At 38.0% G+C, this 487,587-nt stretch overlaps 2 protein-coding genes across 2 annotated transcripts; one reads left to right on the forward strand and one right to left on the reverse strand.

Annotated features, from left to right (window-relative positions):
* Positions 1–6,113: 6,113 nt before the first annotated feature.
* On the reverse strand, positions 6,114–18,275 carry caly (calcyon neuron-specific vesicular protein). Its single transcript, XM_052127419.1, has 5 exons — positions 18,154–18,275; positions 12,940–13,070; positions 11,062–11,178; positions 10,452–10,565; positions 6,114–7,739 (listed from the first exon to the last, which is right to left on the reverse strand). Exons 2-5 carry the CDS (start codon positions 13,066–13,068, stop codon positions 7,548–7,550), a joined length of 552 nt encoding a protein of 183 aa, XP_051983379.1. The 5' UTR covers positions 13,069–13,070; positions 18,154–18,275; the 3' UTR covers positions 6,114–7,547.
* Positions 18,276–232,079: 213,804 nt separating this feature from the next.
* Positions 232,080–486,518, forward strand: LOC127643906 (VPS10 domain-containing receptor SorCS1-like). The gene is made up of 27 exons (XM_052126846.1): positions 232,080–232,778; positions 344,198–344,265; positions 369,917–370,016; positions 408,071–408,229; positions 414,510–414,583; positions 417,402–417,466; positions 420,482–420,600; positions 422,219–422,308; positions 427,286–427,465; positions 430,658–430,804; positions 436,051–436,153; positions 441,569–441,645; positions 444,663–444,754; positions 445,036–445,143; positions 445,931–446,048; positions 452,516–452,649; positions 456,317–456,430; positions 456,764–456,935; positions 459,061–459,247; positions 460,524–460,657; positions 463,505–463,628; positions 465,401–465,513; positions 469,490–469,624; positions 475,300–475,399; positions 475,488–475,593; positions 482,696–482,862; positions 486,393–486,518. The coding sequence occupies exons 1-27, from the start codon at positions 232,080–232,082 to the stop codon at positions 486,455–486,457; spliced, it is 3,750 nt and encodes a 1,249-aa protein (XP_051982806.1). The 3' UTR covers positions 486,458–486,518.
* The last annotated feature ends 1,069 nt before the right edge of the window (positions 486,519–487,587 follow it).

The raw sequence follows: 487,587 nt of genomic DNA on the forward strand, positions 1-487,587 counted from the left end.
TTACATTTTATGCATTTGGCAGATGCTTTTATCCAAAGCGACTTACAGTGCACTTATTACAGGGACAATCCCCCCGGAGCAACCTGGAGTTAAGTGTCTTGCTCAAGGACACAATGGTGGTGGCTGTGGGGATCAAACCAGTGACCTTCTGATTAACAGTTATGTGCTTTAGCCCACTACACCACCATCATTAAACTTGTGATGTGTACAAAAATGTGTTTGCAGTTGTTTGATATCCATTAGATGATAGATTTTTTGGTGAATATTTTGAATGAAAGATCAAAAAGACAAACAATAAAGACAAATTTAGCAAGGGTGCCAATATTTTTGGCCACAACTGTATAACTTTGAGAAAAAATGTGCATAATGAATCCATTCATACATTCTCAACCCTTTCTTATATAATAAACAAAGAAATTCTACTTTTATTATACTGCATTTAATAATCAAATTTTCAAGACTAAAGATCAAATAAAGAACATTGACCGCAGGTTAGATTGCCTCCACAATTACTACATACCTCTTATGTTCCTTATTCCTGGCCCTATAGGACAGTCCTAGTCTGCTATTTAATATAAGGATCTAAAATAGTTGCCCTGTGCAGCCAGGCTTTGTTAAAATGGCCCTGTGACTTAATTTGATCCACATAAATATAGCCATTTCATTATGGAGCACACTCAAATATTTGTTTCTGTGGGTTTCTCCCTCATTGAAGCATAAATTGCTGCAAACTGCAGAGTTTGGAAAATGATTCCAAGCCAAACCATTCCTAAACGAATAAATCAAGGGCTAAACTTTGCCCTTAAGCAGCTCGAGAGATTCATTGAGACAGTCATTCAAAACAGATCCTACATTCAATAAAAACTGAAAACACACACTGTACATTGGCAGTTGTTCAGTGTCACTGCAAGCCTGCCAGCTGTTATTATGCTTTGACAGTTGTACGTCACTTGATTTTTCTTTGATCGCTTTATGACTGTAATGCACCCTTTATTTGAAGGGCATATGATCACATAGAGAGACATAAGAAAGCTTTTCTTTTTGTCCGAACTCAAAGGTTTAGAGGCTTTTCCACTCTTCTGTTTCAGCTATACTTTCCCTGTCATAGTGCTAAAACAGGAACACACATTTCACAATTTAAACATTTATAGAAACAGAGAGTCAACGAAAAAACCAAAAGCTGTCAACTCTTCTCAATCTATGGTAAGGCAATTTTACAGCCCTAGTAAATCAAGTAAATAATAGTATAGTTTAAAGCTGGAATAATTTCTTAAATTATGTTGAAGACACACTGAAGTACACAGTATGTGCTGATTATAAGTTGCTATGCCACATTAAGTAAACATTTAGACATTTCATATTTGGGATCTAAACTAAAACCAATTTACAGGGTTCATTTTGATTACTCTTGCAAAATCATTTAAATACCTTCATCACAAAAGAAAAGAAAATCAAAACAAAACAAAAATTAATTTTTGTCTGTTTATATCATTGTATAATCCAAGTTCTGCTGTTGATATACAGGTCCCACATCAAGGTACACCTCAACAAAACATATATATTAATGTTAATTGAATTATTAATGTCGTTTATAGGTTCATATCTAAACATCAATGTACTCTTCTACAATTTACAACCCCACCCCAAACATTCATATATAAACATATCTAAACATATCTAAACATATCTAAACATCAAAGTACTAAAAAACAAATACAAATGCTTCTAACTCTTATCGTTATCCAAACGTTCATATATAAACATATCTAAACATCAAAGTGCTTAAAATAAACAATCTTCTCTTTATTAGCAAATCAAAGCAAATCAAAACAAAATAAAATTAACGTATTGTTAACATTATCCAAACATTCATATATAAACATACACTCACTGAGTGTTCTTTTAAATTTATAGCTAAAAGTTTATCTGATTATTCAGATTGAACATGCATTTAATGAAATTAATTTGGCATAAAAAGATAACATATTATTATGTCATATTGTGTATTGATTTGAATAAAAATGCCCTAAAAATAGTCTCATAAAGGGAAAAAATGCCCCTGGAAAAACGAATCCAGGGGGACAATTATTGCCATTTAATAGAAGAGTTCAGTTCTGACAATGATACTGAAATATATATATATATATATATACTGTATTTATACACACTCACCAAGCACACCTGTACACTTACTTATTCAGGTGATTATCTAATCTGCCAAATCTTTTGGCAGCAGTGTAATAAAATCATGCAGGTATGGGTCAGGAGCTTCAGTTAATGTTCACATCAACCATCAGAATGGTGAACAAATTTCAGTGATTCAGACCGTGACATAATTGTTGGTGCCACACAGGCTGGTTTGAGTATTTCTGTAATTGCTGATCTCCTGGGATTTTCATGCAAAACAGTCTCTAGAGTTTACACAGAATGGTGCCAAAAACAGAAAAACATCCAGTGAGCGGCAGTTCTGTATACAGAAATGCCTTGTTTATGAGAGAGGTCAACAGAGAATGGCCAGACTGGTTTGAGATGACAGAAAGGCTACGGTAACTCAGATAACCACTGTACAAATGTAGTGAAAAGAATAGCATCTCAGAATGCACAACACTTGGAACCTAGAGGCGGATGGGCTTCAACATCAGAAGACCACTTGTGGCACTTTATTAGGACCAGATTGTTCCTAATAAAGTGCTCAATGAGTGAATATAAACATCAAAGTTCTCTTGTACTATATATATATATATATATATATATATATATATATATATATATATAAATATCATTTCATTATTAATGCTATTTATCGGTTAATATTTAAACATCAGTGTGCTCTTCTACAGTTTACAATTTTTTTTTTATATAAAATAAAATAAATGGTTCAAACTCTTACCATTATCCAAACTTTCATATCTAAATAGATCTGAACTTCAAAGTACTTTTCTACCAAAAAAGCTTCTTGTTATTAACAAATTAAACAAAACAAAACACAATACAAACATTCATACTCAAACATATCTAAACACTAAAGTCCTTTTGTACAAAACAAAACAAAAACACTTATTTTTATTTATGTTATGTAAAGGTTCATGTCTAAATATTAAAGTACTTTGTACAAAAAAAAACAAAAAAAACAATGCTTATTATTATATAATGCTTTCTCATTTTCGAAGCATTCAGAGTTTGGATCTGTATAACCTTTATTGAATTTCGGCAGATACAGGGCCACATCAAGCGCCTGAAGATCTTTGGGAAATGACCTGTATGAGTTTATTTTGACAAGAACAAAGCAAAGCCTGTTAGTTTTCACAGTGTGAGAATGTGTGTTAGCTGTGTGAAACATACGTACATGTCTGTCGACAGTAATGGAGTGATAATGAAGAACTTCTTTTGTCTGTCTGAGATCATCTTGCTGCTCTACAGCACCAGTACAGGAAAATCAAGTATAATAATATGTATTGTCATTCTTCTCATTACCAGAATGAGATATAAATAGTTATATACAGTATATTTCAGTGGTACAAAAATAAATAAATCATACTAATTATATATATATATATTTTCCCCCATTTTTTTTGTACCACTGAAATATATAGAACTAATATATATATATATAAAATCATTTTTGTTGTTGTTGCAAAAATGCCAGAAGTGTAGTGCCACAATATACAATATACAGTATTACTCCAAAAATATATACAATGCAAATTTAATTAAATGTAATCTAGATATTTAGGCTTATGGAGTGCAGTTCAGTTACTGTATGGTGTGTTTAGCACCATTAAAGTGAAAGTACATTGTGCAGACATACACTTTACCAGTTTGGAAACACATGACTAACTTTATATTTCTCTTTATACTTTCCCTTAAAAACCTTTTGATTGAATGGTTGACCTAAATGCTTTGTGTGTGTGTGTGTGTGTGTGTGTGTGTGTGTAGATAAACTGTACCTACGTATACATGTCTTGAAAAAATGTAATAGATAAGTTGGACCAAATGTTGAAGAAAAATCAGCCAACAAATGGAAACGCCTTTACAACAATAATGTTTAGTGTAAAAAGCATCCCAGGTAAAGATTCTTGAGAGAATGTCCAGCGTGTTTCAATTCATAATTCCTACATTTCAATTTGTGTTATTTCATAGTCTTTCTCATTTTACATTTCTAAATTTTCATTATTCTAAAATCTGGGAAATTAGTTCGAAAATAGAGTCTGTTGTTTGGGTAGTGTGTTTGGAGGGAGGATTGTTGTGGAGGATTTAGCAGAACATTAGTTTAGACGGTCCATTTGGTACAGTAGGTTGCCAAACTGAGATGAGTATTCTGACACCTCATTTTAATCTGCTAATGTTTGTGTGAGTGTGTGTGTGTGAGAGAGAGTTAAAGAGAGGGAGGAAGGTACACACACACACAGAGAGAGAGAGAGAGAGAGAGAGAGAGAGAGAGAGAGAGAGAGAGAGAGAGAGAGAGAGATGTATCTGTAATGAGAGTCATTCTTTGCTGGCGCCAGCACTTGGGAGATCATACTGAGTCTCATATTAAAGACACACACACACACACACACACACACACACACACACACACACGGCTTGACCCACAAGCCCTTTACACACTCGTTCAAATGTACAGCCTTTCTCCCGGCAACACCAGCTGTGTGCTGACTGTGCATTCCCTAATAATTACTTTTGAACACATTATTTGGTTCAACGCCTGAGTGAGATACAGTACAAGGAATGATAATGTTATTTCAGAAGGAACTTCAGGCCACATAGTATACGATCCTGTTCTGTTTCAGGTTCTCTGGCTTTTGAGTGTCTCATATTATATCTTTCTTGAACATGAAAGTATTAAGTAAATTCTACATTCAAACATGTACAAATAAATTGTCTTGCTTATAAGTAAATATTATATATGATTGTTTGTTATCTTTGCAATTCGTCATGTATTATTGCTAAAGTAGAAAACCTTGTCATTTGATCATATGAGTACATTTCACTAGTAAATCAAATAAGTCAATTATTTTTTAATTTGACTTATTTTCGAAGCTGGTGTTCCCAGCATGCATTGTGCTTGAATAATGAATGAGCTTGCATGGTTTCACTGTTTGCAAGTTAATTTACACCGTTTGTACTGTTCATTTTGTTGTAACGTTTGGTAACTTCTTGTTTTGTGCTACTTGAAGTTAATTTTCTACTCAAAATGATCCATTCATGATCAAAAAATTTATCTGTTGATTGCCACCATCATTGTGTTTTATGCATCAAGTATTAAAGTCTGCGTGCACAGCTTATTATCTTGCTTTTATTGCAGTAATGCAGGGTATGTCTCATAGACTGCATAGTATGCATAATGTTTCCCTGTGGGAGACTTCCAATTGTCATATAGTACATATTTTGGTAAGGAATATTTAAAATGTGTCATGTTATAATAAGATGTTTATTTACATTTTACTAAGTTTAATTAAGTAACATTTATATCATATTTGTATATAAAAGTCACTGAATTTACTAAAATGTTATGTTAAGTTAAATGAACTCACTTTAATCAATATTATGCTATAAAGTCAAGTAGAATTTACTAACTTTCATACCATTAAGATTTACTTAGAAATTTTCATTAACAATAAGATTTAGTTAATTTTTGTTTTGCAGTTTTCTGTGTACATAAAACATGGTCTATTAGAATTTGAGATTTCAGTTAGCTTTTTAAATTTTTACATTGTGATGCATATACATATAAATATTGTCACATTTATAATCGACTATAATTGGCCAGATTTAACAAATAAGCCTTAAATTGAATTTAAGTGCATACTTGCACAGCATTATGACTACAGATGCTATTTATTCCCATTCTTATAGTTTGCATTTAGATGTAAGCCTATCTTAAATGTTGCTATAGTTCAAGTACAAGTTGAGCTAGAGAAACTACATTTTATTCATTTTATAATAGTAATTAGTTGCTTTTAAATTAAAATATGATCTGAAATAGCTATATTTGCCTGCATATTTTATAATGCATTGCCTTGAATTCACAGCGTCATCATTGTTCCATGATTTTACAATCTGAATAGCTCAAATGACAACGCTTTTAATGACAAAACACAGAGCTGGTGAATACTGACACCTTTATTCTTATTATCCACTGAGGATAGATCGAAGTTTGTCACACACAGAAATGACTAATACTTTAGGCTTTATGATAACAAGAACCTTGCTTACATCCTTCTTGTACCAGTAAACTAAAGCATGAATAATAATAAAAAATAAATTAAAAAAAGGTACATACATACATAAATACTTTATAACTTTACATATATATATAGCAACTGGAAACCAATGAAAATTAAAAAGTTGACATATCACAATAGATAAATACAGAGCATGTTAAATGAATACAACAAACCAGTAACTAAAGGGGGAAACACGTTTTAAACAGCTATTGTCAGTTTATACATTCAGAACAGCATCGACTCATTTGCTGAAGGTGTGCTTAATGTACACAAAAGGTCACCCGCCTGCATGAGGCGTTTTATCACATTCTTGAACTTTTTAAAGAATAATTCACAACATTAATTACACACTTAAATGGCTGCTGGTGCTCTGTGTAAATGTTTCAACACACGAACAAAACACTGATACTTTCAACTAAAATCTAAAAATAGATAATCCAGTTTACATTCAACAACTTGATTTTAAAATCTTAAGCTTTAGTTTCAATTCTAAGATGGGTTGCAGTTTTGTGGGAATAAGTTAAACATGCAAATGTGTATAAAGTCGAGTTATTTCTTCCTTACAATTTTAACGTCAGTCAGATTTTCATTTTTTTTCTTTAGTATAATGTACAAAAAAGCTCCAGGGTTGTAGTCGTTTTTTTACTTTTAAATCAAAGAGACATTGCTTAAAGACAACATTCAGAATTTCAGAGGTGCTTGGAGAAAACAATCCGATTTTTTTGGAATGCTTTTGTCTCGCAAATCAACTCTGTCGCATTGAAATTAATTAGAGCGCAATTAACAGCCAATGCACAATCCGTTCCACTGCGCCCAATTACTTCAAATTAAACCATAATCGAGAAACAACGCTTAGCAAACGTTGCAAGAATTACAAGCAGCACAACTAAACCTACAATGCCACAGTCAGATGTACCATCAAAACATGGTGTGGTGAGATTTAAAACGCTTTAAGAACAAGCTTTGAAATTCTACATTTCTTCTAAAATGATATTGAGCATCATGAGATTTCTGAGAGGCTGAAAGCATTTGTATTGCAGAATGCCTACGCAGTAGATTCCAAACCTAGAAACTTCCACGGACGTCTAAAAAGATCACTGCAAAGACATTATGTGAGTCACAGTAAAACTTATTAGTTATTCCAGTCATATTCAAGGAATTTTGTCTGTCTTAAACAAACAATAAACACATATAAGCAGTAATCCCTTTCAGAACTACTTCAACATCAATTCTTTAGGATTGAGTCCTCACATACCTTACATACAGTGTAAACTACCACACCAAACATCACGCCCCACCTCCTCTTGTCTCCAATTATCTTTACGAGTGGTTTGCCTCCTCTTTGGCCCTCTGGGCCTCCTTCAGAGCGTTGATGACCGGTAGCCATGGTGAAGACAGCTCTGGGATGTTCCTCTTGGCCTGGTTGAGGTGGGTCATTGCGGTGTAGAGGCTGCCCCTGGAATCCTGCTCAGGGTAGTACATCTCTAGAGCTGTCGGTGTGCAGTGCCTGTGCTGGATTAGAAAGTTGAGGTTTGCATATAAAGGTTATATGAGAACACATCAACTAGAAATAAGAAGGTCAGGTAGGTGCACCAATAAATCAAACTTAAAGGTGAATGTGTCATAGCTCAGCACTCCATTTGATATAGCATTGTTATGGAGGCCAAACCGCTGACTGCTACCCCTCACAATGTCAGAAATAAATGTTGAACTTTTAAATCCCAGCGGTTCTGCCACTTCTATTTACACAAATGCATACATTTGGAGAGATCAATAATGTAATGACCTTTCTTTCTAAGTAATTTCCAAAGGTTGTTCTAAAAATTAGATGCTTAAAAGTATACTTCGTTTTTCCATGTGCCGCGTTACTTCTCGCGCTTGGTTTCGCACTTAGTCTTTCAAAGTGTACTCTTTTGACTGCGAGCCCATACGGACACATTTTAATGCACACTTCTACTGCATTGTGATACTCCTTAGTATAGTCAATGCCAGGTTCACGTGCAGATGATGCGCAAAGATGCGGACAAATTCAGTGCGTATGTGCTGATGACAAAATGTCCACCACACACACTATGCGCTAGACATAGTGGCACTGGAAAACCAAAGTATACATTGGCCTTTAGAGGCTCTTTAGACAGAATGCTTTCCTGCATAAAAAAAAAAGCTAGATGCAGTCCAACAAACAGAACCGAACGTAGGTGTCTTGAAAAACGTTTTGAAAAGTTAACTAAAAAATGTGCTGCTCCTGCACGAGACGCTGAAAATAAAACAACAGCAAACGCAACTTAATGGTCTAAAGATGTCAGTGCAGTTTACTTAAAAAAAAACAATTAAAACCAGCACAGATTCAGCAAAACGGCCCCTAACTTAGCTCCATTTGTTAAAAAATGAAAAAAAGAAAACAATTTTCAAACTCTGTGTGCCACAAATAAACAATATACAGAATACACAAAAAAATATATACAATGCAAATCTAATTTAATGTATTTTAGATTTATAGACAAATCCACAAAATAATAATAATAATAATTCAGTAACATATTATTATAATAAACTTGACTGGAAACTATTTAACTGGGTTCTAAAGTATAAGTGAGTGAAGTTGTAGTTTTTGCACAATGTGTTCATTTGCAAATATTTTTTGTAAACGTATATATATATATATAATTTGTTTATTACTGTATTGTTGTATTAGTGCATATAACCTATATTTATTAAATTATAAATTAAATACCATTCTTTCATGTCTTTATTTACTGAAAAACTGTGGAAAAAAATGATCTTAAACTAGATTTTGAATCTACTTGGCTACAATGGCTTGGATTAATAAAAAATTATTATTTAGAATCAATTTTATGTCATTTCTGAGCAATAAATATATTTTATTAAATATATTTTTATTATATATTATCTATAATTTTTGGAGCCAAATCACCCAGCCCTAGTTGGACGGCAAAAGGGGGCCCAACTGGATGGTTGCTTGGGGCCTCGGAAGTCGTAACCCCGCCCCAAGTAATAAGTAATCTTACGTATGAAATAGACCGTTATATACCAAAAGCAAAAAGAGAGAGGGGAATCTGTATTTTAAGAAAAAAATAAATGTGGTTTACACATTGGGAAGTTCTATTGTGAAGCGGGGGTGGGGGGGTGGTTGTACTTGCTAGTCTTGATTATTAACCCCCCCCCTCCCCCAGAATCTACACCCCTGCCCTCACAGATTCACATATTCAAATACCTACAATGCTAACTTCCTGAACTGTTATTTGTATGATCTCATTTAACATTATTCAGAATATCATTCAAATATATTTTTACTGTCATACTACACGAAGCAGTAACAAAGTTTTGCACAATTTTATATCTTTTGAATGTAAACAATGGACCCCCCTTCCAATTTTCAAGCGTTTTCCCCAAAATGTCCAATTTGTAAAACTACTTCGGTTTTGGAAGAAACAGTTGAGGAAAAAGTTATTCATCCCAAAAAAGACAATCAAGTGTTGTCAACATGCCTCAGGTTCCATAAAGCTCGTTTCATCTTAACAAAAGTCTATTTTCCCGCTCTTCTAGTTAGCAACTTTATGTTAGTGTGGCAGCCTAATTACAGCAGTGTTTTCTGCATCAAAGGGAGTGAGGTGGATGCACCTGCAGGCCTTAATCACAGTTTAGTCGTGGTTAGAACTAATTCTGAAATTCTCACACACCGCCACTGCTAATTCACTACTTAAGATGCTATCTGCAAGTCTAATGATGTACAACTTAGCTTAGCCACAAACAATGTCATATGTAATAGTCATTTATGTTATAATCATCTGTTTGATTATCTTGTCTTATGCTGTCATACTAAGATGATTCCCTGAAAGGAAAAGAAAGAACAAACCTTTCTAAACCCAATGAGGAAAATGATGTAGTGCAGCAGAGTTTGTTTTTGATGTGGGCCGTGCATCCACTTAAGCGGTGTTTTGGCACAACGTTTCCTGTCAAATGGTTAAAGCTAACCAACATGGACAGGTAATGTGAAAAGCCCTTTTTCTCAAAATGGTTAGAGGATCCTGTTTGATTTATTGAAGGGGTGATTTGGTTTAATATTTGCTATTGTGTTAAGTTTCCACTTGATGAAGTAAAATCTGGGTTCTGACAAGAAACCAGTTGAGAGTCACTGACGTAGACCACCAATATTCCTTATCAGAATGGATAGAAAAAAAGGGATTGTGTTTGGCTGAATACCTGGAGGATGAAGCCTTCTGGGCAGCCAAGCTGGTCGTACCACAGTGCTTTATACATGACCAACAGCAGCAGGCAAGCCAAGAAAGCCAAGGTGATAACAATCAGCCCAGTCAGCTAGAAAATACACAGACACGTCATACTTAAAATCCAACACTCAATTTTACATTTCTGTATCTTTCTATCCACCAAGGTATTTGACCTAAAACAAGCCTGATGACCCCTAACACATAATTGGATACTCATGGATGCATACCATTTAACAATATACATATGAAAATACACCAACACACACATGTACTTAATAACTAAAAGAATAACTAATACAATCTAAACAAGGACATACAGACTTCTATAGTTTTTAAATAAAGCCAGTGGTAATTCTAATTTCTTTATTGTGGACACCACTGGGGACATCCACTTACCCCTTAACCCATAAGGTTTACCAGATACACGAACCCTGCCCTCCAGTTTTCTTTTCAAATTACATTCACATTGAAAAACAAAGAGACAAGAATTTATAGGAACAATCGGCTTTATAGGGCAGATGTCGTATAGGTTGATCAGGATGAATGTAGTGCCTGGTAGCATACTGTAGCAGAGACTGCTTTACCTTGACCTTCTCTGACATCTCATCATAAAGGTTTATGTTTAGCTTCTTGATGCTCGGCACATACAGCTTCCTCTTCTTCTCCTTCAGCTGATACTCTGTCGTGGTTTTCACGATCACCTACAGAATGAAGTCAGAGACAGAAAGAAAGATGAACTATTAAAACAGTCCATGTAATGAACTGGAAGCAGAAGAAAAGACCCGCTGGTTTCATAACTAGTATGCTTATTTAAACAAAGCATCATTGCAATCAAAATATTTGACATTAATATAACACAGATACATGGCTTCATTCAGAACCGACTGATCATAGTAAATTGATTTGTGAAAAACAATGACTCTTCAAAGTACCATTGGGAGAGCCAAAATATGGACATGCCAACCAAGTCGTATCTACTCTGATTTAAGCTTAATGTATGATTCATTTCTTGGATAGGATGAGTATGTCTTTGTAAATGATATTGCTCTAGCAATCAGATCAGTCAATACAGTATAAAGGATACACAGAATGTTTCTTCAGGGACATAAAGGGATAGTTCACCCAAAAATTTTAATTCTTACATCATTTCACCCTAACGTTCCAAACCTGCTATATTGCATCCATGAAACACAAAGGGAGATGTTAGGCAGAATGCCTGAGCTGCTCATGTCCATACAACCAAAGTTATTCAATGATAATATTCCCCATTGCAAGAGCTCACTAATCTTATTATGTTGGCTAGCCGAAGCCAACATACTGTTATTCTATCAATTTAGTTTAGTTTTTTCTTCTCCAAAATCCCTTAATCGAGACCAAAATGTCTAACTCCTAGAGTTTAGGCTACATCCATCAAACTTGGCACAGACATTCAGACTGTTCTGGAATTGTGTGCTTTTCTAACTGATCAGACTTACAGTTTTCACAGACAATAACAAAATGGGAAAAATCCCATAGACTTACATTGAGGGAATGTTTAAATTAGCCAACAGAATGCTCGTTAATTCAAACTCCAACTGTCAACTATTCAAACGTAAACAAGGCTTTTGATCTGCTTTATGTTGCTCTATCTATCTATCTAACCATCAAACTTAAAACTTTCAGACAAGGCTAAAAAACTACATTTACGGCAGAGATGTTTATCAATAAACAATGACTAAAATCTCTATAAAGACTCAAAATATAGAACACAGGTCATATGGAATACTATTATGATTCTTCTGTAGTGCTTTTTTATTGTTTGGCAGTAGATATAACCATACAAATATTTCACTCTTTTTATGAAAATGAGCAGCTTGGACATTAAGCAGCTGCATAACATCTTTTTTGTGTGTTTCACAGAAGGAAGAAAATAATACAAGGTTAAGTAAACAATGACAACATTTTTGTTAGAACTGTACCTTTAAAAATGCAGAGAGCTATCTCCTAATCTTATAAAATGTGTGATTTTTTTAAAATTAGTTTCATTATAAAGTTAAATGCAAATTCAAACTGATTTTACACTCTTTGTACTTGCCTCCTACAAGGCTAAGAATAGACACAAGCCATCTGTGATAGCCCTGACATGAGTGCAAGTGCGTTTGCATGATCATATAGTTTGCTAATTATCCATCAGCCACTCAATGTCAAAGAATATCATATGCAATGACAGTGAATATCCTGATGCTGTAACATGATTTTTTTTTTCCATGCCAGTCTTTCTGGTAGGATCTAACGTGGTGGTTTTGAGCATGTCTTTGATGGTATCAGTGTAACTAGATGTCTGCTTGTCCACCTCCGGTCTCCTGTGACATTCTTCCCCTAAATGAAGTTCTATGGAGAGTAATGAATAACAGAGGGCCACTGCGGTCTGTAATATGGAGCTATGTGTGGGCTCTACTCTCTAATGCATGAATGGTAATTACCTTGTCAGGGAAAGGCTGCTGTAACTGGCTGACCTCCAGTGGAGTGATGAGGGGGATGTTGTCGAAACCGTCCTCCACTGACGGCTGTCTCTCCACCTTCTCTACCAGGTTACTGCCCAGTTTAACCATTTCTGAGACAAACACAAACAGTCAAATCTTAGAGGAGAGAATTTTCAGCACTTGGATAAAATACACCACCACAAATAGACAGCTCTAACACTGGATTCCTTCATACTTTCAGCACAAAACTTCTCCCATTGTCATATTTCAGAATAATAAAAAAAAAACGTTTTTTTGAACCTCCAATATAACTTGCGGAGAGATATAAAACAAATTATGTGAAAATAAAAATTATAATTTTTTGTTTCGTTTGGGCTCCTACTTATTCATTTTCTCTGTAGTGTCTTAGGCAGTGTGGATCAAGATTGTTCCCAATCTAATTTATTAACAAATTGAAAGTATTTCTATTTAAAAAACATTAAAACCTTTCAACCTTTTTCAGGTGGTTACGATATTGGAATTTAATAGGTGCTATGTGGTATCATTAACTGATACCTTCTAATATGATTGCATACTATTATTGTTATTATTATTATTCGTTTTTTTTAATAGTAGACTCTCGAGCTCAAGTCCTCCATCTTAAATCTTTTAACCTCCATATCATAAGGATTATATAAATATGCAAACTCGTGGACTGTAAATTCATCAAGTTTGTGTACATATTTTCTATTCTTTTTAAACTGTATTACATACAGTATATCAGCCATCAACTACATCGCTCTCAGCCATTAAAAAAAGTAGACGAGCTTTTAGGTAAAAGCCATTATTTTCTGTACACCGTTTAGGTCGGAATTCTTGGAAGAAGTATCGCTGATCTTTTCTTTGAGGGAATTAAAAGTTAGGATTGAAGGTCCTGTTGACATTAAATAATGCAGGTGGGTTGCATTATTTCCTTCCATAGCATCACCCGCCTGAGAGGATTAGCATCTCTGACATTACTACATCTGATTTTGCATGATATTTTCTATTTAGCACTTGTTAGTCTGTAAATATCTTTAAATTATGTCTGACTCTGAGGTTTCTGCTGATTGAGCTCTGTGATGTTGTTTATTCAGTAACTGTGAGTCTCTCTTCATGTCATTATGAGTCATTGTGCATGTCTATTCCTACTAATTCACACAGACTCGCTCATGCCTTACTCATTAGCAGACCAGGGAAAACATCTGATAGGTTACTGCTCTTATTCTCTCCCCCTACAGTTCCTATTAAACTATTAAAGAGATATTGCTCCAGATAACAAAACACAAAAACAGGACAATCACTAAATAAAGACCAATATACACTCACTGAGCACTTTATTAGGAACACCTGTAGACTTACAAATTAATGTGATTATCTTATCGGCCAGTCATGTGGCAGCAGTGCAGTGCATAAAATCATGCAGATACAGGTCAGGAGCTTCAGTTATTGTGCACATCAACCATCAGAATGGGGAAAAATGTGATCTTAGTTATTTTGACCGTGGCGCTGGTTTGCGTATATTTGACCGCCATGCTTGCCCGGGTTAAGGCAAGTATTGGGTTGGACTGGAACCCTCCAGCCTCCCCTGAGCGCTTGCAGCTCGATGATTGGTTCTAGGGTTCGGGGCGCCACTCACGGCCACGCCCCAACCCCTGGTTCCTTTCTTCCCGGAGGTGCATGACGAACTCGTCATGGAGGGCACCTTTTGCTGCTTCTGGATTCGTCTGCTCTCACTACCCTCGATGGAGGGGTGGACCATAGATACACAGAGGTCCCTCAGGTGGATAAGGCAGTTGCGATGCACCTGTGCCCGCAGACCCTCCAGGGCCTGTAGGACTACGTCGTCTATGGTAACCAAAGCCTACAGTGTTGCTGGACAGGCACCGGTGGAGGGCCAGGAGGTAAATCTTTTGTTTCCTTTCCTTATTGTTTGCCGCACCTCGAACAGGCTGCGGTACACAAATTGTAAAAAAAAAGAGCAATTTCCTCACTCAATGGGTCACATAATCAGTGTCCACAGCCAGCGTTATTATGGAGCACCTGCAGCCAGGGCCCCGCACCCGTCCGTGCCACACCTACGGCCAGCCAGTTGTGACTAGTATCGAGGACGGTCCAAGAGGCCCTCCTCCTCAGTCGCTAACCTGCCCTATGCCTATTCACAGAGCAAGGTAAGTGCTTTGAGCTCCCCCCTCAGCACAGCTGCCACAGGTCGAAGCAACACTCCTCGACATGGCGTTTCCTGCTCCCCCCGCTGCGAGGCTCCACCCCCAAATACGTCAGACGCGATTGTCTCCTTAGTGCCCCTCACCCAGATCTTGGACGTGTTGCTAACGCTATCCAACCCGTCGTGGTGGCTGGCCAGGACCATCCGACTTGGCTACACGATTCAGTTTGCCATGCGCCACCCCGGCTCAGCGGCGTCTGCTTCACTTCGGTGCTGGGCAAGAATGCCGCCACTCGGCGTGTGAAGATCACGATCCTTCTTCGCAAGGGTGAGATACAGCCTGTCCCTCTAGCTGAGATGGGGAAAGGCATCAAGATTGGTTTGCGGGGGTAGACCTGAAGGACGCATCCTTTCACGTCTCGGTTCTACCTGGACACAGACCCTTCCTATGGTTTGCTTTTGACGGCCAGGCGTATCAGTACAAGGTCCTCCCCTTCGGCCTGTCCCGTCGTGTCTTCACAAAAGTCACAGAGGCAGCTCTTGCCCCGTTAAGGGAAGTGGGCATCCGCATACTCAACTACCTTGAAAACTGGCTGATTCTATCACACTCTCGAGACTTGCTGTGCATGCACAGGGATTTGGTGTTCAGGCACGTGCTGTCAAGGCAGGCAACGTTCAGTGGAAAGTTGAGACTCCATCCCCAGGAGGTCCAGATGATTTGGAGTCGATTCATCAAAGCACAGGTAGACCTGTTCGCTTCCCGGGAATCCTACCACTGTATTCCTGATGGGAGCTGGCCCAGCCAGACTTGTTTCTCAGACCTCACGCTCCTTGTGACAGCACCTCCTTGGCAGATTCCTCTGAGGAAGCATTTTCTTTCTCAGGGATGGGGAACAATCTGGCACCCACGGCCAGATCTCTGGAACCTCCACGTCTGGCCCTTGGACAGGACTCGGAAGAGTGGTAGACACGATCACTCAGGCCAGAGCTCCCGCTACAAGGCATCATTATGCACTGAAGTGGCGCCTGTTCATGAACTGGTGTTCTTCCCGAGGCGAAGAACCCCAGAGGTGCGCAGTCGGTTCAGTGCTTTCCTTCCTGCAGGAGAGGTTGGAGGTCGGCTGGAGGGGCAGCTGTCCCCCTCCACCTTGAAGGTATGTGTAGCCGCACACCATGATGCAGTGGATGGTAAGTCCCTAGGGAAACATGACCTCAGAGGCACCCAGAGGCTTGATCCTCCCAGGCCATACCTCTTCCCCTCATGGGATCTCTCCATGGTCTTCCTTGTCCTTCATAGAGCCACATTTGAGCTGCTAGAGTCAGTCGAGCTGAAAGCCCTCTCCTTAAGGACCGCACTCCTGATTGCACTCACCTCCATCAATAGGGTTGGGGACCTGCAAGCGTTCTCTGTCAGTGAAAATTGCCTGGAGTTCAGTCCAGCAGATTCTCAAGTGATCCTGGGACCCTGAATGGGCTATGTGCCCAAGGTTCCCACAACCCCCTTCAGGGATCAGGTGGTGAACCTGTAAGTGCTGCCCTGTAAGAGGAGGCAGACCCATCCCTGTCATTGCTGTGTCCAGTGCATGCTTTGTGCACATACTTGGATCGCACACAGAGCTTTAGACGCTCTGAGCAGTTCTTTGTCTGCTTTGGTGGTCAGCAGAAAGGGAATGCCATCTACAAACAGAGGCTAGCCCACTGGATCATGGACACCACTGCATTGGCCTACCAGACTCAGGCCATGCCCGCCCCCTTGCGGGTTCGAGCACACTCTACAAGGAGTGTGGCGTTCTCGTGGGCACTGGCCAATGGCACCTCTCTAGCAGCCATCTGCAGAGCAGCGGGCTTGGCAACTTCCAATATCTTTGTGAGATTTTACAATCTCCGGGTTGAGCCGGTTTTGTTCTGTGTTCTTTCAGGTATGAACGGGTAGAGTTCGGTAATACGGAACAGCTGGCTGGTTGTATCTCCTTAGCTCGTTGGTTTGTGAACTCGGATTAGTTCGCAGCCAGCCCTACTACGGGGTCTAATATACCCTGTACTGGGAGAGGTGCTCCACAGGTGCCGATTACCCCAGTAACTCCTGTGATGTATATTCCGAGGTACAGTCGCCCTGTCGCTTCAGGGATGTGGGGAACTACATGACATGTTTTGGGGCGTTTTGCCACAACGCTGTACTAGCCCCTGAAATGGCTGGGACCGTGTCTCAGCTCCTCAGCACAAAACCTGAATGAATCCTGCATTCCAGCTCCCTTTTATACCAGTATGTCAGGGGGAGTGGAATGCAAATTCCACTCGTCAATTTTCATTGGCCTTTTCTCAAAGATCCGAGGTGATCGGGGCTCTCAAGTTCAATCCCTAGTCACTACATCGACACAACATCTCATTCCCTCCATCAGGGAATGGAGGAGTAAATATTGAGTGAAATAAGAATCTTTTAAATAATTATTTTAGCAAATTTGTGTATGTCTCATTTGCTTTCCTTAAATTGTATTGTGTTATATATATATACATACTGGTCTGAAATCATGAAATTAAACAGGGTTTGAAAAGGGTTCGACCACAGACCACTATCGATGACGCACAACGCTACTCAACGCTGAGCAAATATGACAATAAATGACGTCATAATAAATTATGCTATATTGTTTCATACCATGGGCAAATGTAAGTATATGGAATTCATCACACACGCCTCCGCCAATGTTGACATGTCAGGCGTATGGACCGCTCATAATGAACCATTATTACACACCAGATGCGGATTCACTGATGCGTAGGCTATAATTTAAGAAAAAGAACGATGCCAATCATTTATTGTTGTTGACACACTAAAGGAAAATTATGTAGTTTTATAGGGGGAACTCTTACTTGAATACATCTGATTTCCCCCCGCATTTTTGTAATCACGCAATAGACGCTGTCCAGAGGTTTTGAGCCAAAAAAAAAAAAGCGCAAAAACGACAGATGGATACAGAATAATATACCATCTCTCTTTCGTCGAAAATAAATGGAACATAGATACTCACTGGTTTTCCTGCCGATTGTCTTGGCAATGCTTCTCTGTCGATGATGTTGATGGCTGCTGGTTATTATGGCTGTGTGTGTGTGAGATTCACTGAAGCATCAGCTGCTTGTCGCTGGATTTCCACTGAATTGTCGCTCACGTATGATGTCAATTGTATCGCTGAAGATAACTGGGTAATCAATGGTGCCAAAATCCATTTACACACATTCACATTAAGGAAATGACAATAGCGTTTTCTCAATATAGGCTTTGTTGCAAAATATAAAACAAAGCACTATAGCACGTGAAATAATAATAATAAAAAAAGATTGGCCTACAATAAAGTTAATTTGTGACATTTTCCAGTAGTCATCATTTAGAAAATGTCTAGTCCTTTTATTCCTACCAATTTAACTCATTTTAAGCTAAAATTACGATGAAGTTTAAGGGAATGTTCACCCAAAAATGAAATTCTCTCATCATTACTCACCCATCATGCCATCCCAGATGTGTATAACCTTCTTTCTTCTGACGAACACAAACAGCTCTGTAGGTCCATAAAATGCAAGTGAATGATGGCCAGAACTTTGAAGGTCCAAAAAGCCCCTAAAGGCAGCATAAACATAATCCATATGACTCCTGTGGTTAAATCCATGTCATAAGAAGTGATATGATAGGTGTGGGTGAGAAACAGATCAATATTGAAGTCCTTTTTTACTATAAATTCTCCTACCTAGTTTTGGTGATATGCAGGAAGAATGTGAATTGCCAAAAACAAGATGAATGTGAAAGTGGAGATTTATAATAAAAAAGGATTCAAATGTTGATCTGTTTCTCACCCACACTTATCGCTTCTGAAGACATGGATTAAACCACTACAGTTTTATGGATTACTTTTATGCTGCCTTTATAGGCTTTTTGGACCTTCAAAGTTCTGGCCACCATTCACTTGCATTGTACAGATCTACAGAGCTGAAATATTCTTCTAAAAATCTTTCTCTGTGTTCAGCAAAAGAAAAAGTCATACACATCTGGGATAGCTTGAGGTTGAGTAAATGAAGAGGGAATTTCCATTTTCTGGGAGAAATATTCCTTTAAATATGTCTAATTCAGAATTTCTCTTTTCTCCTAGTTTCTTTTCTTTCTGTTAGCCAATTCTTTCTTGTAGAAATGCAATAATGCACATTTTTAAAAACATACATACTGTAAAAGGTCATAAGAGTAAGACAGCAAAAGATTAATTTGTAAACCCTGTTTTCTCAGCAACTGTTGTTACATGCTGGGGAGTCTGAATTTGAATTTATAGTGCCTGTGTGACTTTTTAAATGGAGGTTAAGATCTGGATGTTTAAACGAATAACATCGTTTAGAATCTAATTTGGATTAAAAGCCTTTAAGGATTTTAAATAAGAATATATATTTTCATTGTTGGCCTTCTAGGCCTATTTATTCAGAAATCTATTTTTGCTCCCCATATATTTCGAATCATGGAGATTTTGGTGACTGGTGTTTTTCTTTCTTTTTCTTTTTTTTTTTGTGAAAGTAGAGACAGGAAAACACAGACTATCAGAGCCAGACCTGTCTGAGCATGTGCACATATATTTTGTCTCTGCAGGATCTATGCATTTTATTTAGGCCTACATTTGTTATGACATCTATACCATCTTCAGATTTCAGAATCCAAACACAATCTGTCTCAGCTCGCAGCTTCAACACATGCTGTAAAAATCTTTTTACAGTTTTGAAACTATGCTTCGACATCCATACTTTATTAAGTTGTTCTTAATAATCACTGTTATAAAAATAACAAGGCTTTACATTTGACCATTTTAAAGGCATCAAAACAAATCAGGTTTAGAATATGCAACATTGCCACCTAGTGTCAAACCATCTTAAATACAGAATATACAGTATATAATATAGTATATACTGTAAATTATATATATATATATACACACATAGTATATATAGTATATGACTATAACACTAACAAGATGCCACTGTTGGGCCCTTGAGCAAGGCCCTTGACCCTATCTGCTCCAGGGGGATCATGGCTGACCCCTGCACTCTGATATGTGAAAAGAAATATTTCACTGTATATAGGCAAAAATGTATGTATAATGTGTGACCATAATAAAGACTTTCTTTTTTCTTCTTCTAATTATATATATATATATATATATATATATATATATATATATATATATATATATTATATATATATATAGTATGTAGTGTGTGTGTGTGTGTGTGTGTGTGTGTGTGTGTGTATTTAAGAAGGTTAATATATATTACAACCTACCTAACCTAAAATGTTAAATGTCATTTTTTAGAATGTGTCTAGATTGTTTGTTTTTAAAGAGTTCTGCACGTGTTGGAAAACTTACCCCCTTTCTATATTGTGTATGAACCATTGTGACGTCAGAGGTCAGCTGACGATATTTGTATTGATTGTCAAAATGAGGTTAGAATTTTGCCTGCACCATCAAGCGTGTACAAAAATGCATTTTTATGTGCTCAGCATTTCAATGGACCTAAGCTACCACTAGATGACAGTGCAGATTTTTTTTTAATTGTTTGGTTTTTAAGACTTACTCTTTAACTTCTTGTGCTTCAAGTGTGTGAGTAATAACTGTAATAGGCTACCTTTTGCAATAATTTACAGTAAATCCAATTTCACACATAGCTAAACATAACATGGTAAATAAATGTCACGACTGAATTGCTCTTTCCAAATTTATCAGGGAAGTTGAAGCTAATCCCTGATTATCCCTATTTACAGTAACTCTTAAATTAGGCATGGCCCTAATCTTCCTGGGGTTGACTGCTTTATTGCTTGCCCAGGACCCTGCATAGTTGCCCTGGAAAATCTATGTGAACAGGAAAAAGCCATAGAATAGCCCAGGATGTACCTTGTGAAACTGATTGAAATGTATGCAAGGGTGGCTACGATGAAGAAGCTCAAATTTAGACTTTGGTGACTTTACTATATAATTATTTTAAATATGATAATAAAGAATGGGACTGGTAGTGTGGTAAAGGTTTTTGAAAAACTTTTATATTAATGCTAGTGCTTTAATATAGCATTAATCTAAAGTAAAGCCACAGTTGTTGTTTATGTCAAAATTGTTTTAAAATAATGTAACAGCCTTAGCTGGCAAATTCACAACATGCCTGTCCCATGGAAACTTCTGTCCAGGCAATCAGACTTCCATCCAAACAGTCGAGCCCAACATTTTTGAGCTCTAACGCATTCAATTACATGGAAGAGATCATGACTATCAGCATGACGCATGAACATGCTGTACTTTTTTTCCCAAGCCAAAAATTTGTAAGCACATTAATGATCTGTTACATCCCTGTGACACTAGTCTCCTGTCTCAGGTCATTATAAAATGTCATTAACTGTAAAGAAAGCTACAGTAGGAGAGACTGGGAGCAATTGTAATGGGGGCAACTGTAACACACTACATTTAAATTCAAACTGAATTAAATTATAAACAAGCTAGAAAGTGACACTAAATGATTTGAGGTATACAAGTCTGGTGTTTTTCTTTTGCTGTTTAAAGTCTTTGAATTGAAACTTCTATCTATTTTAACCCTTTAAGCTCTGAAAGTGTTTTTAAAGGTGATTTCCTGTTTCAGTGGCATGCCCAAAATAAAAGACTTATAACTCTACAAAAAAAAAATAATAATAAATTATGAGACTATCATCCTAATAAACTGCTTAAACAAAACTTGAGCCAACATTTTTAAAAAATAATTTTCCCTCTTTTTATTTTTCTGAGTTTACATTATATATTTCAGGGTGTAAATAAGGTAGCTCCAAAAAAACAGCCTTTGTTTTCATGTAAAAGTTAACACGAATGACATTAACCAATGTTTCTGGTTGCTACAGAATTTCATCATTCATTACTAACATTCTATAAATTATTATATTCAATTCATAATTGAGATAAAGACTTTGCTAATGAAAATATTTTAAAGGCACAATTACTATAGGCACATACAAAAACTAACAATGGAAAAAACAATGGAAATATCACATTTACATAAGCATTCAGATCCTTGACTAAGAACTTAGCTGAAGCAACTATAGCAGCTATTACAGCTTCAAATCTTTTTGGGTATGATGCAACAAGCTTTGCACACCTGGATTTGGGGATTTTCTGCCATTCATCTCTGCAGATCCTCTCAAGCTATGTCAGGTTGGATGAGGACCATCGGTGGACAGCCATTTTCAGGTCTCTCCAGAGATGTTCGATTGAGTTAAAGTGCGGGCTCAAGTCATTCACAGAGTTGTCCCTAACCACCCTTGCATTGTCTTGACTGTGTGCTTAGGGTCATTGTCCTGATGGAAGGTGAACTTTTGGCCCAGTCTGAGGTCCTGAGTGCTCTGGACCAGGTTTTCATTACGGACATCTCTGTATTTTGCTGTGTTCAGTTTTCCTTAAACCCTGACCAGTCCCCCAGTCCATGCCGCTGATTACAAAATAATTTATTATAGAGTCCAAGTTTCCAATAAGCCTCCCTAAACAAATACAAAATAATAATTGTACATCAGAACTAATTACACTTATAAATACAGCAATGACTTAAGGTATACTCTCTCTCCAAAGCATGCAGGCATGAGTAACAAGATCTCATCCAGCTCCATTCTGTGTCATTTGAGCCATCATTGAGGTTGTCATATTATTAGATGTAATTAGAGTGATTGATTTTCTCTGCCCATATTTATATGACTTCCACCTCTGGTTGCAGCAATCTGAATCCTAATATGATTGGTTTAGCATTCCACGATGCTGGACAACTACATCATTTCCGATGAAGTCAAGTCATCTGATCCAGGAAAACGAACGTGTTTTTGATGCTGCTTGTGCAAAACGCCACCAGTAACACCACAGGAAAAGGTAAACATGTTTAAATTGATGCAAAGATGTCTGATGGGAGATGGTGTTTGTCAGTAACTCTGCCGAATGGGATCGATGTCATGGTACTGGGAAAATTTGGTAGCAACCAAGCATTTGTTTAATGCTGCTTCTCAACACTTGAATCAATTAAAAACATTTGAAATCACATACAGCTGTGATATGTTTTAATGTGATTTGCAAAACCTTCTCAGAATGTGCTAATCTGCAAATGTTAAAAAGCAGAGCTAGCTCACTTCTTTATGTTTTAATATTTTTGGAGACCCAGATTTTCCAGTAATTGTCTTCATAGTTTTTTTTTTTACGATCATGCAATATACTATAAAACACTATGGATATTTGGAACTTATTAACTTTCTTTATGTATTCCAACCAGAGATATCCTTCAGAAAGGAAGCTCCACATACCTGTCCACACATGGGCTGTCTGGGCTTGTTTGGTTGGCATCAGTGGTTAAAAACAGGTAAATATTTAAGTCCTTTTCAACTATAAATATCCACTTTCACTTTCTTTTCTCCTAAGAGTTCTTCTTTTGCTTTTGTTGATTCACATTCTTCCTGCATATTGCCACCTACTGGGCGGGAAGGAGGATTTATAGTAAAAAAGGACTAAAAATGTATCTATAGGAGTGGTGGTGGTGTAGTGGGCTAAAGCACATAACTGTTAATCAGAAGGTTGCTGGTTTGATCCCCAGAGCCACCACCATTGTGTCCTTGAGCAAGGAGCTTAACTCCAGGTATCTCCGGGGGGATAGTCCCTGTAATAATTGCACTGTAAGTCGCTTTGGATAAAATGTAAATGTAAATGTATCTGATTCTCACCCACAGCTTCAAAGTTCTGGTCACCATTCACTTGCAGTGTATGGACCTACAGAGCTGAGATATTGTCCTAAAAATAATTGAGGCTTAAAATGGGGTTTCTTAGTTTGCTACATTGATGCAATCATTTGGAGAACAAGCACCCTTTTGAAAGTGCCCCAAATGTCCTATAATACTAAAATGAAAAATATAATAATGAGGAGCAGAGGAGTTTCCCAGAACTGATTTTGAATCAGTAAATGCCTGTCTGCTCAACCACTGAGTATACTTGATTTCTTCTTTAGCCAAGAGTGTTCAGAATGAAAACAACAGTGCAGTTCAGTATTAGCAAAATAATTCAATTTTCTCCCATGTCTTCCTCTCCTTTACTGGAATCAAGCCAAGATAGCAGAAAGTCTTATGCTCTAAGCATGTAGAGTTATGCCATCTGCCTTGAGCGATGTCATATCGGATGTCATGCGTTAATCACTTGAAATCTTCTCCCTCCAGTTATGGAAAGATTCTCTGTATGATCACAATCATGTTTGAGTTCTTTCTTCATACATTGCCTGATCCAGCTCTCTGAGAAATTTCCCTTTCCTATTTTGTAAAGCTTGAAGACTTTTCCTAAAGACTTCGAAGAGTAATCATTACTCTAATCATGTCTCTATGGTAAAGAGCAGTTCAGTCATGATGTCAATATGAAGCCCATCCTAGAAGGCTAATTTGCCAAGGGACCCCTTAGGAATTTCCAAAGGGTTTTTAGAATATCAAGTAAAAGGTGGTTAACATTACTTGAAGAGACTTTCACATTTGTTTCTGAAATATATTGTACATTATGCACCGTCATAACTCATATGTGAATTTTGAAACCCCTGTGCTTTTAAAAATGCTAATTTGCTATCAAGTTGCTATATATGGACTACACAACAGTTGTCCAATTTGTTATAAATTTAGCATAAATGCATACATTTTGTGGTTGTTGTAGTCCTGAGTTTGCACCATGTCAGCAACTTTTTTTAATTCATGTTTATAAAAAACACCAGCGGTTATAAAACTCAAGTTTGAGGTCTGTTGTACAACAAAATGTTAAAGTCTCTTCAAGTAATGATCACAGAGACCACAGACCTCATTCATAAATCAAAAACACTCATTCTAAAAGCCCATTGGAAATTCCAGATGGAACTCAAAAAAGCTAAGCACTTGGCTTCTTGTCGTACTTAAAGAAATATTCCGGTTTCAATGCAAGTTAAGCAAAAACTGACAGCATTTGCGTCACAATGTTTACTACCACAAAAAACAAAACAAAAATCAAGGTTGCAGTGAGGCACTCAAAATGGAAGTGAATGGGACAATTTTTGGAGGGTTTAAAGGCAGAAATATGAAGCTTATAATAAAAGCACATACATTAATTATTCTGTTAAAACTTGTGTATTATTTGAACTTAAAATATTGTTATAGTGTAATTACACGAGTAATGACATGCACTTACTGTAGGTTTAGGGTAAGGGTTTGGTTTAGGGTCAGCTGCTTGTTTTTATGCATATTTGATTGTTAGTAATATGTACAACAAGGTTACTGTAAAATAAAGTGTATTTTAATGTTTCGAATTGGCCCCATTCGCTTCAATTATAAGTGCCTAACTCTAACCCAGTTTTTTTAAGAAAATGAGATACAGGTAAAATGTCGTCCCAAAAATCATACACACTTAAATATATATTTTAGAGGCAAATTTGAGCAAATTCATTATTTGAGATCAATGTTGGCATTATAAACACAATTATTTATTATAATCAACTGATAGCCTTAAAAAGTACAAATAGTCTGCCGAAATAACTGCAGTGAAAGACAAAGTTATGACTGGAAATGCTGGTACCGTCAGAAGTACTTGTTCGTGCAAGGAATATATTGTTAAAATGTCATCTAACTATGTTAGATGGGTGAGAAAAATGAATGAATTGTCATTAGCTGTGTACAGACCTACGTACCTGCTCTGTGAAAGTAACATGGTGAGTTACTGTATGCCTGAAGCAAGATAGTGGTGATTACTAAAGAGTCATTTATCTTTAAATCATCAAACCATGCATCAATTGTTTGGTGTGTGGGAAAGTGTCTGGATGATTAAAGAGAGATGGCACACATTCAGAACTGAGTTTTGCAATAAGAATCTCAGAGATACATAACAAAATGTGGCAGTAAATATTTTCTCTCATGTGTAGAACTACATTACCAGTCAAAAGTTAGGACACTCCATACTCATTCTTTATTTATACTATTTTCCATATTTTAGAATAAACAACACAAATGGAAGAATGCAAATTATGAAGTATGTTGGCAACTATCTTACGTCTGAGCTTCTTGAAAGTGTCTCTTTGTCAAGAGCTTTGCACACTCTGGTCATTCTCTTAAGCAACTTCATTAGATGCATCGTGAGATGCTTTTTAAACATTATTGAAGGAGTTCCTATGTGTGCTGGCCACGTGTTGGCTGCATTTCCTTCACTATTCTGTTAAATTAATAATTGAAATAAATAAATAAATACTTTTTTTTTGTATAGAAATTCATACATAGGCACAATTTATCAGTCAAGTGTGTTCAAACTTGCATATTTCTGAAATACTACCCAACAGGAAGTATAACTATATGTTCAAAGATGAAGATTAAAGATTGAAATACTGCGCAATACTATTGATCAGAGTATATCGGAGGTGCATATTCTAAAAGAACATACAAATGTATGAAAGTAAATGTGCAAGGTTTAATGAAAAACAGTAGATCATAGTCAAATACATTACAGATAGTACAGGGAGGCTTTATAATATGTAACACTTTTCTACCTATGGAAAACATATTCAAAGGTTGATCAAAACAGCACACCTACACACACTCGTGCAGCAAAGCCAGGGTATTACTTTAGTTTATTTTTAGTACATTTTAACTCGTTGCCAGAGGATTTTCCCCAGCAGAACACAGTCCTCACTCAACTGCACATGAAACAAGTCATCTTAGCTGGATCTGCATTGACCGTAAACACTCAAGAGACAACGAGCGAAAAGGAAACACACTTCTGTTGAACAGGTGAGACTTAAAATGCTGCTCCAAAGGAGTTGTAGCCCAAACTGTAGTACAATAGGGTTACGCAGGCTAAGACTGTAATATAACTAAAGATAGATAGATGGACAGGCAGATGGACAGATAGATAGATGATAGATGGATGGATGGATAGATGGATGAATGGATGGATAGATACTATAGAATGAAATGGATGAATGGATGGAATGATGGATAGATGGATAGATAGAAGGATGGATGGACAGACTAGATAGATAGATACAGTAGATAGAAATGGATGGATGGACGTATAGATTATGTAGATAGATTGATGGATGGACTTATAGATTGATAGATGGAAGATTGAATTGGATGGATGATAGACACTGTATATGGATGGATGGAAGGACGGTCAGAAGGATGAATGGATGGATAAATAGATCCTGTAGAGGGAAATGGATGGATGATAGATGCTATAGATGGAAATGGATGGATGGATGGATGGATGGATGGATAGAAGGATGGATGGATGGACAGATAGATAGATACAGTAGATAGAAATGGATGGATGGATGGAAGGATGGTTGGAAGGATGGATGGATAGAGAGATATTGTAGATGGAAATGGATGGATGATAGATACTGTAGATAGATAGACGGAAGGATGGTCAGAAGGATGGATTATAGATAGATAGATAGATAGATAGATAGAAAGATAGATACTGTAGATGGAAATGGATGAATGGATGGATGATAGATACTGTAGATGGATGGATGGATGTATGGATGAATGGATGGCTGGCTGTATGGATGGATGGATGGATAGATATATAGTAGATGTAATTAGATAGATGGATGATAGATATATACTATAGATGGAAATGGATGGTTGAAGGATGGATGATAGAGACTGTAGATTGATGTATGTATGTATGGATGGATAGATATATACTGTAGATGAAAATGGATGGATGGAAGGATGGATGATAGATAATGTAGATGGAAATGGATATATAGATGGTTGGATGGATGGACAGACAGATGGATGGATAGATTGATACAGTAGATAGAAATGGATGGATGGATGATAGATACTGTAGATATATAGAGGGATGGATGGATAGATTGATAGAAAAGTAATTTTGGAGAATCTAGAAATTATTTGTCATTTTTATCTGATTTGCTTAGCCAATGTCTTTGTTTTTATTTGGTTCTTTTTCTATGCTAGGCTGTATGGCTCTTTAAAATAACTGAAATCATTTGGCGAAGTTATATGACTCCGTAATGCAGTCAATACCTGGAACTACTTCATAGTCATGAAAAAGAAGTTACTGAAAAAGAAAATCAACTCCTTAGAATGTCTGTCAACCAACCAGAAAAAAGATTTCAACGGTGTTGTGGTATAAAATTACATATTTAATACATTATTGAAACATTATGGATCTGTCTAACATATTTGATATTCTGTACTGTTTGCTTTTGACGAAAGAGAAATCCCAACCATTAGAAATACTAAAAACACAAAGATAATGTAGCAGGGTGGGAATTCCAAGGAGCTTGGAATATCTGGCTGGAAGCAGCTCTCTGGCTCTCTGGATGATACGGACACTATGTGATTCACTGTGTAAACAGATTACTTATTTTCAATCCTGAAATTCAATATTAAATACTAGGTGTTTTGGGGATATTATGATGCGCTTCACAGTTCACTTTTCATAAAATATTTACAGTAAAATTATACTAAATACTTAACTGATAAATCAGGCCTGCACTTACATTCTAAAATTTGGATCCAGTGTTTTCATAAGTCTATCACTATCTGAGTTCCAGGATGAAGCCCAGGAGTTTCCTGACCTCTGTGGATCTCCTCCCCACCATCACAGAGCTTCAGGAGAGTGAGCCTCAGGCCCACAGTCTGGATAACTACATGGATTCCATACAAGAGCTCTCCCAAACGACTTACCCTCTCAGTGGGCCCCTCCAGGGTTCCCACCTCTCCACCCTACACATGACCAAATACCCCAACATGTCATTGGCCACTGCTAGTACTGTCCTAGCATATAAACCATGGACCCTCACTGGACCAGAAAACATATAATTAACCTTGACAAACTCAAAGCCCCCTGTGTGTTCAAATCAGGACCCTCTGGACTGGCTGTATGGACAAGTGCAGCATGGTGTGGTGCCACTCTTATGTTAGCCATGATGGAGAAAAAAATATGAATAATATTTTGTCTAGGAAAGAAAGGCTAAGTAATCCATGGGATAAGGCAGGTACAATGCAGTACAAAATATAAAGGCTGGGTTCAGAATTGAATTGCTGTGCAGTACACACTGTATACAGTGTAGTATCTTTTATTAAAATAGGGCCATAGTAGAATGACATACTATTATACTATATGTAGATATGGCAGAAATAGTAAGAATAGTATGGTAGTATGCATTCAAAACTCAGCCAAGGCATTATGCAAAGATAAACATTTAAAATAAAAGTATACTACACTTATACATATACAGTACATACTATAAACAGAAACAGTTAAAGAAGTATTTTAGTATGCTATTTCTAATATGTATATAACATAATTTAAAATGTGAATAAGTTGTCCATGTGATGCAATGGTTTGCACAGACTGATATCTGTTTCTCTTTAATTTATTAAATGCTTTAAGATTTACAGTTGATTTATTAACTAATAAATAGTCATAAGGCCTATATCTCAGTAACTATAAGGTTTTAAGTCAAAAGTCAGATTGCACAATTGTTTGTTTACTCTAGCAGTGGTTTATGTTGGTTATGAAACATTTAATTCAAAACAGTCGTTTTTATTATTTGATTTATTTTTGTATTATGTTTTTCTATGATTAATAATGCAAAGTAACTGAATAAAACATTTCAGTTTGGCATTAAATAAAAAAGTAGAAAGCAATTCATCTTCTAACCATGCTCTAATAAACAAAGTCGAGTTAGGTTTCGATTTCCTCTAAGTCAATGTGGTTCCCAGATACATCTGCCATGATTTACTTCACCAAAAAAAAAGAAAGAATAAAATTGTCACTCTGCCAGACAGAGTTTTAACAAACTTAACAAATGCAACACTTCTGGATCAAATCGTTGAATGCTATCCTGCTATGAAAGGCAGAGTGCTGTGTATTTACATAGTTACTGATAATGTAAGCAATTGACTTCATTTAGTTTGAACGTTTTTAACAGTAAATGCATTGTTATTACTAAGCGTTTAAAGGTCTGAGAGAGGAGTTAGATAGCCAAGTTATTTCGCAATAAGCAGCTTTCTGGCTTGTTTGTTCTGCAGATAATTGTAACTGCTGTACCAAAAAAAACAATTGTCTTTTTATAATCAAAACAGATACAAATAAGGGGGAAAAAGACCTGAATTGAATGAGCAACACTTGGCACAGATGTTCTCTTTCAGACATGCCTGTTTTTTATCAAGTTTTATTTCTTTTGTGAGAACTATTAGATGTGATAAACTATTATAAAAAATTAACCTAGCATGAAAAGAAGGATCTCTAGTTTTAAACACTTCAAATGGTGATTTTGACCTGTTCCACCTCAGTGGTTTTGACCTTTTCGAATGTATCCTACCACCCAAAAATGAATGTTCTCTCATCATTTACTCACCCTCATGCCATCCCAGATGTGTATGACTTTCTGTCTTCTGCAGAATACAAATGAAGATTTTTAGAAGAATATTTCAGCTCTGCAGATCCATACAATGCAAGTGAATGATGGCCAGACATTTGAAGGTCCAAAAATCCCATGAAGGCAGCGTAAAAATTATACACAAGACTCCAATGGTTAAATCCATATCTTCATGACAGATATGATAGGTCTGGGTGAGAAACAGATCACTATTTAAGTCCTTTTTTACTATAAATTCTCCTCCATGCCCAGTAGATGGCGATATGCACAAAGAATGTGAAAAGCCCAAAACAAAATTAGAAGAATGTGATGGTGAAAGTGGAGATTTTTTTTTGTAAAAAAGGACTTAAATATTGATCTCTTTCTCATCATATTGCTTCTGAAGATTTGGATTCAACCACTGGTTGCACTGCCTTTATGTGATTTATGGACATTCAGAGCTGAGCTATTCTTCAATAAATCTTTGTTTGTGTTCTGCATATGAATGAAAGTCATACACATCTGGGATGGCATGAGGGTGAGTAAATGATGAGAGAATTTTTATTTTTTGGTGAACTGCCCCTTTAATGCAATTGTTTATTGCAGTTAATCCCAGTGATGGAAAGAGTACTGATTTGTATTACTTAAGTAAAAGTACTATTACTGAAGAAATAATTCTCTTGAGTACAAGTAGAAGTACTGAGAATTATTATGACTCTAAATAAGTAGCTTGCCGAAAAACTACTCAAGTAATTACATTACAAGTTACTTAATGAAAATTATATTATATATAGTATATACACTTCCATTTTTAGAACACAAAGAAATTTTTGTTCTTTAAAGAATTTGATGCATTAAATTGATCAAAAATACTACCAAAATCAATAATTGCAAATTATTATTATTACAGTTTGAAATAATTTTTTTAAGTGTCTATATCCACTTAACTCAACTTTTCTTTTAAGTCTTTATTCCATTTTTATTTACCCGTGATGCAAACATATACTGTAACCTATTCCTTAGAAACACATTCTAAAGTATTAATTTGGTACTCAAGGAAAGTTTCTTATTATTAGAACAATTGAAAATGGTTGCGCTACCATGCGGAAATCACAACACAGTGGGGTTTTCCCCCATTTGCTGAGGTATTAAGTTCTTACAAGTTGCTTTACACTTGCATGTCAAATTTGGGTTTTAAAAATAGGCAAAAAGAAACACATTTCTCATGAATGACTATTTTCTCCTGAAGTCTATTGTTTTAGAGAGATGTAGGCTATTCCATGCATTAATATTTTGAAAAAAGAATTTCTAACCAGGATAGAGAGGGAAGTGGAAGGCCCAGATGCACAATAAAAAGACACGTAAATCACAGTCTCTAGTTTGAGAAACAGACTCCTCCCAGAAGCTTCTAAATGCCAAAGACCTGCATTGCTGCAAGAGGATTCTTGGACAAACAACATTTTAAGAATACAACATTTATTAAATAGAAATAGCCCTAACATTCTAAATGTCTCTAAATCGTCTCTAAACTACATAATGTGTATTGTGACTGAAACAGATTCATATTTCTGGTTTATTCTCATTCATGTATGTCCAAGTATTTTGGCTGTAGAGTTAACATACTGTACAAAACGAATATAATGCATAGAGGAAGAAATGTATCCTCTATGATATTGCAGCAATTACTCATATATGGAATGACATTATTAAGCAAACTGTTAACAACTCCTACATGCCAACAGAATAAACATTTCACACAGTGTTTAGTGAGAGATTTGATTGATGCAAAAACTAAAAGTGGTTGCATTGAATATGTATTTATTATTACAACTGGTTATTTAACACATTGAGATATTATCATTAAGTAAATTGTAGCATTTGGTTACATTGTTTTGTCATTTCTCATACCTTCTTTATATAACATCCCTTGCACCCTTTTGGCCTCGAGCGTGAGGCATTTCAGACAGATAAACATCAGCACAGGGCATGAAAGTACTGTACAGCACCATTAGCGAGAGTGTTACACACTAGGACGGTTTATTTGAACAAGAGGGGAGAACGGTTATGGAATTTAACGTGGGAGTACAACTGTAATGTTGGGGCAGGCAGAGCAGGACAGGCAGACAGGAGCAAGCGAAGACGAGATGATGCGAACAACCCAAGCGCAGTTTATTTACAAGACGTGGAAATCCAAAACGTGAATTCAAAACAAAACAATCATAAATGATTTTACCGTTACAAACAACACTACACCAACAATACTGGACAAGAGACAATGGCTAACATGAGGGCTTAAATACAAACAAAAGCGTAACAACATAACAAGGCATCCAATGACAAGACAGAACTAATAACATATGGACCTACACATACTCACATAAATGTGACAGATCCCTCCCATGGGCAGCTCCCAATGCCCGACAATAAACAAAAAGTTCAGTAGGCACCAGATGGGGCTGGAGAGCCCCGTCTGTGCGTGGAACAGGACGGTGGGAAAAAAGTTATGTTCATTGAAAAGTCAAAAGAAGATTGCAATGTATGTCATTGTAACTATATCATATGTTATTAATAAAACACGGGAACTAGTTGCATGGGCATTTTTTACCTCCATATTTTGTCCCTATTAATTTCCGACACTATTGGCATTGTATCTTTCTAAGTTATTTAAAAGTTTATTTTAGACATATAGTAGCAAGTAAACAAGATATCCCTACATATACGTGAAACTACATTGTGTTAATGTTTGACAGAGTAAAAAGATTACCTACCTTAAAACAAGTGAAGTTTGATCAGTGTTAAACGTTTTCTGACGGTTTCCTCTTACCTGAATTAACGGCTCCTTTCCAGAATAAAATGAAATATGCAGAAAATCACTATATAACAGTTCTTGTACAGTGACAGGAAAGAAAGTCTTGGAGAAGCTAGAGAAGAGAGGACACTGGCGGCAGGTTATGTAAGCTGCTGTGCCCTTCGGGCTTCCGTCGTGCCACGCAAAGAGCGTTTTAGTTTATAAACAGATTCAGTGCTAATAGCGTCCTTCTTCCCCAGAATTCTGAAATATTATGTATTTTTGGTATTTTGTAATTGTGGTGAAAAATAACTGTAGTGAAGTTGAAAATGTACTCAAGTACTGTAACGAGAGTAGTTGTAATTAGTTACTTTCTGCCTCTGGATAATCCTTTTTTCTGGAATTGGAATTAGGTTGCACACATAGGCTTCCAGCACTGAACCAAATTCACTTTTGAGTATTTATTCCAAAAAGCACATGTACACCAACATCTAAAGCAAAATAATGTAGTCATTGGGGGATTTACCATCTCAGCTTGATGAATACAATATGGTTGCCAGCCTGAAACTTGATTGCTGATATGAAAACATCAGTTGATTTATATGCCAACACAACTTTTTTAGTTATATTTTAAGGTACATATCAAAATGCTGTTATGTTTAAAAGACACTCTCCTGAATATAAAGTATAGGCTAGTTGATTCTTCATCATGTAGAAAGTGTTAACTTTAGCACAAACCAGCCTTTATTTGATTTATGTTGTTTGGTTTCAATTTTATAAAGTATAAATTCCTCTTCACTGTGTTACATCCTGTACTGCTGAAAACAACTCACTTTTGGCACTCCGCCATTCATCCATAAAAATTAGCTCACATGTGCACAACAACACTTACCGCTTTGGCCACTAGGGGCATTTAAAGATCTTATCCACCTGTTTCTAGTTTCACTCTTAGATCAGACTGACTTATTGGAATTTCCCATCCTCCTCTGCATTCTGTCTGATGTTCATAATTATCTGGGGAAAAAGTTAAAAAATAGGTCACATCAATATTTATTTGTGCATGATTAAGCAGGTGAGATGTTTTACCACAAAATAATGATATGACTGTAGCTTATCAGGGACAGCATCAACTTTATTTTCCTCAGCCACAAATGGTCTATATTGATTCTCTATTGGTCATAGGAAGACAATGAATTCAAAAGCAAATTCTGGACTTTCAGCTGTTAAAACTTGAGAATCTCTGAGCTGGAATGTTACGAGAACAGAAAGGAATTCATTTAATCATAAATCAAAACTGAAGTACTTAACAAACAAGGGGATAGGGAAAATTTTCTCTTAAATGGAGGTTGTTTCATTGCCAGAAAGCATGATTATCAGCTATCTGCCGCAACTTGTCAGAAAGCAGTCACAAGCTTTAAATGTTATCTCCTCGGCTTCAGTCACGAGTCATTTCCTTTGGTAATTACCCCTTCATTTTTTCAAATATCCACATTTTGTCATGTTAACCTCTGTCAGGTTGTATGGGGACCATCGGTGGACAGCCATTTTCGGGTCTCTCCCGAGATGTTCAATTGGGTTCAATTCCGGGCTCTGGCTGGGCCACTCAAAGACATTCACAGTGTGGTTCCTAAGTCACTCTTGTGTTGTCTTGGATGTGTGCTTAGGGTCATTGTCTTGTTGGAAGGTGAACCTTCGGTCCAGTCTGAGGTCCTGAACACTCTGGACCAGGTTTTCATTAAGGATATCTCTGTATTTTGCTGTATAAAATATGTATAAAATATAAGAGACGAAGCAAAAACAGTGAAAGTGCGCTTCAAAAGCTTGTCTTTGTGGAGGTTAGTAAGATCTGTATTTGTATAACTCGAGTCTGAAGGACTATAAAAGCATCTTCATGTGTCTAATATCCAGAGAAGATATAAGCAAGTACCTCATATCAGTCATAGAGCGCATATACAAACAACCTGTGCATGCTTGAAAAGCTTACGTTCGACTGTACGCAGACGCTGAACGTGCGTGTCAAAACCACAGCATAAGCCCTGGGTAAACTTCCATTTTGAAGTGAACGTTCAGCATCTGCGTACAGTCGAACCCGAGCCTGTCAAAGGATACTCCCAGACAACTATGCATGCATACAAAGGTGGTTGCCGCATGTGTGCTACGATTGTCAAGAGACACCAGACTTTCTCTTCAGGGGTTTAGACACATAAAGATGCCTTTATATTCCTTCAGACTCGAGTCGTACAAAGGCTGGTATCTCCAGACCTCTTCATACATGCGCATGACTTGCACATCCGCTGTTGTTGTTTTTACATTCATCTCCTGATGTTTAGTGGCAATTACATCTTCTTCTAGTGCTTCTTTGTGACAGCAACTGCTTAAAATGTAAGTGTTGCCACGTTGTGGACCCACTAATTAGTGCAAATAACTCCAGGCGCATGTGCATTCTACACTTTCAAAGACACATGGTTAGAAAATTCGGCTGCGTGCATTCAGTGTTCTCGCACTCTGCTGATGACAAGATTTGCGTCACGTGTCTGACCGAAGTATAATTTGGGTTTAACAAAATGCAGGTATTCCAAGAATTGCCACAAGGGGCACTATAGTGGACATTAGTGTGACTCGCTTCTAGAGTGAGTTTTCTCTTTCAAGTCAACTATAGAGCAACAGTTTGAATACAATTATAGCAACTTAGCTGAAAAATACCATATTCAGTTTAAAGGTGCACTCAGTAATTCTAATCCAATACACGTTTTGTCAAATTCTGCAAATAACCCTTCACAGTCTGCTATCTGTCCGTTTTGTGGGTGGGCTGAAAAAACAATCTAGTATTTGTACACAGCCCTGGCTCTGTAAATGGGACAAAAACAAAGTGGACCAAACCGATCCACACGACACTACTGCAGCCAGTCAGCAACAGGGGGTTGTTCTTGCACGTGCACAGGATGGGGGCTGGGGGCAGAGCGAGAGGGAAATTCATTAGAGGAGCGATGGCAAATCTGGCTGATGTGAACTTTCTAAACTCCTAGGAGGACAAATGACTGAGAAACAGACTAAGAGAAAAAGGTAAGACAAATATAAAATAAAAAAGGATTATGATAAATTGAGGGCTAGGAGACGGGTCAACATTGACAAGGCTTTTCAGCGGTGTAGAGACTGTGGTAGTGGTTGGGGGGGGCTGTTGTTTTGGCAGTTGAGTACGAATATCAACAGTGTTTCTCAGGAATCACTGAGTGCACCTGTAATGGACTTATGTAATGGTAACTATTTCGCCCCCTTGAATCCTTGAATATGAGGTTTGTTACCGCTACAATAACGCACATTATGTATGTTCAAATGCACCGCGCATGGCCAAGTACTCGGGTCTGTGTTCTCGTACTCGTGTAAAGTTTCTGGCCTGAATCACTTCTGATAAAAGTGTCTTTAAAATGCGTACGTGGGTTTAACCCATGTTTTCAAGCTTAATCCAGAATATTAAATCATTCCTTAAACAGTACATTTCTAGATTAAGGGACAAAACTTTAGTTGCAGTTAGTTATTCTGTTAATATAAAATCGATCCATTAGTCTAATCTCTAAGACAAAATGTGTATCTATGAGTCAGTATTTGATTTCTTTCCTGCGTTTCTTTCTGTCTTCACTTTTACTCTCATTCCCCTCACCCCCCGCCCCTTGCCTGACTGCTGGGAAATGCTGAATGATTGGCAATCTGCCTTGAGGGCTATAAAACAGAGAGTCTTCACTTAACACTTTCACACTAAGCTCCAAACACTACTTTCACTGAAAGCTCAGCAAACCATTGGAGCAGATCATCTCTGGATTTCTAACCTATTTCTTTCACTTGCAATCTGTTAAATATGGCCATTTTACCCAAAGCACTCATTCTGCTGCAGCTCGCAGCAGTTTGTATCCAGTTAAGTGGAGGTAAGCTCTCAATGATAGTTCTAAATCTCTTCATCTGTAAGTGTTCTTAGAATCACATATTGAATGTTGCATGTGTTGGCTGTTTTGAAATTAGCTTAAGATATTTTTGTAAAGTATGTCTTCTGTTAGAATGTTGCATTTGAGCATTTATTAATCTTTCTACCCTTATTTCCTCTCTCAGTTTTTGCTCAAACGGTACCTGACAGGTGCTGGTGTTTGAATCCTTTGAAGAAGCGTGTCTCAAAAGAGGATATTGAGGAATTCTCAATTTTTCCTCAAAGAGCACGCTGCAAATATATTGAAATCATGTAAGTGTCACTACATTTTGAACCCTAGAATGCTATAACTTATACTTGAAGTGATATCATTTGATGCATCTGGTCTTTATAGTATGTTTATATTAGTTACAGGTACCAATTTGTTGTGACATGTTTATAACATAAAAGATGCAATTTATGGGTTTATAAACCATTTAATTATCTTGAATTTGACTAAATAATTGCACATGTAAATAGGTATATCAATTTAGACTTCGTTGATATGATACTACATGATCAAGACTTATTTTAAGAGTCATTAATTGTATGATTTTCTTGTTTGCAGATTGACACTAAAACCTGCAAATACTACTACCACAACTGAAAAAATCCTGCGGTGTTTGAGTCCAGAGACCAAGCAGGGAATTAATATGCAAAATTGCTGGAAAAGGTATCACAATTTGTATTATGTCACTTTCTTTTCTGTCAAAAACAACCAACTAATTCTAGACAATATACTATTAAAATGCTCACTACTATTGTTACACATTTTCAACTTGATACCAAACATACCTTAAGTATGACATCATATTTAAGAGTAACAAATAAATGTGCATCAAAATAATATGTATTTTCAATATAAATGTGAAGTTATTTAATCTGGAAAGGTTTATGAATATATGCTCTTTCATGGCAACAGGAAAAACACAAATAGCACCAGGAGCACAGTTAAGATGTCTGAGTGTTTCGAAAGCCATAAATGAAAGTGCACAGAAGAATGAAAGACAGAGCATTTGGAAACTCTAGAATCCCTGTGAGAGGAATGCAATCCTGTCACATGATCTGGCACAGTCCAATCAGAGTTTTTGACTCATGCAGCTGAAGCGAAATCACAGGAGACCCATAAAGCTCCAGGAGCACTGCCAGTAACTGCCAGATGTTTTCGGACTGAACCACTAAATGTATCATGATTTTTACAATATGTGAAGCAGTATTTAAATGACTACTTAAACTATATCAAATTGCTTAACTTATTTTACAATGTAAACTAAAAAAGTTAATTTGTGCATTTGATATTTGCTATTTCTGACTGATCTGACTCTTAACAATGCCTTACATGTATATAAATGATTTGTGTGATTTGAAAAAAAAAGAAAAAAAAAGCATAAAATATGTACAAAAAGTTAAAGTATCTAAATAGAGTACATTTTATAGGTTAATGGACCAAAATATTTTTTACAGTGGAGCTTTTCACAGCTTTATAATTGTGTAATAAACTTTAGAAAACCATATCCAAGTTCTCTATATTGTTCTTTTGGTTTGAGAATATGTATATATTACTAATTTTATGATGAAAAAGTTGTTCGTAACCATAAGAAATCAGGTGTGAAAAAAATTAAGAGACATCCTGAGGAAGACAGTCACAAATGTCCTGAAGTAACCTTGCCCTGCTTGAATAGACTTTTTTATAGATTTTGCATGAGCCCCATCTACTGGTCATGTCTAATGCATTCAAGGTGGAGTCTACTGTATGCTTTTCTGTCCCTGAGTATATACACTCACTTAAAGGATTATTAGGAACACCATACTAATACTGTGTTTGACCCCCTTACGCCTTCAGAACTGCTTTAATTCTACATGGCATTGATTCAACAAGGTGCTGAAAGCATTCTTTAGAAATGTTGGCCCATATTGATAGGATAGCATCTTGCAGTTGATGGAGATTTGTGGGATGCACATCCAGGGCACGAAGCTCCCGTTCCACCACATCCCAAAGATGCTCTACTGGGTTGAGATCTGGTGACTGTGGGGGCCATTTTAGTACAGTGAACTCATTGTCATGTTCAAGAAACCAATTTGAAATGATTCGAGCTTTGTGACATGGTGCATTATCCTGCTGGAAGTAGCCATCAGAGGATGGGTACATGGTGGCCATAAAGGGATGGACATGGTCAGAAACAATGCTCAGGTAGGCCGTGGCATTTAAACGATGCCCAATTGGCACTAAGGGGCCTAAAGTGTGCCAAGAAAACATCCCCACACCATTACACCACCACCACCAGCCTGCACAGTGGTAACAAGGCATGATGGATCCATGTTCTCATTCTGTTTACGCCAAATTCTGACTCTACCATCTGAATGTCTCAACAGAAATCGAGACTCATCAGACCAGGCAACATTTTTTCCAGTCTTCAACTGTCCAATTTTGGTGAGCTCTTGCAAATTGTATCCTCTTTTTCCTATTTGTAGTGGAGATGAGTGGTACCCGGTGGGGTCTTCTGCTGTTGTAGCCCATCCGCCTCAAGGTTGTGCATGTTGTGGCTTCACAAATGCTTTGCTGCATACCTCGGTTGTAACAAGTGTTTATTTCAGGCAAATTGCTCTTCTATCAGCTTGAATCAGTCGGCCCATTCTCCTCTGACCTCTAGCATCAACAAGGCATTTTCGCCCACAGGACTGCCGTATACTGGATGTTTTTCCCTTTTCACACCATTCTTTGTAAACCCTAGAAATGGTTGTGTGTGAAAATCCCAGTAACTGAGCAGATTGTGAAATACTCAGACCGGCCCGTCTGGCACCAATAACCATGCCACGCTCAAAATTGCTTAAATCACCTTTCTTTCCCATTCTGACATTCAGTTTGGAGTTCAGGAGATTGTCTTGACCAGGACCACACCCCTAAATGCATTGAAGCAACTGCCATGTGATTGGTTGATTAGATAATTGCATTAATGAGAAATTGAACAAGTGTTCCTAATAATCCTTTAGGTGAGTGTATATATATATATATATATATATATATATATAAGAGGCACACAATCCAAGATGCTTGAAGTCCAGTGTGAAGTTTCCACAGTCTGTGTTGGTTTGGGGAGCCATGTCATCGGGCTGGTGTTGGTCCACTGTGCTTTATTAAGTCCAGAGTCAACGCAGCCGCCTACCGACATTTTAGAGCACTTCATGCTTCCTTCAGCAGACAAGCTTTATGGAGATGCTGACTTCATTTTCCAGCAGGACTTGGCACCTGCCCACACTGCCAAAAGTACCAAAACCTGGTTCAATGACCATGGTATTACTGTGCTTGTTTGGCCAGCAAACTCGCTTGACCTGAACCCCATAGAGAATCTATGGGGCATTGCCAAGAGAAAGATGAGAGACATGAGACCAAACAATGCAGAAGAGCTGAAGGCCGCTATTGAAGCATCTTGGTCTTCCATAACACCTCAGCAGTGCCACAGGCTGATAGCATCCATGCCACGCTGCATTGAGGCAGTAATTAATGCAAAAGGGGCCCAAACCAAGTACTGAGTACATATGCATGATTATACTTTTCAGAGGGCCGACATTTCTGTATTTAAAATCCTTTTTTTATTGATTTCATGTAATATTCTAATTTTCTGAGATTCTGAATTTGGGGTTTTCATAAGCTGTAAGCCATAATCATCAAAATTATATCAAATAAAGGCTTGAAATATCTTACTTTGCTTGTAATGAGTCTATATAATATATTAGTTTCACCTTTTAAGTTGAATTACTGAAATTAATGAACTTTTGCACGATATTCTAATTTTTCGAGTTTCACCTGTATATATATATATCAGGGCTGGACTGGTAATCTGGCATACCGGACATTTTTCCAGTGGGCCGACACACTTTGGGGTTGATCAAGGGTGGACTGGCCATCGGGAGAAGCTGGTCGGTCATCCACGAAACATGCCGAATGGGACACGATAAACTCAAATGAGCTGCTGCGTTATGCAGTACGGACCGCAGTAAGGCGCAGATAAAGGACAGCGAACACCCCCTTTTTGGGCCAGTTGCCATGTAAAATCCCGGTGTCTCTTCCCAGTCCAGCCCTGATATATATATATATATATATATATATATACACACATTACATCAATATCCTAACATGACACATTTAGGTATGAATAAAATCATTTTCATTTCATTCTGTACAAATTAACTAATAAAAGCCAGAACACATATTTTTGATGTCAACAAATGTTGTTTCCTGTACAATTAAAATATTCTTCTCTTTTCAACAATGTAATGATGTCAAATGACCCTTAATTTACTGACAATGCAATAAGTAACATTTAGTAGATGCAGATCCAGTCTCCAACAATGTTTTGTCATGTTTCTATGTTAGGGAATCTAATACTATCTGCCAAAAAGAGATTCATGCCAAACAACAATGAAAGCCAGTTAAAGAAAACACTGTAAAGGGCTGCAGGGCCTTGATGAGGATTCATTGTACATGAAGGACATAAACTTCATTGAAGGGCTTGCATGTAAGTGTGTGTGTGTGTGTTTCTCTCTTTTTTCTCAAGGGAAATCAAATAGTTTCTCGGGCCTTAACTTAGAGGCAGTGAAGAGTAGATCTTTAAGAAATTTCCACACTGTCAGTCCAGTTGACATTTTGTCTTTTTTAAAACTCTCTCTGGCTTATGAAGAAATATCACTAAAGACTCTTCAGATTCAGGCTGTTTATTGTTTAGATGACACAAAATGCTTTTATATCATATTATACTATTCCCAGAGGATTTTTTTTTCTCTGCTCTTCATAGCTCATGAGACTTAAAGGGAAAGTTTGCCAAAAATGAAAATTCTCTCTTCATTTACTCACCCTCATTTCATCCCAGATATGACTTTCTTTCTTCTGCTGAACACAAACAAATATTTTGGGAAGAATATTTCTGCTCTGTAGGTCCATATAATGCAAGTGAATGGGTACCAATATTTTGAAGTTCCATAATGCAGAATAAAAGTAATCAATAAGACTCCGGTGGTTAAATCCATGTCTTCAGAAGTGATATGATAGGTGTGGATGATGGAAACAGATCAATATTAAAGAGCTTTTACTAAAAATTCTACTTCCTGCCCAGTAGATTGCGATATGCGCAAAGAAAGTGAATCGCCAAAAACAAAAGAAGAATGTAAAAGTGAAAGTAGAGATTTATGGTAAAAAAGGACTTTAAAATGTAACTGTTTCTTACCCACACTTATCATATCACTTATGAAGGTATGGATTTAACCACTGACATCGACATGGATCACTTTAATCCTGCCTTTATATGCTTTTGTAGCTTCAAAGCTTTGGTAACCATTCACTTGTATTGTATAGACCTACAGAGCTGAAATATTCTTCTAAAGATGTGTGTTCAGCAGAAGAAAGAAAGCCATACACATCTGGGAGTAAATGATGAGAGCATTTTCATTTTTGGGTGGACTATCCCTTTCTGTGCTTCATATATTTGTATCAACTTTGTCTCAGATTTTAACTTAATTTAACTTGATTTGTGGCATAATGTTGATTTCTGACACTCAATGTTGTTCCTGGTGCTTTGAAGTGTATATAGCTTCTAAAAGATTCCCTCTGTACATCTTTCCTATACAAACTCTGACAGTCCAACAATCCCATACAATTCTTTAGATGTGTGATTTTATTGTATTTCTTTTTGCATGATAATGTTTTATTTATGATGATGGACTACAACCCAGTGGTTGTTGATGTAACCGGCAGAACAAAAGAAACATCCACTTGTATGCAATATTTATGTGCCACAGTTCAAAACCGCTTTTATGCCCTCCACAGATTGCCAGGGGGGTCAGGGTGGGTGCGTGACGGTTGGTGTGTAAATCATTTTAGACTTTAATTAAAGAGGCTGATGACAAGGGTGACAAAATCTATCACAGAGCAGAAAACCACACAACATCAATCATGGGGTTGGAACTAGAAAAATAGGCAACAGTGACACCTCTCCCTGATTTATCTCACTTAGAAGGACTCCATATTTTTATGTGTCAGCCATCCTCTTGGTTTAAAGCGAGATCTGATGACCTATCTTCAAATCACACTCTCATGGACACAAAAGAGTCCCGAAGTGAAGAGACGCATACGAGAGGGAACGAATACAGATAGAATTAATGAAAAGCTGGTAGGGCGAGCCAGTAACCCACAGTCAACAGGGATTTGGGAAACATAGCCATTAAAAAAAAGGACAGAGGCATTTCTCTCCATTGAAGGGCATTATTCTCTGGTGTCCAGCAACAGCATCATGAATAATTTAAACAAAATAGGCTATTGATCTCTCTGCTCTTATTCACACATATGGAAAATGTTCTGTATGTGACATTGTAGTAGTCTAGCTCAAACAAACTGACGCAAATTTCTCCTTAGTATTGCATTACAATTCAAAGAGAAACGCTATTTCAACACCTTATTGGAAAAAGAACAATTGTTTCAATTGTTTTGGTGGTACAAACAGAACAAACTCACACAAATGGTTGAGCTAATATTGCTATGTCGGGCTGGTCGGATGCTCAAACAAACAGAGCAATGTTTTGATTGCGCCACAGAGACACAGTGTACACATTTTGGGGAATCAACCTATGAATTGCCTACTTAATGTTGCATATTAATCTAGGACAGGAGAAAGTATTTTAACATAAAAAGCTAAAAACATAACATAAAGTGCTTTTTGCATTGTTATAGCAACATCAGGAGTTTTCTAAGTTTTCTTTAGGCTGCTTGAGCATTCAGTGTCGGATCAAGTTTTGAAAAGTAGTGCTGCATTCATTTAACTCGGAAACTGATTTTGCAGTCATGCTGCAGTTACAATTAGGTGTGCTTGAGCATTAAGTGTCATTTTTAAGTTTTGTCTTTCGTTCGTAATTTCGTTTTGTTTTTAAAATGTCAACGGGTATTATTAGTTATAATGTATGATGCCCAAAGGCATAGGGTGTCTTATTCATTGAAACTGTGTTTTCTTAATGGCATGAATCACACTACAGGTCTTGACTTAAAATGCACGGCCTGCCACTGTTGCAGTGACACCTAGCAGTATACATGCAAAATCACACACAAAACAAAGATCTGTTACTCATTGTAAACATTCGCTATTTCAGAGATAAATTGAGATAAAGCAAGTAATATTCAGCTGATCACATGATCTCAATATGGCAGCGCTCATGAATGTGGCCCAGCACCATATGTATGCATTCTATATGTAGAATATAGCAACTTTTTCTCAAAAAGCATTCATCTCATGTGAGTGTACATCATTTTAAACACATATTTTTCAAAAATACTATTACACTATAAATAAAAAATAAAAAATAAGTTTAAAAGTTTAGTAATTAGCATAATAACAAAATACCGAAGGCTTAGCTACATTTTGAACCCTTGTAACAAAACGTTAGACTAACGTAAAAACTAGAACATATGAGTGATGTTTGCATAGGCAGAACACATTGCCATAATGTTAGAGTTGGCCTAACAACTTTTCCAGTATTTGCTAATACATTGCAAAGATGTTCAGAGTCATTTTAAGGCTAAGCTAAGCTCGCTAAAGCTAAGCTAAATCTTTTGAGATTTAGCTAGCACTTAACAGTTAGCTAGGGGGACTGTAGCTATACTAATGTAAGACACGAATAACTTGATATTCACCACCAAATAAAAAATACATGAAATCAAGTCAGCTAAAATAAATAAAATGACAGAAAGATTCTGAAAACCTCTTGTACTCTATAATGATTGCATATACATTTTGCAGTACTTAGCAATAAATGTAGTAACCATGTTATTTTGGAATAGATATAGTTGCCATGGTAAATTCTTTTAACAGATATACTTATTGGGGTTTGCAGTTTAGGAATGTCTATCTTGTGTTTTGCAAAGCATCCACTTCGACTGAGAAAGATAAACAGAACTTTTTAGCAGGCTTACTCATTGACATTCATTCAAAGTTGTTGAAAGTAAGACTTTCATAACAACTGAAGTGTTATGGAACATCTTCGCTGTTAATGGACTTCCATAAAATGTTGTATACACCAGTGTTATTATAGTTAACAAAACCTAAATTAAAAATGATCAAAAATTATTTTTGTTAACTAAAAAAATTACTATAAAAAACCTGACATTATACCTTTGAAGAAGGTAGTCTTCTACCTTAGACAAAAGCAAAATTGAAGAAATTCTTACTGTGATACTGAGACATAGCACTTTTGAAGACCCTATTTTGTCCAAATCCCTACAAAGTATTTAGAATAAATTTTTTATATTTTGTAATAAATCATTATGTAACAGTAACTGGCCAATTTTCGCTCCACCCCCTTGTTTTCCCACTATTTTAGATTGTTGGAAAAAAAATTTAGAACAAACTTTTCTTAGGCCTTTTGCCCATTCGGAACCAAACCATTGAATAAATATTCTTCCCAATATTAATAATTATCAAAAAAAAGTTTGAACTTTCAATTCATCATTGCAAAGGTATGCCAAAATGTACATAAGGGGGCGTGGCCACAAGTTAGAACTCGAACGGAATGAGAATTTATCACCAAATTTGGTACACATATTCTTGGGGTGATTCTGAGGACACACACACACACACACACACACACACACACACACACACACACACACACCACACACACACACACACACACACACACACCATTAGTGGACTAAAAAAGTAATGTTAGAGGGAAAAGTGAAACCTCTGAATCATGCTCGTCATTGATTATTCAAACGTGGTTACTACCTGGCTTTTTTTTTCCCACGCAGCTGATGCAATGCACTACCAATCATGCCAGATGAAAGTTAAACACATTGTCACAAACATGTCTGATAAGAATGCTGCATGTCAGTGCGCCAGCATACAGTCGCCGATCCTAGGGTACTGAAATTATCGGAAACATAATGCCGACTTCACATGTGATCATGTTGTCTTGGTGGCGCTATAATAATTACAAATCAAAACAATATCTCTAACTATGGAACTGTTGGTTCGATCGACTTGACATTTTGCATGCAATGTCTTTGTCCAAGGTGCCATAAAGTTCTATGAGCACATGGCAGCCATCGACCAATCAACATTTAGCAATTATTTGAACTAGTCCCAGGCCGTTCACCCGATCAGAACCAAATCAGTGCAGAAAGGTTCTCTGGAGTCCCATTCTCAATAATTATAAAAAATACTTTTGATGCACCGTTGCAACAGTATGCCAATACATACAAAGTGGGGGTGGCCACTTTTTCTTAAATGGTTAAAACTCTTGAATGGAATGAGAATTCTGCTGAACACAAATAAAGATACTATAAGAACATCTTAGCTCTGTAGGTCCATACAACACGAGTCAACAGGGTCCAAAGCGTTGAAGCTCTAAAAAGCACATAAAGGCAACATAAAGTAATCCTTAAGTATTTTAGTTTAATTCACGTCTTCTGAAGAAATCTAATCTGTTTAGGGTGAGAAAAGACCAAAATGTAAAAAATGTTTACACTATAAATCTTACAATCGTAGTCTACAGGAAAGATCGCCAATGAGACTGCTGATGTCAAGATTTACAGTAAAAAAAAGGATGCTACCTTTATGTGCTTTTTGGAGCTTCAAGGTTTTGTACTGTGATGACTTGCATTGTATGGAACTACAGAAAGAAAGTCAGACACATCTTGGATGGCATGAGGGTGAGTAAATTATAAGAGAATTTTAATTTTTGGGTGAACTGCCCCTTTAATTGTTTACTTCCCAAAGATTAGATAAGAAATTATTTATAATCATCTAAGGAAATTCAAATGGATACAGTGGGAATCAAATTTAAATGTCCTTTGTCATGTTAATCCTGTTATAACATTTGCAACATTTACAGTCCAAATTAAACACGAAAGTAAAAATAGCTAAAACTGCACTGAAACTGAAATAAATAAAATAAACTAAAACTAACAGACATACTGTGAAAAATAACGAAAACTAAAACTAATTTGGAATGACAGATTGCTTAAAAATAGAAATAAAAACTAAATCAAAAAATCAAAAACTATAATCTGCTAAACTATCAAGTTTACCTGCAGTGTAACTGTTTTCTCTTTGTATCAAATTTGTAATGTCACATACATGCCCAAAGAGGGCAGCAGAGACCTTAAAAAATTTCCTCCTCCAGCATCAATATGCCGGACAAATGTGTTCTCACCCTAATGTGCCCACAGTAAAGGATTGGCAGGTGGACTGAACTGAATCCATTAACCTTTTAATCTGGTTCTCTCCGAAAAACACAGGTGACAACCCCCTCGCAGCACCACAAACGGAGTTGTGTCAGGGGTCAGAGGATGCAAGAGGAGGGACCGGCCCCCCATTTGTCCCCATCTAAGAGATGTCATCCCGAATCAGACTCTTAGTTATTCACAAGCCCACTCTGAGCCTATAAGCACTTTACCCTGCAAACTGTTGCTGTGTGACCCTAAAACTGATTTCCCAGCTCCGGACAGGCGATAAATTGTATGAAAGTTTTTGAGAACAGCAATGATAATGTGGCGCAAAAGCCTCTGATAGCTTTTCAGCACTTGTGAGTAAGTTTTCAGTAACGATTTGTGTCAAACATGGCCCTCGTAGTGCAGTGTCATAATCAAAGAGGTCTGAACAGACATGAAGTATAGAACATAAGGTGAAGTGTAAAAACAGCACCACTAATGCCACCAGAACAAAGAGCATTCAAGAAAATACTGGCCAGCAGTTTTTTTTTCTTCGTTTTTTGCTTTTCCTCCTTCAAATTTCGTCCGATCTTCACTCAATTTTACCCAGATGATCGTCAAAATGAGCTGCACAAAAGTTCTGACATATTTTGATATTTAAAACAGTTTGTGAGAAATGACCTTACGTAGGCTACAAAGTGGACGCCAAACAGGCAGTAAATCTGCAACGCTTGAGCATACTGACACGAAACTGTTTAATCTCCATCATAAATTGAGGGTGCATGCACATTTGGTGGAAAGCGACACCTAGTGCTGAAGAAATCTGAAAATGTTTTATTTTTGCTTATACCTTTTTATTAGATTGGTCTATTGTCATGAAACTTGTCTTATTATAAGCCGACTACATTGATACAAAATTTGCCAAGGTCGGCCATATTGCCTGTCCGCAATTTGAATTATAATACAACTGAATTATATTAAAACTTTGGATACAAATCCAGTCCAATGTTGACCAAATTTCACTGATCAAAAGTTATCATTTGGATTTCTGATATTCCAAACCATAGACTGTAAAAAAAGATGGAAGACGCCCCGTCGCTCTTTTCCATTGGTGAGAACTGAAGCCGCCAGTGTCCCGATATGGCGCTGACATCTCGGGACTTGAGTCTGCACAGTTGCGATTTCGGGACCAGACCTGCGCAGTAGTGAGCAGGAAGTAAACCACGAAATCAAGGCCCCGCCCTCACTCTGGCTGAATAAATCGCAAGCACACGCCCCTGCACTTTTGACTTTTGACTGATGACGGTGTGAAGTAATTAATTATAGAAATTTAGATATATAATTTAAAGCTCCAATCTCCTCGGTCCTCCGAAGATCCCGAAAAAAAGTCAGTTGGTGCTTCAGTGACTACTTCGCTCAGAGAATCTGTCAATCACAGCTGTCAATCATGATGTCACAGCACCGTTTTTATACTTTAACTAAATAAAAACAAACTTATTTTGAAAACAAACACTTGAAATGACATCAACGTGATAGAAACTACAGTAAATGACAGAAACTATCTTTGGAAAAAAGATATGTGAAGTGTAATTTAATTGTTTAGTTGGTCTCACTTCCCGTTGAATAACATGGGGAGGCGGGGTTTATGACCTATACTAGGACCAGTCACCGGGGGGCGATCGAGACGTTTTGGCTTCACTTTTGAGGGCTTGTGCGGCACACTTGTTCCAAACCATTGGCGAGAAATGGTCTCATGAATGTGACCATCAGGATGCAAACAGGAAGTGAGGCTCTATATGCTTTGAGATATTGAAACAAAACTTGGTACAAGGTATCAACTCTATACCCTAAGGCTACCTGAGCAATTTAGAGACAGAGCCACCTAGTGGTCAGAAACATAGGCAACTGTGCGGTGTTACAAGTTTTTCTTATCGCTTTTAAACTAATTTGCCAAAAATCATCACCAAGGATGCTATATCCTATAAATTTAACTTATGGAGGATCTTTCGGTGCTAGCTTGTCCCTGTAATTGCTTCTTGCAGCTATATTTGTTTTCTGTTTTACTTCAATTCAAATACAATCTTTGAGGAACTCACATTATCAAGTGCAATGGAAAATACATTTGTCGCTTGACATAAGACAGTAAACCAAACTGGGTCCAACTCATCCTGGAACGTTGCTTTGATTCCCAAATGAGTTTTGTCTTTCAAATCAATGTGTTTGTTCTGGGTGATGTTTGACATCTTTTTTTAAGGCAAAGACTTTTGACACCTTTTCTCAGGAAAAAATAACACCAAAGAGGACCAAGAATGTTTTTTTTTTTTGCAAGTGTGTATGTTTCAACATGCAACCTTCAGAAAACAACCCCTGTCTTTCTCCCTGGGAAACATAACAAAGAATTCAAAGGATGAACATAGATGGATGAAGGCCCTCCCTGGACAATGAGAGAGACTGAACATGGAACAGATGAGAGAAAGATGATAGAGAGATAATTTTAAAAGCCTGGGAGGTCTCAAAGCTATTTCGACAGATGAAAAAGCTTCTTATAAGGAAGGATGCAATGGACAGGAGACGAAGGTTAGATTAGGTCAAGGAAATGTATGTACCTACATGACCCAAGGTGCTAGATCAGAGATTTATGGTCACTTAGAGGGAGGAAATCTATGTTTTTAGGGAGAACTGAGAAAGGGAGTGTGCAGTGAGAGTGCTAAATAGCTCTGGATTAGAAATGTCAAGGAAGAACTTGAGAGGAACTCAGCAGCACTAAGTTATGTAGTGTAGTAGCTCAATCCCTTTTCAGTTTAAATACTTTAAAGGAATATTTAATAAAAAAAAATCGAAATGCTTTCATTATTTACTCACCATCATATAATTCCAAACCCCTATTCTGTTATTTATTTAGCATCTTTATGCAATTATTTTCCATACAGCGACGGTTCATAGTAGGGCTGGGCAATATACAGTAGATATTTATTTGAAAAATATACATTTTCAATATCGATGATAATCTTTTAAGTAATTTTCTATATTTAGCATATGTTCTACATCTAGACAATCAGATTAGGAACATGTCGCTTAAAAACGGAAGCAGTTTGGCAAAGTTATACGCACAACTAGCTAACTGAATCACAGTCATGAAATTAGCTGGTTACGAAGTATTAGCAGGTAGCCCTGCTGTCATGAAAACTGGCAATGAGGCTTGATAGCCACTAACTACAAATATCGTTATCAAACAATAAGAAAAAAATATAGTGATCATTATTTTTTTTGCCATTTTGCCCAGCCCTAGTTCATTGGGAACACATCTGCCAAGCTCAAAATAGGACAAAAATAAAATAAAAGCACCATTAAGGTTCTCAATATGACTTATATTCCAAGTCTTCTGAAGCCATACGATAGCTTTTTGTGTGGAACAGACCAAAGTTTAAATCATTCACTGATTATCTTCCCCTCAGCTGAAACTTGCAAGTAGCCCGCATTGCATTCAAATTCAAAAATGGTGTTACGATTAGTTCTCCCCGAATATGATGTGACATTTTTGCATTCTGGATGTGAACGGAAGATTATTTGTGTAAACCTACTTAAAGCAACACTATGTAACTTTTGGCCCTCTAGCGGTTGAAGCAAAAAACTGCAAGTTACTTGCGGAGCAACACTTTAAGTGAGTTGAGATTAGGCACTGCTCTTATTATTCTGAAGAGTGGCTTTTGCAACACTCCGTGCTGAAATGTTGTGTAGAGGCACTGCTTCCTTGTTGCAATGTTGCAAATGTTGCATAGTCCACCAGAAAGAACACAAAGCGATTTCTGCGTGCTGTCCACTTTAGTAGCCTGACGAGGTCCATAACAATTCTTTCGAAGGGGACCTCGATCAAAGGAAGCGGGCACAAAGGCGCTCTTGATCTGGGCGGTGGATTCACCAGCTGACATTCATGGCATGCCGCATACCACCTGCTAACATCTTTGTGAAAAGAAATGGGCTATTAGATGATTTCATGTTTTTTCTCGCCCTAAGTGCCACACCATCGGATTATGATGAGCCGTCTGGAATAACATTTCCAGACGGCTTTTCGGTATCAACAACTGGATTGTATCCTCTTTTGCCTGAGTGTCCTGCGTCACTCGATGCAACCGATCATTTATAATAGAAAAGTATGGATATGCGAGTGCAATGTCTAGCCGGAGGCATTGACCATCAATCATTTTCACTTGATCAAAGGCGTGCCCAAGGGTCTCATCTCGTGTCTGTTCCAGAGGGAAATCCCCAGTAGGGAAACCTCTAAGGGACTGCCCCCTCCCTTGCGTCATCCTGAAGCGAAACTAACACAGACGGCACCTGCTCCACCTCCCCAGCCAGCAAATCACAAACCACACACCAAAACACTTTGGTGCAGGACCCTTCAGTGCAAAATCTCCCCAATAACTACTGAAATGCCGGCCAATTCACACCAAAAATCAGCGGATGTGTGAGATAAGGACTAACCGCAGCCTCTATTCTATATTTTTTCCTCAATTGAATAGCCATATGCACTAAGGTATATTCGTGAGCATCCCAATGCACATACCTCACCTTCACACTACATGCTGTACCCAAAGCCTCCCTGTGGCATAGAGGGACGTGGTCATGTATCGATCTGCGGGAGAGGGAGAGAGGTAAGGCTCATCACCTGGGTCGTAATTATCAATAACACCTGTCTCTCATTATAGTGATGGTGGAGGGAGACCTGAAAAGGTATGCCAGAGCTTCGGGCAGAGGAGAGAGTTTCCAGAAAGCATGTCAGCACAGAGAGAGTGTGGACTGTTTAGAGTGTTTTCATTTAGTTAAAATCATTTGCTTTATTATTGATGGTTACTGTCGATTGTGTGTGTGAGAATAAAAGTAGTGACCTGGAACCTGCTTGTCTCCTGACTCCTCCATTGCCCATGAACTAAGAACCTTCACACTCCTGTTGAACCAAGCATTGGTGAATAGAGGTTTGATTACAACCCGAATCCACTAAGGCGCGGTATTTACCCCATGAATATTCAGGTATACAGGTATCTGGTATATCCTTGCTCGGTCGGGAACGGTATGTGACGTGTCGGGGACCCGGACTGACATGCCCACATACATTGCTGAACATTGGTCCTGGAAGTGGTCTGGCTCCCCACAGCACCAGCACACCGGCCCAGACTCCACTCTCCCGCACATGCGGCTTCGGATTCTCCAACATGGTTGGAAAGGGAAGGATACACAGAAGGGGGGTAGAGGTGGCCAGAAATCCCTGGGCCCATGGAGTGGGGTTTGTGAAAATACTCCAGCAGGTTAGCCACCGGCAGTTGTTGGGCCACGAGCTGAGCCTCCCCCTACAAAAGAGATACAAGGCGGACTGCCCACTGTGTCTGGGGCCAGCCTCACCCCGCCGCGGCCCTCTCAAACTGGGGACCCATCTTGGCCAACACTCAAAAATTGCAACACGGCAGCGGCCAACACATGAGCAGCTTCTCAGCTGGACGCTCTCTCTCAACTGCCACTGTGTCCTGTCCTTAAAAGCCCCAGCCACTCCTCACTAAAACACAAGACAGGTGTTAAGCACAGGTGGCAGTCATTCTCCATTCACCTCCCCTGTTTCACTCTCAACAGCACGGCGGTCTGCAACGCCTCCACCTCCATACCGATATATTACTTACTTTGAGGAAAATAAACACTCTTAATTATATTTTAATATGATTATTTAGGCATTTTTTAGGCATTTTATTCACTACACAATACACAATGTTTGTATTGTACTTCACATATCATACAGGGATGGATTATGACTTACAAAGGCCCTGGGGCCATTTATCTCCAAGGAACCCCCTCCACCCAAATGTTGTTGAGGGGTGTTTATCGTTGTTTATGCCCAAAAGGGTTTTCAAGCGGGGGATCACCAAACTAGATCATGCAGCCTTAAAACAAAGGGAACCCCTGGGCAGTCAGGGCCCCCTGGTAGTAGAGGGCCACTGGGCACTGGCCCTATTGGCCCAGTTGGTAATCCGTCCCTGATATCATATTAAGAGATGAAAATCGTGATAATGGCCAATTGAAGACACTCTATTTTTATATTACAATCTACAGCAGAGGTCAGCAACCCTTTTTTACATGGAGTGCTACTTCTTATTTTCGTGGTCAAAGGCAGTGCCAAAGCATCTTTTGAAATTTCTTGAATGAAAGAGAACCTGTCCTTTTGTACAAAATGAGTTAACAACTCATGTGCTTATTTGATTACTGATCACAAAATTATGTGGAATCTGAAATATTTCTTATATTATGTCATACATGTTTCAAAATCACTCAAAGGGGTAATTACTAGCACACAAGCAACAACAAGAGAGTAGCAGGCTATTTTATTTATATGAAGTTTTTGCACTTGCATTCCAATCTACATCTTGATGTAGCATAATCCTTCCTCGTGATCACGCTGCGTGTTTTCATCAGCTGAATGGGAGGCTAAACACTATTAAAGTGTGAAGAGACTCGCGTTGCATGTGCTAGTCATGCTGGGTTGGAAATGTCAAGGTTTTATAGTGGTGTTTTCATTACATCACGTGTTGTTCTGAAAACAAAAAGAAACAAATGAAACATGGAATGTAAGCTCAAGGCTGTCATCCGCGGAGCCTGACCGAAGCAATGCGGGTGTGTTGAATAGTTAGATTAACCGAAAGTGAAGCGCTGCCAGCTCATGATGCCCGAATGGCTTGGACGTGCTGCACGAGTCTGTTGGGTATACTGCAGTCTTGTCACATTTGAACTTTTTGTTTAGCCTCCCATTCAGCTGATGAAAACACATCAATATGTAGATTGGAATGCAGGTGTGGAATTTATATAAATAAAATAGTCTACTCCTCTCTCGCCGTTGCTGGCATGCAAGTGATTACCCCTCCATGCACCAATGCTGGCACGCATGCCATAGGTTGCCAACCCCTAATCTACAGCCTCAGTGCAGTGGACAATACAAGTGAACCGTCATACTACAATAGTAAGTCTATGCACTGCAAACAATAAAAGACTTTATTGTAATATAAAAATGCAAAACAAGGTATGTTGAAATACTTAATTGAACATGAAAATAATACGCAGAAATATGCAATATAACAATTACAATAATACATTTTTAATAGTTTATTTAGAAGTAAACAGAAGGATGGTTACATGCACAACAAATTAATAAACATTACTGTGCTATGAAATCGTTTCATTATAGACAACTTGAGATGAGCATAAATTCATGGGGAACCACCTTGTAGATATTGTGGCTTTTTAGATTTGTTTAAACAAATAATAATCAGAAACTGGTAATCTGAAGGTTGCTGGTTCGATCACCACAGCCTCAACGATTGTGTTTTTGAGCAAGTGTCACGAACCCCGCTCCCTCGCTCCGCCCCCTCGAGCTTCCACGCTCGTTCCGCCCCCTCGAGCTTGCACGCTCGTTTCGCTCCCTCGAGCTCGCACGCTCGTTTTGCTCCCTCGAGCTCGCACGCTCGTTTCGCTCCCTCGAGCTCGCACGCTCGTTTTACTCCTACGAGCTCACATGCTCGTACACTATCTCCCCCCCTCGGGCTCACATGCCCACTTCTATCGCCAGAACATTATGTACACCTGCACTCGCGTCATCTGCACTCCTGTTCATTATATACACCTGCACTCGTCCCTATCACCTGTCATTGTTTACACCTGCACTCGTCTCTTTAAATATCACAGCACATTCGTCTCCCGCTTGTTGGTTATTGTGTTTAGTTTCCCGTGTCTTTGCCCCCCGCTAGTCTCGTCTAGTTTTGCTCTCCTCTTGTTTACCCCTTAGCTTGTCAACTCTAGTGTTCCCCTAGCTCCCCTGTTTAGTATCTCGTTGCTTTGATTCTGATTACCCCGGCTTTGACCCCACGCCTTCCTCGACCTCTCTCTTTGGATTTGCCCCCCTTGTTTATATCTTGATTCCCCGGCTTTTGACCTATCGCTCACCCTGACCATTCTTCTACTGGATTTGCCTTGCTGTACTTTTGCCTGCCTGCAATAAAACGCAGTTTTGACTTACATTGTGACTGTCTCTTCTTGTGCGGGTTACAGCAAGGCACTTAACTCCAGGTTGCTCCGGGGGGTTTGTCCCTGTTATAAGGGCTCTGTAAGTCGCTTTGGATAAAAGCGTCTGCCAAATGCATAAATGTAAATGTAAACATCTGCTAAAAGGATAAAATGGAAAGTGTCTGTACACAGATTTATTGCTCGGCTCATTGTAAGTGGACCTCAGGTCAAAAAATAAATAACAAAATCCAAACATGTGATATAGGATAACCAAATTATATGTATTCATCCATGTGGTCTTTTACATGGTGGGCAGAGAAGTATCAGAAAACATTACAGTTAGGACAAGAAACTCTGAAGGGTATTTTCAGTCTCAGGTTGACATAAATCACCACTGACGTCAAAGGGCAGTTAGACGTAGTGTTCAACATCAGCAGGATGTCAAACCTTTACCTGAAGCATTCTAACCCGCTATTAACCCTAAAAGTTTCTGCTAACTTTACCTTGGGCGTCTCCAGAATAAAATAGATCAAAGCCAAACTGACGTAAAGCTGGTCAGTCCAGCATTACATGCGTGGACTGAAGTCTCCTGCGGTGTTCCAGAAATCCCATAACGATACATATTTGGCTTCGCCTTGCCTTGAAGCACATAGGCCTCTGTTGAACAGGGTTCATGCTGTCATGGGGCTTGATCTGAGATTTGACGGCCTGTGTTGAGGTGACTCTCTTTACATCAGCTGTGCGGATTAGCCCCAGGGTGGCTGAGGTAAAGACAGAGGGGGGTAGGTCAAAGCTAGGTCAATGTTGAATGAAGTGTGATATTCTCACCAAAAACTTTCCTGGCCATTGCTGGGACAAATTTAAATAGAGATCGTTGGCTAGGTAGTTAGCATTCATGCTTACTAAACATTCGGGGCTGCGCTTCCCAAAAGCATTGCAAGCTTCAGTTGATCGTAGAGACTTTGGAGCCAATGGTTTCTGCAATCTACTTAGGCTTACAATGATTTTGGGAAAAGCAGCCCAGAGTCTTTAGCAGCATCAACATAGCCGAGGTGAGAGCTCGTCATATTGTATCGTAAGGTTACTGTATCGTATTGAGATATCTCTGTATCGTTATATGCCTAGTTTACATGCACTTTAACCTCCTGAAACCCAAGCTTGACTGCTGTGTGCATTTTCCATTTTCATTTTTGATTTGTAACTAATGAACATACCAAAAAAATGTATACAAATTAATAATAATAATTCTCGAGCAAATCGTTATAAAAAAATGTATGTCCTCATATGTGGACAGTGGGACTAAGTTACAAAATTTTAAATAATACAAAGCTACAGAAAGTTTTTTTGGAGTGTTGATTATTCAAGTTTTTCATGTTAAAGACATTGTATCAGAAATGTGCAGATGTAATGGACAAAATTATCCAAACACTTTCAACCATGTTAAATAAAATGAAAATTCTGAATCTATGTACTGATTATCATTGTCCCATGCTTGCCAAACATGTAGAGTGGTCCAAACATCATCTGCAGTCTGAAACTGAACTTTTGATTGGAAGTTTGGATTGAATTCACATAGAGAGCTGTAGGATGCTCCCTCGCTCCCTATATAGTTAACGACTTAACCTGCAGTGTGCTGTCTGTATGCACTGGTCTCAGAGCAGTTTGAAATGCACCTTATTTTCATCCTAACTCCAAAAATATCCTCTGAAAGCAACATTTTACTGTTTTCAGATGAACCTATTGATTCTCATTGTAAAAATGCACAGTAAATAATAATAATACATTTTTTTAAATTTTTTAAAAATGGCATATTGGATCATTAAACTAGAGACTCTAATCTTTTCATCAAACAGGTTTTATTGTAAAACTTAATTAGGTTACTAATGTAGTTTTTTTGCCATTTCTCCCAAAGATAAACTCTGCTGTGGTCAGCACCATGTTGTTTGGTCACATGACATACGTTGAAAGTTTAACCCTTTACTGACAGCACAGATTCTCCTGAACTGAGATCAGTTAATTTTAATTATGTGTTGTGTTTAGCGAAGTCAAAATACAATGTCAACCCATGTCTGCAAGGGGTCACACAAAGTGAAAAGTTTGATATAAGTCAAACTACAACAATAATCAATCTTTTTAAAAATGTTATGCTAATTCTTTAGTCTGAATAAAATCGTGAAATCAAGTCAGATTTTTGCAAAGGCAGTCTAACAGACCTAGATAATGCGATTGTAGCTTGGCTTCTTCCAGCATGTATACACTTTAATTGAACCACAATTGGTCTTGTGTGCATGCCCCGTAGAACAATGTGTATTTAACACTTTCTCAGTTGACATCCTTCCTTCAAATATTTGATTATGTATGCTGTCATGTACAGTTGACAGTACTTGTACATACTTGTATTAGCTATGGTGTTTTATAGAAATAGGTCTTTATGGTTATCGTGGTAAAGGGTTTGTGTAATAAAACAGCTCAAATAGGTTCAGTGACATACACCTCATTTACATAACTTTTTTTTATTTTTTATGTTAACGTGTCTCTAAATTGTGCATAATGTAGACATAAAAATATTCAAAGAAAAAGAACCTGAGCTGTGATATGAGAATATGATGACTTATGACTCCATCTAGGTGGTTTCTGTAAATACAATTTTGTGCAATTTCATGGTGGCTGAAAATGTAATTCGAAAGAGTCCCACGTAAGTAAGTTTCACAAGTGCAAGGGCAGGACAGTGGCATTTGTCCAAACTGTCCTTATTTACACGTTGATCACTGCTGAATGACTACAATCTCAATATTGATCTGCTGTCCAATAAGGCAAGACTGAAGGCTTGAATGTTGTGTGCTTTGAAGTGGAAAACTGTCAGCATCTGGTGAACGACCAGGTCAAAGTGAGTGTGAAGAACTTGATTACAGTATCTTCTCAAAAGAGCATTTGTGTGCTACAGTAGAGAGCACTTGAACACAAATGGCACAAGCTGTCTATGGGTGTTTCTTCAACTAAGGGCACTTTTTTGGCCCATACAGATTGATTTTGATCAAACCTAAAAGACTTCTGCTGTCTATGGAGGCAGCATTTTAAGGACTCATAGGTGCATTGTTCCATTGAAAATAAAAGGTGAATTTTAAAAAGACTAAACAGGGTTTATTGGTCATATAATGACAGTGAATTGTGACTTGCTGTGTCAAAACAAATCCTTAAACAACAGTAAAATAATCAATAAGACTCATGCACTATATTCCAAGTCTTTTGAAGACAGTGATACAATCACTTTATGTGATGAACGAAATGTCTTTATTGATTCAATCATTTATAAAAGCGTGGTGGATTCGTTGATGATATCAAACCTTTCTGGTTCTCATCAAGTTTCATGACTAAACATCATGATGTAAAGTTGCAAGACCAAAAAGGACTTTATTAACATAGCCACCATTTTATATTTGATTTCAGAGTGATTAGTGACTTAAATTTAGGGAATCACTATTCATTCACTGTCATAATATGGCATAGTTCACATATTTTTCCTTTCAGATTGAATTAAAAATCTATTATTTTACCCAATATTTGTGTGTGCGGTGTACTTTATGCTTAAAGTTAGAGTATTGCATCATTAAAGTGTCTCTATTGAAGCGTCCCTATTTAAAATCAATTGCCAGATCTCTCGTTCCTCGTGCAATTTGTGTGAAACGTGTTGCTGTTGGACATATACATAGACAAATAAACTAACAAGAGAGTGTAAAGTGTATATGCTTAATAAAATAATGCATAAAAATAATGATTATACATAATTTGGTATATTTTGTATTGGCTCAAAGTTATTTTCTCCTCTTAGTTCAGATTACATAATGGCCTTGAAACTCTTAGGCTGAACGCTGCTGTCAACACGTAACGCTCCACCAATGACAGCATTAATGGGTCTTCTAAAGATACAACAGAGGAAAAAAAGCTTATGTAAGGAAAGTCTTTCAAGAGACTTTCTTTCCTCAAAGAAAGAACATCTTAAAAACACACTAATATGCAAAAACGTCTTTCATACTATGCTATGTTTAAAATGATACACATATACATCTGAAGTCGTTGCAATACAAGTGCTGCCAAGTCTGTCAAGTATGTTATTGGCTTGCATAAAACCACCAAACAAACCAGCCCTCTTTACCTTATACTTAAAAAGTTGGATGCTAAAAAGGCCATACAATTGTGTAATACAATAAAAACAACATGGATTTGACTACAAAGCCACAAACATGCTGCCATTGACATTGTTCAGTCTAGAAATAATTTATTATAGGGAAGAGTTTATCTAACGGGAACAGACTGGATTGTGAAAAGTGGGCATTCCATGCAAGAATGGAGACAATTGGCTGGAGGGTAGGGGTTTAAACATTATGAGAGGGATTGGTGACATCAGCCAAAAAGTCATTTCAGAGGTGGAGCAAGTTAATACATTTTAATTAAAGATTATGAAGACAAAAAATGTAGGGCTGTCAATCAAATTACTTGCATATATCAATATTTGCTAAAAGTAACTTTAGGAGCAAATACACTCACTGAACAGTTTATTAGCAACACTTGTACACCTACATATTCATGCGATTATGTAATCAGCCAATCATGTGGCAGCAGTGCAATGCATGAAATCATGCAGATAGGCGTAAGGAGCTTCAGTTCATTTTCACATCAGCCATCAGAATGGGGAAAAATGTGATCTCAGTGATTTTGACCATGGCATGATTGTTGGTGCCAGACAGGCTGGTTTGAGTATTTCTGTAACTGCTGATCTCCTGGGATTTTCACACAACAGTCTCTAGAGTTTACTCTAGAATGGTGCCAAAAACAAAACACATTCAGTGAGCGGCAGTTCTGCAGAAGGAAACGCCTTGTTGATAAGAAAGGTTAACGGAGAATGGCCAGACTGGTTTGAGCTGACAGAAAGGCAAGGGTAACTCAGATAGCCACTCTGTACTATGTTAGTGAGCAGAATAGCATCTCAGAATGCACAACACATCGAACCTTGAGGTGGATAGGCTACAACATTAGATGTCTGAGGTGGATTTGGGCTATTTTCTCAGGAGGTATTGTTAAGTTATGTCTGCACTTGCAAACAGACGGATGCTTTTGAAGCATCTCACTCTGGGTGTGTTGCTTTTCACTGGTTTTCAGTGTCTCTAGCCCTTTTTTTAGGATGCTGTGTGAAGCTAAATGACAAAAAACATGTCTCGAGACCATTCTGCCCAGCTCCCTCCCACAGTTGTTTTTTGCTGCCTATACAGCTGAAGCTGCGCTGACTACCCCCTGCTGACTAGGACTCGCAAAAACTTGTCTGAACTGTGATACTTCAAGCTTGAATTGCTTGTTGGTAGAAAAAACAAACCTACAATTACTACAGAATTTTCATACGGTCAGTGGGCATGATTAAGTGTGAATTTGTTTTTAAACTTGTTATTTTTTTCACTGAATGAATGCATTAGCTATATTGATAGCTAATGCATTCAAGATCCTGTAAGCTATTTTTCATGGAAAAGCATGCAAAATGTTTTCCTACTCCAATAAAGATATTAATGAAATAATAGTCCTGAGATATCTCACTGGTCTCTGTGACAGCTGTAGACTTTGTAAACAGCAGACCGTGGACACTGACACTTTTCATGCCATCATTTTGCTTGTTCTCTCAGAATTGTTTTTGAAGCGGTCATTGAGGCTATAATTCATAATGTTTGTCAAGTGAGGGCGCTATTGTGAAACTGTTGAATTTGACGGCCACAGGAACAAACAATGCTGCTCTTTTGCTTGGATTTGGTTTCAAAATTATCAAAATTATTATTGGAGTGCAGGGTTTTTGAATGAGGGGCTCAGTCACGTGAAAGCTTCAGAACACTAAAATCACTTACAGCTATATTTAAGTCCTTTTTACTATAAAGTCTCATCCCTGCCATTACAAAAATCGAAAGTCAATTCGCCACTGATCATTTTCAGATGCAAATGAGCTTTGCGGCAAACATGCAGCAAATTGTCCATTGTTTCCAAAGGTTTGCAACCGGTGAACCAGCAGAGCTTCAAATGTCTGGCAAACGGTTGTGGCGAATCACAAGCTCATTTGCAAGTGAAAATAGTGAATGGCAAATTTGCGGCTAGTTTGCCAGAACTCTAGATTTTTTGTAAGGGTGACCAGTAGGAGGCGATATGCACAAATAATGCAAATTGCCAAAAACAAACGAAGAAGAATGTTAAAGATAGTGAAAGGGGAGATTGATAAATGATTTTTCCAATGAATCATTTTTGGGTAAACTATTCCTTTAAGTTGTAAACCTGTAATATTCCTACTATTGGTCTTTATTTATTGCTCTACACATAGACACAGTGGATCAAGGACTCAAATTAGATTCCCCGTATTAGATTTTAAGTTAAATTCCCCTGCACACATGCAATTGTGAAATTAGCAGTAAATGCCCTATACAGAAGGAGTGAAAATAGAAAAGGTTAATACAGCACCTCATAAAATTGAGTGACTCCGACGGACGTGGGTGTCTTCATAGCAAATTAGTTTTTGCAAGTGTCACAAATGAGATGGATAAAGCTTTGCCGAAGTAATCTGTCATGGGTGTCTGATAGTACATGTGTAGAGGTAATATGATAAAGGTGTCTTTTGGAACAGTCAAACTTCATTAAGAGGATGTGTATGTGTGAGCGAGTGAAAGAGAAAATTATTAGAGGGATACCTCACCCAAGTAAATGAAAATTCTGTCATCATTTACTCACCCTCAATCTGTTCTAAAACCAAATTACTTACTTTCGTGGAATATAAGAGTGAGTAAATTTAGTGGAAGAAAATAATTGACAAAAATATAAGGATGGCAATCAAGAATCAGTTCTAATTCAGAACTAATTTCATTTTTGTTTCATTATCGGTTCTTGCATTCTTCTGCCGATGTGAACAAACGTTGGAGTAAAAAACTCAGAGGGGCTTTTCACACAAAATATGTTGTTGCAATCTGTCTGTTAAGTTTTAATTGTTGGTCTATGTAAACATGCAGTAGAACAGACGTATTTGGCTGTTATGCCACATCGTGGTGTTTATTAGTGTCTTGACCCAGTTCGGTGGGGTTGGGGTTGGGGGGGCGGGGGTGGGGGGGGGTGGTGGTGCTTATTCATTACTAAAAGAACTGTTAATAAACTTGTTAAATGGAATTTGGATTGGCACCAGAATCATTAAATTATACAGAAATATTAAAGATCCAAAATAACCCCTTTCCCCAAAACTGTCTTTTATTTTCTCTTAGAGTCCAGAAGTAACTGGGGCCTTGAAAAAGAATCATCAGCTCACAACTTTCTCCAAATTAATAAGCCTTATTCATAATTCACATCGTTGGTGGGAGAAATGCGAACAGCTTCACTTTTTGTTTTCTGAGCCCAGGCATTGTCTTACTGAAAAATATTGCATGTGCAAATGTGTCTGTGTGTGTGAACATTTTCCATGTTCTGCTCTGCTATTTAAGAGTGGAATTGTGTCTTATTCATGAAAGATTCATCTCGGCTTTGAGAAGATTTGGCAATTTATTGTTTATAAAGGAATATGCTTTGTACTGGGGTTTTGAAATCTGAGCCTGCTTTGGCATTTTTGCAAAAGACACAAAATAAACTTCTTTCTTTCTTTCTTTCTCTTTCTTTCTTTCTTTCTTTCTTTCTAGTTTACAACCAAATGAAAGCTGAAGAGACCTCTGAAGGTTGTTCTGAACAAAAAAGTGCAACCTGCAAAGGCCAAAAAGCAGAACCAATCAATAGTGAATCGTGAACCAACAGAACTTGAATTTTGTTTTTCAGCCTAAATCTGTTGTGGGTAACTGAAGCCAAACCAGTGGTTTTGAAGGACACAACTGTATGGTTCTTAGGCATAGATTTGGGGGATTGGGGCTTTTGGATGGGAGAATAATTTTTGGAAGGGAGTTAATTTTCATAGTTCTTTTAATGCCATTGCCAGACAATTAAGCATTCACTACAAAGTTCCAGTTAAAGAACTCACAATTAGTGATGTTTTGTTCGTAAGTGAATCATCATTTTGGAATGATTCGGCAAGGCCCAGGTAGACCTATTTGCCTCCCGAGAGACCTCCCACTGCCCAGCGGAAAGGGAACGCTGTCTCCAAACAGAGGCTTTCCCACTGGGTAGTGGACACCATTTCATTGGCCTATCACATCCAGGCCGTGCCCCCCCACTTGCGGGTCCGAGCACACTCAACAAGGAGTGTTGTGTCCTCGTGGGCACTGGCCAAGGAGACCTCCCTGGCAGACATAGAGCAGCGGGTTGGCAACACCCAATATCTTTGCAAGATTTTACAGTCTCAGGGTTGAGTCAGTATCATCCCGTGGTTTCTCAGGTTCGAGCCAGTAGAACTCGGTAACACGCTGATGGACTGGCCGGGTGGATCGCTTGCACCTAGCACCCTTTCCCTCGGTTGAGGTGAATTTGTGCTCTTTCTCTCCCAGGAGATTCCGTACATTCGGATCCTGGACGATTCCTCCCCAGCCCTGTGGGTCCACAATTCAGCGGAGGAATTCGCTGATCCAATCCACTGCGGGTACTCAATCTACCCTGTACTGGAATAGGTGCTCCGCAGGTCGGGACTCCTGCTTGGACTCCTCCTGTGTGTATTTTCAGCGGTACGGTCCCCTTGCGAGTGGACCCGCGTCTCCCTTGGGCAGTTCCAGCTGCCCCCGGTCACCGTGTTGTAGCAACTCCCCCCTCCTTGAGGCTGGATCTACCACCGCGCCATGTTTCCACATGTGACCTGAATGGCCATGTGATGTATTTAATACTTACCTCCCCATCTCCGGGCAGGTGTGGTCTCCGCAGGGTCTTTTCCCCCTGAAAGAATAGGAAATTGGGTAAGACCCCCTTCCCTCGATGCGTGTAAGGGCCCCAGCCGCTTTGGCTCTATACGAGAAATATAGAGAGAAAAGAGGCCCGGCTAGGCTCGGCCCGTTCCCAGATTGGCAAGCATCGCCTTGTTCCCCTGCTTAGGGCAACCAAAAGGATTCCGACGACTTTTTATGGGGCATTGGGGAAGGGTATGTGCAGTCTGACACAACTGGTCGCTTTTGCATGTGAAAAACCTGCTCGCTCTTGTGTCAGCAGTACACGTACACGGCTCAGCGCATGGCATGATTTGAATTGGACCCATAGTGTCGCTTCTTCGACACAATGTCGAGAGAGCGACAGACGGGGAACGTCTAGGTTATGTATGTAACCTCCATTCCCTGATGGAGGGAACGAGACGTTGTGTCCTCCCGGCCACGTTGCTGAGCCGAGCCGCTGTAGTGGCCGGACCATTTCCGGCTCCTCAGAAAAATCTTGAATGAACTCGACGTATTTGCCCACTTTTATACCCGTATGTCCATGGCGGGGTATGGAAATACTGTCTGCCTAATTCGCATTGGCCTTTTTTCATAGATCAGAGGCATATTCGGCGCTTAAGAGAGAACCCTAGTGTCACTTCTTCGACACAACGTCTCGTTCCCTCCATCAGGGAATGGAGGTTATATGTAACCTAGACGTACATTTTCATGTAAGGGTAAATTCAAAATAGAATAAAGGGCGTTAAAGCCCTAAATATTTATGTACAAAGCAAGTTTTCCTTCTATGTAAAATCTGTTCTCTTTTTATGCAAAAAAAATTCAATAAAAATTGTTTCCTGCATAAAAATAAAATCAGACATAAATAAATAAAAAAGGCAATTCCTTAAAGTAGTCAGTTTTAATATTTCATTATATATATATATATATATATATATATATATATATATATATATATATATATATATATATATAAGACTTTGACTTGGACCTCTGACCAAAAACTTGAGGCTTGACTTAGGCTTGGACCTCAGGGACTTGTGACCATGTCTGGGTAGGGATGTGTGTTTCATTTGCTTTTTAAAAAAAAAAATTTAAAAGCTATTTGTTAGGTTCAGGTTAAAGTTTTAGACTGGGCAGGTACATTTTACTCATTAAAACCTCTGACTAATATTCACCTAAAAAACCTTACGATACCATTTCACTCGCTTATGTCGCCCCCCACAGGACATTTCAATATAAAACTGCTGCAAAACATGTTATGAAGCACGTCATTTTGATTTGGAAATATTTTGGCACAGTCACATTATGTTCATGATACCAGGCTGGTAAAAGCTGACACTAATGTCTACTATACCACCCCCTGTGGCAACACTGAGAATTCAACTTGTTAAAAATTACTGTCTGACACATTTTAGAACACAACAATGCAGGAAATCAAATTTGCGTAGCTGGAAGCGTCTTACATAAATATGTTTTTGCAATGTAATTTACATTTATTTCAATGAGGTTGAAAAATAGTTATTACCAAGGAGGTCTACAATAACTGGAGAACGCTATCTGTTAGCATTCTCATTCACTTTTCACATTTCCGGTCCACATAAGAATATTACAACGAAACTTTAACAAAACTAAAACTCAAATTAAAAATTCAACTGAAACGGAGTGTGCCGCTACTAAATAACTAGTGAATTCATGTATGCTATTTTGCGACTGTGCCGTTCTTGAAATATTCAGAATAATGTGTTCAGATTTCTTTTTGGTGTTTGCTTAAACAAACCCATTTTATATCCACAACATTTGGTATATTCTGGTTTGAAACAAGTCTCCATGAGTCAGATCTGTAGTTTTCAGTTCAAATGAAACCTACACGCTCTGACCACTTTAATGTGAATATAAATTAATATCCGTTTCCCTTGATGGATTGCTCAAGTCTTACATGCATGCAAAGAACCTGTATTAAAATAAGACTTTTTTGAATTATTATTTTTCCATGTAAAGAAAAGAAAACCAAACAGACACCTAGTCTATCTATGAGTCATTGTTTTGGCTCTGGCCATGTTGAACACTCACTACCTGATAATGCCTGCTTGATTGGTCATTTTAAGCTAATGGCCTTGGGCTCATTCAATGCTGAATACTTTAATCCCTGTGGCGGCAAATTAGTATGTCGCGCAAGTACAGAGACCAGACACATGGCTCTGTAACTAATGATTCTAGTTCTTCACTGAATTCCACTATTAAAAATAATATCCTTTGAAAATTGCTTTAGGCATATGAATATGTTTTTTTCTCTCTGCTATTTTAATGTATCTGTTGACTATCAGCAGATACATGTCGTATCAATGTTATCTGTCTATTTATCTATTTACTGGACTAAACAGAAAATGATTCTATGAAATTGGAACATAATTGTAAATCTGCAAATACACATTCTGTTTAATATATATTTATAAAAAGATAAGTATGAATATATAGGTGTGAATCTGAATAGAGCAAGGGTTGGGTTATGGTGTGGGCAAGAAGCAATAAGTAATTATATAACACATTCTTGATGTGCTCTGTATAGTCAAAGATGTGCCATTGTTGCAGACAATGTTTGACACATTGAATCATGAGTTCTTATGTCAGAATAATGGAAATTGATGTAATTCACTTGGCTGATGCGTTTAATACGTGCAAGATCATGTTCAATTCAACCTGTAATTGGATGGTGACTCTCTGTCTCCTTGGGGTCAACTCAATTTAATACTTTATGCTTTTAAATAATGTAATAATTGCATTCAAATTTCATCTGCAGCCACGTTTAAGATCCAACAATTACTTGGAACAAGTCACTGAATGTATCGAAAATGTATCAACATTTCTTGGCATTTGAAAAAACAAATTATATATATATATGATTGTGATTCAGAGTGAATCAAATGAGAAACAGGTGGCAGACATAAGATACATGAGTGGAATTGTTATGTGAAAACATTGATTTCACATTCAATTTGATGCCTACAGAACAAGACAATTTTTGAGATTTTTCAGACACTTCTTTTGGTGAATCTGAAAACGTTTTTGTTTTTTTGAATACAATGACAGGGACCTATTTTCTACAACATGAAAAGATCTATTTATCTCCCACTGGGGATATCGTCCAATTATTGTGTGCTATTGAGGCTATTGTCCAATTATTGTCACTGTTTACTTTTGCAGTAATTAAAAGTCTCAGTGGTATTCGTAAGTAAATGTAGAGTATCAATATATTTACAGCATCTAAAATATAAAACGTCCTTTAAAATATGAACTTTAGAGACTTATAAATCTTTATGAATCAACATTTTGAATTCATAATGCCGTTATTGCATTTTATCAAAATTGACATCATCCTATCAGATGGTTTATATATTTGTACATGTACATTTGTACATTTTAGTGTCTACCATAACTTTCAAAAATGTATGCGTACACTTTACACACAAATACAATGAAACCACGCTCATAATTCACCTTAAAGAGACTTTTTGGCTCAGCTGCACTTTTAAAAGACTGATGTAGGTAGCTTTTCAGACCCTTAAACTAACTTGATAAGGAGGCGATAAACAAAACTGATCTATGACATTTGCGTTAGTGGCCATTCCTTTATGTAGATAGTGGTAATGCTTGTTCATTCGGCAGGTGAGTGCATGTTTTACAAGGAGGTTACACATATTTGACATCAATGCACACTCATGAAATGCTTACAATGAGGGCTTTGATGATTTAACAGATGGGAAATAATGGCTCATGATATAAAAATGGCAGTAGCTTTATGAAAGGTAAAGAGCACTTATGATCAGTATCTACTTCCAGAGAGAGCTGCTCCAAAGTTAAAAAAAAAACACTTTAAAACTGTAAATCAGAGAGTGCTATGGATAAATATAACTGGTCTCTTTATCAAATGGATATAAGAAGTATGTTCCTACCAGAGCTTTATGGAAGTGCACCATTGAGGCAGAGAGAGAGAGAGAGAGAGAGAGAGAGACAGAGAGAGAGCAAATAGTTTTCTTAAAATTGATGTCCACCTATGTGGGCGGTGGGACTATGTTGTTTATTTGATCAAATTGTCTATGTTTCCAGACATAGACAATTTGACATGTTGGTTATTAATTTTTTTGAGATGTTACAGACATTACATTTGATTTTCTGTAAAGCTGCTCTGGAACATTGTGTTTTGGGAAAAGCACAAATAAAAAACTATACAAAAATATTATTTGACTTGATTTGACTTTTATGTTTCAATAATTGTTTTTCTACTTTGGAAACAAAATCTCAATGTTCTCTCTTTGCATTGTCAAACAACCAAGTGATTGCTAGTGCTGAATCATTTTACCAATCAGAAATTAGCATAATTAATTCTAATAAAAGTAAAGGCCAGCATTGTCCAATCACTGCCAATCATGTTAAAATAATATGATACAGTATAAATTCTGAATCTATGTACTGATTGCCATTGCCCCGTGTATGCCAACCATGTTGAGGGGTTCAAACATCATCTGCAGCCTGAAACTTTTGATAGGAAGTTTGGATTGAACACACTTCATAGGAAAGCTATGCATAGGATGCTGCCTTGATCCCTATTTAGTGAATAACTTAACCTCCAGTGTGAACAGTTTGAAATGTACCTTATTTTCATCCTAACTCCATATAAAAACCTAGTGAATGCAGTTTATTTATTGAAAGCAATTGAATGAATAGTGCAGGACCAATAGCTCAACCCAAATAGCCTATTCTAAATGGAATTCACCAAGTAAATGTTACTTATCATATTAAAACAGTCAGGACATTGTTGAAAATAATTAACAGGTAGGTTAAGCCAAATCTACAAGAGAGAAAAAATGCGGCGAAACGTTTGGTATTTCACAACATGCAGTCGTGTACTAGCCATTGATCTAATACGAAATCCGTTTTGTAAAGAGCGTTAACCAATAACAGTTATGATGTAAAAAAAAAAAAAACAACAACCACGCAATATAATTGAAAAAAAGGCCTGTGGTGTAGCCTACAATAAACCAAATGTATTCAAAAAAAGACGTGCACATAGATGAAAAGATTGCAAATAAATATGGCAATCCTAGCCTAAAACAGGCATTTTCTAGGCTACTTACTCAAAAGCATAAATGTTTTGATGAGCAAAATTAACACGTCAACATGGTCCGGTGAAAGACAGAACTTGACTCACCTGAGGCAGATATCCTACTCTTGAGAAAGCCCGATCAGTGGAAAATGTAATTATAAGCACGCATAGATTTAAATAAGACTCAAATGTGAAAACAACTAACTTTCAAACCATTCGCTTCCCGTACCACCACCGAAGTGATTTCATTGCTTCTTAACTTTGCTGAGTTTGCTTGTCTAGCGAGAGGACATTTTCCTGCGCGCATCGCGAGTGATAGAGGGAAGAAGCACATGCAGCCTGAGATGAAATGAAACTTTGTATCTGCTCCAGATATCCTTTTTTTTTCTCAATAATATTTGTTTTATTAATTGTTTAAAATGTGTAACATTAATATGACAGTAATTTAAGTGCAGCCTCTTTATTATATTATAAATAATATAAGGCCAATCATAAATGTGTAAACATTTTGAACAGTTTATTGGGGAAATATATTAACCGACTAGTAATTCCAGTGTCGACTAGCAGAATCAGAACCGTTTAGTAGACTGGTCTCGCACATCCCTAGTAAAAACATACTAATGTTTCATACCAGATAAAGTTTTTTTGGTGTTTCTCCCAAAGACAACTCCGCTGTGATCGGCACCATGTTGTTTTGTTACACGACTCCTTATATTGAAAGATTAACACTTTACTGACAGCCTAGAGTCTCCTGAACTGAAATCAGTCAGTTTAAATGAAATTTAATTTTGCATTGCATATAGCAAAGCCAAAATACAACATCCACGCATGTATACGCGGGGTCACACAAGGGTACAACAAAAATTGCACTGCTGCTGGTCCTTGTTGGGAACAAATTTTAAAAATCCATCGCCAATCATTATACATTTGGTGCCACAATAGCCAATAAACCATATGAAAAGGCAGAAAATGTTTATCATAAAATAATATATAGAGCTTAATGGATCTTAGTATACAATATAAATTAAAATTTGACATTATAGCCATGTTGCTGTGGGACAATCTTCACAGTATGAATGATCAATATCTTTTGGACTTTGCTAACATTTATATAAAAATGAAAAAAATAAGTTTAATATAAGAATAAGAATACGTTAATATTCACGTTGTCTTAATGTAGTAAACCAAATTATACAAAGTTTAAAGTCGAAAAATAGCAAAAGGATAACAGGAAATCGACATATTGCTACCAAATGTTCCAGTACCCTGACATCGACCCGATTCTGCCGCGTTACTGACACGTGACTCCCATTAGACATAGGTGCTATGTTTAGCATGTAACATGAGCAACCTCTGGGTTCTGGTCCCTTGGACATCAGGAAGTAATCGCGTTCCCCTAAACAAAGATAAGCATTATTTGGAGGTTACATTTTCGCTCTAAAATTACTGTTGATTAGGTTTAGGGTTGGAGACTGGGTAAAGATGTTGGCTGTATTACATCATTTACAACTCGCTTTTGGTGTCATTCTGTGGACTTTTCATTCTGTGGAAAATGGAGCTCAAACGTGGCCATACATTCAACAACACTTCCAGCTTCGGCCACTGGGGGCAGTGATTTGAATTTTGGTAAGCACAGACCGATTTCAGCTGATTTCACCAGAACTGCTGTCTCAAGTTCAGTGTACTGTTGACTCAAGAATTGCTGTCTCGAGATCAGTGTACTGTTGACTTGAGAACTGCTGTCTCAAGATCAGTGTATTGTTTACTTGAGTACTGCTGTCCTGGGATCAGTGTACTGTTGACTCGAGAACTGCTGCCTCGGGATCAGTGTACTGTTGACTTGAGAACTGCTGTCTCAAGATCAGTGTATTGTTTACTTGAGTACTGCTGTCCTGGGATCAGTGTACTGTTGACTCGAGAACTGCTGTCTCGGGATCAGTGTACTGTTGACTTGAGAACTGCTGTCTCAGGATCAGTGTACTGTTGACTCGAGAACTGCTGTCTCAGGATCAGTGTACTGTTGACTTGAGAACTGCTGTCTCAGGTTCAGTGTACTGTTGACTCGAGAACTGCTGTCTCGGGATGAGTGTACTGTTGACTTGCGAACTGCTGCCCCGGGATCAGTGTACTGTTGACTCGAGAACTGCTGACTCGGGATCAGTGTACTGTTGACTTGAGAACTGCTGTCTCAGGTTCAGTGTACTGTTGACTCGAGAACTGCTGTCTCGGGATGAGTGTACTGTTGACTCGAGAACTACTGTCTCGAGATCAGTGTACTGTTGACTCGAGAACTGCTGCCCCGGGATCAGTGTACTGTTGACTTGAGAACTGCTGTCTCGGGATGAGTGTACTGTTGACTCGAGAACTACTGTCTCGAGATCAGTGTACTGTTGACTCGAGAACTGCTGCCCCGGGATCAGTGTACTGTTGACTTGAGAACTGCTGTCTCGGGTTCAGTGTACTGTTGACTCGAGAACTGCTGTCTCGGGATCAGTGTACTGTTGACTCGAGAACTGCTTTCTCAGGTTCAGTGTACTGTTGACTCGAGAACTGCTGTCTCGGGTTCAGTGTACTGTTGACTCGAGAACTGCTGTCTCGGGTTCAGTGTACTGTTGACTCGAGAACTGCTGTCTCGGGTTCAGTGTACTGTTGACTCGAGAACTGCTGTCCCGGGATCAGTGTACTGTTGACTCGAGAACTGCTGTCTCGGGATCAGTATACTGTTGACTCGAGAACTGCTGTCCCGGGATCAGTGTACTGTTGACTCGAGAACTGCTGTCTCGGGATCAGTGTACTGTTGACTTGAGAACTGCTGTCCTGGGAACAGTGTACTGTTGACTCGAGAACTGTAGACTGGATCATAAACATATTTCCAGTATGTTATATTTGTTATACTTTGTGTTCAGAAAAATACCTGATACAGATATTTCGCCCCATAAACACACGCATGCTCAATGTCAGAGGCTCATCGGTTCTCAGTATGTCGAACACCTCTGAAAGAGATGATTCTCAGTTCAGTGTACTGTTGACACGAGAACTGTTGCGACCAGAGCATTCAGTCCGATTTGTGAACTAGTTGGAGCGGTTCATTGCAAAGAAGAGTTAGGAAAAGCAGATCTCACCAGTTCTAGGATGATATTACTTCTGGTTATCGGCTAAATTAGAGTTGTTGTGTCAGGCACATCTGAGAGACAGGTTAAGATAGAGTATCTTGCGGATCAGTGTTGACTCGAGGTGCAAATGTTTCAAAAGATTCAGTCAGATTTGGTGAACTGGATCAACTTGTTCACTAAAAAGAACCGGTTAAAAAGAATGATTCGTTCACAAACTGGACATCACTAGTGTCAGTGAGTATGTCTGACTAATCATAACGAAAGGGGCTCTAGAGTGCAGATGTACTGCCCCACTGATTCACTGTGCTTAGCCTGTACCACACAGGACTGGCAGCTGCAGCCCTCCCACAGAGTCCTACACACTAAAGCATGCTGGGAACTAGAAGCCGAAGCTCATTTGGAGTGAAAATATAGAAAATGATGAGTGTCAGGTGTAGATGACTTTAGTGTGTTCTTGCCAAATTGGACTTTGTTCTTTGTTTTGCTTGAGAGAGAAGGTGTGTGTGTGTGTTTGTGTTCATCTATAATACAAAGTCTTTTGTTGCTGGTATCAATTATGATGCTTTTGAGTAGGAAATCCTTTTTTATAACAAACAACTATAAAAAAGCATGGTTCAATTTCATATGACAGGCTATTATGAAACGTGATTACAGTAGCTGCAAAAAACAATGGCAGTAATTGAAATATCATTCATAAAACACAGGGGTGTTTTGAAGGGGGTATATGTTATAAAAGGGAGATTGGGGCTAGTGAATATTACTCAGAGTAGGTTTATTTTTGGAAGTCTACTATTTGGTTACAAAATGCTTTTGAATATTTTCACCATTATTGCCTAGGTATAAAGATATAGTTATTTTAAAACACGTTGACCTTTTGCCCCATTAGCGGAGCATGTTGTGCATGTATGAGGCAAGCTGCCACAATGGGAACCTGCCATTAAATAGCCTATAATAGTCTATTCAATGGATTTTCAGCATTATTTAGAAAGCAAAACATAGGATGTTCCTAAAAGTTTGTTTGTAGTATTCACAAAAAAAAAAAAAATAAATTAGATATATATATATATAATAAATAAACCTAGATGTTTGAAACCAATTAAAAATGATAATAATAATAAAAATAATAATAATAAAAAAAAACTTCTGCCAACGAAAACTGGACAGGACTTTTTTTCTGGACTCCAAATACTGTAGCACTTCTTACAAATTCCCCATGAGACAACTTGCCCAGACTCCCCTCTACGTATTCTGTCCTGTACATTAGTTTGATCAGTTTGTGAAGATGGTGCATCAATGCATCGTCATAGACGTGAAAGGCTATCATTGCATGTTTGCATTATGGACATTTGCTTTTGATTTGCGAGATCATTTTTCTTGTGTTCTGAATCACTGAGCTGAACTGAAAAAATGTAAACAGACATGGCAAAAGGGCAGATTTGGGGAAACTAAATAAATCTGAGTATATAAAAAGTTTATTTTTCCTGTTTCCATTTTCCCCATTTGTAAAGCTGAGAGTTCTGTGTGCTAATGGACTGGGGAAATATAAAGGGGTTAAAGTTCATTGTGTCTATATAATGTACCATGGGTTGCATAATGTAAATTCAAAGGGTAATGGAGTAATGCAGTGCCTCACATTTGGCAAAATCACATTGAAAAGTACTTTTCAAAGTTTATAAGCAAACATTGTCCTCAGCTATTGTGTTAGTTTATACAAGTCCAGCATGGACATCTGGTACAATTACAGAGACAACTCAGAATTGTTTGAAGTTTTTTTAGTGCTGGTTTATTCCCCAAGAAAAGAGTTTTTCAAAACACCTTTCACACATTAGATATGGTGGTTGAAATACTAATATTACAATAATGAGATCTTGCTGTTTATCTGTGGACTTTGAAAATGTTTCCACAGTATCACTGCTTCTATTCTAAACCATATTAGTCTTTCATTTTCTCCATAGGCATTTTACAAATTCTTCAAAAAATAATTGAAGAAATGAATTAAATGGACAGTTAATCCAAAAATGAGAATGCTCTCATCATTTACTCACTCTCATGCCATCTCAAATGTGAATGACTTTCCTTTTTCTGCAGAACACAAAGAAAGATGTTTAAAAGAATATTTCAGCTCTGCAATTCCATACAATGCAAGTGAATGGTAGTCAAAGGTCCAAAAGGTGGCCAAAGGTACAAAAAGCACATAAAGATCTAAAAGTTGTAGTGCAGAATGTTACATACAATAGAGTAGGAAACTTCATGTTTTGAAACTTTTGGTGATTTCCAAATGTTAGGCAAATCTATTGGTTCATCAAAGCTTTCAAACTTTTCAAGAATTAAAGCTTTGTTTTGAATTCATATGAAGGTCTTGGAAACTTTTTTCCAGGCCTTCATCATGTATTTTGGCTACTTTTCAAATGCCTTAAAAAATAATACAAAAAAAATATAAATAGACTATATTGTTTTATCCACTAAAAGTGCCCATAGTGAAGGAAACACCCTACTTTCATAATACACTGTGTATTATCAAAGATAGCACTCAAACAACAACATGATCACACAGTAAATCAATAAAAGTTTGCTTCTGTATTTTAAAGTACCCTGACATCAACCTTTCTACTGTTCCCGCGGGAACCAGGAATTAATCACATGTAAACAATGGTGCGTGTGATTCGGAGGCTGCATTTTTTAACTAAAATAAAATGTTTGTTCCACTGACAGTTGGGTTTAGTGTTATGATTGTAAAACATTATTTAAAACTACTAATACAACTCGCTTTTGGCGAACGGAAACGCATTCACACGTGCCATACGTTAAATATCACTTCCAGCTTTGGCCACTGGGGGCAGTGATTTGAAATTTGGTGATTACGGAACAAATTCATCAGAAACTTTCGACCTACTGTCACTAAATTTACCCTGCGATCAGTCTGCAACAAACACATTTCATCCATTGTATTTCTGCTCTGATTCTTAAGTTAAACATTACTTAAGCACTGATGGCTGTGGCAGGGTCTCAGAATACACATCTGAACTTACTTCAAAAGCCAGCAGTCTGTCTCTGTGCCCTCAGTTACTGAGCTTTTCTTCAAGTCCCGCGGGGTCAAACTTAAATTCAAACCAAACCAATCAAACATAACCTCCCTCTTTCCAGCAGTGGAATTTAATCTGAGTTTTATCTCAATAATTGTATGCCTCTACATCTACTAAGTCATACTCACTATCATTTGTATAATACAGAATACTTTGGTCAGATATAATCAAGACATAATTAGTGATGAAACCAATCATAAGCCGTTAAAATCAGACTGAGCACATTTTGAAAATGGCAACAGTAGGTCAAAAGTTCTGCTGAACCACAAAAAATTTGAACCACTGCCCCCAGTGTTCGAAAATGGAAGTGTTGTTGAAAGCATGGACATGTGTGAGCTCCAGTGTCTACTACAGTGTGTCGCCAAAAGCGAGTTATATTTTTAATTGGAAAGGATGTAATGCAGTCCACAGGAATGCATGTTTTATTAACTTTACCCCTAACATAAAAAATATAACCCTAATAATTATGCCTAATGTAATTTAGGAGTGAAAATGCAACATCCAAATCAATGTTAATTATTTGAACACGATTACCTACACAAGTCTCTGAGGTATCAGTAGTGCTAGAGTGAAATGTGATCACATGCGATTGATGCAAAAATTGTCTGATTGGGGATTGTGCTTAGTAGGGGCGGAGCCAGGAGTTTTTCACAGGGGTGGCCGGGCTGGGGCCAGTGATCAGTCTGTGGTGGCACAGAAATTTTCGGGCAGTACACGTTAAGTCTTGTGCTCAAAAACGGCAATTCCGAGTGGGGTGGCCAATGGGGTGGCCAGGCTTCAGTCCCCCCTAGCTCCGCCACTGGTGCTTAGCAGTAATTCAGCAGTATGTGGTTGATTTCATGAACTTTCAGAAGCATTATGTCGATTTTCTGTTTGATCACATTGCAACAATTATAAACTGTATATGAAATAATGGTAAATGGTCTGCACTTATATAGTGCTTTTTCAAAGCACATTACACTGAGTCCCAATCACCTATTCACACACTCATACTCATACTCATACTCATACTCATACTCATACTCATACTCATACTCATACTCATACTCACCAATGGCAGTGCTGCCATGCAAGGCACTAGCCAGCCATTGGGAGCAACTTGAGGACACTTTGGCATGTGGAGTCGTGTGGGGTGGGAATCAAACCACAAACCCTGCGATTAGCAGTCGACCCACTCTACCACCTGAGCCACAGCCGACCCTTTATAATCACATACCTTGAACACCAATGGCAAACCAACAGAAATAAACAGATGTTTGTACAGTTTGATCTATCAGGACATCGTTAACAGCAACAAATAAAGATATTGAAAGTTATCCTGTCAAAAAGATATTATACAATTTAGTGTAATATTTGAAGTGGTTTTGCCTCCAGTCGTTACCACAGACATAAGATTCAAAACTGTAGAAAACCATATAAACAGGAAGCTAATATTTTTAGCTTGTATGTCTAGAAGGGCTGACAGCAGTTTTGACCTTTATCTATTAATAAAGACACTGCGAATTTGTTGTGATCAGTGAACGAAAATATAACATGTGAAGTGTATGAACCACCGCTACTGCTAACACATCTTTCATACTCCTTCTACAAGAGTTTTATTTTGTCACACACTCACATGTAATGATTTACGGTGAAAGCAATGCAAAAATAAATGCTAAATTGGATCCCAGGACAGTTGGATCTTTGAAGCTGTGAGGATGCAACAAGTCTTCTGAACTTCCCAAGTTTTTGGGTCAGCCTGGCATGCATGCAGCCATACAATCCAACAATACATCAGTCTTTCATTTGCTGCAAGAAAAAGGTTTGTGTGAGCTTCAACAGAAAATATCAAAAAGCGAACGGAGGAGACTGTGTCCTTTGATGTTCATAAACTTTATTTTTGAAGTTGTTGTTTGAGTATGAGATAGTCTGCTGTAGTGATCTTGACATACCTAAACCTTAACCTCAAAGGGAAAGTTCACCCAAAAATGAAAATTCACCTTAATGTTGTTCGTACCCCACATGACTTTTTCTTTCTTCTGTGGAACAGAAAAGGATATTTTTTAAATCTGTTTGTATGACCAATGAGAGACAAGGGGCATATTCAGAAAGCCAGTCATTATTTTGGCAATTCTGTTTGGTGATGCTAAAGGCACAGAAATGACAAACTTCACCTTTAACCATCTTTTAGGATAAATGTCATGGATCATCATGAAAGAGCTGCTCACCATGAATCATGAAACATATCTCTTAAATTCTGCTGGATATTTGTTATATGGAGGTCATCAATATGATTTCACTTTCAGAGTCATGCGTCATACAGCAAATAGTTTGCCAGTGTGACATTAATGGTTCAAACAGTTCTCAATCATCATTAATTTCCTCTCATTAGCAATCATATCTGAATAATACTGTAATCAAGGAGAACTTCAAAAGACTTATAAAATGGTCAGGAAATATGAAAGATAAAATATGTTTTATGATATAAAATATGTTTATTTTAGCACCCTCAAGAAATTAATTACACCAGCAAGTGATACAGATGGTACTTATTACAGTGTTGTAATTGCAGTCTTGATATTCCTCAAACATTCTGGCGAGGGGTATTTCTAAACCCTTAAACCTATGTACTAATCTTCTGCAATTAATTCTGCTCTAACCACTTAACGTACAGACTCCATTCCAACTTTGTTTTGTATATAATTTTAGCCTTAGGTGAGCTATCTATTATAATTTGTACACTGTACAATATAAGACATTTAAGATAAAAATGTTAAAATCGTTTACGTTCAAAATGTATCCGAAAGTGATGACATAAATGGAATATTTGAATACTGAATAGAGGGAAGCACTGCTCGCCCAGTTTTTTCAGCCATCTTGGTTCTGGAATTATTTTCCCCATTCATTTCTTTCATAGGGATTTCACCAAACACTTCATAAAAGAGTTCTAAGCCATGGACCAAACCAACCAGCTCCAAGGTGAATCATATCATTACAATCTTTGATTTGAAGCAAAAAAAGTATTTGAAAATCAGGCCAAAAAAACAAAGGCACAAAACTTTTTACATAATGTCTTTTAATGAGGGAATAAACTACAATCCCATGAAGCAATTCCAATGATGGAATTGAATTAAAAACGGTGGAAAAAAAAGATAAAATTATAGATTTAAAGTTGTTGATTATGAGAATAGAAACAATATATTTAACGTAGTGCTATCAGTTGATTAAAATATTTATGCATGATTAATCAAAGATTTTGAAAATGCTTCTATGCTTTTCCTGTCTGAATGCATTCAGTCACTTCTTAGAAAACAAAACAAAACAAAATGCAACAATAATGTGTTATTAACATTTCCCAAACAACGTTTTCCCCAGTATAAAGCTACTGTAGAAACACACTAAAATGGCACCAATTCAAGTAACATGTAACAAGTAAATGTCTCCCAAAGTCTAAGTGGGACTTTGGCAAATGTAACTATTCCCCATATGTTGCGATGGACATTAAATCACTTACACCCTCATCTTTTACAATATGAATGGCTATTCATTTTGATACAGCAATCATGAAGTCACATTTACATGACATTATTTGCTCAGTTTTCAAATCCACATGAAAACATACCTGTCAACATTTGGATACCAAAATCCGGGAGACCTCTGAGCGGTTGGGGGTACTGGATGGCAGAGGCAGGCGATGGTTATTTTTTCCATTTTATGTAAAGTGTTACCAACATTTCCTTCCGAAACCATGGAGTGGTGGTGGTGTAGTGGTCTAAACCACATAACTGGTAAACTGTTGATCAGAAGGTCATTGGTTCGATCCCCACAGCCACCACCATTGTGTCCTTGAGCAAGGCACTTAACTCCAGGTTGCTCCGGGGGGATTGTCCCTGTAATAAGTGCACTGTAAGTCGCTTTGGATAAAAGCGTCTGCCAAATGCATAAATGTAAATGTAACCAGGCTGTAGCACCCAATTGCATTTGATCTTTATACTCTTATCTATTTGCATACTTAATTGTGATTGGTCTTGTTTTCCTTGACATTTTTAACCATTTCTAGCCACCTTCACACTGCACAGTGACTTTGTTATGGATCTTGTGTGCAGCCAACTGAAAACAAAATGTCGTAACATTTGCAAAGTGTTTCAGACATTGCATTAAATTTATGCAGAAGCAAATTCTAAAACCTTTTGTCCTTTGCACCAAGTTATTGTGCAGATGTGGATATCCAAGCTAAAATGCAAGGCTGTTGCATAACTAGTTATGAGTGTTATGAGTCTGTCATATATGTAGCCCTGAGAGATAATTATAGCAGGCCAATTTGTCTTGGTGCTTGAATTAGTTTTAACACCTGCTGGTGTGGTTAGCCATTGCACTAGAGGGAGAATGTCTCTGTATGATGATTCATGTAGTAATATATATTGTCCTTATGCAGGTCAACTTTTGTTGTCTGTTTCATTACATCTGTTATCTGCAAATCCACATATTACTGGTAAGTCTATGGGAAGTGCATGCAGCCATTTGGTTTAGTGCTACAGTGAAGACCCCATCATAGATCTATAAGCATCTTGGCTTGCAATACATGTAGTTTTTTTCTTGACAGATACGGCAGTTCAGCAGATTGAGATAAAACGTATGAGACATATTTGACACATATGACACATGATATATATTACATCATATATATTGGACATAGATTTATATGACATTTACATAGCTATATGTTTGATATGACATTCCAAAATGCATGTGTTTGCTCTCGGGCTAATGCAAGAATTTGTCAACTAGGAGACTCACTTGCTTTTCATCTTGATTCAGAATGAAGTACCCTTGGGTGTCCTAATCAATTCAAATTTGAAGAATAATCTTTGGGAAATTCTTCCACCAAGTTATACATTTCTTTAGCCGAAAGCCACATCCAAACCAGTCTGTTTTCGCTTGAAAATCTGTTTCTAATCTAAATCTTTTCTTAATAATGCGGCAATGGAGAGCATTTAAAAAAAGTTCAGTTTTCAGAGGAGCAGGCCAAGCAATTAAGCAACTTGGTGCATTAAAATAGAACATCCGTTCAAAGGTGTTTGTTTAAAACTGTTAAATGATCTGCACTTATAGCACCTTTTTAACCTTCGCGGTATTCAAAGCGCTTTATGCTGCATCTCATTCACCCATTCACACACCAATGATGGCAGAGCTGCCATTCAAGGTGCTAGCCTGCCATTGGGAGCAACTTGGGGTTCAGTGTCTTGCCCAAGGACATTTCAGCATGTGGAGTCATGTGGGCCGGGAATCGAACCACCAACCCTGCGATTGGTGGACAACCCGCTCTACCACTTGAGCCACAGCCGCCCATTTATAGTCATTTTATAATGGCTCATCCAATCAAAATTGTCGGAACTCCCGTCTTATACAAGACCTTTGTTTCCTTTGATACGTACACTGTATTTGAGACAACCAAAAGACAAAGTTGGGCTTCAAATGTTTTTTTATCATATTAATTCTACCTTGTCTGTCCTAGATGAAACCACCAAGATATGCTTCCAAATACTGGTGACAGAAGCTTCCAGGATACAAACAATACAACAACAAGACAGATACAAAAAAAGAAAATAAATCAATAAATAAATAGAATAAAAATAAAAAGCAATAGAAATACACAATAAGACAAAAACAGTATATAGTATGTACAAGTACAAATCTGTTATATAGAGTGCAAGGGAATGTAATGCAGAAGAGGTAGAATATGTTAAATAATAAATTGACTAGGCCAGTGTTACTCACAATTTTTTGTAAGTGGGCCACTTTGGGTTGAGACAATCATTTAGAGGGCCGCACCAGTAGTGTAGTCAAGGGCATATACAGGTATATGCCGTATGCCCCCCTATCTTTCTTAGTATTTTGCATATACCCACCTAAAATAAGTGAAAATACATATGGCTGCCAGTACAAAGAGTAGGATTTTGAACCCAGAACTTTTTAAATCTAATAACACGATCAGGGCTGTAGCAAGGTAATCTGGGACCCCTGACTCTATATTGCTCTGGGCCCCTTTCCTATTAAAAAATCAGTTTAGAATTTGTAGTGTGGCCCAAAGACCTAGAATCATTACCACCTTTCTCCCCACTAGCCCTGAACATGATGCATGTATTTTTCTTCCAATATTACCAACTGAGAGCAAATTCAGAGCAATAGAGCACATGAAGTTGATTTTATGTACATGTATACATACAAACACACACATTAAATAGGCTACATCACATGTATTAGATCCATATTAAGGGTTACTTCAGTTGTTGGATGAGCAAAAATGTCCATTCTGCCCCTTGACTGAATTTATTCTACATATATAGTCTGTTGTTGCTATCCTTGTGAGGCATTCCAGACTGGTCAGTCTGTTTCTCTGTTTTTGTTTCACAATGTTCATTGTTGAAAGTGTTGCTTCACATGAATAAGTGCTGACAAAAAATTATGTCAACTTTTGCACACACTGCTTCAGAAGTGGATACTCTGTGTCTGACACAAGGCTCCAGAAATGGGTAACACCTGATCTTAGTTCGCCTTGGAATGTGTCATTTGCCTGCAGGTCTACTATCTCACTCTCTATTCTACTATCTCTGTTCTCAGTGAAGTTGAAAAACTCCTTATACTCTATGATATTCTTTAACCTCCTACTTGCAAACTGATATGTTTCGGTTGCTGTAGCTAAGCAGTTGCGTTCAATTTCGGCCTTTCTGTTCAACAGCTGCCCTATACTGCTATCTATCTGCCATCCAGGAAACAATAGATATATTGAATGATGTGAATAAGGCCTGCATTAAACACATTGAATTGAAATTGTATCACTGTTATGTATACTGAATGTAAAATAGGAAAATAGGAAAATCACAGCGAGCTGCAAATGAAGGGTTAGCAGGCCGCATGTTGCCCTCGGGCCACGCAATGAGTACCACAGGACTAGGCTGTGTATTGCACATAAATATAGTATCGTTTTTATCTTTTCATGAGATGGATAGCCTGAGGGAAAAAAACTGTTCTTGTGCCTCACGGTTCTGGTGCTCAGTGCTCTGTAGCACCGGCCAGAAGGCAACAGTTCAAAAAGGTAGTGGGCTGGGTGAATGAGGTTCAGAGTGATTTTACCAGCCCTTTTCCTCACTCTGAAAGTGTACAGTTCTTGAAGGGAGGGCAAGGGGCAACCAATAATCCACTCAGCAGTCCGAACGGTCCTTTGTAGTCTTCTGATGTCCGATTTCGTAGCAGAACCAAACCAGACAGTTATATAGCAGCGCCTGTGGGAGGTTGAACTTCCTTACCTGGCGAAGGTAGTACAACCACTGCTGGGCCTTTTTCACGATGGAGTCAATGTGGGTCTCCCTCTTCAGGTCCTGTGAGATGGTAGTGCCCAGGAACCTGAATGACTCCACTGCTGCCACAGTCAATGTTGGGGTATTCAAAATAATCACCACTGTTTTGAACATATTCAGCTCCAGGTTGTTATGACTGCAACCAGCCGTTCATCCTCCCTTCTGTATGCAGATTCATCATCATCTTGGATGAAGCCGATGACAGTAGTGTCATCTGCAAACATCTGGAGCTTGACAGAGGGGTCCTTGGCGGTGCAGTTGTTGGTATACAGAGAGAAGAGTAGTGGGGAGAGCACACATCCCTGGGGGGCACCGGTGCTGATCATACACATGCTGGAAGTGAATTTCCCCAGTATCACTAGCTGCTGCCTGTCTGTCAGAAAGCTAGTGAGGCACTGGCAGATAGATGTGGAAACAGAGAACTGGTTTAATTAATTCCAGAGAAAAGCTGGGATGATGGTGTTGAAAGCCAGTGAAGTCCAAAAAAAGGATCCTTGCATATGTCCCTGGTCTGTCCAGATGTTGCAGGATATGATGCATCCCATGTTGACTGCATCATCCACAGACCTGTTTGCTCTATAAGCAAATTGAAAGGCATCTAGAAAGGTCCAGTGATGTCCTTTAGGTGGGCCAACACCAGTCTCTCAAATGACTTCATGACCACAGGGCAGGGATGATAGTGGAGCGTGTTAATGGTATTGAACGTTTTGTTGAACTGTATTGAACAGCTCCATATGTTACCTAACCTGAAAACATGCATTATTAATAAATCAAAGAAAGCTTTGTGATATCTCACACTCTCAACTGTATGTTTTAACTGCTGTTGTCAACACAAATAAGTAGTCGTTCTTAAAGAAAAGTGTTCAGCCAAATTGATTATTCATGGGGTATTGAGAGATGTTATGATATGTTACATTTTTGCTCAGTAGGTGATAACACAATAATGCCAAATCATCTGTCCTTGTTCTTTTCTTGTCTATCGAGTAGGCTGATCTCTTGCAAACGATGATGCAGCAAAGCGTCTATCAAATCCTCAAAGATCACCGGGCTTAGGTCCCTCAGGTCAGACCTGTATTCCTTGCAGTGGTCTGTTTTTGCTTGGCTGTCTTCCCTCCTGGCTCAGAGCTTGAAGATGAGGTGACATACTATATGTTCAATAGAGACCATCACCTTTTCTTGAACTGCTGAATATGCATTAGGCTGGCACAGCCCCCGCAGAGCGAGTGAAATTCTTTGTTCTGCATTGTTCTTTAAGTCATAAGAGACAATGTCCACTTCACTGACAGTTTGGAAACGTGTCCTTTGAATTTGGCATGTGAGACAAACTCACGTTACCCGTATGTAAAACCCACACTTTTCTGAATTCTCTACTGAGCCCACTGGTGGAGACTCTTATTAAACTCTTCAATGTCACCAGTGATATTACATTTACATTTATGCATTTGGCAGACACGTTTATCCAAAGCAACTTACAGTGCAATTATTACAAGGACAATCCCCCCAGAGCAAAGTGCCTTGCTCAAGGACACAATGATGGTGGCTGTGGGGATCGAACCAGTGACCTCCTGATTAACAGTTATGTGCTTTAGACACCACCACCACTCCCATATTAAGTGACCTGAACAACTTTGAAAAGGGCCAAATTGTTATGGCCAGCTGACTGGGTCAGAGCATCTCTAAAATGACAAGGCTTGTTGAGTGCTCTCGTTCAGCAGTATTGAGTACCTGCCGACATTGTTCTGAGGAGGGACAAACCACAAACTGGACCTTTTACCTGGGGAAGTGATGGCACCAGGATACACTTTGGGATGACGACAAGCTGTTAGAAGGAGTGTAATGCTCTTGGCAATGTTCTGCTGGGAAACCCTGGGTCCGGCCATTCATGTGGACATCTAAACTACCGGTCAAAACTTTTGAAACACTTGACTGTTTCACATGAGTTTGTGTAACACAGTTCAGTGGAAAGGAGGAGGCGAGAACTGGCTTAACAATATAAATAATAATTTAATAACAAACTTAACCAAAAAGACAAACACACACACAGGTGTCGGGCTGCTTCCCGTAAATTTCTCTCTTGAACTGCTGTCTCCGGTCGGCCTTATACCTCTCGGGCTTGAACAGCCCGATTAGGGGCCGGGTGTGCAGAATCATGACCCGGCCCTCCCCTCCGCCCTGCCACATTATGCTTAAATGTTTGAAATTAGTTTTGTATACAAAAATATAATTGTGCCACCATATTAGTTTATTTCATTATAAAACTAAAATTTTATTAAAAAATAAAAGTTTTTGAAATGGATAACTTGGACCAAATTATAAAGAAAAGCAGCCAATAAGTGCCCAACATATATGGGAACTCCTTCAATACTGTTTAAAAAGCATCTCAGGGTGATACTTCAAGAAGTTTGAAAAAATGTCAAGAGTACATGTCGGCAAAATCTTTGCAAAGGGTGACCACTTTGAAGATGCTAAAATATAACACAGTTTTGATTTATTTTGGATTTTATTCCCATAGTTCCATATATGTTATTCCATAGTTTTGATGACTTTACTATTATTAAATAATAAACATTTAAAAATTAAAATAAAATTATAATAAAGAATGAGTAAGTGTTTCAAAACTTTTGACCAGTAGTGTATTTGATATGTGCTACCTACCTTAAACACTTTTTCAGACCAGATACACCCCTTCATGGCAATGGTATTCCCTGATGGCAGTGGCATCTTTCAGTAGGATAATGTGCCCTGCCACACTACACACATTGTTCCCGAATGATTTGAGAAATATGATGAAGAGTTCAAGGTGTTGTCCTGGCCTCCAAATCTCCCAGTTCTCAATCCAATTGAGCATCTGTGGGATGTGTTGGACCAACAAGATCTATGGCGGCTCCACCTCGCAACATACAGGACTTGAAGAATCTGCTACTTATATCTTGGTGCCAGATCCCACAGGACACCTTCAGGGGTCTTGTAGAGTCCATGCCCTGGCAGGTCGGCGCTGTTTTGGCGGTACGTGTAGGACCAACAGCATATTAGGCATCAGTATAAACTCTATATATTATATTTGGAGGGAATTTTTAAGAATCTTCATGCAGATCATTCTATTGTCATATGTATAGATTTAAGAAAGCTATACAAGTTTGGTTTTGAAACATCAAGAATGTGAGGAAATTATGACACAATTGTAATTTTTAGGTGGACCTTTAACATTTTTGTATGAGTGGTCTCTAAAAAGTTAGACATCTCAAGGCATGAAAAAGAGCTGTGTAAAGATTATTTACTGGTTGTGTTTAAGTGAAAAATAACAGCATACAGGTTTTTATGTGTCCATTTTAACACTTTCTTACGCTTGGAAATCTTGTACCACTGTTGCACTTGTGAAATCATAATTTGAACATTTCCTCCACAACAGCCCCTTAAGTCTTTATATGAACAGGGTCATATTGACCTGTTACATTTTAGGTGTTTTATTTATAGATTTTTTCATAAACATGAAATGATAATAAGTATAGACCCAAAGAGCTCTGCCATGAGGTACAGGACCAAACTCAGTCAGAAACCAATTAATGAATCCCTCTCCCGGTCTAATTCAGTCTAAAATTAGGTTCAACCAAAGACACTGTACAGAACTTCATTGATAATTATCACAGACCTGTAAATAGTAATTTCTGAACCTCAGGGACTGTGGAGAATGAGGGAGAAGCTGACAGGGGCAATAAGTAAGTAAATGAGCTTTGACCTGTCTGGTTTGCCCATAATGAATAATTATGGCAGGCCATCTTTCAAAATCCAATAGTTATTGTTTTAACTGTTTAAGCATCCATTGAACTGTGTCTTACAGTTGTGTAGTGAGCACAAAAACATTTTTCTCAGCAAAAAGAGTGCATCTATATTTCTTCATAATGACTTCCCCTGATTTCTTGTGTCAGCAGTGGCAACTCCAGTTCTGGGATTATAAATCAAACATATCCCCACCTCCCAATTAGTTTTCATGGAAACTACAGCACATTGACATAGGCAGACTAAAGGCTAGCAGAAATCCAATATTGCTGTCTTAGAATGGTGTGCCCTTTGCTCAGCAGGTGATAACACAATTATGCCAAATCATCTATATCAGAGCACTGGTCAGGAGGCTATCTGGGTGACCTCATCTCGCATAGTCATTGTCTGCGGACAAATGAGTCGCAGTGCAGTAGGGGCACAATGATGAGCTGTGCTAGCAGTGCAACCAGTGAGATCAGTGAAAAATTTAAGAAGAGGTGAAGATGAGAGAACCAGTGCAATGCTTCCCCCACCATAATTTCATGAGCAACTTGGTTTTTGTGCATGTTTGTGAGAAAATTAATGACCATATATTTCTGGATGTTGAAAGTAAACATAGAGACTAATACCTGCACTGATATAGTAAGTTCACCCAAAAATTTCATCAAATTTTTCGTAATTTACTTGCCGTCATGTCATTCTTATGGTTGGGAACAAAGAACCAGTTCTTATTCAGAACTGGTTATATTAAAAATAAATACATTTTGAAACTGAATGGTTTTTGTAACTTTCGGTTGCATTAATGGGTCTCAAACATGCATTCTTCCACTAATGTGGATTGCACACAGCACTAAACTAGTGTTCCTGCACTACCATTCAGTGATACTGCAACAATGCTACACAGTCGGAGGCACAAAACATGCAACTGATGAGTGTAGTTTGATTCCCAGTGGAATTAATCTTTTGAGCCGGTTCTTTTAAATGTACAGCGCGAAACATACAACGCAACCAGTATAGTCCGAATCCTAAAAGAAAGCATCTTATGTGTTGGTTCTTTTGAATCTACAGTGCAAAGCATGCAGTGTAACCAGTGTAGTCCGTTTCCTGAACAAATTACTCTAATGAGTCAGTTGTTTTGAATGTACAGCGCCAGTTACCAGTGTAGTCCGATTACTGAATGAATGACTCTCATGAGTTGCTTGTTTTTAATCTACTGAGCGAAACATACAGAGCAACAACTGTAGTCCGATTACCTCACAAGTGACTCTTATGAGTTGGTTCTTTTGGATCTACATTGTGAACATACAGCGTGACCAGTGTACTCCGATTCAAGAACGAATTACTCTTATTAGCTGGTTCTTTTGAATCTACAGCACGACACATACAGCGCAACCAGAACAGTCCGATTCCAGAACAAATGATTCTTATGAGTCAGTTGCTTTGAATCTACAGAGTGAAACATACAGCACGACCAGTGTAGTCAGATTCCCATTAGAAAGGCTCTTAAGAGCCGGTTCGCTTGAATCTATAGCACAAACCAAACACAAACAGTGCCACCAGTGCAGTCCGATTCCTGAACAATTAACTCTCCTGAGTTGGTTCTTTTGAATCTAGAGCACGTAAAATACAGCATGACAATTGTAGTCTGATTCCAGAATGAATGACTCTTGTGAGTCAGTTCTTTTGAATCTATAGCATGACACAAGCTGTGTGGACATTCTCTCCACTTACACACTCTCTATTAAAGCGGAATTGGAGCTGCATGACATATACTGAGTAATTTATATAAGGTAAACACTGACACACAAACATTTGTAGTAGGGCAAGCCCAAGTGGACACATGATGCTGGTTGTGTGTTTCTGTGGAGTCTCGATTGATTCGAAACTGGGATTTGGGCAAATTACTTACTGACTCAGCAGGCCTTCTTTATAGCTCATACTTCTTAGTTTATAAAGTCTCTTGCACAGCAAGAACTGGCCCTTGCTGTGATTTCAAGAGAAGCAACTAGGCACCAGTGTCCAATCAAATACCCTCTTCTTCTATTTGTGGCAACATGTTGTATAGTTTGATCATCTTAGGGAATTATAGCCAAGCCTTCATTGCAACTTATGTTATCAAAAGTTTTTAAAGCAAAAGTCGACCCAAACATGAGGAAAAAGAACTAGATTGGTCAAGTCAAGGCAAACTTTAAAGTCGGATGCATGGGTGGATGGATGGATGGATGGGTGGATGGATATGTAGATAGGTGAATGGATGGATGGATGGGTGGATGGATATGTGGATGGATGGATGGATGGATGGATGGATGGATATGTAGATAGGTGAATGGATGGATGGATGGGTGGATGGATATGTGGATGGGTGGATGGATATGTGGATGGGTGGATGGATGGAAGGATGGATGGATATGTAGATAGGTGAATGGATGGATGGATGGGTTGATGGATATGTGGATGGATATGTAGATAGGTGAATGGATGGATGGATGGATGGATGGGTGGATGGATATGTGGATGGGTGGATGGATGGATGGATGGATATGTAGATAGGTGAATGGATGGATGGATGGGTGGATATGTAGATAGGTGAATGGATGGGTGAATGGATGGATATGTGGATGGGTGGATGGATGGAAGGATAGATAGATAGATAGATAGATAGATAGATAGATAGATAGATAGATAGATAGATAGATAGATAGATAGATACCAAAGTATGCATTTTGGAGAGTGTTTTCAATCAATATACAGTAAGTCTTTGTCAAGCCAACATAACAATATGCGGTTGGAAAATCATGGGGCTGAGTAAATAATGACAGATTTTCAATTTCAGGTGAACAATCCCTTGAAGACCTTATGAGACCCAACATTGCCAACTTGAAAATTGTTTATGTAAAGTAAGTTATCACACCATATTTCATTTACTTATATACAATTCCACAAATCCTTACCTTACCAGTGTGTTTGCAATTAATTAAATCAAGGTCAAAAAAGGAGGCATATGTGAAAAGCAAGGTATTTAGAAACAAATACAGAAAAGGACAAAGGCAGAAAGGTGAATCTTGTAATTTCGCCAATAATGCAGCACTGGTACGTTCAAATCAAGAGGAGGGCAAGCTCTTTTCAAAAGCAGATGGGTGTCACTGCTAAGGTCTTTTCTATTGATTCATTCAGTGGTTCTAGGAAACTCAGATTAAGTGCAGACAAGTGATTGTCCAAAGCTAGAGTGTAAAGTTAAAAATTAAGGGTCTGTCTCAGCAAGGGAAGGATTATTCACACCTGTCAGATTCACAGAAGGTTGAAGAAAATTCAGGAGTGATCCAGCCATATTGACTGCTGACTGATTGTGTACAGAGGCTTATAAGTAGTGCTTATGAACAGATTCAAGCCCCTTTCCGTACCACAGTTCTCCAAGTCTTACCGCTACACACCTGAGATCAGACAATTTAATTGAATAGGTTCCAGGGGACCTGCCAAGCTCTCTTCCATCTAAATGACAAACTAAGTAAATGTCAAACTAGATATTTAAAATAACAAAAAGGGAGGCTCAGAGGACAGTTCTCAAAACAATATAAACTCAGTTTGCAAAACATTTAAGTACCGTAATGTGACATTTCCAAATTAAACAGAATATTCTGCAGGAAATAAAGTGTTGCAGAACTTCATTTTAATCCACTAGGATTGGATTGTGAAAAGTAAGATATATGATTTAGTGATGCATCTGCCGATAATATAGACCAATCCCTTTGAACTCAGTTCATGTTAAGATGTTGTTTCTTTTTAATAATTCTTAAAATTATATATATATATATATATATATATATATATATATATATATATATCTCGGTTAAATAAAATTATTTCTGAACAAATCTGAGCCTCGTTTCCCAATAACAATTGACCTTAGCGGTTAAGAGCATTTCCTACAGGAATTGCTGTATGTATTTGAAGTGCTGAAATGTGACATTGTTGTGTCACTCGTCATTGAAACTTCATTATATTTGTGCATAAGTTTATTGTGGCAGCGGGGGCGCGTTCAAGCGCCCGTCCGGGAGAGAAAGCGGGAAGGGCGCTTACACCTGAGCCAAATTATGTCTAACATCTGTGTCTAATTTCAGTAAGCATGGGGAGAGCGGCGTAAAAAGGCAGCAGCCACAGAGCCTCGGGAGAGAGAGCCTTACACCAAAGCCACCAGAACAAGTTGATGAACTTTTGTATGGGAATTCTAAAAGTGTCTCACCTTAAAGTCGAAGAACGCTGTTTCACATGTCATCCTTAGTGGAGATCTTTTTACACTGGTGCCGAAACCCGGAACGAAAATTTGAAATTTTTTATTAATTCTTCCAAGCAATGGAAAAGAGTCGCCCCGTAGAGTCCTCCCAGCTGGCGGAGGTCCTCCAGTCCCTCGCTACATTACATCAGAGCCACCAACAATCCCTGCTTGAGCTCCGGCAGGACCAGGATTGTCGCGTCTTTGAGATTATGCGGGCTCAAGCAGAGGACCAGCATGCCATACGGAGTCTCCTCTGCCAGGAGGCCGCTTCAGCCACAGCCGTGACCCCGGACACCCGTTCCACGCTGCCCCTGCCCGCGTTACAGAAGATGGGGGCGGCTGACGACTCAGAAGCGTTCCTGGATCTTATTGAGTGCACCGCTGAAATTTGGGGCTGGCCGCATGACCAATGGGCAGCTCGCTTAGTTCCTCTCTTGTCCGGGGAAGCTCAACTAGCGGCTCAACAACTGCCGGCAACAAACCTCCTGGACTATGCTGACCTCAAGAAGGCCATCTTGCAATGGGTTGGTCGGAGCCCGGAAGAAAATCGCCAACTCTTTCGGGGTATGAAGCTGGAAAAGTCCGATCGCCCGTTCGCATTTGCCCAACGGCTCTGGGACGCCTGCTGGAGGTGGCTGCTTGTGGGGGACCGTGATGTCGAGGGACTTCGACTAGGTGGTACTGGAGCAGTTTATCCAGCGCTTGACCACGCCCCCGCTGCCACAATTATTTAATCAATAAGGCACTCGAGGCTGTGCCATGTTGGGAATATAGTCACAGCTCAAGGGCGTTGTTAGGCACGGCATGAACTGGAGTTCCTGCAACCCATTCAGCCTTGACTATATTCACAATATGGCACAGCCTTGAGTGCCTTATTGCTTTTATACAATGGTTACTACATGATAAAAATATTAATTTGTTCATTGTGTTCATTAAAACTTTTTCATCATTTGAAGTCATCAAATACCATCCTTTCGCTAGAAGAAATAGTCCCTGATAGTAACAGAACGTTGCTAGGCAACAAGAATAACTGTCAGCTATGGGTGCTGCGGATTGATACAAAGAGCAGTTCCGTGAAGAGGTCAGAGCTGTGCTTTATAATGAATAAAGCATGGCTGTTGACCAATCAGCATAAAGGACCGGAACTATGCGTTTTATCAAAATGCTTATAATTTACCTAGCTGGGAAATGTTTACATTTATTTGCTAAAATTCTCAACCTTATTAACAACATAACTAAATATATCTTTGTTGTCATTTTGTTCAGAATTATCTATCTACAGTATTACCTTTAGACAATCCCGGCTTCATTCATCAGATGTGCGTTTCCAATGTTTTGTTTTCACAAATTCTTTGGGTGGAGGTGCAATTGCCTCCTGGGTAGGTGAAAGCATATGTTAATGGACTGCGGTCAGCCACTGAGTCCATGTGAACGAGCTTACCTGTGATTAAGCACACACTGAATATACAGTATGTAACGATATACAATGTGTTGTCAGTGGAGTGCACAATAGAGAGCTGAAGGCTGCACTTTAGAAACATTCACCAATTAAGCGAAGGTCTGGTCTTTGCTCCCCGAAGTGCTAATGGCCAATGTTGCACGTTCAGGTGTGTGCTAGAGAGTCTGAGAGGAAGATATGGAAGTTGTAGAAGAGGAGGAAAGTGGACAAAATTTGAATTAAATTTGTAAAACAATGATAGACCTATATAAATATATTCTCTGTAGATAAAAATAAACAAAATGTGAATTATAAGAATCTTGGTCACATTGTGTACTACTGCATAAAGTGTAATAATATCAATATTAATTGTATTAAACTGTATGAAGTGTAATTTTGCAATTGTCCTGCAGATGCCCTCGCAATGCTCTTTAAGGTAAAGGTTTATTTCTAAGGAAATGCATAGTAATTTTGAAACATAATGAAACAAATCATGACCACTCAAGTGAGATAAAGACTCCAGTCATATCAGTAACCTTATAAAAGCTCTTATATTTTACATGGGGCAGGGGCACCTCATGGGGGCTTCCATGTTAGCATCACATGACCAGCTGAATTCTAAGTGCCTCTGTTATTTGACACATTCATTAATTGATTAAATGAATCCTGGTTTACTGTGCATAGTGAATTTCTAACTGAAAACTACTGTGTTTGAATAATGCAACATCCAGGCCACTAGGTGTCAGTGTAAACCAAAGACACTTCGACATACTTCAAAATATAACTGAGAGAAATTTAAAGCGCTCTAGATTACTCCAGAGAACTCATAGCTCTAGGACAATTTTCAAATACTACTTAAAGGGATAGTTCACCCTAAAATGAAAATACATTCATTATTTACTCACCCCTCACTTTTTTTTATGACACTTTTGAGAAACAGCCTGCAATTCTAAGATAATTCGTACAGTCGTTTTTATGATTTACTCACAAAGCTAAAAATAATCTGTTTTAAATATCCACCCATTGCCCCATAAATATTTCAATTGCAGTTTTACTCCCAGACAAAACATCCATGTTATTAATCAGCTCAGCTCAGCTCATGGTTTTTCATCTCTGACATGCTGGTTCATACTGTGATTAATAATTAATGAGAATATGAACTATGGGAGGCTTTCTGTGAGAAGGATTCTTGCCATCTCCTCTCATTTTCTCCTTCTCTCTCTTGCTCTGTTGAGGTTTTACTTGCCGTTTGTGTATTTCACAGTTGGATGGCACCGTTCATTTAATTGGATTAATCTGAGATCATTGTCTCCAGTGAAAAGTCTAGACACAGATTCCTGTGTGATTCCATATCTTAATGATCACATACCTGTTGATGCTTCATGTGCTAATATTTAGACATATAAACTGCATAAAATCATGAATAATAAAACAATTGGTTAATGGATGAAAGGTCATTTCTGTCAACTGAGAATATAAGAAATGTGACACGTTTCATATCAGGTCTCAATAATAAACAATATGGAAAGATTAGACAATTTAATTTCAGACAATCATATTAACAAAGGGACATGGTGTTCATCTGATAGTGTTATTGCAAAGCAGTTTTTATGAATTGACAAAGACAGGTCAAAATGTTGTTATAGAACTCCTCCTTTGTAAATTCCTCCCTGACATTTCATAGAGGCTTTAGATTGGTGTCCTCCTTGAATGGTTTGACGTCCAACCATCTTGACTGCCCCCCTTGTGGGTTGACACCCCCCTTTGTGGCACCCCTATGTGTTCCATACAGTGCATATAAGGTTTTGGCCCCTTTGGTTCTCACTCATAAGGCATCAAATATTAGCTTTCTTATTAAAAATATAAATACAAAATACAATGGAATTGAAATGCCATGTTCTCTGTTATGTCACAATAGATCAAATCCAGACCAGCACAAATGTCTTTCTTTAACAAGCTCCATCTTTAGTAAATTGTATTATTAACAGCAAGAGTACAATACACAGGGGCGTAGCACCAAATTTTGGGCCCTGGGTACAAACCATCTTGCTGGGCCCCCGTACCAAATATGTATGTATAGAAAACTGACTTCTAAGGGGCCCCCCCTGCCTCGGGCCCTGGGTACTCGGTACCCTTTACCCCCCCAGTCCGACGCCCCTGACAATACATTCACTATTATGTTTCCATGACTTTCTAAAAGAGGAAAGAATAGAACAAGATTGATTGCGATGTCAAAAGAGAGTAAGATGCCAAATTTACTGTCAATCCCTTATCAGCTTTGTTTAAAACCCCATAGTAGCAGTGAACAATATATATATATATATATATATTTAAATTAATGTCGATGTAATAAATAACAAAGAATAATAATAATAATAAAAGTATGTAGATCAACAGCAGAAATGTATGTTCACAGTCGTAAAAAGGTTTCATTTGTTATCCTATTGAGATCCCCGTGTGACTGCTGTGTGCATTTCATTTTTTGATTTGTAACTAGTAGCACCAAATAAACAAGCAAAATGTTTTTCCTAAAAATGTATGTCCTCATATGTGGACATCGAGACTATGTTGTTAAATTTGAAGAAATACCAAGCTATAGAAATTCAGATTTTTTTCATCAAATTGTTTATTATGTGTCCAGGACAGTTGGTTACTCTTACTTACTCTTGGTTAATTTTTCAGCTGTTGGATGAATACCTTTATTCTGAATGTGAAAATGCAGAGTAAACATTTAGGAATGCATTTACTAATGTTAATGACTAGCACCTTATTGTACTGCATTACCAAACAAAAATGAAGCAAAATTACCCACAGATTTGTTACTGGAACGTCTGTCAGAAAACCGCTCCACAGCCTCATCCAAGTACTTCATGTACTGTTTATCAGCAGGCCGAAGTGCGTAAAATGAACAAAATATTTAAAACAGCATATCAAACTAAACTAGAGACTACTCTTTATAACCAATCGGGTTTCAGTGAAGACATTTGAAGAGGTTTCTTACCAGAGGCACTTTTGTTGGGGCTACGCCCATAGAAGCAGTTCACGGAAATCAACGCCATGCTGTTTGGTCACGTGACTCCGTGCGTCAGAAGTTGAACCCTTAAATTATTTCTTAGAGTATCCTGAAAAGTATGCAATGGGTTTAAATCAATTGAATCTATGTGTTGAGTATAGTGAATCCAAAATTAGCGAGTCCTTTTTGAAAACTCTTTGTGGAACTTGTGGGAAAAAAAAGTTTCTCCTATGACAACAGACTCTAAAACTATTTCGGCTCTAATTGGACCTTTATTTTTTAGCTTCCCTAGTCTATCATATTGTGAATACCTTCCACCTACTGTATAACAACAGCGAATCTGCCTCCGCCATGTCTATGATGGGCTCAGAATGACAACATAAAGGTGGGCACTGGCTAGAATGCTTTGGCTTTTTTGGCGGCCTACGTTCTCATAAACAATACATGCAACTAAGGCTTTGAAGCCAATGCCTATCTGGCTGTCTCCAGTGTTCAATCAAGAAGATTTATGCAAGCACATCACTGGATCTGGGACTGAGGAGGAGAATACAAACAACACTTTCTGTGTTGCTATTGCGAATACTTAAGTACTTTGATGGATTACTAGGGAAAAAAATATTAGCCAAGCATAAGTTAATGTCAGCTTGTGGCAATAACGTTGGAGTCAGGCCAAAATAATACTAATTTGCATGTTGATTAAAAAGATAGAGACACAAACATTATAAAAGGATGGTTTTGTGTTTCTCAACCAGCTGGCCAGTGATTTCATAATGTTTGCTGATCCTATTTACCATAAATATCAATTTGCTTTATTGAGAATCAGTTATTGAGAAAACAACATAGGAGAATTTAAAATACAGTATCATTTGAAAGCTTGAACACATCTAGGCATTATTTTTAGTATTTTAGAATATACAATATTTTAGAATAACAGTTATGTCATCAGAACTATGAAATAACACAAATGGAAGTATTTTGGGATTATGTAAGTAGTTAATTTTGTCAAGACAAATTTTGATGTTGACTTGACAAAGCTTTGTCTAAAAAATAGCTTTCAATATTTGCGGATGGATGAATGAGAGAGAGCGAGAGAGAGAAAGATGAGTCAATTTCTAGTAGAGTAACCTTGTGTGAATCCACGTACACATGCGTGGACGTTGTATTTTTGCTTTGCTATGCATAATTTAATTTAATTTAAACTGACTGATCTTATTTCAGCTTATTTCAGTGCTTTCAGTAAAGGGCTAAACTTTTGATGATCAGAGTCATGTGACAAAACAACATGGCGGTGATCACAGCAGAGTTTGTCTTTGGGAGAAACACCAACATAACTACAACTGGTAAGAAATCGAATTAAGTTTTTACATTGAAACCTGTTTGAGTCAAAAGATTAGAGTCTCTATTATCATTCGATATGCCATTTTTTACATTTCAGCGTTTTATCGTGAAACGCCATGCTGCTAAACAGAATGTACACTAATGTGTACAATAGCACATGGTTTTCATTTGAAACCCCATATGTAGATTTTTTTTTATTTATATGGAATAATGATCTGCGATGGACTGGCGACCTGTCCAGGGTGTCCTCCGCCTTTCGCCCAATGTTAGCTGGGATAGGCTCCAGCCCCCCGCGACCCTGTACACAGGATAAGGAATAATGATGAAAGTATGGTGCATATCGAACTGTTCTGAGACCAGTGCAGACAGACAGCCCACTGGAAGTTAAGTCATTCACTAAATAGGGACCAAGGGAGCATCCTATAACTTTCCTATGAAGCCAAGTGCATTCAATCCAAACTTCCTTTCAAAAGTTCAGTTTTAGGCTGAAGATGACGTTTGAACCACTCAACATGTTTGGCAGACATGGAACTATGGTATACAGTACTTAGATTTAGAATTTATACTGTATAATTTTATTTTAACATGGTTGACTGTGATTGGATGATGATGGCCATTACTTGTATCAGAATTATGTTAATTTTTGATTGGTAAAATGCTTCAGCACTGGCTATCACTTGTTTGTTTGACAGTGCAAAGAGAGAACATTGAGATACAAATAAAATAAAATAATTGGTAAAAAATTGAGCCATGGGAAACTGAGAACTAGGAGCTGCGGGAGGCTTGGATCTGAGGACTGCGGGAGACTGGGAGCAAAGAACAGCGGGGTCTCCGGAGAAGTGCTGAGGAGGAGGTAGGCAAGGTTCGGCCACTGTACTGAAACAGGGTTGCCTGTCTGGGTGCTCAGAATCTGACGATGTGTTAGGTGGTTGAGGAAGTCGTAGAAAAATGTATTTGAAAATAGACCTTCACTCAGCCAACAGTCCATCATGTCTAGCCTAAGGGTATTGTGTTGGGCTGCGGCACAGACCAGCTTCTGAGCACTGGGGTTCTTTGCTGGGTCCATGGAATGGCTGTTTTTCTGTCAGGACTCGGGGGTTACGCAAGGTCGAGGGAACTGATGTATGGAAACAAGTGCAAAGAAAACAGGAAGTCTCGGATAAAACAAGTCTTCTAATAAATCCAAAAGGTAACTCAACTCAAAAGTTAATCCAAGAAAGTAACAAAGTTCATGGACAGGGTTAAATCCAAAGGGTTCCAAACAACATATATCCAAGGAACATAAAAGTTTCAAAAACATTAGTCCAAAAACAGAGAGTACAAAAACAAAAACGATAATCCACAAAGACTCGGGAAACATATTGAACAGGACTAGAGGACTCAAATTCAAAAACTGAGCAATGAGCAAACAAAAAACAGCAACTTAAATACAACTTTGAAAAACGAGGCACAGGTGAAATGAATAATGACAAACAAGCATGGGAAACACAGGGAGAACACAATGGCAACATCTAGTGAACAAAGACCTTAGAGGTTACCAAAGTGCTTTACACTGTGTCCCACTCACCCTCATACACCAAGGCGCTATCCTGCCATTGGGAGCAACTTGGGGTTCAGTGTCTTGCCCAATTACACTTCAGCATGTGGAGTCATGTGGGCTGGGAATCAAACCACCAACCCTGCCATTGGCAGCTGACCCGCTCTACCACCTGAGCCACAGCCACCCCATTGTAAAACACGACAAGCTGTAATGTCTATAACATCTCAAAAATATATAAAATAATCAGACTTACTATAGCTTAGTATTATTTAAAATTTCACGACTTAGTCCCACGGTCCACATACAATTTTTAGGAAAACTATTTGCTCTAGAATTTATTATTATTATTTTGGTTTATAAGGTGCTTCTAGTTACAAATCAAAAAGGGAAATGGAGAATGCACACAGCAGTCATGCCCAAGTCTCAGGAGGTTATAGACATTGTGTGTGTCTGTTTATGTTCAAATCTTTTTAAAGACAGTTTGAGTTTGATGTCATAAACATTCCTTTTCTGTAAGTCTATGCAAAATGTGGCCACTCTGAATGTCCTTTACAGGAAAACTAAATCCAATCAGTTAGAAAAGTAATAGCAACCAGTCTGAAGGTACATGCCAAATTTAAAGGATGTAGCTTAAAAGCTCAATGTCTACAGTCAGATATTTTTGTCTTGGTTTAATGATTTTGAAGAACCCTAAATCAGACCTGTACAATAACACTATGTTTGCTTTGTCATGCCAACGTAGTTACCAAAAACAAATCAAAACGGTGTTATTATATCATTGCTTCTATCGCTATTATCTCATAGCCACCCATTACTTGACACCTTGGGCATTCTCTCAACCATCTTCACGAGGAGCTACCTGCTTTTAAAACAATATAGGTTCCAATGTATACTGCTTGGCACATATTGGCCACTTTTCCAGTTCATCCATTCCAAAACATTTTGACTGGTATTACATACAGTACTGTATTAATGTTTTCACATTCATCAACTGATAAATGATCCCCACTCCAAAAAACACTGTTGAGATATTTTCCTTGCTCACATTCAATGATAAACAACCTCCACTAGAAAGGGCAGACTGACTCAAGATTGTAGAAGAAGGTGAGTAGAAAATAATATAAAAGGTGCAGAGTTTGCCCAGGTGCTAGATGAACCGAAAGCTGGGCTTATATATAAAGATTAGGCCAGTTCTGTCTGATACAATTTCTTCTCTTCAGTTGTTGTTTACGTTCTCAGGAAGAAAAGGCAACATGTTCTTTGGTCTCGGAGCAGAAAGAATCCTCATTCATCCACGGCCTACCCTCGCCATCCCACACAAGTCAATTACTAACCTGATCCAGTACCTCAACCACCATTACAAATAATTCCAGATTATCTTTGTATAGCTTCTTCAAAGCGATTTTGGAGCGTCTAAAATGTCTTGCGATAATTTGAATGTGTCAAAACCGAGGGAATAAAACTGTAGGAATGTGATCCCTCATTGATCTCATGATAGATAGAGTGCAATTCTCCTGAGAAACAAACCCAGAATGCCCTACGCTATTGTTGAGACTTCTTCCACCACTTTTGAAGGACAAAATATTTTTAATCTAATATCATGATGGTTCCTGATCCTGACAGCTCATTACGGTATGATACTCAAAAGCTGTTGTGCACTTTGACACTTTATCTAGGAACCTTTAAACAACATCTCAACAGCAATATCTTTTTCACTCTTGGGAGGCTGAACGATGCCCGGTTGCCCGGTCTTTGCCATTCAGTGAATCTAGTTTTGCACTTGCCCTGCAGTGATGGCTTCAATTAGCAGCCTGTCATTCCCCAGCCCTTCTTCTCTCATGGAGTTCAGCTTGTATAATTGGGCTTAAGGTTGCCTCTCGTTATGTGCTTGTCGAACAGCAATCCAACACTGTGCCATCTGTTTTTTTTAGCGTTAATCATATTCATTCTGTGGCGTTATTATTCCAGATGGCTTCCATAATTGTGCAGTTTCTTATGCAGCTGTTTTATGGGCAGTTTAGGAGGCAATCCAAACCCACATGATGGAATGCCACAGCAAGTGTAATGGGAAAATAAACTTTTTTTTTTCATGCTTAGTTTCAGTTTCGCTAGGCATCACTCAAATCATGTAGATTTTGATGGAGAGACTGGCTCAGGTTTGATGGCAAAATGATTTAGAATATACAGGGTGTCAAAGTCTGGAAAACGTTTTATAAAGCAGAAAAGCAAAAACATTTTTCATAAGTCAACATCAAGCAGACTTCTAGTTATAGTTATCTGCATCAAAACTCAATGAGTTACTTGGTATGTTTTGTGTGCACAATTTTAAAGGAATAGACCTAGAAAGTATTTGCTAATTTTCATGTCATTCCAAACCCATATGTTGTAAATTTTTCTGTAACACATTTTTTATCTTCACGCAGCTCTGTTCCATAAACAACAGGGACCATGTCTGTCAAGCTCCAAAAATGACAAAGAAAACCTTGATTAAAGTAGCCAGTATGACTTGTGTGATATATTCCAAGTCTTCTGAAACCATATGATAGCTTAGTGTAATGAGAGACGGAAGCTCTCAAACCAAATGTCTGGTGATGAAATATCCAGAGTCACTATGGTGGAGATTTTCTAAAGACATCTGAAGCTATCAGATGTCTTCAGAAAACTGAATATAGTGCACAAGGCATATGGACTTTTTAAATGATACTTTTATGGAGCTTTTTTGTTCTTTTTGGCACTTTACAGATGATTAAAGGGATTGTTCGCCCAAAAGTGCAAATTCTCTAATCATTTATTCACTTTCATCCCATCCCAGATGTGTATGACATTCTTTCTTCTGCAGAAAGAAAGTCATAATTTTTCAGTCCTTTCAATGCAAGTGAATGGTGACCAGGCCTTTGAAGCTCCAAAAAGACACAAAGTCAAAATAAAAGTAATGCATACGACTTCAGTGGTTTTCTACATGTCTTATAATGCGATGCAATCTCTTTGGGAGAGAAGCAGATCATTATTTTAATCTTGTTTTACTGCAAATCTACATTTTCACTTTCACTTTCAGAATGTGGAAAGAATGTAAAAGTGAAAGTGGATATTTATAGTTAAAGGACTTAAATATTGGTCTGTTTCTCACCCACACCTATCATATTGCTTCAGAAGACATAGATTTAACTAATGGAGTTTTATGGATTACTTTTATGCTGCCTTTATGTGATTTTTGGAGCTTGAAATGTCTGGTCACAATTCATTTGCATTACAGGGACCTACAAAGCTAAAATACTCTCCTTACAATTTACTTTTGTGTTCTGCTGAAGAATGAAAATCATACACATCTGGGATGGCATTAGGGTGAGAAAACGATGAGAGAATTTTCAATTTGGGTAAACTATCCCTTTATGTCCAGTCATGTCATTTTTATTCACATAGTGGTTTTCACAATACACATCATTTCAAAGCAGCTGTACAGAAAATGATACTGTAATGTAATGTCTTAAATGTGGACTGTTGTCGGATATAAAAGAGATGTGTGAAGATACTTCAAAATGTCACCTTTTGTGTTCCACAGAGAGAGAGAGAGAGAGAGAGAGAGAGAGAGAGAGATATATACAGTGGGTACGGAAATTATTCAGACCCCCTTCAATTTTTCACTCTTTGTTATATTGCAGCCATTTGCTAAAATCATTTAAGTTCAGAAAAACACAGAATTGTTGACATTTTTGCACATTTATTAAAAAAGAAAAACTGAAATATCACATGGTCCTAAGTATTCAGACCCTTTGTTCAGTATTTAGTAGAAGCACCCTTTTGATCTAATATAGCCATGAGTCTTTTTGGGAAAGATGCAACAAGTTTTTCACATCTGGATTTGGGTATCCTCTGCCATTCCTCCTTGCAGATCCTCTCCAGTTCTGTCAGGTTGGATGGTAAACGTTGGTGGGCAGCCATTTTCAGGTCTCTCGAGATGCTCAATTGGGTTTAAGTCAGGGCTCCAGCTGGGCCATTCAAGAACAGTCACAGAGTTGTTGTGAAGCCACTCCTTCGTTATTTTAGCGGTGTGCTTAGGGTCATTGTCTTGTTGGAAGGTGAACCTTCGGCACGGTCTGAGGTCCAGAGCACTCTGGAGAAGGTTTTCGTCCAGGATATCCCTGTACTTGGCCGCATTCATCTTTCCCTTGTTTGCAACCAGTCGTCCTGTCCCTGCAGCTGAAAAACACCCCCACAGCATGATGCTGCCACCACCATGCTTCACTGTTGAGACTGTATTGGACAGGTGATGAGCAGTGCCTGGATTTCTCCACACATACCGCTTAGAATTAAGGCCAAAAAGTTCAGAGAATCTTATTTATCACCATCTAGGAGTCCTTCAGGTGTTTTTTTAGCAAACTCCATGCGGGCTTCCATGTGTCTTGCACTGAGGAGAGGCTTTCGTCGGGCCACTCTGCCATTAATCCCCGACTGGTGGATGGCTGCAGTGATGGTTGACTTACTACAACTTTCTCCCATCTCCCGACTGCATCTCTGGAGCTCAGCCACAGTGATCTTTGGGTTCTTCTTTACCTCTCTCACCAAGGCTCTTCTTCCCCGATAGCTCAGTTTGGCTGGGCGGCCAGCTCTAGGAAGGGTTCTGGTCGTCCCAAACGTCTTCCATTTAAGGATTATGGAGGCCACTGTGCTCTTATGAACCTTAAGGGCAGCAGAATTTTTTTTTGTAACCTTGGCCAGATCTGTGCCTTGCCACAACTCTGTCTCTGAGCTCTTCAGGCAGTTCCTTTGACCTCATGATTCTCATTTGCTCTAACGTGCACTGTGAGCTGTAAGGTCTTATATAGACAGGTGTGTGGCTTTCCTAATCAAGTCCAATCAGTATAATCAAACACAGCTGGACTCAATTGAAGGTGTAGAACCATCTCAAGGATGATCAGAAGAAATGGGCAGCACCTGAGTTAAATATATGAGTGTCACAGCAAAGGGTCTGAATACTTAGGACCATGTGATATTTCAGTTTTTCTTTTTTAATAAATGTGCAATAATGTCAACAATTCTGTGTTTTTCTGTCAATATGGGGTGCTGTGTGTACAATAATGAGGAAAAAAAATGAACTTAAATGATTTTAGCAAATGGCTGCAATATAACAAAGAGTGAAAAATTTAAGGGGGTCTGAATACTTTCCGTACCCACTGTATATAGAGAGAGAGATAGAACGATTCCTACATATACGAGTCTACCAAATATTTTTTTTTTTTCCCAACTGCAGTGTTACTTCTCCAAGTTTCCTGAGAATCACATTCTTGCACCTTTGTGTTGTTAAATCAACACATCTCCAGACACCAACACAGGTGTCATGACAATTTTTTAGAAGTGTACATGCCTACTTTCGACACAGCAATATGAGAATGCCCTCATAATGGCTCCATCGTCCATGTTGCAATATCGTCTGTTTGGAAAGGAAATCACATTAACTCTGTGGAGTAACAGGCCACAGCTGTGCTGCTCACCATGCTGCAAAGTGAGTGCCATTGAATTCTACTGCTGTTTGATTGGACTTCTCGCACATTTGGTGTGGGTCAGTTGGGGGGACTTCAAGGTAGGAAGGAGAGAGCAGGGATAATTGTAACATGGTTTGGTTTTTGCTGATTTATTTAGAAAATGTTTAGAGTAAAACGTTTATCTCAAACATTGTGGAGGGGTCAGCAGTCATTAGTCACTTCAATTAAATTTATGGCAATCAAGTTGGATACAATTACATTAGGGGCCCTATTTTAAGTACATTTTCACATAAATTTCATGAGACCTGGATATTTTCGTGCTAGGCAAAAGTAGCTGGGCAAAACCATCTAGGAAAAGCGCTAATGGGCTGAGTCAAGTGCAATTTAATTCTTAATGAGGTTCGTTTCCGATTATTGCAATGTCTGTCCTATTACCTATTCCAATCCCTGTCAAGCAACGTTGATATAAATGAAGACAGCCCAGAATGCTCTGTTTGTCACCTGTGCTGCTCCAGACCACAATGTACAGTATGTGTTGTATGTTATCTATTGGCCTCTCTGAGACTGATGGGTGTCGTTCCGCTCACCCGTGTCCCACCTGCTTTTATATTCTTTGCTTCTCTTCCATTGTTTGTTGTTTTGCCATGTATATTTGTAATATGTTTTTATGTTTATTTTCTGTACAGTGTTTGCGCGCATACACCCACAAATAGCGCAAACACTCCCACCCACGGCTACTTGCGCTGGCACAAAAATTGTGCTCAGAATTAGCGCTTGCATGAAAATTGGATAAAACGTAGCCCACAGGCACAAAAATAGAGTTCTAGAAGTTTGCGCATATGCATGTGTGGCAGGGCGGAGGGCGGGACCGGGTCGTGATACTACACACCCGGTCCCGTATTAGGCTAATCATGCCTCCGTGAGGTTTAAAGGCTGACTGCAGAGGGCTGTGCGGGAGAGAGAGATCGTTAGCGGTTTGTGTCTTCTTTTAAGTTTACCATTAAACCATTATTTATATTGAAAAGCCCGTTCTCGCCTCCTCCTTTCCATTGATCCCTTTACAGCATGCATACAATGTGTACAGAATATATAACGTCAATATACAGGCAGCACATCCTCAAACATTAGACACATCCTCACATTATAAACTAAAGACTGTATTTGCAAACCTTTAGACTACTCAAATATGTAAACACACAGCAAGCAAGACGATCAAGTTGGAAATGGAACATTGATTTTTAAATTAACTTTCAACTGCAAAGAGTCACTTTTAAATGCATTGAAACATCAGAGAAAAACCGTTATGCTCATTTAATGTCCTGGACCCCCATTTCCATACTGACAGGATCATCGCAAATTTTTGTAATATTGTGACTAAATCAGACCGTTTAGATGAGTGCATTATGCATTAATTTATTCTATGTTGCATTTATTGAGGGTTACATACAGTGAGGGAAAAAGTATTTGATCCCCTGCTTATTTTGTACATTTGCCCACTGACAAACAAATTATCAGTCTATAATTTTAATGGTAGGTTCATTTGAACAGTGAGAGACAGAATAACAACAAAATGGTAAATGGTCTACACTTATATAGCACCTTTTTAACCTTAACGGTATTGCTAGCCTGCCATTGGGAGCAACTTGGGGTTCAGTGTCTTGCCCAAGGACACTTTGGGATGTGGAGTCATGTGGGCCGGGATTCGAACCACCAACCTTGCGATTAGTGGCCGACCCGCTCTACCAACTGAGCCACAGCCACTCCAAAAAAATCCAGAAAAACGCATGTCAAAAATTGTATACATTTAATTGCATTTTAATGAGGGAAATAAGTATTCAACCCCCTCTCAATCAGAGATTTCTGGCTCCCAGGTGTCTTTTATACAGGTAATGAGCTGAGATTAGGAGCCCACTCTTAAAGGGAGTGCTCCTAATCTCAGCTTGTTACCTGTATAAAAGACACCTGTTCACAGAAGCAATCAATCAATCAGATTCCAAACTCTCCACCATGGCCAAGACCAAAGAGCAGTGCAAGGATGTCAGGGACAAGATTGTAGATCTACACAAGGCTGGAATGGGCTACAAGACCATCGCCAAGCAGCTTGGTGAGAAGGTGACAACAGTTGGTGCGATTATTCGCAAATGGAAGAAACACAAAAGAACTGTCAATCTCCCTCGGTCTGGGGCTCCATGCAAGTTCTTACCACGTGGAGTCACAATGATCATGAGATCGGTGAGGAACCAGCCCATAACTACATGGGAGGATCTTGTCAATGATCTCAAGGCAGAGAAGGACTGAAATCCTGCAGTGCCCGCAAGGTCCCCCTGCTCAAAAAAGCACATGTACAGGCCCGTCTGAAGTTTGCCAATGAACATCTGAATGATTCAGAGGAGAACTGGGTGAAAGTGTTATGGTCAGATGAGACCAAAATCGAGCTCTTTGGCATCAACTCAACTCGCCGTGTTTGGAGGAGGAGGAATGCCTATGACCCCAAGAACACCATACCCACCGTCAAACATGGAGGTGGAAACATTATTCTTTGGGGGGGTTTTTCTGCTAAGTGGACAGGACAACTTCACCGCATCAAAGGGACGATGGACAGGGCCATGTACTGTCAAATCTTGGGTGAGAACCTTCTTCCCTCAGCCAGGGCATTGAAAATGGGTTGTGGATGGGTATTCCAGCCTGACAATGACCCAAAACACACAGCCAAGGCAACAAAGGAGTGGCTCAAGAAGAAGCACATTAAGGGCCTGAAGTGGCCTAGCCAGTCTCCAGACCTTAATTCCATAGAAAATCTGTGGAGGGAGCTGAAGGTTCGGTTGCCAAACGTCAGCCTCGAAACCTTAATGACTTGGAGAAGATCTGCAAAGAGAAGTGGGACAAAATCTCTCCTGAGATGTGTGCAAACCTGGTGGCCAACTTCAAGAAAAGTCTGACCTCTGTGATTGCCAACAAGGGTTTTGCCACCAAGTATTAAGTTCTGTTTTGCAGAAGGGTCGAATACTTATTTCCCTCATTAAAATGCAATTTTTGACATGCATTTTTCTGGATGTTTTGTTGATATTCTGTCTCTCACTGTTCAAATTAACCTACCATTAAAATTATAGACTGCTCATTTGTTTGTCAGTGGGCAAATGTACAATATCAGCAGGGGATCAAATACATTTTTCCCTCACTGTACATGTTCTCCCTACCTGGAAACAACTGCAGGCGATCACAACAATATGCTACAATAAATAATCATCTAACCAACTATAATAAAGGTGTAAATAACTCCACAATGATATCTGTCCCCTAGGGCTTACAGTAATGTTTCTCTTGTAGAGGTATGGAACATGTTCACCATTTAGATGTATGAAACTTTTCTTTCAGCTTGCACCAGATTTTCAATGCTGTTTGAATCTGACCCAAAGTCCTTCAGAGGTCATGGCTCATCTTGCATGCTTACAGTCACTGTCAATACAGCAGCAGATCATTTAATGACACATTCATTATAGTGCTGACTGAGTAATTACAGTCTACAAATGTTCTGTTTAAGCAATTATTTTCTATCTGTATTTCACAGTACTGCTGACTCAATTGAACTGAATGTATCACAATTTCCCTGCTAACTACCTTCTGTTTTATTCTAATTAACTTCATTTAGCAGACACCTTTATCCAAAAAGACTTACAAATGGGGAATCCTACTACAAAAGCAGTTCATTGCAAGGAGACTGTATGCATAGTGATGCAATACAAAGGTTCAGAAATACTCAGAAGAGAACAGAAGTATAGAGATGTAAATGAGACGCTGCCACAACATAAAAAGAATAATTCCATGTAGATTTGAGTTTTGTGACTTTTAGCCCATGGCTGGGTTCCCCGTTAAGCTTTTATGATCATCATAACTAACGTTGCTCATTATTATACGATGGAGTAATGCTCATAAACCAGCAATTAGATTGCTTGTTATAAATTGAACTTACGTACTTAGTTAAGGGAACTGTCCGGTCCGAAATTGCTGAAACTTTGGCCAGTATGTCCAAGAGTTTGCATTCTCAACATGAAAATAATGTGGAAATGCTGACCCAAACATGGAAATTGTATGCAACCTTGTTGAGATGCTGAAAGTTATTAACTATTACCAAATGTATTTACACAACTAATGATATCTTTGGTAAGACAGGCTTTTAAATGTATCGACTTCACGTAGCCTGTTTTGTTTCTTTGGCTGGAAAATTTACAGATACACACAGAACAGGATTAAAATGACAGACATTAGTTATGTACTACTCATTATCGTGTCAATATACTATTTATAGATCATCTGGTTAGAGTTCGAAGTACTGTGTACTTGTAGCCTTACTGCAAATTTGTGACTGTAAACAGACTGTAGGCTACTGGAGCCAATCTGAACCAGCCATTGGAGGAAGGAAAAACGAGAAGGATGAAGATCAATAGAGAATCGCTCGTTGCACACTTTCACATTAATCTCCTTTGTTAAACATATTTCAATTATTTATTTTTTGCCTATTTATTTAACTGTTTTGAATTATCGAAATATATTATTACAATGTATTAAATGTCCCTTTAATAATATGAATAGTATGATAAACTGTGAAGATGAGAGAAAGATATGTTTAAGTTGCACTCAGTGGACTTAAGAGCGGTTCAAAGCTCATGTTAAATTACATATGCTTTTACATACTACTTAGCTAAGGATGCTTTTGGGAAACGCACCATACAAATGAAGCACTACTTACAGAAAGTGTTACTTACATTCTACGTAGTGCTTCGAGAAACCCAGCCCATGTCTGTTAGCTTTGAAGTCATCTATGAGCTTTAGTGTACTCCTAAACGTTGACAAAAACGTCTTTTAGCAGATACTCATTTAACATGTATTCTGCCTTTCCAGGATTTAAATACAGATAATTGTTAGCGTTTGCTGTTTCAGTCATATACAGTCATGTATATCAGCAACCATTTGATGCATGTTGTACATTTGAGTGAAAATAGTTTGTATTCCATTATCATCAGCAAGCTAACTAAGTAGTATGCATAATGATGTGACTGATGTCAAAATAAAAGTTCCTCAAGATATATGTATGAATAAATAGTTAAAAATAAAATCAAATCTGTTCTTTCTGACAACAAAGCACTTAAATGCAACATACTTGTGGGAAGCAATAGCACAAATACATAGTATGGATAACTTTTATGATTGTTTTATGGTTCTTTTGTGTTGCATTGAATTACATTTTTATAATATTTTTTCAGACATATTCCGAAAACTCCTTTTGTGTCCCACACAGATTGATAATGAAATTAATTATTGATTAGACTATTACAGAATTTTTACTCATTTTAACATTTAAAGTTTAGTCTAGGTTAAAGTGATATAATGCTTTGAAGACAGTTGAATACGGCACCAGAAATCACACAGAACAGATTAAAACCATAATAATGTCAAATTAGGTAAATGTGTCAAAATGTGTAAATAAATGTGATGCCTTTGAACATTTCATTAACTGAACATTAAATCTCACGAATAAAAATTAAGAAATTAAATCAATTAATTGAATATGAATGGCTTTAATAAGGATTCATAAACATTTATAAGTCTCTTAAGTTGTTCATACATAAAATTATAACATATTAGATGCTGCCAATAGGTCAAGCTAGAATCTAAGAAGTTTGCTTAAACCACAATTTATGTCAGAATACATACAAATAATCACAAAATCACATTGTTATGTCCCACCCCAACGTCCTGTTTCAAAAGGACACAGGAAAGAAAACTGGGCTCATCAAGCAGTTTCATGGAGCCTATCAGTGTCAATTTTAGTGGGTTGAATTTGTCTTGACAGTCTAGAGTTTTTTTTAGTAAGAAGAATAAGTGCTCACGGAAGAGGGAAGACAATTCCACCATCGAGGGACAGTGAATGTGACGGTTTGGGAAAGTGATTTTGTGCTTCGGATGCTTTCATATGGATAGTTTCATGTCAAGTGAGTGACATCTAAAACGAAATGTGTTTTGTGAAGCATTTACACTATAATATTATTGCATGTCAGTCCTGCTAATGAGCATATCGTGTGACAAAATGTAGTCATACTTTCACTAATTGGCCAACACTCAGCTTTTGGACTAGCCCCAGATGTAAAGGAGGAGGGCAGCACTGTGAGTTTCCAGAGCACATCTGGTGTGGATATAGTGCCCTAACAAAAATTGCCCAAGGGGCCACCTTGCCAGATGATTACTTGCAAGAAGTCATTGGAGTATTACCTGGCCCATGGCCAGACACACTTCCAAGGCTTCTTGTGACAATGCAGAGGTGTAGTACGCTCGGGAGAAGACACAGTGAATAATAACCTGCTGTGTGTCACTCGTAAGATGCAATAAAGCACAGGGAGTGTGCAGGATGGAGCTGAATTATGGAGTACTCAGTATCTCTTGTTGAGGGCACATGAAATGGAAACCCACCAATCATGGCCGGTTTAATGGCTCCCAAGAGGTCGTTTCTGTCTTTGTTTGGAATTTAGCATAATGGGAGCATGAGAAATTTCATGCAACGTATGTAGCAAATGTATCATTGCAAGCAATGCAATGTGAGTAATAATGTGAAATTGGAAAACTGGATTGGCTGTAGCCAATTCACATTCTCATCTTTCTGTGACGCTTCTAAAGATTTTTCCTTTTATTTTATTATAAAAGAAAGATGTTACCCAGTTGTGCATGACATTTTCAGAGGACAGAGCTTTTGTACCTGTGGCTTGATGTAACAAACATTCAAGGTCATACTTTGTCTCTTGTAAAACCATGTGATTGGTAAGGTCTAGGGTTCAATAGTTTTCACTGATTCAGCAATTTAGGTAACTTTTTCCTTCATCTTATGCAGCATGCTTTGTGTGACTTTACCAGCCCGTAAGGACAAGACATAAAACTTGCTTACAGGACTACTTTTTAAATCACTTTATTGTGTGCTACACCAAGAAATGTCAATACAATTGTTGTCAAAGTAATGTAGTTACATGCCTTTAACTATTGAGGGGTGAAAAGGATAGGAAATGGAGAAAATACTGCAAAAGGAATCAAAGATGGACCAAAAATGTTTTTTATTTTTTTTAAGTAAATCTTAAAAAAATATTTATTAGAACTAGGGCTATCTTTGTGTTTAACCCAGTGTCATTACTAACAATAAATCTGATGTCTGTACATTTTTTGCAGCCCTACAAATTAAAATAGTTAAACTTAAATAGAAATGCACTGATACAAATTTTACATGCTGAACCCATTGGAATTACCTGCATTTATGTATACATTTGTCTTAATATCTGGTTTGATCTTCATCTTCAAGTTATAATAATGAACAAACACAATCTGTTTTAATTAACAACACATAAATGATTGCATTGTTCTTGTACGTATTGAATACATCATTCAATGCAGGAACACACAACTGCTTATTCAGTCATTAGTCATAACTAGACTGGACTACTGTAACGCTCTCATTGCAGGCCTCCCTGCATGTGCAATTAGACCTCTGCAAATGATCCAGAATGCAGCAGCACGTCTGGTCTTTTATGAACCAAAGAGAGCACATGTTACATCACTCCTTGTCTCTCTCCACTGGCTGCCGGTTGATGCACGTATCAAATTCAAGGCTCTGATGCTGGCTTACAGAAGAGTCACAGGGTCTGCTCATCATACCTAAAATCATTTCTGCAAAGCTACACTCCAGCCAGAAGCCTGTGGTCGGCTAAGGAACGTCACCTTGTTGTACCAAGTGTAGAGGCACAAAAAACACTTTCTCTGACTTTCAGCTTCATTGTACCACTTTGGTGGAATGACCTTCCCAACTCCATCCATGAAGCAGACTCACTCTCTGTCTTCAAAAAACTACTTAAAATGCATCTTTTCCAAGAGCACTTAACTAGTCAATAACAATAAATAAAGAAATAAATTGCACTTGTATATGTTTTGAATACTATTCTGATGATTATGAAACTTTGTAATATGGCACCTTGGTACCACTGTCTCCTTAAGATGATTCGCTTATGGTTTCCTCTTTTGTAAGTCGCTTTGGATAAAAGCGTCTGCCAAATGAATAAATGTAAATGTAAATCATTCAAACATTCACAGTGTAGGTTGGAAAAAGTATGTGAATTCCATAGGCTAATGACATCAACTTAGTGAGTTAATGAGATTCAAGAATTGGCAAATCTGGCATCCAATTAATGAAACGAGATTAGAGGTATGGGTTAGAGCTACTTTGACTTATAAAAATCATTTTAGTACTGTGGCTACTCTCCCTAGAAGTGGCTGTCCAGACAAGAGGACAAAAGGGCACACAAAGAATGCTCAATGAGGTTTATAAGAACCCGAGATTGACAACTTAAATCTTGAAAGAATCATTGGAACTGGTTAACATCTCTGATCATGAGTCTACAATTTGGAAAACATTAAACAGGCACAGTGTCCATGGCAGGACACCATGAAGGAAGTGGCTGCTTTCCTCAAGAGAGCCATTCAGAACAGACATCCTGAAAATATGACTGAGCTAAAGCAGTTAAAAAAAAAATCCAAGGGTTCACTTACTTTTAGCATTGTTTATTTATTTATTTATTTATAATTTGTTTCGAACAATACGGCATACATATAGCATGCCATCTAACAATGGTAGTAAGAAGCATTTGATTTTTAACAACATGATCAGTCAAATGTTCGAAAAGGAATGGGAAGAAGTCGAACTTATTTAAACCCACCCCTATCTGTTATAGTAAAGGGAAAAACAAGAGCGAGAAAACACAAAAAAAGATGATAATTTTTTTTTTTTTTTTTTTTTAAATAAATAGAAAAAAGAAAACACAGCGTATCATGAATTACACACCATATTACCTCAAGTAAATAATCAGAGTACTATTAACAATGGTAATCCGAATATCTGCACGGCCAATAAATACAATACATCTGTAAGTAATACCCACAATGCTAATCAGAATATCTACAAGAAAGATAACAAGCATATGAATACATGAATACAACGATTTAAACCCCACACTCCTTGTACTGTGACCAGACCTTCTGTTTATAGAATTCTTTAAACTGGTGAATACATTGACAATGTTTAAGTTCAAGCCCCAAGCTATTCCATAATTTAACCCCGCATACAGACACACTAAAACTCCTCCTGGTGGTTTTGACCATAGGTATAAAAAGTTCCCATAGCTCCTCAAACTGTATGACTGCTCACTCTGTGTGAAGAAGTTTTGTATATTAGCAGGTAATAAGTTATGAAATGCTTTAAATAAGAGTTGTGCCGTGTTAAATTTGACAAGGTCCTGTATTTTTAATAACTTTGATTTGAGAAAAAGTGGATTTGTATGTTCGAGATATTCAGCCTTGTGTATGGTACATGTATAGCCCTTTTTTGTAAGATAAGTAATGACTGTAAGGAGTGATTATAATTATTCCCCATACTTCAACACAGTAAGTTAAATACGGTAGAATCAGGGAACAATACAGGGTACGGAGTGTATTGTAATCAAGGAGATGTTTCAGCTTTATTTATTATTGCTAGACTTTTGGAGACTTTAGTTTTTATGTGTCTGATGTGAGTTTTCCAAGTTAGTTTATTATCTATTGTAACTCCTAAAAATTTTATTTCAGAAACATATTCAATTTGTATCCCATCTATCTCAATCATCTTTTCGGTATTTTTTATATTATTACCAAATAATATGGCTTTAGTTTTGTTAAAGTTTAAAGATAGTTTGTTAATGTCCATCCATTTTTTTATGTACCTTAGTTCAGTATTTAAAACATTGATAACCTTATTCACATTGTCATCACAGTAGAAAATGTTGGTGTCATCAGCAAACAAAACACACTTAAGAAACACACATTGTGAACGTTTAATGGGATGTGTTCAATAAAGAAATGAAAGATATGAATTGTCTGTGTGTTGTTAGCTTAAGCACATTGTGCTTGTCTATACTTGTGACTTTGATGAAGATGAGATCAAATTTTATGACCAATTAATGCAAAAAAACAGCTAATTCCAAAGGGTTCACATACATTTTCTTGCCACTGTAATATATTTTCTCCATATATCTCTATATGTCTTCTATGTTTCAGCAAAACTTGTCTCAGTTCTAAACAAAACACTGAACAAAAAAGCACATTATTAACTCACATTAATATTCTTAACTCACATTTAATTGATTTCTGAATAGCCTCTTTTTAATCTTACGTACAATTTGTAAGAATTCTAAACATTTTTGAATCATCTTAGGGATGTTTACTTTAGCATTCATACATGTCAAAACACGTTAATTTCAGTTAATTTCATGTCCAGCAAGTATGTTAAAGTAAGTAATTTCCTTCCCATATGCTCTTATTGAGCATTTAAGAGTTGACTGTCAATTTCTTGTGTCCGACCTCCTAAAACTGCATTGTCAGCTGCCTGTGTAATCAGGTTTTAATCCTTATATGGCTAAAACAGTTCTCAGGCCAAAAAGAATTGCAATATGGAGCTCACATACAAGGAACTCCAGAGAGGAAAGATATTTTCAGGTTAAATGGATTTGATAGTGGATTTATGACATATTCGCCCTCTGTTATTTGGATGGAAGAATGGCATGCTGATGGCTATTGACAAATTGTGAGAACCCTAGTGGTTTAATGATAAAATACAGATCTTTTTAAAATGAGACTGCGTAGATCATTGGACCAGTGAATGTACGGCCTATGTCACGGCTGATCAAAAAGCCTTGCGTCAGCTGCAAAAATGCTGCTGTCCGTAAACACAACCATGTGCCACTATTGAATGTATAATAAGGATGTCATAATATATCGATTATTGATCAGCACGTTATTTTATCTATATATTTTTGAGACATCTACAGTATATATATATATATATACACATTAGCCAACATTTAAACAAGAAGCCTAATTAGCGTGCTTTCCAATTCACTCACTTTTGTGTAATAGCATTGGTAGGCCACAAGAGGGAGTAACATGAAACATTTACTGAAGCCGTTCGTGGGTAGGAAAAGCACACACAGGACATGTTGATTCAGTGCAGCAGATGGCAGACCAAAGTTAAGAAGGATTTGTACTACAAGAATGAACAAAGTGACATTGATGAGTTTGCAGGTTAGTGTATAAAACTGGTGTAACTTGAATAGGTCTTTTGATCAAGCTGTCAAACAACAAATTGTGTAGGCTATATGAAAGATCGTAGAAAATAATTGTTTTGAATTTTAGAATGTGCCGTGTCATCTGCTAGTCGTGTCCTGTGTGCGACCTCCTTTAATTTACCCTGCCGCTCACACTTTACCAAAGTTTTGTTGAGAAACATGTTTGAAAAATAAACACTATTATGCAACGAGCAGCCCTATTTATATCTGGAAAGAAATGCAGCTATTTATCAATGATCATCTGGAAACTCTTACGAATATTGATCCATAAAAAAGGCATCGATTTCAAGCCTAATGTCTAAAATGTAAATTATGTGAAAAGTATTTCACTATGGAGAACAAATGATAAAGACAGAGGCCTTTCTTTAATATCCTGTCTGATATCTAAGTATCACCATGGAAACAAGGGAACTACATATACACATGGATGTTAGAAATTCAGCCTGGATACCATGCTATTGAATAATCAAAAGTATAACAAAGAAACAGTGACATAGCCTGAGCTATCCCATTCAACCTCACATACAATTATAATAATAATATGAGTTGTGTCATGTTTTCTACATTCTATTACAGGACGCTTGGAAGATTTGGTTGGATCTGACAAATAGACCTAAGAAAAGTGATACGTTTTTGAAAAGTTTAAAATGTAAGCAATGTACAATATATTACAGGCCCAATTATGTTAAGGCTAATTCTGAATTATTATTTGAAGCAAGATTGCGTGGTCTAAACAGCTATGTAAACTGTTGCTATTCCAAAACATTGTAAATTCCTACTTGTTTTCTATATTCCACATATTCTGTGTCTTATCTACGGTGGCAAATTAGTATTGAACTCAGCAAGGAAACACTGCACCTTATCTCTGCATTTGGAAGTTTTCAGTTTAAACTAAACAACCTTACCCCAAGGTGAAATGGGATCTCACAATTTATGCAACATATGTTCAACATTTATGCAACATATGTTCAGTCCAATGAGTTTTACAAATTTCCATTATTTTATCAATATGGCATACAATATTGAGGGCATAGGTGAGGGAGAATGGAGGCATGGAGGAAAATCACTAACTTCTATGACCAAGATTGTAGTTTATGCCTGTCTTTATAACAGCTGAATAAAACAGGGGGCACTAGTGGTTTGCTATCCAAAGGTTGCAGGCTTTAAGGAACTCAAACATTTAATAACATGCACTGATGAATCATTCACAAAAATACCAGGAATGTCTATTAAGAAATTAAGGGTCTTGACTTTACATTGGCAGCTCTAGCAGGGGGCCTTCTGCGTCTGTTTTGTTTTTTGAGGGGGCACCAGTGTCACCACCTGTTAAACACTATGGGTGCTCGACCTTTCCTGTAAGTGCGAGCTCATGAGAACCTACAGGATGCCATCTGTATCTGAATGTGTGACTTGATAAGACTGACCAAATTACTGTTATAATTAATCATTTATGCAATTAATCATATCCCCAAACCTTAATAAGGAAGATTCCTGAGCAATTCAAGGTTGAAGTACCACCGGTTTTCTCCAGGGGGCAGTAAGCGAAACTTCAGCTGTATAGACAATGTACAGCTTATACAGAGAACAAACCAAACCTTCAGCAGGCAGCACAACATGAGGATGCGTTCTTGCATTCAAATCACAGCTTGATGGAGTGCAAAAAATGTAGGGAGCTCAAGACGTGTTTTTCTAAGTATTTCTAATATTTCTAATATTGTATAATTATTACATGACCCAACCAAACTTAGATGCTCCAAAAGCAGCCATCTGATGCAGGTATACACTGACGGGTCCTTAGACAAGCCCTCATAATAAATCTTGGACAGAATGACAAATTCAGTTGCAAAATACATTGCTGTGAACTGATGGATAATGATTGGCTTATGTTCAATAATATGCAAATAAACAATACATTGGATTCTAAAGCCACTTTTTGTATTGTCTTATCAATGATTAACTCCTCTGCCACAATAAGGTAATGCCTTTTAATTATCTGATTATATATATATATATATATATATATATATATATATATATATATATATATATATATATATGTATATAATTATTTCATCATTGTATATTGAATTATTGTTTTCTGAAAGGCTTTCTCAGCCAATATTTATATATGCGATTAATATGACAGACAATGCAATTCGCTTAACTTCCAAGGTCCAAATAGACCAAATGTGATCAGCTCCAAATAGAATCTTCAAGTTGCCATCTAACAATTACAGTAATTCTGACACAATGTGAACACAGTATAAGATCTACAAAACCTCACCTGATGTCTGAACATCCACACTGAAATTCAACAATTCATGGACATTGAAGAAAAACAAAAAGAGCAAGACAAAAAGAGAGAGGCTGTGAGAGAAGTGTAAATGGGCTTTTATTAACACTGGGTCATTTTCTCACACAAACAAAAAGATTAATTAAGTGGCAGCTGTGCTACTCCAAAAGACTTTTCTGACCTCATTAGTTCAAGCATATGGCTGCATCCTGCAAAGCTAGCACTCAACTAAATTAGAAAGAATGGAGAGGAACTGACATACCCGAAAAGATTAATGCAATCAATTTTCGGGCTCAACCAAGTTATTCAGCAAGTTTAAAGTTATTAACATGTTACTACTATGTAATAACATAGTCAATCAACCATACTGTAGCAGATCTTCACACCATGTTGCTGTGATAGAGCATTCTGCAACATGGTTATTCTTCTTTTATCCTGTGCGTATTTGTCATATTTTGAGGTTCATTTATTTCCAGCATGCTTACACTTACAAGCTATTGGATGCACCAGAGAATTACATTTTTACAGCCATCAAAGCTCACAAGATTTCCTGGCGAGTGGCTCTTCAGAATCAAGGTAGACATTTATTTTTAAGCTTGCGTAGAACAGACTTCTGCCTACTTAAATCAAGACCTTACTATGTGAGGAACTGAAAATAAAAATGATTGCAGAGTACCTGGTGTACTCTGCACTAAGGGTCTGCTATGCACTAATGGAGGTATGAACAAAGAGAGGTTGTAGAGACGGGACGCTTGCTGCTCTTTCCAATGGTTTAAGAGATGTGAGGTAGAGCTGGTCTAGTCATGTGTCTGTTAAAGTAAAAGCTTAGGGCCGATGCTAGCTATGGGCAGAAAAGGCAATCCCTAGGGACTCTGCATTGCCAGGGAGCCTCCAAAAGAGATGGACGTTAGCCAGGAATGTGCACGATAAGTTTCACTAGCGCTTGGAAAATCCACAAATGACACTCATTATCAGTGCTGCAACAAATAACATGTAAAATGATTCAGATGTCTATTTTGATATCGTGAAGTCTTGAGCACTCACAGTTTAGTGCATTGTCATGGATTTCAGATTTGAGGTAATGCTCACTCTACCCTGCGCGCGTGGCCACACACAAGAGCCGTGAACCACTATTTTATCCTCTGCAAGCAAAACATTTTTATTAAATAGAAAGTGAGTTATTATATTAATCGCAATGCCCCTGGACCGTAATTAGGAATGCGAGAAATGCAAGCTTGTAGTACCACCTGTTTACTCCAGAGGGCAGTAATTGCAATTTCAGCTGTGTGGCAATGTGCAGTTTATACAGGGAAGAAAACAAACATCCAACAGACAGAACAACACAAACATGTGTTAAGTTCTTGCGTTCAAAACACTTGTAGGAGCACAAATTCAAACTAAGGGATCTCAAGATATGTTCTAAGTATTAAACTATATTTAACTTGACACAGTGACCTAAAAATTTTATATTTATGATGCAACGCACCTGAGATGCTACACAAGTATGTCTGATGCAGGTGTTCATTGACGGGTCCTTAAACAAGCCCTCATAATAAATCTCCAACAGATTGACAAATTCACTTGTGAAATGGATTGCTGTGAACTGTATGCCAATGACTGACTTATGATCAATAATATGGTAGTAAACAATACATTGTATTCTAAAGCCGCGTTTTGTATTGTCTTATCAATGATTAACTCTTCTGCTACAAGAATGTAATGTATTTTAATTAACTGAATATATATATATATATATAGATATTCATATATATAAAATACATATATATATAATATATATATATGTTATATATATATATAAATATATATATAAAATTATAATTTTTTAATATTTAAAGATAACTAAGTATAATAATTTCATCATTATATATTTAATTATTGTTACATGAGGGGCTTTCTCAGCAAATATTTGTATATGCTTTTAATCGTGATTAATTAATCGGGACTTCGTGTAATTAATTAGATTAACATTTTTTATCGATTGACAGCCCTAATATATATATATATATAAACCCCTTCTTTGTCTACCAAAATGTGAATAGCCTATTAGAGGAATGCATCACATGCTGAATTAATTGTTTCTGAATCAAAGCTCACAATCTTTAGACTCGTTCTCTATAAATTAAGCATCTAGATACTATAATATAATAATACATAAATGTAATATTAATAAATATAATATTATTATTTATTACAAAGCAGGAAATAAGTAACGGCCTATTCTTTGATGTGACATATTTTATTGTAACATGAATATTAGTAATAATAAAAGTATGTAATTCTATCATATTGTAATGGATATGGAATTGATTATTTTGTACTACCTTATGTTTAAGTTGCTGCACTTGTAAAAAGAATCTCAGACAGCATGCCCATGGAATACACACAGACCATTCACAGCAAGCATGATGCAAAACAATTATGCAGCAAATATGGCAAGCGCTGAAAGAAAATCAATTTTGATAGGCTGGCTGCAATGCAACTCTTGTAAGACAGGGGTGCACATGTTTTTATGAGATTATCAAATAAAAAAGATTTATTTTGATATTAACTGCTACAATTAGCAATTTAAAAGTAGATATTTTATTAGATTTGCCAACACTAGCAAAGTTTCTGACATTAAATCTGTCAAAATAAATTATTGTTTGGACAGGTTATGTGATTAAGTAATTATTTGAATGAGCCACCACTTTGTTGCATGTCAAACCAGTAATTAATGAAAAAAAATACAAATAAAAAATCCACCACAAAAGAATTCTAACCAATATGCGTTACAGTCTGTGCAGGTCTGAATAAAGTTAAACACACCTATTGTATAATCAGTTACAATGTGAACTATTTCAAAGTAAAACTGATGTTCACATTACTGCTCTAACGTAATCTCAGGGCAGTTTCAGACTCAACTATTAATAAATCTATATTATGTGTTTTAATAAAAAAATTTGCTTTTGATTTCATTGCATTCAAAATGATAAGTAACTCAATCAAATATAGCACAATCTACATAACTCAGTGACTTTTTCACTATTGTGGACACTTTTTGGGTTATAATTGCACATATTTTGCAAAAATGTGTGTTGTATTGAGAGTAGAGGGGATTATATTTAATTTACAGGTGACTCAAATAGTAATAACAGCCAACCAGTGCTGACTAGCATGGAAAATGCAAAACCTTGAAAGGAATACTTCTCAAAAATGAAAATTCTGTCATCATTTACTGAGCCTCATGTTGTCTGTTGACTGATTCTAATGTGTAGAATTATAACCCCATATGATAACACAGGTGCTTCAAACGCAAAAGCACATTTGAGTGTCTGTTGCAACAGGGTGATCCATCTCTGTTAAATCAGAGTGAGAATGTGCAGGGTGTTTTTTTTCTCCAAATGGGAGACAAAGTGTTCTTGTAAAGAATCAATGTGCTTGTCATTCACAAGTATGTCTGAATCTGGCGAAAGGTCATCTAGACTAGCGTGTCGATTACACGTACAATGCTTACAGAACTGAAGACTGAGAATGGGTCAGATCTGCCCACAGACGTTCAATCTTGATATTTCGAGGTGACTCAAAACAAAAGGATGCATCCCAATAACGATTTATGTTACATACACATCTATTATTTTGCCCATCAGGTGCATGCAGGTGTGCATAATTTAGTTTGTCTTGTGACTTCACATATTCAGAATAATACATACAAAACAGCAGCTGTGCCGTCTGAGTTATTAAAGAATGCTGCTATCTAATTAAAAACAAAAAGTGCCACACTATAAAAATACTATTTAAAATGTCTGTGTACACAGATTGATCTTATTTCTATTGATATATAGTAAAAGTGTTCTCACATTTTTGTGCATTTAGGCAGTCAATGGAACTTACAAATTGAACCTATTAATAATGTCTCAAATTGAAAATAAACTGAAAAGTTAATTTTACATAACAATAGCCATGAATATGTGGTTAATGTACATTGTATGATATGTAGTTTCTCAGTGTTACGTAAAAAATATATTCAACTGTGGACCCACCGGTGGGTCCAAAAGGGGACGCTGTGTCACAAAAAAGTTAACACTTACAATGTTCAAGTCTACGAATACATATGTCAGGCATATGTGGTATCATTTGAAAGCTTAGAATCTGAATTTCTCATAGATAACCATCACTAATCTGCATTTATGTTACATACAATAACAAAATAAGGCCTTAAAACATATGTGTCTCAAATCGGCGCCACCTAGAGGTCATGTGGTAGAATGTTTTATCTGAATACAAAAGTATTTCAAATAGCATGAAAATAGACAAATCATATATTAAAGAAAGCTCTCATTCTCAGGAATACGACTGTACAGTTTTTATTTTTGATGGTCCCACTTTATATTAGGTGGCCTTAACTAATATGTACTTAACCATTTGATACAATGTACTTATTATGAAAATACATGTCTTTGCATTGCAATTACATATAGATTATTTGCATTTAATTACACTTGTAGTTACACTGTTAACTTTACCCCTAACTCTAACCCAACCCTTACCCCAAAACCTAAATCTAAACCTAACCCTAACCTTACCTTAAACTTAGTAGCAGCAAATGTGGGAATTTTGCAGAACAACATGCAGTTACACAATAAATACATATTCTTGTATGTATTTAATGTTAGTACATAGTAATTAAGGCCACCTAATAGAAATTGTGATCTTTTTGACTGTGCAGTACATTTTGTTGGCCTAATACCACAGTTTGAAAGATTTTCAAAAGCATCAATAAGTGAGCTATGATTTCTGTAAGACATCAAAAACAAATGTCTCTTTTATGCGGCAATCACTGATGCTGTAAGCCCCAAATAGCTAAAAATTGTATATCTGATTTTACCTTAGGAAGATCTCTAAAAAAATGAGTCATTGTTTACTTGTCTGTGAGCTTGCTTGTAGAAATAATCCAATGTTCATTTTTAGATTTCCAGAACAATGTATGCGGTCCAGCAGGAAAAGCATGCTAAACAAATCACTGTAAATATATATGTTATCGACTATAAATTATTAAATGAATGATACATCATTGCAAAGGGGAGCATCTCAGCTTTCTAATTACTCTCTAATGAGCTTCTAGTCCACTCAGAGGCCGATATATTCATTGAAACAATGAGGATGGTGCGTGAACTGAAAATTGTGTGTGGATGAGCACATCTGTGAGAGATAAAATGCATTAGAGTGCCATCTATATGAAACTTTTCTATTTGATGAAAGTCTTTATTTAAGGCTTAAAACCCACTGACAAAAGAGCATTTGCGTAGCACAACATTGCGAACTTGCCTTGTGATGTTATTTGCAAAAAAAAAAAAAAAATTGTGCCATGAAGACAGTAGACATGGATTAGGTCCTAATGCCTGAATATTCATGCTCACTTAGAACTGCAGATTTAAAATCAGTCTTAGCTGTGTTTTAGAAGAATTTGAAGGCCAAATGAACTTATTATTTAGCTATGGGACAAAAGCATTAATAGAATTACATATAAGCACTAGGAATCAGATCCAACCTCATTGGGATTGTGTAAGAGTGATTGGCAAAAGTGCCTGAACCCAGAGCAAAGGCTTACAAAGGGCTCTTTTAGCCCTGATTTAAAACCTGATGAGTTTAACTGAATAAGATTAGCTTGTGAAGAGGTTATGTTGCATCATTTATAAAATGGGAATGAGAAATGAGCTATTGAGATCTTGTCCAAACTTGATCATCATGCATTCTAATTTACACCTCAAAGTGAAGGCTTTAAACAGCTTGAATTGTCTGGATTCAGTCAGAAGGTTAATGCTCTATTGAGTTTGAAATAAACAAAACAAAACCTTCCTCTATCCCCTAAACCTTAAACCTAACCAATAGTGTCATAAAAGCAATTGTGACATGCAAAAATCAACCACACCATGTTGTGGTGCACTTTCGACTCACCTGTCGAGTTGCATGCTTTTCTGGATTTGCACCCCTGATCCTTTGCAGCGTAAATGCAATGCTCCATCAGATGAGCTACTGCAATGGTGTTTCATTGCACCTGAACAAGCTTTAAATTTAGTGATGCTATTTGTAGCAAACTATAAAAATTATCACCTGTCTTGCACTATCGTAAAAGTGTTTTGGTGTCATAAGATAGCATTGTGAGAGGAACAGAGTGAAAAGTTTTTATGAACTGATAAGCTTTTACTTGCGATTTATGTGAAAGTGAATAAAAGTAATTGTTGTTGTAGCACCTGCAGTGTTCAGTTCACCAGGGAACTGCCACGATACAATGTGCCATTTAAAAATACAGTAGTTTAGCAAAAATGTTGGTAATGTACATATATTAACGTGATTCTATGAGACCAGTTTTGATTGAGCATTTGGTGGTATTTGGTAATACAGTATATCACGGTAAATAACATGCATGATTCTGCTATCCAGGTCCCTTCAAAATACTGTAAATAATCCTAGATAATCTTAAAGCCAATTTTTGTAATTTTTCTGATTGTACAGTAGATTTTTTCCAACAACAAATCAAGATTCACAACACTGCGTGTATGCCACACAAATTACATCCCTTATAAAAAAAATCGAAACTAGCTGCAAACCTGCCATAAATTTGAAGCAAATCTGCTGCTCGTTATTTTCACATGCAAATTAGCTTTTGATTCGTCGCAAAATGTTTGTAGCTCTTTGGAGGTAGTGGTGCGGCAAATTTGCCATGAAATCTCCATTTTCGTAATGGACATGTGCACTCTGAAGTAAACAAAAGCATGCAAGGATGAAAAGCATGGCTGAAGGAGGAACATAGCCGACCCTTGTGGAAGTTTTTTGGGTTGCATAAAAATGCAGAGGAATTGTTGGTTGGAGATGGCTTACCTTTGTGTATAACATGTTGCAGAAAAGTGAAAGCAAAACACGGGAACAACACCTACATGTTCGCTCAACTGCGGGACAGGTAAGTTGTGACATTTCTGATCGTTTTTCCAAACTGAGAGACAACACTCTAAGAGACATCTAGCGAAGTGACACATAAGACAACAATGAAAGTGAACTGTTGTTGCCATTTGCAGTATTGTTTAGCTTCCTTTCAAATGGCTAGAGAGCAGTTTGCTAAAACTCAGCTAGATACATTAAAATTTACGTCTTGTACAAACAACTAAAATACAATCGCAGTCAGCTAATACTAAGCCCTGTAATTAATAATGGCAATGGGGCACAGTGATGTGTTCAAATTGGAAAGCCACACAATTGTATGTTGCCATACAGTGTGAGTGAACTTGCGATTATAAAATATTTAGCTAGCGCCTAGCTGTAAATTAGCAACTGACTTCCGATCCAGAAAAAACAAGCATAATATTGTTGTAGCCTTATAGCTGACTCGATAAAAATTGTAGCTTCTAGCTTAATTATCATCATTATTATTGTTTGTGTAATTATTTAAATGTTCAATAGTTTTTTTTTAAGTGTTTAGTTTTTTTAAAAAGTTATTTGATATCTGTTAATTTTAAAGGCCATTTCAAAGCTTTAGCAATTATTGTGACATGAAAATGTTCTAATGTCACATGACTAGTTTGGACTTGACAGTCATGAATCGTGATGTCATGAATTATGACATAATGATCCTCAGGAGAACATAATTTACTGCAGCTGGTCCACGTGCTGTAAATAAGCCCAAAATGGGTGTGAATTAAAAAATATGTGCTGGCATATGCAGGTGACTGTCCTAATTCACTTTGTCTGGTCACCCACACCAACTCAAATAGTGTTAAAACTTATGAGAAGTGTGGCTCAGCTGGAAAAGGTACTATAATATTTCACTACTCTAGAGGTTTATTTGATGTCACTCGAGGCCAAACAATAAAGAATATCCAATGTGATCTCAGTAGTATTCGTACACTGTAGGTACTTGTACATAGTAAAGTACTAGCATGCATTTTTTAAAGTTTGGATAGGCACTGATATGTAAAAAATTAACATATGGACACTGTATCATTTACTATTTTTTACTTTCTTCATTTCATACTTTGCTATTCAGCCATACTTACACGGAAAATGAATATTCATTAAGACTGGTACTCATCTAAAGTTGTACATACATGAAAGAGTTTATATAGATGCTGTGAATAAGTTGGTGTTGTGTGTTTTCAGTCTTATTTAAAACTTAAATGTATATATAAACTTTAGATCACCCTGGAATATCACACATAGAGGATGAGCATTCCTTGACACATACCCAGTGGTGTAAAAGCAACTAGGCTACAGTAAGAGTTAATCAACCTGACTTTAATTTGTTGCAGCATAATAAAGCTGGAAATGAACAAATCAACAGCCTGACTTAATTAGTCATGTCAGAATTAACAAGACATTTTATAAATAGCCAGATCCAGAACATTGAGTAAATTACGAGCCGACAAATAGCGCAATTACACTGGCGAGAGCTACAAGCCATTTTGCAGTCAACTTTTGTGGTTGTCACATCTCTCTGAGAGCAGGAGAATTTTTCCCAGAGTTTTCTAACCCGACCACAGTCCTAGATCTTATTGGACCATGAAATTAATACACGACCATAAATTATTCAGTGGTGTGGGGTCTTTTATATGACTGAATCAGTTAGATATCGTGGTGTGCATTGGTGTTGACAATGCTGATCTGGACAGGGGCACGGCCTCTCGTTTGTTACTCTTTGAACATAAAATTTAACAAGCTGCAGTGCAGCACACACAAACTTTGTCATAAAACAGCCACTGTGACCCTAGACTAGATTATATGACTCAACTTGGCAACGTGTCCTAAGGTTTATTCTATTACTGCCTCCTGAGAAGAGAACCGATCTCAGTAATTTATAATACCTGAAGGCTCGTGTATTTTATCTCTCAATTGATGAGTTGGCAGCAAAATTAGCTGGCTTCATCTTATATCTGTGTTGACGTTAAATGTGTGGATACATTTGTACACTTGCAGAAAGTAGAAAGTCATTGTTGTAGCAGAAAACTGCTTTGATATGTAGAATGAGCCTTATTCAATGCATTCAATTGCATTATTCAATGAGACCAGGTTGGAAAGTGCTTCAATAAGAGAGAAGATAGTTATTCTATAAAGTAGGGTACACTTAACAACTCTCAACATATAACCAACTGCGCTTTGAAGACACCATGAATCAGAATTTAACATGCGCCTTTTAGTCCATACTAGCTTTATGGCTGATGGATGCTAGTGTAATCCTAATAGTAGACAAAATCAACTTTTAGCAGATATACACATTTAAAAATGACAGTTTTCTCATCTGGAAAAAAAATAATGTATTTATATGTGTCAGAAAATATGTCAGAACTTTAAAGAAAACTGTGCTCCTCAAACCATTTTATGGATTCTTTAAGAACCGTTTCGATCCCACAGCAAAAATATGCTAATATGGTAATTTGCTATTGAACACACTCCTTTAGACTATTTAAAGTTACATTTCAATGTATATAATATATTAAAATAAATGCATGTTTTCTTCAAGTGTTTCTCAATTAATCATGCATAGCTTACTTTTTCCCTTTTTTTATATATATTATTTTCCCATAATTACTTTTTAAAATGTAATATAATTTCATTATCAAAACATTGTCTAATCAAATTAATTCTTAAAGCTTTTAAAAACTTTTAATAAGTAAAATATAGAAAAAAAAGAATTTCAACGTACTAATGCATTTATAAAACCTTTCTTCAGTACAACAGCAACCTTGATGTAGTATGTTGCGTAATTATTTATTATTATTAATATTACTAAAGTGAATATAACATTGTAATAAACAGATTTAATATATTTCTGTGCAATTTCTTCAATTTCAGGTGTCTAGCTTTTAATCGTGCTTTTAATTTGACATGAGCTTTATTTTGACGTGTGGTTTTGACAGAAACTTCACTTCTTCTGAGAGATAAGCAGTTTGCAACATGCACCATTATATAATGATAAAGTCTACATGTGATGCACACTTCACAGTGGATTAGTGCTCAGCTTTGTCATCTCATCCAACACAAATCATTCTCAATCAGGGTTTCTAGTGTATGAATGGTCTGCTTCACACATTTAAAGCACTAAGATTGCAGCCCATCACATTTTAGTAATCATGCTAGGACCTATCATGATTTTAATTTGATTAATTGTGCATTTCTGTTTAAAAGGAGTAACAGAGCAAACACTCAAATAAATGTGTGAGAATTTGAAAAAAGTCTTGTGTCAGTCATATAACGTGCATGTATTGGATAGAGTCAGTGCTCGGTACATCCAGTACTGAAGAAACACTGGTATCTTTTTTAGTTTAGTGCTGACTGGGTAAGTACCAATAATTTTGACAGCACAAATTAACACACATCAAATCTTAATTTGGATAATTATCCCTAGCAGAATTGTTTTATTAAACATTTTATTCACTAATTGGAAACTAATTGCAGAAACTAATTACTATTTTTTTTTCCCACTAATTGCTGGAACATTTCTCTTTTAGTATCCAGGGCTTGTGTCTTACTAAAGGGCACAATGGTGGTACAGTCTCCTAGTAACGCTTTGTAAAGGGAGTTAAGATGAGGTGAGAATCGGCATGACAATCTAAATTATATTTAATTAAGAACATAAACCAAAAGACACAAACATATGACGGACAGCTGCCTGTAAACGCTCTCTCTCTGTCGCACCACCGTCCACAGTCGGCCTTTATCCCTCTCGGAGGCTTGATTAGTGTAGAATCACGACCCGGCCCCGCCCTCCACACTGTCATATTTATCCGCCCTTTATCCTCCCTCATTCTCTCAGGCCGTCATGACGTACAACCCCCCACACCTCTAACCCTGGGGGAGGGTCGTGCCTTACGCCCCATCTGTCAGCAGGACATCCCCGCCTTGTTAAATCTGGGAGGGGACAGGGCCATGGAAACAATTATGTTTAAAATAGGGGGTACTTCCTGTTACAGTGTAGTACCCCCAACTAAAAAACAATGTACAATTTAAAAGAGAGGGAAAAGGCCAACACGGAGAGGCAGTGGGAGAGAGAGAGAGAAGAGAGAGGGGAAAAAAAAACACTCACTCGCCGGTGCTCAGATACGCCGTAGCTAGGTCCTTAGCTACTCCAACAACAGGTGCACCTCCCCGGGCAGATTGGAGGCTGTCCTCCGGCCCCTGGTGGGCAAACTGCCCCGCTAAATTTTTGGGGAACAGAAGGAGTCTCCCCTGGCCCTGGCAGCAGTTCTCCCGCTCCAGGCGGTTGGCCAGGAGCCCCTCCTCGCTCGCGGTCGGCTGTCCTCTCTTAACCCTGCCACGTTTAGCGGTTGATAGGGGTTTCCCCCCGTACCTGGCAGCAGCACTGACTTCTCCCCTAGCACACAAACACACACATATGATGGACAGCTGCCCGTAAATGCTCTCTCTCTGCTATTGTTCGCAGTCTGCCTTTATACCTCTTGGATGCTTGATTAGCCTGTCACACGCTTCTTTTCACAAATTGCATCAATATAAGAATACTGATGCCCTTTTTCCCAAAAAGGATTATTAGTTTGGAATAATATAGCTCATGTATTATTCATAAAATGAACACCATTAAGGTGTAAAAATATCACAAGAGACAAGAGGTATCAACACATGAGAAAAAAAAAATTGACACTCGATAATTGAGAGTTCATGGCAAATTTGCTGCAAACTTGCGGCGAATCAAAAGCTAAAAAGCTAATCTATCCATTAATCCATCTATCCATCCATCCATCCATCCATCATTAGGCATGTAACGATACACAAATTTCACAATATGATACAACGCCTCATTATATCTATGACTGTAGAGAAATCACTAAAAACACTTTAGCAACAACTTAGCAAAGCTAATGCTTAATTACTAATTATTTAGCAATCCTTACCAATAGCAACTGCCTAGCAATAAATAATAACACCTTTGCAATAGCATAGAAACCACATACAACATCTTAGCAACTGCATGGCAACAGCCTAGCATTGCCAAATGGGGCTTTTCCACTGCACGGCTCAACTGGACTCTGCTCCTTTTTTTGGGTTTTCCTTGGGGATAGTACCTGGTTCCTGATACTTTTTTAGTACCACCTTGGTCGAGGTTCCAAGCGACCCAAGCCGATACTAAATGTGACGTCAAAATCCTGCAGATCACTGATTGGTCAGGGAGAATCATCACTACCAGCGTCACTGGATTTCCTACACGTGACATCAACCTGTTAGTTTTACAGTTAGCAACAGCGATAACAGTATAATTTTTTCAAGCGACTTTCGAATTGTCTAAAAAAGAAATGCTGTACACAAAACCACACCGTGGCCAATAAACGAGGTGCAGACAGTCCACTTGTTAGTGATGAGCGAAACGAAAAATTCTCTCAGGAAGTGTATCAGCTGTTGGCCGCACACGGCTACCACCGGACCTACCAACAGTGTAGGAAAAAGTTAAAAAACTTAAAAGTGACTACAGAACCATCAAGGAAAAGTGGAAGTGGTTTGACCAAATGGACGCCCCATCTGTCAGCAGGACATCCCCGCCTTGCTAAATCTGGGAGGGGACAGGGCCATGGAAACAATTATGTTTAAAATAGGGAGAGTGTCCTGGACTGGTGTTGATCCACAATGGAGGATGGTATGTTTTGTTATGTTAACTCTATACTCTGCTTGAAAGCTTCACTTTATTTAGTTGACCAGCTACTGGAAGCTTTCTTCTAAAACAACCAGGCCAATTTAACTGTTACACTTGTGTAGAATCACCATGCAACAACTACTTTATGCAGCACAATGAGCTATTTGCTAACAGCTAGCGGTCGTGTTATTGTTTTGGTTAGTTTGGGTCGTGTTTAAGATGATGTCATGGCAGTAGAGGTTGCACAACTATGACGATCAGCCTATAATCCCACCCGCGTTGAGGTGGCACTAAACTGCAATGGAAATGCAAGCTCAGAAAAGTAAAGCGAGTAGAGTTGAAGCGAGTCGAACCGTAACGTGCGGTGGAAAAGTGTCATTAGCAACTTAGTAAAAAGGTGTTAGCATGCATCGTCTAACCATCCACTTTTCTTTTCTAGTTTGTACATAATAGCAAATAGAGCACAGAAATAAATCCAATGCTTAATTGCTAACCATTTAGCAATGCTTAACAATACCAACCACATAGCAACCACTCAGAACACCTTTGCAATAGCATAAAACCCACATGTAACACCTTACCAACTGCATGGCAACAGCCTAGCAATGCCTTAGCAATTTAGCCATACTGTCTGAGCATCTACTTTTCTATTCTAGTTGGTACATAATAGCAAATAGTGCACAGAAACAAAATCCAATGATTAATTGGATTAACCAATCCATAGCAATTTATTTGCTGTTTGCTGCATAGCTATATACTGTAGTAGCCACTCGTTTGACTTTTGTTTACAGCTGTGTGGCTAGCTTTCTCCAGACACACTCTAAATCTCATTTAAAATGTTCAATCCCTGCTGATGTGCTCATTATAGTCATGCAACAGGGGATCTTCACTCTTAAATAGTCTTCTCTTTGCGCTTCAGCTCATATTCCACTTAATCATTAATATTTCAGCTGCGAGTTCATGGAGTAGTACTCTTTCTACAACTGTCCTCAATTCTTTTGGCTCTTTTATAAACTCTCATTGCTCTTGATTCTCCCTGGTTACCAGACAACCCAGGGGAGCATTTACAAAAAAAAAAAAAAGAAAGAAAAAAAGAAAGACAGCTGCGAGTTAGTTTTAGAGCCACCCTATTCCGTTCAGAGCATGGGGTAATTGCCCAACATGTAACTTAATTGATGAGAAGATACAGCAAACATTCTAAAAATAGCTGACAGAGCCTTCAAAGCAGAGAACAACAAAAGCAGTTGAGTGAAGAAGTTTTGATGACTTTCATCAAGGCCAGCATGATAATTATCACTGTCTTAATAAAAAAAGGTGTGAAAATAAATTTTATTTGTCGTCCCTATCATTAGTGAGGACTCTATAGGGGGATGAGTGTATGTTGTGGTGGGCGTCGTAGCTGTAATTATCTCATTCAGAGTGTATTCAAATATTTTTCTTTATGTTAATGGAATAAAAATTCTGCCATTATTTACTCACCAAAGTCATTTCAAACCAGTATGACCTTTTTTCTTCTGTGGAACAATATACAATATGTGATAATTAGAAGAATCTTCACGAAGGACATTTTTATGCAATGGCAGTTCAATTTTGTTTTTTATAAATCTGAAAATAACTATAAAAGCATTTCATTCAACTTCTGCTTTAAGTCTTCTTAAGTCGTATGATAGCATTGTGTGAGGAAACTGTAGTCATTCAACTTCCAGTAAACCGATAACTCAAGAACCACTATGATGGGTGAGTTTCCCAAAAGCATCATTGGCCAACTATGGTTACAAGTTCCATCGTTACAACATAGTTCAACGATTTAGTGTTTCCCGAAACCATAGTTCCAACGAACATTCACAAACAGCATTGCAAAGTTGTTTGGTTGGAAATGTAAGAGCAGCGTAGTTCTAGCGGTAAGAATAGCAGCTGTACATCATCGTACCATTAACTAGGTATCTCCTAGCAAATCACATGTAAGCCGTTGCTTTATAAGTCTGCTCACAATATCACATTGCCGTTTCAGTGTGCTAACACGGCAACCTCCACCACCCCACCAACACCAGTTGAGTCCTGCACGTGGGTAGGCTCCTCACCCCTGCCCCCTATCTCCGACAGGATATGATGGTTCCGAGTACAACTTCTTTAGACTGCCAGACAGGCCTTACGACAAAGAGAGACATTACATTTCTCTTTTATATTCATCAAATAAATCTCATCTTAAATTTCACGCAAGTCTGCAAGTCTTCCTGATAGAAATACAGCTGTAGTAATATACCTGTGGTAAGAAACACAGCTCCTTGTTAGTTTGCTGAGTGAACATCATTTGACTTTGCTGAGGCTTCAATATATCTTTTATTCCATATATATATTTCATCATGTCAAGACTTTGACCACCTTTACATGCATTTAAGGAAAATATTTATTCCGTGGCAAAAAGCAGGATTCTGAAACATTACATAATCGCGATTGCAGCCGTTTAAAGGATTAAAAGTGAAACCGCTTTATCACACACGGTTCTATCGGAGAATATGTCTTATATGTGTTTGTCTTAATGCATAAGTGGTGTTAATAAGTGTTTGAAGAGTATTCATGAAAGTTTTCGAATTTTCTAAATGTTAGTTGGTACGAATCAAACTTTCACCAGCTCTTAACCAAGTGTAAATCATGTGCAAACTGCCAGGACTATATTTTAATAGAAGTTAAATATAATATTAAATAAAAAATAAATAAAAAAACAACTATTAACTGAATGAGTGAAATTAACCTTAATAAATAACATCAATTAATAATGAAAAAGTGATTTGATTTCTTTCTGTTTTTTATTAAAAAGAATCTTTAATGCTTGCATTATGTGTGTGTTTCCAACTCTGCTTCATACATTTTATATTGTTTTCTTCCACTTTGCATGAGGCGAAATCTTATGGGAAGACACAGTATGTGTTTGCTTTTCTCTAAAATAATCAATACACTCTAACATGACTGGTTTGAATTTCTTCATTTAATATGATCTCTACAATTTAATATTCATTAATTTAGACATTCTACTCATTTCTCTGAAGATTTATCCAGTTTTCGGGAAATACATCTTGGACTCGGCAGCTGCAGTGTGTATAACATACACAGCATCAGCATACAAAAACAATTCCCAAAAGAGAGACATACAATTCCACATACTTAAAAAACTTCACGTCTACTGTATAAACTATATATAAAATTCTAGACTTCACTTGTGTCCTATGAAATGATAAGTGCTCTACCATTTAAGATATTAATGGATACTGGCACAAAGGATGTTTTTATAGCGATTGCTTTTAAACATAGGAACCCTATAACATCTTCCTGATGGTAAGACCTGATACTCATAATGGAGAACGTGATTTGGGTCAGCCATTATTTTCTGTGCACTATTAAAAAACATTTGCTCATACACAGATTGAAGGGGTGTGTATTCATTAACTCTCATAGTGTTCCTTGCTATTTTTATCAAACGTGCAAGCTGGTACCTTAACTGAACTGCCAGAATCCCATACCATGCTTGCATACCATTTCATATTAAACTACCCGTCAACTACGGTAAAATAAAACCATTATTTATTGTTTGAATCTTCTTAAAAACATCATCTTTGCTGTAATCTAGAGCAGAGGTATTCAATATGGGATCTCCAGGTGAATGCACTATTGATAAAAACACCCAAATACTTATAAGAACAGACTTGTTTGATAGAAGAATCATAGGATTGAATATGATTTCCTGTGTTCACTCTGTTTTATTCACATTCAAAATAAGTAGATTTTCAACACACATTTCCAAAATGTGCTATTTCACAATGGTAGTCAAATGCATCCTCTTTTTCATACAACATAATTAGGATCAGCTGTGTCATCAGAGATCTTAATAATATAATTATTTTTCCACTTAGTGAGCTTAGTGCTCATAGTGAGCACATAACTGGTAATCAGAAGGTTGCTGGTTCAATCCCCACAGCCACCACCATTGTGTCACTTAACTCCAGGTTGCTCCAGTGCGATTGTTCCTGTAATAAATGCACTGTAAGTCGCTTTGGATAAAAGCATCTGCCAAATGCATAAATGTAAATTTAAATGCATACTCTGAAAATGTCAGAGAAAATTCTAAAAGCTGCTAAATGTTGTAAACTAAGCCTTAAAGTTTATGTGCCTTCATGTTTAGAAATACTGTCATTGTTTTATTAGCAAGAAGATACTGGTAAAATTCCAGCATTATAGCAATAACACATTAGGCCTATAACTATCCTTAGATATTCATCTAATATCTATACTTCTATTATTGATAGTAAAACCACCAACATCCATACAGATTGATTGCTTGATTAGCAGCACAGAGACAGCACAGTGTTCTAATGTTGAGAATTAAATATACATTTTAGCAAAAGCTTGATGATGGTGAAATGTCAAGCTAAAGGGGTTAAGCAGAATGATAACAAGTCCTTGACGCATCCTTGGAGAAGACCGGAGATCTGTTATTTGTTTTAATGTGATTTGTAGTGCAATCGCTATTGTCTATGAAAACAATCCTTTGAAACATGGTGACATTTAGTCATAAAACATTGTATTTCATGGTTTATCTTTATTTTGTTCTTTAAATTTCATACTTGGTGTCTTGGCTGCTTGGCTTTAGAAAATAGAAAATGTTTTACCGTTATAGAATCTTCTGTACTTTCATGTCAACATTGTTTGGAACTTCCCTTTAAATTATATTATCAACTGTCAATTTCTGTGTAACTGGTCTGGGGTAGATTTTTAATCACTTGCCATTCAACTATCTGCATGTAGATGTACATCGATGAGCCAAAACAGAATGAACACCTGACTAATATGCTGTTGGTCCTCAGTATGCCACCAATACAGCGCCAATCCGCCAAGGTATGGACTCTAAATGTGGTCTCTACTCCTGAAGCAGTCCTGTGGTATCTATATGACATTAGCAGCAGATCCTTCAAGTCCTGTAAGTTGCGAGGTGGAGCCACCATGGATCAGACGTGATGGCCCAGAACATCCCACAGACGCTCAATCGGATTGATATCTGGGGAATTTGGAGGCCAAGGCAACACCTTGAGCTCTTCATCATGTTCCTCTAACAATTCCCGAGCATTGTGTGCAGTGTGGCAGGGTGCATTATCATGCTGAAAGAGGCCACTGCCATCAGGGAATACCATTGCCATTAAGGGGTGTACTTAGTCTGAAACAATGTTTAGGTAGGTGGCACATGTCAAATTGATGTCCACATTAAAGACCGGACCCAGGGTTTCCCAGCAGAACATTGCCCAAAGCATCACATTCCCTCCTACGGCCATCTTCCCACAGTGCATCCTGGTGCCATCACTTCCCCAAGTAAATGGTGCACACGTACACATCCAAATAATGTAAAAGAAAATAGGACTCATTGGACCAGACAACCTTCTTTCACTGCTCCAAGGTCCAGTTCCAACGGTTGTGTGCCCATTGTAGACGCTTTCGACGGTGAACAGGGGTCACGCAGGCTACACAGCCCCATACGCAACATGGTGCGATGCACTGTGTATTTGTCCCTCTTCAGACCACTGTCTATAGGTATACTCAACACTGCTGACCAGGAACACCCCACAAGCCTTGCCATTTCAAAAATGCTCTAACCCAGTCGTTTGGCCATATTTGGCCCTTGTCAAAGTCACTCAGGTCTTTACTCCTGCCGATTTCTCAGGCATTTAGCACGTTGACTACGAGAACTGATTGTTTGCTTAAAATCTAATATACCCAGACCTTGACATGTGGCCTTGTTAGGAGATGATCAATGCTATTCTCTACACCTGTGAGTGGTCATAATATTTTGGCTTATCAATGTATATTTCACGTAAATGATAAAAGAGCAAACATATTATTAGTGTTATTTATTTATGTTGGTCTGGAAACTTTGAAGACATTTCATTAGAACTGCAAAAAGTTAATTCAGGTAAGGCATAATTTCCCCATAGGTAATCCATCATCTTTCCAATGGGACAACATTTTAATTAATATGGATAACACAGTAGCCCCAGTTTATAGACACCCATCACTTTTAATTCAGACTAATATAAAGAAGGAACACAGCAAAAGATGTGCCCATCATGAACTCTGTTCCAAAGTTAGTGAGCTGCCCGCCTAGGCAACATTTTTAGGACTCAACATATTTGCGCTCCCAACAAGAAGAATATTCCAAACAGCAGGTAGCACAATTATACTGAGTCAACAACAGTTGGGTTTCAGACTTTTAGAATGTATACTTTACATGATAGTGTAAAGTATTCTCTCAGGCAGTGATTCCCCTGCCTGAGAGAATGAGGGAGGAATGTGGCAGGGCGGAGGGCAGGGCCGTGTCGTCATTCTACACACCCGGTCCCTTATCAGGCTAATCAAGCCTCCGAGAGGGATAAAGGCCGACTGCGGAGGATGGTGCGGGAGAGAGATCATTTACGGACATGTCCGTCATGTGTGTGTTTGTGTCTTTTTAAGTTTATCATTAAAACGATTATTTATATTGTCAAGCCGGTTCTCACCTCCTCCTTTCCATTGAGCTTTACAGCATGTTACATTTCTTTAAAGACAACTTAAAGTTGCTCCTTCATGACAGATCAAGCCCAATTGTTTGGGCCTGTAGCCAGTCAATCACAGATCCCGAAGCAGTCAGCTGTGGTGTCACCACACCAGCCAATGTTTATACAAGACGAGGAACAGGCTGGCAAAGGATACAGGTCTTTTGATTGATGAGGATGGTGAAATTGCTTTTTTATTTTGGTATTTTGGAACAAACCTTCCTCGGATCCATTTTAGCAAATGCAAATCACCAAGAAATGAATAGACATACTTGGTCTTCTTTTCTTTTAATAAAATATTCTACCATCAGGTATAATCCAACCTCATCTATCACCTCGTGAAAGCTTTAAAATAAATTGTCATCTTTGATATTTTGAATAGATGAGCTTCAAAATGTAAAGAGAGTTATTTGAATAGCACTGAAGCATGAATCAGGCAGGATATTTCAAGGAGTCACCGTTTGTAGATACAGTTCTTTGGGATATGTCACATGCACTGACTATAACAGACTGCCATAATAACCCTATCGCCAAATTATGTAATTAAACAGCCCCTGGGGAGAACTGATATTGAAAACATACACACACATACATACTTTCACTCTCCTGCAGCAGAACAAGACAGAAACTGGAGTGCGGTTAGAGTTTGCAAATTCAGTTGGCCAAGATAAAAGATTCAGAGGTCATTCACAAGCTCAAAAACGACCCCCTACACATGACATTGTCCACCAGAGCTCCATGTGTCTGGGTGGAGAGTCTTCAACCTTGATACTGCCAGCAATTACCATCTCAACAACTGACACTGAAAAGACCAGTGCAATGTTTTCAATGTCAAAATACTGACTTTAAACCAAAGAGACTGCCACTTCAAAACATTCTAGACATGGGAGACATTTGTTTTGTCTGTGAGTGTAAAACAGACTATGGCATTGGTGTATTAGGCTCACTGGAACAAATCGATGAACAAAGACATGCACAAAGAAACTACACTCTAGCATCTTTTTGTGACTAGTATGAAAAACATTTGAATGTATCTTTTTTTTATTCGATTTGAGTGCCACAGTGGAGGAGAGAATTTTTCGAGAAATAAAAGTTACATTTTGTGACGTTTGTTTATTTCCAAATGGGAGTTGGATTAACTACTTTTATGGTGCTTTTTTTGTTGTCATTTTTGGATTAAAGGTGCACTCAGTAATTTTTTCCTAATTAATAAAGTTGTACTTCTTAAGAAATGAATAGCAATTTTGAAATGTATAAAATTGTGAACACTCACATCAAATGAAGACTCGAATCATATCAGTAAGTGTTGGAATTTGAATTCGGAAGACCGAGGTTCGAGCTTAGCCAAGCACACAAGCTGACACGTGAGCCGACAATGTCATAGAAGCGACATGAAATTATGTGGCTCAGAAAATGTGCTTTTCATGTCGTGTGTATTTTTAGGACACTATTGGTTAGGTTTAGTTGTTGGCTTAGGGTAAGGATGCCTGTTTTGGTCAACTCTCATTTGCTTTGCAGCATTATTGGTTAGGGTTAGCTTAACGTTTTAGGTAAGGGAGGTGCATTTACTCATTAAAACATCCATCTATTATTCACCTTAAAAACCTTGTCTGATTACGACACCATTTCACTTGCTTTTGGAGACCCACTCTGTTCTGTGAGAGAATACCGGTATCCATGCTAACTAGCATTTGTTTCCAGCTCCAGATTATATTACAATAGATCCATGGGCTGAATTTACTCCTACCTTAATTCAATTACAAGCATTACTGTAGAGGAGTTTTGCCTCAGGAAAGTGTACATTTGAAGTATATATGACATTTTCACATTAAAGTTTTGCATTTTGCTCTGCCTGTTCCCTGCAGCAAATAAACCAAGCGACATGATTATAGCTTGTAATCCTCTAGAATCATTAGTCTTTCTAAGGTTAGCTGAAATGTAATATTGGAGTGTTTAAAAATTACACAACTAAAATTTTAATCAGTAACCATCTTTTAGGTAATGTAATGTACATTTTTGGATGACTTATGCTTATCTGATTGCTTATTGCATGTTTTCATGAAAATCAAATTTTAAGTGTATTAAGCACCAATTTGCACTGCAATTTGCTTTTTGTCCCTTATTCCCCCTGATTTTTTATCATCATTTAATTGGGCTGTAATTTAATTGGTCTATTAGTATGTATCTTTGACTTGTAGTGGTTATGTGTTAGGTGCTATATGTATTTGGAGATGAGTGGTACTGGGTTGGAAAATGATGCAAAATGTACCGAAAATCGTGTCACCTTGATATTTTTATTTGTTTTTGTGATGGTACATATCTGTTCAGATGTGTTGCCCTCTCCACTGTCAGACAGACAATACATGACCTAGATAAACTGCAAGTTACTACATTTCAAAACTACATTTCCCTTGATAAATCCTAACACATTTTACACAGGAGAACCTGGTAGAAAATGTAAATGCATACACAATGGTAGGTGTTTTTAAACGTATACAGTCTAGACAGATAAGTACCAGTTTCCCTAAACCAAAACACGAATCACTCCCCATTTCAGGAGCAAAACAGTCAAAAATACCCAGCTTACACACAGCTCTCCGTGATCTAAATCTCTAAGATAAATTAATCATTGCATCAGCTTCCCTAGTTCATTTTGAAGTCTTGCAGTGAGCAGGCCATGCACAACGCACACTCGCACACGCATGCAAGCCTGAGGCTGGTATTCCACATTATTTGAATAGTCTCCATTTTGGAACAGATGTTTCTCATTGTAGCAGACATATGTTGCTTTGGAATGCTGATTCTATTTATATTTTCAGCCCATCTATTACATGCCATGTACAATAAATAATCTATATCCTAAGACAAACAACTGTGCTTCTAAGGATAGTCAATTCCTCGAGGCACTTGCACAACATGCATTTTCCACATGGCATTGCTGGTTTCAAGTTGATGCATTAAAACAAAATCCACAGATGTAATGTTGAATTAGGAATACAAATAGCAAGCTACACTGTGCACATGTTATAAATACACTGCACATCAGATTATATTATAAACATTGCTTGTCACTGTTGATATTGTGGGCAGGCACTATCTGCCTGGTCTTATCTGTCCAGTGATGAATAGGAGATGGAAATTTAAACAGAATGGGAAAGAGTAAGCAATGCCAGGAGGGGATGAGACTGTTTTGTAGAATTTCTGCTTACAAAACAAGAAAGGAAAGAGCAGTGCTTGTAATCTCATTAAAACTGTGATTTGCTGAAGACACAGTTCAGTTTAAAGTACAGTTATATCAGAGAGAAAAAATACACAGGCTAGAATAATATAATAATAATAAAAAAAAATCCTCAGATTGCTGAATGAATGTCCCTGATGCATTTTAACTTTAGAAATAATATCAAATATACAGTATGTCTATAGATATATATATATATATATATATACAATATCATCAAGGGACTCCTGGGTTTAACTTTGTTTTTTTATTTAGCTAAATTTACAGTGGCAAGAAAAAGTATGGGAACCCTTTGGAATTAGCTGGTTTTCTGCAATAATTGGTCATAAAATATGATCTTATTTTCATCAAAGTCACAAGTATAGACAAAAACAATGTGCATAAGATAACAACACACCAACAATTATAATCTTTCATGTCTTTATTGAACACATCTCATTAAACATTGAACAACAGTGCTGTGGAAATAGTAATGGTGTGTAGGGCTCTCTCCACACCATTCCACAGCATATCTATTGGGTTAAGGTCTGGGCTCTGACTGGGTCGCTCCAAAACGTCTATTTTCTTTTTTTTAAGCTGTAGAAAGTTCCATTCTTTGGGCAATGGAGGAGTCAGGAGACAACGTTTTATATTTTTCAGCATTCAATTCACGTAGATTCTTCACAGCACTCAGTAAGATAACGTAAACTTTTTAATGCACTCAATACATTTCGACACCGTGCTCTCGGGTCACTCTCTCTCTTCCCAAACTGCTGCATTGGTGTTGCTTTTCAAGTCTCCCTCTGCCATCACTATAACAAGAGACAGGTGTAAGAGATAATTACAACCAGATGACGAGCCTTTCCTCTCTTTATCTCCCACAGACAGACACATGATGACGCCCCCATCACCACAGAAGCCATTCTGTAGGGGATGTTTATGGTCATTGTCCTGCTGCACCTCTCAACATCTATTGAGCTTCAGCTGGCACACAGCCACCCTGACATTATCCTGAAGGATATCTTGATAAACTTGGGAATTCTTGTTTCTCTCAATGATAGCCCCAAATCATAATGCTCCCTCCACCGTACTTCACCATTGGGATGATGTTTTCATATTGGTATACGGTTCCCAATTTTTTCCCAGAAGCATTGTGGAGTGTCAAAGTGGTCTTTGGCAAACTTCAGGTGCACAGCAATGTTTTTGTTGGAAAGCAGCTGCTTCCTTCATTATGTACTGCTATGGACACCATGCCTGCTTAATTAATTAGTTTACAATGATTCCTTCAAGTCTTTAGCTTTCACTCTATTGTTCTTTTTTACCTCATTGAGCACTAATTGGTGTGCCCTTTGAGTCATCTTGGCTGGACAGCCACTTCTAGGGAGGGTAACCACAGTACTACATAGTCTCCATTGATTTATTATTTGTCTAATTGTGGACCTCTTTGAGGGATGGAGGAGTCATACTGGGTGTCAATCGGGCCTTTTTCTTTGGTTAGGGGATGGCATGTAGCATGTCTCCCTGCCCCAGTGTATAAAAACTTAATGGCATCGCAACTTACGAAACACAATTTTGCACAGCATCACAAATCTCATCTACTTATCTCTGCCTGACATCATTCAGCAATGTGACAGTTGCCAAAGTGACAGACTGCTTCTGTGGAGCTCCACGAGTGCTTCAAACAGGAACAAATCGTGAAATTACTGAAAGATGGCACATATAAGAAAAATCACAAATAGGATATCTTTTATATTTCTATTGTTTCTCAAAGACATCAATGGAATTAAATGGAGAGCAAATGGAATCTCAAACCAAATTATCTGAGCTATGCTATTCACGGCCACTTCTAGGGAGGGTAACCACAGTACTACATAGTCTCCATTTATATACAATTTGTCTAATTGTGGACAGACAAATATCTAAGCTCCTTGATATTTAACTTTGTAACCCTTTCCAGCTTTATGCAAAGCATACATTTTTGATCATAGGTCTTCTGAGATCTCTTTTTAGCAAGGCACGGTCTATGTCAGCAGATGCTTCTTGTAAATAGTATTTTGAGTGTTTTTTATAAGTCAAAGTAGCTGTAACCCACACCTCCTATATAGTTTCATTAATTGGATGCCAGGTTTGCCAAATCCTGTCTCTAATTAGCTTTTGTTGATGACATTAGCCTAGGGGTTCACATACTTTTCCAACCTACATTGTGAATGTTTGAATGATGTATTAACAATACAATAATTTGTGTTATTAGTTAAAACAGATAGTTTTTTTCTTTTTTTAATTAGATGAAGATCAAACCATATTTTAAGACAAATTTATACAAATGTATACATAAATGCAGGTTCATCAAACTTTCTCTTGCCACTCTATGTTCTATGTTTTTTCATTTAAAAAGTAATTCTCACCACAGATCTTCTTTTTCTCATTATACAAATTCTCTATTTTCAAAACCCATAGCAAATTTATGAGGGAAACTGTGGCGAATTAGCATTCTGGGTTTTTCTACAAATTCATGTCAACAGCTCTGTTGTCGAAATTGTTGTATTTCAGATGTAAAAAGTGTATATTACCTTATAGTTAACAGTGGAAATTAATATTATGCCTAACCACACAATACATGTACTTTTATGCTGAACTACTGGTAAAGTAGGTGAAAAACAATGGGCTAAAGCTCAAAGAGGGTCGCTGATTCGATCCCCACAGCCACCGACATTGTGTTCTTGAGCAAGGCACTTAACTCCAAGTTGCTCCAGGGGGGATTGTCCCTGTAATAAGTGCACTGTAAGTCGCTTTGGATAAAAGCATCTGCCAAATGCATACATGTAAATGTAGTATAGATTTGTACAGTTATGAACTGTAAAATATACAGGCACCAAAACTGCATTCTGTAATGCCTGAAACATTGAAACTGTATTTTTTACGTAAAATGTATGGCAACCACAGCGGCCATTGTTTTACCGTAAAGGCTGAAACATACTCTACGCAAGTATGTGAATGCAGATGAGAGCATTTGGCTACTGCATTGTCAATGCACGGCCCGTTTAAACAGCTTAATGTGCATTCTTGCTTTACTGTGATGGACAGAGAGGAGGTGCACACTCTGACACGCTGGTGTCAGGAGCACAACCTCTCCCTCAACGTCAGTAAAACCAAGGAGCTTGTTGTGGACTTCAGGAAGAAAGACGGAGAACACAGCCCCATCACCATCAATGGAGCACCGGTGGAGAGAGTCAGCAGCTTCAAGTTCCTCGGTGTCCACATTACTGAGGAACTCACATGGTCCGTCCACACTGAGGCCGTTGTGAAGAAGGCTCACCAGCGCTCTTCTTCCTGAGACGGCTGAGGAAGTTTGGAATGAACCACCACATCCTCACACGGTTCTACACCAGCACTGTAGAGAGCATCCTGACTGGCTGCATCACCGCCTGGTACGGCAATAGCACAGCGTACAACTGCAAAGCCCTGCAAAGGGTGGTGCGAACTGCCAGGAACATCATCGGAGGTGAGCTTCCCTCCCTCCAGGACATATACACCAGGCGGTGTGTGAAAAAAGCTCGGAGGATCATCAGAGACTCCAGTCACCCAAGTCATGGGCTGTTCTCACTGCTACCATCAGGCAGGCGGTATCGCAGCATCAGGACCCGCACCAGCCCGACTACATGATAGCTTTTTCCCCAAGCAATCAGACTGTTGAACTCTTGATCTATCAGGATCAATAATTAGCACTGCACTTTATTAATCTATAATCTCACACTGGACTGTCAACATATTCTCCTCAATACAACTGCTATATATATATATACACATATATATATATATATATCACATATATATTTCATATACTCCCACTTATTGTATTGTATTGTATATTCTGTTCTATATTCTGCATTGTATATAATTATTGTGTTGTGTAAGTATGTGTACATCTGATTTGTAAATTGTTTTGTGTAAGTATGTGTACATTTGATATGTAAATTGTTTTGTGTAAGTATGTTGTTTATTGTAATTGGTATATGTCTCGTCACTGTCATGACTGCTATGTTGCTCGGAACTGCACACAAGAATTTCACCTACTGTTGCACTTGTGTACATGGTAGTGTGACAATAAAGTGATTTGATTTGATTTGATTTGATTTGAACAAACCTCAGTACTCAAGGGGGCCATATAGTTACCTTCTGTAGCATTAAACTGGATGTGTTGTTATTCAGGTTAAGTTCTCCACCATGACAGTAGTTGGCTTGAAAGAGAAATCTCACAACAGAAGTGGACAGTTCACACTAATCTTGCTATGGTGCTCCTTGAGGCAATGTTGAGAGTGCAATGTGTACTTTTGTTGTGTTATGAATTGCGTGGTAAGACATTTGGGAATGCAGCTATACAAAAAATTGAGCTTACATAGCTAGAAGCATCTTCATTCACATATTGGTATCTTTGGGAATTAAATGTAACATAATATTATAATGTTTTAAAGTGGTTAGGTTTTGCATTCACAAATCAATTTTCAGGTTTCAGGCTAATTTTCTTCTTTAACATGTCCTCTGTATTACTGCTAAAAGTTGTTTTTTTAAAGATAATAATAATTTAAAAAAAGAAGACAAAAATGAATTGCTGGGTCCAAGGAGGTCAAAGAAAGAGAGGTTGTGGAGAAATGTAAACTTCATCACTGGACTTCAATGATTTGTTTACTGGCTTTTTCAAATATATACATATGCAATGCCATAGGGAGGTGAGAATAGTTAATTTATGTTTCTAAAATCTGTTACATGATACACATGTCCACAGCACTTCGATACAAATGCACACACGCAGAGAGACACACTTGAGCAATTTATACAAATGGACACACACAAACACTAACATAGTTACATAAGTTACATCTGAGTTTGTCTGGACATTATGGTTCTAGATGCGTATCAAAACATGCAAGTCAAACTAATGCTGTCTAGTGCACTAATAAGGGGATACATTGAATTGTATTCCCCTTTTTAGTCACAGGCCTTATCAAAAGAAATAGTGGGCTGAATTTTAGGGTGATTGAATGTTCCAGACTAGATTTGTCCGGTTCAAAGTGCCTGAAAAGCAGCATCAGTGAAAGGATGTTTGCAACACATTTTTACCCCAAGGGAAGTGTCATTGCCACCAACCTAATTTCAGGCTTGTTATTTTCCAAGCTAGAGTAAACCATCCTTGGCTCTGGATTATCTTCATCTATACCATCTGAAGAGAGTAGACAGAGTACTTGTGAGTACTGTATTTTTAAGCAGGTTTGCTGATGGGGGTTTGGTAATTGTGATATTTTCTGAAACGAGGTTGAACAATGGAAAAGGGATGGGAAAAAAACCTCTTTGAGGGATGGAGGAGTCATACTGGGTGTCAGTCGGGCCTTTTTCTTTGGTTCGGGGATGGCATGTAGCATGTCTCCCTGCCCCAGTGTATAAAAACTTAATGGCATCGCAACTTACGAAACACAATTTTGCACAGCATCACAAATCTCACTCTACTTATCTCTGCCTGACATCATTCAGCAATGTGACAGTTGCCAAAGTGACAGACTGCTTCTGTGGAGCTCCACGAGTGCTTCAAACAGGAACAAATCGTGAAATTACTGAAAGATGGCACATATAAGAAAAATCACAAATAGGATATCTTTTATATTTCTATTGTTTCTCCAAGACAGCTATGGAATTAAATGGAGAGCAAATGGAAACTCAAACCAAATTATCTGAGCTATGCTATTCACGTTCATTTTGTAAATCTATACATTCACTGTATGTCAACTATTGTCTCATTTGTGTCTGTTATGTCTCCTAAGAAATTTTATAAAAAACATCTACGTAAGACAAAGCTGATGATACTTACATGAACCATCACTAAGATATACGTCAAGTCAGTTGATCTATGAAAAGGCAAAATCTGAGGAAAATTCGAAAAACATTTCAGTAACCCTGCATAAAATAACTAGATAAAAAGATCTGCAATCACAGGTCTTACAATAGACAATGTTGTTGTGAAACGGACCAAGGAAGGGACGGAAACAGGCGTCAGCTTAAGGGGTAAGCTTTATTTCACTTAATTTGCATATATATCAATATGTGTATGACAGACAGATATTCTTGGCCTTGTTGTCGGGCTCTCTCTCGATGCTCTGTGGCTGCTGGCTTTTATCCGCTCTCCTCACGCTACTGCAATTAGACACAGGTGTTAGGCTTAATTTTAGCTCAGGTGTAAGCGCCCTTACCGCTTTTCTCTCCCGGACGGGCGCTTGACCACGCCCCCGCTGCCACAGTTGTAATTCCATTTTTAATGTTTTTTTATTAAGAGTTCAATAATGGAGAATACCTTGACATTTGCCAATGTTAAAAATGGTCATGTTTTGTTTTGTGAAGTTTATATAAATAACCAAAAAATAGTAATGAAATATACTGATATCATACTGTACAGACAGCCTGATCTCATGAAAATGATGTGACTTTGGCAAAATTTTTGCTAAATAAAATCGTGTGGTGCATAACACATATCTTGGCAGTTTTGAGGTGAAATGTCCACTATGGGCCGCTTTAAGCAAATAAAATGTTCTCAGAAATGGTCTATCGAGTTTGAAATAAAGAAAACTGACGTCCCTACCCTAAACCATACCCTATGCCTAAAGGTGCATACACACTGCCAGCGACTTTGTCGCTGCAGGTCGCCAGTGGCTGGCGGTGAAGTCACTAGTGGGTGATCCCACTACTGGTTGCCTAGTAACGTTTATAAATGACATTCACGGATGTCATTCCATTGCTGTTGACAGCGAATCTCTTTTCTTGCCACTAAAAACAAACATTTTGGAGGGAAAAGACTAAATATAAATGGAATCAGTACATAAAATGCTTTATATCAATGATGAATGAGAAACAAGGCATGCTGTTTGCCATAGTGGCTGTTTATCTGCGGCGAAAATGCAAATGCCGGTCTGTCTGGGTCCATAAAATCCCCGCGATCTCAGATACACCTTTCCACGCAGTATTTTTCTTAAAAATGTCCTTGTACGTGGGAAGAGACATATCAGAGAGCACTGGAAAATTTCTAACAGCAAGAATAAGCCTTTCATCCATCTTTCCGTTACTGCAGGCTCTGAGAGAGAGAGAGAGAAGGATCACGTGAGCTCTCCCGTCGTCTCTCCTATTGGCTGTCGCTTCCGTTAGTCGCTCTTCATTTGAATAAAGTTGAACTTGTCTCAACTTTGTTGCATCGCTGGACACGCCCACATCTAGTCGCCAACGGTTGCGACAGCTCGTGCCGCCTAAAGTCGCTGTGCTCTCATTGAAAATGAATGGTATGGAGTCGCTGTCGCACACAATGTTGCTGGCAGTGTGTACGCACCTTAAAACCTACACTAAAGTGTCAAAAAAGCAAATGTGAGATGGAAAACTCAATTTCTGAAGCATTTGCTCATATTCTCATTTTTCGATTCCCAGTCTTTCGCATTGCAAGGTCAACGCTCTGATGAGCTACTGCACAACATAATCATGTTGAAATAAGAAAACAACTGTACATTTCAGAACTCAAACATAATCCACAATGCACTAAAAGCATTTATTGAAACAAACTGCCAAAATCTGTATATTAGTGATGTCACAAAGTGGACTCATTAATTCATGACCACATGTATGCAACAAAATCAACATCTTCTTTAAAACCATTGCACCCAAGGCCCCGCCCACTGGTGCTCACTTCATAAACAGAGAGACAGAGAGATGGTCAAAAGGCCTACTATTTGGAATTATCTTTGTCTATAAACATTCCCTACACAGACATCTTTGACTGTTGTTATGTCTCTAGCATGCTTTTAAAAGACACAATGTCAAGTTTCAACTTTGAAGAGAAGGCGAGGTTTCATCAGCTGCTTTTGTTGCTTAAACTGCTCAACAAACTGTTCTTTTGCCCATCAACACTATTTTTAATAATTGGTGTATGTAAACACACAATGGATGGATGTCTTTGACCATTTTGATTTGTTTTTGGTGAAGTGCACCTCAGTTCAGGATGTTACTGGAAACTGGATGTGTGCCTTTGTGAAGCAGTCATAAAGTAAGTTTTGCCAAGGTATAGTCACTGAAGGATATTGGGCAGTTTAAAACACTACTGGACCAGATCATAAATGTAAGTAAACAGTTTCCTTCATTAATATTTCAAATGTCGTGACGCTTGAGGCTGTCTGTACCGGGTGCGTCGACACAATCTTTCGAAAATGTTTCTTTGTGTTGTTGGCAACGGCTGTAGTAGCGCCTGTGCAAAATGGAACGGGACATCTGTTTACTGTTGCCTTGACGTGCCGCAAAGGACGCTTCCGTGGTAGCCAGCATCATTGATTATAATGTGTTCTTCTACTGATTTTGACGCGATGCGCCACTCGCGTCCGGTGTAGACAGGGTGGGAGCATTATCAGTTGTGCTTGAGATGAACAGTTTAATTTATTTTAACTGTTTTCAGTTTTAAGGAGGCATTTAGGCCAAAACTGAACGTTTCAGACAGAGGGCCAAAAACAGGGTGGAAAATTATTATTTATTACTAAATTATGATTAAATATATGGATTACTTTTATGCTGATTTATGTAATTTGTGGAGCTTCAAACATTTGGTACCCATTTACTTGCATTTTATGGATCAAAAGAGATGAAATATACTTCTAAAAGTCTTCATTTGTGTTCTGCTGAAGAAAGAAAGCCATACACATTCGGGATGGCATAAGGGTGAGTAAATTATGAGAGAAATTACATTTTTGTGTGAACTATTCCTTTAATGTCATAAGATAACGAACAGAATGTTTTTATGAACGTTTTACTCATAAATTGTGTGAAAGTTGTTGTAGTGCCTCTAGTGTTTATTTTGTGCAGAGATATGTAGATTGAGCCATGTAAAGCCAATTAAAAAATAAATAAAATTTATTTTAATAGTAACGTAATTCTATAAGACCATGTTGTGTACAGAAGTCTAAAGGCACTGATATCAGCATTGGCCAGACCAAGATCCTTATGAAAAGAATGAAGGCAGGTCAACTCAGCAGGGCAACAGACTTCAGCTCTTCTGATCTCAATAGTAGTGCAAAAAATAGGGTGTTAACTTCAAGTCATGATGCAAAGGTCCCCTTTGGTATGGAAGTACCTTTGGGATATTGAAAAACTGTTATCCAAAGCAGGACCACCGCTGGCCAGATTGATGCCCTATGCAGAGTTCCAGGTGGACGGGGGGGTTCGTGTGATATGAGCGTGAAGTGATCATCTGTGTTCCGCAACTGCTTTGGGTCTGTTATGTGTATGGGAAGTCAGGAGAAGGCAGATGGGAGGTGCGGATCCAAATGCAGCTTTGTTTACAAACAAATAATAATAATAATAAACACAGGAACAAATGAAAAGGTCTATGATGGGAAAAGAAACAAAACACGGAAGAACATAGAAGGGCAACACAGGTTGGGAAAACATCCAAAAGGGCAAGGAAACCTCGAACGAATACGAAGACGTCAGGAACAAGAACAGCGAACCTGAAACAAAACAACGAACGACAAAGGAAAGGGAAAACAACAGGGTTTAAATAGACAGACACGGTATGATGTCAGGAATCAGGCGTTCAATATCCTCCTGAAGGCATGTGGTGTTGCATTTTATGTCTGGAAAGCCCAGACCAGCAATGCGCATAGAGGGCTGTCAAGTCAGCCATTGCCAGTTATTCTCCTGAGACATGATAACCTTCAATGAATTCAAGCAACTCATTGAGGACATGTGCTCTGATGACCTGAGTTGCATTACTTTCAGTCATGTAACATCCAACAGTTTCTGCTTTTCTATAGAGCCTAGTCAGGCATGCACAATGATAAACAGCATTAATAGCGACCATGGCACCAGCAGCTAGTTGAGCCAATAGATTCTTGTCACCCACCACCTGAGCACATTCTTTCATTTTTCTATCCATTTACCATAACTATTATTGGTAAAATATGCAAAACTGGTTACAATTTATATGTGAATTGGCCACACTTAAAACATGGGCAACTCATACCTTGGAAACTGACTACCGTATAATAGAAAGTCCATGTTTAATAGATATGATTTGAGGTCCCTGATCTATTAAAAATGCATGCTTTCAAAGGTCCTCTCACTTAAATAACAACTTAAAAAAATTACATATGTCTATTGTTAAATGGATGCAAGTTCTAGGTACTGAGAAGTGAGAAAACAAGTTTGTAACTATGTTCACAGTTTTATTGAGACACATAATGCTTGACAGAAAAATTCACACTTGCAATGTCACACCTACAATGTTGTAGTGGTTAAAAGTTATAGTTTATAGTGTTCATACATTGCTAAGCAGATGTAGATGTCTGCACCACTGCGGGAGCATGAACCTTATCATCCACAGAGAGACATGCAAGGATGCCTCTGCATGCAGCATTTGCAGTCATGCACATGCAGTCTTACACTTGCAAATGACAAGTTCTGGCATGTCCCTTGAAATAGGGCAGTTGTAGTGTAGACAGGAGTTGGTGCAGAGTCTGGGGATCCTGATGCCATCCCCATTGAGAGGGTGAGACTGTAGCATGGTCTTTGACAAACATATTGCCCCACAAATGTCCACTCTGAAGAGAAACGCATGATTAGTGATATACAAAGTGAAATACATGGCCTCCATAATTCTCAGAATTTTTTATATTATGCCCCTACTATACAAAGTTGTCTTACCTGATAAGCTACTCGAAGGAGGTGCTGATGGAATGCATCACTGCTTGGCGGCATGTGGTCAAAGTCTTCCTTTGTGAAGGAAGAGGGAGAGTCGAGCAGCATCCACCATTGTGATGTTGTCCCCGTATACACCATAGAGTTTCATGACAAATATCTGGAGAATGGGTGTGTGGGTTCTGATCGCATAAATGATTGGGTTACGGCCAAAGATCAGCTGAAAAGATAAGGTTAGCTCAGGCAGGGACTGCCACACAGACCAGGCTGTCTTCTTGCATTTGCCAAAAATGCTGAGGTAGTGTTGCACCCTATTAGACCATAAAACAATGGTAGTGCTATTGCCTTGGGCGGTCCAAGACTGTGAGCAATGGCATGTGCTGGAATCTACCTGTAAGGTAAAAAAAATGTTATTCATTGGCCTAATGAAATAAGAGAAAATAGCATAAACACACGTTATTGAAATAACTGTACCTGAAGTGGCTCTGTTCCCTTATGGCAATCCAGAATTTGTCGATTCTCTGTCCAAGGACCACAAAAGTGGCAATTCCCAGGACTACAACTGCACTATCACTACTGCGGATAATCACTCGACAATTTCCAACAAGGGTAGCTGCAGCCACGTGCAGAAATAACGGAGTCATGAGCTTCCTCATATGTGCAAGGGGCCAGTGCATCAATGTCCATGGCAGCTGGTTTGCTGCCCATTTTGGCTGCTTTGTGGACGATGGAGACATAAGTAGATGTGTTGTTTTTAATGTCAACAACAGCTTTGCTCATGTCAGCATCAAAAACAAGGGACCAGCTACGATTCATTCTTACTGATTTGATGTCAGGAATCAGGCGTTCAATATCCTCCTGAAGGCATGTGGTGTTGCATTTTATGTCTGGAAAGCCCAGACCAGCAATGCGCATGTCATAGAGGGCTGTCAAGTCAGCCATTGCCAGTTATTCTCCTGAGACATGATAACCTTCAATGAATTCAAGCAACTCATTGAGGACATGTGCTCTGATGACCTGAGTTGCATTACTTTCAGTCATGTAACATCCAACAGTTTCTGCTTTTCTATAGAGCCTAGTCAGGCATGCACAATGATAAACAGCATTAATAGCGACCATGGCACCAGCAGCTAGTTGAGCCAATAGATTCTTGTCACCCACCACCTGAGCACATTCTTTCATTTTTCTATCCAAGCCATGGGTGGCACCCACGTCAGTTCTTGTTCACTACTGAAGAGACATGGTGTGTTGGCTGGTTCACATGATGATGTTGAGGGTGTTGGTAAAGCCTGTGTGGTGGACTTGGCACCACTCTTCATGTGTAGTGTTTTTACTGGGCTCACAGACTCCTCATGATTTTTTCATGCTCTCTCAATTACCAGTTTGTAACCTTAAAAAAAAAGTTATCGTAAACCACAGAAACCTGATAACAAGGAAGCTGCAATTAGAAAAAATTAATAACACCTGTTATTCACAACAAAAACCATACAATCCTCTGCTATGCTGAATGTTTATGACTATTCCCATTTCAAAAACTGGAGTTTCCCTGTCATAATAAGAACTTGAGGGGGTATTCGTGTGCATATTCAGAGTAAGAAACTTGTATTTATGATAATTCTAAAGAGGGCAGCTTTGGGCCAATGAACAATATCATTTTGCAGAATTGTCTATGGTGATTTTTATAATTAAAGGTGAATCATGTCATTTCTATACCAGCAGGATCACCAAACAGCATTGAAAAAAAAATAAAAAATGTAACACCTAAACACATGAATTGTAATTTTGAAATATGTGTAGGAAACCATGTGTACTCACATTAAAATTAAGGCTCCAGTCAAATCAGTATCCTTAAAAAAGCTGTTTATTCCACGTGGAGAGGGTCCGCACATGGAGGATGCCATTTTAGAATCACGTGACCAGCCGAATTCTACTCGCTTAATCTCAGTAATCATCCTGTTATTGGACACTTTCACTCATTGATTAAAGTAATCATGGCTGACTGTGAATACAACATTTCTACAATAGCATCTGGAACTGAAATCTGAAAAGTCCAACACTCTATCCGGTGAGCTACCGGAGAAGCTAATCAAATTCGATTAAGTGTGTAAATGTAGGTGGGTCTAAAATGTATAATTTTATAAGTGATGCGTTAGAGTAAAAGTGTTTCAATGTCATAAGATAGCAGTGTGTGAGTAATAATTAAGGTAAAAGTAAAGTCATGATCAGCCGTTGTAGTAGTGATTTGTGTGAAAGTGAATAAAACGCACAGTTGTAGCGCCTCTAGTGTATATTTCAGCAGGAAACTGAGGTGAAACGTAGAACGCAGCACGTAAAATGTCAAGAAAATTACCAATCTGCATTTGTAGCTGCGCATATGGTTGAATTGATACTCAAGTATTTAGCCACACATATTAACTTACTGTAATGTAATGTCAGAATCTCATTAGCACTTATCTCAGCTACTGCTTAATTAAAGCATGCTCAATTGGATCAATACAGAGATATCAAAGCTGTATATTTATGCTAATAAAAAAAAAGAAAACACACTGTTTCTTCAACTCTGAAAAAAGTAGTTAGGTAGTTCGATTTTTTTTTCCTTTCCGTAGAATCACCATTTTCAGTCAGAGCTATTCAATCACATCATCTAACATCTAGATTAATTAAGTCTGGAGTTTAAAGCCTGAAGATGTGCAACTTGAATAGGTCAGGATGAATACGCATGGAGTGGGGATAGAGAGCCGGTCTTAAATTGTCACAGTGTCCTTGTCCATGCCAATTGAAGACTTAAGCCTAGGGATAACAGTGTGTGCACACGCATGTATCAAAGCACTGGACAAATACAGCTGCAGTGCTTGGATTTCAAATGAGCCGAATGGCAGAAGCAGCCCGTGTGTTGATAAAGCAGGTCCGTTTGGTTTTTTATTCATTACTCTTTGCATTTCAACAACCTTCCTGTTGGACCAAATGTCATGAAACTCTACGAACCGCTGACATTTTCTTTGATTTTCTTAATTAATTTGATCGCCAACCTCCAAGACCACGAAAAATACACGTATTGTTATGTATGCGGCCCATACAAAGTGATACAACAAGCAGATCAAATACATCTTATCACCACTTTCATCATATCAGCAAGATTCCAGGGAACAAGTTTGCATTAGTCTTTATGGGTCTATTTAGGTATGCGTAGGGTATAGTCAAAGATAAGAAAACAGATGTAAGTAAATCTGAACGGGTGTTTCTCCCCATAGTTTAATTAAATCAAACACTGCACTCCACATAATCTCACTAATAGCGCCCTTGACTGTCGACATTTCAAGAGACTTTTCCCAGTGGAGGCTGTGAGCTTAGAGAGCTGTACTAAATGCTCTGCAAGGCATTTTGCTTTTACCGAATCCTTAATACGCCACTTCTTGACCTTGCGTTTGCAATTTTATTCCCATTTGACAAATCTTGAATCTTTTAATGAAAATGACATTGGAAGAGACAACAGCCAATATGAGACACAATCTGACCTGTAAAAAACTACATGTAAAACATTAAAAATATGTTACCAATGACTACACGCCTCATTCTATTAATTAAATTCAAGTGAGATTAGTAAAAGAAGCAGTTACGACCACTTGATGATTTTAACTAATATCTATACAGGAGATAATGTTTTATTTGTCATGTTTACATTCTGTATTCATGGTACTAATGCTAACGCTAATATGCTATATGTGTCCATAACAAACACACATTACCATCTGTTATTGTATTTCATGTTGAATCCATGTCAGAATCCATGTAAAGTCATGAAACAATATTTTCTTTAGCATTACCCTTACAAAAAATAATTTTAGTGTGGCGAAGCGAGTGGATCAAGGGAGTAGAGAAACAAATAAACCCCGAGAGAGTTCTCAGATGATACCCCTCTCAGGAGGTTTACCTACAAATAATTTTTAAAATAATTAAAAACACAGAGGAAAAGGGCATTCAGTACAATATAACAATAAAGTGCCAATATAAAAGGCAGGCAGCACAAGCTTCTGTAATAGAACGTCACAATACAAATTTACAACAATAACTCTGGAGCTGGGGCTTACCAGTAGCAAGGCAGGCTAGATACAGGGCTTTAATAATGCCCGCAATAGGAAATACCCACACATGCACCAGATCTGACACACCCTCCAGTGAGATTCACTACAAAAATATGCACAGCACTCAGTGAAAGAAGAAACACCACCAAATGGGGATGACTAGCCTGCCCGCTCCAGAATCCTAGCTCCTGGAAAGACAAAAATAAACACAAATTAAGCTCGAAAGCCAGCAGGAACAAAACACCAAAACAAAACAAAACACTGAAACCCAAAACAGAAAAACAAAGCACTGAAACAAAAACAAAGCAAAGCAGTTATGCAAAGCAATTAATCAAAGCAAAACAATTAATCAAAGCAAAGCAAAAGCAATTAAACAAAACCCCTAAAACAAAACAGCAGTGTTCATGCTTCAGAAACAGCGATCAGCCACACCATGCGGCACAGCAAACACACCTGAGCAGACACCAGCTCTAACACAGAGCAGCAGAAATCCGGAAACAGTGATCAGCTGAACAAATGACGCACCCTCTAGCAGACCTTGTGACGCCTATTTTATACCCCCCCAAATGCGGCTCAATAATAGATAAATGCCAAAGGGGCGTGGGCATCAAACAGCTTTAAAGAGAGGCAAATAACTACATTTCACCACAATCAATACTGGCAATCTTGCCACACATTTGCCACTCATTATTTTCACAGGCAAATGAGTTTGTGATTGGCTACAAATGTTTGCCAGAAATTTGCAGCTCTTCACTGGTAGTGGTGAACCTGCAGCAAATCTTTAGTGACAATGAGGTGTTTGCAGCAAAGCTCATCTGCATGTGAAAATATTGAGTGGTGAATTTTCAGCAAGTTAGAAGCAAGTTTGCCTGGACTCTAGAGATTTGTAAGGGTACTAACACATTGCTGTGCTGGCCCAAAAGAGCACACTCCCTAGATATGGCCTGGGCCCCTAACATAAATGTAAGCAACAGTAATAGTGATGCCTGTCTTAGTAAGTAGCACTAATTAACATATTGCAGCTGTGAGTGATGTAATTGTTAAGGATATTAAGTTTTCAAGAATACTTAATTGGTTATGACTCACACTGTCACGAACCCCGCTCCCTCGCTCCGCCCCCTCGAGCTTCCACGCTCGTTCCGCCCCCTCGAGCTCGCACGCTCTTTTTGCTCGCTCGAGCCCTCACGCCCACTTTGCTCCTACTCGCTCACATGCTCGTAGGCAATCTCCCTTCCTCGAGTTTCTCACGCGTTTCCAATCCCCCAGAACATTATGACCACCTGCACTCGCGTCATCTGCACTCCTGCACATTAGTTTCACCTGCACTCGTCTCATCACCTGTCATGGTTTACACCTGCACTTGCCCCTATATATATCACTACCCTTTCGTCTCCACGGTTGTTGGTTATTGTATTTAGTTTCCCGTGTCTTTGCCCCCGCTAGTCTCGTCTAGTTTTGATCTCCTCTTGAACTCCTCTTGATTACCCCCTTAGCTTGCCAGCTCCTCGTTCCCCTAGTACCCCTGTCTACTCCCTTTGTTAGTTTACCCACCTCTTGATCCTGTTTACCCCGGCTTTGACCCTCGCTCCCCTCGACTACTCTCCCGGATTTGCCCCCTTTACTCTCTTTGATTCCCCGGCTTTTGACCCTACGCTTCCCTCGACAACTCTTCACTGGATTTGCCCATTTGTACTTTTGCCTGCTTTTATTGTTAACAATAAAAGCAGTTTTTGACTTACATTGTGACTGTCTCATCTTGTGTGTGTGTGTCCGGGTTACACACACATAATGATGGATGTTAAATCTATGCACACACTAAATCCACCTTGAGGAGCTTATCTCACAAAGTCAAAGACAAGTGGTGTCTTACTAGATTCATCACTAGTGAAGAGTCATTTTGGTAGGTGTTTAACATTATATTGACAAACCTGTGTGGGTGTAAAAAAAAAACATATTACTGCTCTTATCGATCCTAGTTATTATCCACTGAACAGATTAGCCCTCTAAATTGTGAATCAGCAAAAAGTTTAACCAATCTGTTTGCGTGCCCAATACAATAATCTTCAACTATCGTTTGAATCCTCAATGGAATACAGGCGAAGAACTGTCATCAGATTTCCCATTGATTTCAATTAGCACGAACCGACTACCGAACAACCTTTGTCAATGTACGATTACAAATGCACTATTGATTCACAGGCTTGTTCCGTTACACTTGATTGCTGTCGCTCCACTGTCAGCTCTGAGATCTGATTAGTTCCCTCCTTTTAGCACGTTCTCTCAAATAAAAGTCCACGGGGGTTGCTAATAAGGTTACAGAAAAGTGATGGACTTATAGGTCAAAGGAGAAAAAAAAATGATTATTGATGGAAAAGATGATGACGTGCGTTCCTCACAGTGGCAGACAATAAAAAGGATTAAGAATGGAGAAAGAATGCTTTGTGTGCATGCCTCAAAGCATATCATTTATGTTAATGCATTTGGCACTTTCATCCAAAGCGACTTACTGTGCATTTAATGTATACATTTTATCAGAATGTATGTTCCCAGGGATTCAAACCCTTGACCTTGGCATTGCTAGTACCATGCTCTACAAGTTGAGCTATAGAAAAACAGTGAGTATTTAAATCAATGTCATTCTTAGCAGTGCAAACACGCCTCTTTTTTATGTAAACTAGGCTTTTCATGGAGTGCCTTATTCCCAAAAGTCAGCACTATTTGTGTTCCTGTGAAGTATGCTCGTTTGTGCTAGTTTTTTGCATCCTTCACAACTTAGCACTCAGATCTGGCCTGCAAGAAGTGGAAATGTGCTCTGCAAATTGCATTGAGAAAAAAAAAATTGTTTGGCATAATTTATTTGGTGTGCAAATAATTGATGATCAGGAGACACAATATATTAGTGACTGATCACACTGTGAATTCGGCAACAGTAGGTCAAAAGTTTTGCTGCCGAAATCAGTGATTTGCTCACTGAAATTGAAATAACTTCCAACAGTGGCCAAAGCTGGAAATGTTGTTGAAACTATGGGGATGTGTCAGTTCCAGTTTCTGGGTGAAATATCCACAGAGTGGCACAAAAAGCAGTTAGAGTCAAAAGGAATGCATATTTAGCCATGCCCCCTTTCCAAACCCCCACACTCCAAAGATAACAAATTAGCTTTACTGAGACTGATATTGAGCAGAAATGGTTTTCAAAAACATCTGCATCAGTAGTGCCCTCAACTGACAACTGTTGTGAGCAACATGGCATACAAATGGAATTAAGAATCAATAATTAGCTGCAAATACAATTCTATGAGAATGCAAAAAATTATTGACAGGCAGAAAACGTAATTGACAGTGTTCTGCAGACACATATTTGTTTGCTGTTTACAGAGTCTAGAGTTGTCACAGAGACAGGTGCAATATTTCAGGAAATGTAAGCGCAGCAAAGTTCTAAGGAAGACTAGAAGCTGTACATCATCGCACCATTAGCTGGGTAATTCCTAGCCATTCACATGTAAGCCATTGCTTTAAAAGTCTGCTCACAATCTATCACATTGCTGTTTCAGTGTGCTAACACGGAAACCTCCACCACCCCACCACCACCAGTTGAGTCCCGTCCTGCATGGGGGTAGGCTCCTCGTCCCTGCCTCTTATCTCCGGCAGGATATGATGGTTCTGTGTACAATTTCTTGGGCCGCCAATTAATCAAATACATTTCATCTTAAATTTCACTCAAGTCTGCGAGTCTTCCTGATAGAAACTTATTTCATTAATATCTTTCAGGGAGTTGTAAAACCTTTTGTATACCTTTCCATGAAAAAAATCGCTTAGAGCACCTTCAATTCTCTCTGTTGAACAACATCTAATACATTTTTAAGAGAGGACTGTAGCAAGTTGAGGAATGGTTTTGCTACATGGACTGTGTTGCCAACAAAGGTGATTACAATATTTTCCTAGTCATTGGATTTATTATGTATCTTGACCTAATGCAGCAGTTGTATTGCTGAACTTGTGACTCAGTAGGAGGAATAATAGTGTGTGAACACCAGGGCCCTTATTTCCTATCATACACTCATAATGCAACAAACTGTATAAAGGAGTTATCAAAACAAATAAGGACTTTTCATTTGCCCTCCGGTTTATTGAGCCCTGACTATATGAGACAGTTACAAACAATGCACTATGGCTGATTGGCTTTCTCCCAGGCAGAAAAAAGAGGCCTTGCGAGTGGGCATAAAAATCTCTACAAGTCAGCCAAGAACAAAGTCGTTAGGGAAGTTACTCTGAAAAGCAGGATGAGGTTTTTGGCCAATGACCCATCTATAGTATGGACATGCCTGTAGGAATATACCAAGCATCAAACAACTCTATCAAGAGTAGATTTAAAGTCCAACTATCCTTATCCAACCATACACCACCCAACCAAACATGAGTATCCTTCTCTGCTTATAAAAGCCCCCTGGACCACCAACTCCAATAATAATCAATGAGCAAAACAGATTCCTCAGGGGACAGACAACCAAAAAGGCTTCCAGCCTAGATACTGTCACTCTCCATTATCCCTGAAGCACTGTAGCTTTCACTTCAGATTTCACTGACATTTCAAAAGTCAGTGGACCTGTCTGCTTCAAAAACTTTGACTGAAAGAAAAGCCATTGTTTCAGTCACCAAAAGGTCCAATGTATCCCCACTATTGATATAACTACAAACCTGTTTCCTTGGCTTTTGGGGTCATAAAGACATTTGAGTGACTTGTACTAACCAACCATAATTGAATCCCTACTGGATCCTGTTTCATTTGCCAACAGGGCAAATAGGCCATGAAATTATATTTGAGACACACTGACCCATGGTTGAGGAGTATGACACCACACCACAGATATGTTCTGTCCTTGATCTTTAACACAAATGATTTCATGTCCCAAGGCTCTTCTGTAAAGTCTGGAAGTTTGACACTTTTGGTGTTATTGGCTTTCAGACTGGAAGTGTTACTTCTGGTGAATGGGTATAACCTCTAGCAACAACCTGGAGACAGCGTTAGGTAAGTTTCTCAAAAAGTAATCCACTACAGAATACAAATTATTTTTTCAAATCAATCAGATGCAAAATGCTACCCTTACAAAATGCTATCCCTTTATGATTTGTAACTAGTAGCACCTAAGAAACATGCAAAATAAATAAATAAGTGCAAATAGTTTTCCTATAAATTGATGGCAACATATGTGGACAGCAGGACTAAATCATGAAATTTTATAGAAAGTCAGATTATTTTTTATCAACTAGTTTCAATGTAAAAATGTAATTTGGTTTCTTAACAAATGTAGCTTTGTTGGCGTTTCTCCTAAAGACAAACTCTGGTCAGCGCCATGTTGTTTGGTCACATGACTCAGTGCGTTGAAAGTTTAACCCTTTACTGACAGCCCAGAGTCTCCTGAACTGAAATGATCTGTTGTGTATAGCAAAGCCAAAATACAAAATCCACTCATGTGTACCTGGGATCACAAAAGGTAAAGATGGTAACGTAGCAAGCTATAATCTTGTCAGCTGGCACACATAACTGTAAATATAGAATGTCACATCTAAACCACGCCAACAATGTTTGCAGGGCAAAAACATAATTGCATTTTGTCCTAATTTTTAGTCCTAAAAGTATCCTATTCGCCCAGTCAGGACTGGATTAACAATATGGGCAACTGGGCATATGCACAGGGGCACTATGTCCAGGGGAGCACCACGCGACAGCATTTTTTAAAACTGCTTAGGTCCATATTTATTTCAATGTTATGATTTTCAGTACTATTAAACAGATGTAAATTATTGTCCAGAGGTCCGGACCACTACCGAAGCAGCTCTTAGATAGTGATGTCAGATGGTACCTGTTGGGCAATTCACATGGGTCATTTATTATTAATGTATGACAAATTTGAAAATGTTTTTATGGATACTGCTGAGCCATATTTTCATTCACAGGTATGAATCCTTGGAGTTATCAGTTTAAAAAAAACTGCCATCTAGTGTCTTCCTTGAGGAAGAAAACTTTGTGTCACCTAGGACACTGTCAGTCTTCGATTTTCCTGGAAACTACAATTTTACTGGATCTGAAGTAAAAGGAAAGCTGTTTAAAAAAAGGATACCAGAGAGTTGTACATCCTACAGCAATTGAAGAAATTCAATGTGTCATGGGGCTTGATGGTCATGTTCTACACAGCGATCACTCAGTTCATCACACACATAGCACAAAAGTGCACTTCCTCAGAGCTTATGATGACACGAGGTCCAGAAAGTAGGCTTAGAAAAGTCATTGATTCCACACATCATGCTGATCAATTTCATGAAGCACTACCCTTTAAAATGTGATTCACAGAAATTAAAAACAAAAAAGAACCAGAAATAAGAAAAGTGTCTTCCTGGGACCAGCGCATCTTATCCAAAACTGAGCAGCCTTCTTAAAATGGCATTTGAATATAAGCATCAAACACTATTTTTGGCATTATGTGCTCCCTTTTGTATATACTGTATTTATACTGATTTATGCTCAATGTTGCAGAGCCAGTGGCAATATTTACGTTTTATTGACTATGCATATAGTCAATATAGGAATATAGTTGTTATTCATATTCGTATTATAACATTAATATCCAACATTATTTTCTCTTTCCCATTCTTTACTGACATTTTTACTTTGTAAGTGAAAATATTGTTATTGTATCCTTGAAAGCAACTCATGAAGTCATCAAATCAAACCTCTGAGGTGAAAACCTTGTTTCTAAATTTACAGTTTCATGGATTTTTACCACTTGCAGTCTCCTTGATAAAAAGGTCATATGATTTAGATTTTTTTCACTGTCTTCCCGCACACTGACATATGTATTTAGAATCCTGGTGATTAGTCAGATAACATTTTGTAACAACAAAATCACTGCTTATTTACCATAAACCTCTGAGACATCATTACAAAGTTTTAAAAGCAAAAAAGCTCTCATGTTTAGTCTGAAATGGAGAGCAAATGTGAGATGCTTGGATGAAATCCCCAAAATAATGCACAATCTCAACCAGGTCAGCAATTAAGCACATTGCAGTTGACGTAAGTCTTAACGCATGTTGGGAAAGCCCAAACCAAGATCTTGTGTGGTTGAGTCAAATACAGAGAACCAATTAACAGAGTAAATGGCCATTGTTTAGGTGCTTGCAAGTTATGAACTTTCTTGAAACTTTATAATGATTCTATTTATTTTCTGCATCTCTCTCTCCCCCCTCCCTCTGATTTTAAAGAATGGTTCCAAATCTGCTTAATGAACAGAAGAAAGACAGTAAGTATCTGCAGCTTACATTTTTTGGCATCTAAACCTTCTATGTCTTTTCACTCTTTACTGGTTTGTAGAAGATATCAGATTTTCTGCTAAAGTCAATGATAAGTAGTCTTATTATACATTTACATTTATGCATTTGGCAGACGCTTTTATCCAAAGCGACTTACAGTGCACTTATTACAGGGACAATCCCCCCGGAGCAACCTGGAGTTAAGTGCCGTGCTCAAAGACACAATGGTGGTGGCTGTGGGGATCGAACCAGCGACCTTCTGATTAACAGTTATGTGCTTTAGCCCACTACACCACCACCACTCTAATATAATTATAATTTTGGGGTAATTTCTTCAGTGTGTTATTAAGTGATATCACAAATCAGACATACATTTCCATGAACCTTTTTGAGAGTCGAGCTAAAGACTGGAGTGCTTCCCACCTACAGCTACAGTAATAATACACCCACAAACCATCCTTCAGAATAGGAATATTAGAGCCAATACATTCTCGTTCTTGTTGTAGACTCTGATCAATACTGTAATTACAAACCAGTCAGATAAGCCAGCTATTTACACATAGAATGGGACTTAGGGACTGCTATATATTATGAATATTAGCTAGATATTTTTCAGGTTATACAAGGATTTTTAAGGGATAGTTCTCCTTGTTTACTCACTCATGTTTTTATAAATCTGTATGACATTCTTTCTTCCATGGAACACAAAAGCAGATTTTAACTGAGAGTGTTAGCCTCAGTCACCATTCACTTTCATTGCATATTTTTTTCAATACAATGAAAGTGAATGGTGACTGACACCTAATTTTGTGTTCAAGAGTAAGTAAAATTTCCCATTCTAATAATTTCCCTAGAGCTCATTTCTCCTAATTACACAGTGTAACAAGGTTTTTTTTTTTTTTTTTTTTGGTTCCTGGGTTGTAAGTGTTATTTCCTAATTGCTTATGCCTCAAAAGTATAGAAAATGGCTATTATTCCCCACAAACTTTGCTTTTGTGACCAGGACAGTGATATTTAGAAATGTACCTATTTTCCAGAACATTCCAGATAGATTCAGTGCTGAGTAAACTTGGAGTAACTTCTAGAACCTTCTAGAACTTTCCAGTAATATAAATAGTAGTATAAATACAGGGGCCTTAGGCCCACCAGTTCAGTTTAGTTCCAGCTGCCTAATTGGATACATATCTGCATTTTTCTGAGTTGGCATCAAGAGGCTGCAAGCATCCGGCAGATGCATTTTGCTATTTCTGTGGCCAATTTATCAGGACAAGAGTGAAAAAGTACTCCGTGGAAGCATCTGCTAAGATGTGTGAGACTTAAAAGGCATATTTAGGCATGCCTATCGTGGATCAAGACAAACCCTGGGCACCTCATTTCACCTGCGAGCACTGCAAAAAAACTCTGGATTTTATGTTATAAAATGTGTTAATTTTTTAAATTGTAAAAGTTTTTTATTTTAAAATGTTTTACAATTTTCAATGCTATTGAAAAAATATATCATATATGACAAATGTTGCGAGAATGGGTAAAATAAATGCATTTTTGTAGGATGGTACTGAGGGGAAAAGAGAGCCATGAAGTTCACTATCCCAATAATTTTGCGGTAACCCACTGACCACTCAAGCAACTGCTACTTCTGCATGGTGGACCCTTCCAAACGTCAGACTGGCAAGAATGCACCTGCTATCATGTATCCGGACCTTCCTTCATCCATCGCCCCCGGTGCCACACTGCCATGAGCTCCCCGTACCCACTCCTCCAGAGAGAGAGTAGCAAGTCAGAGAGCAAGGAAGATGTTTTAGATCCAGATGACAATTTCAGAAGTGGAGCTGAGGAGAAAAACCATACTACCCCAACCAAAATGACCTCAACGACTTGATTAGAGATCTTGGTCTCACCAAGTCCAATGCCGAGCTTTTGACATCTAGGCTCATGCAGTGGAACTTGTTGGATGAAAGTGTGCTAGTCACAGATCAGAGGATGCGTCACCAACATTTTTCCAGCTTCTTCACCCATCAAGATGGGCTCTGCTTCTGCCACAATGTGACCAGTCTGTTCGAGGCAATCGGAAATCGCTTGAAACCAGAATGAGTGGTGTGTCTTCATTGACAGCTCATCCAGGAGACTCAAAGCTGTGCTTCTCCATAATGGTAACAAGTACCTGTCTCTTCCCCTGGTGCACCTCAAAGAGGATTACAACAGCATCAAGACCTTGCTAGATGCCTTGAAGTATGATGAGTACATTTGGGGGCTGATTCGTGAATGTGATTTACAGTATAATTGTAAATCTTGAAAAACTACTCCAAAATCTCTTGTAGTCATTTTTGTATTACTTTAGTATAAATACATGTTAATTTGAATTCATATGTTGTTGTTTTTTCTGACTTCGTGAACGAAAAGACACAAATTTGCCCGTTTTCTCATTGGAAATAGGTACATTTCAAAATATCACTGTCCTGGTCACAAAAGCAAAGTTTGTGGGGAATAATAGCCATTGTCTATACTTTTGAGGCATAAGCAATTAGGAAATAACACTTACTATCCAGGAACAAAAATTGTGTTGAATAGTGTTATTCAGAAGTGTGTTTGAAAAAAAAAAAAAAAAACATGCATAAGATTCACTGATTATGTTCCAGCTGATCTGGCATTGGCGAAAGCAGCAGAGATTTTTAATGAGCAAACTGCAAAATTCACAAATCCATGACAAGACACACTAATGACACAACGCTGTGTGGCAAAGTCACATAGACATTTTTGACTCATGACACCTGTAACTGGAGAGAATTTCCACACAGAATTTTCTATACCTGCCAGTTACAAAAGATAACACAATTGACGGTCAGAGAGGAAATATGTCACCTGAATGATGACTGCTGGAATTGTCATATCGAATTGAATATGCCATATAGTGTCAAACTAAATTAGCCTGCACCAATTCACTCAATATTACACTTATACATAGGATCTTTTGGAGGCACTTACTGTTCCAGCAAGGGGCACTCTTTTAGTGTCATACAATATCCTACACTGAAGCTCAGGTTATTTAGCTATAGGCCAAATTAATGTAAGCCCAGTGTTCTATGTGAGATGCATATGAGAGAAAGAGTGCGAGAGAAAGATAGAGGGGAGTATTTCGATTAATAGATCACTGTAAGGCAATCTTGTTACTTAAAGACGTTTGCATCAAATATGATATTTATGATATATATATATATGATAGACAAAGTTTGACGGCTCCTGTTTCAATCTCTGTTCAAGCTGATGAGCCAAAGAATCTATGGTAAGTAAGTTTGCATGATTATGGGACCATATAGTGGTTATTAGTGAAAAAAGTGGTTTCAATGTTTATATCGATGTATTTAAAATGGTGGCAGACTTGCATGAAAAGTGCCTGTTATGCTGAGATAAAAGTGACAGTAATGATTATATTGTTAAGGATATTTTAAAATGAGTATTTGCTGAATATAAGCAACATGAGCTTGCTTAAAATTTAGAAAATTACTTTTCTGAAAACCCCCCCTTTGTAATCCATGTATTAAATATGATACAACAGGCTTTTGGGGTATATCTCTCAATCACCAATACATTCCATTCATGTCCACCACAAAACAAATCACAGAGCTTTGAAAATTCTGACACATACATTTTATAAGATATATTTAAAAGTGTGAACTAACATTTCTATGTATTTTCATACATGCAGCCTGCTTTGTCATTATAAAGAGTGCATTATTTTACATTATAAGCTATTATGATGTCATCTAACGATAAGTTCCTGAGACTTGCAGCTAAAAAAGTTTTACAATTTCCCATTAATAAATGTAAATATAGTGTTTGGTGCATAAAATGTACAAAAATATTTCTTGAAAAAAAAAATATATATTTTATTCATATTGTATTTGATGTTCTGAGTTGAACTGTTGTACAATTCAATCCACATTTATAGACCAAGGAGAGGAAGTTGTCATGGACATTATTATCTTCGAAAAGCACATGGCGTGCTCTGATAAAATTTACCACTGTAGCATGTATGGGCTAAGAAAAACAAATATCCTTCACAAGAATGAATTGCTGGGCCTCAGGAGGATAATGACCTTTACAGCCGAACGTATCAAATTTGATAAATAATTTATTTTTATTTTTATAGTTTATCTAATGGTTCTAAAAACAGTTTAATGTCACAAAATGTGAATTTTCTGACAAATTCTTTCATATGCCAGCCTTTGCAGGGTTATAAGTACCTCATCCTCAAGGTAATACCACAGAGAATCAAATACAAGTGGTTATTCATGTTGTGGAGTACCTTAAAAACTCTGGAATATTTAAAAAATGTATCTGCTTATGCTGTGTGACGGCCCTGTCTGTTGATTGCTCTGTGTTCCGTTTCTCCTCCGCAGAGAGGAAGCAGGTGTGGGGGTGTTTCTTGATTGCTAAGCTGATGCTCACGAGGACAAAAGATCGGTTCCTGCCAGTGCTAGCTCTCTCCCCTTGCTTCCAGTACTCCTTGGGGGCTCGTTTGACTATTATATGGATGAATTAAAAGCCTTATTTTCTTTCCTTTAAATAAATGTATTTCTTTATGCTAATTGGAGAATTGCGTTTTCTTCATGCTGCCTACCAAGAGCCAGGTGTGTGTAACAGTAGTAACTTTAGAAACTTATCAACAAAAGTTTGTACCCGGCTTTTAGAAATATGCTATGGTCAATAACAGTTTTTATAGAACATTTATGAATTTGGCAGACACTTTTATCCAAAGCGACTTACAGAGCCCTTATTACAGGGACAATCCCCCTGGAACAACCTGGAGTTAAGTGCCTTGCTCAAGGACACAATGGTGGTGGCTGTGGGGCTTGAACCAGAGTCCTTCTGATTACCAGATTACCAGTTATGTGCTTAGACCACTACACCACCACCACCACAATTATAACAATGTTCCTATGAAGACATGTTTTATTTGAAATATTTTATAAATATATCAGAAATAAACAAATAAATAAATAAATAACACCTGACATTTCTTAAAAAAAAAAAGCACAAATCTGGGTTGCAGTGAGGCACTTACAATGGAAGTGAATGGGGCCAATCCGTAAACATTACAATTCTCATTGTTCAAAAGTATTGCCACAAGACGTACAGTAAACAATATGCATGTTAACATGATTTTAGTGACTAAATCACTTACTAACCTTAAAGTTAGATCCAATTTTATAACTTTGTTGCCATGACGATATGACAAAAAACCCTAAAATCCCAGTAAAAATTACATTTTAAACAACTATACAGCTCAAATAATACAACATTTTAACAGAATATGTTAAGGTAAGTGCTTTTATAAAAGTATATTAATAAAATATTTAGATAGACAGACAGACAGACAGACAGACCGACCTACCGACTGGCCTAAATGTTTCTTGCGTTTACATGTTAATATACGGTCTATGAAAATGACCAAAATTATGAAAAACGAATGATAAAATAACATTTGTAAAATGTATATTTCCATTTGAGCCTTACTGATGGTGCTATAGGGGTATTTATGGCAAAAAAAAATGCATCTGATCTAGATTCACCGTGATGAGCCTGTCTAGATGAGTTTGTGTGTCAGACAAATGTCCTCTGGAGGAAAGTGTAGGCCCCAAACTTAATCATCCGTAGCCTCTTCTCTCCCCTTGCAACCATGCTGAATTTCCAAAGTCAGACCTACAACTCTTTGCCCCGCTAAACAGTGTTTTATTTCATTTGTGCCTGGCTGACAAGGGAGACATTATGTTTTTTCCCCCCTCTAACGCAGCAGGATTTCCCTCAACGGACACAAAGCCTATGGTTTTACATATTGCTCCCGCCCAGCAGTTTGATTTGTGTCTGTAGGGCCTGTCGAAGGATATTTAGAACCGCTTGACTTTAATACATCACAATGAAAGGGTCTTTTTCGGGGATTGGAGAAGGAGAGAGAGCAAAATAGAGAGATTAATGACTGAACCCCACACATTCAGCCTCCTATGTAGTCCTGATTAGGGCGATGACTAATGTAACAGCTTGGACACAAAAGCATTGCCTATGGAATCAATATCTCATACTTCTATGAAATTGAGTTTCAGTGAGAGTAGAGAGAGAAAGGGGAGATGCAGAGATGAAAGAGTCTTCTGACTGAAATATGCTAGTGGGCTAAAGTGTGCAGACAGTTTAGTGCTGGAAGACAGACAGATAGGGTATGGAGTTGGCACTGCGGTATTAGTATTCTGTGTCATTCCAAAAAGACTTATTCACAAAAATGTTTGTTGATAAAAATTATGCAACAATGGTAGCATAAATTGTGTTTCTTTGGCTCAGATCACGCTAAAAATTTATATATTTTAGGCTGTTCCAGCTACTGCGCATACCAGTTCTCAAGTTAACTGATTGGAATGACATGAGGGTAAGAAAATAACAAAATTCTAATTTTGTTGTTAACTTTTGCATTGTGCCTGGATAGAATACGGTGTCATGGCCAAACATTATCCTCAAAGCAGTACTTGTTCAAAGTCATTCAATTAGTCCAAAAGTCTCAAACTCCAAAAGACCCAAACAATGCTTATTTCATTATCGAGACTCTTTCTGTTCAATCTGGCCACAAAAGACAGTGAACAGAATCAGTCATCATAATGGACCCATTTTGTTTAGTTATAACCTTCAGTAAAGTCTGAAGTTATAAAATATTTCAAGCTACCCTCGTTCAATCTGTAAATAAATTCCATTCTTCTCATTCGTTCAAAATTCCAAAATGCTAAATGCTTTAAATTACATTTATTTTATCGTTCACCTTGAAGTTTAAACTCTTATAGACTGTGATGTTTACATTTTACCTTTGTTCTCAATGGAACAAAAAGTCCAAACTTTAAGAAAACTGGCTCACAATAAGATGCATATGACTTTCTTTCTTCTGCTGAACACAAACAAAGATTATTATAAGAATATATCTGCTCTGTAGGTCCATACAATGCAAGTGAATGGTGGCCAGAACTTTGAAGCTCCAAAAAGCATATAAAGGCAGCAAAAAATAATCCATACGACTCCAGTGATTAAATCTATATCTTCAGAAGCGATATGATAGGTGTAGGTGAGAAACAGATTGATATTTAAGTCCATTTTCACAGTAAACTTTCCTCCCTGCTCACTAAGTGGGAATATGCACAAAGATTGTGAATCGCCAAAAACAAAAGAACAACAATGTGAAAACGAATGTGGAGATTTATAGTAAAATTATTTAAATATTGATCTGTTTCTCACCCTCACCTATCATGTTGCTTTTGAAGACATGAATTTAACTAATGGATTACTTTTATGCTGCTATGATATGCTTTTTGGGCCTTCAAAGTTCTGGCAACCATTCACTTGCATTGAATGGAACTACAGAGCTGAGATATTCTTCTAAAAATATTTGCTTTTGCTCAGCAGAAGAGAGAACATCATACACATCTGGGATGGCATGAGAGTGAGTAAATGATGAGAAATATTTCATTTTTTGGTGAACTATCCCTTTAAATAGGAGGAGCACAGCTTGCACAGTAATAAACTGTATATCAAGCATGCTGGACCGCTTGTAAATTCTATAAAGTTTAAAACATGTAAATATATGCTAACGTTATGCAATGACTGAACCCAGTCAAAGGCTGATGTAAACAACTTGGTTTGCACGATTAACTATTTACATCCATCATCCTCTCCTCCTTTTTTCAGAAAAGTGCTGATTGTTAGGAACAGCAAAAAGGAGACTCCATAACTCGTGGCCAGGAGAGAGCAGCCCTGTGAAATGTTGCTGAAAGTATCCAATTTAAGGCAGAGCTTGGAGGGTTACCAGGAACCAAAGGTTCTATAATTGGCATCTTTCTTGTCTTATTAAAAGAAAACATGTCCCTGTGGAGTCCTTAAGCTCTTCGAGCTTCTGGCTGAATCTTGGGCAAACACACAGACACTCTATTTGAGATCAGTGAGTGCAGAGATGTGTGACTGTATCTGGACTTACTCTGACAGAAGGGTATTTACTCTAGCTGATCAGCTGAGCAGATGGACGTGGACCACTGTCATGTTGAAAGGATTGAAGAGGTCCTGTCCTTTTTTGTTGTTGGTGTGTTTTAGAGAGCCTGATCTCATGAAAATGACCTGTCTGTGGTGACATTTTTGATAAATGTTATTACGTGGCTCCTTACATTTATCGTGACAGTTCCGTGGTGAAATGTCCACTGAGTGTTGCTAAAAGTGAGTACAATTTTCTCCCAAATTCAATTGCTGAAGCAACAATGTCCTTTTGTGGTGTTTCTATGACACTTTGGACTCAAATGTTTACTTGCATGCTCTTTAGAACTCTCTTTTTAGTTTCACAGCCCTCTTTTTCTCAGCAGTGTTATGGAAGTAGCTCTAGTCAGAATCAGGCTCAGTAAACACACGATGGCCTAATTTAAATCATCAAGCTTGCTGCAGTCAAGTGAAAGCCATTAACGTCATTGAAATGTGGCATTTTATGTTTCTGATCCCTTCAAGGGTGGCAGCATTTCTAAAATATATGACTATATTATATATTATAACCTTTCAAAGAGATCAACACTGCTTTTTATTTCCCTCTCTAAAATCTCTTTTAGTATATCCATCTATGAGTCTGTATCACTCTTATATATACTCTCAATAGCTCTTGCTATTTAATCATACCTATTCTAAATTCTGGATGTAATGCAACTTCATTTTCATTTCTCTAGTGCTCCAATTTCTAGAGGCGGCCAGTTGGAAATATTACATTTTTCACAATGACCCAACATGTGAACTATACTTTTGTCAGTAAATGGTAACTCGCTTTACCTTTTCTATAATGATTAAAGGCCAACCTAACTCATGTACCTCTCAGTTGTTTAATTAAAGGTTGCTTAGTCAGGTCATCTCCAACAGTTTTTCATGTAAATTCATGTGTATGTCAACACTCCTTGGTCTCAGCCTTAACCTTTCTGATCTCAATCCTCAGCACCCCAAATAAGTCATAGTTTAAAAATAAAGGTGACACATTTTTAAGATAGACTATTTGAGTTTTTGCTGTTCTAATGCTGGTAGTAAAGCATCAGTGGCTTCATGTTGGAGTGCAAGTAGACCTCTACCAAGAGCCAATAAAAAAAGATGCTTCATACTTAAGACTCTTAGAAGCTCCAAAATCTCTGCAGCTCTTCCTCCCCATCTTTTCACCCCTCATACAGAAATATGGTTTGTACCAGGGACCGCAAATCCAAGCCGAGCAACTGGCATTGAAATGAACGGGAATGCTAATGGATAGCTCTCTCTGGTTATATTAGAAATCCTTGTTGTAAACAATATCTTTGTCTAGACATGTGCATGTGTGCACAAGTGTGTGTAAGTATTTTATTTTCTTCCCAATTTGGAATGCCTAGTTCCCAATGCGCTCTAAGTCCTCGTGGTGGCATAGTGACTAGCCTCATTCCGTGTAGCGGAGGATGAATCTCAGTTGCCTCCGCATCTGAGACCATCAATCCGCACATCTTATCATGAGGCTTGTTGAGACATAGAACGTGTGGAGGCTCCACGCTATACTCCGCGTCATCCACGCACAACTACCGAGTTGTGAACCACATTATAGTGACCAGGAGGTTACCCAATGTGACTCTACACTCCCTATCAACTGGGCCAATTTGGTAGCTTAGGAGACCTGGCTGGAGTCACTCATCACACACTGAATTCAAACTCGTGACTCCAGGGGTGGTAGTCAGCGTCTTTAATCACTGAGCTACCCAGGCCCCCATGTGTAACTATTTTTAACAAGCTCACTTGGGTATAAACAGTTGTTTTTGTGGTATAATAGATGTGTTCATAAAATATGAGCTAGTTATCAACATGTAGCATTACTCATTTTGGCCATAAGACATATGATCTATAATATGTCGGTACTACATAAAGATTGTATTATTTAACAAGTAAACCCAAAAATTATGTAAAGATGGTGGTGTGGCCGAGTGACGTCTGTAGAGAGCGAGGCAGTGAGAGGAAGAATGGTAAGGATTGACACGGGTAGGAAATTAACTCTAACAGCTGTTCTGTGTTGCAGTGAGAGCTGGAGAGGGATAAAAGAGACAATCCAGAAGAGAGGGAGAGAGACGCACGCAGCTGAGTTCTTGTGTGTGTGTGTGTGTGTGTGTGTGTGTGTGTGTGCATTTGTTATGCTGAAAAGCTGTCACAGTGTTGCCAAAACCCAGGATTTGGAGGAAGTTACACCATCATGGAGTCCTCACCCTTTGCCGAGCTGATCAAGATCCTCGCCAGCATCCACTAAACACAACATCTTCTTCTCTCTCCCTCTCGCTCTCTCTCCTTCCTTCCCCTCATCCGGTTCCTATTCCCTGGAAACAGGGAAGTCCTACCCCAAAACCTGGTCCAGTGGTCCGTTCAACCCGTCGGTTTTCCCTAACCCTCTCCACTCTCCCCCACAGGATGGTGAATCCACTGCCATTGGTGTGGGCATGAAGTCTGAGCTGGTCTGCTGGAGCTGCTGGTAACCTGGGCATTTCCAAGACCGATTTACCAACTTAACCGTGGAGAGAGGTGGTCCCCGTGACTTTGGCGACCATGAGGGGGAGAGGGAGAGTGATGCACGCAGTTCTTGTGTGTGTGAATTGTTTATGCTGAAAACCAAAGCTTTATATGTTTAAACTGAAAAAATAAAAGATTGTGAATAAAAGATTACATGGATTGTTTATCTAGCTCCCGCTTCCTCCTTCAAAGAGAGAATTAGTGAACTGTCACATATGTATTCATATTAAAGACATGGAGCTCTATAATGTTACTAGTTAAATAATACTTTTTATATTATTATGACTTTGATGTAGAAGCTACACATTTTGGATGCTATTCAATAAAAAATCCACAGAAGGCTAAAGACATCACAAAGGTTTTCTGTATGTATTAGGTTCCCTTTTGTATTTAGATTTTTGTGTCAAAATACTTTTTCCCCCAAATTGCAAAATACATTTTTTCCAAATGACTAAATCTTTGTCAAATTGCAAAATCAAAAGTAAACACATTTGCCAAGAAACCCTCAAACAGGTTGCCTCATAAAATAAGTACAAATAAAAAATACTAGAAATCTTTCTAAAAATAAAGCACCTTTATTACAATACTACTGTACATGATACAATATAGAGTGCATATTCAACCTCATATTCATTGTTTACATCTGGAAGACATATTTGTCACGATCTTTGCTTATCTAGAATACATCTATAAGACACATGACAATAAGTATGGCCCCGATGACAATAAGACATTCAGAAAATGTCTTTGAGGTGCTTATGATTTAGAATGTTTGTAAATCTGATCTTTTTAAGATTCTTTCTAGATGAAAAGATCAGATACAGACATCTCTGAGAAAAAATAAAAATAAAACAAATACATGTTTCCAGGGACAGCAGCTGCCACGAAGTGCAGCCCGCACCTCATAAATAGGCAGGACTTCAGGTGTAACTGATTAGAGTCTCCGCCCTATTTAATTGACAGCCTCACACAGGAAAAACAAAAGCAAAAGAGGAGGTGCACATAACACAATCTTCATGTTCTTCTGCTAGAGGATAAATCTTTTAACACTTTCTGTTGGAAGGCGAGATCTGCTTGCAGTAACAAGGTACCCCTCAGTGGAGAAAACTTTACATGGATGTTCCTAGCAAAGATGTTCCTGAGACACACATGTATTGCTTTGCCAGTTTGGCAACGTGAGGATACTTGCTCTCATCGGTCTCTCAGCATGCAAGAGGATCTGCATCTACATGAATGCAATCTTCTGTTTAAATGACATTATGTCCTCCTCTATGAACTTGCCAAAAGGTTTAGTCTGCTCCACTGCTGTAAAAATAGCACCAAATAGCTTTGACATGGCTGACGTCTTCTGGGAAGATGAGTCGGAGAGCTTCTGTTGCGTTTTGGATGGCCTAGCTCCTCATATTAAAATACTGTGGGTTGACCCTGCAAGAATACATTTCACTTTCAAATAAACTAAATTGTGTTATAAGTATCAGTTCTGATATCAGCATCTTGCCACTGTGTTTAAATCCAAAACTATTTAATTAATAGTTTCTCAATTTAGAAGTTTAATTTCAGTGATGTACAAATAGACATAACACTCACTTTTCAATGATAAAGCATCATTATGTATAATTTATGCCCTTATCTAAAGTAACAAAAGCGGAACTACAAAACTGGTTTTCGGCCCCACGAATACAACATCTCTGAAAATGTAGTTTTCGCTGTGTTTTGGTCCCCCATCCACACATAAACATTCTTATAAGTCACTGAAACTGAAATTTTTAAAACACATTCCAAAGTGAAGACTTTTCAAAACACCATTTTCTGTGATGTGTACGGAAAGGTAAAACTGAGATTTTGGAAATTATGACTTAAATGAACACAATTTGCACTTTACAATTCATCCATCCATCCATCCATCCATCCATCCATCTTCAACCGCTTATCCGAAGTCGGGTCACGGGGGAAGCTGCTCCAGCAGGGGGCCCCAAACTTCCCTATCCCGAGCCACATTAACCAGCTCTGACTGGGGGACCCCGAGGCGCTCCCAGGCCAGTGTGGAGATGTAATCTCTCCACCTAATCCTGGGTCTTCCCCGAGGCCTCCTCCCAGCTGGACGTGCCTGAAACACCTCCCTAGGGAGGCGGCCAGGGGGCATCCTTACCAGATGCCCAAACCACCTTAACTGACTCCTTTTGACGCAAAGGAGCAGCGGCTCTACTCCGAGCTCCTCACGGATGACTGAGCTCCTCACCCTATCTCTAAGGGAGAAGCCCGCCACCCTTCTGAGAAAGCCCATTACGGCCGTACTCGCGACCTAGTTCTTTCGGTCATGACCCAGCCTTCATGACCATAGGTGAGGATAGGAACAAAAATTGACCGGTAGATCGAGAGCTTTGCCTTCCGGCTCAGCCAACCTCCCGCTCCATTGTCCCCTCACTCGTGAACAAGACCCCGAGGTAATTGAACTCCTTCACTTGGGGCAATACCTCCTTCCCTACCTGGAGTATGCACTCCATCGGTTTCCTGCACTTTACAATGTTGTTTTTAAATACTAGCAACGTGTTGGAATTTGATAGACTGTGATGCCATTTTGATTAGTTGTGGTCAGCTGTCATAGGTATAATATATAAGGATCTTGTAGAGGTAAACACATTTAAATGGATGGAAAAACGTCTGAAGAGAGATGCCGCTTGTCAGTAATTCGGCAGAACAGGGTTGATGTCAGGGAACCATAACATTTAGTAACAAAATTAAATTTTTTCACTGTGTGGAGCGAAAAAGTGTTTCACTTACTTTGGAGAGCTTGATGCTGCATCAGTGATGGACTCGAGCTTCAGTGACATTCTGTGACAGTACGTGCAGCTGTGTGAGCATCTGCTTTCGTAGAAGTCCCATTCAATTATCTCCCAATAAATTAAGCATTAATTAAAATGAAACACAGTAAAATAACAGTACAAAAAATTCATTAGAAATTTACTTGAGTGAGAGTAAAAAGTACTCACTTTTAAACCTACTCGAAAAGCAAATGTTTTCCAAAAAGTTACTCAAGTATATTTATAGGAGTAAATGTAGCGCATTACTACCCACCTCTGCTTGTTGACCAAAGAGTTTGGACTCTAAATCTTATAGTTTCCAAGATAATGTGACCAGGGCCATATTAATTTTCTCAATATTTAACTGGGCCTCTGTCAGCTGGATGGGGGGAGGGATGTTCACACTCAATAACCTTCTCTGTATTTAAATCAACATCTCCTGCTGAACGTGTTTTCATGCGCATCATCTCAAGATCGTCGACGGGGGAGAATAAAATGAAGGATGCCACAACTGATTTACTGTCACACTGAAATTTTTTTTATCAAAAAGCAAACAAATGCAACACACCGAACTGTAAACTGTAAAGAGAAAAAATAACGAAAGACCAGTTATTGTCACTCGTAACTTGTCTTCTATGCTGAGCCTCGTATAGTGGTCACGGGACAAATGTTTGAAAGACCTAGTAGGGACTTGGAAGGAGAACTCATTAATTCTGGTTCCTGTAGAGACTATGCTGCTGTCACGTGACAAATGAACGGAATGACTTGAATAAAGATTAGTTCATTTTGCTGAACGAGATTTAAAGATCCATGTCAGAAAAATGATCTGATCTTACCATCACTATTAGGAGCTAATATGATCATTAAGCCAAAGCAACCAGGATTTGTTCAGGATAAATGTTCAGATATTAACTCTGCCGGTTCAGGAACATGTTGTAGGTCTTCTTACATATGTTTTTAGCTTGTCTCGCTAACAAGCTAATTTTCAAAAGTGTGGATTGACAGAGGAGAAATGAATGAGAGATGCATGAGAGAGAGAGAAAGAGAGAGACAGAGAGAGAAAGTGAAAGTGAAAGAGAGAGACATAAACAGAGGCAGAAAATATGGGCCTGAAACACGAGATAGCGTTTGCGGCCGGAAATTTGGCCTTCACTCTGACTATACCACAAAAGCATATTCATCAAAATTAATTGCAAGGCACAATCTTCCTTCCTGGATATAAAGAAGCTCTCTTAGTGGGCGAAAGGTCATTTTTTTGCTAGGCACAATTGAATCAAAAGAGCATGGAATGCATAATAAGCATAATAACACTGATAGATGAAACAGAGCTATATGGAATCATTTGAAGGAACTGGAAGTCTTTTCCTATACAGGAGGGGAAAAATGCAGTGCACTTGAAAGAACAGCATGATTCCAACAAAAGTACATGCTTGTTAGTACCATGGCAGCAGTGACGATTTCCCAGGGCCAGCAAAGCCTTCTCTGCTGGCTTAATAAATACATATTTTTACATCCTTTCATTCTCATTGACCTTTTAGCCAATGTATTTTCAATCGCTTTCCACTCCTAATTAATCTACAAATGAATAGCAAAAAACTAAAATAAATATCCAATCAGAATGTATTCCTCAATGTGTACAAGCAAAGTGGGCCAACTGATTCACAAATCACATATCCGAAGCCACGCTCCTTATTACACCATGATTTTAGTTTTTCCCCGATTTACACTCGCCGACAATTTTGTGGAGATTGACGATAAAAGCCTAAAATCATAGGCAAATCAGAGCTCGTTCCCGAGAGCGACGAACACAAAGTATGAATTATCAAAGACGCGATCTGAGAGAAGCGCCAATGTCAGCAAGATATTTAGAATGTTAAATATTTGGACCTGTCTGCGATTCCAAATCATGCAATATGAAATGTGTTTTGACTGAATACAACTGCAGCGTTGACCTACACCCAATGAGACAGCAAAAAACAGGGCACGGGAATTTCAGTGGGAGGAGTCCTGATGTACCTGCAACAGTATCAAGAAAGTCTCATTGGACTGAAGAAATGGAGGAGAAATTTGTGGAACATTGGCAGGAGAACCAGTGCCTATTTGATGTTTCCTCTGAGCTGTACCACAACCAGGTGGAGAAAGAGAAGAGTTGGAGAGTAATTGCCAATTCTCTTGGACAGTCAGGTTAGCAAATAGGTAGATTTTTTAGTAGGAGGTACTTTTTCATATTGTAACCAATAAAATATATGATGCCTTTACACATTATGTACAGGCGATTACAAACAAACACATCATATTCTGAAATGCATAACATATGATCATGCATTTGTTTTCATATATCGTATCACTTCTCACGTGTACTCTGTTGTGAAACGTAATTTCAGCCAGAGGCAGAGTCATCATGGATTCGTCAATAGTGAAATGTTTTGTAATGTGTCACCCCTGTCGCCAATTCCTCGTGTAATTTAAAAACCCTACAACTTCCATGACAAGACATGATAGCAGGCATTAGACGAAGCGGTGCGTGAGTCTGACCTCCACCCCGTCAGGCCTTCAGAATTTCCACAGAATCCACAAACTGTGTAAGTGAATAGGCATCTAACGTCAGATTGTCAGATTCATCAGCCAATCAGATTGATTTATTTGTTCTTATGGGTGTGGTCTTTAGGATATGTCCCAGTCCAGGCCTTTTAGCTTGCCTTGAGTTACACTATCATGTTTTAAATGATGTTCATAATTTGAAAGCGAAGCGCGCAAGATCTTGCTGATGAGTCGGCTGTCATCACTGCTGTTATTGCCATTGAGAAAGAGGAATTTATGGAATTAAATAACATAAGATGTTCTGCATGATCGTGTGTTTGATTATTTAAACAGGACAGACTGATTTTCACTTCAAGCAAATTGGCAAGTGCTTTTTGCATTGTTATAGCAACATCTGGAGTTCCCTTTACAAAAAGCTTCACTATGATCCTGCGCTTTGCTAAGCGCTTTTGGGAACAATCCTGCATTGTGACCAGCTGTGAATATGTGTGTAACACGTCAATGAACATTGACCGGAATTTATAGCCTCGGCTGGTGAGATCATAAGATGCACCTGTGGCCAGGCTATAAATAGACGCGTCACCAGCGTGTCGTCAGATCCGTTTTCTTCAGAGCATACTGTGCTGTGTGTCTCACAAGCCTATCAGAAACGTTCTTTCCTCTGCTAGGATTTAGAATTTGTTAGGCAGTGGCAGTGAACCTTTTCTCCTTTCCCTCTTTCTATATATATATATATATATATAAAATAGAAAAGAAAAAGGTGGAAAAATGTCGGAGAAGCAAAGCAAACGATGCATGTTTCTCTGTCAACGTTCTATGACTTGTGAGGTTATCGAGACCATTCTTTGTGCTAGGGCTCCCTCTACCAGAAGAATCTACACCAATAAATGGGGTGTCTTCGAAAAATGGTGCAGTTCACATGGTGCAGATCCATTTAACTGCCAAATTAACCCCCGGCGTGGGTATTGCGTTCCCAAAAGTGCTTAGCAAAGCGCAGCATCATAGTGAAGCTTTTTGTAAAGGGAACGTCTCGGGTTACATGTGTAATCCTTGTTCCCTGAAAAAAGCGGAACGAGATACTGCGCTTCTTTGCCGCACTGGGACGTCCCAGGACTGCTCTTCAGAAAAAGATATCTGACGACACGCTGGTGACGCATCTATTTATAGCCTGGCCACAGGTGCATCTAATGATCTCACCAGCCGAGGCTATAAAACTTATACACCTCTTATACATAAGTTTTATATGTGTAAATTATATATAAAAATAAATTAGAAAATTAACCGTGTACCCTGATGAAACAAAATTTATTGCCAGCAAAATTTTAATTGCATATATTATTAGAGAGGTTTTTCTAGGTATTAGACCTTCTTGGTTTTTAAAATGTCAATTGGTATTACTAGTTGACTGCAACATAATGTATGATGGACATACGGCATCTTAGTCATTGTGAAACTGTGTTTTATTAATGGCATGAATTGCACTGAAGGCCTAGACTTAAAATGGACGGGCCGCGGCTGCATGGCAGAGTGGTTAGAGTACTCCCAAGACACTAAGCTATAGAGTGAAATGAGTTTGCAACATATTCAACCCATCCTGTCCTGTCTTTTATTAATATCAATAAAAAGTGAAAAAAGATTTCTCCTTACGCTACTACAGCTGACCTTTCAGTCCGAATGTACATCCTAACTCAATCGTCACAACTGCTAGAAATCTGAATAAGAAAGCTGACATAAAATTTTAGGGAAAGAATGTCTGACATAAATTATGAATTAGACAAAGCTCATCGATAGCTCTCAGAGTGCTCCTTAATGAAGCATTTACATGAACACAGTCTGGACAGTCCCATTTATCAGTTCTCCAGAGTGACCTACATAAAAACATTAATGGCCAAATTTAATAAATTTAAAATGGGAGCTGTATTACTGTGGGCATCACTATTACTATAGTTATGGAGGGGAATGGGGCTGTGAGTAGATATCTTATGAAAAATAATCTATTAATGAAACTTGGGTTACTGTGTGTCATCTCTGTCACCTAAAAGCAAGCTTTTTTCAGGTGGTTTTAATATGGTCGTAGTTATGCAGTCTACTTAATCTTTTTAGTGGTGACATGATTCATGGTGAGGATGAGGAATTTTCAATCTGCACATTTTCAAGAATAATCTCATTCTAATTCTCTAAACTCTAAATTATGCACCATTTTCAAGTGTATAAGCCCCTTACGCTGAATTATGACAAAATCATGTATGAAAAAATGACGCAAGGAAAGTGTATGCTGACTGCTGCTAACATACTGCCTTTTTGTGCTCCACGGAATAAACTCATCCAATTAAAATGTAGGTTCGTAACTATTTTTTTTATAAAGTGCAGATTGTTGGATAGTGTGGCCCAGCCTCTTTTGCTGATAACCGAGTAACCTGCACAGGTTCAAATATCAAGGCCTACCAATTTAATGAACATTAAATCAAACATTCCCACACATAAAACATGGTATCTTGAGAAGAGAGCATGCAGTACACTTTCACACATGACAAAACAAAATACATGTGTATGTTAACCCCCCCCCCCCCCAAAATAAGATCAAATTAATTCAAATATTTTGCCGGGGGGCACTCACCCACCACAACCACTCTCTAGGCTGGCATAAATCTTAATAACCCAACTGGAACCAGTTTGCTACACAGCACCAGCCAATGGGTGGAGAGTGCAGCTTAAATATAATTAAAGGGTCATACACAAAATTAAGTAAAGCAAGAAATAAATACAATAAATTACAATAAAATATATTGCAATAAACATTATTATTAGACACTTTTCAGTCCTGTTTTTCACAGGTGTTGGCTGGGTTTCCAGAAGCACTAAGAAGAAGAATGTTAGTAGCACTTAAGCAGTACTTATTCTCTACAGTGCATTTCCCAAAAGCATCGTTATCTAAGTAAACATTTTTGTAAATTAACAAAAGATTTGACTCTTAAGTCCACTAAGTGCAACATTTTTCACAGTTTATCAGAGACAAAGGGACATTGAATAAATTATATTAATATATTTTGATCATTGGAAAGCCATTGTGCACTGTTTTAGAGGATTAAAAAAAGTGTGGAAAAATTGCATTGAAATCAACTGTCAGTCTCCAGTCTGCGCATGCAACGTGATAGGCCTAAATTAGGTCAAAAGATAAATCAAAATTTACATAACACAATACATTATATCTTTTGATTGGCCTTTTTGATAATAGCAATAGAAAGATTATCTTAATAAAAAGATTTATTTAGACATATGTGAGAAAAGTGACCCTACAGTTTAAAACTTAAATAAATAAAATATGAGTGAGTGTGCAATGAGAGATTCCCTTCATTCTATTTAGAAAGGTTTATGAGTAGTTCAGTACTGATGTCCATCATTTTAGTCCTGTTCTTTGTGCATCTGTTCAGTTTCCAGCCAAAGAAACAACACAGGATACGTGAGATCCCCTTATTATGATGTGATGCTCATCATATACATTCAAGATACATGCATTCCTTACATCTGAAACCCTGTCTCCAAAGCCATAATTATTTATTTAATTGAATTCTGTAATAGTTAATATATATCAGCACCTCAACAACGTTACAAACATTTTCCATGTTTGTTAGTATTTCCACATTATTAAAATTTTGAGAAGACAAACACCTGGACATATTTGCCAAAGTGATCAGCACCTTTGGACCTTACAGCTCCTATAACGAAGCACTTAAGTTTAACTTTATAGTGAGCAATCTACATGCTGGTTTGGGAAACAAGCGTTACTCCATTGTAAAATAATGAACAACGTCAGTTAAGATGATTGTAAATGCTTAAGTTGCAATGTTATCGGGAAACCCAGCGTTGGCTATTTCTCCAAAGATCGAATCTTAAAATCAGGCAACTCTCCTTTGGCTTGTGTTCAAGGCTTCGTGGAGCTGCTGCACTGTCGCAAAATATTTCTTTTGATTAGTAGTCTATATGTAAAATAAGAGGTCTGGTAAAAAACGTGAGTGAATCAGATGTTCTATTTTACAGCTGTCCTATAGATTTGGGAAATATTACATTCAAATGGATGCTAAAGAGTAGACAAGCACAGAAGAGAAACTTCTTGTTCAAGAACCATTCATGAGGTTGTAGCTACTGAATTATGACATATCTGACAATTCACCTGTAGTCACAAGGTCTTTGCATCCTGAGACTGTCTGAGATCATATTCAGCATTCTCATAGATGACACTATTCCCGCAAATTGTTCCTAGATTACGAACAGGGAAGAAATAGTGAGAACTCGACAAGACATGCTAACGCTCCAATAAACCTCTAAACACACAGCGAATTAGAGACACACGTCGACGGCTTCTCTTTAATCTGTTTTCCAAAATATGATCAAGTGTGCTTCTTCAAACGTACTTATTTTTATCTAACAGCGTTTCTTGTCAATTGACACTCCGGGAAGTCTTAAAAGTCGCTATTTTCATACCCTGCTATGTCATCTACAGAAACATCTACCACACTCCCACGTAAAATAATAATAATAATAATTATTGCTGAGAAAATGAGCGACTCGGCAAGAAGCACACCGCAACCCATTTTAGTCAATTTGCAAACTGTTCTTATTTTCCTGCAGTTTTGATTGGGTGGACTAGTGCTCTCTGGCCCTAATGTGGCCTCGTGCCAGCTTTATAATATTTGTCCTTTTTGAAGCTTTACAGCTCCTGCTCATTATAAACTGTTCTTCTATGGAATAGAGCTGCTTAAAATATTTTTTTTTTATGTTCCAAGAAAAAGTAACAATATGTGGGTTTCGAACAACAAATGGGTGAATAAATGAGTGAGTAAAAGTAAAATTTCCATTTGAAGGTGAACCAGGCTAACTGGTGGCTTATCCTCAAAATAAAATGGTCTCTATTAAAAGAAGGCACTTATGAGATGCTATACAAAATTCAGAATTAATTAAAGATATAAAAACATTTAGAACATACATGATTTTAAATCATTACCTAATAATATTTGCATAAAAAATATATGACACTGTTCTTGCCACAACCTAAAAACTAAATTGAAGCCACAAGTCACAGGTCTTACCATGTTCTAGTTTTAATCTGAGACGCTCTACTTTGTGAGATCATTTTCAAGTGACTTTTCTAAAAATCTACTTCAGAAACTTACCAGATAACCACTTTCTTTCAATTACTTTACAATATACACACATTCGCTCTTTGTCTTAAACCTGAAAATGGCTCTGTTAATGTTTTCACATTCAAAATTATGAATGACATACCAATCTCTTTCTCAGAAAACACCTGAATAACACTGACTGCGAGAGATGTTACATTGCTAACAGAGTCGTGAAAGGGTTAGGTTAAGGTTAGAGGTTGATTTGCTGTGTAAATTCTAGTCCATTTTGCTTATTTTGATCAAGAACGCCCTCTTTGACAGGAAGGAACCGCCAAAGTCTTCAAAGATCTGATATATATATATATGATCATCTTCAGTATTCACGTTATTAGATCTTCCACATTTATTCCATCAAAGCTAATTGGCTTTTACGTTTACCTCTGATAATTGTTCTCCCTTTATTTTGCCTGGTCATCATACTCTCTCTCTCTCTCTCTCTCTCTCTCTCTCTCCTCTGTAATTTTCTGTAGCACCAAAGGCATAATAGATGTCAAATGGAACGTGGCAAAAATCCCCTGTCTCCTATTCATCACTCTTAATCATTTCCTGCAGATTTCTCAAGACCACGATTATTGAACACATCTATCTTTTTCTCGCTCTGAGACTGGACAGAGACAGATGGCACCGGCACAGAGATTTAAGGACTTCCCCACACCATCAGATAGCAGATGACAGTCCTTAATTCTTCTAAATGATAACTGCCCTTTGTCCAGACTACACAACAGACAGGCATGCTTACCCACATAAATGCAGAAATACATGCACACACAAAATTCCCAATGTTACACACTTGAAAGTGTAATGTCTATTGCTCCACTGTGGTAAACGGTCTGAATGAACAACGTGTGCATTGTGAAACAGCCCAGCATTCGGATTGTGAAACAGAAAGTCACGTGTAAAGGAAGAGTGTGTAGTAGACTGTGAATGCAAACAGGTTGTCAAAGTCAGCGTAGTCCATAGTTTTATTACAAAAAGGGCTTTATCGTGCATTAAATATGCATTTGACATGTTTAAAAATGGCTTTAAATTGCAATTATTTGTATGAAGTGCTCATTATCAAGTCTAAAACTAACACAGATCAAACATACTGCGGGGCAGTGGCGCAAAAAGTGGGTATGCGCTATATGCGGCGCATAGGGGCGCCGCACCATGGGGGCGCCAAAGCGATGGTAAAAAAAAAAAAAAAAAAAATTCTAATTTATATAAGTTTTATAAATTTTATATAAAAGTTATATAAATTAAATATAAAAAAGTTATATAAATTTTAGAGGACTAGAGTAGGCGCCGGCGCCCTCATAAGATTCCATCATAGAATTTATTTTGACAGAAGGGTAATATCGCGACGCGAGCGCTGAGTGAGCAGCAGGAGTGAGTTGTCGTTAAAACTCAAAGATGGATAAAGCAAAAAAGCTGTCGGCGGCTAAAAACTGAAAAAGAAAGAGGGAAAAGGAGATTGCATGTCAAGGGAAGCGACAGCAACTTAATAAGTGGATGGTGAAAGGCAACAGGTAGGATTTAAAGTGTGACGTCTGTGCTTGGAAGCTTGCAAATATTCATGTTAACAGACTAGCTAGTGTTTGCTAAGACTGGGAATGTAGCAACCAGAATATGTAGCTAGCTAGCTTAGAATATGCAAAACCGAGGTTGCTGAGCTGAAAACTGAAAAATATAAGGTAGCATGTACGATAAATGACAAGAATCTGGAAAACAACTAATGCAATATGTCTGGTTTACCATGGAATCATGCATAGATTTGCTAGCAAACTTGGAGGCTTGCAAATATTAATGTTAACAGACTGGCAAGTGTTTGCTAACTTAATGCAAATAATGTTGCTGATATTTACATTTAGATTTTGGTTAAACCCTATGGTAGGGTCACATCTCTCTCTCTCTCTCTCTCTCTCTCTCTCTCTTTAAAAATCTGTGCTATGTGTGTGTGTGTGTATATATATATATATATATATATATATATATATATATATATATATATATATCGATGCAATACTAGATAAATGGGCAAGTGAAAAGGCACGCCATGTTACAATTTAGTAGAAACTAAAGAGTGCTTTTGAATGTTTGGTAGCAACATTGTTACTTGGATTGGGCATCGAGAATCGGTGACTGACTAGTTCTAACTGTTTATTCTGTTTGTTGCTGTTTCTGTTTGTAACTTTTTATTATTTGTTAACATTGTTAATAATATATATATATACACTCACCTAAAGGATTATTAGGAACACCTGTTCAATTTCTCACTAATGCAATTATCTAATCAACCAATCACATGGCAGTTGCTTCAATGCATTTAGGGGTGTGGTCCTGGTCAAGACAATCTCCTGAACTCCAAACTGAATGTCAGAATAGGAAAGAAAGGTGATTTAAGCAATTTTGAGCGTGGCATGGTTGTTGGTGCCAGACGGGCCGGTCTGAGTATTTCACAATCTGCTCAGTTACTGGGATTTTCATGCACAACCATTTCTAGGGTTTACAAACAATGGTGTGAAAAGGGAAAAACATCCAGTATGCGGCAGTCCTGTGGGTGAACATGCCTTGTTGATGCTAGAGGTCAGAGGAGAATGGGCCGACTGATTCAAGCTGATAGAAGAGCAACTTTGCCTGAAATAACCACTCGTTACAACCGAGGTATGCAGCAAAGCATTTGTGAAGCCACAACACGCACAACCTTGAGGCGGATGGGCTACAACAGCAGAAGACCCCACCGGGTACCACTCATCTCCACTACAAATAGGAAAAAGAGACTACAATTTGCAAGAGCTCACCAAAATTGGACAGTTGAAAACTGGAAAAATGTTGCCTGGTCTGATGAGTCTCGATTTCTGTTGAGACATTCAGATGGTAGAGTCAGAATTTGGCATAAACAGAATGAGAACATGGATCCATCATGCCTTGTTACCACTGTGCAGGCTGCTGGTGGTGGTGTAATGGTGTGGGGGATGTTTTCTTGGCACACTTTAGGCCCCTTAGTGCCACAATGGGCATCGTTTAAATGCCACGGCCTACCTGAGCATTGTTTCTGACCATGTCCATCCCTTTATGGCCACCATGTACCCATCCTCTGATGGCTACTTCCAGCAGGATAATGCACCATGTCACAAAGCTCGAATCATTTCAAATTGGTTTCTTGAACATGACAATGAGTTCACTGTACTAAAATGGCCCCCACAGTCACCAGATCTCAACCCAATAGAGCATCTTTGGGATGTGGTGGAACGGGAGCTTCGTGCCCTGGATGTGCATCCCACAAATCTCCATCAACTGCAATATGCTATCCTATCAATATGGGCCAACATTTCTTAAGAATGCTTTCAGCACCTTGTTGAATCAATGCCACGTAGAATTAAGGCAGTTCTGAAGGTGAAATGGGGTCAAACACAGTATTAGTATGGTGTTCCTAATAATCCTTTAGGTGAGTGTATATATATATGTACATATATACCGTAGGCCTACAGTGGCTGTCTGATATACTTTCAAATAAACCTTTATTATTTGAAGCCCATACATGATGATGTCCGACAAACTTATTTATTTATAAGGGGGGGCGCCAAAATTGTTGCTACATACCCCTCTAACACTGGGTAGTTGCGCCCCTGCTGTGGGGTCCAAATGTCTGGGACCACTAGTGATTTATTTATTTGTATTACAAATGATATTACCAGCACAATAATTGGTGTGATAGATTTGATTGAAGAAAAACATAAAAAATGAATTAAATAATTTTTAAGTATTTAGTATGTGCCGCTGACAATCCATGTTATCCAGCATGATTTGAGAATGCTACAAAGATCATCTTGTGTTCTTCAATGGAGGTAAGAAAATATGACCTTTTGTACAAAGAAGATTACATTGTCAGTGTCTCAAATTTGCTTATTTGTTTAGTGGCCTACAAACAGTGCAGGATCTTTAATGTTTGTTCTTCATTTCAAATTCCAAAAAGATTATTTTTATTTTCTAGAAATGGGTCTTTTTAATCCTCAGTAATTTAGCCATTGACGAAGCCAAAGTTACAAAGAGAAGTGCTCTTTTTCACCAAGACTGAACAACATATTAGAGAAGAGCATATTTCTTTACACCTCCCTTATTAAATTTGCATCTAAAGTGAATAATTTATTTACTTAGCAAATTCAAATTTACATGTTCAACAGCATTAAAGTCAAGTCAGATCAGTGGTGCCAGAACTATCAAGGAAGTGAGGTAGAAGAAACTTAATACATTAATTATGTATTCAAAGTGACACATTACTCATCCCACAGTCATGTTCACAGACGGACAGACAAGTAGAAGGATGGATAGATAGATAGATAGATGGGATTAGTTTCTTGAGATAAAAGCTCAGTCTGCCACTTTTAGGTGGAGGATGTCTTAAGACTGTAAAGGTTGAAGCCCAATTAAATATGGTTTGCTTGTTCATAATTAACTGCATGTTCTAGAAAACACCAAACTAACAGTTCCACAGAATTAATGTTATATGCAAAGATTTCCCTAAAAACTACTGTTGAGACTGGCTTTTGATTGTAAGATTAAAAGAGTGTGTGTCTGACTGTGGGTGTGAAGCCAAAACTTCATCTATTAGTAACATAAGAAACTATCATCATTAATGAATAGTATTTAATGCATTCCATGTGGAGAAACTGCCTCATGACTTAATCATAGTTAAAATCTGAATTTCCACCCATATTTACAGAGGCCAGCTTTTACAAGTCTGCAGGAATTAATATAAGACTATTACAGATTAAACACAATTATACTGTAACTATTCCCATAGAGATTGCTTACCTGAAATGCTGTTTAATTATGAAGGCACAAATTAAGGTTGTATTTGATCCTTTTCCCTCTAAGCACGGAAATGCACCTTATTAAATCAAGAAGTAATGGTCCAACACTTCTTTAATACAATCAAACCATCTGAACATAAGTACCTAAGAACAACGTATGATGCAAACAATAGAAGAACAGTAAAAAGACCATCAGCAGGGATGGATTGCCCAAAGGGTGCATTTCCTAGTGGGATGGTCGACTTCTGGGCCGGCTGTCAAAACCAAATATACAACCTAAATAAATATTTAAAGTTTCTGACATAGTCATGCCAGTGTCTGCAAGAATCCTATCCCCATTTGAACCCAAAGTGATTCTATTGGTTGAAAGAAATTCAAAGTGTACTCTATCCAGTGCCTGATTAGAAATCCTACAAAATGTATTTATGATACAGCCTTTGTCATCCTATGCAAATATAACAATTAATTACATTAAAAATCATATATCATATAATTAAACCAAAGCAATATCACTTACAAATGTTCATGGGGCATGAACTTGAGGCAAATTGCTCATTGTCACCAAAGGTTTGCTGAAGGATCATCACTACCAGTGAAGAGCTGGAAACTTCTTGCAAACATTTGCAGTGAATCACAAACTCATTTGCATGTGAAAATAATGAGTGTAAAATGTGTGGCAAGTTTGCTGCTAGTTTGCCAAAACTCTAGATTTTTTGTAAGAGAAATTACCAAATGAAACATTTCTCATTCAATGTTTTTTCAGTTAGGTCACAAACTAACCAGTTAGCATAATAGCTAAGCATGCTGCTAACATATAAGCCTACTAGTTTAGCATGACACTAGCTATTATTCTGATAGTTTAGCATGCCACTAGTGTAATTGCCTGCTGTCTTAACATGCTGCCATTTGATTAGCCTGCTAGTTTAGCATACGGCTAGCATACGGCTAGCTGATTAGCCTGCTAGCCTATAGGCTACCCTATGCAATTTAGGTACTACAAGTTACCACTTTTTAAAAATGAGCAGAAATGCTATTCACTTTATCTAGGAGGGATTGGTTGTGCTTTATTTTTAGAGATTTCACAAATGTTCTAATTTGTCAATCAATTACAATGGGTTTATTGAAGTTTAAACTAGGCTGGCTTACTCTTTTAGCATCATGTCATGTTTTTATTGTTGGCTTTCATGTCTGTATAAGTTTGTGAGCATTTTTTTAAATGTCAGTAACCTTTGTGGTATTTTAAATGCTGTTGGGCTTTGACGGATCAGTGTGCTACACTTACAAAAAGTCTAAACTAGCCACGAACTTGCAGCAAAATTGCCACTCATTATTTTCACTTGCTAATGATCATGTGATTCACTGCTAATGTTTTCCAGAAGTTTGCTGCTCTTCACCAGTAGTGGTAAACCTGCAGCAAACCTTTGGCAACAATGGATAATTTGCTGCAAGTTTACCCCAAAGCTAATTTGCATTTGAAAATAATCAGTGGCGAATTTACAGCAAGTATGCAGCAAATTGGCCATGAACTCTCGATTTTTCGAAGGGCTATTTATTGTGAATCTGTGTTTTCTTAACAGCATGAATCGAATTATAGGCCTAGATTTAAAATGCATGGGAAGTGATTCACTCAATGGGTTATTATCTGCTCAAGGTTGTGACGTGCTGCTATATGTCCCTGGCTGTTGTTTAGTTCCAGATCATCCATGTTTATCAGCCCTGTTAATCCAAAATTCTTCATTGCACTGTTAGCCAGTGGAAAAGCTAGTTTCATCTCACATTTTAAAGTGATCTTACATTTAACTGGGGTCAGAAGTGGAGGCAAGTTCACCCCTGCACTGTTAAATCTACTCATTAATTATTGATTCTGTTTTTGTTTGAGAGCTTTGGAAGTTATAATCATCTGCCCTCTGGATCATCACATGACCTTTGACCTCAAAATCATATGTATGGATCACAATTTAGTCCAGAAAAGTAATGGATGTAATGGACTCTTGACAACGGTATGTGGGAAGTTTCTTACTTGTTCAGACCTTTTTTAAGAATAAAATATCTTCAATTGTTGAAAGTCAGTAGAGTGTGTTGCAGAGAGAGCAATAAATCAAAATGCATGTAGTAATATGAAGGATTCTGATGCAGTTTATGGATTGACTTAATTAAAATTACATGTTATGATAACGGTCTCTCTCCCATTTGGGGTCTTGACATTTTCCTACAGCTATGGATCCATCTAGTGAAAACAAGATTTGGCTTGTGAACAAGATTTCACCCCTGTATCATGGACCAAAGTACCACTTGTGCTTTACTCTCTAAAAGGTTCAACATATATTGAATTGAGTTGAACAGATATGTTGAATTTATTATGGAGAGATATTACAGAATTATTGCTGAGGGAAATGGAGTCCCCCAAAACAACAGCAAGCAGCTGCTAGCCTTTAAACTAATTTCCATCAATAAACTTGAGGTCTGTTGGCCACAAATAGCATATTTAAGTAAAGTGTAATGGACAGTCAGTCATTCATTATCACCAAAAAAAACCAACAAAAAAAACTGAGAGGGTAATCAGGACTCGCATGTCTCTGACAGGGTTTATTTTGTGGCAGTGACCAGCTGACTGTGCATTATCCTGCTTATTACACAGTTGCTTATTGGATAAATAAATTTACATGAATTATTGATTTGAGTTTAAATTATGTGGAACAAATGTATTTATATGGCGACTCACTATTGGTCACAAATCAATATTGTGTCAATGTAGTGAAACTCGGGGTCGCTCTTGGAAGCACCAAACACTTCTGATCTTTCAGAAAAGGCCAATGGTAATTGGCGAGTGGAATTTGCATGCCACTCCTCCGGACATTCTTGGGGCATTGGGAGAGGCTAGGTGCAGACCAGATGCACCTGCTATTAGGCACACAGCAGACTTGCTTGCACCTGCACCGGCAGTCCATGTAACACAGTTCAGCTAGTTTTCCGTTTCATATTGGGACCCTGATCACTACATCGACAAAACATTGAGTGAGTGACCGATATGGAACGTCTTGGTTACTGTAACCTCCGTTCCCTTATGGAGGTCCATCTTGCCACAACACTGTATTACCCGCTGAAATGGCCGGGACCCTGTCTCTTCTCCTCAGCGCAAAACCTGAATGAGTGGTTTCGAGCCAGCTCCTTTTATACCTGTATGTCCAGGGGAGTTGCATGCAAATTCCACTCGCCAATTCCCATTGGCCTTTTCTCAAAGATCAAAGAGGTGTTTGGGGCTCCCAAGAGCGACCCCTAGTGTCACTACATCGACACAACGTCTTGTTCCCTCCATCAGGGAACGTAGGTTACAACAGTAACCAAGATGACATATTATAATAAACTTTGGCTGTTGAATGCTTGATTCCTTATACCCCTATAAAGTGATTTCCAGGTAATATACTGCATGAGTCAGGGGCATGTGATATGAATTTCTATCCATCTGATTGTACTTCCAAAAGCCTCATTCAGCAGAAGCTTCGTCTAAACACATTTCAATGAGGATAAATACTAGGAATAAATTGGGCATCATTGCTAATATCATATAAAGGCACACCAAAAGCTCATGTCCCAGTACTAAGTAGTAACCTTATGGGTCGTATCAACTACAGAGAAGAAAGAAAAGATTAACTTGCAGAGAGATAAAGAAAAGTGAAAGAGAGAGCATTTTTTTTTTTGTTATAGCCAGCACAATTGTTTTGCATTCTGAATGGTGACAACACTTCACTCTTAAAAATAAAGTTGCCACCAAGAACCAAATAGGGTGTTTCACAGCTATGCCATAGAATAATATTTTTTGGTACCACAAAGAACCTTTTCAGTTGCTACTAAGAACCCTTTCCAAAGGTTCTTTGTAGGACCACTCAAAAAAAGGTTCTTTATGGCACCAACTGATCCAAAACTAGAGGTGTGAATCTTCACTGGCCTCACGATTCGATTCCATTACGATTCAACGGGTAACAATTCGATTATAAAACGATTCTTGATGTATCATGATGCATCTTGTTCTTCAATTTCTTAAAAATTTGTTTTTTACTCTATTTTTTCCCTTTCAGCTTTTTATTTAACAGCTGTTTTAAAAAATCATAAAAAAATCTTTTAAAAGCACAAGAAAAAATATTGGTTCCCCATAAAAACACACTGAATACTATTACTTCAACTGATGGTCTCCAAACTAGATCACGCAGCCTTAAAGCCCAGGGCACACCCAGGCAGTCAAGGGCTCCCTGGTAGTCAAGGGCCCCTTTGCACTGGCCCCATTGGCCTGGTCGGTAATCCGTCACTTTTAATAGTATTTAATTATTAAATTTGAATTTTACAGTTATTTTTGGTATCACATTAAATATTTACTTAGTGAGGCTTTAAGGGAATGTATTGAGCAAGGTGAATTGACCCCTACTATGAAGCGAAGTTTAATAATTGTAATTCCAAAGCCAAATAAAAATATTCATGATTTAGATAACTGGAGGCCTATTTCTCTTCTAAACATAGATTATAAAATTCTGGTAGCTGTGTATGCTAATCATCTTAAAATATGTTTAGAAGAAATAATCTCGGAAACACAATCATGTTTTATGACAAATTGGCATATTTCTAAAAACATCCGCCTTATTTTAGATTTGCTGCACTATTCTGATTTGATTAGTAACGATGCCCTTATTCTTTTTTTTTTTAGAGCTTTAGATAGATTTGGGTTTGTTAGTAATTTGGTGTTGTCAAATCTTTATACAATGTTATCAATAGCTGTGTTTCTCTTGCTAATGGTACTTTTAATTGTTAGATTTTGGGTTAATAGAGGTATTAGAGAGGGATAACCCATTTCTCCATTTTGTTTTTATTGGCTGCAGAATTGTTGAGTCTATACTTGATGAATTGCGTTGGAGTCAAAGGAATTCAGATTGTATGATAATACATGAATCATAAGTCAATTAGCGGATGATAAATTATTTTTTTTGAAGAATTAATATCAAGTAGGTTCAATATTCCAGAGCCTAAATGATTTTTTCTAAAGCCTATGGGCTAGTACTTAATACTAAAAAAAGTGAAATAATGAGTATACATAATTCAGATGTGACCTTTTTTATGTGATCAACTTTTTATTGTCTTTTTGACAAGATAACATTCATTCAAACAAACAAATATGGAAGGGAGAGCAACAGACATATTATCAATAATTTCTGAAAATCAATAATTAATCTGAAAAGAGAGGGAAAAAACATTATATAAAAAGTGTTATTTTATATAGTCATTCCTTGATAAAAATCCAATATGTTGGAAGAAAAACATTGCCATGCATCAATGGTACCAGGTTTAGCCTTATTAATTCGTGCTGTTGAATCTTCACAATTCACTATTTTAAAGAGGCTATGAATCCAATATGTTTTTGCACACATGTGCAGAGTAAACCAGTTCTATATTGTTGTCTTCTTTGCAGCTCCAAAACCAGCAAACAACATTATTTTTTGTAATGAATGTATACAGAAGTCAGAATCATCATTGAGAAGACATAAACCAGGATTAGAGATGTAATCAATTTGTAGTAAGGTGGACAAAACTAAATTTACATGAGTCCATAGATTGACAACAATTGGACACTCCCAAAACATATGAAGAAAAGTACCTGATGATACAGTGTTAAAGATATGACAGTAACAAGTCGGCTGTAGTTTCATTTTGAACCTCTTATAAGGGGTTATTAATGCTCTATGGATGACTTTGGAATGGATAAGACAATGAGCCAAGTTTTTTTTAAAGTTAAAATGAGATTAGACCACAAACTTTCCCAGTCGACAGATAAATTACAATCAGATAATTCACAATTCGAGATAGATTTAATAGAAAGAGTTTGTTAACAATGCGATTGTTAAGTTTACAATACAATAAAGAAACAGATGGCCGACCAGATGATGGTGCGATCCAATCCCACATAGAATGAGAGGAAAGATGTTACCTCTATTGATAGAATTATTGTTAGAAATCTTGGTATTCATTTTTGAAAGTCGGCTAAGGAAAGAACTTCTCTAAACTTTTACCCAAAATTAGATTCTGCCAAAAAGATTTTTAGTTTATGGTTACAGAGGGATCTTTCTATCTAAAGCAGAAGGAATTTCATGTTTTGTTTATCCTTATTTATCTCAATTCTATCACCTGTAAATCTATTGACTCTCTTAATTTTAAATTAATATAAGAGTGGTGGTGGTGTAGTGGTCTAAGCACATAACTGGTAATCTGGTGATCAGAAGGATGCTGGTTCGAGCCCCCACAGCCACCACCATTGTGTCCTTGAGCAAGGCACTTAACTCCAGGTTGCTCCAGGGGGATTGTCCCTGTAATAAGTGCACTGTAAGTCGCTTTGGATAAAAGCGTCTGCCAAATGCATAAATTTTTTTTTTTTTTTTTAAATATCGAAAAATAAGATGGAACACATCAGAAGATAATCGTTAATACAGCTGTTCTCAAAGGGAAGTTTTAAATGTTTTAGAGTTTTATACCTTGAACCAGATTTTTTTAATAAATTGGATAAAACAATGTCTAAAAGGGAATTCGGTTTGGTTTTGGATTCCTAATTTCATTTTTAAAAGATGTGGTAGTTTACATTTCTTGTTTTCTTGTGTTTCTGGATGTACAATGCTTCCTATGAAGCTGTCAAACTTTCATAAGCAAGCACATGAGTCATGGAAGCTGGTCTTTAAACATAATTTTTCTCCACATATCCTATGGAATAATCAGTATATATTATCAGCTCATAAATCTCTTTTCTTTCCTGATTGGTTTCACAAAGGCATTGCCTTTATTTCAGACTTAGTAAACAACAAAGGAGACATATTATGATAATTTTTTTGAACAACATGTAACATAGAATAATTACATCAAAACAGATCTACATTACTCTTACAAATAATATCCCTTACAAGTTGTTGTTGTTTTTGGTGAAATCTTACAAGTTATATTGCAATAGAAGTCTGAAGATCCCCCAACCTTTTATACAAGGGAATAATATTCTGGATGTTAAGCGTACAAATAATTATTTGAGAAATTTCATCACTGCTTCTAACAAGTCAATTATTTAAGCTCATGGAAAATGGTTAGCACTTTACCCAAATATAAAATTTCAGAAGGTATGGACAATGCCAAACAGATTTTTTTTTTTTTTAAATAAAAGTGATTCATCTTTACTACCCTTGTAACAAATATTTAAGTTAATTCATCCAAGACATTTGCCCACTTTGTTCTTTTTGCCAAGAGGAAGAAGAATCTCTTTAACACTTATTCTATTTTTGTTCTAATACTAAATATTTCTGGCTTCAAATTTCTGCATCCTTTTTCCTTCTAATCCACCAACTATGTAATATTTAGTTTTTTTCATCTTGATATTTCTCACAAGAAGGAAATAGATGATGCCTTAAACTTTAAATGTATCATGGGTAAATTCCACATTCACAAAGCAAAATATCTTAAATTCAAAACTAACTGTAAAGTTTTTGCTTCTGATTTACCTTTACTTCTTTCATCATTTCAAAAGATCTCCTCCAATAAAAAAAGCTTTGAGAACATCCCATATTTTAGATTTCTTTTTTTTACAGAAATTGTAATTGTTTATATATACAGTATATATATATATATATATATATATATATATATATATATATATATATATATATATATAACAATATAACACGAGCAAGAGTGCGATGTGGCCCTACATAAGCACTGTATGTGAGGCACATAGGTAAGCACAGCAGTGCTGATGAAAGGCCATATCTTGCTCGTATGATATTGCTTAAATATATATGTATGTTTTATATATTTGTTCCGTTGCTGGTTCTAACCAAATAATGCATCCAAAAATTTGTTATTAATTCAAAAATGTCACTTCAGAAATACTATCACGGCTTGTGCCGTTTCAAACAAGTTATTGGATAAACAAAGATGGATGTGTGTGTGTGTGAGTGAGAGAGAGAGAGAGATAGAGATGGAGCATGTGCAATCACCTGTTGCCACTCCCAAGCAAAGATGCTGTCAGCTTTCTGAAGATCAGCTTTCTCAGTGGAATAATAGCATCCAAGTGGGTGTATTTCTCCCTATTTCGCTGGTAGCTGGTGTGCAAGAGTCGATCACTATAGAAACCGCAATGTCATCTGCCATTTTAAACAGCACCCATTGTGTAATTAATCAGTCTGCTGTGTCTCTCAGCTGTGATGAGCCGTAATGCTAAAGTTGTTCATTTAAAGCAGTTTAAAGCTATTTCCTAGCTTAAGTAGTGTAGTAGTAATACAAGCGATCACGAAAAGCTGTTTTATGTAAACACTGGCCTACATGGATTCACTTCACATCAACTAACTGGCTCATATTACACACATATGTAATGTCACAAAACAATACAAAGATAGACAGTAGCTCTTAACACATATGCACTGCTCTTACACTTTAGTTTAGAATGGCATGAACACAAGCAGAGTGACACACATAGTGAAGTGTCGAAGTGCTGATGGTGTCAGACCATCAGTGCTCATGGAACATCTCTCGTCCAATTGGATTCGAGGACCGGAACTAACTGTTGTTTGTATATATATATATATATATATATATATATATATATATATATACCCATATGTTCTATGTTCTTTGTTCTGTAATCCTTGTTTTTTATTCCATTGTAATGCAAATTTGTTGATAATAATAAAATAAAATAAAATAAAAGAGTAGAAGATCACACACCCTGTCGCAAAAGCTAGGATGAATTTCAAACCATCATCGGGTGTGGGCACTGTTCTGACAAGCGAGTGACCAGCAATAACCAGCAATAAAGCAAAAGCCAATGAAATGGAGAGCAGGCAAGTGTAGTGAAAGGTATCGAAAATAATGATAATTAATTAAATGAAAATGAAATGGAAACATCACCAACATCTCCCGAACCGCTGCCTCCTCATTATTTTCTTTTGTGTTTTCTCCCGTTGTGTGCAAATACGTGCAATAATGGGTGCAAGCTCGTCTTTCATGTTGTTTGTTGGCTTGTTATGATGAATAAACTCTCCCGTTGCTATGTGTGTGTGTTTGTAAAATAATTTCGAGATCGTAGTTTCATTCAGGCTCAAATGGTCACGTGTTTGATACAGCTCGTCTGCAAACAGTCCTGTTTGTGCACTTGGCTTTTGTGTATGTACTTAACTCTACATCTGTTTCTACATCTACATCTGTTTCTACATCTGCCTTTGGTGGACTTTTTATTTATATTAACCCTTATAAATGAAAGGTTTAATGTTAATATAATTAATAAACCAGTGGACTAAAAATACAAAAAAATCCAGGAGTAACAAGACTAAATAAGATGTTTATTGCCTTTACAGTATACATTAATAATTTATGCATGAGAGCATATGAATACAAGGCACTAATATTTCAGCAATCAACACAAAATTGCACAATATAAACAGTGCAACACCAAAATCTTATTTTTAATGGAATTACATAATATGAAGAGGAACATCTAACTTTTGAATGTATTTCATAATTCACAAGCCACCTTGTAGTAATCAATCACTGCATTTAAGCAACATGAATGCAACTAGCTAACCTGTTTATCTTAGTTGGGGGGGTGGGGGGGTGGAGAAGAGTACTGCTAAGGTCTTAATCATTAATACAGGTTAACACTGAATTCTATTGATTACATGGCTTAACACCATTATAGATAAAGTCAAAATATACCACTGTGACATATAGGTTTTCAGTTGTATTCCTCTAGGATAAACTACAAAGTCAAAGTAAAAAAAATAAAATAAAAATGGCAACATATGCTCTGGCAGAATTGATAGAAGTAGGCAACTATTGAATTAAAAACCCTTCCACCAGCAATTGGAACAGTCAATTCCTTTGATGCCTTCATAATATATATATATATATATATATATATATATATATATATATATATATATATATATATATATATATATATATATAAATATTTTTATTTGTATACATTTTTTTTTTTTATATCTTGGATATTTAACTATATATACACATAATACAAAGAGTACAGCAGGCAAACGATCAGCGAGATATCAATACTCCCATCATTCTCCATCATGTCCCCTCTATCCATCCTCTTGGAAATGCAGATACTGGCCAAAGGGTTCCTATTTTCACAGTTCTTTAGAATAATGGTTGCAGTTGGGTCCAGAGTATGCTTTGACAACAAACACACATTTATTCTAAATACAGCCTGCAATTTTAACAGGTTTGGGCGAGGCTGTAATATTATTAATACATTACATTTTTATTTTTCACAATAACATGGAAGTAGTTTCCTAAGCTGAACAGCAAAAAGGACAGAAAAACCTTTTTAAAAACAACTGAAGTTTTTAAGAAATATAGGCATTACATAACATAATGTACAATACAATGTTTAGAAACTCCTGTTAACTGAGAATAATGTACATTAATAATAGGTGATTATGTCATTTCCTCTAGAAGATCTTAAAAAATTATCATGAGAAAAGTGGAGATACGGAGATCACATGACTCTTTCATGGGCCCGGACGCACATTAGCAGAGCTCTGTGCACTTACCCCACTATTCAGTGTTTTTCGAAAACTAGTTGACATCTGGTGAAAGTTTTTCGGTTGATGCCAGTTGGCTAAATGACACACAGTTGAAAATTTGATTACTCATCGCCATCACCCTCTCCAACAAAGAAGAAAACTAAAACAGGGCCTGCATCAGGACATTGGACATGGATGACAATATGGCGATCACCGTTGCTCGGTTTGAGGATATTTTGAGAACCGAACTAGCAGCAATGCGCAGCGAATTTTCCTTGCACATGAATGCAATCCAAACAATGTGCTCCAAAATTGACTTTCTTACCGTGGAACAGACCTGACTTCTCTCCAGTGATGGCAAAGACACAGAGCTCCTTTGCTTTGATAAGGAAAGAAATGAGAGATGCAGGGATGCAGAACTTTCACCTATACCCAGCCATGCTGAAGTTTGTCACGAAATGTGGTGAACCCAAGCTGCTGTAATCTCTGGAGGAAGCGTGGAAATTCATAAATTCGACTGCCTGACCTCATTCTTCAATTGTCGACATGTAAGAAGAGGCCATCATAGTCAGTTAAGTTGTGAATTGAGAACAATATGTGATGGTGATGTTCTACTAACCTAAAGACTAACAGGATTAATATTCAGTTTACTGTATTTGTTCCCTCACTACAAAGAGATCAACAGGTTTAATTTATATTTTCTTTTTCCCCGTTTTATCACGGATGTGATTTAAGGTTAAGTCACTTATGCTTTCTCAGAATGAGGGCTAATGTTGTGTGTTAATGTAGTACTAGCCAATGCCGTCACGGATGATAGGGGAGGGTGGCAGACTGGGGCTTGTTCTTACCCCAGCCTGCATAAGTTCAGTGAGGTGGGTTTGTTGGCTGCTACGGGGTTGTTCTGAGGTTGAGGGGTGGGTTAACAGTAGACTTATGACAAAATATTTGCTGGGGTATTACTTTGACTCTTTTACACAGCAATTTATTTGTTTGACACCAATGACTGAATTGAACATATTAAGCTGTAATATAAATGGTTTAAATGGCCCCCATAAATGTACAAGTTTTATGGAACAACAATGGAGGAGGAACGTTGGTATTGATTTAATCCAGGAATCCCATTTACGGAAAGAAGATGCCCACAGATGCAACAATACATTTTACGAGGTGATTTCTTATACTGCTGCAGATAACAAAACTAAAGGTGTTTTAATAATAATATGGCGACATTTAAACATCTCTATATTAGACAAACACTGTGCTTCAGATGGCAGAATTACCTATATAAAGGCGATGATAGAGAATAGGAAAATAGCTTTTTTTCTCAGTTTATGCAATGTAATCCAGACTCAACTTTTTTCTCCATACTATCAACCCATTTCATTAATATGGCAGATTTTGAGGTAGTGATGCAGCGGGCGATCCTCTGTTTTGAGACAGCGCTCCCTTTTCGCTGTCCACCAAAGCAGACAATGAGATGCTTAGAGCATCTAAAGCACTGCTTGTGATCCAAATAGATGTGTAAAGCATGCACCGGACACAGAACACCAAGGCTGGATCTGCCTCCTCCTGGGGCAGCGTTTGCAGGTTCACCACCTGATCCGTAAACTGGGTCGTGGGAATCTTGTGCACATAGCACGGTCGGGATCTCAGGACCACGTGAGAGTAACCCGGACCAACAGAGAAAACCTGCAGGTCCCCTACCCTCTTGATGGAAGTGAGAGCAGTCAGGAGGGCAGTCTTCAAAGAGAGCTCAAATGGAGTTCCCCGTAGGCCCCGAAGGACCACGGAGAGGTCCAACGAGGGGATGAGATACAATATGGGAGGATTCAACCTCCATGTGCCTCTAAGGAACCTGATAATCAAGTCATGCTTCCTTAAATACTTACCGTCTACTGCATCATGGTGTGCCGATATAGCAGCTAGATACACCTTCAAGGTGGAGGGGGAAAACCGCCCCTCCAGCCTCTCCTGCAGGAAGGAAAGCACTGATCTGACTGTGCATCTCTGGGGGTCTTTGCATCAGGAAGAACACCACTTGGCAAACAGACATCACTTCAAGGCATACAGGGGCCTCGTAGAGGGGCCGCACCCGAGGGTGGGAGCCCAGCCGAGTCCTCGCATCAGACAAGACGAGCCCGCTCTCAATGCTGCGATCGAGAGCTCATCCTCTTTGCGAGCTCCGAATGAGATCACAAACCTGCCCTGAGACGTTGCCACGGTCATTTTCTCGCAATGGGGACATGAACCATCCATGAACGATGTCTCCACGTGGGACGCGCCCAAGCAAGTGAGACAACGATCGTGGCCATCAGAAGCGGAGAGATAGCGGCCGCAACCAGGAATTATACACAGACGGCATCTTGAAAAAGACGCTCCATCAGTCCCACTCTTTTAGTAGGAAATATACTCTTTTTTTCTGGAAAGAATATACTCTTTTAGCTGCTGAAGCGCCCAGGGGTGTTCTCTCCACAACGGTGGTGCAAGAGAGGGAGAAACCACTGTAATTCATAGGTGAATGGACTGGCAGAGTAATTCAGCTCGCTGAATACAACCGCACGACTCTGAAGAAAAAATCTGAATGAGTTGATGCAAGCCAGCTCCTTTTAAACCCATATGTCCAGGGGAGTAGCATGCAAATTCCCCTCGCCAATTCCCGAAGATCCTCAAAGGTCAGAGGTGTTTGGGGCTCCCAAGAATGACCCCTAGTGTCACTACATTGACACAATCTCAAGTGCGTGACAGATAGAGAACCACTGTCATTATAACTCAATGGTTAGGAATGTTAATTGAACAATCATAACATGATACAAAGATTGTCAAAAGCGGCAATGTAACTGACAAAACACCTACTTTATTGTATGTTGACAAACATTATGAGCTTCCTTAACTCTATCTGCCCATGCATTCAACATGTTGGGCAATGCTGTTCTTATCTTCACCATCATCAACGTTCTCTGAAACCTTGCAGTAATACAAGAATATCTTCATCAGTTTATTCAGCTATTAAATCTTGCTGCTAAGTGTGTTGAAGATTGAGGTAACTAACTTTGGTACTTATCATACTTTACATGCTCTGCAAATATGCATATTTCTTCATTTTTTGAAAGTTTGAATACAGCCAGCAATGGCAAAAATGCAAACCAATAATAAAGCTTAAATAATTTTTGTGCTTCTACACATACATCAGTGGTTTTATTGTACATTGCAGTAGATTTTCCTGTAAAATTATATAAACATTCTTAAAACATGATTTATTTACTTGTCAAGCAAAATGGCATAATATATTAGGTCTTGTATTAAAGGAGACCAGTTATGCCCCTTTTTACAAGATGTAATATAAGTGTCAGGTGTCCCCAGAATGTGTCTGTGAAGTTTCAGCTCAAAATACCTCATGGATCATTTATTATACAATGTTATAAATACCTCTTTTATAGGTTTAATCAAAAACATGCTCATTTCGTGTGTGTCTCTTTAAATGCAAATGAGCTGCTGCTCCCTACCCCTTTCTGGAAGAGGGCTGTGCCTTAACAGCTCGTGCTTCGGTTACTATAGCAACAACAAATCAGAACCCATATGACTGACAGCATAAATACTGGAGTTGAAGAGAAATCGTCCTGGGATTTGACATAGCAACTGGCCAAAAAGTTGAGTGGGGGGTGTTCGCTGTCATTTTCTGCATATCGTGGCGCAGTTTTGTGGTGCGTTCTGGATAATGCGGTGGCCCATTTTAGATTATCGTGGCCCATTCGGCCCATTTCGCAGCCGACACACTTGCCCGCTTGGTTCTCCCGATGGCCAGTCTGCTCCTGATCGGCCTCAATGTGCGTTGGCCCACCGGGAAAATGCCTGGTATGCCAGATAACCAGTCCAGCTTGTCCACTGCATCTTCAATGGTTCTGATGCCGGGAGTACATAAAGACTCTTATTCACTTTTATAAACAACAGAACACTTATGACGCTTATGAAGCTGAGATATTCTTCTTCTCACTGTATCTGCTCCAGTGTGGTAAGAAATGGTGGACTGTGTGTAGATCACTCAAGGAAGGATCTATGATAATAGGGTGGAGTCTGTCACCAGTCGTGGGTGAGCCCTGCTCTAAAGTGACGTCACTTTACAGCAGAAACGAAAACCATTCATTTTGACACACAGTTTTTGATTAATAGAAATATAAGAAAGAGGAGTGGGTGGAGTTTTAACATTGTAGGGTGCTTGTGTACACACACTTCAGACTCACATTTATGTACAAGCACCATATAAAAGGGTATTTTGCATAATATTTCCCCTTTAAGAGAAATCTAACAAAATGTGTGAACATTAGACTGAAACAAGAAGAAAAGAAAAATTATCTTTTTACCCTTTGAATTAAGTTTTATTTTTCTTACCCCATTGTCAAACATTTTATTTCTGGGTTTAAGCATAAATCTCACCAAATTTGGTTAGATTTCTCTCAAAACAAGATTTTAAATCTTATGCCAGTTTAAGAATGTTTAGATTATTTTTTGTTTCTTCTGGACCAAATATTTTTTTTTTTTTTTTTTTTGTAGATGTATAACAATTAGCAAAAAAGGTAGCAAAAAGTTATCAAAAAGAAATACTTTTTTGTCATCTGGATGAGGTGGTTCACAGAGCTTAAATGAAAGATTTTTATTTTTTATTTTATTTTATCTTTTTTTAGTAGGAGGCTTCAGCTGTGGGTTCTCCTCCATCAGAAATGGAGGGTACTTTAAACAGTACAGGAGTGTTCTTTGACATTACATGTTCAGTGCTGCCCCAGCTGAAAACAACAAAAGAATAGAGTTGTGAATTTCTTAAATATATTTATGTCATCATATGCTAAAATGAAATGTTTTACTGTTGTATACTTGTCTATTATAAAATGACTATGTTGCCTAGTAAATCAGAATAAAAAAACTATTTCAGGTCTGTCACCACAGTCAAAATATGATCTGTTCTTTGAATTTGTGGGAACTGATACTCACTCATGCTTAGGCATTTTAATAGTGTTGAGCCAACAAGGTCTTGCATAAATCACAATGTTGGCTATTATTTAGCATAGCACTCAGTTTGGTCACTTCAACTGTAGTCTGAGACACAGACAAGGGGGAAACATACCGTCAGTTTAAGTTAGTAGATCAGGGGTTTTAAAAATTACATTTAATTCTGCAAGACCATAGTAAAGCAAATAGAAAAGAATACTAACCAGTCTCTACTTAAAAATCGAAGACCATCTGCTCTTCACATTAATGAAGAAAAGTTGTGATCACTTCCTTTCACCAAAAAGCAAGTGTGCTCCCCATCAGGATATGGATATATGGAAGATTATTGCTGCTTATGTCCTCAGAATAGTCCAGATACACTTTATGTGAGCTGTAAAGGAGTCAGATAGATTTGAATCTAAGGAACAATGCAGACAAAGGAGAAAAACTTGTATTTTCCTTAAAATTGTTAAGTAACTTACACAAATGTATACTTAAATTACGGAACTCACATTATGAAATTAAAGAGTCCAATCCAGTAAAAACACATATTTTTGTTTAAAATAAAAGACAGTGTTTGTATAACTAAAATGTATTATTCTCTTAAAGAAAAATATTAGCATAAAATGTAGTCATTAATTGACTGTGCGTGTGTGTTATGTAGCATCTGGACCAATCAGACACACGATTATTCATTATTTAATGAATAAGCCAACAGATGTCTCAAGACTGTAACAAGCAAAGGTTCAAGTAGGACGATTCGATCTCACCTCCATGCTAAGGAAGAGTTATTTTTGTGTGGCCACGAAAAATGTGCTTTCTGAGAATTGATAGACAATCAATACTGAGTGTTCACTGGCTCCCAGGCCTCCGCCTCTCAAGTCCCTCGAGTCTTCCAGGGCTCCTCCTCCCGAGCCTCCCAGGGCTCCGCCTCTCAAGTCTCTCGAGCCTCCCAGGGCTCCGCCTCTCGAGTCTTCCAGGGCTCCTCCTCTCGAGCCTCCCAGGGCTCCGCCTCTCAAGCCTCCCAGGGCTCCACCTCTCAAGTCTCTCGAGCCTCCCAGGGCTCCGCCTCTCAAGTCTATCGAGCCTTCCAGGGCTCCTCCTCTCGAGCCTCCCAGGGCTCTGCCTCTCAAGCCTCTCGAGCCTTCCAGGGCTCCGCCTCTCAAGCCTTCCAGGGCTCCGCCTCTCAAGCCTCTCGAGCCTTCCAGGGCTCAGCCCCTCCCAGAGATTCCAGAGCCTCCTACGGCTCCGTCTCCGTCTCCCGAGCCTCCTACAGCTCTGCCCCCCGAGCCTCCTACAGCTCCGCCTCTAGTGCATCCTACGGCTCTTCTCCCTGAGCCTCCTTCGGCTCCGCCTCCCAAGCCTCCTACGGCTCCGCCTCTAGAGACTCCTGCGGCTCTGCTCCCAGAGACTCCAGAGCCTCCTACGGCTCCGTCACCCGAGCCTCCTACGGCTCTGCCTCTAGAGCATCCTACGGCTCTTCTCCCCGAGCCTCCTTCGGCTCCGCCTCCAGAGCCTCCTTCGGCTCTGCTCCCAGAGACTCCAGAGCATTCTAGGGCTCCGCCTCTAGAACATCCTACGGCTCCGCCTCCCGAGCCTCCTACGGCTCTGCCCCCAGAGACTCCACAGCCTACCAGGTCTTCGCCTTGGAAACCTCCCACGGCGCCACCTCCCTCGGCTCCGCCTCCAGAGCCTTCCAGGTCTCCGCCCCAAAGCCTCCTATGGCACCACCTTCCTCGGCTCTGCCTCCTGAGCCTTCCTCGGCTCCACCTCCTGAGCCTCCCTCGGCTCCGCCTCCTAGGCCTTCCTCGGCTCCGCCTCCTGAGCCTCCAGAGCCTCCCTCAGCTTCGTCTCCAGAGCCCCTCTCAGCTCTGCCTCCGGGACCTGTCCCTGTTCTGAGGCTGCCTCCTAGGCCTCCTGGACCTGTCCCTGTCCGATGGCCGCCTCCCAGGCCTCCTAGACCTGTCCCTGTCTTGTGGCCGCCTCCCAGGCCTCCTAGACCTGTCCCTGTCTTGTGGCCGCCTCCCAGGCCTCGTAGACCTGTCCCTGTCTTGTGGCCGCCTCCCAGGCCTCCTGAACCTGTCCCTGTCCTGTGGCCACCTCCCAGGCCTCCTGAACCTGTCCCTGCCCCTTGGACTGCCCTCTTGCCCTCTGTGCCCCCCGGACTTCGTGTCTGCCCCTTGGACTGCCTCCTTGCCCTTGTGCCTCCTTGGTTTGTCTCTGTGTCCCTTGTGCCTCCTTAGTCTGTCTTTGTGTCCCTTGTGCCCCCTTTGGTCTGTCTGTTCTCCCCTGCGTCTAGCCCCCCTCTCCTGGAACTTTTGTTTGTTTTCTCTATTTTTCTGTTGTTGTTTAGGACCGTCTGGAATCCGGTCCTTTTGAGGGGGGATTATGTCACGTCCCTGTGTTGTCTGCCCCGTGTTTTCTGTTTCACATGTCACCTATCACATTCCATGTCACGTTTTCCTTGTTGTCCGCCCCGTGTTTCACTGTCTGTGTATAAAAACTTCATTTCCCATGGTTCCCGGCCCTCATCACCACTGTCACAGCATTATTGTCTGCACCTGAATATCGTTTGTTATCTTCCTGTGTCGCTGTATTTAACCCCGTTTGTTTCTCCATTCCCCTGTCGGTCTTTGATGTATGTGGATGCCTGTTACCCATGCTCTCTGTCTTGGTTAATTCCCCGGACACCCCTTCTGTAAGTCTTCCGTGTTTTGTTAACCCTTTGTATGCCTTCCGTATTTTGTTTTACCTTTTCCCATTGTGGATGTTTCCTTTGTTCGTGTTTTTTCGTGTTGCCTTTTTAGTTAATAAAGTATCGCTGCAAGTAGATCCTCCTCCCGTGTCTGCCTGCACCTTCAATCGTGACAGCGCTGATGTTCATATGCATCAATTAAACTGTTTTCATTAGTGTTGACCAAGATCACAAATCACTGGTGTTGGTTGCTATGGCAATTAAAGTTCATGGGATGTCCTAAAGAGACCCTTCCGGGGCAATTTATCGTGCATGCGTGTATGCCTATGCCATAATGTAAACACAGTACAGCATAACATTCTGATACTAAAAAAATCAGTAACGTGTCGTAGGTCAGTTGACACAAAGAATCAGCCAAAGTATTATCAAAGACTCAGGAGGCTTCAGTAGTAAATTCAGAAAATAGGTCCAGGAGTTTGGTCCAATATACCTCTATACACCGAGTTGGTCTCAAGAGCAACTGAACTGAGTCTATGCGGCTTCATCTTTTATAGTCTAGTTGCCCCTCTTTCTTATTGTTGCTTTCTTAGATTGACATATTTCTAAAAACTGTTTGTGTCATCATATCGTTGCTTTCTTAGATTGATGTATTTCTAAAAACTGTCTGCATCATCATAATCACACTATTGTTTTCCCACTGTTGTTGAACAGCTTCTTGTATCTATTTTGATATAATGGAATTGGCAGATGTGCATGGGTACTCCCCACCTCTCATGCAGTCAACCCACCTTACATTCCTTCTATCATTGTTCACTATCTTCAATTCATTACTGGTCACATTAAGCTATGCATGAGTTCATTGGGTTATGTGAGGTTATAATGATCATGTGATTATGCACTTTTGGTTCAGCTTTCTCTCACACATTTCCCTCTCTGAGACTTTGAAAAGTCTCACTCTTTTATTTTGCTGCAGATAATACTCTTCTATAATGAATGTTGTTAGTCCATATTAGCCAATCATAAATTAATACTTTGGTTATTATACATGGTTGCACAAAAATAATTTTTTATATTGAGTACTTTTATGATTGGTGGTAACAAACTTAAAGTATCCAGGTATCTGATGTTCCTGGTTGCCTGGGTTCTAATCCATGCAGCTCCTGCTGTCCAAGTTCAAATGGTAGTTTTATGACAGCACAGCTCTTATTCATCTTTTTCAGTAAAGTCCTCATCCTGTTCTTCATTTTCCGAATCACTTCCCAGAAAGCTTTTTAAAAGAAACACACATTATTCATATTTAATCTTCAGATTGAGTATCCTCTTGGAATGCTTGTACCCAATCTGTAATTGGATTCAAATCAGGATACTTTTCAAGATCATACGGATCATTATCAGGAATCTTTGTATATTGGCCTACTAAAGAGGCGCTCAATCATTTTACCATATTCTGCTGCAAGGGTATGGTATCACATGATAGATCAAACAACAAAATTATCACAACAGATCCTTCATTGAACCTAATCTAATCAATATAGCCTTCTAATCTGAAGAGAATATCCTTCTGGTGCTTGAGGGGTGTCATCTTGCCTTGCTGCTTCCACTGAGAGCCTTTCATATGCTCAGGACGTTGTTGGTTTCTTCACTGGGGCCAGGATTCATGCCACAGAAAGTACACGCCCCACACTTCCCAGACTATGCCACAGAGTGGTGAAGAAACCGTCTTTGGACGTCAGCCGAGGTTTGGCGCACACCTTTCGATAGGCTGTTCTTTAATTCTGGAATCCTTTTGCAATGGCTTGCATGCGTTCATGTGGATCTCTCAGCGACCTTCACGGCGGTTGTGGTTTCAAACAAACATTTGACCAATTAGTTTTTAGCTTGCCATTTTCTCTTTCCACTGCTCCTCCACTCTTGCGGTGGTAGGCGCAGTGTGTTGTCATATAAATTCCCAAATACTGACCGGTGTAACGTAGGGCTTGAATAAACTCAAAGTGGGTTCCATAATCACTGCAAATTTTCCCTGGAATGCCCCATCAGGGTATTATTTCTCACGTTAGAATTTTTGCCACTGCACTTGCATCTGCCTTTCTAGTGGGGTATGCTTCAACCCACTTGGAGAACATATCAACAATCACTAGGCTATATTTTTTTGCCTTCTTGCAGTTCAATAAAGTCCATTTAAATGTGGTCAAATGGCTTTACAGGTGGTGGATGTTCACTCATATGCATCTGTTGCCCTTTTCCTACATTAGATGTGGCACATTTTACACATTTTTGACACAATTGTTTGGGCATAAATGGAAAATCCCTTTGTGAACCAGTACAAATTTATTTCACTCAACATCCCTCCTTTTGACACATGGTCTACACCATGTATACATTTTTCACAATGTGTAAATAAATGACGTGGCAGGCATGGTTTGCCATTTGGGCCGACCCAAATACTGTTTCGTTTAGAACAATCAGCGTTCATCCAGGCAGCTTTCCCTCTGCTGTGGTTCTGCTCTGTAAATAATTTAAATCTGCATTTGGTGTGTATGTGTGTGTCAGTTTGTGGAACAGAAACAAAACTCATGTTTTGAACTTCCTGTTGAGCAGATTTCTTTGCTGCAGCATCTGCTTATTCATTTTCTACAGAAATAGGGTCAAGGGAGTTAGTGTGTTCCTCATATTTACACACAGTGACAGAGGACATTAACAGTACGGCTTCTAACCGGACCACCATCAGGGGTCCGTTAGAGATGGGTTTACCTGTAGACATAAGGAAGTCTCTTTGCTTCCTAATTGCCCCAAAATAATCCACCACCTCGAATGCATATCTACTGTTAGTTTTATTGTTAACAGACTTACCAGTCGCATGTTTGCTTAGCTTCAGTTAAAGCTATCAAATACGCTGTTTGTGCAGATGTGTGTCCGGGTAAGGAGTGCACAATGATAGTATCAAATGCAGTTACTACTATGAACTCAGCCCTAGTTTTTCCTGTGATAGTGTCCCTTTATTCAGAACCATCAACAAAGAGTTCTAACTCAAAATTGGAGAGTGGTGGTCTGACCTGGGGTAGCAAATGTTTGTATTTGAAGCAACACAGTAATGTGGTTCTCCATCATCTGCTGTGGGTAAAAGAGTATCAGGGTTAAGAAATGTAGGCGTAGCAAATGTTTGTATTTGAAGCAACACAGACATGTGGTTCTCCATCATCTGCTGTGGGTAAAAGAGTACATCTTTGGGGCTGGGTAGCTAAGCCAGTAAAGATGCTGACTACCCCACTGGAGTTGTGAGTTTGAATCCAGGGTGTGCTGAGTGACTCCAGGCAGATCTCCTAAGCAACCGATTGGCCCGGTTACTAGGGTGGGTAGAGACATGTTGGGTTAACCTAATCGTGGTCGTTATAATGTGGTTCACTCTCGGTGGGGCACGTGGTGAGTTGTGTGTGGATGCGGCGGAGAATAACTTGCAGCCTCCACACACGCTATGTCTCCAAGGTAACATGCTCAACAAGCCACGTGATAAGATACTCAGATTAATGCATAGACAACTGAGATTCGTCCTCTGCCACCCAGATTGAGGCAAGTCACTACGCCACCATGATGACTTAGAATGCATTGGGAATTGGGCATTATAAATTGGGCAGAATAAAGGGAGAAATCAAAAAAGAAGAAGAAAAAATAACTACATCTTTTAACAGTAATGTTTGGCATTTCAAAAAATACAGAATTATAGCGTAACCATCGCGCTGCAGACAGGTGAGCTGTTGCAAATGGAATGCAAATGGAATTGGAAATGGATCTAAAAAGTTACTATTGTAAATTGTAAAAGTTTGTTATAGCCTTATTGACTAATTGCGGAATGATCATTTATTTGTATTTTTTTGTAATCTTTCTTGATTTACTTATCATTAATCATTTATATTGGCAAAGGTCATGGTGGACTTGGATGATCTTGCTGTAATACTACCATCAATTACTGCGATTGAAACGAAATTCCCTGAATTGGTTACAAGAATCGGGGACGTCAAGTAAGGGATTGATTATCTGGAATCATCAGAGAGGGAATTAGCTGCTAATCCGCTAGCTACCAAGGCAGATTTGGAATGTGTTTGGGAAAAGCTGGAAGACCTTGAGAATTGTTATCTCCAAAACAATGTCTGAATTGTTGGAATTCCTGAGCATGATGAAAGCCAAGAAATTTTGAAATTCCTAGACAAGCTCTTCCCATGTCTGCTCAAAATAACAGGTTATGAGCTGGAAATCGAGCGAGCTCACAGAGTCCCGGCTCGGAGATCGGCTGAGGGAGACAGGCCCCGATAAATTCTGGCCAAATTTCTGAGATCATCTGATAAAGATCTTATGTTACATAAGGCGAGGAGTAAAGCAAGGCTTTCTTGAAAGAACCACAGCATTTTTTTGTTCCCAGACTTTGCGAATTCGACAAGAAAGAAACGTGATCGGTTCAAGGAATGCAAGAAACTTTTACATCAACAGAAGATCGCTTTTGCACTGATGTTTCTGACCAAATTGAGAATAGATACTAAGGATGGCCTCAAAATATTTAAATGCCCACAGCAAGCATTGTCTTTCATAGAGACATAGAGCAAATTGGAAAGAATGGAAAGCTTCCGCCAACCATGACACAAACCCAGATCAGTCTGATTCTTGAAAAAGACATAGATCCAAGCAAGTGTAAACGTTATTCTCCAATTTCCCTGATCCAGCTAGACATTAAAATATTGTCTGACCGATTAAGTAAAGTTATGACATCTCTTATACATATAGATCAGGTTGGGTTTATTCGGGGCCGCAGCTCTTCTGATAACAACAGTCAATATCATGTGGTCAGTGGCAAATGAGCAGACTCCAGATGTGGCCATCTCACTTAGTCCTGAAAAGGCATTTGATATGGTAGAATAGAATAGGTATAATAAAATTTGGGAATACTTTTATTGGATGCATTAAGTTACTTTACAGACACCCGGCAGTGGTGCTACAAACAAATTGATTAATTTCTGATTATTTTACCCAGGATAGGGGCACCCGGCAGGGTTGTCCTCTTTCCCTATTATTGTTCTGTCTTGCACTGGAACCATTAGCAGCCGAGATAAGAAGGGAAGATGATTTTCCAGGGGTGGTGGCAGGAGGAGTGGCGCATAAGCTTTTGCTTTATGTAGATGATAGTTTATTATTCCTCTTCGACCCCACTAGATATATGCCTTGCCTCCACAGAATTATTAAGTTAATTGGTCTAAATCCGAAGCTTTGGCTCTGACTGCATACTGCCCAGTAATGACTTTTCAGCCATGGGCCATCCAGTGGCCCAAACAGGGCATTAAGTATTTGAGCATTTTATTCTCAGCAAATTTGTCTGATATAGTTAGAGTTCATTTTGATCCCTTAATAAAAAGGTTTTCGAGCGATGTGGCCAGGTGGACTTCATTATATTTATCTATGATTGGGATGGTTAATATTATTACAATTAATTGTATTCCAAAATTTAACTACTTGCTGCAAACTCTCCCTGTAGATGTCCCCCACTCTTATTTCAAGCAATTTGATTCAAGCTAAATTTTATCCAACTTTTGAGGAATGATGGTTGGAAGCTGGTTGTTTTCATTTCCAATCTGCCCTTCAAATGTACGTCAAATCCATCATCATATGAATGTCAGACCAGGACATTCTGGCATTGTTGACTGAATGTGAAATTATCTGAGGCCTGAAAACCTGATTAGCTTTTTGTCCACCTCGTTTCCGGCAATTATGTTTCTGGTCATGGTTACCAAATGCACTCTTTGTAGTTTTGTTCTTCAAGCATTGTCCAAAACAATCTCATTAACCTTATGTTAAAATACATTTCTGTCTCACCAAACCCCTAAGCTGTTATTTTACCCTGTAGAGCACAAAAGTAGAGTCTTTTAACCAATCTTTAAGCTGTTAAGATCCGATATAGACAAACATATGAAATGCGCATTAGATTGTGGAATAATGACTTAAATTCCGGTTTGTTCATGACACAAATCTATTGTATAGCTTCAGAAGGCTTGCAATACAACACAAGTCATTTACTGTCCTTGTTTTTATTGGGTGTTTTTTTTTGGTCCTATTTAGAGTAGACATGGTCACCATGAAATGTAGTTGTCTGGAGATACTTCATAAATTCCCTTATTCCCTTACAGAATATTCATATTTGGGTTAACTAGGCCTTTAAGCATAAACTTACTGCATGTTTTGGTCTATTTTTGAACAAATCAAATAATGATTAAGCCAGATCTTCAGAAAGTAATGTCTGAATTTCAATGTTTCACTCTTAGAAAAAAAAGGTTATTTGAGGTTCTACATAGAACCCCATAGCTCTTTACACAGCTCCAAAGAACCCATTAGTCCAAAAAGGTTCTATTTAAAAGGATTTTCTGAAAAAAAAAAAAAAAAAAAAATTTACACAAAAGGGTATGTATGTGTATTCATAAATTACACTATTGAAAGTTTTGTTTACCAATAGTTTTGAACACTATGCTAATACTGCATAAAAAAAATTACTTTTACAACGTACATCTACAGCTTTGGGTTTGATTAGAAAATAATAAATGACAGATGATCAGATCCAATGTCCTTTCTCTTTTAGACGATATGTTTATATTAGTATACAGCCAATGGTATAGTCTATTCTTGACTCATAATGCAACAAAAGATGCAAAAATATGTGTTTATCATAAACAGCAAACAACTTGAGCATGTAGTGCTGTTTTCCCCTCCTATCTACAGTACATAGCGCAATGGCGCATTTAAACCTGAATCACTAAAGACTCTGTTGTGGATTGACTAGTAATCCTCATACCAGTTTATGTCATAATTTAATTTTCTTGCATCTATAAAACATGAGAAAAACAAAAGAAGTTTCCAGGAGTGCATCACAGCATTGACTTAAGCACTGATATATAGACATTAATCAAGCTCTATTCAAGAGTCTCAGTGTCAAATGTCCAAAGTCAAAGAGAGGAAGTGATGGAAATGTATCAATTTCTCAACTTTTTAGTATTTGGTGTTTGTAGTTTTATTGTCATTTACAAAAATATGATAATTATGTATTTGTTTAATTGAAGATGCCATATTAATTCAACATGGGTTTTTAGCAAAGACCTTCACCTAACTCAGAGCTCTTCTGAAGTTCTGGATATCAACATCGTCAGAGCCATGAGACGTGGAGGTCAATGGGAACATTAGACTTCAAAGCAAAGAAATAAACAATGTAATAAAAGGGACATTTTCTATTATTTCTCATTATTTTGCCTTGTATCAAGTTTTTTATTATACTAAATAATGGTTAATTTCTCTTTGCAGTGGCTCTGAATTGCAGCATTACTAGTTTGGCCATCTTCATACAGATAAAGCACATCACTCCTATTGTATTAAGTATTAAGATGTAATTTAGATACCAATAATTTTTCATTTTAATTATTCTGACAGCAGGTCTATTAAATGTTTCACAGACATACAGGGATCAGCACATTCATCCTCTACCTGATCTTTCGTATGGTGTCCAGACACCTCAGAGAGTGCAGAGAGTCGGCATCAAACGCTGTCATGGAAATGACTGAAGTCAGCATCAAATGATGACATGGAGATGACTGAAGTGAAGTTTTGTGCCCCAGTGCTAAAATTATTTAACAGGTTTTCATAGGTCATTTGATTTTATTTATTTTTACTTAGGTTTCTACTTATTTATGCTTATAATGTTAACTTGTGTTAAATGATTTAATGTTTATGCTTTTTATATTAATATAATATACTAATGAACTTTTAGCCTATTATTACAAACCTGTGGATTTATTAAGTCAATTCTCATACCTATTGCATTATGAATTGTGTTAATTATTGCTTGTGTTGTTGTAAATACAAACTATTAAAAATGCTTTACTAGAAGGTGCTGTAAGTGATTTTTTTTTTTTTAATGGAAAGGTATGCAAAAAAATGTCCTACTCCCTGAAAGATATTAGTTTATAAGATGATAGAACCCTTAAAAAGGGTTCTATATAGGGGTTCCAAATGTAAAGGAAGCAATATAACCCTTTATGGTTCTCTATGGAACCTTTTTTTCTAAGAGTGTTTGGTCAACAAATGTCTTGAATGCAATTCTCTGAGGACGGAGTTTGTAACAGTCACTGCTCCATGCTGTGTGCTCTTTGACAGACAATAGTCCTGAGGGACCAAATGAAAGCATCAGTGATTTCTGTTTTCAGATTTGAAGGGCAGCCTGAAAACATCCAGCATACACAATATACAGTATATCAGGGGAATATCAAGTATCTCAATGTAGTGTCAATCACAACATTTCACCATCTTTCAAAGGACATTCTGAATTTTACAATGAAATTCCCTGCAGATCTGCACAGGGTATTTGTAGATTTCAGCCACATGTTCTGTTGGGTGTCTGAGACAACACATAAGGAGTTTTGGGGGTCAGTACATGATGACAGAATTTTCTGTTTTTGGTGAATTATCCCTTTAAACAGACAGACCATGGAGGAGAAGCACTGAAAACAGCCAAACCTGATGATTCAGCTCTGATTGGTTGGCTGATTTATTGATTGTTTTCTTCACTTAAGCCCTTTTAGGAAGCCGTGGAGTGTCAATCTAATGTTTCAGCCAAACCATGACTCCAACACATAAATCGCCTGCCTGCTAAAGTGACTATTTGGCAATAAATATGATACACTGATTAATTTCTAAGCAAACCATATCTTAGTCTCAGCTTCAAGATGTGCTGTAAAGGGAAGAAATGTGAGAGACAGAATTTATTTAGGAGCATCTGGGCTTGTTTATTAATTCATTTAAGGTGTTTTGCCACTCACCCGAGAGGCTTCATCAGTTGTAATATGGTGGGGATGTCCTAGGATTTAAAGTGATCTTGTCATGCATATTTTTTTGTACTATATCATTTTCCTTGAAGTTAATTTATAATGTTAGTAATGGTTTTTGCACAAGTTTTTTTTTCATAATATAGTATTAAATTACATTTTCCACCATGTTTCTGGCCCTCTGTCTGAAACGATCTGTTTTCTGTACTGTCCTCTTTAAGACTTTAGTATACATGCCTACTGTGTTAAGACTGGCTAACATCTTTGAAGCAAAACAATTAATAAGGCTAAGCAGATAAGCAGTTTTTCCACAATGAGCAACACAACAATATTTAGGGATCTCACTTGACATCATAATCTTTTAATTGGTTAAACGCAAACAGCAGTAACAATAGTAGCTACCACCTTCAGAGTTGTAGTACCTCTGCCACTCCATAGCTTCACAGTGACAATAATGTAGCGAAGGCGGGTATATTCAAATGAATAATCCTTTGCTACGTCACTGTGGGGCCGGTTTCAAAACGTGTCGTTTTGGTAGGGTAAAAAAAATGGAGAGAAAGTTTTGAGTTCTGGAACTTACAGTATGTTTTTTTATAGAACAACTATATATTACGTTAAAATATCAAGAACAATTTTATTCCTCATGACATGATCACTTTAATTATATAGTGCAATATCATAAGACTTCCCTTACAAACATTTTTGAGTTCTGGCAAACTAGTCACAAACTTTCCACAAATTTGCCGCAAATTTGTCACTCATTATTTTCACAAGCAAATGAGCTTGTGATTCGCCACAAATGTTTGTCAGAAGTTTGCAACTCTTCACTGTTAGTATTGAAACTGCAACAAACCTTTGGCAACAATGGACAATTTGCCACAAGTTTGCTGCAAAGCTTATTTGCATGTGAAAATGATCAGTGGCAAATCTGCAATAAATTTGCCATGAACTCTCGATTTTTGTATGGGTTGTCAATATACAAGGCTACTTTTGAATGGCCATCAAAGTAGATGCCAGCAGGGGCTAACTACCCCATGCTAACCAACCAAACCCTGACCCCTTAGTGTGAACTGGCAGACTAAGCATGTGAAAATTACATTATTAGTTGCAGACAAAAGGGTAAATATCCATATGCATGGCCTATGTCACCCTCTTCTCAAACCATAAGTTCTATCCTCTGCACAGTCTTTACATTAATATGCCATTGAAAGAATAATCCTTGTCCTTCAAAATGTAGGTAAATGACTGAGACTAGCCTGAAGGGCTTCACTTTGTGTACAGCTTGTGGCTTATAAAAGGGGGTTGCACTGTTTCCTTGATGTCTGGCCATTCTTTGTTGCACTGAATTGCATAAACTTCATTGCTTTGTTGGTGTCTAACTTGGCGTTTGTGTGCAATAGTCTCTGCCTCTCTTTGTTGGTGGATTTGACCCCAAAAGTGCAACTGTGACCAAGAATGAAGTATCTGATGTATTTTATGCAGGTAAAGAGTGCACAATCTAAATGTTAGTAGAGTTTAATGTAATTTATCTCATGTAATGGCTGATGCAATGAAGTAAGAATTTCATAAAGCTTCAGTTCGTTCATTAGGACTAAATTTGATTAATTTTAATTTAATGAGAAACACAGGCCTGTTTGTCACAGTAAATTAGTCTGACACTCAATCCCAAGAGACAACTTGAATACATTTTAATAACTACATTCTGAATGAAATAGATTATAGAGTTTGTGTTTAAATTGAAAATGAAAAAAGAAAGGCAATATAGGAAACATATCAGTTCAGGTATTTCTTTAGCATCTTAGTCCTTAAATGCATACTTCTGGTCTTGAGCAATTTATATTTGACATTGCTATTTGATGAAGAAGCAACATGGAAGTAAACTATAGCAAGTACAACACAAGCATAGTATGATATGGTTATTGCCATTTATGGTTATAACCATATCATACAAGGTACATACAGTTTGTGTAGCTTGTTTGTAGCTTTTGTGTTATGTCTTGCTCAAAACGTGTCTGACAGCCAGTTACATCTCAAAATTTCAGCAGAAAAGTAATGAATCCCATTCTATCCTTTGTTGTATCATCTCTTTTATATATGAAAAATAAAACATCAAATTAAAACAATAAATTCTATTCTTTTTTCTTTTCTTTTTTTAATGCTTTAAAAATGTTACACCATCTGGACATTTTGTAGACACATTTGTGACAGATATACGTGCCGGGTCGCTAAAGACCATGAGACCAAGAGCATGTAATAATGTTTGGTGGAACAGCTATGCATGGGTTTAACCAGACAGCCAAAAAGAAGACCAAAGTGATTTTTGTACCGAAAGCCATACCCCAAAACTCTGGGTAAACAGTAGGACATAAAGTGTCTGTTGTATTGATTTACTTTTTTATGTAATCATTTTATAACTTGAAGGCCTTAGTGCCCCTAATTTTAGTACTTCATTACAGCTGCAGTGCTGCATACAGTGGCACAGTAATGAGGTGAAATAGAGGAAGTCTTTCAGTCTTTAATAGAGGCAGATGCCTTCCATTCCAAATACCCACAAAGGTCAAATCCCACAGAACAAACCCATGTTCTGTCCAATGCCTATTCCCACACCCTTGCACATTACTTAATGTACACGCCACACATCTGCACAAGTCATTTGCAAAGTTTACAAGTTTGTCAGTTTGTTTGACTCTACAGATATCTTTTACTTGATTTTTTTTTACTCTGTTTATTACAGCAACTCTGTTTTAATATGCATGTTTATAATCTCTTTTTTTATGCTTTTTATTCTTTTATTGTTGTTCTTCTCCTATATAAAGCGCCTTGAGAGGAGACCTTTAAAAGCGCTATATCAAAATATATACAGTTTATTATTTTGTATTATTAGATATGGCCAAACCCCTGAATTTAGATTTTGTGGTATATTATTAAACTGATTGTTATTACTGAGCTATTGGTATGAGTTTTGCTTTTGATTTTGCGATAATGTTTTATTTATTTATTTATTTTTTACAGCTCACAGTGTAGTATACCACTCTTGCTAACAGAGAAGTTCAATTGGAATAGTTCTACCAAAAATTAATATTCTGACACTTTTGCTCACCCTCAAATTTTTCCAAACCTCAAATTTTGTTTTATTAGATTTTTTTTCTGTACTGGTCTCATAGAAAACAATAAAGTAATTACAATCACATAAACATTGGTCAGCGCGAATCAGAAGTTGCATTTTTGCTCTTAAAAAAATTGACGATTAGGTTTAGAATTGGATTTAGAATTTGAAATTACAACTAAAAATACATCCCGCATTTGGTGCCATCTATGGACAAGCTTACACATGTCCATACGTTCAACAACACTTCCAGTTCTGGCCACTGGGGGCAGTGGTTTGAATTTCAGTTAAAACAAACTGATTTCAGCAACAAAACTTTCAAACTTCTATCATCAAACTCACAGTGAGGGCAGTCTGTTAATATTTATTTCATGTCATTGACATTGTGAACTGAAATTGTATGGAAAAAAAAGTTGTATTATAGTCTTTAAAAAATTCTCCATTTTTGTTTTGGAAAACAAAAGCAGCTTACAGGTTCAAAATGAGAAGAGGATGTGAGTAAATTATGACAGAATTGTTTTATTTAAGATGTCTGAGAAGAACTTGCTTTGCAGAATCCTTTGCAAAAAAAGTAATTCTTGCAGATTTGAATTGAATGCACCTTATTAAGTCAAAACATAATTGAACCAGATTCTAATTTTGAAAAACAAACATAATTTGGAATCTGTCAAATTCTGCCAGTCCACATGATTTGAACACATATTGGCAGATGAAACAAAACCTCATTAGTTATTGTGGTGGTCTCGCTCTCCATGGCTGGTAACGCACGGCGGCTGGTATTAATATTTGACTCCCTGTGGGAAAGCTTTTAAAGCGCTCACAGAGGATTTACACTTGAATCAGGCAGATCAAGTGTTATCTTTCTTCTGTCATACCTGGTTTTGTAAGAACAAGAATGTATGGAGAGAAAGAGAGAGCAAGAAAGGGTTTCTGAAAGGGTTATTACAAAAATATTTTGGCATGTAATTGTAGTTGTCAGCAAAGGTATCTGCAATTGTAACGCAACCTATACTTTTTAAATAAAAATATGATGTTGTCCTGTCAAATTCTTACTTTCAGCTCTTTGTTTGATGACAGCTGGGTAAGAGAGAATTTAACTTCTTTTAAATCCAAAACATCAGTCAGGGACACTAACAGTGCTCGCAAATGGGAAGACGAAAAAGAAAAGTAAGGATAAGTCGCATTAGTTGGGGATGCATATGGCTCAGCATTGTGGCATTACACAGGAATTGCATTGTGGGATATGTCTCTGGGGGAATCGTATGAATGGGTGCTCTGTATAGTGCAAAGGTTCATGTAATATTCATCAGGCAGAGCAGTCTCGAGATATACTGTATGTATTCAAAGACAATCAGACTTCTCAGAACTTTAGTGAGGAAAATAGCCTACTGAGACAAGTCACAATAGAAAATTATTCATGCCAAATATGAACTGCTCACAGACACTGCTGTATCTGTATAAGTAATGACATATTTCTGAAACGGATATGACCTACTGTATATACTTATAGTAGCATGAGCTGCCCATGGTAGTTGCCCTCCATTGCCACTGGTATCGAAGAAAAGGCTTCATAAGTCTGGGTAGCTGTCCATAAACTGACTGATCACACTGTGAATTCTGCAACATTTGGTCAAAGTTATGCTGCTGAAATCGGTCAGTTTACCGAAAGTCAAACCACTGCCCCCAGCGGCAGAAGCTGGAAATGTTATTGAATGTCAAACAGGAGTGCTTCTGGGGTGTATAATAATTCCCACTGGTGCTCTTTGGATAAGGAATATTCTGTTCAGATGCTCTAGTGGTCCAATGCACTCAGAGTAGGGTTTACTAGCGCAGTTTTGTCACACTTTATTCGTGTTTGGCTTCCATACAGTTCATAACTAAATAAAACAAGATGCACGAATATGAGGACGGATTGCTGGATGAAGAAGATTTGGCACGTGAGGGACTTTAACGTGGCGAGGGACTTTTATTTAAAAAAACAAAAAAAAATAAAATACTAGTGATCATCCTTACGTGTGCCAATGGTGGATCAAACAATAATTTTAATCCTTCAATCCTGGTTGAAGACCCTAGCCTTAACCCAAACCCCAACCCTAAACCTAACTGTCAGTGAAGGATTTGTTATTTATTTATTATAATTGTTTGAGCGAAAATGCAACCTCTGAATTGTGCACATCATTGTTTAACTGAATGCGGTTACTTCCTGGTTCCCACAGGACCAGAATCCGCGTCTCTGAGGTTTCTCACTCAACATGCTATCAGTAGCATTAGAGGGAAACGTATTTACGCTAGAATTGATACAAAATGTCTGGCAGGGGACAGCGCTTGTCAGTAATTAAGCTGAATGGGGTTAATTTCAGGGCACATAAACTTGCAGAAACAACAATTCTTGAGTTACCAGACTTTTGACTATCAGCATAAATCAGGTCCAGTTTGCTGCTGGCCAAGAACCACCTGCTTGGACAGGAAATAGGGTTGCCACCCATCCCGTAAAATATGGGATCATCCCATATTTCAAGATGAAATGATGCATCCTATATCAAATCAATATAGGATGTGATTTGTCCCGTATTTAAGCTGGTCCGATGGTGTGGGTAAGAGAACATCTAAAAAGTCCTCACATTGTGCTAAAACGTGCTAAAACTGTGGAGGGTGGGGTAAGATACCATCTGAAAACTTCAGCCAGCAGCATCCTAACAGGAAAGGTCTGTCTAACCATTGTGAAAAGTGACCATTAATAGTTTTTGTTTTTATATGCCATTTAGGGATGGGTTTATGCGAAATAGTAGGCACCACAACATACCGACATGGAAAAAATGTAATAGTGTCGGTCCATGACTGACTGTACAGATAACACTGAAATGATTGGCAATGTTTGTGGACTTTGTATTCAGAATTTCTGTCTACCAAAAATGTAATAAGAACATTATTTAAAAAACAAATCTGAAAACACAATTTTGCTTGTGAATATCAGGTTGACTTGCTACTAATCCCCTCAAACAAAACTGAATATTTTTTAAAGATTTATTTCCACTAAGCTGGAAATCAGTGATTAGTTCTTCCTCAAAAGTGCTCACTGTATCAATCCTGTGTTTTGTATACACGGTTTTGTTTTCAGGTGGATTGGTGCACCCCCTTGACTCCAATATGTTGCGTAGTGAGATTGGAACTGGCAGTTTTAGCCAGATTTTGGAGATTTTAGTTTGCAATATGCATCACGGGGTCAGTGAACAGACTGTGGATGTGCCAACTGAGGTTGAGACTTGTGAGTTTATCACCGTAAAATGGGTTTGGGATTATTCTAAAACCAGTGTCTGAGTATGAATCGTTTATTATTAATAGTGAAGGAAAGTTCTCCCAAAGGCGAGGATGAGAGTGCTTGATAAAGTGGAATAAATAAATACAGTAATTCCAGTTTTGGACAGTGAATGCAGAAACTGAGTAATCTTATTTTAATTGGCCTTGGTACATTTTTATGCTATGGAACAATATATAAATAAGTCAATATCTGGAATATGGAGGTCAAATGATGTTTGCTGTATACCTGGGATCATATTGTGATATGGGATAATGTAGGTGAACAGAATCTAGAGTATGTTTTATTTAAACCTGTTTGAATTTTGTTATTATTCAGAGTTAAGTGAATTGTGAGCATTAGTGATTAAATAGTTTCGGGATGGACATATTGAACATTTTTATTTTATTATGAACACTTTTGACTTCATTCATCCACATGCAAAGAGCTTTCTCCAAAAGTACCTTTAGTGTTGCTCAAAATTCTAGATGGGTTTTGATGTTGTGTGAGTGAAATTCTGACTGATGGTTATGTAATAAATGCTTGTTGAATGGTTTTTTTTTATGGTTTCCGAATACACAAGTTGAAAGGATTGCAAGGCCATCTACGAAGGGACTTGATGTTTTTGTCGACTGAAGTAAAGGTTCCTGAAAGGAGGAAGAATGTATAAATCTTGATATGTGTAAATTTGATCTGAGCAATTTGTTTGTTTATTTGTTTATTTACCAGATATACTGTGTATAGTACCACCTCAAAAGGGTTGCAGCATAGGTATTTATGTTGTTTTTGGGAGGTTGGGAAATGGTGTGTATGGTGTCTAACAAATAATTCATAAATGTTCATAAAACAAACTGCACAAGGTAAGTCATTAGCTTTTGTTCACTATATTAACACATTTAAATGATTGACACACAACTCACATTGAAATAACTTCACAAAACAATTCACTTCTATCTACTTGATTTGCTATCCACCATTTTAAAGGTGAAATCAGTCATATTTTTGAAGTATATCGACATATGGCTTAAACTGACACCAAGTGGTCTGGATGCTGCATCATTCAAATAGTTGTTTTCAGTTACAAATGCCATTGTAAAAATTCGCTATGCACAGTAAACTGGGATTAATTTAATTAATGAATGAAAGTGTCCAATAACAGGGCAGTTGATTAAGAAAGTTTGGTGATGTGATGCTAATATGGCTGCATCCGTGAGATGCCCCTGACCCATGTAGAATAAAAGTCCCCTAAAGGGACAATAAAGTTTAACATGACCTAACCTAACCTATTCTTTAGAAGTAAAACTGCTTTGTATGTTTACAGTTACGGATGTCGCCTACGATGCTTACATAAAATACAGCCTTTTGCAACATGATGAACATTACACTGCAGCATTAGAAAAGAAGTGCTATCAGGAAGACTTGCAGACTTGAGTGAGATTTAAGATGACATTTATTTTATGAATATAAATCAGAAAAGTAATGTCTCCCCATATAGCGGTCCGAAGAACTTGTACTCGGAACCGTCATATCCTGCCGGAGATTGGAGGCAGGGGCGAGGAGCCTACCCCCGTGCAGGACGATACTCAACTGGTGGTGGTGGGGTGGTGGAGGTTGCCGTGTTAGCACACTGAAGCAGCAATGTGATAGATTGTGAGCAGACATATAAAGCAACAGCTTACATGTGATTGGCTGGGAATTACCCAGCTAATTGTGCAATGATGTACAGCTGATATTCTTCCTGCTAGAACTACGCTGCGCTTACATCTCTAGGTGAAAGTAATTTAGACATAAATATATTACTATTGTATGCAACAAATCCTCAAAGTAATAATAATACTGTATCATACTGTATTACAATGAAAAACTGGACAACAATGAAAAATTTTGGGTTATAATAAAAATAAATAACAACTGATTTTTTGTATTTTTTTTTTGAGTGAAGTAGTGTGTTTTGCTAAAATATATGTAGGTAAATATAGAATTTTATTTTCACTGTATTGTCGAAAAACTGGAAAGTATGCATTAATTAACTTGAACTAGATTTGTATTTCAGTAAACATTTTGAATGTACTTGGCTACAACGTCTGATAGGATGAATTAAAATTTTTTATTTAAAAACTGTTTTATTAAATTTTTTAAGCAAAATTCTTCGAAATGGGTCCGGGTTGGTCAGTGGCTTGGGGCCTCAGAAATCATAAACCCGACCCTGCCTTTTCTCACTACCATAGTGTTAGTAGCATGTAGATACCAAAAGCATCCTTCGGTATCTATTTCCCGATGTGTACGGCAAACACATTGCTTTTAATGAGAAGCATCCGCAGTCAACAAACTGATGCAAACGGCATTTTTTTTTATCATTGTGAAATGATATGTCGGGGTAGGATTTTGTCAGAGTGACATGACATTTTGGGGTATGATTTTAATTTAATTTGAACTAAGCAACATGTACAGTGGCTAAATGTATTATTTTGCAGTGGTTATTGTTTCATTTGTAACAAATCCTGCACTTGTTTTAACATTAACAAATTGTTGCCTCAAGAAGCGCCACGACACATCTGTGATGTCAAACAATGTATCTGCTTGTTATGCCTTTTCTATTGTTGAGATATGGATAGGTTTAGGGGTGGGAGTGTGTTTGGGGGTGAGGTTAGGGGATCTAATATAACTATTATATCCTATATTTATATACTGTATATTGGAGACTGAATATTGACGCACTCAACTCTTGCATGAGTGTCAGTATTTCAATAGTTGAAACATTAAGTGTACAGTATAAAGAAAATATACTCCATACATTACTCTATAGGTAATCTTATTACTTAGGAAATGTAGCTAGTCCCTTGGTATCCATAGAAAATGAGGAGGATGATCGGTAGGGTGGAGAGGAAAGTGGAAATCACTGTAGGTACACTAACGATCACCATAACCACAGCATAAGGCAGAGGAACTCTTATGTGAGAGCTTTATTAGCAGTCATAAAAAAACACAGCAAGTACTGCAATGAGATGTCAGCCCCAACAGATAGAAAAGGCCTTTGAGGGGGTAGAGGGACAGAAGGAAGCACTGCAGGTGCACTGGTGGTTTGATTGACAGGCCCTACTACAGGTGACTTGAATAATGGTGAATAACTGACCGGCAGTCGAAGAAAGGGAGGGCAGAGCAGACGTCATCATTGGATTATCATATCACATATCGCATTTTCCAAGAATGAATCGCATATCAAATTTTTTCTCCATAATGTGCAGCCTTAGTGGTGGTTCAGCTTATGGCGGTGTAAAGAATAGAAATTATGTCTGAATTAGGTTAATTTTCATATAAATGAACATAAGCCTATCATTGTCCTACAGTCCACAACAATCCATTTTTTTTTTATTCATCGCACAGTATTAGAGGCTGTTGACGCAACTTATAATTTGAAGTTAAACCAACTGATCAAAGTTCAGGAGACTCTGGGCTGTCAGTAAAGTTTTAAACTTTGGGAGTATGGAGTCATTTGAAAAAACAACATGGCACTGATCACAGCAGAGTTTGTCTTTGGAAGAAACTGCAACAAAACTACATCTGGTAAGAAATCTAATTACTGTAAGTTTTTACATTGAAACCTGTTTGAATCAAAAGATTAGAGTCTCTAGTTTCATCTGATATGCTATTTTAAAAATTTGGGTAATTTATCTGTTAAACACAATGCTCACCATTGACACACCCGGTCCCGTATTAGGCTAATTAAGCCACGGTGAGGGATAAAGGTCGACTGCAGAGGATCGTGCGGGAGGCGAGAACCGGCTTGACGATATAAATAATGGTTTAATGATAAACTTAAAAGAAGACATAAACACACACATGACGGACATGTCCGTAAACGATCTCTCTCTCCCGCACGATCCTCTGCAGTTGACCTTTATCCCTCGGAGGCTTAATTAGCCTAATACGGGACCGGGTGTGTAGGATCACGACCCGGCCCCGCCCTCCGCCCTGCCACAAACAGATGTTTGATTCTGAGATGATCTAGGGTATGGATGCCTGGAAAACAGAATTTGAGACTTTAACGAAAGTAAAACTGCACCAAATTATAGCTCAGTAGGAAGTGACTGTTTTAATGTTTTCTCTAAAATAATTACTGGAGGTTGTTGTGTAGGTGGAGGTAAGAAAGCTGGGTGTTGGAGCAGCAGGTGCAACACTAAATTTGTTGAGACAGGAGCAACCCCAAACTTCTGGTGGTGAAAGTGGTGAGTACTGCAGCAGCTGGCATCCTGGCATATATTGCTTTGATATTACAATGAGAACCACATGGGCTAAAGTTGCTGGTGTTTCGGGAAGGAACTATATTTAGATGGACTGCAGAAATTATATTGGCCTTGTTCCAAATGAGAACATATTGAGATTAAGCAGTCTATATGGATGGATCACCTAAAAATGAAAATTCTGTCATAATATACTCTCCCTTATCTCATTCTGAACCATATGGACTTTCTTTCTTATGTGGAACACAAAAGGAGATGTGTTTAATCCCCTTCCATCTTTATAATAATGGCCGTGGATAGTGCCTAACTTTAAAGCTTAAAAAAGGACCCAAATTATAATAAAAGTAGATCATGCATCACATTCCATGTATATGTATATGTAGCAAAAGGTATGTTGTTACACTAGATTATTGAGTTATTTTTTATTTTTACTACTAAGCCTGGGGTATTTTATATCGAAAGCACTTTTATTGAATTATTAAGTGCTGTCGAGCAGGACTGGGTTCATATGATCACAAGTTTAATTTGCTATTTTATATTTTATTTGAATTTTCTTTGTGTATATTTCTTTAATGCTATCTTTTTATTTTTCTATCATTAATAAATTAGTTGACATGAACAAAATGGCAATACTGCGCATATTATGTTACATCATGTGTGATCTGCGGAGTAGACTATATCCGGTCTCGTTCTCTTTTGCTGTTTCTAGTAGCTCCACAAACTGCTTAAAGATATATTTATTTACCTGTCTATTTTTGTGGTTAAATATGTTTGTTTGTTAAGTTCTCTTAAATATTTGATCATTAATTCATGTTGGGAACATATTAGAGTATGTTTATTCAGAGTTTTATTTCGGGTAATTAACACTGCTTCACCTGTTGTTCATGTGCATGTCTGTATTAAGAGATATGGTTCCTTGCCATCTAAGCAGCCACAGTTCCAACAGTATTACCCCATGAAAAGTTTAGAAATACTTGTGAAAAGTCAGTTTCTTTCATATCAATAGTACTTAGGAATTATTTGATGATTAACAGGCACAGCCTGGCAATATATGTGCACCATGAGAGATGCCTGATGTTGTGTGTTTTTCAATACAGGTACTGTATGTAATGGATCATGGTTCTTTTATTATTGTTAATTGTGTTTAGTTGTTTATTATAATGTGGGGCATTTGAGAAATTAATAGACTATTTCTAATCTTTGTAATACTTTATATATTATTATTATTATATCATATCTTATATGGACCTATATTGTCATTATACATACAGTATTATAAAAATATTGTCATAATGGTTATATTATTATTATTATTATTATTATTATTCACTCTCTCTTTTGCTGTACTTCTGCATAATGAGAGGCACAGCCAGGCAAGATATGTGCACCATGAGAGATGCCTGATGTTGTTTTTTGTTTTTCAATGCAGTGCAGTGCAGAGCAGAGGAGTGTGAATAAAATGAACCGTCAGAGCCTCATTATTGTGTGAGACAGAGTCAGTCATTCACTTTAACACAACACAACGCAGAAGTAAACCCGCTACATATACAATGTTTTTGTGTGAAACAACCAGAAAATTTGTGTTGGGTACGATACTTAAAACAATTAGTCTGAGACCATCAATCCATGCATCTGATCACGTGGCTTGTTGAGCACGTTACCGTGGAGACATCCACGCACAACTCACCATGCACCCCACCGAGCGCGAACCACATTATAGCAACCATGAGGAGGTTACCCCATGTGACTCTACCCTCCCTAGCAACCAGGCCAATTTGGTTGCTTAGGAGACCTGGCTGGAGTCACTCAGCATGCCCTGGACTAGAACTGCGACTCCAGGGCTGGTAGTCAGCGTCTTTACTCTCTGAGCTACCCAGGCCCCCTTACTTTACATTTAAGTTACTTTCTAAAACACTTTTTTCACTCCAAAACGTCAAAATAATATTTATATTTCTTACTTGTTCTTTGTTACATGCAAGTCATAAGCCCCGATCACACCGCCAGTGGCATGGCGCGACATAGCAACACTATCCCATTCATTTTCAATGAGAGCACAACAATTTCCGGTGACACGAGCTGCCACGACCTTTGGCGACAAGCTGAGAAAATGTCAACTTTATGCAAATGACAGGCAATATTCACAAGCCACTACCAGTGAGATTGAAGATACACTGGAGTTATATGCAGGCAAGACGGAGAAATTAAAAGTTTCACTGTTCTATATCATATATCTGTAACCACATACGTGGGTATGGGCTAATAAAATAATGGGTGGAAAACTGTGTTATCAACAGTATCATCTGTAATCAGCATTTCAAAAGCTACTATGGCCAGTTGTGCTGTCCATCAATAACGTTAGAGCAGCGGCAGCAGTAGGAATGCCCATTAGCGATATAGATTGCTGAGTCTAGCAACGAGTCTACCAAGTGACAGTGTCGCCTATGGTGTGAACGAGGCTATGCACTCAGCACCTCACATATCTCCTACACAATGACTTGTTACAGGTTGATAATTTGTGTATTCTATATAAATAATATATTAGAAATAAGCATTACCCTATAATGTACTTAAAAGTAATTAAACCCAACACTGCTGAAATTTGAGTATGGAATATGCTTATTCCTTTTTTGCTACAGCATGACTAGAATATGTGTACTTTAGGTGCTATGGATATTAGCATTAGACGATCGACAAATTAATACATTTGAATCAGTATAATATAATGGATTAGCCCCTTGGCAGCCTTTGTGAACTCCATAATTTAGAATGAGACCAATAATTAGATTTTTGCATCTATGTCAAAGCCTTTAAAGTGGACAACAGTTCTGTATAAGAGTTTTTAAAAATGTTATCTCAGCTTCTGGTAGTGAGAATGGAAGCAAATGGTATGTTACTCTTCACACTGGGGTACAAAAAACATCTGCTTTTTTTCTGCATTCCCCTCTGATTTTAATGACAAGCATGGACTGAATTGTAATAACGTGCCCAAAGCATGCAGACGTGTGTGTGTGTGACCTTTATTCTAATCTAAAATTAAATACTAACCAGAGTTAGTGTTTATTAGATCTATAGTAAGCTACTGATCTGAACATTTCATGAATTAAGAGCGAAAAGGAGACCATGGATATGATCTCTGTTTAAATATTACAGATTGGCGATTACTCATGACCATTCCACTGGACCTTACGGAGAATAAATACCAAATAATGTGAGGAAATAGTTTAGTTAAAAAGAATGATGCCTAAAGGACAATTAAACCAAAGGATTTTTACAGCATTTAGAGATAACTAGTGTGTTTGACAGTTATCTTTGCTTTTTTTATGTCATTTTGCTTAGCGCTCAGTCCCTCCTTTTGATAAAAAGCCTGTGTGAGTCATGAAATAGCTAATTACTGGCCTCTCAACTGTTGCTGGTACGCAAGTCATTGGCATCTTTGACTGAAATAACGACTATCTATTCTCTGCTTTGAGCACCTATCAAACACATAAGGTTTGTCATCCTCCGCTATGATCCGTGCCTTCAAGGCTTTAATGATCTATGACTGTTATTTTTTTCAAAATGTAGGCTAATAATTTGTTTCTTAAATTGCTTTCCTTTTTGGCTGATGTCACAAATCCCTCTTATTTCAACCCCGAGGCTTCATGCTGATTTTTGAGCCAAGTTGATTGTTTGAACTTTCCACAAATGTCGTATTTGTTTCTTTGATAAGTAAATTAAAAAAATGTCAGTGGCTGAAATCTTGATTCACATAGCTAAATTTGGTCAGTCCAATCGAGTTATGAGTTACTTACCGCCATAGGTAGCGTCCCATGGGTGATCAGGAGCTCACACTCATTGGGAAGGTCGACCCTATAGTGCTCACTCAAAAAAAAAAAAAAAAGGCAACAGTTCCCAAGATGTTTAAGTAATGTAAATGGATAGAGAGAGAGAGAGAGAGAGAGAGAGAGAGAGAGAGAGAGAGTGATAGAAATGTGACTTTTGTTTCCTTAATATCAGTGGTGATATTTTTTTTGTCCTCTGTATCCGATAAATTGTAAGAACTGAGAAATCTGAAACTGCTATTACATGCCAGGAGTTTCTTTCACTTTCAGTTGCCTTCAAAGCTCCTCAATTGATACATTTACATGCACCCTCATAATGACATTTTCCAACATTCCCAACATTTTCGAAAACATCACGAAAAAGAAGCTGCACTTACTTTTGTGGCTTCATGTGAAACAGCAGTTCCATGCACCGTTTCCCAGCAGTTGTGCTCCCCAATCTACAACCCCACAGCAAAAGAAAACACATTTTCCCAAGTTGTTGAGTTTGTTCTCATGGGCGAAACACAACAACCTCAGCTAGTGTATTCCGTTTTCTGTAATAAATTTCCATTTATAAAAATGTCAATATTATTGCAATAATCAGAGTATTGGTGTACATGTAAAAAAACATTGTTTTTAACAGAAATGCTTCCTACAGTATGTGTCAGGTAGCTCACATTCAAATAGCATTGATTTCTATAATGAGCAAGCAGGTACATAAGATGATGGACCATGACATCTTCTTGAACAGCTACGGAGAGTGAGGGTGATGAGTGTGATCTCAGCTGTGGAGACCTGTCCATATCTGTGCTATTAATTTAATACAGTATATCTATTTAATACTGTGGGTCTAGGCCTGTCTAGCTGTTACTCATTTGTAATGCTTTTAGAATGACAAGGCTGTGGATTTAACTCATATAGGAAGGGCACAGACATGGGCAGAGAGAGAGAGAGAGAGGGAGAGAGAGGGAGAGAGAGAGAGAGAGAGAGAGAGAGAGAGAGAGAGAGAGAGAGAAAGAGAGAGCAGGATGCACAATCGTATGCCTTACAGCAGCGTATGTGTTTGCAAATCCACAAATGTAGACAGGCAGTTGACGAATAACATGTAATAATTATAAAAAAGGAAATGTGTTTATTTTAGGTTCTGTACGTTTCACCTTTTTTTTTCTCAATATTTTTCATCAGCTGTTCTTCTTCATTCATTTTAAATGGTCCTGTGGGGACAATTGAATTATAATTACAATTGGAGTACAAATATTCCATATGTTCACAATTAATATGAGATAATAAAAGCTGCATATATAATTATTATTTTAAATATTGCAAAATGTAACTTTTTTCTGTTAATTCACAAATGTAATTACAATAGGCAATTGACTCATAATATTACTATATATATATATATATATATATTGTATTTTTTACTGTGAATCCCCATATATAAATACAATAGGTAGTTTAATTTTATTAATTATTAATTTTATTATATTATTAATTAATTTTTTATGAGCATATAAGGAATTGTGTATTTTTTAAATGTTGTGTCTGGTGACTACTTTTGTCAATTAACCAATGTTTATTTATTTATTTATTTATTATGAACACATAAGGAAAAGTGTATTTCTTAGTTCCTGTGACTGATCACCATTTCTGCAGTACATACATGTGTGATGGCAAATCTATATAATTAATATATTCTTTGAATTAGTTTCAGTTGTTCAGTTTGTTGTCTTGGAACTGGAGCGCAATTCTACACACACACACACACACACACACACGCACGCACACACACACACACACACACACACACACACACACACACACATGTTTGGTTTCCATGTTTTATGGGGACTTTCATAGACATAATGGATTTTATACTGTACAAACTTTATATTCTATCCCCTAAACCTAACCCTACCCCTAAACCTAACCCTCACAGAAAACTTTCTGCATTTTTACATTTTCAAAAAACATAATTTAGTATGATTTATAAGCTGTTTTCCTCAGGACCGACAAAATGTCCCACAAGGTCAAAAATTTTGGGTTTTACTATCCTTATGGGGACATTTGGTCACCACAAAGTGATAAATACACGCTCACACACACACACGCACACGCACACGCACACACACACACACACACACACACACACACACACACACACTGATTGATGCGCAACAGATCCATCTGCAATTCGCCCATCGATCCAAAGGATGGTGTGGAGAATTTGAATGGTCCCAAGACGTGCGAGAACATCAAATTAATCTCGAGTTGAAATTCGTAGATAGCCTACACCACTTATCTCCGTTTTTAGTCTGGGGGGAAATGCAGTTTTATAAAAGGAATTCTGTTCAAACTCATCCACACACAAGTCATGGGTGTCACTCCGGCTATTAACAGCCCAATTACCACCCAATTACAAATGTACTCAAACTCTGTGTGACATTCATTTTCAGTGTGAGTGAAAAGTTCAGGTCGCTGCGACCTTTTTTCCCGTATCAATTGAGAAACAATGCAACGAACAAAATCCTGTCTTTTATTTCACCGCTAAATGTATTGTTGGAAAATGTCCTGGGTGATAAACATATGAATATCGTAGCGCTGGAAAGAATCGTCTCTTTATGGTCTTGCTCTCCCCTGTAATCCCCCGAACTCCTCCCCTTCGTTCGTGGAGAGCTTCATTTGATCAAATCCTTCAACTTGGAGCGCTTCGCTGAATCGCACTTTTCCCACAACATCTCAACTGTGGTTGCGCGGCAACTTATACGAGGACTTCTTCTCCCTCCATCAATAACTAACGTAAAATAGACCAGACGGACTGTATCCTGATAGTATCCGCGATGGAGAGCGGGATCAGATATCCCCGGGTTAATGTCAGTGCGTTCTGCACCCCGCTTGTGGTTCTACTATTGCTCGCTTGGGTTCCGGTGACCAAAACAGTGATAACTTGTAGGTCATGTCAGCTGCTGGATAAGTGGAGTGGTCGGGAATTACTGGTGAGGATGAACGGCTGTGTTCAATCTGCAACAGGGTCTGTGGGTAAAGTTAGTGACAAAAATGGAGACGGGTCAATGGCGCTGTTTAATTCGGCTGGTGCTGAAACTGGGGAGCGCGGCTGCAGCGCCAGTGGGAAACAATCTAACCACTCTGTGCGAAAACGGAATACCGACAAGGCAGCCGGTGGCAAAATGCCATCTGATAATAAATGGGTGTCATTGCGCAGTAATGGCAACGTTTCCAACCCCGAACGGTCGGGTTCTGCCCCTGTAGATCTTAAGCATCGAGTTCGTAGAAGCGCCCAGGGACCCGTTATGGCACCCAGCTCGCCCCAGGGTGAGCGCTTGCAGCCGGCTTTGGGGAACGGCACCGTGCGCACAGCGCGTCGAGTCCCGCGCTCTGAGTTGAGGTGGAACAGGGAAGAGCGGAGAACTGCCACATCGCGGCAGGAAGAGTTGAAACTTACCAGCTCTACCTTTGCACTGACTGGGGATTCCGCTCACAACCAAGCCATGGTGCACTGGTCCGGCCAAAACAGCAGCGTAAGTGGAAAAAGCATGCGCTTAATTTATTAAATCTGTGAAAACACCCACTGAGATTAAAGTATTGCTTGAAAAATCACCGTCATACTCTGGTCTGTCTAAATTCGTGTGTGTCTAAGTGTGTTGTAAGGCTGTGTCTGTGGTGCGTGCGCACGTCCTGTGTGTGTGTGCGCTCAGAGCGCGCCACCACAGAGACGAACAGATGTCCATTGCTGATGAAGTGATTGCGTGATATGCAACTTGACGGCAGTTTTGCAACTGGCTTGGTCTGTTATTTGATTCACCCTAGATAATGAAAGATACTTTACTACGAAATCCAAGAGTTGGAACACACACATATGGTTGTTTTTCGTGATCACCAGCAGCGTTTCACGCTTTTGAATGCAAATATTTTGGGGATGCACGGGTGATGTTTTAATTTGTTGTGTGAAACAAATATAAGGAGGGAAGACCTTTTAGCAGAGATATGTTTGGAGGATTTTGGTGAATAACAAAATGAAAACTTAGTGCATTATGTAATATGCATCCCAAAAAATGCCCAGCTTTATTTGTCTAAAACACATTTATGGCAGCATATGTTGTTGTATTCCGTCATTCTTTCAATCCTCCCTTCCTTCTCTAACGTTTTTTCGTCCGTCCGTCCTTCCTTCTTTTCTTTCTTTCTTTCTTCCATCCTTCCTTCCTTGCTTGACATTTTTACTTCCTTTCTTCCCATCCTTCCTTCCTTCCTTCCTGTTTTCTTTTCCTTTCTTCCTTCCTTCCCATTTTTACTTCCATTCTTCCCATCCTTCCTTCCTTCATTCCTTCCCTCCTGTTTATCCTTCCTTCCTTCCTTCCTTCCTTCCTTCCTTCCTTCCTTCCTTCCTCCCTCCCTTCCTTCCCATTTTTACTTCCTTTCTTCCCATCCTTCCTGTTTTCTTTTCCTTTCTTCCTACCTTCCTTCCCATTTTTACTCCCTTTCTTCCCATCCTTCCTTCCCTCCTGTTTTTCCTTCCTTCCTTCCTTCTATTCCTTCCCATTTTTACTTCCTTCCCATTTTTACTTCCTTTCTTTCTGTTCCTCCTTCCTTCCTGTTTTCTTCTTTATTTCCATTCTTCCTTCCCATTTACCTTCCTTCCTTCATTCATTCATTCCTTCTTTTTCTTTCTACATTTTGTGATCATTTACTAATGATTGCTTTGCAAAGGCAATTATATTGAGTATTTTCAGAGTTCTCCTGTCTAATATTTCACATCAAAATAACTACATGTCTGCAAGATTTCAGATGGCTTAATCCCTGTTATATTTCCGTCCCTTGCCTGTCAGTGCAGATGATTTCAAGCCTTCAGGAAAAATCTGGGGGCATTTACTAATTCAAACACCATACACGCTAACACACCATATTTATATGAGAGATGACAGTCAAACACAGAAAACTTTTAGGGTAGATACAGGAAGAGAGAAATCTCACTGGAAGAACATGATTAGAAAACCGGCTGCCATTATCATAACCCTTAATTGAAAGTCCCTTGTGTTGAGCATATGTATAGCATTGGCACACACAATACATACAAATAATAAGGGATGTAAAAGTACTTGAGTAATTATACTTCATTACTATACTTAAGTATTATAATTTTTTTGGGGGTATATACTTTTCTCAAGTGCAATTTAAACGGAATAATTGTACTTTTACTTAATCACATTTTCAACGAAAAAATAGTTATTTTTATTCCTTACAATTTAATTTAGACTTGAACAGTACTCGTTACATTCTTGCAGATCATTTTCTTCTGTCTTACCTTAACACTAACAAACCAATCGAATTGCACTGATGCCCAGTTTAAGTTAAATGTTATTTAGTCTGCCAATTAGATCTGTTTTACCATGTAATTGGCCACAATATGGTCCTTGGTTATTGAGAAGTGATGTTACGTCTCATCAATTACCACAAATAATTATGCAATTAAACAATAAACATGTAACAAAATATAATATATGCAATATAGTATATACAGTATTTATTGGTTAAATACATAGATTTTTCAGTTTTAAAAATCCAAATTGTGACAAATGATGAAAAATGAATAAAATATCATTAGAAAAATGTATTTTCCTTTAGTTAGTAAGGATTCATACAAGATGAAAGTGTCTCCTTTGTATCCCACTAACCAAGGACATTTTCAAAAATTCGCCATCAAATCTGTTTTTATTCATGCAGTTACTTTTACTTTTTTTAATACTTAAGTACAATTTAATTTGGTAATTTTTTAACTTTCATTCAAGTAGCTTCTGACTTTTAATTGAGTAAAATTTTCAATCAGTATCCATACTTCACTCAAGTAGACTTTTTGAGTACTTTTCACACCCCCTGCAAATAATACATAACAAAAATTACAGTAAAAAAGGAAAAGGTAGAAATTGTGTGCCTTATTTTTTCATCTCAAAGTCTCAATGTCCTCCTTTGTAGTTTCCAGACTGATCATGCTGATCAAAAGTGTTCAAAAGAATTCAGCTGAAATCATTCTTTTCAAACTGAAATTCAAATCACTGCCCCTAGTGGGTGAAGTTGGAATTGTTATTGAATGTATGGGCACATGTGAGCTTCAGTTTCCAGGTGAAATGTCAACAGAAGCAAACCAAAAGCAAGTTGTATTTTTAGTTTTAAATAATGTAATACAGTCAACAGGAATGCATATTTTATTAAATCTACCCCCTAAAATGTACCGTCAGTGGAGTAAAAATGTAACTTTAGAGCGAAAATGCAATCTCCGTATCATGCTCACCGAATTTGCTTGTGTAACGCACTACCAACCGCACTGCAGTAAAGTTGATTACGGTTAAATTTATGCAAAAATGTCCGGTTGATTTCAGGGTACATGAACTTTAGGCAGATGCATGACGATTTCCTGGGTGATCATGTTGTAGTGTCACACCTGTGCATTCTAGAAAAACACTTAAAAAGCACAGCTGGCATTTTATGGGTTAACTCTGGAGGGATAATTGTATAAAGCCTGCAAAACTGACATAAAAACCAGACGTCGCCACTTTAAATGTGTTTTTGTTTACTGACTGTTCAATTAAGGTGATTATTTTGCCTCAAAGTTTTTGTCAGAAAGCAGAGGAAGAGAATCAAACATTTTGTCGCCAATTAGTGAGAAATTAGTCACCAAAAGTTCCAGAGAATCCTGTAGAAATATGCAACCAGCACCAGTTGTCATAAGTGACACAGTCTCCTGCTAATGCGGCTAACTTGCTAAAATCTACTTCTGCCATTTCAGCAGAATGTATGTAAGAGGGAAGATGAATATGTCTAAACATATAACACTTTGATACTAAATGACTCCTAAAATGGTATTAATTGGATGGTATTAAAACATATTGTGCAGTCAACACTGTCTCTTTGAACCAAGCTTGAACATCATCAGACACTTTGCTAGATATGGAAAGCACCATTACATTTACATTTATGCATTTGGCAGACGCTTTTATCCAAAGCGACTTACAGTGCAATTATTACAGGGACAATCCCCCCAGAACAACCTGGAGTTAAGTGCCTTGCTCAAGGGCACAATGGTGGTGGCCGTGGGGATCGAACCAGCAACCTTCTGATTAACAGCCCTGTGCTTTTAGCCACTATGCCACCACCACTCCATTACTAGTTCTTAGTTATTTCAAGTTCCCACATTTAAGTTTCATGCAGGGTTGTTACTACATCTATAAGTGCTTGTTTTTGTTTTTTTTTTTAAAGCATTTGCTCATAACTTTGACCAATAGTTTATTTTTAGTTATTAGACTATTATTATTTAGTGACGTTGAGGTGCTTTAACATCTAACTAAAACACTATTTCTTTATGTGCATTACGTTTGTGGGTGGACAGCTGAAGGCCAACAATTGTTATTTTTTCTGATATGAATGGTAGCTCTGCCACAAGCATTTGGCAAGCAATGTAAATGAAGACAAATATGACTGAAAATGCCTTTGCTAGACAAAAAGAATAGCCACCACAAAAAAAAAATTCTCAGGATAATTCTAATTTTTTTTTTCCCAGACCTCCGAAAGGACACGCCTGTTGAAACAAACAACTCTCATTTGTAACTGCATCCTGAAATATTCAATACCAGGTCACTTTTTAGTAATTTAAAATAGAATAGTCCCCTGTGTGAAAGAACAAACTAGCAATATGGCACAAAGACCTATTGCTAGCATTACAAACCAGTTGCATTAGCCAATAAGTGAGTTAACTGCACAATATCATAGACATTCAATGGAATCTGATGGAGAAGAGCATTGTAAGTTGGCATATATTAATATATCATTATATATTTGGCATATATTTAAGAGATAATTCAGGTATCTGGACCAAACAGTGATGTATAGTCCCAACAAGGCTTGCCAAATACGGTGTTCTGCGCGGGCAAATTGCTTTCCTTATGGGCCTTCTCATGGTCAATAATTTCTTAAAGAAAATATCTGGCACAATCAAAGCAAACTGTCATTTGTAGTGAAGTTAACTCTTACCTCAAAGCACAATGATGTCAGTATTGGGTAGTAACTAAAATGACCCTCGCTATGTTTTTAAGGAGTGTCAGCAGTAGCTCATCTGCTTTCAAAACAGCTCTCAGTAGCTTTTCCATTAATGAGCTACTTTGTCCAACAAAGAGCCGTGGCGTGTAGAGTGACGCACACAACTTTACAGCCAAGCATGCTTTGGAAATATTCAAAGGCATCTCTGAAATTTAGCATTGAGAAGTCTGAGTGGATCGTTTGGATTTGTGTGGAAAGTTCATGTAAATGAACCAGTTCAAAAATTGGTTCACTGATTTATGTAACTCCCTGTGCAGAAGTCCCTGCAAGACATTGTAATGAAATTATTAGTTTAAAGCAATAGTTCACTTTACTGACTTTTATCATTAAACCCTCAAGCCATCCCAGATGTGTATGACTTCATTTCTTCTGCAGAACACAAGCACAGATCTTTAGAAGAATAACTCAGCTCTGTAGGTCCATACAATGTGAATGGTGGCCAAAACTGTGAAGCTCCAAAAAGCACATAAGGGCAGAATAAAAGTAATCTAAAGGACTACAGTGGTTTAATCAATGTCCTCTGAAGTGATCTAATTAATTTTGGGTGAGAACAGACAAAATATAAGTCCCTTTTCACGATACATCATGCCATTGCAGTCAGTGCAAGTGAATGGTGACCAAAACCTTGAAGCTCCAATAAGCACATCAACGCAACATAAATGCAACATAAAAAGCTTTTCCTAATGCTTGATGCATGCACAGAGTGCTAAATGGTGCTAGGAAGTGTAATCGAGCTTGAAACCATGATCACCAAGGAGACTGCAGGTGTCAAGATTTATAGTGAAAAAGGAGTTACATTTTGGTCTGCTCTGAGTCCAAAATTGATTGGACCCCTACAGAAGACATGGATTAAACCACTGGGGTTTTATGCATTACTTGTATGTTGCGTTGATGGCGCTTCAAAGTTTTGGTCACCATTCACTTGCATTGTGTGGACCCACAGCGCTGAGATATTCTTCTAAAAGTCTTTGTTTGATTCACACAGCACAGGCCAATTGTAAAATGTGAAGTGTGTTTGAGATACAGTTACAGTTTATTCCCTCAGGTCAGTGTGACTTCATTTCCTCTTCAGCGCCATCTCTTGTTCCACAATACAGGCAAGAAGCAATATATTTCTGAGATATTAGATTCAATTTCAGTTTAACAGTTTAATTCAAGTTTATTAATCTGACCAACTGTAACATAAGATGGCATGTAGTCACGTTGATCACACATTATTCTTTGACTCATAAAGACCCAAATGCACACACACTTTAACCCAGTCTTAAATGTGAAACACGCAGAAATGTGATCCACATTTGGCTTTCAACAAGTGAATATTTCTTGATGTAGTATGTTTACAAAATGTCCAAAAGACTGGCATTTTTGCAAGAGCGGTGAGATAATTTGCATCCTCTAATACAGTTCAGTAATTAACGGAGATGCAACTGTCATTGCTGTTATTCGTGGTTAATAAGATACCAAAATGTGGGTGTTAAAGCATGTTCTTATATAAATGTTAATTAACACAATGAGAGTTGACTAAACTTAAAAGAGAGCAAGACAGACTGCAAGAACAAGTCACACAGAATAATAGAAAAAGGTGTGACATATCACTGTGTGAAGACAACACACTGAAGTTGTGTCCTCCCATGCAGTTACTCAGTTTGACAGGGGTGAAGACAAGCAGGACTAAAAGCTTGTCAGGGAGTTTCCATCGAGGGGCTTTTCTCCAAGGAAGCAAGGGAGGCAGTGGCTCCTAAAAATTAATATAAAAATAAAAAAGAAATATTATGAAGTATGAGATCAAATAGAGTAAAAAAATCATATTTTTTTTCCGTCTAAATAACCCTGTCCAACAGTGACCCAAGTGTATAAAGTTTCTGATGGAGACAGCATTGTCTTTTCCTTGTCTCAATCTCGTATGACTTTCTTTCTCCCGTGGAACAAAAACAGATATTTTAATGAAGATTTCAAGCTCAGTTACACTTCCTAGCACCATCTTTTGGACAGTTATCAATCAAAACTGATTGGATCACATCAGAAGACTTGAACTTCATCTGAATATCCATACTCCTCTAATCTATAGTATGCCAAAAGCAGCATGCCAATGGAGTAGTAAGTCCATATCCACAGTATTCATGAACCAGTAAGTATGTAAGTAATATTCAGATGACCTACTATTTCTGGCGAGATTTTGAAGCGCAGATCGACTGGACATGTAACGATCCCATAATCCCTCGGGAGATGAGGAGACGTAACTTTCAAAACACTGAATTTAAATGAACGCCGGTGAATCGCGAGTTGTTCTCAACTATAAGTGCTATATATATATATATATACCAAGATAATTGTTTCTTGTGCTTAAATGGTGCTTGTTTAAAAAACGTCATATACTCGGGTCACGAGATGATGCCAACGTCCCGGGTTGAAGTATATCCAAAATATATACATACTACTCTAATACCTAAAAGAATGTACTGCTTTGCTGGCAGATAAGTGCATCCTTCATCAAATATAGTACATACTGTGACAGTACGCAGTTTCGTATGCAGTGATGGATTACCTTTATGCTGCCTTTATCTCCTTTTTGGAATTGTAAAATTTGGTCACTATTCACTTGCATTGTATGGACAAACAGGCATCATATATCCATTCAAATATCTTTGTTTATGTTCCGTGGAAGAAAGAAAGTCATACACTTTTGAGACAACATTAGAGAATGATCATTTTGGGGTGCACTATTCCTTTAAGAGAAGTTAGAAGCTTTGAAAATCGCATCTCGAGACCTTTGCAGTCATGCTTCATCCAGCTGTCAAAAATGCATCCTGTGTGACTGACAATTATTTTGAGGATGCGCTACCTTTGAAGCTGCTGACACGGCTTGTAATAACACAAAGTTACATGTATTTCAAGCTTGAATCAGAAAATCCATAGTTTTATTGTGGGATTTATGAACTGATCAGGGGGCATAATAATTGCAATTTTGAATGCGTTATTTTTTATCAAATTATATGAACTTAACACTTAATAGTGTGGTAATATAAAGAAACAAAATTATAATGTTATTGGTTGAGTTTGTAATGTAAAGATGTAAAAGTGTTCCTTATGCCTTTAACCCAAAAACTGTGTAAACATTCAATTTAAATGAAACATGAATTTACACTGGACAACAAAAACACAAATGCCAAGTGTAGACTTTCTTTGCCTACTCATTTCAAAAGTCCATGACACGCCACTGGTGACCACATCCCAGAATGCAGTGAGGAAACACCCATCTCATGGCTGATCAGCCATAGACAAACTGCTGTGTGTATATCTGTGGTGCAAATGGAATCCCAAGCAACCTGTAACCCTCAATAGTGAAAAATCCAATTACTTTTTTTTTTTTTTTCAGTTGAGGAAAGTAGTGCTGAAAGAGATGTCTGAGATGACAGTTTGGGATAATTTTAGCATGAAAGAAAATGGCATGACTAAACTTGTGGTGCAGCACTACTCTACTGAAGGGGTGGAAAGAGTTCTTAAAAATCATACTCAAGTAGAAGTTCTGTTACTTCCCAAAACATTGAGTGTGTGTAGAGTAAAAGTAGCTGTCCTAAAAACTACTCAAGTAAGAGTAAAATAGTAGCTCATTTAAAAGTACTCATGAGTATTGAGAACTGAGTTGCAAAACCTAGGCATGGGAAAAGTTGTTTGGTACAGGGGCTACATCACGCTTAAAAAGGAATAATTCACCCCAAAAGGAAAATTCTCTCATCATGCACTCACCCTTATGTCATTCTGGATGTGTATGACATTCTTTCATACAAATTAAGATTTTTTGAGGAATATCTCCACTCCTTTGTTCCACACAATGAACGTGAATCGGTGCTAAAATATTGAAGCTCCACAAATCACATAAATCAGCATAAAAGTAGCCTTATTCATGTGCCACCAGAGGATTAATCCAAGTCGATATGATAGATGTGGTGAGAAACAATATTTAATTCCTCTTTTACTAATTATCCTGCCTGATCAGTCAATCTCCACTTTAACTTTCACTTTCTTTTTGTGTTTTTGGTAATTCACATTCTTCATGCATTTAGCCACCTACTGGTAAGAGAGTAGAATTTCTAGTTGACACTTAATAGAGACTTAAATATTGATCTTGAGTTGTATGTATTACTTTTATGCTGCTTTTATCTGCTTTTTGGAGCATCACCATTTTTGCACCCCTTCACTTACATTGAATGGACATACAGAGCTGAAATATTCTTCTAAAAATCTTGTGTTCTGAAGAAAGAAAGTCATAGACAGATGGCATGATAAAATAATGATAAATGATAAAATAATGATTTTATCAGAGTAAATGATAAAATAATTTTCATTTGTGTCTATTATTATTTTAAGTAGCACATGGGGGGCCACATTGTCCTCCTTTTGAGATACAATATTCAACAATGATTTAGTTCTTGTATCTTTTAAGCCCAGAAATAGCTTTGTTCTTATTCTAAAGCATGATGCACAATTTACTGAAGTTTGTGACCGGTGGAATGTTCTGCTGAAGTACTGATCTGCAAATGTTGATACTTTTCTATCTTTATAAAGGCTAAGCATAATTATAATTTTTTCTAATTTCCTGGTAATTTATTATACATATGAACACACTCTCTACATCAGGGGTCAGTATTATTAAACAATTTACAATATTTCAATAATATTATTATTAAAAATACCACTGTTTTATTCTATTACATTACTACTTCTAAAGGTACTCAAGTTATTCAGCCGAATGTTGTGAGTGGTTTTCTCATTTCCTTGTTAATAGCATTTTTAAGACAGCCTATAGACAGCCATAAACGACTATGTTTACATTCATGCCTCACCAAGACGGGCATTGGCGGAATTATAAATTGTATTTGATCATTTAGGCGCGCATTAGCGCACAAACGTTAGCCGCCTGTCAATCAAACAACACGCATATACAGAAGTCAATTTTTTATATTTCATCTAGCTCAACCAACCAGTGGTGCTCTTGCTATCGCGATTTATGTAATGAACACCCCTGTTCTAGATTGAAAACATAGACTAAATATATAAAACTATAAAACTAAATTATTTTATTGTCCAGCCCTATTGATAACATTGCACTAATCTCTCACAGCAGCCTAATAATCTCAGTGATAGATAGTTAAATTACAGGCTACATTATAGACACACAGAATCTAGTAAGCAGAAATATTAAATTTACCTCAATATGTTTCTTCAAATTAGAGGCAGGATTAATGCTGATATCTGGCTTGAGCAAGTTAAACTCAAATTACACGATCATGCAGCTGTAAACTATGATGTTCAGCTGTAAACTATGCTTGAGGCATTCTCCACATCCATAACAGATGGCACCAGATCTGCAGCTGCTGTTCAAGTTGTATACGTGTGATTTGATTTGACAGGAGTCGTGAGAATCTCCCTGGTCAATCATGTTGATAGATAAAAATAAAATCAGGACAGGGAAATAGCGAACACAGATGGTGGGAAAATAGCGCAGATAAAGTAGTTACAGCACTTAAAATATGATCAAGTAGAAGTAAAATTATACAATTTTAAAAAGTAAAATTCTTGGGAAAAAGTAGTTAATTACAGTAACGTGAGTATTTGTAATTTGTTACTTTGCACCCCTGCTCTACTGAGATTACAACATCGGAATAAAAGTAATTATTGCTCTTGCCAGGAATACTTGCAATGATTATTGCCTCTTATCTTTCCTGAAGAGCAAAGCAATTCAGTGATACTGACATATGTTGTAATTCAATGCAGACTAAATGGCAGTTAAGGGATCAATCTACATTAATGCCTGCTAATAAAATCAAATGAAGAATGTGATAATTAACATTAATAATTATTTACTGTACAAAGCTCAGAATGAAATGCTAATTTCATTTTCATTAGACAACGTACTTAACAATTAACACAGCACAAGGGTTGATATATTCAGTTAATCATGTAAAACAAACAATGCTTCCTGTCAGTCCTTAGAAGAGGCCTGAAAAACTATACATAGAGTATTTGGATAGAGCAGTCAATTTGATGGTTTCTTCAGACGAACCTCTGCCCATCTTTTCCCTTTTATTTTGACATTAAATGTGATCTGTGTGCAGCCCTGGCTAGGACACTGCCGCATGCGAGCATGTTAATAAAATAAAAAAGATTGAGGTATGGTGCATGCCAGTATTTGGCTTGGCCCATCTGTGTGAGACATCTTTGAAAAGACACATCGGAGATGGATGAAGACATCTGGATTCACCTGGCGCATCTGCTTGTGTCCAAACATGTTTACTTCACTTCCCTCAGGAGCGCTAAAAGACTGAAATCCGCTTAGCTGTAGCTTTGATCAAGCACTTCGATGTGTCACTGCGCTCTGGTGCTTCATGGCCGTTTATCTCCTTTACCAGTCATTTATATACAATCACAAACAAATTACCAATTCAAATTATTCCAACATGGCTTAAGCGCCCCATTCATCAACCTTTTATAAACATGTTATTACCATCTAAACAGACAATTTTTAGTACAAGCACTTGTAAGTAGGCATTTCTTCAACTACAGGAACTTTTATGTCTCAGTGATTTATTTTTAATAAAATGAACAGATTTCAACTTTCTCCCTTGTTATAAAAAACTGTCTTCAATTTGCTACTTTCAAAAATTTTACAAAAAATTGTAATCAGACTACTTTACTGATTACTTCATTGAAATAGCATTAATAATACTTTCCTTTTAAGTTACTTTCAAAAACTTTTTTTTAATAAAATAGTTTGTTTATCCGCCAACAAATTCAGAATAATGCCTATATTAAATCCTTGTTCATACAACGCAAACAGATAATTTTCAATTCATATTTGAAATGTAGTGTGCATAGTGCTGGGTATATTACTTATGAATGGTAATCTGATACTGATTACAAATTACATTACTAAAATTTTAGTGAGTAACGCAATCTCTTGGATTTCATTTTGATGGTAATCTAATTTGATTGCTTTAGGATTTCTTTTGGATTACTTCTGAACTAATATTTATTTATTTAATGTCACATGCATTGGAGTTGGATAATCTATACCACTTTGACATAATATTGAAACATAAGAAAGCTTGCTTAATGGTTACAATATGAGAATGTATATATGTTTTGTTTTGTGTGCAACACCCCCACCACCATTCTTAAACACTAAAATATTTTTTTTCTCTGTAAAAAGTACTTTACTTGATATAACATATAAAACACATGATGTGTGAAGAAAACCTGTGAAAAATGTGTGATGTCTGAAAAAAGATTATAAAAAAAATCAAGGTAAATATCACTTTTTTTTGTGTCATCAAGCTGTAACTTTGTCAGATAATGCAAAGTGTGAAAATATTATTTGTGTGCATTTACAGAAATTGTTAGCTATGATATGAGCCTTAATAAGACTAAAGTTTTTATTTAAATAAATCAATGCAATTTGAAAGGACATTCGACCAATGTCATTTCCACCACAGAATGATATTAAACAAATTACATACAGTAACTTAAAATCTCATGTAAAAGACATTTGTTGGGCGGTTGAGAAAAAGGGACAACAATGAGAGAATTCTCCTGTGATGCATGTTTGTCCAGTTTTGGGAATTGTTAGTAGACAAAGTAAACATATTATTATTATTCTTTATTATTTTTACTGATCTAAAAGTGACCATAATTGTACTTCATTTGTTCTCTATATTCTGTACTAGGTAAAGTTGCTTAATAGATGATTTAATCTAACAAGGTTTTTCATTTTATATCTTCTCTGCTCTTGAAGTTTATAATCTTGTTGTTGTTGGGAAGGTTATGTTTTGAAATTACTCCGTGCTGCTGGTAAGTGATGATAGGTGTGTGTGATATCTGTATCCATCCCTCTCCTCTTTCATCTCTCTTTCCATCAGCTTTCATTTCCACTGTCCTGATATTTTTGTAAATGAAACCATGGGGCCAGGGAATAAAGATGGCACTTTCTGACCTGTTTTCTCTCTCTCTTTGCTGGTATGTAATTTATATGTAAAGCAGCATGGGAAGTGCAGGTGGAAGGATGATGAATTGATTAAGCACTAAACCACAACAGTCCGCAGATCATTAGCGATCAGGCCGTTTCGATTGGTCAAAGAGATCAGGGGTAATTGATTTATCCACACACCCATGGGCCAATTCACTATCGGGGGAAAGGTGAAGTTAGGGTGTTGTGGGAGGGCGATATTTGTAGTCATTCGCTTGCATTCTGACCAGATTTTTGTCTAGATGGGCCAGACAAGAGAAAAGCAAGCCGCAGTCACGGTTAAGCAATTTCTGTTTTGTCTGTGCCACAGGTTTGTATACCTAAAGAAATTGAGAACATCTACTCCAAATAATACAGATGTTGGGGAGACCAGGGGAGTGTTATAACACATTTTGGTTCAACATTTGTAACTGAGTGTTTTTATTTTTTTTATGTTTTGTGTTACGTGTCTCAAACTTTCTGGTTTCAATACAAGTTAAGCAAAATCATCAGCATTTGTGGCATAATGTTAATGTGGCATTAAGATACTTATTTGATGAATTAATCAATAAATGAATCTGATCATATTTCTTAGAGAAGTAAATAGTCATTTTTATTGTATTACTTTTTAATTAGTCCTTCCAGGGTTGTTACGCTAACAGAAAACACGGACATTGTTGTGCACAAATGAATGCACAACATTCTATTGTACATACATTTAATGTGGCAATCAAATGTACTTGTTCAAAACTTGTTCGTAGTGTTAAAAACACCCCCAGGCAAGATTTTCTAGTACTTTTTACATGTAAGTGAAAAGATTAGGTTGATTTTTTTAACAACATAACCGGCTGATTAAGATTCTACAAGTTTTTCAATTAACATCCATAAACGTAATTGCAAATCAAACTATAAACAAGACATGAAATAGTATTTTTGTCCTATAAATCCATTATAATTTTACTCAGAGTCAAACAACTTAAATTTGCACCTCAGGAGGGTGGTTGTCACGTATGATTGTGATACCACCCCTGTTGGTAGTTTTTGATTGATTTATAAACTGGTTAAACTGATCACCTCACCATACTTTACCCTACTGTTCACAAAGTTACACAGCACATCATAGCTTTTATGGAGAGTATTATGGAGCGAAATATCATACTGTATGAATCACTTTACTGTACTTACATTTTTGCTTACAACATTTTTACAACTTTTTGTACATCACAACATTTACCTGTGAAACACTAGAGGTGCTAAAACAACAGTGAAGTTTATTCACTTCCACACAAATTACAAATAAAATGGTTCATTAACATTTACTTTCCATCCTGTTAAGTTGTACTTAACAACTACATTCATATTCATGTACATTTTTCATTTCACAATTGCCTTTTATGACATTATCGGTTAGGTTTAGGTTTAATATTGAAGTTTTTGAATGGAATTTTATTTGTGTAGTCATAATTTACCTTTAGAAGTTATATTTCTGTGATGTTTAAGGAGGTAACATGGATAGAAAGTGTTCTACAACAATGTCTACATAAGGATTCCTATGTTCAGTAAATTACCCTTATGTTGCATGTACTGCCATGATAAAACTGTAAATTCAAGTTACACATGAGACTTGTTTGCAGGTGGCACACTAAGGACAAAATCTTTTTTAAATGTGAAGAAATTTAGAATTTTGACAGTGAGAGATTATTAACTGTTATTATTTTATCAAAAATTATTAATTTAATTAAGCAATTAATTAATACAATATGTTAAATATACATTAAATATAAATTATATTTTGGATTGATTATTATAGTTAAATAAATAATAATAACAAAAAAAGTCTAGAATGTCAGTCTTTTTTAATTAATGGAAACCATTGCTTTATAGACATTGGTTTATCGCACCACCATTGTTGAAATGAAAACGGAAATACCTTGTGAATGATCATAATTTGATTTGTTAGCCCTACTGAAAAACAACAACAACAAGAGCAAATCAATGGTGGCATTATTGCATGTTTCAATTGCTGTAACAATCATATTAATCTATCAAGGATTACAGAACTAGCGTATCATACCGTAAGCCCATGTAATCCTTTTTTCCACCACAGGTCTTCTGTTTAGCAAATATCATTAAAAGTTGCCTCATTTGTCAAATTTGCATTCCAATTTGATTTTGTGTGAACTTGAGCTGCGTAATCACATTGGGACACGCCCTTAGTGTCACGTGGTATGAAGTCTTTCATTACAAAGCCAAACATTACAAGGGTCCAAAGGGGACAGCTGCGCTTTTCGAGGCTTGCAATTTCTCACCACGAGGTGTTATCCCCTCTTGTTCCAGTTCTATGGCCTCCAGATTTGGAGATCCCTGTACGGGAGCCATTTGAGATTTTGGCATTGTGTCTGAGAAGTTTGGAGTGTAAACTGTCTCCAGTTTACATTCTGTCATTTCACCAGTGTCTAGCGATATTGAGAGTGGGAAGCGTTCTCCCTGCAAGAAAGTTTTTGGGGCTCATGATCGCTGCTTCCACTGTCATTCCTCTGGTTATGTTGCATGCAAGACATTTTCAGTGCTGAATGAACTGCACAAAGGGACTTCAACCACTGACATATGTATTCCGTCTCTTCAAAGTGATGCCTGGGTGCTACCAAACTCTGTTACCATGGAAACAGACCCGCTTTTGATGTCGGGGGTTTTGTTGGAACAGGTGTATCGCCGCAAAGTTATAATGATAGATGCTTCCTCCACGGTTTGGGTCGCTATATACGAGGGTCGTCCAACCAATGGGATGGGATTGGATAGCAGCAATATTGGCACATAAACTGTCTGGAGATGTTCACGGTGCTGCTGACATTAAAGATTTTTCACCCGGAGATCCAGTTGGACAACAGGGCAGTGGTGTCCTACATCAATTGCCAGGGAGGAATGTGTTCTCATACCATGCTTCTGTGGGCACGCCACAATGTACTGTCTCTACGAGCCGTGCATGTCCCGGACCGGTTGAATTTGGGGGTGGATCTCCTCTCCAGAAAGGGCTTGATGCCTGGAGAGTGCATCCTCAAATTATGGAACAAATCTTTAGAAGGCTCGGCAGAGCGGAAGTGGGCCTGTTCGCTTAGAGCAAGACGTCCTACTGTACCCTCTGGGTCCCCTCTGAAACAGGGGTGTTTCATGTCCAAGCAAAGTGTTTCATGTCTCATTGGGTTACTGATGCAATTTCAAGTGCCTATGAAACAAAAATGTTACCATTCTACGAGGAGCATGGCATCCTCATGGGCTATGGCTAAAGGTGCTTCATTGGAGGACATTTGTATGGCGGCAGGTAATCTAAATGAGGCTTTGACTCGTGCTTCCCAGGTTCTCTCAGAAACTCATAAATCTCTCTGTTTTATTCAGACACTTTAGCTTGCTTGTGCGCCAGTATGCGCTTGCCACACGGGCATAGACAGTTGGCAGCTACTGTTTGCATGGCATTAATGTATCTGGTTCCCAGTGCATTTACGCAGCTCAAGTTCCTATGAAAGGGAATGTATCGGTTATGTGAAGCATAACCCTGGTTCCTTAAGTTGGAATGAGATGCTGCGTAAGCTGGCCATACTCTCTAGCAGCTGCATAGTGCCTTCCTGCATGGACTCGATGGTGGGAAAGCAAGTGCATTTATGGATCCTAGGACATCAGTCAAAAAATGTGCATGATTGGATAAGAGCTTCAGACCACGTGACACCCAGGGCGTGTCCCAATGTGATTACACAGCGTCTCATTCCAACTCAGGAAACCAGGGTTATGCTTCATTTTATGTGAGGTTATGAGACATTTTACTTATAAAAAGCAGAAATCTTACAAAGCTTGTAGAAAAGAAATGACTAATTTCTCCAGGATCTAATAGTGTTGCTAGGCTTCTTAATACACATGGAACAAAGTGAATAGATTTGCTTTCTAAGCCAGTTCTAATGCCAGTTCCAATTTCCAAATGTCCTTGACCTCAGAGACAGCCGGTAGGAATTGGTATACTCTATTGAAGAGACTGGACTCTCAATACTTGCTTTCAGCTTCTCTCTCGTACCCTATCTGTCACTCACTCAAAGTTGTGTCGATGTAGTGACACTAGGGGTCACCTTTGGGAGCCCCAAACACCTCTGATCTTTGAGAAAAGGCCAATGGGAATTGGTGAGTGAAATTTGCCACTCCCCCAGACATACGGGTATAAAAGGAGCTGGCTGGCAATCACTCATTCAGATTTTTTCTTCAGAGCAAAGCGGTTGTGTTTCAACAAACTGAATTCCTCTGCTGCTTCTCCCCCTCGTGCACCGGTTGAGTTCAGAGAATGCCCCTGGGTGTTTCAACATCCTAAAAGAGTATATATTCTTGCAAATAAAAGAGTATTCTTCCTCTAAAAGAGTGGCACTGACTGAGAGCATCTTTTTAATGATGCCTTTCCGTCTGTGTGTATTTCCTGGTTGCTGTAGTTACCTCTCCGCCCCATCGCGAGGCTCCACCCACCGGTATGTTGGACTGTCCCTTGGTTGCCCTCACCTGGAGCTTGGAGGCGTGGCTTGCACTCCAACCCGTCGTGACGGCTGACCTCCGTCCAACTTGGCTATGAAATTCAGTTCAGCAGGCATCGACCCGGGTTCAGCGGTGTCCGTTTTACCGCAGTGAAGGGTGAGAACACCACGTCTGTGGAAGGACGTGATAGAGCAGAGAAGAAGGGGTCCTGCAGCCCCTACTGCATCATACCCAAGAAAGGCGGTGGGCTGTGGCCAATCTTGGACATGCGAGTACTGAACCGGACCTTGCACAATCTCCCGTTCAAGATTCAGATGCAGAAACACATTTTAGCGAGCATCTGGCATTAAGATTGGTTCACGGTGGTTGACCCAAAGGACGCGTACTTCCACGTCTTGATTTTACATCGGCACAGGCCCTTTCTGCGGTTCGCCTTCGAGGGCCAGGCATACCAGTACAAGGTCCTCCCCTGTCCCCATGTGTGGGCAGTCGACTTGTCCCCGAGGTGCGGGGGACCGCACGCAATTGTTTGCTCATCTCACTCTGCTAGTGCACGTTACACAGTTCAGCTAGTTATGGTGTTTCGTATGGACCCCTAGTGTCACTACATCGACACAAGGTAAGGACCCCTAGTGTCACTACATCAACACAAGGTCGAGTGAGTAACAAATAGGGTATGTCCTGGTTACTTTCATAACCTCCTTTCCCTGATGGAGGGAACGAGATTTTGTGTCCCTCCTGTCACAACACTGAACTGCCCGCTAAAATGTCTGGAACCGTGTCTCAGCTCCTAAGCACAAAACCTGAATGAGTGGTTGCGAGCCAGCTCCTTATAAACCTGCATGCAAATTTCATGTACTTTAGCACTAGCCAGGCTTACAAGCAGAAATGGGCTATGTTGATTGTGTTGTAAAGTTTACGGACAGGTCTGATGTAACCGAGGGTGAACAGTGCATTTCACACATGGGAAATCTCATGAGGGAATGTCTATAAAGTGACCTGACACTCAAAAACCTTTACTACACCAATAAAACACAGTATAGTGAGAAAATAAGACAAAGACAGACCCGAGAGGAATATAAATAACTGGTGCTGTCCAATAAATCACAAATAATTGTCTTTAATCAGTCATAAAATAAAAATATTTAGAGACTTAAAGGAATAGTTCACCCAAAATTTTAAATTCTCTCATCATTTGCTCACCCTCATGCCATCCCAGATGTGTGTGGCTAAAGATTTTTAGAAGAATATCTCAACTATGTACATATTAGTAAGCATAAAAGTAATCCATACATCTCCAGGGATTTAATCCATGTCTTCTCAAGCGATATGAGAGGTGTGGGTGAGAAACAAATATATATATATATATATATATATATATATATATATATATATATATGTTTTTTTGCTATAAATCTATACTTTCAATCAGCTCTCCTAATCGCATCTTCTCTCCGAAGAGTTCACCCTCTTTTGTTTTTAGCGATTCACAAATCACCAGAGAATATATAGTAAAAAAAATTATTAATTATTGATCTGTTTCTCACCCAGATCTATCATACAGCTTCTAAAGACACGGATTTAACCACTGAAGTCATATGGATAACTTTAATGCTGTTTTTCTGTGCTTTTTAAGCTTCAAAGATTTGGACTTACATATTATTTGGACATACATAATCCTGTCACATATTAGGATATTTAAATGTATTTATCCATTTTTATCTTGGTCACCAGTTTCAACAAATGGGATGTCAAACCTCAATTGACCATTAAGGAACCATAACAGCATTGTAGGACAGAGTGTGAATAGGAAGTAATTGCCAGGTCCACAATCAGGCAGAAAGACCTTTCATTCTCCAATTACCAATAGGACATAAACATGTTCATGAATAGTGCCCTTTAGATTGGTAGAGAAGTATTAAATAACTTTTATCAGGATCACAATTATTTCAAAAGAACAATAATCTCCCCTAGGGTTACTTTAAATAAAACATTTTCATTTAACATATTACTTCATAATTAATATTAAACAAAATAAAACAGAAGTATAACACCTAATTACTTGTAAAAGATACCTTGCACAGACCTACCTTATTAATTATTCAAATACAACAGCCCCAAAATCTAGTCCCAAAGTATAATCAAAAACAGCAGGCATTATAGTATTATAAAAGTAGTTCATGCATCTGATGTGCTATATTTCAAGGTTAGTAAATCCATACAATAACTTTATGTGACAGACATATCAGAATTTAAGTCATTATTCATACAGTATATCTCCAGTCCCCATTGACTTTTAGATTATGAAAAAGAGTGCACTGGATATTCTATATAAAAAAAACTTTTACGTTCCACAGAAGAGAGAAAGTCATTCTAGCTTGTGGGTGAAGAATATTCATTGGGTGAGAATTTTCACTTCTGGGTGAACTAATCCTTTAAAAATGCTGCCAAAGTAAATTATTTATCACCATATTCAAGGAATCACTTTTCTGTTTCATTTTTGTGAGATTCCTTCCTTCACCCTCCGCAGTGCTCTAGTTTTCATTTCCGTGGCATCCAGCTTTGAGCATATGTTGTCATTCAAATGTTTAGTACATATTTCCCTATGCTCTTTGTTCATCAGTTTGCATCTGGGCTTGTATATCTGCCTTCCACGTGCTCCAGTACCATCTGCTCACTGAAAACTGGTACCTGGACTGGCACGCCATAGCAGGATGCAGGTGCCTGCCAACCCTGGCTTAGAGTTCCTGCCGATGTGCCAGGCAGGGTCCAAGGAGCACGAGCCAGACAGGTGTGAAGTTAGGAGTTAGGTAACCAGCAGGGGAGTTGGAAGTATTGCCCATTTGCCTCAAACCGAGGTGGAGTGAAGGGCACAGGCGACCTTTTTCAAATTCAGGTTTGTGACACTGGTGACTACACATCTAAGTTGGATAATTCAACCCAAAAAGCAAAAATTATATCATTATTTACTCACCCTCGTGCTGTTCCAAACCTGTATGCTGTTATTTGACCCACTGGCCTATGCTGTCAATGACATCATCGTGAACGAAAAAAGAGATTTCAGAGCTTCAGTGGAGGCGAATATTATCAGTGAATAATGACTTTAATGATTAGTTCATCCAAAAATGACAATTCTCTCATCATTTAATCACCCTTATGCTGTTCCTAAACTCGTATGACTTTCTTTCCTCTGCGGAACACAAACAAAGATATTTTGATGAAGATATGATGTGAATATATCCATCCAATACAAGTCAATGGGGTCCATCACTTTCAAAATCCAAAAAGAACACACAGGCAGCATAAAAGTAATCCATACGACTCAAGTAACTGAATCCATGTCTTCTTAAGTGATATGATCACTTTGGGTGAGAACAGACCAAAATTGAAGTCATTTTTCAACAGAAACCTTTACTTTCACCCAGCTCTCCTATGCACGTCAATAAGCCCTTTCATGTGTCCTCGTGCGTCAGCTTCCACCATTTCAGTCTTTCCTCACAAATAGCTATTGAATGTCTTAATAAGACTTGAAATATAATGCATGAGTTTTTAAATAACATTTATGTGAACAAACTCTAAATTATGAGAAGCACTCTCTTCAGTTTACCTATACCATTTAACTAAAGTGCAAAAGCAGGTCATTTAAACATATTACCGTCCACCAATGTTCCCTCAAATTTTTGTTCTTTTTGAGCAAAACACACATTTAAAAATTATATATTAGTCTATTTTTAAGACTTATGCATTTCAATAAAAAAATAAAAAAAATACATAAAAATAAATGAGTAATCCTCAACAAAATTAAAGTAATTTATTAATTAAATTAACACATTTGTCAAGAGATTTAAATGCATAAATCATAAAAATAAGCCAACATGTAAAATATTTTAGTGCATATGATATTTCTTTTGGGTAGACCATTTAGTCACCAAGCACATCATGGACCAGACCTGAATTAAAAAAAATAAAATAAAAAACACACATTACATTACATAATATTTTGCATAAATAGCCTATTTTTAGGATCATTTATACTTTTTGCATTTTCATGAAAAACACATTTTCCCTCCAAATCCTCATTACTATACAGCAGAAAGAAAGATCTGTCTGGACACAATGATTTTTATTTTAAAATCTGCATGAAATCTAATTATTAAAAAAAATAATAATAATTATATTTTTTTTAACACATTACATGATAATAAAGGAAATGTGCTGAATTGTGTAGAATCCGTCCACCATATGCCAAGTGAGCAAATAAGAATACAAATTCTAAAATTAGAGCCATGGACACAGGAAAAAAGATAAGAAAGTTTCAGAAAACTTTGTGCAAGCTTGAAAAAATATGATAAAGTATATGGGTTACATTTAAGTGGAGAATGTTGAACCAAAGCCTAAGATGCTTCTAATCTAAAATGAGATGTTCTATCTAACGTATTAACATGAAATGGGAACTTTGATTCCAAATGGTCAAAGTGATCAAAGTGGAGTTTTAAGGACACACAATCACAGTCGCAGCATGTCCTTGCGGCAGTGAGATTTAAAGAAGGATCTGGAGGCTTGAACATAGAGTGACACGCAATGAAACTGACTCATGCTCTTTCATTTTTTTGTATCTTGCTGTGTGAATTGCAACGGTGCGCATCTCGTTGGCCTAGATGACTTTCAAGTCACCAGCAGATCTCAATAGCCCCCTGTACCACCTATATATATATATATATATATGTTACAGTTTGGGAAAGGAGGATGCAGGAACCAAATTAACAATCAACAAAAATTTAATCAGACAGAACATCCAACTGAAAACACAGCAACATAAACATACACACAAAGATTGGCCACGTGTGTCTCTCTCTCTCCCATTGGTGTCCCCAGCTCTTCCCTTATCGCCCTCCCTCTGATTAGGCAACTGAGAACCAGGCGTGCATCCTCATGGCCGGGCCACACCCTCCTCCTCGTCACACTCCTCCACTGCACGATTCAGGCCATGGTGCCATCCGGACTGGCTTACTCCTCCCCCATCTCTGGAGGGGAGACGCTCCATAAGCATTATCTCAAGACTTTGAGATAAGCATTTATTTATTGTCTCGAGTAAATATTGGCTAAAGCTTTTCTTCCAGTAACTGTTCAGACAGACGCGTTTCCGTGCTAAAGAAGCAAAATGCACCACAGCGAATAGAGCAGAAAGCAGGTGTCTCGAGCGATTTTATCTGTTGAAGTTCTTTTTAACTTGACAGCATCTAAAATGCAGTGCTCCCTTGAGAGATGCTAAAAACACAGTGAAACATGATGCAGTTCCATCTAGCCAATGTTTACATGGACAACGATTGAAAAACAGCGCGAGCAAATGCAAAAACACGTTAAGTTTGAACAGCCCCTTGTTCAAATGACACAGCACTAGCTGAAGTTTCTCAATGTTACCTCTCAGAAAGACAGCCTTTTGTCTCAGCTGACTGTAGTTAAATTTAGACTGTATCCAGCTCTATATTCGTAAATATCCCGATACTGTTTTACTGTGTGCAAAACCGCTCCAAACGATTCAGCGAGAGAGTGCTCTGAACGAATTGTACTGAATCGCGAATCAATTCAGACCGTTTTGCAAGCCCGTTTGGTCAATTCACCGAAAAGAACCACTTCAAAGAATTATTCATTCGTAAATTGTGCATTGCAAGTTCTTTTAACAGAAATACGCGACACATTTTATGATTGGTGAAATATTCTAAGAGTTAATATTTCTCAGATCAGCCAGAGCGCTCATGGAACGCACAGTGCGTATGGCCGTACAGCTGCAGGTGCCACTGGTCCTGGCCTCACCTCTTGCATTTCATGGGCAGATTTAAGTTGGTTGGGATTTCTAAACAAACATGTGACGAGTCTTCCCAACTAGGTTAATTATGGCATTGATGTGCAATCTTGAAATTGGTTTGGGTTTTATACACAACTGCATTATTATTCCCACTGTCAAGTCCTGGTGTATATAGTAAAACAATGTGTTTGAAAACATGGGATGAATCGCACATTATTTTATCTTTCAATATAGGACGATCCTGTATTATAAGGGACTGCTGGCAACCACACATTAAAATGCCATACACTTTTATCTCTTCACTTTTATCTCTATCACTTTTATCTTGTATGTTTTTCCCTAGCTTCTGCACATAGGGTGGACAATATCTATGTGTGTTTACTAGCTGTTTGATCTCAGTTTTCTTTTAATAAAGAGCAGTGGTGCTTCAAACATTGGAGGATTGTGCGTGTATTTTTAACAGTAATGAACTCACCCAGGTGTCCATGGAGACCCGAATGTAATGCTGAGAAAAGGCAATTCACATCAGCTTGCACACCTGGCATTGCCACTTTCCCCCTTGCTATTTCACAGAAAGACACGGATATGTAACAAGGAAAAATATTTGCTTAGCATGTCAGCTCATGGTGTCGAATCTACCTCTCTCTTAACTGTCAGGGTTTGACTGAATCAGGTTAGAACAGCAGTGTGGATTTGGATGACAACACAACTGTCGGACAGGCATATCGAGATGCAGAGACGATGTTTCAAAAGCAACATCTTACACAACCTCAGAAGAGAGTCTGGGAAGGGATAGTGGGGGCTTGTGGGTAAGCCAGACGCTTTGAATAAGTGTTGTGACGGTTGCAATCGCCATTTCAGGGTATAAAAGGAAAGTGTAGCATATATAGGAAAATGATGGTCTTTTAGCTCAGATATTTAAGTTTGGAGAACAACGAAGATCGTTGTTTTGGTGGAAAGAATGTTATGTGTATGTTTGCTTGTTGAAAAGGTCCACATCGTTTGACATTGTGCAATGGTACAGAGTGATCTCCTCATATTCATTGTTATTTCAAATCAATGTTAACAGGTACATTTGGATAGACACTGAAACGAACAATATCAACTTATTGACAGTATCTAAAATGTAATCCCTTTTACATACTGTACGTACTTTAAGAACTTTAGAGATGTGCAGATATTTAGGATTACCTCCAAAGAGTGGTCAGAATTGTAATTTACCATAAAATTAAATAGATGGAACTCAAAAAAGTAAAATCATTAGCACTCGTTATAAAAGCGAAAAAGAGTGAGAAGAATGAAAAATTATTATATGACTTGTGGGTAAATATGTACTCTAACAATGCCAAATTAGGCATATGTGTTAAATCAATGTGATGATGTTGGACATATTTAATTCATTTGTGTATGTATATACATATATTAGAGCTGTCGATTTAACACATTAATTCAGTGTGAATAATTTTATTAAAAATAATGCGTTAAAACAATTTACGCAGTTAATCACAATGCCCTCAAATTGTAATAATGAAGATTCCTGAGAAATGCTTCTAGTACCACCGGTTTACTTCAGAGGGCAGTAATTTAAACAAGCCCTCATAATAAATCGCCAACTGATTGACAAATTCACTTGTGAACTGAATTGATGTGAACTGTATGCCAATGATTGACTTAAGATCAATAATATGGTAGTGAACAATACATTGTATTCTTTTTTGTATTGTCTTATCAATGATTAACTCTTCTGCCACAAGAATGTAATGCATGTTAATTATCTGAATATATATATATATATATATATATATATATATATATATATATATATATATATATATATATATATAATTTTTAAGATTTAAAGATAACTATGTATAATTTTTTCATCATTATATATTGAATTATTGTTATATGAGGGGCTTTCTCAGCAAATATTTGTATATGCAATTGAATGCAATTAATTAATCGGGACATCATGTAATTAATTTGATTCAAATTAAATGTTAATTTCAATCTATTGATATATATATATATATATATATATATATATATATATATATATATATATATATATATGTATATAGGTAGGGATATATATATATATATATATATATATATATATATATATATATATATATATATATATATATATCAATAGATTGAAATTAACATTTAATTTGAATCAAACTAATTACATGATGTCCATAATGTATATATATATATATATATATATACATATATATATATATATATATATATATATATATATATATATATCCCTACCCCTAAACCTATCCTTTACCTACCCTTACAAAAATTAACCTATAGTTTAATAGACTTTAGTTAGGGCAACTCTCAGAGATAGATTAAGTATTTTTATTGATGATAATGACAGTGAAGTAAGCTTAGACTTGGCGGACTATATCTGCTTCACGCATGGTGCTGGTGCTGCTGCTTGACATGAGTTAGACATGTGGTACTGGAGAGGTGGAGGGATAACGCTACACATACTGCGCTGCTGTAGCATTTCCCAGTGTATGGCGTAATCTGAGTAGCAGCTTTATATATATTTTGACAATATTTTATCAAGCTTCTGATTGACCAATCAGCCACACCATGTAGAGTTTCCTAACTAAACTAAATTGTCATTATAGATTATTTACACCAGACTATTTGAATGCAAATAGCCACGTGGTGTGGCAGATTCTATTTACACCTGGTGCATATAGTCACTCCCTTATTATGAATACACTGAAATCAGATGTTTTCAGATTTGTGTGTTTTAGAAGCAGTCTTTACATTTGAAATTGTAAGTTTCAGTGTATTTCCAAGTGACTCAGTGGTTAGCACTGTCACCTCCCAGCAAAAAGGTCCCAGGTTTGAGTCCTGGCTCAACTGGGCCTTTCTGTGTGGAGTTTGCATGTTCTTCCTGTGTTCATGTGGGTTTCCTCTGGTTGCTCTGTTTCCCCCCCACAAGTCCAAAAACATGCAGGTTAAATGGACTTGAGACTCTAATGGTACTTTTCCATTGCACGTTGCTGTTCGACTCAACTCTACTCGCTTTACATTTCTGAGCTTTTATGTCCACTGCAGTTTAGTGCCACTTCAACGTGGGTGGGATTATAGGCTGATGGTCAAAGTTGCACCGCCTCTCCTGCCGTGATATCATCTTAAATGTAACACAAACATTACTCACCACAAACAATAACATGACCGCTAGTTGTTAGCTACTAGCTCATTGTGCTGCATAAAGCAGTTGTTGCATGGTGATTTTACACAAGTGTAACAGTTAAATTGGCCTGGTTGTTTTAAAAGAAAGCTTCCAGTAGCTGGTCAACTAAATAAAGATAAGCTTTCAAGCAGAATATAGAGTTATTGTAAAATGTACCATCCTCCGCCATGGCCAAGTCCAGGCCACTCTCAATCCCATTGCTCGGCGATCTTTTGCCATAGATAGCACCCATTTGATCGAACCACTTCCACTTTCTACTGTTTGAACCATTCTGGCTGTTGTGGTCATTGATGGTCCTATAGTCCTTTAAAAAAAAAAAAAACTTTTCCCGTTGGTAGATCCTGTGGTAGCTGTGTTCAGCCAACAGCTGATACACTTCCTGAGAGACTTTTTCGTTTCGCGTCGTTTCATTTGTAGCTAACGAGAGGAACGTCTGCACCTCGTTTATTGACCAATGCGTGTTTTTGCACACAGCTATTTCTTTTTACAATTCGAAAGCCGTGTGAACAAATTATACTGCTAATGCTGTTACTAACTTTAAAACTAGCGGGTTGATGTCCTTGTAACAAATCCATTGAAGATGGTAGTGATGATTCTCTCTGACCAATCAGTGATCTGCAGGGTTTTGACGTCACATTTAGTATTGGCTCGGCTCGCTTGGAACCTCGACCGAGGTGGTACTGTAAAGTACCAGGTACTTTCCCCAGTGGAAAACCCAAAATAAGCGAGCAGAGTCGAGTCGAGTAGAGCTCTACCGTGCAGTTGAAAAGCCCCATAAAGTGCCACATATGTGAAAGTGAGAGTCCCCCAGCCACTGGGGGTTTTGTCAGGAAGGACATCCGGCATAAAAGAACCTGTGCTAAGACAAATATTTCAACCACAAATGGTCCTCTATGGAAAACCCAATAAAAGCAGCTGAAAGAAGTGTCTATCCAAGCGTAAAAATAAATGCATTTGTGCATATGTACACACACTTTAGGTATGAATACCTTTGAATGCTAGTGCTAATGCATTGCATTGAGAGACTTTTTGGTTTTAATGCCATACGTGGTTAGCAACAGTGCAATTTGCAAATTTGGTACAAGCTCAGCTTTAACAAATATAGTATTTAATTTCAGTCTGAATCTAAAATAAACAAACAACAGTAAAAAAAAAAGACCTGCTAGTCATTTCAATGGCAGCTGAAATGTGTTGTGTAGAAAACAGTTGTGCCAACTGATCACACATTTGAGTTGGCGAGCAGAGAAAATGCTAAACTTCAGATTACATTAGAGAGCACACTTTCAAGTGTACACACACAAACGCCTACACGTGTACACACAAGTATCTCTCAACAGACTTTCACAGCTTCACCTTGAACAACTAACTATCTGTCAACAACAAAGATAAGATTTAAACAGTTAAATTAAAGCATAATAGTTGGGGGTGAGTTGTTAAGCACTTGTTCTTCTCTCTGAAGTGAGCTTGCTATGTGAAAAGATTACCCAGACGATGTATCAATTATCTAATAGACCTCTTTGTTTTTCAATTAGATGCATTTCCTTTACAAATCTGTGAATGACTTAGGGCCTGAATCCTTTAGTTAAGGAACAAATGAGGAACCTGTTTAATATTACAATTGCTTTAGCACTTAAAGTCATTTTTTAGTTAGTGATAGCAACAAAAAATGACACATACATAGTTTGTCGCATATTACCAACCAACTATTTCACGTGTATTTATTTTTCACAGCTATAGCTAACTAGATTTCTAGATATTGTTGCTAGATATTTTCAACATGTTCACACAGGAAATCGAAATGCTTCTTTAAATGTTCACATAACCTCAAATCGACCCCATTCTACCAAATTACTGACAAGTTCCAACCCCTACAAGACATTTTTTCACTTATTCCAGCGCCTTCACCTGTCCCTGTGGTGCTACTGATAAAATGATAATCTGATAATTGACAATATAATGATAATTGCCATCTGGCTAACTCTGAGACACGGTTTCTAGTCTCATGGGAACCAGTAGTGGTGGTTGTTGGTGTAGAAAGTGGAGGCATGGGGATACAGTGACACTCGGGACCTTGGCGTGCTCACATGTTAAGTCTCCTGTGTGATGTGGTTGTACAGAGACGGTTCCACCTCTAAAAAACTAAATTGTGTCCAAGAAAAAAAATGACCAAAACGTTAATTGCAAGTGAGTTGGCCAATGGTGGTTCGGTCCATGGTGGCCGCGGCCACACCTGGCCACCCCTAGCTCCGCCCATGGGACAGTGGTTAAAATTTCAGTAAGCACAGGCCAATTTCAGCAGCAGACCTTTTGACCTCTTGTCACTGAATTCACAGTGCAATCAGATTTTTCAAGAAAATGGATGTGATGTTTACCTGTGCAAAACTCACCACAACAATGCTAGGGTGTTGTGGGTGCTTGTCAGGGTTTTGCACAATTTATGTTGCACCATTTGTGGTTGTTTGGGTGTTCTAGAATTCAAGAGTCCACCCCTAAGAAATCCTGGTCCCTAAATATGGCCCTGGTCCCTCCTTCAACATAATGATTTTTCCTCTCATTTTATTGTCTATCAGGCAAAAATTGTAAGTCTGATAGCTAAGGAAATTAATAGCACACCTCTCACAACAAACCACACAGTTTGAGGTATCATTTATGCCTGTGGTACAAATATACTGAAATAACAACAGAACCTGCATACAATGTCATACTGAAGATATATTGTTAGTTTAGGTTTGTATAGAGTGGCACAAAAAGTGACTTGTTTTTAGCTGTGAATGATGTTTCAAACCTAACCTAACAGTCAGTGGAGTAAAAATGTATTCTTATAGGGGAAATGGAATTATTGTGTGCATGCTATTATTCGGAAGTTTATTGACTAGTAAGCAAAGTCATGCACTCAGCTTCTCTATAGGTTTGATTTCCTTAAAGGGAATTTACTACACAACAAGGCAAGCTTTTAAGAAAAGGGCCTAACTACACTGAAGTATTATCTTTATTAAACAAATATATAGAACTGTCATTATTAGACAGCATTTTAAGAGATAATATAAACACACCCATGTAAATAAATGAGACGAAAACAGTGCTGAACAGCAGCATGTAATACATTTTTAGCAACAAATAAGTAGTAAACAGATGTAAAAATAGGGTATTTGGCATGAAACTCAAATTAATTGTCCTTTAATATGGTTCATGTAAATGAATCCTCCGAACAAACCGATTCACTCATATGAAACATTGGGAAATCCAATTCATTTTAGGATATTTTTGGTGATATTCAAATACATGAATCGTCCAAATAAACTGACTCACTAAATGAATTGGACTTTCTAAAGATTCAAATGAGAATGCGGTTTAGCGGAGCACATTTGATCAGTCTTCTTGAATACAGTGCACATAAACAACAAGTGTTCATATGTGTAAACTTTTTTCAAATTCCAGTACATATTGGGAATGGAATGTTATTTTTCCAGGACAGTCAGCCAAAAACCAAGACGATCGTCATGACATGAGCTCTCTTTACAGCAGACACAGACATGAACACAGACATGAGAGTTTGAAAGCAAAACCTGCTGCTATTATTCCACAGCATCTTAGAAGATTCCTCCATTGTTTCTGTATTCTTTACATTCTGTGGCATATCTACAGTACATGATGAATACATTTAGACCACAAGGGTTGTACACAGCTAGGGTAAATTGCATCTTATCTGTGCATTTGGAAGCGTGTTTAAGTTTAGACATTGGCTGAAGTCCTTCATAAAATTGCATCGAGCTGATCTGACATAGACTCCATGAGCGCAATCTGGGTAACAAGGAATGAAAGACTCTGTGTCAGAGTAAAATGATTTATTTGACAAAAATAATGTAACAAAGTAAAAGGTAATAGTTGCAAAAAACCTTATACTCAAAAAAGTACAAATAAAAAAAAAGCTACTTAAGTACAGTAATGAAGTATTTGTACTTCACTACTTTACACCACTGGTTTTTATTCATTTAAATGATGTGATGCTTATAGTGAGACTTAAATATTGGTCTGTTTCTCACCCACACCCATCGTATCGCTTTTGAAGTTAAAGATTTAACCACTGGAGTCTTTATGTGCTTTTTGGACCTTTAACGTTCTGGCTACTATTTACTTGCATTGTATGGACCTACAGTGCTGAGATACTCTTCTAAAAATATTTGTTTGTGTGCAGCTGAAGAAAGAAAGTCATTCACATCTGGGAGTAAATAATTAGAGAATGTTCATGTTGTGGGTGAACTCTCCTTTTAACACTATAGTCTGATGATGAACATAGTCATGTGAAACTTTCTGTAGACTTGGTAACTCTGTTCCACTTTAATGAAGATTTGTTTGAATATCCTGCAAGTGTTTTCTCATGAGCAACAGGGATCATTTCCCCTCGTTGGCCTGTAGTGTTCAATGAGAGTACGTGTGTTTGAAGTTATCTATTTTTGTCTGTGGGGGAAGCTTCTGTTTATGTGTGCCTGATATGCAAGTGTTGCTCTCCACCTGGGACTGTTAAATATTGCTGGTTTGCGCAGTTTTTACCTCTCTTTTTTCACACAAGTCTTAAATTTGCAGTGCTGCAGCTTTCGTATTAAAACGCGTCAGAGGAAAAAGGCACATCAAGTGTGCCATATTCTTTAAGGTTCTTTTCTGCTCCTCTCCTCTGTATTCCTGACTGCTGTCCTTTAAAACTTCCTGTGCCAGGGCTCACTAGCTCTGTGACTGTGCCCTGTAGAAAAAGGTATGATACTGTACCTAATGAGATTTCTGCACGCTCTCCCCTCGCCCCTAGGCATCTGATGCTGCTGAGGAAGCTGTTTAGTTCAAATGGAGAGGCCTATTACTGTATTCCACTGTCAAAAAGTCATCTGGAAAAAAAGAGAGTGGGGAGGTTCTCACCTCCAGTCAATTCCCATCATGTTTGATCCTTGAGACCAGAGTGCTTGAGATTGATCTGAGGCAAATCAAAATTACAGGGCTAGGGATGAAAAAAAAGAGTCAGCTTGGTGTGTATTGCATCACTCTTTTATCTTCTTTCTTTCTTTATTTCTTTCGTTAAAATTTCAATTAACATTCTGTATTTTGACACATCTGGTACGTCATATTGACCAATTAGTATCAGTTTTATAAAATGCATTTATAAAGTATGTCTTATGATGTATTATAGCTGTAATTTAAAGAGCAACTTATTTACAAGAACATAATATTGATTGGTTGATTTGGGATTTTTGCAGCAGGGTAACCCTAACTGGTTGCATATTAATTTGTGATCTAACAGGAACAGAATTGGGCTGCGGAGCGAGGCAAAACGTGTGTGGGACCACCCCTTTAAAAGAGTGCCGCTCTAGGCGAATATAGCAAATTAGGTTCCGACACTGACTCTAATGCCATTCTGGACCTTTCTGTCCAATTTAACCCCTGATTATAAGGTATTTTTAAAGCATTATGAATGCATTATAATGCATCAAGGTATTTGTTGAAATAATGTGAAATAATGTGTTATGTGCTTAGACCACTACTCCACCGAGTGGTGGTGGAGTAGTGGTCTAAGCACATAACTGGTAATCTGGTAATCAGAAGGATGCTGGTTTGAAACCCACAGCCACCACCATTGTGCAAGGCAATTAACTCCAGGTTGCTCCGGGGAGATTGTCCCTGTAATAAGTGCACTGTAAGTCGCTTTGGATAAAAGCGTCTGCCAAATGCATAAATGTAAATGTGTAATATATGCAGTCTGTATAGAAAATGTCATTAATAATGTTACAATGATTATGATGCGTTTAAGTAATATTGTGTGCAAAAAATAATCCCGCTTTTCTTTCATCAGTTGTAACAACTTTCAACATGACATCTGTCATGCATGCATTAAACAATAGATAAGAAAGTTTTTTTTTATGTTGTTTTTGATTTTTCTTGATAACCAATCAACAACATCCTCATTATGACTTTATACTGACATTAATCAGACTGAAACAAGCTGTTCTTTTTTCTTTAGGCACTTTTGTTGTTGCCTTTTTTATTTACCATATGAACAAGATGAAAACTTCCAAAGAATCACAATTGTAACACCATATGCTTAATGAGAGGTGCCACAAGTTTAAAATGCTTTATACAGGGCATTACTCCAGCATAGGCCTCGAGCAGCCCCTAAAAATATACCATTCATGTTTAATTCTCCTTATTCTTAGTATGCTATAATAAGAACACCGGCAATAACAAGAGGTCGTAGGGTGGACTGCTCAGTTCATTTAATGGTGTTTGCTAATGAACTGACTGCTAGTCTTCTTACATCCATCAAGAATTTAAGAATTAATTTTAAAGATTAATGTGGGCCATGGTTTAATTCACTCATTGGAAATGACATTTTCCTATCTGGAGTGATTTTACTTTGCATGCAAGCCACATCAAAGCACCTGTGTAAATCTTGTGTGTACACACACTTTTTAATTTGCACAGAAGCAACAAAAATGTATTTACACCTAAATCTCTGGAAATAATGAATCGTAAGCTCAAATGTCGATTACTGATTTGCGTGGACCGCAGAAATCAAGACTCACGCAGTTTGACAGGAAGGAGTGGCAGAATAAAGACGTTGCTGGAGCCTTTGCTAGCCCAACTGTTTTTACTGTAATGCAAAGAAAAGATTTTAAGTTTAAACCTCTGTAGACTTACTGTAGCCCAAAAGTGTGTCAAAATCAGGGCTGTTTCTGAGCATATACAGTACACCCCCCTTTAGTATGATTTAAAAAATGAACTTACTTTGCAGTCCCCCTGGTGGCTCGAGGGCCCAAAGCAGCCACTTATACTGCTTATAGCTAGAAACAAGCCTGGTCAAAATTCTAAGAATGAATTCATTTTGCTCTTATTCCTAGACTTAAGAATAAGTGTGATTCATAAGGTCTATAAGCATTAAGACTTGGTCTCAGTTCCTAAATTGTTTAGATTAGATTAGCACGATGATGTTTTGCAGAGATAACGCATTCTCCAACAAAGAAAGGATGTGTTAAACAGATACGATTGTGGATTTGTAGTTAAGCAAACAACTGAAATGTAATAACATCTTTTTTTAATTGCATTACATTTTTGCATTTAATTAATAAATTGAAACTCATTATTGTGGATTAAGCAGTTGAAACTCTTTCAGACGACTGCGACAACTAATCGCTAAAATTCAAATATCACTAAAATTATATAAATGAATGATTCAAATAATTGACAAATCACCCTGGTGCGGACATCTTCCATCAGTGGCATGACTTTACAGTAGTGAAAACATGTTTATATGGGCGGAAAAAAAGATATTTGAAAACTGGTACAGAAATGCATCTGAAAAGTTTTATAAGCAACCGAATCATTATTACTTATTATCACAAAAAGGCCTACTTCATGGAGTGGGCACACATGGGTGCATACTAAACAGACCGCAATCATTTTGACTAAAAAATTGATTTTTATAAAATATTGCTGATATGTTGAATATCATATTCACTTTTAAACTGAAGCGTTTACCAACATTTTAACCACTTCTCCCAGTGGCCGAAACTGGAAGTGTTGTTAAAGGGGTCATGAAATACTCTTTTTTTAAATAATTGTATTATCTTCTCTGGGGTCCGCTTATAATATTAGTATATATGTATTTATTATTATTTGCACCAAAACAGTAATAATTTAGTGATATATAATACTTTCCACAATTTCTCTGGTCCACTGTCTGTAACGCTCGGTTTTAAGCTGTCTGGCCCTTTAAGACTTTAATGTAAACACCCACTGTTCTGATTGGCTAACATTGTGCAGCCCTTCCAATACAGCTATATTTGAAATGCAATCTGAAGAAAATGAACAAACTCCACACTACATTTCAGGGTTGACACATAACATACACCCAACACATTTAATCTGACTATATTAAAATGTTCACTCAAGAAGCAAACCGTCATGACTAATGAAATATTCTTGAATAAAATTGTTTACTTATGGATTTGTTGTCCAATAGTGTTTTAACTGCCCCAATAACAGTTCCTTGGCAAAGCTTGAATCATATTGTGACTGTAATAAAATCCATGATGTTGGGTGCTTCAACAGGCCAAAGCTGGTCTTCAAATATCACACCTTCTGTGTTTGTTTACACACAGGACTGCATGTGTTTCACCCATACAGTGTTGAGGTCTGCGTGGGCCTTAAAATGAAACCCGACCCGTACCGAGACTGTGTGGCCCGACCATATCCGACCGAACGATACCGTCAGATTTTAAAAGGGCACAAACCCTGGCATAAAGCAAACTATGTATGTGATTTCCTGTCATTTTGTTCATGAGAAAGCTGATAATAGTGTCAATTAAACTGACATGAAATTAATATAGTCCCAAAAACATGGCTACTATGATCAGCTGGATTACTGTTAGCTATAATAGTTTTTTATTTTAAATGTTGCTTTTTAATAGCAATAATAATAAAATTCATCTTTTCAGCATAAATAGCTAAACTTATTTGTGGAATTCCATTTTAATAATTTAAGAGACATTTTAAGATATTTATCATAATTTCTTAAAAGGTGCCTGGAGAGGATAAAATCTATTGAGACATTTATTGTCAATATTGTGCAAACAAAAAAAGTACATTATAATGTCAAATATTTTAAGTTCATTCTTGTAGGCTACGAGTGGGTGGGGGTGGCAAGGGGCGCCATCTAGGTTTTTTTGCACTGGGGCCCACAAGATCCAATTTACGCCACTGACAATGACCTCTAGTATGTTAAAAGATCAAGGAAAGTTTGATTCCTCATGTCATGACCCCATTAAATCCAATGTAATTAATCTCTGAAATGTTTGTGATATTACGCAGAATCCCTGCTTTGCAATTAAACACCAATAAACTTTGAAACCCATTTGTATGTGCGTATGGAACACAACAGTTTAATTACAAGATTAATGTCTTCTGTTGCTTAAATGGCAGCAAACCTTGGAAAAACATCAAGTGATGTTGACTTTGTAGATATTAGACTCATGGGGGTGTAGTGAATATGAGGTGTCCAGAGGTGCAGGTTGATTTTAAATCTGATTAAACCTCCCAAGTTGAGTCTTTAATTCACTCCTGCATGAAGTGAGAAAGTTGAAAGTGTTAGACCTCAGCCTAAGTAATTATATCTCACTTTTCAGAGAGAGCAGGACATGCTGCTTTAAACTGCAGGTGCATATTTTTAGCAAACACCCATTCTCTCCCTGTCCATTTGTGTGTGCGTGTGTGTGTGTGTGTGTGTGTGTGTTCATAGATAGATTTCGGTACAAGAGTACTTTAGTGGGGCCTCATACTTGTAAAGAGAACTTTCTTTCACAAAGAAGTGCATCAGCAGCTTAAATTAAAGTGGCAAAATGTGAGCAAGAATGCCAATTTCATCTAATTCACAGGCCCAGGCAAGAGTCTCTCTGTTAAAGTGAAAATTCCCATTAGAATATAATTTGTCCTGTGCCATCAAATATTTTCTGGTCTGACCATTTTGGCAGCTTTTTAGAAAAATAATCATTTAGATATTTTTTTAAAGAAACATTATCATGACATCAATTACTTTTAAAAGCAAGCTAAAGATAGCAATTAAAAGCACATCTTAAATTGCTATAGCTTAGTCTTCCCATTTCTTGCCAGGAAACCCAGGGTTATCTCATTATTATTTGTAGATATTTATACGTTAATTGCTCATGTCAATACAGTTTCATGAAAATGCATAATATTTCATATACGAGACGGCAAAATCATCATTCGATTCAAGATATCATACGATGTGGCTCATATGAAAAGATATGACTTTTACACCAACCAATCAACAAATAAAATGTCAAATGGATGACTATTGAATTAATGGAATTAATCAGTTAATTGTATTGCATTTATAATCAATGAGATTAGTTACATGTTAAATGCCATCACATTTATCTAATGCAGTTGATGCTTTTACCTAATAAGACACTATAATGGTTTCATTCAACATTTGTTTGTCTCTAAAGTTGTCTATATATAGCAGGGTTTACAGAAAGTTCCAATTCTAAAGTGAAACTTTTGTGTAAAAACCCAAACAGCGAGAAACAAAATATAAAAATCCACGAAAAACCATCTACATCACCCTCCACACAAGCTCATTATTCAGTGCTGATGAATCTATCAAGAAAAAAAGAAAGCCTTTCTTTGAACACGGCGAATGGCATGGTGTGATGGTGTTCCACAGACGTGTCAGCGAGCTCTGATGTTGGTTTTGATGAGATTTGGTCCCTCTATCAAAAGCTGTGCAGATTAGAGAATAAAAAAGACGTGTGGTTCCTGAATAATTATTGGGAATTATACAGTGTCATGCAGCATTCTGGCTTGACAGGGCTTAGAGGTGGAATGACTGCCCTGTCTTTTTTTTGTTAATACAGAAATGAATGCTGTCTGATGGAATTTGTATTCAAACAGCTTTAGAATCAGTTGAATTGAGGTGCTCAAAACAATGTATACAATGATTGTAGGGCTAGGTGATAAAATAATATCAATAATTATTGAAATAAAAATATATTTTTTTTATATTGATGATAAACTTTTGAGAAATGCTCAATATTTAGCTCTGTATTTAGTTCTACATCTACACAGCTGATCAAATTAGGTATGTGCGGCTAATAACGCAAGCAGTTCAGCAATGTTATACACATAACTAGCTAACTGAATCAGAGTCATAAAATCAGCCGGTTTGGAAGTATTAAGGCCTGGGTATGCTTAATTTTTCCGTGTTCCGGATCAGATTTCGCTGGCCGACCGTCAAAGTATACTTTTCTAACCACGAGCAAACGCGAACACATTCAACGCATGCGCACTACAGCTGCTGCTTTGTGATACTCTTTTAGCACAGTCAATGGCCTGTGCATGCACCTATGATGCACAAAGACGAGGACCGCGGGTCAAGAAGATCTGAGCGGCATGCGTTGCTGTGCTGATGACAAAATTTGTGTCATACATACTGTGCGTGGAAATGTCCGGCAACACGGACAACCAAAGTACACTTTGGCCTTTAGCAGGCTATTGGCTACACAGCCCTGCTGTCATGGAAACCAACAATGAGGCTCAGTTTACTTGTTTACAGTTCACTTTCTGTCACATTCCTTATTGATGGGCCCAGGGGAGGGGTCTTTGTCTCCTCAGGTGTGAATTATAATCAATATTCATGATAGTTCACGCCTCCTTGCATATGACCTTTCTAACACAAAAAGTGTCTTACAAAAGTTAAATTACTATATTGTTTTGTATGAATGAGTGAACAGGATAGTTTTCAGATTCAGTTTGTGCTGAATACAGTGTTATCAGACTTTAGTCATTAATATGTTTTTAAGCAACTGAAAAAAGCACAAATGTCAAGGCATGTCAAAGCTTCTCCAGGGCCCAAAACACCCTCAGACCCCAGAGGGTTAACAAAAAATTTATGTTTAAATTCATTCTTGAGGTCTAACATTTCTTAAGCATTTCCTACCCCATGAAATGTATATCGTGATACATATTGATATCCAACTATTTGAAAAAAATATAATATTGTGATAATATTTTTGCCCATATCACAAAGCCCTAAATGAATGTGCATTTTGCTAATTCTTGAATAGTTTTAAGTTCAAGAATAAATTTACTCTAAAATATTATTGGATGAGCCAGAATCAAAGCTGTAACTTTCATATTATCACACGGGAAATAAACATGTTGCTTATGAATGTTCCTACTGATAGTACTGAAGTAATCGTATTTACATAAACAATGGTGTGCGTGAGTCTGAGGTTGCATTTTCCCCACTGATGTTTATGTTTAGGGTTTGGGTTCCAATTGGGTTTTGATGGTATTACATAATTTACAACTAAAATCACAACTCGCTTTTGGTGCCACTCTGTGGACATTTCACTTTTGGCAAAACTTCCAGCTTCAGCCAGTAGTGGCAGTGCCCTGGTAAGCACAGACCATTGTCAGCGGAAGAACTTTTGACCTACTGTTGCCGAATAGTTGAATAGTTGTGAAGAAAACCACTGTTGAGATGTTTAATAGAACTGTACTCTTCTTCCCTCTTTGGCAATATTAGCATTCGTTGTAGCCATATCTAAATTATTAAATGTTACTTGTGCAATGCAAGTTTTTGCGAGTTTGGCACACATAGTTCCCGATCCTGTGCTCTACATCATATCATGTCCTATCAATACTAAATCATTAAAAGCTTTTTCTGTAGTTAAACTGATAAAGTATGGCTCTATCAACAGCAAGGTCATTGGTTCAGTTCGCAGGGAATGCATTGCACTGATAATATGTACTCTGTGTACTCTGAACTGTGCGTCACTTTGGATAAAAATTTCTGTCAAATGCATAAATGTAAAAGTAAGTGGAAAAATATTATATTTTTTAGTTGTATTATTTCTATGCTAAAGAGAGTCACATTCAACTTTCCCAATGACAGTTTGTCTTTAAACTAAATTGTATTAGTTAAGGGTTGCAATCGTGTGTGGAAAGACTGCTTCAACTGTTAACTGTGTACATTAACTGTTCAGACACTGTTGTGAATACAACACACCAGTCCAGTTTTGTGGAATGGAGAATGACATTTGAGAGCTATATTGCTGAGGTGAATACAGTGAATAAAAACAAAAATTTCAATATGAAAAAAGCTATTGTTACAATATGTCTTCAGAAGACTTGGAACATAGTTCATGCCATTTATGGACTAATTTCATGTTGCATTTATGGTGTTTTTGTCCTTTTTTGAGTATTTTTCACAGCTATTACCATTATGGCATGAGTTGTATGGAACACGTTACTGTTCTTAAAGATGTGTCAAAATTTCTCTAGTGTTCCATGAAAAATATAACTTTTGGAATAGCATGAGGGTATATAAATAATGACAACACTGCCTTCTGAGCAAAACTTCTTTTTCCACTTGCTTTAGCAGCCAAGTCATTGGAAACTCATCAAGGTTTTTGACTGATAGCAAAGGAAGGCTCGCATATTCCCTCTTCTTGCTCCGAGGCAACTAAATTAGACAGAAGACTTGCCACTATTCTTACATCCGTTCATCCAGAGCCCTGGAGAACCCTCACTGAAAGACAGAGCTAAATTTGCCAACTCCAAAACAGTAGACAAGGGTGGGCTCTTAGGAACATACCCCGTATGATTTATGATCATTTGCTGCAAATACGTATTCAGTTAGCCAATCTGAGACTATTCTTTCCTGAGGTTGAAACGTGTTGTCATTGAATGCCTTATCTTTGTCTCTGCATCTTGCAGAGAGAGAGATGACTTAGTGTACACATATATAGAAGTTAAATATGTAACATATATACTGTATATATATATATATATATATATATATATATATATATATATATATATAGGTATATATATTTTATTTTGAAACATCTTTTAATTAATTCGAATTTTAATTGATTGACAGCCCTAATATATACATATCAGTGGCGGCTGCTGGTCGTTCAAAGAGGGGAAGCTCATTTTCGGCCTACATTATAAACTTATTTACCCTATTTTTTGCACTAAATCAATCTTAGGTGTTGATCTGCCCTGCTGTTTAATTCTAATTTTTTCCTCGTAAGGAAGACTTTCAAATGGCTTCGCCAAAATCAGGTCGACAATATTAGCACCGTCTGCCATCGTGCGCAGTTTCACCCGTACTACGCTAGCCTAGCCTACTGTATGAATGAATGAATGAACGAACGAACGAACGCTCTAAAACAAAATATATTAAACTTGGTAAAACTGAAACAAGGAATGTGGTGTATAATTGTGTGAAATGTATTATGCAAATTGACTAGCAATTTCGCCAAACAAATATAAAGAAATAGGTTGCAGCAGTTTGTCTTTTGACTACACTTGAGAAATCCGCGATGGGACTGAGCGCGAAATAGCTTCAGTGACTTCTTATAGTACAGATTCGCTGTCAATCAAAAGGAGATGCAGTCTTTCGACAGATCCTCCAATCATCACGCGGAAGCCCAGAGTCCGGGCCAGCCCACTCCTCATTCACCCCCAGAGACGCTGAGCGTCCGTGGGCGGGACATAATCGCAGCATTTATCCAATGACCGTCTATTTTCGGAGCACTGAAAAAAACTGTTCAGAGCAGCCCCATTGAAGTCAATGGACGCTCGGCTTCAACAGGGAAATGCACTGACGCTACGGGAATGTATGAGAAGTAAATCGAGTCAGCCGACCTGCTATATGTAATGTAGCTGATTCTGAACGAACTCGTCTTCGAGATGAACGTGTTCTAACGCATTTTTATTCAATAAATTGTTTACACAATAGTACATATTTGACCATTATTTTTTGACATTATAGGGGAAGCTGAGCTTCCCTTGCAGTCTTAAAGAAATCCCCACTGATATATATATATATATAATCATGAGCACTCACATGAAAAGAAGAATCCAGTCAGTGTAATGACTTCAGGGATTCTGACCAGAACCGTTCCAAATGGTGTTTGTTGCCTAGAACATCCTTAGAGCAAAGAGAAGGTGCCACAAGAAGAGGAGGGAGAAGTTGACATAAAACTCATTAAAGTTTGTACTATCCCATGTTTAGTGCTCCGATTATGGCAAACACAGCCATCTGCTTTGGGGACAGGCCTTTTCTCTGCAGCCCTGTATAATTCACAAAATAAAGTTTGTCTCTCCATCTAGAAATCAAAGGTCCCACTGGGACTGCTTGCAGCTTCTGCCGCTAAGCTGGAAATTGCTAGGAGGTGTATCTCCAGTGAGGCCACCCTCGTTTGCTTTACTGATGCTGTATGCAGATTAGTGTTTCATCCTTGCATTCATTAATGAGTATTTCTCTATTAATCAATTCCACTCATTTGGATGAGGCCTATTATAGAATGGAACTGGGCCATTGGTGCTCGTTAGGAGACAACAGCGATTTTCTCTCTTCATCCTAGAGTATTTTCTGGGACACATTACTTATTAACAAGTTAACTGATGTCACAATATGTTTTTTTTTTTGTTTTTTTTTTGCCAAATACAACACGATGCAACCTCATTAATAATTAGGGGCAATTGACATTAGGGCAAGTAAATACTTAAGCAGCAAAAAAAAAAAAAAAGACAATACCATAAATATTCACGTGATCAAACTGACATTTTAAATGCAAGTGCGTACGTACTTAAACACAGCGATTATCCCAAACTGTCATATATCACTGCCATTAATGAATTAATGATTATTGTGACAGTTTAACATGTTATAAATGAATGCAATTAATGTAGTATCCAGGTTTTTTTTCTTTGCACTTCCAGAAACTTCAGTCTTTTTTACCCATTTCCTACTTAGTTCTACTACATGTTGCACTGTTGTTCCCGGAAGGAACTGTCTGTGGTTTTACCCATTGCCATGCAATGTGAATAAAATGACAATAAAGTTGACTTTGACTTCCTGTTATATTTTAAAGACGCAAAAAAATCAAAAAACAAATATATATAAATAAAAATTTTACTTTTATGATGTGACGCAAGCGTGAAAATCCAAAAACATGCGTCTGACAAAGGTGTATATTGACCAGAGTTTCCGCTAGAAAAAAATGGTGCCGGTCAAAGTGACCGGCAGAGGTTTCGTTTTACGGACATTTTGATGATATGCCGGTCAAATATATCGCCTCTTAATTAGTCAAGTTGAGGAAAACTGGAGGCAGTCTATGTAACTTAAAAAATGACACAATCAGGCCGTATAGAATGCAACATATTATTATTAGCTTAACTTTCAAATAGACGAAAAAAACCCATGAACGTCCGATTGGCGTCAATCAACGCCAATTGTTTTTTACTGTGGTTTCACACACATTCACTTTTTGAAACATTGAGGCACGGATGTACCTAATACAAATAAATAAAACATCTCCAGTTAACTAGCAGATCATTCATTTAGTCCGTTATTAAATAAGAGATTGTAACACAGTTGAAGGATGGGCAAGGAGGAGGCGAGAACCGGCTTGTCAACATAAATTATATTTTAATGAGAAACTTAAACTCAAAAACACATAAACAAACACACATGACGGACATGTCCGTAATTCTCTCTCTCTCGAACAATCGTCACCGGCCGCCCTTATCCCTCGCGCGCCTCATCAGGCTGATTGGGGACCGGGCGCGCGATATTCCGACCGGCCCCGCCCCCCTCCGCTCCACAGAGATCTAGCGCTAAAATCTGTTGTTTTTGAAATCAAGCTGAGCGCTCGTGTCCGCTGCTATCAGTTGCATGGACGACGCGCTGCGCGAGTTGCGCAATCTTCACTAGGACGCGCGTTTCAATCTATCGCCGTTGCGGAGACTCTCTATTAATTCCGGTGAAATCACTAAATAAAATGCACACAAACGTGTCCTTGCTTGATATGTAACCATGCACTGATGAACATAGGCTATTCAGTTTTGATGATAGAGAAAAAAAACTGCACGAATGCGCGGATTAGAAGCACTGATCTATCTATAATGAGATGTTCCTGATTCACCATCGTCTGGCCTCTGAAAAAAGCTTTTAAAGCTAGTCTGCCTGGGCCTGGCCATATTTGAAACGTCTCACTCAATCGTTCGTTGTTTAGATATTGCAGCCGTTTTAGGCGTGCGCTTTATTTGAAATGCAGCATGCGATGTTGTTTCATAACTTTCAAACGATAGAGCCTGTTCCTTTATAACATAGCAAGAGATCGGTGTATTTTTGCTTTATACATTTTAGGCTTATTCTCAAATTCAGATTGTGTTAGGGGGACGGGATTATTAGGCAATTTTAATCGGACAATTTGACCGGAGAGATTTAATTTTGTCGAACATTTAATTTTTTTACCGGCCAATGTCCGGTAATTACCGGACAACGGAAACCCTGATATTGACGTGTACTTAAACAAGCCCTTATAATACATCTTGGCAAATTCAGTTGAAAAATGCAGGACCGTCTCATCCTACATGCGAAACAGGTGGCCGTCTTGGGCCCTGACGTGCCTGGTTGGGCCCCCACAAAGGTGATGACTTTTGATGACTTTTATTTTGAAATAGCGATGGGCAGATCGATCCTAAAAGAGTCGATACTTCCAATACTGATGTTGTATTGAAAATATCGATCCTCACACAAAAATATTGATTCTAAATAATGTATTTATTTTTTGAACTAGGGGTATTATTATGACTGGCGACCTGTCCAGGGTGTCCCCCGCCTTTCGCCCAATGTTAGCTGGGATAGGCTCCAGCCCCCCACGACCCTGTACACAGGATTAAGCGGTTGACGATGGATGGATGGATGGATGGATGGGTATTATTATTTGGTTATCACGAACAATAATCATAAGCTTATAAGAAAGTGAAATACAATGGATTAGGCTATATTAGCAAATACTTGTGCAGGATTGGAACTGTTTCTTCTTCCGCTCATCTTAACATTCATAGATGCTGAAAGACAAAAGCAGGCAAGTGCATGTGCTGTCACAAGACTCGTTCAAACAAGAAGGATCAGCTCCTTGTAGAGGTGTTTGTGTATTTTTGCCAAAAACTCACATAGAGCGAAAATATGAGTAATTAATCTGGAAAATAACCAACACATCATATCTGCAAAGATCTCGATTCTCTAAGAGGTGTGCATTTATTCTTTACAGTAGTCTTTCTGTTAGCTCGAATCAGTCTGGCCATTCTCCGTTGACCTCTGTCATCAACTAGGCATTTCGTCCACAGAACTGCCACTTACTGGTTGTTTTTTGTTTTTTCGCACCATTCTCTATACACTCTGGAGACTGTTGTGTGTGAAAATCCCAGGAGATCAGCAGTTACAGAAATACTCAAACCAGCCCGTCTGGCACCAACAATCATGCCACTGTCTAAATCACTGAGATCACATTTTTCCCCATTCTGATGGTTGATGTTAACATTAACTGAAGCTCCTGACCCGTATCTGGATGATTTTATACATTACACTACTGCCACACAATTGGCTGATTAGATGAGTGTATTTACATACTGTATATTAATATGTACATATTTAAATAATGTTGACTTACCAATTTCTTGCAAGTTCTTTAATGTTTGCTTTAATGTACAAGGATTAATCACAATTGCTTTCTCTATTTTTTATGAATTTATCTATTCATTTTTGTCTAACGGTTTACTCCAGATGTTTTTGTTGTCCTTTCTGATTTTATTCTATTTCCAGTTTTAATTATTTCATGCAGACTGAACATACTTTGATGTTTAATTACTTGGAAAAACACTAAATCAATTATATATAGTTTATCTGTTTGTGACTTTTCTGCTCCTCTGTGAGCTGCAATCACTTACAGTTCTCCTTTAGAGGTGGCTTCAGGTTTGCATCAGGACATACAGATATGATCTGTCAGCTGTAAATAAGGCATATATGACAAAGAGGGACACTTTTTCCACATCTGCCAAGAATTCCCGCAATAGTACACTTGTTGAAAGAGGTTCAGAATGCTCTTTGATCAGTCTCAAATGGAACTGTAAGAAATGTTAGAAATGTACATTTAGCTTCTTGTCTGAGATAAGAAATGTGGAATAGAATTACAGTGGCCGTGTGTACATTTGCCATCGGATTCCACACAAAAATAAGATTCCCGTGACCTTTGTAAGTATTACGATTTTTTGATTGAAACGGCAGGTGTTGTTTTTTTATTTGTTTTTATGGCGCTTAAGCTATGATATGTGTGAGCATCTCTTCAGATCATGCCTCTATTTTCTTTTTTTTTTTTCAGTTACAAAATGCATTAGATTCTTGTCATCATTTTGTCTTTGTGAAACACGAATAACGTTGCACTTATAAAAGTGGAGAGGAGCATTGAGGACAAAAGCTCAGCAACAATTCTTCTCGAACGCTGATGTTCCTTTTATTCCTTCCAAGTCTTCACAAGCCAAACAAGATAATTCAGTTGAATTCTGTGTCATAAATAACAACACCTTCGCATGCTCCACATTTCACCAGCAATTAAAGTGAAAACACGGTAAGAACACCTGTCAGCTCCCTTCTCGTTAGCAAGCTTTTACGTAGTCATGGATTTAATGGCATAATGGTTTAGATAAAACATTGATTTGCCAAAAAGTCTAAAGTTTTAAAAGAAGAATTAATGTAAGTGCTTTTATATAATTATAAGGTCCCCCATTTAGTTCCATTATAAGTGCCTCACTGTAACCATTTTTGTTTGATTTTGGATGAAAAGGAGGGACATGTAGAAAGTTTTTTTTTTCTTTTCTTTGTGGTAATCAACATAAGGCCACAAATTCTGTCAATTAACTTTTAAATATATGGGAATTTCTTCACTCTTGCATATTTAGATCACAAATCTACAAAATGTGTCAACTTTTCAAAATATTTTCAAGACTATTAGAAAATAATAGAATCAAATATATGTTTACGTTTTATTTTTCATACATCAAAGAATAAAATGCAACAAATCTAGAACAGGATTCATTACTTTCACACTGAAATTTCATGAGACGCAACTGGCTGTCAAAACCATATTGAGCTACACATATCACATAATATATACATAAGCTATACATAAGTATTTTCTCAGGCACTTAATGAGTCTAAATAGATGCACAACATGATTTCAGTATCACAACCAAATGACACAGTTACACTTGCTATAGTTTACTTCCATGTTGTTTCTTCATCTAATACCTATGTAAATCAAGTCAAACACTGAAACAACAGTACCAACTCGAGTAAGAAATAAGATGTATAATATGTATGTGAACATGTGTCACCAGTCCTACTCGACCCGCCCAGAGCGGGATTCGAACCGGCGATGGGATGGGAGTCCGACGTTCTAGCAAGGAGACTATAAAAGACATGTCCTCTAGGCTTAGTCACTAATGTGTCATATAAGGACAGGAGTGTGAGGTTTACACATTGCACAGCTATCATGTACCAGCTGGCTACCATTACACTCAACTCCCTAAACCTCACTCCCATCCGGGTCATGGCACCAGTGTCACCGGTCTTACTTGACCCGCCCAGAGCAGGATTCGAACTGGCGATCCCTGGGATGGGAGTCTGACGTTCTAGCAAGGAGACTATAAAAGCCATGTCCTCTAGGCTTAGTCACTAGTGTGTCATATAAGGACAGGAGTGTGAGGTTTACACATTGCACAGCTATCATGTACCAGATGGCTACCATTAAACTCAACTCCCTAAAACTCACTCCCATCCGGGTCGGCACCAGTGTCACCGGTCTTACTTGACCCGCCCAGAGCGGGATTCGAACTGGCGATCCCTGGGATGGGAGTCCGACGTTCTAGCAAGGAGACTATAAAAGCCATGTCCTCTAGGCTTAGTCACTAGTGTGTCATATAAGGACAGGAGTGTGAGGTTTACACATTGCACAGCTATCATGTACCAGCTGGCTACCATTAAACTCAACTCCCTAAAACTCACTTCCATCCAGGTCATGGCACCAGTGTCACTGGTCTTTCTCGACCCGCCCAGAGCGGGATTCGAACCGGCGATCCCTGGGATGGGAGTCCAACGTTCTAGCAAGGAGACTATAAAAGCCATGTCCTCTAGGCTTAGTCACTAGTGTGTCATATAAGGCTAGGAGTGTGAGCTTTACACACTGAAAAGCTATCATGTACCAGCTGGCTACCATTACTCTCAACCCCCTAAACCTCACTCGCATCCGGGTCATGGCACCAGTGTCACTGGTCCTACTCAACCCGCCCAGAGCGGGATTTGAACAGATGATCCCTGAAATGGAAGTCAGATACGTTAGCAAAGAGGCTATAAAAGCCATGGCCTCTAGCTTTGGTCACTCTTTTCAACTACTTTTAAAAACTACCATTTATTTCTGTTTAAAAATTTAAAAGTACTGAGTGCCCCTTTAAGAAACCACCAGCAAAAAAACAAGCTCTACACCTTTTCTACTTCCTCTGGCTCTTCTGAAACAGATGGAGTGAAATTAAGCCATCTAAATCAAAACACTGTCAGGGAACAGTAATCAGTGCAACATGAAGACAGAGAAGTTTTTGTAGAGAGTGAAACTGAGGTGAGAAAAACAGGAACTTGTTTTGTATTTTAGATACAATGAAAGCTGCAGGCTCCACTAGGCCTGAGAGGCGGGGATGTTGGCAGTGATGCATGATCATTTAGAGCGGTCTATGATTGATTCTATGCATGGTATTGACTAAATTGCTACAATTTGTTTAGATCCTCAGCGGAGGATATCTTAGCATTAATAAAACATTATCAATCATGAGTATGGAGGCTGCGGAGATTGCAGTGCAAATTAGTCTCTGTCTCAGATGTCTGACTTACACTCCGGCTCTGAAACTTCACTTCATTTTGGAGATTTTAAATTTAGCTTGATGTTAGAGAGCTGAAATGCAATGCAATAGTCTTGCATTTATGAGCCAAACAAAAGTGTACATGATGTTGCCTAAATAAGCTGTTGGAAAACTATCCTGCTATTTAAAAGAAAATTGTTTAATTATAATTATTATTATTATTATCATTCTTAAACGGCTGTATTTTCACAAATAAGAGCATTTCCTCTTAATGCATGTCATCTTACTTAAATGGGTTTATGTTATAGAAGCTGCCCATTCGTGGATATGGTACGTTTATGTATCTATCAAAACAAACGAAAATGCATATGTACTAAAACTGCACTTTATCTACAAATACTGAAATCATGTTGCAACTTCATTAGCAGGAGCACAGATTCATTTGTTACTTTGTGGCCATATAGTAAACGCCTCCACTAGCAATGTTAGTTTCACACAATTGAAATAAACAAATAACATCCAGGTTAACATTGACAGCGCACATCTCAAACTCTCAAGTTTTAATGCATTCACCAAGACTGACACATTTGTTACATCTTGCAGATGTGACAGTCTAAAGAGAGTGAAGCATAAAAGCATATAAATAACCAAAGATGTCGACTAAATTAGACTGGCATGAGAGGATGAGAGCACAGTGGAAGACATGAAAAGATTGAGAAATACCATCTTCTCTGTTCCCCCTCCCATCCATAAATCTCTCATGTTAGAAATAGAGAAATGCATCCGAGAAGACAGAAAATAATTAGTCTCTACAGAAAGGCAAAGCCAGTTTGTGTTTTGTTTTTTTGCTTTTTTTTTCAGAAATGAACTCAGTGTTGAGCAACTGAGACAGGATTGCTTTGCACCTGGATTGTCTACATCTATTTGCAGAAATGTAAGAATCATTAATTAAGCAAAGACAGCTGACAATAACGAGCAGAGGAAGTGCTAACATTGTGTATTTAATGTTTTACTTTCTTTTATCAAAGCTAGACAGAGTAGAAATCTTTGTTCTCCTACCTGGGTGAATCTCACAGAACCATCAGTCAGAATTGATCTAATTGATGTTCACTGTTTACTTATTCATAGTAGAATTATGCAATAGCAACACTTTTCTAATAGTAAATTCTATGACAAAATTGATTGTAAACACTCATTATTTCAGTTTTCTTGTTCATATATTTACACAGAAATATGTCTGTATGGGAGTGAATCTCACAAAACCTGTCCTGAACATGTCCAGCTCACACCCATTGATAAATCAATAAATAAGTTTTCCGTTCCACTGCATTCAATTTACCATGGATTTACATTACAAAAATCTAATTTTTGTTGTTATTATGTAAACAAAATATAGTAACCATGGTTACTCATAAAAAAAATGGTTAGCCTACCACGGTCATGGTTACTACAAAATGATAATAGTAAAACTATGATTTCCCCCAAAAACTGGTTACTACAGTCTACAATATTACTAAACCCATGGTTTATGCCACAGTTACTACAAGCACAGTTACTACAGTATAACCATAGTAAAACCATGATTTCTGGCAAAAAAAAAGAAAAAAAGAAAAGAAACCAAGGAACAAGCAACTGTCATGGTTACATATTGTAAAGCCATGGTTTTACTACAGTTACCTCAATTAAACTATGGTATTTGTAAAGCAAAACAATAATAACCACAAAATTATGTTTATTTTTTTCTTGTATTATCACTATGGTTTCACAATGAATATCATGGTTAAAATATGGTTACTGTACTTAATCTATGGTAAATTTATTGTGAGGGAATGCAAAACTATTGGGAAGGTATGCGAAACTTATTGCGAGGGAACACAAAACTTATTGCGAGGGAACACAACATTTTGGGAGAGCACTCAAAACTATTTCAGAAAACAAAAACCTCCCGTCCCGTCCATAATTTTCTACTGCAATATGTAAATAAATAAATAATGTTTTACATGTACAAAATATAGGTGAAACATGAGCAGGACATGTTCTTGACAGGTTTTATCTGAGTCACCCAAATACTACACACATTTCTATTTAAATAAATAACTATAAAACGAGGCTGAAAAAAAAAATAGAAATCAAGTATAATTTTATTACAACAATTTTCTAATGTAGTATTATACTACGTAGTAGTACTATGTAGTAGCTGTGGCTCAGGTGGTAAAGCGGGTCGGCCACTAAACGCAGGGTTGGCGGTTCGATTCCTGGCCCACATGACTCCACATGCCAAACTGTCATTGGGCAAGACACTGAACCCCAAGTTGTTGCCATTGGTGTATGTATGTGAATGGGTGAATGAGACACAGTGTAAAGCGCTTTGGTAACCTCTAAAGTTAATAAAAGGTGTTATATAAGTGCAGACCATTTACCATTCAATGCATTACTTTTATGACAAATGTGCTTAATTGTAATGGAAATAATGTCGATTTTGGAGTTTAATGTGACCTGGACATGTTCTTGACAGGTTATGTGAGATTCATCCACCTAACAGACACATTTCTGTATAAATAATCATATTTATTTTTATTAAAAGGAGGGCTTAAATGAGTGTTTACAATCAATTGTGTCTTACATCTAGTAGTATAGCAGGATAGTAAGGCTACTATGAATAAGTAAACAGTCAACTTCACTCACATAAACTCTGTAGCCATGATACTACAAGACGAAGGCACCGTAGCACAGTTTAAAAACTCAAGTCTATCCCATATGCACGGCAACTCTCTGTCTCTCAGGCAAGAGCTTGTAGCATATGTACAAGGTGGCATACAATGACTTTGATCTTGATGCTGATAGCAAAGCGGGCTCTGCATGATTTCTTTAAGCCCCTTTGGCCCCTTTTTTCCATGCATGTATAGCTGACGACTCACTACTTTCAGGTACTTTGACATCAGTCTTTGAGTCTGTATCCTTGTCTTATCTTGAGAGCTGATGAGCCCAAGAGAGCAAAGGCTGAAGAATGCATTCCCTCATCTTGATGCATTTAAGTCTTTTATTTTGGAAGGATGTTGACATTAAAATACACAAAGGCTGATGGGTAATGCCCCTTCTTTGTGAGAATCTAGAGCAATAATTTTCTTCAGAATAACGTAGTAAGGTGGCAGAGTGAAACTCGGGCTCCGTACCAAAATATAGTGAGCTTCCTTGCTGCCTTCCATGGCAGCATCCTAACTGAAATAGTGCCTTAAAAGCAGGGTTGGGGAGTAACAAGTGAAAAAATCTACCATAGCTGAAGAAGAAACCCAAAGTATTTAGAATATGTTACTACCCTTGAGTAATCTAATGGAATATGTTACAAATCATATTTTACAGCATGCATTCTGTAATCCATAGTGGAATATATTTCAAAAGTAACCCTCCCAACCCTGTTTATAAGTTACTGATTTGGAATGCTCTCCTTAGGCAGCAACTTCATGCGTCTTATAAATAGCACACCTCATGTGAATAGCACGGGACACTCAACTTTATTTCAGAAGAGTTTGCTGTTAGCATTATGCTAAGCTAACAACATGATTCTTTGTTCCCTATCTGTCACTCACTCGACGTTGTGTCGATGTAGTCACACTAGGGGTCGAACTTGGGAGCCCCAATCACCTCTGATATTTGAGAAAAGATGCAGAACTGACGGCCATGCTTGCCCGGGCTACCGCGAGCATCGTGCTGGAGTGGAACCCTCCACCCTGCCCTGAGCGTACGCTGATGGATGATTGGTTCCTGGGCTCAGAGTGCCGCACACAGCCGCGCTCTGCCCCAGTACCTTTCTTCCTGGAGGTACATGAGGAGCTCAAGAAATCTTGTTGGGCACATTTTGTGAGTTCCTCTGCTCTCACTACCCTCAATGGCAGGGCGACAAGGGGGTACACAGTGATTCCTCAGATGGAGCAGGCAATTGCGGTGCACCTGTGCCCACAAAATGCCACTACCTGGCAGAATTGTCCTAGGCTCCCATCCAAGGCCTGTAAGTTCACGTCGTCCCTGACAGCCAAGGCTTACAGTGCTGCCGGACAGAACACCTCCACATGCATGCCATGGCCCTCCTGCCAGTCCACCAGGCCAAGGCACTGAAAGAGCTGCACGAGGGTAGTCCTGACCAGGGAGTGATGCAGGAGCTGCGCTCGGCGACCAACCTCACCCTACGGGCAACGAAGGTAATGCCGCGGAATCACGGGCAGGCGATGTCCACTATGGTGGCCCAGGAGCGCCGCCTGTGGCTCAACCTTGCATAGATGAGAGACGCCGACAAGGTTAACTTTCTTGACGCCCCATCTCGATCATGCTGTTAGCTTTAGCGCATTAGCCAACCTCAGTTCAATACTTGTATATAATCATTTTATGTACCATTATGTACGTGAAGCTGTGTGCGATGAGTGCATAAAGTGTCCAACATTGCACACTCAGTTTTGGCGGTTGAAAAAGTGTATCATCCAGGAACTTATAATACACTTCTTTTCATTGCATTTTGAGTGTAAAAATACTACTCGCACTACTCACACTACAAAATGCTGTATAATAGTGCAGAAGTGTGTGGTTTGGGATGCACCCAATGCATTCTAAGATTGCATTCTCCATGAAGGATATACGTGATGATGCCATTAATTTTGCCAAAACTAGGTATTTTAGGAGGCATCTTAATTATGCTATCTACTTTTTGCATTGGAGTGAGTCTATGATCCCTTAAAATGCTGCCTATGGAAGCAGCTCACCAGGTTTTGGAACTGAGCAACCTTCTGAACTGAAGGAATGTCATTAGAGAATAAAACTATAAAACAGGCTATCAGTCTAAAATACTCACCTTCACACTGCTGTTCAAAGATATTACATGTCTTAATGACATTTATGACAAAAGATTTAAATGTTTTGTTTTTGTTTTAGATTATAGTAAGCTTTTACCTGGGTTTAGTGAACTGAAACATTTCTATGATGTTATCAAGAAAAATAAAAAAACACATTTTATAAAGAACAAGATTCCAAGAAAGAATGAGTAGTACATTACATTTTTTGATATGTAGGAATTGTTTTTTTTTCTTTGTCTCAAGACTTACTGAAAACATCTCGTTTGAAAGTATCTAAAACTGTCTATCCTCAGGCCTTTATTCAAACTAATATAAAAGCGTTTGATTTGACAGACAGAGTGGGCGAGATAATCTGCTGTCACAATTTCATAGTTTGAACTTTGGAACACCAGAGATGGGAATAAACTCAACACAAGTCCCATAGCAAAATTTACTTGTTCCTAACTGATAATAATTTTACCTTGAGGTCAAATTATATTGTTATTTTTTTTTATTTATTTATTTCAAAATATTGTAGTTTAGTTAGTAATTTAGTTTCTTTCATGAACTTTCCCACCATTTCTCTGATCCTTAGAATTAAATGGGCCTTTTTTTGGCTACTGTGCAAAAAGCTCTTTCTCTTTAAGTCTGTCTATTTCTTTTACAGTGTGACAGGATCACAAAACAGTCTGAATTTGACCATTGGACTGAAATTATCCAAATGTCCAAAAATAAACTTGCTTCTCGTTTTAAAAATTGGAATCATTGGAAACAATGTTATAAGCAAAATCTCAAAATAAAATAGTTATTAGCCTATTGGTGTGCTCATTAGTCTTTAAATGTAGACGGATACAGTATGTGTTCATCTTACAGGTTTTTGATGTCAGATATTATACAGCTATAGAGTTTTTTTACTTATTCTTCCCTAAAATTTCTCCTCACATGAATGTCAGAGTGGGCTATTTTAGGCGGCAGCATTATGCTGATCGAGAGTTACACAACTCCACAGGTAGATGGCCTTTGGTCCGTCTCACAAATGTCTCTCTTCTCATTTCCTCTTGTAGCACCCCAGGAACAGCTGGTGGTTGGAGTGCACTCCAAGCAGAAGTAACAACCCTTTGAGGTGTATGATTCAGACTTGAGATCAGTTCTGTAAAATGTGTGGTAATAGTTGGTCACAAGCTGCTCTTAGATCTGTTTGAATCACTAATGATGCTCAGAACTGGACGTGCTCCAGGTGTGCTTTCATGTGGAGACCAGACTGCCACATTTCAAGCCCTGTTCCTGGGGTCTGGTGTTGACAGCTCCCCTTAAGTGTTTCAACTCCCAAGTTCTTCTTCAGGAACAGCCCAACAGTACAGGTGTCAAGGTGAGAACAACAGGAGAGAGAGAAGGTAAGCAAAGAAGAGATAAAGAAAGAGAGGCATAGAGGAATTCTTCTCCTTTGTTATCACAGACATATGGTTGGCTGGTCAGGATTTCCCTTGGGATACCAGCACAAACAGAGCTTTCAGAGAGTAAAGAGCTCCTGTAATTTTTCCTCATCTACTGAACAACCATTCCAGCTTCCTCTGTGAACCTTTGATATGGAACATTAATCTAGCGTTTGGCTAGAAATGGCTTGGAATTCATTACAGTGTAATCATTCAGTCCTTTGTCTTGAGTATAATTTCTAGTTTTCTTTTTCCCCCTTGGGTTTAATTGGTTGGCGTCTATGCAGGATTACATGTTTAGTTAGTGACATGGCCAGAAATTGGATCAACAGCTTGGCAGCGTGCTTTTGGAAAACATTTTGTTTTTCTTATATGGATTAGGAATTTAAAGGGTTAGTTCACACAAAAATGACAATTCTGTAACTCAAGTAGTTGAAAACCTATATGATTTTCAGTCTTCCATTTACCACAAATGGGATGCAGGCAGGATGCAGATGTTTTACTTTGTTGTGCTTAAGAGGTTCTGGGTTTATACTAATGAGTGCTTTTGGAGGATAACAAGATTTGCCAGAGTTTTCCATGTTATTGGCATCATATTGTGGAATGTGTTTTGTTTGAGGCTTACTAACAATATTCACAATCAGTACTGTAGGCTATGTTATGTGCGTTTATGATTTGTTGATATGAAACATGTTACTTATAAATAGAAAAAATAGAAAAATTACTTTTCAACATACCATTACATATTAACCAACTTTTATTCAGTGCAACAGTTCTCTTGCTTGTCTAATATTGCTTTATTATTATTATTACTTATACTACAGTGAATACTAAATTTTAGCATACAGTTGCAGTCATGTGCCAAGGGCTTTGATACTGGGCAAGCATCAAAGATTTTTAATACACATTAAAAAACACTGTGCCCAAAACACATACAATGCGGGTGAGTGTAAATTGCGGAAATGTTGTTGATGTAAATTGTTGCCTTAGAACCCACCAGTCAATGAAAACAATTGTCACATTGGCAAACTTTATGACCATATTGTTTTAAATTCAGTACAGTAATATTGCTCATATCACACAAATTAAAGATATCATATATTGAACCGAGCATGTTTATGTCCATTAAATCATACAATGAACCATAGTGCCAGAAGAGCAAGAAAGGATCGCCAGTTACTAGTTTCAACATCATGGGCCTCACACATCTGTGTTCCCACAGTTCAGCACCACTGGAATGGACAGCAGCAATTAACTAATCTGACCACTAAAGGCAACAATCTTAACCTGAATGCACAAGGCAAATGTAACCAGGGATGGGGATTAATGGAATACATTTATCAGGATTATGTATTTAAAATATAAGTAATTGTATTCCACTACAGTTACAAATTAAATAATTGGTCATTTGAATACAGTTACATTCAAAAAGTATTTTGATTACGGAAGAGAGTACATTTGTTTTATTTAATATTTAGTCCTTTCTGATGGAAAACATTTATACATATAAATGATGTGATCCATAATGCATTTGAACAGCGGTGAAACACTTTCTTATGATGTGTTACATTCATCCGAGCAGACAGAGAAGTACGTTTGAAGTAAGTTTGGAGCAGAAGAAATAGAAATACATTTTGTGTAAATTGTCAGCTTTACGCTAAGCTAAAATGCTATTTCTAACCATTTTACATGCACATGTTACCAGACACGATCATATTGTTTTATCAAGAAAATTCACGTTGGATCATAATTTCTTTTTTCTAGTAAGACCTTTGATATTAGGGCAAAAATCGTATTCTTGATAATAATTTCTGTATTGTTTTCTTGTAAAAATATCTAAAAATCCTTCTAAAATCCTTTCTAAAACAAGATAAACTAATTGATCATATTTTAAGGATTTTTAAGATATTATTAGATACTTTACTGCATAAGATATTAAGGTTTTTCAGAGAATGTATTTTTAACATGTGTATTTGGTCTTGCTGTACTGGCAGAGTTATTATAGTTAAAACAAGTGAAAAAATCTACCAGTGCTGAAGAAGTAATCCAAAGTATTTAGAATACATTACTGATCTTGAGCAATCTAACAAAATACATTACAAATTACATTTTACAGCATGTATTCTGTAATCTGTAGTGGAATACCTTTAAAAAGTAACCCTCCCTATCCTGAATGTAACATAGACACAGCAGTCTACATAACTTTTTCTTTTTATTAATATCACCTTTTATTCAATTAGGAATGCCCAATTCCCACTACTTAGTAGGACCTCGTGGTGACGTAGTTATTCACCTCAATCAGGGTGGTGGAGGACAAGTCTCAGTTGCCTCTGCTTTTGAGACAGTCAATCTGTGCATCTTATCACATGGCCCACTGAGAGTGAGAACCACTAATCACGACCAAGAGGAGGTTACTCCATGTGACTCTACCCTCCCTAGCAACAGGGCCAATTTGGTTGCTTAAGAGACCTGGTTTGAGTCACTCAGCACACTCTGGAATCAACTCGTGACTCCAGGGGTGGTAGTCAGCGTCAATACTCGCTGAGCTACCCAGGCCCCCCAGTCTACATTCCTTAATATTACAACATACACATTATATTATAATATAAACAGGCACTGTGCCTTAATGTTAGGACTATAAAACAGACATGAAGGCAAGACAAGAAGGAAGTGATTGCCAGATCACCACTTCATACCTTCAGACTAACCAGAAACAATGGCCTAGCATCTACAACATATTTTAATAAATATATTAACTTACCTTTACTTGAACACAAAATCCATGCATCTTTCATTGCGAATGCACCCCACCGTCATTTTGTTGTGAAAGTTTCGAAAGCCTTTCTTTCTCTTTTTCTCCAAATCCGAATAGGTTGTCGATGCTTACTCTGCAGATATACACTTTCTGCTTACTAACGCATTAGTTACGTGAACTTGAACATGTTGACCAAAAATGTTTTTTTCAGATAGCGTGACTGAAGGAAGGAGCTTCTGGCTGGTTTACTCATTTTGGTAAGCATGCTTACCTTGGCCATTTGTAGTAGTGAGCGTGATTCATTTTTAAATGAACTTACAATGTTAAATGAAAGGGCGGTAAACAATGCTTTGAATCAGAGAAAGCATGATATAAAGTGCTTATACCTTAGGGTTGCACCAAAGCAAATACATGAATGCTGCTCAACTGAGAATTTGAACTGAAACAGTAGTTTATATTAACAAGTACATTTAAATATTTCATAGTGTCATTTTTATTTTCACCCTTCTGTTAGGTAAGCACTGCTTACCTTGCTTATATGGGCGGTATATCCCTGAAAGTTGTAATACATTTCTGTTGCAATTTATTGAATTTCACGCATCTACCTTTTACATGGAATTGTGCTTTTATTTTGACGTGAGCTTTTATTTTTGATGAATGGTTTTGCAGAAGTTTCCCTTCTTCTGACAGATAAATAGTTCTCTACATGGTAATCGTTAAAGCACATATGCTGCGATTTAATTATATAATTATATAGTGTACATGTGCTGCGTGCGTCGCAGTGGATTAGTGCTCTGCTTTGTCATCTCATACAGTGTAAATGATACTCAATGTCTGTGGAGTTTCCAGTGTATGAGCGCTCTGCTTCACACATTTATATTAAGCACAAAGCTCATTCAGACTAAGATTGCAGCTGTTTGCAGTTTAATAATCACACTGTCATGATTTTATTTAGATTATTGTGCATACATTTTTCCCATATATGTCAAATGCGTGTGTAAGCATTTAAAAGTATTCGTGTGTCAGTCAGACAGCATGTAGGTATCGGATTGAGTCAGTGCCGGTACTACCGGTACTGCAGAAACACTGGTATCGTGACATCTCTTTTATTTTTGTAGCAACTTGGTACCAAAATACTGGTATTTTGACAAAATTATTTGAGTTCATAAAAGCGTAAGTACAGTACATTTTTATATCATGTTTTTGTTATGTTTTATGTAGTGTTGGCACTCATTGCATGATTATATTGTGTGTTTGAACATACATCATATTAAATGGAGAGAAAAAAACTGTATTATTGTCTTTGTATCGCCTTTGAAACGACTCAGCATGCAACCTGCATTCCAGCCATGCTGATATCTTAAGAACCAATACACCATTAATATACCTTTCAATGGGTGATTGTTGAAAGCATTCAGCTTCTAATAACAAATGGGAAAGAACTAATTGCTTTCTACAGAGGACACAACCAAATAAAGATTGTTTTGATAAGTTGGATGAAAACTACTCACTGATATGCTCTTTCCATTCTAAATTATTCATCAAAGTGATTGTAACATCTCAGCAAGACATTAGGCTTTAAAGTAGCAAAACCACCAACCCTCTGATTTTTAAACATGTTTATATTTACATTTTGTGCATTTGGAAGATGCTTTAATGCAAAGCAACTGCATTCAATGTTTATATCTCATCAGTATGTGTGTTCCCTAGAAATCAAAACCATGAACTTGGAGTTTCTAGCGCCTTGTTAAACCAGTTGAGCTACAGAAACTCACCTATAGCATGAAGTCTTTAAAAAACAGTTTATAAGAGTTGTATAACATTGCTATGAGACATTCAAAAATAACATTACTAAGGATATCAGATCCACCCAATAACTTTAATCACTTGATGTCAGTGAATTAATATAATTTTTAATTGTCTGTCTATTCCCTCATGCTATTTCATTTGGAAAATAAGATCACTGTTCAAAAAGGGCATCATTTCAAGGAGCGTGATTGATACGCGAGCCATGATAGACAGAAATGAGAAAATAAAGCTGCCAGATACACCCCGAGAACATCCATTTCCAGCGATAATCTCCATAAAAAGGACTATCTTGCCACTACACAGTATACTTGGAGCACAGTGTGCACTTTGAGTGTGACATTGGCATCTAAAGAGGCGTCCCAGACCCCTAGGGGGATGTCTCCCAATTTGCATAAGTAACATCTTGATTTGCTGTAACATGAAATTGGGCTTCTGTTATGTCCAATTAACCCACCAGTTCAGGTTTTAATTGAAAGCTCACGTCTCTCACAGCGCAATAAAAAAGCGAGAAAAGAAAAATTGATCAGAAGAAACAAAAAAGAGGGAGGGAGTTAAAATATAAAGTGCGATCTCATCATGTTTTCATGAGTTATGACCTTGGCAATCAGGGCTGCTGGGTTCAAGATATCTTTGGAGAGGTGCCACACTATCCATAAGTTGAAAGTTAATGGGGAGAGAGCATCAGCTGTTCTGTTCTTCTGATGTTGCCCTTGCCAGCTGCCATTTGTGAGTCGGAAAGCTTCTGTAATACACCACAGAATCTTTACAAGACCACTTGCTTTAAAGGGATTATTTAATGGAAGGGATTATGCAATAATTATGCTAACTAGAGGACCCTTTTAGTCTGATGTTTTTGCCTACAGGCTTAGAACATGGTAATGGCCACAAGTGTGAGCTCTTTGGTGATTAGCACACTAGCGTTTGAGTGGATGTTTTGTCTTTTTAGTTTCACAAACTGTAAAACAGTCTACATTTAAATGCTGCAGAATTGCTGGATATTCTTTCTTGCACTTTGGAAAGCACAATTAAAAATGAATTGCATGATTTTCTGATTTATTAATTGAATTAACTGCAATATTTATGAATATGAAAGCCACTCAAATAACAATAATTCAATACATAAGTATTAAATAATTATACATTGTTATATTTAAATAATTTAATATAGTATACATATATGAAGAAAATAATACAGATAATTAAAATGCAATTATATTATTTTGGCAGACGAGTAAAGCATTGATAAGACAATACAAAAAGTGGCTTTAGAAGGCAATATATTGTTATTATTGAACATAAGCCTATCACTGGCCTACTATTATGAATGTAGATGAAGCAGGAGAAGGCAGACAAGGAGTTTGGATCTATGTGCGGTTTTTATTGGACAACGGAGAAAACAGGAACAAAGGAAAAAACCATGATGGGAAAAACAAAACTAAGACAGGAGAACATCGATGGTACATGGAAACTGGATGAACATGACAAGACAGGCAGGGCAGGCAAGACAACAGGATCCGGGCATCAACAAACATAGGAACGGTGGGAACAAGAACATTCAACGAACGACAAGGAGTGGAAAGCAAACAGGGTTTATATACACAAGGACAGGATGATTACAAACGATAAACAGGTGCGAACAATGACACAATGATGGCAGTGATGAGGACAGGGAACTATGGGAAATGTAGTGCATGACAGTGACATGTGAAACCTCAAAGGATCGGATTCCAGATGATCCTAAAACAAAACAAAAAACACAAAAACAGAATCGTCCAGGGGATGGAGGGGGGCTAGCAGACAAAAAGAGGGTACACGGGACAAACAGACAGTCCAAGGGGGGCACAAGGGGCAAAGAGACAGTCCAAGGGGCATGAAGGGGCAGACTGGCAGTCCAAGGGGGTACAGAGGGCAAGAAGGCAGTCCAAGGGGGCACCGAGGGCAGGCAGACAGTCCAAGGGGGCACAAGGGGCAGACAGACAGTCCAAGGGGAGCACAAGATGGGGACTGGGTCAGGTGGCCTGGGAGCTGGCCACAGGACAGGGACAGGTTCAGGAGGCCTGGGAGGCGGCCAAAGGAAAGGGACAGGTTCAGGAGGCCTGGGAGGCGGCCACAGGGCAAGGACAGGTTCAGGAGGCCTGGGAGGCAGCCACAGGGCAAGGACAGGTTCGAACCGTGGGAGGCGGAGCCGTGGGAGGAGGCGCTGTGGGAGGCTCTAGAGGCGGAGACCTGGGAGGCTCTGGAGGCGGAGCCGATGGAGGTGGCGCCATAGGAGGCTCTAGAGGCGGAGGTCTGGAAGGTTCTGGAGGTGGAGCCGAAGGAGGTGTCACCATAGGAGGCTCTAGAGGCAGAGACGAGGGAGGTGGCGCCATAGGAGGTTCTAGAGGTGGAGGCCTAGAGGGCTCTGGAGGTGGAGCCGAGGGAGGTGGCGCCGTAAGATGCTCTAAAGGCGGAGCCCTAGAAGGCTCTGGTGGCGGAGCCATAGGAGGCTCGAGAGGTGGAGCCCTGGGAGGCTCGAGAGGCGGAGCCCTGGATGGCTCGGGAGGCTCGAAAGGCGGAGCCCTGGGAGGCTCGGGAGGCGGAGCCCTGGGAGGCTTGAGAGGCGGAGCCCTGGGAGGCTCGGGAGGCACTGGCTCTGGGACGGTCGAGGCTACAGGCGCTGGCTCTGGGACGGTCGAGGCTACAGGAGCGGAAGCCTTTCTTCTCCTCCTCCTCCGGGCGACGAATCGCAGACCAGCAGAGTCTCCTCCACGAATTCGCGGAGCGTCCAGCTGCGCGTTGCCGGTGGCAACCGCTCCTTGAGCGCACTGTTTAGGTTCGCCCGGAAGAACACCACCAGGGAGGAGTCAGGGAAGTCGGTGGCACTCGCAGTCACGAGATGGTTTCCCTGCATCAGGCTGAGCAGCTGACAGTTCGCTTTAAGAACCGCTAGATCCGTGTTTTGGTCGTTCATTCTGTTATGAATGTAGATGAAGCAGGAGAAGGCAGACAAGGAGTTTGGATCTATGTGCATTTTTTATTGGACAACTAAGAAAACAGGAACAAAGGAAAAAACCACGATGGGCAAAACAAAACTAAGACAGGAGAACATCGATGGTACACGGAAACTGGATGAACACGACAAGACAGGCAGGGCAGGCAAGACAACAGGATCCGGGCATCAACAAACATAGGAACGGTGGGAACATGAACATTCAACGAACGACAAGGAGTGGAAAGCAAACAGGGTTTTGTAACAGGCGTTACATGACTAGCATGGGATTTTCTCTCCCTATGTCTCTCACATAGGACGTGAAGCGGCTGGAGCTATCTTAAAGCTATGAAATGCGTCTGGGAAGGCGGACTTTCCCGGTCCTATTCTTTCAGACTCCGCTTTGATGCTCTCCGATGCAGCAGCGATGTCGTCACCCAATTCCGGGGGCTCAAGGGAGAATGGCCGCACTCATCCCGACGGAAGCAAGTAAGCGTGCTGGGGGCAGGTGGTTCGTGGGGATTTACCCGGCGAAACCGAGCCCGTCATTATACCCAAATCGCCTACATCGCCAGCCTAGTCGTCCTCAATCCCGTGGGAAGAAGGAATGATGCGGGGCGGCTGAAGTGGCTTTCTCTCGTGAGAAAAGAAAGCCGCTACCGCAATGTTGCCATGGCTATGTTCTCGCACCATTCATAAAAGACTGCCTGTGTGTCGGCACGCGAGGCAGCTTTAATGACCGTCAGAATTGGAGAGATGTTTTATGTTTATCTATCACCAAACCACATGTGACATTATATATTTAGCAATTCAGCTCCTTAGAGAGAGAGAGAGATAGAGAGACACTCATTAAAAGCACCATGGGAACGCAGCTTCACACATGGGCAGTAAAACTGTTGTGATTTAAAGAAAGCAAGTGAAAGGGAACTAGGGCTGATAAGATTCAAAATTACAAAACAGCACTGCAAAAGCATCATAAAAGTAGTCCATATGACTTGGGATCACTATATTCCAAGTTTACTGAAGCCTTATGATAGATTTGTGATTTGAGAGCTAGTCCCCCAGTCATTGTTCACTTTATTATATGCAAAGAGTGGCCAGAATATTTACCTTTTGTGTTCAATGAAAGAACAAAAATCATACAGGCTAAGAAACAACATGATGGTGAGTAAATCTGGTCACACTTTATATCAGGTGGCCTTAACTACTAAGTACTAACATTAAATATATACAAGACTATGTATTTACTGTGTATACCCACATTTGCTGCTACTGAGGTTGAGGTACAGGCAGGTTTAGGAGTAAGGGTAGGGTTAGGTTTATATTAGGGGTTAGAGTTAGGTTTAGGGGTAAGAATTAGGGGTTAGGGTAGTAACGTTAACAGTGTAACTACAAATGTAATTAAATGCAGGTACTTTAATGTAATTGCAATGCAACATTATGTTTATACATAATAAGAATATTGTATAAAATGGTTAAGTATATAGAAGTTAATCTATATAAGCCACCTAATATAAAGTGGGTCTGTAAATCTTAATTGTTTTGTTAACTTCACATTTGTTTTTGATCATACATTATATTTCTTTAGAAATGAATTTTTTTTTTGCCCTCTTTATGGGCTGTTCACACCAAACACAATTTGGTGTCCATCTGCTGCACCCTTTTCCATTGTTTTGCCATATAAACATGTGCTAGGCTGATGTCTTTGACCATTTGTTCCTGTGTCAGTTCTTGTTTGTGTGTTGTGTGTTGTGTGTTAGTAGCCAGCATACTGCTGTTGAGATTTTGTTACCTTCTTCTTCGTATTATTCCTTCATTGATGTATCCTTTTCTGTTGTCTTCAATTAAATCTCTGCGTTTGGATCCTCAATCTCTCACCTCTTCCATTCACAAACCCCTGACAATAAGAGAGCGATTTGGAATGCTCTACATAGGTGGCAGCTCTGTGCATCATTTCAATATCGCTCCTCACACGCAGTGCATCGGAGTCTCGACTCACAGCTGATTTCAATACAGGTGATGCGAGAGGAACAATGCAATACTCTAATGAGCATAAATACGTATAGAACACACACATATTGGGTACAATACTCAAGTGTTCTATGAAATTAAATAGTAACTATACTTTCAGTGTTAAGTGTATTATAAGTATATTTGTTATCCATATTTGGATTTAGTTTTCCACAGAGCTCATTAAGATGCATTCGGGGATCGCCTACCCCGGGAAGGATACATACGATGATCCTTTATAATTTGACCAAAATAAGATATCTTAGGAGGCAGCATAATTAAGACACCTACCTTTTGGAAAAGCCTTCGTGCCGGGAGCTTGCCTGTGATGTCTTAAAATGCTGCCTCAGAAGGAAGCTCACTAGGTTTTGGAACAGACTATTAAAAGCATGTCTCGAGACTAGAGGTAGGCAGATATATTGGTTTTACAGATTTGTCAGTGCCCATACTTGCTTTTAGGAACTAATGTGATTTTATGGAAATGTACCCTGTCAGCACATACATCATGTCTCAAGCTTCATATCTTGTGAATAATAATAAACCTTATTCCTCATTAAACCTCATCTGGTACAAAAACATTCATTTGGTGAATATATAGGCTATAACAGGCTTAATTTGATAACTACTTAAATATAGAGCATAGCAACAAAGCCAAGTCTTCATCATTTCAAAATAAGAGTCCCCGATGTGTTTCGGCCTTGTTTGTTGTTGAAAGTCCAACATTATAATCTTGTAGTTGAAAAACAAACTGCATCTGGAACTGTACTAATGTTGGACTCTTGCAGGCTCTTTTTCTGCACCCGTCATAGAAAGGAAATTATTTTTAAAATAATTGTTTTTACTATTGGCTGAAAAAAAGATTAGGCTATTGGCCTTAACCCGAAATAGCTTAGTTATCATATCAGCAAAATCCACTATCGTTCGGCCTCTACTCGAGACATATGCGTTCTGTAATATGTTGCACTGTGCCTAGCTTTTTTACGGCAAGAACGTGTTTGGTCTGAATGGCCCCTTAGCATATTTAGTAGATGCATATGGAATGGAAAGTGATAAGCCATGATTGAAGAAAGAAAGAAGAATATGGTTGGATTACTGAGCAGACTCAAACATGCATCATGTTTATGAGCATGACAGCTCAACATGTATGGAGCACTATACTAAACAAATGACTCTCCTCCAACTAAATCTATGTGGTTGAATATTATGCAAATTAACAAGCATCCCTATTGATGCAGTTAATGCATATGCCTGAAAAGAGAGGCATTACAGTGTAAGCCTTAACATAGGAAAGGGTACATATGAAATGTGGCCATTTAATACCTTTCCAAACTTTGTTTTCTCATCCCTACAGATATTATTACTTTTACTATACTATATTATTTGAAAAGAGGCACAGTGTGTAGTGCTCATCAGAGTTCATCTCTCACTCTCTCTCTCTCTCTCTCGCTCTCCATTCTATATGTGCTGAGAATTATTAGAGGTATGGCAAACTTATTACAACAATTAACCCTTTGAAGCCAGCAAGGAAATTACACACTGTGATGCATTTGAATTTCAATGGAATAATACTTGCACAAAAGGAACTTTTGCGTGGCTGAGCAAGGCTGCGTGGGTATCGTGTCCTCGTGGTGTTCTTGAGACTGAGGATTTCGGTTCGGTGTTTCCAGAGCGTGGTTTGCTTGCTGGAAACTCGAGGCATCTTAGAGGGTGACTGTTGAATAGTTGACGAGCGTTCCGGAGGGTTGCAGAAGATCGGGGGGAGAAGTGAGAGAGTGTAAGATGGCTTGAAGAGATCCAGAAGAATTCCAAGGGAGGTCCAGAAGTGAAGTGGGGAAGTAAGAGAGCAGCCAAGAAGACGAGAAGATAAGAGAGATCGAAGGGCCAGTGTTGCTACAAGTTATACCCTTAGAAAACGGGTCCCACCTCTCATTGGCTCGACCAATAAGAAGGGTGGAAGTTCCAGGTGGGAATTTGGTTTATGGCCCTTTGTTCTAAGAGTGTTCCTCTTAGAACTAGGAAATATTCTTGTAATACTAATATGATGTTTTTATCGACATATCATGTACACAGTCATTTCAATCTTCAAAATACCAAGTTATAGAAACCAAATATGACACACATTGGATTTCGGTTAACCATAGTATGCAAAGTCTGAAACATTAACCCATTAGAGTTTGCAAGAAAACATAGATCAAACAACATTTAGGAAAATCCTGATGGAACATTAGATACATGTTAATACATTTATCACAGGGATATATATATATAGGACATATAGGATAAAAAGGGTTCATTTCTCCTTCTCAGTAAGGATTGAGTGAGCGTCAGCCCTCTCTAACATTCCTTTGGAGGTCGTAAAATTCTCCCTTATTTTGGGCATGAGATGGCCCCTTTGTCCCGTCAAGGCTCATTTGCATGATGGGGTCCAGCTTTGGCTTGAATACCTCAAAAGATGGGAAAACATAGCAGAATACCATTCTAAGGTGATCTTATATTTATATTCAGCTAGGACAAATCGTAAGGTTTAATTTGATACCAAGAAAGATGTTCTTGGTACACTTAGACGTGGATATACACTGTTAGGCTATTAAATATAAGGCCTCTTATTAACTATAACAGGTTTTACTACACTACTAAACTAATTTCAACTAGTTTTGATCTATCATCAGACAAATAAACACACAGGGATTAAAACATATTTCATTAGACATACATTTCTAAGTTTAAAACTGAAAAACACACACACACACACATTTTTACGTTCAAGATCTCACATGGTAAAACATGCGGTGTGAGGCGAGTCGTATGGGAAAGGGGGGGCTTAGCAGGCACGAGGATTTCCTGTCAATAGTTCATTGTCTCTTTGTCAATAGCGCATTGTGCTGTGGAGACTAGTCGGCGCTATTGCAGTAATTAGGGGAGTTTTAACAGTGGGTTCTTTATTGTTCGGGACCGGCTGAGTTAATGATTATCCTTCACTGATTCCTCCAGACGCTACATATTAGTTAATAAAAATAAATAAATAATTGGCTACATATAGTGCTTAACCAACCTGACATTCAATGTTCATTCAGAGTGCAGCACACCGAATGTCAAAACTTTATTCCCCCCTCATATATGGTGCAGTTGAATTCCATGATGTAGGAATACTTTGGGTATTTAAAAATAATAATTATGGTTACCCAGTTTGTAAATTGTGATGGAGAAAAAAAAGTGCCACCTCATGCAGGGAACATGCCAAACCTGATGTAGTGGAGAAATGTGGCTTTGTTGTGTATTCATTTTCAAGTGTCAAAATTATTGCTATATTACACATGACAAAGCTAATAAATGACTTTTATTGACATACTATTTTAATTTAGCTTCTATTTATTTTAATTAGATAAGATAAAGTTGTTAGAGAAGGATTTTAATCTGTATGGTCATGTTACAATGTGCCCAGCACCTGTTACATCCCGTAGGCGGTTGTAACCTGTTTGTTGTAACATTTCACTTAATTTTCCAGGTAGATGGCAAAAAAAGAACATTTGTAACAGACACATATAAAAATTATGTGAAAAAATTAAAATACTTTGAACCCCAAGTGTATTTACACAAACGTAAGGAAACCAAAAGGTGTTAGTTTGTGCCTCGCTCTCCCCATCAGTGGACATCATTTCACAGAATCTGCGAAAATGAATGTAGGCTAGGTGAAATTACGGTAGGTAGGCTAAAGACCCCCTTACATAAGAAACACAATCAGACACATTTTTACCAGTTTTGAAATGACTCAATATAGCTTTTTAGCTTGTCACTGCGCTTGCAACCTTATGACAGGCCAACTGTTTGTTCATACAAATATATTCTTAATAAGGCAAGAACATAACTAGAATAAAGAACAGATTTATTTATTGCTATTTTTAAACACATTAGGTTCCTTGTTGCATTTATGTTTTTCTCCAAACATAGCTTTTATTTTGAATTTAATGGCTTGTAGAAATCATGATCGAAAAGTTGGCATTTACCTTGATGATTTTCAATGCTTAATTGCAGCGCAACAGTTAGCATACAATGTGCATATTACTAATATGCTTTATTTGAAAAGTTTATAATGTTAAGCATACAGAAAAAAATGGAAGAGCTAATCAAAAAAGGAAAAAGAAAAAAAAATACTAAATAAATGACAAATTAATAATAATTTTTTTATTGTAACAAATGCAAATGTCTGAAGAAAAAAGTATAGTTTTACCTTTTCGTTAGATTTTTTTAATTAAAAAAATAATAATTTACGGTTACTTTCACTTTCAATCATTATTGTTTTTGAGAGGCATTTCAGTTGGTAGACAGCTGCCAATAACACAAAAACAATTAACATTGAACAAAACAAAAATTATTTTATAAGCTAGCCTATTAATAAAAGTAAGCCTAACTGCCGGAATAAAATCCATACAATTCTTGAAAATCTCATAACGTGACAAGGGAGATACTCACCATCTGTGTAGACCATTAAATTAACCTTCAGTTTAGTTTTACCATGCACAATTTATTTGTTAAACAGATGATAAAAGAGGCTTCTCGAGAGAAAAGACACTGTTATCATAACCACGTAAGGGAATCGGCATTTCGAATCGACATTTCTGAATGCCACTTTCTGCAAAAAACTCTGAAATAAACCCTTTTCTTAAGTGCATGTAAACATGGTCATTAACCAATCAGCAGCCAAGCCCAGAACTGTCAATTTCATGATCTTAATTACAGAACAGTAGTGTTGTCATCCTAAATGGATGTTATGAGGTCACTTGCAATTAACATTCAACTGCAAACAGCAATCTTAAAAGTAAAATTGAGCATGTGTGGCAGTGGTGATAATTACCCATTAGGCTTAAGGCTAGTTTATTTGATTTTAGTGTAATATATGAGCTATATGAGAGTATTACCGATGTATGAGGGAGTGTTAGGGAGTGTTACCGATTATGAGTCATTGTGTTCTCACTGAGCATGTCTTCAGTTAAAGATTTATATTTAGATTATAAATGGTGCCATCATAACCTGGTTTGCCACCTGTCTCAGTCTCAGTGTCACAATTGAGTTTTCTGGTTATATGGCATTTGCATATCTGTGCTCTGTAATGACTTTAATGAGTATCTGGAGTGGAGTGGTGGTGGTGTAGTGGGCTAAAGCACATAACTGTTAATCAGATGGTCACTGGTTCTATCCCCACAGCCACCACCATTGTGTCCTTGAGCAACGCACTTAACTCCAGGTTGCTCCGGGGGGATTGTCCCTGTAAGAAGGGCTCTGTAATTCGCTTTGGATAAAAGCGTCTGCCAAATGCATAAATGTAAATGTATCTTTAGTCATTTATTAAAGCTGCTTACCAAGGCAAGGGCTAGGGTTAACTATACTGGGATTTATATACTAAAAATAAATAAATATATCCTATTTACTACCGCGTAATGCCCTAGTAACCACCCAGAACACCCTAGCAACCGCATAACATTGCTCTGGAAACCATCCAAAATGCCCTATCATCATAGAGCTATTGAAGCTTGAAGTCCCATTGATATGTTTTTTTGCAAGTCTAAGTCAGTAGAGGGCAGTAAGCGCAGCACCAGCTGGACAGGCAATGCGCAGCACAACAGAAAACAAACCAACAGCTGACGGAGTAGAGTGCAGGCATGTAGAGTCTTGAGACATATTTTAAAGTTGAAGCTGCATTTTACTTGACACCGTGCCCTAATAATGTTGCGTTTATGGCTAGAGACACTGAAAACCAATATAATGCGATGCACTAATGTGATGTCTAGATTAGCGCATACTTGCACGAAAATATCAAAACCCAGTGACTTTTTGCATATGATATATTGCATAGTGCTGCGCTTAAGGCACAGCACTCTTAAAATAGGGCCTCAAAAGCCTTCATGGATGCAACAAATTCCTCTACATGGTAAGCGGTTTCCCCCTTTAAACCTGTCACAGACTGCAGGTGTTGTGGTAATGTTGTTTGAAATAAACTGAAGCTCCCATTGTTGAAATCTATCTTCTTCATTGTTTTGGTTTCAGGGGCTAGACTAAATTTTTCACTGACAGTGCATTAATTTTAGGGCCTGCATAAGCATCTCAGTGGCTTCTGTTGTGTTGCAAACATGCACTAGCCCATCTGTTTATACACAAATATTTTATTGCATCACATTAAACACTTTATTTATTCAACCTTCACGATCTTGACTCGCTCCTGTTGCCACGAGCATGTCACTTTATAGCTATTGATGTATTCCTCCTTTGACCAAAATGTTTGTTTCTAGAGTCACGTTAATGTAGAATGAATGCAAACCTGTTTTCAAAAGCACTTCTTTTCTTTCCTGGGTAAGTTTATGGCTTTCTTCCTAGGGTCAGGTTTCAGGGTTTGGAATATAGATGCTTCACTCAACATCTGTGGCAAATGATATGCCCAAAGAACACAATGCAGTCAGTCAGTTTGGGAATACAAAGACGAATCATTCAAAACCAGCTGTGAGCATAAATGAGATGTCGATTCATGCTGAACGGCAATTATTGGTGGAAGGAACAGCTGGTAATTTTGTCAAGATTCAAAGAATTGTGAAGATGATGGATTTGTGCATGTGGGTTTAAAGTCAGGGATCCATTTTACCTGTTTAAATTAAAGGTGCTGTAAAATGTTTTTTTTTTTTTTTAAACCACACTTAAAATGTCCCTACTTCTTGACAGACATCACTGAAGCAGGTGTCCTGAGAAATTACAAGTGCTTTGTGCATTCAAGCATTTAATTATAATATACAGTATGTTTCACCAGTAACAGATACAAGTTTTTTTATTGGGTTTGCTGACATGTCTTTGGGGGCCGTTGTTTGCAGAGGTTAGCAAAACAATCGCTTATGGCACCTTTAATAATTAAATTTCATGCCAGTTGCTTTTAAGGGCTTTAGATACCGCAGTTGATTTCTGAAAATGCTATAAAAGGAACAATAATTATTTTTTTTACAGGCCTTTAACTTGCAGTGACAGTATCTCACACATTGTACATGAGTCAAATACATGTCAGAAAGGGGCGGTATTAGTAAAATGGTTGAAAGTTGGACAAATGCGATATGAATAGTCTACATCTGCACAGTAATCTAACAGAGGGAATTGAAAATTGCATCTAAATGGAATGCTAAGCCGGCAAGGAGCCAGATCTGCTGAGTTCTGACCCAAGGTTTTACTGTGGTCATCTAGAAATAATGAGATACCTGCTTTGCGCCGTCACATCTGAGTCCCGGTGAAATGGCACCTTATACAACTCCATCAGAAGAATTTCACAGAGCGGAGAAATTGTCGTCGTGGCACAGAATGTGAAAGTCGGGGTAGAGGAACGAATGGAAATCAACAAGGACAAGAGAGAAGGGGGTGTATGTATGTTTCTGTGTGTGAATGAGTCTGCCGTTGCATCTATATCATGCGTTGTGTGTTTTTAAGAGATAGTATAGAGAAAATGGTACATTCAAATGACAGTATGGTGTGTTTTGTAATATGCAGAGTACAATCTTTTGTAATCAGACTATATAATAACTATGGTGAAAAATGGATGGAGCACTTATGTACAGTGCATTGCAATCACTGCTCTGGGTCAGGTCATATAAGACCAATGATTTTGTATTGCTATCTTATAAAACAAACTGTCTGGCAAGGGATGTCATATCTCATAGAATGGATTTGAATAGATGCTCGCTCTGATTTAGTAAGCACAGATGCTCACGGATATATTATCTATATTGATTGTATCAATGGAGATGGCAGTCGCTCAAAAGAAGCATTACCTTGATAGAAAAACCCTTGTAGACTCCAGAGCTCTGACACGGAGCCAGAAATGTTCAATCACACAAACACACATAAAATGAAGGCAAAATAGGACTTTAAGTGCAATACAAGTACATGTCAACAAATTATGGCATGAAAATGAACATTTTAAATGCGGTAATGGCAATGTTTCCATTTGTCTGCCATTGCAAATGTACAAGGTCATGGTCAGTCTCGGGTCAATAATGAATCTGTGCGGTTCTTTTGCTGATTTGAAACAGAAAGCAGGTAATAAATTCACATGCTACACAAGAAATGATGCATCATTCTAAGTGACTGACAAAGAACGCGGCATCCACGGAATAGTTCATGATAGAATTCCTTCGATTTATGCATTTGTGTTTTAGATGAGCACTAATTGGTCCTTGATTTACATTTTTTCTGCACACAGAATTATTCTGCTCATTATTTTTCATCCTCTGGAGATTAATTTATGGAATAATGTACTGCAAACTTATTTAAGGGCACAAGGTTAAGTTTGAGAGATACACTCAGAAGGTGTCGAATCATAGGACCAGATTTCAGCAACACTATCAGAACTTAGTTAGACTGCTGATTTTGTGTATTTTGTTTACACTCACTTGGAGTCCTGGATTTATTTAATGGATGGATTACAAGATTTAAATTAACAGTTCAACCAAAAATAAAAATGATGTCATTACGTTCTCACTCTAATTTCATTCCAAACCTGTATGCTGTTATTTTCTCCAGCATTGAAAGAAGAAATATTGAAGAATATTTTTGCTTCCCTTTTCCATACAATGACAACTCATGACCACATCTGTCAATCTCCAAAAAAAAAAAAAACACAACGACAACAAAAAATATTGTTTGACCTTTTGAACTGCAATAGAACCGCAGAAAAATAAAATAAAATGACTGATTCAAAGTGTTGTTAAATATTATATAAACTTTAAGATTTAATTTTTTTAGCAAAATATTTAGTTACTTACAAATTAGAACTGTCAATCGTTTAAAAATGTAATCAAATTAATTACATGGTATGCCAATTAATTCATAAAATGAATCACAATTAATCACGTGTATAAATATTTGTGGGGAAAGACCCTTAAATAACAATTTAATATTGTTATGTTATAGATATAAAAAATTATAAAGAGTTACAGTATATTTGAATAAATTCAAATAAAATATACTATTAAAAAATTATAATTAAGATAATTAAAATGCATTAATTATTTACTGATTTACTTATAAGACTAAGTTGCTTTAGAATCCAATGTATTGCTTAATTCCATATTATTGAACATAAGCCTATTGGTTTGTTCTCTGTATAAAACTGCGCATTCCCTATGCGGGTGTTCCCTATCTGTCACTCACTCGACATTGTGTCGATGTAGTGACACTAGGGGTCACTCTTGGGAGCCCCAAACACCTCTGATCTTTGAGAAAAGGCCAATGGGAATTGGCGAGTGGAATTTGCATGCCACTTCCCAGGACATTCTGGTATAAAAGAAGCTGGCTCGCAACCACTCATTCAGATTTTTTCAGATCTTCAGAGCCGAGCAGTGTTGAGCAGCGAGTTCCACTTCCGTTCCGTTTTTTCAAAGATCAGAGGTGTTTGGGGCTCCCAAGAGTGACCCCTAGTGTCACTATATTGACATAACATCTTGTTCCCTCCATCAGGGAACAGAGGTTATGACAGTTACATTTACATTACATTTATGCATTTGTCAGACGCTTTTATCCAAAGTGACTTACAGTGCACTTATTACAGGGACAATCCCCCCGGAGCAACCTGGAGTTAAGTGCCTTGCTCAAGGACACAATGGTGGTGGCAGTGGGGATTGAACCAGCAACCTTCTGATTACCAGTTCTGTGCTTTAGCCCACTACGCCACCACCACTCCATATTTACATTTATTCATTTAGCTGACGCTTTTATCCAAAGCGACTTACAATTGCTATATATGTCAGAGGTCGCACGCCTCTGGAGCAACTAGGGGTTAAGTGTCTTGCTCAGGGACACATTGGTGTCTCACAGTGGATTCAAACCCAGGTCTCTCACACCAAAGGCATGTTTTATCTTATCCATTTTTGTCTTATCCATTGCGCCATCACCACCCATCGTAACCAAGAATTGATTGATCTTTATTTTGTAATATATATTTAATCACACTGAATTAACATATTAAATATGTGCCATGGTGTGTCAGTGTCTTATGGAAGTGGACAGTCACTGCAGGCGTCTTTTGCTGCTGTTTGTTAGCCGCAATACTCTGATTGGAGGTGATTGTAGTTTACAACCAGAAAGTATGCTATTTAACACAATTTAAAGTTAAAATAAGGCAGACTGATAAAATAAGTCAGTCAACCTCTGAGGTCATGGCAGGAATGTATTTAAATTTGTACAAGTTATCATTAAATATAAATTCCTCTATGGACGAAATGAATGGAATTTTGGACTGGAACCTGTTGTCCTCTATGAAATTTGAGAGATTTGGCAGAGGGGATGATTTCCAATTGATACATCTTTATGAGAACTTGTTCAAACAGACACACTCATTAAATATATCAATGCAAGGTAAAGATGCTTAAAGTTTACTCTCCAATTCCTCTATATAATATCTCTATAGAGAAGAATTTTATTATAGAGATGAGTTTTCTTCAACATCTTTATTTCCCCTGAATAACCCTCAGATCTGCACAGATCATAATCACACTCAATCCAACATTCACTTGATGAGAGCACAGAATTGCTGATTCCCACTATAGCATACTGTTCTGTGGCCCTGGGTGACACTATAGATGACCAAGTATCCTCCATATTCAACTGAAGAGTGATCGAACACTCAAGTTTTTTGTGCTATTTTCATGTTACTTGCAGCCCTTACATGATAGGAAATGGAACCCTTACAGCAATCAGAGGGTCTACGCTGACTGACTCTGATGGATGCATGTTTCCCTCGGAATCTGACTATATTTCTGAACATCAAAACTAAACAGGCAACATCGACTGCCACCTGAATCAGATGATGAGAATGAAACGGAGCAGATGAAGAGACAAACACGCACACACACACACACACACACACACACACACACACACACACACACACACACACACACACACACACACAAAGTGGCTCACAAGATGGTGCAGTTGTGTTCGACATGTGCTGAACAAGACAGCCGCAGTGGCAGAAGTTGTATGATGTCTCCAGGCTCATGGATACTGCAGATAGACAGAGCAGAAAGGGAAGAAAACATGTATGTCTCAGAAGCAGGACCCATCTGTGTATCAGGACCCATCATTGTATCTCTAATCTAGCTGAAATAAAATCTGGAGGTTCAGAGTTTTATTTGCAGTCTCCTTGGCGATCATGATTTCATGCTTGATTACCCTTCCTAGCTCCATGTAGCACTCTGCGCATGCGTCAAGCACTAGGAAATATTTGTATTTATGTTATCGTTTTAAAGCTTAGAAGCTGTACTTTACAATGCATGTAGGCAAATTGCACAAACTTTTGCTGCAAGCAGAGGTGGAAATCATCTAAATATGGGTAAATGTGTCATTGTGATCTTTCACTCTAATTATATATGGCCACCAGGAGATGGCGCCAAGTACATGGAACAGACTCAATGATGGCTCAAATGACACAGAGTGGAACTGAATGAGATCTTGTTTCTCATGCCTGCATGATTTGGAGAGAAAGCATACCTTTAGTCATTGCCATTTATACATGTGTAAATAGATTGTATGTACAATTATTGTTATTATTTGTTTGGGGAAGCTTTTGGACACTTGGAGACATTTTTGGACACTAGAATAAATTATATTTCTAATGCTATAACTTTTGATTGCTTTGTCTTATCAAAACAAATCTTTACTCAGTTACAGGTGACATGATTGGGAACAAGACTGAACCAATTTATCAGAGCTACCTTATTTACTCCCTGAGATATAATGTCAACTGTCAAGGAAAAAAAAAAAAGCTTTTTTGTGATTTTTCTCAGCAGTTTATCTTTCACTTAGAGTCTCATGAATTTTAGGAAGCAACATTTCAATTTACCATGTAATCATGTTGTCCTAAGTTCCTAATAACAAGTATTATATTTTACACTCAGACTTTGCTTTATATACAATTTCAGTATTAGGTATACTATCTATTTTTATTTTCTATAAACTTGATACCATTTAAAAAAAAATATATTTTTTTTAAATCTTGCATGCATTGTCTCGTTTTCAAAAGTGAACCCTTTTGCAAAGGCGCTACCATAATTGTTCAATGCTAAATTATGAATGGTCCTCTTTCTCACAACTATCTATATACTGATTGACTGAAAGGTGATACTTTTCTTTCGGTTTTAGACTCCACAGTATTTTCACTTTATTTTGTTTCTTTCAACAATATGCATATTGCAGTGCAGCAGTGTACACAGTGGCTAACAAGTTTTGCTTGTAAGGTGTACCTCTTTCCTCATCAGTCGTTCTGTATATATATATATATATATATTCAAAATCTGTCAACACCTTATCCCTCTCACTCTTCTTGCTCTGTCTATCTCTCTGCATCAATGCTTTATTTCCCACCCCTGCTAAAGAATTCAGTCCTTAATCCTCTTTCCGGAAGCCTCCAGCCTTGCAGTCTCACTCTCCTTCAGCTGTTAAGTGACAATATCCTATAAACATGCATGTATATAACAAAGAGGTTTATGGTTTACTGTTGCACCTCTGTTTATTGGTTTCCCTTATGCCTCCTTGTAAGAATCCTCTGTTAACAGTAACATGAACAGCATGTGGTGTGTGCAGTGAATAACTCCTTTTCCTCCTGGCCGGCCTGATTAATTTATGCATTAAGTTGGACGGAATCCAGTTTAGAAATTTCCAGTGGCTCTTAGTCATCAGGAGAGGCCCAAATCATTTTCCTGAGAGTAATTGGACGGTGCGAGGAAGGCCATTAATGCAGTGAGGCCAGAGTAACAGAGAGCCAGTGATCAATCTAACGAATACAAGCTGTGGGGTCCAAACACAACAAGACTAATTTTTATCTAAAGATTTTTAATAGATGTTTGTAACCCCCACCGACCCACCTAAACTGATGCTTATCAAATCTGCAAAAAATTGGTGCACAACACAAGAACCTAAGCAGTGTTTTGAGAAAAGAACTGTATTGTTTCACTAAAAATCATCCTGAAAAAAAAAGATCTGTAATTATTTTACCATATAATCAACTTTTTGTTGTTTCAAACTCATATGATTTTACTTTTTTCCATTTAATATAAAAGAAGAAATGCTTAAGAAGCATTACGAAGCTCTTTTTAAGAAACGAACCGTAATTTGACAAAATGTACCAAAATTGCTTATCCACTATTGGGCCAGTGCAAGCCAGGGCTATCAACTGGCCAGCTGGTGCCACTACCCTCGGACCTCGAGCCATGAGACCTAAATCAATCTACGTTCCCACCATTGGGCCAATAGCCCCGAAACATTGCCCTAAAACCTGTGCTTAAGGGAATACTTCACCTAAAAATAAAAATTCTTTCATCCTTTACTAACCCTCATACCATCTCAAGATGTGTACAACTTTCTTTCTTCTGCAGAACACAAATTAAGATTTTTAGGAGAATTTCTCAGCTCTGTAGGTCCATAAAATGCAAGTGAATGTGTGCCAACATTTTGACATTCCAAACAGCATATAAATGCAGCATTAAAGTAATTCATAAGACACCAGCGGTTTAATCAATATGTATAGAAGTGATATGATAGCTGTGGGTGGGAAACAGATCAATATTTAAGTCTTACAATTCTTCCCCCTGCCCAGTAGGGGGCATATGCATGAAGAATGTGAATCACCATAAGAATGTGAAAGTTAAAGTGGAGATTGACTGAGTAAAATAACAAAAATATTGATCTGTTTCTCACCCACATCTATTAAATTGTTCTAAAAACATTTACAACCACTGGAGCCTTATGGATTACTTTTATGCTGACCTACGTGATTTTTGGAGCTTAAAATTTGCCACCCATTTACTTGATTTATAAGGACCTACAGAGCTGAAATATTCTTCTAAAAATCTTAATTTGTCTTCTGCTGAAGAAAGATAGTCATACACATACAGGATGGCATAGAAGTAAATGATGAGACAATTTCCATTTTTGGGTGAACTATTCCTTTAAAACTCCACTGCCCATTTCACAAGCAAGAGGGGAACTCAAGAGGTATCATGCTATCTAGTTATCTAGAATATCGAGTTTATATCATTTGTAAACATTAACTAGCTAGCAAGATAAGTTAGTGTTGACAACTCATTGACAGTAACAGCCATGGTTTCCCGCGTGGTCTTTCCACTAACAGCGGGACTTGCTTTTTTGTTTTTTTAAAGAGAAGCAATGACAAGTTGAAATTAAGTTTTGTTGTAGTTAACATTATGCCACAAATGCTGTTGATTGAAACATTCCTTAAAGCGGAAGGGCCAATTTTAAGTGAATATTTATGTAGGTGTAAGGACTACATTTTTGGTTCTTTTATGGTGCATTTTTGTCCTGTTTTGATCTTGACCATTGTGGTCACAATCAATGGTTGTTATATAGAAAAGAGTTCCACTGAAACATAACAGCATACAGGTTTAAAACAAGCAAATGAGCAAATTATTTTAAATGCATTTTTAAAATGACACTTGGTTGTGTAAGGTTGAATTCACAGTTACCTTAAACACAGGATTTCATCAAGTACTCTTTAAACAAACAAGAGATCAAATGAAATCAATATCCTGGAACGGCATAATGAATCACAAAAAATTATCAACGAAAGAGTTATTCTCCTCACTTGATTTAGCATTGTTCTTTGACAGGTTATAAATCTGTCATTATCCACTGAGATCATATACACATATGTAGTTAATGTTCTTTAAGTTTAAGTCATCAATATTCAAGATTGTAGATTTATATGCAGCCTGGCAGGGCAAATATCGATCGGCTAGAACACATCCCATATTATCCATTGGGCAATGCTGCCTTGATTGATTCTAAGGACTGAGATCAGTAAGCCTGTGCTTACATTCCCAAACATCCTCCTCTCAGTCTTGAGAAGGGCAAATATTTTATTAGAACATGGCACCAATCATGGACCGTTGTGATGTTCTTCCGTTTGAAGATAGTTGCCGTTATCGTAGACAGACAGAGAAGCCCCTTCTGTCAATGTTTGAACTTACAAAGCATTTTGTAGCCAAGACTCGCTTCTGAATTATAATGCATTTTCACTAGTTACACTTTTAAGAGCTAATCAAGACCTAATATTAAATAGTATTTCGCTTTTATAAGAAAAACGATTCTACGCGTATCAGTTTAAAGTGAAGTTTATAATATTTTCTTATTAGATGTGAAAATGTGAATTGAGGCATAAATGTGTGATGATGCTTGTAAATAATTTGGCTGAAAGGGGTTGATTTCAGGGTACACAAACTTTCAAAGCAGCATGTCGATTTCACACACAATCAAGTTGGAGGAGATCTACAGAAACTCTCATTACAGGGCTAGGTTTAGATGCAAAAATCTCCATTTGCTCTCCTTTGAATCTTTTTTCTATCTTGAAGAAACAATTGAGGTGTTACAGAGATCATATTTGCGTTATTCTTTCATGTGGCATATAGTGAATGCACAAACGAAATCCTTGTTTCAAGGATCACGCTTCCTCCATAGTACTGTGGTGTAGGATTGGTGGTGGCGTAGTGGGCTAAAGCACATAACTGTTAATCAGAAGGTCGCTGGTTCGATCCCCACAGCCACCACCATTGTGTCCTTGAGCAAGACACTTAACTCCAGGTTGCTCCGGGGGGATTGTCCCTGTAATAAGGGCACTGTAAGTCGCTTTGGATAAAAGCGTCTGCCAAATGCATAAATGTAAATGTACTGATCAATAACAATGGAGATGCCAACCATTAGCAAGTTGACTGTCTAGTTTTATGTCACCAGCCAGTAGATATTAATAAAAATACAAATAAATTGATCAATTGTCTCACATTATACATACATTTCTGCATATACATGGTGAAATTATTTATTTTTCACATATCCCAGCTAAGCTGGGGTCAGAGTGCAGGGGTCAGCCATGATACGGCACACCTGGAGCAGATAGGGTCAAGGGAATTGCTCAAGGGCCCAACAGTGGTGTCTTGGTGGTGTTCGAGGTTGAACCCCCAACCTTCTGGTCAGTAACCCAGAGCCTTAACCGCTGAGCCACCACTGCCCTGTAATATTGACCATTCACATGCAGCTCTACTTTTATTGCACTACGGTCAGCATTAAATCTGGGGACCATAAGCAAACAACTCATTTCATCAAGTATGTGTTGACAGAACCAACAATCCTTCCTGTTTTACACCACACGCCTTGTCCATAACGACATCAGCCTGTTTCTTTCCAGTGCCTGCTTCCATTGAGTACGCATTGATGTCTATCAATGTGTCCATCTCTTTACAAGCCGAAATGGCTGTGTGAGGTCCCAAGGGCTCAGTTTCAACATCTCATTATTAGGAAGTTGAGATGAGGTTGTGACCTACGCTGATTGCAATTCTCCTGCAAATGTAACACGGTATATCTTCGTCCGGCCTTTACAAACCCACCCTGAGGAAAATGCTGTCGTACATACTGCATTCTGTACATACCAATTTCTATCACTCGCAGTTGCCTTTCACACCAGATTGCATTTGTAAATCGCAATCTAGATACCACGTGGGGTCCGTTTTTGTGGTAATTGTCTATTCCGGTGTAGATGAGGACCATACAAGGTCAGTGTCATAACAGTGGGTGTCTCAAGAGCCGGGTGGGATTTGAAGAGCAAAGCCATCAAGATCTAGACCTTAATCATTTCTAATCAGACACAAGTAATGAGAACAGGCTTTGATTGTTGGAGTACATAAACAAGGAGTGTATTGAAGGAATAAAGCACATGGTATATGCTGAAAAATATCAGGAACTGATACATCTTAATTGAAGGAAATCAAACCATCCACCAAAAAAGAAACTTCAAATATAGCGCAGTTGACTGTCAAGATTTGGCCCATTAGAATGCTCTGTGTGCCTTGAAAGGATCTTGAGATATCAAGTGTGAATTTTGGGGGAAATTGTTATTGCTTTTATTTGCAAATATGTCAGTTTTAATAACAGCACAGACTTCTGCTGTCATGAACATCTCAGCGTATTTTTATTTTAAGAAAAGAAAGGAGGTGCAAAATATTTCAAAGTATTTCATATAGTTGAAGTCACAAAAACAGCAAATATACAAATAATAATTAAAAAAGTTTACAAACACACAGATCTGTCTTCATTTGTACTGTCCAACATTTACGATTACTTTCAATGATATCTGGCACAAATCGGATCTTGTTGCATATGTGTAAACAAGATAAATAGACATGAGATCATGTTTTTTGCATCAGATTTGAACCACTTTCAAAGGTGATTCTAAAAGCAAAATAACTTTTGAGACTTATGTTTATGTATCTTTAAAACATCATCAGCAATTTTAATCTTATTACGGATTTAACAAAAGACAAACATTTCAGAATTGTAATCCCACCTCTACGGTGCCTTGATCTCACCATGGAAGAAAAACATTAAAAAGGTAGGTCTGACTATATATTTCACAATTCCGACTGTATTTATATGACATAATTAAGAGATATAATCTTGCAATTGTGAAAATTAAGTATGTTCTCTGATCTTAATGCATAAAGTAAGATAATTTGTCTTAATCAGCTTTATTGAGCTGTACCAAACACAAAATCGGTCCAGTGCACTGAAACGTTCACTCTCTAATATTTCCCAGAATGCACAGCAAAAACCAGGGAGCATCGTTGCTCACTATGTTCCCTTACCAAAAACGTCGTCATGTCTTCATTAGGAGATGATCACAAGTGTAAAACTATGAAGTCAAAGCATTATTTTCTCTCTAAAAGAGATGTTGTTTGTAATGTCTTTCATCCATAAGACAGGGCACTTATTAGCAGCACTCTTTCCTAAGAATGCTGACATTTTAAATCTAAAAATATTGGTTGTTTTGTTGGACCTAATTAATGATTGAAGTCAGAGTGTTCATTATATTTAATATTTTGATGATGTCATGTGCAGTATTAAAATTAGTTTTGTAATTTAAAATTATTGTATGCTAGCATTAGCCCATTAGCATCAAGCGAAACATGGAAAGATGAAAAGAATCCATCTTAAAGTGTCTTAAATGCCTTAACAGGTATACACTGTAAAAAATTTCAGTGATTTTAACAGTAATATAGTGTAAAAATGCTAAAGAAATAAAATGTTCATTGATTAACACATATTAACTGTAAAATATACAGTAAAATGTTTTAATATATTTTAAAAGTCAATACAGTAGTTTTTACAATAAAATTATGTACAAATTAAATAATTTAAATGTAAAAAGAACAATTTTCCTGTATTATTAATGGTAAAAAGAACAAGAGAGTACATGTACCTTTTTACAGTAAATTATTGTTAAAATTACAGTAAAAACAGTAATCGGGCATTCCCACAATTCCCTGCATGACACATTACATTTCATTATATTTTATGGGAATAGTTATGTTTCTTCTTGTTTTTAATATCAGTTACGTACACTGGGGTGTTCTGTGTTATATTTGATGTAATTTAGTTTATGTTTACTGCATTATTTAAATCTCACATGTGTTGAGATAAACACCATGATGGTGTTTAGTGTTTGTGTGAGTGATGTTGGGCGCTGTCTCTTTATGTTTATTGGTCATTGCTCCTGGAAGAGGCACTACTGATGAACTTCATGTCATCATGTGCCCTTCTGTAGTCACTACGGTGATTAACAAATAACTCGTAAAGTAAACAACAGTTTAGCTGCCAATTTTTTTTGGTAAAATCAACAGGATTTTTTTTTACAGTGTACGCTTGGGTTTTGTAGTATATACATTCAAAAGAGATTTAATTCAAAATAGCTTACTTGAAATTCATTTTTTTAAATCAGCAGATCTTTAAATAATCTTTGTCTTTGGTTATTTTACTGGTCTAAAAGGAAAAGGATCACATTCTTAGTGCATGTGTAGTAAATTATTAAATGTTGTTAATGCAGCATAATGTCATGACAATACTTAGAGAGGTACATCATTGCCAACTTATTATTAACTACCACTTAGCTACTCATACACTTTTCATGAACCCATGACATGATAATGCAGCATCATGTTATGACTTTACTTGGAGGGGCACATCATTATTAACTCAAGTGACTACTCATAAACTATTATCAACTGATGACTTGTTAATGCATAATGTGTACTACACTTAGTATTCATCCCAGTTAAATAACATATAGTTTAGTGTCGTTTGGTGGTTTGTCACGAAGTAATAGAGTGGAGATGCAGTCGTGTCTGGGTAACGAGTGAATTAAGTGGGAGGACTCACAGTGGTAGGGTGTGTATGAAGGAAAAGGGATGGAGAATCACACACGCACACAAAAATCTGGTTAAGATCAAATTATTGGTGGCAACTATTAACTTTTTTTTTTTTTTCTTTTCTTAAACTACTTCAAAGAGGTCTTGTCTAAAAATCCTCCACATGCAGCAATGACAGCTTTGCTGATTCTTGGCTTTCTAGCTGTCAGTTTGTCCAGATACTCAGGTGACATTTCACCCAATGCTTCCTGTAGCACTTGCTGTAGATGTGGCTGTTTTGTCGGGCACTTCTCACACATCTTACAGTCTAGCTGATCCCACAAACGCTCAATAGGGTTAAGATCATAACACTCTTTTCCGATTTTCTGATGTTCATTGTCTGTGTTTCCTTGCCCACTCTAAACATTTCGTTTTGATTTTCTGTTTCAAAAGTGGCTTTTTTTGCAATTCTTCCCATAAGGCCTGCACCTTCTCTTTATTGTTTTTACATGAAACTGGTGTTGAGCGGGTAGAATTCAATGAAGCTGTCAGCTGAGGACATGTGAGGCGTCTATTTCTGAAACCAGAGACTCTGATGTACTTATCCTCTTGTTTAGACCTTCCACATCTTTTTCTGTCCTTGTTAGAGCCAGTTGTCCTTTGTCTTTGAAGAATGTAGTGTACACTCTTCATACTTTGTATGAAATCGTCAGTGTTTTGGCAATTTCAAGCATTGTATAGCCTTCATTCCTCAAAACAATGTTTGACTGATAAGTTTCTAGAGAAATCTGTTTCTTTTTTGTAATTTTTTACCTAATATTACCTCAAGACATGCCAGTCTATTGCACACTATGGCAGCTCAAAAACAAACACAAAGACAATGTTAAGCTTAATTTAACGAACCAAATAGCTTTCAACTGTTTTTTATGTAATGCAAGGGATTTTCTAGTACAAAATTAGCAATTTAGCATGATAACTCAAGGATAAGGTGTTGGAGTGATGGCTGCTGGAAATGGGGCCTGTCTAGATTTGATCAAATTGAACTTTTATCAAATAGTGATGGTGCTGTTTTTTACTTCAGTAATGTTCTGACAATACTTTGTGATCCATTAAATGCCACTTTAGTGAATAAAGTGAACCTGTTTGATTTAGTTTACTCCCAAATGTTTATTAATGCATTAACTATCAATCATGTAGTAACATGTAGTTAAGGTGGCTGGTACTCATGCATACATGTGACTCCAGTCATGGTAAAGTTTGACTCTTCATTAGTTTTTGATAAGTCCATTCCTTAACTCATCATCAGTTCTTGCTGAAGTAAGAATTAATTCAGGTATGAATTTATGATTATTCATGTACGCTAATTATAAGGTGTTACGGAACTCTCAAAAATGTAAATTCTCTCATCAATTACTTACCCTCATGCCATGTATAACTTTCTATCTTCTGCTGAACACAAAGGTAGATCTCAGCTCTGTAGGTCTATATAATGCAAGTGAACGGTGACCACAATTTGGAAGCTTCAAAAGCAAATAAATGCAGCATAAAGGTAATCCATAAGACTCCAGTTGTTAAATCCATGTCTTCTGAAGAGATATGGTAAATGTGGGTGAGAAACAGTTTAATATTAAAGTATTTTTTTACTATAAATTACCACTTTAACTTCTAAATTCTTCTACTTTTTTTTTAGCTATTCAAATTATTTGTGGATATTGCCACCTACTGGGCTGGGAGGAGAGTTTTTGTAAAAATGACTTAAATAATTATATATTTTTCACCCACACCTATCATATCTCTTCTGAAAATATGGATTTACCACTGGTGTAAGATGGATTACTTATATGCTGCCTTTATATGTTTTTTTGAACCTTCAAATTTCTGGCCACCATTCACTTGCATTATATGGACCTACAGAGCTAAGACATTCTTCTAAAAATCTTAGTTTGTATTCAGCAGAAGAAACAAAGTCATACACATCTGGGATGGCATGAGAATGTGTAAGTGATGAGAGAATTTTCATTTTTGGATGAATTATCCTATTTTAGGAATTTGCTACATCCTCACCGACAAACCATCAATTTACATTACATTACATTCACATTAATGCATTTGGCAGACACTTTTATCCACTTAATAGAGGGACAATCCCCCCTGAGCAACCTGGAGATAAGTGCCTTGCTCAAGGATACAATGGTGGTGGCTGTGGGAATGGAACTGGCAACCTTCTGTCTACCATCAAGCAGTAATTACAATCATAATCACTCAAATATGTATTCCAATAAAACATAACGATCAACACCCCTTACAACCTGTGATGTCCTGCATAAACAAACTAAAATTATGGCTTGAAAGCAATTTCCTAAACCTAAATGAAAATACAATTATCTTATTTGGGCCTAAGGAAAACTGTGTTGTTGACCTGGACCTTGGTTCTCTTGCATCATACAAAATGCACTGTGCTAGAAACCTGGGTATCAAATTTGATAATAATCTAAAATTTGATACACAGATCAGTACTGTTGTAAAGTCATGCTTTTTCCACCTACGTCTACTTACTAAGGTTAAACCTTTTTTATCCTAGAGTCATTTTCAAACTATGATTCATGCCTTTGTAACATCTCGTCTAGATTATTGCAATTCGCTTTACTACAGTGTCTCTCAATCTTCTCATTCCTGTTTGTCATAATACTTGTTATTTTAATTTGTTGTATGTTCTATGTATTGTAGTAAATGTTTTTATATTGTACAGCACTTTGTTCAGCCTTGGTTGCTTTTAAATGTACTCTATAATTAAATATTGATTGATTGATTGATTGATTGATTGATTGATAATAATTCAAATGGAAATGGTATTCTAAGTGATTTTGTATTTATTAACATTACAACAACTGGCTCATTAATAACTTTTTGGGGTCTTTGGAATAGTTTCATGACTAAGTGAGATGAGACATGCTGACATATCCATGGAGAGAGGTGGAACTTCTTGTTTATTCAATAAAATTGCTTAGCTTGCGCTGCTGATAATGTTTATTCAGCTTGTTTATAACACCAAAACATTTTCTGTCACGCCATCTAAACTGGTGTAGTTTATTTAACTAGGGCAGCCAAGCGAACGTCAGAAGTTTAGGTTCATATTTGCTCAGTAGCTGATAGTGTGGAAGTACCTTTAAGTGGCATTGTGCTTGGCAATATCAGGCTAGAGGGTGTGGCCATGCATTCCATTTCAATAATCGTGTCAAGTGTTATCTAGCCCTTATGGCAACTTGCTAAACAATGATTAATCACTTGAATAGCCACCATTTTCAGAAGCATCAGTCATTTTAGCCCCTGTCCTTTCAAATATAGGAGTGTTCATATGTGCTTGCATGCAGAGACACTAAGAGATATACACTCAAAAATACATACACAGATCGATAATACGTGACCAAAAGTACATGGCCACCTTTCTAATTAATGGGTTTAGCTAAAGAAGACAAATCTAAATGCTACAGAATACAATGAAATTCTAGAATGTGCTTCTACATTTCTGCACATTGTATTGAAAATAATGTTATAGAAGCAGATAAGGGTGTGGTGTTTGGGACCCCCACTTACTTTTGGCTATATAGTGTTTTAAAACACTCAGTTTGTTTTTTCTGTTTCTTCTTATTATTCATTATCATTCATGTCTTATGCACACACTCACAAACACACTGCAAAACAAAACTTCTTTTGCATTGCTAAATCTGAATTATTGGGGTCTGATTGATTGCATTATGTGTGATCCCTGCTGAGAAAATATGCACTGATCACTGTCTATTAAGTCAAAGCAATCAAACCACGAAAATCGTATTAAACTAATAATCAGTAATTTCTGATTAAGAGTGATTAGATTACATTTCATCAAGAAAACACATTTGAATATACAGTACCGGTCAAAATTTTTGAAACGCTTGATTGAAATGTTTCTCATGATCTTAAAAATCTTTTGATCTGAAGGCAAACAAACACCAAACACATTTGAACCAAATACACACACACACACACACACACACACACACACACACACACACACACACACACACACACACACACGTAGTGTTTCCATGTTTTATGGGGACTTTCCATAGACATAATGGTTTTTATACTGTACAAACTTTATATTCTATCCCCTAAACCTAACCCTCACAGAAAACGTTCTGCATTTTTACATTTTCAATAAAACATCATTTGATATGTTTTTAAGTTATTTAAGTTATGGGGACACTAGAAATGTCCTCATAAACCACATTTATAGCATAATACCCTTTTAATTACCAGTTTGTAACCTAAAAACTTGTCCTCGTAAACCACATAAACATGCCCACACACACAAACTGATTTTTGCCGCTTGTATGAAATAAGTCTTTGTGGTCCTTTAGATACAGTCAAACACAATATATAAAACAAATAAGAGATGAATCAACCAGAACCAGTGCATTAGAAAAGAAATTAAAATAAATTATCGAACAGTCCAGGTGAAGACAGGAAAAGTAGAAACACTAGTAATATTGTGGACATTCTCAAGAAGCATCTGTTTGTGCCAAGTTTCTCTCTCTCTCTCTCTCGCTCTCTCTCTCTCTATTCCAGTGTGTTCCAGCCAGGCACGGATTTAGGAAGCAGAGGCCCCTGGGCACAAAATCTTGGAGGCCCCTCCTCCTCCTCCTCTCCTCTTTTTCTTTTTCCTTTCCTCCTTTTTCTTTAGTTAAAAACAAAAACACCAACTCCATTTCTTGTGATGTTAACTGTGACAGCAAAAGAGATCTATAAATATCTATAAAACAAAAGACAAAATGGAAACTATCACAGAACAAAATCAACAGAATTTATTGGAATAAAAGCAGATTAAAATCTATGAAAAACTATGAAAATACAGGCTAATAACATAACTAAGAATAACTATAGTCATGTCTGTATAGTCTGTTTTTTTTTTTACAGAGAAACAGATGATCAACGATATAATAGGTTGTAACTTAACAGAGGCTGGTAGCAGAGCAATCAATTCAGTGAATTACACTGCGCAAATCAAAAGTAATAGTACCCACCGGCACCGGATGAAGAAGGATTGACAGTCTCCACAGAATAAAATATTCATTTTATTTTATTTTTCGTGTTCGCATTTATGAGGAAAAAAAATTTTTCGGACGTGACAGTTCTCCGTTACGGACATGACCGCTCTGAAAGCGGCACTAAAAGTAAAAGAATGCTTTAAAACGTTTTCACAGAGACCTCAAACAGAAAGCACAAAGCCTTTCTTTAAAGTGAATTTCGTTTTGTATTTATTTAAATCTTAATTTTAATCAATGTTTCATCAACCAATTCCCTAGATCCGGGCATCTAATAATCAGGGTTTTTAATAAGGGGAAAAGGTAATAGATATGCCTACATTTTGAGGCGGTCAAACTGGTAATGCACGTCACCGCCGGGTCTCTGCCGCCTTCAGCACCTGCTTCGGTTTCGGTCTCAAGCGGAGTCGGAGACTGTGGTGGTGGGGAGGCATTTGAATAGGTGTCTGTCACTCCAGGCGGGCTGGGGTTCTCTGTCTTGTCGTGCTGGTGCTGGTGCTGGTGCTGATGCTCAGGTTCATCTAAAATAGCAAAGCTGGATATTGTGCTAAACTCAGCATCACCGCAGGCGCCGGCGCCGCCAGGCTCTTTATTTTCGTCGAGCCGACTTTTGAAAAAAGTAGAGATGGCTGGAATATTACTCCTAATTAAAACCTCTCTGCTATCCTTCTCCTTTTTAGCTTTACGTTTTGTGGCTCCGCTGCGCCACCGTTTTTTATCCATTTTGTTTGTTTTTTTCGATGTCCTCAACTCTCTGTTTTTCACACTATCTTCTACCGCCTGTTTTGCCGCTATCAACAGTTTCCGCGGTAACCTGACTCGTCATCATCCGACACAGCCGAAAAACTGATCATGATACTTTTTTGCGTGTAAATAAATTATTGTTAACACACATACGCACAATTACACACGCATTCATGAATTTTAATTTAATTTAAATTTTGGAGGCCCCCGGGCACCGGCCCAATCGCTCCGGTGGTAAATCCGGCCTTGGTTCCAGCATGTCATCCGTTAGAAGAGTGAGTGCTTTGCGCTCAAAATTGCTCATCAAGGCCCTTGTTTAAAACTATTCTCATGTATGAGTGGGATATTGATTTATGCGTGGCGTCCTGCATCAGAACTTGGACTGAAGTGCTGAGGGAAAATCAGTATGCTGCGAAGACTCAATGGATTCGATCTGCACTTTTGGGAATGCACATTTTACTTTGAAATAAAAGCTGAAGATTAAGATGGAACTGGTCCAGTTTTGATCCTAATGCCCCTGATAATGTCACTAAAATACTTCCATATTTCTTATAGCAGCACTTAAATCACCCCGTAGAAATAGTTAAAAAGGAATTACTGTATGGAAAGACTAAATATAAGTGTAGGTTCTTGTGTGAATTAATGTAATATTAGGTAGGTAATAATGCTTTAAGAGAAATAGTTGTAGAGTTAATGTACTGTTGTACAGTATTATTCATATTCAGTATTTATCGAGAAATAAAGCATTGGTTTGGAGCAAAATGTTGAAGAAAAATAACGTCTTAACCTATGGAACTAAAACAATGACTAAAATATTGAATCTAAAATGACTTTAATCTGTTCATTTGAATTGTAGACATGTGACATATAACAAAATATTTTATTAGATTTGTATTTGTATTTCTGGATTTCTTCTTAATGTAAATGATATGAACCTGTAACTTTTAAATCTGAATATTTACATCTAATTCCGCTATATAATTGCTAATTTGGTAATTTACTAGAAAATCACTTCCCATTATATCAAAAACAGCTGAAAGATATTTGGTTTGTTAAATGAAGCTTAACATTGTCTTTGTGTTTGTTCTTGTGTTGCCACAGTATGCAATTGACTGGCATGTCTTGAGGTCAATATTAGGTCAAAAATGACAAAAAAGAAACAGCGTTCTCTAGACACTTGTCAGTCAATCATTGTTTTGTGGAATGAAGGCTATCCAATGCTTGAAACTGAAGATTTCAGTTTCAAAGGACAACTGGTTCTAACAAGGACAGAAAGAGATGTGGAAGGCCAGATGTGCAACTACATAAGAGGATAAGTACATTAGAGCCTCTAGTTTGAGAAATAGACACCTCACATATCCTCAGCTGACAGCTTCATTGAATTCTACCCGCTCAACACCAGTTTCATGTACAGCAGTAAAGAGAAGACTCAGGGGTGCGGGACTTATGGGAAGAATTGCAAAGAAAAAGCCACTTTTGAAACAGAAATACAAAAAGAAAAGGTTAGAGTGGGAAAGGAAACACAGAAATAGATAATACAGATAACATAGAAACAGATAATTGGAAAAGAGTGTTATGGCTCTTAACCCCATTGAGCTTTTGTGGGATCAGCTAGACTGTAAGGTGTGTGAGAAGTGTCCGACAAGACAGTCACATCTACAGCAAGTGCTACAGGAAGTGTGGGGTGAAATTTCACATGAGTGTCTGGACAAACTGACAGCTGGAATCCCAAGGATCTGCAAAGCTGTCATTGCTGCACGTAGTTTAAGAAGTTCTGAACATTTTATCAAATTGTAATAGTACATTTTCATGTTATTAATGTCCTGACTGTACATTGTGATCATTTGAATACCACTTTGGTGACTAAAAGTACCAATATCTATTCATAAGAGCAAAATTTGTACATTATTCCAAACTTTTGGCCACCAGTGCGTGTGTGTGTGTGTGTATATAAATATATATAATTACTGTATATTAATTATCAGATATATGTTCTGATTGGCTGTGATTGTCACATTGCCAGTTTGCATTCAGTGTGGACAGAAATTACTTGACGCTGGATATTTGTCACTTTAAGGACTAAATAAATGTTAATTAACCTTTTAGTTTAACCAAGTCTGTTTTAATGCAAGACAATCACAGAAAAACATGCATTTGTTAGAAAAACAAAGATTTTTAGATTGTAAGTCAAATATTAGGCAAGCCCTCTATGAGATGAGGATATGTCTGCTCAACATCCCAAGACACCAGTTCTGGAATAGACATTCAAACCTGGCTAGAAATAATTAATCTAGTATGATACATAATTTATTACAAATTCTGAGTCACACAACCGCACATAGAGGCATTAGCTAATGATTTGGCTAGCTCATATGTTTTCATCCTTGGGTGCAGGTTTGGGCCTTTAGAGCGGGTTCTGTTGAAAGCATTTATTTACTGTTGAAACTCCTATAGCTGAAACATGAATCAAAATCACATTATTTTTATGACAACTTGCAAAACCTTTACAGTGTATGTTTGGATTACGGAACCAAATCAAAGATGACTAAAATGCATTTGTCCATAATGTATTTGGACATTTAAGCCACACTTAAAATTTATGAATTTATTAAAATATCAATAGAAAATAAAAAATCTACAACTAAGTGAGATCTGCATACAAATAATGTTTTTGCAGAATTTATTCATTTTCTTTAACCAATTAGTATTTCTAGGTGTGTGTGTATGTGTGTGTATATATATATATATATATATATATATATATATATATATATATATATATATATATATATATATATAATTATAGCAGTATCATAATGCCCCCAGACCGTAATAAGGAATATTCCTGAGAAATACAAGCTTGTAGTACCACCTGTTTACTCCAGAGGGCAGTAATTACAATTTCAGCTGTGTGGAAACGCACACTTTATACAGTGAAGAAAACAACCAGAAAGCACTAAACAGACATTCGTTACGTTCTTGCGTTCAAACACTTGATGGAGCACAAATTCAAACTAAAGAATCTCAAGATGTTTACTAAGTATTAAACAATATTTAACTTGACACAGTGACCTAAAAATGTAATGTTTATGAAGCAACGCACCCGAGACGCTACACAAGCATGTCTGACGCAGGTGTACATTGACAAGCCCTCATAATAAATCTCGTACTGATTGACAAATTCACTTGTGAAATGGATTGCTGTGAACTGTATGCCAATGACTGACTTACGATCAATAATATGGTAGAAAACAATACGTTGTATTCTAAAGCCGTGTTTTGTATTGTCTTATCAATGGTTAACTCTTCTGCCACAAGAATGTAATGCATTTTCATTATATATATATATATATATTCAGATAATTAAAATGCATGGAGGTGTACCTGTGGATGTATTGTAAGGCCTACCTTCAAACACAATTTCTCTTTACTTGACATCATGGGAAAATCAAAAGAAATCATCCAAGACCTCAGAAAAAAAAAATGTGGAACTCCATAAGTCTGGTTCATCCTTTGTAGCAATTTCCAAATGCCTGAAATTATCATGTTCATTTGTAAAATCCATAGTATGCAAGTATAAACACCATGGGACCACACACCCATCATACTGCTCAGGAAACAGACTCATTCTGTCTCCTAGAGATTAAAATAGTTTGGTGCAAAAAGTGCAAATCAATCCCAGAACAACAGCAAAGAAACCTTGTGAAGATGCTGGAGAAAGAGTTAGACAATTATCTATATCCACAGTAAAACAAGTCCTATATCGACATAACCTGAATCTCTGCTCAGCAAGGAAGAAGCCAATACTCCAAAACTGTCATAAAAAAGACAGATTACAGCTTGCAAGTGCACATGGGGACAAAGATCTTACTTTTGGAGAGATTTCCTCTGGTCTGATGAAACAAAAAATGGCAAGAATAACCATCGTTATGTTTGGAGGAAAAAGGGTGAAGCTTACAAGCTGAAGAACACCATCCCAACTTTTAAGCATAGGGGTGGCAGCATCATGTTGTGGGGGTGCTTTGCAGCAGGAGGGACCAGTGCACTTCACAAAATAGATGGCATCATTAGAAAATACAATTATGTAGATATATTGAAGCAACATCTCAAGACATCAGCCAGGAAGTTAAAGCTTGGTCACATCTGGGTCTTCCAAATGGACAATGATCCCAAGAATAGCACCAAAGTTGTGTCAAAATGATTTAAGGAAAACAAAGTCAAGGTATTGGTGTGGCCATCACAAATCCTTGACCTCAATCCGATAGCAAATTTGTGGGCAGAACTGAAAAAGCATGTGCAATCAAGGAGGTCTATAAGGTACACCGGTTTTTCTGAAGGAATGGGCCAAAATTCCAGCAACTTATTGTGAGAAGCTTGTGAAAGGCTACACAAAATTTTTGACCCAAGTTAAACAATTTAAAGCAATGATACCAAATACTGACAAAGTGTATGTAAACTTCTGACCCACTGGGAATGTGATGAAAGAAATAAAAGCTGAAATAAATAATACTACTATTATTGTGACATTTCACATTCTTAAAATAAAGAAGTGATTCTAACTGACCTGAGACAGGTAACGTTTTCTACGATTAAATATCAGGAATTGTGAAAAACATTTAATGTTTAAATGTATTTGGCTAAGGTGTATGTAAACATTTGACTTGAACTGTATAAAGAACTGCCAAATGCTTACATGTAAATGTAATGTAAATGTTATCTAATGCAATGCCATTCATGCATTTTAAGTGTGGCTTAAGTGTCCAAATACTTTTAGTATTACCTTTGGGATACTTTTTTACAGTTAAAAAATTATGCATTTGTCTTCACTGTATACACCATCATCAGACATTTCACCTGCAAAATGGAGCTTGCACGTGCCCATACGCCCAACAACACTTACCCCTTTAGTCAACCTACTCTACGATTTTAATGAGAGATCAGTCTGTCAAAACACAGAGAATACAATTAAAAACAACATATTATTGATTAAAATGAAAAGCATAATTTTTATTTGTATAGCGCTTTTCACAACACACATCATTTCAAAGACAGCTTTACAGAAAATGATGCTTTAACAGAAACAGCTGTAAAATAGTAATGTCTTCGAGTCCTAATAGTGTGGTTTAATACAAAAACAAATACAAAATACAGAGTTAGGGTTAAATTGTGCCTTAAATTAAATAATAAATAATAAGTAAATTATATTTATATTTAGACCCCCAGTGAGCAAGTTCAAGGGGCATGTGACAAGGAACACAAAACTCTATAAGTTGTTGGTTAAGGAGGAAAATAACCTTGGGGGAAACCAGGCTGACCGTTTGGGCCAGTCCCCATCTGGCAAAACAGTAAGCAAGTATAAGGGGCCAGTATTTAAACAAAATGATTTTGTATTAACTGTTAGCTTAATGACTAAAATCTTAGACTTAAAATACTGAATTAACTGCAGAAGTGGACACAGATGCATTGTCCTTAGTTATATGGCTGATGAAGGCTGCAATTAAATTCATTAACTATGTATTCAATTTTAAGTGTGTCGTCCATCCTTTGACCAAGGTGATGCAGGCAGAGGTCAGTAAGATGCACTGCAGTTCGACTGCTTGTGACAGATACATTCCGGGTAATGTCCATCTTCAGTCCAAGTTTCAGGCAGTGTCCATTGAAGTATCCCATGTCTGACAGTTGGTGCTGGCATCGATTTATCCTCTGTGAATTCCATTGTAGTAGACTGAAGTGATATCTGGCTGGCACAGGCTGCAGTTAGTCATTGTCACTCAGCAACACGTAGTAGTGGGAGTCGGACATCAGGCAGGATCAAAGCTGGAACTGTCAGGTTCTGGTAACTTCAGTACATGTATCCAAAGTTTAAGACAGGGTTAAAAAAACGAATGCAGCATAACTATGAGTTGATGGATAAATTAGGTGTATGACTGGCTGAAAAGATGAGTCTTTAGTCTAGACTTAAACTGAGAGAGTGTGTCCGAGTCCCTAACCATGTTCAGAAGACTATTCCACAGTTTAGGAGCCAAAAAGGAAAATGATCTACCTCCTTTTGTGGGTTTTGCTATTCTATTTATTATTAATTTTAATATCATAGTGAACGTGATGGAATATAGTGTGATAGAAGGTCATTTAAGTGCTGTGGAGCTAGACCATTCAAAGCTTTGTTACGAAATACGAAATTTAACAGGTAGCCAATGTAGCGACATTGGGCTGCATCTGAGCTTCAAAAAGCCAACATCTGCTACAGGACTCTACAACAAAACTACAAAGTGGAAAGAATGTGTTTCCATAAAGAATTCTGTGCATCCTACCCACAATGCTCTATTCTTTAAGCACCTTAAGCCATCGGCTTCTTCCACCTCTGTTTTCTAACAAGTGCTGCTGGGGATTGTTTCTACCTTCTGCTATCAGACAATACAACACCTCCCCCTGTCCCATTGCATGCTACTCCTCCAGGTGATACCCAAGCTGGGGTAACAACATTATATATGAATGTGTCTTTCTCAATTATACACTCAGTAGAAACCTGCAAATGCAGCCATATGTGTACATTATTTATCTTCATGTAATGTCTACAGTGTATGCTTTGTACCTTTAGTTGTCATTTGGGGTCAGTTATATAGCTCCATTTATCTTGTTAGCTAGTCAGAACAGACATTGTATTCTGTAGTCTGTTGAAGCTGCATAGAGTTTAGTATTCTCTACATGTTCACTGAGTGACCTCCAAAGCCACAGGAGATGTTGTTGTTTATTTGTGCGTCTCTGTAAATGTGTGAGTATGTTTGGGGACTTCAGACCTTGATTTTTTTAAGCCAAGGACAAGAGCTAGAATGTGAGAGTAAGATGTACAAGCTGGCAGCTTGTAATGTACAATAACATTCAAATAGATCTGTATGAACACAACTAAATTGTCTTTTAAGACAAACGTGCCAAATGAATTTGTGTTTTGAGTTGTCAACAACTACATAAATTCTTCAAGTACATTTAATTATATTTTAAGATAAATGTGCCAATGACAATATTTTGAGTTGTCAAAAACTACACAAACTCCTTCAGTACTTTTAATTACATTTTAAGACAAATGTGTAAATTACAATATTTTTAGTCTTCAACAATTTCGCAAATTCTTCCAGTTCTTCTGATTACATTTGTAGACAAAAGTGCCAATAAGTATATTTTGAGCTGTCAACAACTTTGCAAACTCCTCCAGTAGCCTACTTGAAGCATGGCGATCCAGCAGATTGAAATAACGCCAATAAACCATACAATTATTAAGTACAAATGCAAAATTATAAAGAAATATTTTTTTTAATATTGAGTAAATAGATCTTAAAAATATAATCCCTAAATTAAGTCTATAATGTGTTTTCTCAACTAATAAACTAAGAAAAAATATAAGATATGCTAAGGCCTCAGAGATGTAGTCAACGCAGACAGCAAAAAGAGAATAAAATAGCAGAAAATATATTTGTCCGCACATATAATACAAATATGCGTGCGTGTTTGTGTTCTGACAGAGGAAAACAACACATTCAGACTGGGTCTCGGTCAGAACATGTGAGCGGAGCGGCATAGGCGGAGGGTGAACGAACTGCAGGGTAAGGAAACCTTCCAGATGAATAAATGGTTACTTATTGTTATTTACAAAGATGCCAGTAGGCTGCTCAACTTAATAATTATTTTAGCAACTCAAAATTAGCTATAGCAAGGTAATATGCATTATTTATTTAATCAGCATAACAGTAAATACAAATAGGTAATCACTCTTTGCTAACACGTTAAAATTAAAATAAAATAAAAACCGAACCGTTTGACCTGTATGCACCATTAAAGGGGTCCTGCAACAATATATCAAACAGTTGAATTAAAGTTAGAGAGGAGAGAGTCTTCTTCACAAGCTGGATCATGCTGGATCGTTTCAGGTTTGATTGGATGCTTATTGATTTAAATGTGAATAGATGCAATTAAAAAAGGAATGTTACAAATGTGGATACACTCCTTTCAATGCTACCATAATCTAATAAATATGTATTTATGTAAGAATTGCACTACGTTATTTTATATTTGTTTTAAAATGCTCAATTCTTTCAGAGATAAGACATTCTCCATGCAAGCAGTGACTCAAGTGATTTACATATTAAGATGAATTTGGCCATGGCCACTGATCTAGAGTCAGCTTTCCCTTCCCGCTATTAATTAAAGTTTTTATACGAGCTTGGGAAACTGATCCTAGACAGTTTACTGGTGCTGCTATAAGCAGTGTTTTCCCATAGTGGCAATATAGATTTCCGATCAATTCCTAATATGCATTAAAACAAATATCATGCCCATGGCCAGGGGAAGGCTAAGCCTTGCCCAGCCTTACACACTCCCGCTCAGGTGCTAATGGCCCAAGCAGACGCTATGCTCAAGTACCACTCAAGCTTACCGGTTAAAAATAAGGTAGCTCAAATCCCACTCCGACATTAAATTTCTCTGTAGTATACATGCACACACGCCAGAGCAACTGCCCCTTTGCCCACATGGGCTGAGGTGCCCCCCTGGTTGAAATGTAGGCAATATGCCGACATTTATTCAATTTCAAAATGCTTAGTAAAATACACATCTGAACATACACATTTCTGAAATGATAGTATTGTTGTGTTTTAGTATATCAAATCTGTTTATTTTGTACTTGTTTACAACGGCTGTTAGATAATCGGGTCTACAAGACAATTGTTATCATTTGTAATCAGCAGGGGTGGAAAGAGTACTGAAAAATCATACTCAAGTAGAAGTGCTGTTACTTCCCCAAAAATGTAGTGTGATTAAAAGTAGCTGTGCTAAAAACTACTCAAGTAAGAGTAAAAGAGTAGTTAATTTAAAAGTACTCATGAGTAGTGAGTACTGAGTTGCAAAACCTACACCCCATTATAATGAACACTGTATGCCAAATGTTAAAATACATCACTTATCTATGATAAACACTACACGAATCTGATTCCAAAAAATAAAAGGTAGACATGATAACAGAAATTAAAAGATTACAAACTTATTTTGCAATACACTGTTCACCATTTAAAATCATAATGTATGAAAAAATTACATTAAATTCAGTTTATGTGTAGGGTCTAAATTTCCCTTAATGCCGACAGAGTGTTATTGTTGTGCCTAAACATGTGCAAAAAAATGCTAAATAAGCAAGATCACTTGGCACTTCATGTCCTGCACAATAGAGGATGTAGAGCAGGCATGGGATAAGTTGTTTGTTACTGGGGCTACATCACGCTTAAAAAGGAATAATTCACCGAAAAATCGAACATTCTCTCATCATTTACTCACCCTCATGCTATCCTGGATGTGTAAGACTTTCTTCTGCAGAACACAAATTAAGATTTTTAGAAGAATATCTCAGCTCTTTTGGTCCACACAATGAACGTGAATCGGTGCTAAAATATTGAAGCTCCACAAATCCCATAAATCAGTATAAAAGTAGTCTTATTCATGTGCCTCCAGTGGTTTAATCCTTGTCTTCAGAAGTGATATGATAGATGTGGTGACAAACAGATCAATATTAATTTCCTTTTTTTTACTAATTCTCCTCCCTGCTCAGTCAATCTCCACTTTAACTTTCATGTTCTTCTCGTGTTTTTGGTGATTCACATTCTTCATGCATATCGCCACCTACTAGTCAGAGAGTAGAATTTCTAGCAAAAATTTACTTAAATATTGATGTGTTTCTCACCCACACCCGTCAAATCAATTCTGAAGTCATGGATTAAACCACTGGAGTTGTATGTATTACTTTTATGCTGCTTTTAAATGCTTTTAGAAGCTTCTACATTTTGGCACCCCTTCACTTACATTGAATGGACATACAGAGATGAAATATTTTTCTAAAAATCTTAATTTGTGTTCTGAAGAAAGAAGTTCATAGACAGATGGCATGAGGGTGGGTAAATGATAAGATAATTTTCATTTGTGTGTGAATTATTTCTTTAAGTAGCACATGGGGGGCCACATTGTCCTCCTCTTGAGATACAATATTCAACATTGATTTAGTTCTTGTATCTTTTAAGCCCAGAAATAGCTTTGTTCTTATTCTAAAGCATGATGCACAATTTACTGAAGTTTGTGACCGGTGGAATGTTCTGGCTAAGCCTAATTATAACTTGTTGTATCATCTCTACTTTCCTGGTAATTTATTATACCAATTAACACACTCTCTACATCAGGGGTCAGTATTATTAAAAAACGAACAATATTTTCTAAAAATATAATTATTAAAAATGTCACAGTTTTATTCTATTACATTACTACTTTTAAAGCCACTGAAGTTATTCAGCCAAAAGTAGTGTGTGGTTTTCTCGTTTCCTTGTTATTGTTGTATGATTAATAGCCTTTATACGACATAGCCTACTAGACAGTGCTCAATTTGGTTACATGTACACTTCATGTCCAACATTTTGCTGCAAATACAATTTTTGTCCCACTGTTTAAATTCACTTTAGACATAAATGATTGTGTTTACATTAATGCCTCACCAAGATGGGCATTGGCAGAATTATAAGATGTATTTGCTCATTTAGGTACGAACCCGCATTAGTTAACAAACATTAGCCGCCTGTCAATCAGACAGCAGCAGTAACAGATGTCAGGAAATAAAAAGTCAATCTTTTATATTTCTTCTAGATCAACCAACCAGTGGTGCTCATTACTATACGTTATAGACACACAGAATCTAGTAAGCAGAAATATTAAATTTACCTAAATAAGTTTCTTCAAATTAAAGGCAGGATTAATGCTGATATCTGGCTCAAGCAAGTTAAACTCACATGACACGATCATCCAATCTGCCTTTTTCACTGTCAAAAGCCCTTCCAGTTGTGGCCGGTAATGTTCAGCTGTAAAATGTGCTTGAGATATTCTCCACATCCATAACAGTTGGCGCCAGATCTGCAGCTGCCGTTCAAGTTTTTTACATGTGATTGATTGGAGTCATGAAACTCTCCCTAGCCAATCATGTTGATAGATAAAAATAAAATCAGGACAGGGAAGTAGCGAGCACAGATAGTGGGGAAAAGGTGAAAGTTCATCAGGTAAATTAACAGACTACTTTTTGCGACCAGGTAAATTTGTTATCACATTGCTTAATTTTCCATGGCCATTCAAAATAATTGTAATAGTAAATTAAGTTACAGTCATGGCATCAAATATTTTATTTTAGTAAATGGACATTCAATATTTTTTTTTTATTTATATATACTGTATTTATGTTATGCTAATAGAATGTCTTTTTCACTGTATTAAAGTTTGCATTCATGGTAACGCTGTTTTATTTTTTGGTTATTGATGTTTTAAACCGGCTGCTTGTCGAGTCAAGTGTTAATGTTGAAACCCTTTTTATATACTATGATACATAGTAACCTAACAAGAATAATTAGAAAATAAAAACATCACCCACGTCTCCCGAACCGCTGTCTTGTTATTATTTTTAGCTGTTTTTCCTTGTTGTGCAAATTAGCGCAATTATGGGCACAAGCTCATCTTTCATGCTGTTATATATTACGAATAATCTCTCCTATTGCTACGCCTATTGTGCAGTGAATTTTGGGATGGTTTCATTTGAATCCGGTAAATGGGTCAGGTTCGTGTGGTGGAAACTGAGGAAGCAGGGAATGGTAAACTTGAAATAATTTTATAATAAAAAATAAAAAAACAGGCTTCTTAGCACACTCATGAAACAAAGGCGCAACAGGTGTGTGCGGGGCTCTCTCTCCCTTTGCTGTCCTCCGGTTCGCTCTTAAACCTCCCCAACTCTCTCTGTAATGACAAACAGCTGTTAGACACAATCATTGCCAGGTGATTATCTTTACCAATATCATCTCCTGATCGCACTCTCCATTCACAAACTGGCACTCAACCATGCTGTATTTTTTTTACTAGTGCAGAAACGTGCACACCATAAAAAGTCTAAATAAAATTAGTGACATTACAAGGAATTTAATAGCTAAAAAATGCAGTTATATAAATAGCTATTTCTTGTCAGCTCTAGCAAAATGTATGTAATGTTGCATGTGGCCTCAGAATGAGCCTATTATGCCCATTATTTAAATTTGTTTCTTCAGTTTTAATAAGTTTGAAAATTGTGCTAATTTTCCCAGTTAATTATTATAGGCCACAGCACAAAAGGTATTTTATTATATCTTCAGAACGATTTGAAATATATATTTTTTGGATGGTCTGTAGATGATGTATAAAAATTTATGTACGAATCAAAAAATGGCCTAGGACAAGTTTGAAAAAGTAGGTTTTTAAAAACATATTTGTGATAAAAAAAGTTTTCTTGCGGGAATGAAAATCCTTGTGGCCATATCATTGAGGGCACTCGTGGATTCAGAGAAGCTACAAATTTGTATTGTAGCCTATACGTTTTTGGAATTATGAGCAAAAACACAAATTAGCTAATATTACCGCCACCGTGTGGGCGATTGTCACAAAATGTCATATGCGGCTTTGAGTTGACACCCTGCTTGTGTATATCAATTCCCATATCTCTCGGCCATTCCTGTATTATGAGTTATAAGATGCTAAAACTTTTGTGCGGCCATTTTTGTTTATATGTCGAATCGATTTTTTGTCAAAGAATAAGTTATCGTTTGGACGAAAGAAGATGCATATTTCATTTGAAATTTGTCACTCAACCAGCTGAAAAATGTTGACAGTTTATTAATTGTAGCACCTCCTAGGGGTGTATTTGTTCGAAACTTTGCTGACATCTTCTAAACGCCCTGTTGACTATGTGTATCGAGTTTGTTTACATTTGGAGTTTGTGTTGAGTAGATATTGATCAATTGCTCAAATCGCGTAAAACCGGAGGAACTCTATTGTTAATATCTTTGGAACGATTTCACATATCGAAATTCCAGCAGCTTCACTGCTTGGCCCCCTAATAAGGGATACTAAGGCTTGTTTCAGTCATGAACAGCTCTTTGTTTTTGATCAAATCTATAAATCATACATGACTCACTCAAAATACTCAAAAATACTCTCGCTGGTTGCCAAAGCTTAGTGTAAAATTGCAACCCAATGAGTCACTGAACGAATCACTTATTTAATCTTTTTGATGAATGGAATGAAAAGATTCCACAGAGACACTCACTACTAGTACAACAGGTGTGTGTGGTCAAGAGTGAGGCAAATAAAAATGAAAAACCTTCTGTTGAAAGGTCGCACCTGGGTTTTTGAGCCTCATCTCCACTGTCATAACTCGTCTCGCTAGTGCTGAACTTTGTTCCCAAACACAAGCGCAAGGTGTCTTCAAGATTTAGGAACAGTGTAATGCAGTAATATCAACACTTAAACCGTGACTATCTGGTCCTGCACCTCTGGGCCTACAGCTGTTCCTTCCCTCATGTACTGCACAAAGAAGGCATCAACTTCCATTTCGGATTTCACAGCCCCTCTCTTTGACCCTTTTCCACTTGGGTACCATGTTTTTTTATATATATACTTTTGCATGAGGCATGTCATCACAAAGCAACTATGTTTGTCTTGTTTAAAGTATATGTCGCTGAGTCATCCTTGTCAGATGTTATCTTAACATTTATGCATTTAGCAGATTTTTTTTTTCCATGCACACAAAGGGTTCAAGGTATACATTTAGTTTAAATCAGCATGTGTGCAAGGCTGGACTTGTAATCTGGCATACTGTGCATTTTCCTGGTGGGCCTGCGCTCTTTGGGGCCGATCAGGGGCGGACTTGCCATCAGGAGAACCGAGCGGGCCAGTGGGTTGGCCACAAAATGTGCCAAATGGGCTGAGATAAAGGACAACAACCACCCTACCCCTGCTCAACAAGTTTTGGGCCACTTGCCATGTAAAATCCTGTGCCGGGTTTCTCTTCCCAGTCCAGCCCTGCATGTGTGTATATGTGTGGGAATCAAACCTACAACATTGACATTGCTAGCACAATGCTATACAAGCTGTGCTACAGAAGCCCTGTAGAAATGACATTCAGAAGCAACCACAGGTGGTTTTCACTAACAGATCAAATGGTTCTCGATGCAGAACTGAACCATTCAGGATCGATCAGATTAAATTAAATAAATTCAGATGTGTGCACACAAATAAATAGAAAACAATGCATTCCAGATGATGCAGTCTTTCAGAGATATCTCTGCGACGTACACATGGTATCTGGGAACAGCATAAATGCCTTTCAAAAATGACATACATCCAGTAATCTATCACTATATGGTTGATAAAGTGTGAATCTAATTGACTGTATCTGCAATGTCTCCATTGAGCCAATGGCACTGAGATGCATTACCATGTTTTATTGGCAAGCTGTGTAATACAACATATGCACACTGTGGTAGGAGTTAATCTGTAAGTAGCTGACAGTTTCTAGGCCTCCTAGAACACTCCCCATATGTAGCAGCCATAAGGGCCTGAGTGAGAGCACAGTCCTTCAGGTAATGTTTGCCATGCTGTAAAAGACTTAATCTAGAAATTAGTTGGTGACCTCACACAGAGACAGGATAAAGCTGTCAAACACAGCTAAAAAATATACAGTATGTACACACAAGGAAAATTAAGCATTATGCATTTGCAATCAGCCCTACGATTTTGGCATATAATAAAAAAAAAGAAAGAATTGCCATCAATGTCATCTTTCGGGGAAATACAGGGCAGCCAACAGTCTCCAAAAAAACACTGCAGCTCAAATTCCCTCCTTCACAAAACCCTCTTCAATCACAAACATAAGGGGTCACACAGCAAACAAGAAGCACTGCATCGTGTCACATGTTGGACAAAGCAAGGAATCTCACATAAAAAACATCTTTCTGTATGCGCAAATTCAAGTACATAGTCAACCCTTACAAAAAATCTAAACAAGCCACAAACTGGCAGCAAATTTGCCGCTCATTATTTTCACATTCAAATAAGCATTTGATTCGCTGTAAATGTTTGCCAGAACTTTGCAGCTCTTAACCGGTAGTGGTAAACCTCTGTCAAACCTTTGACAACAATGGAAATAATTTGCATGTGAAAATTACCAGTGGCGAATTTGAGGCAAGTTTACGGCAAATTTGCCATGAGCTCTTGATTTTTGTAAGGGAACTTCTGAAAAGATTCATGATGGGAGAGCTTTAACTTTACACACTCTACAATCATTAATAAACTCTTTCATTTTGCACTAAAACTGTTCCAGTGCTGTGTTTCAGTTAAACCTCTCAAAGAACAGTGGCTTTTCCCTGTGGACAGGACATCACAATAACTATTTAATGTTAGCTAGCTTGTTAGCTAGCTTGACTGAGAATGCTAACTGTAATATGCTAGCTAGCTAGGCTGTGGAAATGTTAACCAAGTTATACCTCATGTGGAAATTATCAGTGGCATTTGTGAAATATCAGTGGTGGTGGTGTAGTGGGCTAAAGCACATAACTGTTAATCAGAAGGTCACAGGTTCAATCCCCACAGCTACCACCATTGTGTCCTTGAGCAAGGCACTTAACTCCAGGTTGCTCCGGGGGGATTGTCCCTGCAATAAGTGCACTGTAAGTCACTTTGGATAAAAGCGTCTGCCAAATGCATAAATGTAATGTAAATGTAACCAAGTTAGGCTACATTTTATCTATTTACAAAATAGATATTTTACATAGAATCTATTTACTAAATAGATACTTCTGTATATAAAATAATTTGGTTAACATTTCCAGTCAGGCTAGCTAACTAACATTAGCTAACTAAACAGACAGTTACTATGTCAGTCATGCTAGCTAGCTAACATTAGCTAACTTAATAGTATTTAGTAAACAAATTTTATTTTAGGAGAATGATAACCAAAGAATGTCCTTTACAAAAAATCTAAACTAGCCGCAAACTTGCCACAAATTTGCCACTCATTATTTTCACATGCAAATGAGCATTTGATTCACCACAAATGTTTGCCAAAAGTTTGCTGCTCTTATCCGGTAGTGGTGAACCTCCGCCAAACCTTTGGCAACAATGGGCAATTTGCCGTAAAGCTCATTTGTGTATGGAAATTAACAGTGGCGAATTTGCAGCAATTTTGCCATGAACTGTTGATTTTCATAAGGGTTTACATTGTATCTATTCAGTAAGCTAATGTTAGCTAGTTAGCTGACTGATAATGGCATACAATACAAAGAGAGTTCATGGCAAAGAGTGGCACCCCATCCCCATATCCTTAGTATGTTTTACTTTAAACCATCGATGCAGTGTTCATTTTAACACAGTTTTTTTTTTTTTTTTTGTCATAGTTTTAGTCCTTTGATGTAATGTCCTTTAAATGTAGTCGATATTGATAATGTGCAAAATGACAAAAACTTTTCTCAAACTGGAACTGATCCAACTTTACTCATATTCAAACATTTAGAAAATATATTTATTAATTTAAACATGTATCGAATATATAAAATATACATAGCTACAAAATACAACTGTCTTTGTACATCATGATGCGTCATAGACGACATCAAAAAACACTTCACCAACTAACATTTTCAACAATAATTTAGTTAACGAGATTATAACAGCCATATCATATCGTTACATAAATTAGCCAGAAAAAAATACAAAGCTTTCTTTCTCTCTTTTACATGGCTAATAGATGCAGTAAAAAATTTATGAAGAAATATAATTTCATAGAAATCTATAATCTTGTTTTACAACTCTTAAACTGTATAAGGTAAGGCCATAGTACCTACATGCAGCACCTTCAATAAAATAAAATAAAAAAAATAAAAATCGGAGAGACTGCACAAATAGGTTTGAGAAGAATAATCAGAAATTGGCCGCTGTAAGTATCAAAAGCTTTTTACCAGCATGCCAACTTGCAAAGGACTGCTTTTACCAGTGGTTATTTTCTCAGGACATTTTATAAAAGGTAACCTGCACTCTGTGAAAAAAAAATATCTAGACAAATTACTGAAAATCAGACAAAATGTAGAAGCTCTGGCATTACCCCACCTGCCATGTAAAATAATCCCATCCGAATAAGACTTTAGATATACAGTAATTGTTTTTACTAAGATTACAGTTAACAGGATTTCTTAACTCCTAACATATTTTTTGATTTATAAGCCATGTGACAGTAATAAATTGGTTGTATAGAGATTGTACCTTGGGATTTGTGATGGTAAATACAATTTGAATTGTGCAGTTTGGTCCTGGCAATGTTGAGCCAAGGGGGGCATGTCATTATTTGTTAAGATATTCAGGGAATTTTGTGTGGATGTCTTTGTAGGTTTCACACCCCTCTCTCCCATGTGCAATTTCAGCTGTGTTGGTCTCATCATCTCAGACTGGACCAATTTAGTTTGACAACACCTGTGCAAGTGCTATGTGTTTTTATTATTTATTTATTCTATTTAGTTTTTTACTGGGAATGATCTTAACGCCTTTAACACTAGGGAATGGCCACATACCATTTCACTAACGCAACATGTAAAAATCTGTACCATAACCTGCTCTATAGTACAGAACATGTCTACATTGAAACTCTGTGGCCGGGCAGAGGGCGGGGCCGTGATGCTACACACCTGGCCCCTAATCAGGCTAATCAAGCCTCCAGGAGAGATAAGGGCCAACAGGAAACGGCAGTGTGCATGCGAAAGAGTGACTCACTCACTCACTCACTCACTCACTCACTCACTCACTCACTCACACTCACTCTCTCTCTCTCTCTCTCTCTCTCTCTCTCTCTCTCTCTCTCTCTCTCTCTCCTCTGCCATGCCTCTTAAGTCTCCCACTATAATGAGAGACAGGTGTTTGAGATAATTATGAACCTGGAGAGGAGCCTTTCCGCTCTCCCGCAGACCGACACATGACCACGCCCCACCATGCCACAAACTCATAGTTGGATTATTAGTTTAGCTATTTATGTAGCTACTGCATTTTGTTTTGTCGGCAAATATGTGTATTTAACTAGTCTTCAAGAAAAGGCTGGATGCTTGGAACAGCACATAGTGAAAAGTCTAATAAGCCTAATTACATTGTGCAAAGAAATAAGCCAGAGCCTTTGCAATAAAATAAGGCTGTAGACTTGTAAACAGCTTATACTCATTGCTCACAGGAATATGCATCAGCACTATTAAAGTAACTTTGCAGCGTTAATGTTTAAGTGGTACAAAATTAAAAAGTAGTAATTTCACTTGAACTTAATTAACAAAATATGTAATCAAAGTAGTTAAAATGATAATAATATACAAAATAACTTGTTAAAACATAACCATAACATTTTATATTTTCTCTTCTTTGTATCAAAACAAATGATCACATTTTACCAAATTTCCTATTGCTTTGTTATTGTATCATTTAGGCCTGTCAAGATTATTAAATAATCATCTGATTGTGATTATTTGATCTAACCTTGATTAAAATAACTGTGACTATTGTGCACTTGTGTGTTCCTATCACATTTTACTATCTAAATAAGTGATTTTTAAGCCAAAATAGAAATGCCACGAATGGCACGTTTTTGTGTCTCATTTTCCCATGGTATTGCATTGTGTGGTCATTCCAAATGAGCTCCACCCTTCTCACTGATTCGCACCCACACTCAGAGCAGATCCTGAAGAGCATATTAAGATTATATAGCACTGTGATGCACGTGTCGTCTGCTGAGGTTTTGAGCCAAACTCCCCTGTGAAAATACAAGTGAGGATTTTGATAGTGAATGCAAATAAATCTGGTTTCACTTTAATATAACCTTTGCGTAATAGCAAATGATCTTGGTCGTTGGGGGTTTATACACGCAATGTTAATAACACACATTAACACTGGGGAGGAGAAGACTGCTTACTCTGTTTCTCTGGAGATAATAGACTGAACTAATATTTTTTAAAATATACTCAGAATTTCTAAATTCTTCTATTTGTATGTATTGTTATGCTCATGGGTTTTATCGAAGTTCCTTAAAATAACGAGTGAATGTGGAGAAATGTAGGACAGAAATATTTTAATAGTGCATAATATACTATAATATAATATGATATAATGCAATACAATACTATACAAAACAATATAATATAATATAATATAATATAATAGCTATTCAGGTTGGCTGAGTTCAAAATATAACAGTTTACATGTAAAATGGACCAAGATTTTAAATATTTTGTTTACATTTCTTCTTCCCTCAAGTAAAAAAATAAAATAATATAAAATATATAACTTAATGCGATATGGCCCTATATCAGCACTGTAATGATTCGGCCATAGGCAATCACTGCAGTGCTGATTTAGGGCCATATAGCATGATTGCGAGTGTGATATTGCTTATATACAGCAGTTCAATGAATTTGTGCATGGAACTACTTTCTTACGTGATGGATCAGAATCTGCAGTTGCTGGTTCAAACAAATTGATGTGTCCAAGCCTCTCACAAACATCAATTCAGAACTATTAGTATCACAGTTTGGACATGTCATTGGAGTAACAAGGATGTGTGTGTGTGTGTGTGTTGTGTGTGTGTGTTTGAGAGAGAGAGAGAGAGAGAGAGAGAGATGGAGCATGTGCAATCACCTGTTGATGAAGCTGTAGTCTGTTAGTTAGCTTTCTGAGGAAAATTACGTTTTGGTGAAATACATCCTATTTTCCTTAGCAGATAAATTGCTGTCCAAGCGGTAGCCGTCATTCATGATTAAAACCACAATGTCCTCCGCCATTTTGTTGTCTCCAATGTGGAAATTCCGGTAAGCGGCTTGAGTTTGTGTAATGAATCAGTCTGTTGTGTCTGTCAGCTGTGAATATTATCACTGAGTGATTCACTTCAGGTCACCAACTGGCTCATATTACAAACAAAAATTGTTTTTGCCTCCACCTGCTGGCTAAAATATATAATGTCACAAAATTTAATGTAAAGAGACAGATGGCTCTTAACACATCTGCACTGCTCTTACACTTTAGTTTAGAACAGCATGAACACAAGAGGAGTGATACACACACAGTGAAGCGTCCGAGTGCTGATGGTGTGAGCCCATCAGTGCTCATGGAATGTCTCTCGTCCAATCAGATTCAAGGACCGTAACTAAGTGTTGTATATATATAAACTCAGCATAAAAAGATACGTCCCTTTTTCAGGACACTGTATTTTAAAGATAATTTTGTAAAAATACAAATAACTTTACAGATCTTTATTGTAAAGGGTTTAAACAATGTTTTCCATGCTTGTTCCATAAACAATTAATGAACATGTACCTGTGGAACGGTTGTTACGAAACTAACAGTTTACAGATGGTAGGCAATTAAGGTCACAGTTATAAAAACTTTGGACACTAAGTCGACCTTTCTACTGACTCTGAAAACGACCAAAAGAAAGATCCCCAGGGTCTCTGCTCATCTGCATGAATGTGCCTTAGGCATGCTGCATGGAGGCATGCAGATGTGGCCAGGGCAATAAATTGCAGTGTCCGTACTGTGAGACGGTGCTTCAGAGCTATTTCCTGCAAGACAGGAATGTCAATGTTCTGCCATGGCCAGTGAAGAGCCCGGATCTCAATCCAGTTGAGCATGTCTGGGACCTGTCTCTACCAGTCTTTCACATTGCTGTTGGGTGACTTAATACCAACCCTGGCGCAAAAATTCAAGCAGCTCGGCTTTGTTTGATGGCTTGTAATCATCCATCTTCTTCTTGATCACATTCCAGTGGTTTTCAATGGGGGTTCAGGTCTGGAGATTGGTCTGGCCATAACATGACGTGACCCCTGCAGAGTCTTGATCCAATGGCTTGATTCATGCATCCTTCACAAGATTAATCTACCCAATTCCAGCCTTGCTGAAACACCCCCAGATCATAACCGATTCTCCACCAAATTTCACAGTGGTGCAAGACACTGTGGCTTGAAGGCATCTCCAGGTCTTCGTCTAACAATTAGATGACCAGGTGGAGGATCTGTGATGATCTGTATCTAGCTTTGGTACAGCTCAAACCTTCGTTGCTAGTTTGAAAATGTCACTTTAGAACTAGCACCATAGCACTTTAGAACTTTTCAACATTGGAGTAACAAGGTTGTGTGTGTGTGTGTGTGTGTGTGTGTGTGTGTGTGTGTGAGCGTGTATTTATCACTTTGTGGGGACCAAATGTCCCCATAAGGATAGTAAAACCCGAAATTTTTGACCTTGTGGGGACATTTTGTTGGTCCCCATGAGGAAAACAGCTTATAAATCATACTAAATTATGTTTTTTTGAAAATGTAAAAATGCAGAAAGTTTTCTGTGAGGGTTAGGTTTAGGGGTAGGGTTAGGTTTAGGGGATAGAATATAAAGTTTGTACAGTATAAAAACCATTATGTCTATGGAAAGTCCCCATAAAACATGGAAACACAACATGTGTGTGTGTGTGTGTGTGTGTGTGTGTGTGTATGTGTGTGTGTGTGTGTGTGTGTGTGTGTGTGTGTGAATGAGAGAAAGAGAGAAACTGAGAGAGATCGTGTGTGGAATTACCTGTGTCTAAAGTGGCTCTCGTCAGGAATAACATCGCTTCAAATTTACAAATTGTAAATTTAAGTTTCAGCAGCAGAACTCTCATCATTCTTGTACAGCTTTTCCATTGCTAAACAACTTTTTACAATCCCAGTGAGTCACGGGAGTGTGCTGACTTTGCTCCCGAGAGAGTGTGAGAGCGAAAGAGAGGGGGCGGCTTAGCGCGGTGTTTCCACTATAGCTATGTGAGACTGATTAGGGCGAATAAAAATGTAAACATAAAAAGTTTCCCGTATTAAAAAGTTTTTTTAGGATAATAGAAACTGTTGTTGTATTGATCAAGTAGCGGGGGGTGCGGCTCATTTTTGAAATAACTGAAACTACTTCATAGCGTTGTGTTTACTTGGGAAAATAATTGAAAATCAGCCAATCAGAATCAAACATTCAACAGACCCGTGGTGTATATGTATAATATATATATATATATGTATAAATCAGTATAGATGCATATAATTTATGTTCCTTCACTACAGTAAAAACCTTGAAGAAAATGAAGAAACATTAATAAAATATGATAATGTGTCTGATTGCTTCTGGTGAACCATCCAGCCAGCCTTTTTGTTTTTTTTTTTGTTTGTTTTTAGCCAATCATAAATCTAACCACTCAGAAACAGAGAATGAGGGAGGAATGTGACAAGGTGTAGGGCGGGCCGGGTCGTGATTTTACACACCCGGTCCATTATCAGGCTATTCAAGGCTCCGAGAGGGATAAAGACAGACTATGGATGGTGGTGCGAGAGAGAGAGCGCGTTTATGGGCAGCTGCACCGTGTGTGTTTGTGTGTGTGCTTTTTATTTAATTAAATGTTGTTCATATTGTCAAGCTGGTTCTCGCCTCCTCCTTCCCATTAATACCCTTTACAGTGCTCTACCAAGTACATGAGATACCTGTTAAAGGGTTAATAAAGCTATAAACACATTTTTCCCACACTGTAGTTATTGCAACTAAGTTCTGAAACAATCAATGAACTTTCACCTCATAATGATCGACACTCTTTCAAAAGGCCTTGAGGTTCATATAGGTATGAATTGTCTGTTGGAGCATAAATAGATTATACATTTATATGAGTCTACTTTTTTCGCTCCAGGCATGAATTATCTTTTTCTCTTTCCCATCTCTGATTTTCCTTGAGGAATTTGACTGACCTAGTTAGCATACTCCCGTGCACCTTAAGAATGTTATAAAGAATATTTACAGTGCTGTATTTAGATACAGCACAACATGATTAAGTAATAAGGATATGAATTATTAGGGTTTCAAGGAGGAAGTATGATGCATCATTTAATGATTTTTACACTGAGATGAAAAGCAGCAAGATGTGAGGAATTGTGCATTTTAAAGTTTTATAGGTTGATTTTTCTAGAAGTTTATAACATGGGTAAATCAATGCGTTCTGATGCAGATCTGAAGTGGAATTTTCAGCAAGGAGTTTTTTATTTGATGATGGTGTCTCTTAATGCATAAAAAAAGAGAATACAACCTCAAATGATCTCAATTTGGTCGCACTCATTTCAGTATTCTGCTCATCCCTCCACAAATTCAATGCATTTTATAGCAATCTGTCTAACACAACTATGCATTCATCTATAGTAATTTGTGTACTGTACAGTGTGATCACATTTTGAAAAAGTATACCAGGGTTGTTTACTATGTATCTGCCACAGCATAAGGAGAATTTAAAGTAACCATAGAATCTTTTTTATTTTAAAGGTGATCCTCATGCTGACCAAACTGTATGACTTCAACCTTGGCAGTGTCACCGAGAGCTCCTTATGGAGGTAAGAATACAGATAACGTTTTAAGAGCTCACTTTTATATTTACAGCACATTACTGGAAAGTATATGGCATCTTACATTAGTTGTTATAGAATTTTATTTTAAAGGAATGTTCCAGGTTCGATACAAGTTAAGCTTTATCAATAGCATTTGTGTCATAATCTTTTTATTACCACAATTTGTTTTATGTCTTGTGCCAATACTTTTGAAACGGTGTGTTTTCTAATGTTTATGGACTGGCTCCATTCACTTCCAATGTAAGTGTACTTACAGTGTAATTAATTTTGACAATTTTACCAAAAGCAACTGTGAAGAGGAGGAGGGTGTAGCCGTGAGGATAAACGCCCTGCGCTGAGTTACCTAATCAGAAGGAGGGAGGTAAGGAAAGAGCTGGGATGCCAAAGAGAGAAAGACGCATGCAACAGTGTAACAGTTCGGAGAAGGAGGATGCGGGAACAGAATTAACGATGAACATAATTTTTATTGGACAGAACATCAAACTGAAAACACAGCAACATAAACACACACGCCACTTGAGTCTCTGTCTCCCACTCACTGGCATCATTGGCTCTTCCCTTATCTCCCTCCCACTAATTAGGGAACTCAGCATAGGGCGTGCATCCTCACGACCCGGCCACGCCCAGCTCCTCGTCACACGCGCCATCCGGACTGGCTTGATCCCCCCATCTGTGGAGGGGAGATGTCGCCCTTCCGGCCGTTCTGCCACCCGATGGTCCTCCCTGCCTCCTGAGGATCTGAGAGAGATATGAGGGGAGGTAGGAGGAGAGATAGAGAGAGAGGAGAGCGAGAGAGAAAAGCAAACGCTCTTCTTTGGGTAAGCCCCCCCACCTGGTCCTCCGCCCCCTGTCAGACGGCAGCGGTTCCTCCGTCCCCTTGCGGACGGCAATGGCTCCTTCGCTTCCTGGCATACGACAGTGGTTCCTCCTCCTGGCGGATGGCAGCATTGAGTTCTCCTGAACCCTTCCTCCTTTCCTGGGTTTACCATTGTAACTGTTCGGGAAAGGAGGATGCGGAACCTAATTAACAATCAACAAAGCTTTAATTAGACAGATCATCAAACTGAAAACACAGCAACATAAAGCGGCCGCGAGTGTCTCCCTCTCTGGCGTCCACGGCACCTCCTTTTATCTCTCTCCCTCTGATTGGGCAACTCAATGCTGGGTGTGAATCCTCTCGGCCCGGCCACGCCCTCCTCCTCATCACAGCAACTTACAGTACAGTGTGTTCAATGTACATTTTATCAGTATGTGTGTTCCCTGGGATATAGTCGCAAGATGGAATTATGAGGGTCCAAGCATATGCAAAGAGAACATGACTAAAATATCCAAATTTGAAAATGTAGATCCCGTGGATACATTTGTTTTGGTTTCAGATTTCTACATCTTTGATCATAGTTGCACAGTTAGTATTTTGATTAGGCTATAGTGCTGCTCAGCATTGGAAATTGATTACATTTACCATGTGACCTAAGAATGCGTTCTGGTCCATGTGCATCAAGTTTTTTGAAGTTCGGACATTTAACCGACAAGATACTGGTCAATCAGTCATTATGTGCCACACCCAAAACTTTTTGCCATACATCTTTTTAATGACTTATTCAATCAGATTTTTGTTATTAACTTTTTGTCAAGAGCATCTCTAGATGATATATACCAAATGTCATGCGACTCAGACAAACTGCATCAGATGAGTTTGAAAAAGTAAATTTTTCAAGCTGGCTGCCATTCCACTCACCTCCCTAAACCTCACTCCCATCTGGGTCACGACACCACTGGAATCGGTCCATCTCGACCCACTCAAAACTGGGTTCTCCAGCATGGGAGGCGAGCGCGCTAACAAGGAGGCTAAAGGCTACAGCCCCTACCATCAGTCGCTAGTGCAACTCTTGAGGCCAGGGGAGTGTGGTTTACACACTATACAACTACCTACCAGCTGGCTACTGTTACATATGTATTATTTTATTTGTACAGAAATTATTACATTACTTACAACAAGATTAACATTACCAGGTGTACTCACATCACAACAAAAGGACAGGCCTTGCCTGTACTGCAATATTTAAGTGATGAAAAGTTCTCAATGCTTCCCCTAATTTCACAGACCATGGGACAACCAAACAGCCATAAGTTGCTTGAAAACGAGGCGTACAATGTTTCTTTAAGCAGCTCTGCATCTTCCCTTAACTTGACAAGGTGCCGTGGTACCGTTGAAGCTGACGCATCGCTCCATATAGTTCACTGATTTGGGCAATGCTAAACTGAATGCTAAGCACTGAATACACAGTGAGATTTGTCACAATGGTAAAAGACATCTATCCAGCGCATGTTAACGTAGGCCAACAAATTAAAAAAGCACAATATTAATACCAGCATCTATATTACTGATGGTGAGTGTCATCAAACAACCAGAAATAACCATGCCATGTGAAACGTATGTAACCTGATGTATATTGATTTAACTGTTGTACTTCATGTGTTTGTAGACTCTCTAACATTATATATGTTTCTTTGCTTGATTAAGATTTGTGAAACCTTCTTGATTCAGTATTATACAGCTATAAATCAACAGATACAAGTACCAAGTACCACAGTTGACAACTGTCACCAGGTAAAATTTTCATTTTTACTGATAGTGGAACCTGGTGGTCGAGGTTGGTACCACATGCTAATTGTCAGCTAGCAAGCAAATAAAAAAGAGAGAGAGAGAGAGAGAAATCCAATGATAATGAAAAATGTGAAAGAAAAAAAATTGAGACATTTTGCACAGTATGTGTTCTTTTTCTTTTCTTTTTTTGTGCTTCACGGAAGAAAACCATGGGGATAGAGTACCGTAAATAATGACATAATTTTTGGTGAACTATTCTATGCTACAAGGTTAAACTGCAGCAACTATACCAACACTAAAGCTTGGAAAATGGCTTCAAATTTACTTGGTTTTATACACCGTTTTCTGAGCATCGTTCAGCCAACCTCTCTTTAACAGGACAGATCAAGAGGCTCAGTTTTGGTCACTTGGAGAAAATGTGTAGTAAAAGCATTTTGCCTTTGCACTGTAGTATTCACTTCCACAAATTTCAAACATATTGTAAAATTGGCCTCAGATCAGCAGATTTGCAACAGACTGTGTGGCCCTTTTGCTTGGAAAGACAGTCACCATCGTAAATGCAGTGGCCAAACACTATGTATTGAAGCAAGACAGGGAAAGTTCCAGCTGAGCTCCTGAAATAGATCACATTGACTCTCTTTATTATTCTCATAATACTACTACTAATAATAATAACAAACTTTGAATGTTCAACAATCTACTGTCTTATTCTCAGACAATGCTTGCTGTTGACCCAGTGTCTCGGTAATGAAGTAAGTGACCCTGCATACAAATATTCTGGTTACAAAAGGGTGATTAATCAAATGGCAATGTGGAGTGGAGTTACCTACCCAATAATTTTAAATGAGCTGGGAGATGGTAATTGGATATCTCTGTGTGTCCTTTGTGTGTGTATGTGTGTGTGTGCTCTGCAGTTAATCATGAAAGAGTTCCCCTATCTCATAAAGAAAAAAATGGAAAGTTTTCCACTCAGGCTAAGATTTAACCTCTTAAGATCCTTGCCATTTTTGGGGATTTCTGCCTGGATTTGGCCTACCCAAATTAAAAAGCTTCCCATTCTGTAACGCTTGAGTAACGAGGAGATGCGGATCCAAACGCAGTTTAAACTTTATTTAATTAACAAACAGGTAAACACAAAGGAACAACCCACAATGGGGAAATCAAACATAAAAACTGTTAACTAAACACGACGTAAACAAACAGAGGACTCGGGAAGGAAACACACACCAGGCTAACATCAAACAACGATAGACAAGGACTGAACAAAGAAACAGGGTATAAATACATAAACATGGGAAAAAGGGGCCAATGAACAAACAGAACTCAAACAAGATAACAAGGTGATTAACAGACGCAAAAGGCAAACTAATGAGGACAGGTGAAAACAATGACAGAAAACACGAACGCTAACAAAGAGACTATGGAGTTACATAAGGGACTAAAGTGAAAACTAAGAAATGCAAAAGTGACAAAAATGGCAAACAAAAGGGCAACAGTGAAACAAGACAGGGTATACGTAACACATTCCCACATACTTTGGCCTAAATACACAGTTTTGGTGTCATTTTACAGGAAACCCTTTGAAGTTGCATAAAACACTGCTAAAAATGAAAAAAAAATTAAATATATGTTGTCTGAACAGTAATAACCCTCCTAAAAAAAGAGGCACTTTTTGATTTTTTTTATATAAATTCATTTTTGAAAGTGTATAACTCAAGCCCTGTTTGCCATAGCAGCATGCAGACAGTTCTGGCTGTTTCCACTAGATGTCAGCAAATACCTGAAAAAGGAATTTTGTCTGTATCATGTTTTATTTAATATCTATTTAAATGTATCTGAAGGGAGGAATATTACCTTTTTTTGGTGTACTTTCCGCCTACCCAAATCTAAAGTCTCCCCATACCCATATACAGTGCTATAAATGCAAAATCCCAGTGTAATTTTACAGAAAACCCTTTGTCATTACATAAAACACTGTTGAAAGTGGTAAATATGCGCTCAGGTGTCTGGTGAGACGCGTCTGTGTGTTTTGCGCACGTAACCTACCTAGTGATCACTTCACAGTCAGGATGCAATATCACAGCCCCTGATTGGTCTATTTGATCTTGAGAGACATTGTCGGAAAGCGGAGGGTCTAAGCTTTACGGCAATATATGCTTTATCCGGATCGGATGTTTACATATTTTCCTGGATTGTTGAATATCATATAACATTACTTTGTGGTGTTTCTGCACTCGCGTGACATATCGAGGGATTACTTAGGCACGCAACCACAGAAAACACTCAAAAACGGCTCATTTTGCAGAGAATAACCTAAGGTAAAGGATTATGTAGCATTTGTGGCTAACTGTGCTGTCTAGTGCGAGTCGCACAACAAATATTCAATAATTTCACTTGTATGTTTACAAATGTTGATTGTATACCTCATGATTCATTCGAAGTGTATTAGATATGTGATTATACCTCAATAAAAAGACTTATTGGAACTTCTTACTGGCAATGAGAGCTCTCATTTGATACATGGTTTGTACATGTGCGTCATATTTGAGCGATATGAGAGATATATGTATTCAAAAACGCACATAATTATGACACGACTTTTGATGGGTGGAACTATGTAATTTATTGTAAAGAAGTTACTTAGTGTAAAACAAATGCCAAAGTGATGCATATCTCAAGAAAGTAGACATTCTAAGCTTTAAAATGGTACCAGATATGAGCTCATAACTCCTCCGCATACATTTAAAATTTGAAGTACATTATTACTGACGTAATTTTAAATCCTGGATCCGGGATCGTGGATTTTAACATTAAGTGTATGTCAAAACAATGGTACGGTTACGATCAACTATATAAGTGATTGATTGATTTATTGATTTATTCCAGCAATTATATAAAGAGGGGACCATGCCTAGTTCTCACACATCTTTATAAAGCCACTTTTTTTTTGTAGGATGATACCATAAGGACTTATAGTGGGCCATGAAGTCACACAACATGGGATAAGTTGTCATAATGGGAACCCATTTAAATAGCCTGTTATAGACTGATTAGTGGCTTTTCAGCTAAATATAAACAGTAAAAAATATATATATTAAGCACAAGATGATTCATGAAATAGCAAAGCATGTAAATGGTAACATACAAAAATATCAAAACATTTTGTTTTGTCCAACAGATTTTGTAAGTAATCACATAGATTCCAAAAAATTAAACCTGTGACAATGTCCCCCGACCAGACTTTTATGAAAAACACCATTGGCCAACCTATCAATTGCTTACTTATAGTTATTTCTGCTTAAAATGCTGGGAGAGGATAACGTATTTTAATACAGAAAAAGTCACATACTTAAGCTTTAACCATGGTGTTATCTTACCACACTTACACTACATTAAGAGAGAAAATATTTACCAGGATACATTTATCATAGAAAACCAACAGGAAGAAATTTTCAAGACGTGAAAAACCACATCTCCATGTAAGTAACATTAATGGAATTATTATTACAGAGCATTGAATAGAAAAAATATGGATAACAGGGCTGCCTGCAAGCAATTACCAAGCGAAACATTTTAATAATGGCATGATTAAATGAATGACAAATTTTAACATTTTATTTCTTTTATATTACCAAAGTAAAGTCTGTGGTCACTGGATTTAGATTCCATTTCAAAACCAAAAAACCAGAACACCAATGTTTTAATATGGTAAAACGTTTAAAGTTGAATTCCACAACACCATGTTAAGTATTACAGAGCATTTTCATAATGTAAAATATAGATAACAGAGCTGGCTGCAAGACAAGTAAATATCAAATTGAACATATTAACAATAATAAACATTTCCAATCTTATTATTTCAGATTACCTAAGTAAATAAGTCACCAGTCTTTCACCTGTCAAAACCGACTGAAAAACAGCTCCAAGGTCAATGTTGTCTGTCCATTCCATGTGAATGTGCACAGGTGGTTGAGGCACTTTTGTAGCCTGATCTCATGAAATGTCCAGTACCTAAATGGTTATATTTTTGACAACAAAAATGACATGCTTCTGTCATTTTTGACAGGTGAATATTAGATGGATGTTTTAATTCTTTAGCCTAAACCTAACCTACAGTGTTCGTAAAGATAAAGAAGAGGTAATCAAAACATCCTTACCCTAAACAACACCTAAACCTAACTGATAATGTCCTAACCAATAGTGTTTTAATAGCAAATTTGACATGAAAAGCACATGCAGTGAAGCAACCCTGTCATTCCATGTCGCTTCAATGGCACTTTCGCTGCACTTTCACTTTCTTTTTCGGGCTTCCTTGGCTGGGCTTGACGCTCGGTGTCCGAGTCCAAGGTCTCCAAGTTCAAAGTCCATCACGCTATCAAGTAAGCTAATGTGCAACTAATCATGTTGGAATACATGTGTAATGGTAGGTCTGTAATACAAGATTTTAATTGTTTTGATTTTAAATGTATTGATTTTCAAATGATGCGTTAGAGTAAAAGTGTTTTGATATAATAACAAAGCAGTGTTTGAGGAATACAGCAGAACAATAAGTGTTTATGAAGTCATAAAAAGCTATATTATCCATGATTTGTGTGAAAGTGAATAAAATGCATAGTTGTTGTAGTGCCTCTCGTTGTAATTTCACCAGGAAACTGCAGCAAATCATAGAAAGAGGGATGTATAACTAAGTTCTCAAAAATGTAGTTATAGTAACATTCATTGTATAAGACTAGGTTGCGCTTGTCGGTCATTGTGGAGCACTAGAGCATCTTGCTTCATTCAGTCGTCAAATTTGACAAGGGGACTGTACAAAAAACACAAATTCGTTCACAAGTGGAAAATCACCACTTTACAAGCGTGAAAGGTCAAATGAGGGGCAAATTCATGGTTCTGACCTTCGAAGAATGTTCCTCTAGCTATCACTCTGGCCATGTATAGAATAATTTGAAGAACCTTTTAAGAACACATGCTAATTTTGTCCCAAAAGGCAGAGCTCTTGCGCTGAGTACTTTGGTTAATTTGTCATACTTTTAAATGGGAACAGGGCTTTGATATAAAAATGATTTTACATTTAATTTTGAGACTGAATGAAGATTTGATTAATGCACATAAACACAATATACGTATATGGCCTGTGTATTTATGTCTAAATAATTGTAATTGTGTGCCAGTGAGTGAATAAAATGAAATAAGTACTTTTAATGTTTTCATTGTTAGAAAAAAAATCAGAGACAGAATAATATTACGTATACTCTTACTTATAAAGCTCTCAGATGACTTTGGGCTGCATGGGGAGAGTGAAAGTTTCCATCAAAGAGGACCTTTAGTGAAATCATAAATTTAATGTCCATTACAATGAATATTATGAGAATCAAATTATTCAGTTAAGCAATGTGGGCTGCCATTGAGCAATTAATACTCATCTCAACCTGAAATACATTATTTTTTTTTTTTCTCATTTCAGTGATATTCAGTCATATATTAATTATTTATGAGAATTATGGAAGACCATGGGATGTTGATCAATAAATGAATAACACTCACATGTTCACATTTGTTGATTGGATGACGTGAAGTGATATGTTGGTCAGTCATGTCCATTCTTCTGGCTTTATTGGGTACATGTCATGCAAAAAATGACTGTCCTTGCTCTTTTGAAATAAAAGTTAGCTCTACTGTATTTGGACAAATTTAGCTCATGTACACAATGCAAACTCACACACAGTCCACCTTGACCACATATTGAAGCCAAGCTTCAAGAATGGGACACTTTGAACTACACTGAAAGTTTTTAACATTCTAATCCAAGGGGTTAGCCAGTCATTCAGAATGTGAAAGTGGAGATTTTCAGTAAAAAAACAATTACTTAAATAGTTATCTGTTTCTCACCCACACTTATTATATCACTTATGAAGATATGGATGTAACCACTGGAGTCATATGGATTACTTTTATGCTGCTTATTTATTGCTTATATTATATGCTATTTATAATTTATTGAATTGACTCAAATTTAGATTATACAATTACACAGCATAAATATAGAAGATTATAACTGATTAAAACTGATGAATTATAAAATATAAAATAAAACTAATTCCACACAGAAATGCATTTCATTGTATCAGTTTTACATGCACAAGGAGAACTGAGACAGTGTTAACAGGATTCTACTTGTCCAAAGGTGACACAGATCACCCTAATGGTGACATCACAGAACCAATTATTCTGTATTATATAACAATATTTGTTTTTATATGTAAACTCAACATGTACAATTTTAAACTGAGTTAACAATTTGCACGTTGGTTTTTTACAGTGTGCCAAAATTAGGGTGTACAGTGTAAAACATAAGGGAGTGCAAAATAATCAATTCCATGTCATAACACATTTTTATATAATGACATATTTTAATTACTAGTAATATTCAAATTACAATAAGTTATAACCATTTCTAAACCTCCAACACCAAAGAATATGCATTTTCTTATTTTCTGTTTTTTAAAAAACACTAATCCTATAATAAATATAATAATTAAGATTCATTATACTGGTTTAAAGAATAGACCACTGAAACCCTCTTATCTGTCGACCACTGAATAGCCTATTAGAGGAATGCATCGGATGGGTGTTTCTCTAAGAAACATGATGAATTCAGTGTTTCTGAGATTCAAAAGCTAACCATCTTTAAGATCATTCTCCATAAGTCAAGCATCTAGATACTCACAGAATTGCATGCAAACAGAATAATATATCGCCTTTTTATTTGATCACCTCTCAGTGTCTGCTGCTCTTGTTTTGTGCATACAATTGTGGTTTGCAGCTCTTGAGCGCGACTGCACGCGCAGCTCGAGGGAACATTTTCTTGACCTTGGAAACATGTCCATGTTCATGACCATGCACTTAAGTTTGAACACTCAAGATTTCACAATAGCAAAGTAGACATAAGACTAATTTTACATGTTATTTGTTGCAACGCTGATAATAGGAGTCATTTGAGGATTTTTGAGGCCACTTGACAATATGGAGGCTATAGGCAATTGCCTAGTCTGCCCTGAAGTGGACTTCAGAAATATGGCTACAACTAACCATTATTTTGATAATCGATTAATCTAACGATTATTATAATGATTATTTGACTTTAGTGCTTAACCAATTATTCAGCTTGTGCCCCATCTTAAAAAGGTTGTATCAAACGTGCTTACTAACAATAAAGAGGGCAAAATTATCTTTTAATAATACCTTCAAATGACACTCACTGAATTAATGGAAATAAGAAAAACGTTTTTTTTTTTTTATAAGTTTAATTTAGTAAAGAAATTCACTGCAAAAAAAAAAAATACTATTGTTATCAAGTGTTTTTGTCTAGTTTTCCATTTAAAATTGTCCAAAAATCCTTAAAACAAGATACATTTACTTGAGAAGCAACATATAAGTTGTGTTACTTTTGTTTGTTTGTCATGTTTTTGTCACTCTTTCCCAATCAGTTTCACCAGGGGTGAACTGCTGAATATTTGGCAGAGCATACCTGATAATGTCTTGCCGGTGTTTGATTATTCAGACATATTGTTAGACATCTTAGTTGGAGGTGCTGCAGTGCTCTACAAGTGATCCAAAAGACGCACGCGAGTGAAAAGAGCCGGTGCGCTTGAGAAGGACTCTGCTGCCGAGTATTCATCTGGTGAATGTCCACTATCTCGCCAACAAAACGGATGAACAACCTGCCTGAGTGAAGTCATCCTGGAATGGGTGTTTTATCTGCCAGGCTTCCAGCTGTTCAGAGCGGATCGCATCACAAAGTTATCGGGAGTTTTCCTTGTTTATTCTAGTGAGTGTTTATATCCTGCCACAAGCATGCGTGAACACAGCACTGCAACAGCTGGCTGATCACATCATAGACATGGAGCAACAACCCGGACTCACTTATTATTATTCTGGGAAATTTTAATAAAGCTAACCTCACATGTGAACTGCCAAAATTCAAACAGCACAGCACATGCCCCACCAGAGACAGAAATGTATTGTATTACTGCTACACCACTGTAAAGGATGCATATCGCTCTGTCCCACGTGCAGCATTAGGACTCTCTGATCACTGTCTGGTTTATCTTCTCCTGACCTACAAGCAGAAACTAAAATCAGCTAAACCTGTAGCAAGGACTGTAAGGATATGGACTAGTGAAACAAAGCTGGAACTAAAAGCCTGCTTTGACTGCACTGATTGGAGTTTTTTTGAGGCTGCAGCTACAGACCTGGACAAGTTCACAGATGCTTGACATCATATATCAGTTTCTGTGAGGATATGTGCATTCCTACGATGACATTTGTATCATTCAATAACGATTAACCATGGTTTACAGGAAAACTCAAACAGCTTTTTCATGTCAAAGAGGATGCTTACAGAAGCGGGGATAAAATATTGTACAACCAGGCCAAGAACACATTGACTAAGGAAGTGGTCAGAGTGGCTAAAAGAAGCTACTATGAAAAGCTGAAAAAACAGTTTTCAGCCAACGATGCTGCATCCTAAGCCCATCCGAAGGCCTAAAAAGCTTTACCAAGTATATGACACCTCCCCCTCGCTCTGTAGAGTCAACTAATAGCTAATGAACTGAATTTGTTTTACTGCAGGTTTGAAAATCCCAGTCTCACACCCCTACCCTGCTCTGATCTTCACTTCACACACACAATAAACACCTCCTGGATCCCCCATTCTGCTATTCAATCTGCACTTATGAGCTGTGAGTAGGATGTGTGCTGGGACTTTCGGAAACAAAAGACTTGGAAAGCTTCAGGACCAGACGGTATCTGAATGTCTGCTCTGACCAACTGGACTCCATCTTCACACAGATCTTCAATAGATCACTGGAGCAGTGTGAAGTTCCCTGCTGCTTCAAATGCTCCACCATCAATACAGTCCCCGAAAACCTGTCGCTCTCACGTCTGTGGTCATGAAGTCATTTGAGAACCTGTTTTGGCCTACCTGAAGGACATCACTGGACCTCTGCTGGACCCCTTCAATTTGCTTACAGAGGAGAAATTCAAAGTTTTTCATTATATTTTTAATTTAAAAGAGCGTCAGATTTAAAATAGTCTGAGGTCAACCTTTGATGGGGAAAAAATAAATGCTGTTGCACTGTTCTGCAGCTTCAGGCTACAATTCTGAAAGGGGAAGAGGGCAATTATAAATGTATATAATACAAGCTTGTTATGAAAAGATGTAGATTCAAATGCAATTCAAATGAGGTTTGTAAAACTTTGACGTCCAAACTATGTTTTTTTCAGCTGTATTTGTGATTGCACATTTTAAAATGGCAGAAGATATTTTGGTTCTATCGTGTCTGTCTTTGTATTTGTGTGTGCATGGAGAGACTTTGCTCTTACAAAATATATTTGAAATGGCAGTTCTACGCACCTCAAAAAACATGTTTAAAAAATGTGAGGTCACAACCGAACACAAGTTTCACATTAGCGCACAGAATAACACCTGAATATTTCATAAAACACACCACCAATTTGCCGCAGACTATTTTCAAATGATGTCAATATTCAACATTTCATATTACAGTGAATTTAAACAACCCATTGTAGGGTATCTTTTGTTCTCTCTATTTTTGAGTGTATGTATGTGAGTAGATTCAGCTGGGCTAAAACCATTAAAAAAGCGCATTGCATTAAATTTAATTATAATTTTCATTATTATGTATAATGGGAATAGGCTAATAGTTGTCAGTGTTATCTTTCTAATATGTGAGAAGTGGTAGACTGGCTGTTTCTGGGCTTCTGAAGCACCTGCGTATAAAAAAATAAGCTAATAGACAAGAGATGCTAAATAGAAAACCAGCACTCTATCCTCAGAAAATACTATGAAGTGTGTATGTGTGTGTGTGTGTGTGTGTGTGTATGTGTAGTTGTCTGAAATGTTTGTAGGTCCTGCTGTAAGTCGGGGGATGTAAATTAGTCAACAGTGGGCATCCTCTCTTAAGTTCTCTGTTTATCAGCTGCCAGTTTCTATGGTTACCAAACACCTGTGTTGCTTTTGTATCTAATTAGGCAACTGTTAAATACTCCCTTTATTTCAATGTTCATTTGTAATATTTTACTTGTAGGGTTACGGTGATCCTGAGCAGCTGTCTTTGTGCACACTGGCTGATGCTGCTGTTATTGAACCTTGTCACTTTGCCCCTTTGTTTCTTGGATTTTAAGTGCATCTGTGAAACTGGGATGTTATTATGAATTGTGACATCGTTAAGTTGGAAACTAAAACAAAAAATAATAACGTCAGAAGCATTTTTTTGTATAAGATTAAGTAAATTCACCGACATCACTTTTTAAAAAGCCTCCATCATTTACTTACACATGCATAAAACAAACAAAGCTATTTGCTTTTTGGATTTAGCAAAGGGTGAGTCATTCATTTTAAATTTGTTACCTTTATATTGCTGTATATTGCAGCTAAATATTGAAATAATATTAATAATATATTAATATTGAAGTTTAGATAACTTCACAAAAACATCCACTGCCATCTTTCATTGGGGCATGCCCCTTTTTGCCATTACAACGACCAACAATCAGCTTATTTAAAAGATCTGGCAACATAAGAAAACTGTGCTTACATGACTGTAATGGGTTCAGGGTGGGCAAGGAGAAGATGGGAACCAGCAAGACAATCAACATAACTTTAATGACTTATCTAAACTTAAAACAACATAAAAAAAAAAACATAAACACACACACAGCACAGTCGCATGTGTCTCTCTCGAACTGGCATCTCTGGCTCCCCTATGTCTCATTATCCAGCTGATTAATTGACTCAGCTCCGGACGTGTATCCTCTTGGCCTGGCCACGCCCTCCTCCTCTTCACACTCCTCCCCTGCCCAATTCAGGCTGGGGTGCCATCTGGACTGGCCTACTCCCCCCACCCCTTCTGGCCGTTCCGCAAGCCGATGGTCTACCCCGTCTCCTGGGAATCTGGGGAGAGATGAGGGGAGGGAGAGGGGAGAGGGAAAGGGTGAGCAGAAGAGACACAGAGAGAGAGAGACAGAGCGAGAGAGAGAGAGAGAGAGAGAGAGAGAGAGAGAAACTTGCTCATCTGTCCCTTGTGCCTGGTCCTCAGCCACTCCTCCGCCCACTGGAGGACAACAGCTGCTCCTCCCCAGGCGGACAGAAGCGAGTCCTCCGACCTCTGGTGGACAGAACACCTCCTCCACTTCCTGGTGGATGGCAGCGGTTCCTCCAACTCCCGGCATCAACTCCTCCGTCCCCCGGTGGACAGCCGCGGGTCCTCTGTGGGCGGACAGCAGAGGAGAGGACTCCACGACAGCGCTTCTCTCCTCCTTCCCGGGTCTTGGCACCAATGTAACAGGTTCAGGATGAACAAGGAGGTGGTAGGAACCGGCAGGACAGTCAACATCACTTTGATGATGTAAAGGAACTTAAAACAACATAAAACAAACATAAACAAACACACACACAGCGCAATCATGCGTGTCTGTCTCTCTCTTAAACTGGCGTCTCTGGCTTCCCTTTATCTCTCTCTCGCTGATTATTTTACTCAGTGCCGGCCGTGCACCCTCACAGCCCGGCCACACCCTCCTCCTCCTCACAATGACATTTGAAATCCTCTGCTTCATGCAACATTGTACACATTGTATAAAATGGTAGGAAAACCAGTAAAGATGTTAACATGCAATGTGAAATCTGGGTAATGGTCAAAAATCTATGTATTTTGTCTTTTAAGGTCTTTTAACACACGTTGTTTGCTTATTAAATGGATAGTTATTACAAAAATAAAAATTCTCTCATAATTTACTCACCCTATATTCTTGATAAATATATCTCAGCTTCATAGATCCATACAATTCAAGCAAATGGTGGCAAGAAATGTAATGGGCTTAAAAGCACACAAAGTCAGCATTAAAGTAATCTATATGACTCCATGTATTCAGTAGTGATATGATAGGTGAGGGTAAGAATCTAAGCTATTTCTTAATATAAAACTCCACTTTTACATTATTTGTGCATATTGCCACCTACTGCACAGGGAGGAGAATTTATAGTAAAAAAAAAAAATATATATATATATATATATATATTTTATTTTATTTTTCTCACCCACATCATATCACTAATGAATTTATGGATTTAACCACTGGAGTCGTATGGATTAACTTTATGCTGCCTTTATATGATTTTTGGACCTTCAAATCTCTGACCACCATTCACTTGTATGGAACAACAAAAAATATGATTTACATTTATGCATTTTGCCAGACGCTTTTATCCAAAGCGACTTACAGAGCCCTTATTACAGGGACAATCCCCCCAGAGCAACCTGGAGTTAAGTGCCTTGCTCAAGGACACAATGGTGGTGACTGTGGGGCTCGAACCAGTGACCTTCTGATTACCAGATTACCAGTTATGTGCTTTAAGTCATACACATCTGGGAGTAAATGATGAGAGAATTGTTATTTTTGGGCGAACAATACCTTTAATCCTAATTTATGTAAAATTGTGCATCTAAACTTACTAATTGTGTGTTTAGCATTTTCCGTGACATCGCCAAGTCATTCTTGTGCATGTAACTCATAATTACAATTATGTATTTTTGAATACAATTGAAGGCTGCGTCATTCTCATCTCATTGTACAAGGCCATTTCTACCTGTTAGTTGGGCACTGTCGTTTTACTACTGTAGAGAATGTACATTAATATGCAGCAAAAACGTCTGACTTTATAATACAGGGTATAGTGTAGCCTCATTAGTTACAACAGTTATAAAATTAGCTGCAAGCTTCACATTGAGTGATGACACTTTCTCAGCATAAAATGTTTCTTTGCTCAGCTCTGACAGTTTCTTTTCTTTAACTTTTTCCCCCCTTAACTTTAATTAAAAGCTGACATTTTGTATGAATATCAATGAACAAGGGGATGGTGTGGTGGCAGGATGTTTAAGAACAGAAATTATACTTGCACTTCAACTAAATAAAAATGTTTGCATTTTTTTTTTAAAGTACTCAATGCTCTATCAGTAAGATATTATGGGCTTATGTAAGCGCAGTCAGAGTATAAAATACATTGATCTTTATTCATTGCGTTACATGACTAAAAAGCTGCACAAATTGAAAAACACCGTGACTGTTATCTACCCTGATAGCACACGTACATCACCAGACGTCTATTTGATGTGTGTGTTTACATCTGGAACACATTTTTTTTTTTACGTTGTTTGCTCATCTGCAATACGTCTATAAGACGTATGTCAATAAGTATGTCTCGGATGTCAATAAGACATTAAGCAGAAGCTTTTTAAGATGTTTAGCAGATTTAGTGTAAAATCTTGGATATTTGTGTATATGTGCTATCTAGGAAATAAAATAGGTAAATAAATGCTGAACAATGCTTGATATACTGTATCTTTGTATTCAATAATCTTATATGATTGATTGTTTCTCGCCAAGGGTTAACTATACACAGGGTCCATCTTATTGCCATATCTTCCAGTGACAAGTGAAATGGGAAAATGTAACTTCCATAAATATTCCTTTCTTTCTTATCAGCCATTAAACTTTTTTTTCTGCATTAAAAATAAATAAATACAAAATAAATAAAAATGAAATTACTCTGTGCTCAAAATAAACAAAAAATGAGCGACAATAGAACAATTGAAATCATAACAAGCATACAGTTAATTAACAGTTAAGTAACATTTTAATTACAGATCTGATTCTGAGTCAAAACTCAAATCTGTATTAATACATCGTATCTAACAATAATTCAGTGAAGACTTAGACACAACTGAGAAAAGTACTTTTTACACCTAATAAGGTTTTCTTTGTATCTGATTTAGCCATGCATGTATATAAAGTAATTATAAATAGTTGTAAAAAAGGTATTCAATCATACGACATCCACAACAAACAATTATGCAAATAAATGTGTGATACAGCAGTTTCCTTCATGTTCAAAAGACATGTATCATTTTTACAGGCAACATGAAGTGATGTAGTTCCATAAAAAATATACTGTGATAAACCTTTTGGCCTTTAGTTTCATGAAACAATTATTGGAACAAAATAACTGTTTATAACTGGTTTACAGCATTTAAAAAAAAAAGCATTTCTCTCAGGAACAGTTGAAAATCATTTTGTTCCAGTTTTCAAAAATGTTCTGCTAAAATCATTTTTAGTCCCTGTTCACAAAACCTACATATGTTATTTAGCTAAATTGCTGTTTTTTTGGTCTTTCCAATAAATTTTCAAGAGCTAATTCCAAAGATGTCGCTTTCTTTTTATGTTCAGATGGAAAATAGAGGAAAAGTAATGTCTCGGTTACTGTCGTAACCTCCGTTCCCTGATGGAGGGAACGAGATGTTGTGTCGATGTAGTGACACTAGGGGTCTCTCTTGACAGCCTTGGTTACCTGTTATCTTTGAGAAAAGGCCAATGTCAATTGGCGAACAGAATTTGCATGCCCCTTCCCTGGACATACGGGTATAAAAGGAGGGAGGCGTGAGTCTGTTCAGACAGGTTTTGAGCTGAGGATCTGAGAGCAAGGTCCTGGCCATTTCAGCGGCTTAGTACAGTGTTGTGGTAAGAGGGACACAACATCTCGTCCCCTCCATCAGGGAATGGAGGTTATGACAGTAACTGAGACGTCTGTCACCAGTGGTGGTTCTAGACCACAGTAACTGGGGGGGCCAGGCAGGAGCCACTTGTGCTTTTAGGGGGCACACATTTAACATGCATTTTAACCTACTTTAAGGATTATTTCAAGTCATTTTTTACTGCAATCTCTAGAAGTAAGCTAATAAAACAATTTAAAATCAAATGAATGTTTCATTTATTTCACAAGTAATTTTGTATTGTGATATCACATTTTTAGCATCCAAGCACAACTAGCCAATTTTCAGCATCTGAAAATTATATATATGACAAATCTAACACATCCTCACACAGGCCGTCGACCGCCTCGGGCTCGAGTGGTCACCGCCCTCTGAGCAGGCTCCCAACAGACTCGACGGCTGCTTTCTTCAGAGCCGTCGCTCCCTTCCTGCCGGAACTCCACGCCGAGCTCTCTAAATCGTGGAACGCGCCTCTCTCGGCCAGGAACCGATCCCATGTCTCCATCGCTTCGGTGGATGGCGCCACCGAGAGGGGCTACTCTTCCATCCCCCCGGTCGAGGATTCGGTAGCAGCACACCTTTGCCCGCCCTCCGCGAGATGGCGGTCTAAGCCAGTGCTCCCGTCTAAGGCCTGCAGAACTACTTCCGCCAGTGTTGGCCGCGCCTATGCCGCTGCAGGCCAAGCCGCATCTGCTCTGCATTCCATGGCCATTTTACAGATCCTCCAAGAGGCTGTTTCAGATCTAAGGAGCGCGACGGATCTCGCCCTTCACGCCACCAAAGCTGCAGCTCAAGCCCTAGGGAAGTGCATGGCCGCGCTGACTGTGACCGAGAGACACCTATGGCTAACGCTAGCTGACATGGGAGAAGCTGAACGCTCCACGTTCCTCAATGCGCCGCTCTCTCCGTCCGGTCTCTTCGGTTCCGCGGTGAGTGGCATTGTTGACCGTTTCTCGGAAGTCCAGAAAGCCACCCAAGCCATGAATCTCTTCCTGCCTCGTCGCGCTAGCTCCTCTGCAGGCCGCCCACATGACCAGACTCCTGCACGAGCCTCTTCACAGCGCCCAGCTAAGCAAAGCCAGACTTCTCAGCGTCGACAGGGCGGCCGCCCTAAAACGCGCTCAGACAGCCGCCGCAGACCGCCGCCCCCCCGCGGGCCTCGGCCTAAGATTGCGCTGAAACCTGAGCAACCGAAGTCCTCCTAGCTTTGTTAAGGAAACGACGGCTCAGTCCCGCCGCGGCCGGACCACCGTCAAAGCTTCGCCCCCTGTCAGTCCCCTTCTCTCAGTCTACTGCAGTGGTGGATTCAGCAGCCAACAAGCCGGTGATACTGCCCGCTTGCCTGCACTCAAATGCCGTTTTCACGGCGACCCAAAGAAATCTTGTGAAAAGCAAACATGCCTTATGTGTAGAAAATGTGCCCACAATCCAGCGTTCACCCCTACACACAAGCATTACACTTCCCGTGTCCCTATCAGAGCCCACTCACATAAAGCAGGCACAGCCAGCTCGAGTGTTAGAGTCAATAAACGCGCCCACGAATCCGTGCGCGCGCCCCTTCTCTGCCCGCTCTGTCACACGGCCAGCAAACACCTCTCTGTATGTAAGTCCCATGCCCATGACTATGCTCGCGCATCACTTCACAGATGTGACTCTTTCCCCATTCACCTCAATCAGGAAGTCACTCACAGAACAGCCTGTCCCTGCTGTCTGCGAGCAGTCATGCATAAGCACAGTAAGCGCGCTCACACATTCTGTTCAGCTCGCTGTGTGCGGAAATCAGGGCGACTTGGCCATTCACCCTCTAGCGTTACGCTTCAAAGCGTGGAAAACTATCCCAGGGATATCCAAATGGGTGTTAAGCACAATAAAACAGGGCTATTTGCTACAATTCGATCGCCGCCCTCCCCGCTTCAGAGCGCGGCTCGAAACTACTGTGAACACAGAAGCAGCCTGCATGCTTCGTTCAGAAATAGCAAACCTTCTGTGCAAAAGGGCCATAGAGAGAGTGCCACCTTCTCTGAGCGAGTTGGGGTTTTACAGCCGTTATTTTCTTGTCCCCAAGAAAGACGGCGGCCTCAGACCAATATTAGATCTCAGGGTTTTGAACAAGGTGCTCGCAAAAAGACCGTTCAAAATGCTTACAATCAGGAAACTCCTCGCGCATGTGCGCCGGGGGACTGGTTTATTTCTCTCGATCTGAAAGATGCCTACTTTCAGATTCAGATAAATCCCCGTCACAGGCCATTCTTGAGATTCGCCTTCGACGGCCAGGTTTATCAATACACCGTCCTTCCGTTCGGCCTGTCTTTAGCACCCCGTACTTTCACGAAGTGCATGGATGCGGCGCTCGCACCCCTGCGGAGTCAGGGCTTGCGAATTCTGAACTATTTGGACGATTGGCTGATTTTGGCACAGTCACATACGGAGCTTCTGTCTCACAGGACAGTTCTCCTCATTCATCTGAACAGTTTGGGTCTTGCAGTCAATTGGACCAAGAGCTCACTACAGCCCAGTCAGGCAATTTCCTTCCTTGGAATAGAACTAGACTCCATGGCGATGACGGCTCGCTTATCTACACAGCGCGCGCGCCGTGTTCAGTGACTAGCCGCGTCCTTTCAGATGAACAGCCTCACGCCTCTGAAAAAATTTCAGAGAATGCTAGGTTACATGGCCTCAGCCGCAGCAGTACTTCAGCTGGGGTTACTGTGCATGCGCCCGCTTCAGCATTGGCTAAACACCCGCGCGTTTCGCCGGGCTTGGGCCACGGGCCGCCAGCCGATCAGAGTGACTCAGACCTGTATCTCAGCTCTGCAGCCCTGGGCAGTGGCCGAATGGTATCACCGGGGAGTGACGATGGGAGCTGTATCTCGCCGAAAAGTCATCTCGACAGACGCGTCCAACACGGGTTGGGGCGCGGTCTGCGAGGGCTCTCCGGTTTTTGGCCTATGGTCAGTTCAGGAAAAGCTCCTTCACATAAATTGTCTGGAAATGATAGCGGTCGAGTACGCGCTCGTGCGCTTCCTCTTGGTCATTCGAGGTCACCACGTCCTGGTCGGTTCGGACAACAGATCTGTGGTATCCTATCTAAACCGTCAGGGTGGTGTCAGATCCAGGAACCTCTTCCATCTGACAAAACGCATACTGAGTTGGTCCCAGTGCCACCTGCGCTCGCTGAGGGCGACGCACGTGCCAGGCCACCTGAACGACGGCCCAGACAGATTGTCTCTGGACAGTATTTCCCCAGGGGAATGGTCCCTGCACACTCAAACAGTCCAGAAGTTATGGAGCATATTCGGCAGAGCAGAGATAGACCTCTTTGCGTCAGAAGATAACTCTCACTGCCCAGTATTTTTCTCAAAAAGCGAGGACGCGCTGGCCCAGGACTGGCCCAACCGCCCGCTTTACGCCTTCCCTCCCGTCTCGCTATTGCCACAGGTAATGCAGAGGATCAGGGAAATGCGTCACTCGGTGCTCCTCATAGCCCCGCGCTGGGAGAATCAGACATGGTTCCCGGAGCTTACACAGCTGTCACTGACAGCCCCGTGGCCCATTCCAGTGAGAGCAGATCTCCTCTCTCAAGCTCGCGGCACGATCTGGCATCCCCACCCAGAGCGCTGGGTGCTGCACGCGTGGGTGATCAACGACTACCCGTTGCTTTGCCAGAAGGAGTAATAAACACTATCATACACGCTAGAGCCCCTTCCACGAGAAGACTCTATGCGTCCAAATGGTCTGTGTTTTCAAAATGGTGCACCGACAGAGACCTGGACCCACGGACATGTGGGGTGTCGTCGCTGCTCGTGTTTTTACAAGAGCTGCTGGATAAGGGCAGATCCCCATCCACGCTCAAAGTGTACGTGGCGGCCGTCGCGGCATTCGCTGAACCCCTGCACGGCCAGTCACTGGGAAAAAACGAGCTGGTCATCGGCTTCCTCAGGGGAGCTAGAAGGATGAACCCCCCGCGCCCCCCCATCGGTTCCTATTTGGGATCTTTCCGTAGTTCTCGAAGCTATGAAAGCCCCCCCTTTCGAACCGCTTCAATCCGTGGATTTGAAATACCTTTCACTCAAAACCGTTTTTCTAACTGCCCTGTCATCAGTTAAACGTGTGGGAGACCTTCACGCGCTGTCTGTCAGCGCTGCGTGTCTTGAGTTTGGACCAAGTGACTCCAAGGTCATTTTAAAGCCTAGACACGGCTATGTCCCCAAGGTGATCGGTACTCCTTTCAGAGCACAAATCATTTCCCTATCGGCGCTGCCAGCATCCGATAGCAAACGCGACGCCAATCTCCTTTGCCCAGTCAGAGCACTGAGATTGTATACTGCGCGCTCCACCTCTTTCAGACGCTCTGAGCAGCGCTTCGTTTCGTTCGGAGGGCGCGCCAAAGGTTTCGCCGCCTCGAAACAGACACTGTCTAGATGGATAGTGGACGCTATTGCTGCCGCGTACGCGTCAAAATATCTACCATGCCCGTTAGGCATTAGGGCTCACTCCACTAGAGGCATGGCCTCCTCGTGGGCATGGTCCAGCGGGATTTCCATTCACGACATATGTGTGGCAGCGGGCTGGGCTTCCCCCTCCACCTTTGTCAGATTTTACAATTTGGAAGTGCCCGCCCTGCAGGCAAAACTACTAGCGGTTTAATACGCTACAGCTCCCCTGGTGAGCTGCACTGATGGGACACATTCCACACAGACCGGCACCGCCGCTCTGTCTTTCCCTTCCCACTATGTGCTTATGTATTACACACACACTGGCCCGCACTCTTGCCGGCCAAATATTATTCCCCACTCACAAGGGCTCCCCGGGTCCCCCCACCCCCGGGGCTCATGCAGTGGATGCTTGGCGCGCACGGCATTGACAATGGGTTCCCGTAGCGTAAGCTAGCTTACGCAATACGAGAGAACCTCTCGTAAGAGAACGAATCGGTTACCTTACGTAACCTCGGTCTCTCTAGAAGAGGGAACGAATATTGCGTAGCCGGCCGTGCTCGCGCCACGAGCGATTTTCGCTTCATTCAATGAAAACCAGGGTTCCAGCCTACGAACTTACGCTTATATGCACTCTAGCCACGCCCATTCTGGCGGTCTTTGATACAGTGACGGCGCGGGCGCCTGTCATTGGACGCAAGTTCACTCAAGTTCGTCTATAGGCTGCAGCAGTTGCCGCAGAGCAACCAATGAGCTCGCTAGCTAGCCCGCTCAAGGTATGCAGTTGCTGCACTGCGTTGACAATGGATACAAAATTAAGGATAATTTTTTGGCTTCAATATCTCAGAAAAGATGAATCTTTCCCGTAGCGTAAGCTAGCTTACGCAATACTCGTTCCCTCTTCTAGAGAGAACCGAGGTTACGTAAGGTAACCGATTCGTTTTTCACTGCTGTCTCATAGTCTTTAAATGCAACCATGTCTTGCTTGTGGTGCTCTGATCTTGCATGAATTGCAAATCCCCCTTCCTTGTAGGTTGCCTTCTTCCAGTTTAAAAAACCACTCTCAAAAACTGACAATGGGCTGTTGGGAGGTGTAAAATGTCGACAGGCGTAACAATATGCAGAGTCTAATATTCTGGAGTAGTCAAGCCAGGGATGAATCTTGTACCATTCTGCTTTGAAGCTCCTCTTCCTGTCCCCCATCAGTGTCTTTGGATATGTTGTGAAGAGTGGCTGCACAGGTGGATGATCTCTACTCTTAGAGATATCTGTGTAAGATGAAAGAGTCACAGTGAATAATTATTTAGCATTCCATAGGAATAAGTCAAGCTCAGATGATTAAAACATAAACGTTTTTGGAAAACAAAAAGAGCTAAAGCTGAGTATTCTCATCTCAATCAGCCTAAACATGTATATAGACAACTGGCCTATAGCGACTGACTCCTTGACAAACCTGACGGTTCAGATGAAGTGCTTGTAGATGCACAGGGCTCATCTTGCTCACACTCTGCCTCAAAGTCGCACTCGGCAGCCTCATCTCTTTTCTCTTCTTGCTCTAGATGTTCAGTGATCTCACTCTCTACACTGTCCAGTGTCCGTCTGCTCTCTGCCTCCAGACCTGCTGACTCTCTCCACAACTAAAATACCTTGCTGATGGGATCTCTGTTCTTCTGGACTTTCTTCTTTCTCTAAGCTTTCATGTATTTCTGACTCTTTTTCACAAGCATTTTCTCTCTTCAGTCTTGACTGACCACTATTTTTATTTTTATTATTAAAGAAGGACATTATGTCCTTTTGGGTTTTCTCTTCATTTTAACTACAAAGGGGAAAAGGATGAAAAGAGAAGCTCACTCAAAAATCCTATCATTATTTACAAGCCGTTTAAAACCCATTTTACTTTCTGTAGATATAATGAAAGGAAACATGTATAAAATAAAAGGAAATAGTGATTCTGACTGTGATGAACTGTCAGGCTCAAAAAGGGGGCAATAGAAAAAAAACTTACAAATAATCAATATACAGTATAGAATAAGTCATATTTATTCCTTTTACTGTGATTTTATTATATTTTGTCCTTTTTTGAGCATGACAGAACACGGATGACAGAAAATCATTAGCTGACACGACATTAGAGTTAGAAAATAACAAGTACATTTTAGGGTTCAGCCTTGAGGTGCCTCTAAGGAACCCGATGATCAGATCGTGCTACCCAAACGACTTACCGTCCAGCGAGCCTCTAGGGCGGCTACATAGACCTTCAAGGTGGAGGGGGAAAGCCGCCCCTCCAGGCTCTCCTGCAGGAAAGGGAGCACTGACCGATTTCGCACCTCTGTGGGTCTTCATATCGGGAAGAACACCCATTTGTGAATTAGTGTCACTTTGGGTCATAAAGCCTGGTATAGGGAGCTCTGGCTTGAGTGATTGTGTCTACAACAGCAGGTGGTAGACCATTTTTGACCTTCTGCATCCCGTCCAAGGGCCAGACATGGAGGTTCTAGAGGTCTGGCCGCGGATGCCAGAGGGTGCCCTGTCCCTGAGAAAGAAGGTCCTTCCTCAGGGGAATTTTCCAGGGAGGTGCTGTCGCATGAGATCTGAGAACCAAGTCCAAGTGGGCCAGTAGGGGGCCACGAGAATGACTTGTTCCTCTTCCTTTCAGGCCTTGCACAGGACTTATGCAAGTAGGCTCACGGGGCCAGCTGTGTGCCAGTGCGTCTGTGCTGAGGGGGGCTTCCGTCAGAGAGTACCAGAGTGGGCAGTGGGTGGAATCTCTGGAAGCGAACAGATCTACCTGTGCTGTGCCAAACCGAGACCAAATCAGGACCACCTGAGGGTGGATTCTCAACTCTCTGCTGAGCATTACCTGTCGTGACTGCTGTGGCTTTAGGTTGCCCGGGACATGAGTGGTGTGGCGAATTGCAACATGCATGGTGATTTATATATGCTACTGTCGCTGTGTTGTCTGAACGAATCAACACATGCTTGCCACTGATCAATGGCAGAAATCTGCACAGGGCAAGAAATACAGTCAGCAACTCTAGACAGTTCATGTGCCAACCCAGCCGGGGTCCCATCAAGGAGCCAGCGGCTGCGTGCCCATTGCACACGGTGCCCCAGCCCAACTGGGAGGCATCTGGACACCTGCTGCAGGGGGACTCTGGTCTGTAGAAAACAGAGGTCTGTCCAAGGGCTGAATAAGTGACGGCAGAAAGGGGTGAGGGTCACACGGTATGTGCCACGGTACTATGCCCATCTCGGGACTCGCTGAGGATGCCATATCCTCCCGGTTGAAGGAAAGCCGCGACCGCAACGTTGCCATGGTCATGTTCTCACAATGAGAGCTTGAACCATCCATAAACGCTCCCTCAGTGTGTTCTTTGCCCGAGTGAGTGACAGAAGGGGAACCAAGTCTTTTACTGCTCAGATAAAGGAGACCATTTTTATTCAATTGTGAGAATTTATTTTGATAATAATGGCTGAATACTATAGGAGGTTTAAAGTGAGGAATAATCAAAAATGTTGCCACCACATGGAGTTCTGGTGGGATATAAAAAAATATATATACTGTATGTTTATTGTATTTTTTTGTATTTATTTTACTCTCATCTGTAACTTTATTAATTGTAAATTTCTGAACCTCTGCATAAAAATGTAGGAAAACATTTATGAAGGAATGTTCAAAAATGTTTAATCAACCAATGGCACACAGGGGGATTGTTTGGAAATCATATTTAAAAGTTGTGAATATTCCTTAAATTTGGGGAACAACAAATTTCTGCAACATTTTATAAATCTTTAATTACTTTGCTTAAATCAAATCTAAATCTTTTGAAGTACTTATGTAGTGTGTTACTTACACAAATCAGCTACAGTTCTGTACTCCTTTCATCCCTGTTTGAAGTGCACAGTGGGTATTTATTTACAACAACTGATTCCTCAAATTCTCATTGGGGCCTCTGATTACATTTCAGGTCAACAGACTACGGAACTACTTACGAGAAACTCAATGAGAAGGTGGGCGTGAAAACCATCCTCAGCTATCTGTATGTCAGCCCCAACAACAAGCGCAAGGTAAGATTAATGGCATCTGTTTATTCCATCTGGGGCACCTACGCTTTCAAAATGTCTCCTTCATTATTAGTCTTCATGATGTCTGTTTTGACGAAGGTGTCAAAACATTTTTCAAGGTGATTTAGATTTATGTTTGCCTGGAACTCAAACCACCTGCTCATTTATGACCGTTAACCACATTGGAAGTATTTCACAGGTCTCCTTCTTGGCTCAGTGTGCTGTTGGCTAATTTATCCTGTAGTAGTATTAACTATCCTCTCCAGCTTTTTATGAGATCAATGCATTTAAAAGATTCACTGACTACGCCGCACAGAAAGTCTTCACTAGGAGATGTACGTACTGTAGTTGCATTCAGAGGAAAACACACACATAATAAATATTAATAAGGCCGTTTTTTTTTGTTTTTTTTTTGAGGGCTGATGAATTATGAACTGAATGAAAAAGAGATTCATACATTTCCAGTGTTTTAATTAAAAGCATGCCAGAAATACTTGTATTAATGGTTGGGAAGTTGGGAGTTTGTTTTGACAGTATGTCATTGGTTCCTTCCTTTTTTAAACCAGTTATTCTCATCTTTTTGTATTAGGAAGTGCTGCTTTCTTCTTAATTATAGCTTAATTATGGCCCTTAATGAAGATGGAATGCACTTGCTATAGTTAAGAAAGGTCCTATTCAACAGTGTTGACTTTGAAGCTGCTCTTTTGAAACAAAGTTTGATAAACTAGAAGCTACTCAAGCTAAGAAGTGCTGTAGTTAACTGCATTGAAGCTTCTTATAGGAATATTCCGGGTTCAATACATGTTGAGCTGTCGACAGCATTTGTGGCATAATGTTGATTGCCACAAAAATTTATTTTGAATCACTTCTCCTTTTCTTTAAAAAACAAAAAAACAAAAGCAAAAATCTAAATTACAGTAAGGCACTTACAATAGAAGCGAATGGGCCAATTTTTGAAGGATTTAAAGGCAAACATGTGAAGCTTTATAATTTTATGAAAGCACTTTTATTAATTCTTCTGTTAAAACTTGTGTATTAATTGAGCTGTAAAGTTATTAAAATTGTAGTTTTTTGTTGTTGTTTATGTCGTCATGGCAGTAAAGGTAAGTGCTTTTAGTGCACTAAAACATGTTAACAAATGTTTAATATCTTGTGACTATACTTTTGTGTATTTTAACGCTTACCCCCATTCACCTCCATTGTATGTGCTTCACTTGAACCCTTTTTATATATACTATATATATATATATATATATATATATATATATATATATATATATATATATATATAGCAATTGTACTTACAAAAAGCAATTTCTAGTAAATTAAACATTTTAAAGCTGAAATAAAAAAAAACTAAATGTATAGTTTCAATGACTTTTCCATCATGTACAGTCATTTTAGGTTTTATATTGTTATGACGTCATTGCAACGAAGTTGTAAAATTCGATATAAATACACAGATATGGTTTGTAAGCAATTTTATCACACTGAAGTCATATTAACACAAATGTTGTTTATGTCTTGTGGCTATACTTGTCAAAATATGAACTCTCAGATGGATGGACTCAATTGCAGGGTTTGACACGGAAAGGGATGAGAGGTGAAACAAACAGGTGAGGCATTCCAAATACAGGTATGACACGAACAGCAGATGAGTAAACTGCAAACAGGGTAGTTAACAAAAAGCAGATGATCAGAAAACTCACAACAGTCTTTTGGTCCTTGTAGGAATCGTGACAAAAAAATGGGAGAGTCAAATAGCTGAAGGCATACATGGAGGACAAAACAGACACCAAACTCAGATGATAGGAACAAATACCTAGGTATGTAAAAAAAAACTGGTAAGTATTGAGGTGGCTAAGGAGTCTGTAGATTTAGGGGGGTACATAGACGAGAACAGACAAGTGACTGAGTGGGGTATTATGCAGTCCATGTCCATGATACTGATGATGTGCAGGTGCATGTAGTAAACTCAGGGGAGAGTGAATCTGTGACAGTACACCCCCCCTCCCCCCTTAAAGGGTGACTCCTGGCTCCCAAAGTCGGAGGAGGGCAGGAGGACATAGATGACAGGTCAGGATCCAGGAGGAATTGGCGGACAATCCGGTGGCCAGGGAGGAGTCTGTGGATGATCAGAAGACCAGGGAGTTGGCCTTTGGGCAAGGACTGGGTCAGGAGGTTTGGGAGGCAGCCATTGAGCAGGGACAGGATGCCTGGGGAGGCGGCCACAGAGCAGGGAAAGGAGGCCTGGGGAGGCGGCCACAGAGCAGGAACAGGAACAGGGTCAGGAGGCCTGGGGAGCAGCTAGAGAGCAGGGACAGGAGGCATGGGAGGTGTCCACAGAGCAGGGACGAGCAGGAAGAGCCAGAGTTTGAGTCAGGAGGTGGAGCTGTTGGAGGATCAAAAACTGGACACTCAGGAGTAGGATCCGGAATTGGGTTAGGCGGAGCCACAGGAGGATAGAGAATTTGGGTCTCGAGAAGAGGAACTGGAGGTGGAGCAGTTGGAGCCACAGAATGATCAGGGATTTGAGACTCAGGAGGTGGAGTTTCAGGGGGTGAGGGCAGAGCCATAGAAGATTCTGAGAGTAGCCGAGGGAGGTCTGACGAAGGCAGGTGGAGCCGAAGGAGGTTCGCCGAAGGCAGGCGGAGCCGGGAGAGGTTCAATGGTCAGAGCCAAAGAAGGCGGAGGTGTGGAAGGCTCGAAGGGCGGAGCTGTGGAAGGTGGAGCCAGCAGATGCCTGAGGGGCAGAGCCGTGGAGGGCTTGGCGCAAGGAGCTGTGGAGGGATTGGCGCAAGGAGCAGATAGTGACTTGGAACTGACCTTTGTGGTCAAGAGCACTGGCAGCGACCAGGGAACGACTTCTATGGTCGTGAGCAATGGCAGTGACTAGGGAGTAAGGGCCCTTATCGTCCTCTTCTTACAGGGAAGGTCGAGGCTACAGGCATTGGCTCTGGGATGGTTGAGGCCACAGGCATTGGCTCTGGGACGGTCGAGGCCACAGGCATTGGCTCTGGGACAGTTCAGGCCACAGGCATTGGCTCTGGGATGGTAACCGTGGCAGCCAATGGCACTGGCTCAGTAACTGTGGCAGCCATGGGCACTGGCTTGTTAACCGAGGCAGCCATGGGCACTGGCTCCTTAACCGTGGCAGCCATGGGCACTGGCTCCTTAACCGTGGCAGCCATGGGCACTGGCTCGTTAACTGTGGTAGCCATGGGCACTGGCTCCTTAACTGTGGCAGGCAGGGGCATTGATAGTTGTAAGGAATGGTCTTCATGGCCAAACGTACTGACATCAATGGGGGATCATTGACTCTAGAAGATGTGCAGAAAACACAGAGGTAAGCTTCGTGGTCTTTGGAGCAGGTGGCGGTGGTGATACAGGGTTCCCACCATAACCTACACTGTAAGGGGAGAATGCTGGGATAGTTACTTTGGGGGTGATGGGAGTGACCTCCTCTGTCCTGCTTGTCGATAATTGTGAGGAGTAATGGATGGCCAGCTCATTGGTTTTGGTGGAATGCCCGCTGAGTCCATTTATGTGGTCTGTTCTTCTGTCAAAGTACAAACTCTCAGAGATACTCAATTGCATGGTTTATTGACAAAGAAAGGGATGAGAGGTGAAAAAAACAGGTGAGGTAATACAAAAACAGGTATGATACAAACAGCAGGTGTGTAAACTCCAAACATGGTAATTAACAAATTGCAGATGATCAGAAATATCACAACAGTCTTTTGGTCCTTGTAAGAATCATGAAAACAGTTGGAGAGTCAAATGGCTGGAGGAATACACAGAGGATGAAACAGACACCTAACTCAGACGATGGGAACAAATAACTAGGTAGGTAAACAAACTGGTAAGTATTGAGGTGGCTAAGAGTCTGTAGTTTTAGGGTGTACATAGACAAGAACAGACAAGTGACTGAGTGTGAGATGGGGGTTTTATGCATGATTAGAGTACTGATGACGTGGAGGTGCGTTTAATCAACTCAGGGGAGATTGAGAGTTTTGTGGGGTGAAGGAGAGGGAGCAGAGTGTGGCGTGAGAGAGGGAGTCAGGTGGATCTGTGACAATACTTTTGAAACGGTGAGTATTTTAACATTTACGGATTGGTCTGATTCACTTTCATTGTAAGTGACCGTGATTTAATTTTTTTTTGTAGAAAAGTCGAAATACATTTTTGTAGTAATCAAAAAAATGCCACAAATGCTTTTTGTATTGAACCCAGAATATTATTTTTATTTGATTTAGTTTTGACCTAACAATGACATTCAATTCTGTTTAATCTGCTGTAAAGATGCAGCAATTGAGGCAGTGGATCATAATGTAATAATCTGTTTTTTTTTTTTAACAGATAAATTCAGTTTTGCCTACAGATGTGGGCCACGCTTATTTAGGGATTTGGATTTCCCAGCTGTTTTGAACTGGCTGATTTAATTAGACTGCACAAATGTCATCAACATCTGCTAAACAATTTACCATTGAAATCCATTCTGAATGCAGATGGACAATTTTGATGTCTGTTTTTATTGCGTAACCATTGATCTACACACTAGAAGTGGAGTGACACTTTGAAATCAGCCCAGTGCACAAGAATAGTTCACCCAAAATTTTTTGCCTTCCTACCTTTAATAATACCTAATAAAAATAATAATAGTTATAATAATAACTATTATTCGTAATTTATTATTATGAAAAGGCATATACAGGGCATGCTGTATTAATAACATTAAAAAATTGGCATTTCATTTAGTTTTGATGCACTTCTGATTTAAGCCCCGCCCAAACCCAGTTTTATTCAAATACAGAGACAAATACAGATCATTTTGTCAAATTAACAGATACAGATACAAATGCAGATAATGGCTTCGCTGCACACCCCTACTGACATTCCAGAGCTACAGTGGAGGAGAGGATGATCAGTGAATAGCAAATTGTATTTCAGTCCATTCCTAATACAAAGCTATCATATGATGGGACTATACAATAGTACACAAATCATATGGACTCCTTTTTGAAGCTTTGCCTAGAGTCATCATAAACAATATAGCTGTGTACAGATTCTTCAGCATATGGGTTTGGGACAGCATGATAGTGACTAAATAAATGTCAGAATTTTCATTTTGGGTAAGCTATTTCTTTAAGAGACATCCCTTCCTCCTGTTATTTTCATTTGCCATTACTCCATATGACTGTCTAAGTGCTCCATTCTCAGGCCAGTAATGAAGATGGAACACAGGTTCACCTTGAAAGACTACTCTCACTCCCGATGGCATTATAAAAGCAGGCCTGCAGCTGGACTGTAATTAAGGACTACTGTAAACGAAATAACTGCTTTAAGGATAATACAATAGTCAACATCAATTTTTTCTGCATTTACATTACCATGTGATCTGGAGCAGCTATTAAAATCAAGCAAGTAATGATTATCTTTTAATGTGAATGCTGAATTTGCCATTGAAGCTGGCCTGGTCAATGCAGTCCATCTTAATGATTCATAATGAGTTGATTTTGAAGGTCCTACTTTTTTCAACTGCTTATTGGCAGAACAGTAGAGAGAGAACAGGAAATTATGACTAATAGGTCCTGGACACAAAGCAGGCCATATTCAGTCCTGTACCTATTGGACGAGTATAATTGTTTCAGGAACATGTGCGCTAACCACTAGGTCATGGCTCCTACATGACAAAGTTAACGTTATGAGTCTGTTGGTTTCAATATTTTTGTTTTCTATTGCAAACTTATTTTAAAGGGTCTCCAAACACTTTTTGGGTCCACTGTATTTAAGCATGCAAAATAAATATGGTCTAGCATGGTCAAAATATCCAATGCACAGGCTTGATCCAAACCCTTCTTCAACCTGCGAAGCACACACTGTGATTTAAATACAAACCATTTACTTAAATCCATTTATATTGGAAAAAGAATATTGATCACCCTCACATGGAAGTAGACTTTTTGCCTGTTATCCCGGAAACTCCAGCTTTTGGTCTCACCCTGACTAACCAGTAGCTGCTGCACTGACCACTTTCTCTTTTAGGGTTTTGGCATGGACATCGTTTCATTTTCCTCTCTCGTCAACAATCTGCTGTGAAGGCACTTTCTGCTGAGCGCATTTACCTTTTCCCCGCGGCGCTCGCCACTTAAAACCACTGCACAGTGTTTGCTTCCACCTCACTTCTGTTTTGCCTTCCTTACCACCCTTTAATTATCTACCACCCTCTAATTATTTCAGAGAAAACCCATAATATTTATACCAATATGATAGTCATTTATACAGGGGGAATTCATTTTCTCCATCCCATTACACTCTGACATTAAATAAATTCATAAATGACTACAGCTTGCAAAACAAATCATTTAGCAGTAATAATTTTGCCACTGCACCAAATTATACACTATAATACCATCTTAAAAGCTACTCAAATACTCAACACTGAGAATTTATTTGGATTTTTTTCAGGAATTGCATGTTAATACAAAATCTCACGAAACGAACTGGCTATTTCATGTCAGAGCAATTACATATTCACATTACCTACATTTTTACCAGCTCCACAACTGGTTGTTTACCCTTCAATAATATTCAGCCTCCAAAATCCACTGATTCCGTTATGCTCTAATATTCTTTCTCTTATAAAGTGATTAGTCTTGCGTAGCCAGAATTTGTACTTTCGGTATATATTGCAGCTCTTATTTTGACCAAGATTCACTAATTTAGACAGTAAGATACCATCTGAATGGTATGTAAAGCAACCAACCACAATTTGTCTTGTTTTTAAGTGCTGTTTAGTGTATGTGAAGCACCATATCAAGCCAATTATGTCAGAGAACTTAATAGCAAAAATCCCAGATGCACCGACCACATCTTGTTGCTCACGTCACATTGTACAAATATTAGGACTGCATATTGACCAACATAATCACATGGGAAATTGAATTGTTGCTTCCAAATGCTCATGTACACTATAATCAACCCCATTTGAACCGAGACATTCGAGATTCAGGTTCTGGTCCCATGGGAACAAGAACGTAATCACGTTCACATAAACTATGTGGGAGCATAATTCTGAGGTTGCATTTTTGCAAAAACAACTTGCTTTTGGTGATACTCTGTGGACATTTTACCTTGAAACTGGAGCTCATGTGCACATACAGTACATTCAACAACACTTCTATCGGGAAGACAAGCAGGCTTGAGTGAAGTTTAAGATGCCATTTATTTGATAAATGTAAAACAGAAAGTAATGTCTCTCTCTTTGGCGTAGGCCCCGTCCGGCGGTCTGAGGGAGTTGTACCCGGAACCGTCATGTCCTGCCGGAGATAGGAGGCAGGGGCGAGTAGCCTACCCCCGAGCGGGACAGGGCTCAACTTGTGGTGGTGGGGTGGTGGAGGTTGCCATGTTAGCACACTGAAACAGCAATGTGATATTGTGAGCAGACTTATAAAGCAATGGCTTACATGCGATTGGCTAGGAATTACCGAGCTAATGACGTGATGATGTACAGCTGCTAGTCTTCCCGCTAGAACTACGCTGCACTTCCATTTCTGAACTACTGTCACCGAATTTATATTGTGATCAGTCGGGTTTTGTCAGTAGGGATTATTTGAGATATATCCATATATGCTCTTCTGAAAACAAAAACAAACAAAAAAATCTTACTCATGTATTGCTCTTAACCCTGTTGTCTGTAATGTACTAGGCATCTGCTGCCACTTGTTGGACATTTTTGGGCATTTCGTGATGAAAAAATATAAAAAATATTTTTTCCAAATATGTCAGCTTTTGTATTGAATGCACAAATTTTTGTGAGATTTTTGCTGATTCTAATGAAGTAAAAGTGATAATAATGATTATATTGATATAATATTTAAAAATGAGTATTTGCTGAATTTAAGCTTGTGCTTGGTTACAATTTTGTATATTATTTTATAGAAGAATCACATTGAAATGCATGAATCAAATATGATACAACAGGCTTTTGAGGTATATCTCTCAATCACTATTAAATTCCATTCATGCCTGCCACAAAAAAGAATACAAAACAAAAGAAAATTATAGAGCTTTGAAAATTCTGACATATCCATTTTAGTTTCATTTATTTATTTAAAGTGTGAACTAATATTTCTGTGAATTTTCATACATGCAGCCTGCTCTGTTATTATAAAGATTGCGTCATTTTACATTACAAGCTATTAAGATGTCATGTTACCATAGTTTCCTGAGACCTAGCAAAAAAAGTTTTACAATTTCTATATATAGCATGTCTATATAGTGTTTGGTGCAAAAAATACATATGATAAAAAACAATTATAGAAAAAATTATATATTATTTATTTTGTATTTAATGTGCTGAATTTAACTGTGATACATTTCAATCCATATATTTATAGACCAAGGAGAGGAAGTTGTCATGGCCAAACTCTCAAACATTTGGTATCTCTGAAAATGTAACCAGTGAAGATTTACCAGTGTAGCATATATGGGCTTAAAAAAAATAAAAAATAAAAAACTGTCTAACACAAAAATTAATTGCTGGGCCTCAGGAGGATAATTACCTTGTATCAAATATGATGCATAAAATAAATAATTTATATATATATATATATATATATATATATATATATATATATATATATATATTGTAGTAGTACCACACTATAATAAATTAATCAATACTATAATCGGTTTAATGTAAAAGAAAAGAATGTAAAATCATTTTCGGACAGTTAATTCACATGTCAGGCTTAACATGGTCAATATAAGTACTGTATATTTAAAATTAAATGGTTCTTTAGACACCATTTGGGTGGGGATCTTCAGATGCCACAGGAAAATAAAAATCTAAACACCATTTCAGTTATCAAAGAAATTTACTCTTATTTCCAGCAAGAACTCTAAAGATTTTCGTGGGTTCTTTCAGTAACCCCATCATGAGGGAAATGTTTCAAGGCTTTTGAAATGTTTATTGAAGTTTCTGGAGCACATAAATGGGATATCTGATAGGATATACCAAGCCAGTGAGGCATCTACCCCATCTGGTTCCTCATGTATCTTTGTGCTATGATTGGCTAACAACTTTGTAGAGCAACCATACCCCCCCCATACATGGAACAGTTTTTTTCCCAAGAATAAAAGTATGAAAGTAATAAACTTAAATAATAAAATAATCTCACAGCAATATTTTGTGAGCAAATATCGCATTCTCTTTGTTAGTTAATTAACAAAGTTAGTTATCTTACTGCGCACACCAAAGCGGTGATGATGTAAAAGGAGGCGTTGATCTCCTGCTTTGGAGCCTGTCATGCATTAATGAAGGCCCCCAAGTGACGTAAGGAAGTAGAAGCTTTTTTGCAGCTTGGTGTCATTAAATGTTCTTTTAGGACTAGGGAAGTCCGTTATGACTGTTAAATTGCAGAAACCAGCAGGTGGATAGAATTTATTTTGTGTCCCATTGGAGTTTTCCTTGTACTTTCATGTTCATATACCTTTATGCATAGTTTCAGGCCTTCACAAAAGAACATTCTTTTAAAAGCGCAGCATGTACATTAACACCACATACAAACACTTGTCAGCTGTACTCCATACAAATGGTCTATTGGGAATCCTGCACTGGTAGTTACATCATGATAAAAGGCATTAGCACAAATGCAGATGGCGAAGGCTGTTAGTGGCACTAAGCTAAGGCTGAGCTTCAAATAATTTGTTTAGGATTCTCTCTAAGCTTTTAACTTTTACTTTCCCATTGATGCTGAGTGCTGAAATTAGTGCAGTAAATATGTATTAGCATTTATTGCCTTTCCAATGTAGCACATTTGTATCAGCTGAAAGTGCCTTTTTGAATGGAGTTTCTGCACAGAGATAAAAATACTTCAGTATCATAAATCTGATTGATATTGCAGAGGTTTAAAAAAACTAGCAGCCTTAAAAAATATGCAACACTCATACTTAATGCAACCTTAAAACTCAGGAGCAAATCTGATTTTATAGGGATAGAACTATGTCATTATTTAAAGTGCTTACACTCGTTTCATTCCAAACCATATGCTATTCAATAAATGTTATGGTTCAATGAAAGTTAAAGGTGCACTCAGTCACTTTTGTCTTTGTGTCATCTTGGATTTACACTGACACCTAGTGGCTTGGATGCAGCATAATTTAAAATCAATAGTTCCATATATGTCACTCACTCGATGTTGTGTCGATGAGTTGACACTAGTGGTTCACTCTTGAAAACCCAGACATCTCTAATCTTTCAGAAAAGCCAATGAGAATTGGCGTGTGGAATTTGCATGCCACTCCCCCAGACATACGGGTATAAAAGGAGTGCCGCTTGCAAGCACACACTCAGATTTCTTCTTCGGAACAGAGCGGACGCATTCACTGAACTGAATCCCTCCTGCCATTCCATTCATCTCTCCCTCTCACTAAAGCTTTTAGATCTACGGCACATTACAGCGGTTCTCCCCCTCGCTCATGACAGTTGTGACGTTGCAACGTTTCGGCAGTACAGCAGAGCCTCCTATTTATATATACGTATATATAATAAAGAGTGGCACAAACGAAAGCGTTTTTATCAAGTTGCCTTTTTGTTTGTGTATAGTTCCGGTTTGCGGTTGATATCTCTCCGCTTCTGATGGCCACGATTGCTGCCTTACGTGTTTGGGTGCCACCCACGTCGAGTCAGCATTCGTGGATGGTTCATGTCCTCATTGTGAGGACATGACCATGGCTACATTGTGGTTTGCGGCTCGCCTTTGAAGAGGGCAAGCCACCCCAGCGGCTCCCTGACTCAGCCCTTCTACATATGGGTATGAGGAGGGGTCAGTTAGCACTTCGGGCGATTTGGGGATATCAATGGGGGCTTCTCCGCCGGGTATTCCCCCACGGACCTCCCATTCCCCGTCACACTCGTATTCTTCGACCGAGCTCTGGAGCGAGTTTGCTGGTCCGTCTCACGGCGGGCCCACAATCTCATTCGGAGCTCGCGACGAAGATGAATTATCGATCGCGTCAACGGAGAGCAGCCTCGTGATGTCTGACGCTGAGGACTCGGCTGGACTACCACCCTTGGGTGCGGCAGCTCAGCCGCAGGCAGACGCGGAGCTGACTGCCATGCTTTCCCGGGCAGCTGCGAGTGTCGGGCTAAAGTGGGACCCTCCGCTCACCACTGAACCCTCACGGCTCGATGATTTGTTCCTGGGGCCAGAGCGCTGCTTACAGCTGCACTCCGCCCCCGTTCCTTTCTTCCCGGAGGTGCAGGATGAGCTCACACGTTCGTGACAGGCACCTTTCACTGCCCGCATACGATCCGTGAGCTCCTTCGTTCTCACTACCCTCGATGGCGGGGCGACGATTCCCCAAGTGGACCAAGCGGTTGCGGTGCACCTGTGCCCGCAAAGCGCCGCCAATTGGTGGAGTCGTCCAAGGCTCAGAGTGGGACTGATGGCTAAAGCCGCTTCCGCCATGCATGCCAGAGAACTGTATGAGGGTAGTCCTGACATGGGACTAATTCAGGAGCTGCGCTCGGTGACCGACTTCAACCTCCGAGCGATGAAGGTCATGGTGCACGCTCTCAGGCAGGCGATATCCACCCTGGTTGTCCAGGAACGCCACCTTTGGCTCCACCTGGTCTAGTCGCGAGAGGCCGACAAGGCATTTTTCAACGGTAAGAAAGCAGACGGAGGCCATACAACATATCCTGCCCCGGTGGAGCTACAGACCCCACACTCCATCTGCTCGTCGCCCTGGGAGTCCCCCTGCGGCAGCAACACCAGCTCCGCCACATCCCTTCCCTCGGGGCCGGCCTTGGCATGGAGCTACCTGCAGGCCCCCGATGCCACCTGCCTCATGGTCGGCCACCAAGGACCCCAAGATGGCTTTGAAGCGCCCCTGAGACGGGCAGCCCCAGGTCTCAGGAAACTGCACTATGGGAGCTGGTAAGCAGACCACTCCCTTCCCTGCCGGAGGGTTGGGTGGAGAATCCTTGGTTTCATTTAACTTTTGTTTTTTCGCACGCCCAACGGGCGTAACAAGGAGCCAGGTAAGTGCTTTGATGCTTTGATGTCTCTAGACTCAGCACCTCGGGCTCCACCCCGTCGTGAGACCCCGCCCGCTGGCAGGCAAAGAATGAGGATCTAAGTGCAGCTTTAATGGAAAAAAAAGATGAACAAAGTAACTCAGAATATAACTAACCGCAGGAAACCAGACACAAAACATGACAAAACATGCAAAAACTGACAAAGGAAACAGGGAAAACAAGGGCTTAAATACACTAGGGAAAACAAAGAACACCTGGGGAAACAACCAGGGAAAAATCAATCAAGGAATAAAACTACAAGGACTACAAAACTAACAAAGGAAACTAAACAAGAATTTCAACATAAAAGCACAAAAACAAAAGACAACAGGGAATATGTGACACTTTGAAGAATCTTTACGCAGCTCTATTCTAAACAATGACCATTCTTTGTGCAATTTCTGTCACTCTTCTTGAGTAGTCTGTGTGACTCATGCACTATATTCCAAGACTTCATAAGCCATACGATAGCTTTATGTGAAGAACAGATCAAAATTAGGTATTTACTGACATTTTGAAAAATGTATCCTAAAATTTACCATGAAAATTGTATTGACTACAATAATTAAGCGTTGGCGCACCTGCGTAAAGTTTGACATCAATAACGCCGAACATCATTGGCATCAAACTGACTTTATGCATCTAAAGGTGCCACATTTGATTTGCCAGCTACAAAGATTTTCAGACAATTCCTCATTCAAAGCTATCGTATTCTTCAAAAAACTTGGAATATTGTACACAAATCATATGGACTAATTTTATTGAGCTATATATATATATATTTGTGGAAAAGATACAGCATACAGATTTGGAATGACAGATACAAAATGACAGAATTTTCAGAATTTATTTTACTTGTTTTCATGATACACTTTATATAAAGAAATTGAAGCTTTAGCAGTTTTTATGTGGAAGAGTGAAAACACAAGAACCTAGCGTTGTGGATGAGCTTTTCAATTAGTTTCTCAGAGGTGTTGAGGGCAGCTCTGATCGGATGAGCTCTGCTGGGGGAAAATGCACTGATGGGGCGGAAGCAAATGGCCTAACTGAGAAAGAAATACAAATGAACAGCTGTTAGCCCTCAGGCATTATTTCAAAATGCCTGCAATGAGGAGCAACAGAGAGAAACCAGAGAGGTGAGGAAAACAGGGTAAAATGTGAGGTAGAGTAAGAAAAAAGAGAGCTCTGATTTTGAAGTACTTATTTTCTTACTTTAACTTTGGCAGTTTGCCCTTTAAGATCTTTTAAATACGAAAAGACTACACAGACAAACATAACTGGGAAAATGTTTCTTAAATATTTTATGTTTTATTTATTTAATTATTAATGCTTAAATGTGGAATTGTATTCTGACTGCCTTGCATCCTCACATTTAATGAGCACAAGAATATTAGGACAGCTTCATTTGATCATATTTCAAAGTATTAAAACTTTACACATTGGTACAATGGCAATTAAATGTTTTGATTATGTTTTATTGCATAAACCACATTTTAATGCATAACACCAAATGTACAAGTATACTACCAGTCAAGAGTCTGGACACAACTCGACTAAAGAAATCTCATGATCTTAATCCGGAATGTTCCGGGTTCAATACAAGCTAAGTTCAATTGAAGGCATTTGTGTCATAATGCTGATTAACATACAAACTAATTTCGACTCGTTCCATCATTTCTTAAAAAAAAAAATTGTGGTTCCAGTGAGGCACTTACATTGGAAGTGAAAGGTGGCAAAAAAAAAAAAAAAATGTATGTATAAATTACTCACTTTTTCAAAGGTATAACCACAAGACATAAATGATATGTGTTAACCTAATTTTTGTGTGATAAAATCACATATAAACCTTTTCTGTGTAAAGTTTTAATTTTACAACTACAGTGCCATGACGTAGTAACGTCAACAACCCTAAAACTACACAAGTGTTTTTATACAAATATAAGCTTCACATTTCTGTAATTAAAGCCTCAAAAAAGTGGCCTCATTCAATTTTAATGGCCCCAATTACTTCTATTGTAAGGACCTTTAAATTGTAACATTTATTGTAACCTTTATTCTATTGTAACCTTTAAATTCCTTTAAAAACATTTTGATCTAAAGGGTGGTTAAATGCTTGAAATAAGTTTTGTAGACCAATATTAATTGTACCTATATTTGAATTTATTTACAAAAATTATTTGAATGATACCTCTAAAATGTATTTTTTACTCCACTGATTGTTAGGTTTAGGGTTGTGATTTGTGTTAGGGTCAAGAGTTAATCAAATATACATTCCTATTGTCTGTATTACATCTTTTAAAACAACATTTTCTAAACTTATGTATGACTTTCCTTCTTCAGCAGAACCAAAATGAAGATATTTTTAAGCAGATTTCAGCTCTGTATGTCCACACAATGCAAGGAAATGGCTACCAAACTTTGATGGTCTAAAAGACACATTTAAGGCCAACATATATTTACAGAGAAGTTCTTATTCATTCTTTGTGTAAAAAGAAGTTTGAAACAGCTGGGCAGCGGTATATTGTTTACGAACATTCACACACCAGCCACGCCACTGGGGGTGCCCCCCACACCTTATACATGGCCATATGGACCGATTATTCTCTGTTATTGTAATTTATATGATGATAATCATATTACTGCAAGGGTGGGTGTATGATACCGTTAATGGGCGGAATGATCACGCATGACAATGTGGGTAGATTTGTGAATGGCTTTTGGCTACACATGAATTAAGCAGCATATCAAACAACACAGTGAATGAGAACTTGAGTATTTAAGTAGATTTGATACCTTATTTAGCACCAACTAAAAAAAAAAGAAATCACACAACATGTCCTTGGAAAGCGTCTCCATTGGAACGACCGTACAGATGTAGGTACGCAGCCATACACGATTGATAGACTGGATGGGGATGTTAAAATTGCCTGTACTTTGGTACCTACTCAATACTAAAATGAAAGAGATGTAAAGATACCATATTTATTAATTAAGGAGTACAAACTTGCACACTGTCTGACTTAAGTTAAAGTAATGAAAACATATGAGCTGACATGACTTGACTGACATCACATTTTTACAGTGTACTGTTGCCAAATTCACAGTGCTATCAATCTGTGTATCGTTCCGAAATCTACCAACAACCCTGCCAATGGATGATGATCTTGTGTAAAATAGGTGTTCATTTCAGCAATTTTGTCTAAATATCATTTTCAGTCACTAAATTGTATTATGTACAGTATATCTGCATTATATGGGCAATTGTGCTTTTTAAATATCAGTATTGACATCGGCCATTGAAAACCCCATATTAGTTGACACAACATTTTATGAAATTAAACGTATATTTAAAGGATCTTATAAATTAGCATGGTAACATTGGAGCTCTAGTTGTTACTGTACATAAACCCGTTGTCTTGAGTAAAATGTTTGCATATTATTTAACCATTAGAGATCCAATGAAATATTAAATAATGCTATGAATCTGATTGTTTTCACCACAAATCAGTGGCCATTCTGCCATTTTGGAATACATTGAAATTGCATTCCTTTTTTGCACTTCAATCGTCAAATCGCCACTTGTTAGCTTCCCTATTCGACAGCCTCTCAATCACACACAAGACCTTTGCTTTGTCTGCCCGGCTCTGTGCCTGACATTTCTCATTCTCATATGAAGACTCACATTTTCCCTCGGCGGTGGAAGTCACTGCCTCTCTGACCTTTCAGCTTCCCAAAGCTTTAATTAGGCTCGGCTTTCCTGACCAACTCTCTGCTTTAGCCAGATCGGCTTTTCTCCTCACCCTGCTGACAAGCTTGTGCAGTCTTGTATGTGCCTTTGCAGGGATAATTGCCAGATAACAGGGGTTGAACATTTTGGGAGAAGCATTGTACTCATGTTTTCATGAAAGGGGAAAATGAAAGGATGTGTGCATACAAAGAGAATAGCAGATTAAATACTTTAAATGTACATTCGGCGAAAAGCTTGTGTCTAAGCAAAAGGGGTCCATCATGAAAAATGTATGCCATTGTACAAACCTGACATTCATTTGAATGGAGGATATCTTACAAAACAGACTGCTCCCTTTATTTTAAAAGAATATAATCCTTTATATCATTTATTAATATCAATTTAGTTTTTTGGTCATTTACAATATATTGCATACCAATAGGAAAGACCAATAAATGAATATATATAATATATATATATATATATATATATATATATATATATATATATATATATATATATATATATATATATGGAAAACATTATGTGTCTTAGGTCAGTTAGGATCACTACTTTATTTTAAGAATGTGAAATGTTAGAATAATAGTTCAGAAAATAATTTATTTCAGCTTTTATTTCTTTTATCACATTCCCAGTGGGTCAGAAGTTTACATACAATTTGTTAGAATTGTCTTTAAATGTATTTTCGTGGGTCAAAGGTTTTGGGAAGCCTTCCACAAGCTTCTCACAATAAGTTGCTGAAATTTTGTCCCATTCCTCCAGAAAGAACTGGTGTAACTGAGTCAAGTTTTTAGGCCCCCTTGCTCACACACACTTTTTTCAGTTCTGCCCACAAATTTTTTATCAGATTGAGGTCAGAGCTTTGTGATGGCCACTCACTTTGTGGTCCTTTAGCCATTTTGCCACAATTTTGGAGGTATGCTTGGGGTCATTGTCCATTTGGAAGGCCCATTTGTGTCTGAGCTTTAACTTCTTGGCTGATGTCTTGAGATGTTGCTTCAATATATCCACATCATTTTCCTTCCACATGATGTCATCTATTTTGTGAAGTGCACCAGACCCTCCTGCAGCAAAACACCCCGAGACCTTTATGCGGCCACCCCATGCTTCACGGTTTGGCTTACAAGCCTCACCCTTTCACCTCCAAACATAATTATGGTCATTCTGGCCAAAAAGTTCAGGTTTTGTTTCATCATACCAGAGGACATTTCTTAAAAAAATAAGATCTTTGTGCCCATGTGCACTTGCAAACTGTTGTCTGGCTTTATTATGGCAGATTTGGAGCATTGTCTTCTTCCTTGTGGAGCAGCCTTTCAGGTTATGTTGATATAGGAGTTTTACTGTGGATATAGATACTTGTCTTCCTGTTTCCTCCAGCATCTTCACAAGGTCCTTTGCTGTTGTTCTGGGATTGATATGCACTTTTTACAAAAAACTACATTTATCTCTAAGAGAAAGAATGTGTCTCCTTCCTGAGCAGTATGATGGCTGCGTGGTCCCATGGCGTTTATACTTGAGTACAATTATTTGTACACATTAACGTGGTACCTTCAGGCTTTTGGAAATTGCTCCCAAGGATGAACCAGATTTGTGGAGATCCACATTTCTTTCTGAGGTTTTGGCTGATTTATTTTGGTTTCCCATGATGTCAAGCAAAGAGGATCTGAGTTGGATGGTAGGCCTTAAAATACATCCACAGGTACACCTCCAACTGACTCCAATTAGCCTATCGGCAGCTAATTGGCTAATTACCAAAAGGCTTGGCATCATTTTGTGGAATTTTCCAAGCTACTTAAATGCACAGTGAACTTAGTGAATGTAAATGTATGACCCAGTGAAATTGTGATATAGTCAATAAAATGTGAAACAATTTTGGAAAAAAATAAATAATTGTTGGAAAAATTACTTGTGTTATGCGCAAAGTAGATGATCAAAACGACTTCCCAAAACTATAGTTTGCTAATATGAAATCTGTGGAGTGGTTAAAAATGAGTTTTAATTACTTTAACCCAAGTGTATGTAAACATCTGACTTTATATATAATTCATTTTTTGCTTCTCTTACCATGCGTTCAGACCAGAGGCAGCGAGAAATCAAAATTCACTCTAGCTGTCCTGCCAATAATGCTATGGAAGATTTGTGGACGCTCTGAAATTGAAATAGGCGGCAATGTTTGTTCAGAATGCTTGGTTTTGTGAACTATATTTAAAGGGGCCGCAAAACCAGACATGTCTACTGGTATCTTTTTGCTGACATATCACAAGTAGTGTATATCCTCATGAAATCTTTTAATATATTATTATATAATATTATATAAACCAAAATATCCACTTAATCAACTCACCTGGCACATCAACAATTTCAGACACCTTTGTCCATGCATCGTTTTTTAAATGTTTTATTATATATCCCTGTAAACAAATAGGGACAGATCATATATTATGGGAAAACCTGCAACAGCAATAATCAATTTCTCCTCCATTTTGTCTTCGGAACTAATTATTGGAGGGAACCAAATTTTACACTGTTCTGTTCTCTAGACTTCGCTAGAGTGGAGCACTTCTATAATCCAATAGGTTGCCGCCGAACCGCATTAAAGCTCATTGCCATAATGTTGCCCGCACTTTAACTTTCCTCTGACGCCCACACCACCCAAGACGTGCCACTTCTCACCGCCGAGAGACGCTGGTTGCCATAGAAAATGCAGGAAAAACAAAATATCTGACGCAGGTGTACATTGACGGGTCCTTAAACAAGCCCTCATAATAAATCTCGTACTGATTGACAAATTCACTTGTGAAATGGATTGCTGTGAACTGTATGCCAATGGTTGGCTTATGATCAATAATATGGAGTAAACAATACATTGTATTCTAAAGCCTCTTTTTGTATTGTCTTATCAATGATTAACTCTTCTGCCACAATAATGTAATGCATTTTAATTATCTGAATATTTTTATTATATTTCTATATATATAATTTTTTAATATTTAAAGAGAACTATGTATAATTATATATTGATGTAAATATGTATAATCATTATATATTGAATTATTATTATATGAGGGGCTTTCTATATGTACAATATACAAATCTGTTATATACAGAAGCAAGAGAATGTAATGGCAGAAGAGGTATGGTATGTTGGATAATTATAAATAGACTAAGCTGTGTATTGCACATAATTATTGCTAAATGGGGCAGTTTTATCTGTTCATGAGATGGATAGCCTGAGGGGAAAAAAAAAAACTGTTCCTGTGCCCGATGGTACTGATGCTCAGTGCTCTGTAGCGCCTGCCAGAAGGCAACAGTTCAAAAATGTAGTGGGCTGGGTGAATGGGGTCCAGAGTGATTTTTTCAGCCTTTTTCCTCACTCTGGAAGTGTATAGTTCTCGAAGGGAGGGCAGGTGGCAACCAATAATCCTCTCAGCAGTCCAAACTGTCCTAGCCTTCTGATATCTGATTTCGTAGCTGCACAAAACCAGACAGTTATTGAAATGAGGACAGACTCAATGACTGCTGACTAGAACTGAGAACTAGTATCAGAGGCAAGTTGAACTTCCTCAACTGGTGAAGGAAGTAAAACCTCTGATGGGCCTTTTTCACAATGGAGTCAATGTGGGTCTCCCACTTCAGTTCTTGTGAGATGGTAGTGCCCAGAAACTAATAATAATTTAATGTATTAGATCATCCAAACAATAGGCATCACCAATTTGTTATTTAATATAGAAAACATTTTCTTTGTTAAAGCAAAAAAAAAAAGCAAGCAAAAGTAATTATACTGTGATTTACTTTTTTTTTTTTTTAGCTCAGGAGACTTTTGGGGGATAGTTCACCCCAAAATATAAATGATCATTCACTCACCCTCATGCATCTCTTATTTGTATTTTTTTCTCCTGCTTATCACAGAACTTTGAAGTTCAAAAAGCATATCAAAGCAGCACGAAAGTAATCGATACCACTCTGAAGTGATATGATTATGAAGTCCTTTTTTTTTAACCCTAAATTTCCACTTTAATTTTAATTTCCACATTCTTCTTTTGTGTTGGTGATTCACATTCTTCATGTATATTGCCATCTACTGGGCATGGAGGAGAAATTATAGTAACAAAAAGGACTGGAATATTTATCTGTTTCTCACCCACACCCATCATTTTGCTTCAGAAGACATGGATTTAACCACTGGAGTCTTATGCTGGCTTTATATGCATTTTTGACCGTTCTGGCCACCATTCACTTGCATTGTATGGACGTACAGATCTGACATATTAAAATAAAAATTGTAATTTGTGTTAAGCAGAAGAAATAAAGTCCTTCACATCTGGAATGACAGGAGTAAATTATGAGATAATTTTCATTTTTGGGTGAGGTATCCCTTTAATGGAGATATAATTTCACATAATTAACTTTGCCTCAGATTTTTCTCCTAAAAATCTTTGACATTTATTAAGAAAGAAAGTATAGTAAGCAATACAATTAATGTGGATAGCAAAACTCACTTTGAGAAATTGTTAAGATCTCTTCTAAAACCCTATAGGAGACACATGAATAATTATTTGGGTCTTTTTCTCAGGAGAAAAGAAGTGGAAGACTAACACAAAAATCTCCATTTGCTTTCCACTTATTTCCCCCCCCCACTCATTGCTGTCAAGGTGAAACAATTAAGAAACTAATGATAACTCATTTGTAGTTTTTCCACTTCCCGTTTAGTATGTAGGTTTGCCGCTGGAGCATTTACATCATTTGTCAAGGTGTTTTGTGCAAACTCTGGAATATCTGAGTCATAATCAGTTTCTTCTGTCGCCTGGCAACCCCGTGGATTGCCATCCATTTTGTCAAAGACAAGCTGCCCTAAAACTGAGCCATCAACACAATCTTTCAGTTAGAGCAAGAGACTGCGCTACCTTAGATAAAGATTTCAATATTTAGCTGAATTTCTTTGTATCTTTAATGACACTGACCTTCAGCAAAGGCAGTTGCAATTAACAAATTGCACTCAAAATCTCAGCCACTTGATGGTAGTTATTTTTCAGTGTTGGGGTCATTTGTGAACTTGTGGTTATTTGGTATGTGTTTGTGTAGACGAAGTGAGTAATTAGTTTTACCGATTAACTGTCTTTGCTTGTACTAATATGAGTGTCTGTTATACTTATACTATGCCCTCAAGTCTTACAACTCACCCTTTTCCTAGAGAATCATGAGTTATTTGACAAATTCCAGTCTGGTTTTCGCAAAAAACATTCCACAGAAACGGCGTTACTCAAAGTTTCAAGTGATATTATGATGTCAGCTGACTCTTAAAAATATACAGTGTTGGTCTTATTGGACCTCTCAGCAGCTTTTGACACAATTGATCATAATGTTATGATAAATAGACTTCGTGATCTGGTTGGCATGTCGGGATCAGTTTTAAAATGGTTTTCATCCTACCTGTCAGGTAGAAGCTTTAGTGTTAATATGAATCATATTATGTCTGAAACTGCAGAGTTGTCGTGTGGGGTACCGCAGGGTTCTGTCTTGGGTCCTATTCTGTTCCTCTTGTATATATTTCCTCTCGGTAAGGTTATTAATCAGTTTAGCGACATATCTTACCACCTGTATGCGGATGATATCCAACTGTATTGCTCCTTTAAGGAAAATTAGTTGTTTAAATTGTCCTCTTTAATTAACTGTCTGTCTAGTATTAAAAAGTGGTTATGTGAGAACTTTTTGCTTCTCAATTCTGACAAAACCGAAACACTAATCATTGCCCCTGAAAATAAAATCCCAAAGATAATACAATATATTGGCGACTTAGGCCCGTCTGTCCAACCGAGCCTCAGGAGCTTAGGTGTTGTCTTTGAGTCAGCTATGTCCTTGGAGCTTCATTCGAAACAATTAGTTAGAAACTGCTTCTTTCAATTGAGGAACATTTCAAAATTAAGATCATCTGTGACTAAAGGTGAGTTAGAGATGATTATTCATGCGTTCATCTCCTCCCGTTTAGACTATTGTAACAGTCTTTCTACGTGTTTGAGTAAGAAGGAGCTTCATCGTCTCCAGGTTGTTCAGAACTCTGCTGCAAGGCTTGTATCCCACGTTAAGAGAAGAGAACACATCACACCTGTTTTAGCATCACTTCACTGGTTACCAGTCCAGTATAGAATTCATTTAAAAATTCTGGTTCTTACTTTTAGAGCCTTGCATGGCCAAGTCCCTACTGACATCACTGACCTGATACAGCTGCACACTCCTACCCGGAGTCTCAGGTCTTTAGATCAGATGTTATTAGTTGTTCCCCGTACTCATTTTAAAACTAGAGGGGACCAGTCTTTCCAGGCAGTCGCTCCCAGGCTGTGGAATGCGTTGCCTCTTGTTTTACGTTGCGCAAACTCAGTTGATTCTTTTAAAAAACAACTGAAGACTTTGCTCTTCAAGCAGGCTTTTGGTTAGTCGAGGGGTTTCTTTTATGGTTGTTTGTAGTGTTTGTTGTTTGTATTTTGGGGAATGTATTTAAATTGTTCTTGTATTACATTTTACTGTGAAGCACTTTGTGATTTTTATTTGTGAAAAGTGCTATATAAATAAATTTTACTTACTCTTTTTATGATGGAAAAGTATCTACCTTTTAGTGTGTAGCAAATACGTGTGCAAATATTGGGACATACTATCATGTCATAAAATCACGTCTTGAAATCAGAGACCACACAGTTGCATTTTTATGTGCATCCTGTCACCATACACTGACATATCAATCATAATACTTCAGTTATCATGACATGAATGATCCTCATTTAATTTCTACTATCATTAGTTAATTATTCTCCATTGTGTTTAATTAACGATAACCTAAATTTCTTCCTACCAAACTGGTGAACAAACAATGTGGAGAGCCGCTGATGTTTTGATACACTGATTGATGCATGTAGTAATGTGTAGTTAATGCAAACGTCTCGGTTACAGTTGTAACTTCCGTTCCCTGAAGGAGGGAACAAGATGTTGTGTCGATGTAGTGACACTAGGGATCGGTCTTGGGAGCCCTAAAGACCTCCAATCTTTGAGAAAAGGCCAAAGAGAATTGGCGAGTGGAATTTCCATGCCACTCCCCAGGACATATGTGTATAAAAGGAGCTGGAATGTGGCCACTCATTCAGGTTTTGTGCTGAGGAGTCGAGACAAGCTCCCAGCCATTTCAGCAGCTAGTACAGCGTTGTGACAAGAGGGACATAAAGTATCATCCCTTCTGTCACTCACTCAATGTTGTGTCGATGTAGTGACACTAGGGGTCCCTATCGAAAAACGGCTCAACAGCTGAACCATGTTAAGTGAACTGCCGATGGAGGTGCAAACAGGCTGCTGCATGCATAATACCAGGTGCATCAGTCTGCACGTAATCTCCACCAATGCCACAAGACGTCATGTAGTTCCCCACACCCCTGAGGGGGCGAAGCAACAAAACTAGCATGAGAGCAGGCCATGCGCCAGCCACTGCCTTTTCTCTCCATGTTTTTTCTCCACAGAGTATTAGATTTGGCTGGGGCCATTTAATGCTATTATACACATCGGGGAAGGTGTTCTTTTCCTTTCCTATTCTTTCAGGGGGACACATCCTACCCGAACGGGAGGTAACATGTGGCAATACGACATGTGGGCTCATCTGCCGCAATGGAAGAGGTGCAGTGGTAGGTCCTGCCTCGAAGGGAAGGAGCTCTACAAACACAGCGACTGGGGCAGACTAAGCTCTGCCCAAGGGAGTTGCGAGTCTGCTGACATGACTGAAAATACATCACAGGGGGTTACCGGAGTAGTAAGCACCTGTGGAGCACCTATCCCAGTACAGGGCATATTAGTACTCGTAGTGGCTCGATATGCGAACTCCTCCACTGAGTTCGCAAGACACAGGGCTAGCGAGGGAGGCATCCGGGGTTCACAGGTTTGTGAACTTGTATGGGAAAGAAGTACACATCTTCACCTCACGGAGGGGAAAAGCACTGTGTGCAAGCGGTATACCTGGCCAGCAATCCACAATCTACCGGACTGAACTCCAGGTAAGTATCGCTGAGAGAAAATGCTTGAGGGTCCGCAAATCTCTTGACGGAGGTAAGCGCAATCAGGAGGGCTGTCTTGAAGGAGAGAGCTTTCAGCTTGACTGACTCTAGCGGCTCAAGCAGGGCTCTCCGAAGGCCCAGGAGGACCACGGAGAGATCCCATGAGGGGAAAAGGTGTGGCCTAGGAGGATTCAGCCTCAGTGTGCCTCTGAGGATCCTGACCAGGTTGTGCCTCCTCAAGGACTTACTGTCTACCGTGTCGAGGTGCGCCGCTATAGCGGCCACAAACACCTTCAAAGTGGAGGGGGACAGCCCCCCTCCAGCCTCTTTTGCTGGAGGGAAATCAATGACCGACTGCGCATCTTCCTCGGCAAGAACACCAATTCAGGGAAAATAGCTGTCTCATAGAGGGAATTTTGGCCTGAGTGAGCATGTCTACCACTGCCAGTGACAGGCTACTTAAATGTTCTGTGGGCCGTTGAGGGGCCAGAAATGGAGATTCCAGAGGACTGATGGTGCCAGATTGTGCAAGAACCAAGTCTGGGTGGGCCAGTAAGGGGGCCAGGAGGGTGACTTGTTCCTCGTCCTCCATGGATCAAGGCAAAAGCCTCCGCAGGGCGAGCAGTACTGCCAACAACATGAGGCTGAAGATAGACCAACACAGTCAAGGTCCTGTCCTGGAACCCTAGCCTAGCTTGGCTGAAGAATTGCCAATAGATCGGCGTGATGACCACGTGATGTGTGCCGCGGCGCCATGCCCATCTCGTGACTCGGGTCTGAAGCCAGTGCTGGAGCAGTCTCATATGCATCAGCCCGAGCAGTGTGGCCACTGAGGACGTCATATGCCCTAGAAGCCTCTGAAACCTTTTCAGTGAAATATGGATATAAGGTCAGAGGCAGAGAGATAACATCCAGAACTACACAAAGATGGAAAGGCATCTTTAAAAAGACACGTCTTTATAAAGAATTTCACGTCAATGTGTTTTGATCTAATAGAGAAAATATACTCTCTTGTCAGGAATATATACTCTCTTAGTACTATCCACTGATCGTGCAGAAGGAGAGAAAGTCACTGGAATGCGCTGTATATCCAAAAGTATATGCTTCTTCGTTTAGAGGTGAATGGACCGACAGTGGGATTCAGCTTGCTGACACACAACCGCTCGGCTCCTAAGACAAAAATCTGAATGAGTGGCCGCATTCCAGCTCCTTTTATGCCCGTATGTCCGGAGGAGTCGTATGCAAATTCCACTCGCCAATTCTCATTGGCCTTTTCTCAAATATTATTTAATTTATATATTTAAAGTTAAAGATGTGATCTTGATTCATCAGCTAAAGTAAAAATCTAGGATTATCTTGAATGATATACCAAGTTGGAAAGAGAGAACACTTGAATGAAATTGTGCTGGATCACTTTATGTATTTTTTTTATTTATTTATTTTTCTGTAGCAGTGTCACAAACTCTTTACATCATTACAACAGTTCCTTGAAAGATAATCTTACCACTGCTATACTTTAGTGTTGCAATAAATTACAAATCAAAATCAAATGATTAATTTCCTGTTTATAATAATTATTTAAAGGGTAACTAAACACCTGCTCAGAGCGGGGGCACCTGAGACTCGTAGTGACGGATTAATTGACAGCTGCTGTCAGACTCTATGTTATTATTATTCCTCACACGGTCGCAAGACGACATGTACATGAATCTGGCGTGGTGAGCTGGAACCTGCTTACGTCAGCTGTCACCGCTTACGTCACGAAGTACCGCAACAGCCAATAGGAAAATTCAACTGCAGTAGCCACCGTTCAACCTGAAGAGGGCAGCACTCAGACGGTTTTACACCATATATTGTAGAATTAAAACACTTTATACACAAATGTCAAAACAATTACTTGAATCAATGACCAGTACTAATAAAGCCCCATGCTTACAGATCATTAACTAAAAAAAGTTGGTTTAGGGTTTAGTTACCCTTTAAATTAACTCTTTTAATCAATGTGGTGTTCTAAAACTTTTCCTTAAAGATTATTTTCAAGAAAGAAGCTCTTAAGATAGACATAATAGAATGCACAATGATAAAATGAGGATTATTAATCACTCACCCATTCTAATCACTGTGAATGGAGCCGCTTGATCATTTACAATTTAATGACACGATCAATTTGTAGTTCTGAAGCGAATGGTCAAACTACTCTTCTGTCAAGCAAAGGATTGTTTTACTGGCATAGATACTTGTATGCATATTATAGCATACTAACAAACTATTACTTTTTTGCAGTAAATACTGTAGTATGTTTACTGTGCACAGTATGCTATGGAGACCCTGAACCGCAATGTTAAACAAATTAAAATAAATAAATAACACATTGGCAAATATATCCAGGGGAAAATGTTAACCCTAACTCACAGGTTCATGTTTCCAAAAAAAGAGGAAAGAGGTGTGTGTATACAAAATATTTATCTTTATTACGTACTATAATCAATAAATAGATTGGATAAAATGCACAGCTATAGTTTAGCCCATAAAAGACAAAGTCAACACACAATGTAAAGCTGGAACTGCAGGCCAGGAGCAGCTCAATTGGTCTCTATAAAATTATACAAAATATAGATACAATTATATAAAGAGGGCCAAGGCTTACCAGATGCAGGCAGGCTGTCTGCAAGCTAAACGTTCCCAATGGAAAGACACAAATCACCACACGTGCACCATATCACTCACACACACACACACACACACACACACACACACACACACACACACAAGCGAAATCAATGGTGACGTGGAATTTTACCATTTTCACTAGCTGCTGCCTGTCTGTCAGAAAGCTGGTTATCCACTGACAGATAGAGGTGGGAACAGAGAGCTGGGATAACTTAGTCTATAGGAGAGCAGGGTTGATTGTGTTAAGAGCTAAACTGTCCACAAAAAGAATCCTTGCATATGTCCCTGGTCTGTCTAGATGTTGAAGTATGCAATGCAGTCCCAAATTGACTGCATCATCCACAGACCTGTTAGCTCAAGAAGCAAACTGCAGGGGATCCAGAAAGGGTCCAGTGATGTCCTTCAGGTGGGCTAACATCAGTCTCTCAAATTACTTCTTGACCACAGATGCCTGAGCAATGGGTCTGTAGTCATTAAGTCCTGTGATTTTGGGTTGCTTTGGGACGGGGATGATGATGGAGCATTTGAAGCAGCAGGGAACTTCACACTGCTCCAGTGATGTGTTGAAGATCTGCATGAAGATTGGGGCCAGCTGGTCTACACAGGATTTTAGACAAGTGGGTGAAACACCATCTGGGCCCTGTTCTTTCCTTGTCTTCTGTTTCCGGAAGACCCGGCACACACGTGGAAAACTCCCGCGGCTTGCAGAAAGGTTAACAGTTTATGAAGAGTGCCTCTAAATTAGGACAGCACATCTTCTTCAGTGTTGTTATATCTACACACCAATATTCTTTCATGTAAAAACACGCATTCTAGTTTGGTGATCCCCCCGATTGAAAACACTTTTGGGCATGAACAACGAACCCCCAACAACCTTTGGGGGGTGGGGGAGATAATTGGCCCCAGGGCCTTTGCAAGTCATATTCTGTCCCTGCGCAGGCCATCCACCTCATGCACCAGATTCCTTAGGTCATTACAACCATGTGCAATATTCAATCCATCCATTCCTACTTTTATGCATATTTCATTTATATTCTTTAACATATCCTACCTCTTCTCCAATGCATTACATCACCTGCACATAACGGTATATCTGTATATAAATCCCTATATGTCACTATATGTATATATGTTTACATGAATAGGTTTGTATGTATGCATGTATGTATATATGTTGCATTCTCTTGCACTGGAAGCTTCTGTCACCATGGCAAATTACTTGTGCTTGTAAGCATACTTGGCAATAACGCTCATTCTGATGCTGATAACACATTCCAATCATCTCCAATAACCACTCTAAGTTATACCAGCACCAGTCTCCCAAGGCAACCTTAAATAACAGCACCTTGGATGTTTTGTGAACACCTTGAGCACTCGTCTGGGACCCGACTCAGCATTTCACTTTAATTGGTCAGTTCTCTGTTTGGCAAACAATAGCCTTGGTTAATAAGACAATATGGACAGCTTTACCACACTGCATTCCTAATAAGATCAGACAAAAACCACACTGTTCTGAGTTCAAGGAGCAAATTTGGTCTCTGGGCTGTAACGATAGCCCTTGCTGGTCTCATATCTGTGGCATCAGCAAGGGAGATTAAGAAACATTCTGTGGTGGATGAGGAAAAAATTCTGCCCACCTGTGCACACCAATAAAGGCTGAGAGATTTGTGTGTGCATGGAAAACATGAGCGTAAGCACTGTACACACAAACAGCTTGGTTTCCAGTTTTTTTAACGATATTCAGTCATCACAGGAAGCGAGAGCATGTGTGCCGGGGCGTAGTGTGTTTAGAAGTGTGTGTTAAGTCAATTAAATGTACAGCCCCCATATTACCTGTTATTAAGTGTGTGTACAATTTTCTTTTTTTACCAGACTTCATTTTCATCAGATCACAAATTCAATACATGTAGGAAGGAGGATGTTCATTTAATCACAGACTAATCACAGAGCTAAAGTAAGCATACTTCAGCCCCCAACCACTTACATATCCATATGGTAACTTGATGTTTTAAATGAATGGGTTTGATTACATGTTCTTTTTATTAGTTAAATGTGTGCAACTTAATAAACAAATACATACTGTTCATAAACTAATACAAAATAGTAAGCATTGTAGCAATTCTAAGTGTAGTAATTTTAAGTGTAGTAATGTTATCGGATTTTACATCATATAAGAATTTATGGTATAATTTATGTTTTATTTATGTTATTTCATTTTACTCTAATATGCTCATAAGATTCAAAAGACCTAGTGAGAAACATTTGTTTGAGAAACTATACTGGTCATGCTGTATGTTTCGCAATGTAAATTTAAAAAGAAACTGCTCATAGGAGTCATTTGATCATGGACTGTAGATTCAAAAGAACTGGCTCATATGAGACATTAATTCAAGAATAGGACTACACTGTATGCTTTGTGCAGATTCAAATGAATCAACTCATGATAGTAATTTGTTTGGGAATCACTATACTGGTTGCACTGTGTTCGCGCTGGTCGCGCGGTAGATTCAAAAGAACCGGCTCACTAGAGTCCTTTGTTTGTGAATTGGGTTATACAGTTTACGCTGTATATTTTCTGCTATAGATTCAAAGAACCGGTTCATAAGAGTCATTTGATCAGGAATCGAACTAAACTAGTTGTGCTCAGTGCTTCGCACTGTAGAATTGAATGAACGACTCATAAAATGTATTTGTTTGGGAATCAGACTACGCTGGTTACACTTTATGTTTCGTACTGTACATTTAAAAGAACTGTCTCAAAAGAGTTATTTCTTCAGGAATCAGACTATTCTTGTAGCGCTGTGTGTTTCGTGCTAAAGATTTTAAAGAATCGGCTCATGAGAGTCATTTGTTAAAGATTTGGACTACGCTGTATGCTTTGTGCAGTACATTCAAATTAACCAACTCATGAGAGTCATTCGTTTGGGATCCAGACTACATTGGTTGCGTTACATTGTCTGTACTGTAGATTCAAAAGACCTGGCTAATAAGAAACATTTGTTCAATAATCTGACTATATTGGTCGCACTGTATGTTTCGCAATGTAGATTTCAAAAGAACTAGCTCATAAGAGTCATTTGTTTGTAAATAGGGCTACACTGGTCACGCTGTTTGTTTTGTGCTGTAGATTACAAGGAACTGGCTCATAGAAGTAATTTATTCAAGAGTTGGTCTACACTGTATGCTTTGTGGCATAGATTTAAATGAACCGACTCATAAGTCATTAGTTTGGGAATCAGAATTCACTGTTCTGTGCTGTAAATTCTAAAGAACCGGCTCATAAGAGTGATTTGTTTGGGAACCAGAATACACTTGTCAGGCTGTATGTTCGAAAATGAACTTGAATTGCATATCATATACTATAAGTGAAGGACTTGGAACTGTGCACATTGTCATGGTGCCATCAGCCATTCAGAGTTGTCAGAACATCATTTTCCTGCAGTTACAGAGATCAGTCACATGGCATTTACGGCTTAGGTGATTGTCTAAAAAATAAAAATTGTGCAGACAAGATGGCAACATCCAGGTTGCGTACTTCCGATGGTGCACTGGAATGACAATGGATACCTCTCTCCAGGTATTTTAGACCTAAAAGGAAGTTAAATTCCAAGCTCAGAGCACCATTTTATCCAAGTCAGGATAGCAGTGGAATTAGGTTTTCATGGTCGGCCTTGTTATAGTCAGGATTTTCAGGAGTGAGACAATCCAATTAGTTTAAAAAGGAGTCAGACATGTTTCTAATTTAATTAATATTCTATCAGAGCCAGCATAGCACTGTGCGACAGGGATTCAAAAATTCAACGCAACACTCTCTCAGTGTCTCTCCAGCTACCTCATCTGCTGCTTCATTAACCTTTGCCTTCCCACAAACCTATGCTCTTTTACTAAGTGTCACTGATAGGAACTTGACATACAGAACAGGAGGAGAGGCTAAGGTGGATTTTGCAAATGAGCATGAATAGAAATATATAGGAGAAGGAATGAGAGTGAAAGCGTAAGAGATATAAAATAATGTGAATAATGAAATAATTAAAGAATATCACTATATGCTCTAAAGCATGGGTCGGGAACCTTTTTTCACTAAGGAGCCAATTTAAAAATGTTTGGTTGATGCATTTTTTTAAAAGAGCCATACCACAAATGAATAATTTACTAGTTTGAAAAACAAAGTTTTTCTATAAAATACAATGTTTATATTGCTCACAGACTGTTGCAATATGGAATTGAGTACAGGTGTTTGTGCGGGTCTCCATAAAATTACTTCATTTTACTTCACGAAAAATGTAACTTCCCTTTTGTGCTGGGCCATATGTAAAAAAAACATTTTGATGATAATCTCATTTAAAATATCAATGTCCAATTATATGGTCAATCCCCAAAGTCAGTGAATATTTTTTGCTTAATTGATTTTGCTTTAAAAATGTAATACATTTATTGAATTCTAAACTCAAATTGCACTTTAAACGAAACGAAAAAGCAATACAAATAACAAAGTGAAAAATATTTATATTGAAATATTTGAATATAAAAAATATCATATAAAAATCAAAATCAAAACATTTACGTCTCCAATGGCTCCATTTGCCATCATGCAAGTATCAGTATGCGGTAACATGAGCAAATTAAAAACTAAAGACAATTATAAATGTAAAGATTATTATAATAATCATCATAATAAATAAGCCTAAAAAATTCTTGTGTTCCCCAAAAACTTTTTTGCCACATATGTGTTCTTATCGAATGTGTTTGTATTCCATCATATTTATGCTGCCTAAAGAAAAAAAATAGAACTCAAGTTTAGGTTCAAGGTGAACGTGTCTTGTATTACCTAATGATTTAATCACTTTCGTCTTTGTTTATTTAATACAAATATACCTGTATATATTACTGAACCTGCTGAGTTGTGTTCACAATGTGTAAGAGCGAACTAAACTCGCAGTACCTCACGAGATGTTTGGAAATCATTTGCAGCATTCTCATAGACTACATTATTCTTACTAACAGTTTTCAGTTGAATTAAACATAGAAAAAGGAGTGATAACAGTTTACATGCGCTTGTTTCACGAGACAGGGTCCCGTTGCATGCCTCTGAACAAACAGTGAATCAGACACGAGCATTGACGTCTTTTCTTTTGTCTGTTCTTAAAAATATAATAAAGTGTGTTTCTTCAAACACGTCAGCATTCCCTGTCCTATGTCACTCCGAGACATCTTACAGGTCACCCACATTTTGCAAGAAAATGCATTTGGAGAGGAGCTCGCAAACTGGATTGAGTCTATATCACACCCTGTTTGCACATAAAAAAAAAAACGAACGTTCATTAAATCGCTCGTAGAAAATGCTCTTAACAGCTAAGATCTATAGTTTTTGGGAAACGAGGCCCAGAACTCTATGAATGTGTGTGTTTTGGAGACGTGCTTTCATTACACTCACTGAGCACACATCAAATCAGACGCGCATAGGCGGCTTTTCTTTCGTCTATTCTTCAAAATTTTATCACGTTTCGTCAAACGTGCGTCTTTGTGTCTAATTTCTTGTTATATATCTCTCAGACAAGTCTTTCAGGTCGCTTCCACAGTGACTGGTACAGCAGCAAAATACTTTGCATGAAAAATCTGCATTCGGCGGGTGTTCATTTCAAACCTTGTTCACCAGGAGTAGGCTGTCAAATTCGGGAGAAAGAACCACTTGATTTTTAACAAAGAGCCACTTGTGGCTCGCGAGCCATAGGTTCCCGACCCCTGCTCTAAAGTATTACACAGAAAAGTGGAAAAACAAAACAATAAAACATATTTGTTTAACCTGTTGTAGTCTCAAACCCAGAAGGGAAAGACATGGACAAGCCCTACAAACCCATTCACTAACCGTATGAAGCATATTGCACACAAAACTGAACACTTTCTCAGTCTAATAAACACTTCATTGATTGGCTTGTTTGTGCAACTTATGAAAGTCATGTCACCCTGCATGCCAAAGCATGCATGCCATTTTTACACATGTGGGAGCATCGCTTATTCAGACCAGTGTCTGATATCAGCCACATTTAAAAGGCCTATATTAAAAAGAATCAGATTATTGCAGAAAATCAGAATTGAGGCTTGCGGTGAGAACTTACCTTCTTACAACATGTCTCTGTATCTCTCTCTCTGTAACTTTCCATCTCTTACTGCATGATTAAAAGTCAGACAGGAGAAAATGAGATGCTCAATCCCTTTGTATGTATCTTCCTGCATCTGCATATCCCATTTACATATGTCAGTGTCAGGTATAGAAATGCAGATTGAGCAGCATTAATCCATCCTTCAGTGCATGCGACAAATCTTATGACTGATGTGAGAGCTTTTAGTTCGTGCAATCTGATTGCACCTGACTCAAAAGCAATAGTTCACTCAAAATGAGAATTTTGTCATCTTTTACTCACCACCATGTCATTCTTTTTGACTTTCCATCTTCAGTGAAACACAAAAGCGAATCTTTGATAATGTAGATTCTTAGAGCTTCTGTTTTCCATACAAGGAAAGATGCAGGAGAACTGCAGAAAAACTTAATATGGGGCTCGACAATAAAGGTTGTCCACTTGTACAGGGCAAATGGGTTTTTGAAGGGGTAATTGAAAGAGAATTTTACTTTCCTGACTGGACAAGAGGCCTGAATACAACTTGCCAGGTCACTTATAACAAATTTCATATTCTTATTCTGCTGTTGAAAATAATCTAGAGTGCACAGACTGTCAAATAGAGTGGAAGCCAGAAGTGTCTTTCAAACTAGCAGTCGCTTAGAAACAACAGTGCTTTGCTTGACCAATCAGAAATCAATTCGACATTACCTCAGGCAACGTCCTCAAGCCGCATAGTTTAAAATGTATAATTAGCCAGCGATCTAGAAATACAAAGCAATGTTTGTCAAGCCTTCATAACCTGGTCAAGTGTCTAGTAAAATGGCAAAACCCCAAATTGAACAACTGAATCGAACACATCAGGTTACGAATCTAAATGGTAGAGGAAATTAAGATGCATCCCAACTTGGACAGTAAGTTACTATCCCACTAACTTTAGTTATGTGGACTAGCTGATTGAGAAGTTCTTAACTTGGAAGTTCTCAACTTGGAAAATAAGTAGTTAACTGACAATTGTCATGTTCACTGTTGTCTTTTGTTTTTGTGCTTTTATGTTGTGCTAGGTTTCCGTTGCTTTTCTTTGTCCTGAGTTTTCCTGTTTTTATAAATAAAAGCTGCATTTAGATCCGCATTTAGATCCGCATTTAGATCCGCATTTAGATCCGCATTTAGATCCGCATTTAGATCCGCATTTAGATCCGCATTTAGATCCGCATTTAGATCCGCATTTAGATCCGCATTCTCTGTCTACCTTCTTCACAGAACATAATAACATATGCAAGACCTAACAAAGGATACAGGGAAACTAAGGGCTTAAATGCACAAAGGAACAAACAAGGGAATGAGGAACACCTGGGGAGATAATCAAGGAAGGAGAAACCATCAGGTGAAAACCAATCATAAAAAGAAACTACAAAAGGAGTTCAAAAACCAAACAGGAAACAGGAACTAAACTAAACTTCAACATAAAAGCACAAAAACAAAAGACAACAGTGAACATGACAACAATTGAGTAGGAGGAGTAAGACGTTAACTGTAGCTATTGTCATTAAGCATATTGAATCTGGCAGCTAGCTAGCTACATAGCATACATAATGACAACTGTCATTAACTTGTAATTGAGCAGCTTTACAATAGTCAACATTTTTATCAATTTGTCTCACTTTTAGGAACCAGCAGAGAACATATCAAAGAGAGAGCCAATGAGGCCCTGTTGCCACTACATAAATGCATTGGTAATGTGTCATTCAAAGAAAAAAATATATATATATCACGTCTCAAGGATTTGATTGCCACTTTATTAAAATAAGGTATTCGCCAGTGGAGCTACCCAAGATCACCTCTAATTGGTTAGCATCTGGGTCATGTTTGTGGATTTGGCAGCAATGATCGATGAGCTAGTGCTGTGGGTTGCAGCCACTATGGTTAGCATTAGCATGTTCCGTTTGACGACTGACTTAGAAGCTCTGCTGACCTGATCTACTTAATAATGCTGTTGCCCTGGAGAACAGTGTCGAGAACGCAAATGGAAAGCGATTCTGAAGTGAACGCATGTTTTAATGTTCTAGTGAATTGTAGAAGAAGAGGACCAGTCAATCCTTGGAGTTAGAAGAAGTTGCATTGACCAGTATAACATCAGAGAATGATCTAACAATATGATCAAAAAGAAATTACGAAGTAGCTATGGAGGGAAGAGCTGAGATCCGAACAGTACAAAACTTTCCAACATAATGGAATAGAAGAATAAACAACACTTATTCACACTGAACATGTCTTTGCCAGTGTTGGGAAAGTTACTAGTTAAAATTAAAGTAATTAATTACTAACTACTAATTACATATTCTACAGTGTAATTAGATTACTGTACTAATTACTCTCTAAAACCCTTATCAACCTCAACCTTATGAAAAATACAAGGATAGATAAGAAACTGTTCTTTTAATTCTTTCAAATAAATCATATAAAATTAAATAAATTATTCATGAACTGGCCAAAGACTTTAAGGGGACAGCGTTAAATTAGAAATCATATATTTTAACAATAGATGTTAGTTTTATATTGAATTATTCTATAGTCTATACATTATTTAACGCAATTACATCAGAAGTAACTGTAACTAAATTACTGAAAATGTAAGAGTAATCCCCCAAGAAGCATTGGCCTATTATGATTTATATAATAGTAAGTACACACAAACATGTAGTAAAGTTGTTGAGCTCAAACACAAAACACTTAATCAAGCATAGACCAACACACACACCCTAACTGAGTTTAGGGTATGTTAAAGTGAGCACACACACATACCATCATAATGAGTTACTCACTGGGGTGTGTTATAAGATTGACAGCGTTAAAGAGATCGCTGCGTGTGAACTACTGTGATTATGATAAGATCAAACCAATTGAATTAGGGATTAGAAATTAAGAAATCACATTTAACACGAGGTGGTGCTGTCACAACTTCATTATGGCATGCAAATTTGGAACACGGTTTGTGAGTTCATCAAATCTATGAGCTTCCTGTCTTGTGTAAAATATAGAAATTGACACCCAGCTTTTGATGAGGTTTCTTAATTGCTATTGACTTGTATTTTTGTTAAGTTTAATTTTTTTTAATTCTAATTAATATTGTGAGGGTGCAGGGCTGTGTAGAAATGATCATCTGTAGTATAGATATTTAAAAAATCTTCCTTATTTATCATGTGAAACATGATTTTATTTAAATGAAGAAAACATATTCATGGGTCTAATGATAGCAGTCTTTCTACATCTTCTCAATGTAATTTAATTTAGCCAACAGATATTTGCAAACAGAACATGGAGTCTTGCTTAAGACTCACTTTGGATTCACCCCAAAAATGATAAGTATATTATCATATAGGCTTCTCGCACTCATTCAGTTACAAGCCTGTATCTCTTTCTTTCTTTTGTGAAACACACACATGGGCACAAACACACGTGCGCGCACACACACACACACACACACACACACACACACACGTTGTGTTTCCATGTTTTATGGGGACTTTCCATAGACATAATGGTTTTATACTGTACAAACTATATAATATATGCCCCTAACCCTATACCTACCCTTAAACCTAACCATCACAGAAAACGTTCTGCATTTTTACATTTTCAAAAAACATAACTTAGTATGATTTATAAGATGTTTTCCTCATGGAGACTGACAAAATGTCCCCACAAGGTCAAAAATTTCGGGTTTTACTATCCTTATGGGGACATTTGGTCCCACAAAGTGATAAATACACGTTCACACACACACACACACACACACACACACACACACACACACACACACACACACACACACAAAGTTTAGAATGTTAACGCAGCTTTTTAGATACTATAAAAGTGAATGGTGACCAGAGATTGTCTAGTAGGGCTGCAACTTATGATTATTTTGATAATCAACTAATCTAACGATTATTAAAACGATTATTCGACTATTCGGACAATAACTGCAACGATTAATCATTAGCTCTTAAACGACTATTCAGCTTGTGCTTCGACTTAAAAGGTAGTATTAATTGTGCTTTGTAAAAATCTTTTAATCTTTAAAAAATACCTCTAAATGACATTCACTGAATTACAAGGAAAAAATAAATACTTGGATTTTTATTATGTTTAATTCATTTAAAACAGTTATATTAATTGGAAAAAATCCTGTCCTATCAAGTGTTTTTGTCTCGTTTTCCATTTAAAATAATCAAAAAATCCTTAAAACAAGATACATTTATTTGAGAAGCAACATATAAGATATTTAGACTTGCTTTCAGAGAATGCATATTTACTATGTGTATTTTGGATAAATGTGAATTACTTCACTTGCTCATACTTCTGCCAGTGCAGTAAAGACAAAATATTCTTATATTCAATATATATCCTTTGAAAGTCTAAATATCTTATATGTTGCTTCTCAGGTGAATTTATCTTGCTTTAAGGATTTGAAGATATTTTAAAATATTTAAATATATTAAATATTATATTCAACATTCATTGATAGCAATTTTTTTGTTCTGCAGTGTAGCTCCTAAAGTAAATGTACATAATGAGTTTAAAATATTATATTGTAAAACAAACCAAAAAAGACTAATCAAAAACCAATTTTTTTTTGTTTGTTTGTTTGTTTGTTTTTGTTCGTTCCATCTTTAAAACAAAAAACAAACTCTCTTCACACCGAGACACAAATTATTGTGATTCACTACGTCGCGAGCCATCATGTTATAATCTAGCTGCAGCGAGCAAAGTGTTTCAGAGTTTCAGAGTTTGTGCTTTTTTACACAATTACACTTCGGAATTATTTGAACTTTAAAAAAGGATGCATTAAAGATATAATGCCAGGGTGTTTCATTTTTAGACACTCTGACATGTTTTGCTCAAGCGGAACGCCATGTACGTCTCCTCTTTATTTAACATCAGGATGAAACTAAACTGGAAAGTTTGGACAAAAATGTCCATAAAAGTTGTCCATATGACTCTTGTGCTATATTGCAAGACTTCTGAAGCCATACGACAGGTTCATATGAGGAAAAGACTGCAATTTAAGGAGTAATTAACAGTAAATCTTCCCATTTTCAAAACTCAGTTTTCAATATTTTCAATATTGTATGGACTACTTTTTTGGTGCTTTTTGTGCTTTTGTTAGCTAGAAAGCCCTTGGTCACAGTTATGAGCAGCGTGATCATACTGACTAACATATTATGTTGTGTTCCACGGTTGAAACAACATGATGGCGAGTAAATTAAGACATCATTTTTATTTTTGGGTAAAGTACTCTTTAACAACCCTTATAGACCTTGATTAATACACTTAGGAATGAGGCATCTATGGGACAGTGAAGAAACTCTGTATGACTGAAAACCTCTTTTTTTCTCTCTCTGTTTCAGATCATGTTGCTGACAGATCCAGAGGTGGAGAGCAGTTTGCTCATCAGCTCGGATGAAGGCGCCACCTATCAAAAATATCGCCTCAACTTCTACATCCTGAGTCTGTTGTTTCATCCAGAGCAGGAAGACTGGATCCTAGCTTACAGCCATGACCAGAAGGTGACGATTCTTTATTGCTAAAACATTCCATATATTTTCCTCATTTTGTTCCACTACTTTCATTTTTTCTTTGGACCATAAAAGGAGATTGTAGGTACAGTCTCAGTCACTATTTACTTTCACTGTATGAACAAAATTGATAGCAAATTGATTTTATTTCCATTCGGGATAAAGGACGTTCTAGAAGAAAACTGCTTTGAAATGGTTGCTAATGTTTATTTGTGCTTGAAATATGTCTTCAAAAGGCAATTATGAATGTGAGAAGAAACATGTCTTAAAGAGACAATTTCAGTTAGCTGAAATTTGGCAATTAAGGCAATTTATTCATACCAAATTGCAGAGAATTACCATTAATTATATGCTTTGCAGCTTGTGGATTTGAGCTTATAAATATTGATTTTTTTCACTCTTCTGAACAAATTGTTCAAGAATCAGATTTATGAATCAGAATTAAAAGATGATTTAACCATTAAATGCATGTTAATTTTACCAAACACACTTTAGAGACCCTGCACTTATGTATATCTTTTAAAAAAAAAATGGATGACGATTAGAAAATAATAAAATAAAATATATTTTGATGTTTTATTTTCATAAATCAAATATATAATGCAACAAATAAGGACAAATCTAGAACACGATTCACTTTCACAGTAAAATTTCATGAGATGATGCAACTGGCTGTCAAACACAAATTAAGCATCATATAATCTGCACATAAAATCAGCTACACCTAAATTACACATATGTTACACCTATGTATATTCTCAGGCACGTATTGAGTATAAATAGATGAAAAACTGGCATTATTTCAGTAATGCACCATAATACACGTCATATCATACTGTTAATGTGTTACACTTGCTATAGTTTACTTCAATGTGGTTTTTACATCAGCTATCAATGTCAAAGCTATCAAAGCACCACCTTGAGTAAGAAATAAAAAGTATAAAATATATTTGTACATTCATACAAATACTGATAATTCACCAGTCATGCACAGCAAATCAATGTAATATATGTAGTTTTTATTTGTATGAATATAGTACTCATTTCTCTTGTAATAAGCAAAGAAATAGATATCCTGTTATAGTACATTTAAATAGATATGAAATTATCATAGAAAAAATATATAATTTATGGAAGCAAAAAAAGAAAAAACTACACTCTTACATACCTCTGGTCTCTAAAGACCCTATACACTTAATACTAAAGAGGTTTGGGCACAACTCCAAACAATGGATCAGGTACAGGGGTGGAATGAGGTCCCGAGTCTCTAAAGACCCGAGGTCAGCCTGATCGCACATAAAAATCGGCAAGTGTGTGCCGTATTGTCTTAAGCCAAAATCGGTACAGCGTTGACCGAATTTGAAAACACTGCCTCCAGTGGCTAAAGCGGTAAGTGTTTCAAAGCATGACTTTTATATCCAGAAGCGGTCACCAGAAGCCAGTTGTAAAAATATATATTTTTTAGCTGAACAGGGTGTAAAACAGTGAAGAGAAATGCTTATTTTATTTAATCTACCCCCCAACCAAAACCCAAATCTAATTTGAATCATTAGTAGAGACAAAATGCAATGTTAGGGACAAAAACTGCAACCTCCTTATCATGCTCGTGATTGTTTATACAAATGTGATTAGTTCCTCGTTTAATTGGGGATTGAACTATGGTCGCACATGCAACTGACGCAACGCTCTACCAGTCAAGCCACATGGGAAAGTAATTTTTTTTAAGCTATTCCAAATATGTCCGATGGGCATGTCAGTGAGTTGGCATACCGCTTCCGATCCGAGTATGCCGACTTCCTGTGTGACCATGTTGCCGAGATACGCGTTTAAGGGTTAACTAGTCAAAACTGCTTATTTTGTTTCACAATAAAATTATATACAAATCTTATTGTAGCTCACTCATAACAAGATAAGACACTTATTATTATCAATCAAATTAGAATCAAATGGGAACATTGTAAATATATATATAGTGTTTTCTTAACCAATGTTTTATTCACCTCAGTAACATGTTTATTGAAATTAAATGATAGTTTCAACACAAGTGATAGTGTAAGGTCGCAGTCTGTTTGACACTGACAAATCAACAATGACTTCACCCTTGAATGAGGTGCATTGAAAATTTATTTCAATTAAATAAACACTATAAGAATGAATTATCAGTCAATTGAATACTAATATCTGACTGTTTGCTCAATATGCATGACTAGCCATGGTTAAAGCCGCAAAATCAAACAGCACAAAAACACATTCACCTACCTAATTAAAGTCCTTTCCAAATCTATACCACAAATACATGCATACATATCATTTATTAGTGTTGACAGTTTTGCTCTTACACAAAAAGACTGATTTTAAACCATAGTATCACTGGCAATGTTTCTGAATTAGTTTGAGCTGTTTTATAGTTATGGTAAACATACAATAGTTGAGAGAGGAAACAAGCTAAAGCTTGGTAACCTTCATCAATGGCAGTGAAGGGTGAATATTCCACCCTACCCTGATCCATTCTTATTTGATTTAGTTTTTTTGGGTTTGGTCTGTTGTGTTGGTTTCACCTAGTTTGTGTCTAAATATGACCGAGTTCCATCCACCCACAGTCAGGATGTTACACTGGAGAAAAAAAAGATAGTGATATCACAGTTCCCTACTGGCATGCAAGTACAAATGCTGCCTTGAAACCCCCCACTGTTTTATATCTGTCTTGCTAAACCTGGCAAAAATATACCGCTTTGTTCAAGGAAAGTAAAGTTTCTCAATTCAGGAAAACTTTTTCTCAACACTTTAACAAACAGCACTTTTCATTAGTGTTGTAAGTACCGGTGTTACTTATTTGTGCCATCTTTTTAAAAAAAAGATTTCCTTCAGAAAGCTGTGTATATGAAATATTTATGTCCTCCTCAGGAACATATGTGGCTCAGTTTGGCTTCATTTAGTGAATTTAAAATAATCTAATATTATTTTATCTAATGAGACAAATGCAAACTTTCCAATTTGATTCTTTATGAGTCGGTTGTTTTGAATCTAAATTGTGAAACATTCAACACTACCAGTGTAGTCTGATTTATGTAGGAATTTCTCTTATGAGACGGTTTGTTTAAAATCTACACTACATCAAGCAGTGCGACCAGTGCAATGTGATTTTTCACACAAATGTCTCTTGTGTGCTGGTTCTTTTGAATCTACAGTACACTGTGAAACATAAAGTGTGATCAGTGATGTCTGATTCCCGAATGAATGACTCTATAATGAATCTACAGTCTGACACATACAGCGAGACCAATATAGCCTGATTTCTGAACAAATGACTCATGTGCTGGTTCTTTTTTTCGACAGCACGAAACATACAGTGCGACCAGTGTAGTCTGAATTCTAAACTAATTGCTTGTATTAGCCATGTCTACACCTCAAACAACACTACCCAGGGCCGGCCCCTGAGTTTATGGGGCCCTTGGCGAAATCATGAAAATGGGCCACAGGGAGTGAAAATTGTCCTAATTTTAAAACATCCATACAACCACTGCAAACGTGAATAGCAGATTTTTTTTTAATAGAAAACACTACAAAAGAAGCACTATACTGTATAGCGCAGTAGATTTAATGTGTCCAATAGCTTTATTTTTTCCCAACATGAAGATTAAGGTTAAAATTTGCATGCATGCATGCATAAGGGAATATGTGTAGTTTAGATGCTGTGTCACCATTTTATCACCTTATTTTGATCACCTTTCAACCTTTTTCTGGAAGTACAAAAAAAAAAAAACGATATCTCAATTAATATGAGGTCATGGAAACTGCAAGTTATGATAATTACTGGGTAGCATATTACAACAAGGTTTGCATTAGGTATCATTAACAATTTATAATAAAATTTTACAGCATTTATGTTATTTAAACCCACATGTGTTGTTAATGAGCCCACAATGCTTTTACAAATGTAAATGAGTCACATTTTACTAAATAAGCACTTTTTCTCTTTTTTTCATGAATTAAAAAACACTATATTTTACTAAATAGAGCATGTTTGTTATTGTTGTTTAAACAAATTTTCAGCTTTGAGGAAAAAGTTATATTTCTGGATTATTGATACAGACAGAGCACTAAATATTGTATGAGCTCAAGCAGCTTCTCAAATATTTTTATTTAATGTGTTTATCAGCCATTTATATTCATTTATTTTCTTTTACTGCCTCTATCTTTGTGAGCATCACTCAGGCAGTGTCCTGCACTAACTCCAGAAACTCATGAAATCCATCTTTTCAAATACAAAGTATTGCTGTTAAATACAAAGAAAATCGTGGAATTATGTATAAATAAAATTACATCTTTTAGATATGGCCTATAAACACAACACCTCGAAATATAGTATAGTAAAATATAAACACATACAGTACCTTTCAGGGAGCAGAGAGGATATTTTCCAGATTAATTGCTCAAACTTTCACTCTATGTGAGTTTTTTTGGCATCTGTATATTGACAGTGTCTGAATTCCTTCCCCAGCAGATTAGTCTTGAGAAAACATGAAAAGCCCTAATGATTTGACAAGCGCTGTTTCAGCTATCCTTTACACAAAATAAGCCTCAATGACTCAAATAGCCACAAAGCAATATTTTTCATAATTTATTTCAAGCGTTTCTGTCAGGCGTGGATGCACATTATTCAGCAAGGTGTGCGTTCTGTGTCTAATAATACTGGTAAAAGAATCCGTGCTCCAGTTCCCGACAATGCTTTGCGTTATGAATAAATTATGCAGATTAGTGTGTACTGCTTAGCTTTACTTCTTGCCTATATGAGATACACTGCTGTTATTTTATTTGTTGTAACTTTCAGTTATTTGTCTATTTGTGATTATTCAGAGCTCATTTTATACTTAATATGTTGTTTTTAGTTTTCACCGTTATTGTAATTTGTATGTTAAATGATCAGTTCCATGCGCGTTGCACATGGAAGTTTTTCCCGATTGGGTGCGCTATAGAAACCATTGGACTGTGGAGAATTTCAAAATAAAGTCATCAATTTTTCTTAGTCTTATGACTTGTTAATTTACTTTGCATGTGTTCATGCTTTCACGGGGCCCCACCAGGCAAGTCGGGACCCTAGGCGGCCACCTGTTTCGACTGTGGGAAGGGCCGGCCCTGGCACTACCTCCCGTACTAATGACTTTTATCACCCAGTTCTTTTAAGTGAATGAAAAACATACTGAACTATAAGGCATTCATTTCATCATATTCCACTCCTGAACCAAGAAGCTGTTGGTGTTTTACAGTATACGTACTGAAGGCTTGTGAGAATTAAATCAATGTAAACGCAGCGTTGTTCTAGCGGGAAGACTAGCAGCTGTACATCATCACATCATTAGCTGGGTAACCCCTAGCCAATCGCATGTCAGCCATTGCTTTATAAGTCTGCTCACAATCTATCACATAGCTGTTTCAGTGTGCTAACACGGCAACCTCCACCACCCCACCACCACCAGTTGAGCCCCATCCCGCCTGGGGGTAGGCTCCTCGCCCCTGCCTCCTATATCCCGCAGAATATGACAGTTCCAAGAACAACTTCTTCGGAACCCCAGACGGGGCCAACGCCAAAGAGAGATCTTACTTTTCTGTTTTACATTCACCAAATAAATGTCATCTTAAACCTCACTCAAGCCTGCGTGTCTTCCCGATAGAAGTGTAATTATTGGATGATTGTTGATCTGTACTGTTAATATATGAACTGATCTCATCATTTGGTAACAGGCTAGTGAGGGTAGTAAATCCAGTAAGAATTTCGAAATGTTTATTAATCAAATGTACTTCAAAAATCGTTAAGAGAAACCCCCAAGTCTCGATGATATTCTGGTACCCAGATATGTTTCCTCTTTCAATGTAAATCTATGGGATTTTTTGTTTTTTGTCTACTTTATCGTTCCCCAGGCACAAATCAAAAGTCTGATTGCATAGAAAAGCAGCATCGCCTCAACAGGCCACACGTTTTGAGGTACCGTAGCACATAACAGTGCAGGACCAGTTGCGTGCCAAAGTTTTGAACTGTTTGAAGCTGAATATAAACAAGCACAATTTGAAACACGAAGAGTTTCATTTAGAGCATTATGCAACACTTGCAGAGAACGTCACTAAATAGTAACGGCACTGGGTTGTTTACAAAAAGAAAAAAATTATATTGAATGATAGCAGCATGTTGTACCCCAACAGATAGGATTTTAATTGAATCCTTTTTTGCTAATGGTCAACTTTTACTCCAACTAACACAATATGTCTTCCACAGCTGTACAGCTCGGTTGAGTTTGGCCGTCGATGGCAGCTCGTTCACGAGCGGGTGGCGCCCAATCGATTCTACTGGTAAGTGTTCTCTGTGTGAATTCTTCTGCTGTGTGTTGAACATCAATCATCTGACCTCCTGCATTCTGTGACTAATAAAAAATAAACAAAAGAACACTGATTGTTGTTGAGCTCTGATGTGATCTTCCCTGCTGTGTTCTACCCCCAACGGAACACTTTCTCAAGGTTTTCTTGCAGATGTTTAGATGCTCTTTAATGAATGTGGTCATTAGACCTTGTTACATAGTCAGAGTCAGCATCCACAACGCAGTAAATAATTTAGTCATAAAGAAAGCTTAATCAACTCCAGAAGATGTCTAGACGTTGGTGATTAAATGGACCTGTTGAGAAATATATTCTAAATGTGATTTGATTTTGTGTTTATAGCAGGTATCTATTGGACAAACTGCAATGAACTGAAAAGCATTTTATGCATAGATTAATTGTTTTTGTGACAACTTTATTTAGTCGGTGTATTTAAGTGTTATACATGTAGACCTTTGATTCTTGAGATATGGGACAAAAAGACTACAGTAGTGGGAAAAAATAAATAGCAATTGTACCAATTTGAACAAATTATTCTGATTAATTTTTTAAACATGTTCAGATTTTCATTTAGGTGTTGGTGATACTTCCTGATTCATGTTAAATGTTTATATATTGTTATATCTTGAATTTCAAAATCTAGATTTTTTGGGTTTTAGGTTTCAAACAGATTTTTAGCTCTACTAAAAAAAAAATTTAAAAAAATATTTACAGGTTTACAGCTTACAGTGTTGACAAAATAATCTTACTTCGCATGTGAGTCATGTATTAACCCTCCTATGTTATTCGGTCCGAAATAAATATTCCTCATTTAATAAAAATGGTTTTCTTTTATCTGAGCAGGACAAAACTTGGTGACTTTTCCTTCATTTACCATCTGAACATACCAAAAATAAATTTGGCTTGATTCGATAAGTCTAGGTGGTTGTAAAAAAAAAAAACTATATAATTAAAATAAAAATACACCTTTGGTATTAAAAAAAAAAAAAAAAAAAAAACTTTTGTTGAGATTTTTGTTTATTTATATAAATTATCTGTCAAATACTGATCAACAAATCAGCCACAATGAAAAAAAATGTGTGTGTGTGTGTGTGTGTGTATATATATATATATATATATATATATATATATATATATATATATATATATATATATATACACACACACAAATTTTTTTCATTGTGGCTGATTTGTTGATTCACACACATTCACACACCAATGCCAGCAGAGCTGCCATGCAAGGCGCTAGCCTGTGGGCCGGGAATCGAACCACCAACCCTTGATTAGTGGCCAACTTGCTCTACCACCTGAGCCACAGCCACCTCAAAACTTACCGTGAATACCAAAAGGAGGTGCCATTTTTTCAATACCACTGAATGTTAAATGCAGGAGTTGTTTTGTTTTTCTGCCATTAATAGCTACTAATAGGACCCATTTAAAATGAGTAAAATCAAGTAAACAACAACAACAACAATTCTATTTCAATTTGGGTGATGAAGTTGACGTATTATGGTTGTAACACAGAAAAAATAAGGACAATTACCTAAAATTATAATGCTGTGCCACTAGAGTCACCAAACATAATTGCAAAAATAATCAGTTTTCAGATTCCAGAAAACTCCCCTGTCTTGCGTTGGTTGTACAAATAGATAGTGCCACCCCAAATTGCCAACCATATTCAGTCATTTAGCACCAGTGTTTAGTTTTTGAAAACTCTGTGTTGTATAGTGGATATGCAGAAGCAAAGTCAAAGTGGGACAGAGTGAAGACATCAGAGAATGAGCTTGGAGTACTGTTATTTTTAGGCCGGTAATGATCTATCCTCACAAGTTCCCCTCTATGAACTCTCGCATATAGAGTCTTATCATCCTAAGAGAGTTGAAACATATAGCCCTTACAAATGTATAGCTATTGAGTATGTTAAATTAGACTGTACCATTTCATGAGTTACACCATCATGGTGACCTCCAGAATATGAGATGATTGAAGAAACAGAGCTTTGGATGTATAAACTGGATGTTTGTACCTGGCATCATCTCTTCATTGCTCATAATATTCTGTCATCTCTTTGTTGGCTTAGGGTAGGGGTCGGCAACCTTTTTGACATGGAGTACCATTTTTTATTTTCCTGGTCAATGGCCCTTACTGTAACTGATTCTTTTTTAAAAAAAAAATTAACAAAGGACAGGTCAAAATGATGTTTGTGTTATCTAACATAATGCCACAAATAATGACGAATAAGGTTAACTTGTATTGAATTCGTAAAATCAATTTATGTTCCACCCAGATCAAGCAAAGGGATGCTATATTTGGAATAGCTTCAATGCTTTCAATAAGTGTCATAATAAAGACTTGAGACACTCTGCTTCTACTTTTTTGCATTCTAGGCCAGAGCAGCTCTAATTGATTTCTCAACCTCAAATAAATATTTCATGCAACAATGATTATTTTCTACACTAAAAAGAGGGAGAGTGCTATGTGCACAGCCTGTGGGTGTTCTTGGGAAGCAGATGAGTTGGGCTTAGTTTTATTGATGTCAGGATATGCTCCTTGCTTCTGTCAGAGAACAGAAAGATGGAAGATGGGCTTAAGAGGACAGGGTTTTCCGAGGGTAATTTCCTTACTTAACCCAAATCACTCTGTTGGGAGACTAATCTGGATCTTCTACACACAAAAGGGTTGATGCCCTTTTTTTGGCCTGATCTATTGTTGTATGAAAGCACAAAGGTAGTTTTGTTCAAAGCTCATTTAAGAAAGCATTTTTTAATTTGTTCTTTCCTTTGGGGGTCTACAGGTCTAAGATGGGCCTTGATAAAGAGCCAGGCATGATTCACCTTGAAACAAGCATTTCAGAAAACCGTAAGTCTGACCGCCATCCCTTAATGTGCTTTGATTACAATCCAACAAGCTACAATTCAAACACAGCACAAGGCAACACTTAGAGAGTTCAAAGTTGGGGAGATCAGGAATAGCTGGAACACTTTGTGGTTTTTTGCTCATTTATTCAGAAACTTTTTAGCTAAAACCTTTTCTCAGACATATTCAATATATTATTGAATGCAAACATAATCGAGGCTGATGTTGCAATCATCCATTCTTTATAAATGTAACAGGAGTATGCGATAAATATAAATGAAAGATCTCTATAATGTGAATAATAATACATGATACAGATAGGAACAACATGGAAAATATCCATTTGGTACCCATGCAAATTAATTAAATTTGAACATCACAAAAGCAGTGTAGCTGTCATAAATAATTAACAGTAATGAAGCAACGTACAGCTAATTGAGTTTGTCTTTTGTCCATTCAACCCATATGTCTGTTGATTGACACTCAGAAGATTTAAGCTGTCTGTTCCAGTTCAACATGATCCCTCAAAAATTATGCTAGTCAGTCAAACATGTGCCTAATGTGCCAGAAGTAAGAAACATTATTGGGCAATTTTAACAGTGAGGGCAATGCCTGATGACATTTATCTACTAAATAAGAGCACAACTCAAAAGTCATTACATAATTAATTTAATACTGTAATAAAAATCACTGAATAGTTTCCACATTTAGAATAGTCAACAATTATACATGTAAGCAGCAGGCTAAGTGAAACTTGAGTTAAATCAAATGTATTAAAATATACTAATCAGTTGATAAGTCAAGAACAGTATTAAACTCATCAAGAATAGTCATCAACTATTTTATAACTAGTGTTACAATTGCTCTCAACCTCACAGCCATTGTGAAATGCTGAATGGCTAACAGTTAAAATGTTAGCATCTCTCAGTTATGTTAACGTCTAAGCAAAAACCTAGAGATTAAATTGATAAAACTTTTGCATTCAAAAGTTAGACAGCAGAAGAAAAGTACTAGACATCCAACATAACTTTTATATCCCCACATATTTGTTCAGTTGTTGTAGATGCTAACAACATTTAAAATGCTAGCATCCCTTAGTCATGTTAACTTCTAACCAACACCCTAGAGATTAAATAGATAGGTTTTAAACATTTGCATCAATATGTTAGTCAGCAGACAAAAAGTATGACATCCAAAATCACTTTTATACACCCCAATTGTTTGTCCTTGTTGTACTCGCTAACACCAGTTAAAGTGCTAGCATCTCTCAGTCATGTTAACATCTAACCAACAACCAAGATATTAAATAAATATGTTTTAAACGGTTGCATTAAAATGTTAGACAGCAAAGAAAAGTACTAGTCATACAAAATCCCTTTTATATCCCCAAATTATTATATTTATTTTTGTAGTAGATGCTAACACCGGTTAAAATGCTAGCATCTCTCAGTCATGTTAACACCTAACCAACAACCTAAGGATTAAATAAATGTTCAAAATGTTTGCATCAAAACCACAGCAGAAGAAAGTACGACATCCACAATACATTTTATACCCCAAAATATATATTTTCTTTCGCTGTTGAAAGTGTTGGTTTAAGTGTTAGCATCTGTCAATCCTTTTAAAGTCTCACTAACAATTTAGAGATTAAATAGATGTTTAAAATGTTTGCATAAAAAATTAGACAGCAGAAGAAAAATACCAGACAATCCAAAATCACTTTTAAAGCTCAAAATCAATTTTGTTGACAATGTCACAAACAGTCACACGTCTTTTTCTCAGGAATGTTCTGAGAAAGTACCATCACTCTAACTTGTTTGTGAATGAATACATTTTGTGTGTAAGTACTGGCCTCTGGTATCTGTTTCAGGTCAAGAAAAGATGGGCATCATCTCTTCATTGCTCATAATATTCTGTCATCTCTTTGTTGGCTTAGGGTAGGGGTCGGCAACCTTTTTGACATGGAGTACCATTTTTTATTTTCCTGGTCAATGGCTGTGCCTACCCATGCACATGTATGTGATTTTCCAAAGTTTGAGTCCACTTGTGAAAATGTTTTTATTTTGCAATTTTCTATTTTAATAGTTTAATTTTCATTACAAATGATATTATCAGCGTAACAGTTTGAGTGAAAAATGTTTGCAAAACCTGCATGTGAACAATCTTGCATGTGAATATTCACAGAGCATCTAGTGAAAGTGCTTTAATAAAAGAAAACCTGTCCTTTTTGTACAAAATGAGTTAACACAATTTATGTCACAAATGTGATTATTTGATACTGATCATGAAATTATGTGGAATCTTAAATATTTTGTATTATGTCATACATTTTTCAAAATCACACAGAGGGGTAATTACTATAGCACACAAGCAACAGCAAGATAAGAGCATCCTATTTTATTTATATGACGTTTTTCGCACCTGACATGCATTCCAATCTACATCTTGGTGTAATCCTTCCTCGTGATCATGCAGCATGTTTTCATCAGCTGAATGGGAGGCTAAACACTAAGTGTGACGAGACTCATTCGCGCATCACAAGCCGATCAGCTATTTAGCCCCTTTCAGTGAATCACACTTGCAAAATCCTAAAACTTTATTTTAATTTCCAAAGCGGATGTATTTACGGATGTATTTACTCATGTGATTAACAGAAAGTGAAGCGCAGCCAGCTTGCACGCGCTGCACATGTCTGTTGGGTATTCTGCAATCTCGTCACATTTAAACGTTTTGTTTAGTCTCCCATTAAGCTCATGAAAACACGCTGCGTGATCATGAGGAAGGATTACATCAAGATGTAGATAGGAATGCAGTTGCGGAATTTCATATGACTAAAATAGTCCTTTCTGTGTTGCTGGCATGCCAGTGATTACACCTCCGCATGCCAATGCTGTCACGCTTACATAGGTTGCCGAACCCTGGCTTAGGGCATGGTAGAATTCCAGTAGACCTTCAACTCTCTGTGCCATGTGTTCAGATACTATTCAGATTTTCTAGAAATACTTTTTGTTGTTTCAGAGGCTCTTTATGTCACATGCAAGCTTCAGAACTGCACAGATGCTAACAAGGGCAAACCGTTTCCTGGATTCATTGACCCCAACTCCCTAGTGGTCCAAGATGAGTATGTGTTTGTCCAGGTGAGTGATTGTCGGCAAAACCAAATAAATAAATAAACTTTGAGGCTACCAGACACCTGGAGCTATAGTATTATGTCAAACATATTAACAGTTTATCTTGCAATTTAATGTCCTTTTGCTGGTCAAAGAGTTCAGAGAGAATTCAGAAACATCAATCGTAGGACTAATGACAAGTATTTTATGCATACTGTATGTGTGCATGCAGTACATAGTCAATAATGTTGAAATTATGCAATACTTGGTATGTTCCTGTAGCTCAACTGGTAGAGCATGGTCCTTTCAACCTTAATGGAATGTTCCAGGTTCAATAAAAAAAACATTTAACAGCATTTGCGGCATAATGTTGATTACTAAAAACTGGTTTCGACTCATCCCTGGTTTACTTAAAATTTTTTAAAAAAAATATAGGTTTCAGTGAGGCACTTACAATGGAAGTGAATGGTGTCAGGTTATGTGGCCAGTTATATATTCACTTGTTCATTATTCACTTTAACTAAACCTTTAGAAACAAACCAACCATGAGCTTCGATGTTGTTTATCAATGCTATATGTTTCTGTTGAAGCCATCAGTCTGCATTATTTCATATTCATAAAAAGAAAAATGAAAATAATGTTTAATAGTGTACATATCTGGTGAAGAACTACACTATGCATGATCCAGAAGGAAAACACTCCATCAATCAGAGAATTTTGCCCAATAAAACATGCAAAACAAGCTCTGCAGCGAACCCCCCACTACCATGTCGCACTGCGAATGACAATTGAGTCGGTCTCCCTACACCTCAAACGAATTGTATGTTTGCAAATATCTGAAAATTGTGCAATTAAATCACAATAAATTGTTTCTGTATTTATAATAGACAACTTTAAATGAATATTTGTATATGTTTCCATAATTGTCAATTTGATTAAATCATCCGCAATGCTTCATGGGATTGTAGTTCTTGCCCTAATGAAAGATGTCAAGTACAAATGACTGTAACTTTGTCTTTTTGTCGAATTTCAAATAATTGTGTGCTTCAAATCAAAGTTTGTAATGTTGTGATTCACCTAGGATCTGGTTGGGTTGGGTCATGGCATAGAAGTCTGTTATGAAGGATTTTATGAAATCCATATGGACAAAAATTTATGGGAAAAATACTTCCGGAAACAAAGTGTCTGAAAAATTGGCAGGTGTTATATTGCACTTTATAAATGTATGCTTTGGATAAGAGCAGGTTTGCTAAATACTTAAACATGGTAGGGCTGTTCTGAATTATAAAATTATAAATATCACAATTCTTCAAGGATAACAATCATATAATTTCCTACAGTTTAGTTAATAAAGATGTGGTCGTCTAAATAAGTGCAAACTCTGAAACTGGGATTTTTCTGTTCTGTACATTCAGAACCACTTATGTAAAGGACCATATTCAACAAACGTTAAGCAAACCAATTGAGATTGATCCCACTGATTCAGTCTCCCTCACTGAATTGCCGCAGTCATGATCTAATGAAGATATTGTGATGCATTACAATTATATTCAAATGTAACTGAATTTTCTTTGAACAACTCGAAATGTTGCTTCTTTCTAAATTGTCCTTGTCCTATCTATTTGTGGTCCCTCCATTACCCAAGGTGTCAACCGGTGGTCGGCCAATCTACTATGTGTCATCCAGGCGTGATGTGTTTACACCCATGAAGCTTCCCAAATACACCCTTCCAAAGGTAGAGTACCTCATTCACACTTGTTCAACAGGAAGGCAAAATCTGCCACAGTGTGACAGAGTAAACAGACATCACCATTTCAGACCCAGATCATCATGTCACACGATGTTAGCCTTTGAAGCATCAAATCTTTACAAAATCTGATATATATTTTTTTTTCTTTCCCTGACATATGACAGGCTCTTACTTCAGAGTGAGTGAATTCAGGGACACAGATGCTATACGGGTCTCTCGCCTCTCAGGATGTTGGGTTATTATACAAAGCCTAATTTCGGCTGCACTCGCATGACAATTAATAATGATTTATTCAATCAAGCTCTCGGAACTCCTTAAAGGGATAGTTCACCCAGGAATGACAATTCTGTCATCATTTACTCAACCTTGTTGTTTCTAAACCTCTATGGCTTTCGGACTTCTTCTTTTTTGTTTTCACAAAAGGAAAAAAAAAAAGAAGAATGTCCCGATCCCTCAATACAATTGCAGTGAATAGTGACTTTGCTTTCAAGCATAAAAAAATCATAAAAATAATCCATGCAACTTGGGTGTCAAATTCCAAGTCCTCTGAATATAATGTGTTATAATTTTAATATAATTTGAAACAACCAGAAATTTAAGTCATTATCCAGTAAAAATCTTGATGTCCTTTGCATGTTCACATGGGAACTTGCATTGTTTTTGCCAACAAAAACAAGTTCTCACGGTGTGTTTATCAACAAAACCTTTCTTTGAAATCGGCTGTGCTCACTTGATAAATAATCATGTTGTATTTAATCAAGCTCTAGTACACACCCAGCAACCCTCACACGGTCTGGGGTAGATGAAATTCGCAAAGAGCCAGCATGTGGTTTTGCTGCGTTTGCCCAACTGACAAGCTCAATTTAAAACTAATAAGAATATTTGCTACGTCGGAGCTGTGAGCAAAACAAGGCAGGTGAGAGTGCGGTCTAATACTGATTATTAATCGGATTAAACTCAGTTGGGTGAGACCTCCACTGCTCTCCAGCTGTCCCCTGTCATCCCGGCAATGACATTCATATTCAGTCGCACTTGATTAGAGGGAGAAATCACATTAAAGTTTAAAGTCATTATATTCTGATATATGTAAATGAGAGAGGTAAAGGTGTTTTGATGTTTCAAATATTAAAGGGCACTTTATTTGGAGTTCGGCCTACTAAGAGACAGAATGTTGTTGATGTAACAGAATGGTCCATTGTGGTCAGTATTGGACCTCATTGTAAAGTTTTAACAGAGAAAGCATAGCTTATCTTATATTATTAATGGAAAATTTTACCTAAAATGAAAATTGGGTCATCATTTTTATTCACCTTCACATCATTCCAAACCTGTATGGAATAACCTTTCTTTCTTATGCAGAACAGAAAAGGCAAAATATTAATGAAGAGCCATCTTTTCAATACAATGACAGTTGATAGTGACTCATTTTAAAGCCTTAAAGGACCTGTATCATTAAAGGAAGCGCAGCGTAGTTCTAGCGGGAAGACTAGCAGCTGTACATAATCACATCATTAGCTGGGTAATTCCTAGCCAATCGCATGTAAGCCATTGCTTTATAAGTCTGCTCACAATCTATCACATTGCTATTTCAGTGTGCTAACACGCCAACCTCCACCACCCCACCACCACCAGTTGAGCCCTGTCCCACGGGGGTAGGCTCCTCGCCTCTGCGCCCTATCTCCGGCAGGACATGATGGTTCCGGTACAACTCCCTTGGACCGCCGGACGGGGCCTACGCCAAAGAGAGAGACATTACTTTCTGTTTTACATTTATCAAATAAATGGCATCTTAAACTTCACTCAAGCCTGCGTGTCTTCCCGAAGAGAATCCATGCAACTCATTTGCCAAGTCTTCTATGGCATATGATTTTGTGAGAAACATCCCCAAATTTGTGTCATTATTCATGTATTTCAGGCTAATCATTATCCTAACCTATACAAAAGAATAAGACTGTAAGTTAAATGTGCAATTTAACCCTTTAAGCTCAGATTGGCCCAGGCCCACAGAGAAAAAATGTATAAAATCGAATATTAATGACGAGAGTCTTGACCAACACAAAATAGTGTTGTAAATAAACTGTACTTTATAATGCATGTAGGCATTATGACCAAAACTGAACAAGTGCTTTGAATTTTACAGACAAATCAGAAGTGTTTCATTTATTAATGATATTACACTATACATATTATTGTAATTAGTAAAAACATCAAACTGATCAAATAGCCATGTGTCATATGTCATTGGAAAGCTCTTAAAGAGTACAAAACAACCAGTCTATTGTTTGATTTACTCACAGACATAATATAGCATGTAATACCTAAGTATATGTTTTTGACATAGATGTTACATGTAAACAGGTGCTTCTTATATGCTGCATTTTTGCAAATAACTTCATCAATATAAAACGGAATACGGAATATAAAATACTGTTAATTAGAGGAGGCAATTATCTTCAAAATGAGCACACATAATCAGATGCATAGATCCTTAGATAATGCACATGGAGCACAATGTGCACAAAGCACATACTGTGCTATCTGGCTAGATCAAGATACAAGTTAGCTAGATCAGAGACACTAAAGAACATTTCTGTAAAACAGCAATGATAACATAAACTGCACAAAATGCAATACACAGTAAGCTATACAACATACAGTACACTTAAACATACAACACAGAACAGCATTTTGTTGGCAGCATTTTTCTCAGTGTGTACTTGACTTTCAAGAGTTTACAATAAAATGCAGAGCAGTCCAGTCCAAAATTAAGATGTATGAAAAGAATTGCCTTCATGACTGTTACACTGATTGGAGATTTATCCGCTATCCATGCTGCATTAATTAATGAGAACACACGCTCCAAAGTTGCAGATGTCCCAGGCAGGCATAAAACAAACTCCACGACATTGGCTAAGACTCCGAAGTTGATGGTCTTGTTCTCCAGCTCACATCTGCGACGAGTGACAATGATTTTTGCAAAAGCCCACTCATCAAAGAGTGTGGTTTCTTCAATCAAACTGAGAGCAGGGATTCTGGAGTAGTTCTGAAGTGTTCGAAGCTGCTCTGAATGTCTTTCCACTCTGGGATGTCTGTCGTCTGTGTTCTCCAATTAGTGACTCAAATTTTGGAGGTAATCCGCCAATGCTGAATTAAAGTTTCTCAATGCACAAATGAAATCATCTGCTCGAATGTCACAAGCTTCAACCAGGGCATCCAACTGCTTTTTAATGTCAGAGGGTGTGAAAGTTTCTTCCAGCCTGGCCTACAAGTCTTTTCTCAGGTCATGAATGTTCAAATCCACTTCTGTGGCCAATATGTGGTCTTGCTCTACCATCTCCAGTGCACGTTAAAAGTGTCTGTTTGCAAAGCCAATCCATAGTTTAGGATTACGCCGTATGCATGCAGTCCATTGAAAATGTGTAGTATTCTTTCAAGAGCTGGACCGAGAGAGAGGAAGCAGTGCAGCTGCACAAAAGCAAGTACAGCTTCAGATTTGGTGCAGGCAGAAGAACATTTCGGATGATACACTTTTGTGATCAATCACAGTGCAGTCAGCCGACCAAAAACTATGGCCATGCACTACAGAATTATAAGCAAAAAGACCTTCACTTGCGTGCACCTTGACAGATTCGCACCTTTCTTCTCCAAAAATTGCTAACACTTGGTATGGTATACTTAATTATAGCAGCATCTACATGCTTTTTTGTATGAAAATACTGCACAATGTCAGTGCGGCCTCCATGAGCGATGGAAAGGCGAGCTCCGTGAATCTCACCCTCACTTTACTAGGCTCTGTCTGTGACTCCTTTTTTAGAAATTAAAACTCTATTGAAGATCATCATTAAATGTAGTTGCAGGCTTCCTTGACATTTTTCCAGGTGCAATTTCATTTGTGTGCGCTCTTTCAAACTGACTCATCAATCAGTTCATTAACTGGACTTCAGTTGATATGGGATTGTGATTGGATGGTTTAATCCAATTATATACTTCAAATAACATGGTGTGATTTTATTAGTTTACAAGCTGTATCCTGAGAAAACTGCATAGGTGACATTTTTGGAGAGGGGAAATACGGGACAAAACACAATTTTTTCAGGGACTTCAGACAAAGTGCTGAAATACTGGACTTTCCCTGGAAAAACGAGACATCTGTCATATATCAGGATCATCCAAAACAGCCTAGTCCTTCAAGAGCAAGGATTGTTCAAAACTTGTCAGTTTGCCAAGAGATGCTTCAGCAAATAATCCAGCACTTTGAGAACAACATTCCCCAAAGACAAATTGGAAGGAATGTGGGCATTTTACCCTCTGCAGTGCACAATATAGGTAAAGATTCAAAGAATCTGGTCAAATCTCGATGCGTAAAGGGCAAGACGAAAACCACTTCTGAATGCGTGTGATCTCTGATCCCTCAGACAAATACATCATGTAAGAAAGTAGTTCCATGCACAAATGCGTTTTTTATTCAGTTTTCCCTAATTTTTAAGACTTGTTCATTGAACTGTTGCGATTACCTACGGCACTCGGTCTGCAGCCGAATCACAGCAATGCTGATATAGGGCCATATCGCACTCTTGCTCGTGTGATATTGCTTAATTAACATACTGTCCCAACTTTTTCGGAATTGGGGTTGTAGTAAAAGTTTACTTTGACTAAATACCTTACCCTAACCTGCAATCATGATGGTTCAAACTTGTCTTGGCAAGTACCAATAATACTTGCAATTAACTGTGTAACTCCAGACGTTTCAAAAACTATGTTCTTCAATAAAAACAAAGTTGTTGAGAGGATTAATAAAAAAAACAAAATCTTCATGTGGTTCACCAAGGTTGCACGCTGCAGACGAGGTCTGCATTGTGATACATGTGGGAGACAATTTCTGGGTTGCAGTCTGGAGTAACCTAATGGGGAGTCTGATATATGCTGATATATGATATTCTGATATCTTATTCTTTGTCTCAGGATCTCCATGTGATCAGTACAGATGAGAACCGCATCGTGGCGGCAGTTCAAGAGTGGAACCAGAATGACACCTATAACCTGTATGTGTCCGAGGCTGGAGGCATTTACTACACACTGGCTTTGGAGAACGTCATGAGCAGTATGGGTCCAGAGGGAAATGTCATGATAGATCTATATGAGGTACCTCTCTAAACCTGAACAATGTGCTTTAGTCTCCCCACCAGATAAAGATTGCATGAGTCTGTGCCGTTTATTGATTCACTGTTTCATGATCAATTTTCTCTGGATATTAAAAATGTGTGCAAATTGAATACTGTAATTAATGCTAAATGAGTTGTGCTTCTAATTTAATTTATAACAATGCTAATTGGTGTAAGTCTTCATTACATCATTATTAGCTGAGTATCTGAATAAAGAGCAGTTGGGACCTTGAAATCAAGCAGTATGTTCTCTGTAAAATTAAACTCCATTACCATAGATTAAATTCACGAGCACCATCTTAATTTGATAAAGAATTAAAATAAATTGTGCCATAATTAATTAAAGCATTGTGATCCTTTTGTTGACAGAGTGTAGTCAATATCCAGTACATCAGTTGCCATAGTAATGACTAAAATTGTGCTTCTGCTAGTGTCCATTCATGACATCTGGCCGCTTTGCCAAGCTCATGAGGTGCATCAGGCAACAGTTTACACATTCATGCATATGCATACCTGAAACCACTCACTTGTTTGCTCATTCACCATTTAAAACAAAGTGAATGCTACATGCTAGCATAAATTAATGATTTCATACACAGCTGTATATACCAGAGTTGGAGCCCTGATCTTGTGGTATTAGTCTCAAGATGTCTTGAGACCATATAAAGGCAGTCTTGATCTTGATCTGGGGTTTGTTACTCAGTGTCTTGGTCTGGATCTGGGTCTCGGCTTATGGTCTTAGTGAAGACCGCAGTGTATTACCAGTGCATCAAATGTGATCATTATTTCAACCAATAGCTGGCGTGGCTTCTTAATCATTACTGAGAATTTGCAAGTACATCTGCCTCTGTGTTATTATGCATGCTTGACTAGCACTGTCTCGCTCATCATATGGATGTAAGTGCAGGACCTTACTGTTTATAATGAGATAATTCACAAGAGTGCAGCAGCAGATCTCAATCTATTAGTGCAGGTTGAGCGTTCACATGGGGTAACCTACTTTTGGTCGCTATAATGTGGTTTTGTTCTCTGTGGGGCACATGGCGAGTTGAGCGTGGATGCCGCGGTGGGAGGCGTAGTCATTACGCAAGCACGAGGACTTAAATGCGCTTTGGGAATTGCATTCCAAATTGTGTGAAAAAGGGGAAACTTGCTGCAAATTCTGCATTGATAATTTTCACATGCAAATAAGCTTTGCAGATAATTGCAAATTGTCCATTGTTGTCAAATCTTTGCTGGAGGTTTACCACTATCAACAAATATCTCGCGGCAAACGTTTGCAGCCAATCAAAAGCTCATTTGCTTGTGAAAATAACGAGCAGCAAATTTGCTGCAAATATTTTTGTATGCTATGTATTGTTATGATTAATGAAATATTGTCTGTTAGCTTAGCGACATACTAACGTCAAACTCCACTGGAATCAAGATTGCTGTTTGTGTGCCGTGTTAAATTTATGCTTCTGTTAAATACAAATTTGTATTAAATACAAATATATACCTATTTAGTTTGATACTGAAAATGTTTAATTAAAATATTTCGAATTTAATTAAAAAATACTAATTTAACAAATATTTTTTGTATGCAACGTATTGTAATTCTTAATGAAGTATCACTCTGTTAGCTTAGCAACATGCTAATGTCAAACTCCATTGGAATCAATTGTGATTGCGTGATGTTTTTTTCCAAACCACTTGAGCGCTCAGGAAAGTTTTCATTGGTCATCTCAATCATGCAGTCACCTGTAATTAGTTCAGACACCAGAAAGATTGTTAATGGATCTGATGCTGATGTTAATGGATCCTGCCGGTAGTTTTCAATAAGGGCATGGATTTTCCAATGTGGATTGGGAAAAGAAATCATGCATTGGGTCTCTTACTACTTTTTGCGTGAAGAGTGCTGTTTGTGTGCCATGTTATTTTTGTGCTTCTGTTAAATACAATGCTAACGTTTAACGCTAACGTCAAAATACATTGGAACAATCATAAATTGTCTCTCTTCTTTCTTTCACGTTAGGATTGCCATTTGTCTTCCACACAGACTTGCTGCCTATGTAGAGCGTTCCAAGTCACTCACTTGTGAGGTATCATGATAGTTAGGATACTTCCTTAGAAGGCAGTTGCCTACAGTATGAAGGCATTAGGCAGCATGGCAGCTTCTTTATGCTAAAAGATACCATGCAATTTGGTAGCACAATTAGATTTGATAGGACTATGGAATGTTTTAAGTTTGCAGGGTTTTGTAATAGCGCAAATCAGTATGATAGTGCTGACAGCGCACAATAGCGCCACCAAAGTGAAGCCAATGATTAGGGGTTCTAAACACTTCTAAATGGAACACCACATATCGCCGTGCATTCCAAAAGAGGTCACCGAGTGTCAAGCTATCTCCTGATCAAATAATTAAACTGTTGATGATAGCAACCCCCATAAAACTACATTTGGCCCTTGGATAGGCTGAGGAGTCCAGTGACTTGATTGAGGTCATCACCTCCATGTAACATATGCTAAAACCTAAACAGTCGGCCAGATTGAAATACTCGTCAATTATTGAATAGCGAGTGCCCTCTGGGACCCATCCTAGACTGCCATTCCTCCTTTCCTGTGCTTCCTGGCCCTGAAGAGATGTCACTTATATTCAGGACAGACATGGATTACCCTTTTATTCCCTTACATACTAGCATTCCACTCCAATAGATATAATTTACCAGGAACTGCTATACTGTATATACTGAGCTTTTTTCAAGTCTGCTTGGTAGGGTTTTAAAAAAAGCCTTTGTTCCACAGGATATAGAGGCAAACAAGGGTATCCCTACTGAAAAAAAGGACATTTTAAACAAGCCTAAGATGGTTTCCTGGTTGGTTTTATATGTGTACGATGGTCTAAGCTGGTCTGCAAGTGTGGCCAAGATGATGATCGTCTGGCTAAGCTAGTGGGCAAGCTGATCTCCGAGCCTGTCCAAGCTGAACTAAAACCAGTGTGACCAAGCTGTGAGACCAGATAAGGTCATCAAACCAGCTTTGGCTGGATTACGATGTTGCAGCAGGGATAAAGTGCTTTACATGTTGTTATCCAATTGGAGGGAAATGTTAAAATGGTGGAACTGTACAGATTTGTCTATTAGTGGTAAGTTTTCCTTTTACTTTACTGTGTTTGTTTATTTTCTCGTTCTAGGTGGCAGGGATCAAAGGCATGTTCCTGGCCAATAAAAAGCTCAATAATGAGGTGAAGACATATATAACCTATAACAAAGGCAGAGACTGGAGGCTCCTACAGGCCCCCTCAAGTGATCTCAGAGGGAATAACATCCATTGCATACTGGTGAGAGAGAAAGAGACTTGACAGAAGCTAACCTCTGGAAGTTTGACTTTTATAGAAGAACATTTAAAAGAGCAAAAAACAGCTCAAATCAACAGATGTAAAATCTTGAACAGCAAACGTTAAAGGAATAGTTCACTCACCCTCCTGTTGTTCTAAATTTCCCTTGTCTTTCATATGTTTTTCCTTTTAACATGAAATGAGAAATGTTAAATAATCTTTACACAGCTTTTTTTTCCATACAGTGATGGTTCATAGTGACCTGTCAATATTATTTTTCAAGCTCCAAAATGAAAAAAAAAGTAGTCCTTATGACTTTTCCAAGCTTTCTGAGGAAAAGTCCAAAACGGTTTTATTTACTTAATAATCTTCCCATCCACCACAGTGCAATGCAGATAACAGAAGGTGTATTCTTTTAAAAAGTTATTTTGTACCTGACACGGTGTCTAAAAAACAAGATGCTGAAAAAATAGGGCAATGGTCAAAGACATCCATCCAGAGTGTGTTGACATAGAAAAACAATTTAAAAACAGCGTAGAAACATGCACAATATGTTTTGTGTGAACTCCCCATTGATGTGTGTTGAGGCAGACGTATTGTGTCCCATTTTATGAGAAAATTATATATCTTTTTATAAGAAAAATAACAGGTGATGTCATTGATTTTCAGTGAACAATGACTTATATTTTTGGTTTTTAAGGTATGTGCATGTGAGATTTGGGTCTAAGTCTTCAAAATGACTAAGGGAAGAGCCACAACATTGATACTGATTGGAGTGAATAGTTTATTGCAGCTTTTGGCAGAATTAAACTTCCACGCAGGTCAGCAGAAATGTTTTGAGAGAGAGAGAGAGAGAGAGAGAGAGAGAGAGCGAGAGAGAGCGATATAAGGGGAAAAAAGAAAAATATCAAAATAATTCAAATTAATAAAGAAACTCATTACACACAGACTGATATATTTCAAGTGTTCGTTTCATTTAATTGTGATGATTAAAACTGACAACTAATGAAAATCCCAAATTCAGTATCTCCGAAAATTTGAATATTTCTTAAGACCAATACAAAAAAAGGATTTTTAGAAATGTTGGCCAACTGAAAAGTATGAACATGAAAAGTATGAGCATGTGCAGCACTCAATACTTAGTTGGGGCTCCTTTTGCCTGAATTACTGCAGCAATGCGGCGTGGTGTCACGAACCCCGCTCCTCTGCCCCATCCCCGCTTCGTCGCACACACACTCACTCCCTCGACCTCACTCCCTCGCTCCGCCCGCTCGAGCTTTTCACGCTCTTTTTGCTTGCTCGAGCCCTCACGCCCACTTTTGCTCCTACTCGCTCACATGCTCGTAGGTTATCTCCCTTCCTCGAGTTTCTCACGCGCTTCCAATCCTCCTGCACATTAGTTTCACCTGCACTCGTCTCATCACCTTTCATTGTTTACACCTGCACCTTCCCCTATAAATACCACAGCACATCCGTTTCACGGGGGTTGGTTATTGTATTTAGTTTCCTGTGTCTTTGCCCTGCCCCGCTAGTCTCGTCTAGTTTTGAACTCCTCTTGTCTTCCTCTTAGCTTGCCAGCTCCCCTTGTTCCCCTGTCTTTTGCTCCTACTAGTCTCGTCATACTTATAGCCTGTTTACCCGGCTCTCGACCCTACGCTTACCTCGACCATTCTACCTCTGGATTTTCCCCACTGTACCTTCGTCTTCTCTTTAAAAATAAAAGCAGTTTTGGTTTACATTGTGACTGTCTCGTCTTGTGTGTGTGTGAGCGGGTTACACGTGGCATGGAGTCGATCAGTCTGTGGCACTGCTCGGGTGTTATGAGAGCCCAGGTTGCTCTGATAGTGGCCTTCAGCTCTTCTGCATTGTTGGGTCAGGCGTATCGCATCTTCCTCTTCACAATACCCCATAGATTTTCTATAGGGTTAAGGTCAGGCGAGTTTGCTGGCCAATTAAGAACAGGGATACCATGGTCCTTAAACCAGGTACTGGTAGCTTTGGCACTTTAGTACTTTAGTCCTGTTGGAAAATGAAATCTGCATCTCCATAAAGTTGGTCAGCAGCAGGAAGCATGAAGTGCTCTAAAACTTCCTGGTAGACGGCTGCGTTGACCTTGGACCTCAGAAAACACAGTGAACCAACACCAGCAGTGACATGGCACCCCAAACCATCACTGACTGTGGAAACTTTACACTGGACTTAAAGCAATGTGGATTCTGTGCCTCTCCTCTCTTCCTCCAGACTCTGGGACCTTGATTTCCAAAGGAAATGCAAAATTTACTCTCATCAGAGAACATAACTTTGGACCACTCAGCAGCAGTCCAGTCCTTTTTGTGTTCTGACGCTGTGTCTTGTTCAAGAGTGGCTTGACACAAGGAATGCGACAGCTGAAACCCATGTCTTGCATACGTCTGTGCGTGGTGGTTCTTGAAGCACTGACTCCAGCTGCAGTCCACTCTTTGTGAATCTCCCCCATATATTTGAATGGGTTTTGTTTCCCAATCCTCTCCAGGGTGCGGTTATCCCTATTGCTTGTACACTTTTTTCTACCACATCTTTTCCTTCCCTTTGCCTCTCTATTAATGTGCTTGGACACAGAGCTCTGTGAACAGTCAGCCTCTTTAGCAATGACCTTTTGTGTCTTGCCCTCCTTGTGCAAGGTGTCAATGGTCGTCTTTTGGACAGCTGTCAAGTCAGCAGTCTTCCCCATGATTGTGTAGCCTACAGAACTAGACTGAGAGACCATTTAAAGGCCTTTGCAGGTGTTTTGAGTTAATTAGCTGATTAGAGTGTGGCACCCAGTGTCTTCAATATTGAACCTTTTCACAATATTCTAATTTTATGAGATACTGATTTTGGGGTTTTTCATTAGTTGTCAGTTATAATCATCAATTACAAGGAATGAACACTTGAAATATATCAGTCTGTGTGGAATGAATGTATACATTATCCATGTTTCACTTTTTGAATGGAATTACTGAAATAAATCAACTTTTTGATGATATTCTAATTGAATATGACCAGCACCTGTGTATATATATATATATATAGTCCTATGCACATATGCAGAGTGAGACAGCAGAGGTCTATCCAGCACCAAACCCAAAAGAAAATGCCAACTCCTGGTAAGAGCTACCATCCCTTTTTACAGCATCTGCCCAACACCAAAAAAGAATCACAGGCAAGTATTAATAAAAACAAACAATTTTAAATAAATATTTTCACTAATTTTACAGACATCATATTAAAAAAGAATAACTCTTTAACTACATTTAGCATTGACCGATATAAAAACAGTAATAAACACACAAAGAATATTTTCATGTGACACCGGCAGCAGCCTCGAGGACAGAAAGGCAGAGGCATAGCTAGATCCTGGCAGATAGGGCTGAAGCCCCAGATCATTTGTTAATAGCCCCAAATGTTTTTATAATGAAAAAGAAAAGAAGAAATAAGTAAGGCTTAATGTTAATTACATCAGTGTACATAAGCAAGAAGGCTGGCTGCAATTATGGCTTCAAATGTAAATGAATTTCAATCAGTGAACCCAACTTGCATTAATTGACAGTTCGCACTTCGACTTTTATCAGCTGTTCGTGCTCAAGTTCATCAGACATGTTACTGATGCCTTGTGGGAGCTTTCTAATTTCTCTGACCGGTGTGCAGCTTTTCTGCATCAGAGGCACAGATGTTTTATTATGCAAGCCTTATTTTTATATATATAAACTATAAGCCTCATGTTCAATCTTCATTTGTTTTTAACAATCCACACACCAAGTAGATTTTAATGCATGCACCAGGCAACTTGTTTGGATCACCCCTACTCGTTCCCTAAGATGCACTCTTCCTAGGTAATATCAGCTAGCGCATTCAAGAATTACCATCCATAATCAAATTGACAACAAGTTCACTGAACGGCGAACCAACCAGACTTTATTTAGCATTAGTCGAACAGAATGAATAAGGTAACAGTAACAATACCATAATACAAAAAATACTTTAACAAGGATAAGATTTGTATGATGTACGATTCTTATACCAGTAGGTAGCCACATTAAAGAGCTAACAGGTGCTAACTGGTTGTGTTACATGTGAGCTGACCAAATATCTGTATTTATAATTACCTATTGATCATTTATAGTCAGGGTGTGCATGGTTAAGGATTCACAAACAGTACGGGTTTCCGTTGGGAGTCAGTATGCTGGAATAAAGAGTGTTTATTGCAATGGAATCTCCTCAAACACAAATCAAAATAGCTGCACAATGTGCTATGAGCCTAAATAGCACAATAAATAGGTTTTAAAATGATAAAAATTATGATGAAACTGTCACTGCCTGTATATCTGGCCCATGGGCTAAGCCCTGGATGTCATGAAGTCTTGCGACGCTCCTGTAGAAAGGAGGCTTAAGGCCATTCTCTTAAATGCCCCACTTCCTGCAGAAGGCGGAGCTTAGTGAAGGGTCGATTGGACTTCAGAAGACTTTAAATATATTGTATGAGTCATATGGACTACTTATTATTATCCCTTTTTGGGGTTGACAGACATGGTCACTCTGAACTGACATTGCATAGCAAAAATAATAGCATATGAGTTTGGTGCTCTTGAGGGTTAGTAAATAATGACAAAATTAGATTTTTTAAGTAAACTATTCATTTAAAAGTGGCTATTTTTGGTTCTACTTAATCAGATATTAAACAATAGCTCTATCTTATTGAAAAAAAAAAAAAGTTAGTAATATGTAAACACAATATTTGTTCCGGCGTTTGCAATTGATTGACGTAATCACTGCTGCCTGTTATTTCAAATGACAAGACATCTATGTCATTCCATGGAGAAATTATCCATCCATGGTGACTGGCCTCCGTATCCCCAAAATGCAAACAAAAATAATTACCCTTTGATAAACTCAACTAATTAACGGTTCCACTGTTGGCATTGCGTTCACCATCAACTGCAGGGCTATTTGTTAAAAATGTCAAAGTTTTAATAAACCCCATAACAACCCTTGCATCATGTGCTTACCATTGGCATTTCGAGGCTTAAAGTGAGAATTGTGTCATTAAAGGTTATTCCGATCAAAATTAATGTTGGGAGGAGAGGAAAGTCAAGAGGCTTTGCTGTTATGGGATTTTTAATGGGATTTTTATATATCCCACCATGACAATTTAGTGCAGGCCACACACCGTGGGGGTTTTATCGATTTAAAGAGCCTGCTTAATGTAGATGATTTGTTTGTTTTGGTTCTAGCCGTACTGCTCCCTGCATCTTCACCTACATGTATCAGCAAACCCCTACACCTCTGGAAACATAGCCAGCAGAGAGTCGGCCCCTGGAATCATAGTGGCTTCAGGTGAGTGGTCTGGCTTTTTTTTCATCAACTAATGAATGTGTTGGGAGTATTTATCCTGGAGTTTAGAGATATATTTCATGATATGATGGTGGATAGCATCATTTGTATTAACGTATTGGTAACTATTGGTGGTTAGCTTGTCTCCCAGCCTCGCAAGGTTCCTTTGGTTTGTAATTACATTTACATTTATTCATTTACCAGACACTTATATCTGAAGCGACTTACAAAATAAGGAAGGATACAACATAAGCAATTCTTATTAAGGAGCTGGTAGTACAAAAGGTGCTGCATTACAAAGTTTAAATTGCAATCAATTGCATATTATGATGTTTTTAGAGAGGTTTCGGGTAGACCAACTGAACATTTTACCAGCTGAACACCACCTTGACTCTGCTTGGAGACCAGCTAGACCATCTTAATGCCAGTTTGGCCAGGCTGGGAGTCCAGTTAGACTATCTTAATAGCAGGTAAGGCTAGGAGTCCAGATAAAACATCTTAAAACCAGTTTGGCCAGGCTGGGAGTCCAGCTAAACAAGCTCAATACCAGTTTGGTCAGGCTGGGAGACCAGCTAAACCAGCTTAATAGCAGGCAAGGCTGGGAGTCCAGCAAAACCATATTAAAACCAGCCTGACAAGGCTGGGAGTCTAGATAAACCATCTTAATACCAGTTTGGCCAGGCTGGGAGTCCGGATAAACCATCTTAATACCATCTTGACAAGGCTGGGAGTCTAGCTAAACCATATTAATCCCAGTTTGTCCAGACTGGAAGTCTAGCTAAACCATCTTAATTCCAGTTTGTCCAGGCAGCTGGGAGTCCAGCTAAACCAACTTAATACCAACTTGAGAAGGCTGGGAGTCTAGCTAAACCATCTTAATTTGTCCAGGCTGGGAGTCCACATAAACCAGTTTAATACCAGCTTGACAAGGCTGGGAGTCTAGCTAAACCATTTTAAGACTAGCTTGACCTGGCTGGGAAACCAGCTAGATCATCTTAAACCATCTTAGACTAGCAATCACCTTAGACTGGCGTAAAATGTTTGTTTAACAAGGAATAATTGAGATGATTTGGGATCTCAATTAAACAGTTGTATATTTCAGATCTTTTTATCATTAATAATAATAACTACAGTAGTAACAAGACCATTTGGAGCTATTGTATTTTGTTGAAATCCATGGAAAGCTTAATATTTAAGAAAGTATTTTAAAAGACACTCATTAAAAGGTAATATAAAATTGCCTCTTTTGGTAAAAAAAATAAGTTTGAAAAATGGATTCTAGTTGTCAGGTACAGTTAAAAGGAAATAATTATTTTAGTGTGTATTTCCCTTCTTTTCCTTAAATCCCTGACATTGGTTATATTAGGTCCTGGAACTCCAAACTAAAGCATATTTAAATTCCTTTCATCTTGAACGCTTCTGACACTGTTATTATTGAAGATGCTCATTTTGCGCTTACGGAGCACATGCATCTGTATATGGACTATAAACAAGATTAGTGTCATGCTAGCATAAACAAACAGAAATGCTAAGTGCTACTTTTGAGATTAGCGGCAGAGAGTCTTTAGAGTGTTCTTATTATTTTCTCTCCATCATCTCCTGTTTTCACAAACATGCACCTTCTCCACCATTTCAAACTTCAAATGTTTATTTTATAAGATTGAAAGTGTGTGTCACTTTTTCATTTTACTCCTTCATCCGTGTGTCTTCCACAACATTCACACAACATATATTGCCTCCGGATGCACGCAGATGAAATATAAATGTCTTGGCATGGTAAATTTCTGGATAAGTAATCCTAGAGGAGGGCAACCATTAGATATTAGTCAGTAAATTGACGTTTAGTTGATTGATTTGATCGTATAAGTGTTTACTCCCCTCGTGGGGATGGCAGACATTCCTGAGTTGCTGAGCTTATTAGATATTATGGTTCAGTGTTTTAAAACTCCTAGTCAACCCACTAAGCAATGGAGGGCCAAAACTCTGATTTAATTAAATGTTGATGATATTATTAAATATATTTTCAACACGTAGTGCATTTTAACTTTCTGCTGTATAAAAACCTTATCAGTCTGTCTGTCTGTCTGTCTGTCTGTCTTTTGTTTGTTAATCCCTCCGTAAACGTACACCAATGTTGCTGTGTCTGGCTGGTTGTGTATGGAGGACAAAACATGCAAAAATAATAAATACATAAATAAATAAATGTAATAATAAGAAAATAAATAAAGGAATAAATGTCTTGATAAAACAAATATAATTAGTTTTTAATGAAAGTTATTCCTGAATTTATTTTTGTATGACTTTTTTTCCTTTATTATTTTCTCTTTTTATTTTAATTCTTTAAAACTTTTTTTATTCTTTCATTTGTTTTGTTTTTATTATTATTTATTTATGCATTCATTTATTTTCATATTTATTTATTCCCACATTTATTTATTTCTGTATTTATTTTTACATTTCTGTCTCTTGTATGATAATGATGTGGGCGGGTCCTGCTTACCATTGGCTTATCGTAGATTGAAGCATGTGCTCGATTACTCTTGCCTTGTTTTGATGTTAGGTCATAGCCATATTGTGTAAACTATAGCTATTTGTGGGGCTAAAAACACAAGAGCTTAAGTCAATCCAAGATTTATTGTTTATACTAAAATCACAAAATAAATAGGGAGCTGTTTCTTCAACAAATCCACAAAATGAGCAAGTTTCATAAATGATATGATTTAACCTTATCCTTTTTTTTGTGTGTGTGTGTACAGGTGAAACTCGAAAAATTAGAATATCGTGCAAAAGTTCATTAATTTCAGTAATTCAACTTAAAAGGTGAAACTAATATATTATATAGACTCATTACAAGCAAAGTAAGATATTTCAAGCCTGTATTTGATATAATTTGGATGATTATAGCTTACAGCTTATGAAAACCCCAAATTCAGAATCTCAGAAAATTAGAATATTACATGAAATCAATAAAAAAAAAAGGATTTTAAATACAGAAATGTCGGCCCTCTGAAAAGTATAATAATGCATATGTACTCAGTACTTGGTTTGGGCCCCTTTTGCATTAATTACTGCCTCAATGCGGCGTGGCATGGATGCTATCAGCCTGTGGCACTGCTGAGGTGTTATGGAAGACCAAGATGCTTCAATGGCGGCCTTCAGCTCTTCTGCATTGTTTGGTCTCATGTCTCTCATCTTTCTCTTGGCAATGCCCCATAGATTCTCTATGGGGTTCAGGTCAAGCGAGTTTGCTGGCCAATCAAGCACAGTAATACCATGGTCATTGAACCAGGTTTTGGTACTTTTGGCAGTGTGGGCAGGTGCCAAGTCCTGCTGGAAAATGAAGTCAGCATCTCCATAAAGCTTGTCTGCTGAAGGAAGCATGAAGTGCTCTAAAATGTCCCGGTAGGCGGCTACGTTGACTCTGGACTTAATAAAGCACAGTGGACCAACACCAGCCGATGACATGGCTCCCCAAACCAACACAGACTGTGGAAACTTCACACTGGACTTCAAGCATCTTGGATTGTGTGCCTCTCCATTCTTCCTCCAGACTCTGGGACCTTGGTTTCCAAATGAGATGCAAAATTTGCTCTCATCAGAAAAGAGGACTTTGGACCACTGAGCAACAGACCAGTTCTTTTTTCTTTAGCCCAGGTAAGGCGTTTGACATTTGAAGCCCATGTCCAGGACCCGTCTGTGTGTGGTGGCTCTTGATGCAGTAACTCCAGCCTCAGTCCACTCCTTGTGAAGCTCCCCACACATTTGAATGGCCTTTTCCTGACAATCCTCTCCAGGCTACGGTCATCCCTGCTGCTTGTGCACCTTTTTCTTCCACACTTTTCCCTTCCACTTAACTTTCTATTAATGTGCTTTGATACAGCACTTTGAGAACATCCAACTTCTTTTGCAATTACCTTTTGAGGCTTTCCCTCCTTGTGGAGGGTGTCAATGATGGTTTTCTGCACAACTGTCAGGTCAGCAGTCTTCCCCATGATTGTGAATTCAACTGAACCAGACTGAGAGACAATTTAAAGGCTCAGGAACCCTTTGCAGGTGTTTAGCTGATTAGAGTGTGACACTTTGAGCCTACAATACTGAACCTTTTCACAATATTCTAATTTTCTGAGATTCTGAATTTGGGGTTTTCATAAGCTGTAAGCCATAATCATCAAAATTATATCAAATAAAGGCTTGAAATATCTTACTTTGCTTGTAATGAGTCTATATAATATATTAGTTTCACCTTTTAAGTTGAATTACTGAAATTAATGAACTTTTGCACGATATTCTAATTTTTCGAATTTCACCTGTATATAACTTCATATTTTGATGTCCGCAAATCCATACTAGTGATTTCTGTTGTTATGATTGTTCATTGTAAAAGATACAACCATGCTTCATTTCCCTGATCGTTTATGTATGTATATATAAGTTCTACAATAAAAAAATACAAATAAAAAAACTATAGCTGACGCTTCACATATATCTAGAGAGTTGCGCAACTTGCGAATTAAGTCGATAACAACGCATCAAATGACTATGTTTCATTTAGAGTAGAGGTGCTTATTGATGTTTTAGGAGAGCTGTATGCCGGTATGAATGTCGAAGCACATCCTGGATTGTTAAACTCTCTGCAAAACGTTCCCTGCATATTCTAAATCTGTGTGAGTCAGAGGCTGCTAAGGTGGGACGTCCATCTGCTTCCTATAAGTAATATTGAGCTCTCAACCAATGATGCACTGGAGCTACACAAGGACCGCCTCCCTCCCTTCCATGTTGCACACAGAAAAGTAAAAATAAATACATGTATAAATAATAAATAGATATGGGAATATAAATGTATGGAAATAAATATATGTGAGAATAAATAATTAGAAAAAAAAAATATGCAAAATAAATGAATAAATAGTTAAAATTTAAAAAGAATAAAAATAAAGTTAAAAATAAATATAGAAAATAATAAAGGAATAAAGTCATACAATAATAAATTCAGGAATAAATGTAATTAAAAACGAATTATATTTGTTTTATCAAGACATTTATTCCTTTATTTATTTTTTTATTATTACATTTATTTATTTATTATTTATGCAGGTTTGGGCCTCCATAGTTGTGATGCTTAAACCTACAGAGCAATGTTTTTAAAGTGCCACTGTATTACACTTATAGGGGAAATCAACCTACAAGTGGCTTTCTTATAGTTACATAAAAAAGCTGGGATATGAGCAAGACTTACAAGCTTTCTTAATGAAGTAATGATTAACTATTAACACTGCAACTATTAACACTGCAAAGTGACTTGTGTGTTGTAAAAAGTGTATTATATACTCAATCTTCACATGAATACAACTTTAGCTATCATTTTTAAATATGCTACAGTAAGCACTACTATAATTGTTCTCACTCTTCTCTCAATAGGTTCAATAGGAGCGGAGTTAACAAGCAGTAACGTCAGCATGTTCATCACATCCGACGCTGGAAACACATGGCGCCAGGTGACTCTGACCATGGGGACAGGGGGGATGGGGCGTAATTTCACCACTGATGCATATCTTTGAGCGGATAAATTCATGCCGCTTATGCAAGCTGATAATCAAATTACACCTTCAGAGAAAACCGAATTCAATAACATATATGATGCCCGTGGGTGCATGTTTGATGATGTGATTTAAATTTATGGGGCCAGCTGTCTAATTAAAAATGGAGAGCTTAATTAAGAGAAAATGGATGTGGCAAAAAGTTAAAGCATGCTGGGTGGGACGTGCTTTTTATGTCATACATCTTGTCAGCAAGAATTACAATCACTTGAAGTTGAGAAATAACGTCATTTCAAGGACAGTGGACCTGTGGTTGCCAGGTTTCATCTAATCAAATTGAAAGCTCTCCCAAGATGAGTAAAAGAGATGAAATCTCGTCATAACTCAGCTTATCTGATATAATGAATGAAACAATCAAGGTGACGTATTTAAAGGAGCACTGTTTTTTGTTTATGTCAGCCAACAGTGGTCTTGGACTGTATACTTACACCTATTGGAGTGAATGCATCATGCAAAGCAAACGTTTTTTTCGGTTTCATTGTAGAAATGTCCTATTCGTAATGAGCCACGATTAATTTGTTTTGCCAATAACAGCTGCCCACACCATGTAGAAGAGTTTTATTAGCCTACTCGTATAACATTACATGAGTCTTCCATCTCAAGTGAGTGCATTAAATACTACTTATTCCTTGATGTGTGAAATGTTTTAATGAGAAAAAATACTGTGTGGCCCTTTAACAATCTTGGTAGACACATATGAGCAGAAATACATCGTTTGAACATCACATTACTTTGGTGCTAAACAAGAAAACCCACAATGAATTTGGAATGGTGTTGTGGATTGATCCTTCTTCATTTGAATAAGAAAATGCTAAATTAAATCAAGTGCCCTCCAGCCCTTTATTCATCATATAGTAATGTGATCACTCTAAACAGAAGATCTGGGGTCAGTTACATTTTTGCAATTATAATGACTCTGGTTTGGCTTGTAGCTGATTTGACTGATTCAACCTTTCCATTACATTGACAGCCAAAGGAAAACAACACAGAACCATAACACAATATCCCGCTAACATGAACTTTGGGTGCAAGTTTCTCAATGCCCTCAGTTCATGTAAAATCATTAGCCTGTAAAGTACTTAAGCCAATCACATGGTGTTGTTCTCCACCAAAACTAAAAATGTAAGCCCCAAGGCCTAAACTCGTCAAGAATCCGCATCAGCAGGAATATGCATCACATATAGCGAAGTGCTCTGGGGCAAACAAATGGAAATTACTAATCAGGGCCTCCATGTTTGGTTCCACTTGGTATTAGGTCAGCCTAGCAGCTGGCTGATAACTGTCTAAAAATCCACCGAAAGGCATTTACTTGTTAAGCACACATTTACAACCTGTTTGCACTCCATAAGCAGCTTTTCAATGGTGACTGGAGGGGGTCATTCCTGTTATACAGTACCTTTGAACTCTGTAAATTTTAAATAAAATATATGCTTGTATTTTAAGAAGACAATTAACAGGATGGAACCTGACAGGATGGAAAAAAAGAGTTAAAGTTAATAATTGTTCAAATGTTCGAGGGATTGAGAGTTAGCTTACATGAGGTTATGAATTTGTAGTCATTTTGAAAAATGTTACGTTTTTTTATCAAACAAGAAGAACTGGCTTTTGTTAGTTAAAGTGATACTACAAAAGAACAGGATGGAAAGGACAAAGAAATTGTTTTAAACATTTAGATTAGAGAAAACATATATATAATTGTGCCACCATAACAAAAATAAAATTGTGCCACCATATTAATTTATTTAATTATAAAACTAACATTTTATTAAAAATAAAAGGGTTTTGAAATTGATGACTTGGACTGAATAATTAAGAAAAGTAGCCACTAAGTGCCCAACATGGATGGGAACTCCTTCAATACTGTTTAAAAAGCGTCCCAGGCTGATACCTCAAGAAGTTGGTTGAGAAAATGGCAAGAGTGCATTTCTGAAAAATCTAGGCAAAGTGTGGCAACTTAGAAGATTCTAAAATATAACATATTTTTTTTGTCACAATATAATTCCCTTATTTCCATTTCTATTATTCCATAGTTGTGATGACTTTACTATTATTCTAAAATGTGAAAAAATTATTATAAAAAAATAAATAAAGCATTAGTAAGTGACCCTAAACTTTTGAACGATCGTGTGTGTGTGTGTGTGTGTGTGTGTGTGTGTGTATATATAATTTTCTTTTATCTTTTTTATTATTATTGTCAGTTCATTTTAGAACGATTTTAGAAAGCATCTGCTCAAACAAAAGTAGTAAAATAATTTATAATTCAGCCATATATTAACTTGTGATATTGAGATAAAAGAAAGCTAACTAATATGATTTCCATCTTAAAATAAATAAATAATAATAAAAAAACAATCCAGTATATTAATATATATGTTATAATACAAAAGACACAAGAGGATGGAAAATTATATTGAGGACACGTGAAACATTATAATAATGAAAAACAAGAATGCACAATGTACTATGCAGCTGTGTATTGCATCAAAAAACTATATTTATAGAATTTAATAAACTATACAACTCCAGTTATAACAATATCCCCAAGAAAGCATGTTGTTATCTATTTAGATAAAAATAAAAAATGTTGTTATTTAAAATTCACCCCTATTTTCACGCGATTGCACAATGATTTTGAGATTTTGAGAAAATAATAATAATTATAAAAAAAATCATATAAATTCTATTTAAAAAAATTATGAGTTTATCTTTAAACATTTAGTATAGTATGTGGTATATTCATTCATTTTGAGGACATCAAAAAATTTACTGCACAGAAGGAATGAACCTGAGAAATATGTTTATTTAATATTTGAAAACTAGGGCACAAACACTCACATATTCAGAATGTAATAATGTTAAAAGAAAACTATCAAATGTTTTAATTACTTACTTATAACTGTCCATTTGCATTGCAGATATTTGACGAAGAGTACAGTGTGCTGTATTTGGACCAGGGCGGGGCTTTAGTGGCTATTAGACACACCCCTCTTCCCATCAGGCACATCTGGTAATCCCACTATACATGCAAATATCATGATTAATATTTCATGCATATGTTCCAAAGATGGGTCAATGCAATCAGTCCAAAATGACTCACATAATTACGAGGGGTGTGAACATTCTCATTAAACCCAACAGACTGTGTAATACTTTTGTCTAGTAATCTTGATGAAATGTTGGAATGGTGGAGTAAAGTTCTGTTTGAATTATTTGCCAGTTGTGTCTTGAAAATGCAATCATTTTACACTGTATCACAGTTTCAGGATTGTGCTGATGCTTTCTATGCAGGTTGAGTTTCGATGAGGGGAGGGTGTGGAACAAATACAGTTTTACTTCATCACCCCTGTTTGTAGATGGAGTGTTGGGTGAACCAGGGGAGGAGACGCTTATCATGACGTATGTATGAGATATACATGCAAATACATACATTTTAATTGCAAATATTAGAGAGAGAAATTTTAAGAGAATATTGTGTCTGACTTACAGTATGTTTGGTTTTGATACATATGTTAAGGCCCTGGAGACACCGAAATTTCCGACATTAACCTCTTAGTTCCCCTTCAGATTCAATTAATACTATTATTTTATTAAAACCCAATAGGAAACTAATATTGATGCCCTGATCCATGTATTATCAACCTGATACTTTAATGCTAAGTATATTTTTTGTGATAATAAAATGGCCTTGGTGACTCCCAGACCCCAAACAGCTGTTTTGGATGCTCAGTTGATTGTTTACCGGTGATAAAAGTAATGCTATAAGGTTATTATTTTTTTCTTTTTTTTACCAACACCTTTTTTAAGAGGGATACAATGAAATGCATCACCCAATTCAGATTCCAACATAAAATCATATGAATATAGTCCAAACTAAAGTTATTTTGAGAATTATTTCATGGAGTTTTTTCCAAAAGGATATTCCTAGATACTTACTGCTGTCTTTCTTTCGGGCCCTAAAAGTATCACGGTGTTCATGAGTGTCAGACTTTCTCAATGCGACTTTCAGACTGTTTGTTGACAGTTTGACACAGGTTTCCACTGATGTGGTTTGACTTCGATAGCATTGCTAAGCATTTCCTTTTCCTTTCCCCTCTACTACTCTGTAATCATTAGAGTCACTGCAGTCTCAATATGCCACCGCTTGCCAGACAGACAGTGGGTGATGTTGTGCCTTTGTTTGCAGGATCTTCGGGCATGTCAGTCACCGCTCAGAATGGCAACTAGTAAAGATAGATTTCAGGTCTATCTTTAACAGAAGATGCATGGAGCCTGACTATGTGCAATGGGATTTGCATGACCAGGTGAGAAATACCATATATGATTATTAGTGCTGTCAGTCGATTAAAATGAATTGCAAAAGTTAATTAATCTCACTTTTTATTTATTTATTTTTTTGTTAATCTTGATTAATCATAGATTTTCCTTTATTTCTATCTTTGGATTTTTTTTTTTTGACAATATAATGCTTATTAACATATTCCAAACAAGGCCTTCCACAGTATAAAGATAGAAATGCACTAAAATAGCCCCAATTCAAGTAACATTAAACATTTTCCAAAGGGAGGTTGATCAATATAAAGAACTAGTCTCCCCATAAGTTGCATTTACATTGCAATGGGCAGTAAATATCTTAAACTATCTTCAATATAAATCTGCTGGTAGACTTTGGCCATCTGCTTTCCAACAGCAATCGTGAAGTCGCATTCACGATTGGTGTCAGGGCATCAAGCGCCACTTTGAACTCCACATGTGAAGTGTTTGTAGACAAAAACGTCTCATTCTACGTTTTGGTGATAGTTAAGACTTGGCGTGCGTCTGTGGTAATTCAAATGTACCTAACATAGGCTGAAAGATACTTGATTTCTATCACAGGCTTGTTTTGTACATCAAATAGCGTTAAGAGGTCCTTTCTCCATCATTTGATCATTGATATGTGCTGTTGTGTGTGTGTTGTAAAGTGTGCATTAGTGATGACTCCAGGAAGCACATTGCAAATGTTTCACGCTTCCAACAAGTGTTTATACTGGTTTATGCTTTATTAGCTGTAATGCATATTAATCACAATTAAGAAAATTCATTCTTTTAAATTAATTGCATGCATTAATGTGTTAATTCTGAAAGCTCTAATGAATATGAAATTTACATTATTCACTTCACAGATCTTAAATTTTCTTATTATACTTTTTTATCCTGGTAAGTCCTCTAATTGTTTTATTTTGAATTAAACTGGTGATTTTTTAAGACATTGCCTAAAGTTTAACTACCTTTGTTTCAATTGTCTAACCTCTTTGCCTGTGAATTTGTCATTTTGTTTTAAAGCTTATTTATAAGATGCGGGTTTGTTGTCGACTCCAATGTAGTTTGCGCTAGATCCGTTTTACAATAACAGCCTACATTCTTCGATAACAGCCTTTTTGCAAAGCATGCATTACATTGTGACAGGTTAACAGAACAACTTGTGCCTAAATGAACCCCCACAATGGCTAGAAACGTACTTTACACAACTATGCAAACGCGGGCCAAAGCATTTGGCAAATGCATTGCCAAAGTACGGTTCAATTGAACATATTAATGTGTGCTCTTGTGATACTGTGGCGGTAACAAACCTCAGTACTCAAGGGAGAGATAGCGTGACCTTCAAAAGTGTGTGCCGTAAAACCGTTGGCATTATTATTCAAGTAAGTTGCTATTATTATTATTATCTACTGACTTTAAAATACTTGGACAGCAATATTATCTTTAAATGGTTCCTCCACCATTACAGTAATTTAATTGAAAGAGAAAACTCACATAGAAGCGGATGTTAATATCAGTTATAGCAGTCCTTGTGGAAATGCTGAGAATGCAACACGCATGCATTGTGTTATGAATTGTGAACATGCTTTATGAATTGACACATTTAGGAACTCAAAAATGCATTGAGCTTGAATATCTAGAAACTGCTATGTTAACATAATTGTAGAGTGTTTTTCAGGCTAAATTGTAAGTAAAAAATTTGTAGTAAACATTTTTGCAGAGCTCAATGAACATCAACATTTGGTGGACTTCCAAAACATTTATATACCAATTGGATCTACTAATTGTATCTTCTTCTTTGTAGTATTTGTGATACATAGTATTATAACATACACTCACCTAAAGGATTATTAGGAACACCTGTTAAATTTCTCATTAATGCAATTATCTACTCAACCAATCACATGGCAGTTGCTTCAATGCATTTAGGGGTGTGGTCCTGGTCAAGACAATCTCCTGAACTCCAAACTGAATGTCAGAATGGGAAAGAAAGGTGATTTAAGCCATTTTGAGCGTGGCATGGTTGTTGGTGCCAGACGGGGCGGTCTGAGTATTTCACAATCTGCTCAGTTACTGGGATTTTCACGCACAACCATTTCTAGGGTTTACAAAGAATGGTGTGAAAAGGGAAAAACATCCAGTATACGGCAGTCCTGTGGGCGAAAATGCCTTGATGATGCTAGAGGTCAGAGGAGAATGGGCCGACTGATTCAAGCTGATAGAAGAGCAACTTTGCCTGAAATAACCACTCGTTACAACTGAGGTATGCAGCAAAGCATTTGTGAAGCCACAACACGCACAACCTTGAGGCGGATGGGCTACAACAGCAGAAGACCCCACCGGGTACCACTCATCTCCACTACAAATAGGAAAAAGAGGCTACAATTTGCAAGAGCTCACCAAAATTGGACAGTTGAAGACTGGAAAAAATGTTGCCTGGTCTGATGAGTCTCGATTTCTGTTGAGACATTCAGATGGTAGAGTCAGAATTTGGCGTAAACAGAATGAGAACATGGATCCATCATGCCTTGTTACCAATGTGCAGGCTGGTGGTGGTGGTGTAATGGTGTGGGGATGTTTTCTTGGCACACTTTAGGCCCCTTAGTGCCAATTGGGCATCGTTTAAATGCCACGGCCTACCTGAGCATTGTTTCTGACCATGTCCATCCCTTTATGGCCACCATGTACCCATCCTCTGATGGCTACTTCCAGCAGGATAATGCACCATGTCACAAAGCTTGAATCATTTCAAATTGGTTTCTTGAACATGACAATGAGTTCACTGTACTAAAATGGCCCCCACAGTCACCAGATCTCAACCCAATAGAGCATCTTTGGGATTTGGTGGAACGGGAGCTTCGTGCCCTGGATGTGCATCCCACAAATCTCCATCAACTGCAAGATGCTATCCTATCAATATGGGCCAACATTTCTAAAGAATGCTTTCAGCACCTTGTTGAATCAATGCCATGTAGAATTAAGGCAGTTCTGAAGGCGAAAGGGGGTCAAACACAGTATTAGTATAGTGTTCCTAATAATCCTTTAGGTGAGTGTACATGAATGGGCCAATTTTCTCTATAATAAATTGGCATCATTGGTGTGATGTCACAAAGTAACAAATTCTTAAATAAGCAATTGTTTTGGCTTTTTTTCAATAAATAGTCTTGGTGGACTGGAGATAAAGTTTTGAGTTCTGAAACTTAAGAGTGTGTTTCCATAGTACTGTACATGAAACTATCTGAAATAATTTTTCATATGACCACTTTACAGCAGAAATGTTTGCTATTACATAGTTTATAAAAATCAGCAAAAGTCTTTAGTGTGCACAAAATATCATAGCTGACATAGACATAGTGTCTATGTCAGCAACAACAAATAGCTTTTTAAGCTTTCAGAAAAGGTTTAAGAGTGCTATACCATGAAAAAAAAGAATTGCTCTGGGCCCCCTTGGTCTCAATTGCGACAATCACACGATTTCTGTAAATAAATCTTCTCCCTTCATGTCACAGTGTCCTCAACTAACTTTCTATTCTGCATCTCAGGTCTTGAGCGAGTCCCTGTTTCCTTCTTCTGAAATATTCCCTAGAATCAAGCCAAGTCGAGACTTGTTTAGATGCATTGCTGCTTTGTCTTGTCTTTCCAGTGTAATAACCCTCCTGTGAGACCTGAACAAAACGGCATGCTGCACTGACGTGCTATTGTCTCATACATCTTATGATATTCTTTTCTTGCTGGCCCTGACATGCTTTCATGAGGTCCACTGCAGAGGCTGTATTTGAGCAGATAGAATAATATATGACCCAGAAGTCAATCCAGAAGCAAAGTGTCCTCTCACTGGAGTTTCAAGTCTATTAGCTTTAAATTTTTTAACCTTAACGTTATTCAAAGCGCTTTACACTGCATCTCATTCACCCATTCACACACACATTCATACACCAATGGCGGTAGAGCTGCCATGCAAGGTGCTAGCCTGTCATTGGGAGCAACTTGGGGTTCAGTGTCTTGCCCAAGGACACTTCAGCATGTGGAATCGAGTGGACTGGGATTCGAACCACCAACCCTGCAATTAGCGGCCGACCCACTCTACCAACTGAGCCACAGCCACCCACCAGCCACTAGTTTAAGGACATGGTAGCGGTCTTTCCTACTTTAACCTGTACATGAAACTTTCTATCTTGGGACATCCATTACTTTGACAAACTCATGTTTGGAAGAAGCTGAAGTGGACTTCAAGACAACAGTTCAACATAAGGCAGTAAAATGTCAAAGTTTGGACAGTTCAGACTCTTCTTAGGGTTTTCTTGAGTTGAGAAAAAACATTCATTCAACCCCAAATCTTACAGACTGACTGTGGTGAGCAGGGTGGAGCCGAGTGGCATCTGGGCAGAGCAAGGGCGGGAAGATAAGTGGCAAATGACTTCCCCTGTGCGCCACACCGGCCTCGCATTCCAGCGAGGGGTTGTGGGAGTACTTAAGGAGAGGATAAAATGGGAGAGATTGTCCGCGTGTCTGACTGTCTTTAAGATTTGACGAAGCTGGCTGAAATGCAGTGTGTGTTTTTGTTTCTTTATACACTGAAAAATGTCATTAAATGTCTATGTGTTTGTCAAGCAGCTCCCAGATTCCTCCTTACCGTCTTAAGCTTATACTGACATATGCGCTTTAGTGTTTTATTGTTTGGCTCTGCAAGTTTCCCGCTTCTCTGATTCTCTGATGCTCTTAAGAAAAAGATCCAAGTAATCTCACATGTGTCTTTTCTAGAGTTTTAGAAGATCTAATTAATTTTAAAAGACCAAAATAACAAAGTCTGCAATTAAAATCCAGAGATTTAAATATGAACCCGAGTCTATTAGTTTTAAGGACATGGTAGAAGACTGTCCTATTTTAACTTGTACCTGAAGTCTTGTGGAACTTTCTAGCTGGGAACATTCGTTAATCTCATACAACTCTGAGGGGGCTTTCACATTAGCACTTTTGGTGCGCACCCCGGTTCGAATGACGTCAGAGTTCGGTTCGTTTGGATGATGTGAACGCTATCTTCCGAACTCGGGTGCGCACCCGCGAACCGTACTCGGGTCCGCTTAAAAAGGTGGTCTGGGGTACGGTTCATATGAACTCCAGTACGGTTCGCTGCTGATATGAACGCAATCGAACCAAACTGCGGAAGTGAACCGCTATTGATGACATATAATGTGGTCGTCAGTCTCACACGCGTCACTTTCAAAATGAGCGGAAAGAGTTTACTTTCGTTCGTGCGTGCGTGCATGTGTGTATACACTTACCTAGATGAAAAGCGGGATTCACGCACACGCACACGCACTGCAAGCAGAGAGATGATTTCTGCTTGCCTTCGCAAAAATTGTCTTCGGCGGACAGGCCGCTGTCTTTTGAACGATTTCAGTATTTTTGCGGCAGACAGACGCAAGTGTGTTTCTGTATCTTAATGTTGAAAACAAAACCAAAGGTTAAAAAAAAGAAGAACAAATGTGAACCGAGCAAGTCTATTCATTGAATTTTGACGCCTTTTCATTTCGCGGTTATCAAGCAACACGATTACGCACCAGCTGCAGCTTGATGACGCAAGCGTACCGTGGTTCGGATACAAATATATAATGTGAACACAGTCCATCGGGGGAAGGGGGGAGGGGGGAGCAATCGAACTCGGGTTCGGAACAGGCAATCGAACCAAGTGTGAAAGCCCCCTGAGATGTTTGGAAGAAGTCGAAGTTGACTTCAAGACAACAGAAATCGACAGCAGAAAGTTAAATGTCAACGTTTGGACAGTTCAAGCTTGGGTCATGGGGTTTGTTTGGGTTGGATTGTATTTTTAGAGTAACATGCTGATGAAGTGGAACCATGTATTGTGTATAGAACTTTATGCAACTAAGCATCTTGGAGACAGACAAATGTGCTGTGGGGCTTTATTGTTCTGTTCTGCACCAGTTAGTCTAATAAATATGAAATCTGAAAAAATGACCATGAGTGCATGACCAGAAATGGACCTCTGCTTGAAAAGAAAACATTTTTTTCTTTCTTTTTTTTTTCCATTTAAGCAGCACAAATCCTGCACTGAAAATAAAATTGCAGTATTTGGAACACTAGTTCGAATGAAGCATATTATCAAAGAGTAGAACAAAAACCCTTTGTAGCAAGATATATGAAACCTGGAAACCTTTCGCAAAATGAACCCAGCAGAGTTTGGATGTGAGAAATGAAATATGTAACAGAAACTTACAATGAGTGGAAATGCTTTTCTTCTTTATCCTATTCTTTCTCCTTTTTTTCTAAATTCAGCGTGATGCACACATGCTTCATTGTTATGAATTATTTATGTGGGAACTGAAATAAACCTGAATAAGAAGAGCATATGCTAACTTTATTGTGTGTGTGCGTGTGTGTGTGTGTGTGTGTGTGTGTGTGTGTGTGTGTGTGTGTGTGTGTATTCATGTACATGTTGAAATCTCACCTGTAGGGTGAACGCTGCCTCATGGGGGTAAAACGAGTCTATCGAAAGCTGAAGCCCATAGCAAGATGTGTTATGGGTAAAAGCCACTCCGTCACGATGATTTCACAGCCCTGTGACTGCACTGAATCAGACTTTGAGTGGTAAGCACACTAATTGCTTCTTATAGGTTGTATAAGATTCATGCTCCGTTCTAAAACCCATGAGCTGCCTTGCTGCCTACTGTCTACACAAGCAGATGCAGCATCCTAACAGAAATGGAACCTGAAATGTGACTGATTTGGAACACTCTACATTCTCACAAAGAGCATGGAAGACTTAAATAAAGTTGAATAGAGTTTGGCATTAGCATGTTGTTAAGTTAATACTGTAATACCCTTTTAAACATAAACCTTTAGAGCACAGACAAATATTGGAAAAAAGTCTCAATTTTGTATAGATGTTTTCTGTTTTTCAATTCATTATATTTGCAATCAACATTTCTCTTGCTATGTCTGCCCTCTTAGATTATTTATTCCAACTTGGGATGCAATATTGGATTGCATTCTCTATGAAGAATACATGCAATGCTGCCTTAGAATTTGGCAAAAAGAATTTGACTGTTTACCATTTGGAGCAGCCTATGATGCCTTAAAATGTAGCCTATGTAGGCAGCTCACTAGGTTTTGGAACAGAGTGTCAGTCTTTGTATCAAAGCCATTCTCATTATTTCATCCTTGATTGGTTTGTAAGGAAAGCGATACTTTGTAAGCCTTATGAATGCATAATGTTCTACTCAAAAATATTATTACGCTCAACGCAATTCCTGAAGTGATAAGTGCAAAGTCAATGGGCATGGCCATGACGTTTATGTATTTCATGCAAGCACGCGCTAAGTCCAGGCGCAAGTGGGTTTGGCGTAATCATGTGCGTGACGCATAAAAGGCTGGACCAAGTGCAATTTAATTATGCGGTTATTTTCCGGTTATTCCATGGTCTGCGTCCTATTATATAGTCCATTCCCTTCAAGCACCAACGATTTAAACAAAGACAGCATATTGATAAGAATTCAGTAGTGTAAATGGACGGTACGCAATGAATTAAAAGAATAGAAATATGGAATCGCGTTCTTTCATGCATTAACTGCGTCCTTGATAAATATTTCTATAACAGTGACATACACCCTTTTATATGACTGGAAAATGCATCAGAATTGGGATGTATGCTCCTTTAAATGATAATGTATTATAAATTATTATTATTATTAATTATTATTAATAATTTTCATCTACTGACACACAAATCATGACTAGTATAAACAGTGATTGTATTGGAACGTACTTAACTTCTACCGGTTGATTTTGAAAAAATGTATTCATTTATTGAAACACGAACAAATGAAACCAAATATTTGTGTCTGTTTTATTTCTCCTAAGGAATTTTTGGAGAAACATCTCACACAATGTTGATATTTACATGAAAGATAACTGTTAACTCCATAAAGTCTCCCAAGCTATAAAAGAGCAACCTCTCAGCGATCCAGTTTTCCTCAGGACAGTATTGCGGCAGATATCTCTTCAAGACAGAAAACTCAGTGAAGGATTTAGAAAACAGGTTCAGTCATGGCAGCCTGCATCAGATTAGCATTGCAGAAGGATTTGCTTGAAGAGGGTCTTTTTTAAGAGGAACCTAGTCAACTGCACAGCTGCTGTGCGAAGAAGATGAGATACAGTGATAGGTGGAAATAGATATGTGTTCCTTCTTCCAAATCTACAGTCCCTCTAGTGTTACTGTTCACTTTGCTTATTCCTCCTTCAATTACGCCACCCTCTCTTGTCTAGGACTTCACACTTCACGATTAGTTGCTTAAACCCTCCATTTGTATTTCTTACACTCCTTCCTCATCATGTAAATGTGGCTTCTCCCCTCATTTTACCATGAATTATCAAAGTTATTAATGTCTCTTATGCAAAGTTCAGAATCTGCAGGCCTCTTGAAGCAAGTGTGAAAGTTGTTAATCAGGCAGTGAAAATGCTGTTCGTTTACACAAGCCGACTGCATCTGTGTATCTTGGTAATTGGTTTAATTTGTTCTCTTGATAGGGGTGTTGAGTTGCATTGCAGAGTACGATAAACAACTATGACTTGTGTTGTCAATCCTATTTTATTTTGAACTGACATCCATTGGTAATAAAATGTACTTTGGATAAGTTATATTCGAGTAGTATTGCTACAGCTGGGTATGGGTCAATTATATATTTAGTTTTTACCAGATTTATCAAAAAATACATTAAAAAGGCAATTATAAATACAATTACTTGAATCTACACTTACTACATCTATCAATTAATTTTTATATTTTTTTGGGGGGTGAAAGTGAAAAAAAAAAAAGGCTCATTAAAAGCCTAATTTTGCCAAAAATAATTATAAAATAGTAATAATAAAACAATTATTAAATAAATGTGGGCATAAGTAGTTTGGAATAATCATGCATGCCCTTGCAATAGGTTTTGCATTCCCTTAAAATAGTTTTCAGTTTTATGCAATAAATTTACCTTGGTTTACTACAGTAACAATATTTGAACCATAATATTTGTTTTTAAACCATAGTGATAATTCAGGAAAACAAAAACCATGGAAATAAAAAAAAATTATATTGTATTTATTAAGGTTTTACTACACAAACACCATAGTTTAATTATGGTTACTGCAGTAAAACCATGGTTTTACTATGTGTTACCATAACAATTTCAATTTTTTTTAATTTTTTTTTATTTGCAGAATCCTTGGTTTTACTATAGTAATATTGTAGTAAATACTGAAAAGTAACCATGTTTGTTTTTTGTTTTTTGGTGGAAACAATGGTTTTAATGCAGTATACTGTATCCATGTAGTAACCATTTTTACTTTGGATTAACCATGGTTAATTTTGTGGTTACTATGGTTTTACCATGGTATATGTATTAAGAACATAATAACCACAAAATTATGATTTTTGTTACCATAGTTTTTGTTTACCTGTATTATTACTATGGTTTTAATAGGAAGGTTAAAACATGGTTACTTTAGTAAAACCATGGTAAATTTATTGCAAAACTATTGCAATGGCAATGACTGTTGCTAGGGAATGCAAAACGTATTGTTAGGGAATGTTAACTATTGCGAGGGCATGTAAAAGTTATTGCGAGGGAACACAAAACTCTTTCAGAAAAAAATACAAATCCAACCTTTGTCCTCTAATCTCCGTGGTGTGCAAGAAAAGTATTCAAATACTTATTACTTGATGGTTATACCACTAGAAAATGGCATACATGTTTTCCCAAAAAAATATGTAACCAATATGGACACAAAGATTACATTTCTACGAACTTGACAAGTCTTTTAAATTTGATTTTTAAAAGATTTGTATTATCTCAGACAACCTGATTTGTCATTGACCAATCTACAGACTCTTAGAAGAAAAGGCGATTTAAAATAGAACAATGATCAGAAATATTGCAAGGAAATTAAGGAAAAATAAAGTTATGTTATCATCTGAAGGCGTGTCACAACTCAACGGGCAACTGGCACTTCCAGTACACAGAGATATGTTCATTATAATGGGAGTGATCTAGTTTTGTACAATTGTATCCAGAGCGTGTGTGGTCAGAGATCAGTTTGTGACCAAAAGGTTGCAGGTTTAAACCCTGCAAGGGATGATCCAGAATGGTAATTAGTCTAAAGGTGGTTTGAAAAAAGTGTCACATAGCTGACTCATTAGTAGCTGTTGGGTAGAATATAAAATGGTATGTGCTCACACTTTACATATCATATTTTTGAATGTGTGCCACAGTGATTATGGTTTCGAAAGACAGACTGATGGCAAATGCACTCCAGCATTTTGGTTCCGTCCTTCCTCTATGTCAAGAAGCTGTGCCACAGAACACACTTTCCTCAACAGCACTGGGTGAGATCTCACATAACACTCACAAATCTGTATTACCACTTAACTTAATGCACAGATGAAGAACATGTGCCTGGATCAACGTCCTTTGTTGTTCCTCGTGCAACATTACTTTCAGCCTATCACTGCCCTCAGTTTTTCTGGGAAGTGAAAAAACGCTAATTGAATTATAGGGATTATGTAGAGACCAAAACATGTTCCAATATATTCTGATATTATGTGTGTGTTTCTGTGTGCTTTCAATGATTTGAAAAAAAAAAATACTAATAATTATTTGAATAATACAGCTGTTTATCAATAAACACAAAATATTAAAATGTCTATGTTTATGTACAGGTATAGAAAGGTGGTGTCTAATAACTGCACAGGTGGGGTGATGGAACAGTACACGGCCCGTAGGCAAATGTGCCCTAGTAAGGCACCCCGTGGCCTTCACCTATTGACCAGCGAAGGGAAGCTAACTGCTTTTCTTGCAAGCAACGTCACTTTCCTTATCTTCCTCGAGGAGGTAGAGACTGTTCAAACACTCTAAACTGATTATTCCAGTGACATTGAACCTGAAACTACTGCTAACCTGAAGAGAAAACCCTCATCTTACCATAAGCTGTAGATTTCGAGTTAGAGATTTTGAGAACTCTTGAGAATCTCATGCCGGTCCCAAAGTGCTGTTCTACAATGGGAAAGAGTGAAATTAACGTATATTATTATGTTTGGCTTCACAAAGAAAACTGAAGAAAGACAAAGTTCCTTACCCTAAACCAGGGGTGCCCACACTTTTTTGTGTGATGATCTACTTTTAAATGACCAACTCAATAAGATCTACCAACTAACAAATCACAGTTTCATTTAAAATAAGAAACTTGGGACTACTGCATGAATCCCTACATGGAATTCATCTTCTAATTAATAAAAAAATATATAACAATGTTCAATGTTGATATCATTCAGTTTTAAAACTAAACGCAAAACACCTACAGCACAATAGATTACAATAGCCAGGGCATTTACCTTATTCCGATGACTTGCACTGAAAGGAATCAGATCATTTTGCCTAATCCGGGCAGTAGCATCGCAATTTCACGCTCTGTTCTCAGAAGTCCTTGGAAGGCGCGTATGCGCAAACCTAGTTGTCATGGCAACTGAATAAACAAAACCTCGCCTTCTCAATATTTACTTGTCAAGTGCAAGTCAGACAGAAACTAAAAGAAGGAAAGACATATTTATTTTTATTAAAATTTAACGAAAGTACATTATTGGTGGTGGTGGCGTAGTGGGCTAAAGCACTTAACTGGTAATCAGAACTGGTAATCAGAAGGTTGTAGGTTCGATCCCCACAGCCACCACCATTGTGTCCTTGAGCAAGGCACTTAACTCCAGGTTGCTCCGGGGGGATTGTCCCTGTAATAAGTGCACTGTAAGTCACTTTGGATAAAAGCGTCTGCCAAATGCATAAATGTAAATGTAAATGTACATTTACATTTTGTGCGATCTACCAGCATTGTCTTTGCGATCGACTGGTACATCGCGATCGACGTATTGGGCACCCCTGCCCTAAACCTAACCCCTTCCCCTAAACCTAACCCTTCTCTTAAACCTAACCATACTCTAAACTCAGTTGCAGCAAATATAAATGTTTCAGAAGTTTACAGAACAATATGTATTTTCTGCTGTCAGTCGATTAAATTTTAATCACGACTAATCACATAATATTTTGTAGTTAATCGCTATTAAATGCAGATTTTGAAAGCGCTGAAATTATATACTATGTACAATTATTTTCCTGTCAAAATATTTCTCTCAAAATATACAATATACAATATATCTCAACAATATAATGCTTTATTAACATTTTCCCCAAAAATCTTCCACAGTATAAAGATAGACATGCACTAAAATTGCACCAATTCAAGTAACATTAAACAATTCCCAAAGTTTAAGTGGGAGTTTGACTAATTGAAATAACTCATCATACGTTGCATTTACATTGCAATGGGTATTAAATCTCTTAAACTCAAATTCTCCACAGTATTAATCTGCTGGTAGACTGTGGCTATCTGCTATCCTACAGCAATCGCAAGGCCACGTTCATGATTCACGTCAGGTCATCAACACCAGTGCCGCTTTTAACTCATTCTGTTTTTGGTAATAGTTAAGACTTGACGTGCTTCTGTGGTAATTAAAATGTGCCTTACATATGCTGAACATATGCTGAACATACTTGATGTCTTTCACAGTTTCCTTCTGTTTTGTGTGTGTGTGCAAAGATTATTTATTTACTGAGATAACAACCTCTGCAGCTCTATCACATGAGACAGTGTAACGGTCAACTAGCGTGTTACAGCACTTATTACATTACCACCTTTAGAATGTCTATGAGCCTGCCTCATTAAGCTGTTTTAATGTTAAACTTGTATGCTCCACAACACACACACCAGAGCCCTTCTACCAAGTGGAGTGTGCGAAGTTTCAAAGTAACTTCCCATCATTGGCTCGAACACTAGATATTTAAATAACTTTAGCATTTATTTTATTAAACTCTTTTTTATATAAATCATTGGCAGTACTTTGAAGTTGGCCAGATGTTCATTTCATTGGTTCTAAGTGAACTTTTGTGTTTTTGCTCTGTTTTTTAGGGTGATGGATCAAGAACCAGCATCACAGTGGATTTTGGAGATGGAAACGTCTTCACCTACTCCAACGTGAGTTCTTTAGAGGATGGAATTAAACACATCTACAAGAACGTGGGAATCTACCGAGTGTCAGCCACAGCAGAGAACAGTCTGGGTTCTGAAACTGTGCTCCTCTTCCTACACATTACATGTAAGCCTAGATGTGGGAGGGAGGGTTACAATGCATAATACCGACAGCCTAAACATAGTCTACCTTTATATCTTTAATGCATTTTAAAGACCCACTGCACCTGGTCACGCTGAACTAATTTATGCTTTATTGACCAGAAAAATCTCATTTGGCCTTGGTCGTATTGCACTCCACATTAAGCGGTCTATCTTTCAGGCTCATGGTCTCTAACCAGACCAAGAGATTGAAGTCATTACTCTTAGTTATTGCTGAAAGACACTTCAGTGTACAGTGCAGATCCTTAGGAGCCAAAACTTCATCTGCGTATGATTGTAAAATGATGATCCACTGAACTGAACTTTACTTAGCTTAACTTTTACAATTAGTAGCCATAAAGCACTCTGTAAAACTACAACTAACCACCGTAAAACACACTTGCTTCATTCAGTAATGTCTGAAATCGCCAGTACTTATTACTTTGAATAGACTGAAATTCTGACCAAAAAATCGACACATATTTTCTTCTGCGTCCGCCTGTTGTTTGGTGCAACATTGTGCTTGTTGCATGCAGATCTATTATTGTGGTATCACCAATTTCATGTGTAGCCACCCCTAAATGTCACAAACTTCAATTGGTCATTTTATTTTCTGATTAAATGGCCCTTTTCCATTCCATGACCATAATGTGACAAAACGTCATGGCGATAGCCAAAAGTCTGGCGAAGTATACTTTTAAAGAGACTATCCTTAATTTTTCTTTGTAGCTCAAGCTCCTCTATTAATGTTGGAAGTTGGAACATATTCTAAATCTTGATGGCTTAGGTCTTTGTATGTAAGTATGTATTTTTTTAAATGGTTTGCATCTGTGTTGAACTGGAGGAAGTTGATCACAGGTCATCCCAGGTCAGCAATAACGGAGAGCTTATTGAACGTTTTAATTCAAATTTTCATCCTTTCTCTCACGTCCACCTACTCAATGAACTCACCACCCTCTGACACATTCAGGCAGACAGATGCCTCCACAGTGACTTATTGATCAGGGAAAACAAGCGCTTCCAATCTGTCAGTCCTGTCGTGCCAGGGAAAGAAAATAGGGCCTCTGGAGCTTGAGCTGAAATTCATACGCAGATGGCTATGGCCCTTAAGAGGACTATTTGTGAATGAATATAAGCTGTGATCATTAGGGGATGTTTACTTTGTCAACTTTGACATGTTAACTTTTTAATTTAGTTTAACTATCTCATATTATCTATTTGTGTCTCAACTGATATGTTGTTGTTTTTTTCTCTCGGAGCAGGTCAGTTGGAGTCTATTCACCTTTCTGCCCCATTTGTGGCAGTGCAAAATAAAGAAGTCAATTTGACTGTGGTCCTCTGGCCAAGCCAAGTCGGAACAGTCACTTATATTTGGTGGTTTGGAAATAATTCTGAGGTATGTTCTCACTGAGTCTCCATACACTTATTCATCAGCTCTATTTTATTATATGTGAGAAGCACTGTACATGATTCTGGGTAAAATTGCTTAATTGCTGGATATTGTAATCATGAGTATTATGTTGATTAATAGTTACATTAAATGCCTGTTTGTTTAGCTCAGTGCCATATCCTTTATGTAGGCCACACATCCAAAACAAGCTGAGAACTGTTAAGCTGAATAACTTTATTACTGTTTAATAAGTCAGTAAATCTACTTCACATTGGCCTACTTAGAGGCATGACAAAAATACCCTGTTATTATTTTTGTAATACATTTTACACAGAAATTGAACAGCACGACAATATTAGAACTCTCCCATGTAATCACTGAACCGTTAGCTCACTGTAGGTTTACACTGTTTGAGCCAGGGAATGAAATGAACACCCACCGAATGTAGAAACATTTTGAAGTCACTGTGGCGGGTGACTTATACATTTCGAAGTGACATAGGTCAAGATGTGACATTGCTTAGACATAAAGACGCACGCTTTAAAAACACACTTGATTGTATTTTTTTGGAGTGGTGGTGGTCTAGTGGTCTAAAGTACATAACTGGTAATCTTAAGGTCGCTGGTTCGATCCCCACAGCCACCACCATTGTGTCCTTGAGCAAGGCACTTAACTCCAGGTTGCTCTGGGGGGATTCTCCCTGTAATAAGGGCTCTGGAAGTCGCTTTGGATAAAAGCGTCTGCCAAATGCATATATGTAAATGTAAATGTATTTTGAGGAGCCAAAAAAACTAAGGCAGATGATGCACGTGATATTCACTTTTTTCAGAGGTTTAGTGGTGCATTGCCACTCACATGCACAGTGCGAGCGCTTCTCACAGAACACACACGTGAAGTTTGCAAGAATTCGTTCTTATTAGAGAATGCTGAAAATGATCTAGTCATCGAATTGTTTAAAACTTAAGCCTTATGATTGGTTGTCATAACTGCAACTCTATAGACTAATTTAAGCATCTCCAATTCGACCATTGCCATTTTATTGCTCAACAGACATGTCCGGGAATACTCGACCACTGCAAAACCAAGTTGTAAATAGAAACCTTTGACTCAAGAGGAGCTGACTTTAATGGAATGATGTAATCTGCAGTTTTCACAATTACATACTAGCGGCAGTCGTAATCGTAATTTTGCTGCCCTAATAGTGGCTTTCAGAGGATTTTTGACCATTCTGAGTGAGATTACGGTTCAAAAGGCAATGCAAACAGCTTACAGAGCAAGTGCATAAGCTGCACATCAAAACAATATGAAAAACATTTGAGGATGTGGCATTTTTATTCATTTGAAGTTTAATGCAAAAGAGCAACCATAACAATATATGACCATTGCAGTCCTGTTATCATGGGTCACATGACAGTTAAGATATACACACCAATCAGCCACACCATTAAAACCACCTGCCTAATATTGTGTAGTTCCCCCATGTGCCAACAAATCAGCTCTGACCCGTCTAGGCATGGACTCCACAAGACCACTGAAGGAGTACTGTTGTATCAAGATGTTAGCAGCAGATCCTCTAAGTCCCATAAGTTGCAATGTGGGGCCTTCGTGGATCGGACTTGTTGGTCCAGCACATCCCATAGATGATCAATTCAATTGAGCTCAGTTTGGCAGGTGCATTATCCTGCTGAAAAAGGCCACTGACATCAGAGAATACCATTGCCATGAAGATGTGTACATGGTTTGCAACAATCTTTATGTAGGTGGTACATGTCAAAGTAACATCCACTTGAATGCCAGGACCCATGCTTTCCCAGCAGAACATTGCCCAGAGCATCACACTGCCTCCACCGGCCTGCCTTCTTCCCATGGTGCATCCTGCTCCCATCTCTTCCCCAGGTTAACAACGCACACGTACCTGGCTGTCCACATGATCTCAAATAAAACGTGATTCATCAGACCAGGCCACCTTCTTCAATTGCTCCATGGTCCAGCTCTGATGCTCACATGCCCATTTTAGGTGCTTTCGGCAGTGGACAGTCTGACCACTGTGGACACTCTGACCGGTTTGTGGCTCTGCAGCCCAATACGCAGCAAGCTGCGATGCACTGTGTGTTTTGACACCTTTCTATCATTGCCAGCATTACGTTTTTCAGCAATTTGTGCTACAGTAGCTCTTTTGTGGGATTGGACAAGATGGGCTGGCCTTTGCTCTCCATGGGCATCAGTCAGCCTTCGGTGCACATGACGCTGGTTCACTGGTTGTCCTTCCTTGGACCACATTTGGTAGGTACTAACCACTGAATACTGGGAACATACCACAAAACCTGCATTTTGAAGATGCTCTGTCCCAGTCGTCTAGCCGTCACAATTTGGCCTCTGTCAAAGGCGCTCAGATCTTTACGCTTGCCTATTTTTCCTGCTTCCAACACATGAAATTCAAGAAATGACTGTTCACTTGCTGCCTAATATATCCCACCCCTTGACAGGTGCCATTGTAACGAGAAAATCAATGTTATTCACTTCACCTGTCAGTGGTTTAATGTTGTGGTTGAGCAGTGTACACATATATGAAAGTATGGTATTTATTTCTACAAGTATATTATGTCATACTTGAAAGTCCTCCAAATGAACACATTTTATCAATCAAGTGAACTTATGTTTAGATATTCCCTGCTCAGTGTGTATGGAGCAGTGTGTAGGGAACCTGTCAATTGGATTGCAGCATCGGTATGCATGAATGTGTGTGTGTGTGTGTGTTGTCACCGAGCGCCATGTAAATAAACTTGCCATCTTCACTGCTAACTAGGTTGACAGTGCATTCTCATGAGAGTGTCTCTTACACTGTATTCACAGCCCATCATCACGCTCGAGGGCAGTGTGGCGTTCACGTTCTCTCGAGAGGGAATAAATGTTGTCACTGTACAGGTGTCTGCTGGGAATAACATTCTGCAAGACAGGAAAACCATTGCTGTCCATGGTGAGTTCTAGACACTGAGTAAACAGACTGCTAGTTATAAGGGATGATATTCCTACCAGCGTTTACTGTTTATGTTTCGCAATAAGCTCCAGCAGAAATTCTTTAAATTATGACTTTATTATAAATGTACTATTGCACGTTATCATAATAATGTGGTGATGGTAAAAATAATAACTGTGCTATCAGTAACAAAAAACAAATTATATACACTGGCAGCCAAAGTTTAAAATAACGTACAGATTTTGCTGTTTCGGAAGGAAATTGGTACTTTAATTCACCAAGGTGGCATTCAACTGATCACAAAGTATAGTTCGAACATTACTGATGTAAAAAACAGCACCATCACTATTTGATAAAAGTTATTTTTGATCAAATCTAGACAGGCCCCATTTCCAGCAGTCATCACTCCAACACCTTATCCTTGAGTTATCATGCTAAATTGCTAATTTGGTAATAGAAAATCACTTGCCATTTTATCAAACACAGCTGAAAGCTATTTGGTTCATTAAATTAAGCTTAATATTGTTTTTGTGTTTATTTTTGAGTTGCCACAGTATGCAATAGACTGGCATGTCTTAAGGTCAATAATAGGTCACAAATAGCAAAAAAGAAACAGCTTTCTCTAGAAACTCATCAGTCAATCATTGTTGTGAGGAATGAAGGCTATACAATGCTTAAAATTGCCAAAACATTTAACATTTCATAAAAAGGTGTACACTTGAGTCTTCAAGGACAAAGGACAACTGGCTCTAACAAGGACAGAAAGAGATGTGGAAGTCCATATGTACGACTAAACAAGAGCATAAGTACATCAGAGTCTCTAGTTTGAGAAATAGACGCCTCACATGTCCTCAACTGACAGCTTAATTCAATTCTACCCGCACAACACCAGTTTCATGTACAACAGTAAAGAGAAGATTCAGGGGTGCAGCCTTATGGGAAGAATTGCAAAGAAAAAGCCACTTTTGAAACAGGAAAAAAAAAAAAAACTAAAAGAAAATTTTGGAGTGGGCAAAGAAACACAGACATTGGGCAACAGATAATTGGAAAAGAGTGTTATGGATCTTAAACCCATTTAGATTTTGTGGGATCAGCTAGACTGTAAGGTGCGTGAGAAGTGCCCGACAAGACAGCCACATCTATGACAAGTGCTACAGGAAGTGTTGGGTGAAATGTCACCTGAGTATATGGACAAGTTGACAGCTAGAATGCCAAAGATCTGCAAAGCTGTCATTGCTGAACCTGAAGGATTCTTTGATAAGAACTCATTGAATTAGTTTAAGAAAACAATTGTTAACATTGTAATAGAAATTTGTCACGTTATTAATATCCTGACTATACATTGTGATCAGTTGAATGCCATTTTGGTGAAAAACAGTACCAATTTATTTCCATAAGAAGCCTTATTGTGTATTTCTATATATACTTATATTTTCCATTCACTTTTTATTATTATTCTATTTATAATGTTTTTTGTGCACTGGAAGCTTCGGTCACCAAGACAAATTCCTTGTACTGTATATGTGAGCATTCTTGGCAATAAAGCTCATTATGATTATGATATATATATATATATATATAAATGTATGTGTGTGTGTGTTTGTGTTGGTCATTAGTTCTCTGTAGTAGTTACTATGTAATTACTATGTAGTTATATTAAAACAAACATTATTTTAAGTTTTACCAACATTTTTTATAAATAAATAGAAAAATCAATTAATATAGTGTTGGTGAATGAAGAATATAAAAAGTCTGAAATGTCCCATTTACAGAATACTTCAGATCACAGCTTCTTGCCTTTTCGTCCAATCTGGATGATCACAACCCTGATGTGGCCGAGTGGAGACTCGATGTCAGTCAAGTCATTAAAAAATCTATGGTGCAGGTGAGTTTAAAATCCATTTACAATTTTACATAAATTAAAGTTACCATTCACTCTGCAGAAGGTCTGATGGTCCTCTATGCAGGGGCATTTAAGAGATCAGTTATAAGTACTATAAAAACTTCTTTACATAGAGAATATTATATAGTGTAATCAAGCAAATCTAGAAAAGTAACAAAGTTTTTGACTATTGTTGCTTTTATTCTGTGTTTATTATCGTTGATGCTATCTAGTTCTCTTGCCTTATGCACTGTCTGTCAGCTTTTCACAAGTGTGTGCAAGGGTAGTTTTCGGCATTTGTTCCTGGTTCTTTCTGACATGGCTCTAGGATACAGTATATCAGTTGACTAATTTGCTAGTGATTAATTCAGGCAATTTTTCAAGGTCTTCTAGAAATGTTCTGCAGAGACCTTAATGCATAAAGGCCCACATTACATTTCTAATGGAATTGTTTCTTAGAAATGCGAAGTCCGCTTCACTTAAAGCTGACATTTCAGACTTTTAAAGAGTCAGAAACCAAGTGTTATTTGACAAATATTAGCATAAAATGGAAATAATCCCCACAAACAGGTTAGACATAGAAATAGTCCAGACCATAGACTAGGCCTGGGTGATATGGCAAATAACAGTACGGCAGATAATGTTAGCAACGTCATACAGTCTGAGAAACCTTAACAGCTTGTATTTTTAGCGACACAAACCTGATTGTCTAGATATAGAATAAAGGCTAAATATTGACAATTACTCAAAAGCTTATTATTGATATCGTGGTTTTGTTTTTATCGTGTTAACTATCAAGATTGTTTTTATCGGCCAGCCCTACCATAGACCAAAAACCACTTTCAGAGAAACTCATTTAAAGATCTGTTTGGTCAAAGTCTAGTTCAAGAAAACATTTTTTTTTTTTTAGCTAAAAATATTGAATTCCTGATTAAATGTTCTTTGTGTAATTTCAGTAACACTAAATGGTATTGCAAATTAGTCAGTTAAACAGATAGGTTGGGATGCTCAACCAAAGATATTTTAAAGCACCACAGAGACACAGTATTTACAAATTTGGGATAAATCAACCTACAAATGGCTTACTTATAGTTGCCTCTCTATATTAAGTTGGGATAGGAGAAAATAATAAACATCGAAACAATAACACATCTTAATTTTATATTCCAGATTGAAAGTGTATATTTATGAGCAAAGTCTGGCTCTGAAAGCTTTGGTTGGGTTTCATGCTCCACACTTTGTTTGAAGAGCTCAAGCAGACACACTTTGGTTACGGAATCGGCTTCCAGATTTGCCTTCCCTGATGGAGGGAAAACACCAGTGTGACAGAGGAAACGCAAATATTCAAACATATGGTACCACAGACTGAAACAATCATCACTGTTCTCTTGCACTTCCCTCTTGGCATTTTCAAGAGACAGTAATAACAGAATGTAGGTACTTTCTATACAGATGTTTATGGAATATGACACATGAGAGTAACAGTTTTCATGTGAGCCATATGTGTGTTCTGCTCTAGTTGGTTAGTGGTAATGTGTGTATTGAGTTTTTTACTGAACATATGGGCAGGAACGTTGTGGACAATGTTACCTTGTAACTTGAACCAGAATGGATTTTGTCTTAAAGGAAAAGTTAGAATTTGTCATAATTTACTTTATTTTAATCCTGTATTTTAGTTTTTACTTCTGTGGAAAGCAAAAGGTGATATTTTGTATTATGTCCATACTGCTCTTTTCTATATACAGTGCCAGTGGATGGTGAATTATACTGTCAAGCTCCAAAAAAGAACACACAAAAAACACCATAAAAGTATTCCAATGTTGTGGTTATTGTTTTACTACAAATACCATAGTTTAACTATAGTTGGTGTAGTATAACCATGGTAAATTGTGTAGATAGTTTTTCTACAAATACGTCCTGCTTACTTCCGTAACCTCCATTTGCTGATGAAGGGAACGAGACGTTGTGTCAATGAAGTGACAATAGGGGGCACTCTTGGGAGCCCGAGACACATCTGATCTTTGATAAAAGACCAATGGGAATTTTCGAGTGGTATTTGCATGCCACTCCCCCGCACATACGGGTATAAACGAGCTGGCGTACAAACCGCTCATCCAAGGGGAGGAGCGTGAGGTCCGAGATGTGAGGAGCGTGAGGTCTGAGAACCAATTCTGGGTGGGCCAGTAGGGTGCTACAAGGATGACCTGCTCCTCGTCCTCCCTGACTTTGCACAGGGTCTATGCAAGGTCAGGGAGGACGAGGAGCAGGTCGTCCTAGTCTATGCAAGTCTGTGCAGGGTCTGTGCAAGTAGGCTCACTGGGGGAAACGCATATTTGCAGAGTCCAGGGGGCCAGCTGTGTGCCAGCACCTCGGTGAGAGTGTACTACAGCGGGCAATGGGAGGGTTCTTGGAAGGCGATCAGGTCTGCATGTGTCTACCACGATCTAGGGGAACACCTGCCCGTAGAAAAGTGAGGTCGGTCCACGGGCTGAAGAGGCGGTGACAGACCGGCGTGATAGCCATGCGATGTGTTCCGTGGCGCCATGCCTATCTCGTGACTCGAGTCTGGAGCCAGTGCTGAAGCGGTCTCATATGCATCAACCCGTGCAGTGTGGCTACCGCCAATGATGCCATATGCCCCAGGAGCCTCTGAAATAGTTTCAGTGGAACCGCTTTCTTCTGTCTGAACAACTTCAAACAGGTCAGCAAAAAAAAAACAGTAAAACCCCTTCCTCATCTCAGCCTGAGGGACAGGCTCTATCGCACCCTTCTGTAGGAGCGTGGTGATCTCTGTGCGCAAGGTAGCGGAGTTCTCGGCCTTCACAAAGTGAGGTGGATACCGCTGAACCTGGGCGGAAGCCTGGCGAACTGAATCGCGTAGCCGAGTCGGACAGCCCGGGCCAGTCACCGCGACAGGTTGGAAAGAGCAAGCCACGTGTCCATGCAACGGGCGAGTGGGACCAAGGGGACAATCTCGTTGGACATACCGGGGGTGGGGCCTCGTGGCGGGGCGGAGCCAGAGGCGTCACATTGACGGGGCTTGGGCCCTGTAGCTGGCTGAGTCTGGGGACATCGAAGCACTTACTTGGCACCTAATACCCACCCGCGGATGGATCGGGGAGGGGGGAGGATATAGATCGTCCCCACAGTCCATCGAAACCGTCCGGGTGTGGGCGGGTTTGTGCCACAGCTGGGCGTGCAGGGGCAGGGGGACTGCCACTGGAGCACCCAACCTGCCAGAATGAAATGGTGGACAGTGGTCGTAATGACGTCCGTACACATCAAGGGAATGAGAAAACAGCTCTTTAAATGAGAATGAACCAAAAGATTCTCCTCCTGGCCCTCCACCGGGGGATGAAGTTGGTTTGTCTACCAGCTCCAGAACAGCAGGTCTCCTCATCCCTGGGTCACCCGTCTCAGGGGCGCTTCGAGGTCTTCTTCTTAGCGGCCGTGGCATGTGCTTTCTGCGGGGCACTCGGCATTAGTTAATGTATGTGTACTAAATAATAGCGCCCCATTCCAAATCTCTAGTTTGAGAAATAGACGCCTCACATGTCCTCAGCGAACAGCTTCATTGAATTCTACCCAATTCTACCACCCACACGTTTCATGTTCAGCTGTAAAGAGAAGACTCTTCTCCATAGGCCTTATGGGAAGAATTGCAACAAAACAAATGCCACTTTTGAAACAGAATAACAAAAACAAAAATTTAGAGTGGGCAAAGAAAAAAAGAAGGCAAAGAAAAAAAAACAGACATTAGACAACCGATAATTGGAAAAGAGTGTTATGGATCTTAACCCCATTGATAATTATGTTTATATAAATATTTGAATGTAATTTATAATTATGAAATTTGTTCTCAAAAATAGTAATCAACATATATGATAAAAGATCATGTATAAAGGCTCTAATCCTGTGTATTGGAGGTTTGTCCCTCTAATATGTTGTGTTGTAATTCCCTGTGTTTCCTTCTCTTCAGGCGACAGGAGTGAGTCCAGAACAGCTGTTGGTCACTGTTCTGCCTGGTCTGCCAACAGTGGCTGAGTTCTTCCTGTTACCAGACAAACAGCTGACAGAGGGGAAGCCAGATAAAACAGCTACCCATTTAGACCAGGTACTGAATACATCCCTTATCTAACTATGTTACTAATGTCAACAACACGCCATCTCTCCAAAACTCAGCAAACCCGAATATACAAAATGGTTGACAGGCAGATTGAAATGTTTGGTTATTGGCTTAAAAAATTCATGGGGCTTTCACAGAGACAGGTGTGATTTATCAAGACATTGATATATGTCAGGTAGTAGGGAAATGTTATGCATGTTAACTCTTTTTTTTTTCACATACGTTTTCTTAAAGAGTACAGGATTGTGGGAATAAGGAAGAAAAATGTTTTAGAGTTTCAAGTGATCTCCAGCAGATGTCAATGTTGGCCAGTTTAACTACACTATATCACATTTACTATAGATTTTTCTTCTTTAAAGAATGTCTAATTTTCTCCTGAAATTAGTACACTGTTTTGGTTACAAGACAAGCACATAAACAAACTTTAATTTGAAAAAAGTGAACTAATTTGGCTGTAAATTTTTTTATAGCTTACTCTGTTGTGGCTTTGGATATTCAGCAATTTCGGCTACAGCTAAGTGTAACAGCCATTACTGAGTATTAGAATATGGCTAATTTCCTACAATATTATCATGTAATGTCATCTATATACAGTACAAGGCAGTGATGTCTTGCTATAAAAGTAGATTGTCATCAGTAATCCATCCAATATATCATTCAATCCTACATTGTCTATGGACCAGAGATATTAGATCACAGGTGATATGATTATCTGTACTTTGTGGAAGTCTTTGTATGAGTGCCTACAGCAGAGCCTTTCTGGCAGTTTTCCTAGGAGAAACCTTGCTTGAAACTCCATGAGACCTGTTAAAGCAGATCCTCATAAATCTCTATTCAAGGGTGTTATGTTCCAAGTATAATGTGTAGATAGCCTTATTAAAAAAGTTTAATAGACTTACTGACCCTGGTACATTTCATAAAGAAAGTAATTATTAATGGAATGGTCTAATTTTAAATGGGTGAGAAATAAAGAGAGCGAGACAGAAGGTGGGAGAAAGGAAGGAACTAAGGACCGCAGAAATAAGTCAGGAGTCATTTTGCAAATGAGACAGATTTAATGAAGCTTGGAAAGAGAGTGGATAATACCCTTTGAACAGGAAGTTGTTTTGTATGAGATTTTACACCATCACCACTGACCTCAGATCTGACCGATAAAGTGAAAAAACTAGGGCTGTCAATCCAGAAAACATTTTAATAGGATGGAGGATGGAGGAAATGAGGATGCACAATTAAAGATATGAGAAGAACCCATAGACTTCCTCAACAATATTCGCTTCAAACTGTTGCTCTGCCATTACAGTACATGACTTGAAATTATGGGTGTGACGATTCACTCTGACAACGATTCGATTTGATTAAGATTATTTACCTAACAATTACGATGCAATTTGGTCATGACTGAATTCGATCCGATTTGATTAGTTTGGAACGATTCGTAATTATTTTCATAACATATGCAGAAAAAAATAAATAAAAGTTTTTATTGCACACTCGTAATTTAGAAAAACACTCACACTAGAGTCACAGATGCATTTAGGACCAATGAGGTTTGGCTTATATGTGTGGCTGCAAATATTAACCAAATATTTATTAAATTATATGCACAATAAAAAATGCATTACATTATAAGCACAATAGATAGTATGAATATGTTAAATTTAGACATAATGTGGTACATAGAGATACAGTATGTTACATGCATAATAGATATCCTTTAGTAATAAAGAATAACAATGTCTGATGCAACATAATGATTTGATGCACACACACTAACAGACGGTAAACCGTTAAATAAGCATAATAGATTTGCAGATCATGTAACTTTAAGACATTGCACCCATAATTAAAGATGAACTGTCAGGTGCAGGCAGATAAGATCCATGTTTAAATAAAGCTAGGTCATTGATTAAAAAACTAGATTGATTAGTTCAAGGCGGTTACAGGGATGTAACTGTGAGTTCCCTATTCATTTTGGGATAGGGAGAGGTTTGAGGAGGCTAAATGGAGGCACCTCCGCATGTCAAGCTCGTTTATGAGAATTCAATAAAATTTTCATGCAGGATTGTTTGCTGCACACACTGTGAAAGATAAAAATGCTTTCTTTTTTGTGGCTGCTGTGTGTTATTGACCGATCACAAGTGACTGTGATCAACTAGTTCCCTTCAGAACAGTCTGAAATAGCTCCCTATTCCCTGTTGCATTCACTAACTATAAAGAGAATGAATAACCGAATGAGTGTTTTTGTTCACAGCCAATGCTGCCCACCTATCACATTTACTTAAGCTAAGTACTTTTTGGGGGTTTCTATCTTATGTAGGTTTGTAGGGTGAACTCAGCAGCATAAATTTACTTCATTTCAAAGAGCACCTTTTTTCCCTTCAATCTCGCATGCTCCGCTCCTTGTTTTTTCTGAGAAAAGTCTTATAATATGAGATTGTCACATTAGGTAGGCAATTAATATAGTATGATAATCGAAAATTCCATAATAGATGAACTTTGATGCACAGATGTATGTTCCCACACGTACTTGAAAGAGAAAACTCACAGTAGGAGCAGACAGTTCACAGAAATTTTGCTATAGCACCCCTTGTGGCAATGTTGAGAATGCAACACATACTTGCATTGTGTTTTGAATTGCTGTCTGACACATTTTGAAATACAGCTACTTGCGTAGCTAGAAGCATCTGTGATCACGTACTTGCGTAGAATATGTTTCAGCTTTTATTGTGGCACATGAGTTAAGCATAAAAAGTAGACAAAAAGTAATTTTACAAGTCAATAATACATTGCTTGTTTTATTTCCATATCATATCAAAAGCAATTGAGTTTTTGAATATGTCTGACACTTGACACAAGGGGCGGCTGTGGCTCAGGTGGTATAGTGGGTTGGCCACTAATCGCAGGGTTAGCAGTTCAATTCCCGGCCCACATGACTCCACATGTCGAAGTGTTGTTGGGCAAGACATTGAACCCCCTAGTTGCTCGCTCCCAGTGACAGGCTAGCACCTTGCATGGCAGCTCTGTGTGTTAGTGTGTGGGTGAATGAGTAAGTGTCCACAGTGTAAAGCACTTTAAGGTTAAAAAAAGGCGCTATATAATTGCAGACCATTTACCATTTTGTCTGTGCTATTTTTTATTAATTGATTTTTTACTATTGTTGTAAACATACATCAGATGGATGTTTTTGACCGTTTCATCACATCACTGTATTTTCAGCCTCTTGCTCTATGAGTGCTTCCCTTTTAAAAAAAACAGTGTCAAGTTAAAAGTCGTTCAACTATGAAAAACATAGTGACATCCACAAATATTTTTTTTTTAACGCAAGAACGCACCTGTGAACACTCCCTAACACATTTGCAAAAACATCCTTTGCATTTAGATGGTACTTTAAGATTGAATCGTACCGATTATATTATGCAAATAATTAATTAACATAAATTACAGAATTCACGCACAGGTTAGGGGATGTAAATTTTTAATTTGCGTTTATTTTGCTTTAAAGTGAAGCATTTATATGAAGCAAAATATGTTTTATTATCCCAGTTTATTGCACACTGACAACTTCAAGTAAGCCATTCGTGGGTTTCCTCCCCCAAAAGTATAAACACTTAGCTTCGCAGGGACTACCAAAACATTGATGTTTATATGAATATCCATGGCAGACGTGTAAAGAGGGAAATATTTTTTTTCCGAAGACTTGCTAAAAGTGAACGGAGTAAAACCAGAGAGAACATTGGTGTCACATTTACAAGGTGGGGGGACTTTAAGGGAATTTTTGGGGTAATTCCATTTGGTGCCACTAGTAGTGCAAAAAATATATAATTCGCATTTAATGCACTATTGTTATTCTAACGTTTTACTTTTTTTGGATAATCGTAAATTGACAACCCTATATAAACAAATGGATGTACCATAATAAAGTACAAAAACAATGTGGGATGAAAAATGTAATATCAGCTTTCAAGATTTATGCATACATACAAAACCTGACATTCAAGGGTGCTGTTTGTTTTGTGATGTTAGACTTAAATGAGATCCCTCCCATGTCATATATCTATATTTCTGATTGAAGGTGATATAGATGATTTATGCCAAGATGTCAATGCAGTGTGGTGGAAACTCAAGTACGACAAACAACATCTCAAGCCCACTCTTTGCATCAGCACACAATGCATCAGAACTCAACCAGCTCAGAAACAGAGAAATCAAACACCTTCAGGGCATGATCTTATTTCAGGGTTTGCTTTGTTTCTGTTCATGTACTTTAATAACTGATTCATTTGGATGTATTGTACAGAATGTAGCAGTGGGGATGTTGAAAAGTCAACATGGAATCAAACTTGACCATATGTACTATATATATATATATATATATATATATATATATATATATATATATATATATATGTTTGTGTACAGTATATAGACCGAGGCCAAAAGTTTGGAATAATGTACAGATTTTGCTCTTATGGAAAGAAATTGTAACTTTTATTCACCAAAGTGACATTCAGCTGATCAGAATGTATTAGGACAATAATAACATGAAAAATTACTATTACAATTTCAAAATAAATTAATAAAAAATAAACTACTTCAAAGAGTTCTCATCAAAAAATCCCCCACGTGCAGCAATGACAGCTTTGCAGATCCTTGGCATTCTAGCTGTCAGTTTGTCCAGATACTCAGGTGACAGTTCACCCAACACTTGCACATGTGCGGCTGTCTATTCGGGCACTTCTCACGCACCTTACAGTCTAGCTGATCCCACAATAGCTCAATGGGGTTAAGATCCATAACACTCTTTTCCAATTATCTGTTGTCCAATATCTGTGTTTCTTTGCCCACTTTAAACTTTTCTTTTTGTTTCTCTGTTTCAAAAGTGGCTTTTTCTTTGCAATTCTTCCCATAAGGTCTGACATGCCAGTCTATTGCATAATTTGGCAACTCAAAAACAAACACAATGTTGAGCTTCATTTAATGAACCAAATAGCTTTCATCTGTGTTTGATATAATGGCAAGTGATTTTCTAGTACCAAATTGGCAATTTAGCTTGATTACTCAAGGATAAGGTGTTGGAGTGATGGCTGCTGGAAATGGGGACTGTTTAGATTTGTTCAAAAATGACTTATAGTGATTATAGACAAATAGTGATGGTGCTGTTTTTTTACATCAGTAATGTCTTGACTACACTTCGTGATAAGTTGAATGCCACTTTGGTGAATTAAAGTACCAATTTCCTTCAGAAACAGCTAAATCAAAATATTTTGGCCACCAGTGTGTGTGTATACATACAGTATGTATATATATGTATATGTATATATATATATATATATATATATATATATATATATATATATATATATATATATATATATATATATATATACTGTATGTTCCTGGTATTATTGTGAATGAGTCATTCATGTGCATTACTCCAAAGAAAAAATAAATATTTGTCTTCATAATCGTTCATCATAAAGTAATAGCCATGCAAGCTTATTTATTATGGCCTTCCCTGAAGAAAATTTTTCACCCTCATTACTTTTTTCATTGTGAATGCAAGATGGCCGATTCATGTTGACTTAATATTTTCATGTGTAACATGGAGTGAACATTGATTTTGAGAATGTATTCTCTCTCTCTCTTTCTTTCACGCCATTCAGCTATCAGAACTGGTGCTCAGTGCTCTGAATCAGAATCTAGTTCAGTTCACACTTAGACCCGGAGTCCAGATCACAGTATATGCTGCCCATTTATCAGCAGGTAATATGAATGTCCCTTTAAATGAAGGCCGAAAATACACCAGAAAATGTGACTTTTGTTTTCTGCTTTTTCCCCCCCTTGCATTTAGCACCTCTAGTGGACACAAGTGAGAACCACAGCGGCTCAGCTATCCTTATGCTCCTCTCTGTGGTTGTGGTGGGTTTGGCGGTGTTCCTCATCTATAAATTCAAAAGGTACTAGTATTCATTTTTAATATTTCTGAATCTGTTTAGTAGGTTGCATACAGTTGTGCTCATACGTTTACAAAAATTTTGCAGAATCTGATTTTATTTATTTATTTTAATACTGTATACAATTTAACAAGATAATTTGTGTCATTTGTCATGTGGAACTCCAGGGTACTAAATGAAAAAAAAAAAAGAATTATAATAATTTTTGATTGCTTTTAAGTTTAAAAAAAATGCTCTTACAGATTCTGCCAGGGGTATGTGAACTTAGAACAACATTATTATATCTTATCAAGTATATTATATATACTCACATACTGGTTTTGTTTCCAGAACATGCCCTAAACACGCCCTTTTAAAAATTCTATATCTAAACTGTTTCCACATCGGCACATTAAGGTGATGTGGGTCAAATGAGCTCTTAAGAAAGTTTAAAACAACTTATACTTGTGAGTTGGATAGATACTGTAAACCACTGACCAGATGTGTTGAGTGGTGACTCACCCACTTTGCTCTTGCAGAGCCTTCATATTTTTGTCAAAGCGTTCATAACAAATGAGAAATGCCATTCAGCACACAGACATTATCAATATTTAGCCCTTTGAGTTTTTCAAGTTGACCTTTATGAAATGTTAAATGATTGCACTGGTTCCATCACTGGGCTGAGTGAGAAAAGGGCAAGAGAGGTCAATAAGACACTATCTGAAGACAGGAGAGAGATATGAGGAGATGCTGTTCAGACTAAACATGTGCCAAAAATTCTGACATCATTTTCGCACCCTCATGTTATTCTAAACACATATGATTTTCTTTTCTTTTTTTCTTCTATGAACCACAGAAAAATATGTTTCTGAGAATGATTTTGTACAGGTTGCTCTTTTCCATGCAAATATAGTAAATGGGGACTGGCGCTTTCAAGCCTCAAAAATAACGAAAAGCACCATCAAAGTTTCTTAACCGTGACTTAGGCACTATATTTTAAGTCTTCTGAAGTCATACATGAAGGCTGGATTAAAAACAGACTGAAATTAAAGTAATTGTTTGCTGGATATCTTGTTTTAGCGCTCAGTGGTAAATGCATAAGAAAAGTAGCAAATTGTGAATTTCAACCAATTCATTGAAAAGATCGCTACTTCTCTCATGAATACACCTTGAGATACACCATGAGTTTGGGTGGATGTCAAGATTTTTTAACATCTGACTTTAGAGGACATGGCAATAGAGGCAAAAAAAAGTAAGCCATGAAGACAGAAACACACATCCCTCATAACACTGTATCCAGCTATGGTCACAAACAATAACAATCTGCAAATATTGGCTGGGATGTTGTTTTACTATTCTGGTCCAGTATTTCACGAACACACTCAGCGTGAGTTTTTTGGAGCTGAGGTGGAGAGAGAAGGAGATATTTGATGAGTGGGAAGAGGGTGCCTGTGGTACATTAATAGAAGCCACAGATACACTGCATGAAAAGAGTCAAATCTGGAAAAATGTGGGCTAGTAACCTCCCACTTAACTTCATGTTTGTCAGATGTATTAGGGAAAAAAGTATCATGAAACTGTTATCGTCCACAAAATGCTGCATACCTTAATTCAGAGGACATGTAAAGAGAACCTTTACAACTAGAAATGTGCAGTTGAAATTCATCTGGTTGTGACGACTGATGGCAGTCCTGCTGTGAGGGCCTTTTATGTGTTAATGACTGACAATTGTGAGTGAAAAGTGTTAGATGCTTGCTATCTTTTCAGAGCACAGGGGAAGGCAAATAAATGAAAGTTTGGCTTATTTCAATCTACAGTGAACTATATGACTGTACAGACACATATGCTAAAATAAACACCCTAAAATTAAAAATGGTTAACAAATGGTTTAACTATTATGGGGCGGCTGTGGCTCAGGTGGTAGAGCATGTTGTACACTAATCACAGAGTTGGTGGTTCGATTCCTGGCCCACACGACTCTACATGCCGAAGTGTCCTTGGGCAATACACTAAACCCCAAGTTGCTCCCAATGGCAGGCTAGCGCCTTGCATGGCAGCGCTGTCGTCATATGTTTGAGAGATGGGTGAATGAGACAGTGTAAAGCGCTTTGAATACCCATACCACTAAGGTTAAAAATTAAAAGGTGCTATATAAGTGCAGACAATTAAAAAGGTGCTATATAAGTGCAGACTATTTACCATTTTAGGGGCAGTGGTGGCTCAGCAGTTGAGGCTCTGGTTTACTGACCAGAAGGTCGGGTGTTCAAGCCCCAGCACGATCTTGACCCTGCCAAGATGCCACTGTTGGGCCCTTGACCCTATCTGCTCCAGGGGCACTTGGTCAAAAACCAAGATAAATTGGTCAGAAAATGTCAACCAAACTGTAGATTTAGTGCAGAAAATCACAAAAGTATTTATTATTAGTACAGGTATTAACGAAATTGAGTACAAACAATTTAATCTGTCGAATTAAAAAAAATTATGAAGTTAATAAAATATTAAAAACGTAAAAAAATTATAAGTAATAAAAGCAAAAACATAATGTTAAAATAAGAAAATCCTAAATTATAACATTTCTGGTGAAAAAAATTTATAATCTGAAGTGTGCATAAAAAAAACTAAAATATGAAAACTTTAGGAATCATGTAAGCTTAAATTTCAACCATTCTGCACAGTGGTTACCACTGACACCTTCTCTTTTGTCTGGCTTAACTGCACAGATTAAGTAACAAGTACACATCTGTCTGCAATATGTGTGCCCTGGAAACTCCACACCTCCGCAGGGCTCCCAAAAATGATCTCTCTGAATGAGGGTGTAACCATGTTACATATACCATGTTACCAACAACATGCTTTTAGGTCACACCTACAAATGCTACAGTCACATTGTCAGACTGCGACATTCAAAGAAAAATCTTCATTCAAATATTCCACAAACCAGGTAAAACAGATGAATTATTCTGTATTAAATACCAATACTGTATAAGAATATAAGCTTTCACATAATGGTTCCTCTTTTCCACAGAAGATGGTGTTTTCAATAGGAGGCCATTGTGGGTTGTAAAACCAACAGCATTAGAAGCTCCGTTTGAGGAGCTAAAATAGAGACCGAATGCAGACCTATACTGGGACTGATCACTTTCATGTGATGACGAGTCAGATGCCACTTAATTTACTTAACTCTAATTGAAGGTTCACACTGTGTTTCAGATGTTTGTATATTTTATTATTGTTATATTTTGTATATTTCACGTTTCGCTTATAATAAATATCTTTAAACCCAATTACTGTCTCAGCATTTATGTTGTGTAAACATTGATTAAAGCCCTTTAATAAGAGGCATAGGCTAAATTATGTTTGGGATTGGGTGGGCTATATTTGAATTTTACCAATAAAATTAAAACCAGTTGATGCAGTGACCCAATGGTTGTCAAGATTTAAGGGGAGTTTAAGTTTAAGGGCAGCCAATCCAGTTTGAGGTAAATTACCAATAGGGGTGACCATTTTATCCAAAAGGTGAGAAATGCAAATGTAACTCAGGTGTGAATACGTCTCCTGAGAGACAATTTAAGAGGATTGCTTACCATGGCAACAAATGGCTATAACACGGATGGAATCATCAGTCACTATACATCCGGAATGGTAAATAATCTGATGTAAATGTGCCTGTGGATATTTGAGACTACGGGCAAGTAGATTTCTGAATACTTCCGAAATTCAGCGGTTTACACAGGAGTCTACTGGTCCGGATACAGCTCTTTTCATGCAGTAATAGTCACTGCTAGAGACACTACCTGGCTTCTTTATGGGCACTTAAACATATGCATTGCACAAAAATACCGTTCTCACTCACGTGACATCCCTGACTCTCTGGTTTGCAGCAGCCACTTCTTGTGTGAGTCGTTGCTTTCGGCCAATTCATTTCTTTTAAAAAAATACTACACATTCCCGGTGCTATTTTGTGATTGGTTGGGCCAGTCTACAGCCCACCCTCAATGTCTGCAACACACAGACCACACTCAAATTGCTTTTAACCAATGCATAAATCGTAAAAAATAAAATAATTTATTTAATGCTGTGTTTTACAATCATTTTATTAGATGGGCAAGACTCACATTTGGGTGGGCTTAGCCCACCCCTGCCCATGCCTGAATCTGATCACGCTTACAGTGGCAGTCCCAATCCAATAAACAAGGTTATTTACAATGATAAAGTTGCTCTTCAGTTGTTAGGCAAGATTAATGAAAAATAAAGATCAAAGACATCAGATCATATATCTATTTTAACAACAAAATGTATATTTTAAATACGTAATTATGTAAATTTTCCCGCCTGCCAATTTATACAAGCCAAATGGATATCAATATGCATGAGGCACGATTATCATAATTAGATAGCACTGAATAGAGAGCTCTAAAATGCAATTCTTACTAGAGTAGAGCTCTGAAATTAAATTTGTACTTATTATTTTTTAAATATTAAATTACAGTGCTCTACAATTGCATTCGCTCAAGTGAACATTTTATTAGAGAGCTTGTTAATTGGAATTCTTACTAGTTAAAATGCAATTTCAGAGCTCTGCAATTACATACTAGAGTTCCAATAATTACAATTTTTACTAGTAAGAATTCAATTGCAGATCTTTACAAGCGAATGACAGAGCTCTGCAATAAAACATGTCTTTAATGTTATTATTTAATAGTAAAAATGTATAAGATGAGTTAATAGGAGTCTTACTGTGGTTCAGGTGGTAGAGCGGGTTGGCCACTAATCGCAAGGTTGGCGGTTCAATTCCTGGCTCACATGACTCCACATGATGAATTGTCCTTGGGTAAGACATTGAACCCCAGGTTGCTCCCAATGGCAGGCTAGCACCTTGCATGGCAGCTCTGCCGCCATTTGTGTATGACTGTGTGGGTGAATGAGTCACAGTGTAAAGTGCTTTGAATACCTTTAAGGTTAAAAAGGCACTATATAAGTGCAGACCATTACTAGTAAAATTCCAATTATAGAGCTCTGTAATTGGAATACTAACTATTTAAAATTCAGTTATGACGAGTAATGCTGAACATTAAAATATAATTTGGCCTTCTATACTGTTGTACATAGCACTGAACTTGAGGAACCTCCTGTTAATGAGGGTATTAGATCACATCTTAGAGCATTTACAGACCTGGCTCATTTGGAGCATTTGTTTCGAATCTGCCACATTTTCTCCCTTGGTTCGGGTTATTTAGGCATATATGAACATGGCAATCGCACTAAGATTTGCACCAAAACAATCGGTCCGAGACCAACTGAACGAGGTAGTCTCAGACAGATTGCAAATGAACTCTGGAGCAGTTCGCTTGTAGTGAGAATGCAAAATGACCCAACGGACCAACGAACCAAACAATATCACTATAAAAACCATGAACATAACTGACGGATCTTTGGAGAAGACATCTGTGGATCAGCACTTTTCTGTAATTCATCATCAAAATGTGGATATAGTCTTTTGGCAGCTATATTAGATTTACATTTATGCATTTTGGCAGATATGTTTATCCAAAGCAACTAACAGTGCACTTATTACAGGGACAATTCCCTCAGAGCAACCTGGAGTTAAGTGCCTTGCTCAAGGACACAATGGTGGAGGCTGTGGGGACTGAACCTCAGCAAACTTCTGATTACCAGTTATGTGCTTTAGCCCACTAGACCACCACCAATCTAGATATAATTGCACGTTTAATAATAGGAGTGGTTTTATAATTGCTGAGGTCATTTTAGTACACCTGAGGTCAGTTTTTACAGTCACATCATCTTAACTGGTATATCAATGGATGAGCTTAATCCTGGAACAGCAAACAAACATAGTGGCCAATCAGGGGACAGCTTGCTCACATGTGACTTTTATTGACATATTTTTGGTCCATTTTGAAATGTTGCCTTGTGAAAGCAAACCGAACCAAGAAGAAAATGCAACATTGTAACAATTTAGTCCCCATTTCGGAACAAAGCAAATGGTCTATAGGTCTGAAAACACTTAATTAGCTGTCCATTTTGGGTTAATTTGCGTTTCCTTACAGCAAAGTCCCTCTCCAGTTGCATTTAGTGCTATAAATGTACTTTTAAATTCTCAAAGGCTATGCTGAGCTTAAGTTGTATTCTAGTTTTTGCTTACAAGACACTCTCTCTCCATAATGATGCAGAAAAGTAAAATAAAATCACCTCTCCAAAGGGAGGCTTAGATTTAGCCCATGCAGAAAAACTCAATTCCAACTCCTAAGTGAGATTTTTTACACAGGGATCATTTTTTCCACATCTGACCGTGTAACAAATCCATTACAAATAAAAAAAATTCCCTGGGGAAAATCCCAGACTTCACCTTGCAAACACAGTATACAACACTAAAAAACTGTAAACACGAGCTCCCTTTGATTAACAGCCAGACTGATGTGGATTACAAAGCCGAAAATAATGTACTGGTTTATAATTCTTTCCTCACCCTTATTTTCCCAAGCAGTTCTTTTAGGGTTGGGCAACATTCAGAACTTAATAATTGGATGACTTTCAATTCATGAGTTAGAATTTGATTTGAATTGGGCTCATCCAACAGTTTGTTGAACTGGAATTTGATTTGAAATGACAGAAAGTGTATTTACACTTATTCTTAAAACAATATGAATGTACTTATATGTTTTGTCTTATTTTAAGAAAAAGAATGATCTATTAATGTCAGTCAGTTTACATTTTTACTCAAATTAATTGCATTATATGCTGATTATTTAATCAAATTCATTGCAATTAATCACTTTTAGAAATATTTGCAGAGAAGGGCCCTCAAAGAACAATTATGATTGAATAATTATATTAAAATACTTAAAATATTATACATTATTAATTCATATCATCTAATGTTTCTGTTCCCCATGTTGTTTGTATGATAACATTGGGGTAATTTGTACTGAAACATGATGTGTATTGATAAAAACTACATTTTAAGCAGTTTAATTTCTTTGAATTTCATATAATTTTCTATGTGCTTAAATTTGAGGCCTTCTCATGTCTGTATTTCACTCAAACATGCTTCCTGTAGCGTAAGGCATTTGTTTTGCCTGTGTCTCATTGTAAATCTGTCCTCAAGGAAGATCCCAGGCCTCCACGTCTATGCAGCGATGCAGGACGAAAAAGAACAAGAAATGATCCAGAGTCCAGTGTCTCCCGCAGACAGCACACCCAGCTGCAGTTCTCAGAGAGAGCTGCTCACTTCACTGGAACCTCTGGACACAGAGCCCAATACTCAGACCATCGGTGAGTACTGCTTAACACGCTGTTCTCAAATACTGGAACCCGTGGGCTTAAAACGTAACACAGAAGCCCTCTGCACATACTACAGATTCTACACTTGGAACCACAAGTTTTTCATTTAAAATTAATTAATGAATATATAAAGTATGTTATACATATACAGCAGTAAATATATATATTCCCTACATTTTTAATAATGTGCAAAATGTCTTTTATTTGCTCCTTGGCATTTCACATTGAAATAATCTGCTGAAAAGGCCATTCAAATTATTCACGCATACATGCCCAGATAACACAAACCCCAGTTGATCCATAACACCAGCCAATCTCAGCGGTACATCACCGTAAACATCTCTCATTCAGAAGTTTCAAATGTTTTTGTGTTGTTCCCTATCAAAAAGTTACACTTTGATGCTGCGCTGATTTAGCGCTTTGGGAACGTCTTTAGGAGTGACCGGCTGTGAATATGTGTGCAACACGTCAATGAACTTGACTAGAATTTATAGCCTCTGCTGGTGACATCATTGGATGTAGCAGGGCTATAAATAGATGTGCCATAGGTGCATCGTCAGTTCTTTTGTCTTCAGATCATTCTGTGTGTGTGTGTTGTGCTTCTTGACTGTCAGAACTTTCTACTTTCCTCTGTTAGGAGTTAGAATTTTTAGGCAGTGTGCAGAAACCTTTCTCTTTCTCTTTTCTTTTAAAAAAAAAAAGAAGAAAAAGAATGACCGATAAACAAAGCAAGCGGTGTGTGTTCCCATGTTTCTGCTCTATGGTTGAAACGGACACACACCAGTTTTGTTTTGTGTATTTGGGGGAAGATGATGCTGCTCTAGCGATGGGGCGGGTGTGAACATTGCGATCTGTTTACAGTCAAAATGCTTCGCACTCGTCTCACTTACTTCCAAGAGCCAGTGCCCACGCTTTCGTCGTGGGGCTATCGCTTAGATCTGGCTGAGGAGCGAGAGACGGGTTCGTCCCTATCGTCGCTCTCTCCCCAAATCCAGCTGATCCTTCTCGTAAGCCTGAAGCGAGCTTCGGCGCCTCTTCGGTTCATGAGGGGGACGCTGAACCACTGAACATTCCACACACAATATTAAAGTGGCTGAGGAATTAATCGAGGTGGTTACTCGGGCTGTGGCCAGACTACAGTTAGACTGGCCACGCGAACAAGAGACCCCCAAATGCTTCAAACTAGAAGACAGATTTCTGTCTGGTGGCCAAAAATAAAAAAGGGAAGGGAACTACTTCCAATCATGGAAGAAACCTTATACTTCCCGTGTCTTCATGCCCTCGACGTCGACATATTCGACTATCGTGGGTGCCGAGGCACGGGGGTATTCAGTGATGCCACCGGTAGAACAAACGCTTGCGTGTTATCGCTCGCCTGGCTCAGCATCATCACTAAAGAGACCCACTCTCCCCACAAAGCCGTGTAGGACCACCTCCATGCTTGTGGGGAAGGCTTATATGGCAGCAGGTCAGGCTGGTGCTGCCCTGCACACTATGGCAGTGTTACAGGCATAACAGGCTGATCTGTTGAAGGACCTGTGTGCGGGCACCACGGTCGATGAAGAGGCTTTCTCTGAGCTTCGTCGAGACACAGATCTGTCTCTCCGCACAACCTAGCAGACGGCTCGTGCTGTTGGCTGGTCTATGTCCGCTTTAGTCAGCACGGAGAGACACTTATTGCTCAACCTGTCGGGCATCAGAGATAAGGACAGAGTTTTCCTTCTCGATGCCCCGGTTTCGCCTTCTGACTTATTTGGTGACGCTATGAATGTAGTTATCACCAGGTTCCAGGAGGCAAAAAGCTACAAGGAAGTCTTCAGGCAATTCCTTCCTCACCGTACTCAGGGGGAGGGGCCGTTGGCCACCCAGCCCCGCCCCGGTTCATGGGCGGGGTGGAGCATGGATACTACTGCCAGGTGGTTCTATGTGGGTCCTAATAACAGTAGAAAAAGGCTACAGAATTCAATTCGTTCACTGTCCTCCACGTTTCAACCCCGTGGTTTACACTACCGTGAAACCGGAACAAGCATGTCTACTGTGAAAAGAACTGCGAAATCTCTTGGTCAAAGGGGCCATAGAACATGTTCCACTTCCAGAGAGAGAATCAGGTTACTACAGCAGATACGTCCTGGTTCCCAAGAAGGATGGGGGGTTGCGTCCGATTTTAGACCTTGGAGGCTTGAATCGCTTAGAGGATGTTCAAGTTCAAGATGCTAACCGTCAAGACGGTCGTGTCTTAAATCCAACATCCTGATTGGTTAGTCATAGTCGATCTCACGGACACGTACTTTCATATAGAAAGTTTGCCAAGACACAGGAAGTTCCTGAGGTTCACTTTGGGGGCGAAGTTTTCCAATATCGAGCTCTTCCATTCGGTCTAGCCTTATAACCCCGCACCTTCACGGAATGCATGGATGCAGCACTGGCTCCTTTGCCCCAGGACTGCTCTTCAGACAAAATACCTGACGATGCACATGTGGTGCATCTATTTAAAGCCCTGCTACAGGTGCATCCAATGATGTCACCAGCAGAGGCTATAAATTCTAGTCAATTTCATTGACGTGTTTCACACATATTCACAGCCGGTCACTCCTAAAGACGTTCCCAAAGCGCTAAATCAGTGCAGCATCTCGTTCCGCTTTTATCAGGGAACAGGGGTTACATTTAAGTAACCCGAGACGTTTTGTGGTCTGATTAATTATAAAACGTCTGTGATGATCATGTCTGTATGAATGTAAAAGTGGCTTTTAACTCATGAAGAACACATGAAAAGCGAATCAACCAAGACAGTGTTTATGACTAATGTTTACATTGTAGTCTGGCGGTGTGAATAAAGTCTGTGCTTCATCATTTTATGTGATGTTTATTGACAAACATTAGTATATGCACTTAAAAAAATATACTGTAAATTGACATTATAGTGCTTTTATTATTATTATTATTATTATTATAATGTGTTGTAATCATGAAATACCATAGTTTGGGTGTTATGAACTTATATGCATGAATGAACATATGTACTGTATTTGATACACAGCAGGGCTGGATTGGTAATCTGGCATACTGGGCATTTTCCTGGTGGGCCGACACGCTGTGGGGCCAATCAGGGGCATACTGGACATCGGGAGAACTGAGCGCCCCGTGGGACGGCCGCGAAATGGGCTTGACTTGGGTTGAAATTAAATTAAGCCGTGTAACCTGAAAGATAAAACTTTAATGAAAGAAAAATAAAATGTTGGCTTTATTTGAAGCACTGGTTAAACCCTGGAACCTTTATTATAGCGGAAAAATGCAGGAACGTTCTGTGTTAAGTCACATAAACAGTCGCTTTTGTATGACCACCTGACATGTGCTCAGAACAGAGCTGTGCATGAGCAGCGTGTGCAAACTAATGTGTTATATGCATCAGATGGATGTGCGGCCTGAGACTATAGTAACCCTGTGACTTGTTAAATATGCTAAGAATTCCAAATCAATGTGTCAGGACACCAATGCATATGTCTGTTTTTCTCTTTGCCCAGAATGCATCAAACCTCATCCACGTGTCAAATTCTCATCTGAACTTCCTACATACATTGACATTTGAACTCTGGACTCCGTCATGTCGAGGACTTGCGGACACAAAGGTTTCAAGCTTTATTCAGTACTTGTGCATGTTGGACATTAACCTTACTGTGCTCTGTGAATACTAGAACAAACTTTGTACAGGTTTTTTACACATTCGTGTATTCAAAATGAGAACCGTTTTTGAAGCCGTTAATTTATAAAGATTGCCAGTGTGTACAGAGTTAGAGTGAAAGACCAGCATGTCCTAGAGTGGAAACAGAAAATTATTCTTGTTTTCTCTTAGGTGTCTTTTTTATTTGTATTTCTAACAGTGGTCATACAGTATTAATGAAAGTAAAACATTGATGTGTGACTTTTTGGGAGTGTTTTAATATCAAACTGCAAAACGATTAATGATAAACCTTGTCTGGGTTTTATTTGGTAAAACTGCAATGGGGTAAAAGGTCGGAGTCCACTTGCGAACTTGTGGAGTTCATGCCAGTTCGAGTGCATGCTGTCACTTAACATATACTTTATTACAAATTATGGTTTTACCACAAGTTTCATGACTTTAATTATGAAACAGGGTTAAAGTTCAAGCTTGTTTATTTTGTTTTGATTCTCTGCAACATCTGAGCTCTCTTTTTGATTTTCTTAGTCAAATCAATTATTCATACATTGCTATTAACGATTAACTTGATGGTTTACAGATACAGATTGATCTGTATCAAGACATGCTTTGAAAACATTAAGCATTATGTTCCTGAGACACTATGGCCAAACAAATAATGATTATAATATTAATATGTATATAATAAAAAACAATAAACAATAGTTTATTAATTAATATTATTGAAGACTAATGAATGCTGTTAAAACAATATAATAATAATAATAATAATTGTTCATTGGAAGGTCATGATACTTAATGCATTAACTAATGTTACTGTACCAAATGTTCAGGGTCAGAAATTAAGGTGGGCTCTGGGCAAAAATCCTACCAAAAATAACAAAGAAATACAAATACAAATAAGGGTGAAATTTTGCCCTCAAATTTAATTATTACATTGTTTTGCAACAACTGATATACGTATATATATTTTAATAAAATAGTACTAATTATATGCATCATTGGATACAATTTGAGTTGATTTTTAATTAATTATTAAG

Source organism: Xyrauchen texanus, chromosome 5 (assembly GCF_025860055.1).
Source record: "Xyrauchen texanus isolate HMW12.3.18 chromosome 5, RBS_HiC_50CHRs, whole genome shotgun sequence".
Taxonomy (NCBI): domain Eukaryota; kingdom Metazoa; phylum Chordata; class Actinopteri; order Cypriniformes; family Catostomidae; genus Xyrauchen; species Xyrauchen texanus.

Excerpts from the sequence above, each read along its gene's own strand:
- caly (XM_052127419.1), bottom strand. The coding sequence starts at position 13,068 with ATGGTTAAACTGGGCAGTAACCTGGTAGAGAAGGTGGAGAGACAGCCG. Across the intron at positions 11,179-12,939 it reads AGCAGCCTTTCCCTGACAAG|GTGATCGTGAAAACCACGAC; the intron begins GTAATTACCATT and ends TTCATTCTGTAG. Across the intron at positions 10,566-11,061 it reads AGATGTCAGAGAAGGTCAAG|CTGACTGGGCTGATTGTTAT; the intron begins GTAAAGCAGTCT and ends TGTATTTTCTAG.
- LOC127643906 (XM_052126846.1), top strand. The coding sequence starts at position 232,080 with ATGGAGAGCGGGATCAGATATCCCCGGGTTAATGTCAGTGCGTTCTGC. Across the intron at positions 414,584-417,401 it reads GCGCCCAATCGATTCTACTG|GTCTAAGATGGGCCTTGATA; the intron begins GTAAGTGTTCTC and ends GGGGGTCTACAG. Across the intron at positions 463,629-465,400 it reads GAAAACCATTGCTGTCCATG|AATACTTCAGATCACAGCTT; the intron begins GTGAGTTCTAGA and ends TCCCATTTACAG.